The 466,786-nt window shown below is 42.6% G+C and overlaps 6 protein-coding genes, 1 non-coding gene and 3 pseudogenes across 24 annotated transcripts; 2 read left to right on the top strand and 8 right to left on the bottom strand.

The window, feature by feature from the left end:
- Positions 1-728: 728 nt before the first annotated feature.
- GJA10 (gap junction protein alpha 10) lies at positions 729-2,380 on the bottom strand. The gene has a single exon (XM_003822883.5). It carries the CDS (start codon positions 2,378-2,380, stop codon positions 749-751), a length of 1,632 nt encoding a protein of 543 aa, XP_003822931.4. The 3' UTR covers positions 729-748.
- Positions 2,381-8,615: 6,235 nt separating this feature from the next.
- LOC100980456 (COP9 signalosome complex subunit 1-like) lies at positions 8,616-11,110 on the bottom strand (annotated as a pseudogene).
- Positions 11,111-18,967: 7,857 nt separating this feature from the next.
- Positions 18,968-20,359, bottom strand: LOC100972745 (large ribosomal subunit protein eL22-like; annotated as a pseudogene).
- Positions 20,360-22,432: 2,073 nt separating this feature from the next.
- Positions 22,433-69,511, bottom strand: CASP8AP2 (caspase 8 associated protein 2). Of its 6 annotated transcripts, XM_063604956.1 has the most exons (13): positions 69,117-69,228; positions 66,877-66,933; positions 65,714-65,888; positions 52,525-52,607; positions 45,985-46,053; positions 44,297-44,397; positions 43,671-43,745; positions 42,019-42,134; positions 34,855-37,100; positions 30,151-33,280; positions 27,821-27,920; positions 25,454-25,506; positions 22,433-23,059 (listed from the first exon to the last, which is right to left on the bottom strand). In XM_063604956.1, exons 4-13 carry the CDS (start codon positions 52,577-52,579, stop codon positions 23,056-23,058), a joined length of 5,949 nt encoding a protein of 1,982 aa, XP_063461026.1. In that variant the 5' UTR covers positions 52,580-52,607; positions 65,714-65,888; positions 66,877-66,933; positions 69,117-69,228; the 3' UTR covers positions 22,433-23,055. The 6 variants fall into 6 exon arrangements, with proteins under 6 accessions (XP_063461026.1, XP_003822929.2, XP_003822930.2 ...); XM_003822881.5 differs by lacking the exons at positions 65,714-65,888; positions 66,877-66,933; positions 69,117-69,228 and adding an exon at positions 69,250-69,359; XM_003822882.4 differs by lacking the exons at positions 65,714-65,888; positions 66,877-66,933 and having other exon boundaries at positions 69,076-69,304.
- A 25-nt stretch (positions 69,512-69,536) lies between these two features.
- On the top strand, positions 69,537-258,835 carry MDN1 (midasin AAA ATPase 1). Its single transcript, XM_003822877.6, has 104 exons — positions 69,537-69,612; positions 71,154-71,247; positions 79,291-79,654; positions 95,526-95,752; positions 104,556-104,780; positions 105,150-105,257; positions 105,406-105,598; positions 108,955-109,197; positions 109,445-109,576; positions 112,462-112,565; positions 115,457-115,571; positions 118,978-119,171; positions 120,281-120,362; positions 123,878-123,973; positions 125,849-125,961; positions 127,856-128,004; positions 128,958-129,018; positions 138,038-138,249; positions 138,814-138,917; positions 141,453-141,597; positions 142,065-142,161; positions 144,023-144,136; positions 146,486-146,633; positions 147,094-147,204; positions 149,132-149,283; positions 150,188-150,366; positions 150,969-151,177; positions 151,351-151,497; positions 153,238-153,379; positions 155,057-155,191; positions 155,272-155,410; positions 157,001-157,139; positions 157,435-157,565; positions 160,338-160,482; positions 162,233-162,362; positions 168,112-168,330; positions 169,956-170,153; positions 171,738-171,946; positions 172,923-173,045; positions 175,459-175,656; positions 177,236-177,343; positions 177,712-177,900; positions 181,627-181,716; positions 181,822-182,085; positions 182,225-182,486; positions 184,043-184,202; positions 185,083-185,199; positions 186,102-186,310; positions 187,555-187,703; positions 188,066-188,277; positions 188,596-188,816; positions 190,047-190,160; positions 192,220-192,352; positions 193,371-193,486; positions 194,653-194,786; positions 198,795-198,952; positions 199,178-199,298; positions 200,000-200,210; positions 200,562-200,793; positions 201,127-201,253; positions 201,819-201,989; positions 204,291-204,505; positions 204,873-205,260; positions 206,686-206,795; positions 207,721-208,426; positions 210,032-210,193; positions 210,725-210,998; positions 212,053-212,288; positions 212,688-212,783; positions 213,423-213,517; positions 213,838-213,959; positions 214,888-215,034; positions 215,876-215,985; positions 216,957-217,030; positions 217,531-217,729; positions 220,125-220,287; positions 222,129-222,275; positions 223,176-223,302; positions 224,660-224,765; positions 225,288-225,403; positions 226,278-226,763; positions 227,405-227,631; positions 228,169-228,324; positions 228,508-228,671; positions 229,791-229,952; positions 232,717-232,854; positions 236,250-236,391; positions 237,916-238,091; positions 238,644-238,796; positions 239,305-239,452; positions 241,965-242,272; positions 242,512-242,673; positions 244,077-244,178; positions 244,913-245,117; positions 246,546-246,716; positions 247,725-247,888; positions 248,760-248,849; positions 250,748-250,863; positions 251,397-251,571; positions 253,287-253,360; positions 253,470-253,584; positions 255,022-255,085; positions 256,463-256,605; positions 257,420-258,835. Exons 3-104 carry the CDS (start codon positions 79,553-79,555, stop codon positions 257,606-257,608), a joined length of 16,791 nt encoding a protein of 5,596 aa, XP_003822925.4. The 5' UTR covers positions 69,537-69,612; positions 71,154-71,247; positions 79,291-79,552; the 3' UTR covers positions 257,609-258,835.
- Positions 75,771-75,872, bottom strand: LOC112440278 (small nucleolar RNA U13). The gene has a single exon (XR_003028453.2). It is a non-coding gene; the product is annotated as a small nucleolar RNA U13 (small nucleolar RNA).
- Positions 81,712-86,307, bottom strand: LOC117980643 (protein PIMREG-like; annotated as a pseudogene).
- Positions 101,259-104,523, bottom strand: LOC103786829 (mitochondrial import inner membrane translocase subunit TIM14-like). Its single transcript, XM_063604961.1, is given in 1 exon segment — positions 101,259-104,523. A coding segment is annotated over 1 exon segment (390 nt). The 5' UTR covers positions 101,778-104,523; the 3' UTR covers positions 101,259-101,387.
- Positions 258,836-262,220: 3,385 nt separating the features above from the next.
- On the top strand, positions 262,221-269,364 carry LYRM2 (LYR motif containing 2). Its single transcript, XM_003822879.6, has 3 exons — positions 262,221-262,899; positions 263,690-263,830; positions 264,221-269,364. Exons 1-3 carry the CDS (start codon positions 262,855-262,857, stop codon positions 264,299-264,301), a joined length of 267 nt encoding a protein of 88 aa, XP_003822927.1. The 5' UTR covers positions 262,221-262,854; the 3' UTR covers positions 264,302-269,364.
- On the bottom strand, positions 267,747-339,075 carry ANKRD6 (ankyrin repeat domain 6). 13 transcript variants are annotated; one of them, XM_003822878.7, is made up of 16 exons: positions 338,494-339,075; positions 334,307-334,569; positions 305,417-305,515; positions 298,326-298,424; positions 295,352-295,450; positions 289,211-289,309; positions 287,691-287,789; positions 284,923-285,021; positions 283,551-283,628; positions 279,561-279,665; positions 278,032-278,166; positions 277,519-277,704; positions 276,885-277,037; positions 273,880-273,993; positions 272,354-272,480; positions 267,747-271,159 (listed from the first exon to the last, which is right to left on the bottom strand). In XM_003822878.7, the coding sequence occupies exons 2-16, from the start codon at positions 334,424-334,426 to the stop codon at positions 270,588-270,590; spliced, it is 2,184 nt and encodes a 727-aa protein (XP_003822926.1). In that variant the 5' UTR covers positions 334,427-334,569; positions 338,494-339,075; the 3' UTR covers positions 267,747-270,587. The 13 variants fall into 13 exon arrangements, with proteins under 13 accessions (XP_003822926.1, XP_034818410.1, XP_008974737.1 ...); XM_034962519.3 differs by lacking the exon at positions 279,561-279,665 and having other exon boundaries at positions 338,494-339,056; XM_008976489.4 differs by lacking the exon at positions 295,352-295,450 and having other exon boundaries at positions 338,494-339,056.
- Positions 339,076-466,786: the final 127,711 nt, after the last annotated feature.

Raw genomic sequence — 466,786 nt, 5'->3', positions numbered from 1 at the left:
TTTATAATGGGTAAGAAATGTTTAATCCCACAGTGATTTTTCAGAGAACAAAATTAAAATCAATACAATATTGATTCTTGTCTTTGTAAAATATATCACCAAATATTTGTATATGACTTTGAAATGTCAAAAGTATTAAAAGAATGAAGTACACACTCCTTTTTTAGTGAGATGAGGGCAACTCAAGTTACAAATGATCCCTCCTCTGGACTGTTTTCCACACTGTGACAGAAGGACTTTCTAAACTGCAACTCTGATCCAGTCCCTCCTCTGCTCCACATCCTCCGTCAGTTCTCTATGGCTTCCCTACAGGGCCTCCATGCCCACTTCTCCAGCCTTCCCTCCCTCTGCGCCCTCCTACCACCCTGTGCTCCAGCCACACACAGCTCCTCAGACAGCACTGCTGTGTCTCACTCTTAGGCTTTATCTGCACTGCTCCCTCTACCAGGACAGCTTCTTTCATGTGCCCCAGTCCTTCCGGTTTTGGAAAAACTTGCCACATCTTTCAAGATTCAGTTCAAGGTAACTTCAACTATGAACTTTTCCTGACCCATCCATATGACCACTCCCTCCTTTGCTCACTCATTCCCACTAACGTGACGCCTTACACTTGATATATTTACATTTTACCTGCCTAAATTTTACTCCTACATCCTGAGTCCTTTGATGTCAGAGACTGTATTTTACCCATTTACATGCCCAGCACTTATAAGAGCAATTGATATAATAAGTTTTTTCTAAGTCTATTTTATGAATTGAATTTAACTGAATGTATCGAATGAATAATTTTATCTCTCCATAAATAATCTCCCCCTCCATCTGCCTCTCTGTCAACACAAACATACATACACACCCCAGGAAGGAAGAAAGGAAAAAGAAAGCATCCAGAATGGAACAGCTCTTGTGATAGTTCCATGATCGGTAGGGCTGTCTGTCTTACCATTGATGTTCTGTGCCCAGTGACTGAAGGCAGAGGTGAGGGTCTGTTTTCCCAGTGAGGAAAATCCAAGCAGGAGCTATTCCGAGAACCAGAGCTTCCTGAGTCACTGTGCAGATGTCGCTTTTCAGACAACAATCTGGACAGAAAGCTGGCCTTGCGACTGCCTGGGCGAGATCTGTCTATCCAGACCCCACTCTCTCTCATGCTGCCTTCACTGTCTCTGCAGTGACTATGAAGATCTGTGAGAGGCTCACCTGAGGGTTCTGGGTCCTGGGACTGCTCCCAGGTTCCTATTGCAAAGGATGGACAGTTTCTAGGAGCCGTAGTTGTACCTAGCCAGGACTGAGACATTGTATTCTGCAGGCCAAACGAGGAATGGTCTGATTGCTGTCCCAGGTGCTGATTTCCAGCACTGCCAGCCCAGGGACACGGGCTGTGAACATGGAGCTGTCCGCTATGCTGATCCTTCTCAGACCAGTCCTTTTTTCCATTGGAAGGGTCTACTTCAAGTTGCCTTGGCTGTGGGATTTGCCACATGGTTTTAGACTTTGGCACATTAACTCGAATGACTTGCTGTTGATTGTTAGCTTGAAGTGGAGAGATTCTTTCAGGCAACGAAGAGCAAATCATACACTGCTGGGCCACCGAATATTTCTTCAAATGGAATGGAGGGCCTGTTTCATCCTCAATGCCCTCATTGCTGGATTTCTTATAAAGTGTCCTCATAATTTTTCTGATGCCTAGATGAAATATTTCCAGTATATTGAGTAACAAGGAAATGGCTGCAATGCTGTGCATAAAAAGCATGAAAATTGTCTTCTCAGTGGGCCTGGATACAAAGCAATCCACTGCATTGGGGCAAGGAGGTTGAGTGCATTTGTAAAGGGGGTGCATTTGAAACCCATAGAGAATATATTGGCCTATCATGAATCCTACTTCCAGCACAGATCTGGTCAAGATGTGTAAGACATAAGTACGCAGCAGACATCCTTTCAGAGGGACTTTATGGATCCTCTTCTGCTCCTCTAACCTCCTCAGTTCCCTATCTATTCTTTGCTGCTCCTCCAAGTCAAGATCTGGATTCTCCATCTGGGCTCTAAGGTGTGACTTTTTCCTCTGCCTGTCTTTCTCAAAGGCCCTGAGCCTATAAAGTGCATGGCCCATATAGACCAAAGAAGGAGAAGACACAAAGATGATCTGTAAAACCCAGAACCTGATCAAAGAGATAGGGAATGCATCATCATAACAGATATTGTTGCAACCTGGCTGCCGGGTGTTGCAGGCAAATGCTGACTGTTCATCATCCCAGACATCCTCAGCAGCCACACGAAGTACCAGCATTCGGAAGATGAAGAGGATGGTCAGCCAGATTTTCCCCACTATGGTTGAGTGGGAGTGAACTTCCTCTAGGATGCCACCCAATAAGTTCCAGTCCCCCATGGTTAAAGACTAATGTCTGAAATATACAGAAAACACTGAGGTTAACAGCACCCATGGTGGTAATATATAGACACAAGCTCAAAAATACAGCAGGTTCTTTTGTATGTCAGCAAAACTATGAAGGATCTTCCAGCCCTAATATTTATAGCCCATGCTTAAAATAGGACATTTCCAAATATATTAATTTTTGAAAAAACACTAAATACCCCTCACAATTTCAGCAGTTTACTTCTTCCTATTCTCTTTTACTCTCCCCCACAAAGCTGCCTGTTATTCTAGTATACAAATAGGTCTCCATATTTGTACAATTCATTCTAATTGCACAATTGTATTCATTTTTCTATCCACATGAGATACTCTACTTACCATACATCTGACATGATCGTAAAGGAGTCTCAATTCCTCAGGAAGTGTTCCCTACCCATCCCAAGTTGTAGTTATTTTTCCCTTTCCTGAATCCTCACAACCCTATTATTAATATTAATCACCTGGGACTGTGCCTAAATGAGTTTTGTGATGGTTGTGTTCCCCTTCCTGGAAAGGTACACCCCTTGCAGATAGAGACTCTTTCTAAAGCATGTTGGTCATCGCACACACAAGGCATCAATATATAATAGTCAATGGAATTGTCTTTTCACTTTAAAATTCTGTTTCTTGACCCTATCACCAAAATAACCATCAATAGGCAAAATAAAGTAGATCCTCATGATATATTATCCAGGACTTTCACTGCAAGACAAAGTATAGGTAAAGAAAATACAAATCAGTCAAACCCTCAGGAACTGGCTCATATCAGGGTAGCAGTAAAGATTAGGCAGACACAGAAACAATACCAGCAATAACACATAATTACATCCATTAAGCCACATCTGGAACATCATGTTTTCATGGAATTTTTGCTAACTTAGAAGAAAAGTGAATATAAACTGCTTCTCTAGCAAGCTTAGGATCTGGGAAACAATCCAGGTATAGCTGACATGAACAGGTTACTTGGTTTATCCTGAAAAACTAATGTTTTTCAAGGTTCAATAAGGTTAAAATACTTAGTAGGTTAAAGCTTTCTAAGATATGGAAGACTTCCAGATAAGAAAGATACAGAGGAAAAATAGGAAAGCATTATTAAGTTAAAATAGATAATGAGGCTGGACGTGGTGGCTCATGCCTGTAATCCTAGCACTTTGGGAGGCTGAGGTGGGTGGATCACCTGAGGTCAGGAGGTCGAGATCAGCCTGGCCAACGTGGTGAAATCCCGTCTCTACTAAAAATAGAAAAATTAGCCGGTGTGGTGGCACGTGCCTGTAATCCCAGCTACTCAGGAGGCTGAGGCAGGAGAATCACCTGAACCCAGTGGGCAGAGATTGCAGTGAGCCGAGATCACGCCACTTCACTCCAGCCTGGGCAAAAGAGTGAAACTCTGTTTCAAAAAAAAAAAAGATAATGAAACAATTCTCTCCTTCCATAATTCATTCATTCAGTAATATTTGCTAACATCTTGCTATTGGCTGGGCGCAGTGGCTCACGCCTGTAATCCCAACACTTTGGGAGGCTGAGGCGGGCAGATCACGAGGTCAGGAGATTGAATACAGCCTGGCCAACATAGTGAAACCCCGTCTATACTAAAAATACCAAAATTAGCCAGGTGTGGTGCTGTGCGCCTATAATCCCAGCTACTCAGGAGGCTGAAGCAGGAGAATCGCTTGAACCTGGGAGGCGGAGGTTGCACTGAGCCAAGGTCACGCCACTGTACTCCAGCCTGGGCAATAGAGCAAGACTCTGCCTCAAAAAAATAAATAAAATAAAATAAAATAAATCAAACCTTGCTATCACTTAGGCATTGTGCTAGATGCCAGGAATTCAATAACAAAATATATTTGGTCCCAGACCTCACAGTACTTGATCACTAAGGACTCCCACTAACCTATAAAATGAATCAATACTGATAATACAAAAATGAATATCAACCAAAAAAAAAAAGAGAGAAAAACCTGGAATTCTTAGATTTTTTTCCAACTTATCTCCAAACACAACAATTGATTCCAGATGGAACATAATATTAATTGTAAAAAAGTAAGCCATAAAAGTATTAAAATAAATTATAAAAGAACATGTTTTGTAATCTTGAAGTAGAAGGCTTTTTAAGCACATTAGTGCCAGAAATTATAATTAGAAAAAAATCCAGATTCTAGCTGGGCATGGTGGCTCACTCCTGTAATCCCAGAACTTTGGAAGGTGGAGGCAGGAGGACTGCTTGAGCCCAGGAGTTGCAGACCAGGCTGGGAAATATAGTGAGGCCCCTGTCTCTACAAAAAATAAATGTAAAGAGTTAGCCAGGCACGATGGTGAGTGCCTATAGTCCTAGCTACTAGGGAGGCTGATGTGGGAGGATCACTTGAACCCAGGAGTTTGAGGCTGCGGGGAGCCATAATGACACTACTGCACTCCAGCCTGGGTGACAGAGTGAGACCCTTCCTCAAAAAAAAAAAAAAAAAAAAGAAAAAGAAAATACAGATTCTACCAGCAAAACTGAATGGCAAAGGTGGAGCTGTCCAGAAGGCATCTGGGTCTAGAGAACAACAACAACAAAAATGGTACAAACAGGAGATAAACATTTATGAATTATCATTGAATAAGTAGAGAAGATCACTCAGAGACAAAAAGAAAAAGTGAGACAATGACAGAACCCTGAGACTAATATAGAGGAAGAAAGAGTGAAGGGGTGGGTTGCCCCTCCACACCTGTGGGTGTTTCTCGTTAGGTGGAACGAGAGACTTGGAAAAGAAAGAGACACAGAGACAAAGTATAGAGAAAGAAAAAGGGGCCCAGGGGACCGGCGTTCAGCATACAGAGGATCCACGCCAGCACCGGCCTCTGAGTTCCCTTAGTATTTATTGATCATTATCAGGCATGGCAGGATAATAGGTTAATAGTGGAGAGAAGGTCAGAAGGTAAACACGTGAACAAATGTCTCTGCATCATAAACAAGGTAAAGAAAAAAGTGCTGTGCTTTTGATGTGCATATACATAAACATCTTAATGCCTTAAAGAGCAGTATTGCTGCCAGCATGTCCCACCTCCAGCCCTAAGGCGGTTTTCCCCTATCTCAGTAGATACAATCGGCTTTACACCAAGACATTCCATTGCCCAGGGACGAGCAGGAGACAGAAGCCTTCCTCTTATCTCAACTGCAAAGAGGCATTCCTTCCTCTTTTACTAATCCTCCTCAGCACAGACCCTTTACAGGTGTCGGGCTGGGGGACGGTCAGGTCTTTCCCTTCCCACGAGGCCATATTTCAGACTATCACATGGGGAGAAACCTTGGACAATACCTGGCTTTCCTCGGCAGAGGTCCTTGAGGACTTCCGAAGTGTTTTGTGTCTCTGGGTACTTGAGATTAGGGAGTGGTGATGACTGTTAACAAGCATGCTGCCTTCAAGCATTTGTTTAACAAAGCACACCCTGCACAGCCCTTAATCCATTTAACCCTGAGTTGACACAGCACATGTTTTAGGGAGCACAGGGTTGGGGGTAGGGTTACAGATTAACAGCATCTCAAGGCAGAAGAATTTTTCTTAGTACAGAACAAAATGGAGTCTCTTATGTCTATTTCTTTCTACACAGACACAGTAACAATCTGATCTCTTTCTTTTCCCCACAAAAGAATCTACAAATAAATATGAGAAATGGCCAAGGAGAAAGAGGAGGAAAATCATGAGGGTGCTGTCTCTGAAACCAAAGCCCAAAGCCAGAGTTTCAAGAAGGGGAATAGTTGACAATGCCAAATACACACACACACACACACACACACACACACCACTATATAAATTAATTTAATTTAATGGTGATATACCATGCTCAGGGATTGAAAATTGCAATATAGGTAAAGATGTCAATTCTTCCCAAATTAATCCAAAGATTCAGTGTGGAATTGTAAATCACTCAGTAAAACAAAATTCTATAAATGTACATGTATATGTATGCATGTGTATATGAGATATGTATGTATGTGATTTAATTGAGCATGGAGAAAAAAATGCAGAAGGATACACATCAGGAATTTAATATAGGTTACCCGAGGTCTGTTGAAGGTGATGAGAGTGGACGGGAAGTTAAGTTGGAAAAAAGAGAGGCAAAAAAGAGAAAGGAAAGGAAAAAAGACTTCTAAGAAAGCATAAGTGATTTTTATCAAAAGTGTATGTTTATGTACATTTTTACCTGTATGTACGTATATAAATAATTTTTTAATGAAATTGAAAAAGTGGTAGATACCTCTCAGAATTTGGAAGAGGTATTAATGAGACTTTTATAATTTACTCTATATACTTGTGAATTGTTTGAGATTCAAAAATTAAGAATGCAGTCATTTATATTACTTGCAAATAAAAATTAGATATTAAAATGAGGACTCAGACCTCATTAACCAAAAGCAATAATTTACTAAGTTCTATCCTGTCTTAAAGTTTTGGTCTTTTCCCATAATTATTCTCTTAAAACTTTCTGGTCATTATTCTTTATTTTAAAAAGGGATTTCCTCTGCAGGTAGAGACCTGGAAAAAAAATAAAGGATTCCTTTAGCACTTAAAAAAAACCTATAGCTTCTATTTTATATAAAAACCCTGAGGTGGGAAAGCTAACTTATGTCAATCTTATTCCTATTTGGCAGTACTAAACTATATAATACTTCTTTTTGCCACTATCTCTTTAAAATGTGGAAATTATTATTTTTAAATAGCAAGGAAAGGAAAACCGAGCTTAGCCTATACGAAAAACAAAAATACAATCTTACATACTAGAATACAAGACATTTTGTCCTTTAGACAACTAGTCCATTTTCTAAAAATAACTACTTTTTACCATTAAATGAATGTGGGTCTTAGAAATATTACTGAATTTTCTTTTATTATCAAATACAAATTTAGCATATCCTATGTAAAATGCTGATGGCCCTTTTCTGCATATTATTTCAGATCTTGTTTTCTATACCCACAAGGATTTTCTATATATTTCTCATAAACAAGAGAGTCCACATATTTACTACTTACCTTATGAGTGAACAAAAAAATCACGATTGGGTTCGCAGAACCTCAAAGTTGCACCGTGTGTGGCTCATTAGTGGAAAAATTGCTGCTGGTTGCAGATATAAAGGCTCTGATCAGGTGGCTGTGGGGCCCTAATCCAGAATGAGCACAGTTATTTTGATCAATGGAGTCTAACCTAGTCCTCTCCCAAGGTTCAAAATGTCCTCTGGTGCTTTGCAATTTTCTTACAGTATTTTTTTCTAATTGATACCAAGCTGGGACCTCTCCTGGTATATCATATTTGGAAATGAAAAGTGAAACAAATGAGAATTTTCCTTTTGCGTTGGTGAATGCATACAGTGATTTAAGTTTGGGTGCATTTCTTTCAGTCTGTTGATTGTTCTAGGAATCGATGCTCACAGATCAATGAGTCATGTCCGATTTCATAAACAACTGCCTGGGGTGAGTGTGGCCTCATAAATGTGAACAAATAATAATGGAGTGGCAATCAAACCTAAAGTGTTACTGCAAATCATGCCATGCTGAAAGAAGAAACATCTCAAAAAGAGAATAAACATTTTTAGGGTCGGGTGTGATGGTTCATGCCTATAATATCAGCACTTTGGGAGGCCAAGGCAGAAGGATTGCTTGAGGCTAGGAGTTGGAGACCAGCCTGAGTAACATAGTGAGACCCCGGTCCTTATAAAAAAAAAAAAAAAATTAACAAAGGATTGTGGTGCATGCCTGTAGTCTTAGCTACTCGGGAGGCTGAGGAGGGAAGACAACTTTAACCCGGGAGTTCAAGGTTGCAGTGCTATGATTGCACCATCGCGTTCCAGCCTTGGTGACAGAGCAAGACTCTGTCTCAAAAAAAAAAAAAAAGAAAAAGAAAGAAAGAAAAGAAAAAAGACCAGTACGTGGTGGCTCATTCCTGTAATCCCAGCACTTTGGGAGGCCTCAAGCAGATTGCTTGAGCCCAGGAGCTCGAGACTAGCCTGAGCAACACTGCAAAACCCCATCTCTGCAAAACAACACAAAAATTCGCTGGGCATGGTGTTTTGCACCTGTAGTTCCAGCTACTCGGGAGGCTGAGGTGGGAGGATCACTTGAGCCCAGGAGGTGGAGGCTGCAGTGAGCCCAGATCGCGACACTGCACTCCAACCTGGGCAACAGAGCAAGACTCCGCCTCGAAAAAAAAGAAAAAAATAAACCTCCCTCTCCTCTTCTCTCCCTCCTCCTCTTCTTATTCTGCCTCTTCCTCTTCCTCCTCTTCTCCCTTCCCCTCCCCTCCCCTTCCCCTCTCCCTCCTTGGAATATGAGGGTTCCAGGAGGTGGTGCCCCCTAGGCGCTGCATAGTCTGCTTCCTAGGTACAGACACCCACGCGGTCAAGCCCTACAGGCCCCGCCTTCCAGGATGGCTAGCAGCCGCCTGCCTCCCAGGCCCCAGCACAGGGCACATGGGGTGCGAGGGCACACGGGGTGCTAGGGCACACAGCCAGGCCCTCCACTGGGCCGCGGGTGGCACAGAGCTGCCTCGAAGTGAACAGGTCCGTTGGGGCGGGAGGGTGTGCAGACGTCCTGGAGGCTGAGGGCCACCCCTCAGAAGCTGGTGTCCACTGGGACTGGCTGTTGGCCGGAGTCGCTCCCCGGGCTCCCTTCTCTGGAAGGGATTTCACGTGGATCTGGTTGCGCAGCACAGCTACCCTCAGCATCCGGCCTTTGGCGCGGTGCTGAAACTCCCTGCCGATCCGCAGAGACTTCTCGAAGGTGGTGCTTGCGCTGATCCACATCCCGGGCGTCCAGGATCTTGCTGTGCGAGTCCACGCGGGCGCGGTCAGCCCCTCCCGGACTTGCTGCGTCAGCTCACCCTCCCGGGCTGCCACAGCGGGGCTAAGGGCACGGCCACCCTGTGCGAGTTGAGGGCGCAGTTGCGAATCTGGGCGTACAGGGTCCTGACGGTGGGGCGGTGAGGGAGTGGGGGTGGGGGAGGTACACATGTCCAAGAGCAGGTCGTCCTACATCTCCTCCTTTGTGTTTGTGTGTGTGTGTGTGTGTGTGTGTGTGTGTGTGTGTGTGTGTGTGTGTGTGTGGAGACAGAGTCTCTCTTTTTCTCCCAGGCTAGAGTGCAGTGGCGCGATCTCGGCTCACTGCAAACTCTGTCTCTCACGCTCAGGCAATTCTCTTCCCTGAGCCTCCCGAGTAGCTGGGATTACAGGCAGGCACCACCACGCCCAGCTAATTTTTGTATTTTTTAGTAGAGACGGGATTTCGCCATGTTGACCCAACTGGTCTCAAACTCCTGGCCTCAAGGCTAAAGGTGCAGCATCTTCAGACACGAGGCATCGTCCAGCATCTTCAGACACGAGGCACGCTTGGACTCGTGGAATTAGAAGACGATGTCTCCAACCTGCGGCTCCAGCTCCAAGAACAACTTGAAGGAGCTGCTGGAGATGAGGCGGCGCTGCAGCTTCTGCCGGTCGAAGGTGGCCAAGGCGCATAGGCCCCCACAGACGGCCACGTTGCTGGGGGACAGCAGCTGGGGGACGTCACAGTGATCAAACGAAGCCAGCAGGAAGCATTTAGCAGCCTGCTTGTACTTCCTCGCAACCAGCTCGGCCAAGCCTCCAGCGCATTGAAGCTGGGTGAGGACCGCCTGCGCCTGGCTGGCTGCCCCTCTGTCCTCGCTGCTAGGCAATCTCCAGGGTGGACTCGGCCTTGCTGACGCGGCTCAGCACGTAAGGCCAATTTTGCAAGTAGACGCTGACCTTGAAGACGTTGAGGACATGTTGATGGCGTGCTTGGCGCTGCTGCAGTAGTCTCAGGCCGTGAGTGACACTTGAGGGCATTGCTGAATCATCATGGCCGCGCCTGGTGCGCTCCTTGGTGGAGTTGCGCTTGTAGTTCTTCAGGTCTGCGTCCGGCTTCTCCAGCTTAAGCAGGGCCTCTTTCTGAGTGGCCTCCACCCGGGCCGTGTCCAGGGACAGGGGCTCCACGCCACTCTCAGGGATGGTGTCGGGTGAGTTCCGCAGATTCCTGGTGGCCTCCGAGAGCTTCCGGTGGACCCCTTCGTACAGGTCCACGTTAAAGATTCTCTGCAGGAAGGAGAGCGCCATATTCAGGGCCTCCACCCGCAGCAAGGGGCAGTAGTCAGTCAGCAATAAACTGCAGCCGCTCGGTGCACATCAGGCCGCTGCAACTGGCAACGCACTGCTCCAGTTCCAGGGTGGCGTCCACCAAGTAGTTGATGTCGGGTGCATTCTGCAGGTCCTCCGGGGGGTCCTTGTCGACTTGCATGGGCTCCACAGCTGCCTCCTCAGAGCAGCGTACAGGACGACAGGCTGGCGCTCAAGATTAAGTTCCTGGCCATGCCAGGCAGGAGGAGGTAACACCTACAGCAAATTTTAGTGTGCGTGTGTGTGTGTGTGTGTGTGTGTGTGTGTGTATTTTTTTTTTTAAATGAGGTGGAGTCTTCCTCTGTCGCTCAGGCTGGGGTGCAGTGGCGCCATCTCGGCTCACTGCAACCTCTGCCTCCTGGGTTCAAGCGATTCTCCTGCCTCAGCCTCCTGAGTAGCTGGGATTACAAGCATGCGCCATCATGCCCGGCTAATTTTTGTATTTTTAGTAGAGACGGGGTTTCACCATGTTGGCCAGGCTGCTCTCCAACTCCTGGCCTCAAGTGATCTGCCCTCCAACTCCTGGCCTCAAGTGATCTGCCCTCCTCAGCCTCCCAAAATGCTGGGATTACAGGTATGAGCCACCGCGCCCAGCCCCTACTGCAAATTAAACACCTGAACCCGCAGCGGCATCTTGCACCAGCCCCGCCACAGCATGCCGTCCATTTCTGTGCCAATATTCTATTATTAGTAGTAGTAGTAGTAGTAGTAGTATTTTAAAGATAGGGTCTTGCTCTGTTGCCCAAGCTGGACTCCAACTCCTGGGCTCAAGTGATCCTCTTACCTCAACCTCCTGAGTAGCTGGGACTATAGGTGTGCGTCACCATTCTTGTTGTAGCAATATTCTATTAGGTCAAAACCTATGGCTCAAGAAAATATTTTTCTTTCTAAATAGAGAATCTGGAAGCCAGTAGTAGCCTTAGAAACCTAGGTCTGATTTTTGTAGAGAAAGAATGAGAATTCCAGAGAGGTCAAACGACTTGCCCAATGCTGATAGACCAGGTCTCCAAACTCTCAGTGTGCATCATCTTTCACTAGTCACATCTCAAGCATATAATCTTCTTGCCATCTTAAGAGGTGTTGACCGCAAGGGCATCACTAGAACCCAATGAGGGTTTCAGATCACAGCTCTGAGGCACATTTCTAAGCCTGCTCTTTTCCATATAAAATGTAGAAGTGCATAAAATTACTGATAGTTCATCGTTATCATCTGCCTATTCTATTTTTGGTCATTTAGTTTTTAAAAAAGGATGATAATGAAAGGTAGACAGGTGACATTAAACTTCCACTAGCCTGGCACATCAGCCCAAAGTACAAATTATCTGTCAGAATTAACTAGAGGTGAAAACATATGATGTATTAATAACTGTATTTGTATAGTATTAGGTAAAAAGTCACCTGAAAAGTAATGAATGTAATACATTGAATGCATTTTATCAGAGTCAGAATATTAAACATTGATAAGCAAAGGATGCATGTGTAATCTCTTAAACATTGATAAGTAAAGGATGCATGTGTAATCTCTTAAACATTGATAAGTAAAGGATGCATGTGTAATCTCTCAGAGAACAATAAAGTTAAGAGAGATAAAATTGAATTTAAAATAATCAACCTAAAAGAAATTAAAGAAGAGGAGAGGAAATAACACAGAGGAGATAGGACATAATAGAGGAAAGAGTTGGATGGAAGATTTAAATTTCCCCACAAAAAAACAATACTTCATCCTCAGGGCAATTGCAGAGATTAGTGCAATTGCAGAGATTAAAGTCTTGAAAGGGGCTGAGCACAGTGGCCCTTTTCAAGGGGCCAGCACTTTGGAAGGCTGAGTCGGGTGGATCACTCCAGGCCAGGAGTTCCAGACGAGCCTGGGCAACATAGTGAAACCCCATCTCTACTAAAAATACAAAACGTAGCCACGTATGGTGGCGCATGCCTGTAATCCCAGCTACTTGGGTGGGTGAGACACGAAAATTGCTTGAACCGGGGAAGGAGAGGTTGCAGTGAGCCAAGGTCATGCCATTGCTCTTCAGCCTGGGGCCTGGGCAACAGAGTGAGACCCTGTCTCAAAAAGAAAAAAGACACTAAATGTGCGGCATGGTACTACCTATCTCATCCTTTGTACAGAAAAAGAATAATAGATCTTAGAAAATTATCACCTTAATCATGCACTGACTCCAATTGCAGTTACTGCTCCAGATGTGGTATCTTTAATGGAAGAAATCGAATTAGTCTTGTCACACAGTATGCAGCCATTCACATGGCAAATGCTTTTTCTCTTTATCAATTTGCAAATATTAACAGAAGTCATTTGCCTTAAAAAGAGAACAAAGTGGGCCGGGCGCGGTGGCTCACGCCTGTAATCCCAGGACTTTGGGAGGCCAAGGTGGGTGGATCACGAGGTCAGGAGATCGAGACCATCCTAGCTAACATGGTGAAACCCCGTCTTTACTAATAATACAAAAAAATTAGCCGGGTGTGGTGGCGGGCGCCTGTAGTTCCAGCTACTCGGGAGGCTGAGGCAGGAGAATGGCGTGAACACGGGAGGCAGAGCTTGCAGTGAGCCGAGATCACGCCACTGCACTCCAGCCTGGGCGACTGATCAAGACTCCGTCTCAAAAAAAAAAAAAAAAAAATGCCGGGCGTCGTGGCTCACCCCTGTAATCCCAACACGTTGGGAGGCCGAGGTGGGCGGATCACGAGGTTAGGAGATCAAGATCATACTGGCAAACAGCGAAACCCCGTCTCTACTAAAAAATACAAAAAAACTAGCTGGGCGTGGTGGCAGGTGCCTGTAGTCCCAGCTACTTGGGAGGCTGAGACAGGAGAATGGCGTGAACCTGGGAGGCAGAGCTTGCAGTGAGCGGAGATCGCGCCACTGCACTCCAGCCTGGGCGACAGAGTAAGACTCCGTCTCAGAACAAAACAAAGTGAATGAGTCTGTATTAACATAAATTTCAAAAATATTCTTAGTGACTGGGCGCAGTAGCTCACACCTGTAATCCCAGCAATTTGGGAGGCTGAGGCAGGTGGATCACCTGAGGTCAGGAGTTGGAGACCAGCCTGACCAACATGGTGAACCCCCGTCTCTACTAAAAATTTAAAAAAAATTAGCCAGGGGTGGTGGCACATGTCTGTAATCCCAGCTACTTGGGAGGTTGAGGCAGGAGAATTGCTTGAACCTGGGAGGTGGAGGTTGCAGTGAGCCCAGATCGCACACACTCCAGCCTGGGCAACAAGAGCAAAACTCCATTTGAAAAAAAAAAATCTGAGTGAATAAAGGACATCACAGAACAATACATACTTTGGAATACTCTCATAAATTTAAAACTCTCAATTCTATATGTTGTTTATAGGAATATATATTTTTATGAAATATATATATGTACATATATATATATATTTTTTAATTCTAAGCTTCCATGAGCTGAGCAGGCCTGACATCTGAGAATGGCTACTTTCTTGATTTTTATAAGGCCCTGGAGTGTTAGAATGTATGCTGCCAATCTCCAACAATTTGCATTTATCTGGCAGGGTCAACAATACATCTTTCACCATCTTGCCTAAGGGCTTCATCAATTTTCCTGTTCTCTGCCATAATCTAGGCCACAGAGGTCTAGATGATCTTGATAACCCCCAGAATATCATACTGGGTCACTACATTGATAACATAATGCTGATTAGACCTGATGAGCAAGAGAAAAGTACTGTCAATATTTTAGTAAGAAGACAAATGCAGGCCACAGGGTAGAATACAAGCCCCACAAAAATTAAGGGACCTGCCACTTCAGCAAAGTTTCTAGAGATCCAGTCCTCCCTGAGTGAATGTAGTTTCTATCCCTTGCACTACAACTACCACTACCACCAACACCATACAAAAAAAAAGGTGCAATGCTTGATAAGCCTTTGTAAATTATGGAGGTCATTTGATATGCTACTCTGGTCCATTAAATGAATAACCCGTAAGGCTGTGAGATTTTCCTGGGAAACAGAGAAAGAAAAAACTCTGCAGTAAGTTCAGTCTTCAGTGCAAGAGTGTGCAAAATCCCAGCAAATTAGATGAATTCAAAGAAACTTTAGCTAATAAATATGTGATATGGTTTGGCTGTGTCCCCACCCAAATCTCACCTTGTATTGAAATAATCCCCAGGTGTCCAGGGTGGGGCCATGTGGAGATAATCGAATCATGGGATGGTTTCCCCCCCATAGTGCTCTCGTGGTAGTTAATAAGTCTCATGAGATCTAATGGTGTTGTAAATGGGAGTACCCCTGCACAAGCTCTCCGGCCTGCCACCATGATTGTGAGGCCTCCCCAGTCATGTGGAACTGTGAGTCCACTAAACCTCTTTTTCTTTATAAATTACCCAGTCTTGGGTATATCTTTATCAGCAGCATGAGAACTAATACAATATGTCACATGGAGGCTCTAGCAAGCCTTAATAAAAGAATCACAGTGCAGAGCTTCAGCATTCTGGAGCATAGCTATGCCCTGTTAGAGACTGAATGCCTGACCATGGTATATCAAGTGACCGGGTGACCTGAGATATCCAGAATGAACTGGGTATTATCTGACCCATGCCACCATAAGGTTGGGCACACACAGCAGCAATACATCAATAAGTGTAAATGTTATATAAAACATCAGGCTGAAGCAGGTCTGGAAGGTGTATTAGTTGCATAAGCAGATTCCTCTGATACCCAATACTGTACCTGCTTCTTTTCTCACTCAGTCAACACCTAGAGCCTCATATGAAGTTCCTTATGACCGGTTAACTGGGGGGGAGAAACAATATTTGGGCCTATTTTCCAGATGTTTCTGACTGATGTGCCAGCAAAGGCCAGAAATAGACTGCTGCAATGTTACAATGCCAACCAGGAGATAATGTTGAAGGGAAATTCTCCTGGGAGGTAGAACTTTGAGCAGCATATATGATTGTCTTCTTCAACTGGAGTGGGAAAAGGCCAGACATAGGATGTACATTCAAGGGAAGTGGTTAAAGGTTTGGCTGGATGGTTTAAGACTTGGAAAAAACAAAATGTGACAAGGTCTAAGAAAAAAGTATCGTGAAGGGACTTCTAGGATTAGAGACAAAATGTGAAGATATTTGTGTTTTATGTCAGTGTTCACCAAAGACACCTACTGTAGAAGAGAATCTCAATAGTGAAATGAACAAAACAATACATTCTGGGGATGTCAGTCTGTGTCTTTCCCTTGCAAATCCAGTGCTTGCTCAATGGACCCATAAACAAAATCACCATGGTGGTGAGAAAGAAGGCTATGGGCTCAGCGACATGGATTTCCACTCACCAGAGCTGACCTGGGTGCCTCCATTGTGGAAGGCTTAACATGTCAAGAACAAAGTCAAAGTTAAGTCCCAATATGGACTAGCCAACTACCTACTAGCAGGTTTCTTACATCAGACTGACCCTATCCATGGAGGGGAATGTAATTTGTTCTCACTGGGAGAGACGTATTCTCCAAGTATGGATTTACCTCCCTGATCTTAATGCTTTTGTCAGCACCACCAGGCACAGCCTAATGGAATACTTATTCGCCATTATGGCATTGTACACATTTTCTGTTCAAGAAACAGATTTCACAGGAGAAGAAGCTCAGCAATGGGCTTATGCTCACGTTTTTCACTGATCTTATCATGTAACTTTTCAAGAATTTAAAAAGAGGGAACACATTCCAATTCACTTTATGGAGTCAGCATAACTTGGATACCAAAACCTTACAAGACATTAAGAAAGAAAAAAATGGGCCAGGCACGGTGGCTCACACCTGTAATCCCAGCACTTTGGGAGGCCGAGGCGGGTGGATCATGAGGTCATGAGTTCAAGACTAGCCTGGCCAAGATGGTGAAGCCCTGTCTCTACTAAAAAAATACAAAAATTAGCCGGGTGCGGTAACAGGTGCCTGTAATCCCAGCTACTCAGGAGGCTGAGGCAGGAGAATCGCTTGAACCCAGGGGGCAGAGGTTGCAGCAGTGAGCGAGATCGCGTCGCTGCGCTCCAGCCTGGGCGACACAGTGAGACTCCATCTCAAAAAAAAAAAAAAAAGAAAGAAAGAAATGTAAGCCAATTTCACACACACACACACACACACACACACACACAAACAGAATATCCTAAACAAACAGTATAGTAAACTAAATCCAACAATATATTTAAAAAGGATATAATACATTACTTTAAAGTTGGGTTTATTATTGTGTTGACAAGGAGTTTTAAGAAAAAATGAAATAAAAGTAAAGTTTATTCTGAAACTGCAAGGTTTAATTTTTTAATGATTTAATTTACCACATTTAATAAAGGAGAAAATAAATAAAGGAGGTACTTTTTTTTTTTTTTTTTTTTGAGATGGAATCTCACTCTGTCACCCAGGCTAGAGTGCAGTGGCACAGTCTTGGCTCATTGCAACCTCTGCCTCCCAGGTTCAAGCGATTCTCCAGCCTCAGCCTCCCAAGGAGCTGGGATTACAGGTGTATGCCACCATGCCCAGCTAATTTTTGTATTTTTAGTAGAGACAGGGTTTCACCATGTTGGTCAGGCTGGTCTCGAACTCTTGACCTCAAGTGATGCACCCGCCTTGGCCTCCCAAAGTGCTGGGATTACAGGCGTGAGCCACCGCGCTCAGCCTAGAAAAAAATTTTGTAAGCTGATAAACAGTATACATTTTTTCCTTTTTTTTTCTAAGACGGTCTCACACTCTCTCCCAGGCTGGAGTACACTGGCAGAATCATGGCTCCCTGGAGCCTTGACTTCCCAAGTCCAAGCAATCCTCCCACTTCAACCTCCTGAGTAGCTGGGACCACAGGAGTGTGCCACCACACGCCGGTGCCACCACCACGTCTGGCTAATTTTTTTTTTTTTTTTTTTTAAGAGACAGATTCCCACTATGTTGCCCAGGCTGGTCTTGAACTCCTGGGTTCAAGTGATCATCCTGCCTAGGCCTCCCAAAGTGCTGGGATTACAGGCATGAGCCAGTGCACCCTGCCAAGCTTTGTGTTCTTGATGTAGAAGCTGGTAAAAAAGAAAAATTAAATAAATGAGTAAATAAAAGAAAGCAGGGGCCCAAATATGAACAGCTGTGTTCATAATACTCCACAGTAGCCTAAATGTGGAAACAACCCAAATGTCCACTGAATGGTTAAATAAAAAGTGGTAGGCTGGGCACAGTGGCTCACGCCTGTAATCCCAACACTTTGGGAGGCTAGGAGGGGGATTGCTTGAGCTTAGGAGTTCAAGACCAGCCTGAGCAACACTGCAAAACCTTCTCTCTACAAAATACACAAAAATTAGCTGGGTATGGTGGTGTGCGCCTGCAGTCCCAGCTTCTTGGGAGGCTGAGGTGAAAGGACCACTTGAACCCAAGAGGTCGAGGCTGCAGTGACCAGTGACTGCACAATTGCACTCTAGCCTGGGCAACAAAGTGAGACCTTGTCTCAAAAAAAAAAAAAAAAAAGTAAATAAATAAATAATAAAATAAAATAGGCCAGACATAGTGGCTCATGCCTATAATCTCAGCACTTTGGGAGGCCAAGGTGGGTGGATCATTTGAGGCCAGGAGTTTGAGACCAGCCTGGCCAACATGGTGAAACACTGTCTCTACTAAAAATACAGAAAAAAGTCTGAATGTGGTGGCTCATGCCTGTAATCCCAGCACTTTGGGAGTCCAAGGTGGGAGGATCACCTGAGGTCTGGAGTTTGAGACCAGCCTGGCTAACATGGAGAAACCCCGTCTCTGCTAAAAATACAAAAAAATTAGCCAGGTATGGTGGCGGGTGCCTGTAATCCCAGCTACTTGGGAGGCTGAGGCAGGAGAATTTGTTGAACCTGGGAGGTGGAGTTTGCAGTGAGCCGAGATCACGCCATTGCACTCCAGCCTGGGCAACAAGAGCGAAAGTCCATCTCAAGCAGTTCACCTGCCTCAGCCTCCCAAGTAGCTGGGACTACAGGCGCCTGCCACCACACCTGGCTAATTTTTTGTTTTTGTATTTTTAGTAGAGACGGGGTTTCACCATGTTAGCCAGGATGGTCTCGATCTCCTGACCTCGTGATCTGCCCGCCTCGGCCTCCCAAAGTGCTGGGATTACAGGCATGAGTCACTGCGCCCAGCCAATGGCATTATTTCTAACAGTTTTGAACTAGAACACAAATGTCTATGACAGTAGGATAGATAAATTGTGGTTCAATTGAAATACATACAGTAGTGAGAAAGAATTTACTATTGCTATACTCAACACAGGCATGAACCTCACATATTGCTTAATGAAATAAGCCAAATAGTATCTACAGTTATAATTCCATTTGAAAGTTCAAAGACAAGCAAAACTAATCTATGATAATATAAATCAGAGACAGTGTTCTGATAATGTTTGTCCCTAGGGAGAAGGAAGGACTATTACTAGGAATGGGGGGCACTCTGGAGGGCTGGTAATGTTCTAATTCTTGATCTGGGTGCTGTTACACAAGTGTTTACTTTGTGAAAACTATTTCTTTCATGCACTTTTCTACGTGAATGCCATACCTCAATTTTAAGTTTGGCATTTTTATGTCTATACCTTCTTCCTAACAAGGCAAGAACTGTAACATTTGTATACTTCCTTGATCTCCTCTACTCGCCATTATGTTGATACTGTCTAAAATTATAATTCTGGTTTATTGCTTTCTAAAAAAATCTTTCTCCCCCTATACACATCTTACCAAGGTATCTGAACACTGTTATCCCCACAGATTTTGTAGTAACTTCTGGACTTTTTGAGTATTTTTTCCAAAATTTTTCAATGCGAATCATTGGCAAATCTTTTTTTTTTTTTTTCTTGAGATGGAGTCTTGCTCTGTCACCAGGCTGGAGTGCAGTGGCCCTATCTCGGCTCACCGCAACCTCTGCCTCCAGGGTTCACGTGATTCTCTTGCCTCAGCCTCCTGAGTAGCTGGGATTACAGGCGTGCACCACCACACCCAGCTAATTTTTGTATTTTTAGTAGAGATGGGGTTTCACCATGTCGGCCAGGATGGTCTTGATCTCTTGACCTAGTGATCCGCCCACCTCAGCCTCCCAAAGAACTGGGATTACAGGCGTGAGCCACCCCACACGGCCCAGCAAATCTTTTTTTCATTTTTTTAAAAAATTTTTCAGTAGCTTTAGAGGTACAAGTGGTTTTCAGTTACATGGATGAACTGCACAGTGCTGAAGTCTAGTATTCTAGTGCACCAGTCACCCAAGTCACAAACATTGTATTCAATATGTAGTTTTTCATCCCTTCCCTGTTCCACCTTCTGAGTCTCCAATCTCCATTATAACACTCTGTATGCATTTGCATACCCATTTATAAGCGAGAACATGTGGTATCTGGTTTTTTTTTTCTCTGGTTCCCAAGTTTTATTCACAAACTCATACAAAATATTCCAGATAAATGAATTTTAATCCTCATCTTCCTCCTATTTGTCCTGGCTAATTTGGAAGTAACGTAATTCATAACTTTCTTTGCTGTTAGCAACTACGTGCAACCAATCACACAGATTATTCTTCTTCAAAATTTTTTTGTGAGATATTTCAAATACCTTTAGGAAAAAGTCACCTCAGAAGTCATGGTGATCTTGCTCTTGGTCCTCCACCTAGATTCCCAGCTTTTCCATTCACTTTGATCCCCTCTTGCAAAAACTGCTCAAAATTAGCAGCATCCATGATTCCATCTTCTACAGTGGGTGCAATTAAGAGTAAACTTCAGAAACCTGCTTTTTTGTTTTCTGCCCTGCTTTGCCACAAGCTTTTTCATGAGTGCCATGGTGGCAGTGGAAGCAGAAAGGGGTATCTGGGTTTTTTTGTGTTTGCTTTTTGATACGGAGTCTCGCTTTGTTGCCCAGGCTGGAGTGCAACGGCACAGTCTCGGCTCACTGCAACCTCCGCCTCCCAGGTTCAAGTAATTCTCCCTGCCTCAGCCACCTGAGTAGCTGGGATGACAGGCGCCCGCCACCACACCCGGCTAATTTTTGTATTTTCAGTAGAGACAGCGTTTTGCCATGTTGGCCAGGCTGGTCTCAAACTCCTGACCTCAGGTGATCTGCCTGCCTCACCCTCCCAAATTGCTGGGATTACAGGCATGAGCCACCACACCTGAATGTTATCTGGTTTTCAATTCCTGAGTTACTTCACTTAGAACAGCCTCCAGTTCAATACAAGTTGCTGCAAAAGACATTATTCTTTTTGTGCAGCTGAGTAGCACTCCATGATATATGTATACCACATTCTCTTTATCCACTCATCAATTGATGGACACTTAGGTTCATTCTATGTCTTTGCAACTGTGAATTGTGCTGCAATAAACGTGTGTGTCTTTCTGATAAAGTGACTTCTTTTCCTTTGGATAGAGATCTTTGGTAATCTTAATGTTTTTATTAAGTCCTCACATTTGAATGACAAATTTAGATAGACTAAAACTTTAAGTCCGGTACTTTAAATATGACATTATTTTCCTGCATCCAGTATTGCACTTGAGAAGACTGAAGTCAATCTTATTCTTGTTCCTTTATACATTTACTCTAAAAGCTTTTAGATTTTTCTCGTTACCTTGATACTCTTCAATTTCAGTATGTCTCTCATTTGGCACCCTATGGCCCTTTCAATCTCTATTTTTTTCCTCCTTCTAGGCCTCTTACCTGAATGTTGGCACACCTACTTCTGGCTTCCATCTTGCTTAAATCCGCTTTCATATTTCCTGTATTCTTTTTCTTGCTTCCTTCTGGGGGTTTCTCAGCCTGATTTTCCAACTAGTTTATTCTGCACCTGTATCTATCCTTTTTTTTTTTGAGTCTCGCTCTGTTACCCAGGCTGGAGCACAGTGGTGTGATCTTGGCTCACTGCAACCTCCACCTCCCGGGTTCAATTCTCTGCCTCAGCCTCCCGAGTAGCTAGGAATACAGGCACCCACCACCATGCCCAGCTAATTTTGGTATTTTTAGTACAGACAGGGTTACACCATCTTGCAGGCTGGTCTTTAACTCCTGACCTCATGATCCACCTGCCTCGGCCTCCCAAAGTGCTGGGATTACAGGCATGAGCCACCACACCTGGCCTCTATCCTTTTACTCCATTTATTATGTTATTTACTTTAAATGTTTCATTATTTCTTGTATCACGTTGCTAACATCTTTTAATGTTTATTAGTTTCATTTTAGATTCTGAAAGTCTTATGTAATCCAGTTTTCTTTTGAACCAGTAGTATCTTTCGGTTATCATATTGTTTGTGAACTCACTTACCTGGTGGTATGAGATCTTCTGAGTGAGAGTATGCACTGGAGAAGGACTGATGGCCAACCCTCTAGTTGGTATTAAGGGTTCAAAGAGAGGGAAGGGGACAAGCCCCATGTTGGAGAGCCCTAGCACTACAAAACCACTGCTATTTATTTCAATGTGTAATCCTTTAGGACAGGGCGTCTTCCTTTGGACACCCTGAGAAAAATGGCAATGAGAAGAGGCACTTCCTAGAGTCTAGGGCCTAGATTATTAACTGAGAAGTTCTGTGAGTCTGAAAGCTGAAGGGTGAAGAAGTAATGCCCAAGCTAATCAATCCTTACACCTGTTTTCTCCAAAGCTTCACCCAAAAAGCTCTTGTGCTACTCTAATTTTATCTGTGAGGACACCTGCAGCAGAGATATGGTTCACCGTTCTAGTACTTGCTGTGAGAAGGCAGGCAACAGCAATCAGTTTTCTCAATCTACTCAGAACCATTCAGCCAGCCACACCCCCACCAGGAACCACTTCAAAATTGCACCCTATGTCCCCTAGGACTTTTACCTCTTTTGATTTTTTAAATTATTACCTAAACACAATAAAAGTAAAAGAAACATTCGAATCAAAATACAACAAAACTTTACATGGTTTTATTATACATTACTGTTATTGAAAGCAAACTTTATACAAAAAGTTTTATACAGATAAAAAAAATCCTTGGCTAGGCAAAGCCATTTATGTGTGTGCATATACAGAAACACACATACATACATATACACACGGTATTTTACATCATAATTATACATATTTATAAATACATTATTTAAATTATTTTACAATATACCAAAACAAGGAGGCAATTATAAAAGCAAATAAAAAATGGATGAACACTTGAACTAGTCACTAAGTTTAAAATGCTACAAAACTATTTTTTTAATCTAGAAAGTCATTTCTTTAAAATATCAAAACTAAGATTTCAATACATCACTGTTGCTTTCATTTTGGTAAGTTCTAACATGTTTAAAAATAAATATTTTGACCAAAAACAGATAAGCAAATCAGAATGATGACTAGAACAAGCTGAACATGCTGATGTGAAATTAGAGAGTCACTGAGTAATAACAAATATAGATTATCATCTGGTAACCAAAAAGGTGATAAACCTCCCTCTAGTGCTCATTTAAAACATGAGGAATTTGAAGCTTCTGTGTAGTATGAAATATCAATTAAGAGTCCCAGGAATTCAGCAACTTATCTGTAATGTAAGAAAATGCTAAAGTTATTATTCTATTTTTCTGATAGGACTATCTCATAATGTGTTATCTTAAATGAGCGCCATTTAGACAATATTGGTGTTTAATAAACTAGCTTTCTCATCTTCCAATTGGTCTCAAAATTTAAAAAAAAACCTAGCTTTTGCAATCAGTTTGGTAGCTATCATTATACTTTGATATTGACAAAAATTTAATAGGACTACAGTACTTGTGGGGAAAAAAAATCAGTTAAGAGGCAAGCTACGAATGAAATAACCCACAATATGTGCTATCCTGCAAGCAAAGAAATCTCAAATATCAAATTCATTAAATGGTTTTAGACTTTTGGCCAGATGCAGTAGCTTACGCCTGTAATCTGAGCACTTTGGGAGGCCAAGGCAGATGGATCGCTTGAATCCAGGAGTTCGAGACCAGCCTGGGCAACACAGCGAAACCCCATCTCTGTTTAAAAGAATTTACATTCTCTTCACAAGAGAACGGAAATCATACTTTAATATAACATTAAGGTAAAAAAAAGAAACGATTTAATTTCTTAAAGGCAGCAAAAATCTTAAAAAGCACAGTTAATCTAATAAATAATCAAGCCACTTTTGCCCAGAGCTTTAAAAAAAAAAAAGTTCTTTAGAATAAGCTTCTTCTCCAAATTCCCCATTATTCAAGCTTACATTCTGTTGTGTGTTTTGTTCAAGTGATTCTCCTGCCTCAGGCTCCCAAGTAGCTGGGATTACAGGCACGTTCCACCATGCCCAGCTAATTTTTGTAATTTTGGTAGAAATGAAGTATCATCATGTTGGCTGGGCTGGTCTCGAACTCCTGAACTCAGGTGACCTGCCCACCTTAGCCTCCCAAAGTGCTCGGATTACAGGCATGAGCCACTGCACCCGGCAACATTCTGAATTATATAAGTAGAAATTTAACGTCATAATCACTTGAACCCGAGAGGCAGAGGTTGCAGTGAGCTGCGATCATGCGGCTGCACTCCAGCCCGGGCGACAGAGTGAGACTCCGTCTCAGAACAAACAAAAGAAATTTAACATCATAGTAAACTACTACACATATTTTGAAGATTTCACTAGCACTGCGCTCTATGTCCAAATCAAGTTTTGTTTTTTGTTTTTTTTCCTTTTCTTTCTGAGAGGCAGAGTCTCACTCTTTCAGGCTGGAGTGTAGTGGCGTAATCTTGGCTCACCGCAACCTCCACCTCCCAGGTTCAAGCGATTCTCATGCCTCAGTCTCCCAAGTAGCTGGGATTACAGACACGTGCCACCATGCCTAGCTAATTTTTGTATTTTTTGTAGAGATGGGGTTTCACCATATTGGCCAGGCTGGTATAGAACTCCTGGCCTCAAATGATCTGCCCACCTCGGCCTCCCAAAGTGCTGGGATTACAGGTGTGCCACTGTGCCTGGCTCTGTATGTCCAAATATAGTTGCTATTCAGATTTAATTCAAACTTCATTTAAAACTGCATGTTTTGCATTCAAATAATTAGGACAGCAAATCAATTAAAAATATTGTGATACATTAAATATCTTTAAAATTTTGCTTACATAAAAATCCAAAATATTTAAGCAATTGGCAGAGATCCTACAGAAAAAACCTGCTGGTAATTTATTGACTTACTTAGGTTTTAGAGACTGGATCTCACTATATTGCCCAGGCTGGAGTGTATTGGTTATTCACAGGTGCAATCCTAGTACCCTAGCCTCAGATTTCTGGGCTCAAGCAATCCTCTTGCCTCAGCCTCTCGAGTAGCTGGGACTATAGGTGGGTACCACCACACCCAGCCTTCTGCTGATAATTTAAATATTATTGCCCTAATAAACCTGTATGTACAAGAAAGACTTGTACGACAAGTACAAAAGCAAAAACTGAGGAAACATGTCTGTGAACATTATTAACAATTTAATATGGTAAATCATGTCATCAATTGGGATGACAAACTTTATAAATGTTTTGTATTTTAATTAGCACTAATTAAAAATGTGAGAAACATTAAATTACCATCACTACACAGACTTCACTGCTTATGAACCACATACTGCTTTTCAAGAATGTTTGATTTATCTATAAAAACTTTATTATTAATCAAATGGATTTCCCCCCACCTTAGACTCATCAGCAATCAGAAGGTTGAGGAGAGATGCCATGCTGATCTGAACTGCAGCAGGCTTCACTCTGAGCACGTCCCTGTGGATGAGGTCACCTTAGATGCCTGCTCGAGCAATCATCCTCCAACCTGTGACTGAAGCAGGAACTCAACTGGATGTCTCTCACCCACTATTCACATCTTCAATGACTAACAGGCCATTAACTGCACAACTACAGTGTCAAACATTTATTTTACTAGTCTCCTGTAGTGTAACCATTAACTACCTGCATTTTGACTTTTCAAAGAGCTTCATTAGCTGCTGGAATCTTTCTGAGACCTGAAAATTTAAAAATGAATGTTAATTACAAATACCTCAGTAATCTTTTTTCATCTTTGAAGAATACTTTCATAAGACAGCTAAAGACAGACAAAATCATCTTCAATAATAAAGAGATGAACTAATGTTTAGAAAAATATCTTCATGGCCAGGTGTGGTGGCTCATGCCTGTAATCCCAGCACTTTGGGAGGCCGAGGCAGGTGGATTACCTGAGGTCGGGAGTTCAAGACCAGCCTGACCAACACGGAGAAACCCCGTCTCTACTAAAAATACAAAATTAGCCAGGCGTGGTGGCGCATGCCTATAATCCCAGCTACTCAGGAGGCTGAGGCAGGAGAATCACTTGAACCCGGGAGGCGGAGGTTGCAGTGAGCCGAGATCGCACCATTGCACTCCAGCCTGGGCAACAAGAGTGAAACTCCGTCTTAAAAAAAAAAAAAGAAAAATATCTTCATACTAAAGGTGATTACTAGTTAACTTTTCAATATTGAACTTTTTTTTTTTTTTTTGAGATGGAGTTTCACTCTTGTTGCCCAGGCTGGAGTGCAATGGCGTGATCTCGGCTCACTGCAACCTCCGCCTCCCGGGTTCAAGCGATTCTCCTGCCTCAGCTTCCTGAGTAGCTGGGATTATAGGCATAAGCCACCAAACCTGGCTAATTTTTTTTGTATTTTTAGTAGAGACGTGGTTTCTCCATGTTGGTCAGGCTGGTCTCGAACTCCCGACCTCAGGTGATCCGCCTGCCTCAGCCTCCCAAAGTGCTGGGATTACAGGCGTGAGCCACCGCACCAGGCTTTCTTTCTTTTTTTTTTTTTTTTTTTTTTAAGAGACAGAGTCTTGCTGTCAACCCGGGCTGGAGTGTGCAGTGTCAAGAGCATAGCTTACTATAACCTGGGCCCAAGCAATCCTCCCAGTCGGCCTTCCAAAGTGCTGGGATTACAAACATTAATATTTCTTAAACAAGCAAACATCAGTTTACAAAACAATCAGGATTGTCTCAGTCATACTTCTTCCACAGTTAACAAGTTTTTAACAGTCCTACACTGAGCCATACTTTTAAAGAGGCTGGCTAATAAATATCTACATATTCTAACACTCAAAAAGTAAATCTAAGCCAGCTCAGGAGTTCAAATCTAGCCTGGGCACCATAATGAGTCTTTTTTTTTTTTTTTGAGACAGAGTCTCGCTCTGTTGCCCAGGCTGGAGTGCAGTGGCACGATCTCGGCTCACTGCAAGCTCTGCCTCCCGGGTTCACGCCATTCTCCTGCCTCAGCCTCCCGAGTAGCTGGGACTACAGGCACCCGCCACTGTGCCCGGCTAATTTTTTGTATTTTTAGTAGAGATGGGGTTTCACCATGTTAGCCAGGATGGTCTCGATCTCCTGACCTCGTGATCTGCCCTCCTCGGCCTCCCAAAGTGCTGGGATTACAGGCGTGAGCCATCGCGCCTGGCCTGACTCCATCTCTTAAAACATTTTTTTCACGCCTGTAATCCCAGCACTTTGGGAGGCCGAGATGAGCAGATCACATGAGACCCAGAGTTCAAGACCAGCCTGGCCAACACAGCAAAACTCCGCCTCTCTAGTAATCTACTAAACATACAAAAAATTAGCTGGGTGTGGTGGCACACACCTGTAATCCCAGATACTCGGGTGGCTTAAGCACAAGAATCACTTGAACCCAGGAGGTGGCGGCTGCAGTGAGCCAAGATCACGCCATTGCACTCCAGTAAGGTCAACAAAGCAAGACTCTGTTTCCAAAAAAAAAAGACTGAATGAAACTAACTTTAATTCAAAAAGAAAAAAAATTCAATCTAAACATTTATTTATTTACTTTTGTCTGAAACAGGGTCTCACTCTGTCTCAAGCTGGTGTGCAGTGGCATGATCACAGCTCACTGTAGCCTCAACCTCCTGGGCTCAAGTGATCAATTTGCCTCAGCCTCCCGAGTAGCTGGGACTACAGGTGCATGTCACCATGTCCTGCTATTTTTTTTGTTTTTTGTAGAGACATGGTCTCACTATATTGGCCAGGGTGGCCTTGAACTCCTGGGCTCAAGCGATGCTCCCTCCTCAGCCTTCCGAGCTGAGACCACAGGTGCACACGACAGCACCCACTAATTTTTTAAAATTTTTCTGTAGAGGCAGAAGTCTTACCATGTTGCCCGGATGGTCTCGAACTCCTGGCTTCAAGGGATCCTCCCACCTTGGCTGTGCTGGGATTATAGCTGTGAGCTACCACACCTAGCCTAAATCTTAAGTATTTAGAGTAGCAACATCTGTGAACCAACAGAGATGTAAAAATTGGGTAGTTACCTGATTTGGATTTTTATCCAACTTGGCGGCTAAATATGCAAATGTTTTAAATGATGGCCCTCTTTTCTGACACTCCAATAAAATTTCCCGGTCATCATTTCTGAGGAGGAAAAAATTGTATTTAGTTTTAGTACACTGTATTAGAAAGGTTATAAAAATCCCACTGCCTTGAAGTCCACCAACCAGGGAAATTTAAACCCATAGGAAAAAGGAAAAGTGTATATACCAAAATATGGACAATGGGTGTCTCTGAGAAATAAGATTTAGATGATTTTGTTCTGAGTTCATATGTATTCTATAACAAATCTACTGATTTTCTTAATGACAAAATTAAAGTATTTCTTTTTAATTCTACCTTTAATGTATACACTAAAAAACTTAGGGCCCAAAGATGGTCACAGACATAATAAGCAGAAGAACCAGAACTAAAATAGAATCCTATCTTCTAATTCCCAGACCTCTGCTTTTTCTACATACTCTGACCAAATGGGTATTAATACAATTGCTGAGATTTTATACTGCCATCTGCAAAGTTACCTGCAATGGGGATTTGAGGACTGTAGAATTAACAAAACTGATCACCAGTTTTCACAAAACTCAGCTTCTCTCATTAAGCATTCTAGTCAAGTATATCTACCTCTAGTCCAATGATTCATAACTGTGGTTACTTTTCCATCTGAATGGGGTCTTGATTTTCTTAAACAGTTCATATAAAACTCAAAAGTGTACAGGCACAGCATCTCATGCCTGTAATCCAGCACTTCCTACCTACAATCCAGCCTGACCAACATGGAGAAACCCTGTCTCTACTAAAAATACAAAATTAGCTGGGTGTGCCCTTGTAATTCCAGCTACTCGGGAGGCTGAGGCAGGAGAATCACTTGAACCTGGGAGGCAGAGGTTGCAGTGAGCCAAGATGGTACCATTGCACTCGAGTCTGGGCAACAAGAGTGAAACTCTGTCTCAAACAAACAAACAAACAAAAACCCTCAAAAGTACAACCGGTTTACAAAACTGTAAACTTCTAATCTGGAGGAAAAATCAAACTATTAGGTTGCTGCAAAAGTAATTGTGGTTTTGCAGCACCAACCTATACCAACACTCCCATTTTTTGCTGTGTTTCATCACTTGTCATTCCTTCTAAGATGTGCTTACAGCAGTTCCTTCCAAATGAAGTAAGTTTTTAATTTAAACAGTGAAGTTAAAACACACTTTTTCCCTTCACTTTTTAACTTTTTTTCACTTCACTTTTTTTTAAATGAAAAATTTCACTTTTCTTTTTTTAACTTCACAATAGAGCTTTTCGAAGTGAAAAGCTATATCCATGGTATTACTGCACACCTCTGGTTAAGAGCCACTGTTCTAGATTGTACAACAGTACAGCAGGTCTGTACTCTAGAATGCATCTTCAACTACCTTTGGCCACTTTTGAAGTCATCATTTTCCTTACTTTAGGATGATAAAGCTATGAAGACATGACAGATTAGATATCTTTAGGTTTTCTTTTCTTTTTTTCCAGAGGGAGTCTCGCACTGTCACCCAGGCTGGAGGGCAGTGGTGTGATCTCAGCTCACTGCAAGCTCCGCCTCCCAGGTTCACGGCCATTCTCCTGCCTCAGCCTTCTGAGTAGCTGGGACTACAGGCGCCTGCCACCATGCCTGGCTAGGTAACTTTAGGTTTTTTTTCTTTTTTTTTTTGAGACAGAGTTTTGCTCTGTCACCCAGGCTGGAGTACAACCTTCGCCTCCCAGGCTCAAGTGATCCTCCTGCCTCAGCCTCCCAAGTAGCTGGGACCACAGGCCTGCACCACCACGCCTGGCTAATTTTTGTATTTTTTTTCTTTTTTTTTTTTAGACAGTCTCGCTCTGTTGCCCAGGTTAGAATGCAGTGGCGCCATCTCGGCTCACTGCAAGCTCTGCCCCCCGGGTTCATGCCATCCTCCTGCCTCAGCCTCCCAACTAGCTGGAACTGCAGGTGCATGCCACCACGTTTGGCTAAGTTTTTGTATTTTTGGTAGAGATTGGGTTTCACCATGTTAGCCAGGATGGTCTCAATCTCCTGACTTCATGATCCGCCCGCTTCAGCCTCCCAAAGTGCTGGGATTACAGGCGTGAGCCACTGCGCCCGGCCCTAATTTTTGTATTTTTTTGTAGAGACAGAATTTCGCCATGTTGCTCAAGCTGGTCCCAAACTCCTGGGCTCAAGTGATCCACCTGCCTCAGCGTCCCAAAGTATTGGGATTACAGGCATGAGCCACTGCGCCCAGCCAGACAGATTAGATTTCTGAGTGCAAAATTTCCTGGTGATTTAAATGTCTTACAAGATTCTTACCTTGTCCATAAAATGATAATTTCTCCCTTCTTTTTAATAACATTTTTTGCAGAAAGACTTGTAGAAGTGGCAAGTGCTGCTGATGAATCCTTAATCCCTGGGGTTGCCTTTAATGATGAGGGATCTTTAGTCACAGGAGGGGCCTTCTTCTTACTGGCTTTCTTTTGGTGAGCTTCAGTATTCTCACAAGAATCTTGGGTAGGTTTCTTGGTCTTTTCCTTATTGGTTAAGTCTGTTTCCTTTCTTTGTTTTTTATGAGGATGATTTAGATCAGAAATGTTTCTTCTCTTTTTGTGAGAATTATGCAAAGTCCCAGGCAACTCCGAGTTATCACAATTTGATCCTGGCTCTGATTTTAACTCATCTTTTTTTACTTCACATGAACTGGGAGATTCTGTGGTCAAGTCGATATAGGTTTCCTCAACAATGCATTTTAAAGGACTGTTTGCCACTTGTGCCTTTTCTTCCTTACAATTATCTTCATCTACCTGTATCACCCCACATCCCAAGTCTTCCACAGCTAATGCAGGATGATTACCTTCACTTTTAGCCTCACTTGAAGCATCTTGTGTCAAATCAATAAAAGCACCCACAGTATCAGCCTGCAAAGAATTGTCTAATATTTGAGCACTCTGATTTAAATTGCCTCCAGAACATCCCAACTGATCAATATGTAAAACTGTTACTTCTATGAATTCCCCCAAGTTTTTGGTTTCAGTGACTGGATCTTTCGTTAGATCTACATATGTGTTTGGAAGATGTTCCCCAACAGAGTGTGAGATTTCTTCCATTGAAGGCAATTCTTCAATGCTTTCAGGCACTTTTGTTTCCCATACTTGATGCAATTTGAAACATTCATCAGCCACTTCATCACTATGACCCATCTTATCTGAAGCATCTTTAAGAAATTCATATATATCAGGAACCTGTGTTTGTATCATAGAGCTCTGTTCTTCATGAGTTGACTTGCTGCTATCAACATTTTTGTTGGAGTTTTCCAATTCCTCCACAGATTTAAAAACTGTGTTCTGACATGAAATATATTCTTTCTCTGGTCCTTCATCAGCTTCCTTTCCATGTCTGGGCAAAGATGTCAATAATTCATCAGGCATCATACTCTGTTTAAGGCCAGAAGAGGTAGATGGTGTTGCACGTCGTATTTTCACAATGAAATGATCATTGGACTTTTCCATTATGACGGCATGCATAGGTAGATTAGAGTGGTACTGAAAGCCTGGAGCAACAGATCGGCTTGTCCAGGAAGAAGAACAACTTGATTTACTGCTTGAATTATCAGACTCCAGAGCTAAATGAATATCTTGCTCAGATGCATCCTCTTCCTCAAGTAAGGCATCTTCACTAAAATGAGCACTGATGACTTCTTCAGGAGTTGAACTGGATGACACATCAGGCTTTAAAAAACTGAGATGACCATCTGACTTCAGAGGCGATGGTACTGTTAAAGAAACTGCTAGATCTTCAAGAAGTATGGAAGAAACGGAGGGCTTGCTCTTTTCTACACTACACACATTATCTTTACTTAAAGGTAGGTTAGTAGACACTTCAAACATACAACTTTCATCCAACACATCAGGATGAACCGGCAATGAAAGCCCTGAAGACAGAGATGGACCTTTTTCAGATGATAATAATGACCAATTATCATCACTAATCATTTTAGGACATGGAGAAGCCACCCCTGAAACTAGCTCTTCTGTTGTACAAGCTGGTATAGACTCGCACTTAAGAGTCTCTAGCAGCTGCTTCTCTGGAGTCTTTAACTCCCACTCACTTTTTTCAGTACAGTTAACACTGCTGTCTAAAAGATCAGAACCTTGCAACAAACTTTTAAATATTTCACCCATTTGTGCATCACTCACTAAATTAAAAGTAAGGCTCGATGCTTGCTGTTCGGTAAGAATCTCAAAACTTCGTTCTGGCTTCAAAGTTGCATGCTGGGATGTCTGTGCATCCTCTATGCTGCTTCCTTCGTTTTTTTCTGACTTTGGGGTGCTTGGACAGTGTACTTCCAAGGAGCGCTCTTCGGATTGAGAGTTCTTTATATTATCAAAGCAGATGTTAAAATTTTTTTTAATGTCATGCTTTACAGTGTTAATACTGGAGTTATTTTGGTCTTGATAATTTTCCTCAGATTTTTTACATCCCACTAAAGACTTATAATGAACAGGGTCTTCTGATTTTGATAATTTTTCTTTCAGCAATTCTCTGTTGGAGTTGTCCACACTCCTTTTCTGACTATTTGAATACTGTGCATTCTGTTTACTTGTTTTTTCAAGTTTGCCTTCATCACTATCTCTTCCAAAGCTTTTGGAATCACATACTAAGATTTTCTTAAGCTTTGCAAACAAATAATCAAGTTGGTCATCTACAAACTTCCACAATTTTTTTTTCATATCTGGTAGCTGCTGTTCAAATAAACGATCAACTATGCCATTCTTTTTAACTTGCTTAAGTTTAGACTCTATAATATCACAGAGATTCTTCTGTAAGGTAGTCACTGACTTAGAGATTTTGTGTAAGTTGAGATGTTTAATTAAAGATGTAAAACTCAAAATTGCTGACTCAATAATTCTGTGAAATTGTATTAATGAAAATTTTGCCTTGAATTTCATATAATTTTTTCTTACATGTTTTCTTATCATTCGTAACATGTGCATGATCTCTTGTTCAGAAGAGGGTACAGCAATAATTGGAACTATTTTTTCCAAGCTGGAAGTGCTCATCACTTTATCTTTCTTCTCTGTTTTTGAAGATCTGCTAGATTTATCAGGTCTTTTATTCCATTTGTTATTGGTCTGATGGATTCTTACATGTGTTTTCCTACTGTCTTTATCTAAACACACAGTACTTTTCCCACGTCGTGGGATAGTCTTTGACTTCCGCACATCAGCTGACACTCTAGGTTTGGAATTTTTTTCAAAACTTTCTTGTGGTTTAGATGTTTCACTATCACTTCTAATTTCTCCTTCTTCTAATTCATCTAATGGTGAATTCTTACATGTGTCCGCTTCTGTACATTTGTCAGATTTGTAAATTGGCTTTTGATTTTCCTTATTGAGATCAGACTGACTCTTAGAGGTAGAATGAGCTGAATTTGGTAAAAACACATCTGTAGAAGAGAAAAATATATTAAACACATTTATAGAAGATAAAAGTATATTAAAGTTTAGTCATTTGACATGTCCATATTAAATATTACATATAACAAAAAATTAAATACTGAGGCAATTCACTGTTTGTTTTTTTTGTTTTTTGAGACGGAGTCTCGCTCTGTCGCCCAGACTGGAGTGCAGTGGTGCAATCTCGGCTCACTGCAAGCTCCGCCTCGTGGGTTCACGCCATTCTCCTGTCTCAGCCTCGCGAGTATCTGAGACTACAGGTGCCCGCCACCACGTCTAATTTTTTTGTATTTTTAGTAGAGACGGGGTTTCACCGTGTTAGCCAGGATGGTCTCGATCTCCTGACCTCGTGATCTGCCCGCCTTGGCCTCCCAAAGTGCTGGGATTACAGGCGTGAGCCACCGCGCCCAGCCGGCAATTCACTGTTTTATTAGTTCTTTTTGAAGCAGAATGTTAATGCCTAATACTTGTATTATTGATTTTTTTTTTGAGAACGAAGTCTTGCTATGACACTCAGGATGGAATGCAGTGGCGCAATCTTGGCTCACTGCAACCTCTACCTCCCGGGTTCAAGCCAATTCTCCTGCCTCAGCCTCCTGAGTAGCTGGGACTACAGGCGACTGCTCCCACACCCAGCTAATTTTTGTATTTTTTAGTAGAGATAGGGTTTCACCACATTGTCCAGGCTGGTCTCGAACTCCTGACTTCATGATCTACCTGCCTCAGCCTCCCTAAGTGCTAGGATTACAGGTGTGAGCCACCATGCCCCGCCTGTATCATTGGTTTTTATTGATCTTAAAAAGTGCTTGGGGCCAGGTGTGGTGGCTCACGCCTGTAATCCCAGCACTTTGGGAGGCTGAGGAGGGCTGATCACGAGGTCAAGAGATCCAGACCAACCTGACCAACATGGTGAAACCCCATCTCTACTAACACAAAAATGAGCATAGTGGCAGGTGCCTGTAATCCAAGCTACTTGGGAGGCTGAGGCAGGAGAATCGCTTGGGCCTGGGAGGCGGAGGTTGCAGTGAGCCGAGATCACACCACTGCACTCCAGCCTGGCGACAGAGTGACTCTCTCTCTCAAAAAAAAAAAAAAAGAAACAAAAAAACAACTATGGCTGGGTGCAGTGGCTCACGCCTATAGTCCCAACACTTTGGGAGGCCGAGACGGGCGGATCACGAGGTCAGGAGTTCAAGACCAGCCTGCCCAATATGGTGAAACCCTGACTCTACTAAAAAAAATACAAAAATTAGCTGGGAGTGGTGGCACGCGCCTGTAGTCCCAGCTACTTCGGAGGCTGAGGCAGGAGAATTGCTTGAACTCAGGAGGCAGAGGTTGCAGTGAGCCAAGATTGTGCACACTGCACTCCAGCCTGGGGGACAGAGTGAGACTTCATCTAAAAAAAACCAAAAAACAAAAAAACCCTCCATGTGCACTTCTAGATAACAGGGGCTGAGTAATATGCTACTTTTTATGTTATCAAAAAAGAAAAAGCACCAATTTATCTTATGTATTTTACACTCTCATAAAATGCAAAGTTACAGAAGATAATACAAACTATTACCTTTATGACTGTTATTATACACTGGAACTTGAGGTGGGCTTTCATTTCTAAGAACTTTTGCTATAGGTCTCACTGGACTATTCAGAGGACTGATGGCTTCTGGAATAGGTCTCAGGTGATTAAGGTCAATGCTCAAAACCGAGTTATCATCATCATGATATACTGAGTTTGTTTCACCAGTTGCCATTCTGTGGTCCATTAACTCAGTCTGCTGAAGTGAAGAATCTAGAGTCTCTTTAGGTAAGCAAGGCTCCAGATGACACGACTTACTCTCAACCAGTGGTGTAACTATAACAGAAGGCTCAAATTTTGGGTTATTATCTTCTGAAAGCATTATTGGCAAAATATCAGCTTCCTCAATTGAAGGCTGCAAAATGCTTTCAGTGGTTTCACTCACTGTTGTTGAAAGTGCCACCTTCATCTCCATACCTTCAGAAATACCACAATAATCTGAATTATCATTTCTTTTGGTATCCAATTCCAAGTCAAAGTTTTGAGATACATCTGTTTGTAATACATCCATTACCACAGGAGCTGCTGCCCTTCCATTATTAATGGTTTGTTTCATTCCTGTTGATGGAAACAAGGATTCTGTCTGTTGTATTTCCATAGGAGATGGGAAGGAAGTCTCTGTACCACAAATGGGCTCTTCACAATGCATAGTATTGTCAACAGATCTAACTAACAAACTATTTTCGTCTTCCTTGTTGGTTTCTGAGATACCGATCCTGGGTTCAGTCACTGCTAGAAGAGCAACCTTTGGTTCCAATAACGTTGACTTGGTTTCCCCCATGGTATGTTCACTGACAGATGCTTCCCCCAAGATATGTTCACTGATGGAGGGAACATATGCCACTGTTTTAACTTGCATTGAAGACTCTGAATCACATACACCACTGGACTTGGGAATATCAGTTATTTTATGCTGATTATCCTGGGAAACAGGTTGCTTTTTAGCAGGAGAAAGAGTTAAGTTCAATTTTTTCATAAAACTCAATTTTAGGTCCTTGTTTTTTGTTTCATTTGGAACACTCTCAGCTTTCATTGCAAGCTCTTTATTATCTGCTCCTTCAGAAACACCATTATCAAGGACTTCTCCCTTATCAGTCTTTGGCTCATTCTGTTTCTTTAAATCAGTAGTGGTTGTCTTAGTTTCCTTATTAGTCTTCTGCAAATGTTCTGTAGGTACTCTTTTTTCATTTCTAATATGCCTATTTTCTTCTTTGCTTTCTCGTTCTCTTTTTCTCTTATCTTCAGTTCTATGTCTTTCTGCTTTTAAAGGTGTATTTTCCCACTGATGCATAGCATCAACTTCCTTAGAGTCAATGTTTTTGTGAGTTCTACTGTTTGAAAGAGAAGATGGACATCTTCCATCTTGAAAACTATGACTGTTTACACTCTTGTCTCTTTTACAATCTTCCCATCCTCTTCTCTCTTCTAGATGGTATTTACTTGAATTATGAGAAAATGTTATTTCATTCTTGGAATGAGGAAGTGATGCTCGTTCAGATCTTCTCCAGTGATCTTGGTCCTTTACTACTGATTTAGGTTTTTGATCAACTTTTCTTTCTTCTTTGTCTTGTGATTTAACTTCTTTCCTATTTATATTTTGTGATCTTTCACTTTGTCTTTCTAGTTTTTTGTCACTTTGAGAGTCTACTCGACTGTGTGACCTTTCTCCAGGGGTCTCTTTCTCCCAAGAAGAGTTAATGCGTTCACCTTTATAGTCAGAATCTGAGTTACTTTTAAACTTTGAACTTTTGCTTTCAGTCTTTGGTTCACCTTTACCATATTTCTCAGGATGTCCTTGTAGCCTTTGACTAGCCTCCAATATCCTTGGTTCACCATCACCACAGCCAGTACTTAAGTCTTTTCGTACTCTTTCAGTTCCTCTGTTAAACTGGCTATGTCTAATATCTTTTCTTCCTCTTCTACTATCCTCACTTGAGCTACCCTCGCCAACCTGATAATGAGAACGTGACCAAACACCATTAGTGCAGTGTTTCTCAACAGATGTAGGTAAATGTGAAGTACTCCTTTTATCAGAATGTGGTTTTCCTTCCTTTTCCAGATTTGGCAGTGAAGTGCTATGATGTACATCTTTAGAAACATCACTTTTAGCTCTGTGATCAGTCTTTGAACAATCATCCAAATGTGGAGATCTAGATTTAAGATCTTTTGTTTTAACTGTATCAAATGTCCTTGCAGTTTTATGATTATTTCGAAAATGTGGAAACTCAGACAATCTATTATGAAATAAAAAAAAAAGTTAAATTATATTTAGCAATATTCCAAACTTCATTCACATGAGTAATTCATGATTAAGAAATTACCAGCTTTGGCCAGGCATGGTAGCTCATGCCTATAATCCCAGCACTTTGAGAGGCCGAGGCAGGCGGATCACTTGAGGTCAGGAGTTTGAGACCAGCCTGGCCAACATGGTGAAACCCCGTCTCTACCAAAAATACAAAAAAATTAGCCAAGCGTGGTGGCAGGCACCTGTAATCCCAGCTACTTGGGAGCTGAGGCAGGAGAATTGCTTGAACCCGGGAGGTGGAGGTTGCAGTGAGCCGAGACTGCGCCACTGTATTCCAGCCTGGGTGACAGGGCAAGACTCTGTCTCAGCCTCAACCTCCTGGTTGAGAAAGAAATTACCAGCTTTGGCCAGATGTGGTGGCTCATGCCTCTAATACCAGCACTTGAGGAGGACAAGGCGGGAGGATCATTTATTTGAGCCCAGGAGTTCATGATCAGCCTGGGCAACATGGTGACATCCTGTCTCTAAAAAAATTTTTTGTTTTAATTAGCCAGGCATAGTGGTACATGCCTGTGGTCCTAGCTACTCGGAAGGCTGAGGTGGGAGGATCACTTAAGACCAGAAGGTTGAGGCTGCAATGAGCCATGATTGCGCTATTGCACTCCAGCCTGGGTGACAGAACGAAGTGAGACCCTGTCCCTAAAAAAAAGAAGAAAAAGAAATTACCAGCTTCCAACTAAATTAGCCTGTTTTTAAAACATGAAATTCTCTTTCATGTGCCTTGCTCAAATAAGTTTTGAGGACCTGAGGATCTATCCCAATACTTGCCAATGGCTCTTAGACTTACTTCACTACAGTGCATAACTCCCCAGCTAACCACAAGTTCACTTCTTTTAGAACAAGTGACATTATTTTCTTGCCTTATTCATTCTAGCTCAGCTGAAACACAAGGAAAAGTAAAATCTTGCTAAACAACAGACATGAACAAAGTAAAACTCTACATAATTCTCTATCCTAGTTTTCTGTTTCACATACAATCCCACAGCAAGCCAAAGCACCAAAGGCCATCTTAAGATGTTATATACTACGCAAAGTAAAAAGGAATAAAGAGTTGTAATTCTTTCCTAGGAGAATGGTATATATTTACTGTTTAAAACAAACAAAAATCTAAGTCTTAAGGTTTTATATTAGTGTTTAAAAAAACTGGTAGGTTTCCTAGCAATAAAATGTAGATAGCTCAATTTAGCTTCTTTTTTTTTTTTTTTTTTTTTTTTTTTGAGACAGGGTCTCCCTCTTTCACCCAGGCTGAGTGCAGCGGAATGATCATGGCTCACTGCAGCCTTGATGTCCTAGGCTCAAGCAATCCTCTCACTTCAACCTTCCAAGTAGCTGGGACTACAGGTACAAGCCACCATGCCCAGCTAATTTTTAATTTTTTGTAGAGATGGGATCTCACTATGCTGCACAGGCTGGTCTCAAACTCCTGGACTCAAGCAATTCTCCTGCCTTTGCCTCCCAAAGTACTGGGGTTACAGGCGTGAGCCACTGTGCCTGGCCTATTTTGGCTTCTGGTAATAACTTCATCTTCCAGAAGTTCCATAATTTCTCTGAAATTTCATATATCTTTTTCTAATCAGTAGCAAATGTGTAGAAAAACCCAAAACTTAAAAAACTCAGAAATATAGGCAGATTGTTATAAGAGAGGATTAGAAAAACACACAACCTAAAACAATATGTAAGCCTCATATGAACCCTGTTAGGGATTGTGTCCCCTCTCCTGACCAAATTCATAATTTGAAGTTCTAACCCATTGTTCTTCAGAATATGACCTTATTTAAAGGGTCTTTACAGAAATAATCAAGTTAAAGTGATATCCTCAAGGTGGGCATGCAATATTACTGGTGTTCTTATAAAAAGGGGGAAATTTGGACACAGAGATACATTTAGAAAGAGGATATAAAGAGACATAGGAAGTAGACAACCATCTAAGAGTACAGAGGCCTGAATCAGATCCTTCCTTCAGAGCTCTCAAAAGAAACTAACTTTGCTGACACTTTCATTTTGGACTTCTAGCCTCCAGGACTGTGAGACAAATTTTGGTTGTTTAGGCCACCCATTTCTGGTAGTTTTATTACACTAAGCCTAGGAAACTAATATAGATACTGACTCAACCGACCAACTGTTGGTAGATACCTTTGAGATCATTGGGGAAATGTAAACACGAAAAGCACTAACCATAAAAGGAACACCCTTGAAGCTGGGTGCAGTGGCTCATACCTGTAATCCCAGTACTTTGGAGGGCCAGGCGGGCAGATCACTTGAGATCAGGAGTTTGAGACCAGCCTGGCCGAAATGGTGAAACCCCGTCTACTAAAACTACAAAAAAATCTTTTTTTTTTTTTTTAATTTTTTTTTACAGGTGGTACATGCCTGTAATCCCAGCTACTCGGGAGACTGAGGTGGGGGGATCGCTTGAACCCAGCAGGCAAAGGTTGCAATGAGCTGAGATCACACCACTGCACTCCAGCCTGGGCAACAGAGCAAGACTCTGCCAAAAAAAAAAAGTCTGGGCACAGTGGCTCACGCCTGAAATCCCAGCACTTTGGGAGGCCAAGGTGGGTGGATCACCTGAGGTCAGGAGTTCAAGACCAGCCTGACCAACATGGTGAAACCCCGTGTCTACTAAAAATACAAAAATATTAGCTGGGTGTAGGCTGAGTGCGGTGGCTCATGCCTGTGATCCCAGCACATTGGGAGGCCGAGGCAGGTGGGTCACCTGAGGTCAGCAGTTCGAGACCAGCCTGACCAACATGGTGAAACCCCGTCTCTACTAAAAATACAAAAATTAGCCAGCGTGGTGGCAGGTGCCTGTAATCCCAGCTACTCGGGAGGCTGAGGCAGGAGAACGCTTGAACCTAGGAGGCGGAGGTTGGAGTGAGCCAAGATCACGCCACTGCACTCCAGCCTGGGCAACAGAGTGAGACTCCATCTCAAAAAATAAAAAAAATTTTTTTTAACTAGCCGGGTGTGGTGGCGAGCGCCTGTAATCCCAGCTACTCAGGAGGCAGAATCGCTTGAACCTGGGAGGCGAAGGTTGCGGTGAGGCGAGATTGCACCATTGCACTCCAGCCTGGGCGACAGAGTGAGGCTCTGTCAAAAAAAAAAAAAAAAAAAGGCCGGGCACAGTGGCTCACGCCCGTAATCCCAGCACTTTGGGAGGCTTGAGGCAGGCGGATCATGAGGTTGAGAGATCAAGACCACCCTGGCCAACATGGTGAAACCCCATCTCTACTAAAAATACAAAAATTAGCTGGGCATGGTGGCGCGTGCCTGTAGTCCCAGCTACTCAGGAGGCTGAGGCAGGAGAATTGCTTAAACCCAGGAGGGGGAGGTTGCAGTGAGCCAAGATCGCGCCACTGCACTCCAGCCTGGCGACAGAGTGAAACTCCATCTTAAAAAAAATAAAAAGTGAGTTAGCAGAAAGAAAGAAAATGAAAACAAGTTTACAAGTTTAGACAACTTTTTCAGAGGTTAGGCTATGAAAATATGAACTTCTCTGGAGCAAAATATTGCCTCCAACCAATAAAAGAGAGAAATTAATGGAGAAAATCCCCTTGAGAAAGAAAAGAATATACAATTGAGAGATAGTATAAGGGCTGTTTATTAATAGGGTATATGAGCACAGATGCCCTCTTGATATTTTAGTAATTTAGTGGGGACCTAGAAGAACCCATGACATATATACCATCATCTCATCAAGGCAAACAGTATTAGAGCAAGAACTCAGTGTTTTAGGAAACTAAATATATTCAGATAAATATGTGGCAATGTTCTATTTTTATTTGCTTCCTTTTTTTTTTTTTTTGAGATGGAGTCTTGCTGCCACCAAGGATGGAATGCAGTGGTATGATCTCAGCTCACTGCAACCTCTGCGTCATCCCAGGTTCAAGCAATTCTCCTGCCTCAGCCTCCCAAGTAGGTGGAATTACAGGCACCCACCACAGGCACTCACCACCATGCCTGGCTAATATTTTTTTTTTTTTTTGAGATGGAGTTTCACTCTTGTTGCCCAGGCTGGAGTGCAATGGCACAATCTCGGCAACCTCTGCCTCCTGGGTTCAAGAGATTTTCCTGCCTCAGCCTCCCGAGTGGCTGTGATGCTGGGTATGCGCCACCATGTCCAGCTAATTTTGTATTTTTTTTTTTTTTTTTTTTAGTAGAGATGGGGTTTCACCATGTTGGTCAGGCTGGTCTCGAACTCCTGACCTCAGGTGATCTGCCCGCCTCGGCCTCCCAAAGTGCTAGGATTACAGGCATGAGCCACCATGCCCAGCCAAATTTTTGTATTTTTAGTAGAGACAGGGTTTCACCCTGTTGGCCAGGCTGGTTTCGAACTCTTGAGTTCAAGTGATCTGTCCCCTTCAGCCTCCCAAAGTGCTGGGATTACAGATACGAGCCACTGCGCCTGGCCACAATGTTCTATTAATAATCACATATGGGCCAAGCATGGTGGCTCACCCTTATAATCCCAACACTTCAGGAGGCAGAGGCAGGAGGATCACTTGAGGCCTTGAGTTCAAGACCAGTGTGGGCTACATAGTGAGACCCTGTCTCCACCAAAAATAAAAAATAAAAAAATTAGGCAGACATGGTGTTGTGCACCTGTTATCTCAGCTACTTGGAAGGCTGAGGAAGGAGGATCTCTTGAGCCCAGGAGGTGGAGGCTGCATTGAGTTATAATTACACCACTGCATTCCAGCCTGGGTGACAAAATGAGACCCTGTCTCTAAAAAAAAATAAAAAATAAAAAATAAAAATACATTATTTTCATCTTTCCTCTAAAAGTTAAAAATATTCCACATATCAATACCCACGTAATTTATAACAGCTACACCGCTCAGTAATACCTTTGGTGAAGATTACTTATTTCTTCATCCTTGCGGTTTATTTCCACTCTGGCAGTTTTGATAAGTGCTGAAATATTCTTCTTAAGAGACTGGTTTTCGTTTATTAAGCTGAAATTCTAAAACACCACAAACTATATTAATAAAGTACATACCTATAGGGTTACTAATACTACTACATACATTAGCTGATAATTATTGAATGTTAACTACATGCAGGCATCACACATTTATAAGCCCTATGAGGAGTACTATTTATCCCCCTTATACAGGTGGGGAAGCTGAGACTATGAGAAGATAACTGGCACCAGAAATAGTCCCACTTAAAGTGAAACTACTTAAAACAGAGATTGAAATGAAAAACCAATGAACAGCAGAAAAAGTAAGTTCTGCCTGGGTCATGATCTTGAAAATTGAAAATAAAAATGATAAGAATTAGGTTATAATTTAACAGCTTTGGTTAAACTTGCAAAGATGTATTAGTCCAGTCTGGGCATGGTGGCTCACGCCTGTAATCCCAGCACTTTGGGAGGCCGAGGCAGGTGGATCACCTAAGGTCAGGAGCTCAAGACCAGCCTGGCCAACAGGCCGAAACCCTGTCTCTACTAAAAATACAAAAATTAGCCAGGTGTCATGGTGGGTGCCTGTAATCCCAGCTACTTGGGAGGCTGAGGCAGGAGAACCGCTTGAGCCTGGGAGGCGGAGGTTGCAGTGAGCTGGAGGTTGCAGTAAGCCGAGATCGTGCCACTGCACTCCAGCCTGGCGAAGCGCAAGGCTCCATCAGAAAAAAAAAAAAAGATGTATTAGTCCCCAGATAAAGAAAGAATTGAGAGTTCACTGGTTCTTTCAGGGGAAAGAGAAGGAAGAGATACAATTTTACCAAAAAGTAAAAACTAGAACAGGACATGACATTCCTGATTTTTGCAGCACAGTCACAAAATAGGTCATTTTGGCAAAAGCTGTGAAGGCATCATCAGTGTCCCCCAAGAGCCATTTTAAACCCGTATCTTTGCTCCTCAAAACCATTCTTTTAAACCAGTTGTCATCATCTCCACAATTTTCTATTAATTAACTATTAATTGGCCTAAGTCTAACAGACCCTTTATAATCAATGTCATTTAATAAATCAAGCCGTTTTCCTTTATCAGTTTCATCAACTCGGAAAATAATGCATATTTGCCACATTTGCTATTTCATTCAATTTCATCAACTCAGGAAATAATGCATACTTGCCACATTTGCTATTTCATTTAATACTAAAAGAAAGCTTCCTTATAAACTGTCAACACTTTAACATTTTAATTTCTATTTATAACAACTTTTTTTTTGTTGTTTTACTTTTTTTAAGTGACAGGGTCTTGCTCTGTCACCCAGGCTGGAGTGCAGTGGCACAATCACAGCTCACTGTAACTTCAAACTCCTGAGTTCAAGAGTCCTCCCTCCTCAGCCTCCTAAGTAGCTAGGACTACAGGGGGCCATACACAGCTAATTGTTTTATTTTTTTGTAGAGATGAGGTTTTGCTACCTTGCTAAGGCTGGGCTCAAACTCCTGGCCTCAAGCAATCCTCTCACCTCTGCCTCTCAAAGTGCTGAAATTACTGGTGTGAGTCACTGTGCCTGGTAATTTGTTTTTTATGTTTTCATTTATACCCTACCTGTGTCTGTATTTCTTTAAACTTTTTCATCAGCTCTTTCATTTGTAGTTGACATTTTCCATATTCTACTTGCAACTATAAAATATAAAAGGATTAATTGAAGTATCATTCAAAATTATTTTCTTAGCTTAACTGGCATTTCAAAATATTTTAAAATTTGCAAATCAATTCACTAAGAAGGCAGATGAGGTCTCCTTCTACCAGAAAGATAACCAGTTTTAAAGTTAAGCCTACAAATAATCTATCTTGTTTAGTTTCACATTCAACATCCAAACCTTAAAATTCAAATATAGTAGAAAGAAATAGAAGTCTGAGGACATTTTATGCAACATATAATTTAACTTTGTACATATCATGAAAGAAAAAATGTTGTAACACTGTTTGCCTGTTGAGGTTTATATTCAGATGCTTAAATTGGGTCAAGCAAAATTATAACTAAATTTAGACAAGTATTCAGAAAACATTCCTTTAAAAAACAGGTCTGAAGACAAAAACTGACTTAAATATTTGTTAGTCTAAGGGCTAAGTTCCTAAACAAAATATCTGTTCAAAACTAAGCAGCTGACTGCTCTTCAGAAGCTACAAAACAGTAAATAACTGTCCTTAATAATTGTGGCAACCCATACATCATTATATGTTGCCTCCTTTGCAGTTCCTTCTTCAGTCAGGATCTCTTCATATAAGTCCAAACAATTTCTTGATGGTACACAGGATTTAGAAGTGCTGTCTAAAAACAAACAAACAAAAAAAACCTTCCATAAAAATACTTGTTACACTTTTTTCTTTTGTTTTTTTGAGTCTCGCTCTGTCACCCATGCTAGAGTGCAGTGGCAGTGGTGCAAATCTTGGCTCACTGTAGCCTCACCCTCCCAGGTTCAAGCCATTCTCATGCCTCAGCCTCCCGAGTAGCTGGGATTACAGGTGCACGCCACCACGCCCCACTAATTTTTGTATTTTTAGTAGAGATGGTGAGATGGTGTTTCACCATGTTGGCCAGGCTGGTCTCGAACTCCTGACCTCAAGAAATCCACCCACCTTGGCCTCACAAAGTGAAAATATTTGTCACACCTTTTTTTTTAGGAGTCTCCCTCTGTCACCCAGGCTGGAGCGCAGTGGCGCTATCTTGGCTCACTGCAACCTCCGCCTCCTGGGTTCAAGCGATTCTTCTGCCTCAGCCTCCCTGAGTAGCTGGGACTATAGGCACGTGCCACCATGCCCAGCTAATTTTTTTTGTATTTGTAGTAGAGACGAGGTTTCACTATGTTGGCCAGGCTGGTCTCCAACTCCTGACCTCAGGGGATCCGCCCGCCTCGGCCTTGCAAAGTGCTGGGATTACAGGCGTGAGCTACCGCGCCCAGCCTTGTTACACTTTTTGATATTTCGTCTACTTCAAAGATTATACATTTCTCCATCTCCCATACTTCATCCTACGTTTCACTTATCCTACATTCCAAATTTATACTGATTTTACAGATGGACTACCAATTTACCTAAAATGGTTGTGTCAACCAAATTAGGTATGAAGATCATAACTGTTCAAAACTCTGAGAAATCTGATTATGGAAAAGGTTTCTAATTTGAATAGGTCATTAGATTCTCAGCATATCACTCTTACTGATACGTTTAAAAATATTTATAGTAACTTACACTTTTCAAATGTTCTAATATCATATAACCTTCAAGAGTATGAGTGCGGCCAGGTGTGGTGACTTACGCCTGTAATCCCAGCACTTTGGGAGGCTGAGGTGGGCGGATCACGAGGTCAGGAGATCAAGACCATCCAGGCTAACATGGTGAAACCTTGTCTCTACTAAAAATACAAAAAATTAGCCGGGTGTGGTGGCACGTGCCTGTAGTCCCAGCTACTTGGGAGGCTGAGGCAGGAGAACCACTTGAATCCAGGAGGCGGAGGTTGCAGCAAGCCGAGATCAAGCCACTGCATTCCAGCCTGGGCGACAGAGTGAGACTCCATCTCAAAAAAAAAAAAAAAAAAAAAAAAAAAGAGTATGAGTGAGTAGTAACAGACACCAGCACTAGTTGCACTTCAATAGTAGAAAATGTTTTTGCACAAGGCTCAATTAAATCTGAGACTGAGATGAATAAAAAACCTGTGTGCTAATTTGTTTTTCTGATCAAGCTTTGGTTAAGATTGGGTTCTGGAAGTTACTGTGGGGGAAAAGAAAGAAAAGAATTACCTCAGTGTAATTATAAAGAATGAGCAAATTCTTTAGGAGCTATAATATACCAGGATTTAGTAACCACAAAACAATGAACTGACCAAGAAAATGAAACTATTTTTATGGAATTCACATACCAGAAACAGCACTGTCCAACCCAGCGTATATGTCCAGTGAGCCTTCATCATTGTTCTTAAGAGGAGAAGCTGCAAGAAAGGCAAAGATTAGTTAAAAATGACTTTAGGCACTGAGATTTTTCCATTCCTACACTAAAGGACCAGGAAAAGAAAGAGATTTAACAGTTTTGCTTTAAATAAGAGATAAGCCAGGCATGGTGGCTCACGCCTGTAAACTCAGCACTTAGGGAGGCTGAGGCAGGTGGATCGCTTAAGCTCAGGATTTCAAGACTAGCCTGGGCAACGGGGCGAAACCTCATCTCTACTAAAAATACAAAAAAAGGCCGGGCGTGGTCGCTCCCGCCTGTAATCCCAGCACTTTGGGAGGCCGAGGTAGGCAGATCACTTTTGAACCCAGGAGTTGGAGACCAGCCTGGACAACACGGAGAAACTCTGTCTCTACTAAAAATACAAAAATTAGCCAGGAGTGGTGGTGCATGCCTGTAATCCCAGCTACTAGGGAGATTGAGGCACGACAATTGCTTGAACCCGGGAGGTGGAAGTTGCAGTGAGCCAAGATCGTGCCCCTGCGCTCTAGCCTGGATTTCAGAGTGAGACCATGTCTCAAATTAAAGAGAGAGAGGGAGAGAGAGACACAGACAGACATTGTCTCTACACATAGTTATAAACAGGAAGATTTTGGCACACCGATTTATTTATTGACTACCTCAGATACAGACTTTAAAAATTCAGTTTCAAAAATATACTAGTGAGGCCAGGTGCAGTGGCTCACACCTGTAATCCCCCCACTTTAGGAGGCTGAGGAGAGAGGATTGCTTAAGCTCAGGAGATCAAGACCAGCCTGGACAACATAGCATATCAAAAATAAAAATTAGCCAGGTGTGGTGGCACATGGGAGGCTACGGTGGACTGCTTGAGCCCAGAAGGTCAAGGCTGCAGCGAGCCAAGATTATGCCACTGCACTCCAGCCTGGGTGACAGTGCGAGATCCTGTCTCATATATATATATTCTACTGAAAGAGTTCCAATTCCAGTTATAGCAGAGTAGTTTCTATGAAACCAATCCTCCTGCAGGTAACTACTGTTGACACTAAATAAAATATTTGAAGCTATCTAAAGAGCTAGAGAACAACCTAAAGCAGGCAAAAACTAAAAGGGTAATGACAACTGAAAGAAAATAGCACCTCCCAAGTTCCCTGTCCCCTTTTATTACTGCTTTTTGTATAAAGACAGGCTCTAGTTGTAGCTACACTGGGCAGTGACAACTCAAGATAGAAACCTCCAGTCCTAGTAGCTTGAAGAACCGGAGAAAAGAATTTGTCATGATAACAGTGACTAGTACATGAAAGGGGAATTACAGAAATCCACAAAGAGCATTACTTAAATTCTGCCCAAATCTCTGGGTGACCCTCAAAAAAGGGTAGAACTCCAAAAAGCCAGCTAAATCTAAAATAGAGATTTCAGTTGCTATTACAGAAGAGACCGAATTGTAAGTTCAGCTAAGTTAAATATCTGCTAAAATTAAAAACAACTCTTCAGAGGAATGTTAACAGCATCCAGTGTCTAACATTTCATTTACAATGTTGACTATTCAATCCAAAGTTACTACATGGTGGCCAGGTGCAGTGAGTCACACCTGTAATCCCAGCACTTTGGGAGGCCAAGGCCAGAGGACTGCTTGAGCCCATGAGTTCGAGACCAGCCTGGGTAACATGGTGAGACTCTGTCTCTACAAAAAAAAATTAAAAGAAAATTAGCTGAGCATGGTGGCAGATGCCTGTAGTCCCAGCTACTCAGGAGACTGAGGCAGGAGGATGACTTGAACCCAGGAGGTCGAGGCTGAAGTGAGCCATGTTCATGCCACTACACTCCAGCCTGGCTGACAGAGGAAGAACTTGTCTCCAAAAAAACCACACAGACAAACACAAACTTACTACATAGAAAATCTCAGAAACAATGAAAAAGAACCAAATGAAAAACCTACAACTGAAGATTACAATATCTAATATAAAAAATTACTGGATGTGCTTGACAGGAGAACCACTGAACTTGAAGACAGATCAACAGAAATTACCCAATCTGTAGATGAGAGAGCACTTTCTTAAAAAAGAACAGAGTCTTAGTGACCTACATGATAATATCAAAAGTCCTCACATAGTATATATGTGGAGTCCAGAAGCAAATAGAGAATGGGGGGAAACTGCTACTAGAGGGATACCAAAGAATGCTAGGACTGGAGATGGTAAATAAATGAGTAATCGTAAAAGACTAATTTTTCTTCTTAATTTAAGATCCATAGAACTGCTACAGTAAACACTATAGCGTTTTTTTTTTTGTTTTTTTTGGTTTTTGTGAGACAGAGTCTCGCTCTGTCACCCAGGATGGAGTGCAGTGGTGCGATCTCAGCTCACTGCAACCTCTGCCTTCCGCCTCCCAGGTCCAAGCAATTCTCCTGCCTCAGCCTCCCGAGCAGCTGAGACTACAGGCACACACCGCCACACCTGGCTAATTTTTTGTATTTTGGTAGAGACGGGGGTTCCACCGTGTTGCACAGGTTGGTCTCGAACTCCTGTGCTCAGGCAATCCACCCGCCTCGGTCTCCCAAAGTGCTGGGATTACAGGCGTGAGACACCATGCCCGGCCCAGTAAACACTATAGCATTTTATTGTGGGGTTCTAACATGAAAGGCAAAGAAGCAGATAGATGCAACCATACATGCAAGATATTGTAAAAAGGTACAATACTAGTAAACAGACTACAAAATGTTAAAGATGTATACACTTCCTCAAACAAATACTAAAAATAATACAAACAGGTATAGTGAAAAAGCTCATACATAAATGAAATGCATTTCAAAAATACACTCAAACATTACTAGCAGTTAGCACTAGTGCTAAAGGGAGAAAAAAAATTTAAAAATTTAAAATAAGTAAATAAATATATACTCAAATAATATTTGAAAGACAATCAGAAAAAAATAACTGATGAGACAAATTGAAGTCAAATATTAAAATGACCTAAATCCAACTACAATAATAAAGAACATCATTCACTGGAATAAAAATAGCAAATCAAATACAAAAGTATTTTATCAGTGTTAAATCTAATGAAACTGAAATTACACTGTGGTTATATAAAAGAACCAACTTTTCCTTATGAAATACATACTGAAATACTTAGGGGTAAGGGACCATAATGTATACAACTTACTCTCAAATGGTCAGGAAAAAAAATGGGTGTGCATCTAGACGTGTGTGTGTGTGTGTGTGTGTTTACAAAGAGAGCGTCTAGGCTGGACGCAGTGGCTCACGCCTCTAATCTCAACACTTTGAGAGGCCAAGACAGGTGGATCACCTGAGGTCAGGAGTTTGAGAACAGCCTGGCCAACATGGTGAAGCGCCGTCTCTACTAAAAATACAAAACTTAGCCGGGCATAGTGGCGCACACCTGTAATCCCAGCTACTCTGGAGGCTGAGGTAGGAGAATCACTTGAACTCGGGAGGCAGAGGTTGCAGTAAGCTGAGTTAGCACCGCTGCACTCCAGCCTGGGTGACAGAGCGAGACTCCGTCTCAAAAAAAAAAGGCAAGACACAAAGCAGAAAGTACACCATAGCTGTGACTATTTTAAAAATGTACATGCTTTTCCTACTGCTTCACTTGATTAGCCTAAAAAATATATATATGGGCTGGGCGTGGTGGTTTATGCCTGTAATCCCAGCACTTTGGGAGGCTGAGGCGGGCAGACCACGAGGTCAGGAGATCGAGACCATCCTGGCTAACACAGTAAAACCCCGTCTCTACTAAAAATACAAAAAATTAGCCGGGCGTGGTGGCAGGTGCCTGTAGTCCCAGTTACTCGGGAGGCTGAGGCAGGAGAATGGCGTGAACCCGGAAGGCACAGCCTGCAGTGAGCCGAGACTGCGCCACTGCACTCCAGCCTGGGTGGCAGAGCGAGACTCCAACTCAAAACAAAAACAACAACAACAAAAAAACAAACCTGGCCGGGAGCGGTGGTTCACGCCTATAATCCCAGCACTTTGGGAGACCAAGGCGGGCGGATCACCTGAGATCAGGAGTTCGAGACCAGCCTGGCCAATATGGCGAAACCCCGTCTCCACTAAAAATACGAAAAAATTAGCCGGGCATGGTGGCGCGCTCCTGTAATCCCAGCTACTCAGGAGGCTGACAGTAGAATTCCTTGAACCTGGGAGGCAGAGGTTGCAGTGAGCCTAGATCATGCCATTGCACTCCAGCCTGGGCGAAAGAGCAAGACTCCGTCTCAAAAAAAAAAAAATATATATATATATGTGTGTGTGTGTGTGTGTGTGTGTGTGTGTGTGTATAGACAGCAACTTGACAGTGATACATAGAAATAAAAACAGCTGCATCCAGAAAATCAGATTAAATTGTAGTTTTGTCCTTCAAATTTTAATCGTTGCAGACGTGATGAAATTTAATCATTTGTGAATCTAGGTGACAAATAATGCTGTTCATTATATTATAGTTCAAATTTTTCAGTTTGGTGGCTTAAATTTTTTTTTTTCTTTGAGACGGAATTTTGCTCTTCTCCCAGGCTGGACTGCAATGGCAGGATCTTGGCTCACTGCAACCTCCACCTCCCAGTTCAAGCGATTCTCCTGCCTCAGGCTCTTGAGTAGCTGGGATTACAGGCGTGCACCACCATGCCCCGCTAATTTTTGTATTTTTAATAGAGATGGAGTTTCACCATGTTGGTCAGGCTAGTCTTGAACTCCTGACCTCAGGTGATCCACCTGTCTCAGTGTCCCAAAGTGCTAGAATTACAGGCGTGAGCCATCGCACCTGGCCTGGCTTAAAATTTTTCAAAGGAAAAAACATCAAAGAGAATTACATAACAGAATAACAACTTGAAACTACATCAGCAAAAATAAACACCAAATAACACCACCCAGAATGGTTATAATGGCCATAGTTGGTGTGAACTCTTCCATATCTATGAATTGTTTAAAACATTATTTTAAGCAAAAATGGAATTCTACTAAACATGTTTTATAACTGCCCTTCTTACTCTCCATGGCATAGGAATCATTATTCTGGTCAATAAACATATGCCCATATCTCAACAAATTCAATGAGGTCACAGCATGATTATCATTAAAAGAAAGAGATAATAATGTTATGTCAGTGTTTGGAAGTTTACCTTCTGCATATTATTTAAAATATTTCTATTTTGGGCTGGGCACGGTGGCTCACACCTGTAGTTCCAGCACTTTGGGAGGCCAAGGTGGGTGGATCACCTGAGGTCAGGAGTTCGAGACGAGCCTGGCCAACATGGTGAGACCTTGTCTCTACTAAAAATACAAAAATTAGCCAGACATGGTGGCAGGCACCTGTAATCTCAGCTACTCAGGAGGCTGAGGCAGGAGAATTGCTGGAACTCAGGAGACGGAGGTTGCAGTGAGCCGAGATTGCGACACTGCACTCCAGCCCAGGCTGACAACAGCAAGACTCTATCTCAAACAAAAAAAAAAGAAAGAAATTCTATTTTATGAGCTTATTTTAATACCAGGTATTGACAGTTATCTCTTTTTCAAACTAATCATCCATTGTGACTATCAATTTTTTTTTTTTTTTTTTGAGACAGTCTTGCTCTGTCATCTAGGCTAGAGTGCAGTGGCACAATCTCAGCTCACTGCAACCTCCACCTCCTGGGTTGAAGTGATTCTCCTGCCTCAGCCTCTTGAGTAGCTGAAATTACAGGTACATGCCACCATGCCCGGCTAATTTTTGCATTTTTAGTAGAGACGGGGTTCACCATGTTGGTCGGGCTGGTGTCGAACTCCTGACCTCGTGATTCGCCCGCCTTGGCTTCCCAAAGTATTGGGATTACAGGAATGAGACACTGCACCTGGCCCAATTTTTTTCTGAACAACAAACATCATTGCATTTACTAGAAATATTAACTTCAAGAGTAACAAAAACCTATCTTATATATTTTTAGGTATAACAATAAAAATCATTATCATCCATATTAGTAAAATCACTAATTTGACTACATTCCGAGGCTTGAAAGCATACAGTAAGTTCACACTTATTAAGCATTCCCATGTTCCAGGCATTTTACTGTATTAATTCATTTATGTATAGAGGGAAAAGGCTGATAATGACTGTGTTTCCAATGAGAATAGGTAAATGATTTTGTAATTTAAAAAGTAAAGTTAGGCAAGGCATAGTGGCTCACACCTGTAATCCCAACACTTTGGGAGGCAAAAAGGGAGGGTCGCTTGAGTCCAGGAATTAGAGACCAGCCTAGACCACACAGTGAAACCTTCTCTCTACAAAAAATAAAATGATTAGATGGCCGTGGTGGCATGTGCCTGTAGTCCTAGCTACTCAGGAGGCTGAGGCGAGAGGATCCCTTGAGCTCCCAAGTCTGAAGTCATAGTGAGCTATTAATGGCGCCACTGCACTCCACCCTGGGCAACTGGGGGAGACCCTGTCTCATAAAAAAAAAAAAAAAAAAAAAAAGGAAATTAGAAAGACAATTAAATGTAGCTCTTACCAGAAAAGACATCAAATAAACTTGTTCCATCACCATTGTCATCATCTGCTGCCATGATCCTATTTCCTTTTGAAAGTCACCACCTACGGTATTAAATATTTTAAAATTTCCACTGTTAAAATAAACCTCACAATTCAGAGAATAAACCTAGCTTCAAAACAAAAGCAATTTTCGAATTTGGACACATTGAAAAAGTTCACTCTATCATTCTTTGTTTTTGGAGACAAAGTCTCACTCTGTTGCCCAGGCTGGAGTGCAGTGGCTTGATCTCCGCTCACTGCAACCTCCGCCTCCTGGGTTCAAGTGATTCTTGTGCCTCAGCCTCCCGAGTAGCTGGGATTACAGGGGTGTACCGTAGCTGCGATTACAGGAGTGCACCACCACGCCTGGCTAATTTTTGTAATTTTAGTGGAAACAGGGTTTTGCCTGTCTGCCACGTTGGCCAGGCTGGTCTTGAACTCCTGGCCTTAAGCAATCCACCCACCTCAGCCTCTCAAAGTGCTGGGATTACAGACGTGAGCCCCCATGCCTGGCCTTTCTCTCTAACATTATTAAAAGCAGATTTCTGTTATCAAAAAAAGTGCCTAATATTTTCCAGGAAAAAGTCAAAACTATAAAACAAAAATTTTAAACTTGTTAATATGGCCAGGCATGGTGGCTCATGCCTACAATCTCAGCACTTTGGGAGGTCAAGTCAGGTGGATCGCTTGAGCCCAGGAATTTGAGACCAGCCTGGGCAACATGGTGAAACCCCATCTCTACAAAAAATACAAAAATTAGCCGACTGTAGTAGCCTGTGCCTGTAGTTCCCGCTACTTGGTGGCTGAAGCAGGAGGATCGCTTGAGCCTGGCAGGGAGAGGTTGCAGTGAGCCACGATAGTGCCACTGCACTGAAGCCTGGGTGACAGAGTGAGACCCTGTCTCAAAAACAAAACAAATAAACAAAAAATTGTCATTAAGCTATGTACAAAGTAAATGATAATTTTATAAAACAGACCAAAATACAAATTAACTTTTTTTTTTTTAGATGGAGTTTCGCTCTTGATGCCCAGGCTAGAGTGCAATGGTGCAACCTCGGCTCACCACAACCTCCACCTCCTGGGTTCAAGCGATTATCCTGCCTCAGCCTCCCAAGTAGCTGGGATAACAGGCGCGCACCACAACGCCCAACTAATTTTGTATTTTTAGTAGAGATCGGGTTTCTCCATGTTGGTCAGGCTGGTCTCGAACTCCCAACCTCAGGTGATCCGCTGGCCTCAGCCTCCCAAAGTGCTGGGATTATAAGCATGAGCCACTGCGCCTGGCCAAATTAACTTTTGTACTAAAATAAGAACCATCACTACTATCACAACACACACACACACACACACACACACACACACTAATACTAACAAGAAATACTGATACCAGGCCGGGTGCAGTGGCTCACACCTGTAATCCCAGCACTTCGGGAGGCCGAGGCGGGCAGATCACGAGGTCAGGAGATCGAGACCATCCTGGCTAACATGGTGAAACCCCGTCTCTACTAAAAATACAAAAAATTAGCCGGGCATGGTGGCGGGCGCCTGTAGTCCCAGCTACTCTGGAGGCTGAGGTAGGAGAATGGCGTGAACCTGGGAGGAGGAGCTTGCCATGAGCCGAGATCGCGCCACTGCACTCCAGCTTGGGCGACAGAGCAAGACTCCATCTCAAAAAAAAAAAAAAAAAAAAGCAAAGCTTTTGGAACTAAAAGATGTTTGACTTCACTAATAATTAAGGAAACACAAATTAAAACAATGAGATATGCCATGTTGTGTAGGAAAGTGTTGGCATAGCCAGGCATGGCTACTTATCCTTAGAAAGGCTGCTTACTAAGGCCCTTGGCTGGAGTCTAAGAACTCAAATTTCAGGAGGGTTCCCACAATTTCCAGACTGATAAAAAGTGGCTCAATGTGCCTAAACTGTTCATACAAACAATTTGGTTTATCATAAACACCTGTTTCCTTCTGGGAGTCTTAAAATTTTAGTACATGCCAGGCAGAGGTGGCCTATGTGACCAGCCCCCAGTAAAGAGCCTGGGCACTGAGTCTCCAACATGCTTCCCAGGTAGACAACATTTCACACCTGCTATCACTAGTTGCTGGGGGAATAAACAGATAAGTGCATGACTCCACTGGGAGCAAAACCATGGGAACTTTAACCTGGTTTCCTCTAGACTTTACCCCATGGACCTTTTTTCCCTTTGGTGATTGTGCTTTGCACCCTTTCATTGTAATAAATCATAGCTGTAAGTACAACTACATAGTGAATTCTATAAGTCTGGCAAATCATCAAACTTAGGGGTGATTTTGGGGACTCCTGACACGTTTTCACCAACAACATAGTAAGACAAGCAAATAACAAAAAGTTTGATAGTACACTAGGTTGACAAAGGTATGGGAAAAGATGTACTCTCATAGCTCTCTTAAGTGTACACTGGTAAAAGCTCCATGAAAGCAATTTGGCAACAGCTTTGATTTGATTAAAAATTTGATGAAATATTTAAGTACAATACTCTGACCCAAAAATTTCACATCTAATAATCTGTTACCAGTGTTGTTTATGGTAAGACTAGAAACAACATAAGAATCCAAAACAGTAAAAAAACAAAAACAGGCTGGGCCGCAGTGGCTCATGCCTGTAATCCCAGCACTTTGGGAGGCCGAGGTGGGCGGATTACTTGAGGTCAGGAGTTCGAGATCAGCCTGGCCAACATGGTGAAACCTCATCTCTACTAACACTACAAAAATTAGCTGGGTGTGGTGGCAGATGCCTGTAATCCCAGCTACTTGGGAGGCTGAGGCAGGAGAACCTCTTGAACCCAGGAGGCGGAGGCTACAGTGAGCCGAGATCACACCACTGCACTCCAGCCTGGGCAAAAAGAGTGAAACTCTGTCTCACACACACACACACACACACACACACACACACACACACACACACACAGTCTCTCTTCACTAACTTATCTGGCATCCTCTAATCTGCCAGTAAAACCCAATGAATGATGCTTATGGCCACTGAACTGTGGCCACTTGGGGCTATGAAATTATTAGCAAGCCTGCACCTGCATACTTCTGCTCCCACCAATTGAGATATATGCTTATGTAGTGGAGGGTGTATGTCTGCTGCCTGAATCCTGAAGGACAGGAGGTGAGCCAAGGCCATGGTGCCAGCCTGAAGAGCAAGTACCCCTGAGAACCCAAACATCCCGGGGAGTATCTGAGAACCTACCAAGAAAAACAGTCTCATGGCTTAAATACAGTAGGCAATGAGCCAGAAAGTTAGCTTAAAAATAGTTTGCAGACAAAGGGCAGCATGGATCTCTACAGCTGTCCTGCTGCCATCCAGGAGTGCCTTGTAATAAATAAACTTATTAGTCCTAGTAAATGTATCTATTCACCAAGCTGGACTTGTGAGTCATTCTTTGGTCTCCTGGCTCCCTCTTAGTTCGGGGGAAGGTTTTCTATATACGATTCTGGGTTTTTCTCAAAGCTTACCAATGTGCATTTATTGTCAAATCAATTATGCTCATTTTCCTATTTTTCTAAATCACAGTATGATGAAAGATCACAATACCAAAGGGAGTTATTTTCTAGTGAAAACTAGGCAGAATGCTATGGAAAGACAGGTAACAAAACACACACACACACACACCTCTGCATGTCAAATCAAGTGAAGACAAAATGATCCAAAGTACTAGGGGAGAAAATCTAGTCTATACTCAGATCAATTAAAAAGTATGTTTTTTTTTTTTTTTAAGACAGAGTCTCCCTCTGTCACCCAGGCTGGAGTGCAGTGGCATGATCATAGCTCACTGCAACCTCCCTGGGCTCAAGCAAGGACAAAACAAAAACTGAAAACCATGGGCAATGTCTTACGGGTGTAGTTTACGCAAGAAAGACGTCAACACTCTCATCATTGGATTCATATTCAAAGAAAAGATCATGGTTCTACCACAAGAGATAAATAAAATCAAGGTGTATTTTTTTTCTCCATTCCTCACATTCCTCAATCTAACATTTGTTTCAATTAGTTCATTTGATTAACTGTTATAAAATAGCCTGCACAATTACAAAAAGCACAAATAACACGATCACGTTTGGTAAATAACACAACTGACTCTTTGCAAAGCAAAATTCAACTGGTGAAATCAGATACTCAGAGGTTTCCTAATGAGAAATCTACTATTAGTAGCTGTAAGTGGTCACATGGAGAGGGGAGCATTAGTCATGAGGTGTCCTCTCAGAATAATGGAGAATCTAATGATTTGGTTAAAGAGATCAAATAGATCAAAGCTTTCCCTGCACTATTATTTCATACAGTTTTAGTTTATACTACTGGCAGGTATTACTTTAAAAAAAAAAAAAAGGTGTGGTAACTCACACCTGTAATCTCAGCACTTTGGGAGGCTGAGGTGGAAGGGACTGCTTGATCCTAGGAGTTTGAGACCAGCCTGGGCAACATGGCAAAACCACATCGAGACAAAAAAAAAATACAAACAAACGGGCTGGGCATGGTGGCTCATGCCTGTAATCCCAGCACTTTGGGAGGCCGAGGTGGGCAGATCATGAGGTCAAGAGTTTGAGACCAGCCTGGCCAACATGGTGAAACCCTGTCTCTACTAAGAATACAAAAATTAGCCAGGAGTGGTGGGGCGTGCCTGTAATCCCAACTACTCGGGAGGCTGAGGCAGGAAAATCACTTGAACCCGGGAGGTGGAGGTTGCAGCGAGCTGAGATTGCGCCACTGCAAGCCAGCCTGGGCGACTGAGCAAGACTCTGTCTTGAAAACAAACAAAAAACCTCACACCTGTAATCCCAGCACTCTGGGAGGTCAAGGTGGTAGGTTCACTTGAGCCCAGGAGTTCGAGACCAGCCTGGGCAACATAGGGAGACCCCATCTCTATTTAAACAAAATAAATTTTTAAAAAAAGTAGCCAGGCATGGTGGTTCACACCTATAGTACTATCTACTCTAGCAGCTGAGATGGGAGGGTCAATTGAGCCTGTGAGGTAGAGGCTACAGTGAGCTGTGATCATGCCACTGTACTCCAGCCAGGGCGACAGAGTGACAGACCATGTCTCAAAAATAATAATTAGAAAAAGAAAAAGACTTGACCTAGTAAGTTAAACCTGGAAATAAATATAAATCTAAGAGACCTGGTAATCCTGGGTCTCTCTTTTTTTTTTAACAACTAGTCAAGGGGGGAAATAGTAGAACAAGAAGTTTGATCTGTAACTGATTGTGAACAGCCAACTGAGAAAACACTACTTTCGGACCAGCTAAACATGGATCTTTTGCCCCCATTTGTCTTAAATTTTTCTCCAAATTTTTTGTCAGATCATTATCTCCACATCTTAATTTAAGGTCCCCACCACCAAAGGTATTTTTTAAAAGATTATTTATAAATTTAAGAAGTGGCTGCTCATTTCTTAATTGTGTCACATGATGCATTAATAGTCCTTCAAGATTTCTGAAAACATACACAGTAATATAGAGAAGTCATCAAAAGAAGTTATATGTGTGTGGTTTCTCACTGTGTACACATGAAAAAGTTAAAGGTTCTTAGCTTCCTAGGCTGTAGGAAAAGGAAAAAAGTAGTTAAAGGGACTGTGACAGTTATGCCTCTCAATTCCAAATCCATCCTTCTGTGATAATGGAGCTAGGCCTTGTAGATATTTCTCCTTTGCTAACTGGCACAAGGTTAAACCTTATCAGCAGAATGGTGGAGGAACACTGGAAGAGGAAGGGGGATTCTTTCCCTAGTTTCAGTGCATCTGGCTAGCAAAGCTCCTACAGAGCCTGCCGTCTCCAGCATTCAGTTCCAGCAGGGCGGTTTTCCACAGGCTCACTTCCTGTACATTAGGTTCCTATTATGATTGGCTCCTGCAGAATACGGCTTCCTCCTGCTAGGTTCATGGAGAGGGCAGCTTCTCCAACTCATAGATCCTTTAGCACCCAGGAGCTTCCTCATACACCTCCTCTGGCAGATTTAGAACAGAGTAAGACACTTAGCAACGTCTCCACCATCCAGTTAACCCCCTAGCAATGCTCTTTCCATGAGGTCTGGATCCCATTCTTAGAGTGAAGGAACACAGCTCTTCTTTGGATGATCTATCAAAACCCTAGAGGTCACAGCTGCTCCCTATATCTTATATTCCTATATTTTTCAGTTATTCTTTAACTATTACTTGACAATTACTAGTTACTTCAATCCTGTCAATAATTCTTTTTTTTTTTTTTTTTTTTTTTTTTTGAGACGGAGTCTCGCTCTGTCGCCCAGACTGGCGTGCAGTGGCGCAATCTCGGCTCACTGCAAGCTCCGCCTCCTGGGTTCACGCCATTCTCCTGCCTCAGCATCCCGAGTAGGTGGGACTAAAGGCGCCCACCACCACGCCCGGCTAATTTTTTATATTTTTAGTAGAGATGGGGTTTCACGGCGTTAGCCAGGATGGTCTCGATCTCCCGACCTCGTGATCCGCCCGCCTCGGCCTCCCAAAGTGCTGGGATTACAGACGTGAGCCACTGTGCCTGGCCTTTTTTTTTTTTTTTTTAATTTTTTTTTGGGACGGACTCTCACTCAGCCGCCCAGGCTGGAGTAAGTGGCGCGATCTCGGCTCACTGCAAACACCGTCTCCCCGGTTCAAGCGATTCTCCCGTCTCAGCCTCCACAGAGTAGCTGGGACTACAGGCACCCGCCATCATGCCCGGCTAATTTTTATATTTTAGTAGAGACGGGGTTTCACCATGTTGGCTAGGCTGATCTTAAACTTCTGACCTCAGGTGATCCGCCCGCCCTGGCCTCCCAAAGTGCTAGGATTACAGGCCTGAGCCACGGAACCCGACCAATAATTCTTTATACTAAACTTTCCCTTTCAAATTACTATGTGGTTTTTGTCTACTGACTGGACCCTGACTGATACAGATAAGTAAGTCACAATAGGCCGGGCGCAGTGGCTCATGCCTGTAATCCCAGCACTTTGGGATGGATGGTGGTGGGTGGATTGCTTGAGGTCAGAAGTTCGAGACCAGCCTGACCAACACAATGAAACCTCCTCTCTACTAAAAATACAAAAATTAGCTGGGCGTGGTGGTGGGTGCCAATAAAGCCAGCTATTCTAGAGGCTGAGGCAGGAGACTCACTTGAACCCAGGAGGCAGAGGTTGCAGTTAGCCGAGATGGCACCACTGCACTCCAGCTTGGGCAACAGAGCGATTCTGTCTCAAAAAAAAAAAAAAAATTGTTACAATAGAGATTTTAACATACTTTTCTCTGATGATCGAGCAGTTAAAGAAATTTAAGGATATAGCTCTGAATACAAAATTGACAGGTTTGATCTGATAATTTTATAACCCTGCATACCACAATTAAAAGAACTTACACTACTTTTAAGCACATTTATAAAAATTGTCTATGTATCAAGCCGCAGTGCAAGTTTCCACAAATATCAAAGAAATGTTTCCATCTAGCCCAATAAAATTCAAAGTTAACAATGCACTTTCAAATTTCCCTGTTCAATTGGAAATTAATAAACATAGGTCAAAGAACAAATACTAATGGAAACTGGGAAAAAGTACAGAACTGAATAACAATGAATACAACACAGAAAATTCATGGGATAAAACCAAAATAGTACTTTTAAAGGCAAAGTTACAGTACTAAATGTATACGAAGAAAGGACAAAATATTAATGAGGCCATCAATCACCTCAAGAAGTTAGAAAAAGAACAAAGTAAACCCAGATAAATAAAAATATAACCAGCAAAAACTAACAAAAATAAACAAGCACTAGAAAGATCAATAAAAATAAATGTTGGCTCTGTCAAAAGAGAAATAAGCATATCTATGGCAAAACTAATCAAGAAAAAGAAATAAGGAACAAACATCACAAATTTTAAAACAGTTAGGCCGGGCACAGTGGCTCGTGCTTGTAATCCCAGCACTTTGGGAGGTTGAGGCGGGAGGATCATTTGAGCCCAGTTCAAGACCAGCCTGGGCAACATAATGAGACTCTGTCTCTAAAAATAATAATAATAATAATGAAAAGTTAATCTGTTCCAGACAACAGAAAAAAACTATTTGCGAATAAGCAAATAATTTTTTGAGGCGAATACAACCTCAATTTCAAAACTGGTTGGGCCGGGTGCAGTGGTTCATGCCTGTAATCCCAGCACTTTGGGAGGCCGAGGTGGGTGGATCATGAGGTCAGGAGATCGAGGCCATCCTGGCTAACACGGTGAAACCCCTTCTCTATTAAAAATACAAAAAAATTAGCCGGGTGTGGTGGCGGGCACCTGTAGTCCCAGCTACTCGGGAGGCTGAGGCAGGAGAATGGTGTGAAGCTGGGAGGCCGAGGTTGCAGTGAGTCGAGATCACGCCACTGCACTCCAGCCTGGGCGACACAGTGAGACTACGTCTCAAAAAACAACAAAAAACAAACAAACAAAAAAACTGGTCAAGAATAGGGCAAAACAAAAAAACTACAAGACCAGACAACTACAAGCCAATCTTTCTTATGAACATAAACAGAAATAGCCTTAAAAAAAAAAAATCGGCCTGTCATCCCAGCACTTTGGGAGGCCAAGGTGGGTAGATTGCTTGACGTCAGGAATTCGAGACCAGCCTGGTTAACATGGTGAAACCCCGTCTCTATTAAAAACACAAAAATTAGGTGGGCATGGTAGCATGCACCTGTTATCCCAGCTACTCAGGAGGCTGAGGCAGGAGAGTAGCTTGAACCTGGGAGATGGAGGTTGCAGCGAGCCAAGATTGCACCACTCTCCAGCCTGGGCAACAGAGCGAGACTCCGTCACAAAAAAAAAAAAAGAAGAAAAAAAAATCAACCAACTGAATCCAGCAAGATATTAAACGAAAAAGCACTACAGACAAGTGAGATTTATCCCAAAAATGTGAGGATGTCTAACATTAAAAAACCAATTAGTGGGCCGGGCACGGTGGCTTACGCCTGTAATCCCAGCACTTTGGGAGGCTGAGGCAGGCGGATCACGAGGTCAGGAGATCGAGACCATCCATCCTGGCTAACACGGTGAAACCCCATCTCTACTAAAAATACAAAAACAAAATTAGCCGGGTATGGTGGTGGGCGCCTGTAGTTCCCGCTACTTGGGAGGCTGAGGCGGGAGAATGGCATGAACCTGGGAGGCGGAGGTTGCAGTGAGCTGAGATTGTGCCACTGCACTCCAGCCTGGGCGACAGAGCCAGACTCTGTCTCAAACAAACAAAAACAAACAAACAAAAAAACAATTAGTGGCCAAGTATGGTAGCTCATGCCTAAATCCCAGCACTTTGGGAAGCCTAGGCAGGCGGGCAGATTTGAAGTCAGGAGTTCAAGACCAGTCTGGCTAACACGGTAAAACCCTGTCTCTACTAAAAATAAAAAAAATTAGCCAGGTATGCTGACGCACACCAGTAATCTCAGCTATTTAGGAGGCTCAGGCACAAGAATTGCTTGAGCGTGGGGAAGGCGGAGGTTGAAGTGAGCCGAGATTGTCACACTGCACTCCAGCTTGGGCAACAGAGCAAGACTGTCTCAAAAAAAAAAAAAAAATTAGTGGCTGGGTGCCAGGGCTCAGTGGTTCACACCTGTAATCCCAGCACTTTGTGGGCCCAGCACTTTGTGGGGAGGCCGAGGTGGGTGGATCACTTCAGGCCAGGAGTTCGAGACCAGCCCAGGCAACATGGCGAAATCCCATCTCTACAAAAAATACAAAAATTACCAGGCGTGGTGACACACTCCTATAGTCCCAACCATACTTGGGAGGCTGAGGTGGGAGGATTGCTTAAGCACAACCAGGAAGCAGAGATTGCTGTGAGCCAAGATCAAGTCACTGCACTCCAGCCTGAGTGACGGAATGAGACCTTGTCTCAAAACAGACAAACAAACAAATGCTAACATTAATAAACACATTCCTGTAGGTACAAACTCACCAAGTCCAAAACAAGAGATCATCTTTCCATCCATATCTGCTCACCTCCTCATTTCTCTAATTTCTTGGAGTAGCACTAACATTCCCTAACAGACTACTGATCTACTGATGCTACCTCTGAAATATTTCTCCCATTTATTCCCATTCTTGTCATTTCGATTTGTTTCAGGACCCCACTATAGCTACCTAATTATTTCCCCACTCCAAATACATGCTACGCACAACTACTGGGTTAGTTCTACCGCAATCCTGCTCAAAAACTTTCCGTTACTTCCCAATTTCTAATAAATAAAGTACAAATTCCTTATCCCGACTGGGCGCAGTGGCTCATGCCTATAATCCCAGCACTTTGGGAGGCCGAGGCAGGTGGATTACGAGGTCAAGAGATCGAGACCATCGTGGCCAACATGGTGAAACCCTACCTCTATTAAAAATACAAAAAAATTAGCTGGGCATGGTGGTGCATGTCTGTAGTCCCAACTGCTGGAGGCTGAGGCAGGAGAATTGCTTGAACCCAGGAGGCGGAGGTTGCAGTGAGCCGAGGTTGTGCCACACAGCTAGACTCCATTTAAAAAAAAAAACAAAACAACTTCCTTATCCTGATATAGACTGACACCTACCATTCTAGCTCCATTATTCACTATCTCAAGGTTTCCAAATTCCCAAGGTTCAATTAAATTAGGCTCACATTGGCAAACACTTCTTGACACGATCTCCCCACATCTGTTCCCCACCACATCTATCTATAAGTTCACAATCAAGTATGGGTGTGAACACCTACAGAATAGAACATGGGAAGGCAAGATCAGAATGTGAGAATAAAGTTTAGGAAGTCACAGGCCCCGAGGTTGCAGTGAGCCAAGATCGTGCCACTGCACTCCAGCCTAGGTGACAGTGAGACTCTCTCTCAAAAAAAAAAATAAAGGTCAGGGGATGTATTATGTGATTAAGATACTTGGATTCCATCCAGAAGGGAATGGGGGAACCAGTGAAGGTTTTTAAAGGAGGGCAATATAATGATCAAATCTGCATCTTAGATGTTTAACTCTGGCAAGAGTCTGGAAAATATGAGTGGAAAGGGAGATAGAAAAGGCTACCAAAACAAAGAAGAAGACAACGAGGTGTCACTGTAAGTTCTTAGTAGTGGAAATAAAAATAAGAAACAGATCTTGGCTGGGCACGGTGGTTCATGCCTGCAATCCCAACATTCTGAGAGGCTGAGGCAGGAGGACTGCTTATGCCCAGGAGTTCAAGACCAGCCTGGGCAACACAGTGAGACTCCATATCTACAAAAAAAAGAAAAGTTAGCTGGGTGTGGTGGCACATGCTTCCGGAGGCTGCAGTGAGCTGTGATTGCACTGCTGCACTCCAGCCTGGGTCAAAGAGCGAGACTGTCTCAAAACAAAACCAAACCAAAAAACCCACAAAACACTAAAAACAGATCTGAGAGGTAGTCAACAAGATTTAATGGAAAGTGTATTCATATGGACAGTCTTCCCCCATTTCAAATTGTTCTTCAAACCTCAGCATGAGTTGTCTTTTAAAAATGCAAACATGATCGTGTTCCCAACTCTGCTTAAACACTTCAGTGCTTAGGCTGGATGTGGTGGCTCACGCCTGTAATCCTAGCACTTTGGGAGGCTGAGGCAGGCGATCACCTGAGGTGGGTGATCACCTGAGGTCAGGCGATCACCTGAGGTCAGGAGTTCGAGACCAGCCTACGTCATCTCTACTAAAAATACGAAAATTAGCCAGCCGTGGTGGCGCATGCCTATAATTCCAGCTACCTGGAAGGCTGAGGCAGGAGAATTTCTGGAAGCTGGGAGGCGGAGGCTGCAGTTAGCCGAGATCACGCCACTGCACTCCAGTCTGGGGGACAGGAGACTTCGTCTCAAAAGAAAAAAAACAAAAAACAAAAAAAACCCCACCAAAAAGCCCTTCAGTGCTTCCTGCTGATTTCAGGATAAAAAACAAATTTTGAGGCCAGGCGCAGTGGCTCACACCTGTAATCCCAGCACTCTGGAAAGCCGAGGTGGGCAGATCAACTTTGTTCAGGAGTTCGAGACCAGCCTGGCCAACATGGTGAAACGCCATCTCTACTAAAAATACAAAAATTGGCCAGACATGGTGGCACACACCTGTAATCCCAGCTACTTGGGAGGGTGAGGCAGGAGAATCACTTGAACCTGAAAGGAGGAGGTTGCAGTGAGCCGAGATCATGCCACTGAACTCCAGCCTGGGCAACAAAGAGAGACTCCATCTCAAAAAAAAAGGAAATATGCACTTTTTTTTTTTGAGACAGAGTCTCACTCTGTCACCCAGGCTGGAGTGCAGTGGCACAATCTCTGCTCACTGCAACCTCTGCCCTCCGAGTTCAAGTGATTCTCCTGCCTCAGCCTCCTCAGTAGCTGGGATTACAGGCGCCTGCTGCCGCGCCCAGCTAATTTTTTGTATTTTTAGTAGAGACAGGGTTTCACCATCTTGGCCAGGCTGGTCTTGAACTCCTGACCTTATGATCCACCCGCCTCGGCCTCCCAAAGTGCTGGGATCACAGGCGTGCGCTACCGCATCCAGCCCTATATATATACTTTTAATGTGTAACTCTTGTATGCTGAGTGGTACTTTTTTTTTTTTGCTTTTGAGGGAATTAATAAGATATAATTAATTGTGTCTTAACTTTTGAAAGAAATTTTTAGATGGAGGCAACTGGGATGTTTGTGATAATAGATAAGAAAGACACCACTGACCTGTAGTTAAATTGGTTTGAATTGCAGATATTCATTATTGAATTTATTCCTGTTTTCTCATACTTTGGAAAAGACACCTGAACAATAAATGAATCCTGGATAGTGTACTGTCCTTCAAACAATGAAGTGATATTAATACTTGCCTGCAGGAGATGCATACTACAGGAGAGAACCCTTAGACTATGTCAGGCCACACTATGAACCTCCCCCCACCTGCCTTTTTTCTCCTTTATGTTTCTGTTACCGTACTAACATTGTGGATTAATGACACTGAAATTCTGCATAATGTGAACAGGATAAACTATTTATAAATCGAAAAAAAAAAAAAAAAACAACACAGGGCTTCTGCAGGGAATATTCTTTCCTCAATATTCTACTTTCACTTAGCTCTTCTTTGATATTTTGCTTAAGCCATTTTGAGTCTCCCCTGTCCACCCTCTCTTCCCACTAAGTCAGGCCCTCTGTTATATACTCTTACCCCATTGTGTCCTTTCCCTACATGACCTCTTCTTGAAGTTCATGATTCCATTTTTGTGGGATTCCTGGAGAAATGTCCATCTCACCCAATGGACCACCCAATGGTTTTCCATAAAGATTAGGACCATCTCTGTTCTGTTCCCCAGCTCTCACTGTATCCCCAGCTCTCAGCAGGCCTAGCAGAATGGCAAGTAATAAAAGAATATCTGTTGAATTAAAGAAATACCCAATTTGTTAAAGACGATTCTCATGTTTCTAGCTTTGGAGGACAGTCATGCTTTAACTGCAATGGACAACCAGTGAAGTCATGTTGAGTTATCTGTAGGACATCCAGATAAAGATGTCTAACAGCAGCTGGGGGTGGTGGCTCATGTCTGTAATCCCAGCACTTTGGGAGGCCAAAGCAGGCGGATCACGAGGTCAGGAGTTCAAGACCAGCCTGACCAACATGGTGAAACCCCGTCTCTACTAAAAATACAAAAAAATTAGCTGGGCGTGGTGGTGCGCACCTGTAATCCCACACTCGGGAGGCTGAGGCAGGAGAATCGCTTGAACCTGGGAAGCGGAGGGTGCAGTGAGCCGAGATCGCGCCATTGCACTCCAGCCTGGGCGACAGGGCAAGACTCCATCTCAAAAAGAAAAGAAAAAAAAAAAGGCCGGGCGTGGTGGCTCATGCCTGTAATCCCAGCACTTTGGGAGGCCGAGGCTGGTGGATCACCTGAGTTCAGGAGTTTGAGACAAGCCTGGCCAACATGGTGAAACCCCATCTCTACTAAAAATACAAAAATTGGCTGGGCGTGGTGGCGTGTGCCTATAATCCCAGCTACTCCGGAGGCTGAGACCAGAAGAATCGCTTGAACCTGGGAGGCAGAGGTTGCAGTGAGCTGAGATCGCGCCACTGCACTCCAGCCTGGGAAACAGAGCAAGACTCCGTCTAGGGGAGAAAAAAACAAAAAACAAAAAGATGTCCAACAGCTGGAAATGTCATACAGAAAAGGCATGGTAGGTATTATGATTTGGGACTCATTAGCACCTTAGTAATAGGTGAGATTACACTCTTGAAATCACATAGGCCAGTGATTCTCCTGGAAGGAGGGGAAGGAGAGGAGGAAGAAAAATGTATCAGAATCTCTTGGAAAATGGGTCTTTTTCACTTTTCCTCACCTTCTCCCATTTGAGGATCTCGATATATGAGAGTTGCTACCGACAGAAGTGATGCACCTGTGAAAGTGTAGAGGCAAAATTTTCAAAGTTGAGAACTATCATGCTGAAAAAGAGTTTGTATTGGGAGGCTGAGGCAGGCAGATCACCTGAGGTCAGGAGTTCAAAACCAGCCTGGCCAACATGGTGAAACCTCATCTATACTAAAAATACAAAAATTAGCCTGACATGGTGGCACACACTTGTAATCCCAGCTACTGGGGAGGCTGAGGCAGGAGAATCGCTTGAACCTGGGAGGTGGAGGCTGCAGTGATCTGAGATCGTGCCACTGCAACTCCAGCCTGGGCGACAGAGTAAGACTCTGTCTAAAAAAAAAATGTTTGGCCGGGCGTGGTGGCTCAAGCCTGTAATCTCAGTACTTTGGGAGGCTGAGGCGGGCGGATCACAAGGTCAGGAGATCGAGACCATCCTAGCTAACAGGGTGAAACCCCGTCTCTACTAAAAATACAAAAAATTAGCCGGGCGTGGTGGCAGGCGCCTGTAGTCCCAGCTACTCGGGAGGCTGCAGCAGGATGACATGAACCCGGGAGGTGGAGCTTGCAGTGAGCCGAGATCGTGCCACTGCACTCCAGCCTGGGTGACAGAGTGAGACTCCGTCTCAAAAAAAAAAAAAAAAAAGTCTGTAAGCAGATTTACTCATGCATAATCTTTTCTGGGACAATTCCAATGGATTCAGATGTGAAAGCAAAGTAGACAGGAGAAGGATCACATAGCCTTTCGTTATAGGCAGTCTGAAGGAAGTTTTCTTTTTAAAATTGAGAGAATGTGGCTGGGCGGGGTGGCTCACACTTGTAATCCCAGTACTTTGGGAGGTTGAGGGCAGTCTGATCACTTGAGCCTAGGAGTTCGAGACCAGCCTGGGAAACATGGCAAAACCCAGTCTCTACAAAATACAAAAATTAGCCAGGCATGCTGGTGCACACCTGTAGTTCCAGCTACTTGGAAGGCTGAGGTGGGAGGATTGCTTGAGCACAGGAGGTCAAACCTGTAGTAAGCCGAGATCTTGCCATTGCACTCCAGCCTGGGCTATAGTCTCAAAAAAAAAGGAAAAAAGAAAAAGAAAAATCACTACGAAACTGAGAATGTGTCCTTAATGTAGGTGCTAAAAGACAAAAAATAAAATTTAGAGAAAAACACAAGCATTTGTAGAGAAAAACAGGAAAAAGCCAGAGAAGACAGTGTATTTTTACACTCATGGGAAAGGCTAATACAGCAAGACCCCAGAAGAAGAAGTAAGGGGCAAATACTAACAAAAGCTATCATATACGGCACATTTACTATGTTCCAGGCACTAACCTAAATGGTCTAAATACACTATTCACTTAGTTTAAATCCTCCCCAGAGTTCTATGAGGTCCATATTATTCTTTTCCCCATTTTACAGATGAGGAAAACACAGACGATCAAGAAATTTGCACAAGGCAACCACCTGGTAAGTGGCAGAGCTGAAATTAGACCCCAGGTCTGTCTGTAAAGCAAGATGGCCAAAATCAAGAATATTCAATACAATATACATGTTTTTGGAAAGAAGGCCATCTCTTGTAAAACGGAACGCCAGGAAAAGATAATTGGAGGGCATAGCGGGGATAGGAAGGGAGATGGGAGAATCCCTGCCATGAAAGCCTCTGTCCCCCTCCAGTCAAAGAGGCGCTGAGGGAGATGGGGGGGAAGGGCCTTGAGGAGAGGCGAAAGGTTTGCTGCTGGAGGTGTGGAGAATGGAAAAAGACCAAGGAAGAAGACAACTTGATGCCTGAAGCACAAATGCTCAGCTCCTACGAATTCTACATTCACATCTGAGTTAGGGCCTACTATGTGCTAGGAATGAATCTAGGCGCTGTAGAAATGAAAAACTTATTTAGGCATGTTGGTTTGATGCCTAAATAAACATTTCGGAAACAATCAACATCAATGATCACCTGACACTCCAGGAAACCCATTTCTCCAAAGAACTCCATCCGAAAGATTTTAAGAGTATATTCCAAGGAGAGACTGGATGGTGGGGGGGAGGGGCAGGACGAGCGGCCGAGGGACAATTCCTGGGCGCACCCACCCATAGTCCCCGCCCAGACCCTCTCGAGGGACCACAGAGGGACGCAGGGTGCAAGCCCTGAAGCTGCACCGGGGGCGGAGGGAACGTGGCTACCTGCGGAGCCAGACGTCAGGCGCGGCCCTTCCCCGACCTACTTGGCCGCTCCAGATGGACTCCCTCCGACTCTCTGGTTTCCCAGGGGCAGCCGACCTCCACTCGGGGGACTACCGCGCCATGCAGCCTCTTCCTTAGCAGTCCCTCACGGACCAGGCCCCTACGACAACTTACCCGCCCTGCCCGGCCCAAGACAACCCGGTTCCTTTCTGCCCACCGAGGTCTCCCTGGCATCTCCACCAATACCAGAGCGCTATCAGGGTATGGAGGCGGGACTGAGTGCCTACGGCCAATCATATCAGACGCAAAGCACGTCGCAGCGCCCACAACTAGTTCCCGCCTTTGGAAGGGAAAAAAAAAAAACACGGTTGGCGCCAAACTCCAGTAATCTTCCTAGGGCTTTAAGAGAAAGGGGCGGGGTGTAAGGTGGCGGGGAAGGCGATGGGGCGGGGCTTCAATAGGAAGGGGCTGACCTGAGTGGAGGTAGGGGCGTGGCCTGAGAGAAGCTTTTTAGTGAAAGACAGGAAGCCTTGAGAGGTCTGTCATTTATTTAATACTTTATCTTAAAATTCTGCTGTCAGCTGCGTGCGAGACAAAGTGCTGGGCTCGATTACGATGAATAAATTTGTTCCCTGCCCTCAGACGCGTTCCTGGATGATAGGCAGACAAACAACTTAGCTTCGGATGTTGGGAGCCTTAAGGAGGGGATACTAGTCTAGCGGGGCAGGAGAGAGAAGAGCTTTTTAGAGGGTGGAATACCTGACTTGCCTTATAGAACCTGTAGGAATGGGGGGTGCCGGTAGGTCTAGCCTCAGGAGCTCAGCCTGAGCATTGATAGGTGCGAAAATAAGGCCACCTTCCTCGGCTACTTATAGTCTGCCTATATTCATCCCTACCCATTTCCTCGTTTGTCCACTTAGCTTTTTTTTTTTCTTTTTGCTTTCAGACAGGGTATCGCTTTGTCGCTCAGGCTGGAGCGCAGTGGCGCGATCTCGGCTCCCTGCAACCTCCACCTCCAAGCCTCGAGAGATCCTCCCACCTCTGCCTCCAGAGTAGCTGGGACCATAGACGCGAGCGACCACCACCCCTGGCTGTTTTGTTTCGTTTTGTTTCTGAGATGGAGTTTCACTCTTGTTGCCCAGGCTGGAGTGCAATGGCGCGATCTCGACCCACTACAACCTCCGCCTCCGGGGTTCAAGTGATTCTCCTGCCTCAGTCTCCCGACTAGCTGGGATTGCAGGCATGTGTTACCACGCCAACCTAATTTTTGTATTTTTAGTAGAGACAGGGTTTCGCCATGTTGACCAGGCTGGTCTTGAACTCCTGTCCTCAGGTGATCTGCCCAGCTTGGCCTCCCAAAGTGCTGGGATTAAAGGCGTGAGCCACCCACGCCCGGCCACCCCTGGGTAATTTTTTTAAATTGTTGTAGAGATGGGGTCTTGCTATGTTGCCCAGGCTGGTGACGAACTTCTGGGCTCAAACAATCCTCCCACCTCAGTCTCCCAAAGTGCTGGGATTACAGGTGTGAGTCACTGCACCTGACCCCATTTAGTCTTAACTGCCATATCAACCAATTTATTTTTATTTTTATTCTTTTTTTTTTTTGAGACGGAGTTTCACTCTTGTCACCCAGGCTGGAGTGCAGTGGTGTGATCTCAGCTCACTGCAATCTCCACCTCCGGGGTTCATGCGATTTTCCTGCCTCAGCCTCCCAAATAGCTGGGATTACAGGGGCCTGCCTGGCTAGTTTTTTGTATTTTTAGTAGAGATGGGGTTTCGCCATGTCGGGCAGGCTGGTCTCAAACTCCTGACCTCAGGTGATCTGCCCGCCTCAGTGCTGGGATTACAGGCGTGAGCCACCGCGCCTGGCTTTATTTTTATTCTTATTTTTTTAGAGACAAGGTCTCAGTCTGTTGTCCTAGCTGGAGTGCAATGGTGTGATCATAGCTTACTGCATCCTCAAACTCCTAGGCTCAAGCAATGCTCCTACCTCAGCCTCCCAGGTAGCTGGGACCACAGGCACACAACACCACACTCGCCTTTCTTTCTTTCATTTTTTTTTTTTTTTTTTAATATAGACAGGGTCTTGCCATGTTGTTGCCCAGGCTCGTCTCCAACTCTTGACCTCAAGCAATCCTCCGACCTCTGCCTTCCAAAGTGCTGGTATTACAGGTATGAGCCACTCCACCTAAGTTATGTATTTTTATTTGCACATATGCATGGCTTTTTAAAAATTAATTAATTAATTAACTTTTTTTTTTTTTTTGAGTTGGAGTTTTGTTCTTGTTGCCCAGGCTGGAGTGCAATGGGGCGGTCTCGGCTCACTGCAACCTCCACCTCCCAGGTTCAAGTGATTCTCCTGCCTCAGCCTCCCAAGTAGCTGGGATTACAGGCACCTGCCACCAGGCCTGGCTATGTTTTTTGTATTTTTAGTAGAGATGGGGTTTCACCATGTTGGCCAGGCTGGTCTCAAACTCCTGACCTCAGGTATTCCGCCCGCCTCTGCCTCCCAAAGTGCTGGGATTACAGGCGTGAGCCACTGTGTCTGGCCGGCTTTAATTTTTTTAATAAGAGCTTTACTGGGATATAATTTACATACTATATAATTCACCCAAATAAATTGGGTGTGGGAGGGTATTAGATACACAGTCTGCCTCTGTCACCCAGGCTGGAGTGCAGTAGCACAATCGTAGTTCACTGTAACCTTGAACCCCTGGGCTCAAGAAATCCTCATGCCTGGGCCTCCCAAGGTACTGGAATTACAGATGTGAGCCACTGTGCCTGGCCCCAATTAAACTGTTGAGTTTTCAGTACCATAAGACAGGGTGAGAAAAATAAAAACTAAATTAATTAATTACTTTTTGAGTTTGTATTTTTATAACCTTTCACTTTTGAACCATGTAACTGTTTCACATATTCAAAGACTGAGTTAAATCAGAAAGAAAAAAATCCTAAAATGGAAAATTATTTGAAAAAGTTAAACTGTAAAAAGAGAGAAATGTAACCATAGAGAAAATAATTCCTTGAAGTGACATTTAAACATAGTGCTCTAATTATTGTGAGACAAAGTAAAAAGGGTAAGAAGCCATTTTGCTCATTTCTGCTTGCCATCTAATTTCACAAAGCCCCTCACTCTGTGAGGAAGTGCAGCTCTCTGAAAAGATGCTTTGAAGGCAAACCAGGATAGTGCACACAGCCCCCAACATCTCTTGCCTGAGTCACTATATTCCTTAAAGGAGGAATATGGACGTGCGCAGTGGCTCACGCCTGTAATCCCAGCACTTTGGGAGGCCGAGGAGGGCGGATCACGAGGTCAGGAGATCGAGACCATCCTGGCTAACACGGTGAAACCCCGTCTCTACTAAAAAATACAAAAAATTAGCTGGGCATGGTGGCGGGTGCCTGTAGTTCCAGCTACTAGGGAGGCTGAGGCAAGAGAATGGCGTGAACCCAGGAAGGGGAGCTTGCAGTGAGCCGAGATCGCACCACTGCACTCCAGCCTGGGGAACAAATCGAGACTCTGTCTCAAAAAAAAAAAAGAAAGGAAAGGAGGAATATAGTGCCTTTTCCTACACATGAGATAACGTCTGATAGGGTTAGTGATTATGCCTCTGAAATCTATAACTAGATGTACTCCTGCACCAAAACTTTAATGTGATTTTGCACATACTGAACCTCCACCACAGGTATATAAACAGTGGGCTGAAATACTGTGCTGCAGCAGTCTGACAGAACTCTGAAGGACAGCTCCTGGGCTGTAGACCTCAGTCTATAGTCCTCGGTACGACTGTAGACTGAATAAAAGTAACATTTTTTTTGAGTTGGAGTCTGGCTCTGTCCCCAGGCTGGAGTGCATGATCTCAGCTCACTGCAATGTCTGCCTCCCAGGTTCAAGCAATTCTTATGCCTCAGCCTCTTCAGTAGCTAGGATTACAGGCGTGCACCACTATGCCCAGCTAATTTTTGTATTTTTAGTGGAGACTAAAATACAACATGGTGAAACTCTGTTTCTACTAAAAATACAAAATTTGCTGGGTGTGGTGACGCATGCCTGTAATCCCAGGTACTCGGGAGGCTGAGGCTTAAAACATAAACTTTCTCAGTGGATTTATTGACACAGATAACAGTCTATTAAGTGAAAAAAGTTGTCTTGGAGTAGCTCTCTTCCTGGTACAGACAGCTTTACTAACAGAAATTTCCTTTGTGAGTATAAATTTCCTTTGCAAAAGGGTAAGTTTATACTTTATTTTAGGCAATTGGGGAGGTAAAGACGTTTCACTGAGTTGGCTGGTTCTGATTTTTCTTTACTTCAAAATAATATGTCAAAATGGTCTGTTTCGGGGTTGCACGTTCTGAACCTCTTTAACTTAATCAACAAGCAAAAATTTCTTACAGTTCTAGAGGCTGGGAGATCCAAGATCAAGGAGCCAGCAGATTTATTGTCTGGTGAGGGCTCCCTTCCTGGCTTGTAGATGGCCACCTTCTTAGTGTATCCTCCCTTGGCAGAGAGAGAAGGGACTCTAGTCTTTCCCTCCCATTATAAGGGCAATAATCCTATTATGAGGACTCTATCCTCAAAACCTCATCTAAATCTAATTACCTCCAAAAGGTCTCACTTCCAAATACCATCACACTGGGGTATTAAGACTTCAACATACGAATTTTGGAGGTTCACAAACATTTAAATCATTTTGCCATTTCTTATAATTCACAGTTTCCCCTCCCATACTTTTTTCTTAAATTTATGTCTTGAAAAACCTGAGTTTTTGATCTGTAGAATCTTTCACAGTCTGAGTTTTTCTGATTATAAATTCATGGTGCAGCTTAACATATTCTATCCTCTTCATTTTAAAAAATCGACAGCTGGGGCCAGGCACAGTGGCTCATGCCTGTAATCCCAGCACTTTGGGAGGCTGAGGCTGGCGGATCACTTGAGGCAAGGAGTTTGAGACCAGCCTGGTCCAACATGGTGAAACCCTGTCTCTACTAAAAATACAAAAAATAGCCAGGTGTGGTGGTGGAAGCCTGTAATCCCAGCTACTTGGGAGGCCGAAGCAGGAGAATCGCTTGAACCCAGGAGTTGGAGGTCACAGTGAGCTGAGATTGCGCCACTGTACTTCCAGGCTAGGTGACAGAGCAAGGCTCCATCACCCCCCCCCCAAAAAAAATTGACAGCTGGATCAGAGGTTTGATCCTTTTGGTAAGACTATAGGTAGCATTATGTTCTTTCAGCAAAAGCCATCTAAAGTCTGGGTTTTTTTGCCCCTTTTGCTATGTTAGCAGCCATTGATACTTAATGCCAAGATTAATGAATTAACTGGGAGTTGCAAAATAGTGGTATTCTAATTTTGTCAATTCTTTTTTTTTTTTTTTTTTTTTTTTTTTTGAGACAGTCTCGCTTTGTTCCCCAGGCTGGAGTGCAGTGGCACGATCTGTGCTCAGTGCAAGCTCCGCCTCCCGGATTCATGCTATTCTCCTGCCTCAGCCTCCTGAGTAGCAGGGACTACAGGCGCCCACCACCACGCCCAGCTAATTTTTTGTATTTTTAGTAGAGACGGGGTTTCACTGTGTTAGCCAGGATGGTCTAGATCTCCTGACCTCGTGATCTGCCCTCCTTGGCCTCCCAAAGTGCTGGGATTACAGGCGTGAGCCACCACACTGGCAATTCTTTTTCAAATTAGGTGGACTATTCTCAGGAAGAGACACTTGTCATCATCTTCTATTTAGTTCCCAGTGGTACAATTCACATATGAGAGGCAGGATACATTTTAAAATTTCTCCCTTTATCAGCTTTCAAGATTGACTTCTTACTCTCCAAAGGCAACAAATTTTTAAAATTATTAGTATATATTAATGGGTTAAACTAATAGGTTTTGATTCATTATAACTGCTATCTTTATTAAAGCTCAGATTGTATCATCTTTGGTCAATGGTAGCATCTACAAGTTGATACCCAAGTTCTCTTTACATGACACTCATAATTTTTTTCAAAAATATTAATTTTCAGAGGTCACCAATGGCTGTTGGGTGGGCACCACCAGCAGAGAAAGTAGCGTAAGACTTAAGACAACTTAACACATTTAAGACCAGGCATAGTGGCTCATGCCTATAATCCCAGCACTTTGGGAGGCCAAGGCTGGAGGATTGTTTGAGCCCAGGAGCGGGAGACCAGCCTGGGCAACATACTGAGACCTTGTCTATTAAAAAAAAAAAGAAGAAGAAGAGCTGGGTGTGGTGGTGCATGCCTGTAATCCGTGCACTTTGGGAGTCCGAGGTGGGTGGATTACTTGAAGTCAGGAGTTTGAGACCAGCCTGGCCAACATGGTGAAACCCTGTCTCTACTAAAAAATACAAAAAATTAGCCAGGTGTGGTGGTGCACGCCTGTAATCCCAGCTACTCCAGAGACTACAGAGGATGAGGCAGGAGAATTGCTTGAACCCAGGAGGGAGAGGTTGCAGTAAGCCAAGATCATACCACTTCACTCCAGCCTGGGTGACAGAGTGAGACTCTATCTCAAAAAAAAGAAAAAAAAAAAAAAAATTTGGGTGTGGTAGCAGGTTCCTGTAGTCCTAGCTGCTCAGGAAGATTGCTTGGGCCCAGGGGTTCAAGGTTACATTGAGCTATGATTGCACCAGTACACTCTAGCCTGGGTGAGAGAATAAGACCCTGTTTCTAAAATATATACATATTTTTATATCAGACAGGTAATATGCTGAGGTCATAACATGGTTTGAGGGAGGCACATATTACACGTGTGCAAAAACCCAATCATCATGCTTATGAACTATAAAAGGATCAAAGATACTATGTTTTTAGTGCAAAATTTCAAACATACACAAAAGTAAAAGAAGAGTACAATAGGCTAGGCGCGGTGGCTTACCTCTGTAATCCCAGCACTTTGGGAGGTCGAGGCGGGTGGATTACCTGAGGTCAGGAGTTCGAGACAAGCCTGGCCAACGTGGTGAAACCCTGTCTCTACTTAAAATACAAAAGAAAAAATTAGCCGGGTGTGTGGTGGAGCGTGCCTGTACTCCCAGCTACTCGGGAGGTTGAGGCAGGAGAATCGCTTGAACCCAGGAGGTGGAGGTTGCAGTGAGCTGAGATTGTGTCACTGCACTCTAGTCTGGGTGACAAAGCGAGACTCCGTCTCAAAAAAAAAGAAAGAAGAGAAAAGAAGAATACAATAAACTCCTATTACCCAATATCTGGTTTCAATAATTACTAATACACTGTCAACCTTATTTCATCTATACTACATATGCTCTATTCCTTCCTTATCATCATTTTTTTAAATTATTATTTTGAGACAGAATCTCGTTCTGTCACCCAGGCTGGAGTGCGATGGTGGGATCTCGACTCACTGCAACCTCCACCTCCCAGGTTCACGCGATTCTTCTGCCTCAGCCTCCCGAGTAGCTAGGATTACAGGCGCTTGCCACTGCACCTGGCTAATTTATATATATACATTTTTTTGTTGTTGTTTTTGAGACGGAGTCTCACTCTGTTGCCCAGGTGGGAGTGCAGTGGCACGATCTCGGCTCACCACAACCTCTGCCTCCTGGGTTCAAGTGATTCTCCTGCCTCAGCCTCCCAAATAGCTGGGACTACAGGCACGTGCCACCACGCCCGGCTAATTTTTGTATTTTTAGTAGAGATGGGGTTTCACCATGTTGGCTAGGCTGGTCTCGAACTCCTGACCTCAGGTGATCTGCCCGCCTTGGCCTGCCAAAGTGCTGGGATTACAGGTGTGAGCCACCGTGCCCGGCCAATTTTTGTATTTTTAGTAGAGATGGGGTTTCACCATCTTGGCCAGGCTGGTCTTGAACTCCTGACCTTGTGATCCACCCGACTCAGCCTCCCAAAGTGCTGAGATTACAGGCGTGAGCCACTGTGCCCTGCCCAGTCTTAGATTTTTATTACCCCCAAATTTTGCCTCCTGGCTGTTTACATTGTCTTCTCTTCCAATCCCAAACTCAGGCAACCACTAACCTGTTCTATTAATTTAATCACCCTAGAGCTGTTCATCTTCCTGCTGCTGCCCAGATGAAAGTTCCGGGATTTCCCTTAACTTTAAACACTTAAAAGTAAAATAATCCCGTGGATTAGGATTACGATCGACGGGGTTATTTTACTTTTTCTTTCTGTGCTAAATCTCTTATTTCCTGGATCCCGTGTCGTCTTCTTTCTTGGTTTTATCCTCCTTTTTCAGGGGGCATCTCTTTCAACAGATTCCTGAGAATAGTTGCCAGGGTGCATTATCACTACATAACTACATTTTTTTTTTTTTGTCTTTTTCTTCTTTTTGAGACAGAGTTTCGCTCTTGTCGCCCAGGCTGGAGTGCACTGGCACGATGTCCGCTCACTGCAACCTCCGCCTCCCGGGTTCAAGCTATTCTCCTGCCTCAGCCTCCTGAGTAGGTGGGATTACAGGCGCCCACCACTATGCCCAGCTAATTTTTGTATTTTTAGTAGAGACAAGGTTTCACCATGTTGGCCAGACTGGTCTCAAACTCCCGACCTCGGGTGATCTGCCCGCCTTGGCCTCCCAAAGTGCTGGGATTACAGGCGTGAGCCACCACGCCTGGCCCCACTTCAAAAAAAAAAAAAAAGACGGAGTTTCGCTCTTGTTGCCTAGGCTGGAGTGCAATCCCACGATCTCGGCTCACCACAACCTCCGTCTCCTGAGTTCAAGCGATTCTGCTGCTTCAGCCTCCTGAGTAGCTGGGATTACAGGCATGCACCACCACACCTGGCTAATTTTTGTATTTTTAGTAGAGACAGGGTTTTACCATGTTGGTCAGGCTGGTCTCAAACTGCTGACCTCAGATGATCTGCCCGCCTCGGCCTCCCAACGTGCTGGGATTACAGGCGTGAACCAAGGCACCCAGCCCTAATTTTTGTATTTTTAGTAGAGACAGGGTTTCACCATGTTGGCCAGACTGGTCTCCAACTCCTTATCTCGTGATCTGCCTGCCTTGCCTTGAGCCACTGCGCCCAGCCCACAAGTGCACTTTTAATGTTATGGACTCTACTATTTTTTATGACTTCCAGAATATTCTATAACTTACACCCCATAGTTTAATATTCCCAATTGAACATTTTCTTCCAATATCTGTATTAAGAAAACTGCAAGGGGTGTCTTTGTCACACTTATGTGAGGATTTCCGCAGGCTAGAGTCCTACAAGGGGAATTGCTGGGGCAGAATGTTAACTAGTTAGGTATGAGCAGAACAGGAGAGCGCTCCCCACCCCACACACACCAGGACTATTGGGTGACAATCAAACGATGGTCAGGCGGTTCTTAACTGTTTCTCTAACGTTCACCGGGGCCAGCGAAAGGCATTCTCCTAATAGAAAACACCTGAAACTGATCAGTAGTTTCCCAGTAAGATCTCAAGAGTGGGGAGAAGCAATGCAAGTTCCCCAAAGTATGCCAACATATAAAACTTCAAGTCAACAGGTCAAGCTGCGCACTTGGTTTCTCAAGTCGCCTGCTTGGCAGTCTTCCAAGTTGTACTTTCCTCCTTTTCTTTCCGTCCCGTTCTAAAGCTTTTTGATAAACTTTTACTTCTATTCTGAAACTTGTCTAGGTCTATCCTGCCTTATGCCCTTCGTGGAATTCTTTCTTCTGAGGAGGCAAGAACTAAGGTTACTGCTGACCCCTACCTATACACGGGGTAACTGCCACCGCTAACAAGAAGGGGAGAATCAGCTTTTCTTTTTTTGAGACAGTAAAAGTCTGCTGTGTCGCGCGGCTGGAGTGCAGCTGCACGATCTCGGCTTACTGTAACCTCCGTCTCCCGGGTTCAAGCGATTCTCCTGCCTCAGCCTCCCGAGTAGCTGGGACTACAGGCGCGCGCCACCACGCCCGGCTAATTTTTGTATTTTTAGTAGAGAAGGGGGTTTCACCATGTTGCCCAGGCTGGTCTCGAACTGCTAACCTCAAGTGATCTGCCCTCCTCGGCCTCCCAAAATGCTGGGATAAAGACATGCGCCACCGCGCCCGGCCGAGAATCAGCTTTTCTCTCACATCTGATCTTTCCGTGTGTTAAGGCAGAAGCAAGGCACGGTGGGCTGAGACTCACACGCCCCCTCTTTCCTCCCCGGCCTAACGCACTCTTCTCTCTGTCCCACCACGTGCTGTGTTCGCGAGTCCCCATCACTCCTGCATCCAAACCGACTAGATTTTTGTTTCTATTTCCCTCCCGGAAAAGGCGGGACAGCGAAGACTGGCGTTTCCGTCGCTGAGGGGCTGAGGCCGGGAGGGCGCAGCGTAGCCGTCCCGAGCTGATGACGTCAAACGCCGTGTGCTCACCCACGTGTGGTGCCCCTCTCCCGGTGTCGGCGCTGGAGCTGAGGACTCCTTTCCTGCGGGCGTAGTTGCTGGCTGCTCGGGCACTGGGACCTCGGCGGCTTGGGGACGCTGGCCGCGAAGTAGGGAGCGCAGGTGGCCGCTCGGGGTGAGGGCCCTGGGTCATGGAGCACTTCTTGCTGGAGGTGGCAGCCGCGCCGCTGCGGTTAATCGCAGCCAAGAACGAGAAGAGCCGCAGTGAGCTGGGCAGGTTCTTGGCCAAGCAGGTAAGACGTGAAGGGAGAGGGAAAGCGCCGGAACGACTGGGTAGCCCCACTAGTAAGCTTCCTGCGCTCCCCCGCCGATACTCGCCGCTTTAAGTGGGGAGTGGTGCAGCCTCAGGTCAAGCTGGCCCCCTCCTCTGGGCTGGCGCAGGTCGTGGAGGTTTCCGAGCGTGTTTGAGGCGATTGGAAGGAGTCTTGTTTTTATCTGGGGGAGCCTTCCAGTACCCTTCCCATCGCCTCTCACCCCTATGCAAGCGCTTTGGCTGCTTGTGGCAGAGGTGGCCTTCCCAAAGGAATGTGGTTTGTTTTTCTGAAATTGAGGTTGCGTTTCTGCCGTTTTGACAAGTGTACGTATCACCTAAGTGTGCGTAGTGCAGCCACTCCTGTTAGTTTGGGGAACCATCGACAAATACTGATTGCATTCCTGCTGTGCGTAAGGAACGGTGTGGCGCTGTGAGAAAGTGGATAGATAAATTCGTTACGATCTCTGCCATGAGGGAAATTTGCATCTGTTTTTGGAGACAGTTCGTAAACACTTAAAACAGCTGAAGTACAGAGCAAGACAGCTCATACTCACTGTAACTAACTATACAAATTATAAGGTTAATTAGAGTTTTCTGGGAAATAGGTCTTCGGGCTTTTAAGAACCTTCTCATTGACTTCTACCTGAGTTGAAGACACTTTTTTTTTTTTTTTTTGAGACGGAGTCTCGCTGTGTCGCCAGGCTGGAGTGCAGTGGCACGATCTCGGCTTACTGCACCCTCCGCCTCCCGGGTTCAGGCGATTCTCCTGCCTCAGCCTCCCAGTAGCTGGGATTACAGGCGAGCGCCACCATGCCTAGCTAATTTTTGTATTTTTAGTAGAGACGGGGTTTCACCATGTTGGCCAGGATGGTCTCGATCTCTTGACCTCGTGATCCACCCGCCTCAGCCTCCCAAAGTGCTGGGATTACAGGCGTGAGCCACGGGACAGGTGAGTGTGGTCCCAGGTACTTGGGTCCCAGGTGTGGCTAATTAAAAAAAAATTTTTTTTTGGTAGTTGTAAGGTCCCCCTTTGTTGCCCCGACTGGTCTGGAACCCCTGGGCTCAAGTGATCATCCCGCCTTGGCCTCCCAAAGTGCAGGGATTGTAGGAGTGAGCCACCGTGTCCGGCCTAAATTTTTTTTTTTTTTTTTTTTGAGACGGAGGCACGCTCTGTCGTCCAGACTGGTGTGCAATGGCCCACCCTCTCAGCTCACTGCAACCTCCGCCTCCCGAGTTCAAGCGATTCTTCTGTCTCAACCTCCCGAGTAACTGGGATTACAGGCGTGCGCCACCATGCCTGGCTAATATTTTGTATTTTTAGTAGAGACAGGGTTTCACTGTGTGGGTCAGGCTGGTCTCAAACCCCTGACCTCAGGTGATCCACCCGCCTTGGCCTCCTAAAGTGCTGGGATTACAGGCATGAGCCACAGCGCCCTGCCCTGAAGTATTTTTTTTGATGTATCTCAAGCCCAATTGTTCTGGGGAGTGGGGCCAATTTTGCTCCCAGGGACAAATCTGGAGACCTTTATGGTTATCACAACTGTTCGTTATGGGGGTGCTACTAGCATCTAGTGCATCAAGGCCAGGGACGCTGCTAAGCATTCTGTTATGTATGGGACAACCCCCTACAACAGAGTTATCCGTCGTAAATGGCAGTGGTGCAAAATTAAGAAAGAAACCCTGCCCCAGACTGGTTGTTTACTTTCTGCTCAGGGCTTGCTATTTCAGCAACACTAAACTGCCTGCAATGACCACAGGTTGTTACCCTCTACTATTGTTGATTGGAGTCACCTCCCGTTGTTAATGTCTGTTGTTATTGTCTGGGCCATTCCTTGCTGTTACTTGCCTCATTGACTTTGCATTTCCTTTCCTTAGAAGGCTACATCTCTCTTCTGTGCCCCGCTCAGTTAACTTGTTTGTTCTGGAAGACTGCTTTTGAAATGGTCTTCCCCAGGAAGACTTTTCTGACTTTACCCTTTCCTCTTCCTCTTAATCTTTGTTTCAACTAACTGATTCTCAGTAGTTGATTGAGAGTATGTCCAGAGAAGGGGATTGTGTAGCTGTAGTGTCCAAAACAGTGTCTGATATGCAGTAGGCAGTAAATGTTTATTGACTGTATTAACAGATTAAGGTACTCCCAAATTGTGATACTTTTGTCAATGAAAAGTGTCAAACTCTAAAATATTTTAAGAGATTTATTCTGAGCTAAATGTGAGTGACCATGGCTCATGACACAGCCCCAGGAGATCCTGAGAAAATGTGCCCAAGGTGGTCGGGCTACAGCTTGGTTTTATACATTTTAGGGAGACCTAAGCCGTCAATCAGTACATGTAAGATGTACATTGGTTTGATCTGGAAAGCTGGGACAACTCGAAGGGCGAGGGGGGGCGGTCTTCCAAGTCACAGGTGGATTCAAAGATTTGCTGACTGGCAATTGGGTGAGAGTTCATTTAAATCCCTGGAATCAGTAGAATGGAGTATCTAGGTTAAGGATAGGGGTGTAGAGGCTGGGCACAGTGGCACACGCCTGTAATCCCAGCACTTTGGGAGGCTGAGGCGGGTGGATCACAAGCTCAGGAGATCGACATCATTCTGGCTAACATGGTGAAACCCTGTCTTTACTAAAAATATGAAAAATTAGCTGGGCATGGTGGCGGGCACCTGTAGTCCCAGCTACTCAGGTGGCTGAGGCAGGAGAATGGCGTGAACCCGGGAGGCAGAACTTGCAGTGAGCTGAGATCGCGCCACTGCACTCCAGCGTGGGCGACAGAGCGAGACTGTGTCTCAAAAAAAAAAAAAAAAAAAAGATAGAGGTGTGGAGACCAAGGTTCATATTATGCAAATGAAGCCTCCAGGTAACAGGTTTCAGAGAGAACAGATTGCAAATGTTTCTTTTTTTAAAATTTTTATTATTTTTTAAAGAGATAGGATCTTGCTTTGTTGTCCAGGCTGGTCTAGAACTCCTAGGCTCAAGTGATCCACCTACCTCAGCCTCCCAAAGTGCTGGGATTATAAGCCTAGCCTGTAAATGATTTTTTTTTTTCCCAAATGCAGTCTCCTCACCCCCGCCCCTAGACAGAGATGGAGTCTTGCTCTGTCACCCAGGCTGGACTGCAGCGGCGTGATCTCAACTCACTGCAACCTCTGCCCCCTGGGTTCAAGCAGTTCTCCTGCCTCAGCCTCTCGAGTAGCCGGGATTACAGGCACCTGCCACTGTGCCTGGCTAATTTTTGTATTTTTAGTAGAGACGGGGTTTCACCATGTTAGCCACGCTGGTCTCAAACTCCTGACCTCAGGTGATCCACCCGCGTCGGCCTCCCAAAGTGCTGGGATTACAGGTGTGAGCCGCTGCGCCCAGCCACAAAACAGTCTTTATTATGAGAAAGCAGTGTTATCTAGTCTTTATTATAAGAAAGCAATGCTATCTGGTTTCTTTCTAATAAAATAAAAGCAGTTTTCTTAAATAATTTACAAAGGGCAGGAATTGCTCTTGAACAGGGCTACCCCTCCTGGCACACCCACAATGCTCTGCCTTGAGCATATAAATAGGTACCTGTGAGCCCAGGGTTTAAGCCTGGAACTATCTCCTATGCCTTCCTCCAGGTCCCTGGTAGGGAAAGCAGGGATGAGAGTGTGCCCCCAAGGGCCTTGGCACTGGAAACACAGTGGGCGAGTGACTCTGTGGATGACTCCCCAAAAACCAAGCACCTGGTTTGAGTTCAGAGCTCTCAAACATCTGATGCCAGCTCTTCACATTGTAGATGAAGCAAATACCATGCATTACTAAACCCAAGAGTCCCCTTGGGGAGTAGAAGGAACAATTCTCCCCACCTCTGCAAGATCTCCCCAAGACACTCTCAGGCTGTGGCAGGCAGTCACTGATGGGTCCAGATGTGGCTGGAGCAGGGGGGCTCTGGGCTCCTTGCTAGTCAGGTCTTTGTTAGCAGTGGCCCAGGGGTACTGATGACTCCTGGGAGCTTCCGCCAGGAAGCTCATGGGGAAGCACAGACATTCTGGGGTACGAAGCCTTGGTGGTCAGACAGGGCTTGTTTCCTGCAGGGCACTTCCTCAGTCATGAATGAGAATGTCATTTCACCACTCCCTTCCGCCATAATGGCTTCATCCAGCTCTTGGGACAGCTTCTGGAGATGCCGAATTCCTGCTCCCCATAGGTGCTAGGTCACTATCAGACGCGCTGGGAGAGCAGAGGAGCTCTGTCAAGGAGTAGGGGCTCTGGAAGGCAGTCTCCCGCCTCCACTGCCGTAGAGGGTAGGCACGTGAGCCTGTCCAGGTAGAGAGGTGGTGATGCACAGGGGTCTGTGGCTGAGTGGTCAGGGGCAGCTCCACACAGCTGAATCCTCTTCTGGCTCAGGCTGTGAGTTGGGGAGACACTGCTCTCCCTTTTGTAGCCCTTTCTTCCTCCTCCTGGCCTTCACCTGGGTCTCCACCAGACACTTGGTGCTACTTTGGCAGGACTCCTGGATTCTCTGTGACATGGCACCCAGAGTGCTCTTAGCTGAGCGAGCTGCAGCCTGGAGTCTCTTACTGCCCTGACCCTGGTTTCTAGGGGTTTCTAGGAGGTACCTGTCCGGAGGTTGAGGTTGACGGCTCTTAGGGGCAGCCTTCTTTGGAACTGTCTGCACAGAGAACCCAGGGCCCTGGCGGAGATCTCCCAATGGCTAACCATAGGCTGCCGCTCCTTGCTGTCCAGCGGCTGCTCCTGGTGCTGGAGAGATCTCCAGTGCATGGAGGCCCTCACATCCTGCCACTGAGAAACCATCTGTCTGGCCAAGAGTCTACTCTGCCCACTAGACCTCAACACCCCCAACATGTGCCTGAAGCCGAGCACTGTAAATATTAAATGTTTCTTATAAGACTTAAAGAGACAACTTTGCAGGGCCATTTCAAAATTTGTCAAAGCTGTATATTTTGGGCCAGATGTGGTGGCTCATGCCTGTCATCACAGCACTGTTGGAGGCTGAGGGAGGAGGATTGTTTGAACCCAGGAGTTTGAGACCAGCTTGGGCAACATAGCAGAGAGACTCTGTCTCTACCAAAAAAAAAAAAAAAAGGAGGGGGATTAAAGAACACCTGAAATACTTCTTTCAGGGTTTGCTGTCTGTCATATTTGTATCTTATTGCTACTAGTAATCTGTTTTGTCAGTCCTAAGGTCTCTGTTTTAATGTTAATGCTGGTTAGCTGTGCCAGAATTCTGAAGGGAAGAGAGTATAATGAGGCGTGTCTGACCACCCATTCCCAGCATGGCCTGAACTAGTGTTTCAGGTTTACTTTAGAATGCATTTGACTGAATGGAGAAGGATTCACCTTCATTCAGTTGGTTGGGGGGGCTTAGAATTTTATTTTTGGTTTATGCTTTCTTTTTTATTTTTTAAGACAGGATCTGGAGAGCAGTAGCCTTGACATCCTAGGTTCAACTGATCATCTTACTTTAGGACCCTCCCCATCCCCTCCGGTAGCTGGAACTATAGGCATGCCACCGCGTCTGGCTAATTTTTTTTTTTTTTTTTTTTTTTAAATCTTAGGTAGAAACAAGGTCTTGCTGTGTTGCCTAGGCTGGTCTCAAACTCCTGGGCTCAAGCAGTCCTCCCACCTTGGCCACCCAAAATGCTGGAATTACAGGCATACTTACTTATTTTTGGCAGAACATAGCTTTAACTTTCAGTGTTTTAAGCAAATGATGAGAGTGATGATGCTTTAATGCTTCCCCTGCCCGAAACAGGGTCTCCCTTTATGGCCTGGGCTAGCGTACAGTGATCATAGCTCACTTCAGCCTCGACTTCCTGGGCTCAAATGGTCCTCCCACCTCATCCTTCTGAGTAGCTGGGACAACAGGTGCACAATACCACGCCTGGCTAATTTCTTTCTTTTTTTTTTTTTTTTTTTTTTTTTGAGACAGAGTCTTGCTCTGTCACCCAGGCTGGAGTGCAATGGCATGATCTTGGCTCACTTCAACTTCCGCCTCCTGGGTTCAAGCAATTCTCCTGTTTCAGCCTCCCAAGTAGCTGGGATTACAGGCACCTGGCACCGTGCCCAGCTAATTTTTTGTATTTTTAGTAGAGATGGGGTTTTGCCATATTGGCCAGGCTGCTTTTGAACTCCTGAACTCAGGTGATCCTCCTGCCTCGGTCTCCCGAAGTGCTGGGATTACAGGCATGAGCCACCGCGCCCAGCCTTGCCTGGCTAATTTCTAAAAAAAATTTTGTGGCCGGGCACGATGGCTCAGGCCTGTACCAGCACTTTGGGAGGCCGAGGTGGGCAGATCACCTGTGGTTGGGAGTTCGAGACCAGCCTGACCAACATGGAGAAACCCCTTCTCTACTAAAGATACGAAATTAGCCGGGCGTGATGGCGCATGCCTATAATCCCAGCTACCGGGGAGGCTGAGGCAGGAGAATCTCTTGAACCTGGGAGGCAGAGGTTGTGGTGAGCCGAGATCGCGCCATTGCACTCCAGCCTGGGCAACAACAATGAAACTCCGTCTCAAAAAAAAAAAAAAAATTTTTTTGTAGAGATGAGGAGTCTCACTTTGTTGCCCAGGCTGGTCTTGAACTCTTGGGCTCAAGCTATCCTCCCACCTTGGCCTACCAAAGTGTTGGGATTGCAGGTATGAGTCACCACACCCAGCCTAATTGCTTAGGTTTTATAGAGTAGTTTAGGAATTGTTTCTCTTTAGCTGAAAATACACATTTCAGCCGATACATGTAATTATAAATAATAACACTGAGGTTATCCTTTTAATTAACTCTGCTTTGAGAAGGGCTAACTGATCAGTTAGCAGTTGCCTTATCCTTTTAATTAACTCTGCTTTGAGAAGGGCTAACTGATCAGTTAGCAGTTGAATATGACAGTGTAGTAATTTCATTACTCAAAACAGTAAAAACTCAATATGTTAAGCATGCAGACATACAAATATGAAGACTTTTTTTCCTTTTCTATTTTTGTTGGCTAATTATTGGGAAATTGATGAATTTTGTTATAGCAAAGGAACGGAATTGGTTGGTATTTTTGGTGGGAAGAGAAGAGCTGAGCCACCTTAAAAATATTTTTTCCTGGCCGGGTGCGGTGGCTGAGCTCAGACAATCTACCTGCCTTGGCCTCCCAAAGTGCTGGGATTATAGGTGTGAGTAACCACACCCGGCCAATAAAAATGTTTTTTCTTGGCTGGGCGCGGTGGCTCATGCCTGTAATCCCAGCACTTTAGGGGGCCAAAGTGGGCGAATCACGAGGTCAGGAGTTTGAGACCAGCCTGGCCAACATAGTGAAACCCCGTCTCTACTAAAAATACAAAAATTAGCCGGGTGTGGTGGCGCATGCCTGTAATCCCAGCTACTCGGGAGGCTGAGACAGGAGAATTGCTTGAACCCGGAAGGCGGAGGTTGCATGAACCGAGATCAGGGCACTGCACTCCAGCCAGGGCAATAGAGCGAGACTCCATCTCAGAAAAAAAAAAGTTTTTTCTTGTATTTGTTAAGTAATCAGTATTCTTCAGCTTTCCTCATACTTGCTTGTATCCCAGCCACCTAAATAAAACCCATTTAAGCTTCACAGAATGTTAAGAGAAGTGAGAAAATACAAAGGTGTAGCCAGGAGGAATGCAGTCCTTTCCCTTTTCCAGTGGGTCCCAGTCTCCCAAGGAGAAAGGCAGGATTTCCTAAGAATGTTACGGGAGTAATCACAGGTTTAAGAAGTAAATCCTGGCTGGTTGCGGTGGCTCACACCTATAATCCCAGCACTTTGGGAGGCTGAGGTGGGCAGATCACGAGGTCAAGATATTGAGACCATCCTGGCCAATATGGTGAAAGCCCGTCTCTACTAAAAATACAAAAATTAGCTGGGCGTGGTGGCACACTCCTGTAGTCCCAGCTACTTGGGAGGCTGTGGCAGGAGAACTGGTTGAACTGAACCCGAGAGGGAGGCGGAGGTCACAGTGAGCCGACATCGTACCACTGCACTCCAGCCTGGCGACAGAGTGAGACCCTATCTTAAAAAAGAAAATAAAAAGAAGTAAATCCTTTAACATTCATTGTCCTGTTTTTATTTCCTACAATAGCAAGCCAGCTGACATGGTCAAAGATGCTTTGATTAGCAAGACCCCTGGGCTTACAGAAGGAGAAAACTGATTATGTAGTTTTCCTATAACCCCCACCCACCCGCTAGATACTTACAGATATCCTAGCCTAGCTGATCCCTTTTCTTGCAGGCCTGGCATTTACCCTTTCATGGGTTTTAGTGAAACATTTATACTTTTTTAAAACTTCATTAACTAGTAGTATTCATGCAGAATACTAGGAGAATTCAGGAAAGCACCACCCATATTGTGGGTTAAATTGTCTGTCAAAAATATACTTATAAGTCCTAGTCTATAATACTTGAATGTGACCCTATTTGGAAATGAGGTCTTTGCAGATGTAATAAAGTCAGGATGAGATAATTAGATAGGGCCTTAATCAATATGACTGTTTCTCTTTCGCCCAGGCTTGAGTGCAGTGGTGCAATCTCAGCTCATTGCAACCTCCGCCTCTTTGGTTCAAGCAATTCTCCTGCCTCAGCAGCTGGGATTACAGGTGTGTGCCACCATGCCCAGCTAATTTTTGTATTTTTAGTAGAGATGTGGTTTCACTATATTGGCCAGGCTGGTCTCTAACTCCCGACCTCAAGTGATCTGTCCACCTCAGCCTCCGAGAGTGCTGGAATTACAGCCTTGAGCCACCACACCCAGCCCAATATGACTGTTCTTATGAGGAGAGAAAGACATAAAGGGAAGATGGCCATGTGGCGATAACAGAAATACATATTGGAGTGATAAATCTGCGAGACAAGGAACAGCAGGGATTGATGATGACAACCAGAAGCTAGGAAGAGGCAAGGAAGGATTCTCCCCTATAGGTTTCAAAGGAATATGGCCTTGCCAACACCCTGATCTTGGACTTCCAGACTTTAGAATTGTGAGACAATACATTTCTGTTTTTTTAATTTGTTTTTTGTTTTGTTTTGTGTTTTTGAGACAGAGTCTCACTCTGTTGCCCAGGCTAGAGTACAGTGGCACGATCTCAGTTCACTGCACCCTCTGCTTCCCGGGTTCAGGCGATTCTTCTGCCTCAGCCTTCCTGGTAGCTGGGACTACAGGCACCTGCCACCATACCCGGCTAATTTTTGTATTTTTAGTAGAGACGGGGTTTCACCGTATTGCTCAGGCTGGTCTCGAACTCCTGACCTCAGGTGATCCACCCACCTCAGCCTCCCAAAATGCTGGGATTACAGGCGTGAGCCACTATACCCGGCCTTGTTTTTTTTTAAGTCAGTTTGTGGTATTTTGTTATGACAGCTCCAGGAAATTAATACATGTAAGAAAAACATTCAGTCAGGGACTGCCCATATTAATATTTTGATATATAATCTTCCAAACTTAAATTTTTTTTTTTTTTTTTTTTTTTAATGAAACGGAGTCTCACTCTGTTGCCTAGGCTGGGGTATAGTGGTACAATCATGGCTCACTGCAGCCTCTACCTTCCAGGCTCAGGTGATTTCCCCCAACTCTAGCCTCATGAGTAGTAGGGACTACAGGCATACACCACCAAGCCTGGCTAATTTTTTATTTTATTTTATTTTATTTATTTATTTTGAGAGGGAGTCTTGCTCTGGCACCCAGGCTTGAGTGCAGTGGCAGAATCTTGGCTTACTGCAACCTCTCTGCTTCCTGGGTTCAAGCGATTCTCCTGCCTCAGCCTCCCGAGTAGCTGGGACTACAGGTATATGCCACAATGCCCGGCTAATTTTTGTGCCTTTAGTAGAGATGGGGTTTCGCTATGTTGGTCAGGCTGATCTTGAATTCCTGACCTCAAGTAATCCACCCGCCTTGGCCTCCCAAAGTTCTGGGATTACAAGAGTGAGCCACTGCACCCAGCCAAGCCTGGCTAACTTTTGTATTATTTGTAGAGATGGGGTTCTGCCATGTTGCCCAGGCTGGTCTCAAACTCCTGGGCTCAAGTGATCTGCCTGCCTTGGCCTCCCAAAGTGCTGAGATTACAGGTGTGAACCACTATGTTCAGTCTTGTATATATAGTCTTTTCTCTATAAATCTGGGAAGATAAAATAAAAAGTTTTAAATATATATGAAGCTATGCAAACAGTGCTGTAAAAGAGTCAAATATACATACTTCTTTTTTTTTTTTTTTTTTGAGACAGTGTCTCACCTGTCACCCAGGCTGGAGTGCAGGGGCACGATCTCAGCTCACTGCACCCTCAACCTTCCGGGCTCAAGTGCTTCTGCCGCCTCAGCCTCCCTGGTAGCTGGGATTACAGGCTCCCACCACCATGTCCGGCTAATTTTTGTATTTTTAGTAGAGATCGGGTTTCAGCATGTTTCTCAGGCTGGTCTCAAACTCCTGAGCTTAGGTGATCCTCCCGCCTTGGCCTCCCAAAGTGCTGGGATTACAGGCATGAGCCACTGTGCCCAGCCAAATACATATACTTTTGTTCATGATAGAATAACTGGTACTGGATTAGCTCTGTTGCCAAAACAACTAGAAAAAGAGGAAAAAATCCATATGAAAAACGTTCAAACATTGGATGAAAGGTAGGTAGCATAGGATTGGAATTCCTAAAAATGGGAAACAAGGTGAGCCCTAGAATGATTCCAGCTGTCTATCTGGAATCACTTATAGGACTGACTCAGAGGAAGAACGAAGTTCAGCAGTGGTGGTCCTACTGAGCTGAGAAGACAGAGCTCAGAGTTGGGGCGGCAGTTGGAATATGCTGGGAAGGGTGTTGGAATGGAGGGAACAGCTCTAGGGATATGGGGTCTGGTGAGTACTGGCTGAATGTAAAGCTGTGTTTTCTTAGGGAAATTTCGTGAGCTATGCAAAGAATAACTACTGGAGTTTTTCTGTGTAGGAGATGTTCAACTCCTACTAGTTGGAGTGGAAAGACCAAGTTGAATACTGGCATAATTAGTGTGGAACCCAGAAGGGCCACACTCTAGGGCTAAATCAGCCCTCAAAGGCCTTTCTAGACCAATACTAACAAAACTTAAAAACAAGTCTTGAAAGGATCAAGCTGACCTACAAGCTGATTAATTGCCTGCTAGAACAAAGGAAGAGAGCAAAATCTAGACACATCTACAATGTTCAGCATCCGATTAAAAAAGTACTAGATATAGGAAAAGGAAAATGGTGGCTCATTGCCAGGAGAAAAGTCAGTCACTGTAACAGACCCCAAAATAGTAAAGATATTTAAATTAATAAACAAGGACTTTGAAAAGTGATTATATAATGATATGAATGTTCGGGAAAAAAAAAAAAAAGAAAAAAGTGATTATAGGCTGGGCCAAGAGGAACCACTTGAGGCCAGGAGTTTGTGATCAGTCTGAGCCTGGGCAACAAAGTGAGACCCTGTCACTCTCAAAAACATAAAAAAATAGTGATTATATGTGCAGGGACTTGAAGTTTCGGAAACATAAACATAATGAGAGAAATTTAAGCTATGAAAAAAAACAAGTGAAACCAAAAAATACAATCTTAGCAATGAATATTTTACTGGATAGGCCTCATCGAAGATTAGACAGTTCACAAGAAAAGAACATTGAATTACAAGATATGGCAATAGAAATTATCTAGGCTTAAACAGACAGGGTGGGAAAAAGCCAGAATAAAAATGCTTCAGTGATCTGTGAGGCATTATCAACTAGTCTACTGTATGTGTAATTGGAATTACAGGAGGAGGGAGAGAAGAGAAACAGTAGAAATATAAAAAGATAATCTCAAAATTTCTAAAGTTGGTGAAAAATAATTCACAGATCCCCAAAACTCATAATCTTAAATCTGATAAACACAAAACCACACCAAGCCACATCATGATCAAGTTGCTAGAAACAAGTAATAAATAACATCTTAAAAATTGCCAGAAAAAAAGACACTTTACTTGTAGAGGAGCAAAGATAAAAATGACTGCTGACTTCTTAACAGAAACAACACAATGAAACATCTTTCAAAATGCTGAGAAAAACCATAAACCCCCTTGCGTGGTGGCGCATGCCTGTAATCCCAGCACTTTGGGGGCTTAGGTAGGTGGATCTCTTGAGCCCGGGAGTTCGAGACCAGCCTGGGCAATGTGCTGAAACCCTGACTGTAGTAAAAATACAGAAATTAGCCAGGCACGGTAGTGCGTGCCTGTAGTCCCAGCTACTTGGCAGGATGAGGCAGGAGGATCCCTTGAGTCTGGGAAGTCAAGGCTGCAGTGAGCTGATATCAAAGAACTCCAGCCTGGGTGACAGAGGGAAACCCTGTCTCCAAAAATAAAAATAAAAAACAAAACAATGTTTGCTTAAGACAGAATTTTGTATGTAAAAAGTCTTAAGAAATCTTCAAAATAAAGAATTTCATAAGATCACAGGATACCAGGTCAATGTATAAAAATGAGTTATATTTTTATATTTAAAATTATTGGGGAATGAAATTTATATTTTATGTATTTTATTTTTAAGAGAGTCTCATTCTGTTACCCAGGCTGGAGTGCAGTGGGCACTATCATGGCTTACTGCAGCCTCGAACTCCTAGGCTGTGAGGTGATCCTCTCCTCACTCTCCAGAGTAGCTGGGACTGTAGATGCACACCGTCACCAGCTAATTAAAAAAAAAATTTTTTTTAATTAAGCTTTTTTTAAAAATTTTTTTATTGAGGTGGAGTCTCACTCTATCTGTTGCCCGGGCTGGAGTGCAGTGGTGCATTCTCAGTTCACTGCAACCTCTGCCTCCTGGGTTCAAGCCGTTTTCCTGCCCCAGCCTCCCAAGTAGCTGGGATTACAGACACACACCACCACACCCAGCTAATTTTTTGTATTTCTAGTAGAGACAAAGTTTCACCATGTTGGTCAGGCTGGTCTCAAACTCCTGACCTCAAGTGATCCACCACCCTCTGCCTCCCAAAGTGCTGGGTTTATAGGCGTGAGCCACCACTCCTGGCCACACCAGCTAATTTTTAATTTATTTTTATTTTTTTGAAGAGATGGCATCTTACCACATTGCCCAGGTTGGTCTCGAACTCCTGGCCTCAAGTGATCATCTCACCTTGGCCTCCCAAAGTACCACCATGTCTGACCAGTTTTCTTTGGATATGTTTCTTTCCTCTGCAATGTAACTTACTTTATTATTTAAAAAATGGGGCCGGGCACAGTGGCGCACACCTGTAATCCCAGCACTTTGAGAGGCCAAGGCAGGAGGATTGCTTGAGCTCAGGAGTTTGAGATCAGCCTGGGCAACATAGTGAGACCCCCATGTCTACAAAAATAAAATAATCAGCTGGGCGTGGTGGCACACACCTGTAATCCCAGCTACTTAGGGGACTCAGTTGGGAGGATTGCTTGAGCTTGGGAGGGTGCGCCTGCAGTGAGCTGTGATTTTACCACTGTACTTAAGTCTGGGCGACAGACCAAGACCTTGTCTCAAAAGAAAAAAAAAAGGTATCTTTAGAGGGCTTGTTTATGCGGACATGCAGCAGTTGAAAATGTGAGATTTTGCTCCTATGTATCATGACCAAATCTGTTAAATTTCTTTGCCTCCATTTTTATGGAATCCTTCAGTTAACCTCCTATAAAGGACAGAACTAAGACTGATAGAAATTGTTTCAAGGTAACATTTTTCCCTAATCAGTGCTTTGATGAGAATCAAATGTTTTCATGAGAGAATGCTCTGTAATTGGAAGACTTTGTAAGAGCTCAGGTGTAAGGTGACTTTCTGGGTGATAATTTTGGCAAAACTCGTTAAATTTTGTGTATGACATTTAGGCTGTGTTCAAGGTACACTTATATAGGTGACTAGGGTGAGCCTCCTCCTCATCCTTTTTTTGTTGTGGGGGGAGACAGGGCTTTAACTGTTTGTCACCCAGGCTGGAGTGCAGTGGCATGATCTCAGCTCACTGCAACCTCGACCTCCCAGGCTGAAGCTATCCTCCCACTTCAGCCACCTGAGGAGCTGAGACTACAGGCGCATGCCACCAAGCCTGGCTAATTTTTCTATTTTTTGTAGCGATGGGGTTTCACCATGTTGTCCAGGCTGGTCTTGAACTCGTCGGCTTAAGGGATCTGTCTGCTTTGGCCTTCCAAAGTGGTGGGATTACAAGCATGAGCCACCACACCTGGCCTGGGGTGAAACTTCTTAGGATAAACTGATAGCATGGGACTTGCAAGATCAAAGGGCATGTCCCCATTTTAAACCTGATGTTACATTGCTGGGCAGAAACGGTTGTGCAGACCTGTATACACACTAGCAATATAATGCCTTTTATACAGTTTTCAGTTTTCCTTTGTATGCTTACCTACATTCTGAACCCGGGCACTAGAATTTTTTTTTTTTTTTTTTTTTTTTGAGACGGAGTCTCGCTGTCGCCCAGGCTGGAGTGCAGTGGCACGATCTCGGCTCACTACAGGCTCCGCCTCCCGGGGTTCACACCATTCTCCTGCCTCAGCCTCCCAAGTAGCTGGGACTACAGGCGCCCGCCACCTCGCCCAGCTACTTTTTTTTGTATTTTTAGTGGAGACAGGGTTTCACCATGTTACAAGCCAGGATGGTCTTGATCTGACCTCATGATCCGCCCGCCTCGGCCTCCCAAAGTGCTGGGATTACAAGCGTGAGCCACTGCGCCCGGCCTAGAATTTTGTATTTTATTTCATCTTCCATATCAGAGTGTTGCTGTCTACTTTGGATCTGTTTTTTGTTTATTTATTAGAGGCTGATGCCTTGATGAGCTTGATAGGGATATCCTCATTCACTCCCAGGAATTAATTTTTTACCTCTGTCCTTTCCCGAAGAGTTGGAAGTTTTGTCTACTAACTGCAGAATTCATTTTTTTCTTCAAGAGTTAAAGGAGCTGGGGGAATTTTGGGGTTTTGAATTCCCTGGAGATTGTTGAAACCCCAGCACATAGATTATTTTTCAGATAAGTCGTGTAGCTTTTAAATGGAATCCAGGTATTAGTCCCTGTACCTCAAACTCCAGTGTACTGAAACTTATTTGTAACAGCCTTTATATTAAATTAACTCTGATCCTCCATTGCAAAAAATTTCCACGATATTTTATAATAGAATCTCACTTATGAAGTCTGGAAATTGGACGTTTTAGTTCCAACCCAGGACTCGTCTCTGCTTTTCTACAGCAGTGCAAACGAATATTATTTACATAAATATTTTGGGCCAGGCATGGTGGCTCACGCCTGTAATCCCAGCACTTTGTGAGGCTGAGGCTGTTGGATCACCTCTGGTCAGGAGTTTGAGACCAGCCTAGCCAACATGGTGAAACCCTGTCTCTACTAAAACAAAACAAATCAAAACAAAAATTAGCCTGGTGTGGTGGTGGGTGCCTGTAATCCCAGCTACTCATGGGAGGCTGAGGCATGAGAATCGCTTGAACCTGGGAGGTTGCAGTGAGCCAAAATCGTGCCACTGCACTCCAGCCTGGGAGATGGAGCAGGACTCTGTCTCCAAAAAAGAAAAAAAAAAAAAGAAAAGAAAAGGCCGGGCGCGGTGGCTCACGCCTGTAATCTCAGCACTTTGGGAGGCTGAGGCAGGCGGATCACGAGGTCAGGAGATCGAGACCATCCTGGCTAACATGGTGAAACCCCGTCTCTACTAAAAATACAAAAAATTAGCCGGGTATGGTGGTGGGCGCCTGTAGTCCCAGCTACTTGGGCGGCTCGGGCAGGAGAATGGCATGAACCCGGGAGGTGGAGCTTGCAGTGAGCTGAGATTGCACCACTGCACTTGATCCTGGGCGACAGAGCGAGACTGTGTCTCAAAAAAAAAAAAAAAAGTGAAAGATGTTTTGTTTTGCCTTTCTCAGGTGTGGACACCTCAAGATCGCCAGTGTGTCCTGAGTACCTTAGCACAGTTGCTTTTGGATAAGGACTGTACTGTGCTGGTTGGTCGCCAGCTTCGCCCTCTCCTTTTGGATTTGCTGGAAAGGAATGCCGAAGCCATTAAAGCTGGAGGCCAAATCAACCATGATCTGCATGAACGGCTCTGTGTGTCGATGAGCAAACTCATTGGTAACCATCCTGATGTCCTCCCGTGAGTAGCAATTTTATTATTTGCATTTCTCCTTGAGGTGATAGAACCTGCTGTCTCCTGGGATGTAAGGGAGTCTGAGCTGAGAAGGTAAAACGGAAATACAGAAAGGAGAGAGATAAATAGTATTGTTTTATAAAAAGAGTCACAGCAGAATCCATTTATCCAGCTCAGTTCAGTGAGCATTTACTAGGTTTCTCTTAAATCTTGGCCATCAGAACAGACCTGGAAAGATGGCCAGGATATGTCCCCAGTGCTCTCAAGGATTGTATCATGTGGCAAGACATGCATATACAGCGGAGTAAATGAGGTTTAACTGAGGCTCTTACAGCATCCACCTCTAATGGGAAGGATTCCTTGCTTGTTAGAGCAGCTGAAGGAGTGGATTAGAAGAGCTATAGTATCCCTTCCAAATTCTATAAATCTATCTGAATTAGTATACTAAGAGCTGTGTTAGAGCTGGATTTTAATGTGACTTTTAAAGAGATAGTAAAATATAGTTTGTGAGGAATAATCAAAAGAGACAGCAAAACTGAGTGTCAGGGGTTTTTAAATTGAAAAGATTTTTAAAACTTTCACTGTAAAAATGATTAATATTCTGTGTACCAATAGGACATTTCTTTCTTCTCTTCTTTTTTTTTTGTGAGATGGAGTCCCACTCTATCACCAGGCTAGAGTGCAGTGGCATGACCTCTGCTCACTGCAACCTCTGCCTCCCTCCTGGGTTCAACTGATTCTCCTGCCTCAGCCTCCTGAGTAGCTGGGACTACAGGCGCGCACACCACCATGCCCAGCTAATTTTTGTATTTGTAGTAGAGACGGGGTTTCACCATGTTGGCCAGGATGGTCTCAATCTCTTGACCTCGTGATCTGCCCGCCTCGACCTCCCAAAGTGTTGGGATTACAGGCGTGAGCCACTGTGCCCGGCCAACAGAACATTTCTTATATCCAGTGTTTTATTTATTAGTCTTCATCAATGCAATAAATACACTTTGGCTTTCTTGGAAGTATGATATCTAGTCTGGTCCTTTAATGAGGAAATAGGAAATGAAGACTTGGGGGAAAACACTGTTGGTATGAGCTTTTCTAAAAGGGGATGAGAAAAAAATGGACCTGGTTTAATGGAACTAGAAAATATATAGCCAAGTAAAGATCGGGACTCTGAGAACGTTCCTGGCTTTCTCTATTCTGATATGTCTGTTAGGTATCAAAGTTCTGTCTCATAAAAAATTATCCAGTTTTTTCCTTGCTTTCTCTTCACCTTGATTAAACTTGTGCTCCCAAATCCCCTCAGCTATAGCTTTGGAGACAGTTTCAGAAAGTTAGAATTACACGTTATGTGTTGATTATTTTCTTTTTTTTTTTCTTTTTGAAGCAGTCTCACTCTGTTGCCCAGGCTGGAGTGCAGTGGCACGATCTCACCTTACTGCAACCTCTTTCTCTTGGGTTCAAGTGATTCTCGTGCGTTAGCCTCCTGAGTAGCTGGGACTACAGATGCACATCACTACACCTGGCTAATTCTTTTTTTTTTTTTTTTCTGAGACAGGGTCTGACTTTGTCGCCCAGTCTGGAGTGCAGTGGCACAATCTCGGCTCATTGCAGCCTCTGCCTCCTGGTTCAAGTGATTCTCCCGCCATCACACTCCACTAATTTTTGTGTTGTGTTTTGTTTTGTTTTTTTTTTGAGACGGAGTCTCACTCTGTCACCTAGGCTGGAGTGCAGTGGCGTGGTCTTGGCTCACTGTAACCTCTGCCTCCCGGGTTAAGTGATTCTCCCACCTCAGCCCCCCAAGTAGCTGGGACTACAGGTGTGTGCCACCACACCTGGCTAATTTTTGTATTTTTAGTTGAGATGGGGTTTCACTATGTTGGCCAGGCTGATCTTGAACTCCTGACCTCGTGATCCGCCTACCTCGACCTCCCAAATTGCTGGGATTATAGGTGTAAGCCACTGCACCTGGCCTAACTTTTGTATTTTTTTGGGTTTTCACCATGTTGTCCAGGCCAGTCTTGAACTCCTGGCCTCAAGTGATCTGCCTGCCTTGGCCTCCCAAAGTGCTGGGATTACAGGCGTGAGCCTGGCCTGGTTTTTGTACTTTTAGTGTAGATGGGGTTTCACCATGTTGGCCAGGCTGGTCTTGAATTCCTGACCTCGGGTGATCTGCCCGCCTTGGCCTCCCAAAGTCCTGGGATTACAGACATGAGCCACCACACCCAGAGATTATTTCCTTTAATGTTATATCAGAGTGTAACCTTATTTCTAAGTTTTACCTATGCTGACTTGACCAGCGCCTGCTGTGAATCATGTCTGCAATACACAGAAGTATCCTGGACTAGTAAAGAAGAAAAAAACAGTTCCTTTTTCTCTTCATTTGCAGAACACTTCACTTCTAATACCAGATGTGTGACTTTTTACCTATATCTATCAATTCTCTGACGTCAGTTTGGTACCCTACAATTCAGTTCAACTCTGAGACTGTCTATCTGGGTTTAGTACAGACCCCACAGGTTAAAGATTCAGTCCCACAGAGTATCTCATCATTCCTCCCCTGCACACCCCCTCTCTAGACACCAATCTCAAGTCTAGGTTATCATATATGCCTCTGACCAAAAGGCTGTCAATCAGAGACTTCCTTGACTCACTTCTTCAGGTTTGATTATTTGCTAAAATAGCTCACAGAACTCAGGAAAACAGTTTCTTTACTAGATTACAAGTGTATTAGAAAAGGATACAACTCAGAAAGAGCCAGTTAGAAGAGATGCACAGGACAAGGTATGGGGGAGGGGGACAGTAAGCATCTATGCTCCCCGCCAGCTGCAGTACCCTCTCAGCACCTCCATTTGTTTACCACCCTGAAAGCTCTCAGAACCCCATTTATTTTTGTTGTCGTTGTTTGTTTTTTTTGAGATGGAGTTTCGCTGTTGTTGCTCAGGCTGGAGTGCAGTGGTGCAATCTTGGCTCACGGCAACCTCCGCCTCCCAGGTTCACGTGATTCTCCTGCCTCAGCCTCCTGAATAGCTGGGATTACAGGCATGTGCCACCATGCCTGGCTAATTTTGTATTTTTAGTAGAGACGGGGTTTCTCCATGTTGGTCAGGCTGGTCTCGAACTCCCAATCTCAGGTGATCTGCCTGCCTAGGCCTCCCAAAGTCCTGGGATTACAGGTGTGAGCCACCGTGCCCGGCCTGTTTTTCCTTTTTTTTTCTTTTTAATTGGATATTTCATTAGGAAGACATGATTTATTATATCTTTGACCATTGGAGATCATCTTAACCTTCATCCCCTCTCTCCTCTCTGGCAGTTGGGCTGAAAGTTTTAACTTTATTATCACTTGGTTGGTTCTCCTGGCAACCAACCAGTGCCCCCCACTCCTTAGGGACTTTCCCATTGTCACCTCATTAACATAAACTCAGGTGTGATTGAAAGGGGGTTGAATAACAAAAGAATAGCTCTTACTGCATCGGAAATTACAATTCCTGGAGCTCTGTCCTGGAACCAGATTGAAAACTAAACATATATCACAAATAAGCTCAAGTTTTTAACAAAATTTAAGTTTCATTCTTAAAAATGTGTATACACTTTTTCCCGTTGTGGTAGGAAAATGCATAAAATTGATCACCTTTACTATTTCTTTTCTTTTTTTCTTTGGAGATGGAATTTCGTTCTTGTTATCCAGGCTGGAATGCAATGGTGTGGTCTTGGCTCACTGCAACTTCCGCCTCCCAGGTTCAAGTGATTCTCCTGCCTCAGCCTCCGAAGTAGCTGGGATCACAGGCATGTGCCACCACACCTGGCTAATTTTGTATTTTTAGTAGAGGTGGGGATTTCACCATGTTGGCCAGGCTGGTCTCGAACTCCTGACCTTAGGTGATCCACCCGCCTCGGCCTCCCAGTGTTGGGATTGCAGGCGTGAGCCACTGCGCCCGGCCCAACTTTACTATTTCTAAGTGTGCAGTTTATTTGGATTGCATTTTAGCTTAATTTCTTGGTTACAGTTTTGCATCTGCTGCTAGTTTGTGCTGGGCGCGTGCCCCACATCAGTGCTGTCTGTCTTTTGATTGGTAAGAGCGATAGTGGGTGGGCCCAGTCACAGCCTTTATGAAGAATAGCAAATGGATTGTTGTGGTGGAGCATGCACTTTCTTTTCAAAGACATAGTCCATGTGTAAGGTACCGTATTTGGCCAGTCATGCGGCCATACAGCAGAATGAGGGACCAAAATAGTTGCTGTTACACATTTTAGTTAAAAACTGTATCTAGAAATGCCTTAAAGGTAACATCTTGTATTTGTTTTTAGACTTTTCTTCCTCTCCAAGAACTACTTTATTCTCACTGTATCCCTGTGAGGAGAATAATGTCCTAATAGTATAATACCTATTTTCCTTTTTCTTCTTTTAGTCCCAGAAGTGATATATTCAAATAACATTCAACAATACAGAATGGTAGGAAGCTAAAGGTCCTCTCCACCCTGAAATCATACCCTCCAAAGATAGCTGGTATTAATATTTTGGTATGTTTTCTCCCAAATGTCTTTTCTCACTCTTGCACACATCAGAGTATACACACAAGTACATTAATATGCACGCATTTTAAATATGGCTTTATTGGGATAGTTTATATAAAAGTGTACAATTCAGTGGTTTTTAGTATTTTCATCAATATATGCAGTCATCACTACAGTCAATTGTATTTATTTTTTGTTTATTTTTAGCCTGCGCTAAATTATTTTCAAAAATTTTAACTTTTAGGCATTTTCTTATAAAAACTTGCTACTCATACATAAACTAATATGAACTTAAAATTCATCATAGATTTGTTTCACTTTTTTTTTTTTTTTTTTTTTTTTTGAGACGGAGTCTTGCTCTGTCGCCCAGGCTGGAGTGCAGTGGCGCGATCTCGGCTCAATGCAAGCTCCGCCTCCCGGGTTCACGCCATTCTCCTGCCTCAGCCTCCCGAGTAGCTGGGACTACAGGCGCCCGCTACCACGCCCGGCTAATTTTTTGTATTTTTAGTAGAGACGGGGTTTCACCGTGTTAGCCAGGATGGTCTCGATCTCCTGACCTCGTGATCCGCCCGCCTCGGCCTCCCAAAGTGCTGGGATTACAGGCGTGAGCCACCGCGCCCGGCCTTCACTTTTTTTTTTTTTGAGACGGAGTTTCACTCTTGTTGCCCGGGCCCGAATGCAGTGGTGCAATCTTGGCTCACTGCAACCTCTGCCTCCCAGGTTCAAGTGATTCTCCTGCCTCAGCCTCCCGAGTAGCTAGGAGGCTAGTAGCTAATTTTGTCTTTTTAGTAGAGACGGGGTTTCTCCATGTTGGTAGGCTGGTCTCGAACTCCCAACCTCAGGTGATCCACCTGTCTCGGCCTCTTAAAGTGCTGGGATTACAGGCGTGAGCCACTGCGCCTGGCCTACTTCACTTTTTAACTTGACTTTCTTTTTTTTTTTTTTTTGAGACAGAGTCTCACTCTGTCACCCAGGCTGGAGTGCAGTGGCACGATCTCGGCTCACTGCAAGCTCCGCCTCCCGGGTTCACACCATTCTCCTGCCTCAGCCTCCTGAGTAGCTGGGACTACAGGTGCCTGCCACCACGCCTGGCTAATTTTTTTTGTATTTTTAGTAGAGATGGGGTTTCACCGTGTTAGCCAGGATGGTCTCGATCTCCTGACCTCGTGATCCACTTGCCTCGGCCTCCCAAAGTTCTAGGATTACAGGCGTGAGCCACCGCGCCTGGCCGACTTTCTAATAAATCTTTAGCTTCTCTTCTTTTGGCTGCTGTGTAAGGAGATCCTTTTTTACTTGGATTGTTTAAGAGCATCATTCATTAATGAGCATCTCATACTTTCCCTTTATTGGCAGTAGGCCTTAGACCTGGTATTGATGCTGCCTTCTGTTTTGTCATTTTTAATTCAAACCCACCTCTGTAATAGCCATCACTGAAGGCAGATTTTGGTAGACTTTGAAAAACTTGTTTTACTTGAGGCTTCATATGCTTCATGGCTTGCAAAACATAATGGCCTACGAATCCCATGGCAGCAAATCAGTCCAACTGGTACTACTGTACTGGCCACAGCTCCAGCTGGGCTCCCCTGCCTCTACCAGGAACGTGAATCATCCCAGCCCAGGGGTTGCAGCCAACAACCACATACCTTTATCAGAGAGCAACACAGCCGCCGACCACAAGAACAGAACCCGCTACAGTCCATTTTTGAGCATTTGTACACAATTTTTTAAGATAGAATTTTTTTTTTTTTTTTTTTGAGATGGAGTCTTGCTCTGTCACCAGGCTGGAGTGCAGTGACGTGATCTTGGCTCACTGCAACCTCTGCCTCCTTCCCAGGTTCAAGCGATTCTCCTGCCTCAGCCTTCTGGGTAGCTGGGACTACAGGCGTGTGCCACCACGCCCAGCTAATTTTTGTATTTTTAGTAGAGACGGGGTTTCACCAGGTTGGCCAGGATGGTCTCGATCTCTTGACCTTGTGATCCACCTCCCTTGGCCTCCCAGAATGCTGGGATTACAGGCGTGAGCCACCTCACCTGACCAGAAATTTTTGTGTTGTTGTTGAGATGGAGTTTCACTCTTGTTGCCCATGCTGGAGTGCAATGGTGCTGTCTTGGCTCACTGCAACCTTCGCCTCCGAGGTTCAAGCGATTCTTCTGCCTCAGCCTCCTGAGTAGCTGGGATTACAGGCTTGCGTAACCACGCCTGGCTAATTTTGTATTTTTAGTAGAGATGGGGTTTCTCCATGTTGGTCAGGCTGGTCTCGAACTCCCGACCTCAGGTGATCCACCCGCCTCAGCCTCCCAAAGTGCTGGGATTACAGGTGTGAGCCACTGCGCCCAGCCCGGAAATTTTTGTAAAATTAAAAACAAACATCTAATGCATGCTAATTATTTTTTAATACTTAATTTAGAGCCATTTTAGGCTCACAGCAAAATTGAGAGGAAGGTACAGAGATTTCCCATATACACACTGTACCCACACATCCATAGCCTCACCATTATCAGCATCTCCCATCAGAGTAGTGCATTTGTTACCATTGATGAGCCTACTCAAATTCCACCTGATTACATTAAGGTTCATTAGGATTAGTGTTAATTCTTCTTTTAATGTTTGGTAGAATTCCCTAGTGTAATCATCTAGCTTTTCTCTAGTGCAGTCTGGGCTTTTCTTTGGTAGGAGGTTTTTGATTACTGACTAAATCTCCTTACTAGTTACTTATTGGTCTGTACATATTTTCCATTTCTTTATAATGTTCAGAGTGTTTTTTTTTTTTTTTTGAGACAGAGTTTTGCTCTTGTCGCCCAGGCTGGAGTGCAATGGCGCGATCTTGGCTCACTATAACCTCCGTGTCTCGGGCTCAAGTGATTCTCCTGCCTCAGCCTCCTGAGTAGCTGGGATTACAGGCATGCACCACCACACCTGGCTAATTTTGTGTTTTTAGTAGAGACGGAGTTTCACCATGTTGGCCAGGCTGATCTTGAACTCCTTACCTAAAGTGATCTGCCCACCTCAGCCTCCCAAAGTGCTGGGATTTCAGGTGTGAGCCACTGTGCCTGGCCATGTTCAAAGTTTTAATAATATTTTTTATTTCCATGGCATTGGTTGTATAATATGATGTCCCCCCCCACCTTTTTTGTTTGTTTGTTTGTTTTGAGACGGAATCTCACTGTGTCGCCCAGGCCTGAGAGCAGTGGTGCGATCTCGGCTCACTGCAACCTCCGCTTCCCGGGTTCAAGCGATTCTCCCGCCTCGACGTCCCGAATAGCTGGGATTACAGGCATGCGCCACCACCATGCCTGGCTAATTTTGTATTTTTAGTAGAGATGGGGTTTCACCATATTGGTCTAGCTGTCTAGAACTCCTGACCTCAGGTGATCTGCCCGCCTCAGCCTCCGAAAGTGCTGGGATTACGGGTGTGAGCCACCACACCCAGCCCTGTCTTTTATTTCTGATTTTAGTTTATTTGAATCTTTTTTTTCTTAATCTAGCGAAGGGTTTGCAGTTCATTTACTTATTTTGAGACAAGGTCTTGCTCTGTCATCCAGGCTGGAATGCAGTGGCACGTTCATAGTTCATTGTAACCTTGAACCTGGCAAATGATCTTCCAGCTTCAGGCTCCTGAATAGGGTTCAGGCTCCACCATACCCCGCTAATTTTTTTTTTTTCTGTAGGAACAAGGTCTCACTATGTTGCCCAGGCTTGTCCTCTTCATTCATTAAGGTGTAACTTAAGCATCTCTTCTTGATTCTCCCCAGATTCAGTTGACTTGTGTGTGTATGTCTCTTAGCGTTTCTAAAAGTGGCTGTCTTCCTTACTAGACAGCAAACTCCTCAAGAAGAGTATCTATTTGGTGTTGAATCCCAGTTATTAAACTACAGTATCTGGCTCATAGAACTGAATAAATGTTTGTTGGAAATGGGTGCCTTTTCCGTTGTAAACACTTACATTAAGTACCCCCCGATTTTGTAGGTAATTACTTTAGATTTTTGTATCCTCTTAGTCAGAATTATCTCATGCCATTGTCCTGGTTCCTGAAATTGAACAGGATACAATTTTATGACTAAGTAGATTCAGCATTCATTCCCCTATGTTCTCAGACCCTTGGGAGTTCTGTTTTGTGGTTTGGTCAGAGTAGAGAATTGTGTTCTATGATATTCCCACCAATCAATGAAAATATAGATACTCCTTTTTGAAAATAGCTTAAGTTGAAAATGCATTTAATACTCTGATAAACCTATTACAAAGCAGAAAAATTAAGTCCAACCATTGTTAAGTTGGGGATGTCTGTATTCTTTGTGTTTGAAGGTTTGCCCTGAGATATTTCAAGGACACATCCCCAGTCTTTCAAAGACTTTTCCTAGAGAGTTCAGATGCTAATCCAGTACGCTATGGACGTAGGAGGATGAAGCTCCGGGACCTAATGGAAGCAGCCTTCAAGTTTCTGCAGCAGGAGCAGTCTGTGTTCCGGGAGCTCTGGGACTGGAGTGTGTGTGTCCCTCTCCTCAGAAGCCATGACACCTTGGTTCGCTGGTGCGTAGCTGTTAGACTGTTTTGCACTTCTAGTGTGGGGATGGTACAGGGCATGTGTGGAGTTGTGTGTGTCAGGAGGGAAAGGAAACCATTTAAAATTTGTTATTTTTGTTCTTGTGGCTTTTGGGGTTTTACTTCCTTTCTTTAATCATGTGTCATTGCAGAGGAAAATGAGATGATATGAATGGAGTTTCACCTTTTTCATGTTCCATCAAGTAAATCCATTGTGCCTGATTTGTATTTTCTGTTCTTAAATGTGTTGTAATAATTGAGATTTCCTTTTCTAGTGTTCAGTTGGCTAGTGGATTTTATTTATTCTTTATTATCAACTGCAGATAAACTGAATTTACATACTTTCTTTTTCCCTAGGTATACAGCCAATTGTCTTGCTTTGGTTACCTGTATGAATGAAGAGCACAAGTTATCATTTCTTAAGAAGATGTTTAATAGTGATGAATTGATCCATTTCAGGTTGAGGTAAGCAGGAGCCTTCGTGGAGGTCTTGCTATAGCATTTCTTTTTTTTTTTCTTTCTTTTCTGGGGGTGACAGGCCAGAGGTGACTGCAGGTCTTGCGATAGCATTTCTGAGTGGTAAGGTAATTGACGAGACTCTCCTTTCTCTCAGGTTATTAGAAGAGGCCCAGTTGCAGGACTTGGAGAAGGCCTTGGTTTTGGCCAATCCAGAAGTCTCCCTTTGGCATAAGCAGAAGGAGCTGCAGTACTTACAGGGACATCTTGTTTCGTCTGACCTCTCCCCTAGGGTGACAGCTGTTTGTGGTGTGGTGCTGCCTGGGCAGCTGCCAGCCCCTGGAGAGCTGGTATGTTGGTATCAGTAGGGGGTGTGTCCCCTTCCCCCTACTAAACACTGAGTGTGCTCTGTCTTTGGCTGGGTTCTATGTACCAGGTGTGAGCTAAATTTAGTTTGTTAAATTGCTGCTTCATTTTTGGAAGTTAAAAAGAAATTCATCTTGGGCTTTTCCCCTGATATTCCCACTGTTCTTGTTTTTATTTTTGTTAATTTTTTAAATTGTAGAGACGGGGTCTCACTATGTTGTCTGTGCTGATCTGGAACTCCTGGACTCAAGGGATCATGCCACCTCAGTCTCCCAAAGTGTTGGGATTACAGGCGTGAGCCACTGCACCCAGCCTGTCCCTGTTTAATATGAAATTAGAAACTAATGGTTCCTGTGTGATGCCTTTAACTTGCACGGAGCTGTTCCGTATATCTTCTTGTTTGCTTGCTGCAAAAACTGTCTGAAGTTCTGTAGCACATGTTACGATCCTATGTTGATGTAATTCAAAGGCAGAATTACTTGCTGGAGACCCTTGGACTGCTCTGTGGCAAAGACAGGCCTAGGTCTAGAGATGACTCCCAGCAGCCTCTTCTTTCAGAACTATCTCATTGTAGAGAGTCCAGTATCTAGTGAACTTCCTCTCTCCCAAATGCAACAAGCTTCTTTCCACGAACGGCTTGAGACCATACTTGAACAGGCTTGCAGATCATAAGTCTGGCACTATTGGGAGCCAGTCTCTTTTTCCATAGCAGTCTTCAGTCAGTTGTCACTTTGTCTGATGGTCAGGCTGTAGTGCAAGTGCAGTGGCAGAACCTCGGCTCACTGCAACCTCCCCCCTCCCAAGTTCAAGTGATTCTTCTGCCTCAGCCTCCTGAGTAGCTGGGATTACAGGTGCCTGCCACCATGCCTGGCTAATTTTTTGTATTTTTAGTAGAGACGGAATTTCACTATGTTGGCCAGCCTGGTCTCGAATGCCTGACCTCGTGACCGCCTGCCTCAGCATGAGCTACTACACCCAGGCCACCCACTTTTCTTCTTGGAATAAGTTCTGGGTCATTTCTTGAACCCATCAGTTGGGTTCTGGTCAGTAGCAGTAAAAAAAAAAAAAAAAAAATTAAAATGTAATATACATATAGGAAAATGCACATTGTCATAAGTGTAGTCAGTGATTATTCATAAACTTCATATAAATAACACCAAACACCCAGTACTTCCAAAGCTCTTTGTGTTTTTTTCTAGTTGTGAAGACCCGTCCCCTTCCCTCCTCCCTCTTTACCCCCCACGTATCCTGTAACCAGTATCCCAACCTAGATTATGTTTAGGGCATTAGGATTTTAACATAGGGAAGGATTCTGGTTAGAATGGACCTGCTGTTGTTTAGCAGTGGGGACCCTGGGGCTGAAGCGCAGGGTAGAGTTGCGGTGCAGCCTGCCTGCTAAATTTATGAGAGGACAACCCTGAGGAAAGTTCAAGAGCTTCCAGCTCTGAATTTCTCATTTAATCCTCACGTATTTTTAGGGAACCAGCCATATTTGAGAACTTACTACCCCTTAAAAGTTATAAATCATTCCCCTTTTCCCCCATGTATATTGGATGCATTGTTATTATTAAACACATTTAAGGCCAGGTGCAGTGGCTCACGCTTGTAATCCCAGCACTTTGGGAGGCCGAGGCGGGCAGATCACGAGGTCAGGAGATCGAGACCATCCTGGCTAACATGGTGAAACCCCGTCTCTACTAAAAATACAAAAAAATTAGCCAGGCTTGGTGGCGGGCACCTGTAGTCCCAGCTACTCGGGAGGCTGAGGCAGGAGAATGGCTTGAACCCAGGAGGCGGAGCTTTCAGTGAGCCGAGATCGTGCCACTGCACTCCAGAGTGAGACTCTGTCTCAAAAAAAAAAAAAAAATTAAAAGTTTTGATACAACATTTACCATGTTAACATTTTTTACTTTACACGTTAGTTCACATTTTTTGTAGAGACAGAGTCTCACTATGTTGCCCAGCCTAGTCTTGAACTCCTAACCTCAAGCCATCCTCCCTCCTCAGCCTCCCAAAGTGCTGGGATTACAGGTGTAAGCTACCACATCTGACTGAGAATGTTTTCGTCTTACAAAGCAGAAATTCTTTCTCATTAAACTTACTAGGTGTGTTTTAATATTCTTTTTTACTTTTTGTTACAGAAAATGTCGCATATATTCCAAAGTAGAAAGAATGGTATAGTGAATACCCATGGACCTGATAGACCTGGGTATTCAATAATTATCAATTACATTTCATTTATATTTCTGCATGACTACCTCACATTATATTACTTAGAAGCAAATACCAGGCATCATAGTATTTTATATGAAAATATTTCAGTATATATCTCTAAAGGAGGCAAACTTTAAAAATCCCTGCTATTGTTATTATACCTAAAAAAAAATTGCAACATAAGATATCCTCTCAGTGTCCATATTTCCCTGATTGTCTTCTAAATGTATTGTGTATATTTGTGATCTTAGATGGGAAATCCTAGAATATGGGGAAAGGAATAAAAGAAAAATCCAACAGTAATAGATGAGGTTTGCTCTTCCCCACCTTTGTGCATCAGCTTTTTTGGCTACTTAAACTTTGGAAGATTTTCTTACATTTGCCAACAAATTCTGATTCCCTACTTCCCATGGAATACCCCCACCATCCCTCACCCCCAATAAAAATGGAAAGAAAAAAAATCAGATCCTTGCGTTATTTTTATTTTTATTTATTTATTTATTTTGAGGCGGAGTTTCACTCTTGTTGCCCAGCTGGAGTGCAGTGGCACGATCTTGGCCGACTGCAACCTCCGCCTTCTGGGTTCAAGTGATTCTTCAGCCTTAGCTTCCCGAGTAGCTGGGATTACAGACATATGCCACCATGTCCAGCTAATGTTTTTGTAATTTCAGTAGAGATGGTGTTTCACCACGTTGGCCAGGCTGGTCTCGAACTCCTGACTTCAGGTGATCCACCTGCCTTGGCTTCACAAAGTGCTGGTATTACAGGCTTGAGCCACCACACCTGGCCCTTTGCTTTATTTTTAAAAATTTATTTATTTTTTTAGAGTTGGGGTCTCTGTGTCACCCAGGCTGGAGTGCAGTGGTGTGATCATGGCTTACTATCCTTGAACTCCTGGGATGAAATGATACTGCCACCTCAGCACTTGCAGTAGCTGAGACTATGGGCATGGGCCACAATGCCCATGAGATCTTTAGATGACATACCTGTTGTTATTATAGTTTTGGTACTACTAATTTACTTACAGAGGTTTGTGTAAGGTTAGTAGAAGGCTTACTGTGGAAATTAACTTCGGTTCCTTGGGGTAAGAACTCTTCTTGACATGGCTTTTGTCTTGCCTCTTTAGGGTGGTAATAGGAGTTCTTCACGTGAACAGGAGCTGGCCCTTAGGTCTTATGTGCTGGTTGAGTCTGTCTGCAAAAATCTTCAGACCCTGGCTATGGCGGTTGCTTCTCAGAATGCTGTGTTGTTGGAAGGACCAATAGGATGTGGCAAAACTTCCTTAGTGGAATATTTAGCTGCAGTGACAGGTAGAACAAAGCCTCCTCAGCTTCTCAAAGTCCAGCTTGGAGATCAGACTGACAGTAAGGTAATAAGGAAATGTTAAGTTTTGGTGGCTTGTCATGCTTGTAAATATTTGCATTAAAATATTGCTTTTGCTAAGGGAATATAAGAATAGTTATTGGTCTTGCTTATAACTGTTGGGGCCAACCTATGTAAACCTCAAGTGCCTACTTACTTACACCTACCTATAGAAGATTAACAGTTAATCAAAGGATGTAGCATTGCCACTACAGGTATGGTTTTTCAGTAATTACTTTATCTTCTTTCTGCAGATGCTTTTGGGGATGTATCGCTGCACAGATGTTCCTGGAGAGTTTGTGTGGCAGCCTGGCACCCTGACACAGGCAGCCACAATGGGCCACTGGATCCTTCTGGAGGATATTGACTATGCCCCCTTAGACGTGGTATGTCATCTCAGGAAATTCATTGTCCCTTAATATATTTTCCTGTCTTGGAAAAGCATTTTGTTAATAGTGATTCTGGTGATGATTTAAACAAAAATGTATTTGATTAGACGTACTATGTTGCAGGTACTTCATGGTTACTTACCTGATCTGATTTGCGGTCCTGAATTACTTGACTGGTTTCTTGTTTGATAGAGATTTTCTATAAAATTTTGGTTGTGCTGTTTCCTGTAGTAGTTGAATATGTGACCAGTTTCATAGTAGTATTTTCCTCCCTTAATTGAATATGAGATCAACATTTTCCAAGAACAGGTCTGGTTTGGAACATCTCAGCCATGTTACATGTACATTGAGAACTTTGAGATCCTGCTTCTTAGTGGTGGCAGCTACAGAGGAGTGGGCTGAGGACAGGTGAAGGAGGAGATGATGTAATAAGAATGTGCTTGCCTTTGTTTAGTTAAGAAAAATATGCTGGATTTGTATTTTGGTTTGTAAAAAGACCACTTCTATATGTAAGAAATTAACCATTGAGACAATCCATGTTGCCTTTGTATTCTGAAAAGTGACAAAAAATGTATTGCAGGATGAAATATTCTTCCTTTGGACAGAATTTTCCCGAGATTGGTTTTAATTTTCTTTTTCTTTTTTTTTTGTGAGACAGAGTCTTGCTCTGTTGACCCGGCTGGAGTGCAGTAGCACGATCTCGGCTCACTGCAGCCTCCGTCTCCCGGGCTCCAGCAATTCTCCTGCCTCAGCCTCCTGAATAGCTGGGATTACAGGCATGTGCCACCATGGCCAGCTAATTTTTGTATTTTTAGTAGAGACGGGGTTTCACCATGTTGGCCAGGCTGGTCACGAACTCCTGACCTCGTGATCCGCCTGCCTCAGCCTCCCAAAGTGCTGGGATTACAGGTGTGAGCCACCGCGCCTGGCCGGTTTTAATTTTCTAAGGTGAACCTGCTCAAATTAACTGTATATGGACTTTTCTGTCTTGGATATGAGAGAATGAGAGAGAGAGAGTGTGTGTGTGTCTGTGTGCATGCCTGAGTGTGTGTGTGTGTGTGTGTGTGTTTAGGGAGAGATGAAGGGAAAGGAATAGCTGAAAATAAGTGTGTATGTTATATCAATGTTTTTAGAGTGTGATGAGGTAAAGATGTTCTGGGGATATTGGCCCAGACAGGGCCTCACAGTTTGATCACTGTGTTCTGGTGTCTTAATGTTCACTTCTACAGGGCTGGAAACTCAGTTTTCTTAATAAGCCCAGAGCCAAGGCTGACTCCTACCAAGGAGACTTAAAAATAAAACTAAGATGTAAACCACATCTTAGTTTTAAAAATATTTGTTGAGTTTTTTTCCTTTTTATTGCCCTTCTTCTTGGGCAGTTTTTTTCAGATATCAGGTTATTTGGGAAGTCATTAGATTTACTTATTTTTATTTTAAAATTTTTTAATTGAATTTTATTTTTTTTTGAGACAGAATCTTGCTCTTGTCGCCCAGCCTGGAGTGCAGTGGTGCAATCTTGGCTCACTGCAACCTCTGCCTCTTGGGTTCAAGCAATCCTCCCATCTCAGCCTCCCCAGTAGCTGGAATTACAATAGGCGCCACCGTGCCCAGCAAATTTTTGTATTTCTTTTAGTAAGACGAGGAGTTTGAGACCAGCCTGGTCAATATGGTGAAACCTTGTCTCTACTAAAAATAAAAATAAAAAAACTCGCCGGGCGTGGTGGCAAATGCTTGTTATCCCAGCTACTCGGGAGGCTGAAGTGGGAGGATTGCTTGAACCCGAGAGGCAGAGGTTGCAGTAAGCTGAGATTACACCACTGCACTTCAGCCCGGGCCACAGAGTGAGACTCCATCTCAAGACAAAAAAACCCCACCACTTTGCTGTGGGCAAAAGAAAACAAAGGGAACACCTTTTCCTCCACAAGCTACCACTCTAAACCCTAGACACCTCTTCCTCTTCTCTCATTCGGTTGGTCTCCATATCATTTATTGCCTTTTCCTTACCTCTTTATTCTGTTCTTATCCCATTGTCTTAGCACTGGCTTATTTTGTCTACCTATCTCTCTTGCCTTTGTTACCTGAATAGTGTCCTTTTTGGCCGTTTTTCCTCTAGGCTAGCTCCTTTCCAAATTGCTACACAGTTGATTTTCTAAAATAAAAAATGGAATTATTTCTTTTCTTCTCAGCCTAAAAGCCTCTCGATAACTCTTATGAAAAAGTTCAAAGCCCTTAGCTCAGCACAGGAGGCCTTTTATTACTTATCTCTAAGCCTTACATCTTTCTGCTGCTTCTTACTGCACATTCTACCCTACACATAACAGAATTCTTGTGCCATGGCTTTTAGGTTTATCAGTTTTTTAAAAATGCACTTGCATACTTCTGCCTGAAGTGTATGTACCATTTCTGTTTCACCAAACCTGGTTAATTTCTGCTCATTCTTCTTTAAGGTTTAGCAAATGTCACTACCTCTGGGAAGACTTCACTACCCTGCTTCTAAATCATTCTATTCTGATTCAGAACCCCCTGTATCTTTATATATGACTTTGTATACTCCTGGGGTACACTGATTATGCTGTGTGGGAATTTGCATGCCTGCCCTCTCCCATCAGCCTCTAGGCTCTAAAGCCTTGGTCCTGTCTGTATTCTTGTGTCTTGCTTGGTTGTGATCCACAGGAGGCACTCGTGAATGTCGAGTGTGTAAATTGTGCTGGAGTGTAGGTGATTCAGACGTTCCCACCTGCATATTGACCCCAGTTTGGACTATGAGAGCTGACGTTTCCTTTAAGGGTGTGTCTGTCATTTTGAGAGAGGGTTGTTTTGTTTTGATTATTTCTGTCTTAATAGCTTTACTTTATCAGTGCGGTTATTGTTATCTGATTTAGGTTTCTGTGCTGATCCCTCTCTTGGAGAATGGAGAGCTCTTGATTCCTGGCCGAGGTGACTGTCTGAAAGTGGCACCTGGATTTCAGTTTTTTGCAACCAGGAGGTATGTACTAGTAACCTTTCTGTTTTCACTCTGGAGCCACTTACTCGTAAGTCTGCATGCTGAGCCAGAGGTCCTGTAATAGAGTTCTCTGGGTCTACTTCAAGCAAGGTTAGTTGGAAGTGATAACAGGTCTAACCTTCTCATTCCTGATTATTTTTAATGAAGATAATTTATAAAATAAGAGGGTCCCCCCCCCCACTTAAAAATAAGTAACCAGTTTAAAACACTTCACCTTATTTCATGTTTTAAAAAATAATCAGAGGTGAGGTTATTGTTAGATAGCCCAGGGTTTGAGTCCTGACACTGGTACTTAGTACCTATGTATACCTTGTCTGGTTATGATGGGGTTAATAATACCTTCTTCAAATGGTGGCTGTAAAGAATAAGTGAAATGACTTGTACTAAAGACCTGTCACAATAAATGCCCAGTTAATGGCTAGCCATGATGGTGATAATGAGAAGTAGATTTCAGGCAATTGAAAAATTAATTGGATATAAGCATGAACAAAGGCACAAAAACTGAGCGTGCTTAGCATATATTCCTGCCTACATTTTAAAATTACCTGAAGGCAGTGGTTTATTTCTTACTGCTAGTCTATACCTGCACAGCTTCTTCAATGTCTTTAAATGCCCATGAGTGAAACTAACATCATTCTATAGTTAATGATTATATTAGTGTTTACCTCAGTTAACATTGACTTCTGCATGGAGTGTGGAGCTAACCTGATAGTATTCAAGGAATACCTCCCTAGACCCAATTACTCTTTTTTTTTTTCTTGAAATGGGGTCTCACTGTGTTGCCCAAGCTGGTCTTGAACTTCTGTACTCAAGCAGTCTTCCCAGCACAGCCTCCCAAGTAGCTGAGACTACAGGCACATGCCACTGTGCCCAGCTGACCCTGTTACTTTTTTTTTTTTTTTTTTTGAGATGGAGTCTCATTCTGTCACCCAGGCTGGAGTGCAGTGGTGTGATCTTGGCTCACTGCAACCTCCACCTCCTGGGTTCAAGCGATTCTCCTACCTCAGCCTCCCAGGTAGCTGGGATTACAGGTACCTGCCACCACATGGGCTAATTTTTGTATTTTTAGTAGAGACGGGGTTTCACCATGTTGGCCAGGCTGGTCTTGATCTCCTGACCTCATGATCCGCTGCCTTGGCCTCCCGATGTGCTGGGATTACAGGCGTGAGCCACTGTGCCCGGCCCAATCCTGTTACTTTTGTTTTAAACATTTATTTATTTTTTAGAGACAGTGTTTTGCTTTGTACCCAGGCTGGAATGCAGTGGCTTGATCGTAGCTTACTCTAACCACAAACTCCTGGGCTCAAGTGATCCTCCTGCCTCAGCCTCTTGAGTAGCTAGGACTACAGGCGTGCACCACCATGCCTGGCTAAAAACAAATTTTTATTGTTATTTTAGAGATGGGATCTTGCTGCATTGCCCAGGCTGGTCTTGAACTCCTGGACTCGACCAGTCCTCCCACTGTGGCCTCCTAAGTGTTGGAATGACAGGCATGAGCCACTGTACCTGGCACTGTTAGTTTTGATAGACCTTGATTTTTTATTTTTTATTTTTTATTTATTTATTTTTTTTTTGAGACGGAGTCTCGCTCTGTCGCCCAGGCTGGAGTGCAGTGGCGCGATCTCGGCTCACTGCAAGCTCCGCCTCCCGGGTTCACGCCATTCTCCTGCCTCAGCCTCCCGAGTAGCTGGGACTACAGGCGCCCGCTAGATTTTTTATTTTATTTAATTAATTTTTTTGAGACCGAGTCTCACTCTGTCACCCAGGCTGGAGTGCAGTGGCATGATTTGGCTCACTGCAACCTCTGCCTCCCGGGTTCAAGCGATTCTCGTGCCTCAGTCTCCCAGGTATCTGGGACTACAGGCACGCGCCACGACGCCTGTCTAATTTTTGTGTTTCTAATAGAGATGGGGTTTCGCCATGTTGCCTAGGCTGGTCTCGAACTTCTGGCCTCAAGCAATCCACCTGCCCCAGCTTCCCAAAGTGCTGGGAGGTGTGAGCCACCACGCCTGTCTTATTTTATGTTTTTTTAGAGATGAGGCCTCAATTTGTTGCCCAGGCTGGTCTCGAACTCCTGGGCTCAAGCGATCTTCCTGCTTTGGCCTCCCAACGACCGACATGAGCCACTGAGCCTGGCTGACCTTGATTTTATTTATAGAGATAGTGAAGTTCTTCCCTGGTAGATTCAAACACTTCCCAGAAAGACCTGGGACATCGTGGAAAGATGTTAGACAAACTTGTGATCTGATAAACTTGAATTCAATTTTCAGTTCTGCCATTTTCAGTCACAGTTGAGTGTATAAGGGCCATTCTTTCCTTCTCTTCCATTTATGTCAGAAGAAAAGAATGGCATCTTCCTCTCGGGACAGTTGTGAGGACTAAGTGGCCTATGCATAAGCATGTACCTTCCCCAGAGTGTATGTTTAATGTATATTCCTTCTCTACTTTTTTCTCTTCTGGAAATTTTTAATGGTTTTTAAGTACTGTAGCTTGTGGTAACAAGCAGTGAACTTAATGTTAATGCTATGAGCCTTGGATTATGCTTTCTCTTTCCTGAAGTTATTTATGCCTTAAGGAAGAGGAACCTGTCATTGAAATAAAAACATTTACCTTGTAGAATTATTTGCAGTGATTTGAAAATATTTGGTTAAAGCACTATCACTACTACTTAGGAGAAGAGCCAAACATGGGTTAACTGTCAGCCTTTCATTTGTCATCTGCCCTGTAAGCCCAACAGTGTAGTATCTGGAAACAGAAGGGATTATGAATATTTTTCCTATGTGAGACAGTGTACAGCAAGTAATATCCAGAGGCACAATTCAGGATTAAAATTTGGAATTTTGTGTGACTGTGTTTTTTATTTTGAAACGTAGACTCTTGAGCTGTGGAGGAAATTGGTATCGACCGCTAAACAGTCATGCTACTTTGCTAGACAAATATTGGACCAAAATTCACCTGGATAACCTGGATAAGAGAGAACTGAATGAGGTACGTGGGTCTTAGAAAGTATCAATGCTGGCCAGGTGCAGTGGCTCCCGCGTGAAATAGGAAATAGTATAATAAACCACCAGAAGCCTCATCAACCTAAATTTTGCAGTCTGTGTGCTAGTATTTTACTGTATTTGCGTCATCTGTTATTTTTTCTGTGCTAATATATTTGAAAGCAAACTCCCAGCATACATCTCTTAAAATTTAATGGCATTTTCATATATAACCACAATAACATTATTATACACAATAAAATGAACAGTAATTCCTCAGTATCATTGAATTCTTAGATTATATTAAAATTTTCCCAGTTGTCTACAGAGGATCATTTTACTAAGTTGATTTGAAGTAATGTCTTTCACACTTAATGGACATTTTGATCTAGGCATTAATGAGAATTGAGGTAAATCACTTTATAGGTTTTCTACATTGATTCAGTTTCTAGTATTGTGGTTATCCTAGATCAGTAAGAAGTATATTACACTTGACTCCGTTCATGCCCCACTTCCCTTTTATGTCTCACTTGGAAGATTTCCCTTCCCCAGTGCTTTATCTAGGAGAGTGGCAGACAAAGCCTTGTCAGTGGTCATTCAGACATGGAAGAGATGCTTTTCCCTTTATTGATGTAGGTATATAGGTAAATATGTGACACCAAACAAACTTCAATTTTTTATTTTTATTTTATTTTATTTGAAACAGTTTCACTCTTGTTGCCCAGGCTGGAGTGCAGTGGCGTGATCTTGGCTCACTGCAATCTCTGCCTCCTGGTTCAAGCAATTCTCATGCCTTAGCCTCCCAAGTACCTGGGATTACAGGTGCCCGCCACCACTTTTGGCTATTTTTTTTGTATTTTTAGTAGAGATGGGGTTTCACCATGTTGACCAGGCTGGTCTCAAAACACCTGACCTCAGGTGACCTGCCTGCCTTGGCCTCCTAAAGTGTTGGCATTATAGGTGTGAGCCACTGTGCCTGGCCACAAACTTCAAATATTTTTTCCTACATTTTCTTTTCTTTTTTTTTTTTTTTGAGATGGAGTCTTTTTATGTCGCCCAGAACAGTACTCTGTGGCACGATCTTGGCTTGCTGCAACCTCTGCCTCCCATATTCAAGCGATTCTCCTGCCTCAGCCTCCCGAGTAGCTGGTGCATGCCACTATTGGGGTAACCCGCCCCCAATATTACAACATAGATTCTTTCTATTTTCCATAAGTGTTGGCTGGCTGAGAAATAAAGAGAAAGAGTACAAAGAGAGGAATTTTACAGCTGGGCCGTCTGGGGTGGCATCACATATTGGTAGGACCGTGATGCCCACCTGAGCTTCAAACCAGCAAGTTTTTTAAGGGTTTCAAAAGGGGAGGGGGTGTAAGAACAGGGAGTGGGTACAAAGATCACATGCTTCAAAGGGCAAAAAGCAGAACTACTAATAAGGGTTTATCAAAGATCACAAGGCAAAAGGCATAAAGCAGAACTACTGATAAGGGTCCTACAAAGATCACAAGGCAAAGGGCAAAAGCAGAACTACTGATAAGGGTCTATGTTCAGCGGTGCACGTATTGTCTTGATAAACATCTTAAACAACAGACTGGTCTGACCACATATTTACCAGGGCGGAGTTTTTTCCCCACCCTAGTAAGCCTGAGGGTACTGCAGGAGACCAGGGTGTATCTCGGTCCTTATCTTAACCGCATAAGACAGGCATTCCCAGAGCGGCCATTTGTAGACCTCCCCCCGGGAATGCATTCCTTTCCTGGGGTATTAATATTAATATTCCTTGCTAGGAAAAGAATTTGGCAATATCTTCCCTACTTGCACATCTGTTTATAGGCTCTCTCTGCAAGAAGAAAAATATGGCTTTTTGCCTGACCCTGCAGGCAGTCAGACCTTATGGTTGTCTGTCCTTGTTCCCTAAAAATTGCTGTTATTCTTTTCTTTTTCAAGGTGCCCTGATTTCATATTGTTCAAACACACATGTTTTATGATCAATTTGTACAGTTAACACAGTTGTCACAGTGGTCCTGAGGTGACATACATCCTCAGCTTATGAAGATAACAGGATTAAGAGATTAAAGACAGGCATAAGAAATTATAAAAGTATTATTTGGGAACTGATACATGTCCATGAAATCTTCGCAATTTATTTTCCTCTGCCGTGGCTCCAGCTGGTCCCTGCATTTGGGGTCCCTGACTTCCCGCAACATGCCACCATGCCCAGCTAATTTTTTTATTTTTAGTAGAGACAGGGTTTCACCATGTTGGCCAGGTTGGTCTCCATCTCTTGACCTTGTGATCCACTCACCTCAGCCTGCCAAAGTGCTGGGATTACAGGCTTGAGCCACCATGCCCAGCTTAACTGATTTTATATCTTCTTCTTCTTCTTCTTCTTCTTCTTCTTATTTTTTGAGGAAAGGTCTTACTCTGTCACCCAGGCTAGAGTGCAGTGGTGCACTGCAGTGGTGCTCAGCTCACTGCAGCCTCAACCTCTCAGGCTTAGGTGATCTTCCCAGCTCAGCCTGCCAGGTAGCTGGGACTGACTACAGGTGTGTGCCACCCTGCCCAGCAAATTTTTTGTAGAGACGGGTTTTCACCGTGTTGCCCATGCTTGTCTCAAACTCTTGGACTCAGGCAATCTGCCCACATCAGCTTCCCAAAGTGCTGGGATTGCAGGTGTGATCCACTGTACCCTGCTCCTTTTACATGCTTTTCATTGAGAAATTACATAATGGCCTTACCAGAGCTGTGTTTGAAATTCAATAGTAATTTAAGAATTCTTTAATGAATAAATTCTTTAGAGTTGGTTGCTTATATTTTGGTTACTTGGAGAACCTTTTAACATGACTTCTACCCCTGAAACTGTATTGTAGATGGTGAGATTGCTGGTAACTGAGATCTGGGTAGGAAGAAAATCATCATGATTGAGTGAAATAGGTGGGTGGGAACAGGAGTGAGTAAGGGGGAAGTTCTTATTTTTGGTAAAGTTGACAAATTTCTTTTCATTTTTATTTTTATGTTTTATTTATTTACGTTTTTTGAGACAGGGTCTTGTTCTGTCACCTAGGCATGATCACTGCTCACTGCAGCCTTAACCTCCCAGTCTCAGATGATCCTCCCTGCTCAGCCTGCTGAGTACCTGGGACTACAGGCCCACGCCACCGTGCCCATGTTTGTATTTTTTGTAGAGATGATGTTTCACCATGTTGCCCAAGTTGATCTCAAACTCCTGAATTCAAGCAATTCCTCTGCCTTGGTTTCTCAGAGTGTTGGGATTACAGGTGTGAGCTACCGTCCCCCAGTGAACAAATTTCATAGAGAAATCCAATTTTTGGCTGACCAGTTTCAGCAGTAGTTTGTGTGCTTTCAAAAATTACCATGCTGGCTGTTAAATTTTCTTTTTTTTCCCCCTCTGTCAGGTTCTTCAGAGCAGATATCCTAGCCTATTGGCAGTGGTTGATCACCTGCTTGACATTTATATCCAACTTACTGGAGAGAAACATCACTCTTGGAGTGATAGTTCTGTTGGATGTGAACAGGCACCTGAAGAAGTTTCAGAAGCCAGAAGAGAAAACAAAAGACCAACCCTTGAGGGAAGAGAATTATCTCTAAGGTACTGGACTAAACAGTTTTTTCTTTTCTTTCTTTTTTTTTTTTTTTTTTGTGAGACAGATTCCCACTCTGTTACCCAGGCTGGAGTGCAGTGGTGCAGTTTTGGCTCACTCCAACCTCCGCCTCCTAGGTTCAAAGTTCTTACCAGCTAGAAGTAAATAGTCAGGTTTTGAAATTATAGGTTGCTTCATGGTGTCAGATCCCTTTTTCAGATTTATAATTAATGACTGGGAAGGCTCGATTAGGGTAATGTTTTTAACTTTAAAAAATAACTTTTAAAGACAAACTTGGGAGTGGCTCCTAACATAATTCTTTCACTGAATGCCCTTTTCTGACACTTGGAGTCTTAAATATTTAAGTCTTCTTGGATTTCGCTATCTATGACTTCTGTGCCGCTCTGTGTTCTCAGTGGTTGACTTCCCCTTTGAGAAGTGAGAGTTAGAAATGGGCATCTCCTCAGGCTAGGCGCGGTGGCTCACGCCTGTAATCCCAGCACTTTGGGAGGCCGAGGTGGGTGGATCATGAGATCAGGAGTTCGAGATCATCCTGGCCAACATGGTGAAACCCCATCTCTACTAAAAAAAAAAAAAATACAAAAATTAGCCAGGCACGGTGGCAGGTGCCTGTAATCCCAGCTACTTGGGAGGCTGAGGCAGAGAATTGCCTGAACCCGGGTGGAGGTTGCAGTGAGCCGAGATCACGCACTGCACTCCAGCCTGGGCAACAGAGTGAGACTCTGTCTCAAAAAAAAAAAAAAAAAAAAAGGAAATGGCATCTCCTCATTCTGATCTGATTGGTTGCTCCCCTCCTTTCCTGGTACCTTGTCTGGCATGGATGGCAGAGTAATGAGTTGGTAGGTCACTTCCTGGAATGGGTGAAGATTGGGAACTCTTTTTGTTTTGTTTTTAAATTTTACACACAAATACAAAGAGGGGAAGGATTGAGAACCCTTACTGGTTTCCCAAATACCTTTTATCTAAGCATTGTCAGAAGAAAGAAGAAAGTTATCAGGTATGGCCAGACTTAAATGGGTCAATAAATTCTGATGCCTTTGATGTCTTTGGCCTGTGGTCTTTTCTTTGTTTTTTCTTTTCTTTCTTTTTTTTAAAGGGATCTGCTGAATTGGTGTAATAGGATTGCCCATAGCTTTGACAGTTCATCTTTATCAGCATCATTAAATATTTTTCAAGAGGTAAGATATAGTTTTCCAGTCTTTTTTGTCTTGGTTCTGTAAGGCTGTTGACTTCTGTTGTTATTTTCTGTCTTTTGATTGCCATCAGACTTTTTTCTTTTTTCCAAGTATGGTTTGTTATTCTTTTTTTGTTTTTTTTTTTTTTTGAGACGAAGTCTCTCGCTCTTGTCCCCAAGGCTGGAGTGCAGTGGTGTGATCTCAGCTCACTGCAGCCTCCACCTTCTGGGTTCAAGCGATTCTCTTGCCTCAGCCTCCCGAGTAGCTGGGGTTACAGGCACCTGCCACCACCCCTGGCTAATTTTTGTATTTTTAGTAGAGACGAGGTTTCACCATGTTGGCCAGGCTGGTCTCGATCTCCTGACCTCAAGTGATCCACCCACGTCAGCCTCCCAGAGTGCTGGGATTACAGGCGTGAGCCACTGCACCCGGCCTGGTTTGTTATTCTTAGCTAGTTAAAACTCAACTAACGTGGCATTAAAGCTAATTGAATGTAATACATGTTTTGTGGTTTTTGAAACAAATTATTATTAATTTCAGAAGAAGTATAGTTTGATATAGAGTAAAACAGGTAGTGAAATTAAAGGTAAAATGAAAGAAACTCTCGGGTAATAATAAAGCAATATTTGTTCCTACATATAATTTCTTAGTCTGATAAATTTGTAACTATCCGATCCCTCTACTTTTCTCAGTAGGGCTGGTTGATGTTGGTTGACTGAACCTCTTTGTAAGACACCATAAATCCAGGATGGGTTTCTAATGAGGGTGGTGGACTCTTCTGACTAATTCATCTGGGGTCCATTGTTATTATCTATGATGGGAGCATGTATGTGCACAGGACTTAACCATTCTAGTGGATATTATTACAGAAGACCAAATCATAGCGGTAAAGGTGGAATAAGAACAAAAGGAGTTGGATGTTCTTTTAGAAGTAACTCTTTTAAACTATACTATGGTAACCAGAGGAATTGTTCTCTTCTACTCTAAAATATATTTCTACTGAATTTGAGACCAGCCATTTCAAATGAGTAGGGTATATTCTTTTGAGAACTGGCAAATTGTTTTTGCCCAGCTCTTTTCCCCCCTTATTCCATGCAGACCAAATACCTTTATGAAATATCAGGTATTAGGTATTATAATTTATATTAGGTATTATAAATAATCTGGAGATTTAAATAAAGAGGGTGTGCATAGATTATATGCAGATTCTACACCTGTAAAATTTTTTTTTCTTTGGCTTATTTTTGTACATACTGACACAGGCCCTATGCCTTTTTATTTATTTATTTATTTATTTATTTATTTATTTATTTATTTATTTATTTTTGAGACAGAGTCTCGCTCTATTACCCAGGCTGGAGTGCAGTGGCGTGATCTCGGCTCACTGCAAGCTCCACCTCCCAGGTTCCCACCATTCTCCTGCCTCAGCCTCCCGAGTAACTGGGACTACAGGCGCCCACCACCACACCCAGCTAATTTTTTTTGCATTTTTAGTAGAGATGGGGTTTCACCCTGTTAGCCAGGATGATCTCAATCTCCTGACCTCGTGATCCACCCGCCTCAGCCTCCCAAAGTGCTGGTATTACAGGTGTGAGCCACTGCGCCCAGTCACCCTATGCCATTTTATATAAGGGACTTGAGCATCTTCAGATTTTGGTTTCCGTGAGAGGTCCTGGAATCAATCCCCCAGGAATACGTAGGGATAACTGTATTATAATAGTAAATCCTGTATTTTTAATATTAATGTTTGTAACTTTAGATTTCTGGGTATAAGTTTTCCTGCTTATTACTGAATTTTAGGGGTGCCATTATTTGGGTCTTTTTGCGTCTTGTAATCTGACTTTACTTAGAATTATGGCTTTAAAATATATTTTAATTTTAAAAGGACTAGATTCTTCTTGTTAAAAAACAATAGAAAAGATGATGGAAGAAACTTAACTACTAACTCTACCACTGAGACGAAAGCAATTTGCAGTATTGGGGGCCTGTTTTCCCTTTTTTTTTTTTTTAATTAGTTGAGACAATACTGTATATTAAGTGTTGTATTCTGAGTATTTCAACTGTCAGGACAAAAATATAAAATACTTTTAAAAAGGATGAAAATATAGATCAGATTGTAACGGCCCAACAGGTTCACCTTGCCCACTGCCTAGACAGAGACAATTTATCATGACGGAATTTGCAATAAAGTAATTCACACAGAGCCTGCTGTATGGGAGACCAGTTTTATTATTACTCAAAGCAGTCTTCAAGAGAGCTTAATGAATACTAGGCTAGCCATATGGGAAATGGAATTGTTACTCAAATCAATCTCCCTGTTAACTCAGAAGCTAGGGTTTTTATGGATAATTTGGTGGGCAGGGTACTAGGGAATGGGTGCCTGCTGATTGGTTGGGGATGAACTCATAGGGATGTGGAAAATGGTCTTGTATACTGAGTCTACTTCTGGGTGGGGTAACTGAGTCAGGTGGGGTTAGTTAGTTGCCGGAATGCAAAAATCTGAAAATCACCTCAAAAGGCCAATTTTAGTTTCTACGATAGTGGTGTTATCTATAGGAGCAGCTGGGGAAGTCACAAGTCTTGTGACCTCTGGCCACATGACTCCTGAGCACTAAGGGATTATAGAAACTACACCTACATTTTAGCAGAATTCAGGCCCTTCCCATAATCCTAATCTTGTGGTCTTTCATTAGGTTTCGGTCCCTGAGCAAAGAGGGGGTTAGTTTTAGGAAGGGACTATTATCATCCTTGCTTCCAAGTTAAACTATAAACTAAATTCCTACTATGGTTAGCTTGGCCTATGCCTAGGAATGAGTGAAGATGGCCAGCCTATGAGGCTTAGAAGTAAGATGGAGTCAGCCATGTTAGATTGCTCTGTCATAATCTTTGCAAAGGTGGTTTCAGTCCCACACTCATGGTGTCCTTTACATTGTTTTATCTCTCATATTTTCTGTAAATAGAAAATACAAAAAATGCTTGATGAATTCAAGTTTAACATTTTTGGGGTACAGTCCATTTTTGGTGGTATTTTATATTTCATCACATCAGAAGACATAACTGGTTGGCTCACTGGTAGTTGCTAAGATTGAGTACTAGGTTAAGATAATGACCATGAGGTATTGCACACCTAGTGTTTCCCTTGCAGTTAGAAAGCAGTCTTTTGATATTACCTCAGCACTATATGAGTCAGTTCTCCTTGAACCATGTACCCAATGGTCAACACTAATTGCTCTTCTTTGCCCGAAGCTAGGATTTGCAAAGTGGGGTGTTTTGTTGTTTGTTTTTTTTATTTGGCAAGTATTTCAATAGTCAGTTATTTATATTTATTGGTGTCCTGTCTTTCCATTATGGTCAGGTCCTCAGTCCTGGGTTGGTACCTTATTTGCACTCCCTTCATTTTTAGAGAAATATTCCTGCTGGATTTTGTGTTTCTCCCTCTTGTGGCCAGGAAAATGATGTTCTGTGATTAATATGTTATTTTAAAAATCAGTCAGCATTTACCTTGGTTATTTTAATAGGCTCTAGACTGTTTCACAGCAATGCTTTCTGAGCATACAAGCAAACTGAAAATGGCAGAAGTTATTGGAAGCAAATTGAACATTTCTAGAAAAAAGGTATGTGTGCTGTTTTTTTACTTCCCTGTTGAAAGGAGGCTAGGATTTTTTGCTTGCTTGCTTGCTGGTCTCTAGTCCTTAGTTGGAACAGCTTTTGCAGTGGTACCTCTTTTGTAAAAGTTGGTGCTTTTATTGCAGCCTCTCGTGGGCATACAACTCCCAAATGGCGCGAGTGCAATGGCGCCATCTTGGCTCACCGCAACCTCCGCCTCCTAGGTTCAAGTGATTCTCCCGCCTCAGCCTCCTGAGTAGCTGGGATTACAGGCATGTGCCACCACACCCAGCTAATTTCGTATTTTTAGTAGAGATGGGGTTTCTCCATGTTGGTCAGTCTGGTCTCAAACTCGTGACCTCAGGTGATCCACCAGCCTCTGCCTCCCAAAGTGCTGGGATAACAAGCATGAGCCACTGTGCACAGCCATGTTCCACATTCTTAAAAGGAGCTTCCTCATGTCCTGTGTTGTCTTCAGTGTTTTAGTGAGCATTTATTTTATTTTGTAGGTATTAGACTCAGGAATGTAACTATGTTTTAGTAATACCTTTGTCTATAACTTAATGCAGAGTTTTTCCACCTTTTTTATTATTTTCCCTTATTAGAAAAATTGGCAAGAGACTGAGTGTGGTGGCTCACAGCTGTAATCCCAGGACTTTGGGAGGCAGAGGTGGGTGGATCACCTGAGGTCGGGAGTTTAAGACCAGCCTGGCCAACACTGTGAAACCCTGTCTTTACTAAAAAAATACAATAAATTAGCTGGGTGTGGTGGCACATGCCTGTAATCCCAGCTACTCGGGAGGCTGAAGCAGGAGAATCACTTGAACCCAGGAGGCAGAGGTTGCAGTGAGCCAAGGTTGTGCCACTGCACTCCAACGTGGGCGACAGATCCAGACTCTTCCTCTGATAAAAACCAACCAAACAAACAAACAAACAAAGTTGCAAAGAGTAGTAGCAGTGAATACCTGTATACTCACTACTTTGTTTCATTGCTGACATTGTTAATATTTTGCCATTCTTGTTTTATGTCAAAATACATATTTTGGGAGGAGGGATCCTTTCAGCAGTGGCACTGGTGTCTGGAAAAATGTCTGGGCTCATCTTGAAGTAGATATCTGACATTCTCATGTGAATAATGACTCTAAAAGATCTTATGGCAGGAATTACAGTAGTAGAGATTTTTATAAGGCTTCTGAAATAGTTGGGATGGTTTTGGCCGGAGGTCATAGAATGTCCTACTGAAAGGGACTTAAATGATACATATGTTAATCATGAGAAAGAAGAATGAAACCACCATGAATATTCATTCCACCAATATTCATCTTCTCTTGTTGTGGAAGGGCTCACTTTTCCCAGAGCAGTTTGCTTCTTTCACTTCTGCCCCAAACCTGAACAAAATCTGTGTTCTTTGGAGAAGAGAAGAATGGCTGTTGGGTAGACATCCAGGAGCATCTGCCACAGCTCTTTTTGCTTTGGCTGTAGTCAGATGTACCATGATTTCCTAACATTATGTCAGAAATTTAAAGCAGAGGAGAGCATAGCTAGAGAAGATTTCTCTGATTTTTTTTTTCTTACCTTTTAGGTGAGGACTTACTGTTCACTTTCTCTATTGGATATATCAGTGTGTTCACTCCATATATAGGTAGGGCTTATTTGAAAAGTACCATTTTAGGGAAACATGATAAATGTTGTGAAAAACATAGTATTAGAAGTTTGGAAAATGAAAAAAGAAATTTCTTTATGAAAAGCCAACTCAACTATCTGGGAAGTCGAGAATGATTCTTTGTAGAGTGCTAATTTGAGGGCCAAAATAAGCCTCTGGATGAGGAAATATTCCAAAAGCATGTGGATTTTTACTCAGGTAAAATCTTAACCTCCTACAGGCTGAATTCTTTTGTCAACTTTATAAACCAGAAATTGTGATCAATGAGCTAGATTTGCAAGTGGGTCGAGTGCGGCTTCTACGGAAACAAAGTGAGGCTGTTCACATACAGAGGTAAGTAGGGCTCTAAACTAAGCTGCCAACTGTGGGGTTTCCAGAAACTTGACAGAAGGTCTAGCTCAGCCTCTTGTCTTTGTGCAAAACACATGTCTGAACTGTGATATCTGTAGTATGCTATATGGGAAGGAGCAGTGTTTTCCCAAAGTATGTTCTGTGAAATTAGATATTAATAGGTGAAAGAGGTGATGAAAGTCATTAGAGATTTGGCACTACCAAAGATGAATTATTGATTTTATTCACTGCAGTGTATTTAGTGAAGTATGCCTCAGTTGGAAGTCAGGCTTATGTCTAACATTAGTCTGTAAATTCCTGGAAGGCTGGGGTTATATAAGATTCTGAGATCGAGGTAACATTAAATACTTATTACATGTCTGACTTTGTACTAAGTGCTTTACATATTTTCTCATGTAGTGGTTGTAATAATCCTGTGAATTAATATATTAGTATCCTAGGGCTGCCATAACAAATTACCATAAACTTGGTGGTTTTAAACAATGACATTATTCTTTCACAGTCCTGGAGGCTGGAAGTGTAAAATCAAGGTTTCGACAGGGCCATGCTCCTCCCTCTGAAGGCTCTAGGGGAGAATGCTTTCTTGCCTCTTCCTGATTTCTTTCTTTCTTTTCTTTTCTTTTTTTTTTTCTTTTTAAGACAGAGTCTCACTCCGTTGCCTAGGCTGGAGTACAGTGGTGCGATCTTGGTCCACAGAAACCTCCGGCTGCCTGGTTCAAGCAATTCTCCTGCCTCAGCCTCCCGAATAGCTGGGATTACAGGCATGCGCCACCACGCCCAGCTAATTTTTGTATTTTTAGTAGAGACGGGGTTTCACCATCTTGGCCAGGTTGGTCTTGAACTCCTGACCTCAGGTGATCCACCTGCCTTGACCTCCCAAAGTGCTGGGATTACAGGCCTAAGCCACGGTGCCTGGCCTCTTCCTGGTTTCTTTGGCTCCCAGCAGTCCTTGGTGTTCCTTGGCTTGTAGTTGTATCACTCTAAGTTCTGTCTCTGTTGTCATGTGGCCCTTCTTCCTTGTGTGTGTATTTCTTTTCTTCTCTTCTTTTTTTTTTTTTTTTGAGATGGAGTCTTGCTCTGTCCCCCAGGCTGGAGTGCAGTGGTGCGATCTCAGCTCACTGCAACCTCCGCCTCCAGGGTTCAAGTGATTCTCCTGCCTCAGCCTCCCAAGCTGGAACTGCAGGCGTCCACCACCACGCCCGGGTAATTTTTGTATTTTTAGTAGAGATGGGGTTTCACCATATTGGCCAGGCTGGTCTTGAGCTCCTGACCTTGTGATCTGCCAGCTTCGGCCTCCCAAAATGCTGGGGTTACAGGCTTGTGCCACCATGCTCTGCCTTGTGTGTGTATTTCTATGTCACCAAATCTTCCTCTTATAAGGACACCAGTCATTGGATTTAAGACCCACCCTAATGCAATATGACCTTATCTTAATTTGATTAAATTTCTTCAAAGACCCTATTTTGAAATAAGGTCACATTCATAGGATCTGGGTAGACATGAGTTTGGGGAAAGATTATTAACCTATTACAACTAGGTACTCTTGTTACCCACATCTTACAGGTGAGGAAACTGAGGCTAAGACACATTAAGTAATTTGTCCAGGATGAGCTAACTAGTACAGATAGTCTTGTCTTATTGATCTTTTTAATCTCCAGAGCCTAGCATCGTATCAGATGTGTGAGTATTCAGTGTTTGCAGAGCAACTAAATTCTGTAATTTTTGTATGTTGTAAGATTATCTGGTATAGCTTGAAGACAGTTACTGTGAGCTGTTTTCTCATCCTTGTTGTTGAATCTGGAATATATGGTTTCCCAGAGCAAAACTAGGAGAAGCTTGCAGCGTGGTTTTTAAACTCTTTTTTTCTCCTTCCCAGGGAGAAGTTCACTTTCGCTGCTACACGGCCGTCCTCTGTTCTCATCGAGCAGCTTGCAGTGTGTGTCAGCAAAGGGGAGCCTGTGTTGCTGGTGGGAGAGACCGGGACTGGCAAAACCTCTACCGTCCAATACTTGGCTCACATTACAGGTAATCCCTAGAGGAAATAAATCTGCCCCCAGACATTTCACACTGACTACTTTTTTTCCTTTTTTAAAAATACTAAATCCAAAGACCACAGAGTTTAAAGAGTGCCAGCACCCCACATGTAATCTCTGCCTGGAAATAACTACTGTTAATAGATTATTATTAAATTATTTCATTTCCAATCTATGCTTATGCAAATACATATACGTATAGATTTTGTTTTATTTCAAAACAGATATGGGATTATGTTCTACATATTGCATTATACCTCATTTCTTCTTTTTATTTTTATTCTTTTTGAGACAGGGTCGCACTGTTGCTGAGGCTGGAATGCAGTGGCAAGCCCACAGCTCACAGCTCACTGCAGCCTTGACCTCCCAGGCTCAAGTGATCTTCCTACCTCAGATCTGAGGTAGGAAGATAGCTGAGACTACAGGTGTGTGCCACCACGCCTGGCTAATGTTTAAAGTTTTTTGTAAAGACGAGGTCTAGCTATGTTGCCTAGGTTGGTCTCCAACTTCTGGGCTCTCATGATTCAGAGCAAAGGCACATTTGAAAATTTACCTTATTGCTGGGCGCAGTGGCTCATGCCTGTAATCCTAGCACTTTGGGAGCCTGAGGTAGGAGGATTGCTTGAGCCCGGGAGTTCAAGACCAGCCTGGCAACATCATGAGACCCTGTCTCTACAAAAAAATACAAAAATTAGCCAAGTCTGGTTGTATATGCCTGTAGTCCCAGGTGCTCGAGAGGCTGAGACAGAAGGATCACTTGAGCCCAGGAAGTTGAGGCTGCAGTGAGCCATGATTGGGCCACTGCACTCCACCCTGGTTGACAGAACAAGACTCTGTCTCAAAAAATAAAGCCCTATGCCATATTCCCACAGCCTTAAGGAGCACACTGGATATTATCAGTCTTTAAATTTTTGGAGTAACACTTTTGCACTTTCTTTATAAAAGGCCACCGTTTGAGGGTTGTCAATATGAATCAACAAAGTGATACTGCAGACTTGCTTGGAGGGTAAGTGTGGCTTAAAATTTTTTTCTTATTTTTGTGTTTATTGCTTGAGGTAAGAAATACTGTTTTCTTAGTGTTACAACCACAGGTTCTAGGGTGCTCGATGCAATAGAAAAAGAGTTTTCTCAGATAAGGCTTTATTGGAGCTTTTGGCAGGGTACCAGGGACACAAAAGAGAGAATTCTGTGGCTGGCCCCACTAAGACAGGAAAGTAATTTTAAGGGGCTAAAGTGGGAAGGAAGTGATATTTAAGCATGTAGAGGCGGGGAACTTCTGGCACTTGAACAGTTTGATAACGTGCTTCTTCATGTGTCCCATGTCTCAGCATGGGTATGATTTTTAGTATAGCAATGAAGCTAAGGCAAAGGATCAGTCATTCTTCTGGTCTTGTATTTGTGCAGGAAAAAGGGTAAACTCCCTTGAGTAAGATTTAAGGTGTGAGTTGCTTATTTTAGTTTCCTCAGGGTCCCACCATCAGTGTGTATGGTGCTTTGAGTAAGATTTATGGTGGGACATTGCTCATCTTAGTCTCTCTAAGGCACCTTGAGCAAGATTGCACCTTACCCCCCAACCACAGCAAGGTATTTATTTGAATTTATTGAGGAGCTCATGGGTGTGTAGATGTTTCTCTTCATTTTAATGAACACTTGAGGCCCTTGTTCTCAAAGGTCATATGATGGAAGAAGGAGAAAAAGCAGGCAAGTATATAATCAATTAATGTTTGTGTATACAGTACAGTTGATCTAAAGTGTAAGTTCTGGGCCAGGCGTGGCGGCTCACACCTGTAATCCCAGCACTTTGGGAGGCCTAGATGGGTGAATCACTTGAGGTCAGGAGTTCGAGACCAGCCTGGCCAACATGATGAAATCCCATCTCTACCAATAAATACGAAAATTAGTTGGGCATGGTGTTGTGCTGTAGTCCCAGCTACTAGGGAGGCTGAGGTGGGAGAATTGCTTGAATCTGGGAGGCAGAGGTTGGAGTTAGCCGAGATTGTGCCACTGCACTCCAGGCTTTCTACCTTGGTTTTATTTTACTTATGTTTAGTTGGTTGTTTGAGGAACTTGGCAATCTGTTCTTATTAATATATATGATTTTTCATTTAAGCAGACATGTCTATACTGCTGTATATATTTACCTTTATTCTTTTTTTTTTTTTTTTTTTTTTTGAGACAGAGTCTTGCTCTATCACCAGGCTGGAGTGCAGTGGCGCGATCTCTGCTCACTGCAACCTCCGGCTCCCACGTTCAGGTGATTCTTCTGCCTCAGTCTCCTGAGTAGCTGTGACTACAGGCACACACCACCACGCCCAGCTAATTTTTGTATTTTTAGTAGAGACAGGGTTTTACCATGTTTGCCAGGATGGTCTCCATCTCTTGACCTTGTGATCCACCTACCTCGGCCTCCCAAATTGCTGGGATTACAGGTGTGAGCCACTGCACCTGGCCTCTTAATTCTTTTTTTGTTTTTTTGGGAGGCAGGATCTCGTTCTGTCACCAAGGCTGGAGTGCAGTGGTGTGATCATGGCTTAGCACAGCCTTGAACTCCTGGGTTTAAGCAATCCTTCTGCCTCAGCCTACCCAGTAGCTGGAACTACAGGCATAAGCCACCATGCCTGGTCTATTTCTCTCTATTCTGTATCTATATGTCTTTAGTAATTTCATACCATTAAGTAGTCCTAACATAAATGGCATTGATCTTGTACTAACTGAACATGGACTGGGTCCTTCTCTTCTACTGTGAATTTGTAGTGTTATGTTAGCCATTGCAAGTTGTTTTAAATATAGTGAGTAAACAGGAGTACATTTGTGATGCAAATTGATGACACGAAAAGGTTGGACTCAAAGTATGATTAACTAGAATTTGGTTTTGGTGCCAACTTGGTGAATAGAATATATCTGTTTTTCCTTGTTAGTAGGTCAGCATCACTTATTAAAAGAAAACGCTACTTACATTTCCATTTGAAAAGATCACTTGAGCCTGAGAGGTTGAGGCTGCCGTGAGCTGTGCTTATGCCACTGTACTTTAGCTGGGATGACAAAGCAAGACCCTGGACAGGATCTCGCTCTGTTGCCTACGCTGGTTTTGAACTCCTGGCCTCAAGTAGTCCTGCTTCAGCCTCCCGAAGTGTTGAGATTACAGACATGAGCCACCGAGCCTTTTCTCAGTTTTTGTGGGGTTGGAAATGTGCCTTGTTTTCTGTACTCTTATATTACTACAAAGAGATTTAAATAAAATCTTTTAACATATATTCTGTTATAGGTGAATAGGTGACTCCCTTGTTTAAGAATCATTGTAGAAGATGAGAATACCAAAAAGTTTTTAAAAAGGCAAGGGAATGGAGAACAAAATTCAGCTGTGGGCAAGGAGATGGGATAGGGAAAAGATAAATATTCCTATCCTCAGGCCGTGTTGCTGGTTTCATCTGTTTTATAAGTTATGTTAAATATATTTTGCATGTGTCCAGTATGTTAAATAATAACCTGGTTTGCAAATTCGGATCTTTTTTTTTTCCTTTAAGATAGGGTCTCACTTGGTCATCCAGACTGGAGTGCAGCGGCATAAACATGACTTATTGCAGCCTTGACTTTCTGGGCTCAAGTGATCCTTCCATCTCAGCCTCCTGAGCAGCTGGGACTGCAAGCACAAGCCACTGCATGCAGCTGATTTATTTTTAGTAGAGATGAGGTCTCATATGTTGCCCAGACTGGTCTGGAACTTCTGAACTCAAGGAATCTTCCTGCCTGGGCCTCCCAAAGTGCTGGGATTATAGGCACTGTAGCTGGTCTTGGATTTTATTTATTTATTTAATTTTAACTCTTTTTTTGTGGGGGGACAGGGTCTCACTCTGTTGCCCAGCCTGGAGTACCATGGTGCCCTCATAGTTTGCTGCAGCCTGTACCTCCTAGGCTCATGTGATCCTCTTGCCTCAGCCTCCCGAGTAACTGGGACTACAGACATGCACCACCACGCTTAGCTAATTATTTTCTATTTTTGTAGAGATGAGGTCACACTCTGTTGCCCAGTGTATTCATTTGTTCTCACACTGCTCATAAAGACATACCTGAGACTGGATAATTTACAAAGAAAAGAGGTTTAATTGACTCACAGTTCCGCATGGCTGGGGAGACCTCACAATCATAGCGCAAGACAAGGAGGAGCAAAGTCGTGTCTTACATGGATGGTGGCAGTCGAGAGCTTGTGTAGGGAACTCCCCTTTATAAAACCATCTAATCTCATGAGACTTATTCACTATCATGAGAATAGCATGGGAAAGACCCACCCCCATGATTCAATTACCTCCCACCTGTCCCTTGCACAACACGTGGGAATTGGAGCTACAATTCAAGATGAGATTTGGTTGGGGACACAGCCAAACCATATCACCCAGGATGAATCTTGAGCTCCTGAGATCAAGTAGTCCTCCCCAGTCAACCTCCCAAAGTGCTGGGATTACAGGCATGAGCCACTGTACTTGGCCGTTTTAGATTAATTTAAAAAACATTTAAAAATTATTTTTGTTTTTTTTTGAGACAGGGTCTCTGTCACCCAGGCTGGAGTGCAGTGGCACCATCAGGGCTTATTGCAGCCTTGACCTCCCCGGCTCAAGCTATCCTCCCACCTAGGCCCTCCTGAGTAGTTGGGACTACAGGCATGTGCCACCATACCCAGCTAATCTTTTTTGAACTTTATAGAGATGAGGTCTCACTATATTGCCCAGGCTGGTCCCCTGAGCTAAAATGATCCTCCCACCTTGACCTCCCAAAGTGCTGGGATTACAGGTGTGAGCCACCATCCCCAGCCTAGGTTTTTGAGAGAGTTTTGCTCTTGTCCAGGCTGGAGTGCAATGGCATGATCTTGGCTCACTACAACGCCTGCCTCCTTGGTTCAAGCGATTCTCCTGCCTCAGCCTCCCGAGTAGCTGGGATTACAGGCATGTACCACCATGTCGGATAATTTTGTATTTTTAATTGAGATAGGGTTTCACCATGCTGGTCAGGCTGGTCTCGAACTCCTGACCTCAGGTGATCCACCTGCCTCAGCCTCCCAAAGTCCTGGAATTACAGGTGTGAGCCACTGTGCCCTGCCCTAGATTGATTTTTGAAGCAATTATTATTATGGGTAAAGATACTTTATAAAAATAAGGGCCTTAGAAACCATCAAATTATTTACATTATAGCAAATTGTCTTTTGCTCTTTGTTAGTGTCCATTATCCATTACCTCCTTGGTTTTATTCTTTTGTGCTTCTTGCTTTTTGATTAGTGTTGGCATGATATGTCTTTTTCCTTCATTTAATTTTAAACTCGTTTTTGTCATTTTAACATGGGCTTCTGGTAAGCAGCATGTAGACCCTCACATTACCTGTAGGTAGAGACATAAATTTGAAGAGTTGCGGGTGGGGACAGCCGAAGATAATCCTTGAAAAAGAGTAGAGGGCATGGAAGACTTAGATGTGGCAGATAAAATCATTCCAGAAAGAGAAAGTCTAGCACTAAAGGGCAAAATACAGAGTGCATGTTCATAGCACTTACTATAGGGAATGGGCTTCAGAGGGGCAGCCTCTGAGGGAGAACAGTGATATACTGAGAAGGACCTGTTACCCTGGAGAGCTTGGCAATGAAAGAAGAAAAAAAATAGAGGAAAATTAAAGATATTGTAGAAATAGTAATAAAGCAGCCAATCCTCATCTTCCTTGCCACCCACCCATAGAACAGTCTTTAAAAGAAACTGCCCAGAAGAGCATATGGCAGGAGCATGCAATTTGAACTCAGAACCCTGTCCATGACATGAAGAGAAAGGGTTTATCATTCTAATTACTCAGCATGTACATTTTATATTCTTTTTACACTTTTTGTTGTTTCACATGTTATAATTTTGTGTAGCCATTCTCACATGAATGCTTACATGTGGTTCCAGTGTATGTAACAGATATAAGCAAAGTTATTTTCCATGAAGGCAGGTGTTATGGACCTGCTGCTTCTTGGCATTTAAGTGGCTCCCAAGGTGACTTTCTGCAGAAGACGGTTTGAAAATCTTGCTCTTTAGTTGTTTGGTTGTTTGTAGTTTATATCCTCAGTTCTCTGAGGTGTCAGGTTGGTTCCTATTGAATATTTGTGTTGCAGTTGCAGTTGATTTTGTTTTGTTTATTCTTTTTTGAAATGTATGTTTTTTCATCTTTTCATGTATTGAAATATGTATTGACTTAAGGGCTTTAGGTAATACTGTGCTCAGCTTTAAATGAATGAGCTTTCTTTTTTTTTTTTTTTTTTGAGATGGAGTCTAACTCTGTCGCCCAGGCTGGAGTGCAGCAGCGTGATCTCAGCTCACTGCAACCTCTGCCTCCCGGGCCCAAGCGATTCTTCTCCCTCAGCCTCCTGAGTACCTGGGATTACAGGGGCCCGCCACCAGGCCCGGCTAATTTTTATATTTTTAGTAGAGATGGGGTTTTGCCATTTTGGCTAGGTTGGTCTCAAACTCCTGACCTAAAGGCATTCGCCTGCCTCAGCGTCCCAAAGTGCTGGGATTACATGCATGAGCCACAGCGCCTGGCCTGAATGAGGTTTTCTTTAAGGAACTCAGTCTACTTTGGAATATTAAGCTGCCTTTTTCATAAATTCAATAGATCAATAATAACAGAGACATTAATAATTGTATTAATTATCTATTAACTCTCTATGGCAGTCATTATGTGCCAGGCACTGTTTTGAGTCCTTTTTCTGTGTTAACTTAGCTGGTCTTCTTAAAACCATGTGAGACAACAGACTGTTATCCTCTATATTTTAAACATGAGAGAACTGAGGCAAAGAGAGATAAGTCACTTATTCAAGAAAATGGCAGATCCAGGATTTGAACCTAAGCAGTCTTGAGTGTCTGTGTTCTTAACCATTACTCTGCTTCTTCAGTTAACTTTGGATCCCATTTATACTGTTATTTTCAAGACTAGCAATTTTGGCCAGGAGCAGTGGCTCATGCATGTAATCTCAGCACTTTGGGAAGCAAAGGTGGGAGTATTGCTTGAGGCCAGGACTTCGAGACCAGCTTGGGCAACATAGTGAGACTTTATCTTTAGAATAAAAAGTTAAATAAATAAAAAGACTAGCAATCTTATTTAAATGACACATATATTTTGTTCAATTTCTCACCATTTTCACTGTTGTCGTTCTAGTTTATCTACTGTCTAGTCCACTGCGTTGGTCTCTTATCTTTGCTTCTACTCCTAATCTTTTTATAGTCTTTTTTGTTTAGGAGTTACAATGATCCTTTAAAGTATAATCAGATAAAGTATAATTTTTTGTGTGTGTGTGTATGGCGGAGTCTCACTCTGTCTCCCAGGCTGGAGTGCAGTGGCACGATCTCGGCTCACTGCAACCTCCATTCCCGGGTTCACGCCATTCTCCTGCCTCAGCCTCCCGAGTAGCTGGGACTATAGGCGCCCGCCACTATGCCTGGCTAATTTTTTTTGTATTTTTAGTAGAGATGGGGTTTCACCATGTTAGCCAGGATCGTCTCGCTCTCCTGACCTCGTGATCCTCCCACCTCTGCCTCCCAAAGTGTTGGGCCACCACGTGAGCCACCGCGCCCAGCCCAATAAAGTATAATTTTTTATGGAGACAAGGTCTTGCTTTGTAACCCAGTCTGGTCTCACTCTCTTCCTCAGGTTCCTCCACTGAACTTCTCAGTCCATTTAGGATAAAATACAAAGGTTTAGAATAAAATGTTTGGTTTGTATAGCCCTTCATAATCTGATAGTGGTACTTCTCTGATATCATCTCCCACCTTCCCCTGTGTTGCTGAGCTCCAACCACTTTCTTCTGCTTTGCACCTAAATGCTTGCTATTTCTTCTGTGTGGCCTCCTTGCACCCACAGATAATGCTTAGCTCACATCCTTGCTTGACTTAGGTATCCTTCAAATGTCCCCTCCTCAACAAAGCCTTTCCTGACTGTGATATTCACATTACCAAAACTCACATCACCCATTCAGCTTTTACCTTACATTATGTTCATAGCACTTAAGCTACTACTTGACCTCCTGAGCTTGAACAAGCCTCCCACCTCAGCTTCCCAAGTAACTGGGACTACAGGGGCACACTGGCATGCCTGGCTAATTTTTATATTTTTTGTAGAGACAGGGTTTCACCATGTTGCCCAGGCTGGTCTCGAACTCTGGAGCTCAAGCAATCCACCTGTTTAGCCTCCCAAAGTGCTGGGATTAACAGGCGTGAGCCACCGCACCTGGCCTATTGTCACTTTCATTTGATTGTAAGCTACACAGGAGTAAGATCTTGTGGGTCTTGTTGATTCAGTGGCTAACACGTATAGCAGGTGCTCAAAAAAATTGTTATAAAGGGATGAGTTCTTGCTCTGTTGCCCAGACTGTAGTACAGTGATGTTATCATAGCTCACTGTAGCCTAGAACTCCTGTGCTCAAGTGATCCTTCTTTCTTAGCCTCCCAAGTAGCTGAGACTACAAATGTGCACCACCACACCTAGCTAATTTTTTAATTTTTTATGGAGACAAGATCTTGGCTTTGTTACCCAATCTGGTCTCAACCTCCTGGCTTCAGGGGATCCTCCCGCCTTGACCTCCCGAAGTGGTGGGATTACAGGCATGAGCCACTGTGCCTGGCCTCAGTACATTTTTTGTTTAATAAATGGACTAAAGAAATGCCTATACTAATGTATTAGTGCTATGAGTAAGTGAAAGTGAGTTTGACGTTCCTCTTCAACTTTTTTTCTTTGGAACTGGACTCTCAGATTCAGATGCTTAGTATCAGGCCATTGGGTTTTACTCATCTCATTGTTTCTCCCTCACTAGGCCAGTGAGTCAGCAGTAATCCATCAGTTCCCTTATGTTTGTTGTGAAACATATTTTGGTACCTTTTAAGTTCTCAACTTAAATTATTTTTCATGAAAATAAGATTTATCTCATTCTTCCTGAATTGTAATGGTATGCCACACAAAATTGGGTACTTATTTTCTAGGAATAACTAGTGCCTCTTAGACATCGTATGTTTAAGCTAGAGCAATGTTTTTCAACCTTTTAAAAAATTATCTCTTACCTCCCCCAAATATTCAAATTTAAGTTAATTTCCTAGCTCCTTAGCCAGAGGAATTTAATGCTAAGGAATAACAAAGAATCTAAATACTAAGAAGTACAAGTTGAGCTTTGGAGTACCACAAACCATTGCAATAGCTAAGATTTTTTTTTTTTTTTTTTGCGTACCCTACCCTAATTTTTATCCCATTGAAAGCAATATCATTGTTGCTCTCTCCTACTCTTCGTTTTCCTAACTGATAATGTGTGGGCTGTGTTTAATTTACATAAGTAAATCAATTTCAGATATTTATTTTTCCTTGGATTTTGGTCAACCTTAATGAAATATGGATGGTTTTTTATTATGCCCTATACATATTTATTTAGACATGTTGGTAAAATAAATGATGTGAATTTTACTATTCAAGTAGGACTTTCAATTTTTTTTTACTTTTATTTTTTTGAGACAGGGTCTGGCTCTGTTGCCCACGCTAGAGTGGCAGTGGCGTGTTCTTGGCTTACTGCAACCTCTACTTCCTGGGCTCAAGCCTCCCACCTCAGCCTCCCAAGTAGCTGGGACTGCAGGTGTGTGCTACTGCACCTGACTAATTTTTGTATTTTTTTGTAGAGACAGGGTTTTGCCATGTTGCCCAGGGTGGGCTTGAACTCCTGGGCTCAAGTGATCTGGCCACCTCAGTGTCCCAAAGTGCTGGGGTTATAGATGTGAGCAGCCACGCTAGGCTAGTTTTTTTCATAACACTGTTTATCTAATAATAGTTTTTACCTTCATTATGGGCCCTTCAAATGCTTGCGATGGGGGAAAACATTACAATTTAAAACTGTAACGTAGATTTTAAATATTTCAGTAGTATTTCTGACGTTAATTAAATGAAATCTGAGACCTACTCCTGTTTTCTGAGCCATGCTTTCTAACTTCTGTTAACTTCAGAAGTTTGTGAATCACATTTACCTGTGTCTGTTTCAGTTATAAACCGGTGGACCATAAGCTTATTTGGCTACCCTTACGGGAGGCATTTGAGGAACTCTTTGCTCAGACATTTTCCAAGAAACAAAACTTTACGTTCTTGGGGCACATTCAGACCTGTTACAGACAGAAACGGTGGCATGATCTCCTGAGACTAATGCAGCATGTACACAAGTCTGCTGTTAACAAGGATGGAAAAGACAGTGAAACTGGTAAGGATGTGACCCAGGCTGCCATGGGGGAGGGCATGGGGCTGGGCTTTAGTTAACATATTAGTTTTGGGGAAGAGTAAAGCAATACAAATTGGAGCTTTCTAGGACTTTGGCAGAAGTGACTAATTATGAAGTATTGTGCCCCATTATTCACGCACAAAAACAGTTGACTGGTAATGCTGATGTGCAAGTACTATTTAGTGGTCAGTAAGGCACATTTCCTCAGAAAAAGCTTATTTCTAAGGAGCTAGATTCCATAGCCAAGAGGCTTTTGCTGGCTTAGTTTACTTCTGTGTGGTTCCTTATCTGTAAAGCAGGAATAAAAATAACTAGTCCAGAGGGTTGTTGTGAGGGATAAATGAGGCAGTTAATACATATATATTCATACATGTGGGCTAATTAGTGTCATGTCTGGCATTTTGTTAGCATTATACAAGTTTTTAGACTTAGTGTTTTGTGTAAGATGCTTAATTTTTGTGTGTTTTGTTAATTGTATTTGTTTGTTTAAAAGTTGTATATATTACAATTCAAAATGTGTGCTAAATTCTTGTCTTTCTTTTTTAGGGTTACTCATAAAAGAGAAATGGGAAGCATTTGGTCTTAGACTCAACCATGCCCAGCAACAGATGAAAATGACTGAAAATACCTTATTGTTCGCATTTGTAGAGGTATTTCTGTTTTTGTTATTTAGCTTATGGGAACGTTGATTTTATGCAAAACAATGTTTCAGGCAGGTTACTATTTTGTATTGTCTTAATGAAATAATGATTTTGGGGGAAGATTTTGAAAAGTGTCCTTCATGGTAATTATGGCAATTATAAGATCTTAATGAGCACCATCATTATTTAAATAAAAATTTTAAAAGTACAAACTGATAAATTATAATTGTATATATTCATGGGGTACAAAAGGGTGTTATGATTTATGAATATGGTATGGAATAACTAAAGCTAGTTAATATTCATCATCTCAAATACCGTTTTTTGTAGTGAGAACATTTGAAATGTACTGCCTTAGTAATTTTGAAATGTACAAGACATTATTATTTCTGGCATGGTCGCCATGCTATGCAGTATATATCTCAAAGGGAAGAAAGCTTATTTTTTTCTGTCTAATTAAGGCTTTGTACTTTCTTTTCTTTTTTTTTGAGACAGAGTCTCACTCTGTCCCCCAGGCTGGAGTGCAGTGGCACAGTCTCGGCTCACTGCAAGCTCTGCCTCCTGGGTTCACGCCATTCTCCTGCCTCAGCCTCCTGAGTAGCTGGGACTACAGGTGCATGCCACCATGCCCGGCTAATTTTTTGTTTTTGTATTTTTAGTAGAGACTGAGTTTCACCGTGTTAGCCAGGATGATCTTGATCTCCTGACCTCGTGATCTGCCAGCCTTGGCCTCCCAAAGTGCTGAGATTACAGGCGTGAGCCACCGCGCCTGGCCAAGGCTTTGTGCTTTCATTACTCTGTACTCCCTAATTCTCCAGCCTCTGCTAACTACCATTCTGCTGGCTGCTTCTTTGAGTTCCATTGTTTTAGATTTCACATATAAGTGAGAACATGCGATACTTGTCTTTCTGTGCCTGGCTTGTTTCACTTAGCATAATATTCTCTGGTTCTATTTATGTCATAGCAAATGACAAAATTTATTTCTTTTTTCAAGCCGAATAAGATTCCATAGGATTCCATTGTTTGTATATATGTATATATACAACATTTTCTTTATTCATCTGTTGATGGAGACATAGGTTGATTCTATATCTTGACTATTGTGCATAGTGGTGCAATGAACAGGGGATTGCAGACATCCCTTCGACATACTGTTTTCAGATTTTTTTGGGGGAATACCTGGAAGTGAGATTGCTGGATCTATTACTATTTTTAAAGATGCAATTGATGACAGCTAGTGAACTCTGGATTCTTTCTCTCACCATGTGTGTCTCCGGGGAAAGAGTGTGTGGATGTGAGAGAGGGATTTGGACCCGTTCACTTCATTGCCCCAATTTTAATCCCAGGGCATGGACATCTCTACTGTTTGCTGTCCTGTGACCCTGTAGGAAGGATCAACTTGGTTAAATATTTGTGGCTTGGTCATTTAAAAAAAGTTTGTTTCTGTGACAGTCCTTAGATGAAGCCCTAGAGGAAGCAGGAGTCTTACTTGGTGATGTTTTAGTAACAGAGAAGGTCTACTCAACCATACATTATGGGTGTGGAAAATTTGGTCATCAGAATTATTATTTTTTTTTTTTTGAGACAGAGTCTGACTCTGTCACCCAGGCTGGAGTGCGGTGGCGCAGTCTTGGCTCACTGCAACCTCTGCGTCCTGGGTTGAAGCAATTCTCCTGCCTCAGCCTCTGGAGTAGCTGGGATTACAGGTATGTGCCACCACACCCAGCTAATTTTTGTATTTTTAGTAGAGACGGGGTTTTGCCACGTTGGCCAGGCTGGTGTTGAACTCCTGACCTCAGGTGAGCTACCCACCTTGGCCTTCCAGAGTGCTGCGATTACAGGCATGAGCCATTGCCCCGGGCCCCAGAACTATTCTTTTTTTGTTTTTGAGACGGAGTTTTGCTTTTGTCACCCAGGCTGGAGTGCAATGGCAGGATCTCGGCTCACTGCAACCTCCGCCTCCCAGGTTCAAGCGATTCTCCTGCCTCAGCCTCCTGAGTAGCTGGGATTAAGGGTGCGTGCCACCACGCCCGGCTATTTTTTGTATTTTTAGTAGAGATGGGGTTTCACTATGTTGGTCAGGCTGGTGTCGAACTCCTGACCTCCAGTGATCCGCCCACCTCAGCCTCCCAAAGTGCTGGGGTTACAGACATGAGCCACCACACCCAGCCCAGAATTATTCTTAATAGGATTATTTCTAAAACCAATTAAATCTAGGAAATAGAATTTGAAGAGATAACACCAGTGTACTAAAGCCAAGGGATGTTGCATTTTAATCTTCAGTAGGTGTGAAAGGCAGTGTATGACAATCACTAAACACTCTGGGATTTAGACATTTGTCTAATCTTGGTATAGCCTGACCCTATATTTATTTTGAGTTTTAATAGTCACTTGGGCCTATCTGCTATCAGCCAGTTAAAGTATAGGCCCATCAAGTAGGAAAGATTTTCCCCGCCTCTGTTTCTAACCCTGCTTGCATAACTGTTCTTGGCAAGTGTGCCTTTATTTGACACATTGTTAACATTTTATTTTATCTTTTTCTAGGGTACATTAGCTCAGGCTGTAAAGAAAGGAGAGTGGATCTTGTTGGATGAGATTAACTTGGCTGCTCCAGAAATACTAGAATGTCTGAGTGGTTTGCTTGAAGGATCTTCTGGATCCCTGGTGTTGCTGGATCGAGGAGACACAGGTAGCACTTGAATCCCTTGGGATTTGACTTGGTGTCAAGCCCTATGGCCACTTTAGAGTGAGATTTTTTGTTGTTGTTGTTAGAAGGATGACATGGGCCTCCCAATGGAATTTGTTCATTCTTTAGATATTAATTTTCTGCAAAGTGCATTAAAGTGTTGTTGGGTGGTATGGGGAATGCAAAGAAGAATAATATAATTTGACAAGGTGTTTGAGTTGTGGATAATAGACACACTTATAAAATAACAGGTGAATGGTTGATAAAAGATAAATAACAGTGAATAAACATACCACAAAAGACTGCAGTATAAGATTAGATTGAATACATAGGTCTGGAAAGTTATTTCAGTGGGGTTTCAGAAAAGACAAGGATGGTGTGAGCAGCCAGCATCAGGCTGGCTGGGCCTGGGGTTCTGTGGAATTAGATAATCATACCTTTGTTGAGAATTTGTAATTTTCTCTTAACAGAGCCACTGGTTCGGCATCCTGACTTCCGTTTATTTGCCTGTATGAATCCAGCAACTGATGTAGGCAAAAGAAATCTCCCACCAGGAATAAGAAACAGGTGAGGGTTTGGTTCTTGGAGACTTTCCTTTTTTGCAACAGGTTCTTGCTCTGTTGCCCAGGTTGGAGTGCAGTGGCGTGATCTTGGCTCACTGCAAGTCCCCGGTTCAAGCAGTCCTCCCACCTCCCACCTCCCACCTCAGAATCCTGAATAGCCGGGATTATGGGTGCATGCCACCACACCCAGCTATTTTTTTATTTTTTTTCTGAGACAGAGTCTTGCTCTGTTGCCCAGGCTGGAGTGCAGTGGTGTGATTTTGGCTCACCACAACCTCCACCTCCTGGGTTCAAGCGATTCTCCTGCCTCAGCCTCCTGAGTAGCTGGGACTACAGGTGCATGCTACCATGACTGGCTGATTTCTCTATTTTTTTTTAGTAGACACTGGGTTTCACTATGTTGACCAGGCTGGTCTTGAACTCCTGACCTTGTGATCTGCCTGCCTCAGCCTCCCAAAGTGCTGGGATTACAGATGTGAGCCAGTGCGCCCGGCCTCAAGTTTTTGTATTTTTAGCAGACATGGGATTTCGCCATGTTGCCTAGGCTGGTCTCTAACTGGGCTCAAGAGATCTGCCTGCCTCGACCTCCCACAGTGCTGGGATTACCAAGACTTCGTTTTTAGATTCTCTTTATTTATAGATTGGTAATATTAATGTAACCAGACTTTAGAGCAATGCTTGAAATTGCGGCTGATAGAGGAATCTTTATTACCTTATTTGTCATATTCCTCTGCTCTCTGTAGGTGGTAGGCATATGGGAATCTTCAGAACACTGGAGAATTTTTCCCTTTGTGTTAGTATGACAGTGGATATTGTTGAAAATAAAAATCTTTCCTTCCTCAGGTAATCTTTTGGCTATTAGAAAAATTTCATAACACGATATAACAGGAAAACATATACCAGTATACGCATATTTTAGGAACACAGTCCTCTTTGGATGAGGCTAATGATTTGAAAAGGCCTTTAAAGTTTCTTTTATTTTTCGCCACTAAGCACTGACATGAACAAGGTACTTAGTTGTTGGTGTTTTATGTATGTAACATTTGGGAAAAAATAAATGACCAGATTTATTGTTGGTAACCGTTTACTTCATTTTGAATTTTAAAATAGTAACTTTATTAGATCCTCTCTCTTCATTATAAAGCAATAAAAGCTTGTTAGGGAAGCTTTAGAAACTACATTAAAGTAGTTGTTTTCTCTTCAACCATTTTGTCTTTGATGGTGAGGGGGCTTGTTTTTTATTGCACTTATTTTTTTAAATAGGCGATTATGATAAAAAACACTTGAAAATGAGGATAATTAATTCTTATTTTTGTATCTTTTTTTTTTTTTTTTGAGATGGAGTCTCCCTCTGTCGCCCAGGCTGGAGTGCAGTGGCGCAATCTCGGCTCACTGCAGGCTCTGCCTCCTGGGTTCACACCATTCTCCTGCCTCAGCCTCCCTATTAGCTGGGACTACAGGCACCCGCCAACACACCTGGCTAATTTTTGTATTTTTAGTAGAGACGGGGTTTCACCATGTTAGCCAGGATGGTCTCCATCTCCTGACCTCGTGATCCACCGGCCTCGGCCTCCCAAAGTGCTGGGATTACAGGCGTGAGCCACCGCACCCGGCTTTTGTATCTTTTTCTTCTTGTAAGGACTATACGTAGAAGACTTATTGCATAGAAGAAACAATAATGGTATATTTTTGGTAATGGTTACATTATCCTTTAATTATGCTAAGTTTCTATATCAGGTTGAAAGACATTTTATACTACAAGCAGTTAAAATGAGCTGACATAGCTTCTTCTGTTTCATGTTTTTCTATTGTCAACATAGTTATATTAACTTCCTAAAAAGTGTTTATTATGTATTGTTTTACAGGTTCACAGAACTTTATGTAGAAGAATTAGAAAGCAAAGAAGACTTACAGGTTCTTATTATAGATTATCTGAAAGGATTGAGTGTGAACAAGAATACAGTGCAAGGAATCATAAAGTAGGTTCCCTTTGGTATGTCTTTATAAGCTCTTTCTCTGAACATGAAAATGTGCTACTCGTGCACACACACAAATATGTATTCTTTTTTACTTCTAACTTGAGAAAACTGATGACAGGATTATTTTTAGATTCTCTTGTAAAGTTGGAACCTGATATGAACTCCTTCAGGTTTTTCTAAGGAAATTACATAGAAAGCTATGAATCATTACCTATGAGAAGATATAAACTATCAGATAATGCTCTCCTGATTACCTCTATATTCATAGCTGAGGGTTTGAATTCTTGGAGATGTACATGGCTTGCGTTTTGAATCTGTCTTGAAGAAGGTTGGTTTTCCATTTGCAATATTTATCCTAGCTATGTGGGATGTAAGGAGAAAAGGGTTAATATAATTGATTGTGTCAGGTTTGGAATTAATGGAAGCTTAGCCTAATAAATAATAGAGTAGTTACGTGGCTTGTGCTTTAATTTGAGACTGTTATTCCTGTTTTTTGTATGTCATATGGACAACGTGCAATCTTTTGTGTCAGACAACCTCAATTCTAGTATTGGTTCTATGAGAAACTAATTGTGTCATTCTGGGCCAGTAACTTAATTGTGTGTTCTCCAGAAAGAAATACAACATGTAAAAGGATTGAAATAGGGTGATATTAATGTTTTACTGTGTATTTGTGTATTTTTTCTCTTCCTTAATACAAATACTTATTGAGTGCCCTGGTGCTATGGTTATAGCTATGAGTAAGGCAGACAAAAATCCTGGTTCTTCTCATTGAGCTTTAACTCTAGAGGAGTCAGGTACTGTAATTTTAGGTTGTGATAAGTGAAAACATATAAAGCTGAGTAGGGTGTAAGAAAATGAAGACTTGGAGTTCTATTTTTTTTTTTTTTTGGATACAGGAGCTTTGCTTTGTTGTGCAGGCTGGTCTTAAACCCCTGGCCTCAAGTGATCCGCCAGCCTTAGCCTCCCAAAGTGCTGGAATTACAGGGATGAGCTACAGCACCTGGTCCTGAAGTCCTGTATTAAATAGATTAGTCAACAAGGCATGTGTTTAGAATGCTTCAGAATGGTTTACCACAACACACCCTAAATTGGAATACTTTTTGGTAGCCAAGAATATTTGGACAAAAGTGTAAATACGTATAGTTAAGATTCCAGATGCTAAAGGTAAACTTTTATAAGTGCCTTATTTTAACTAAAGAGGTAGATAAAGGATAAAATTAGGCACTTATAAAATACTGATAGTACAAGTAGTATATATTCCATATATTAAAAACCCAGTTCCAAAACATAGGTTCTTTCTACACAAAAATATTTTGAAATATTTTGAAAATATTTTGAAAATATTTGTGTATTTTTGCTATCTACAAAAATATTTTGTTAGGTAGCAAAGAGGCAAGATAAAGCTCATTTGGGCAGGAACTTGAATTTCATCTGTGATGCATGCATACTTGGTTTCATTTGATCTTGTGGTGCTAATTGATCATGAATTTCACAAAGTGCAAGACCTTCATGTTTCAGTCTGAAACTTTTCCCATCCTGTCATCATCTGGACTTCTTTTTTTTTTTTTTTTTTTTTTTTTTTTGAGACGGAGTCTTGCTCTGTCTCCCAGGTTGGAGTGCAGTGGCGCGATCTCGGCTCACTGCAAGCTCCGCCTCCCGGGTTCACGCCATTCTCCTGCCTCAGCCTCCCAAGTAGCCCGCCAACACGCCCGGCTAATTTTTTGTATTTTTAGTAGAAACGGGGTTTCACCGTGTTAGCCAAGATGGTCTCGATCTCCTGACCTCGTGATCCGCCCGTCTCGGCCTCCCAAAGTGCTGGGATTACAGGCGTGAGCCACCGCGCCCGGCCCATCATCTGGACTTCTAAAGTGTGGTAGTGACAATAGTAATGGCCATCGTATCCTCCTGCTTTTTAACGTTTTGTCAGTACTAATTATAGCCATATTCGTAGCCTTTCAAAACACCATGCGTTGTTTGCCATGTCTTTGTTCGTCCCCATTTTAGATTGCATAGGAACTTTCTTTGTCCCTTAAGCTTGAACAGACTCTGGAACACAGAAGCTTCTCACCTCTCTTTATCAGTACCTTTTTGCTAGAGGAATTGCACATTGCACTTCCCAGTTTCCCCAAGGAAATAGATAGGTGTTCATTTTTTATTTTGAAAGATATCTCTGAGTATGTGAAAAGTAGGTTTAAAAGAGACTAAGATATTTTGATGCATGCCCTAGGAAGTTGTGTGCATGATCATTTCTGATCTAAAAAATGTCCTTTAGGTTTTCTGTAGAGAATTGATAATACTGGATACTTATTAGTAAATAAAATTGCCTGACATTTATTCTATTTGTAGCTTCTACACAGCTTTGCGGAAAGAGTCTGGGACCAAACTGGTGGATGGCACTGGCCATAGACCTCACTACAGCCTTCGGACTCTGTGCCGGGCCCTGCAATTTGCAGCCTCCAATCCATGTGGCAACATTCAGCGCTCACTCTATGAGGTCTTTCTGAAGTCTCTTTGACTGGATATGAGCTTAATGGATGGGTTCATGGGAAGGAAGGAATAGGGATGCATATGCCAGGTTGCCTGTGCTTTCCAGTTAGTCAGATCAGCCCATAATACCTCTTACCAGATCTACCTTGCCCTTTTAAATTAAATATTTTACTTTTTATTTTAAAATTTTTATTTTTAATTATACATAGAGACAGGGTGTCACTGTGTTCCCACTCTGGTCTCGAACTCCTGGGCTCAAGCTGTCCTCCTGCCTTGGCCTCCCAAAGTGCTGAGATTACAGGCATGAACCACCGTGCCTGGCCTACCCTTCCCTTTATCTACCACCTTACTATATTTAAAAGTTGGGAAGCAGCATCACCCAAGAGGTTAAATTTTGTTCTGGAAATAAGTTTGGTTGTATTGCAGAAGGTTATTTAGCATTATGCATATTTGTCTTTTCTTTCTAGGGTTTTTGTTTGGGTTTCTTAACACAGCTTGACAGGGCATCACACCCAATAGTTCAGAAGCTCATCTGTCAACACATTGTCCCTGGCAATGTCAAGAGTCTGTTGAAGCAGGTATGTTCTTTTGTTATTTTTGACTTGTTACACTTGAAAGGCTGAATTACCAAATTTTCAGCTGTTTGGTTTTTTTTTTTCACATAACTTTTTAATTATAAAGGTAATCTGTTGCAAAAAGTTTAAACATTACAGAAACATATGTTTAGATGGTGAAAGTTTCCAATAAGCGTGCTCTTTGGAGATTTAAATACTGTGGATAATCTTTCCAGATAAATTGTATAATGTATATATTTTATTTTCTTACATATCCAAATTTTGGTATGTATATGTTGATTTATTGAGGTAAATTGTAAAATTGTAAAAAATTGTAATATGCGTTTAATGTAAGTGGGACTGTCTTATAAGAATATTGTTTTTTTGTTTTGTTTTGTTTTGTTTTTTTTGGAGATAGAGTCTTGCTCTGTTGCCTAGGCTGGAATGCAGTGGTGTAATCTCAGCTCACGGCATTCTCCCCTTCCGTGGCTGAAGTGATTCTCCTGTCTCAGCCTCCCGAGTAGCTGGGATTACAAGCGCATGCCACCATGCCCAGCTAATATTTGTAATTTTAGTAGGGACTGGGTTCCATCATGTTGGCCAGGCTGGTCTCGAACTCCTGACCTCATGATCCGTCCACCTCGGCCTTCCAAAGTGCTGGGATTACAGGCGTGAGTCACCGTGCCCGGCCCATAAGAATATTCTGTAGCTTTCCTTTTTAACCTATCTGAATCTTGGATATATTTTTGTTTTTGTACCAGAGTTCATTGTGACATGCCTTCTAAGGGCCACATAGCATTTCACTGGATGGGTACACCATAGTTTCACTATTTGCATAGTTTAACTACACAGTTAGGTATAATCTATACCTTCTGATTGATGGTTGGGTCTTTTTTGAGGAGGCAGTAGTGGGGGCACTGTTATAAACAATAGCCGTTTTGGATTTGACAGGAAATTACAGAATAGCATGGGACTGAAAGAGGCTGAGAGAAACTTGCTCACAATCAACATGTAAATTGGCTTGTTTACTTGTTGATTGCTTATTCATTAGGAAGAGAGAGCCCTTGGGACTTGGAGTTTCTTTGGACTCAGCCTTTTAAAAAATCGTACAAGTAACACATGCGTAAATACTTTCGGTAAATTGTAAAAACATTGAGTAAAGACTCAGGTTTGCTTTTACCATTATTGTAATCAAATACCAGTCTCTTCCAGTTGGTCTTTTTGTGTGTGTATGCCTCAGGGTGTGATAGAAACTTAAAAAGATCCTTCCTCCCCTCCCCCTATTGCTTCTCAACTTAACTGAGGAGGCCTTAAAAGCAGGGCCTAGACGTGTAGCTTGAAATCTGGGGACCAAATGCTCTAGAAGAGTACTTTTCCATAGTTATAGATTTGACCACCATTTAACCATTTTTTTACTTATAAAAATGGGAATTTGTATAATTGAAACTAATAACTTAAACCGTATCTCAGCAAAGTGATGCCATCATCCACAATATTATCCTTAATGGGCTAGTTGCTCTGAAAAGTCAGTTTTATTTTTAATGTCTTCTAGGCAATCCAGAGTATAATAGTGCAAAACCTCCTTCCTTACTACAACACTGGCCCTTTTTCGGGGAACATGGTTTATATGAAATTCATGTTTTTGATAAAAATACTTGGAGTGGGCATTTTGATATGTGAGAGAAGAGAACTGGTACATAAACCTTCTGGGAATTTGTTTTGATTCAGTTTTTTTCCAAACCCACCTACTCCACTTCAGTTTTAAAACCAATATATAACACCATTTTGTTCTCATTCCTCATAATTTTATGTTCATATTTCATCCAGTTTTAATGTTGAAAGTATGCAGAACAAGACAGCTTGTTCAACAAGTGGCTGTTTTCCTACTTTATGCCCTTCTCTGAAAGAATGTACAACTGTGGGTTATTCCTTGAACTTCTGTGTCTTTCAGCCTATTCCAGAGCCAAAAGGAGGTCGGCTTATCCAGGTTGAAGGCTACTGGATTGCGGTGGGAGACAAGGAGCCTACAATAGATGAGACGTACATTCTGACATCTTCTGTGAAGCTGAACCTGAGAGATATAGTCCGAGTTGTCTCTGCAGGGTGTGTGGGCTTTTTTCTCGCTGCCCCGAACTTGATACAGGCATAGGCATTGATGACATTTTGGTCTAACTTCCTTAACTTTCAAAGAGCTTTATTCTTATTCATTGGCCAACTGAACAATTACGTACAAAAGTCAGTACTATAACTTTTTCCTGGTAGAAAACTTTGTTTCTAGTTGTGCAACTTTGGAGGGAGCACTATGTATGCAGATGATTTTATCTATCTTTAAAGTTATCTTTTGTTATTTTGCTGATAAATACCACAGATTATTCAGTAAATGGCTAAAAGTTCTACTTACAGTTTCTTACAAATGTTGCCAGCATAGTTGGAATTGCTTTCCTTAGTATTTTTTGAGGAATAATTTTTGCAAAGATATTTCTCAGTGTATAGGAATAAAAATGTTCTTCTGCTTCTTGCATTTTCCAGAAATGTAAAAAGGGGAAAAAAAAGGAAAAAAAAATGCTCTTTTAATGATGCTGTTAAATGATGTCGTCATTCTTTTAAAAAAAAAAAAAAAAAACCAAAATAGTACTTGGCCAGGTGCAGTGGCTCATGCCTGTAATCCCAGCACTGTGGGAGGCCAAGGCGGTTGGATCACTTGAGCCCAGGGTTTTGAGAACAGCCTGGGCAACACGGCAAGACTCTGTCTCTGCAAAAAATACAAAATTTAGCTGGGCTTGGTGGTGCATGTCTGTAGTCCCAGCTACTCAAGAGGCTGAGGTGGGAGGATCACTTGAGCCTGGGAGGTCGAGGCTGCAGTGAGCTATGATTGCACCACCATACTTCAGCCTGGGCAACAGAGTGAAACCCTTTGTCAAACAAAACAAACCAATACTCAGTTCTGGTTTCTCAGCTTTGTAATTTTTTGTTGTTTTAAGTTGCTTAATTGGCTAATCTTTTACAGAACCTATCCAGTGCTGATTCAGGGAGAGACATCAGTTGGTAAAACAAGCCTGATCCAGTGGCTGGCTGCAGCTACTGGCAACCACTGTGTGCGTATTAATAATCACGAACACACGGATATTCAGGAGTACATTGGTTGTTACACATCTGACTCCTCAGGGAAGCTTGTCTTTAAAGAAGGTAGGGTTAAGATTCCATTCCATGGACATAGGTGTTTATTCTTTCACACACATTTCCTTAAGTAATATTCTTCATCCTTTCCAATTGAGGCACATGGACCTTTGCTGTAACAGCCGGCTTTTCTTGATGCCTGAGCTAAGATAGTTAAGGGGTGATGCATAAGGTGCTGGCTTTCTTTAGGTTCTACTAATCTTGCTGGCTGTATACAGGACTAGGGCCAGTTTTCAAGAGGGGAATTGAACTGCTGCTTTATTTTCTAGGAATTCAGAGAATGGGGTTAGTGTTAGCCAAAAGGAAGTTGGGAATAGTCAACAGAATGTGGTGATTTAAATGAAATTAGACTGCAGGGGAAAGATTACACAAGAAATATGAGGTATTTTCAGCCTTGGCTTCTTTTCTGTGGGGAAAAAAGGGACTATTTTAATTGAAAATTGTTCCTCCTTGATCTGCAGTGTCATAATTTGTTTTGAGGCAAGACTAGCTACAGAAAGTAATTTGCTTTGAAATTTGATGATAACCTAGGATTTGTTGATTTGTACATAATGCATTTTAAAACTTTGTACTGATTTATACACTAGTTCTTGCTGTTTGTTTCTTCCTAGGTGTTCTTATTGATGCTATGAGAAAAGGCTATTGGATTATTTTAGATGAATTAAATTTGGCCCCTACTGATGTGTTAGAGGCGCTGAATAGGCTGTTGGATGATAACCGTGAATTGCTCGTAACAGAAACACAGGAAGTTGTTAAAGCACACCCTCGGTTTATGCTTTTTGCCACCCAAAATCCCCCAGGACTTTATGGAGGCAGAAAGGTATGTAGCATTTGTCTCCTTCCTTCAATTTGTTAACACATCAGATAGTAGATTTTTCGTAGTAAGAATGAAATGTTTTTACCTCTCCTTTAATATTTTATGGTGAATGTCAGAGCCTCCATATTGGAAATTAAAAGGCACCTTTTACTGCATTCTTCCTGTGCTTTGTCTAGGTCCTTTCTAGAGCCTTCAGGAATCGGTTTGTGGAATTGCACTTTGATGAGTTACCTAGCTCCGAGTTGGAAACAATCTTGCACAAGCGGTGTAGTTTGCCACCCTCCTATTGCAGCAAGTTGGTTAAAGTCATGCTGGATCTTCAGGTACTTAGTTTCAAATGGAATGTATTGATTATACTTGGTGATCAAAATTTCATGGCTTCTTTTTTTAGAAAAAAGAATCTGTCTGTTGATGTATTTTTCCAAGTAGAGATTTTTTTTTATTTTTTATTGTTTTTAATTTTTTTATTATTTATTTTTTGCAAGACACTGTCTCACTTTACTCTCCTGGCTGGAGTGTAGTGGCACAATCATAGCTCATTGCAGCCTTGACCTCCTGGGCTCAGGTGATCCTCCCATCTCTGACTACTCACTCCTTAGTAGCTGGGACCACAGATGTGCACCGTCATGCCCGGCTACATTTTTTTTTTGTAGAGACAAGGTTTCGCCATGTTGCCCCGGCTGGTCTCGAACTCCTGGGCTCAAGGGATCCACCCACCTTGATCTCCCAAAGTTTTGGGATTATAGGTGTGAACCACAGTTCTTGGCCTTCAAGTAGAGGTCTTTTAAATGCTTCCCAATAATATATATTTTTAGTTTTTTTTTTAATCAACAATTTTACATCATTAAAATTTTTCTGATATTTACATATGAGGATTTTGTATTTGTGTATAGTATTGAAGCATTTTGTTTAGAATGTAATTTGGCTTAGGGAAAACTGGTTTTTGGTTTTTAAATGGATATAGTCCTTGAATGGACATAATTAAAGAGATCCATTCTTTGTTGCTCCCCCTAGTCAACTGCAAAGCTACAGCTGATCTTTAAAAATTCCATTTATCTTATGGGGTTAAAAGTTTTCTTTATCAGAAAGTATACATTGTCAAACTTCTTTTTAGAAAGCTAATAATAATGAAGACTCCTACCATTATGGTTCCACATTGTTTCACTAATCTTCCTGCATCTTTGCCACCATTTGCATTACTTTTTGTTTGTTTTTTGAGACGGAGCCTCACTCTGTCGCCAGGCTGGAGTGCAGTGGCGCTATCTCAGCTCACTGCAACCTCCGCCTCCCAGGTTCAAGCAATTCCCCTGCCTCAGCCTCCTGAGTAGCTGCGACTATAGGCGTGCACCACCAGGCTTGGCTAATTTTTTGTCTTTTTAGTAGAGACGGGGTTTCACCATATTGACCAGGATGGTCTCGATCTCCTGACCTCGTGATCTGCCCGCCTTGGCCTCCCAAAGTGCTGGGATTACAGGTGTGAGCCACTGCGCCCATTTGCATTACTATTAATCATCTTTTTTCTATGTGGCATAAGAAATGTGGAATTCCATTTTATATTCTTAATTTAAACATGAATTTGAACATTTTTCCTCAGAATATTACAAGTTATTTACATTAAAAAATTAATCTTTTTTTTTTTTTTTGAGACGGAGTCTCGCTTTGTCGCCCAGGCTGGAGTGCAGTGGCGCAGTCTCGGCTCACTGCAAGCTCCCCCTCCCGGGTTCATGCTGTTCTCCTCCCTCAGTCTCCGGAGTAGCTGGAACTACAGGCACCCGCCACCACGCCCGGCTAATTTTTTGTATTTTTAGTAGAGACGGGGTTTCACCATGTTAGCCAGGATGGTCTCGATTTCCTGACCTTGTGATCCGCCCGCCTTAGCCTTCCAAAGTGCTGGGATTACAGGCTTGAGCCACCACGCCCAGCCAAAAAATTAATCTTATTCAGTGGAATGAAATCATTTAAATGGGAGCATAAATTTGTTATGAATTTTATATGCATTGTACTAAAAACTTACCATGTATTGCAGCTGATGCCCCTTTTCATTTGTTTTGATACTTCAACAGTCCTATCGCAGAAGTTCTTCAGTGTTTGCTGGAAAGCAGGGCTTCATCACCCTTCGTGATCTGTTCCGATGGGCTGAAAGATACAGATTGGCTGAGCAGACCGAGAAGGAGTATGACTGGCTACAGCATTTAGCCAATGATGGTGTGTTTTCAATCAAATGCTCTCAATATATAGTTATGTTAAATGTCAAACTTTTTATTAAAACAAATCTTGCCTCAAATTGTGATTGATACATTCATTTGACTAGGTATTCCAGAGAGCCTGTTTCCCTCCAGTTCTAACAGCTTTTGTAAGTGATCTTATTCCTGCAAGCCTCCATGCTAATAAGGACTGGTTGCTAAGGTTTTCTTACTCTTTGCTTCAGGTAGCCACATGTGGGAGTCAGGATATGGACATAGCCTCTTTGGGAGTTAGGCAAATGGTTGATGGTAGCTTTGTGGGCCATTTTTCTGCAGTGTCACCACAGGTAGTCTGGCTAGTGCTTTACAGACATACAGAAAGCTGATTTGTCAGAAAACATCAGCATTCTGAGAGAAAAAAATTATATAACCTGAGACTCAGGTTTTGTTGTTTTCCTTTAATGCATGGGAAAAATTTGTTACTGTTTGTGATAGGATACACAGTGTTTTGGAATCTTCTGATTTGAAAAGTGCTGATGATAGGATACAAAGTGTTTTGGAATCTTCTGATTTGAAAAGTGCTGATGATTGATTAATGGGCTAGTTAATAAGTAAGAGTATGTAAAACTAGTACAAGAGATTTTTTCTCTACTTGTAAAGAATATTTACATAGAGGAATAGTTTTTAAAAAACTTTTTTTCTTTCTTTCTTTCTTTTTTTTTTTTTTTTTTTTGAGATAGAGTCTCCCTCTGTAGCCCAGGCTGGAGTGCAGTGGCACGATCTCAGCTCACTGTAACCTCTGCCTCCGGGGTCTGGGTTCTGGTTCAAGCAGTTCTCCTGCCTCAGCCTCCCAAGTAGCTGGGATTACAGGCAAGCACCACCATGCCTGGCTAATTTTTGTATTTTTTGTAGAGATGGTGTTTCCCATGTTGGCCAGGCTGGTCTTAAACTCCTGACCTTGTGACCTGCCCACCTCAGCCTCCCAAAGTGCTGGGATTACAAGCGTGAGCACCATGCCCAGCAAACTTTTTTAGTGAGGTGTAACAAACAGCAAAGCATTTTCCCATGTAAAGTATCACCTAGACCAAGATTTAGAATATTTCCAATAACTCAGTAGGTCTCTTAACAGTCGAGGTAATCACTACCCTGACTACTGTCACTACTAATTGACTTCTGTCTGATTATCACTACTAATCTGATTGAACAGCATTTTGCCTGTCCTTGAGTTTCACCTAGCTGACACCATGCAGTATGTACTTTTTGGGTTCTGGGTTTTTCACTAAACCTGATGTGAGATTCAGTCATGCCATTATGTGTATCAGGACTTCATTCTTTTTTTTCTTTTTCTTTTTATGTGGTAATCCACTGTATGAAGACACCATAGTTTGTTTATTCATTCTCTTGGTTATGGACATCTGGATCATTTTAATTTTTTAGTTATGAACAAAGCTTCTCTGAACATTCCTGCATATGTCTTTCGACACACACATGTTCATTGGTGTTTGGGGATACTAGAAGTCATATTGCTGAGGCATAGGGCAGGTATATGGTTAATTGTAATAGGCTGTCCTAGTTCTTCAGATTTCTACCTCACCAGCCGCGTATGAGAGTTTCTATTGTTTCATATTCTCCATATCCCTTGGTGTTCCTGGTAGACACTTGATGATTCCTCTCCTCCTTTTCCTCCTCCTCCTCCCAGGTTATATGCTTCTGGCAGGTCGAGTCAGGAAGCAGGAGGAAGTTGATGTGATTCAAGAAGTCCTTGAGAAACATTTCAAGAAAAAATTGTGTCCTCAATCTCTTTTCTCCAAAGAAAATGTTCTAAAATTGCTGGGTGAGTAGGCCAAAATCCCTAGAGGAATATGATTTGAGTTGTACTCATTAGAATCTAAATATTTATTTTTCCTTGGATAGGTAAATTGTCTACTCAGATATCCACATTGGAGTGTAACTTTGGCCACATCGTGTGGACTGAGGGCATGCGGAGACTCGCGATGCTAGTGGGAAGGGCATTGGAATTTGGTGAACCTGTGCTGCTGGTTGGAGACACTGGGTAAAGATCTGTGACAGTGACTCATGAGGGTTCATTTCAATTCCATAGGATTACTTGAGTTATCACTGAAGAACTCATGAAAGTATTAATCCCCCCTTCTTTCCTCCTTCCTCTTTTTTCTTTTTTCTTTTTTTTTTAAGAAGGGACTAAGAGTGGGTCGGGGGCTGGGGGAGGGATAGCATTAGGAGAAATACCTAATGTAAATCACGAGTTGAGGGGTGCAGCAAACCAACATGGCACATGTATACCTATGTAATAAGCCTGCACATTCTGCACATGTACCCTAAAAAAAAAAAAAAAGAAACTAAGATCTGTTACTGTTTAGTTTCCTCTACCTTCAGACTAGGTTCTTTGTTAATGGGAAATAATGGCTTTATTATTATTATTTTTGGAGATGGGGTCTCACTCTGTTGTCCAGGCTGGAGTGCAGTGGTGCGATACGGCTCACTGCAGCCTTGACTTTCTGGACTCAAGTGATCCTCCTGGCTCAGCCTCCCAAGTAGCTGGGACTGCAGGCATGCACCACCACACTTGGCTAATTTTTAAATTTTTTTGTAAAGTCAGAGTCTCAGCTGGTTGTGGTGGTTCATGCCTGTAATCCCAGAACTTTGGGAGGCTGAGGCAGGCGGATCACTTGAGCTCAGGAGTTCGAGAGCAGCCTGGGCAACATGGCAAAACCCCGTCTGTACTACTAAAAATACAAAAATTAGCTGGTTGTGTTGGCATCTGCCTGTAGTCCTAGCTACTCAGGAGGTTGAGGCAGAAGAATCGCTTGAGCCTAGGAGGCAGAGATTGCACTGAGCTGATATCGTGCCATTGCACTCCAGCCTGGGCAACAGGAGTGAAGCCCTGACTAAAAAAAAGATGGAGTCTCACTATGTTGTCCAGACTGGTCTTGAACTCCTGGGCCCAAGTGATCCTCCTGCCTTGGCCTCCCAAAGTGTTGGGATTACAGGCATGAGCCACACTGTACCTGGCAAGAATGATTTTTTGCTTCATTGCATTGAGGGCAGTTTTTGTCTAGTTCTTTTAAACAGTGAGATTCATTCTATATGTGTGTAGAGAAGAGATAAACTAGTGTCTCTTGAAAGTCTGTCAAGTCTATAAGGATTAGATTTCTTTTCCCTCTCTTGGTGGTGGTTTTTTTTTTTTTTTCTTTTTTCTCTTTTTTTCTTTTTTTCTTTTTTTTTTTTTTTTCTTTTTAGAAGGCATTCCGCTCTTGTTACCCAGGCTGGACTGCAATGGCGTGATCTCGGCTCACCACAACCTCCGCCTCCCGGGTTCAAGTGATTGTCCTGCCTCAGCCTCCCAAAGTGCTAGGGTTACAGGCGTGAGGCACTGCGCCCAGCCGGTGATTGTTGATAGAACTAGGTTGGAGTTTGTGCAGTACATACCTTCTGGATAAGAATATGGGAGAGTGCAGTCGTGTAGAGGGGTGCCATGAGCCTGGGGTTGAGGTTCCACATTGGCCAGCACTGTTTACTGCTGCAGTGAGACTCCCACAGTGGTTCTTCTCTTTTGCTGAGGGGGGTGTTTATGGATGTGTATTTGAAACACATGCCTTGTTAATCAGTTGCACATCTCTAACAGGTGTGGGAAAACTACTATCTGTCAGGTATTTGCAGCCTTGGCAAATCAGAAATTATACTCTGTCAGCTGCCACTTACACATGGAGACATCAGACTTCCTGGGTGGCCTGCGGCCGGTGAGACAAAAGCCAAACGACAAGGTTTGTCCAGCAGCAAGTGTTCCTGTTATTTTAAAAAACTGCAGTTAGCTGTGCATGAGTCAGTGGTGGGGTTTCTGGAGCTGGGTTCTGGTTTGGTTAAATGTGCATATCTGCAGATTTTCTCTGGTCTACAAGGGCCTTCACAAGCATTCTGGTGTGCAAGTTCTATCTCCTGTTCTCAGATTCTTACTTTCCTCAGAATGCCTACTTCACCCCTGGAAACACCAGCCAGCTGCATGTATATTGTCTGTGGAGCCACCTGCCCTTTAATTTTCCCCACTTTTTCAAATTATAGGAAGAAATTGACACATCAAGACTCTTTGAGTGGCATGATGGGCCTCTGGTTCAGGCCATGAAGGAGGACGGCTTTTTCCTCTTGGATGAGATCTCATTGGCCGATGACTCTGTCTTGGAAAGACTCAACAGGTACGTGCCTGAGAGGTTTGCCTTGTGTTTGATATTTTTGTTGGTGTGATTTTTTTTTTTCTCCCTGAGACAGTGTTCTCACTCTGTCACCCCAGGCTGCAGTGCCGTGTCATGATCATAGTTCACTGTAGCCTCAAACTTCTGGGCTCAGGTGATTGATGTGATTTTTGTAGATATTTAATCTTGTGCACAGTAATACTTTTCATAGGTGCACCTTAGTAAATGCTTGAAATTATTGATGTATTACCATGTCTTTTGGCTTTAGCATTCAATGTTTCCTAAATTTCTAGGTTTTTTTTGCTATCAATAATCAGAACGATGGGATCGTGGAATGGCAGGGCTAAAACATGAGCCAAAGTCAAAACTATTTTTTAAAGTGAATTATATCCCTACTCTCTTAATATTTTGAAAGAACTATAGTCAGAATCCTAGACCCATGGCTATAAGCCATCATCAGACCTCAGACCAATATGAATCTTGATGTAGTAACACCCATTTTTTCTTTTGAGGTATAGTTTACATATCATAAAATGTATAATTCAGTGAGTTTTAGTAAGTTTATAATCCCATGATGGGTTCTTCTTGCAAGCTATATGCATAGAACCGAGTCACTGAGTTAGTGGTATTACAGTAGAGAAAGAATTTAGTAGTTGCAGAGCTAGCCAAGTGGAAGGACAGGAGTTTATTACTCAAATCAGCTTCCCTAAAAATTTGGAAGATAAGGGTTTGTTTGTTTATTTTTTTAGACAGAGTCTTGCTCTTTCTCCCAGGCTGGAGTGCAGTGGTGTGATTTTAGCTCACTGCAACCTCAGCCTTCCAAGTTTGATTGTTGTGCCTCAGCTTCTTGAGTAGCTGGGCTACACATGTGTGCCATCAGGCCCAGCTAATTTTTGCATTTTTAGTAGAGATGGGGTTTTGCCATGTTGGCTAGGCTGGTCTTGAACTCCTGACCTCAGGTGATCCGCCCACCTTGGCCTCCCAAAGTGCTAGGATTATAGATGTGAGCCACTGCACCCGGCCTGGAGGCTAGGGTTTTTTTGTTTGTTTTTTGAGACAGAGTCTACTTCTGTCACCCAGGCTGGAGTGCAGCAATGCGATCTTGGCCCACTGCAACCTCTGCCTCCTGGGTTCAAGCCATTCTTTTCATTCAGCCTCCTGTGTAGCTGGGACTACAGGCATGTGTCACCACTCCCAGCTAATTTTTGTATTTTTAGTAAAGATGGGGTTTCACCATGTTGGCCAGGCTGGTCTCGAACTCCTGGCCTCAAGTGATCCTCCTGCCTCTGCCTCCCAAAGTGCTGGTATTACAGGCGTGAGCCACTGTGCCCGGCCGAGGCTAGGGTCAGAGGCCTAGAGAATGGGGAATGCTGTTGGGACAGGGTTGAAATCACAGGAAGTTGAGCTATCTTTTTGCCCTAAATAAGTTCATGGGATCATAAGACCTGTTGAGCCACTTCTTGGTATGGGTTTCCATTCCAGGTGGTGCTAGCCGTTTTATCAGAATCAGGGTCTGAAAAGTACCTTAAACACTAATCTTAGGTTTTATAATAGAGATGTTATCTTATAGGAGCAATTGGGAAGGTTATGAATCTTGTGACCTCTGGCTGTGTCCTGAGCCGTAATTTTAACCTTTTGGTTAGTTTTATGAAGGAGGGGGTTAGTTTTGGGGGGCTATTACTTTTCTTTTAAAGTTGAACTGTAAACTAAATTTCTCCCATAGTTTACTTGGCCTATACCCAGGAATGAACAAGGGCAGCTTGGAGGCTAGAAGAAAGATGGAGTCAGTTAGGACAGGTTTTTGTGTTTTTTTTTTACTGTCATAACTTTTTGTTAGATTTTTTTCTCACTCATAATTTTTGCAAAGGTGGTTTCAAGCTTTGCAACCATCACAATTTAGTTTTTGTGTATGTTTTGTTTTGAGACAGCATCCTGCTGTATTGCCCAGGCTGGAGTTTAGTGGTACAGTCTCAGCTCACTGCAGCTTCTGCCTCTCGGGTTCAAGTGATTCTTATGCCTCAGCCTCCCGAGTAGCTGGGATTACAGGTGTGAGCCAGCACAGTCTGCTAATTTTTGTATTTTTAGTAGAGATGGGGTTTCACCATCTTGGCCAGGTTGGTCTCCAACTCCTGGCCTCAAGTGATCTCCCCACCTTGGCCTTCCAAAGTGCTGGGATTACAGGCGAGAGTCACTGCGCCCGGCCTACAATCCAGTTTTACAACATTTCCATCATTCAATAGAATCCTTTGTGTGCATTACACTAAATTTCTGATTAATCTCTTTTTTGTCTCTGCAGATTTCTTTTCTGGGTATTTCAGATAAAAGTTCTCTTCTCTTACTTTGCATTGATGTTTTGAGGTTCATTCCTATTTCAGCACGTATTATTAGTTTGTTCCTTTTTGTCCCGAATAGTATTGGATATACCACATTTTGTTTATCCATTCACCAGTCAATGATATTTGAGTTCTTTCTAGTAGTTGGCTATTATGATAATGCATGCAATTTATTTGTTTTCTTGTAAGTTATTCATTTTTAAGACCAATGCCTTAATAGTTTATAAGTTGAAAAGTTTTTTTTTTCTTGATCAGAAATAGCCATTATTACACAGAAATTGGGATAGTGAGTCATTTTAAAATTTGTGATAGGAAACCATTAACTAAAGTAAAAATTCAGTAGAAAGAAGATAACTTTTTTTTTTCTTTTAAAGAGCATTGAAGATTGTAAAACAGAAAGATTGTATAAGCCCTTTTCACTGTTCTTCAATTTTTCTTTTAGTGTCCTTGAAGTAGAAAAGTCTCTGGTATTAGCTGAAAAAGGCAGTCCAGAGGACAAGGATAGTGAAGTAGAGCTGTTGACTGCTGGGAAAAAATTTCGTATTCTAGCAACCATGAACCCTGGGGGTGACTTTGGAAAAAAGGAGGTAAAACTTTACTGATGCACATTTTCTTTCTAGGTTTTGACCTCAGCTTACTGGTACTCGTAAATATAGTATGTAATAATGGATTTGGAATTTTATGTTAGGTAAAAAGTGGGTAAAAAGTGTAAAAACTCAAAAATATTTTAAAATAATTATTGGGTTAGAAAAAAATTCTGACACAAATATCTCCTTATTTGATATCTCACTTTGTGTATGTGCCTGAAATGTCATTGTTACAGTCACTTTGCCTAGCCCTTTACATATGTTACCCTGAGAAAGCTCACAGGAGCTCTGCAAGAAAGTTATTATTGTAGTTTTATGGATGAGAAAAGTTGGATCTGAAATTTAAGTTTAACCTCTGTTTTTACAGTCCACTTTCTTAAACACACCTCTGCTTTCATGGGTGGTTTTAAAGTGACAAAAAAGTCACAACCAGGAACCCTCTTCTGGTTTGTAGATGGAGCTTATTTGTTCTCGTAAGGGTTATGTGTGTCACTTTCTGACTGCTGATAAAGTAAGGGGCAGAGGGCAGTTCCTATGTTCAGAGGGTTGTGTTCAGATATATTTGGGAACCAACAACCTTGTTGGTTTCCAGCTCAAGAAACCTTTCAGTGGAGAAGTCAGCACTATGTGTTGGATCCCAGTCTGTTAAAGTTAGGAAGAGAGTGATGTAACAGGTCAGGGATGATGAGAAGAAACAGAGGGGTTGATCTTAAATAAGACAATTAAGAGTGTTGGTAATTTGGTGGGTAGCTGAAATGATATATTGGGCCTAGGTTTCCTCAGTATCATAAGATGAAAATTGTCTCTATGCTTCAAGATATGCTCTGAAGAGAGGGAATAAAATACATTGCATTCAAAATATAAAAACTGGCTTCTGGGCAAGTAGAAATGCCACAGAGAGGTCTGATTTCAAGTTTGTGTATATTAGCTTGGCTGTCAGATTATCTTATCTTGTTTTCCTCAAGTCAATAAGTTACTTTTTAGTTTCACATGCCTAACAAGCAGAGCAAGGTAGGATGCTGGACACCAGAGGTACTGGTTGTCTATGATACTGATGAGGTACACACACGTATTCTTTATTCCTGGGCCTCTGTGGTAGACCAGATAGATGATCATCAAGTAAAAGGAAAGTAATTACAAAGTAATCAGACAAACCAATAATGATGCTTATGTGGCATTGCAAACATTTGTGAATAGTGTCAACTGACCTGGCGGTGGGAAAAGGAATCTACAGGGGCAAAGGCCTTAAGACTGGAGTGGCTAAACAATTTCTTGTTATTCAAGAGGTAGAATATATACTTTTTAAAATCACACTCTCTTTGAGCTATGTAAAAGAAGTTTCTTCCTCCTACATCAGACTGCCCTTCTCTGTGGGAAGACAGGTGTTTATTTTCTCTGAAGTATTATTTAGGTACCTGATGCAAAGTAAAGGTAAAGTAAAAGGAAGAATCTTTGCCTGAGGGGAAGAGTTCAGATTTGACTGGGACTGGCTGGAATCCTGCTTCCACCACTTAGTCTGTAAGGCCTCTGGACCACGTCTATTAAGAAAGTGATGATGATACTGGAAGATGTCATGGAATATAAGGAGTCAAGACAAAGTACATCTTCAATTAATTATATCTGATAGTAGAAATAATTTTTAGAAGTGTGTAGTATTTGCTGGACTTAACAGCTAACAACATTCAAGACTTGTTTTCCAGCTTTCCTTACAGTTTTAAAAATTCACATTGGAGTTTTGTGTTTCTTATAGCTGTCTCCTGCCTTAAGAAACCGGTTTACAGAAATATGGTGCCCTCAAAGCACAAGCCGTGAAGATTTAATTCAGATCATCAATCATAATCTTCGTCCAGGATTGTGTCTGGGCAGAATAGATCCTAAAGGTGAGAGTTTGCAGGTGGTGATGGTAGTATTGGGTCATAGAAGGGTTTGTGTTGGGAGTTGAGGGATCTCTTACAGGACATCAGCCCTGTGTGTATATGGTGTGTTATAAGAAGAAAGGAGATAGGTAAATGAAACAAAGTAGACAAGGAGAATATGGTACTATTCTGTTACCTTCTGTTAAAGTGTCCCATCTTCATATTTTCATCATTACCACTTGACACAATGGCTGTAGAATTTCAGCTGCATTTCTTTAGTTGTCATCAATGAACATGTTATTCTTTCACTTTATTTAAAAATTTTTTTGGCTAGGTGTGGTGGTTCACACCTGTAATCCCAGCACTTTGGGAGGCCAAGGTGGGCGGATCACTTGAAGTCAGGAGTTCGAGAGCAGCCTGGCCAACATGGCGAAAACCCATCTCTACTAAAAATACAAAAATTAGCTGGGTGTGGTGGTGGGCACCTGTAATCCCAGCTACTTGGGAGGCTGAGGCAGGAGAATCGCTTGAACCTGGGAAGTGGAGGTTGCAGTGATCCAAGATCGCGCCATTGCACTCCAGCCTGGGCAGCAGAGCCAGACTCCATCTCAAAAAAAAAAAAAAAAAATTAGGTTGGGATTGCACCATTGTACTCCAGCCTGGGCGACAGACTCCATCTCAAAATTAATTAATTAATTAATTAATTTTTATTATGAAAAATCTCAGGCATAAGGAAAATAGATTAGTATCCATAATCTAGAATTAACAATTTAAAATATCCAATAAAAGGCAACACTCCTAACTATATGGTTCTTTTTGTTTTTGAAGCCTGTATTGGTTTGATGTATGCATATTTATCTTAGACATTCAATGGAATAAATTTAGAACCCAGATCTGGTTCCAAGACTAAATACATAGTTTTTTGGATCATTTTTTATATTCTTAAAGAATATAAAAAAAGATATCTGCTTCTTTGAAATTGGAATTCATGGCTATGTTCCACTTTTTAAAGGTGCCCTACCACACATTTTCTAAAATGAGTACAGTAGCTGTGGAGAGCATCTAATCTGCATGGAACCCATTCTCACCTGTGGTGTTTTAGGGACGACTGATTCTTTAGTCATCTGAGCAAAGACTTCTTTTTAAGAATGGCCCACAGTGAACTGCCACATTTATAGGTACGCACACTGCTGCTTGAATGGCCAGAATTCCCCATGCCTTGTTGAACTTCCTTTTTTCTCTACAGTCTCTACCAATATCACAGTCACCCAGTGGCATAAGAATTGACTAAGCCTGTAGTTAGTTGTCAGACTCATTTGGAGGGCTTGTTGAAGTGCAGCTTACAGGGCCCCACACCCAGTGTTTCTTATTCAGCAGGGGCAGAGAATTTGTCTGTCTAACAAGGCCTCAGGTGATGCCACTAATATTGGTCTAAGGCCCAGGCTCAGAGCCTCAGAACTCAGAACCCATGACTCTTGTGTGCTGTTTGCAGCAGCACATTTACTGTGAGAATTCCAGTAAAAGAAGGAGTATAATACAGACTTTTCTGGGGGGTTGTGGGGAGACAAGGTCTCTGTCACCCAGGCTGGAGTGCAGTGGTGGAATCACGGCTCACAGCGGCCTTGACCTCCTGGGCCCAGGTGATTCTCCTGTCTCAGTCTCCCAAATACTTGGCACTGTAGGCATGCACTACCACGCCAGGCTAATTTTTGTGTTTTTTTTGAGAGATGGGGTTTCACCATGTTGCTCAGGCTAGTCTGGAACTCCTGGGCTCGAGTGACCCGCCTGCTTTGCCCTCCCTAAGTGCTGGGAACTAGGCAGGAGCCAGAAGACCAAAGCAGGCCTGAAGACAGAAATCGTTAACCAAGCATGGTTTGTCTTTTGGGTCTGTGTCGGGGCTGGATTCCTTCAGGAAGTTACCTTTTCATCTCCTATGGGCTGTGCTTATTCCTTCGTTATTTGGATTGTGATAAGAATGACAGAGGGTTCAGTTGCTGTCACGACCATGCTTGCTGCATCACCAGTGTGCTCCATGCAAGCATGGGAGCCCTGAGGACTTACCTCTGAGCCCACACCTTCTCCTTAAGGAGCTTGTTTACTCCAGGCTTTCTAGGCTACACAGCAGCAGACTTCCCAGGGAGGCATTAGAGACCTTGAAGGGGAGCATGGTGAATAAGGGAAGTGGCTTAATAATTCACAGCAGTTATATTTTCTAGAAATAGATCAGGAAGGCACAACATAAAAACTTCTTTAAAAAATTGTGAAATATAAAACAGGAAACTAGACAAAGCTTTTTGTTTTTAGATTTTCTTTAAAGATAGTTAAGATTTGATGAATTTATTTATTTATTTTTTTGAGACACAGTCTTGCTGTGGTGCAATCTTGGCTCACTGCAACCTCTGCTTCCTGGGTTCAAGCAATTCTCCTGCCTCAGCCTCCCGAGTAGCTGGGACTACAGGCATATGCCACAACGCCCAGCTAATTTTTGTATTTTTAGTAGAGACGGGGTTTCACCATGTTGGCAAGGATGGTCTCGATCTCTTGACCTTGTGATCCGCCCGCCTTGGCCTCCCAAAGTGCTGGGATTATAGGTGTGAGCCACCATGCCTGGCCGAATTTAATATTTTAACTAATAGTGTCCTTCTAAATTGAATTCTGATCCTAATTGTAGTACTTATATTTATTGTATTATCTTAATGAGTATATAAATACCACTGTGGGTTCTACTTAATTTCTCTAGTATTTTTAGTTCACAAATCTCTGTAGTAGTATTATCCATATATTCACAGTATGACCAAAACAAAAGATTCTAAAAGCCAGTCATGGTAGTACGTGCCTATAATCTTAGCTACTCAGGAAGCCAAGGTGGGAGAATCCCTTGAGCCTAGGAGTTTGAGATTACAATGAACTATGATTATACCATTGCACTCCAGCCTGGGCAACAGAGTGAGACCCCATCTCTTTAAAAAAAAAAAAAAAGGTTCTGTGATATTGATGTGTTTAAAAAAAAAATTGACCTGTGAAAGGCACATGAACTGCTTTTTACAATCTCAAACTTTTGTAAACAATACTTCTGTATTACATTGGTTAATGTACCAAGTATTGGTACATTAGTCAATACTTTAATGAACCATTCTGTTTCATTAAAACAAACTATCGGCCGGGTGCTTTCTTTCACACCTGTAATCCCAGCACTTTGGGAGGCCAAGGAGGGCAGATCACGAGGTCAAGAGATTGAGACTATCCTGGCCATCATGGGAAATCCCGTCTCTACTAAAAATACAAAAATTAGCTGGGCGTTGTGGCAGGCGCCTATAGTCCCAGCTACTCGGGAGGCTGAGGCAGGAGAATCGCTTGAACCTGAGAGGTGGAGGTTGCCGTGAGCCAAGATCACACCACTTCACTCCAGCCTGGGCAACAGCATGAGACTCTGTCTCAAAAAAAAAAACAACCCAAAAACAACTATCATTTACAATGATTTCCTTGTGTTATATTCTAAAAGTGGAGATAAGAAACTGTATAGTTCTCCTTAGATAAGGTCAGATTGCTCTCCAGAAAGATGGTATCATTTACAACACTGCCAGCAATGTAGTGAATGTGCCTGCTTATCACAGTCCCTCCATCAGGGAGTTCTCTCTCTCTCTCTCTCGGTTTTTTTTTTTTTTTTCCTTCTTCCTTTGAGACAATGTCTGGCTCTGTCATCCAGGCTGGAGTACAGTGGCACAATATTGACTCACTGCAACTTCTGCCTCCCAGGCTCAAACCATTCTCCCACCTCACCCTCCCAAGTAGCCAAGTAGCTGGAACTACAGGCGTGCCCACCATGGCCAGCTAATTTTTGTGTATTTTGTAGATACAGGGTTTTGCCATATTGGCCAGGCTGGTCTGAACTGGGATTATAGATAGGAGCCATGGTGCCTGGCCTCATTTTAAAAAATATAGTGAAATCCATTATTTTATCCTTATTAGTTTAGCGGAGGTTTAAAATTTCCTTGTCTTTTGTTATTAGTGACATGGAACATTGTTTGTGTTTTATTTTTATTTTTATTTTTTTGAGACAGAGTCTCACTCTGTCACCCAGGCTGGAGTGTAGTGGTGCCATCTTGGCTCACTGCAACCTCTGCCTCCCAGGTCCAAGCAATTCTCGTGCCTCAGCCACCCAAGTAGCTGAGATTACAGGCACGTGCCACCATGTCCAGCTAATTTTTGTATTTTTAGTAGAGACGGGGTTTCACCATGTTGGCCAGGGTGGTCTTGAACTCCTGGCCTCTAGTGATCTGCCCGCCTCAGCCTCTCAAAGTGCTGGTATTACAGGCATGAGCCACTGTGCCTGGCCTTTATTTTTAATGAATTAATCATTTTGCATTTGGTATTCATTATGTCTTTTGGGGTGATACTTTTTATTACATTTTTCACAGGTTTTAATATTCTGTTACCTTTATATATTTGTTTTAAAAATACATATGTGAACCTATTTATCTCTGATTTTGTTTCTTAAATGGTCAAAATTTAATTTCTATTAATGTATTTTTTCATTTTCATTTTTTAAATTTACCTGGAATTTATTCTTCTCTGAAGTGTAGCTCTAAGTACTAGTATTTACTATCTAGTTGTTGAAATAGCATTTAATTTGTTTCCTCATTGTTACTGGAATTTCCCCTTTGCTTTGTCATTTTAAGCTCTTTTTAAAGAGTTTTTTTTTTTTTTTGTAATCAGTATTCTTCCAACCAATTACATTTCTTCTAAATCACAATCTATATAGCTTTGGAGGCTGTATATATATATAGCTTTTGGAGGCTGCTTTATATTATAGCAGTGCTTCCTTCTAATCTTTTCTTTCTTTTTAAAATATTCTTTGGTATTCATACTTTAGAGATAAATGTCTACTGTTGTTGACTTAAGACGTTTTATAAAGTACTCAGCTCAATTTAATTGGGATTACTATATATATAGTACATATATTACTATATATATACTATATAGTATATATATTACTATATATATACTATATAGTATATATATTAATATATATACTATATAGTATATATATTACTATATATATACTATATAGTATATATATTACTATATATATACTATATAGTATATATATTACTATATATATACTATATAGTATATATATTACTATATAGTATATTCTGATTATCTATATATACTACTTAAGTATTTTCTTTATTTAGAGACAAATATTATCTGATAGGAAATTGTGATAATTAGGATATTCAACTTGATTCATGAAACAAAATTTGTGAACCCCCTAATTTGCTGAATTCTGATTGCTGAATAGATGTAAAAAAAAAGAAAAAAACTTGAATGCATGCCATTGAAAAGATGACATTCTTTATTGCATTAAATGGAAAAAATAAATTTATTTAAAATACAAGTAAAATTATAAGATATAATAAAATTTGCATATTTTCTGAAATAATTATAATAGAAGTTCAAAACTGTGTCCGAACTCGAATCAAATGAATATTTCTTTGAGCGGTTTTCAGGTCAGTATCTAAAACTATAACTCCCAAGGTTTTGTTTTGTTCTTTGGATAGGGATGGACTGCTATTGATGAATCCTTTCAGAATTTGGTCAAAGCTGCAGGCTGCTTTTGTTAGAAACAGCATTTATGTACATTCATTCACAGAACTTTGCTTAGAAGGAGCAGAGACCCCTTTTAGGCCATTTGTGTGCCCCTGGTTATGAACTTTCGTTCTGGGGTCTCCCGTTAACAGCAAATGCTTTTTTTGTTTCTTGTGTTTAGGGTCTGACATACCTGAAGTGATGCTGGATTTCATTGACTGGCTGACCCACCAAGAGTTTGGCAGAAAGTGTGTGGTCAGTATCAGAGACATCCTGTCCTGGGTTAACTTCATGAACAAAATGGGGGAGGAAGCTGCTTTGAAAAGGCCAGAGATCATCTCCACTGTGACATCTTTTGTCCATGCTGCATGCCTGGTGTACATAGATGGAATAGGTTCAGGTATGTTGTCTGGTAGCTGGTGGGGACAAGGGGCTCGTATAGAGGGGCATAGGAAAAGGAGCAAGCCCAGGCCTCTGACCCAGCTATTTTACTGAATCACTTCTCAGAACATTTCTAAAACTCAGAATGGCTTTCCTTTTGTTTGTACTCTTTGAAAGGTGATTGGCACACAGGATACACTGCAACTTCTCAAAGCTGGTAGACCAGGTACTTAACAAACATGAAGTGGTGATTATGAGTAGAGTAAAGACTGCTGAAATGTCTTTGCTTCTGAAGCACTGGCTTTTTTTTTTTTTTTAAATTAAGTTCTGGGATACATGTGTTAGGAATAATGCTTAAAATTGTAAAGAAATTGAACACTTAAACAAAGGGTTTTTAGCAAAGCAATTTTATTTTTGTGCAGAGGGGTGTTTTTTTGGCCAGTTGCCATGAGAGTACACTTGAACAAAGGGCACGAGAGCCTTTATTTTTGATGCAAGTTTTGTTTTTGTATTTTTCTTTTATTGGCCGGGGTTGGGTTGTATAATTTAAACTCATTTTGGTTGGCTAGACATTTGAATTTTTTTAGATAAGGTGGGCATGTAAAAGAAAGTGGAGAGGAAGGGGGAGGGGTGTTTGTAATGAGTTAGAAAGTTAGTTTTTTTTTTTTAAATAAGGAAAGGAATGTGAGCTGGTATTGATAACGCCTGGTATTGTGGCATGCCTGGGCATTTAACAAAGGAAAAAAGGAGAAAAAGGAAAAGGTGGGGGGGGGGTACTATGAATTAAAGAATAAAAGATTGATCAGATTATTTGAAGAGAAACCGAATATGCGGGTTTGTTACATAAGTATACATGTGCCATGGTGGTTTGCCGCACCCATCAACCCGTCATCTAGGTTTTAAGCTCCTCATGCATTAGGTATTTGTCCTAATGCTCTCCCTCCCCTTGCCCCCCATCCCCTGACAGGCCCCAGTATGTGATGTTCCCCTCCCTGTGTCCATGTGTTCTCATTGTTCAACTCCCACTTATGAGTGAGAACATGTGGTGTTTGGTTTTCTGTTCCTGTGTTAGTTTGCTGAGGATGATGGTTTCCAGCCTCATCCATGACCCTGCAAAGAACATGCACTTATTTTTTATGGCTGCATAGTATTCCATGCTGTATATGTGCCACATTTTCTTTATCCAGTCTATCATTGATGGACATTCGGGTTGGTTCCAGGTCTTTGCTAGTGTGAATAGAAGCACTGGCCAATGTTTAACATGAGTAGTAATTTTTTGATAATGGGCCTGAATATTTTAAGTTTATTTTAATGTTATAAAAATCACTGGTTTTTCAGCCATGAAGATTTGAAATATAAATAAAAATGGTTACTAGTGCCATATTAGGTACTGTATGTAGGCTGATTTATCATTGAGTGACTAGAGTGCTTTACTGAATGATCTGCTGCTTAATCGATAATCCATAGATTGTGGGGGATGCGTGTTGGACTTCTTTCTTAGGACTGCTTACACTAGAAATCACATTTAGGCTGCAGTTTTGCTGAGGCCTCTTTTTTCCGGGAACCTGTGCTAGAGCTCCTGCTTAATGGTGGTGAAGCTTGGTGTTGTACTGTTGCTTCATGGACTGATCCTCTGTCTTTTAGGGGTAACTTCCTCTGGGTTTGGTACAGCCCTTTTGGCACGAAAAGAATGTCTGAAATTTCTAATCAAGAGGCTTGCCAAGATAGTACGACTTACAGAATATCAGAAAAATGAGTTGAAGATTTATGACAGAATGAAGGCCAAAGAATTCACTGGAATAGATAACCTTTGGGGAATTCATCCATTTTTTATACCAAGGGGTAAGAATGATTTTTAAAAAATGAATTTTCCTTTTCTATAGATCATAGATACTTGGCTTTTATTGTGACTTAGTTTTAATGTGTAATACTCATGATTATATTTGCACTAACTGAGTTAGATTCTGACTTGAGAATAACCATAATTGTGTGAATGGTTGAAAATACCTGACTGGCATGTGAAAATAGAGGGAAATAGAGACTTCAATCTATAAATAGATTGTCTTATACAGTGCTTATTTTTTTATTAGTTGGTTCCCACATTAGGAACTTTCCTATAGTAAAGCTCTAAACTCTACTAATGTTCACAATAAACTTTTAAGTGGCTTGCCAAGACCTGTTTAGCCTATAATGTATCTTAACTATACAACCTCACCATCTTTTACAGAAACAGGTTTTGTGAACCCTTGAAGGCTGGTAATGTGTCATTCCTGATCCGGTCCCTGGCATCTGACATTTAGGCCTCACAGTCATAGGCACTCAGAAAATTTCTGATGGATGAGTGAATGATTAAATGGGAAATGCAGTAGTCTAGGAGATAGTGGGTTTGTGTTCTAATTCTTTCTCTCTTTCTATCTAACTAGATTGTCTCTACCAAGTATTTAAATGAGGCAGTTAGATTAGCTACTTCTAAGGTGCTTCTACTTTTTCAGGATGTTGTTTCTGTAGCAGAGTCATCTGTTTCTTGTCCCTCCGCCCTCTCTATGTTAATGATTGATGAATGCCTGAAGTATATGGAGTTGCAGTGGCAATTACTGGGGTTTCAGTGGTGAACATAACCAGTCCAGGTTCCATTGCCCTTGCCCCTGTCCTCAGAGCTCCATCTCTCCTTAGCAATATTCTCTCTTCATCCCTGATGGGCTGTATAATCTAACCATCAAATCCCTTCTCTGAGCCACCATCATAGGACTCAGTGCTCCTGTGTAGGAGATATATGCTAGTGGCCTAGAACTGGGGTGGTCCTTGCTTCTGCTACCAAGGGTGAGGTAATAAATGTTTTCCTAGCCTCACTCCCTTCAAACTGGTGTACAAAAAAAAAAAAGAAAAAACGAAAACAAAACAGAAACTTCTTCCAAGAGACAGTGGCACAAATGTTAAATATTACAAGACTGTTATTAGTCCTGCATATCAGTTAACTTACAGGTTAAGGACACAGTGTGAATTGTTTTGGTGGCCAAAAACATTGGGTGAAGTTGATTATGTGGAACCGTGTGGCCCATATGCCTAGCTTACACTTGGTTTTTAGGAAAGTAACTATGAAGGTAAATTGTACAAGTACATACAGTGATTCAGGGTGTAGGTTGTGAAAGGACAGGTGTGTGTTTGCATGTACATGTATATGTATAGGAGATGGAGAGATCTGTGTAGTAGGCACTGTTGAAGAAAACATGCTATTGGATATTCCTTTAAAGCATTTTATGGATCTAAAAGTGGGGAAATATTGAAATAGGGATTGAACATTTTCACTGCAAATGGTATTTCACTAACTGATAACCCATGTGGTAGATTTTTAAAATCTTGAGTTGATGCATACATGTGATTTGGTGATGTCCCGCTTATACATGACTTTACTTTTCTCCACTTAAGGACCTGTCCTACACAGGAATAATATTGCAGACTATGCACTCAGTGCAGGGACCACTGCTATGAATGCACAGAGGCTCTTAAGAGCTACCAAACTGAAGAAGCCCATTCTCCTGGAGGGTTCCCCTGGTGTTGGCAAGACAAGTTTGGTGGGAGCATTAGCAAAGGCTTCAGGAAATACCCTTGTTAGAATCAACTTATCAGAGCAAACGGTAAGCTCGGTCATCCTACAGCTGATGGAGATAGCTATAGATAGTAATGTCTGTGTCAATTTATAGTTGCCTAATCAGAAATGATTACATTATCAGTATCCTCAAATTTTTCTTTTCTTTTCTTTTTTTTGTTTTTTTGAGACAGAGTCTCGTTCTGTTGCCCAGGCTGGAGTGCAGTGGGGTGCAATTCTCCTGCCTCAGTCTCCCTAATCGCTGGGATTACAGGTGCCCGCCACCACACCTAGCTAATTTTTGTATTATTAGTAGAGACAGGGTTTCACCATGTTGGCCAGGCTGGTCTCAAACTCCTTATGTCAAGTGATCCACCTGCCTTGGCCTCCCAAAGTGTTGGGATTACAGGCGTAAGCCATGGCGCCTGGCCTGTATCCTCAGATATTTCATATAATAATAAAGCCCACAGCAACATGACCTTCCAAACTAAATCTTCTTTGGATTTGTTAATTGCTGACACCTATAATATTAATTCTCTCTGGATGCTTTACTCTAATTCTCTTTCGAGAGAGAATTGTCCACTTTGGTATTTATTGTAATATAACCCCAGTTAATTTTTTGCTTAAATTTTTTTTTAAAAAGTAGTAGAAATAAAATGACTTTTAACAATCTAAGGAAAATATGGTACAGATGACAAATTGAATGAGAATCCTTTGGAATAGGATTTTGTTTTCTTTTTTTTTTTAAGCCTGTCAATTAAATTCCAAGTACAGCCAATGTTGAGAACTGTTAATCTAGAGCACCAGCTCAAATTGATTGATATGTGGAAGATGTTGGGAAAGTTCTTGGGGGCATGTTTGGGCTCCTGGTAAAGAGAGCTGGGATTGGTTAGTTCTATCTTGGGTGTAGGAAGGAAGAGTAGTGGTGCCAGCCCCAAGTATTTATCATTTCAGATTTAGGGTGTTAGAATCCAGTTGATTTTTAAAGTAATAATGGCTTTTTTCCATTTCTTCCCTTTTCAAAGGACATCACAGACCTGTTTGGAGCAGATCTACCTGTTGAAGGTGGCAAGGGAGGAGAGTTTGCCTGGCGTGATGGCCCCTTACTGGCAGCTTTGAAGGCAGGCCATTGGGTGGTGTTGGATGAGGTGAGGGGCCTGTTTGTCATGCCCAAGACGGTGATCATGTGTGTGAGGAGCAGTCATCCTTTCACAGCTCCATTTCACAATCCATTTCTCAGTGGAAGATCCCGCTGATGACTTTTCTCTAATGAAAAGATCCTCTGTAGTTTTCTTTAAGAATGAGGAAGGTCACTTGGCAGAATACACTAAAAGAGGCCCTTGTACATAAAACCTACAAACTCTCCCACTGTTTAAAGTTATCCTTCAGAGGAAAACTGCATCGTCACTAGTTTAGTCTCTGACAGGCTTGCCGTTTTTGCATTTATTTTAGAGGCATTTTATAAATAGCGTCAACCGCTTCATGTTTTATGAGTGCACCGGAGAGACTAAGGAAAGACATACAAAATGACCTACCGAAATGAGGAAACGATCCGTTATGTGTGCATATGGGGTAAATTATTCATCAGAAGAAAGAGCAGAGTATGAGACATGATAAATACTGAATCTCTGACAACTAGAGATATGGAGCTGGGTCAGTTTGGGGTGTACAATATTCAGGAAAAGGCTAGAAATATTTGTGGAGCTGAAATGATTAGAGTGATGTACGTGTCACAGGTGAGACTTTGGACACAGGCTGCAACAGGTCCCCCAGGTTCAGACTCCTGGGTCTGATCATCAGAGAGGGTGCTGTGGGACTCCTGTCTGCTGAGCTGCTTTCTGCCTTTTATTCTTGGGATAACAAGGAGAGGGAATTTTTTTCCATTTTTCAGATTTTTTTTTTGAACAAGATGTCTGATAGAATATATATTAGCCAGGAAAAGAGAAAGCCTAGTTTTAAAGCTGAAGGCTAGTGACCATACTTAGTATTTAGTGGAATTGCATATTTAGTGGAATTGCATTCAGGGACGACAAGACATTCTAGATTTATAAACACATTTAAGAGCGGCCTTCTGTTTGGGAATATACAGAAGTGTTTGTGCTTTGTGGTGCTTGTGTAAACATGACACTTGAAATTCTAATGTAGTGTGCTCTGATTTTTGCCTGTTTGCATTTTATTAACTTGTATTTTCCCAATCTCCTTTTTCTATGTTACCAACAAACCACACATGCTTCACATCCCTGAGCTCTGAACTACTCATCTGAAGACCTACATTCAGCTCTTTTCATCCTGGCACAAGAGCCCCTTGTAATTGTTCTTATTTACAAAATTGGTGGAAATCAGCTGTATTAACTCACTTTATATCCTGACTTTGAAACCCGTTGGAGATTTTGTTCAGTGTTTGAGATGGGAAAGTATTTAAAGAGTTAGCAAACCTTATCTATTCTCTACAATTAGTGTTACATGTCTTTTTCTTTTTCTTTTCTTTTTTTTTTCTATTTTTCTTTTTTTTTTTAGGCAGAGTCTCAGTCTGCCGCCCAGGCTGGAGTGCAGTGGTGGGTTCTTGGCTCATTGTAACCTCCTCCTCCCAGATTCAACTGAATCGTGAATCTCCTGCCTCAGCCACCTGAGTAGCTGGGATTACAGGCATGCACCACAATGTCTAAGTTTTGTATTTTTAGTAGAGACAAGGTTTCGCTATGTTGGCCCGCCTGGTCTTGAACTCCTGGCCTCAAGTGATCCACCTGCCTCGGCCTTCCAAAGTGTTGGGATTACAGGCGTGAGCCACCACTCCTGGCTAATTTGTGTTACACATCTTAAAAACTCAGATTGTGAAAATGAAATAACTGTGTATTGGCAAGTTTTTCTGCAAGTTATTACTTACAGAGCAGGTTAATATAGGTTATATATAATGGATACAGTTTAACTTTTGAGAAGATTCTTAACTTTAAAATTTAATTTGAGCATTTATTCAGTTTAAAGATTATTAATATATGTGTGTATATAGACGTGTGTGTGTGTGTGTGTATAAAATGCCAGACAAAATCTCTAACATACATGGGAAATAAAGAATAATAGAATTGGACCAGGTACAGTGGCTCATGCCTGTAATTCTAACATTGGGAAGCTAAGGTTGGAGAATTACTTGAGCCCAGGAGTTTGAGACCATCGTGGACAACATAACAAGACCTTGGCTCTACCAAAAAAAAAAAAAAAGAATTAGCTGGATGTGGTGGTGCACACCTGTGGTCACAGCTACGCAGCAGGCTGAGATGGGAGGATCCCTTGAGCCCTGGAGGTAGAGGTTGCAGTGAGCTGTGATTGTGCCACTGCACTGCAGCCTGAGTGAGAGAGTGAAACCCTGTCTCAAAAACAAAAGAATAATAGAATGAAGACAAACCAACCATAACTCAGCCAAAAATACAGAAGGTTATCAATATTGTTTGAAATTCCCTTTCTGAAGATAACTCTAGCTTTATTTGCTGCATATTATTCCCCTGCTTTTTGTTGCAGTTGTATAATATATTTGAGACAAATGTATGTACTTTCTTCTTTAAATAGCTTAACCTGGCTTCTCAGTCTGTATTGGAAGGACTCAATGCTTGTTTTGACCACCGAGGAGAAATCTATGTGCCTGAGTTAGGAATGAGCTTTCAAGTGCAGCATGAAAAGACGAAGATTTTTGGGTGTCAGAATCCCTTTAGACAAGGAGGTGGGAGGAAAGGCTTGCCCAGGTCTTTCCTTAACAGATTCACTCAGGTAAGATTTGCTGTTGCCATAGAGACCAAAGATAGACTCGGAGGGGATAAGACTACTATTATGAAGCCTTTAAGGATGTTCACTATGAGAATTAGAGAGGATCAGCTTAACGATCCTCTTTCTTGTCCTTATATGATCAATATTAATGTGACTGATTCCCATCATTGCTTCTGTCCTTCATCTTTTGCCCCGGAAGACTAGATGTGTTATCAGCTGGAAGAAAGTAAGGTCCCCAGCCTTTTCAGGATTCTGTGACTGCACTCTGGGATGAAGTCCAATCTTGGACCTTTTCAATTGTCCCTCTGATCTGTTGAAATATATAAGAAACATTTTTATTGAAAATAATGCATTTTAACTAAAGAAAAGAAAGAACAGAAAACTACTATGAAGAATAAAAATCCACTATTCCCCAGTCAGTCATTATTAACATTTTGGTATCTTATGCCTTTATTCTTACTTGCAGAGGGATACCTGTGTATGTGTATGCTTACTTGTTTTAACATCAGTTTTTCAGAGTTTGGCCAATCCAGAGGTTTGGAAATGTCTCTAGATTTCTTTAGTGTCACTGTCTCTTATGATTAAGAATTGGCTGAGTATCTTTTAAGAATGTTTTATTGGCTGGGCATGGTGGATCATGCCTGTAATCCCAGCACTTTGGGAGGCCAAGGCAGGTGAATCACCTGAGGTCAGGAGTTCGAGACCAGTCTGGCCAATATGGCGAAACCCCGTCTCTATTAAAAATACAAAAATTAGCTGGGTGTGGTGGCAGGTGCCTGTAATCCCAGCTACTGAGGAGGCTGAGGCAGCAGAATCTCTTGAACCCGGGAGGCGGAGGTTGCAGTGAGCTGAGATCGCGCCATTGTACTCCAGCCTTGGCAACAGAATGAGACTCCATCTTAAAAAAGGAAGAATGTTTTATTGAGAAAACTTTCAAACATATGGAAAAATTGGATGACTTTTATAGTGAATACTCGTATCTACCACCCAGATTTAAAAGCATTTTACATTATACATAGGAAATTTTTAATTACATGCATCTTTTTTTTTTTTTTTTTTGAGATGGAATCTTGCTCTGTCGCCCAGGCTGGAGTGCAGTGGCGTGATCTTGGCTCACTGCAATCTCCTCCTCCTGGGAGCAAGCAATTCTCCTGCCTCAGCCTCCTGAGTAGCTGAGACTACAGGCGCATGCCACTATGCCCAGCTAATTTTTGTATTTTTAGTGAAGACAGGGTTTCGTCATGCTGGTCAGGATGGTCTTGATCTCTTGACCTCATGATCCACCTGCCTTGGCCTCCCAAAGTGCTGGGATTACAGGTGTGAGCCACCGCACTGGGCCTCTTTTTTCTTTAAATCACTAGAATAGACCTTAAAAACAAAACCTCTACTCAGCTGTATTTAGAAGATTCTATGATTCTTTATTCTCAGAACACAAAAAAAGAAATTTCTATAACTGAAAATTATATTTCTCATGTATTGTTACTTGGTATTAAAGATTTTGCATAATAAGACATGGTAGTCATTTCTAGTGTTTGGTAAAGAGAAACAAAGGCATTTCTTCATGTTATTTTTGGATTTCTAGGTCTTCGTTGATCCCCTTACAGTAATTGACATGGAGTTCATTGCCAGTACTTTGTTTCCAGCCATTGAGAAAAATATTGTTAAGAAAATGGTTGCTTTCAATAACCAAGTAAGTACCTACACGTATTGGTTTCTTTTTTTTTCTGGCTGTATTTGAACCAGCATTTTTTCAACATAGAGTTCTACCAAATTATCAGGATCTCTAACTAAAAAAAATTACTTTGAATTCTACAGATTTCTAGTGGAAGGGACACTATGTAGTGGAGGCTTCCAGTAATTCATTTCTGTATTGTGACTACCAGTGTTAATGCTTAGAGGATAAGCCAGGCATTTGGAAGTCTTGAGAAAGAGGCTCTGAATCAAGCCTGTTAATTTTTGTTTCAGATTATATATGCTTTTGTAGTACATTCCTAGTACTTAATGCAGTGCCTAGTAGTAAGCAGGGCATGTTTCCCAATCAGGATGTTTTCTTTCTAGATTGATCATGAAGTGACTGTTGAGAAGAAATGGGGGCAAAAAGGAGGACCCTGGGAATTCAACCTCCGGGACCTTTTCCGCTGGTGTCAGTTGATGCTGGTTGACCAGTCCCCTGGGTGTTATGATCCTGGTCAGCATGTGTTTTTGGTCTATGGTGAAAGAATGAGAACCGAAGAGGACAAAAAAAAGGTGAGTTTCACACTTGGTATTTGTATTTCTTTCCATCTGAAAGTTGATTTCCTGTGGGTGAGAAAGGACATACACTAATTGCAAGCCTTTTTTTTTTTTTTTTTTTTGAGACTGGGTTTCACTCTTGTTGCCCAGGCTGGAGTGCAATGGCATAATCTTGGCTTGCTGCAACTTCACCTCCCAGGTTCAAGTGATTCTCCTGCCTTAGCCTCCCAAGTAGCTGGGATTACAGGCATGAGCCACCAGTTCCGGCTAATTTTTTGTATTTAGTAGAAACGGGGTTTCACCATATTGGTCAGGCAGATCTCTACTCCTGAATTCAGATGATCCACCTGTCTCAGCCTCCCAAAGTGCTGGGATTACAGGCGTGAGCCACCACGCCCGGCTAGCAAGCCTGTTAAAGCTGCTTCAAAATTTAAAAGTTAAAAGAACAGACTAAACGTTCTCCTACCTTGGGGTCTCACAATATAGAGTAGCTTGCTTTAGAGGACATAATTTGCTTATCTATCCAAATCCCCATGATCACATACCTTAAAGCAGTATTGCCCTCCAGTAGTAAAGAACTAAGTCTTCACCATCTTTACAGGCACCAAGGTGAGAAGCAGGAGGAGGCAGACAGGTGATACTCCGTAGAAGAGGAAGTTTTTCTGTTTTGTTTTGTTTTTAAATAAATGTCAAATTACAAAGCATTTTGTCTAGAAAGTATAATCGTATAAAGAGAGAATATTCTGTGTTTAAGTGAAAATAAAAATACCTGTTTGTAAAACTAGAATTCCCACTGTAAGGAATTGTAATAACGTGTGCATTTTAGTTTGTGGTATTTAAAATCCTGTCTCGCTGAATGCTCACAATAGCTATAGGCAGGAGGTGCTGTCATGGCATCTTACAGGTGAAGATCCAAGGCTTAAAGTTATGGAGTGTCACAGGTAGCAGAGCCAGCTTTCCAGTTTAGGCCCTCTCCAGTTTGTCTGCTGTTTCCTTCTAGTAAACTTCACTGTTTGAAAATAAATGAATAGATACATAGATGCATGCACTAGAAGCAGTAACCTCCTTGTTGAAATGTGAAGATGTGGCTGGCCCATAGCACATGTGACTTTCACAGCCCTTTCATTCTGCTACCCATTCTGTTTGTTCTTATTTTTTTTCTTTTTTTGGATTGCAAAAATTTATTAAAATTGGAGACATTGTTTTAATCTTCTTGTGCCATGAGACTCCATCAGGCGGTCTACAAAGACCATTGGGAGGCTGAGGATCACTTGAGCCCAGAAGTTTGAGGCTGTAGTAAGCTTCAAAGGCCGCTGCACTCCAGCTTGGGTGAGGCAAGACCCTTTCAAGCAGTAAGCTGCATGCTTGCTTGTTGTGGTCATTAAAAACCCTAGTTTAGGATAACAGGTCTGCCTGCATTTCTTCAAGCATGAATTCTGAGTTCTTTGCTTCTTTAAAACTTGCTCCACACAGGGTAGTCAAGCCAACTCTCCATACCTTTAAAAGGTATGACAGGAACTGTCTTCATGTCCTTACCCAAGCAAGCCATCCACGGATAAAAACGTTACCAGGAGCAGAACCATTAAGCTGGTCCAGACAAGTTGGACTCCACCATTTCAACTTCAGCTTTCTGTCTAATGCCTGTGTGCCAATGGCTTGAGTTAGGCTTGCTCTTTAGGACCTGGGAAGAAACAATTCAGTAGCTATTCTCATCCCTCCTTTGGGACAGAACTGTCCATAAGGTGCTATCCAGAGCCACACTGCATCTGCACCCAGCACCATACCTCACAGGAGTCGACTCCTACCTCGAAAAGCTGTTCTTATTTTTTTTGAGGCAGGGTCTGACTTTGTTGCCTAGGCTGGAATGCAGTGGCACAATGCCGGCTTAATGTAGCCTTGACCTCCTGGGCTCAAGGGATCCTCCCACCCCAGCCCACTGATAAGCTGGGACTATAGGCACATGCCACCAAGGCATGGCTAATTTGTTTTTACTTTTAATAGAGATGTGGTCTTGCCGTGTTGTCCAGGCTGGTCTTGTACTCCTGGGCTCAAGCAATCTTCCTGCCTCAGTCTCCCAAAGTGCTGTGATTACAAGTGGAGTGAGCCACTGTGCCCGGCCACCCAGAGCTTCTTTAGTGTGGTATTCAGAATTTAATTACACACTAACTCATTTATCATACGTAGGTGACTTTCAATCATTTGATTAGGAGAAAGTCTTAGTAGTTTTTAACAGCTTTATTGATACATAATTCACATAATCAGCTAGTATTTTAATTTCTTCATCCACTTATAGTATATTAATTATGACCAAAACACATGCCAATTGTTGAATGATTGATTAGTCAGGTGCTGGGTCATTGTGGTATATGGAAGTTTTCCATCACTCTTCCAATTCAAGGTTATTGTAATGGACCTTATAGGTGTTTTCTAGCGGGGGAGACAAGGTCAAGAAAAATAATGTTATAGAAGGATAAAGTCTGTAAAAGCTAGAAGAGTCCAGTTGAATGGAATTTTGATTTTATAAAGCTAAACCGAAGAGCTAGATTGGGAATTTTTTTTTTTTTTTTTTGAGATGGAGTCTTGCTCTGTCGCCCAGGCTGGAGTACAGTGGTGTGATCTTGGCTCAACTGCAACCTGGGTTCAAGTGATTCTCCTGGCTCAGCCTCCCGAGTAGCAATATTTGTAATTTTAACCCTCTGGTAGAACATCAGGGGTTGGAGATTATATACTTTAGTGTGGAACATGAGGTCATGTATCACCTGGACTCATAGGTAGGTGACAGGAACACTTTCCTATGCTGCTTTTAGTCTCACAGTCCAATGTTTGACACTGATTATGATTTTATCTATATTATTTTTATTTTTTAACTTCATTGTAGTATTCAATTATATAAGTATTGCTGCTTTTTAGAAATACTATTTTGTATACTTTATTTATTTTTTTTCTGGCTTTAATTTTCCCTACTTCTGTGGGCTAAATTAATGTTTTTTATATACCTCTATCCACCCCCCACCATTACTCTTAGATTTTTTAGAGATCCAAAATAAAAGAGAGTCAACAGAACATTTTCTAATAGCATTACTGCTAATGAAAGGATAAAAATGTAAATAATTGGTTAGAGGAATAAATTTGGTTTTCATATCTACATAAATGTTTGGAGGGATAACATGTTTTTTGGAGGCTGACTGGCTTAGATTTAAAATCGGTCACCAACCATGGGCAAATTCTATAACTCTTGTGAGTGCTGTTGTCTATATAAAATGGACATGGTAACTATTTTGCATGGGTATAAAGATCAGAAATAATCTACCAAAGTACTTAATACAGTGTTTGGTACATAGGAGGTGGTTAATGAATGGTCATTTTTCTTTATAATCTTCGTATTACTGTTCTATCCTCTTTTTAGGTAGTATCTTCAATGATGAAAGCAAACAACTCTTTTTTGTCTCTAGATTTCAATACTACAGTGTCCATGGCTTCAATTTAATTTATGGTGCATTGTTACTGGAATCTCAGTTTGGAATATGACTGCTATGTTCTCAATCTCAAATTTACTTTCATTCCAAAGAATTAAATAAATGCAGTCAATCCTTTTTATAAGAGAAAATTCAAAAGGATAAGGGAATTGTGGCCAGTGTTTTTAGAATAGTGACTCTTATCACTGTGCTTGTTTTCTAGAAAGTTTGCCTAAGAATTAGGTGGAGTGATTTGTGTTTTTATTGCATTATCTTCTTCCTTTAGGTCATTGCTGTATTCAAGGATGTGTTTGGTTCAAATTCCAACCCATACATGGGAACCAGACTATTTCGTATCACTCCCTATGATGTTCAGGTAAGGAGACTAGGATAATCCTCTATCCTTTGGCATTTTTTAATGGTTTCTTCTGCTCCCACTACCAGGCACGCTTATGGAAATCTCACTGGCATGTCTTTTCAGTTGGGCTACTCAGTCCTTTCCCGTGGGAGCTGTGTTCCTCACCCGTCCCGCCATCCCCTGTTGCTCCTGCACCAGTCATTCCAACCCCTGGAGTCAATCATGAAGTGTGTGCAGATGAGCTGGATGGTCATCCTGGTCGGGCCAGCCTCTGTGGGCAAGACCAGCCTGGTCCAGCTTCTGGCACACCTTACTGGCCACACATTAAAGATCATGGCTATGAACAGTGCAATGGATACTACTGAGCTGCTGGGTGGATTTGAGCAGGTAACCAGTCTGCCTTCATATTTTCTGGCAAAGCATAATAAACCCCGTGGTCTGACTGAGAGTCTTCTGAGTTGGTGATGAGTACAGATAACAGTATTCTCTGACCCTATGATGAGTTCATGTCCTCTGGAAATTACAGGTTGATCTTATACGACCTTGGAGGCGGCTGCTAGAGAAGGTGGAGGGAACTGTAAGGGCACTGTTAAGGGATAGCCTCCTTATCAGTGCTGATGATGCAGAAGTAGTGCTGCGAGCCTGGAGTCATTTTCTTCTGACATATAAGCCTAAGTGTCTTGGAGAAGGTGGTAAAGCTATCACGATGGAGATTGTCAACAAACTAGAAGCAGTGTTATTGCTTATGCAGCGACTCAACAATAAAATCAACTCATACTGCAAGGCAGGTATGTATATTTGGATCTCTGTATCAGGAACTTACCATTGCTTATATTGTGTCCATTTACACGTAATAGATTTACAAATGTTTTGTATTAACTTAGTAATTATTAACAATCAGAACTTGTGGGAAAGTTTGACCTAGAAAGTAAAATGAAGCTGAGGTAAAGTATTCAGAATAGTTGATCCTGAAAAATCAAATAGGAAAAAAATTGGTTACGTTGCTTTATGGTTTATTTTGTGTGTAATCACCTATAATGATAAAACAGCATGTAAAACTTTTATTATTATTGGCTATTTTTTTACTCAATAATTTCTCAGGAAATTGAGCATTTTTAAACTGAAGAATAGGAGTCTGAATTCATAGGATGTGTTTATTCATTTGTGTGGAGATGGAGGAAATATATCATCCTGTATGCCATCCAATTAACATGGAAACTTCTCTCATTTTGTGGTGCCACTTTCAGAGTGGTGGTGAGCATGCTGTTAGGGAGGATTCAACCTAAAGGCCCACAGGCTGGGTCTGTCACTATGCTTGTCATTCTTTATTTCCAAAGCCTGCTTGTAACTGATTGCAAAGTGTTGATTCCTTATGGCCGAAGAAATCAGACATCCCACTTCTTGGCCAGCAAACATTTTATCTGTGGCGGTGGGCCACTCATTTACTTTCTTCATTGTTGATTTGATCTGTCATTTCTCACTTTAAGCCTGCCATTTGAACTTGAAATCCTTTACTCATTCACTCTAATTATAAAAGATATCCGATGCAGTCATGTGTCATATATTTTTAAATGGGTATTGTAAAACTCACCATTGAGTTATGAATTTCTATTATAAACACTATACTGAATATATGTACTTTTAATCACCGTGACAACACTGCATTATAGGAAGGATTATCTACATCTAATAGATGAGGATGTGAATATTCAAAGAGACAAAATTACTTGCCTACAGTTTTACAGTTAGCAAGTGGTTGGGCTATGGTATGTTAAGTCTAAACCTCGTTACTCCCTCATCTTTAGAAGTAGAAATCCAATGTGTATTACCTTGTGATATGAAAAATGGTCATAGAACAGTTTCCAACCAAAAAGATCAACTGAAAAATTTCGAGGGAAGGGCTATATAAACTATAAAGCATTTGGCAAGTAATTACCAGTTATTACTATATTACTATAATCATATGATATGCTCATTATAAAGGAAGCCCAGTTTGCACTGTGTGAAGTTATAGCACTTTCATTTAGTATAAATGCACTGATAGGTGGGAAACATCCTCCTTCTGCCGTTTGAGAAACCTTAATACAGAAAAATCATGTGCCACCTCTATCACCCTAGAGTCAACCCTGAGTAGCTATTCATACAGAGAGCCATTAAAACGTATTTTCTGTCTTAAACTTAACTTTCCTATCTGTGTTTAAACAGAAGCAAAACATTCTTCTATTTATTCTTTTATGAAATCTTAAAAACCTTGGCTAGAACTATCAAGCTTCCTTTTCATAAACTTAATTCTCTGTTTGAAGTTAAGTGCTGTGGATGGTGATTCTTCCCTGTGACATTTCAGAGTTTGCCAAACTTGTTGAAGAGTTCCGAAGCTTTGGTGTGAAGCTTACGCAGTTGGCCAGTGGCCATAGCCATGGCACATTTGAATGGGTTGACAGCATGTTGGTTCAGGCCCTGAAGTCTGGAGACTGGCTTCTGATGGACAATGTTAACTTCTGCAAGTAAGAACCTTATGCCTAATCAGTGGTCCAACTTGAAATTTGGGATATGCTTGTCAAAGTAGAAACCCAGATAGAAGTGCTGGTATTTTGAAGCTACTATTTTTCTTAATTAAGCAAGCATCCTCAGCCATATTCTGTAGACTTCTCCCTGTGGTGAACAGTGGTAATTTGTCATCAGACAGTTATAAGATTTCAGCTCTGTATGATAATTTTCAGCCAAAGCAAAGGCTAACAAAATTGGATTATTTTTCCTGGCAATGTCCTTTGAGTTAGGCCTTTTAATTTAATATCAGAAGTCTTCCTTTTGTTAGGGTTTCTTCAGTGCAGTTTTTTCTAATGCAGGGTCTGACACAGGGCAGGCATTTATTAAATGGCCATCAGTGATGCAGCAATTCAACCATGTATCATTCTTGATCTTGCAGTAAGGTAAAGGACAAGTGTGAAACTATTGTACATATACAGTTAACATAGAAGCTACTACAAGTTAGATGATGACTATTTCTTCACGGAGCATTTATCTGAATGTTACAAATTGAAATCCAGCCGCCTTAAATGGATTTGATAATGTTGAGGGATGGGGGGCAGGAAAGGAAAAAGTGAAAAGGTTATAGTGCAAGGAACTTATCATTTTCTTTAATTTCATTTATTCAAAAATATCTTGTGTATTTACTGTGTATAAGGCCCTGGGCTATGTGCCTAGGGAAGCGAGAAGGAAAATCAATGGGGAATCTACTTTTGAAAGAGATCACTGTTGTATCTGGGTGAATGATTGTGCCGAAAGGAAATGTGAGTCAAAAGCATTTGGAGCCCCGTGCATGGAAGGAAAGAAGAGTCAATGCAGCATGTCAGCCTATCCACCATCTGAATTCTGTCTCTGCAGCCCATCAGTGTTGGATCGTTTGAATGCTTTGCTTGAACCCGGAGGTGTCCTCACTATTAGTGAGAGAGGAATGATAGATGGATCCACTCCCACGATAACACCAAATCCCAATTTCAGGTATTTATATCTCTTACATTTCTGCCTCAGAATCTGACAGCCTCAGTAGCAGAGGTAGACGTTCAGTAGGACTTCCTTATATATTTTATTTATAAACTGAATCATGGAGAAGTTCACCCATTTATTAATTCACTTAACAAATACCTACTGAGGCTTTACTATTTGCCAGGCATTGCTGGGCTCTGGAAACACAGCATAAACAAGAGGGGCAAGGTCCTTGCCTTGCATTGGTGACGAAGGTGGGAAGCAGAGATACCAGTCAACGATCCTTTTGCAGTAATTTAGGCAACACATCACAGTGGCTTAGATGAGGGTGGTCAGATGGGTTGGTTTGCTGATGGACATGTGGGTTGAGAAAAAGAAGAATCAAGGATGACACCTATGTTTTTGGCTTGAGTAACTGGGTAAATGGGGTTGCCATTCATTGAGAAAGGGAAGACTGGTAAAGGAGCAGGTTTAATGTGGGGAGGGTCTACCGGGAATCAGCTGTTTACTTTCAGACATACATCAGAGGTGTAAGAGAACTAGATGGAGATGTTGATGGGCATTCAATATATGAATCCAGTTGTTTCAGGAGACTACACTTGCTTCCTGTTCTGCTGTCTGTAGGTGAGTTAGAATAATGAATTAGTACAGCCTACTCTGGGGAATATCTGAAGGTTAAATTTTTAAAGTTCTCAGCACTAAAGGTACACTGGATATATCATACACAGTTCCTTAGGAAAGTAGGTTTAGAGAAAATCTTTTGCTATATTGATGCATGCTAGAAGTAAAAGATCCTTGGTGTGAATTCTGTGACAATGAGCCACATAGGATTTGCCCTCACTGACTGATGCTGAGCTACACCTTTGGTTGCACTGGGATTTAAAATCATTTTTTTCTTTGAATTGCTATTTTTCTAGACTTTTCCTCTCGATGGATCCTGTTCATGGAGATATATCCCGAGCTATGAGGAATCGTGGACTTGAAATCTACATTTCAGGGGAAGGGGATGCAAGCACCCCAGACAACCTGGATTTGAAAGTTCTGCTGCACAGCCTTGGATTGGTGGGGAACAGTGTATGTGACATCCTCTTGGCTTTACACACAGAGACCCGGAGCACTGTTGTAGGTGAGGTGCTTGACTTTTGGGCCTTTGCAGAGTTTTAGTCTTCAAGAAATTTATGTCATTCCATTGGACTGCTCATCAAAGATTTCGTACATTTAGTGTATATAGAAATTATCGGGAAAGCTTGTTAAAAATGTGGATTTCCAGACACCCCAACAGATTGGGTTCAGCAGGGCAGGGCAAGGCACAGGAATCAGTATCTGAAAGACGCTTCTTATGTCATTCTGATGCAAGTAAGCAGAGGCTAACCCTTGAGTAATTCCACTTTACGCACTGAGGTTTATGAAGTTTGCCCATCATTTCTCCAGGGTCATCAACAGCCTCTTGAAGTTGGAATAAAGAGGAAACTTTGAGTTGTTTAAAGCAGACAGGTGTTACTTTTTCTAAACTTTCAATTACACAAAAAGGAACAAGATAATAAATGAAGTATTGCTTGTTGGATAACTACTCTGTGTTAGGTACCATGCAGATTGTTTATTTAATCTTTTTTTTTTTTTCTTTTTTTTTTGAGACGGAGTCTCACTCTGTCGCCCAGGCTGGACTGCAGTGGCGTGATCTTGGCTCACTGCAAGCTCCGCCTCCCAGGTTCATGCCATTCTTCTGCCTCAGCCTCTCTGAGTAGCTGGGACTACAGGCACCCGCCACCACGCCCGGCTAATTTTTTTTTGTATTTTTACCACGGGGTTTCACTGTGGTCTCAATCTCCTGACCTCGTGATCTGCCCACCTAGGCCTCCCAAAGTGCTGGGATTACAAGCGTGAGCCACCATGCCCAGCTGTTTATTTAATCTTTACATTAGTTCTGCAAGGCATATGTTTTCATTTTTCAGATAAGACTCAGAGAGTTTGAGTAATTTATCAGTTAATAATAACAGCTGGAATTTGCAAATAGGCCTGTTGGATTTCAAATCCCATGGTCTTTTATGAGGTTACACTCAACTTGCCACCTTCAGTGTGTGTCAGCATTAGATTAAGGATATATGTGACCAGACTTTATCACATCTATAAATGAGTCCCCCATAATAAACTACAGACAGCCATAGAGAAACAGGGGAGATAGGAATACAAAGGTTCCTACAGGTCCTTTGTGCCCTTGGAGGACTCTAGAGTCTACCTGGAATGTTTTGTAAAGTAAGTATTTGGGTGGGGCTGACAGGAAGGAGGTTTGATGGGAGGGCAGAATTTATCCATTTTCATTGGAGATTTTAAAGACTCTATTGTTTATAGATGGCAATTTTTTTTTAATAGGTTCTCCAACATCTTCTGTATCAACTCTAATCCAGACAGCCATACTAATTGTCCAGTACCTGCAGCGAGGGCTGAGTTTAGACAGAGCCTTTTCTGAAGCATGCTGGGAAGTATATGTCTGTTGCCAGCATTCACCAGCAAACCGGAAGGTACTATGAAGTATTGCAGAATGTTTCTAAGTTGTAATACCCTACATTCTTGAGTACGAGGAAATTATTTTTAAAGGTGGCAACCCAGTGACCTAAGAGAGTTGACCACTGCAGTTTGCTCTAATAGAGATCTGGTATCCAGGTACTTTTCTGGAAAATAGCTTGAATGTAAATATTCCTTTTTTTTTTTTTTTTAAACTTACATGTCATCAGGAAAAGTAGAATTTGACTTGTGTTTTTCATTGAAGAGTGTATTAAAAGTTGTTGTGAGGTGGTTGCATGGACTATTATTACTTTGCTGGTTTTTGGGGAATATCACTTTTATGTTGGTACCACTGTATTGTGGTTTTGTCTCCTACCAGCTTGTACAGGCTTTACTGGAGAAACATGTTTCTTCTTTGCGAGCACATGAAACCTGGGGAGACTCCATTCTTGGCATGGGACTGTGGCCAGATTCTGTGCCCTCAGCTCTCTTTGCTACTGAAGATTCACACCTGTCTACAGTCCGAAGAGATGGACAGATCTTAGCATATTGTCTCAACAGGATGAGCATGAAAACCAGCAGCTGGACAAGGTCAGTGGAGCCTTCAGCTTGTGTCTCTGGTTTCTTGGCTGGTTTTTATTTTTGCTGGAAATGGTCAGGACACAATATATTTAACTGGAGCATTCTGTGGCCATTTATTATGTAGCTGTCATAGTTTTATTGTTCATTGTGATATTGCTCCCTATTGATTATTTATTAGGTATGTTTTAACTTTCTTCCTCTGTGGGAGACTCTCCTTTTCTCTCTTACCTTTGATCCAATATTTGTGAAAGAGGTTTTCTCAGTTATTTGGAATGTGAAATAAAAGGTTATTCTAGTACTGAGTTTGTTCATTCAAATGAATTTCAGGAGTCAGCCTTTTACCTTGCAAGACTTAGAGAAAATTATGCAGTCCCCCAGCCCTGAGAACCTGAAATTCAATGCAGTCGAAGTGAATACTTACTGGATCGATGAACCAGATGTTTTGGTCATGGCTGTTAAATTGCTCATAGAAAGAGCAACCAATCAGGATTGGATGCTCAGAGTTAAATGGCTTTATCATTTAGCCAAGAATATACCGCAGGGGCTTGGTGAGTAGAACAGCTTAATTTGTCCACTGATGTGATTTATATACACTTATGCTATTTAAGTGCCTCAGCAGCTGTGTTAATCTGTGACTACACTGTTAAAATTACAGTTGGGAGGTCTCCTAGGAAGAAATTTGTGGTCTAGCATTACTGTTAAGGAGCAAGTCTGCCTGTAGATGTGTCACAAGATTTTTGTTTCCATGTTATCCTTAGCATTTCAGGATATAGTCACCTTCCTAACAAATTCAAAAGGAAAGCATACTGTATTATTTTACTTTTTAGTTTTGAACATCTGCTTTTTGTGCTGTACTACTGCTACAGAACCATTCTATATGGGAAAGGTATTAGTTTTGATAAATGCATTTCCTCTAAAAGTATATAAGATTCTAATCTTATTTTAGTTCCAGTGCTCCATGTTGTCACACTTGGAGTTGTCCCTTGGTATCTGTGGGGGATTGATACAAGGACTCTCCCTCCCCCACCCAGGGACATCAACATACGTGGACGCTAAGGCCCCTTATATAAAATGGGATAGTATTTTCATATACCCTACACACATCCTCCTGTATGCATTAAATCATCTCTGGATTACTTATAATACCTAATACAATGTAAATGCTATGTAAATAGTTGTTGTAGTATGTTGTTTTAAAATTTATATTATTTTTGTTGTATTTTTATTTTTTGTTTTTTTAAATTTTTGAATATTTTTGATCTGTAGTTGGTTGAATTCCACAGATGTGGAACCCTCAGATATGGAGGGCCACCTGTACTTTCTTTGTAGTTCTTTCGTTTTAAGAGAGGACAAAGCAACAATAACAACATTGCTTGAATTGTAAAGTACAGAACATGGAATTTGTTGGTGGAGATTAAGTAATTGAGTTTACATGAGCCTTTCTACTTCATGAGAATTTGTCAATAAGCCCATGGATGTTTATAATATTTTGTAACACATGTGGTCATCTGTCTAAATATATGTAGAGAATTTTTATAAATATTTTTATCTGTATTGTCCTATATGATAGCCACTAGCCAGCCAGAGAGGGCTACTAAAATGTAAATGTAGATTAGATTTAAAAAAATAAAAAATCCAGTCCTTTAGTTGCACTGGCCACATTTCAGGTCCTCATATGTGACTAGTGGTTATTCTATGCAACATTTTCATCACTGCAGAACGTTCAATTGGATAGCACTGCTTTAGAGTCTTAACACTGGTTTCTGCTTCCTCCACAGAGTCCATACAAATTCATTTGGAAGCCAGTGCTGCATCTCTCAGGAATTTTTACTCACATTCCCTCTCAGGTGCAGTCAGTAATGTTTTCAAAATATTACAACCAAATACAACAGGTATGCACTTTTGATTTCTAGCTCTCAGCACTGTTTTGGAAACTTATCTTTTGACTTTATGGGGAAAAGATCTGACCTGTTAGAGGTCTCAACATAACAGTATTTTTTAGAAGACTCATGATATGCAGAAGCAAATTCTCCCTCTTTTTTTTTTTTGAAACTACTTTTTTTTTTTTTTTTTTAAAGGGACAGGGTCTTACTAAGTTGCCCAGGGTCGTCTTGATATCCTGGCCTCAAACAATCCTCTTGCTTTGGTCTCCCAAAGTGTTGGGACTAGAGGCTTGAGCCACCATGCTTGGCCTGAAACTATCCATTTATCCTCCAGCTTCCGAAGGAGGCTGATGATATGCCATGGAGTAAAAAGAATCTAGGAGTTGGAACACTAGGCCCTGGTACCAACTCTGCCACAAACTGGCTTGGTAGATTTTTGGCTCATCATTCACTGTCTCTGCCTGTGTTTAGAAACTAGGGGAATTAAGCTCTTATTTCTCTGAGGTCCCTTCCACCCTTAGCTTTGTGTTGTCTACCAGTATCGTTAGTAGGAAGAGTTTCAAACCACGAGATATTTGACTTAAAGGAAAGTTACACAGGGTCATTTAATTTAGGAAAATATAAACCTTTAATGATAGATGCGGTGACTTGTACCTGTGGTCCACCTACCTGGGAGGTTGAGATAGGAGGATTGTGTAAGTCCAGGAGTTTGAGGCTGCAGTGAGCTGTGATAGTGCCACTGACTGCATTCTAGGCTGGGCAACAGAGCCAGACCCTGTCTCTGAGAAAGCCTTGATGACGAAGTCATAAAACCATAGTGATAACAGAAATAGACATCTAAGATATCTGATCAAAGGAAGTATTCAAGATTAATTTTTTTTAAATAAGGAGTGAGAGAATAAACATTTCCTAGAACAGAGTAATATTAACTTGATTGGCACAAGCATTAATGAGGAAAATGGGCATTTTCACAACACCAGATTTAAAAATTTCCACCTCCATCTTCATTTGATGTTGATCAAAATATACCACTGGCCATTTGGTTTAGAAGAAAATATGCATGATGCTTTTGTGCTAAATAATTCCTTTATGTGCACTAAAGATCATGGAGTGAATGGAAAGAAATCAAACAATAGAGAAAAATACTTTGCTAGTCAAGTTGTGGCTGAACTAAGGCATGGCTTTCCACTATGAGAGGATTGTAACTTTTACAAACACAGTTCTACAGTAGCAGCTTTCATTTTCAGCAGGCATCGCTTGTCCTCTGTTGGAACACATTAGCTCCAACTGTCCTTTTCAGTTTTGTAGCCCTTTTATCTTACTGAGTGTTGGAATATGGGTTCCCTCCTTAATGTACCTGCTGTTCACAGTATGTCCTGGGTAGTCTGGGTAGTCTACTATATGGTGGATGCTTTTAAAACTTAAAGTGCTCCACTGAACCGTCCTGCCAGCCACCTTCAAATTAATGTTACCCTTTTTTGTGTCTTGCCTCCCTTCCTTGGGTTTTCACAACTTCTGGAGAACGTCAGTCTCCTCCTGCTGCTTCACAGAAGTTGTGTCAGGTGTGAGCCAGAGGATTGTGGGGCAGCAGCAGCCACACTCTGATTATAGAGAATTTGTTTTTAAGTTTAAAAAACTGCATTGTTTTCTTAATGAAAACAGATAGTGAGGTGTATTCATTCATTTTCTGCCATGTACGTAATTTTTTTTTTTTTTAAGCTAATGGTGACCACTGTGTAATTTAGCCCATGGATTAGTGTGATCTCAGGAAGTGAATTCATTGGTTGGAATGTTGTATTCTAGTAGGGATTACCTTTATATCCTGCATTGGGATGAACTTTCAGGACATACAGATACTTTGCATTTGGTAAAGATAGAGTGTAAAAGCTATTAAACCCTGCTATTCTAGTATTATGGGATGAAACTCATGGTATTTACTGGTTCAACCTCTTCCCCATCATGATTCAATGTGCTCAGAGTAAAACAATGAAAATATTCAACTGAAACTTCCCAGGCAAGGAGTTTCTCCAATATTTCTGATTTTTGTTTTGTTCTGTTTTTAAACTAGATGAATTTGTGATCCCTCTGGATCCCCGATGGAATGTCCAGGCTCTGGACATGATTAGAAATTTGATGGACTTTGACCCACAAACGGACCAGCCTGACCAGCTCTTTGCCCTTTTAGAATCAGCTGCAAACAAGTAAGTGAAACCTGCTGCTCTGGGCACTGTTTGCCTCACTGGCTTCTCAGATTATACCTTTCCTAAGAATCTGTCAAATAGCTTATGTGTGTTGAATTTTGTGAACCTGAGAAGTTGTGGGGTGTTGGACATGATTGCCTTTATCATACGATAATCATATTTTCTACTGTTTTCTGTTTTTGTTTTGCTTTTGAGACAGGGTCTAGCTCTGTCACTGAGGCTGGAGTGCAGTGGCATAATCTTGGATCACTGCAACCTCTGCCTCCTGGCCTTAAGCCATCCTCCCACCTCAGCCTCCCAAGTACCTGGGACTACAGGTACATACCACCACACCTGGCTAATTTTTGTACTTTTTTGTAGAGACAGGGTTTTGCCATGTTGCCCAGACTGGTCTTAAACTTCTAAGCTCAAGTGATCCACCTGCCTCATTCTCCCAAAGTGCCGGGGTTATAGGTGTGAGCCACTGTGCCCAGCCTGGTTTTTGTTTGATTCCCAGCAGCTCCTCCCATTTTCACCTACTTGTTTTTACTTGTCTCTTCCTCAGCAATCTCTCTGTCCACATCATTTCCTGTCCTCAAATGTTGGAGACATAATAGCACCTCCATACTTATGTACACACTCACATATGAATTTACATAATTTTCAAAGTGAATCCACAAGTATAGTGTGTACCTCAGAGGTTGCCTTGCAAGCTACCAGCCCCCTACTCCTCTGCTCCACCAACTCCTCCATTTCTACCATGGCCACTTTGAAGAGTTCACAGTGCAGTTTGTCAGATCGTGACAGACCAAGGCCTGGGAGTCTGCCTAGACCCAGCTTTCTCCATCCATCGATCTTTCCTTTCACCTTAGTAGTTGTCACTTTCATCTCCATCTCTTTAGTCCAAGATTTGCAGAGGCAGGAGAGGAATGGCAGGATGAAGGACCCTGATGTTCCAAGTGTTCCAGCAAATAGAGGATATGATTGAAAATGTTATTAACCGATAGCTATTTGTTACGTTTTTTGAATCTCATTCCAGGACAATCATATATCTTGACCGGGAAAAACGGGTTTTTACTGAAGCAAATTTGGTTTCTGTTGGTAGCAAAAAGCTAAGAGAGAGTGTTTTGAGAATGTCCTTTGAATTCCATCAAGGTAAGAACATTTACCTTTTGTGTTCTCTAATTAAGCATCTGATTGCATAATGTTGCTAAAGTTGAGAGGCATAATCAGCAGCTGCTGTTGTTTACTGGTTTCTTTTAATCTGCTGGCCTGATTTTAAACATGTCCCCTTACTCAATAGTAATGACTAACATTTACTGAGCACTTACTTTGTGCCAGGTGCTTAGCTAAATGCTTTTTATGTGTCCTTGATCTCATTTACTTTTTGTAGCCACCTGTGATATAGGTCCCCATGTTGTTAGTGAGGAAAGGGAGACACGGAGATGCTCAAGGTCACGTCTCTAGCAAGTAACAGAGCCACTTGAAAACTAGGTCTGTCGGCTGAAAAAGTACATATTCATAAGCATTTATTATAGGAGGGAGCATTTCTCCCATGTTTATTTTTTGTTAATTGAAAAGATAGTTGTGCTTGTTGGAAAAAATTCAAACTATTAAAGTATAAAAATTGAAAAAGTTCATCTTTACATCAGCTACTGTTAGTAATAGTTTCATTTATGTTTTCTCATATCTATTGGTATTAACTATCTATCTAAACATATGTACTTAGTTTTCATTTTATACTTAAATACTTGTATAAAATATACATTTTTTTCTTTATAATCTGCATTTTTCCGTGAGACATTATTTACATCTGTAGGTATACATGCCTCATTTGCAGAGTTTAATAATACAGATTGAACATCCCTAATATGAAAATTTGAAATCTGAAATGCTCCAAAATCAGGAACTTTTTGAGCACTGACATGATTGCCACAAATGGAAAATTTTATACCTGACCTCATATGATGAGCCATAGTCAAAATGCAGTCCAAACTTTGTTTCATGCACAAAATTATTAAAAACATTGTAAAATAGAAAATTTGGACTATGTGTTTCCCCAAGATACCTCATTATGTATATGCAAAGATTTCCAAAATAAAAAAAAAATTGAAAATCTGAAAGACTTCTGATTCTTAGCATTGCAGATAAGAGACACTCAACCTGTAGTAGGCAAAGAATTTGCTTTTGCTTTTGCTCTCAAAATTGACCTTTGTACTGGGGATAACATTTAAATTCTAGATTACAGTTTATTTTGAAAATGTCCAGAGATTATTTTAAATCTGATGAAATGTTCTCATTTTATTTATGTCGACTCTCAGATCCAGAAAGCTATCACACTCTGCCCCATGAAATTGTGGTCAATCTTGCTGCTTTTTTTGAACTTTGTGATGCACTAGTCCTGCTCTGGGTACAGTCCTCCCAGGGAATGGTGTCTGATGCCAGTGTCAATGAGGTAAGGAACTGCACCTTGTTTTATTTTTAAACAACAAAATTTATCTTTCTTGGCATAAAGATTCTTAGGGCTAAGACTAACTTTAGTGTTGTTATATGCCCAATATTATTTAAGAAACTTATTCTTAACAGTTTTAAATATACCTATACACATATTTAAAATCTTTATTGGGGTATAATTTACATATTATAAACTGCATATATTTAAAGTGTATAAGTCTTGACATGTATACACCTGTGAAACCATTATCACAGTCAAGATAATGAACATATCCATCACCCCCAAAGGTTTCCTCATTCCCTTTTTGTATTTTCTTCTTTCCTGCTCCCACCCACAACGAGGTAGCCATTGATCTGCTCTCTTACTGTGGATCAGTTGTATTTTCTATACGTGGAATTATGCAGTATATATACTTTTTTGTTTATATTCTTTCACTCAGCATTGTGATTTGGAGATGCATCCATGTGGTTTCATGTATCAGTAGTTCATTCCTCTTTATTGCTGAGTAGTATTCCATTGTGTGGATCTACTACAGTTTTTTTATTCGTTCACCTGTTGTTAGATTGTAACAGTTATATTTTAATCCACTTAAGTCCTCTTAGACATTATTGTCACATGTGGATTAAATGGAATTTTTAATCCAGATTATTCTAGTAAGTCTAGTAAAGTAGAGCAGCCAGTCTTAAACTTTTTGATCTCTGCCTCGATACTCTTAAAGGTTCTCAAAAACTCCAACGATGTTATATCTGTCAGTTTTTACATATTAAGAACTGAATCTGAAAAACATAAAAAAACCCATAAATTTGCTTAAAAATACAGTAGCAAAGAATTTCACGTTAATATGAATAACTTATTTTCAATAAAAAATAGCAATTTCTAAAGTAAAATTTGAGAAATGTGGAACTGTTGTACATTCCTGCAAGTCTCTGTATGTCTGGCTTGTGAAAAGATGGATTCTTGTAGTATGTTGTTTGGGATAAAGTTTATGAAGAAAAACTGGCCTCCTATAGTTAGGAGGTTGGAAAGGAGAGGAATATTTTAGTAACCATTTCATATAATTTCAAATATTCTTATTTGATGGCACACCAAAAATGACAAGTAGTTTTGTAAGGGTTATTTGCAATGGAAAATCTGAGCAAATAATCAGTGAACTTCTTGTGTTAAAATTCATTGGCCACGGCCAGGTGCGGTGGCTCACGCCTCTAACCCCAGGACTTTGGGAGGCTGAGGTGGGCGGATCACGAGGTCAGGAGATCGAGGCCATCCTGGCTAACACGGTGAAACCCCATCTCTACTAAAAATACAAAAAATTAGCCAGGCATGGTGGCGGGCGCCTGTAGTCCCAGCTACTCAAGAGGCAGGAGAATCGCTTGAACCTAGGAGGCAGAGGTTGCAGTGAGTCGAGATCGTGCCATTGCACTCCAGCCTGGGGGACAGAGCAACACTCCGTCTAAAAAAAGAAAATTCATTGGCCTAGTTTGCACCTTGGATAGACTTTGACCCTGCATTAGTTTATAGCTCGTGCACTGGTAACTTGGAAAATACTGTTCACTGAGTTGGCACATTTCATTCTTCAATATAAATAAGTAAAAAGTCACACTTGTGAAAAATCACAAATCTCTTCAGAAAAATCGTTACCAGGAAGTCATCAAACTCTGTTTTCCAGAATTTTTTTTGAGACAGAGTCTCGCTCTGTCGCCCATGCTGGAATGCAATGGCGTGATCTCAGCTCATTGCCAACCTCCGCCTCCTAGGTTGAAGCAATTCTCCCGCCTCAGCCTCCTGAGTAGCCAGGACTACAGGCACGTGCCACCACACCCAGGTAATTTTTGTATTTTTAGTGGAGACGGGGTTTCACCATGTTGGTCAGGCTGGTCTTGAACTCCTGACCTCAGGTGATCCACCTGCGTCAGCCTCCGTAAATGCTGGGATTACAGGCATGAGCCACTGTTCCTGGCCAGTTTTCCAGAATTCTAAGTTTTGCTTAAAAGCTGAAATTTTATCATGGCAACATATATCCTCAATTTTTTTTTTTTTTTTTTTTTGAGACGGAGTTTCTCTCTTGTTGCCCAGACTGGAGTGCAGTGGTGCCATCTTGGCTCACTGCAACCTCTGCCTGCTGGTTTCAAGTGATTCTCCTGCTTCAGCCTCCCAAGTAGCTGGGATTACAGGCGCGTGCCACCATGCTCAGCAAATTTTTTGTATTTTTAGTGGAGATAGGGTTTCACCATGTTGGCCAGGCTGGTCTGGAACTCCTTACCTCAGATGATCTGCCTGCCTCAGCCTCCCATAATGCTGGATTACAGGTATGAACCACCGCACCTGGCCTCTCAATTGTTTTTCTTGAAGTGACAGGTTCACATCATTGATTTTCAATACAGTGTCTGTCAGATAGTCATAATTTGCCTGCCAGTCCTTCTTTTTTTGTACTATTAGTGTAAATGTCATCATAGTGAAAATGGCAAATAACATGATATTATGAAAATAGCTTTGACTTCATGGAACCACTATAGGAAATCACTAATCTAGAAACAATGTTACTGTGAAAATGCATTATTCAAAGAGCCATGTTGGAGACTCATATTACCTGATTTGCATTGCAACCCTGTATTAAACAAAACCGTATGGTATTGTCTTAAGAATAGACATTTAAACCAATAAAACAGAGGATTCACAGATAGACCCCCCCCCCCCCCCGCTTCCCCATACATGGTCAGTTATTTTTGTTTTGTTTTTTGTTAAATATGCAAAGGTAATTTAATGGCAAAAAATGGTCTATTCAGTAAATGGTGATGGAAGAATTAGATGTTTATATAAAGTAAAATGAGCCTAGCCAAGCACAGTGGCTCATGCCTAATAATCCTAAGTACTTTGGGAGGCCGAGGTGGGTGGATCACCTGAGGTCAGGAGTTTCAGACCAGGCTGGCTAACATGGTGAAACCCCATCTCTACTAAAAATACAAAACAATTAGCTGGGTGTGGTGGCAGGCGCCTGTAATCCCAGCTACTCAGGAGGCTGAGGCAGGAGATCACTTGAACCTGGGAAGCGGAGGTTGCAATGAGCTGAGATTGCGCCATTGCACTCTAGCCTTGGCGATGGAGCAAGACGCTGTCTCAAAAAAAAAAAAAAAGGGCCTTTACCCCTACCTCACATTATATGTAGTTACCTCAACATGGATGAAACCTTTAAAAATAGAACTGACACTATGAGCTGGCTAAAAGAAAACATAGGAGAAGATCTTTACAATCTAAATATAGGCAAAGATTTTTTAGGATTCTTTCTAAATGAAAAAAAATTGATAAATTGATTTCATCAAAATTTAAAACTTCTATTCTTCATAGATACCTTTATGAACATACTGTGAGAGAATGAATATACTGGGAAAAACTGCTAACAAAACACATAAATTCCATAAACTAGCTATAATACAACCTAATTTTTAAAATGAGCAAGACATCTGAATAGAATATCTTCTTGGAAGTTCTATGAATGCCCAGTAAGAACTTTAAAAATTGCAATGTCATCAGTTATCAAAGAAATGTAACTTGAAACCACAATGCGGTACCATCCACCAGAATAGAATTAAAATTAAAACTAAAGTTAAAATCATTAACAGCAAGTATTGGCAAAGAAATGAAATAACTGAAACTCTTCTACACTTCTGGTCGGAGTACAAAATGGTACAGCTGCTTTGGAATACAGTTAGTAGTTTCTCATAAAATCTATACTTTGACCCAGCAATTCCATTTTCTCTAATAACTTTATGCTTCAAATACTAAGAGAAAAGATCTTCGCCTCCTCTGTCTGCCTTACTGTTCCTACATATATTCCAGTCCAGTCTTAGACTTTTGGTGTATGTAAATTGAGCATTGATTAGCAATTATAGCCTATGTTGTGTGTCTTTTCCCGGGAGATGTTGGTGAGCAGTCTTGGTTCACTTTGTTTTTATTTTTCTTCTTGTTTTAGTCTTTCTTCATGCCATCTTATCTAAGAGACTTTGTTTTTAGATCTTAGGTTCTCTGCGGTGGCGGGACCGGTTCTGGACTGTGGCTGACACAGTAAAAGTAGATGCCCCAGGTCTGGCCCTTCTTGCCCTCCATTGGCACTGGGTTTTAAAACATCTGGTCCACCAGATCCCCCGACTTCTGATGAATTATGAAGACAAGTAAGATTCATATTTAGAGTAATAATGTCAATGATTACAGATAGATGTTAAGGGTAAGATTTGGAACCGAAACTGTTTCTTCTTGCTTTATTTTGGTTTATTCCCTTGGCATATTGGTGAATGTACAATTAAAAGAAAGAAAGAAAGAAAATATTAATGGCTTCTCTTACTGTCTAGCATTTCCCCCTTTCCTTATTTCCCCTGTGCCCTTGTTCTCCTTTAAAGATATTACAAAGAAGTTCAGACTGTCTCAGAACATATTCAGAATTGTCTGGGGAGCCAGACTGGTGGCTTCGCTGGTATAAAGAAGTTGCAGAAGTTCCTGGGACGACCGTTTCCTTTTAAGGTACACCTGGAAGCATTTAGTAAATAAAAGAAATGTGACTACTACTTCTGAAGTCCTTTTGGAACTTGGGAACTGACATTGTATAAAATTAATCCTTGTCTTGAAAGCATAACTCTTGCAGTTTTCCCTTGGCATCTGGGGGTGATTGGTTCCAGGATTCTCCTTGGATACAAACCTCCAGGAAAGCCCAAGACTTTTATATAAAATGGCGTTGTGTGTGTATATAACCTATGTACCCTTTATATCATCTCTAAATTACTTACAGTACCTCATACAATATAAACGCTGTGTAAATAGTGATTATACTGTATTGCTTAGGTAATAATGACAAGATAAAAAAGTCCTTACGCATTCAGCACAGACGCAACCATCCATTTTTCCCCCTGAATATTTTCGACCCACGGTTGGTTGAATTGATGCGGAACCCGCACATAACAAGAGGGCAGGCTCTATCCCATGAATCCTGTTTAGTAATTTGCTACATATTATCATCTTACTTATTCCTGAGACCGTTAAGGCTGGGTAGAGAGTTAACTTTATTACCACTGTAAAATCTCTTGACAGCAACAGGAATAAACAAGTCCTTTGTTTTCTGGAAACATTAAGAATATATCATAAATTTATTCTGAGACCTGTATAGGCTACTAAAGAAAACCACATTTGTGCTCTATCGTATGCTCTTGTGGGTGTTGTTGTTTCAGGACAAGCTGGTGGTGGAGTGTTTTTCACAACTGAAGGTCCTTAACAAAGTCCTTGCCATCAGGGAGCAGATGTCTGCCCTTGGGGAGAGTGGATGGCAGGAAGACATTAACCGTCTCCAAGTGGTTGCTTCTCAGTGGACATTAAAGAAAAGTCTCCTGCAAGCCTGGGGACTGATCCTCAGAGCAAATATTTTGGAAGATGTCAGCCTAGGTAAAATATTCTAGCACTTGGCTAGCTGACAGATGCTCTGAAAATATCCTCTTGCTGGTAGTTAATAAGTTTTCCCTTAGATTTTTCTTTTCTGGGTGATGTGAGGGGTACAGTATATATACCTTTATATAAGTGTCAGGCATAGGGCTAAATTTCACATATATTTTTAATTCCATCAGAATCATGTGGGTATTAATATCATTTCACAGATGAGAATCTCAAAGCTTAGGTTAAGGAGCTTAACTCTGGTTAGCTCAAGTTAAGCTTGCAGTCACATAGCAGGTTGTTGAGAATCTAGAGGCTATACTCTTAACCATTGTGCTCTCATACAACATTTGTCTTTTTGTCCAGATGAATTGAAGAATTTTGTGCATGCTCAGTGTTTAGAACTGAAAGCCAAAGGACTCTCACTTGGTTTTCTGGAGAAAAAGCATGATGAAGCTTCCTCCCTGTCCCATCCAGACTTGACCTCCGTAATCCACCTCACCAGGAGTGTTCAGTTGTGGCCTGCAATGGAGTACCTGGCTATGCTTTGGCGGTACAAAGTGACAGCTGATTTTATGGCACAAGCTTGTCTCAGAAGGTAAACCATGCTTTCAGTTGTTTTCCTTGCGGGAACTTTTTTTATTGATTATTCTGTGTATCCTATACCCATAAACAAACCACAGACTTGATAGGGATGGTTACCGAAGCAGAGGGAAGTGATTTGCCACTTTGGAAAGCCAAAATTTATTGAAGGTTTTTTTTACTAGTTTTGACTCTACTTTAAAAGTCACCAAGAATTTTATCAGTAGAGTTGTTCATTTTTAGATAAATGCACTGTAAGTTTTATGTTACACTTTCCCTAATGTAGCAGCTTTCCAGTAGTTCATTGATAGTCCATACCCCACCCTCTCCCTCTTTATTTTTGGAACAGATGCAGCAAAAATCAACAACCCCAGATAAATGAGGAGATAAGTCACCTCATCTCATTTTGTCTTTATCACACACCTGTTACACCTCAAGAGCTTCGAGATCTGTGGTCCTTGCTGCATCATCAGAAGGTAAAAATCACAATAAGACATAAGCCTCCTTTACATTATGAGTTGGTTAGATTTTCTTTGACAGACTGGTTGGGAAACATTTTATTTATTCTCAAAATTCCATATTGGAAACCTCAGGTTTTTTTGAATTGCCTCTTAAAGGGAAGAATTTTAAATATTCTTTTGTAGTAATTATGAGGGTATATTACAACTCTTATCACAGGAGTATTCATTTGGTTTCCAATTAAATGAGATGAAAATATTTGCTGCTTAAAATTTCCCAATTGCTCAAAAATATATTGTGAAAGTGTTTTTTATACTTTTTTGTACTTTTCCTCTCTAATAAATTGAATATGAATACTGGTACACTCCTGTTAATAGAATTTCATTAGTACAGCTTTAAATAAAACTGTAAACATGTCACATTCCTTGACCAAGTTGACTGGGGTGGCAGAGAAACGGAAAAATTTGGATTAATACCTTTAAACTTATGATAGTTTTTGATGGGCCTTAGAAGAAAGAAGACCTAATAATTTATGGAGTCTTTCTCAGATATTCTCTTACCTAATTATTCCTTTATTTCTAGGTGTCTCCTGAAGAAATTACATCTTTGTGGTCCGAGTTATTTAATTCCATGTTTATGTCTTTCTGGAGCAGTACTGTGACCACAAATCCAGAGTACTGGCTAATGTGGAACCCTTTGCCTGGTATGCAGCAGAGGGAGGCACCCAAGTCCGTTTTGGACTCCACATTGAAGGTTTGTTGGTCTAAAATTATAAAAAATGTTTGATAGTGGCAAAAGAGTTTCTGAATGGATCTATCAATAAACATTTATTCCTAGCATAGAGTGGTGACTAAACAGGTGATTGCAACACTTTACTTTCTGCAGAATGTTAAATAAGTGTACTGTCAGTAAAAGTATACCATGTTAAATAATTTGTGAAATTTTGAGATAAGTCAAAAAAGGTTTTATTGAAAAAGTCTATTTTTTCTAATTAAAACATGTTTCCCACTATAAAACATTTAAACAGTGCAGATATATGTATATATAATACAGAATTCATTAGAAATATCCACTCTGTTCTATATCCTTCTGTTTACATATATTTTTATATTAAATACATATGTAAACAAAAATAAGTACACATATATGTAACAGAAATGTGTATGTCATTCCAGCTTATTTTTAAAAGTTATTCCATTGTATCAATGTGCTTGAATTTATTTTAATCACTTTCTTACCGATAAAGTGTTGAAGTTTCTTGCATTTTCTCCCTCTTCCTATAATAAGCATGCCACATTGACTATCCTAGTATACATCTTTGTCCACTTGTTGGAGCATTTCTATGCATAAGTTGTTAGAATTAGAATTGAATCCTTGGTCAGAGTGTCTACACATTAAAAACAAAATTACGGTTATTGCCAGACTGGAAATGTGGTTTTTGCTTTTCACTTTTTTAAAGATGTGAAGAGCCAGTGAAGAGGGAAGTCCTGAAGTCTTAGATGACCACAGTGAGGTTTAGTTTCCTTTAACATGGAGATGAGGACCTGTTCATCTGCTTGCTACACTAGGTGTTATAAACATTTCCAATTGTTTCTGTCACATAGTTAAAAAGAACTCATTTGCACTTCTTTGATAAGTGTGAAGATTGAACATATTTTCACGTTTACTGATCCCCTTTAGTTCTTCTCTGAATTTTCGAGTCATAGTCGTGCTTTTTTTTTTTAAAAAAAAAATTGTGTTGGTCAGGCGCTGTAGCTCACGCCTGTAATCCTAGCACTTTGAGAGGCTGAGGCGGGTGGATCATTTGAGGTCAGGAGTTCAAGACCAGCCTGGCCAACATGGTGAAACCCTGTCTCTACCAAAAATACAAAAATTAGCTGGGCAGTAGTGGTGTGCGCCTGAATCCCAGCTACTTGGGAGGCTGAGCCAGGAGAATCGCTTGGGCCTGGGAGGCAGAGGTTGCAGTGAGCCAAGATCGCACCATTGCACTCCAGTCTGGGTGACACAGTGAGACCCTGTCTCAAAAAAAAAAAAAAAAAAAAATAGGGTTGTTCAGCGTCAGTTTATTATTGAAGATCTTTTTATGTATTATGGATATTAAGCCTTTGCCCAATATGAGTTGGAAGTATATTTCTAGTTTTCTGTCATCTCTCAAGTTTGTTTTCTTATATGTCACAAGTTTTATAATTTTTTTCCCTCCAAATATGCCAGTCCCTTCTACTTATTGACTTCAGTGTCATGCTTTTAAAAAATTTCTTCCTCCATCCACCTCGAGTTCAAAACTATTTTCCGTTATTTTCTCCTATATCTTTATTTTATGTTCAAATCTATTTCATCAGTATATGTTGTTTTATGATATAGGGATGCAAATTTTTTCTTTTATGCAAACAGATCCAAAAGCGATGTAATAACATCATTTTGACTAATTCCTCCTTTCCACTCTCATGTGAAATGCCTTATTGCCCCAAATGTTTTTGGATTTACCTGAACTCTATTCCATTTTTTTGCACTATCAAAATGGATTTATTGTAAAACACCCCTCAAAGACTTTAGTGATAAACTTTGGATCCTTGAGGGTTGTATGGCATTATACAGAGTTGACTATCACACACATTTGGCTGTCACCCTTTGACAACCCTTTGCTGTGGACAGCTATTACTGTGTCCCATCTAACAGTCTAAGGAGCACAGACATGGCAAATTTTGTCCCTGGCTCTTACATCTGTCTCTCACTCCTTTCCTTGCACCCTGAGTTGGCTCTCATCCTCCTGCAGTGTGTTTCTTTCCCTTCTGCAAGAATGTGCTCTCTGATTCCCAGGTTTGCGGGCTTTCCTCATGCATTACTAAAGCATCCATTGCTCATTTCCTAGAGCATGGAGTCCACTTTCATTTAAGGTATACTAACCTGTTCTGTCCTTCTAGGCCAATCTCTGAGTGATGCTTACCTGTTCCAAGCAACCTGAACTGTCTGTTTCTTTCCTCTCAGGTTCCCTAATGCTGCTTCTGGAAATTGTCTTAATTTCTAAAAGTTATTGACTCTTCTCTTGTCCTTTAGGGCCCCGGCAATCTCAATAGACCCATATTCTCTAAGTGCTGCTTTGAAGTCTTAACCAGCAGCTGGAGAGCAAGTCCCTGGGATGTGAGTGGCCTCCCCATTCTTTCCTCCTCTCACGTGACCCTAGGAGAGTGGGTTGAGAGAACTCAGCAGCTCCAGGACATCAGTTCGATGCTTTGGACTAACATGGCTATTTCTTCAGTAGCAGAATTCAGGTATTCCCTCGCCCTGGAAGCAGACTGTAAAGTTCCTGTCTTTTCTCCACAGCATAGAGCAGAGACCCAGTGAGAACTTCCTTCTGTAGTGGCTAGTTCTGGTGTTTGAAGTGAGGGTATTTTCTGCCTGAATCAGCATGTTTTCAGGCTACCGTGAGCTGGCTGGTTCCCCTGTCAGTTTTAAGCATATTGTGATCAAGAGGGTGAACTTAGTAAACCAAGTAAGACCATGTGAGAACAGAAATTCACCTCTACATATTGATGCTGCATTCTGTGGTTATCATTTCTTGAGAGAATTATAGTGTATGAAAAGGAATGCTTTTTGATACAGTACAAACCTTTCAGTGCTTTCTTTTTGTCCCCACAGACGCACGGATTCCCAACTCCAGGGGCAGGTGCTGTTCCGGCACCTGGCAGGCCTAGCAGAGCTGCTCCCAGAGTCCCGGCGGCAGGAGTACATGCAGAACTGTGAGCAGCTGCTGCTTGGGAGCAGCCAGGCCTTCCAGCATGTGGGCCAGACACTTGGGGACATGGCTGGTCAGGAGGTGCTGCCCAAGGAACTGCTCTGCCAGTTGCTCACCTCCCTGCACCACTTTGTTGGTGAAGGGGAGAGTAAGAGGAGCCTGCCTGAGCCAGCCCAGCGTGGGAGCCTCTGGGTGAGCCTCGGCTTGCTCCAGATTCAGACATGGCTTCCCCAGGCACGCTTTGACCCTGCGGTGAAGAGGGAGTACAAGCTCAATTACGCCAAGGAAGAGGTATGGGAGGCAAGAGTTTGGAGCATGGGCTCCTTCCCTGACGTGCTGGGTTTGCTTATTGTATTACTCCTTTTATTCCCTTTTGGGTGCTCAGATCATCACAAGCATGATATTGCATAAGTTGCCTTATGACTTCCCAGGAGTCTGTTTTAGAGACTGTATTTTCCCCTTTGAGAGTTGTCCCGACTATACTCATGCTCTGGGAGGAGCCCTTCCTAAGGTTCTGAGGTCTCTGCCAATAGGTGCAATGGGCAGAGGGCAGGTAGAAAACCTGAGCCATTGTCAGAAATAGTGGTATCTCTCACTATCTCTGGACTCTCTCTACCTGAGCTTAGTTTTGGATATTTGGGTGTTTGTTTGTTTGTTTGTTTTTGAGATGGAGCCTCGCTTTGTCATCCAGGCAGGAGTGTAGTGGCACGATCTCGGCTCACTGCAACCTCTGCTTCCTGGGTTCAAGCAATTCTCTGCCTCAGCCTCCCGAGTAGCTGGGATTACAGGAACCCGCCACCACGCCTGGCTAATTTTTGTATTTTTAGTAGAGACAGGGTTTCACCATCTTGGCCAGGCTGGTCTTGAATTCTGACCTCAAGTGATCCACCCGCCTTGGCCTCCCAAAGTGCTGGGATTATAGGCGTGAACTACCATGGCCAGCCTGGATTTGGATATTTCTTTAGATAGAATATAGTATCCCTATGTCCTAGGAATTTTTAACTTATTGGTGCTTGCTATCTAAAACTCAAGAATCAAGTAGAGGCTGGGTGTGGTGGCCTCACCCTGTAATCTCAGCACTTTGAGGGGCTGAAGTGGGAGGAGCAGTTGAGCCCAGGAGTTTGAGACTAACCTGGGCCACCACATAGTAAGATTCCTGTCTCTACAAAAAAAGGAAAAAAAAAAAAGCTGGGTGTGGTGGCATGTGCTTGTAATACCAGCTACTCACGAGGCTGAAGCAGGAGGATCACTTGAGCCTGGGGGGTCAAGCCTGTGGTGAGCCATGACTGCACCACTGCACTCCAGCCAGGCTACAGACCCGAGACCTTGTCTTAAAAAAGAGTCAAGTTGATTTGGGTAATGTGGTATCCCTTGCTATTTGAAGTTTTGAACCAAGTTCAGGAACTAAATACATTAAGATGATGGTATGTTAGTACATATTTTGAAGAAGGAAAATTATATTAGTTGGAGTGAAGGCTAAGCTCCTATAGCAGAGAGACTAAAAAATTCAGTGGTGTAAATTAAATAAGATCGTTTCTTTCCCCTCACAGCTCTGATGTGAGTGGTGTAGATTAATGGAGCAGAGCCACCTCTCCTTGGGTCATTCAGGAACCCAGATTCCTTCCATCTTGTTCCTCTATGTGTCCCCAGGACATTGTCCTCATGTGCATGGTCATAGCTGGGACACAGTGGACTAACTTCTCTCTTTTCCATTAGTTACACCAACTGCAGTGTGAATGGAAGACCCGGAACCTGTCATCCCAGCTGCAGACTGGAAGAGACCTGGAAGATGAAGTCGTTGTCAGCTACTCTCATCCTCACGTCAGGTAACACAGCAGAGTGATTATTTGTTTTGGGGATTATTGACTCTCCTTTTGATGTAATGTAGTTATGGTGTGAGTAGAAGTGATAATATACACCTCTAAACTACATTAGCAATTAGATGCCAAAGCATTGTTTATAGTCAGGAAAAATAATATGCCTTGTGAAAGGAGGAGAGGGGGGCTATTCAAGGTGTGTGTTCACATGGGGCCAAGATGTTTGAAGCCAAAACTTAGTCTCAGCGTAGAAGAAGTGGGGTGTGATAGTATGCACTATATTTCTCTGCTATTCTTGGCTGTAGGTGTGTTACTAGGAAATATGGTATGGGTTGGGGATCCCTTATCCAAAATGCCTGGGACCAGAAGTGTTTTGGATTTGGGGTTCGTTTTTTTCCTTCAGATTTTGGAATATTTATACCAGTTGAGCATCCCAGATCTGAAAATCTGGAATCCAGAATACTTTAATGAGCATTTTCTTTAAGTGTCATATTGTCTGGCAGTCAAAAAGTTGGGAGCATTTTGGATATTTGGATTTGGGATGCTCAGCCTGTATAGTGTAGTAGGTTCTGAGTTCCAGTCCTACTCCTGACCTTTGGTTTTAGACATTGGGTAGATCACTTAATGGCTTACATCTCAGTGTCCATATCAGCATAAGAAGGGTAATTGTAGTTACCTACTCCAGTGAGTCATGATGAGGCTTCAGTAAGATATGCATCTGAGCACCAGCAACATACATGACACAGTAACTGCTGTGTAAATGTTATCCATTTTCATTAACTAATTGTCAGTATTATCACGACTGAGATGATATTGGAAATATTATTTCGCAGCAGCTGATGTTTCTTCCTTCTGTTTTCCTAGCTGAGGATCCAATCTAGATTTGCTGCTCTTCTTCTGACATAATTGGCATATTGTGTTAATTTCCCGTTAGGCTGCTTCGCCAAAGGATGGATCGGCTGGATAATTTAACCTGTCACCTGTTGAAGAAACAGGCCTTTAGACCCCAGCTGCCTGCCTACGAGTCCCTGGTTCAGGAGATCCACCACTACGTCACCAGCATCGCCAAGGCCCCTGCTGTTCAGGATCTGCTCACACGGCTTCTGCAGGCCCTCCACATGGATGGGCCACGGTCTGCCCAAGTAGCCCAGAGCCTTCTAAAGGAGGAGGCCTCTTGGCAGCAGTCACACCACCAGTTCCGGAAGCGGCTGTCAGAGGAGTACACCTTCTATCCAGATGCCGTGAGCCCACTGCAGGCATCCATATTGCAGTTACAACATGGCATGAGGCTGGTGGCCTCTGAGCTCCACACCTCACTCCACAGCAGTATGGTTGGTGCAGACAGGCTGGGGACCCTGGCCACAGCCTTGCTGGCTTTCCCATCGGTGGGCCCCACCTTCCCCACTTACTATGCTCATGCAGACACTTTGTGCTCAGTGAAGTCTGAGGAGGTTCTACGAGGCCTTGGGAAGCTAATCCTCAAGCACTCAGGAGGAAAGGAGCTGGAAGGCAAGGGCCAGAAAGCCTGTCCCACTCGGGAGCAGCTGCTGATGAATGCTCTCCTTTACCTGCGCTCCCATGTGTTATGCAAGGGAGAGTTGGACCAGAGGGCCCTGCAGCTCTTCAGACATGTGTGTCAGGTGAGCCATCTCTGGGAGGCCTGCCCTGCCCTTCCTCCTGCAGAGAGCCAGGTTCACAGCAGGGCGGCCTGCAGGACATTAGCATGCCTAGTAGATACACAGTGTCGTTGGGGCGTGGGCATTTTGTTTTCTGTTCCTTCTTTTTCCCTATTTAACTATCATGTTTGGGGACCTTTGCCTCTCAATTTTTAAGAGATTAAAAAAAAAAATGAGAGCGGCCTTTATTATACACTACATGTGTTTTCTCCCAGTTTGTCAGTTGTCTTTTGACTTTGTGGTAATTTTGCCAGGTACTTATGTCAACTTGCATTAAGATGTTCCCTTATTAATAAAAGTAATTTGCTCTCATTGTATGCAATTAAGAGAATACTAAAATTTCTAATGATCCTACCACTTAAAGCTGTATAAACGCTGCTAACATACCAGGTATCCCATTCCAGGCTTGCTTGTATGTGTATATATATTAATACTTATCTGTAGCTGTATGTCTGTGACACTCTAAATTATTAAAAATTTGTCCCAGTGGCTTATAAATTTTTTTTTTTTAGTAGCAGCAGCTTTTAAAAAATACAAATCTTAGCGTAGTTAACAGAAAAAAAGAGTTGCTCCGGTTAAGGTAGATTCTAATCCCCACCAGGGCCCCTGAGACATGTCCTTAAATTGCTACAAAATGTACAACAAACCACTAGTAAAGTTTATTCTATTTGATAACTCTGTTTGCTTTTAAAAACTTCATGTATAGTGATTATTTTCCTGTTATTCTGTATTCTTCACCTGCTTCATATTTAGTGACTGCCAAGTATTCTATTGTATGTTTATGACACAAGTAATTACTATCATTGAACATTTACATTTGTATATACTTTTTACTGTTTTGCCAAAAAAACAAAAAAAAAAAACAAAAACCAACCCAATGCCACAGTAAATAGTCTCACAGCTATATATTTGGATACAAATTTTAGAGATCAGGATTGCTGGGACAAAGATTAAACACACTTCTTAGGCTTTACATGCAAATTACCTTCCTAGATGGTGGGTGCTTATTTCCTCAACCTCAGCAGTACTGGATGGTTCTTTAAGTTAGAATTTTTGCCAGTTTAAAGATCTAAAATCTTAGAAGTGGTAGGGAATTTCAGAAGTGTCTGGTAAGACACATTCCAGTTTTGCCTGATTGGTGCCCTTTGACCACCCAGTCCCTAGTCTAAGTGTTTCTTTTCTGAACCCCTTGGCCAGCTCCTTGGGGTGCCACCCAAGTGTTGCCTGAACCACAACCCTCTCATGGCCAACCCTGAGTCTGTCCTTGTTACAAAGCACCTTTACCTCTTGACAGGAAGTTCCCATTAGCTGTACTGTGGCAAGTTTTACACCTTCAAAATTACAATGACACAGCAGGGGGGATTTAGGAAACTGGTTGCTGAGGCTACACACTTGGAAAACAAAACCCATTTGCTCTTTATTCCATGGAATTTAGTTTCTTGGATGTTGGCTTTTATTTGTTTTTGAGTCATGATACTTTCATTTTCATGAGAAATTAATAGCAAATCTTGCCTTTGTGAATGCCTCAGCAAAGAAAGCTCAGCTTCTTTCTGTCTGTGTGACTTTCAGGAAATCATCAGTGAGTGGGATGAGCAGGAACGCATAGCCCAAGAGAAGGCTGAGCAGGAAAGTGGCCTGTATAGATACAGGAGCAGGAACTCTAGGACAGCCCTGAGTGAAGAGGAGGAGGAAGAACGGGAGTTCAGAAAACAGTTCCCCCTGCATGAAAAGGTAGAGCAGTGATGGCAGGGTGTGTTTTGGAATGAATTCCCTTGATGCCATATACATTCCCTCTGATGGCTTTCTCTCTTCCTCTTTATCTCTCTCTCTGTATGTATGTATTTTAGAGACTGGGTCTTGCTCTATCACCCAGGCTGGAGTGCAGTGGCGCAATCATAGCTCACTGCAGCCTCAAACTCCTGGGCTCAAACAATCCTCCCAAGTAGCTGTGACTGCATGTGCATGCTACCACACCCTGCCGTTTTTATATTTTTTTTACAGAGACAGGGTCTCACTATGTCACCTAGGCTGTCTCAAACTCCTGACCTCAAGTGATCCTCCCTCCTCGGCCTCCCAAAGCACAGGGATTACAGGTGTGAGCCACTGTGCCCAGCCTGTAGTCTTTTAAAATATATTTTAATACATATATTAGTCCTATTTCATTTTTTCAATCATTCTTATGCTTTTTTCTTTCTTCCTTTTAGTCTGATTAGAAGTAGATTCTGATTTTTAAAAGTTCAATTGCTCTAATGCTATTTATAGGACTTTGCAGATATTTTGGTACAGCCAACATTGGAGGAGAACAAAGGAACTTCAGATGGGCAAGAAGAGGAAGCAGGCACAAACCCAGCTCTCCTCTCCCAGAATTCAATGCAGGCAGTAATGCTGATACACCAGCAATTGTGTCTCAACTTTGCTCGATCCCTCTGGTATCAACAGACTCTGCCGCCACATGAAGCAAAGCATTACCTCAGCCTGTTTCTGTCTTGCTATCAGACTGGGGCATCGCTTGTGACACACTTCTACCCCCTGATGGGTATGGTAGTTTACTTTTGTTATGCCCCTGGGAAATGAAAGCAAATGCAAATAGATGCTGTTGCTATTCTGTAACAATCACACTCATGAATTTCCTGTTTTCGCATAATTCCTTATTGGAGTTTCCTTGGCTTAAAGAACTGAAGCTGATTCAAGAAAATTGATATAGGATTCTGTAATAAGATGGATTTTCATCAGTGTACAAATGGGCCAAGAAAAAGATGGATTTTTATTGTTTGGATCCTTTGGGGTGAGGGATTAAGAAAACAAGGACAAGGACTTAATTTAAATGTGTATGTGTTTTTTTTCCTTAGCATTATTTCTGCTGTCAGATAGCCTTAGTGCTTTTCAAATGAAATAACACATACCTGGGAGCAACCAATCTTGTAGAATATGGTTTAATAGTTGGTTCATTGCAGTTTCCTACATGATTTCTTGGCATTATTTCATAGAAGTAGGAAGGAGGCTTTAAGTTTCCTTTCTGTTTACCTAGAATAGGTATAAAAACTAGGAATTTGGATGCACTGAGTTAACCCCTACACCATTTGTTTATACCTAGGCAGTTTCTGACTTCCTCTGCACATTCCAGAAACTTGAGAGCTGTAGGTAGCTACTATAGTATTAGGATTACAGTTCTCTAGGCCAATGTTGCTTTGGGGGAGAATAGCATTCATTAGTCCCAATTAGTTCATTGTTGCTGATGTTGCTGATGCTCTGTTTCTCAGGCTGGAGTGCAGTGGCACAATCTCAGCTCACTGCAATCTCTGCCTCCCAGGTTCAAGCAATTCTTGTGCCTCAGGCCCGCAAGAAGCTGGGATTACAGGCACATGCATGTCTGGCTAATGTTTGTATTTTTAGTAGAAATGAGGTTTCACCATGTTGGCCAGGATGGTTTCAAACTCCTGGCCTCAAGCAATCTGCCTGCCTCGGCTCCCCAAAGTGCTGGGATTACAGACATGAGCCACTGCACCTGGCCCTGTTGCTGACATCTTTTTGACATGTTGATAGATCAACTTACTGAATTCACTGACTTTACCGTGATGTTAACTTCACAGGAGTTGAACTGAATGACCGACTCTTGGGCAGCCAACTTTTGGCCTGTACCCTCTCCCATAACACTCTTTTTGGGGAGGCACCCTCAGACCTGATGGTGAAACCTGATGGGCCCTATGACTTCTACCAGCATCCCAATGTTCCAGAAGCACGGCAGTGTCAACCTGTGCTTCAAGGTTTCTCAGAGGCTGTCAGTCACTTGCTACAGGACTGGCCAGAACACCCAGCGCTTGAACAGGTAGGGCAGCTGTTGAGGAAGGAGTGCTCACAGTACTGAGTCTGCAATGAGGATGCAGCCTCACCATTATCCCTGGGGGCACCCACTTGCACATGTATACATATAAACAAAGGCTTAAAGAACTGCAGTTCAATGAGATGTTACTTACTAACTGCAGGATGAACACACCAGTTTTGTATTTCTCTTGTGTAAATGATTGGGGATTCTGTTAATTTTATTTGTTGGTCAGGAGTTGCTGACCACATAATAAAATGCTGCCATGTTGCTCTGTTTTTTTTTTCAGAGGTGTTTTAAAAGTAGAGAACTGGGGGGAATCTTCTGGTCAGGACTCTCTTCAGTACCCTGTGACTTAGGATCACTGGTATTCCTACTGAGATACCCAAATCTTTATTTCTGCAGCTCCTGGTTGTAATGGACAGAATTCGTAGTTTCCCACTTTCCAGTCCCATCTCAAAGTTCCTGAATGGCTTAGAGATCCTTCTGGCAAAGGCACAGGTGAGCTAATCCCTCTCTTCCTCATTTTAGTTGGTGGTCACTTGGCAAAAGATACGTCTTGTGGCACCTTTGTTGTTAGACAGAAAATTATAGTTTGGGCTGGAAAAAGATAAACATCCTTGGTTTTTCTGGCATGGGGTGAGATCATTGCAAGTGAGGCTGTTGCCCCTGTGGTGAGGGCTAGCTGCCTTGCCTTTTATCCAGTGGGATGCAGTATCTACCGGTAATGAGGGTGCACTCCTCCCAGCCTTCCAGGTGGGCCTTCATTCCAACTGAGTGCCCACATACACGGTTCCCCTCAATGCCCTCATGGCCTCTAAGTTAGCTGTTGCCTCCCCATTGGACAGAAAAGGGCCGCATGTCTTTGTTCTAGGTCAGATAGCAAAGAGCACGAATTCAGGCTCCAGTCTATAAACACTGTGCTTTTTTGCCAGCCTCTAAACTTGGCTCTGGTGGAGTTCTGTCATGTGAACAGAAAGAACTTGAAGCTGATACACTGTAAATTCATTCCTACAATTGGTGCAAGTTGTTTAAGGGCCCAGTAGTCTTCACTCAAGCAAAGTTCAAGATGTTCTTGAGGGAAGAGGTGATTATGGCATTGAATAATATCTGTAGTAAATTTTATCTTTGTTTCTTTAGGATTGGGAGGAAAATGCAAGTCGAGCTTTGTCTTTGCGGAAACATCTTGATTTGATCAGTCAGATGATCATTCGGTGGCGTAAACTGGAGCTGAAGTAAGTGACTCTCCTTCCCTCTCCTAAACTTAGGTTGTAAGGGCTTTTGTCTTTTGGTAGTTTAAATTTCTTTAGGATTTATATAGTATTACAGCTACAGAATGTGCTTTTCAGTTATTAATCACAGAGTTAAAAGTAGGGCATTAAAATGACCTGAATACAGTCCAGACAACAGCATATATTCTTGAGGGAGGAAACTGGGTGGCTCCTCCATCTCCATTTGGGAGGAGAGAAATGTGAGCATGTAGCTTCTGCATCTTTGGTTTCAGATATTTCAAATAGGTTTTCCTAAATGCCTCCTTGGCTTCTTCTCGTTTCAGCTGCTGGTCCATGAGTTTGGATAATACTATGAAGCGCCACACCGAGAAATCCACCAAGCACTGGTTCTCCATCTATCAGATGCTTGAGAAGCACATGCAGGAACAAACAGAAGAACAGGAAGGTAATGCCTAGCAGTACCTTTCCTGCCCATTTAGAGCTTCCCGGCTAAATGGAGTGCTGCAAAGTGTAGGATTTTCCTGCTCCCGCTTCTCCCGCTACATGGCTTTCATGGGAATGCCTCCCATTTGACTTCATGATATTTCTGAGAGGTCAGCCAAGAAAACTGTAAATCGTGCTTATCTAACTGAGAGAATAATAACAAAAGTGTGAGAGGTTTAAATGTCTTCTCCAAAAGTCTAGAGAACCAGTCGTATGATAAGGTTTCCGTCTTCTCTATGTCCATGATAGAAGTCAAACTGAAAGCTGACTCTTTGGTAGGTAGTAGCCAACATGCTTGAATGAACAGTCTTTTATTTTATACTTGTGACAAGCACCTTATAATTCATTTTCATAATTTGCTGTGAGTGCATTTAACACATGCTCTATGTGCAGCTGCTACTTCTATTTATTTATTTATATTTGTTTTTTATTTTTTTTTGAGACAGAGTCCTGCTCTGTTGCCCAGGCTGGAGTACAGTGGTACGATCTCAGCTCCCTGCAATCTCCGCCTCCCAGGCTCAAGTGACTCTCCTACTTCAGCCTTCTCAGTAGCTGGGATTACCGGTGCCCAACACCATGCCTGTCTAATTTTTGTATTTTTAGTAGACACGAGGTTTCACCATGTTGGCAAGGCTGATTTTGAACTCCTGACCTCAAATGATCTGCCCGCCTTGGCCTCCCAGAGTGCTGGGATTACAGGCGTGAGCCACCACACCGGCCTGTTACTTTTAAATCAGCTTAGAATTTAGCCATGGTCCTTGCTTGAGAGCTTCACATTGTGATGTCTACCTCTTGGCCATCCGTAGTATCCCAAATAGATTGCGTGCATGTTAGGAATAGGGAGTCATGGTCGAAGGAACATATATATTTTTCTCTTTGAATTTTTTAAGATGACAAACAGATGACCTTGATGTTGCTGGTCAGCACATTACAAGCATTTATTGAAGGATCCTCGCTGGGAGAGTTCCATGTGCGACTTCAGATGTTACTGGTTTTCCATTGTCACGTCTTGCTGATGCCACAGGTTGAAGGAAAGGGTGAGGATTTTTTTTTCCTTTCCTTTGACATTGCACGACTAAAATGAGTTAGGCTTTGAATTTTCTGCATGAGACAGGTGCCTTGTTGCACGCTAGGTTTTAAACAAGACACATTTAGTTATGTTTAATGCGATTCACATTAGATATAGAGAAGAACATTCAAAGTGAGGTGCAGATGGTTATAAGTTTAGCACTGACTAGTGAGCTCTGGCAGAGGTAAATTGCCAGATGAAGATCTCAGGACCTACCATGTTGAGGCAGCACATCTCTCTGTCTAGACATTGTAAGTGTCCTGCTAAGCTGCTCCTTGATCCAGGCCATTATTAGTTTCTTTCATCCAGTGAGAGCACTGCCAGCCATCAAGGAACTGCACCTAAAACTGCCCGCTGTCAAGTACTATCCCTGATCACAGCAACTGGGATAAAAGTCTCACTACAAGATGAGTATAGATTGTACATGAATGAGCATTTGAGGTGAACTGCTTAATATGCCATCTTTTAAAAAAAGCTCAGTTTCTGCTGATTTTACAATAAGTTTCACAGAAGGAATTTGACATTGTGATTTTAGAAGAACCTAGGAGTACATCATCTTCAAGAACAAAAGTGCAAAAAAACATCTGTTACAAGCAGAAGTGAAAAATAGGGGAGTGTTGACAGCCTGCATCTCTGGGAAATGCTAAACTCAGACAGGATCCCTAAATAATGCACCTGTGAAACTCACTGTAATCTCATGGCATAGAGAGTAATGAGGAAGGGTCATCACTGAAATATGAAGGCCACAGCTGGCACCAGTAGCACATGCAGCAAGTGTGGTGTTTTTGTTTCCTTTTCATTTCTTCCAGATTCACTTTGCAGTGTTCTATGGAATTTGTACCATTATTACAAGCAATTCTTTGACCGGGTCCAGGCCAAAATTGTGGAACTTCGTTCCCCCCTAGAAAAAGAACTTAAAGTAAGATGAACAGCTGTCATGATCACTCTTGGGAGGACAAAATCAGCAAATTCTCTTTCGTTAACCCTGTTATCCATTTAACACTGAGGCAGGGACCTAGGGAAATAGAGGTGAGCATTGCCACTGCTAGGGAGGATGGCAATATGTACATCGGTGGCATTGGCTTCTTTTGTCACCTGCAGAGTGTGTGAGCGATTGGTGGAGTGGCCAGTCAGAGCCTCCTCAGAGGACTGCCACAGAAATCTGTTTGTGTTCCCCTGGTCTTGCCCAGGCCTGTCTCCCACCTCAGAGCTATGCCATGTTGTGTTGGTCCACACACTACTGAATTACCATAGGGGAAGGAGGGACCTCTCTTTTTGATATTCTCAGTGGTTGTGGAACCAACCATGGTACAAGGGACATGACTAACTTGGTGGTTCCTAAGCTGGAGTATATGTCAGGTGACTTAATGACTGTAGCAGCACTCTTTTTTTTTTTTTTTTTTTTAAATCACTTTGAGACCAAACATTTGTTGTTTTTGTTTTTGTTTTTTGAGACCCAGTCTCAACTCTGTTGTCTAGGCTGGAGTGCAGTGGCACGATCTCAGCTCACTGCAGCCTTTGCCTCCCGGGTTCAAGCAATTCTCCTGCCTCAGCCTCCCGAGTAGCTGGGACTACAGGTGCAAGCCACCAAGCCCGGCTATTTTTTCTATTTTTAGTAGAGACGGGGTTTCACCATGTTGGCCAGGATGGTCTCAATCTCCTTACCTTGTGATTCCGCCCACCTTGGCCTCCCAAAGTGCTGGGATTACAGGTGTGAGCCACCACGCCTAGCCCATGGTTTCTTTTTTAGACTTGTTTTACTTGTTCACTGACACACAGTCCTGTGTTTGGGATAGAGTGGGCTCTGGTCTTTGCTGAACAGACATCTAGAAAGAAACAGAATGACACTAGCTTTATAAAGCCATTTCGTGAACATCATTTATCTTACAGGAATTTGTTAAGATTTCCAAGTGGAATGATGTCAGCTTCTGGTCCATTAAGCAATCTGTAGAAAAGACACACAGGTAATCCATCTTTTAAAACTGGGGACAACCGAAATAGAATAGAATTTTGTGTGGTAGGGAGCAAAACGACATAGTTACCATAACCTAACTTAATATTAAGTGTGTTAAACTTCTCAAAAAATAACACCTTGATTGTTTTGATGTTGCTTTCAACACCACCCCCTTCTTCTCCAAGCAAAGTCTACCTGCAGTAAGGATTAGTGTGCCTTGAGACAAAGCAGGCTATGTCTCAAGTCTTCTGCCACCCACTAGCTGTATACTTTGAGCAAAGCAATCCCATTCTTTCTGGCTTTAGTTTCTCTTCTAGAAAAGGAGGATAACAGTACCTGCCATACTTTTTCTCTTAAAAATAAAACAACTATTAATATTTAAGGAGAGCATTGTATATAAAAGGTACAGGGTATTAAATTATGTATGGATGCGTGATAATGTATTTTTTATATGTCTTCACTTGCTAATCCAGTTTTTTTCTTCTTATCTCTGTCATTACCTGGGGACAGGACCCTCTTTAAATTCATGAAGAAATTTGAAGCAGTCCTGAGTGAACCCTGCCGGTCATCCCTGGTGGAGAGTGACAAGGAAGAACAGCCTGACTTTTTGCCCAGGCCAACAGATGGAGCTGCAAGTGAACGGTCTTCCATTCAGAATCTGAACAGGGCACTGAGGGAGACCCTGTTAGCCCAACCAGCAGCTGGGCAGGTACTTGGTTGTGGGACAGTGCTGGCTTATTCCCAAGCCAGTCAAGTGGGATCTGTGTTTTATGTGCAAGGCATGCCTCAGTACTAGACAAGAAAATGCCTTTGAAATCTTGTTCTTTGGACATATATAGCATGTATTTGCCTGACTTCCCTGCAGAATAAGGCAAAAAATCTTGGGGTTTTTTTTTTTTTGCTTTTTTTGAGACAGAGTCTCATGCTATTGCCCAGGCATGATTATGGCTCACTGCAGTCTCAACCTCCTGGACTCAAATGATCCTTCCACGTCAGCCTCCTGAGTGCTGGGACCACAGGCATATGCCACCATGCCTGGCTATTTTTTTTTTTTTTTTTTTTTTTTTTTTTGTAGAGATGAGGTCTCACTTTGTTGCCCAGGCTGGTCTTGAACTTTTAGTTTTTTTTTGTTTTTTTTTTGTTTTTTTTTTTTTTTAAGACAGAGTCTCGCTCAGGCTGGAGTGCAGTGGCACGATCTCGGCTCACTGCAAGCTCCGCCTCCTGGGTTCATGCCATTCTCCTGCCTCAGCCTCCCGAGTAGCTGGGACTGCAGGTGCCCACCACCATGCCTGGCTAATTTTTTGTATTTTTAGTAGAGACAGGGTTTCACTGTGTTAGCCAGGATGGTCTCGATCTGCTGACCTCATGATCTGCCCACCTCAGCCTCCCAAAGTGCTCGGATTACAGGCGGGAGCCACCGCTCCTGGCCGAACTTTTAGTCTTAAGTGATCCTCCCTGCCTCGGCCTCCCAAAGAGCTGGGATTATGGGCATGAGTCATCGCACTTGGCCTTGCTGCTTAAAATTTAATGTCAGCCTGTGAGAAATAATTGTGCTTTTACCTGTGAACATTTCATCTGCTATGAGCAAAGATTTGAAGCATCAGTTTAAGAATATGCCGTTGAAGCTGCCTGTGGGCTACCACATGAGGAAGCTACTGCACAGGGTATGAATATGTGCCATGATGTGCTGGTTTATAGCAGATGCTGATTACTGTGGTGTAGATACTCCTATTATGGCCAATTTCAAGCACCAACAGTTAAGATTTGGCTTGCAAAATTCCTGAAAATTTAACAGTGATACATCTTGAGTTAGCAGGTCTGTTACAGAACGGATGTTCCTGCTTCATGTCCTTGGGTGTGGGGAGCTCCAGGATTGGAAGACACCCCTCAGAAGAGTAATTTCTGGGCAGGCGTAGTGGCTCACGGCTGTAATCCCAGCACCTTGGGAGGCTGAGGCAGGAGGATCACTTGAGCCCAGGAGTTTGAGACCAGCCTATGCAACGTATGAGACCCTGTCTCTCCAAAAAAAATTACTTTTTAAAGAGTAATTAGCTTTGTCTTCTTATTGTATTTCCTACCTGGGGCTCACAGAGTTAGTAATGAAAGTCCTTAAGCTATTTTTGTTATTTTAGTGGTTCAAAACTCATAATAGAAACTGAACATACAGCCATAAGATGGCTGCAGAGATATGATATGGCTACCAAATTTATTTTCTTTTGACTGTATTTGTCAGCTCACTGCTTCTGTCATTCTGATCAACAATTTTGATTTGCTAATAATGACAACATAGGAGTTTCAGGTTATTCCTCAAGGAAAAAAAAAATGAAAATATGCCCTTGACGGACGAAAGCTCTTCCCTTCATATAACATCTGAATTCCTGTGTCTGAGGTGCGGTGGCTCATGCCTGTAATCCCAGCACTTTGGGAGGCCAAGGCAGGCGGATCATTTGAGACCAGGAGTTCGAAACCAGCCTGGCCAACGTGGTAAAACCCCGTCTCTATTAAAAATACAAAAAATAGCCGGGCATGGTGATGCATGCCTGCAATCCCAGCTATTCAGGAGGCTGAGGCACAAGAATCACTTGAATCTGGGAGGCGGAGGTTGCAGTGAGCCAAGATCGGGTCACTGCACTTCAGCCTGGGTGACAAAGCCAGACCCTGTCTCAAAAAAAAAAGGAAAGAAATCTGAATTCCTGAAATTTAAACTGTTAATTAGGGGTAACTGGTCACAGGAGTAGGACCAGTTTCGCCTGGCTGCTGTGTCTGAGAAACACAATGTGGCTTAGCACCTTAAGGGCAGCAGTGATATTATTCATTCTACTCTGTTCATAATTCAGAACTGGAGTCTCCTTGTGGCTATCATAGCAAGCATTGCTGGATGTAGGGGCATGGGGGTCCTTCAGTTATAATGATCTCATATGGAGCAGTAATATGGTTTTCTAAATATCCACAGTATGTCTCTTTTAATTTTAGTGATGCTACATTTGTTCTCTATTTGCTGAACTAGGGATGTGTTTGTGTGAACAACAGTTAAATTTCATTCCGTTGCAGGGACATTGCCTGTCATTCTTGGCAGTGAGGCTAACCTGTCTTTTGTCTCACAGGCCACAATTCCAGAGTTGTGTCAGGGCGCTGCTCCTTCCGGCTTGGAAGGGGAGCTTCTGCGTCGCTTGCCAAAGCTCAGGAAACGCATGAGGAAGATGTGCCTGACGTTCATGAAGGAGAGCCCCCTGCCTCGCCTTGTGGAGGGCCTTGATCAGTTCACAGGTGGGTGCCAGCATCCAAGTCAAGGGTGGATCTTTCTGTTTTCCCCAGTGGCGCAGGAGGGCTGAGAATGTGGCAACTGTGTCCTTTTTTGATACCTTGTGTAGTGTTGAACAGTTGATTGAATAAGCAAGTGGGCTTAAAAACCCACAGAGCTCAGAAACAGGAGCCTACTGAGAACACACAGTCATAATTTTCACATTGTCATCCTCTCATGTAACTTGGCACTCTGCCATCTTTTATGAGAGCCTTGTCTATACTAGTTCCTGTTGGTTGGTGTTACCAGTAAAGGGGCACAGAGGTGGATTTCCCAGTGTCTAAGCTGTCCCCACTGTCAAAAAGTTGTCTCACTTGAGGAGGATTCATCCCCATCCTCTTGCTTTCTTCACTTCAGAGACGCACAGCAGTTTCATTTCTCAGGCTGTCTTTGCTCAGGGAAGGTGAGAGCGAAGATCTCATAGTGTAACACAGCAATAGCTGGGAAGGGAACCCAGAATTTAATAGAATGTTTGGGCCCCTGGCAGCCTCTGACTACCTCCTTCACCCCATCTACCCCTCAACCGCAGTGAGTGTGCTGTCAGTGAGGCTGGCCTTCCTTTAATGAGGTTGCATCTAATCACAGGGAGCTCTTCCTTTTTAAAACTTGTCAGCCGTTGCTCAAGGTGACTCAGGCCTAGGGGTGGGGGTGAGTGGAATACAGATCCATTTGCATCTCCTGGAGAGGGGATGCGCTGCAGGATGTAAAGCCTCCCTCATCCTCTAACTCTCCCACACTGTCTGATGTCTTTGGTGTCCTTGTGCTCACCGGTGACTGCCTATATTTGGCTGGTAGTGCTGCCTTAATATAGTACCACAGACTGGGTGGCTTCAGTGTGAGGCTAAAAGTCCAAGATCAAGGTGTCAGCAAGGTTGATTACTTCTGAAGCCTCTCTCCTTGGCTTGCAGATGCACCTTCTCACTGTGTCCTCCCGTGGTCACTCTTCATCTGTGTGTTCTGTGTCCTGATCTCTTCTTTTAAGGACTTCAGTCAGATTAGATTAGAGCCCATTCTTATTTCACCTTCATTACCTCTCTAAAGGCCCTGTCTCCAGATACAGTCACATTCTGAAGTTCTGGGGGTTGGGACTTTAACATATGAATTGAGGGGGAAGACACAACCCAGCCTATAACACTGCCTGCAACAGGGAGGCGGCACCCTTGTGTTATTGGTACCCACGTGTATTCAGGAAGGCAGCTTGGTGCTGTATAGAAAGAACTTGGGCTTTGGAGTAAGGTAGGCCAGTGTTCAAGTCCTGGCTCATCTACTCGTTCACCACATGGCCTTCAGATAGTGACTAGACCTCACTGAGCCTTTCTTGAAGTCTGTAAAATGGAGCTACAAATAGGTGCTTCTGAAGTTGTGCACATGAAAAGAGAATTTACCATGTACTAGCTACAAGTGGAAACTCAATACATATTATATTAATCTGAAATTTCCTTCAAGTGATTATAAATTTCTAGTATAATGCACTGCACATAGTTGGTGCTCAGTAAGTGCATTTGCTTGATAGATTATAAAACCCCTAAATACAAAAGAATGACTGCTGCTGTTCGGGTTGTTATTGTCAAGAGATTTGAAATCCTGTGTGTTATTTTTCTATTTCCATGCACCTTGACCAGTTTGGTTAAAACACTTAATGAGATTTTACCAAACGCTAGGGACTATGTTAAGTACCCAGGGTATAAAGATGAATGATACTTGGCCTTTGTTCTCCAGAAGGTCCCTGATGTTGGGTAACAAACACATTACCAGACCCCTGGGATTTTCTTATTGTCTCCCCTCCCCGCCTTGTTTTCCCTTACAGGTGAAGTGATTTCCTCTGTGAGTGAGCTGCAAAGCTTAAAGGTGGAACCCTCTGCAGAGAAGGAGAAGCAGCGGTCAGAAGCCAAGCACATTCTCATGCAAAAACAGCGAGCTTTGTCAGACCTCTTTAAACACCTTGCAAAAATTGGTAAGGTTCTCACTTGAAACCCAGTGAAATGTAGTCACCAACTTTTAGGGAGAGAAATGACATGACTGATTTTGGGGGGAAATTCCATAGACAGTTGAGATGGTGGACAACAGAAGGTACAGGCAAGGTTTCCAGATGTCTAAGAGTTCCACTCACATGCAGGAAAATCCTATGACCAGCCATCCATGATTCCCAAATATTTCCCGCTTTGTATGAGGTTTCTCGGAATCTATATTTTTATTTATTTATTTATTTAATTTTATTTTTTTGAGACTGAGTCTCGCTCTGTTGCCCAGGCTGGAGTGCAGTGGTGTGATCTCAGCTCACTGCAACCTCCGCCTCTTGTTGCCCAGGCTGGAGTGCAATGGCGTGATTTTGGCTCACTGCAACCTCTGCCTCCTGGGTTCAAGCGATTCTCCTGCCTCAGCCTCCCAAGTAGCTGGGACTACAGGCGCGTGCCACCACGCCCGGCTGATTTTTGTATTTTTACTAGAGACAGGGTTTCACCGTGTTAGCCAGGATGGTCTCAATCTCCTGACCTCGTGATCCACCCGCCTCAGCCTCCCAAAGTGCTGGGATTACAGGCGTGAGCCACCGTGCCTGGCAGAATCTGTATTTTTAAAATTTCTGTCACCACGTGCTGTACCATATGCTTGCAGCATAGCATAGAGAGCAGTGCTTCTCAAACTTGAACGTGCATGTGAATCACCTGGGGAATCTTGTGGAAGTGCAGCTACAGATCCTGTTTCAGTTGGTGTGGGTGCAGCCTGAGAGTCTGCATTTCTAACAAGCTCTCAGGTAATGCTGTTTAGAAGACTTTGCTTTGAGTAGCAGGGGAGAGGGGGCACATCCATTCTCTACTAAGCATCTTTGCTTAAAGAAATGCTGTTTATTTCCTAGGTTTGTCGTATCGCAAAGGTCTTGCTTGGGCCCGTTCAAAAAACCCTCAAGAGATGCTTCATCTTCACCCATTAGATCTCCAGAGCGCATTGTCCATCGTCAGCAGCACTCAGGAGGCTGATTCTAGGTTTGTCTGTTTTTGTTTTGTTTTTTCCCTACTTATAAATGGAGCAAGTAATTTAAAACTCCTTGTCCTCATTTGCAAATTGCAAAAATGGGGATAGCAATACCACTGTGGCTACCACTTACAAAAGTGCCTGGCTCAGGATCTGACTCCTGATGGACATTCAAATGAGAGTGTGAGGCTGGGTGCAGTGGTTCATGACTGTAATCCCAGCACTTTGGGAGTCTCAGGTGGGCAGATCACTTGAGGTCAGGAGTTCAAGACCAGCCTGACCAACATGGCAAAACCCTGTGTCTACTAAAAATACAGAATATTAGCCAGGCATGGTGGCACATGCCTATAATCCCAGCTGCTCAGGAGGCCGAGGCAGGAGTATTGCTTGAACCTGGGAGGTGGAGGTTGCAGTGAGCTGAGATTACACCACTGCACTCCAGCCTGGGCAGCAAAGTAAGACTCTGTCAAAAAAAAAAAGAAAAAAAACATTTATTTTCTTTCTCTTTCTTCCTTGCATTCACCTCTCCATTCTTCTTCTTCCCTTTTTTTTTTTTTTTGTCTTTTGATTTTCCTGAGGTCTACTTGCTTCATTTGATCATACATGTGGAAACCTATTAGAAAATGGTATACTTTTAGTTGCTCTATATACATACACTCCTCATAAGTTCTAATATGTTATTGAATTTGCAAGTCCATACACTATTGAGACAGGCAGAGCTACCTCTGTTTACAACACAGCAGAGGATGTGGTGAATGATGCTTTGCATGAACTGGGTATAGTACACATGTGTGTTTTATTTGCTCCCAGGGCTTTAAATTTGAATTCAACAGAACATTGTAGAAAGGGGAAATTTTACATAAGCATTCTTTTTCAGGAAAATTTGCGAAGTGGGCTTGCATTCCCATTCAGTCAGCAGCGCTGTAGCTGAATAGTAGTTTCCTCCTTTTGATAGGACACATGCTCTCCAGCTTACTTGAGCCCTCAACAACCCCTGTGTCTTCCCCACGTTGAGGTCAGCTGTCACTGCCATGCATCATTTTATGCTTGGCTGTCCTTAGTCCTCTTATGTTATTTGCCTGGCCCCTGTAGGCATCAGAGTTTATGACCCCCTAGCCTCCACTGCCAAGATAGGAAGATTTCATTGAAGAAACCATATTGTCAGCATAATTTATTTCCCCTGATACTTCCAGTGCTGAGTTAAGTAAAGGACTAATGAGTGCCTCACTGAATGATTCCTCATAGAAATAAACCTATTCAGACAGCTGACTCTTGGTTATGGCCAAATATACCAATATCTGAGTTTTCAGGATCTGGGGTGGGAGAGCGTGGTTTTAATTAAGTAAACGATGTTGATATCTTTTCCAGGCTGCTTACAGAAATCTCGTCTTCATGGGATGGATGCCAGAAGTATTTTTATCGCTCTCTTGCACGGCATGCCAGGCTTAACGCAGCACTAGCAACTCCTGCCAAGGTAGAATGATAGAACATGAGTCTTGCAGGGGCTCAGGGAAAGCCCTTGTTCTGTTCATCCCAGGGCCGCATTCTCAGACCTTGTTAAGTGATAACAGCCTGTTAGTGGAACTGAGCTTTTTGCAGTACATCCTTAAACTTAAAATATAAATCAATGTAATTTTGTGCAAAATCAGAACACCTTAAATAAATTCAGTTACACTTGCCAGCAGGACAGATTTTCTTAATGTTCAAGAAAAATTAAAAACTTCAAATTGAGAATGCCATCTTTAGATCTTTCTTCCCTTTGTGAATTGAGAAAATACCACTAATAAATGCATTTTGGAGTTAAATCCAGTTCCTGTCTATGGAATATCAATGATCTGTGCAAGCATAATTGGAGAAACACTGCTCAAAAAAATGAATATGTCACCTCTAGAGTGTGGCATGTCTGACGCTTATAGTAGAAACAGCTTTCTAGAGGCACATCTGTGGGTGATGTTTGTCAGCAGCCCCTTCAGCATGTTTTTCCTTCTTCTGCCAGGAAATGGGCATGGGCAATGTGGAGAGGTGCAGAGGGTTCTCAGCACATTTGATGAAGATGCTCGTCCGACAGCGGCGCTCCCTGACCACGCTCAGTGAGCAGTGGATCATCCTCAGGTATCAGCCGATGAGTTGGGCTTGTGGCATGAATTGGGAAGAATTAGATCCAAGTCAGCTCAGAGTTGCTGCATGTGGGGAGAGGAATAAGACATGCTCTCAATTGTGAAATGAATTTAAGGCCCAAAGAGGCAGGTAGGGTTTCTCCCAGCTCTGCCCCTTGCTTTCAGTGATATGCCTCTAGTGTCCCTCTCCCTCCGTGCTCTGAACCTCCTGAGAATATGGAGCTGCAGAGATTTCAGGGCTGTGTCAGGCAGTGAAAATTGTCATGGGTGAACTATACCTGTGTCTGGAATGAGGATATACATTGCCAAAAGTCCATGTGGGCCAATAGTTAGGCTTGTGTTCATGGTATTAGGGTGAGATGGTCTTGGGCACCGATGAGATTTGAGTCTGCTTCTGTTACTTAGGGTTTGGGGATCCCCCAAATGGCAATCTGAGCCATATATGGAGGCTCCTCAATGGAAACAAATAATTAAGAGATGAGGACAGTTAGGAAGGTTGTCGTCATCTGTTGAATGGATTCGTGGCTGAAGGACAGTATTTCCAGACTATTCACTTTAGCTTCAGGTATTTTCTGCTCCATTCATTAGGGTTTATGTAGCAAAGTACAGCACATTTACTAGATAATGCTAGTTGAAGTCACTGTAGTGGTGTGGTTGTGTTGTGATACTTCTCCTGAAAGACTGAGGGATGGGTTTAAGTACTTTGGGAGGCATTTTAACAGACTTTTTACCTATCTGGGGGATTCTTCCTTCTTGACTGTATGAAAAAGCCCATGCTTGTTCAGAAACACAAATTTCTTTTAAAACAATGTGGTAAAGTGGTTTAAGGTGCCATTCATTGTGTTTTTCCCATGGGTTTCTCTGTACAGGAACCTCCTCAGCTGTGTGCAAGAGATTCACAGCAGGCTGATGGGGCCCCAGGCCTACCCCGTGGCTTTCCCCCCTCAGGATGGCGTGCAGCAGTGGACAGAGCGCCTGCAGCACCTGGCCATGCAGTGCCAGATCCTGCTTGAGCAGCTCTCCTGGCTCCTCCAGTGCTGCCCCAGTGTAGGGCCAGCTCCAGGCCATGGCAATGTCCAGGTACTGGGGCAGCCTCCTGCCCCCTGCCTGGAAGGACCAGAACTTAGCAAGGGACAACTTTGTGGAGTAGTGCTGGACCTAATTCCTTCCAATCTGAGCTACCCATCTCCAATACCTGGAAGTCAGCTGCCCTCTGGTTGCCAGATGCGGAAACAGGATCACCTTTGGCAACAGTCAACTACGAGATTAACAGAGATGCTAAAAACCATTAAAACAGTGAAAGCTGACGTCGACAAAATTAGACAGCAGTCTTGTGAGACTCTCTTTCATTCTTGGTAAGTGTGTCTATGTCTTTACACTTCTCTGTGTGCTTAGGTTCTTATTGTGCTTATCTAAATTGGGGGTGGGAAGGGAAGGGTGTGAACAGAAAGCAGCAGCTTTTAGACAGCCCTGGAGCCTAGGGAACTCGTCGGTTTGGGGGATGGGGTGGGGTGGGGATAGGGGGTGTCATCTGCAGGTTCTGAGACTTCAGCGGAAACAGCGTTAGCAAAAGGATGCCAGACAAAGCCCTAAATAATCCACAGGGAGAGCAAATCACATCCTGCCATTTGTGGTGGTCCAAAATAAAAGCCTGTCACACCAAATACTAATGATAATGGAATATCATTAATGGAATAAGTTTACCATTTATTGGAATAAATTAATGGAATTAATTTATCATTAATGGAATAAATTTAGTAATTTATTCCATTACTAAACCTAGGTGTTTAGTAGTAGAATCAAATTATGAAAATAATTGTGCTTCAGTCCTCTGTTACTCAGTGGACCTGCACAGCACTTTGTGGCATGTGTTTAGCCGTAAACCTTCAGCTATGATGAGTTCTACCTTGCATATCTTGTAGTGGTTGCAGGGAGGGGTGTGTGTTTGTGGGAACTGTAATGCATTCCTTTCAACATTGTGGCATTTCTGTTGCAGGAAAGATTTTGAAGTTTGCTCTTCTGCGCTGAGTTGCTTGTCCCAGGTGTCAGTTCATTTGCAGGGCCTAGAGTCCTTGTTCATTATTCCAGGGATGGAGGTTGAGCAAAGAGACTCACAAATGGCACTAGTTGAAAGTCTGGAATATGTAAGAGGAGAAATTAGTAAAGCCATGGCTGACTTTACTACCTGGAAGACCCATCTGCTTACTTCAGGTAGCCAAGGAGGTAAGGAATATTGTTCAGTCAGGGAATGAAAGTCCAGTGTAGAAATGATGTCTTATAGATGTAAGTCTCATTGTCCTAAAGACACATTATATTTTGGTCTACATGTACCTGTCCAGGGTTCTGAGGCAGGGAGGTGCGGTTGAAATCCACAGCTCTTAACTTTTTTGCCCCATTTGTTTGGATGCCTGTTACATACTTTGTAACACACATAGGAAGGCAGCATCAGCTCACTGTCTGTTAGTTTTCCCTTAGATTGAAAAAGCTTGGCACTGATATTTGGACTAAGTTAGTGTTTATTCATACTGTCTTAACTGTTATTTTTATATTTTTTACATTATTTTAGTAAAAATGTTTTAATACAAGGTAATAAACTTGTAGGTTTATCGAAGCAAGGAATTTGTCTCTTCTTTGTATCTGGCACAGCTTGACACAGTGGCTCATCAATAAATGAGTATTTTTAATGATTTCCAGAGGCACTAAAGCAAATGATTGGTGTCTTTTGTTTGTATGTTTGTTTTGCACCATGTTACCTGCTAGGAAATCAAATGTTGGACGAAGGATTTGTGGAAGATTTTTCAGAGCAAATGGAAATTGCCATCCGAGCCATCCTCTGTGCCATCCAGAACTTAGAAGAAAGAAAGAATGAAAAAGCAGAGGAGAACACTGACCAAGCAAGCCCACAAGAAGAGTATGGTATGTCTGAAATCAGGCAGAAATTAGTTTCATGCCTGATTTAATTTTTGTGTTTGATGATTTATTTCTGTGGCTAAATAGTTAAGGATGGATGTTAGAAACAGATAACTGCATGGATAGAGATAAAAGGATTTGTTTTCTGTTATTCATCATGTTGTTATTTTCTCTGAATGAATGAGGCAGTAGGCTTTGAGAGACTGCAATCAGGACATCTAACAAAACTCTTAGAGGATGACTTCTGGGCCGATGTGAGCACTTTGCACGTGCAGAAAATAATTTCTGCCATCTCCGAGCTGTTGGAGAGGCTGAAATCGTACGGTGAGGATGGCACAGCAGCAAAGCACCTGGTAACTAACTGTTCTTTACAAACTTCTTCCTCTTCAGAATGCACTGAGCAAAGGCAGAGTGGGCTTTACCTCCCTCCACGTAGATAAGTGCCAGAGCAGGCCTCAGTGCCAAAATCACTAAGAACTTGGTCTCTTTATTTATACGTGCAAAGTCATTGACAAGCTTTGAAGAGCTTAGGGCTTGCTAGCTAATTGTTAGATGCATAGGTGCAGAAATGCTAACCATTCAGAATATCCATTATATTAGGATTCTTTCATATCTTATTCACATACTCCCAAGTATCTGATGTTACTGATAGACGATGTTATCAACTGAGGCTAAGCAGCCATCCTGTGTAACCACCATTCCCACTACAATAAGCAAACAGAGTAAGCAGTTGTAGGCTTTACAGTAAGTCCAGAGAAGCAACTTAGTTTGCAGGACATTGTATGTTATTCTGTAGCATTGCCTCCGGTGCTAACTTTGAATCAGCAGAATTTATTTATAAACATTTTATTTTTCTTATTTATTTTATTTTGGGACACGGTCTCATTCTGTTGTCGAGGCTGGAGAGTGTGGTGGCATGACCATGGCTCACTGTAGCCTTGACCTCCTGGGCTCAGGTGATCCTCACACCTCAGCCTCCCAGATAGCTGGCAGTATAGGCATGCACCACCATGCCCAGCTAATTTTTAAAGTTTTGTAGAGATGGGTTCTGGCTATATGTTTTTTTTGTTTGGTATTTTTTGTAGAAATGGGGTTTTGCCATGTTGCCCAGGCAACATGAACTTGAACTCCTGGGCTCAAGCAGTCTACCCACTTTGGCCTCCCAAAGTGCTGGGATTAAAGGCGTGAGCCACTGTGCCTGGCCAACATTCTATTTTTAAAAAACCAACATTGTTAGCCAAAGGAGACATCGGTTTGAGATTGTACTTTTGTGACGATATATGTAAATGAAGAAATCTCAGCTGTGTGTATTGGGGTGGGTGGAGGTTACAAACACATACATGTAACTTGCCATTAGTACTATTTAGTACATTCACAATGTTGTGCAATTACCACCACTATCTAGTTCCAGAATGGAAACCTGGTACCTGCCAAGCAGTGTGAGCAGGCCTTTTGTTTTGTTTTGGTCTCAGTTCTTCAGCCAATCCTGTTCCTTGCTGGTGCGCCTGGTGCCGGTCCTCTCCAGCTACTCAGACCTCGTCCTCTTCTTCCTGACCATGTCTTTAGCAACTCACCGTAGTACTGCAAAGCTGCTCTCTGTGCTTGCCCAGGTCTTTACAGAGCTTGCCCAGAAGGTAAGGACTGTTCACATGGTGCACTGTGAGCAGCAGGGACCCAAGTAAATTTCATGTCATTAGTCTTTGGTGTGATAGGCTTTTATTTTGGACCACCACAAATAGCAGGATGTGATTTGCTCTCCCTGTAGATTATTTAGGGCTTTGTCTGGCATCCTTTTGCTAACGCTGTTTCCACTAAAGTCTCAGAACCTGCAGATGATACCTCCTATCCCCAACCCACCCTTTCCCCTAAACTGACGAGTTCCCTAAACTCCAGCGCTGTCTAAAAGCTGCTGCTGTCTGTTAACACCCTTCCCTTCCCATCCCCAATTTAAATCTTCTTCAGATAACTCTTGAACTAGAGTTGTAGGATAAACCCTTAAGGTTATTAAGTTTTCTTTTAACCATGTTGGTGTAATTATGATTAAATGATAATGGGCCTGTTATTATTAGAGTGTTTTTCGCCTGTTGTGGTGGCTCACGCCTGTAATCCCAGCACTTTGGGAGGCTGAGGCGGGTGGATCACCTGAGGTCAGGAGTTCGAGACCAGCCTGACCAATATTATGATGAAACCCCATCTCTACTAAAAATACAAAAATTAGCTGGGTGTGGTGGCATGTGCCTGTAATCCCAGCTACTCAAGAGGCTGAGACAGGAGAATTGCTTGAACCCGGGGAGGCGGAGGTTGCAGTGAGCCAAAATCATGCCATTGCACTCCAGCCTGGGCAACAAGAGCAAAACTGCATCTCAAAAAAAAAAAAATACATATATATATATATATATATATGTTTTTTTGGAGACAGAGTCTCCAAAATTGTAATTGTAATTGTAATCTCCACGTGATTACAGGCACGTGCCACCACGCCTGGCTAATTTTTGTATTTTTAGTAGAGACAGGGTTTCACCACATTGGCCAGGACGGTCTCAATCTCCTGACCTCGTGATCTGTCCACCTCGGCCTCCCAAAGTGCTGGGATTACATGTGTGAGCCACTGCGCCCAGCCAGTTTTTTTCTTTAGCAGGGAAGTCATTTGTTCATTCAGCCATGTACCCGGTATTGTGAAAAGCACTGAGGTTGTAGAGATTGTAGACCCTCCCCTTGAAACTCAGGGGCAGTAGACAGTGAAATCTAACAGCAACATGGTGTGGGTAGGTCTAGTCATAGAGATATCCAGCTCTCGGTCTCTCTTAACCTCACCAAGCCTCAATTTCCTCATTTGTAAAATGAGATCTGCCTATACTCATATGCATTTTTGTGAGAACCACCTGCATTTGAGTATATAAGTTTTGTTTTTGTTCTTCCTTAGCATTCTAAGATTTTCTCCAAGCTTAATACAGATGAGATGTACTTGAGGAAGATATGAATTTACAAACTGAAGATGGGGTCTAGATTTCTTATAAACAATTAAGAGTTCTTAGTTCCGAGTCTCTGAAATACTGGAAAGAGGTAAAAAGTGGAAGCCAAGCCTAATGCCTTGTATCAAGAGGATAAATATGTTTATCTGTAGTAATGATAAGTAACAGTAATAATAATAATAATAAAAAGTAATAATAAGTAAAAGAATGAGTCTCAGGTTTCTCTGCCTCTGGTGGGCACCAAGCCAGCCTTAACATTCCATTGCTTCTTGGAGAAAACACTGTATACTAAAGACAGTGGCAGGAAAATGTGTGGTTCGGGTGCCTTGAGATTTGGCTCAGCTGGATTTGTCCATTTGCACCATAGCTTTTGTCTGACAGTCTGTAGAATGACTTTGGCCTTTCAAACCTTTGTCTGTTTGCGGGTAGGAATGGTTCTGATATGTGCAGAATGTTGGGAGCCCTGTGGCTATGCCAGACATAGCAACTGCAATGATATACTCTGGTAAGGGCATCTGAAACTCCCTCCTATGTGGTTGTATTCTTCGTCTATTTCTGAATGTCTCTCATTTAAATAATGTAGTTCAATGGGAAAATTAAGCAAGTAAGCCAAACTGTATTTTCCTATCAACATTCTGAGAATATATGTCCTAAAAGTGGGTTTGGCTTGTTAAAAATTTTTCTAAGTGTCCAAATTGTATTCATATCTTTTCTGAGTAGTTCCAAGGGAACTTGAGAGTAGGTTAGACAGTGCTAAGATAATAGATCTAGGCTGTAATTAAAGCTCTTGATCCGCAGGAAGCTGTTTCTGTGTAACCAAGTCATAATTAGTGTTTACTGGTTTGGGATCTTAATTCCTTGCTAATTAGCAGCTTATTTTTTTGTGCATTCCCATCCTCAGATATATCTTCATAGTATATATTTTCTCTTACAAAATTAAACTTTCTGATTGAGAGTCACTACTACTTTTTCTTTTTACTTCTGCTCAGCAGGCTAGTATTCTTCTCAGGTTATTTTCCTGTATAAAATAGTTTTTTTCAACATTTCACAGTTATTACTATGTCTGACTGTGTTCTCTCCAGAGCCTGTTCTGCCCTTACTCAAGGACTTTTTCCAAAATACTGTCCTTCTAGTATACTTCATTTAGGTTTTTGTCTTGGCAAAGTGACAAATGACCACATGCCAGAGGCTTCTACAAAGTCAAGTCATATGTTAAATCTGATGTCAAGCTGTGAAACTGCATAACTATTAGCACCAAAGAGGAGAAGAATGTCAGAAGTCTCCTGTACTTCCAGCGGATTTAAGATAATGAGCTAGAAAAAGAATTCAGTATGTGTTTAAATTGTTTTCCTGTGGCAAGAATGAAAATCTCCTTTTAAAATTGCTTTTGTGCCTAATTGTTCACTTCCTTTTTCTTTTTTCTAAGGGATTTTGCTTGCCCAAAGAATTTATGGAAGATTCAGCTGGAGAGGGAGCAACTGAGTTCCATGACTATGAGGGAGGTGGAATTGGAGAAGGCGAGGGCATGAAGGATGTGAGTGACCAGATCGAAAATGAAGAACAGGTACGTTTTCACATAGGTATACAGTTGACAGAAGATCACTCTCTTTCTTTTCAACATGTAAGTTACACATAAAAACGGTTTTTACTAGGTTAATAATTTTTAATCTGTGATCTACAGAGCCCTAGATACATTGGTGCTTCGGCAGTGGGTGTAAATAAAAAGCCTAAAATCCACAGGAAGGAACCTGGCAACTCCATCATTGGTTTTGGCTATAATTATGGAGGAAATGATTTTTACTTTTTTTTTTTTAAATGGGCAGATATTTACTGATGATTTTCTAGAGTATTTTTGATAGTATTTTTAAGCATAAAAGGCCTGGCTATCTTAAGTGATAATTGCATTAAACAATAATGCCAAAATTTGCTGTTAATAGGTTTTACTGTTGTATATCTTTAAGGCATAGAGTGTTTTAAAAAATCTGTATCCTTTTTTGGTTGGAATCAAGCAACCTTCTGAACTATTCAGATGCTGTGAACTAAGATTGTTACATTGCATGGATTTTTTAAATGCCTGTCTCATTTGTGAGTGATTTATGTGTGTTGGGTGTATCACTTATATTCTAAGTTAAATCAGATCAGAAACTTGTATTTAAGGTAATTTTATAGTTATTAAAAATAAAGGAGAAAACCAATTCAAATTCCCTCCCTTCCTTGGCAGAGAAAACTGGAAAGCAATTAAAAGCCAAAAGAATAATGCTAGTATTTATGTTATGGAGCTCTAATTTTTTTTTTTTTTGGACCTATATTGTCCTTAGATAATTGCTTTGTTATTTTGGCCTTCCTGTATTTCTCAAATCTAAATCAGTGTATACTACTTTTCTAGTAGAAAAAAAAAGTCAAAAGAAAAAGCAAATCTAATAGAAAAGTTCACACAAAAAACATTACATGGAATAAAAAGCTTGCAGAACAATTTGGTAGTGTCTGCTGAATTTTAAATTATGTGTATTCATTGACACCCAAATTCCATGTTTTCTTATAGAAATGCTAGTGTCAAAGATAAATAGGTATATGAGTGTGTATATATGTCTACACATGGATATTTACTACAGCATTATTTATATGGTGAAAATTGTGAAACAATCCAAATATTCATCAGAAGAGAATTAAATTATGGCACCATCCATGCAGAACAATGGTAAAAGTATTAATGAAGTAGAATGAGATGGTTTTGTATGTATCAACATGGAAATAACCTAAGATCTTATTTTTAAGAGATGAGGTCTTGCTCTCTTGCCCAGGCTAGAGTACAGTTCTATAATCATAGCTCACTGCAGCCATGACTTGGACTCAAGGAGTCCTCCTGCATTAGCCTCTTGAGTAGTTGGGATTACAGGTGTGAGCCACCACACCTGGCTGAGATGTTTTTAAGAAGAGATGTGTTTTACAGGCTGGGTGTGATGGCTCACGCCTGGATTCCTAGCACTTTGGGAGACCAAAGCAGGAGGATTGCTTGAGGCCAGAAGTTTGAGACCAGCCGGGGCAACATAGGGAGACACTGTCTCTATAAAATTAAAACAAAACAAAACAAAACAAAAAACAAAACCCAGCCTGGCCAACATGGTAAAACTCCGTCTCTACTAAAAATACAAAAATTAGCTGGGTGTGGTGGCATGCATCTGTAATCCCAGCTACTCAGAAGCTGACGCAGGAGAATCACCTGAACCTGGGAGGCAGAGGTTGCAGTGGGCCAAGATCGTGCCATTGCACTCCAGCCTGGACAAGAGAGCAAGACCTTGTTTCAGAAAAATAAAAATGAAAAAAGCAGATTGCATAACAGTCTGTAAAGCATGATCTCTTTTTTGTTTAAAAAGATGTTGGGAGGCAGGTATTGGTAACTATCACCTGTATCACTTAAGTATATGTTGGTGTATTCATAGAAAAAAGTCAAAGGTTCACCAGAATGTTGTTGGTAGTCATTCTTTGAGAGGCTTCGAGGATGGAGGTGTTATGGGGAAACTTGTTTTTTTGTTTGTTTTTTTGTATTTTGGAGACAGAGTCTTGCTCTCTCCCCAAGGCTGGAGTGCAGTGGCATAGTCTTGGCTCAACTGCAACCTCCAGCTCCCGGGTTCAAGAGATTTTCATGCCTCAGTCTCCCAGGTAGCTGGGATTACAGGCGCACGCCACAATGCCAGGGTAATTTTTGTATTTTTAGTAGAGACAGGGTTTTGCCATGTTGGCCAAGCTGTTCTTGAACTCCTGACCTCAAGTGATCTGCCCGCCTCAGCCTCCCAAAGTGCTGGGATTATAGGCGTGAACAACCATGCCTGGCTATTACTTTTGTATTTTAAAAAGGACTTCTTTTTTTTTTTTTTTTTTTGAAACGGAGTCTTGCTCTGTCACCCAGGCTAGAGCGCAGTAGTATGAGCTCAGCTTGCCACAACCTCCACCTCCCGGATTCAAGCAGTTATCCCGCCTCAGCATCCCGAGTAGCTGGGATTACAGGCCCCCACCACCACGCCTGGCTAATTTTTGTATATGTAGTAGAGACGGTGTTTCACCATCTTGGCCAGGCTGGTCTCAAACTCCTGACCGCGTGATCCACCCGCCTCAGCCTCCCAAAGTGTTGGGATTACAGGCATGAGCTACCGTGCCTGGCCTTAAAAAGGACTTTCAAAAATCAACCATAATGAAAGAGGTAACAATCACAAAACTTTTTGCCCCAAATAGCACATCAATTATATAGAAACATATAAATTAGGCTGGGCTCAGTCGCTCACACCTGTAATCCCGCCACTTTGGGAGGCCGAGGCAGGAGAATTGCTTGTGCCCAGGAGTTGAGACCAGCCTGGGCAACATTGCAAGGCCACGTCTCTAGCAAAAAATAAAAAATTAGCCAGGTGTGGTTGTATGTGCTTGTGGTGCCAGCTACTGGGGAGGCTGAGGCAGAGGATTGCTTGATCCCAGGAGGTTGAGGCTGCAGTAAGCCATGATTGTGCCACTGTACTCCAGGCTGGGCAACATAGTGAGACACTGTCTAAAAACATAAAAAATAATTTTTTATAAAAGAAATATAGAAACTAAGGAAGAATGACCAAGATTCTCTTGGGCCACTGTCTTTCAGCGATAATAGTGACAAAAATATATTAAAGAATTGGATAATAAAAGATTGATGAATTTTTTATCCTACAAAGAATATATATTCTTGCAAATGTCTCTGGGACTATTTTTACAATTCCCAATAAGAAAACCTGAACAAAATTCTATACTCTGATTAAAACAAGTGGAAACTAACTCCAGAAATTTTACAAATTCCATGTGGCTGTCTCTGTTGTTTCTCTTTTTTTTTTTCCTCTCCCAGATATATTTTTACACCATTAACCTTGGCATTTATATCTCACAGCTGAAGCAAACATTGGTAAAGTTTCATTTATTTATGTTTAATACTTCTTTATGTAGGTGGAAGATACATTTCAGAAGGGTCAAGAAAAAGACAAAGAGGATCCTGATTCAAAATCTGATATTAAGGGCGAGGATAATGCCATTGAGATGTCGGAAGATTTTGATGGGAAAATGCATGATGGGGAGCTTGAAGAACAAGGTTTCAGATTATCTGTCACTTCATTCTTGTTTCTGAAAGCATAAATATTTTATCCAGGAAATTACATGTTCCTAATAAGGAACCTAATATAATCTTTTGAAACAAGTTGGTTACTGTGCTTAAGTGCAAATGAAAACCTCAGCAGCTGCATGTGCTATCACCACCTCCACTGAGGCAGAAGTCCCTGGTGTCTCATAGATTCTTCTCACATTGATGTTTTAGCTGCCTCGTGTGCTAGATGCAGTGGCTCAGTAGTGCCCTTCAGGGAAGCCTGAAAGGAGATGATCCCTAATGGAAAAGGGCTTTCAACAAAAGGCAAATTGTTCTGTAGTGTTTAAAATACCTTTTATTCCTAATTAGAAAAATAGTAGGTGTTTGTTGTAGATGATTTGGAACAAACATGTAGAAAAGAAATAGATCCCCCCTCAGGCCTACCAGCCATAGCACTTAATAAATAGTGGTATATTTCTTTCCATTTATTGCATATATACACACACAGAAACCATATACCGTTCTGTAGTCTGCTTTTTTCTTTCTTTCTTTTTTTTTTTTAAGACGGAGTCTCGCTCTGTCCCCCAGACTAGAGTACAGTGGTGCAATCTCGGCTCACTGCAAGCTCCACCTCTCGGGTTCACGCCATTCTCCTGCCTCAGCATCCTGAGTAGCTGGGACTACAGGCGCCTGCCACCACATCCAGCTGATTCTTTTTTTTTGTATTTTTAGTAGAGACAGGGTTTCACCATGTTAGCCAGGATGGTCTCAATCTCCTGACATCATGATCCGCCCACCTCAGCCTCCCAAAGTGCTGGGATTACAGGCGTGAGCCACCGCGCTGGGCCTGCTTTTTTCATTTAACATCTTATGAACATTCTCCCTGTCATTAAAAATTATTTGAGAATTTGATTTTTTAAAGTACATCATCATCTGTCATATGTTTGTACCATAATTCAGCCCTTGCCCCAAATTTCTGTCCAATTGGAGATAACTGTATCTTACTCTAAAATGAATATCTTGCAGAAATGAAAGTTGACCTTAGTGGCAGTTGGCCTAAGGCACATAGGATATGACCTTTTGCAAAGTATACCCTGTGCAAAGACAAATGAAGACAGTTCTGATTGAGACCTGATTTTAGGTGTTGGAAAAAATCATAGCAGTATATTGAAGATGGGGAGGACCCATGGAAACCACCTAGTCCAACCCCATCATTTCAGACATAAAACTCAGGTTGCTGAGTCCCATAATGGCCATTCCCCCAGCACCAAAACCAGACATCCTCATAGGTATTTCCTTACTCTTTTTACCATATGTTCACACATTATAGACTTCCTTGTACCTCTACTTTGCAAAACACAGTAAGACTATGTCAGTAGATCTAAAGGCATCTGCCTGTAGGGTGTGTTCTGTAGAAAAAGGCAATAAATCTCAGGTGGGGCCCTTGCTAGGGAAGCGGGTCCACACCTCTCTTAAATACACAGGACTGGGTCAGTTTGGAGATCTGCCTAAGCTCAGTGCCTTCCCTTTCAGAAGAGGATGATGAGAAATCAGATAGTGAGGGCGGAGACCTGGATAAACACATGGGCGATCTCAATGGTGAGGAAGCTGACAAACTAGATGAGAGGCTTTGGGGTGATGACGATGAGGAGGAAGATGAGGAGGAAGAAGACAATAAAACTGAAGAAACAGGACCAGGAATGGATGAGGTAATTCAAAGATTTCCCCCCTCCCAAACAAGCTGAGAGGAGGTAATCTGCCCACAACCTACCATTCTCTGTCATTTACTTCTCTTCTTTTTCTGTATTTGTTTTGTTCTCTTTTTTCTATTCCTCTTTTTCTTTTTTCTATCCTATCTTATTGATTACATTCAGAGCTAAGAGTAGCTTGACCTGAGTCATCCCATGTGTTATGAAGGAGGATGAACAAGACCCTGTGCAGATGTTCTAAGCTGATTCTCCTATAGGCCACTGAATTTTTCCAGCTCCCAGCTTGGGAGAACTCCAGGGCTGAGTGTAACACTGCAACAGCCCAGGGTGATGCAATGAATTATCAAACTCACCCCACCATTCACACACTTAATAATATTGCTGCTGTCATGGAGACCTGCACTGTTTTCTCTAGGTCATGGATGGCACTTTATCAGCCATCCATGGGATAGGTCCAATAGGCAGAAATTATGCATGTCTAAAAGTCAACCCATGCAGAAGCAGTTTCTTGGATTGAGTGTGATGATTGTTTTTTCTTCCTCTGACATTTAGGAAGATTCTGAACTTGTTGCTAAAGATGACAACTTGGATAGTGGCAATTCAAACAAAGATAAAAGCCAGCAAGATAAGAAGGAAGAAAAGGAAGAAGCAGAAGCTGATGATGGTGGACAAGGTGAAGACAAAATTAATGAACAAATAGATGAGGTAATGAAGATTTGAAACTGATGCGCTCTCTTGACTCAAGGCCAGAGCTCTTGAACTGTATAGTTCTCAAGGTGTCTCAAGATACTTTTTCCCCTGTTCATTGACTGCTCTCCCATTACCTCATAAAAGAATATGCAACAGAGGCTCTTAACAGGACATAAAATATATAACTGTTGGTTCCTGACAGGGTAGTCCACATGTTGTCTGGGCTAATGCTATAGATCAGAAGCTAAAACCTGTGATCCCTTCTTTATTTCTTCTTGTAAGTTTCTTCGAGATTAAGTAACATAGCACCACTTGTCCTTGGATAACCTGCACAGAAAGTGAAATCTGAGATTCCAACATGAAAGGTCTAAAAATAAAATACTAATGTGTGCAGATAATTTTAGGGAATAGATATTGTATTCTCTCACAGTGTAAATACTTAGAGCTGATTTTATGGGAATTCTACTTTTTAAAAAAATATTTGTATTTTTATTTTATCCCTGTTGTCTCCATTGTCCCAAAGAGGGAATATGATGAAAATGAGGTGGACCCTTACCATGGCAATCAGGAAAAGGTGCCAGAACCCGAGGCTTTGGACCTTCCAGATGACTTGAACCTCGACAGTGAAGACAAGAATGGTGGTGAGGACACCGACAATGAAGAAGGAGAAGGTGCGTCTTTCAGAAACAAAGAGACCGGTTAGAACTCACATGAGTGAACAGTAATTGATTTCTCTTTTGAAAGCTAGCTCAGTGTCATGGCCAGGTGATAAATCACGTTTGGTAGGCTCAATCCCAGTCTGAGAAAATGGTTTGCCTTTCCTTTGTAGTATTTCTCATGTGATTATCCCTACAGCTCATCAACCAGCAGGTATTTCTCAAACTACTGTCATGTCCTATTCTCGCTTTTGGCACTGCTATGCCCTGGTGGTGCTTCACACACAGCACTGTCTCTTCACAGCCATTACTGTGTATCCCATCTCATGGGATGGTGTAAACGCTGTGCAGTCTGGGTATACCAAGCTGTCGTGGAGTCCAGTTATAGCTTTTTTAGGGAAATGATGGTTTCAGTTATTGATTGTCACGTGTAGTGAGGAATGAGACTAAATAATCCCAAGAGAAATCACATGGCATATGACAGTATTTCGTGCCTTTGTTGTCCATTTTTCAACCCTAGTGAGTCCTTTAGGGAGTGTTATCTGGTATTAGTTGAAAGCATTGTGTTGGAGGTGCCCCTGTAACAGAGGGCCCCATTCCTGCTGCTGCTTAATCAGACAGAAAGATGTGAGCTGGCCTCGCTGATAAATGAGTCAGTTACATAGTTATAAAATCTATTTTTAAAAATGTATATGTATATTTTTATAATGCTGTATTAGAACAAAAATAGCAAGTTACAAAGGAATAAATAAGAGGTGCCATTTATGTAAAAATTAATTTTGGAATCTAGTTGCAAACAAAGTCAATTACCAAGAAAGCATAAAATTAAGAAAATTAAAATCCACTGAGAATGTAATACGCTGTCTGCTTTTAAATAGCCAGACTCGTTTTGTAACTAAGGAACAATTATTTAAAATTGTTTGCTAATTAAATAATAGATAATGGAAAAAAAAAACCAATAGGCTGGTCGCAGAGGCTTATGTCTGTAATCCCAACACTTTGGGAAGCCAAGGTGGGAGAATCACTTGAGCTCAGAGTTTGAGACCAGCCTGAACAACATAGTGAGACCCTGTCTCTACCAAAGAAAAAAAAATTAGTTGGGCATTATGGCACACACCTGTAGTCCCAGCTCCTCAGGAGCTGAGGCGAGAGACTTGCTTGAGCTCAGGAGGTTGAGGCTGCAGTAGGCCATGATCTCGCCACTGCACTCCAGCTTGGGTGACAGAACGAGACTCTGTCTCTAAAAAATTAAAAAATTAGCCAGGTGCGGTGGTTCATGTCTATAATCCCAGCACTTTGGGAGGCTGAGGCGGGCGGATCACCTGAGGTCGGGAGTTCAAGACTAGCCTGACCAACACGGAGAAACCCCGTCTCTACTAAAAATACAAAATTAGCTGGGTGTGGTGGCATATGCCTGTAATCCTGGCTACTTGGGAGGCTGAAGCAGGAGAATCGCTTGAACCCGGGAGGCAGAGGTTGCAGTGAGCCAAGATGGCACCGCTGCATGCCAGCCTGGGCAACAAGAGCGAGACTCCATCTCAAAAAAATAAAAAAATAAATAATAAGAGTTATTTTAAGAATTTGCTAATAACTGATTTTTGAAGTGTCCAAAGTATAGAAAATCTCTTTTGATAAAATTTTTTCAAAATAAGAGTGTTTCTATTTCAGTGTGAGTTGTATTTTCTGTATATGATCATGACATCCACCAGTTATTCACAATGATAATTGAGCATTAAGCTGCCATTTCCATTGGCCTAAAATTTTCCTATTGTGTTTTTTTGTTTGTTTGTTTGTTTATGGGGGTTTTTTTGGGTGGATTAGCTATTATTTTTTCATGAAATGTGCCATTAAAACAACTGTATGTATGAGTATGGTTTAAAACAAGGGTGGGAAAACATTTTCTATAAAGTGTCAGATATTAAATATTTTTGGCTTTGCAGACCATAAGCTCTCGATTGCAAACACTCAGTTCTGCTGTTGTAGAGTGAAAGCAGCCATAGGCAGTACAAAACGGATGGGGTAAACACAGAATATATGTTGCTGTGTTCCAGTAAAAACTTTACTTGTTTTTGGAGACAGGGTCTTGCCCTCTCACCCAGACCGGAGTACTGGGGCATGATCATAGTTCACTGTAGCCTTGACCTCCTGGGCTCAAGTGATCCTCCTGCCTCGGCCTGCTGAGTAGCTGAGACCATAGGTGTATGCCGCCTTGCATGGCTAATTTTTTATTTTTTGTAAAAGATGGGGTCTCACTATGATGCATGCCCAGGCTGGTCTTGAACTCAAGTGATCCTTCTGTCTCAGCCTCCCAAAGTGTTGGGATGATAGGCATGTGCCATAGTGCCCAGCCAGTAGAACTTTCTTCATAGAAACATGTAGAGGCCAGATTTGGCCTGTGGGTCACAATTTGCCACTCGCTGGTTTAGAGAATTGTAATAAGACAAAACTTGCATAACTAGCTCCCAGCTTAAGAAATCATGTACGTTTCAAAAATTCTGCACTCCTCCTTTTTGTTGTATCTATACAGAAGAGAATCCTTTGGAGATAAAAGAAAAACCAGAAGAAGCAGGTCATGAAGCTGAGGAAAGAGGAGAGACCGAGACTGACCAGAACGAAAGTCAGAGTCCACAGGAGCCTGAGGAAGGCCCCAGTGAAGATGACGAGGCAGAAGGGGAAGAGGAAATGGACACAGGAGCTGATGACCAAGATGGAGATGCTGCTCAGCATCCTGAAGAACACTCTGAGGAGCAGCAGCAGTCTGTGGAGGAAAAAGACAAGGAAGCCGATGAAGAAGGTGGAGAGAATGGCCCTGCTGACCAAGGTTTCCAGCCCCAGGTATCATGAGATGTCTGGCTTTTTATGTTAAAAATAATGAGGAAGAGGAGAAGTCACCTTATTCCCATTAGAATCCCTTTTAGGATACTCCTCCATCAACATGTGGCACTTCCGAGGAGTTCTAGGTTTCTGTTTTAAGACCTTCAGTGAGGAGTGGGGAAGCCTGCTTGTTGCAAGGTCTCCCACCTTATGCTGTTCCCCCAGAGCATTTAATGCTGTGTTTGATTTCTCTGCCGAAGGAGGAAGAAGAACGGGAGGACTCTGATACAGAGGAGCAGGTGCCAGAGGCTTTGGAGAGGAAGGAGCATGCCTCCTGTGGGCAGACTGGTGTGGAGAACATGCAGAACACACAGGCCATGGAGCTGGCTGGGGCCGCACCTGAGAAGGAGCAGGGGAAAGAGGTGATCAGTGGTTTCACTGCAGCCGCCAGCTGCCTCTTAGTAGGGTCTCTTCTCCCTGTCTGACATCACATTCTGTGTAGCATTAGTTGGTTTATGTTTGGTTATTTTGTTGTTTGTTTTGTTGTTGACATCTAACAGACCACATCTCATTCTTTAAGCAACGTGTGACTGAACAGTTATTTTTTAAAGACAGGGATACATTCTGAAAAATGCCTCATTCAGCAATTTCGTCATTGTGCGAACGCCATAGAGTGTACTTACACAAACCTCAATGGTAGAGCCAATTGCCCTTAGGCTGCAAACCTGTACAGTATGTTACTGTACTGAATACTGCAGGCAGTTGTAACACAATGTAAGTATTTGTGAATCTAAACATGGAAAAGATATAGTAAAAACATGTTATTATCTTACAGGACCACCAGTGCACATGCAGTCTTTCCTTGACTGAAACGTTGTTGTGTGGTACATGACTGATACTTATTTTTATATGCCTCCCAGGACAAACCCCGGAATATCGGCTGTATTTAAGTGGTGTGCATAATAAGAAAAAGTTGTTAGACTGGTAGCTCTAGATGGGAGAATCAGGTTCATGTTGTTTTTCAGAAAGCTCTCCAGGAAGGAAACATGGAATTTAGACTTCAGGCAATGTATACCTTTAACGGTGTTTTGCTTTTCCTTGCTCATCATCAGGTTTCTAAACGTCTAATTTAAAAAGCAGATAACTTTTTCATTCTTTGATCTGGTGGTGATGTGTTCTGATATGGCCACAATTCAGGTTGCTGGGTGCTAGGGAAAGAACATGGGATGTCAACGCAGGACCTGCTGGTTACAGTGGTGATTCTGGACAACTTTAGTCTCTTTGAGTCCTAGTTCTTACTGACAATAACAACCATTTATATTGCTTATACTGTATGACTACCACCACCACAAATATTCATTGAGCACCCATTAGGTGCTAAGCATTTTCAGTACTTCAGAAAGTCCTATGTCCCCATGAGATAGATGATATTGTACTATTTTCTTCATTGTATATTTGAGAAAAATAAGCCTCAGTAAAGTTAAATGACAACCTCAAGTGTACATAGCTGGTTGATGATGAAGCCTGGTTTCTAGTTGAGGTCTGTCCTGTCTTTGGAGTGAGACATAATATTCCTGCAAAGAACTAAGCAGCCTTACAAAGGCCCCTGAGAGGTTAACATAAGGTCTGTACCTAGACACTCCTGTTTCTGCCTGTAGGCCAGGCCTTAGTTACGGTGAGTTCCAGGGCAGGCAGGTAGGCAGGAGTGATTATATGACTGAGAATAAAGGACAGCAGTGAGAGAAGTTGTATTCAATGCAGCACAGTAACCAGGGACTTGTAATAGCTTCTTTCACCTCATTCTTTTGTGGCTTGGATTTCCTAGGAACACGGAAGTGGAGCTGCAGATGCAAACCAGGCAGAAGGCCATGAATCGAATTTCATTGCCCAGTTGGCCTCCCAGAAGCACACCAGGAAAAACACACAGGTTTCTATCACTCCTCAGCTAAACTTAGGTGAAGGCATCATGTAGAAAAAGATGTTCCAAACGTAGTGCTTTAAAAAAAAAAAAAAAAGCTATACTCCTGGTTTTTTTGTTGTTGTTGCATCAGATATGATAGCAGCCTTGGTGAGCAGACCACGACCATGGGGGTTTACCCAGTGGGATCCCGTCACGGCTTCTTCCCTGCCTGTGTCTCTCCCCGACCCCTGATTCCGGCCATGAAGTCTTAAGAGCCAAGTGCTGTGTGCGGCTGCCCAGCACAAACCGTCTCACTCTTTTCATTGTCCATAGGCTTTTGCTTTTTTAAGAGTAAGTTTTTTTTTAAGTAGGGTATAATTTATGCACGTGATGCAAAATTAGTGCAAAAAACCAATCCCCTAAAAGCCTACATCCCATTTCTGTCCCCAAGGGACCCTCCTCAGAGCAAATTGGTGTTACCAATTCCTTCTTCTTTCAGAGATATTTTCTGCATATATGACATATATGGATGTGTGAAAGTGTGTTTCTTTGCCTTCATTTTAGATATAAAAGTATATCATAGAGATTGTTCTATATAAGTATATAGAGTCCCAGTTCTTTTTAATAGCTGTATTGAATTCCATTCTTGTATGGCTACACCTGATTTACTTATCCTGTCCCCTATAGATGGATATTATGTTTACTTTGAGTCCTTTTGTCATGACAGGCAAGGCTCTGATGAATTTCCTTGTATTTCTCAGAGTTTTAAGAGGAAACCTGGGCAGGCTGACAATGAACGTTCCATGGGTGATCACAATGAGCGTGTGCACAAGAGGCTGAGGACTGTGGATACGGACAGCCATGCCGAGCAGGGGCCAGCTCAGCAGCCCCAGGCCCAGGTGGAGGATGCAGATGCATTCGAGCACATTAAACAAGGCAGTGACGCATACGATGCACAGACCTATGGTACGGTCCTGGGAAAGCTGCTGCCTTTGCCCACTGAGCTCTCTATGAGAGCTTGTGCTATGTGACCTATAATAATGATACGTATTTGTGGGGTACAGTGTGAGGTTTTGATACATGTATACAACGTTTAATGATCAAGTCAAGTCAGCTGTGCCTGGCAGCTGATTGTATACACTTATATCAGGGGAGAGAGGAAATGGCTTTGTAAACATAAGAAATGTGCAGAAATACAGTTTGGTTTTGGTACAAAGGTATCTGTAACCAAGTGAAGATGGTTAAGATTTCTTGGTTTAGTATAAACCCTTTAAATATCCTTAAATATAATAGTTAAAAATAAGTTGGTCACATCCAAACCCCGATATCAGGGTTTCTTAGTACTGGACATTTCTTTCTTCTTAGTCACCTCTGGATAGGTCCCTGCACTGACAGGTGCTATGAATTTGAAATATGTGTTTTCTCCATAAGTGCAAAAGGGAGGAAAAATGTCTCAGCATGAGGTCATTGGTCAGTCTCCCCTTCTGGTTCTCTTGGTGACTTCAGTTTCATTCCTAATATGTAAACTTATATTGAGAATAATCTACCACTTAGGATGGTACGAAAATGACTGCTCTACATTGGATTACATTTTTCTCTCCTTGATCCCACTTAAAAAAAAAATAGAGCAGTAGCTACCATGTATTGAGCTTTTGCTTTGTGCCAAAAAACTTTTCTGAGCCTTTGCTGCGTGATCATAAACTTCCTCAACTAATCCTATGAGCTAGAGTCTCTCTGTTGTATAGGTAAGTACACTGAGGCCAGGTGGTTTAAGAACTCACTCACGCAAGATCACAATGCTGGGATTCCTATTCGTCTTTCTGTGCCTTATTTTCTACTACTTTTTATTATTTTTAATTGACCTATAATAATGATATGTATTTGTGGGGTACAGTGTGAGGTTTTGATACATGTATACAATGTTTAATGATCAAGTCAAGATAATTAGCTTATCTACCACCTCAAACATTTATCATTTCTTTGTGTTGGGAACATTCAAATCTGCTCTTCTAGTCATTTGAAAATATATCATAAATTATTGTTAGAGTCACCCTATAGCCCAGTTAAACACCCTATTTTGTCAAATGCTCAGGAGCATTTGACGGTGTACTTTGAGTTCATACTGCAGGGCGGAAGGCAGCCAGTGTCACATGTATAGTTACATTATATCCTCATAATTTCTGTAGGGGGTAGGGAACAGGCAGTTCATTATGTCAATAGGTCAATAGGAAATCTTGGGCACAGACAAGTCTCCAAGCCACATAGCTGGTCAGTGGCACAACTTGCATCACTAGCATTTTGGAAGCTAGAATGACAGAAACCATACCCACTTATTATTATTTTGTTCTGCAGAGACCTAGGATTTTTATGTGTGGGTGCGTGCTTTATTGACAGATGTGGCCAGCAAAGAACAGCAACAGTCTGCAAAAGACTCTGGCAAAGATCAGGAAGAGGAGGAGATAGAGGACACCCTTATGGACACAGAGGAGCAGGAGGAGTTCAAAGCAGCAGACGTGGAGCAGCTGAAGCCAGAGGAAATCAAGTCGGGCACCACAGCACCCTTGGGTGAGTCCTGCTAGTGAACAAACCCTTCCCAGGCTCTCTGACTTGAAGTAGTCAGTTCTCTCTCACTATAATCTAGTCTGGTGTTCAGTTCCATGTCCTAATCCATGGCTTAGATGAATAAATTGCCTATAATAATTTCACATATTTTGTTTGGGACCAGAAAACAAAAATATGGACAGCGGTGGGTGTTGCAGGACACTATCCTTTAAGGAGTCCCCTGAAACTTGAATTTCTGGCAAAATCTCATCAGTTTTTAAAAAATATGTAGAAGAAACCAGAATAGTACACTTACTACAGCTATGATGAAAAGGTATAGTATTAGAGAAATGATATTTTCAATTATATAAAAGTATATGCTATTAGCGTAAAATGCAGTAAAATATTAAAAGAAATAGAATGAGGAGTTTCCCTTTCATAGCTAACCAAGTTCTATTAATTACTTGGCAAAAAAAAAACTTCATCAGCAATGGAATAAATGCAAATTCAAAAGAACTTGCCAAATTCAGAGGCTTTTTCTTCTGCTTAGTTCCTGTCCTCTCAGGAGCGTTAGAACTGTTAGAACGGTTGACTATCCTATGTGACAAGCCAGGCTTTGCCTCTCACCTCACAAGTTGAAGCAAATTATTGATCTTTTCTTTGCCTCAGTTTCCTCTTCTGTAAAATGGAATTGTGGCTTTTAGTTTTTATTTCTGTCAAAGTTTTACATGCATATAGTTTCAAGAATCATACAGTTTTACAAGGCTTCTTAGGACAACCCAAAATTTCCCCTATTTCCCTTTCCAAGAACATCTGCCTTCAACATCAGGTGAGGAGGAGGGGAGTTTAGAGAGTAAGGGTTGGCAATGAGTGTCTCAGAGAGAAAGAACCTCTGAAATCAACATGTGGAAATGTGTTGGAGAGTGAATGAATGAAGTTTGATTAATTGTCAGGATTAACAGGCAATAGCAAAGGCTTGGTCAGTCATCAGGCTAATATTATAAGTAAAATTATGTCCTTAAATGAAAATAGGCTTTGATGAGATGGAAGTGGAGATCCAAACTGTTAAAACAGAGGAAGACCAAGACCCCAGAACAGACAAAGCCCATAAGGAGACAGAAAATGAGAAACCAGAAAGAAGCCGAGAGTCTACCATTCATACAGCTCATCAATTCCTCATGGACACGATCTTCCAGGTAGTAAAACTCAAAAATTACTGCATTAATATAGTGTTAATAAATTAACAAAATAAAATTTTAAACTGGTTTTAAATCTTTGTCTTTAGAACTTTATGGAACATCTGGTTGTTGAGGGGTTTCATGTTCTTATTCAAAATTTTTAGGAATACTATTGGTATGATAGGTGTTCTTCAAGCACGTGATACTGTTCCAGCAATTAATCACAGGGTCACAGTGCCCTGACCTGTCTGTGATGGTGGGTCTGGTCCTTGGCCTCTGGGACTCACATCCCACTTTTCTAACCATCCTTGTGTAAGGAATCTTCAGGACATCACAATTAGGTTTGTGATGGTTAAGTAAAAAATCTTTGGCTTAGTGCCTGTATTTATGAAGAGCTATTTAATTAAGTTCTTGAGCTAAGAGTTTGACTTATTTGATTAATCTAATAATTAATCTAACCATCCTTGTGTAAGGAATCTTCAGGACATCACAATTAGGTTTGTGATGGTTAAGTAAAAAATCTTTGGCTTAGTGCCTGTATTTATGAAGAGCTATTTAATTAAGTTCTTGAGCTAAGAGTTTGACTTATTTGATTAATCAGATAACATTTTCATTATTGATGACTTAAGGGTGTTTGGGTTTTGTTTTGCTACAGTGGCTTTATAAATGTTAAAAGTTTTCTTTATCCATATTGTCTCTCTAAGAGGGAAGCAGAATGCTTGTCTGGCATCTTCTCATTGTGCCACTGTATTTGCTGAATTAAGTTTTGAATCTCAGGAGCATTTGACTATGTACTTTGAGTTCATACTGTAGGGTGGAAGACACCCAGTGATACTAAGTTGGTGATTCCAACCTGGGCCACCTCTTATCTATGGCTTTTTCTTTTTAGCCCTTTTTAAAAGATGTCAATGAGCTAAGACAGGAGCTGGAGAGACAGCTGGAAATGTGGCAGCCACGTGAATCTGGAAACCCAGAGGAAGTAAGTCACTGCTCACTGTTTTTTTCGTAAAATATCTCGACTTTTTTTTTGTTTGTTCAACATATAGCAAACTTAATAGGTTCTTAGCAATTACCTTAATAAAAAGGACCAGGCATATGGAGAATATAATTACAATCCTAAAGCCTACAGATCTGTCCATCAGTTTCTGGCTGCTTTGCTGTTAGATCTATAGCTTAATTAAAACAGAAATTGGTGTGCTTAATTCCTTTAATTTCTGTTGCTGGCTCTGTAATGGATGTAATAGTTGTGACAGTGGTTGAAAAACTGGGCAAGAGTCTATGCCGTGCCATCCTGAGAAGAGGCCAGCTAGATCATTGCTGGCTGACTTAACGTGGTAGTGTGGATTAACCAGCAGTTTTATATTTAATGACTTTGCATCTGAAATTTACTGTATTATATACACATTTCACTTTTATATCTATTGTCATAATCACTCCCACCACATATATGTATTCAGTGCTCTGCCATAGTTGGCAGAAAAACCATGGGGCTTTGTGTTGAGTGTGTTGCTGGAGGGATTTGCCCTTAGCATTTTTACTTTTTTTCATTTTTTTGAGATGGAGTCTTGCTCTCTTGCCCCGGCTGGAGTGCAGTGGCGCAATCTCGGCTCACTGCAAGCTCCACCTCACGGGTTCAAGTGATTCTCGTGCCTCAGCCTCCCAAGTAGCTGGGATTACAGGCACTTGCCACCACGCCTGACTAATTTTTTTGTATTTTAGTAGAGACGGGGTTTCACCATGTTAGCCAGGCTGGTCTCAAACTTCAGGTGATCCACCCGCCTTGGCCTCCCAAAGTGCTGATTACGGGCGTGAACCACCATGTCCTGCCCACTCTTACTTTTGAAACATGACTCTGAGAATCCACCAATAAGTAGCTGGATCTGCTGGTGCCAAAATTACCCATTCACATCTCCCTCCCCATATGAAGGGTACACGTTTTACTCTTTGGAGGTAACATGAGTAAGGCATTGATTTGGTCATGAATTCCAATAATTAACTGCCTTGTTTCATTCTTTCTCACTTAGAAGTGTGGGTTATGAGTTTGGTTGAAGGAGAGACTTTTTTCTTTTCTTTTTTTTTTTTTTTTTGAGACAGAGTTTCGCTCTTGTTGCCCAGGCTGGAGTGGAATGGCATGATCTTGGCTCACCACAACCTCCACCTCCTGGGTTCAAGTGATTCTCCTGCCTCAGCCTCCTGAGTAGCTGGGATTACAGGCATGCAACATCACGCCCAGCTAATTTTGTATTTTTAAGAGAGATGGGGTTTCTCCCTGTCGGTCAGGGTGGTCTCGAACTCCCGGCCTCAGGTGATCCACCCGTCTCAGCCTCCCAAAGTGCTGGGATTATAGGTGTGAGCTACTGCGCCCGGCCAACTTTTTTCTTTCTTTTTTTTTTTTTTTGAGACGGAATCTCGCTCTGTCACCCAGGCTGGAGTGCTGTGGCGCGATCTTGACCCACTGCAACCTCCGCCTCCTGGGTTCAAGCGATTCTCCTGCCTCAGCCTCCTGAGTAGCTGGGATTACAGGTGCCTGCCCCCATGCCCAGCTAATTTTCTGTATTTTTTTTTTTTTCCCGTAGAGACAGGGTTTTACCATGTCGGCCAGGCTGGTCTCGAACTCCTGGTCTCAAGTGATCCACCCGCCTCGGCCTCCCAAAGTGCTGGGATTACCAGGCATTAGCCACCACCCCCAGCTGGAAGGAGAGACATTTTTAATCAAGTAAATTACATGGTAGCTTGCTGGGAGAAGATTTAAAGTGCTTCTGTTGAGAAAGTTCATGCAGGTCATTTTCTACCACTTTGCTTAAAGCCTGCATCTTGCTAGAAGACTTGGTTGGCTCTGACATTCTGAGGGTAACTTACATTTTGTTGTTGTCACAGGAGAAGGTTGCAGCTGAGATGTGGCAGAGTTACCTGATCTTAACAGCGCCTCTTTCACAACGGTTATGTGAAGAGCTTCGTCTCATATTAGAGCCTACCCAGGCAGCCAAGCTGAAGTAAGTCTTCCCCTCTGGAAGGCCTCACAGTGCCCTGAGAAGACGGCAGCTTCATTGATTCTGTTGAACGCGGCACCTAACCATTTATAGTGCCAGCTTCTAGGTTTCCGCTTGTGCCGTACAGGCACCAGTATGCTGTTCCTTACCCTGTTTTCCTATTATTGTCTCTGCACAAAAGTTTCTGGGTGTCTGTATTGATCACCTTGTTACATGTTGAGCTATTCACTTGCTATAGGTGTTACTCACCTAGATCTTTTCAAAGATGTCCAAAATCATTCCTATTTAGTGCATTTTTTCCTAATTTTTAAAAATGTGTCTGGAAGGACCTAATTATTATTGCCACATACACGTCCAGTTTTTCTGGCCAGAGGTCAAGAAGGTCCTTAGTCGTCAATTGACAGAAACACTTCATTGTGCCAGGTTCCTAGTTACTTGCTATTGGTTTTAAGGTATTATTGTGATTTTTGTCCTTAATAAAAATTCTCAGGAATTAAAAGTTGTTAACTAATTTTTGCCCCCGTTTGAATAAATAGAGGAGACTATCGAACTGGGAAACGACTAAACATACGGAAAGTCATTCCATACATTGCTAGTCAATTTCGGAAAGACAAGATTTGGCTTCGAAGGACCAAGCCCAGTAAACGCCAGTATCAGATTTGTTTGGCTATCGATGACTCTTCTAGTATGGTAGACAATCATACCAAGCAGGTAAGGAAGAGAAATGCAGTGGCAGTTTGATAGGAAATTAACATCAAGCTATGTTCCATGGGCCACCAAAATGCTTTAAATATGATATGGCTAATGCTTTAAATATGATATGGCTAAAACATTTTGAAATACCTGTTAGGCCTGTTTTGAGAATGTGATAACCATCTTTGATAAGACCTAAGATTTAAAGAGTTCAAAAGGGCAATTTTAGGATGTCTCAGATGTGTTAGTTTCTTACTGTTGTAGGTCTTTTACATTGTTTTGTTTCTTGACCCTGCTGTTTGTTCTTAACTGTCTAGTTGCAGAATAAGTAAATCTGATAGTGCTTGTTTTGCAGAAAATGCAACAGTGTACTGTTAAAAAAAATCAAAGTTTTCAGATATTACTGCATAGTCTTAGATAGTTTAGGTAGGTATCTAGGATACATTTCTTTTATATCTGAAATTATCCAGAGTTATTGTTCTATCAGTGCTAATATTAAGTTTAGGAGCCTGAATAGAATTACTTATACCACCATTACAGATGCCAAAGAGTGTTTGTTTTGGGCAGTGATGCTGTTATACAGCATGGGCTAATAAGCAACCTAAAATTTGTATGTTCTGCTGGAAAAAGTTAGTGTAGCCTCTGAACCTGGGTTCATATCCCAGCTCCATTTATTAACACATGACTTTGGGCAACTTATTTCTTAGTTATCAGTTTCACCTTCTGAAAAGTGAGGAATATATATATTTACAAGCACACATAGAATAGTAATAACCTCATACTTGCAGAATTGTTATGAAGATTAAATGAAATAATAGATGTAGAACACTCAGTTTGCTGCTGCTTTTGTCATATTGCAAATGGTAATGAAATTTTCTGATATAGTTCTACAGTTTGATCTGACTACATATATATGAATGGATTTTAAATTGGTTTTTAAAATTTTTTACCTACAAGAGGTTACTCTTCATGTAGGTCCAAAAAAGAAGAAAGAAAAATTCATGGACCATATTCCTCAAGGTCACTTTCTTTTTTTTTTTTTTTTTTTTTTTAAAAAGACAGGGTCTTGCTCTGTTGCTTAGGCTGGAGAGCAGTGGCATGATCATAGCTCACTGTGGCCTCAACCTTCTGGGCTTAAGCAGTACAGTCCTCCCACTTCAGCCTCCTGAGTAGCTGGGACCACAGGTGTGTGTCAACATGCCCGGCTAAATTGTGTGGTTTTTTTTTTTTTTTTTTTTTTTTTTTTTGAAGACAGGGTTACAGGGTTTCACTCTGTTGCCCAGGTGGCTCACTGTAGCCTCAACTTTCCTGGGCTCAGGTGATCCTCCTACCTCAGCCTCCCAAGTAGCTGGGACCACAGATGTGGGGGGTCTTGCTGTGTTGCCTGGGCTACTCTTGAATTCCTGGACTCAAGTGATCCTCCCTCCTTGGCCTCCCAAAGTGCTGGGATTACAGGTGTGAGCTACCACGCCTGGCCCTCAAGGTCACTTTTTATTCGATGTCTACAGCAGACCATTCCTATCAGTGTAATGGATTCTAGGTTTCAACATTTGTGGTACCAGGCCACCAAAGCCTTCGGGTTTGTTGTGACTATAGTAGCCTTACTGATGTTATTCCTCTACTTGCCGAACAAAAAAATGTTTTCTTTGGGAATCTTGATGCAAAAAATAGTTGAGAGGCTCTGGTTTAGAGGATATTCTGATTCCTAAAATCATTAACTTTCTAATTCACAGCTTGCATTTGAATCTTTGGCTGTGATTGGAAATGCTCTAACCCTCCTGGAAGTGGGTCAGATTGCAGTGTGTAGGTAAGGTTGCTTTGTAATTCCTTTATGAAAACTTTTCACAACCTGTTTGGTTATTTTGATCACACAGCCAAAAAATAACTCCTGTTGTATTTGGTTTTCCTCCCCCAAGTTTTGGAGAATCTGTAAAGCTGTTACACCCATTTCATGAGCAGTTCAGTGATTACTCTGGGTCCCAGATTCTACGTCTCTGCAAATTCCAACAAAAGAAAACCAAGATTGCTCAGGTAAGAGGATGAAATAAAATGTCTTCTGCACAGTTATTTTTAAACTGGTGTAGGCTGGAGGGAGAACATTTTTATTTTTGAGACAGGACCTTGTTCTGTCACCCAGGCTAGAGTACAATGGCGCCATCATAGCTCACTATAGCTTCGAACTCCCGGGCTCAAGCAGTCCTCCTGCCTCAGCCTCCCTAGTAGCTAGGACTACAGGCGCATGCTACCATGTCTGGCTAATTTTTATTTTTTGTAGGGACAGGGTCTCACTTTCTTGCCCAGGCTGGTCTAAAATTCCTGGGTTCAAGTGATCCTCCCTTCTTGGCCTCCCAGAGTGTTGGGATTACCACCATGCTGGGCTGAGAACCACCCTCCACCACATACAGTATTAGGACAGGGATAGTCCCAAACCTCAGCCTGTGTACCACTGGAATAGAAGCTTCCTTAGCATCCATTATAAAACAAGGTGTGACTTCTTTTTCTCAGTTCCTCAAGGATCACTTGACTTTGCATCATTGGTTTTCTAGCTCCCTACTTTTTTTTCTGAGTAGTTTGGAACATTCTGCAAAAACAAACCCATCTCCCATACCCCTATCAGCTGGGCCAAGACCTATTTTTCTCCCTCATTAAGCTTAGAGAAGAAATGATATGAAGTAAAGCCAGTGACTTACTTAAGAGAACAAAAGTTCAAAACAGAGCATGGGATCATATTTCTCCTGGGTCCTGCTCTGATTCAATTTGCTTTTTCTAGGCTGCCCTGGACATTTTGTATTTTCTTGCCTTCTCTTTTGCTCAGTTGTTTTCTGTTCTTGAAAGAAGACAGCTGTTTGGTTTATTTGAGGGAGTTATTGATTTCTTATGCCCCAGGGAAGCACTTCTTTTCCTTTGGGGTATCTTCCAGAACTCTAGTGGGTTATATGTTAGAGAAACGTCTCCCCTGTGCTTGAGAATGCCTGTATCATCTAGGCATGGTGGCTCACACTTGTAATCCCAGCACTTTGGGAGGTTGAGGTGCGAGGACCGCTTGAGGCCAGGGGTTCAAAACCAGCCTTGTCAACATAGTGAGACCTCATTTCTACAAAAGACAAAAATAATTATCCAGGTGTGGTGGCACATACCTGTAGTGCTAGTTACTTGGCGGCAGGCTGAGGCAGAGCCCAGGAATCGAGGCTGCAGTGAGATGAGATCGTGCCACTACACTCCAGCCTGGGTGACACAGTGAGACCCTCTCTCAAAAAATAATAATTAAAAAAAAAAAACAGAATGTCTGTATCCAAGGATCCTCCTTTTTTAACTACATACGGCCAGAAGGGACAGTTAGTTGATGGTCTATAAACCTGAGGTGGTTATTTGATAATCACTTCAATGTCAGAAATACTATCAGTCTCTTTGACAATGAGAAGAGCATTCACATAGTTTTCTAATTGTCTATTCCGGGTTCCGGTTTAGTTTCTAGAGTCTGTTGCCAACATGTTTGCAGCCGCTCAGCAGCTCTCGCAGAACATCAGTTCAGGTGAGCTGCATGCCTTTCTCTTCGTTAACAAAATGCTTTCTTGTACTCTATATTCCCAAGCTGCTTGCTTCAGCTCAGTGTCCCCGTCACTGTGTTTTAACAGGTATGCTCCACAGGAAAAGACATAAATTGATGGAGCTGATTTTTACTTATTTATTCATTCATTCAGAGATTTTTGTGGAACTTGTACTCAGGCTTATAATCAATGGGGGATCTAGACACTAACTAGTATATACTTACTTGAGTTCAGATTTGTAAGAGAAAGGAGCAAGGTGTGTGTGGAATTAAATATAAAGGCTACAGTTAACCCTTGAATACCACAGGTTTGTCTGTACAGATCAGGTCTACTTACACATGGAGTTTTTCCAACCAAAAGTGGATTGAAAATTCAGCATTTGAGGGATGCAAAACCCGAGTGTATGGAGGGCCAACTTTTCATGTATGCGGGTTCTCCAGGGCCATCTCTGGACTTGAATATGTGTGTATTCTGGTATACTGGGGGTGAGGGGGTGTGTGTCCTGAAACCAGCCCCCTTCGAGTACTGTATTCTCTAATATTTTAATAACAGAGGAAAGTAGAGAAGGACATAATATAAAAACCAGCTAATCCAACCACATTTACTTTGGGGACTTGAAACATGCCAATTATTTAGTTCTTTCCAAAAATCTCTCACTGTTCTCAGTGTATCATGCAGAAGCTTCAGATTTTGATGGAAGCAAGTTATTCACACCTGTCAACATTTGCTAAAACAGCCCACCCTCAACTCATGTACTATATAATCTTTAGCTGGAAACACTATGTAGCAAAAATTTTAAAACATTTTATTCAGTGTTGAGTGTTTCCTTTCTATTTGTTTTTGTTTAAACAAGTCAAATTTCAAGGGCAAAAAAATATAGAAATTAGGTACAAGGAATTAACAGAAATCTAAAGATGATTATAGTAACGACTGAAATTTGGAAGACACAGTTCCAGATTTCTGATTTGGCCACTTTCTTCTAATGCCCTTCTCAGTACTATCATTTTTAAAGTTTATAGCCATAAACTAGTGTTTTAATTCTCATGTACAGTATGTTGCTCTACAATTTGAAGTTGAGCAGAACTTAACATTTCCTGAAGCATTATTGAGAAATTCTTCTATACTGACAGAAGCTTACTTAGTATCCCTTATTATGCCTTGTCTCTGACTCAAGCATTCTAAGGGATAGATCTCATCAGATGTCCCTTAGGTTTGTGCCCAGAATTCATCAGCTTTAGAGGTCTGTTTAGCTTTAATAGTACAGAGAAAGCCTACACTAATTTGTCCTACTTTGGGTAGTTGTGAGTTATTAAAAATGGCTGTTCATTTTATTCCCTTGCTTCCTCTTATATGGTCTACAGAAACTGCACAACTCCTCCTGGTAGTCTCTGATGGGCGAGGCCTTTTCCTTGAGGGCAAAGAAAGAGTCCTGGCAGCAGTTCAGGCTGCCCGGAATGCAAATATCTTTGTCATCTTTGTTGTATTGGACAATCCCAGTTCACGGGTGAGTGACTACTAAAAGCCACCTTTTCTGGAGATAAAGTGGGGATTCCCTTCAACCTGTTCAATCTGAAATATGGCCTGGATCACTCAGTCATACTGAGAACTCCCAGCATTCACAGTATTCTGTCAAGTACCATTGTAGGCACTTGTAAGTATTTTCTCTATTAATCTTTGCAATAAGCCAGTGAGGTAGGGATCATTATTCCCACTTTACACTGAAGGAACTGAAACACATAGAGGTTATAGGTAATGAGTGGGAGAGCCAAGATTCAGAATGACCATCCTCTGTGGGTCATCATTTCCCTCTGTGCAAAGTCAGTGCAGGTATTGCAGACTTGATACTGACCACTTTGAAATGGAGATTAGGTGTTGCCACACTTAACTTATGTCTCGGTAGCTCCTCACAGCAAGAAGCATCAATCATCTTAGTGAAATATGCCTACAGGGCAGTTCTGTTCCAGGGAAGCATTGTCTCTGTGGGTCACATTAAGGCCTTGATAGGAAGGTAAAGATTTAGTGTGAATGATTCCAAGTGGATGATGGGGAGACACCACTGTAGGGAAAGCAGATTTTCCTGTCTATCCCTTTTCCTTTTTTTCAGTGTCCATCCTCCTGGAAGGGGCACTCAGAAAGACATCTACCTCCTCCTTAGTAGAGTTCTGAAAATTCTCTTTTACTTAGTAATAAAAGGTAGGTTCATATGCAGGAATAAGACGCAGGTGATGTAAAAGTTAGCAAAAGAGATCACAGAAGAGCTAGCTAAGGATGCTGGTTTAATCGCTGCCTCCCCATTTCAAAATGTCTTTTGTTGACAGGATTCTATCTTGGACATTAAAGTACCTATATTTAAAGGACCTGGAGAGATGCCTGAAATCCGATCCTACATGGAAGAGTTCCCATTCCCATACTATATCATTCTTCGAGATGTAAACGCACTTCCTGAGACACTCAGCGATGCCCTCAGACAGTGGTTTGAGTTGGTGACAGCCTCTGACCACCCATAGAACAGAAAGAGTCCAAAGTGAGACTTAACTGTGGTCAGAAGGTCACATTGCTTACCCAGGTGCTCCCTTTTGGACAACTACAAAAAATCTTATTGTAATATTTTTATTTTACAACGTGATCTTACAGCCTACAGAATGCTCTCTGGCTCCCGGCTTTGCCTGGGCTGAGGTTTTTATACCAAACCTGGAAGCAGCAGCAGGTGCCTGAACTTGTAACTAGAGAAGAGTTATCCTTCTTCCCTCCCTTGGAAGCCCTGGCCTGGGAGGAGGTCATACCCCACCGTTGGAGCCCAGCTGCCTGTTTTCTTTTGCAGGGGATCTGGGCACCTGTGCCTTGAGGAGATGCTGCCAGGAGCATGGGACTCTGACAGTCCTTTGTATAAAGGACTAAAGGGAGCTGCCCTTTTGACCCTGTTCTAAGCTCTGCCTTGCCAAGCCCACAGTGTGTACCCAAAAGCTGTCAAGTGGCCAAGACAGCTCCAGTTTCTGGAGAGTATGAGGGTGTGTTTTCTTATTGTGAAAGGAACTACCTTCTCTTAGAGGGTAGGAAGAATGTGGTGTGTGTGTGTTCTCATAAAGCAACTGGACATTATAGGCGCCCAGGTCATCTATAAAAACGATCCTTGGGCTGTGTAAAAATGAAGTGGCTTTTCAGTATCCTCTTTCACACTTGCTGCTTCGGGAGACTATGCAATGATGGGAAGGTGATTGCCCCTTTATTTCATTCAGTGCCATGGTCCCTGTTGTTGTAGTAATTTATTTGTTTAGTTCATTTTTTTTTTTCTTAACAGTTAAAGGGAAGAGTGATTCCTCACACTGCTTTCAAGCTGGACTGAGCCAGTCTCATTCTGGGAAAGAAACGCTGTGTCCAGAACTCAGCAGCTCCATCTATTTTTTCCAGTCAAAAGAAACTGATTTTTAGGCAGTTTTTACTTGGCCAGAAAGCAGTGCTGAATACTTGAAACTGTGTGCTCTGTTCTACTTAATGTTCTGTCAGAATGTTCTTTTGTAGGCAGTATGTCATGATGTAATCATCTATCTCCTTGTCTGTTTCCAAGTTACACTGTGAAGTCTGCCACCCTTTTGAGGTGGTCATCAAAGACACAGATTCCTTGTTTAACCAAGTGTCCCAAAGCATGTACCTGAAGTTATATCATTTTTTTATTCTAAAAAGCTATGCAGCTTATATTCTGAAAACTATTAAAACATATACCACTGTTGATGTAATTTGTGACTATTCTTAATGGAAGATGACAGGATTGTAAAAGGTATGCTAGGGGACTGATCTTCTCTGCTGGATCAGTCAGCTGTTACTAGTTGATGCTGTGCTAACATGATCCCCTCCTACTTAATGTTGCTCTTACTACAAAGGTTATCATTTGCATTTATGTCCCTGGTAGGCTGAGCTATAATATGCTGGCTTTGCAGCAGAATGAAAAGGATGAGTTGGTGTAGCCTTATAAGGAGGCTTATAAAAATTATCCTCCATAAATGATGATGTTGCATCCCACTCACATTTCATTGGCTAAAGCCCTCTATGGGGCAGGGAGTTTAATCTTCCAGTAGGGTTGAGTCTGGGAGGGAAAGACACCAATATTATGACAATGCTGCAGTCTATTACATCTGCCTTTGGAAGCTCCATCTTAGACCTCAAACTGGTGTGCCCAGAGTGATTCCCTTGGCCCTGGGTTAGCTCATGAGATCACGGACAGTAGGAATTCCAGGAAGCAGGAACCCAAGAGTGCCATTTTCAACTTGTGCTGCCAACAGGGGCTTGCAGGAGTAGTGATCAATTAATCTGCTATGTTGATAGCTGACATTTGTGCTATCCTGCCCACCCCGTCCCCAACCCCCCAGGCCTTGGCCAAATAGGTAAGTTCTGATATTTAAGGAATGGACAGCAGAACACAAAAGTCCTCCATGCTGTCTTAAAAATCTCACTTTGGGGCTGGGTGCAGTGGCTCACGCCTATAATCCCAGCACTTTGGGAGGCCGAGGTGGGTGGATCACTTAAGGTTAGGAGTTTGAGACCAGGCTGGCCCATATGGTGAAACCCCATCTCTACTAAAAATACAGAAAATTAGCTGGGTGTGGTGACGCGCACCTGTAATCCCAAGCTACTTGGGAGGCTGAGGCAGGAGAACTGCTTGAACCAGGCGGTGGAGGTTGCAGTGAACTGAGATTGTGCCACTGCACTCCAGCCTGGGCAACAGAGCAAGACTCTATATCTCAACAGCAACAACAATAAAATCTCACTTTGGATAACTTCTTCACCACTCCCATGGCCTCCACCATCACTGAAGCAAAAGGACTGTAAAATTCTCCATCCAGGGGTCCAGGAAATCTACTCTTTGGTATTCTTAATTATATTCAGACATCTGCTGGATGTCACTGTGTTCTAATTCCCCTATTCCAAACCCATTCCTTCAACATTCCCCATCTGGGATGACCACTCCAACAGCCACCCTGTTTACAAACTTGGGACTTAACCTATACATCTGCTTTACTTCCTTCTCCATCTCTATCCATACCCCAATCAAATTAATCATCTTGTCCAGTCAGGCTTCTGGATATCCTATCCCATCCCTCCCCCTCCCCCTACTCCACTGTGACTGGGACTCTTAATCTCTAGCAGGGACTACTTCAATGGTATCCTGGCCAGTAACTTCTCTTTGCTTGCTTCACTTCATCCTATTCACAACATCCAAGATCTTTCTAAAAGTTCTGTAGCTGAAAATCCCTTCAAAGCTCTCCCTTGTGAAGAGGGTAATAATATTCAAGCTTCTTCACGTGACCTGTGAGGCTCTTGCTTGACTCTCCTGTCCCTCCTCTCCCAGCATTCCTGCCAGTGTTTCCATGTGTTGTCTGGAATCCTCTTAGTGATTCTGCGTTTCTGACAAATACCTAGCTCAGACAAGCCCTCCAGGAAGAATAATTTCCCACAGTATGAACTGCAGCATTCTTTGTTAGCACTATATTGAACTTAGAGGTTTTCCTGCCCAAAGCATGAGTCTTTGAGCAAGGAGCATATGTGACTCATGACAGCATTACCAGTGTCTAGCAAGAGTGAGCCTTTTTTTTTTTTTTTTTTTTTTTTAAATAGAGCTTTGCTCTTGTTGCCCAGGCTGGAGTGCAATGGCGGAATCTCGGCTCACTGCAACCTCCGTCTCCCGGGTTCAAGCGATTCTCCTGCCTCAGCCTCCCAAGTAGCTGGGACCACAGGCGTGCGCCACCAGGCCTGGCTAATTTTTTGTATTTTAGTAGAGACGAGGTTTCACCACGTTGGCCAGGCTGGTCTCGAACTCCTGACCTCAGGTGATCCACCTCGGTATCCCAAAGTGTTGGGATTATAGGCATGAGCCACCGCACCTGGCCTGAGTGTTTCTTGATGGGAAGAAGAAATAATGTAAAAATGTCTTTCTCACATATTAATGTATAGATTCAACACTATTTCAAAATTCCAACCAAGATCACAAGATGATTTGGAGGGAAATGATACAAAACATTTCTAAAGATTATAGAGAGCAGTACTAATGGATTTTTTACAAGAAACTAGAGTCCTGCCAGATAATAAAAACATATAAAACAAAAAGTAAAAACCCTAAATGAAACAATTCTGGACAGATTACTCAGACCCTAAAATAATTTATCATACAGTCAAAAAGGCATCCATCATAAAGCCCCGAAAAAGGAATGAGTTATGTAATCAATGGTATTGATACAGCTTAACATCTAGAAAAGAACTTAGATCCACGTGATGCTGTAAACCAAAGTAAATTCTAGATGGAGTAAATATTTTAAAAATTAAAGTTTTTAAAAAACGAATTACAACGGCCTGAATGAGAAATGAAAAGCCTCAAAAGGCACAAAAATACATGATTGTATAAAGTTTCTGTATGTATAAAGAAATGACAAAAAAATATAGAGCCCATATAAATGTCCTCATCATAAACGGACCCAAGTCATGAACAATTCACAAAAACAGTATAACTAAAAATGGCGAGGGGTATTTAACTTCACTCCTTTTAAAAAGTTAGCAATTAACTATTACAGCTAATGTATTAGACAAAATTTGACATATTATTGATAATATGATCATGCAGTTAGCATCATTCATACAATGCCTGGTAAAGTTCAAAAGAGCTAATGATTAGAGTTCTTACATGTGCCAGGACCTGTTCTCAGTACATTAGAGATACACAACTGAGGTAGATGCTATATTTCACTTTACAGGGGAGGTAATAGGCCAGGAGAGGGGAAATAGCCAGAACACAGCTAGGAATAGGGAGCCCCAGGATGCTAACAGGCGAGGCAAGCAAGTCCCCAGTAAACTAGTAATTGAACATTTTTCGTTCTATTTTAATTCGATACAACATCACTTGGAAAATTAATATGGCAAAGATTCGCTAACTCCACTTCTAGTGATTTAACCTAAAGGCATGTGTATTGTGGGAAAGATAAAACAGCTATAAGGAAATAAAAGCAAAAGCCTGAGGCTTAGGGATGTTAGGCTCCTCGTTATCAGTGATGAAAAGTGCTTAAGGCTGCAGTGGGTGAGCCATTCAAAGCTTTGTTTCAAATGATCATGAAGGCCACCGCTCCCGGAAAACCTTTGCGCTACAAAAGAACAGGACAAAAACGAGAAAGAGAAAAAACCAACACAAACTGTAAAAGAAATTAACACTTTCAATTTTAGTATTTTCAACTATACACATTTTTAAAGGCTCGAAAGAACATTCAAATACGTTTTCACCTCTTTCCCCCAAAAAAACCTTAACTTTTTTTTCGAGACAGGGTCTCGCTCTGTCGCCCAGGACGGAGTGCAGTGGTGCGATCTCGGATCACTGCAACCTTCACTTCTCGGGTTCAAGCGATTCTCCTGCCTCAGCATCCCGAGGAGCTGGGATTACAGGCACCTTACAGGCCTCCCAGAGTGCTTGGGACTGCAGGTGAGAGCCACCGCGCCCGGCCTCCTTCACTTTCATTTGAACTCTCTTTACCAGGAACTGTGTTAAGTGCCCTACCTTTCTTCTTTATCAAAACGACCCTATGGTGCACTGTTATCCTATTTTACCGACGAGAAAACTTCGGCCAGCGCAGCAGCTAGGGCTCAGTCCCGAAGCCTCGCGCTCTCAGTCAGAGAGCAACCCGCGGGCCGTCTCCTAGGAAACCGGGCTCGCCACACCCCTTGGTCGGACCCCACTTCCGCTCCTGCGCGCTGAGGCTCCGGCGGACCTCTGGTGGACATGGCTGCTTCCCGCTTACCCCCAGCGACACTAACGTTAAAGCAGGTACCGGCGGTTCTCTGCCTTCCAAAGCAGCTTACCTGGGTCTGAGCTGGATTCTCCATCTGTCCCTATCCCCAACGGGGCGGGTTCCGGGGTCCTGATGCGGCGTGCGCGCCTTCTGAGATTGGCCCGATGCCTGCGGGGCGGTGCTTCGCTCCGCGGGGCCTGACGGGAGGCACTGGCTGCTTCCTTGGTTTGGTGCGATCGCGTGAGACAGCGTCAGGCGCTTGATTTCCCTGAGTCCCGGTGCCTCAGCTGCCCAATGCCCACGGTAAAAGTCTATTGCACTGAGCTGTGGCAAACAGCAAATGAGATTACCAAAGATTTGAACAACTGTTAATTTAGAAAAAGTGCTGTCGTTGTAATAACAACTTCTAGGAGACCGGCAGCCCTTTTCAGCCCGGTAGGCAGCTCCTGATTTTTTAATGGTTCTTAGGTTTGACAGAGCAGTAAGCAAAAAGATCAGATGAACCTCGTGATGCTTTCTTTAAAACATCTTTTTGAGACAGGGCCTCACTCTCGCCCAGGCTGAGTGCAGTAGCGCAATGAAGGCTTACCTCAGCTTAGACCTCCTGGGCTCAAGTGATCCTCCCATCTTGGCCTCCCAAAGTGCTGGGATTACAGGCCTGAGCCACTGCATCTGGCCAAAAAAAGAAAAAAAAAAAGTTTTTCTTTGCCTTTTTCAAAATTGACCAACGAGAAGTACTCTGGTTACAGCTTGGTTTGCTGAAGTAGAACTTTCCAGGCTGGCGATTGTGCAGTAGTAATTGCTATTTACTCCTCCCTTTTACAGTTCGTAAGAAGGCAACAAGTTCTTCTCCTCTACAGAAGGATTTTGCAAACAATTCGGCAAGTTCCAAATGATTCTGATCGCAAATACCTGAAAGATTGGGCAAGAGAAGAATTCAAAAGAAACAAAAGTGCCACCGAAGAGGTGAGAACAAAATCATGGTGAGGACAGATCCTAACCCTTTTTATTGATCAGTGAATTTTTTTTTTTAAGTTTAGCAGACATCTTGGAATATAGTGCCACTGAGCTGGTATATCTTGATCATTGCTTGTAATGTTACCGATTTTAAATTATTATTTTAAAATTTAATATTTTAAAATAAGTGTAGATAAAAGAGTATCTACACTCTTCAGCATCATCACTTGACTTTTATGTTGTACATTTTATATGTATGTATGTGGAACTCTTTTGGCTTTTCTAAAAGGCAGCAGTTCCAATACGTAGTATTGGTTCTTGATTTTAACAGATAAAATGGTATAGCTATACCTTGTTTAACCAGGTAAAACTATAACCAGATTTCACTTTATTCTACAGGATACAATCCGGATGATGATTACTCAAGGCAATATGCAGCTCAAGGAGTTAGAAAAAACACTTGCTTTAGCAAAATCTTAACTATAGCATTATTCTGAAGGATTTTCAAAGTCTCCATGTGTTTTGTTGCATTTAGGATTAACAATGGACAACACAAAGCCCAGTCTTACTATTTATATGTACAGTATTTGGTGATAGAGAGCAAAGGAAAAACACATCAGAACAGTTGCCTTAACACTGAAAAACATACCCTGCATTTTGAAAATGTTTATGGATGTCTCAGCAGTTTTTAAAAGAAGAAAAAAACCACTAACAAATGGCCAGTAGATGCTGGACACAATCATTAGGGAAGTGTAAATCAAAACTACTATGAGGTCGGGTGTAGTGGCTCATGCTTGTAATCCCAGTACTTTAGGAGGCTGAGGTAGGTGGATCACTTGAGGTCAGGAGTTCAAGACCAGCCTGGCCAACATGGTGAAACCTCATCTCTACTAAAAATACAAAAATTAGCTTGGTGTGGTGGTGCATGCCTGTAGTCCCAGCTACTTGGGAGGCTGAGGCAGGAGAATCACTTGAACCCAGGAAGTGGAGGTTGCAGTGAGCTGAGGTTGTGCCACTGCACTTCAGCCTGGGTGACAGAGTGAGACAGTATCTAAAAAAAAAAAAAAAAAAAAAAAAAACCCTGAGATTCACATTCACTAGAATGGCTGTAATTAAAAAGAGAAATAATAATAAGTCTTGGTGAAGATGTACAGAAATTACAGAACCCTCATACATTGCTGGTGGGAATGTAAAATGGTGTAGCCACTTCAGAAAACAGACGGTCAGTTCCTCAAAAGATGAAACAGCTGCTGTATGAGTTAGCACTTCTACCCCATGCCCATAGCCATTATTTGGCACTAAAAAGAAACGAAGGACTTATATATACTAAACATGGATAAACCTTGAAAACGTTAAGTGAAGGAAGCCAGTCACAAAAGATCACATGATGATTCCATTCATACAAAATGTCCAGAATAGGCAGAAAGATTAGTGGTTGCCTAGGCTGGCTGTAGATGGAATGGAGTAACTGCTAATGGGTGTAGGGTTCCTTTTCAGGGTGATGAAAATATCCTACAGTTAGCTTGTGGTGTAGGCTGCACAACTCTTGAATATATTCAAATCCACTGAACTGTACATTTTAAATGTAAGGTATGAATTGTATCTCAATAAAGCTGTTATTAAAAAACTCTTGAGGTGTAGGACTGAAAGTATACTGACACCAGGAGATACCCTGGAACTTTCTCGAAAAATCCTGCATTATCCCTGAGGGTTGTTCAGGTACGTTCTTCAGATGTGTCATAGTTTGATAGAGAACTCATCAAAAAGATCACCACTGGGAATCTAGATCTTTGTTGAAAAGGGAAGAGAAAGAGAAGCTTAATGAGCACATTGAAGCACTTACCAGAAAGAAGAGGGAAGACTTCTGGATGAAACCTCTGTGAGTACCTTAACATTCACGTGGAAGTAGTAAAAATAAGATTCTGGGTGCAGTTCTCCTCCAATGACAGGAAAAAAAAACAAAGAGAATTTGAAGAATACGTCAGAGACAAATACATTACAACCAAAGTTGACTTCAAGGCACTTTTGAAGGAGATCAAATTTATAACAAAATAATTTAGTGAAAGTGAAAGCTTGTGGAAGATGTTGGAATCATCCATCCTGAAAATTGAAGTCTTGTTTATCAACAGAACAGCTAAGAAGCTAATCTAAGAATGACCAGCACCTGAAAGATGTAGACAACATTTTGCAGAATGATAAATGGTATCCAGTACTGGACTGTGTCTGAGAGGCATCAACTGAATGTGGATGTTGATGACCTGGACTGTCAGGGTCCACCTCTACCTCCCAGAGTCAGAGCCCACAAGACAAAATAATTCTGAATACTGTTCCATGGGGGTAATCTACTAATTCAAAATGCCTGCCTGTGCCAATTTTCAGGTTTTTATGTAGATAAGTATTAGTTAACCTGTTGCAAAATGATCTGACAAACAGAAGCATTTGTGACGTTTCTGAACAGAGAACACTTTGGAAATATTTTTTGTGTGACATGATTGATAGATACATGCTATCTCTAGTAAATCTAAAATCTTGAAACTCAAAATCATCCTTTTATGGGTGTAGAAGTCAGTGATTTAATGATGCTCTTCCTAACAGTGGTGTGCATGGAAAGGTTTTCATTAAAGAGCGTATGTGGTTTGCATTTGCAAGATTCAACTAGCACAGACTCCAAGAAAACCTAAGTTTTTTTGTTTTTTAAAGCAGGTAAGGCCGGGCACTGTGGCTTACACAAGTAATCCACACACTTTGGGAGGCCGAGGTGGGTGGATCACTTGAGGTCAGGATTTCGAGACTAGCTAGGCCACTAGCTAGCCTAACCTGGTGGCACGTGCCTGTAATTCCAGCTACTCAGGAGGGCTGCCTCATCTTGAACCCGGGAGGCAGAGGCTGCAGTGAGCCGAGATCACACCACTGCACTACAGCCTGGGCGACAGAGTGAGACTCGTCTCAAAAAAAATTAAATAAATAAAAAAGTGCCATCAAGTTAGAAGTTTTAAATTCATGGTACAAGCATTGCCATAGATGTGCCTGCAAGAAACACACAGATGACTTTTTTTTGAGACAGGGTCTCTGTTGCACAAGCTGGAGTGTGGTGGCGCGAACATGACTTACTGCAACCTTGAGCTCCTGGGCTCAAGAGATCCACCTGCTTCAGACTTTCATTTAGCTGGGACCACAGGCATGTGCCACCATGACCGGCTAATTTTTTTTTACTTTTCAGAGAGAGGAGGGGGAATCTCACTTTGTTGCCAGGCTAGTCTCAAACTCCTGGGCTCAAGCAATCCACCTGCCTCAGTGGCCAGAGTGCTAGGATTACAGGTGTGAGTTTTTTTTTTTTTTTTAAAGAGACAGTCTTACCTCATTCTGTCACCCAGAATGGAATGACTTTCTAAAATTGCAGAAAGCAGAACATATTCCTTGCTGTTTATAATATTATAGTTGTATCAAAGGGAAAGAGTATTTCTCCTTAAATAAAATTACAAATAAGAAATGTATGTTTTACTCTTACTCATAAAAGGTATTGTAGAATACAAAAGGTTTTTCAAACTGGTTTTGTCTTTGATTGGCTTTTATAATCCACACTTCAAAGAAGAAATGCATTTAACTTTTAATAACTTAGTCAAAAAGTATAATGTTGCCTTGCCTTGCATAACCTTTAACTATTGCAAATGATGTTTTGTCCTTCCCCTTTGTCCAGTATTTTCCAAATGGTCAACAGTTTAAACATTTAAGCTCGCACTGAGAAACCTTGCCACATTTCAGCAGTTTTGTTTTGCTTTTGGTGGAGAGCACCTGATCTCGACTTTACAGCCAATGTATTTACTCTAAATTACACTTTTATAGATGCAAGGTAAAGTGTAGCTGGGTGAAGGCACTCAGGAGCCATAAAATGTGGTCAACCACAATAAATTAAAATGTAAGCAAACAAAGTATTCACACTTGCATTTTTTTAATAAGGAATTTAAGATCCATAGTATCTTTAATGCTTGGAAGAGACACAAATTCAAGGTGATAAAAATGTTAATTAGAAGACACATAACATGCCTCAAGTATATCAACACTTGACTCCACAAACAAGGCATAACCATGAAAAAAACACTCCCTTTATTTTGGGCTCCCAAAATCAAAAGTTAGAACTAATTTATTTAATCACAGATATTTAGTATACTCAATAATGCACTAACAATTTCTTTAAAAAAACACTAATACTGTACAATATTTGTGTTTTAGTTTTTCCCACAGCTGTTGAAAATTTCAGCCTTGATTTGAAACATGACCTGCATGACAGGCTATAAGTTGTCAATAGTTCTTTTTCTTTGGAAAAGTACAGTTGTGGCATTTACTCATTTTAGCAGATAGCTAAAAGGGAAAAATAAGGAAAAATATACACTGGACCTGCAGTTAAGTTTTTGACAATGCCAAGGATCAAAAACAGATGAAACAACATTTGCTGAAGATGAAAAGGTATTGCATTGGTCTTAATAGATGTTGCCATCTCTGGGTAAGGATGCTGACTGAGCCTGTTCTGTGTCTTCATCACCTCTATTTGTTTTTTCTTCTACGACAGACCTCCGAGAGACAAGATCCATGTAGTAAGCCACACTAGGTCCTTTTGACCCTTCTCATTCTTCTGTAGTCTCTTCCCTGTGACTTTTGACAAAAATACTCAGTTCACAATATTAGCTGCCTGCTTCTGATGGGTAGGAGGTAATCAAAATACTCCCACCAAAGCACTCTATGGTCTAGACTTGATACTTAAAATTTAGTTTTCAGCATTCCTCAACAAGGATACCTTGAGGTAATAGGAGATATTTTGGTAAGTGAAAATAATTCCTGCTTGGAACACAGCCTACTGAACTCAGGATTTAATTTCTTGAGTATTAGGCAGTTCTCAATAAATTGATATATACTGAGGAATGATTCTAAAGAGGTTAGTGATATCCTGTTTGAGAATAGATTTAGAAAACTGAAGGTACTCTCCAGCTCTACAATTCTGTATTAGGAACAACAGGGAAATGAGAAAGTGCCTCTATATTGCAATCTAATGAGTCTCTGGGGGAAGACTGTCTACCTGCGTAGTAGTTGAGAACAAGACAAGCTCCCAAACACATGAAAATCAACTTGAAATAACATCAGATTCAGCCTGGGCAATATCACGAGACCTTATATCTACAAAAAATTAGCCAGGACTGGTGGCACACGCCTGTAGTCCCAGCTACTTGCGAGGTTGAGGCAGGAGGATCACGAGCCTGAGAGGCCAAGGCTGCAGTGAGGTGTGATCATGCCACTGCACTCCAGTCTGGATGACAGAGCAAGACCCTGTCTCAACAAAATAAAAAACATCAAATTCATTCCATATTCAGGTAACAGTGACATATATCTACTGAATTATTTATTTTTCTTTTAGGAATGTCTGTATCTATGGATTGTCACTATAAAAAAAAGAAAAAACCCTAAAACTGAGCTTGACAAAGGGAATAAAAGCATACTTTGTTTTTCTTGGTGTCCCCATGTTAATAAATCATTTCTTCTCTTTGGCTCAATAAGCAGCATTTTATTACAATTACGTTCAATAGTCACTAGGTTCCTGTGTCTATAGAAATAGAACTGAAGTTTCTGTGCATACATGGGATATTGAGGAGATGAATATAAATCCCATATTCCAAAGGACAAGAAGCTTGTCCAAAGTTTCAACATATCCATGCTACTTTTACAACTTTGTTCTGTGTTTATATTTCATTATGGAACAAAGTAAAGTCTTCTGGCCTCCACGAAGTTGGGGAACAGTGGGGCCTAAGTTGAGTTATCGAATATTTTGCCTTCACCGCAAAGCAGTAGAAAGCTTTTGAGGTTCTTTAATGACAGAATTCAAAATGAAATACTTTCAAAAAATAGCCTTATTCATTATAAAATGTAGAGCAAAAATCTCAAATTCAGAAAGGTATTCTGATATAATTGGGTTTGATTAGGAATAGGTTATAAATTTTCAGGTAATTGTTACATGAATTTTTTTCCATTAATCTGCTTTAAAATCACTATATAACTGATTTTTTGACTGAAAATACAGAAAATAACAAACAATTTGAATCTTTCTCATTTGATCTCATTGTTTCCAGAGCTGTTAGCCAATTATTCATTATTTAAATAAACTGACTTTTCAATAAATTTTATCATAAGATATATCGGATCTTGTGACATCATGAAAATATTTCTCCTCAAAAATCTGATAACTTTTCATGTGATTAAAACGTCAACAGTTGGAGAATTACGAATTTGAGAAAGAGGGTTTATTTAGCACACCTCAGAGTTACAGCTCTTACAGAAAGACACTTGTCTAGGCACAGCAGGTGTGTTCAAATTTATATGAATGACTACTTGAGTTCAGACGGGATTACGTTTTTCTTGCTTTTGACTTATATTATTTCACACATCTTGAATTTTAGAGTCTAGGCTTACACATCGTCCAGTTTCTTGGCATGGCTTGCTTAATCTGAGCTTTCAAACTTCAGATTAACCTGGACTGAGGCTAAGAGTTTATAATGAAACCCAAAACTAAGCAAGCTTCCCCTGGTTTCAGTTTAATTGTTGAAGTCTTCATAACTTCCTGGGCATAGGAAACATGTATCTGGCACATTGCAGAATTAGTGATTTTTTTAAAAAGGCAAATCTGCAATATATACAATAGTTGACTCCTTGGGCATAGCTATTATGCAGTTGCAAAACTGGAAATCTTCAAGAATCCTTTCATGTTTCCTCTTTATTGGTGCTAATTTTCCTTCTGCACCCTAGTCCTTAGTTTGGCAAGTTCCTCTTCTAAACTTTTAATGTGTTCCTTCAATGTAGCCTTATCTTGCTGGGCTTTCTGATTGGCTTGGCTTCGTGCTTCTTCAATCTTCCTTTCATACCACTTTTCCATCTGGGTAGAAACAGCCTCAAAAAAATACTGGGTAAGCTCCAGAGCTTGGGAGGTGTCCCGAATGTGAGGGCCAGTCTGCTCACTGCCTGCGGCTGGTGGCGGCTGCCCACAGGTGCTGCTGGCTGCGGGTTGCTGGGCACGATGCCTTGTTGGCCCACTCTTCCCAGACTTCTTAGTTTGAGTGCCTCTGTTGACACAGGGCCCAGCCTGCTGATCAGATCTGGCTGCCTCATTCATGGGTAGCAAGGCTGTCTGGACCTTGACGTTTCTCAGTCGGGAGCCTGTACAGTCAGAAGACGACAGCTCCTGCTGGAGTCTCTGGGTAGCAGTGGAGTTGAGGGCCTTTTCTTTGGGCCTAACCACTGGAGGGGAGCTGTCGGAAGCTGCTGCTGGACCTGCAGTCACCACTAATTGATCCACACCTGGTTTCAGAAGGAAAACAAACGTGAGAGCAAATCCACATTCACACAGTCATATGGCTGCGGGTCAGTATTTTAGAGTCTTAAGGATCCTGTATATCACCAGCCTTCTCCATCAGCACCCACCATGTGTAACGTCTCCTCTGAGCCTTTTCTCACCTTTCTGTTCCTCCCTTCCACTTTGTCTCCTCTGATGATCACTTTGGCTTGTCAGAGCTTTCATGGATTCTGTGTTAGCGCCACACTGGTATCATTTAAGCAAAAAAAGTTGCTGGCTTTTCCTTCAGCCTGCCTCAATCTACCTGAGAAGGCTCTGGTCCTGTTTCCTGATGCCTAAGGATGATGCCGCTCACCAAGTATCTCAAAGCAGATTTGGACATTTATCTATGAGAATATGTATTCCCATTCTCTAATGTCTGGGCCTATTCCCTACCAGTGTACTAACTGCTTGACCCAAGCTCCAATTTGGAAAGGAGGCCCCATTTTCCACACCCAGAGCTCCACGACAAGCCCTAAGAGTAGTCCTAGCATGAAACATTTTCCCGGGATGTTTCCCCATGTTGACACAAAGATGAAACCACAGTTCCAGAGATGGCCTGTGGTAACACAAAGCACTTATATCAAAATCCCCCACTGAGGCCTAGTTACCCAGGCTCTGAATGTCCTCAAAATTGCCATTATTGAGTATAATCACTGTGGCTAATGTAAAGATGGTTTGCTTGCAGCATTTCCTATCTAGCACTGGGGGCAAGTTCTATGTAAGAACTGCTGTTTAATGAGGATTTGCATAGTTGGACAAAAGTAAAAGGCAGATCAAAGAGAAGGAAGAGGTAAAAGGCACAAAAGGCAAGGGAGGAAGAGCCCTGCTGAGGAGACCGATGGATCTTCATCACCTCTCATCTTTGGGGTCCACTCTGATACTATCAACACTGTACTCAAAGCAATGTTATCACCAGTCAACAATTCTTTAATTCCTTTATTCAAATAAGTTTGAGCACATAAATGAGTGCTTTATTATTATATAGCAACTGAGTATATGGTTACGAGCAAAATATAGTCCTTGCCCCTACAGAGTGCACTTTACCATCCAGTGTTTCCCACAGCCCTAGCATACGTACTGCCTTTCAGTGCAGGAGAGTACAAGAGCTGCTGGGTCGTGTTCCTTTTGGACAAAAGGGCTCTCTGTGTGTGGGTTACCTGTAGAGGACTCGCAAGTAGATGGTGTGGATTTAGCTCTGCAGGCCCTAGAATCTCCAGAAAGCTTCTGCTCCAGATTCTGAATCTTTAACATGCACCAGGTTTTTAATTCATCCACCAAGGATATCTTAAAAAAAAAAAAAAACCCCACAAATAAGTACATAAAAGAATCAAGTGAATTTGATACATGGTTTATGAATTAAAGCATCGAGGATGGACTTTTCAATTGTAACAGTTGAGGATACCATCTAACAAACCCAAAAGTTATGGCTTGCCCACTGCTATGGTTTGGATATTTGACCCCTCCAAATCTCATGTTGAAATTTGATCCCCAATGTTAGAGGTGGGGCCTCATGGGAGGTGTTTGTGTCAAGGGGGTGAATGCCTCATGACTGGCTTGGTACTATTCTCACGGTTAGTAAGTTCTTGCTCTATTAGTTTTTTTTTTTTTTTTTTGAGATGGAAGTCTCGCTCTGTCGCCCAGGCTGGAGTGCAGTGGCACGATCTCGGCTCACTGCAAGCTCTGCCTCCTGGGTTCACGCCATTCTCCTGCCTCAGCCTCCCGAGTAGCTGGGACTACAGGTGTCCACCACCACACCTGGCTAAGTTTTTTGTATCCTTAGTAGAGGTGGGGTTTCACCATGTTAGCAAGGATGGTCTCGATCTCCTGACCTCGTGATCCGCCCACCTAGGCCTCCCAAAGTGCTGGGATTACAGGCGTGAGCCACTGCGCCCATCCGCTCTATTAGTTTTTGAAGGAGTTGGTTGCTTAAAACAGCCTGGCACCTCCCTCCTGTCTCTCTTGCCTCTTGTCTCGCTAGGTGATCTGTGCATACCAGCTCCCCTTTACCTTCTACCATGAGTGGAATTTCCTGAGGCCCTCACCAGATGCAGATGTTGGCAGCATGCTTCTTGTACAGCCTGCAGAACCATAAGCCAAAGAACTCTCTTCTTTACAAATTACCCAGCCTCAGGTATTCCTTTATAGCAACACAGACAGATTAAGCCACCCTCCTATAGGCCACAGCAGGCACCCAAGCAGAGAGCTATCTACAATCTTCATTAAGTGACTAGAGCCACCTTAAACTCAACCCCCAAAACCACCCAAATCTTCCAAACCAAGTACTTCTGGTTGCTCAGAAAGCCTGAGTTCTCACACACTCACTGTACTCATTCCATGTCTCTTATCTTGGTGAGACAGTAAACTCCCTGAGGGTAGAAACTATGTCTTGTTCTAAAACTATAATGGCCTAACAATGCACAATACATGGAATGAGTTCAGGACAGAAATGGCATCTTCCCCAGCATGTTCGGTCTTCATCTGTTGCCAGCATATTCAGCCACGGACATAAACAGAACTACAGGTTCTTTTCTATTAACCTCATTTCAGTATCATAAAAATGATACACTATATAATGCAAAAGCTCGGAGTCTCAGCCTCCGAGTTTTCAGTGGCAGGCCTGCCTGAGCTCAGTGGGCCTGTGTGGTAAATCATAAGTTAAGGACTAGCAGATGCTGGTTCCTACCTGTCGTTTCTCCCCCTCATGCTTCTCTGTGTCTGAGTGCTGTTGCAGGCGGTTCAGGCACTCCGTCCTCTCTGCAGAAAGTCGCTCAACCATCAGCTTGTCCAAAACACGCATCTAGGAGTCAAGTGGAGCAGAGTGTAAGACTGAGATGATCTCAGGGTGAGCCCTGGCTTCTCAGCTCCTGCAGAGGGGCTTGGGGAACCAAGTAGGAGCCCCTGCATGCAAACTTCAACCCCTTATCTGATTCCATTTGCATGTAGGACTCATGGAACTTTTTCAGAATTCTTGAGCGTGTTTCTATGAGGCCAACGTTTCTTTTTTAAAAAAATCTCATTTGTTAAAGTTTAAGAGGTATAAGGACTATGGATATACAGGCCAGGCGTGGTGGGCCATACTCCCACCACCTGAGGTCAGGAGTTTGAAACCAGCCTGGCCAACATGGCGAAACCCCATCTCTACTAAAAATACAAAAATTAGCTGGGTGTGGTGGCACATGCCTGTAGTCCCAGCTACTTGGGAGGCTGAGGCAGGAGAATCATTTGAACCTGAAAGGCAGAGGTTGCAGTGAGCCAAAAAAAAAAAAAAGAGAGAGAGACTCTGAATATCCAGTAAATACACAACCTGAGCCCATGCAGGCCTTGTAGGCCTTAAAACATTATTTCCCAGACTACTGTAAGAAAAAACGACATCTCAAAGTATGGAGATTTTTCTCTTCCCCAACCCCACTTTAAAAAATGTTAGTGGTTGCCTACAAGGCAGTAAAATGAGCTTTTATCCGGCTCTTGCAGTGAGCAAATATTTTTGGTGCTTCATTGGAAGTAGCTAAAGTATGTAAGAAGAGTGTAGAAAAGGAACTTAAAGGATTGCTTCAGAGAACAAGCAGTTGTCGCTTTTTAATCACATGCCCTTCTGGAGTACCCTTCATCTTGGCATTTCCTGTGGGACCCCCACACCTAGGAGGGCCAAACTTTCACTGCTTTGACAAGGACCAAAGAATGAAAGGAACTATTGTTAGGAAGAGCCAATCTGCGAAGGCTCACTGGTGAGCTCCCCTCCTGTCAGGGACACACGTGGCATTCCACACCCAGATGTTCAAAACATTAAGAAAAAAGAAACATCAGTTCTGGAGACGTGGTGAACACCTTCTGTTTTTCTCTTCAGTCCATGTTTTCCTGTGACCTGTGCTCCTCCTGTTTTCTAGGATTGGCCTACTCTCCCCACTCCCTTAACCTCTTCCTCCAGGTGGCTGTTTTCAAGAGCAGCCATAGGTATACATTGCTTTGTTCACACGTCACACTAACTGGCTCAGGTATAAGCATCTGACTCAAGGGTGCCACGGTCCTTTCTTGGTGATTTGGAAGGAGGACTAAGATTCTACACCCCAATCTGTCACTCCCTTGAACTGAAGTGAGGCCCTTGAGGTATCCCAACATTCATCTCTCATTCCTCTTTCAGCTTAGGCTAGGCGAAGTGGGGTTTTTATATACAAAACAGTCTTCACTAATCTATTATTGACCTAAGAAAATATTTTTAAAATGGCCTTTCTATAAAATACAAATAGCAAATAAGCCTTAAAAATGTTTAATCTTACCAGTAAACAAGGAAATAAAACTTAAACAGTAAAATGTCCTTAGTCAATTTGGCAAAAACTTTTTTAAAAAAAGGGCAGGGCAGGTGGATCACACCTAAAATCCCAGCACCTTGGGAGGCCAAGGCAGGCGAGGCGCTTGAGCCCAGGAGTTTGACACCAGCCTAGCCAACGTGGTGAAACCCCGTCTCTACCAAAAAAATACAAAACTTAGGTGGGCATGGTGGCGTCTGCCTTAGTCCCAGCTACTCAGCAGACTGAGGTGGGAGAATCGCTTGAACCCAGGAGGCAGAGGCTGTAGTGAGCTGAGATTGCCACACTGCACTCTAGGTGACAGAGTCAGACCCCATCTAAAAAAAAAAAAAAAAAAAAGTTGTAACAAATACTATTTTACGAAAACCGAGAAAATCTGAATATGGGCTGGATAACATTTTCTCAGGTGTGAAAGCAATATTGTTATGAAGTTGAAAGTGTTATTCTTATTCTAAACATTCTGAAATATTTAGAGATGCCCTGTCAGGACAGTCTGCAACTAAATCTGAAATAGTTCAAGAGTTAAAAAAACATGTGTGTCAGAGAGACAAGGTAAATGCAGCAACATATTAACTGGCTGACTACAGGGATTATGTACAAGCATTCACTCCATTATTCTGTGAACTTTTCTGTATGTTTGAAAACTTTTAAAATAAAAAGTTGGGAAAAGAAAAAATACATAATTATTCTAATTTTGTACGCAATGGGAAAGGAGTGTAGCAAAAATTGACATATAAAAAGATTGACATATAAAAAAACTCAAAAGAGATAAACTCCAATTTTTTTTTTTTTCCTAGACAGAGTCTTGCTCTGTCACCCAGGCTGGAGTGCACTGGCATGATCTCTGCTCACTACAACCTCCACCTCCCAGGTTCAAGCAATTCTTATGCCTCAGCCTCCCGAGTAGCTGGGATTATAGGTGTGCGCCACCACACCAGGCTAATTTTTGTATTTTTAGTGAGGCGGGGTTTCACCATGTTGGCCAGGCTGGTCTCGAACTCCTGACCTCAAGTGATCTGCCTGCCTTGGCTTCCCAAAGTGCTGGGATTACAGGTGTGAGCCACCATTCCCAGCCTAAACCCAAATATTAACAGTGCTTTTCAGCACAGTGGGCTTATAGGTGATTTATTTTCCTAATTTTCATATTTCTAAAAATGCTCTGTAATGGGGATATCTTATTTTTATAATAAGCAATTTAAACATGTTCTTTAAAAAGCTGAAATAAATGTACTTTAACAAAATCACATAAGCAGAAGCAGGCCTCTTCCCTGACAGCCCATTGGACACTCCCAGGGTGGAAGGGTGTGCTAAAGTCAAAGTTGGTTCCTGAGTTCATGTTCTGCCAGAACACCTTGCAATTAGGAAGCTGGGCCTTATGACATACTTGGTGCTGGGTCTTATTCTCCATCTGCCCCAGCTTTGTATTCATTTTGTCCTGAACCGATCCCAGCTCTGCTTTTATCTCCTCCACAGTAGCCTCCAACTGATTCTCCAGCTTGTTGATTAGAGGTTCACATCGACAACCATTTATTGGTGCCTAAGAGAAAAACAAAAAAGGAATCAATCCCTTGTTCATTCCTTCATCAGGTATGTTTTGAGCACCCACCACGTGCCAGGCAGTATACCAGGGGATAGAGATGATGGAAGAGATAGGCTCATCCTTGTCATAACTTTGGAACATCTTATAGGCCAAGTTTTGGGTGTAGCAGACACTAAAATTCAGAGGGTAAGATATGGTCCCTCTCCTCAAGGTGCTTTTATATACCCTGGGGCCTCAAGATACCTAGTCACCTGAGGATGGTGCAGCAAGCTCTGCAGCTACACACCCTGTCTGCCTTGGCCTTAGCAGCAGGAGTGGATCTGCACCGTACAGGTGGGGAGGCCATCTGGCTTACCTTCAAAGCTTGTGCTCAACTAAGTCAATGCCTAAAGTGCCTATCAGCCACCAGGAATGCCGTTAAACAAAAACCCTTGCTGAAGGCCTATGTTCCCTTCTCCTGACATTGCTTAGCAGGTACCTGCATCACTTTCCCATCCTTGCCCCGGTACAATGTGTAGAGCTGATACGCCCTGAACTCATGGGGTGGGGGTGGGGATGAACACCGATGCCTGTTCCTCTTTTTAGGGTGATTATGAGCATGCAGGTTCTTCTGGTGTCCAGGCTGTTGGTCGGCTGGTGGGGTGGGGTCAGAAAATGCTGACACCTGTAAGAGAGGAAGAGACAACACCCCTGAACGCTTTGACCTCTGCAAGACTGACACCAGTCGGTGGCGTCCATGTCACCCCATTTGGGCAAAGAGCCCCACTTTGTTTCACCTCATGGTGTCCTACTCCAAGCCACACATGTCAAAAGAAATATATCAGCACATTCACCTTATGTCTGATGTTAGCCAGATTTAATTTCTGTGCTCTGGCTCCAAACCAGCCAGCCAAGTGAGTGGCTTTTTAGCTGATGGGCATGACGCTCTGCCAGGACCCTCGCCACCCTGCCTCCCAGCCACCCCTCTGGGCTGCTTTCTGTGTCTCCTGACCTTGGGCCTTGACTTTCTCCTCCTGTCATCCTTTGCTCTGGGTTCTGGGGAGGCTGACAGGAACTCTTCTCTGGCTTCTTCTTTTCTGGCCACAGCCTGTTCACTGCTGGGGGTGTCTCCTGCTGAGACACTGCCCTACAGAAGGAAACAGCCCAGAGACCCATTGCGTTTGCTTCCTTGGCCTTTTTCACTAATATGGTCAAATTTTCTTTGCAAGATTCCATATAGTAAGGGACCCACAAGAACCTTTGCAAATAACATAAATTTTAGACATAGGAAACACTGCTTGGTGGTCTTAACTAACATAGAATGTTTTCCTGGTTGGTTGAACATTTGGCTTTTATTGTATTTATTAGGACCTAAGCTAAATATATTCCTGGGTCCAATTCGATGTTGTAGAACACCAGGAACCTACCCGACACAAAACACCTCAGCATTAGAGATTTTTGGTCGTTTAGATTTCAACAAAACATAACTCACTCATTCTTTGACCTCGGATGCAGCCCACCTCCCGCCCCCCCCCGCCCCCCAACGCCCCCCACTCCCCCACCCCAACCCACAACATTCATGGCAAAGAGTAAGAATCCTTTGAAATGAAAAAATATCATATTTCTGGTCCTTGTGAGAACGTTCACAACTGAATATGTACAATTCACATCTAGGAAGTTAATCAGAGTTGCAATGCCTTAACCCTGGAAATTGATGAGAGGATTCTGAAATAGCAGATAGAAGAGCAAGTACTTGGTGATAACATTTTCTGTGCCAAAAGCTGTCTCTATATCCCAGACTTCTCCCTCCTGAGTGAACTCAAAGGCATGGTTTATTCCAGGGCTACACGGCACAAGAGCACCTAGCTGAGGTGGAGGTGTGGGGCAAGAGGAGCTGAAATCAGCTCGGGCTCTGCTCACCATGCGTGCCCTGTGCACAGTGGGTCTGCCCAGGGGGCATCTTTTTCTAATTCATATAAGGGAGCCATAGAGGCTAGCATAGCCTTGCTCCCCTCCCTCAATGGAAGTGGCCTGTGCCAGTGGCTCTCAAATTTTAGTTCCCATGAGAATCCCCTGGAGGGCTTGTTCCAACACAGATTGCTGGGCCCCACCCGAGTTTCTGATCCTGTGGGTTTGAGGTGAGGCCCAAGAATTATCATTTCTAGTAAGGTCCCAGGTGACACACTGGACACCACATTTTGAGAGCCACTGCCCTACACAATCTGGGCATGGTGTTAGAGAGGCAGTGCTACCCGCAGGACATGGGCAAAGGCCACAGATACCTGGGCTGGTAAGTGTGCCCCCCACGTGTACTGGACGGGTAATGGGCAGCGCACACGGAGGCACATGGCCTGAAACCTTGGGGAATGGAGGATGTGAAACCAAAGAGAAAAAGACTGGCAACAGTTTGAAGAGCTCCAGCAAGGAGGAGAGGCAGAGAGGGCCGGGCAGCCACCAGGTGAACCTGGCCGAAGCAGGGAGATAGTTTCCCACCCTCTGAGCATGGGTGGATGTGGGGACGGCGGGAGGACTGCCCCCCACCTTGCTTTGGGCCACCTCATCTCTTGGCACAGACTGGGCTCTCCTCTCTTCCTTGAGCCTCTCTCTCTTTTTCCTCAGGCTTCGCCCACGACTGAAGCGCAAGACCTGAAGGAGGCAAACGGCATTGTTACAACCACTGGTGTGCGCAGCATCTGTGTGAGAGAATTCTCCTTGGACCTGGGGCTCTGACCTAATGGAATTTACAGCTTAGAGGGTGAGAGCAGGTGTTCACATCAAGCAAGCACCTCTGGACCACCTACCATCCTCCTAGGTCTTGTCCTGGGCACCACGGGGACTTGGAGACAGGATATTATCCCTGACCTCAAGAAGCTTAAAGTCTATGATGATAATAACTACAGACACTGATGCTGGGCCGGGACTGCCAACTACACGCACAGAGACTGTGCTCCAGGGAGTGCCATTCACATAAACTAGGATATGAATGGCGTCTCCTGGAGTTGTGCAACGCAGCAGCCCCGTGTGAGGCACAGTCTCACTCTCCATCTTGGTACACTGGACCTGAGCTAGCCCAGCAGATGTTCCCTTGGCCAAACTGTGTCCAAGTCACATCAATTTGATTCAAAATATTATTAAAGTGTATCTATGAGCCATAGTACCAACCACAGGACAGTTATCTCTTCCCCAAAAGGAAGCATTTACTCTGCCTCTTACAGTGCAGAGTGACAGAATGGACACAGAAAAACATAGGTGGGTCAGAACAGATCTCAGTTTGAACCCAGTAGCTACTGGCTATAGGGTCTTTGGGCAAGTGATTTGACCTCTCTGCGCTCTGTCTTCTCAAATGTAAAAACGGGTCAGGCACAGTGGCTCATGCCTATAATCCCAACACTCCGGGAGGCCAAAGTGGGAGGACTGCTTGAGGGCAGGAATTTAAGAGCAGCCTGGCAGACAAAGCAAGACCGTGTCTTTGTTTTTTTTTTATTATTATTTTTTGAGACAGAGTCTCACTCTGTGCCCCAGGCTGAAGTGCAGTGGCATGATCTCGGCTCACTGCAAGCTCCGCCTCCCGGGTTCACGCCATTCTCATGCCTCAGCTTCCCGAGTAACTGGGACTACAGGCGCCCGCCACCATGCCTGGCTAATTTTGTTTTTGTATTTTTAGTAGAGACGGGGTTTCACCGTGCTAGCCAGGATGGTTTTGATCTCCTGACCTCATGATCTGCCCATCTTGGGCTCCCAAAGTGCTGGGATTACAGGCATGAGCCACCGCACCCGGCCTCGTCTTTATTTTTAAAAAAGAAAAAGAAAGAAAAACGGGGAGTCGTTGGGATTCACCAAGAAAAAATAGGTGGCTGGCACGCAGTGGACTGTCAGTCACTGTCAGGTGCTTCCCTACCTGCCTTCAGGTGGCTTAATTGGCAGAGGGTGTTTAACAGAATTCAGATCTTTGAGTTGATGGAAACCTTCAATCTCTGGTCCATAATAGTTAAAAATGTAAAAGAGTCCTTAGACCAAGAAGTCTGAGAACCACTTCCCCGAGTCATTTCTAAAGCTAAATTCAGATTCACCAGGAAATCAAGTATGGTGAAAGAAAGTGAGTATACCCATTGCTCACCTGATGTATGGACTCTTAATACAGCACCAGAATCAGCCTAAAATGTACTTTCAGAGCGTTCGTGAACCACACCAATCAAAATGACAAGTGGCACTCAGAGGTCACCCAAACCCAAAATAAGAATCAGCAAAATTCCCTCCATTCACCATATCATTAGTCAGTGAAAATAACTTTGCATGGCTTCCAGCCTTTCTCAGCAAACCAGACCATCTACGAAATGGGATGTCATTAATCTTTTCCAGTCCACAGAAGTGAGGGAATATTGACCTTGAGGCTTCCAAAAGTAGTATCCTATGGCTGGGCATGGTGGCTCACGTCTGTAATCCCAGCACTTTGGGAGGCCAAGGTGGGTGGATCATCTGAGGTCAGGAGTTCGAGACCAGCCTGGCCAACATGGTGAAACCTCGTCTCTACTAAAAATACAAAAATCAGCTGGGTGTGGTGGCAGGCACCTGTAATCCCAGCTACTCAGGAGGCTGAGGCAGGAGAATCGCTTGAACCCCAGAGATGGAGGTTGCAGTGAGCTGAGATTGCACCACTGTACTCCAACCTGAGTGACATAGCGAGACTCTGTCTCAAATAAATAAATAAACAGTATCCTCTTAGTACTGCTGTGGCCCATTTAAAATCCATGTCCAACTACGGGCCTAAGGCAAGGGGATTTCTCTTTTCAGGCAAAGCAAATACTAATGCTATTTCTGTAACCACAGATCAAGAGAACAGTATGCGTAACATCTTATGCCTAAAGTTCCTTGTTTGTGTTGAGAAAAAGCCTCAGCATATACAATTATGCATAAAATAAACTTTCATAGCATGCCATCCAACTTCTTTGTTATTCGATGTAAGCATGGAGAAACCTGCTTAAGTCTTTTTTTGTTTTAAGTGGAAACAAAAAAGAACTGCACAGGGAAATGGTCCACAGTAAGGCTCTTTGCCCTTTAAGTGAAGATCCTTGGGCTCTGGAAGACAAATGACAGGTGGATTAAAGATCCGTCAATCTTTCTATGCCTGGGGAACCCTCCAACGCTGTAAGACTTGATCTTTGTATGGCTGAGGGTGGGGCTGGCTGTCCATTAAATTACCACATACTGAAATTGCCAGAGAAATGTGATGGGTTCTGACGTTTATACAGCACTTCATACTTTTAGATCCATGAGAGACTAGCATTTTTCTATCAGGATTCATGGATGTGATTCCACTTACGATAAAAGCTGCTAGAGGTGGAAACCCCACAGCTTTTCCTACTGACTTCCTTTTGTCGGGAGCTCTGTGGCCTTCCAGAGACCACTGAGAAGGACCAGCTCCATGCACAAGAAGGTGATCAATTTTGCAAAAGACACAAATCTTAACCATTTCCAGAAACTACTAGTTATATTAGGCACGTTTTAAAAACTTAAACGAAATAAAGGCCATCCCAAACCCTGGGCTGTTGTCGGGTTATTTTGCAGCAGGGTTGTGTTCAAAATCTTCCTTTGACTCCCTGAGACTTTATCTTCTTCTTGCAGAATAAGATGGAAAGCCAATCAGTGTTTGCTGTAATGTAATACAGAATAGTGCCAATCTGGAAATAACCTAAATGTCCAACATTAAGGAAATGGCTTAATAAACTATTAATAGCAACAAAAATAATATTATGCCTCCATTATAATGAATAATTATGAAGACTGCAGAACATTGTTTTATAATAGGATAAAAGGAAGAAATACAAAAGGGTATATACATTGTAAGCACAATTATGTAAAAATTATGTGTCTGTTTCATCTATTTTGTGGATGAAACAAAAACAGTTGTTTCAGGGGGCTAGAATTATAAATAGCTTATAAATTATTATGACATTTCTTTATTGTTACTTAGATAATGTCAACCTCAACTAAAGTATCAGCCACCATTTTAAAAAAAATTAAATGATGGTCAAAATACCATTAGTCAGTAAAAGAGGAAAGAAAACTAGACTGTATTTAACTATCTCCGGCAGGCGACTATCTGCCCAGAATCGTCCCCTCCCTCCTGCCTTTCTCTGGGGAATGCCGCTTCTCTTCTTAAAGTCCCTGTCCCACTTCTTCAGGGATGGGCATTTGGCCTAAACTCTGCAATCATGGCCCTCTCCTGCGATGTCTTAAACTGGAACTTCTTCCTTGGCTGAGTAGCTGGGAAATTATGACCCAGGCAGCTGGCCGTGACAAAGATCCAGCCACAGGGAGAAGATGAGGCAGCCCAGGCATGAACACGAAGAGCTGGACTTGATGCCTTTGACTCCCGTCATCCTGGGCCCCCATGCATGCCTATACCTCCACTGCCTGGTTACATTCCATATTTAAGTTAGTTTGAAGAGGCTTCAGTAGATTGCAACCAGGAGTCCCAACAACTTTGTAGCCCCGCATAATCAGTACCATGGAAAGGGCAGTAAATCCTACCTGGGGAGCTTTAGTAAGGAGAAGAGCAACTTCCGGGTTATTGTGGTAGCGGGCAGTCTCCAGCGGAGTCTGGCCTGCCTGAGGAGAGGCAGAGTAGGACAGGTGAGAAAGGGCCACGGGTCCCACGTGCACATAGCCCAGCTGGCACAGCTCTGGCCAGGAGCAGGCAGTTCCACACCCAGTCACACCCAGCACCTACGTGGCAAAACATGGCCACCTATGTGATATGGCCCTGGTCATCAGCCTCAGACCCTCCAGTGAGGGAGGTGGGTCACACTGGAGGACACGCTAAGTAAAATATATGACACCAGAGGGCAAGGGCAGACCAAGGGGGCGAGAAGTGCTTTAGGAGGCCAAGGCCTGGGCACCACCCACCAAGGAGTGCTTCCCTGCAAAGAGGGGAGGCAACGTAGCACTCAGACAGCATCCAGGGGGAATGTTTCAGTTGGGGAAACACCACAGAGGATCTGAGGCCCAGCCCAGTGATTAATCTCCCCTGAAAAACAGTGGGAAGACGCCAGAGGAGCAGATCAGGGCTGGCCAGAGAGATTCAGGAAGTTGAATATGAAAAGCAACTACGAGTTATAGCCATAATGTAGGTTCTCAGGAGATGAAGCCAAAACCCAGGAGTTGATAGCAAAAGGAAGATATTCAAGGCATCATGGAACTGCACCCCCAGTACTGGTTGTAGAGCTAACAGAAGGCAGGAGGAGAAAGAGGGGAGCTAGATACAGGAGCCAAGGAAGCTGAAGAGCCTTGTGCCAGCTTCAGCAGTCCCAGACCACACCCCTCAAAAAAACCTCCACACAGCAGCTGTTGTACCCTCCAGGCCCTGCTGAACCCTTCCGAGGGGCAGAGACCGCAGGACAGCCTCGAAGAAGAAAGCGCACCTGAGCTGGTGCCTGCTCTAGGATCTGCAGGACACACAGTGAGAGGGGGAGAGGGAAAGGGAAACAGTGAGGTCAGGCAAAGTGGAAGAGAAAGGAGTTGCTTTAGAATTTTGAAGCTGACTAAACTGAGGGCCATGTGGCCATTTTTCTGAGCATCACATGCATTTACAGCTTGGAACGCACTTTGGGTAACATCCACTCGTCAGTTTAACTGGACATCCCTGAGTTCTTTTTCATGCCAGGTTGTGTTCACTGCAGTCAGGCAGCTAAAAGCAGGCCCCAAGGCTTGTCAACTCCTGGGGCTGCTCAGAGCAGGGGTACCCTTCAAGTCCACCCCAACGGCCCTGGGGGCTGTGGTTCCAGCAGAGATCCCCCGTCTTCCACAGTGCGCTGGGCCTGGGGGTCTGCAGGGGTTTAGTACACATCCCATTCTGGAAAGGGGTGGGAACCACTTTAGAAAGCAATGTTGCAACTCAACTTACATTGTTAACAATGGTCGTATCTGCTCCGGCTTCCAGTAAGATTTTGGCCACCTTCTTGTGATTTAGGGCAGCAGCAACGTGAAGTGCTGTGTCTCCAGCCTGGAATTGATTAGAAGGTCTGCTAAACCTCATCTGCTCATGGCCTACAGCCCCCAGCTTTTCATTACCTGGCCTAGGTGTGGCTCTTCAAAGTCAAACTGAGATTTGCCTGAGACTGAAATGGGGCCCTTTGTTAAAGCGTTATGAGGCTCTACTTAAAGAGGTCTTGGAACTAAGTGACCTCGGCACCAATATCACCTTTCTTTCTGAGTGAGGATACCTGAAATCACGCAGCAGGATTAAACGCAGGGGCAAAGTAATGCTGGCCTGGGTTGTTGAGAATGGTGGGACCTGAAGCCTCACGAGGACAGGAGGACAGGCAGGAGGCCTGGGGCAGGCAGGCTAGTCATTCCACTTTTTGGCTCTGTTCTTTTACCCAGGGAGGTCAGAGGTCAGAAAACTGCTTGGTGTCTGAGTGCTGGATTGAGCAGGAGAAGCCGTGAAGATGGCTACTTCTGCAAGCACCGGAGAGGTGACAGGCCAGCCTGCAGCTACAGCGGGTAGATCTGAAGGGGCCACTGGGACTCAATCCATCTGCAGGCTCAGGATATGCTTTGTGCGGGTGGAAACACCAAGAACCAGTGTTCACTCAAGACCAACTGTTTTCTACATCTTACAGATAGCCTATAAATAAATGTTCATATTATCTTTATACAAGAAATATGCTTTCACAAAATCAACTATGAAAGGAGGATAAAGACAACTGCAGCTTAGTGGGCCAATTCCAAATGCAAATGCTGTCATTTTCCAAACACAATGATATAAATAAACCAGACAAATATAGGAGAAGTGAAACAATTCATTCTTTCTCCTATCAGGTGATCAGGCAAAGCGCCTGATACTTTTTTCCTGGGTAGCATGAACATTCAGCCATCTTTGTGAGGGGTGGGAAAATTTTTATTTCATTTCTGAGTCACTTAGCTATGTGTATTGAAGGGAAGCTCTGCACAGTGCTTTCCCCTTGGCTGAATATTGGAATAAGCTTCAGAGCTTTAAAAAATGATGATGCCTGGGTCCCACTCTCAGAGATGCTGAATTCATTGGTCTGCCATGTGGGCTGGGCAGGGGGACTTTTTAAAGCTCTCAAGTGCCGTGACACGCTGCCAAGGTTGAAAGACACTGGTTGGTGGGGGCTATGCAGGGGTCACCTGATGATCTAGCACCCCACTGGGGAGGCCGTGCTACTTGATTAGGTCAGTGGCTGTATACTCAGACAGAGAGCTTTTTAAAAACACCATTGCCTGGACCTCACCCCCAGAGGTTCTGACTCTTTCAACTGGGGTGGGATCCAGGAACAGTATTCTTAATTCCCCTGTTGATTCTCATATGCAGCCAGGGTCAGAAACCACCATTCCATGGTATTTTTAATCTACACCACAATCTAATTTTTTGTTGTTGTTGTTAAGATTTATGCACTCCAGCAAAGAAAAGCGAAACAATGTACCACATAGGTGTCAATAAATACCAAGACAATCTAATTTTCAAATCCAATGACTGCTGAAAATTGTGCACATTTCTAAGGAAGACGGTAATATTCACAGCTTTATTTCAAAACCCCATTGCATGGCACTCTCTACAGATTATATGCCCAATTTTATGGGAATGAAAGACTATCAGCTCAAGTGTAAGTAAGTGGCAGTGCAAGGAACAGAACTTAGGGAGTTATAAGACTTCTAATTCCTATGCTTGCTTGGTGGGGTTTTTTGTTTTTTTTGTTTTTTTTCCTTTAAAGAGACGGGGTCTCATTCTGTTGCCCAGACTGGTGTGCAGTGGCAAGATCATGGCTCACCACAGCTTCAAACTCCTAGGCTCAAACAATCCACCTGCCTCAGCCTCCTGAGTAGCTGGAACTACAGGCACATGCCACTCTGCCCAATTTTTAAATTTAATTAACTTATTATTTATTTATTTTGAGATGTAGTCTTGCTCTGTTGCCCAGGTTGTAGTACAGTAGCATGATCTCGGCTCACTGCAACCTCTGCCTCCTGGGTTCAGGCAATTCTCCTGCCCCAGCTTCCTGAGTAGCTGAGATTGCAGGTGCATGCCACCATGCCTGGCTAATTTTTGTATTTTTGGTAGAGACAGGGTTTCACCATGTTGGCCAGGCCGGTCTTGAACTCCTGAACTCGAAGTGATCCGCCCACCTTAGTCTCCCAAAGTGCTGGAATTACAGGCATGAGCTACCACGGCCGGCCAAATTTTTAAAAAAATTTTTTGTAGAGACAGGGTCTCGCTATGTTGCCCGGGCTGGTCTTGAACTCCTAGCCTCAAGTGATCCTCCTGCCTTGGCTTCCCAAAGTACTGGGATGTGAGCCACTGCACCCGGCCTCCCTTGCTTCTTTACTAAATCACATTTTTCCTCCTGGGTTTTCTTTTTAAAATCACATTTAAAAAACAAAGCCTGCCCCAGGATCTCCAGAAAATGTTGAATATGCAAATGTGGTGATACGCACAGGAATTATAAGGGCACACTTTCTCTAGGAGGCCAGATAAGCCAGGGCCACTAGAACTCAGTGTGACACCCATGCAAAGCCCACTGCTGGCTGAGTCCCAGGTAGGTGACATGGCAGCACTTCCCAGCAGCCTCTGCTCCCGTTTGCACTAACACACCTGTCCGGTAGCCTTGTGGGAAGGGTGCTGGCAGCCATGAAGAGGATACATGCACTGACCTGGTTCTTTTCATGGACAGAACAGAAAGCAGTGAGGAGGAGCCTAATGATGGACAAGTGATTATAGCGCGCAGCAACGTGCAAACAGGTGTCTCCTGCCTGCGGACAAAAATCAAACTCTAAGCACAATCTGAGCAGTTACAAAACAAATAGAGAAAAGTAGAAAGAAAATGTTATTTAAAAGCTAGCAGACTATCATATACTCTTTAGGGAATCATAAGCAGCTCTTTTAACATAGATGCTCCACCCCAAGGCTCGCCATTCTTTGCTGCTGTTGGCAGCCCTGCTCCCTTTCTGCCTGTGCAGAACAACCACGTGGTCACAGAATCACTGCTTCCACGTTTATGAAACTAGACGTCTGCTCCCCATGAGACCTTTCCAAGAGCTAAGGCAGGCTCTGCTTACCTGTGCTTGAGGAGGATCCAGGGACCCTAGCCTCCCTACAACCCAAAAGGTCAGTAGTATACTGACTTAAGACCAACAGCATTGCTTTGGAAATGAGCCCTTCCCAGCATAGATCCCTTATGGATGAAAGGACAGGGCAGCAGGGGGGTTGTCAAATCTTAAGATTACACATACCCCCTGAAGTTCAAGGAGTATCCCACTTCAGTTGGACCCCAATATCCTATATGGAGCTATGTAGTAGGGGAGCTCATAAGGAAGCAATCACTGGGAGCAAAAAAAGGGTATGAAGAAAAACTCAGGGGCAGGATGCTCAGTAAGCACAACAGGCAGAACCCTGTTCCCAGAAAGACAATAAAGAACTGGAGACAAAAAGCTGCCTGCAGTGTTTTCTTGCCATTTCCATTCTAGCTCTGTCTGGAGAACACTGGCCACTCGGCATACTTTTCTCCCCTGCATTAAGATGGAACCAAGCTCAAAGCTGAGGTTCAGAGCATTAGATGAGTCTACCCCAAACAGCGAGACCCTCACCTGAGGACACTTTAGAAAGAAGCCTCAGATTTATTTATTTATTTAGCCAACGTGGCTAAGGCAGGGGATTTATAAAGGAAATACAGCTTCTTTGTGAAGAAGCGATACCCATGTGACCTTTCCGGTCAGCTCATCCCGAGGACGCCTCAGTCATCAGTAGGACCTGCTCACTATAGATGCTGGGCATGGGGCATCAGAGGACCTCCCCTGTAAATGGCACCAGCTCATATTTGCTGATAATAGTACAACACTCAAGACTCTATGTGGGTAGAGACTTTCTTAAAACATTAACTGGTTTCCTAGTCTGTAATTGGCCAGACACGTACTGTAAGAAATGATAAACCAAAGATGAAGCATGAAGGGAAAATGATGGGAGAAAAGCAGTATTTCCAAGTCTTTTGATTCTTCTTCTCACATGCCTGAATGATCCCTTAGAAAATTGCCAAAAAAAGAACACTTTAGAGATAGTCCCCAAATACTTTTTACATTTTAATTTCTAGATGTTAAGGTTCAAGTATGCTCATGAAGTTATTTTCTGAAGTGACACAAGAAAGAGAGAACGTGAGAATCTGGTTTTGTTCACCCACATTATTTTTGAGGTCAGCGCGGGACCCGGCCAGCAGGAGGACGCGTGTGCTCTGGGAGTGGCTGTTCTGGCAGGCCAGGTGCAGAGCTGTGTTCCCCGCCTTGGAGAGAGGCAGAGAGAGGGAGGACATATTAGCAACATGCTTCCGCACAGACTTGCATGCCTTGCAGAGGGGCAGTACTTACTCGGGGGAAAAGGCAACGCTCACATTCTCTGCCTCTTGCCCGATGGTTTCAGTGGGGATGCTTCAGAGGTAAGAACATTTAATTTGGAGTCTGAACAGGCAGAAGAGTCCTATTTGTCATAAAACCTTGGTTCCAAGTCCTGGCTCTGCAACTTATTAACTAAAAGCCAGCCTTTTCAAATGCTCAAATTCCTTACCTGGGAAATGGAGCATGACCCCCACATCCTAAAACTATGGGGATTGACTCAGAGTGTCTAGGAAGGTGTTTTCTTAACACACAATGCTGGACACATGCACAGTACTCAATTCCTATCAGATGACTTCCTGCCCCACATGGGCAATAGCTGTGGTTACAATCCCTGCCAATGGTGGGCTAAAAAAAGTAAAACTAGCCACTTCCTGGAAGGGCAGGCTAATGCAACTGAGATTTAACTTGTTAGCCTTTTTCAAGTCACCCATTCTTGTATTTTTCTTGAAACATCAAAATTTTAACTATGGACACCAGGCCCTGCCTTTCAGGCAGTACAGTTGCATCTATCACTTAGGACACAGATTGAGACCCTCTTGCTTTTTGGGTCCTTCTTGTTTTTGAGAACCTCAAGAAACCACATCACAATGACAACCAAGGGTCAGAATAAGGTCCATAGCAATACTGCAGGAAAAAATTGCAGGACATGAACAGAACTTTTGAGTCTATGGGAGTAGGGCATGTGAGGCCGCTGATAACCCCTAGAAAAGTAACAAGAAAACAAGGCCGTGTGATAGGTGACATTGTGTCATCCAAGAGCCTGCAAGCACTCAGGAGGTTAAACACAGAAGCTCCGCGTTGGTTCTGCCGAGCTCAAGTGCTGGGTCAGGCTTGCAGGTGCGTGGGCTCAGAGCATTACACTGCCTGTTCATTGCTTCTCCCTCACCTAGTTCACACCCTTCTGGATCTCACAGTCCTGGCTGCCGATACTCCAGTATATCAGATTCCTGATCTTTTAAAAAGAGAAATGAGTTAAAAAAAAAAAAATAGAGGAATACTGGATGCGGCCAGTTTACTTATCCCCCTTCTCTTCACCTTAGCTCCAACCAGCCCTGGTGGACCTTTTGTCTCACTTTTACCTCCAGGCACAGGGAGGATTACAGGCCTGAGGTTCTAGCAGGCTCGCTGGTTCTCAACCCTTGGGTGCACATTAGAATCACCTGGGGAAGCTTTCAAACCAGCCCTGTGCACAGCCACAACCGTTCTAGGGACTCTGATTTACGTGGCCTTGGGGATGGGTATCCAGCATCCCTATTTTAGTACTGAAAGTCCCACATTCCGGGAAACCCTTTAGCCCAGGGCAAACTGGGACAGTCCATCACCCCAGGCCTGGTCTTCAGGTTTTTTTTTTTTTAAGTTTTGTTTTTTTTCCTTTTTCGTTTGTTTATAGTTCCCCAGGAGGGTCTAACGTGCAGCCAGGTGGAGAACCACTGCTAGTTTAGTTCTCAGCAACAAGGGGTCTGCCCAGGTTTTAAAAACCCTACTCTCAAGTTGTCTGCAAGTTATGGGCTTCATGGCAACCACCAAATACGTGTTGAATACATGAGTGAAATGAAAGAAATCTGATGCCTCTAGAAATAGATCATACCAAAGCTTATATTGCCAATAAGGAAATACCAATGATGTGGAAAAGCATTTGCATCAAGAAAATTAAAAACCATAGGTTTGGATAAACAAATTGTGGTAGATCCACACAATGGAATACTCCTCAGCAATAAAGAGGCGTGAACCATTCCTCCATGTAACGACATGGAGGAATCTCAAAAACATTATGCTAAGTTTAAGAAGCCACACACAGAAGGCCGCATACTGTATGATTCCATTTACATGACCTTTATGAACAAGCAAAAGAGATCCGTGGTTGCCCGGGGCTGGGAGAGGGTGACTGGGGGCCTGCCACCAGAGGGCGCAAAGGAACTTTAAGGGGCAATGGAAACATTCTATATCTTATGGTGGGGGTTACACAACCGTATACATTTGTCAAAACTCACAGAACAGCGTGACTTCATACCTATATCTCAAAACCTGACATTAGAAAATGTGACCTAGGGTAGATATATATGTAGCAGGCGTTTTTCCCCACCCTGAGTAGTGGGTACTGATTTCCCAGACAGGAGCTGCTATATCTGCTGAATAAGAAGGATCTTTCTACGGGCTATGGCTGGTACAAGATGTCCCTCCCTTTGAGACGCACGAGTTTCCTGACCTGTCCTTCTGAAGCCATTTTATTTACACAGAAAGAATTTGTGGGCTGGGTGCAGTGGTTCACGCCTGTAATCCATCACCTTGGGAGGCCGACGTGGGTGGATCACAAGATCAAGAGATCAAGACCATCCCGGCCAACATGGTGAAACCTCGTCTCTACTAAAAATACAAAAATTAGCTGGGCATGGTGGTGTGTGCCTGTAGTCTCAGCTACTCAGGAGGCTGAGGCAGCGTAATAGCTTGAACCCGGGAGGCAGAGGTTTCAGCAAGCTGAGATCGCACTCCAGCCTGGCAACAGAGTGAGACTCTGTCTCAAAACAAACAAACAAACAAAAAAACGTGGTGATTACAGGCCGGGTTCGGTGGCTCACTCCTGTAATCCCAGCACTTTGGGAGGCCAAGGTGAGTGGATCACCTGAGGTCAGGATTTCAAAACCAGTCTGGCCAACATGGTGAAACGCTGTCTCTACTAAAAATACAAAAATTAGCTGAGCGTGATGGCAGGTGCCTGTAATCCCAGTTACTCGGGAGGGTGAGGCAGGAGAATCGCTTGAACCCGGGAGGCGGAGGTTGCAGTGAGCCGAGATTGAGCCATTGCACTCCAGCCTGGGCAACAAGAGTGAAACTCTGTCTCAAAAAGAAAAAAAAAGTGATTACACACCATCAACTCCTGTTCCAGACCATATGCATTTTGAAGAAATGGGCAGCCACCCGCCTCCTGAGCAGTGAGCCAGGCACTACCGGCGATATTACCGTACGTAGCTTGCTGCTCTCAGACCTCAAGCTTTTGATCCATGAGGGAACCATGAAAAATATGAACTAGGAAACGACAGCACAAAGCTGCATGCGGTGCCAAGGGAGAGTTGCAGAAGCAGCCCAGTGGGTCTTTGGGGAGGGAGAGGGCCTGGGGCCAGGTTGGAGGTCTATAGGCAGGAATGAGAAGCAGGCCAGTGAGCCCCACTCTGAGGGCACAGGAGGTGCTCTAGGGGAAAGGAGCCAGGAGGAACTCCAGAGGTGGGCCGGCAGAGGCTTATAGACAGTGTCAGGCAGGAGCTTTATGGGAAGGTCGCTGAGCAGAGGAAGAGCAGGATGAAAGGAGGGACTAGATTTGAGCCTGCCAATCTGCTTGAGGCATCTGAAATAATCCAGGGCATGCTTAAGAATGAGCATGGAAAGAGGAACAGGTGTGAGACTTGAAGATGTCCTAAGATGTAATGAGGGACTGGAGAGGGGAGATGGATGAAAATGACGAAGGCATGGCTTGCTTAACTATGCTCTCTAATGAACCAATGGAAAAGTAGTGAGAGCCAGGAGATTTCACCGGAGGGCAAAGCCACTGAGGTGGGTTCTCTTGCTCCCACAGAGATTACGTTTACAAAGGAGTTTCAGGCTGTCATTTCTATTTCCTGCAGCATGCAAGGTCTGGAGAAGTCACTTCATTGATGGGGTATATTTCTATAGCTTGATTTGCCTGGCATTGCTGTTGAAGATCTTGTATGCAGATGTCTGTGTGTCATAAGCTAGAGATACTATGGTTTCAGATTTGACTTGGCCATGAAATTGTACATATATATAGTGTGTGTGTGTGTGTGTGTGTGTGTATTAGGGAGGGTACTTACTGCTGCCCATTGTCCCTAGGCTACTGCCAGCTAGAACCCCATTCTAGCCCACCTGATTCATTATCCTACCACTATTAGCTGAAGCTACCACTCTGTGATGTGGCAGTGCACTGTGGGAAATTCTCAGGCCCCTGCTACAGACCCAATCTGGCCATCCAGGGAAAGAAAAGAGGGTAAGCCCTTTTATGACCCTTCTTACCTCAACTGCAAATATCTCCAGAGTACTGATAACGCTTTTTTATTTTTGAGATAAAATATATCTCTTGGCATGGGCACAGTGGCTCACGCCTGTAATCCCAACACTTTGGGAGGCTGAGGTGGGCAGATCACGGGGTCAGGAGTTCAAGACCAGCCTGGCCAACATGGTGAAACCCCATCTCTACTAAAAATAGAAAAATTAGCCAGGCGTGGGGGCACATGCCCAGCTACTTAGGAGGCTGAGGCAGGAGAATCGCTTGAACTCAGGAGGCAGAGGTTGCAATAAGCCGACAGTGTGCCATTGCACTCCAGCCTGGGTGACAGAGCGAGATTCTGTATCCAAAAAAAAAAAAAAAAGTCTCTTCACCCAATTGTAAAAGAAATAATGGGTTCATTTTGGAAAATTTGGGAAAGGTACAAAAATAAAAATCAATCTTAGCCTCAATTCCCAGAGATAACCACTGTTAATATTCTGATGATATTCTTCTGTGCTTAAATTTTTAAATACACAAATTTATATTAAGCACTGGGACATGTACTATATATGATCTTATATCTCTCTGTGATGTTCTTTAACAGTGGAAAGCATTATTTTCAAAACTAGGATTTTAATATTAATTATATTCCACTGTATGAATGAACCATAATTCTAAGTCTCCCTCCCCACAGTTAAAAAATATAACTACTGCTGTCATGAACATCTTTGTTGGTAAAATTTTACTGGTTTTATTGCTTATTTTTTTCTTTTCCATATTTCATTTCAATAGCAGGTTTTATTACCTTTTTAGGATAGAGTCCAAGAAAGGTAGGTACCAAGTAAAAAGGACCTTTTTTTTTTTTTTGAGACCGGGTCTCACTCTGTCACCCAAGCTGGAGTACAGTGGCACGAACTAAGCTCACTGCAACTTCCACCTACCAGGTTCAAGCGATTCTTGTGTCTCAGCCTTCCGAGTAGCTGGGATGACGGCATGCACCACCACATCCAGCTAATTTTTTGTATTTTTAGTAGAAACAGGGTTTCACCATGTTGGCCAGGCTGGTCTTGAATGCCTGGTCTCAAGTGATCCGCCTGCCTCAGCCTCCTAAAAGTTTGGGATTACAGGCATAAGCCACTGCACCTGGCCAAAAAAAGGACCACCCCCCGCCCCCACCTGCCCCCACGACAGTCTCTCACTCTGTGCCCAGGCTGGAGTGCAGTGGTGCAATCTTGGCTCACTGTAACCTCTGCTTCCTATGTTCAAGCGATTCTCCTGCCTCAGCCTCCCAAGTAGCTGGGACTACAGGCATGAGCCACCATTCCCAGATAATTTTTGTATTTTTATTAGAGATGGGGTTTCACCATGTTGGCCAGGCTGGTCTCAAACCCTTGACCTCAGGTGATCCACCCACCTCGGCCACCCAAAGTGCTGTGATTACAGGTGTGAGCCACCATGCCAGGCCAAAAAAGGACCATTTTAAGGCTCCTGATTTGTTTTGCCAAATTGTCTCCCAAAGGTGGCTATTCATATCACACTTTCCCAGCAGCATCTAGGGGAGCCCACTTTACTAATTTTCGGTATTAGCATTTTAAAGTTCTTTTGCTGATTTTTTTAATGCCAACTCCATTGTCATATTTTTTGAATACAAAAAAACTATGGGACAGTAATCGCATGTAGATTCCCAGCAGCAGTCAGGGGCTTCTCACATAAGCAGGGTTTTGGCGCTGTTGATGCGCTTGCTCCTGACCTGGAATATCAATCAGCTTCTAGCCTTTTCTGCAAATGAAACTTCTGGGCCGAATGGACCTTCAGGTTCCTCATGCCACTCTGGGCTCTCACTCTTCTCACTGGAAGAAGGCTCCCACAGCGGGAGAAACCCACAGCCATCCTCACCTGTGAATGAGGCATTCTAGCACCTGCCAGGCCTCACCTTGTTCTTGGCAAGCACGTTGGCTCCTGCTTTAACGAGCAGCTTGGCTGACTGGCTGAAACCATGCCAGGATGCTTCATGCAAGGCTGTATTCCCATCCTAAGGAAGACATACAGGTGGGAAAGCCACATTACCCAAGACCTAATTCTTCTCATTATGATCAATACATCACAGTGGATTTTTACGGAACACCAGAGGGCCTTTCTCAATTGGACTTTCTCATCTGAGCCACAGACTACAGAAGATGATTTGAGTGGTAAGTTTCTCCATTATCCCAGAAATGATACATAATAAGAACCATTCTAGATGCACAGAAGAGAAATGAATCCATGATGAACCATGGATGATTGTTCATAAGGCATTAGAGGTTAAGTCCCTCTAGGAACCCCAGTTGAGAGAGGCTCTAGGCCCCATCCACAGCTCTCGTTTAACAGAAAGCATCATCAGGATAGCATGCCATCTATTTCTTCCCACCTCCACCACCCTTAGAGTCTGCTCTGCTCCTGGCATCAGAGAGAACCCTGCAAAGATCAGGCAAAGGAAGAGGCCATCTTCATAAGATTCAGGGGCCTGATCGATTCCCCAACTTTTTTTCACTGAAACTTAATCTCACCCACCTTAATTCAAAAGCCTCAGGGCCCCAAACAAATAATGAACAGGGACTGAGGAAACAGTGATTTGGAAATAAAACAAGTATCCTCAGTGTGTGGCCTTTATTTTTTGAGACAGTCTTGCTCTGTCACCTAGAGTGGAGTGCAGTGGTGTGATCTCGGCTCACTGCCACCTCTGCCTCCAGAGTTCAAGCGATTCTCCTGCCTTAGCCTCCCAAGTAGCTGGAATTACAGACATGCACCACTATGCCTTGCTAATTTTTGTATTTTTAGTAGAGACAGGGTTTCACTATGTTGGCTAGGCTGGTCTTGAACTCCTGACCTCAGGTGATCCACTTGGCTTCCCACAGTGCTGGGATTACAGGCGTGAGCCACCGTGCCCGGCCTAATGTGTTGCTTTTAAATAGAAGTCATTTAATGAACATAGCTCATATTTGCTTAGCTTACTATTTTAAACAAAGAAATATCATTAAGTGCAATGAATTGAGTGGGGTGGGGGCGGGAAGGCAGGAGTTCCAGGGAGGGAAGAGCCCGGAGAAGGAAGGGTGCGGGGCAATCAGCAGAGGTCAGCGCAGGTGCATTCTCCAATTACATCCAGGCTCTGGCTTCAGCTTTAACTCAACCACATCCATGCCCCTAGAAACAGCTAAAAATAAAGGCCTAACACAGCTGACCTCCACAAGGGGAAGTCTAGGGTCTCAAAGGCCAGGGGATGGGGTGGTTGCTGGGAACTGTATTGGCGGTGTGTGGCCCGGGCAGTGGGACTGACTGCAGAAGGAGGAAGCCAAAGGAAAGGGGGGATGCAAGGGGCAGGGGGCACAGGGTATGGGGCTTCTGGGTGCTGGCAATGAGCTGCTTCTTGAGCTGGGTGCTCACACAGGTGTGTTCTGCTAGTGAAATTCAACAAGCTGCACACGTATTTGTCCACTTTTCTGTATGTATATTATACTTTAATGAAAAGTTATTTTTAAAAAGTAAAGCAGAGTTCTTCCCAGCATAGCCTCTTTAAAGAAAAAAAAAAAAAAAAAGTAAGCAGAGGCTGAATTGCAGTTAATTGTGAAGTTTTGTGTTTTAAGATTGTTTGAAAATGTAAAAACATTAGGTTAATATGTAAGAAGTCATTAGGATTCCTTAAATAATCAATTTTTCTTTTCTTTTCTTTTTTTTTTGAGACAGAGTTTCGCTCTTGTTGCCCAAGCTGGAATGCAATGGCGCGATCTCGGCTCACTGCAACCTCCACCTCCCGAGTTCAAGCGATTCTCCTGCCTCAGCCTCCCAAGTAGCTGAGTTTACAGGCATGCGCCACCATGCCCTGCTAATTTTTTGTATTTTTAGTAGAAACGGGGTTTCACCATGTTAGCCAGGCTGGTCTCGAACTCCTGACCTCAGGTGATCTGCCCGCCTTGGCCTCCCAAAGTGTTGGGATTATAGACATGAACCACTGCGCCTGGCCAATTTTGCTATCTATCAATCTTATTTATTTATTTGTTAAGAGACAAGGTCTCACTCTGTCGTCCAGGCTGGAATGCAGTGATGCAGTCATGGCTCACTGCAGCTTCAACCTCCTGGGCTTAGCAATCCTCCCATCTCAGCTTCCTGAGTAGCTGGGACTACAGGTGTGTACACTACCACGCCTTGCTAATATATATTTTCTTAATTTTCAAATTTTTTGTGGAGACAGTGGTTTGTTATGTTGACTAGGCTGGTCTTGAAGTCCTGGCCTCGAGCAATCCTCCCACCTTAGCCTCCCAAAGTGCTAGGATTACAGGCGTGAGCCACTGTGTTTGGCCCAGTTGAGCTTACTTTTTTTCCCCTGCAATATAGTTTAAAGAAATTAACTTGCTCACTTATCTAAGAAAGTAAAGAGAAAGTCTGGGGGCACATCCCTTACCCCCCCACCCAGGCCTACATAGGTCCTTATTTCTAGATTTTTTTCTTTACCATTTAAGATTTATGTGGTTGTCACTGGTGCCATAGAACAAGGAAAAAGATTTTTAAAAAATACAATTGGCACCTGGGCACAATGGCTCATGCCAGCATTTTGGGAGGATGAGGTGGGAGGAGCACTTGAGCCCAGGAGTTCCAGGTGCAGTGAGCTATGATCATGCCATTGCACTCCAGCCTGGGCAACAGAGTGAGACCCTCTCTCAAAAAAAAAAAAAAAAAAAAAAAAAATTACAATTGCCTGGGATACCAGATAGTGTTTCAAAGGAATTTTAGGCTGATTATGTTAAATCATAAGTGGTAAGACAGGAATTATAATACCTCAAGGACTCAAAAGTTTCCAGAGCGGGCTCCTCCAGCTCCCCTGAGCCACTGGCTTCCCTTGCCTTGGGGAGTAAGGAAGCTCAGTGTCCACTCACCTTGTCTTGTCTGTCCAGGGCACACCCTTCGTGGATGAGCGCCGCGATGATCTCCGTGTTCCCCACCACTGTGGCCCGGTGCAAGGCGGTCTGGTCCCCCTGCAAAATGACACAAAGGCAGGAACAGCAGTCAGCTCCCCTGCACCCCCTGCTTGCACTACTCACTTGACACTTGGACACAAGGACCCCTCCCGTCCCCACACAGAGCAGAGCGGTTATTCGCAGAAGGGCTTGGTTACCACAGGCAAGGCGGGCTTTGTGGTCTTGTTAGTAGACAACGCACGCTGGCAGAGAAATTTTGTTCATAAACTAAGAGGGGGACCTTAAGCTGACAGCAAGAATGGCCCTCGGCCACAGAGCCAACCTCAAAATGAGGGTCAGGCTCTCTCCTGCCATTCAGGGGCTATGACTATCACAGGTGTGAAGAGTGGGTGTGAGGGCAGGTGTGTGCTATGCAATTAAAGCAGCAATGCCTGGAATCTCTACTGCCTGCCGAGTTTCCAGCTTGCAGGGGGACCACTGTCCAGCTCTGCCAGTTAGCAGCACTCATGATTTGATGACAGGCGGGTCATTTGTTCATTGACCTGTACTAGTCAACGGCAATGCAGGGGTTTGCCCTGTTTCATCTGAGGACTCCAGGGACTGCAGCTATCACTGCATATTTCTAAGAAGCCTCTTCAGAGAGTTCATGACAACATCCTCACTGATTTATGCTGCATTCTGAGCCCTCTTCTCTGTGATCGGATTCCTGGGATTGCCGGCCGTTGTTCTCCTTTAGGCGCCAAAGGGAACTTGACTCTTCCTAATTGCAGTTGAGTGAAGGATGAAACACTCCCAGAGGTAAGCAGGTCAAGACTGTAACAGGAGAGTTCTGAAGTCTCTAAGAGCACCCTTTATCTCTGACAGGTCCTCAGGAAGCTAAGTTGAGGTAAATCAAGCTGAGCCTGTGGTCCAGCCTTGAAAGGGAGGATGGGTGGGCAGTGTGGAAATGTTCTGGTGGAAAGCAATGAGCACGAGACAAGGGGTCAGGAGGCCTGGGCTGTGCGTGGCTTGCTAGAAGCCTGTCACCCTGCTGGACCTCAGGTGTGTCACCCTGGATGATCCCAGGGTCCCTCCATTCCCTTCTTGGATTCTATGATGTGGCTGGTCAGAGTTTTGTGAAGTTTCCCGGCAGAGCACCAGAGGGGCAAAGAAAACATTCTGGGGCGTCCCTGGTGCTTGGCCCAAAAGAGGACAGAGGCCATCATAAGATAAAACAGATTTTTTAAAAGAAGGATGCACTGCTACCTATAAACAACCTTAACGAAATACTGATTCTACTTACTAAACTCCCTAGATCTGTAACAAACAATGCACATTAAAAACATGTAATCTGAAACAAAGTTCTAAAGATAGATGGTGGTGATGGTTGCACAACAATGTGAGTGTACTTAATGCCACTGAACTGTATACGTAAATATGTTCAGACAGTAAATTTAATGCTATGTATATTTTATTACAATAAAAAATCCTAGTTAAAACTCAAAATTGCTTTCTTAAAATTAAAAAGTCTCCCTTTAAAAATCCATGAAAGGATTTTTCTCTTTTAACTTTTTATACTTTTTAATATTTTCCAGCTTTTTATATTTAACACGGATAACTTTAAGCATCAGGAAAAACCGCTACTTATTAGAAGTCTGAGCAGAAACAATACCCCAGTAACAGGACTGTCCCTGTCACAGACTCTCTTCCCACTGTTCATTTGTGGAAGGTAAGGAATTTCTGCAGTGAGGGGGGGTCAGGACACTGAGGACAGGTCACTGTCCTCAGCACTGCCACCGCCGACCTCCCCCTTCAGCATCCTAAACTATTATTCCTGTTGGCTGGTTTTCTTCTCATCCACCTTCCCAGACCCCTTATTCAAAGAGAACCCTTGCAGTGGTTAAAAAAAGAATGTGGCCGCTGGGTCAGTGGCTGCAGGAGGTAGGCTGTGCCATTTGCGCTGTCTACCTCAGACCTCTTAGAAAGCAGTTCTAGACAAGGAAACTAGTAATTATATGAGACACTGCCCAAGTCTCAACTTTTTGTTTTTGTTTAGAGACAGAGTCTCGCCCTGTCACCCAGGCTGGAGTGCAGTGGCGCCATCTTGGTTCACTGCAACCTCTGCCTCCCAGGTTCAAGCGATTCTTCTGCCTCAGCCTCCAGAGTAGCTGGGATTACAGACACTTGCCACCATGCCTGGCTAATTTTTTTTATATATTTTTAGTAGAGACAAGGTGTCACCATGTTGGCCAGGCTGGACTTGAACTCCTGGCCTCAAGTGATCTGCCCACCTCCGCCTCCCAAAGTGTTGGGATTACAGGCGCGAGCCACCGTGCCTGGCCCCACGTCTCAACTTTTTAAAATTTCCATAAGATTTCCAAGACTTCCCATTTCTCTATCAGAATGGTGATGGAATTTCCCAAAATAGGCCTCCAGTGCAATTGATGATTACTGACCTGCTAAGAAAGACGGTGCCCTTCTTAGCAAGAACCATGCGACTGCAGCTCACGCTTTCAGGGTAGTGCTGACTTGGTTAGATTTCCACTTCTTACAGGCTTTTTAATATAACCACAAACTACTTACACTCTAGTGCTCTTTGGACCAATAAAAACAACCTTTTTCCAGGACAAAACTTATCACTCTGTATTGTTCATAAAGTATGAGCAACAAGCCCTGAGCATATGTGTCGTGTTAGCCACTCTTGCTGTACAAATTATTTCACGAAGGGCCTTCACTGGATGATACGGCATAGACTAACCTAAGCCTTGGTTTAGGTCAAATATTTTTTATCATGTTTCACAAGCTGCCCTCTAAATTATGAGTTGAGGCATCTTTGGAGCCAGAATGGCACCAAGTTATTTATTACTTGCTTTCATCATCAATCTACTGTATTTGCTTCCTTTGAGAAAATTTTCCTTTGTGAAACTCTAGCTCAATGCAAGCAGCTCAATCTAACTTTCAGTTCAGACCTTAGGAGGAAATTTCCAGACTAGCAAGACTCAAGGAAATCTAATGACTTGTGTGAGGTTGCGGCGAGAACACATATTGTCCTAAGCTGCTGGCAAAGGTCCTGCACACCCCTTCCTCTAGGGGACCTTTTGGCTGTCCTGCCTGTTTCCAGGCCACAGCTCCCCCTCCAGCCGTCCTCTCAGACAGAGACCTCATCGAGAGCCCGGGTCAGATAAACACTGCTGTCAGGCCAGGCTCGGACTCTCCCTACCAAAAGTGGCTGTCCTTGGCTGTACTGCTAGCTGTGCTGACACTAGCTGGAATGGTTCTGGAGGACTGAGCAATACGCCTTCTCAGGCTTTGAAAAACCCGCCCTTCTCAAGTAACCAAGATGAGAATTAAAGGCTCTGACGTGAGGGACACGAAACATGTAAACAATAGCTGCCTCAGGTTATCATCTCGGATCTATTCTTCCCTAGAATACAACACAAACAATTTAGTACCTTGAGGCCCTCAGTTGAAACAGGGTCAGTTATCTACAAATGGACTCTTTCCTCCTATAAGATTAAAATTTACCATTGAAACATTTCCTCCTTGAAATGACACGAAGAACAAGATGTGGCCTCAATACATACAAGTGGCTACTTTGACATAATTCTTACCTGCATATGATACCTAAGTCAATCATGAAATTCTTAAATGCTGGGAAAAGGTAGAGCACTCTCAACAGTGTTTACTGAATTATCTATTTGGTGAACATTTTGAGACAGGGTCTCACTCTGTCACCTATGCTAGAGTGCAGTGGCATGATCTCAGCTCACTGCAACCTCCACCTCCCAGGCTCAATCAATCTTCCCACTTCAGCCTCCTGAGTAGCTGGGACCACAGGCATTTGCCACCATGTCCAGCTAATTTTTTTATTTTTTGTAGAGATGGAGTTTTGCCATGTTGCCCAGGCTGGTCTCCAACTCCTGGGTTCAAGCAATCCTTCCTCCATAGCCACGCAAAGCACTGGGATTACAGGTGTGAGCCACCAGGCCCGGACTGAATATTTATTGACTCCCTACTATGTGCCAAGTCTAATTCTCTCATTTTATTGATGTCTAATTCTCTCATTTTATTGATAAGCCTAGGACAGCATGCTTGGACCAGAAATCAAATTGTCGAGGCTCTTTGCACTCACCCCAAGCTGCTTCCAACCTGTGAAGTCATTAACCTTAGGACGAGCCTCAGAAAAGGTCAGATGCATCTGTGGGGTTGGGACTGCCTCTTTCATAAAGTAAAGCATAGCCACTAGAGCTGCCCCAAAAGCATTTGTTGAATGATTAACTATAAGAAGCAGAAGGAAAGACGCTGTAGCTGGAAACCTGAAGGGCCTGCAACCTTGCAGTTTGGCACTTTGATTTGGAACATGTTGACCCATTTGCGAAGTACGTGAACTGCCAGCTCTCAGTTTTCCTGAGACAGTGTTTCTCACTTTGGGATTTTAAGAGCTTTGGTGCCTATAAGGTCTAAATCTTTCTTTTGAAATACTGTTATTTTTCTTTCCTACATGGTGAAAAAGAGTGAGTGTAGTGTTGGCAGATTTCAGTCATGCAAGGGTGCAGTGTGCCCCTCTTCAAGAGGAACCACCCCCATGTGGCACAGGCAGACATACTGCAAGGAAGCTCAAGACAGGTTAGGTGTGTAAAGCAAGTTGCTGACCTCTTTTTCTCTCTCTGATCTTCTAGGGTCCTTCCTAACCTTCCCTCTGTGGTTTTTCTTATTTTTGTCTTCTTTCATGGCTTTCACTGTGGCCACAGCATCCTGGACTATTTCTGAGGCGGGAGCTATGTGATTGCTCATTGACCAATCAGAGATGGCATTAGCGCTCCAATGAGAGTTGACACGATTGGCAGGAAGCAAGAAAGAATTTGCTCCTGGAGTTGCATAATCTAAAGAACTGGTTTCCACAGGTTGAAATTCATAATAATCCCACTCCAGGCCACTGGAGGTCATTCTTCAACTAATTCTCAGTTCTTACCATGCCATAAAGATCAGTATCTGTAGAATATGAAGTTAGGAGTAAATTCTTCATATCATTAACATTCTCTGTTTCTACCCACCATCCAAGACAGGTAACTTCTGAGATTTTTTCAAATAACTGATCTCCTAGATTCTTTAAAGGACACACATCAAGAGTTTTCTTCCTTGATTTCTTGCATGTATTTCAAGGCTGGTCATCAACAGCATGGTAAATACACAGAGAACAGGCATGGATCATATTGCTGGCAAATGCATTTCTTCAGAACTAGTGAAGGTCAATTCTACCTTCTCCACTCCCAATTATTTCTTGTTGTTGTATTTTTATTTTAATTTATCTGGGAGAAGCAATATATGCATTGTCTCTCTAGGACAAGGAAAAGATGCAAGAAAATACCTTCAATAAATAAAAGGGACTCTCTCTGTCTAAAAGTAGAGCTGGCTTTTCTTCTGCTGACACGTCTCACTTTGGCTACCTAAGAAAATTCTTGCCTGTTTCACTTCCTACCTTGCCTGGTATAAACAGCAGCAGTTCTAGGAAATTAGCAAGGCTTTTGCTGCATGAGAACACAGTGATACTTAGAGCCCAGGATGTGAGGCAGGGGTGTCAAGTTGGAATGGGTTAGCATGCCTGGCATTTTGGCCTTGCCACTGTGGCAAGCAAAGCCTTTAATTATGCGAAGAGAAGACCAAATGCATCCCAACATGTTTGCACCAGTAATAACTCAATGCCCCACCTTTTCTGTGGCCAAAATCTTTTCTCTCTCCTCGTATTTTTGTTCCTGTCATCTAAGGATATGATATAGTTGAGAATGTTATGATGACCATAGTGCAGGAAAATAAAAAGGTATTATGACCTAAGGTAGAAATCAATGGCTTAAAGCTAAATCAACATTTTTTGAAAATAACATCTTTGATGACCCAGCAAGTTCCAGATATAACCAGAGATTTATGAAAGACACTGGATGGCCTTCTGCCCATGCATAAAACAGTCATAGTTATTTCTTTGCAAGTACTGTCCTTCTTACTGTGTGTTTGCCAAGTTTTATGACATTATACACAGACCCAAAGAAAACTAGAAGCACTTTAGTAAACCACACTGTAGCACATCTGAAGATGTGAAATTTGAATCACACTCTATAACTACAGTTATTAAAGGTGAATTTGGAAGAGGTTATAAGTGCAAACACTCCAACATTCTGTGTTCCCCATAAAAGTTCTTATTTCTTAGAGTTCTACTACATGAATTAGTGTTGCAACCATTTCTAAAAATAGTTTTCAACTGTATTATCAAAAGACCTTTTCCTAATAGCTGTTGGAGGACAATTTATATGGTCCTTTCTTAGAGAACCACCTTCTCCAAAGACCCAATAGGGCAGCCCACTGTACTAGGTGACTCCACCCCAGCCACTGCTGACTCACTCAGGATTGGCCACTTGATGCCAGAGGAGCCAATCAGAGTCCATCTCTAGATAACCTGAATGAACAGACTCAGAGCTGAGTTGGTTGATGGCCATGTCTCAATAATAGCATGGTGGCAGAGTAAACTCTTTCTGGAGGCCTCCTTTTTCTTAGATTCCGTGAGATCTGTGTCTTCCCCCAACTCCCCAACTTGAATAGATCATTTTCCATGTCATATTCACTGACCAAGAGAAATTAAGATGAGAAAAAAATTAAGTTTTTAATCCCCATTTTTTATCCAACGGTAAATTTGGTCATTGACACACATTTCCGGCAAGTCTTGCCCATACTCACTAATGTGCATGTGTGTGTCTCTTTATGCTGAGACAGGACACAGGCAAAAATCCCCTTTGAGGCATTTTGTACAACAGAGAGGAAGTGATCACTTGAATAATAGACAGGAAGTGAACCATGATGGAGAACCACCCCACACTCCCAAACTCTAACTTGCTACTGAGAATGGGCCTCAGAGCAGGTCTTCCAGAGGAAGTTCTTGCCGCCACAGAGACCAAGATGCAGCTAAAATGTGCTGGGAGAGCATCTACTACCCTCCCATCTCACAGCTTACACTTTGTGGATTTCTAGCCAGAAAACCTCCCCTGCCAACTCAGCCTGATAGAATGATGGCTTCTACTCACATCATCCTGGACATCAAGGTCGCAGCCAGCCTTCAGCAAGATCTGGACCACAGGAAGATGGCCCTTATTGGCAGCAAGATGCAGGGGAGTCCGGCCATGCTGTGAATGCAAAACGAACAATGATTTCGGAACAAGTCCTCAATGCTACTCCCTTGGGAGACAGAGGGCCTAGAGCAAGGTTTGCATAGGGGCTTTCGGATGATCACTCCCTCCTGCCCCTTTGGATTGGCAGGAGATTCTTATGGGTTAACCAAAATTCAAGTTTGTCTCAGTTAACCTTGGCTATTGTCATTGCAATCAATGAACACGATATGTTCAAAATGTGAAGATTTCCTTTAGTGCATTATTTCTACTCTCCACTCATCAGACTATCAAGTAGCAAAACGAGGGGTTTTGTGCCTTCTCTTAATTTCTCACTGGTGCTAATACTGAGGAATAATGAAGTGGCCATGATGAATCTGGGCAAGAGGTGGGAGAACAGCAAGATGTCATGGTCATCAGCCCCAGAGGAGTCCAGTTAGTAACAGGTGAAAATTAAAACTGTTGATTGAACTGATTAGGAAAGGTTCTACCTTTTTTTTTTTTCTTTGAGACAGGGTCTGACTCTCTCACCCAGACTGCAGTGCAGCGACGCCATCTCGGCTCCCCACAACCTCTGCCTCCTGGTTCACTTATTATTTACTCATCATCCTCTTGATGGGCACCCAGGCTAATGCCAGGCTAACCCAGGCTCAAGCGATTCTCCTGCCTCAGCCTCCCGAGTAGCTGGAATTACAGGTGCACACCACTACCACCTAGCTAATTTCCGTATTTCAAGTAGACAGGGTTTCACCATGTTGGCCAGGCTGGTCTTGAACTCCTGACCTCAAATGATCCACCCGCCTTGGCCTCCCGAAGTGCTAGGATTACAGGCATGAGCCACCATGACTGGCCGGTTCTTCCTCTTTTTTAAAAAAAATTCTACGCTGGTTGTAGTAGCTCACACTTGTAATCTCAGCATTTTGGGAGGCTGAAGTGGGAGGATCACTTGATGCCAGGAGTTTGCGATCAGCCTGGGCAACACAGCGAGACCCTATCTCTATAAAAACATTTTCTTTTTTAAAAATTAGCTGGGCATAGTGGCATGTGCCTGTAGTCCCAGCTACCTAGGAGGCTAAGGTGTGAGGATCACTTGAGCCCAGGAGGTCGAGGCTGCAGTGAACTGTGATTATACCACTGCACTTCGGCCTGGGCAACAGAGCAAGACCCTGCCTTAAAAAACAAACAAACAAAAACACTAAACTGAAATTATGAAGTATTTCAACCACTAAAAAATATAAGTAATATTCTAAACTTCACATAACCACCAACCATTTCAAGAAAAAAAATAAATCATTCACATTCCTCGTGAACAACTCCCAGGTCTCATTTCTCTTCCATTCCCAGAGGTAACCACTCTCTCAAATTTGGTATGCATCACTCCTTTGCTTTTCATTATATTTTTTACTACATGTTTATAGTCAAAGACAATATATATAAACATTGTGTTGCTTGTTTCAAACCTTAGTTTTTTTTTTTTCTTTGAGACAGGGTCTCACTCTGCTGCCCAGGCTGGAGTGCAATGGCATGATCATGGCTCACTGCAGCTTCAACCTTTTGGCTCAAGCGATCCTCCCACCTCAGTGTCCTGAGTAGCTGGGACCACAGGCATGTGTCACCATGCCCAGCCAATTTTTTCTATTTTTTTGTAGAGATGGGGTTTCACCATGTTGCTTAGGCTAGTCTTGAACTCCTGGGCTCAAGCGGTCCACCTGCCTCGGCCTCCCAAAGTGCTGAGATTGCAGGCGTTAGCCACTGTGCCTGGCCTAATAGTTTTCAACTATACAATATAATTTGGCATTTTTTGTCTAACCTTATATTTTTGAGTTTTTTTTTTCATGTTGTTCATGTAGTTCTGGTTCACTTATTATTTACTCATCCTCCTCCTGATGGGCACCCAGGCTAATGCCAGGAGGTTGCAGAACACAGTGTGTTCCTCTCCTTGTGCACCTCAGTAGCCTTCTTAGCCCTGTTGCTGGGTCATAGAGAAGACCATTTGCTTCAAATGCTCTAAGCATGTTGGCTCCCAAGGTGCCACATCAAGGGTGACATCCAGAAGAAATAACACTTTTTGATGTGAATCAACTTCTATCTAGAGAACTGCACTGCCAAACTCCAAATTCTCAAGCAAACATGTTTCCTTTGCTTTCCCCTACAAGTTTCACTGTGAAGAAACATTCAAACATCAATGAACCATGGCCCCACCCATGCTGAAGCATACCCCTAAGGTCTTCCCAAAGGCCTTCATTGATACTCTAGCAGGATACACATTAATGATTTCAAGAAATCACCAGTTTGCCATGGGTAATGAGCCATGGAGGAAAACAGAGATAACAGACAATAAAGGATCTTAATTTCTCCCCATGAAATGTGACCAAAGCACTAGAATGATTCTGGAAAGAGGTCAGAGCTTACTTTAATCACTCCCCAAAAAAGTGGGCTATAAAAAGCCTTCAGAAAAAGGCAGCATCTGAGATGAAGAGTGACCTTTCTCTGACAGTGACTGTGCTCAGCCACGTGCTCCCTAACCTCGATTCTTCCAATGAAATCATAGCTGATCAGATAGAGTGGCATGACCAGGTTCCACTGGCTGGGCCTGGTCCCCAGCTTCATCTGTCACCACATATCCTTGTCAAGGACTTCTTGACATTGAGTATGTGCCCTTCACAAAGTTTCCTAAGACATTCTGAAACACAGGGGAGTTCATCACATGAGGACAGAGAAGTGTGTGCTATGAGGGAGGTGACAGCATGGTGGGACACAAGTGCTTCTGGGCAGCTGGAAAATACAGACCAGCAAGGAGAGAAGCTGCCTGGGGAGGCTGGAAAGAGGCCAACAGACCCAGGAGTACTTTTTTAAAAATTGAGATGGAGTCTCACTTTGTCACGCAGGCTGGAATGCAGTGGCGTGATCTTGGCTCACTGCAACCTCTGCCTTCTAGGTTCAAGCAATCCTCTGGCCTCAGCCTCCCAAGTGGCTGGGACTACAGGTGCGTGCCACCATGCCCAGCTAATTTTTGTATTTTTAGTAGAGACGGGTTTCACTATGTTGGCCAGGCTGGTCTCAAGTGATCCTCCCACCTCAGCCTCCCAAAGTGCTGGGATTACAGGTGTGAGCCATGTGCCTGGCAACGTTTTTTTGTGTGTGTGTCTCAAGAGATCCTCCTGCTGTGCTTGGGGTCCCAGATGCGTGAGTACCTCCTGATACTCTGACCATGGAATTCCCAGCTCCCAGAACCATGAGGAGCAAATGTCTGTTGTTTAAACTACTTACTCTATGTTACCTTGTTAGAGAGGCCAAATGGACTAGGACAGGTTCAAAGAAGATCACTTCTGGGAGGGCACTTTAGAAACTAAATTACCAACAAGATGGGCCTGGATTGGAGGCACCTTTCTAATCCAAAGTCAGTGAAGATGGAGAAATGAAAGGCCAGAGGCATCAGAGCTTAGTTTGAATCCCAGCTCTGACTAATAACACCTGTGTCATTTGGTGCTTAATCCCCCAAACTAAGCATTTTCTCATCTGTAAAATAGGAATAACCTCCACTGCCCACTCCACAGGCTTGAAATAAGGACATGAGGTAACGTCCATCATCTAGCATGGGTCTCCCTTCCCTCCAGCTGTCCTTAGCCCCCACCCCAGAGGACACCCCAACCATTCCCTCTGCTCTTCGACACCCTACACCTTTGCCTTCGCAAAGACCAGTGAGATATTTCCAACGTCAAACGGATTTGGGTGAAGAGTTGGATCTCTTCCGACCAGAAGGGCTATGGCTGGAGGGTCCAGGTACCCACCAGCCAGTCCTGGCCCTCTTGTCCACTTCCATTTTTGAAACGTAAACTGTGGTTCCCAGTCTCTGTGTCTCTTCTTGGAAGGGCATTCTTCACCAAGAACACCATTCTCCAAACTATGACTTCCCTGTTTCTCCAAACTATGACTTCCCTGTTTCTCCAGCAATGCTCCTGGCCTCGCACAGCACTCAGGCTCCCTGTCAGCAAGGAGGTGTGACATCCTGAGAGCTTCAGGAGCTGAGCTACAATGGCACAGGAGCTTTTCTGAGGAGGGGCTGTGTTCCCTGGACATTCTTGGCTCCTTTTCTGGCCTCTGGTTAAAGTACAGCAATAGTAAAGGCAGTAATCGGTTTCCTATAGAAGCTGAAGCTGTCTCCTCCGTCCTGGGGCTTTCCTAGCACAAGACCCACCCTCTTAAACACACACCACCTACCAAAGGAGAAAAGCAAGAAAGCAGCAGACATGTACTTGGTTTTCCAGAACATTCTGTAGTAAATAGCAACAAAAATAGAGCCCTTTGGAGAAGAGGCTGCCCCTATCCAGCACACAGGAATGCCCCCAGGCATGTCTGACTAATGGGAAAAGCTGGAACCCCTCTTAAGGGTGAAGGAGCAAATAAAAATTGATCCTTAGAGGCACCTTTGAATGACTTAGACTTAAGGATGCAACTGCTCTCATTTCCATTTCCATGCCCCTAGGACTGGCCACAGGAAGAAATGGGAACAACAGAAAAGACCATGTATTAACGAATAAGAAGTTTGGGCCAGGCAAGGTGGTTCACGCCTGTAATCCCAGCACTTTGAGAGGCCAAGGTGGGTGGATCACTTGAGCCCAGGAGTTCTATAGCCTGGGCAACATGGCAAAATGTCATCTCTACCAAAAATTACAAAAATTAGCTGAGTGTCGTTTTGTGCGCCTGTAGTCCCAGCTACTCAGGAGGCTGAGGAGGCTGGATGGATGGAGCCCAGAAAATCAAGGCTGCAGTGAGCTGTGATCACACCATTGCACTTCAGTCTGGGCAACAGAATAAGACCTTCTCTCTAAAAAAAGAAAGAAAAGAAACAAAGGACGAAGTTTTAAAGCATCAATTTGCCCTGAGTCCTACCCCAGTTATCATCAAAGATCAGTTCAGCATAACTCAACCTAGGCCCTGGTGAGCCCAGCGAGACCAATAATCGGGCAGAGCAAGAGACAGCAGCGGCCAGAATTTATTGAACACTTGGGTCCATTTATTGCGTAGAAGGCACTATCTTAAGAATTTTACACATTAGCTAATTCTATCCTCCCAATTATCCTATGAGGTGGACACTATTATCGAACCCATTTTATAGATAAGGAAATTGAGGCTTGGGAGACTCTGTCACTTGTTCTAAGTTATACAGCAGGTAACGGGAGTCTGGATTCACCCCTTAAGCCATCTGAGCTCAGCTGCATGCTTTCCCTACCACGCTGTGTGCTGCCCTGGTTGTGTTGGGGGTGAGGGTAGGAGCGAAGTTCTTCTCTGGCAGAGCAGGGGCTTCATGTCTCACCCTTAGGAAGCTCAGCTCCCAAGTTCTTGGGTGTTTTACCTTAGCCCAGCCACTAACCTCTGGGGTTTGTTTAAAAATAACCTGATTTTTTTAGAATCTCAAGGACAAGGAGAGATGTTTTCTATTTTCTCTGCATCTGGCTCTCCTGGGGAGGTTGGTCTGTTGTCATTTCTCTGTATTGGTGTGTAAGCCTCTCCCTCCAGTCTCTCTCATCAACTCGCTGTGGTGAGGCCCAGGCAGTTTTTATACAACCTCCCCAGGTGACTCTAATGTGTGACCTTGTTGAGAACCACAGGATGGGATGAGGAGGGGCCAGGATAAACCCTCCCTGGACAGCTACAGGCCCTTAGGCTAAACCTGCCCTTCAGGCCTGCTCCAGCAAGAGCCATATCTCTTTTACATTCTTGTTGATGCTCTCATCAGCCTATCAATATAAAACACCTAAAATACTGCCTTGCCACAACGTACAGCTTCCCAGATCTTCAGAGTATATAAGCAATGTAATGACATTACTAAAAATATGGAAAAGAATATCCTCTATAATTCCACAACCCAATACAACTATTATCATTTTTATCCAATCATTTTCAGTGCATCTCCATGTGTGGCTAGAGGTTATCACCATTGCCTTTAACCCTTTAAAGGTGCTGCTTCCTCAAGGGGCCCTGGTATCAGGCTGGGCCATCTGAGGCCGGCAGGGGTGAGGAGAAGATGCAGTATCCACCCTGACTTCCTGCATCTCCCTCTGATCCAATCAGGAAGAGGCACAGACTCAGGGCCTTGCTTCCAGGGAACCGTATCAAAGGGTCTTGAGATGTTGCAAAGCAACAACCACAAAAATGTGTCCCCACTGTCCACACCACTGGGGCACTGACTGGGATGATGATTTGTTCAGGCTGAGCCCTGTGGATCTAACTCCAGCATAACTGCTGCATGGGAACATCAGAGTGACTCCCATTCCAGCAGGCAATAAATTACATGAACAAGTGATCACAATGATGCCTAGAATGAAACAGTCTCTGCTATTCACTCTGAAGAGGCCAATTCCCTGTTGGGAGTGGGAATCTTCCAGGAGGAGGATTCCCGTTAAGATAATGATCTCCCGCCAGTGAGGATGACAAGGGAGCCCAGCCAAAGGTAATTGGCTTAAAAGAAACCCTGAAAGGAAGTGGAGGTGTTTTTGTTCCCAGCAGGTGTCAGACTGGCGCTCAGCCTCCTTCCTGGATTCTCCAGGTAGACCAAGGCATTATGTTAGAAAACCCTTCCTAGGAGGGGCCAGGACCCTCGGAAGGAGGCGAACCAGAGCAATTTGAGAATTACAACCCACAGAAACAAGCCAGTCAACTGCCCCTGTCACTGACTGCATGGGGCCTGGGAGCCCAGGGCCATGACCCTGGTCCCTCATCACTCCAGCCAGGACGCAGGTTGGGTCCCAGCTCCTCGCTCCTGCTTCAGTATCTTGGACCCTACTTACTAAAGGGCAGGCCTTTCAGACCAACAGTACCTGTCCCAGGAATGACAGGTCTAACAGAGCAGACCTGGACAAGACCCGTCCCAACAGAATGCACCTGAAAAGTGAGAAGGAAAGGTGTGGTGCTTAGCCATTCCTGGAACACCATTTTTTTTTTTTTTTTGAGACAGTCTCGCTCTGTCTCACCCAGGCTGGAGTGCAGTGGCGCAATCTCAGCTCACTGCAGGCTCTGCCTCCTGGGTTCAAGCGATTCTCCTGCCTCAGCTGGGACTACAGGCGTGCACCACCACACCCAGCTAATTTTATATTTTTAGTAGAGACAGGGTTTCACCATGTTGGCCATGCTGGTCTCAAACTCCTGACCTCAGGTGATCCACCTGCCTTGGCCTCCCAAAATGCTGGAATTACAGGCGTGAGCCACCGTGCCTGGTCTCAATGATATTCTTATGACCGGAGTCAAAAGGAGACCTGGGGCAGAAGCCAAAGGAATAAAAGCGCAGAAACTCTGAAGGAAGGGAGTAGGGAAAGGTTGTATAAAGGAATTGAGACTCATTGGCTCAAACAATAAAACAATTTAACCATCTTTACTGGGGACTGTAACAAGGAGGGCAGCTGCATGCTGTGACCCACACAAGGAGAAATGGTGTAATGGGAAGAATTTAGGTTAAATTAGTGTAATCATTTCATAAAGCTTCTTTTCTTCAAGAGACCATGAGAAATACATTGGATCAGGGTCATGCAGTCTTTTTTGAGTCAAGCCTTTTTTGAGTCAGTCTGCCTATATTATCTGTCGCATTAAGAGAGAGGTAGTAGGAGGCAAGAAAGTTGTAACATTACTAAAATAAGAGTGGCACATATTTTACAAACATGATATTCAGAATGGGAAGAGTCTTTGAGAATTTCATTTGGCTGAAGAGATGAAATGAATTCTCAATACCTCCAATCCTATTTCTGGCAGAACTGCAATAGCTGGAATTCTGGCCACCTGGCTCCTCGTTTAGATTTTAAAAAGTGGAAGACCCCACCAACTTTTCTAAGTGCCCCAAGGGTCCTCTTATCATAGATGGCGTTCCCTGAGAGCTTCAACAGCCTGGAATGGTGTAAATTTGGGTCAGAAAAGTTCAAAGTCCTTCTCAGGCTTATGATTCAATGAAGACAAAGTTATGAAGACATTCAAGAAAAAAATGGAACACATTCGAGAAAAAAATTGAAAAAGTACCATCGATCAAAGAAAATAAAACTTTACATTTAAAAACAATTTATAGTTTAAGAAGCTTTCAGAGTTTTCTTTCCTTGTTGCAAATATATTTTATCTACTAGTCTACTTACATGAGTGACACATCATATCTTAATCAGACAATAGTTGACAAGAAACGGCAAGGGAATAAATTCCTTGGCTGACACAAATCAGGATCCAAAACAATCTCAGATTGGAATACGCTAATTTTAAAAAGATAAAATGTAATGGGGGCAGAGGGTAATTCCTGCACTGGGGGCCAACAGTCCCATCACACAAGGATGGAAGTATTAGGATGGCCCTGTAAAATAATAATAATCATAAATGATATGGAGAGGTGATTTGAAATGTATATTGTTAGGAATCAGTTATTCCTAACAATTGGGTTTAATTGACAAGAGAATTCCTTTTTTGTTTGTTTTTTGAGATGAAGTCTCGCTCTGTCGCCAGACTGGAGGGCAGTGGCACCATCCTGGCTCACCGCAACCTCCACCTCCCGGGTTCAAGCGATTCTCCTGCCTCAGCCTCCCAAGTAGCTAGGACTACAGGCATGCGCCACCACTCCCGGCTAATTTTTGTATTTTTAGTAGAGACAGGGTTTCACCATGTTGGCCAGGATGGTCTTGATCTCTTGACCTCATGATCTGCCTGCCTCGGCCTCCTGAAGTGTTGGGATTACAGGCGTGAGGCACTGCACCCAGCCTTTTTTTTTTTTTTTTTTTTTTGAGACGGAGTTTCACTCTGTCACCCAGGCTAGAGTGCAGTGGCATGATCTCAACTCACTGCAACCTATGCCGCCCAGGTTCAAGAAATTCTCCTGCCTCAGCCTCCCAAGTAGCTGAGATTACAGGTGCCCACCACCATGTCCGGCTAATTTTTTTGTATTTTTAGTAGAGGTGGGGTTTCACCATGTTGGCCAGGTTGGTTTTGAACTCCTGACCTCAAGTGATCCACCCACCTCAGACTCCCAAAGTGCTAGGATTTTAGCCATGAGCCACTGTGCCCGGCCAAGAATTCCTTTTGAGGTAACTCAGTAATTGCTAGGGTTGGGCTTCCTTCTATAAAGATCCACCAACAAGAAGGACCAAAATATTTCAGGCAACTTAACTGGGTATTACGAATTCCATCAGCTTCTACAGTACACTTGTCCCTGAGTGGTAAGACATCAGTTAATGGCCCACACACTCCTCACAGGTGGTGGCCCAGACTACATTTTCTTTTTTTTTCCCCCAAGACAGTCTTGCTCTGTGGCCCAGGCTAGAGTGCAGTAGCATGATCTCAGCTCACTGCAACCTCCACCTCCCGGGTTCAAATGATTCTCCTGCCTCAGCCTCCCGAGTAGCTGGGATTACAGGCATGTGACACCACGCCCTGCTAACTTTTGTATTCTTAGTAGAGACAGGGTTTCACCATGTTGTCCAGGCTGGTCTCGAACTCTTGACCTTGTGATCTGCCCGCCTCGGCCTCCCAAAGTGCTGGGATTACAGGTGTGAGCCACTACGCCTGGCCAGACTACATTTTCAATGGGTTGACGCTGACAGAGCACAGCACGGTAGGCCAATACATGATGAACTATGGTTGGATATAAGGACTGTTCTTGCTTCTCTTCTGGTTTCTAACAAAAACCAGAAAACAAGAATCACTGCCTTTTCAGGAACTGTTAATATAATCATGTGTTTTTCTCTTTTAATTTGTTGGTATAACAAATTATGGAACAATCCTTGCATTCCTGGAACCCACCTGATCACACTGTATTATTCTTCTCATAAATGCTGCATTCTATTAGGTAATGTTATAAAGAATTTTAAAAATCAACATTCATAATTGAGATTAGTGTTTCTTGGTCTTATTGATCTGTTTTTGACATTAAGGTTGTGCTGACTCCATGAAAAAGTACAGCTTTCTATTTTGTTCTGTGCTTTACAATAATTTAAACATTGGATTTTTTCTTGTTGATAAAATATAAAACAGGACCATGAAACCATCTGGCCCTAGTGCTTTCTTTTTTTGTGAGACAGAGTCTCGCTCTGTCACCCAGGCTGGAGTGCAGTGGCACAATCTCGGCTCACTGCAACCTCCGCCTCCAGGGTTCAAACAATTCCGCCTCAGCCTCCTGAGTAGCTGGGACTACAGGCACACATCATCAAGCTCGGTTAATTTTTGTATTTTTTTAGAGACAGGGTTTCACCATATTGGCCAGGCTGGTCTCAAACTCCTGGCCTCAAGTGATCCACCCGCCTTGGCCTCCCAAAGTGCTGGGATTACAGGCGTGAGCCATCACATCCGGCCGGCCCTAGTACTTTCTAAAAGTTGCATCTCTAATCGTGTTTCCAATATTTCCTATGCTAATTAGACTAAGTTTTCTGCTTATTCTTGGGCCCATTTTTTGTGATTTATAAATTTGTGGTCAAATATGCATATACATAAAATCTACCATTTTAACAATTTTTAAGTGTATAATTCAGTGGCATTAAGTATATTCATAATGTTGCACAAGCACCACCACCATCCATGTCTAGGACTTCTTTGGGGATTAAATTCCTTGCATTCTTCTTGCCTTACTGTGGTGGCTAGAACTTCCAGCACTATAGTGAATGAGCAGACACCCTGTCTTGTTCCTTATCACAGCAGAAAAACATTCAGTCTCTCACCATCAAATATGATGTTAGCTCTTGGTTTTTTTTAGATGCTTTTTATCATGTTGAGAAAGTTTTCCTCAATTTCTGGTTTTCTGAGAGTTCTTTTCCCAAATGCATGTTTGGTTTTGTCAAATTCTTTTTCTGTACCTATTAATATGATCAGATGATTTTTCTTGTTTAGCTTGTTATGGACTAAATGTTTGTGTCTCCCTGAAATTGATATGTTGAAGCACTAACTTTCAACGTGATGGTATTTGGAGATGGGGCCCTTTGGAAGGTAATTAGGTTTGGATGAGGAAATGAGGGTAGGGCCCTGATAAGATTAGTGCCCCTGTAAGAGGAAGAGAGACTAGAGACCCCTCTCTCTGCCACACAGAGAGAAGCCAGCCATCTACAAACTAGAAAAAGAGCACTCACCAGGAACTGAATCTGTAGGCACCTTGATCTTAAGACATCCCATCCTACAAAACTGTGAAAAATAAATGTCTGTTGTTTAAGCCACCGAATACGTGGTATTTTGTTATAGCAGCCTGAGCTAAGGCACTTGTTGATATGGTAGATTACACTGATGTTGACCCAGCCTTGCATACTTGGAATAAATTTCACTTCATCATAGTTTATAATTCTTACACATTGCTCAATAAATTCACTGAAAAGATGAGCTAAAAGCAGACTAGGCAGAGCTGCTACCTATTCACCCACATACCCTAAATTATTGGCTTAGAACAAGGAAACATGTAAGAGCCCACTCTCACTAGAAACAAACTGACTGGCCTGCTGAGAAAGAATTTTCAGTGCCCCGACAAGTTCCTGGCTTAATTTATTTTCTGAAACCTAAGTCACTATAACGTAAAAGAAAGAAAAGAAAAAGAAGACAACTACTAAGAGGGCCTCAGGGAATTCGCCAATAAGACCACCTGCACTGGCATCTGAGCAGAGGCCCAAGTGGGCAGCTCAGTGGCTTTGAGAGCTCCTTTCCTCTTTGGCTTCTTCATTTTACAGCACTACCACGGTGGGGATGTGGAGAATCACCCATGCAAGCCTCACAACATGCTGATTACTGGCCTGGAAACCAGTAATCCTCCAACGCATTTTGTTCAAGAAAGGTACAGGTATTTAGGGAGGATTTTTAAACGCTGACACCCAGCTGTGCCACAATATTATAATGTCTCGTCTAGAGTGGTTAGGACCTACTAAATATATGTTTTCAGGGAGTTTTACTAGCACATAATCTGGGTTATAAAGCACTCAACTGTGTAGTTAGACTTACTTTTAAGTGCAATCTGCTAAGGCAACAGGATGCAATATGGACAAATCACGGTGGTGGCAGATGGTGGATGGCTTGCTGATTGAACACTCAGGGGTTGGTGGGGCCTCTGGGCCCAAACTCCCACCAAGCCTACCTAGAGTTGAGGAGAGAAGCAGGGGGCAAACAGGGCCTGCCTTCACTGCCACTGAGAACCACTGTAAATAAGGTGGGCCTTTACAGAGGGCAGGAGGAAAAGACATTGCAATTCTGCATAGGCAGTGAGGGGCAGGAGAGAGCAGCCAAGAGATTCAGGATGAACTCTTACCTAGACTCTTTAACAGTGGCCTAATAGCCTCTCCTAAGATGCTTGAGTTAGCTTTGGGGGCCCATCCCCAAAGTTCTGAAGCTTGTTCTCCTCAATTACAGCGTGTCTGACCTGCCATACCAATTCTTCCATTATACCTCTCAATCTGAGGGGCTGCCTCTTTTTCCTCCAAAGAGCATCTCCTAGGGACACCTACCTACCTTTGCTAGAAACATGAGTCACTGTGGTACACGCCTAATTACCATCCTTATCATAGTAAGTTAACACTTAAGACTTCATATTATTGATCCAATAATTTTCCATGCATTATCTCATAGACAAGCCACACAACAATTCACAGCATATGTTTGCTTTCCCATATTTGAGACATTTATTTCCTGCTAATAAACTTGTTTCTAGCTTGAATCATGGCATTTAGAATATCAATATTTCATGGTATTCTACAAAGAGCAGTACAACTTCCAGATGTCTAACCACTGGCTTGGCCCAATGCTCAATGGACAGTGTTGTCCTGCCCTGCATGGAAGGCTCTGAAACCTCAGGGGGAAATACCAACAGCAGTGAGTAGTTCTCTGCCTTGCTGCTCTGAAAAATCCCCAAGCCCAGGCCATATCCCAGACCAACTAAACCACAGCCTCTAGGTATGGGCCTGGGCATCAGTATTTAAGGCTCTAAAGGTGGTTACATGTGCAGTCAATACTGAGAACCACTGACTTTTGTGTCTCCAAGGACAGTTGACTCAGGTGGAGAGATGGTCTTCATGATAATAGCAACTCCCATCCGTTGAGCTCTTTCTACATCCTTAATTACACTGTTCTAAGCACTTTGCATGGATTACCTCATATAATCCTCACCACATATCCTTGAGGTAAGTGCTGTTATGCTGATTTTACAGACAGGAAATGAAGGCTCAAGGAGGCTAATAATTTGGGCAGGGTCGAAAAGATGGTAAATGTGATTCATTGCCTCTAGGTAAGGAAAGATTGTGAGAGACTTTAAAATGGATCACAAATTCATAGAGACAGAAAGTGGAATGGTGGCTGGCAGGGGCTGGGTGGGAGGGAGAAAAGGGGAGTTAGTGTTTAATGGGTACAAAGTTACAGTTTGGGAAGATGAAAAAAGATCTGGAAATGGATGGTGGTGATGATCACACAACTGTGTTGACTGCAGTTAATGCCACTGGATTGAACAGTTGAAAATAATTAAGATGGGGCTGGGCGCGGTGGCTCATGCCTGTAATCTCACCACTTTGGGAGGCTGAAGTGGGAAGACTGCTTGAGCCCAGGAGTTCAAGACCAGCATGGGCAGCATGGCAAGACCCCATCTCTGCAAAAAGTAAAAAAAGTTAGCCTGGCATGGTGGTGCATACCTGTGGACCCAGCTCTTTGGCAGGCTGAGGTGGGAGGATCTCTTGAGGCCAGGAGTTCAAGACCAGCTTGGGCAATTAATATAGCAAGACTCCACCCCCACCATCTCTACAAAAAAATTTTTTTAATTGTCTGGGCCTGGCCTGACAATTCTCCTTCAAAATAGTTGTATCATCTTACTGGTTTCCTCTTTAATTAATGAGTTAAATAACATGTTAACACGTGCTCATTTTATAACTTTCTCAGAATTAGCACCATATGTTAATCTTCCCCAGAGATTTTTGATGATAAACTACAAAAGCCTAAGTTTTCCCAGTTGAGATTTTCTTCCCACAGAGTGATGCTTCTAGCTATTGTAGAACACAAGCAGATTTTGTTTGACTTGCCATGTAACCGTATACCCTCAATGCCCTGTTTGTTTCAGTGAAAAGACACCTGCTCCACACAGTGTGTGGATGTGCTAACCCGGAGGAGAACCAAGCACTGCAGCAGCCCTGCATGGGCTCCTGCCCTTACTCTGGATGTGACAACACACTGGAATACTTGGGGTCAGAACAAAAGACCCAGGCATCTTGGGAGGGAATTCCATTTTCCATTTGGGAATGGAGGATGGGGAAGGGGAGGAGAGGTGTGGAGATCCCCCTCTTCTATTCCCCTCCCATCAGTCACTCCACTTTTCCCTTTGATTCCCAGGCAGCTGGGATTCCCAGAGAAAATTCTGCAAAACCCATGCTGAAGTGAAAAGGAACCGAGGCCAGAGGCCAAATGCACCTTAGCAGAGAGCTCCTGGAGAGAAGGCTAGAAAGGTAAGATGAGCTCAGATGGTGAAGGGCCAGGAGAGGCAGCAGAGGGAGCCCAGTGTACCACTGGCACTGTGTGTTTAAAGGTCAGTCCCATCGGGCTCCTCACACACTGCTGGTGGAGTATAGATTGGCACAACCTCTCTGCAGAGCAATTTAGCTCTAGCTGTCAAAATTGCAAGGGCATGCATGCTCTGACTCAGAAGTACCACTTAGAGAAATCTATCCCACAAACATAATTGTACTGTGCAATAAGACCTCCAAACAGAGTCACTGCAGCATGCTTTGTAAGGGCAGGAGATTAACATAATCTAAATATCCATCAATAGGGGATTGGTTAAGCCAATTAAAATGAAGGAGAGTATAGTATCCCACAATTTGTATAAAATGGGGAAACACACAGAGATACATCTACTTGAGTGTATGTACGTAAATATCTCAGGAACAATGTAAGAAGCAGGTAAGACAGGTGCCTTCAGGGAGGGAAACACTGAGTGGTGGGGGCAGCATGGGAGGAGGACTAGGCAAACTTTGTGCCTTCTGTAGTAGAACCATTACCTACTCCAATTAAAATAAGTGTATGGGGTCCTTTGGAAGGAGCATGCTATATACAACACATTCTCCCAAGTGAAAAGTTTCACCTGACCAACCACCTTGTAAGTGTCAATTTCCCCCACGTCCTGGGGAGTGACAGCTTAAAGCAAATGACTAGGAACCAGCAGGTCGGCAAATATGAGTTCAGGCCACACCATTCTGGTAAGTCCTAACATTAAACACAAACCCAGGAAATCAAAAACAAAGCAAATGACCACCACAAAAGATCCTTCGTTTCCACTGCTCCCCTGCCTTGGAACACCAGCATCGCAAATCCCTCGTGGAAGTGAGGTTTTGTCGAAACTGGAAACGGGTTTCAGAGCAGGAAGCCCAGCGAGTGGCAGCAGGAGAGCCTCTCGGTGCAGAGCCTGTTCTCGCTGTGTTTCTTGAGGCCATGAATGTATACCACTTACTGACTTCCAGCGTTCTCTTGAAAGTGGCTGCCGGAAAATACTTACCAGCCAGGCATCCTCTTCATTTCTGAAAACATCATCAGGTGCTCATGCTGGGGAAAGTTACTACTTTACTACAATTGAACTCTTTGCATTTCTCTTTTTAAAAGTTTAAAGTTTATATTGGAGTACAGTAGTTACCAGCATGGGGAGACAACACGATGCAAAAGCCCCACGGGAACCACAAGCAACCTACAAAGGACTTATTCAGCCTCTTGAAGCTTCTGTTTCCTCATCTGTAACAATTAGGAGAGTTATCTTTTAAAAAAAAATCAAGTTTCTCGAGGTATAATTTCCATTCAACAAAATCAACTTTTTTAAAGTATTCACTTTCATGTGGTTGGAGAAATGTACACAGCCAATCCCACAAACAAAATATGGAAGATTTTCATCACCCCCACCCAAAATTCCCTCCTGCTCCTTTACAGTCAATAATTTCCCACCATCTCCAGCCCCTAGCAATCACTGATCTATTTTCTGTCCCTATAATTTTGACTCTTCTAGTAAGTCTGGAAGATACCAGTATATCTGGAAATCAGGTAGCAGAAGTCCTTCAACTTTGTTCTTCAACGTCACTTTGGCTATTCTAGGTCTCTTGCATTCCATATAAATTTTAGAATCAGCTTCTCAACTTCTACTCCAAAAAGCTGATAGTTTTATTAAATGTTGGACACTGAGACACTTTGTCATCTCATTTAGCCTTTTTTTTTTTTTTTTTGAGACAGGGTCTTGCTCTGTGGCCCAGGCTGGAGTGCAGTGGCACTATCTTGGATTACTGCAGCTTCCGCCTCCTGGGTTCAAGCGATTCTCCTGCCTCAGGCTCCCAAGTAGCTGGGATTACAGGCGTGCACCACCACACCCGACTAATTTTTGTATTTTCAGTAGAGATGGAATTTCACTAGTCTTGAATTCCTGGCCTCAAGAGATCCACCAGCCTTGGCCTCCCAAAGTGCTGGGATTACAGGCATGAGCCACTGCACCCGGCCTTCATTTAGTCTTGATGGCAATCTCATGGGGCTGAGATTATCCTCATTTTTCAGGTAGGACACTGAATGGCCTTGTGTCCTCCACTCAGGACTCCCCTGCCTGATACTTGGACCACAGCTCTTAGCATTGTTGCATTGTCAGAATCCCCTCAATGCCTACTATATTTGACACTGACTATGTGCTGAGCACTGTTCTAAGTAGTTTGCATATACTGATTCAGTTAGTGCTTAAAGAACCTAATGAGGTAGCTACTATTATTTAATCCTCATTTTAGAGGTGATGATGTGATGCACAAAGTAATTTCCTCAAGACCATAGAGCTAGTAAATATCATTGGCATTTGAAACAGAGCACCTGGCTCCTGCGTCCACGCTTGTACCTTCTACACTACACCGCCTTCATCAGGAATTTCTGAACTTGCTATAAAACTCTGGAAATGGTGTGCAGGAGGCAAGGACAGGGGAGGAGAAAATTCCCTTTGGCCCACCCTGCAGACAGCCTCTTTCTCTGTCTGCACTGAGGGGTGGCGAGCATAGTGGTGGAAGGGCAAGGACTATGGAGGTGCTGGAAACAAGGGTCAGGAGTGCCTACATGTGGGCCTCAGGGCCACATAAAGCTGGCTCCTTCTCAGAGCTAGCACCTACTGCTTCTTTGGTCATGGGCAAGTTACTTTCTGTCTAGCACCTCCCTTTCCTTATTGGTATCTCAGCGATAAGAGCACTAGCTTGGCAGAGCTGTGGTAAGGATTTCAACCAGATAGTATATGGCAAGCACCTGGCCCACTGCTGGTGCAGGCACTCAACACATATTTTTAAACTTGACTTTATCTTTGACAAAGTACAAAATTAATATATGCTTATTTTAATAACTGAAACAATACAATGAAAAAAATCAGGCTGGATGTGGTGGCTTATGCCTGTGATCCCAGCACTTTGGGAGGCCAAGGCGGGCAGATCACTTGAGGCTAGGAGTTTGAAATCAGCCTAGGTAACATGACAAGACCCCATCTCTACTAAAAATACAAAAATTAGCCAGGTGTGGTGGCACGTGTCTGTAGTCCCAGCTACTCAAGAGGCTGAGGCAGGAGAATCGCTTCAACCTGGGAGGTGGAGGTTACAGTGAGCCGAGACTGCGCCACTGCACTACAGCCTGAGCAAAATAGTGAGACTCTGTTTCCAAAAAAAAAAAGGGGCGGGAGGGGGAAAAAGCTAATCGTCTTCCTTGCTAGGCAGCCAGTGTTAACAGTCTCATGTGTCCCATGTCGTTCTCCTGGCTCACACAAATGAAAGCATACATTTGTGGAGAGAAGTAGACTTGCCTATTTAAACTGAAGTAGATCACACCGTATGGTCTCCATGCTACCTGCCCTGTGGCACCTCCTGAGTTTTCTGCCTGCCCACTCTGCAGAGAACTCTGGGGGGCTCACCCTCCATGAACAAGCTCTTTGAGGCCCTGGGGTTTGTGCTTAATTATCTAAATTCCAATTTCGTTACTCAGGGAGAGTGGTAGGTATCAAATGGAGATGAATTTTATGAATGATACTGAATTTTCTTCTTAACCAAACTTGCATAAAACAACCTTTGTCTACTTCCTTTTGGAGAAGATAAAAACTTCAGTAAAACATTCCAAGGACCAGCTTTTTTGTTGTTTTGTTTTTTGAGACAGGATCTCCCTCTGATGCCCAGGCTGGAGTGCAGTGGCACAATCATGGCTCACTGCAGCCTCAACCTCCTAAGCTCAAGCAATCCTCCCACCTCAGCCTCCTATGTAGCTAGGACTATAGGTGTGCATCACCATGCCCAGCTAATTTTTTATTTTCTGTAGAGACAGGGTCTCACTATGTTGCCCAGGCTAACCAGCTTCTTAACAGTTCTAGGAAATGATACTCTGCCTGGGGACTCCTAGAGGCTCTGAACTCTAATGTTATGGCCAATGCTTGGCACTAAGGAGCAATGCAGAGGATTTATCCAGATGACAAAACACCTGTTGGTACTGAGGTAACAAAATTAGCTGTATCAGAAGGTATTTGACTAAAGCACAAGGGAACTGGAGAGAATATGTTCATTTATAAAACCAGAGCTTTCTTGCAAAGAAAAAATATATCCCATTTTTTTGTTTTAGTATCAAACATCTCAAGCAGTGCCTGCAAGGGCAACTAGAAAGACACAGAGTTGAGAGAAGTTAGGAGGCATAATGAGCCTCACTTGGTCACTGACAGGAAGCGTAAGTGGAGGGATGTCAAAGACCCAAAAGAAGAAACGATGGCTTTGGGCTTCTGCTTGAGGTGTGCACAAATGGGGCTCCCTCGTACTGATATAAAGGGACCTTGGGAAGAGGACCAGGCCTCAGGAGGGGCTGCAGCTTCCAGTGTGGGCACTTCGATTTGAACCTGTGGATTCTGCACATAAAGATGCCCAGGAAGGCTGGGCATGGTGGCTCATGACTGTAGTCCCTGTTACCTGGGAGGAGAATCACTTGAGTCCAAAGTTTAGGACCAGCCTAGGCAATATAGCGAGACTCTTGTCTCAAAAAAAATAAAAAATAAAAAATGCCCAAGAAGGCAGCTGGCCTTGGGGATCAGGAGACAGGGCGAAGCTGGAGATGGAGACATGGTGACCAGCCTTGAGCTGGAAAAGCCAAGTGGGTGTCCAGAGGGAGAGCAAATGAGCGCAGAGGGCCTGAGGAAAGCCAATTTTAGAGGCAGGAAAAGCAAAAGGAGATGGAGAAGGCACCTTGGGGAGGGAAACCAGGAGGCAGAGCCGACAGACCCAACGGGAGCTTCAGGGATAGGAGTGCAGGCAACAGTGTCAAATTCTAGCCTGTCTCACCAAGAATGCAAGCTCCAGCAAGGACCAAGATGTTTTTTCCTGTCTTGTTCACCAGTGCACAGCTGAAGCTCAAAATATATTGTCTAGATAAGGGAAGGAAAAGGTGACTTTGGTGAAAGGAGTAGCAGAAAAGTGAAGGGTCACGAGCCTGAGTTATTGTCTTTAATAATCTGCTCCAGAGATATCTCAGACTTCTCAGCATACCCAGTGCTTTTATCAGATTACCTGTTCCAGCTGAAAATGTGTTTGTCAACATGATGAAGTACAACTGGTCGAAATATGAAAGTTGTGCAAATGGCCAGGTGTGGTGGCTCACGCCTGTAATCCCAGCACTTTGGGAGGCCGAGGAGGGTGGATCATGAGGTCAGGAGATTGAGACCATCCTGGCTAATATGGTGAAACCCCATCTCTACTAAAGATACAAAAATTAGCCGGGCGTGGTGGCAGGCGCCTGTAGTCCCAGCTACTCAGGAGGCTGAGGCAGGAGAATGGAGTGAACCCGGAAGGCAGAGCTTGCAGTGAGCCGAGATCGCGCCACTGCACTCCAGCCTGGGTGACAGAGCGAGACTCCGTCTCAAAAAAAAAAAAAAAAGAAAGAAAGTTGTGCAAATGGAAAATCATAGTTCTTAGTGAGCCTTTCTCTTAAAACATGAGTTTTAAATTCTTACATGTAGTTCCCACATCAATTTCCAGCTCCCAACCCCATTTGCTCTGAAGACATGTTCTGTGCATGACAACCCCATCCTTACTTAGTGGACAACATACTGGAACCACCCACTATGAGTTGAAGTAAAATTCCCAGGACAGAAGAGATGCCCTTATCTGTGGCAGAGAAAATGTCCACAGGAGCCAGGACATTCCAGTTCTCATCTGGGCTCTGGCATGCCCTATTTGAACAAGTCACTTTCCTTCTGTGACCTCATTTCCTCTCAAGGGAAACCATATATATCTTACAAGCCTCTGGGGACAAGCAACATATACGTGAAAATAATTCGGAAATGTTTTACACAAGTACAATCCCATTATTGGGAAATCGCTTATTTTTTTTTAAGTAAAGTACCTGGGCATATTGAGCTCCCAGTCAATAAAACATTTGCAGATTATATCCACAATGTGTCAGGTGCCAAGGAATATGCTCTAACAAGCAGCAGCCCACAGAAAGTTCACAATCTAAACTTATAAACCACATAGTGGAAACATGATGGTTACCAGTGTTGGGGCTCAAAAAACAACCCAAAAGGAAGGCCTCACAAGCAAAAGTTTTTCTCTGACCTCTTCCTGCCCTCCTATCTCTGGCCCCTCAATTCCTCCCCAGAGGCTAACCATAGAAACTAGAATCTCTCTTTCCCCAAGGCAGGTCATAGAAACCAGAATCTGCTACCCCCAAAGCCAGCCATAAAACTTAAAAATATTACTCTAACCTTCCCCTCCTCCCCTTTCTGTGTAAAAGCAAGCCATAAAGAAATTATCTGACCTAGTTGAATGTAGGTCTTAACACTCCATTCCAGAGAGGGTCCTGCCTCATACCTAGAAGGCAGAAATGCTCAGCTCAGAAAGGCCAAGAAGAATGTAGACAGACAGGCTTTGCTGGGTTTCCCATGCAATCAGCATTAGATCGTGCCCTTTCTGTCCAATCATATTTCTACATGGCTATCCACACTCTTTTGAACCTAAGCATAAAAATGGACAATTTCCCCTGCATTTTTGGGTCCTCATTCTGAAGGCTCCTGTATGTACATGTTAAATAAATTTTTATGCCTCTTCTACAATTTATCTGCCATTTGTCAGCTGATTTTTCAGTGAGCCTTCAAGGGCCAAGGGGAACTTTCCTCCTTGCCTCCTGTGGGAGCAAGGACTCTCGAACCACATGGCCAGGGTTTGAGTCCCAGTTTTGACACTTTCTAAGGGAAACTTAGGGCAGGTTACCTGATCATTCCTTGCCTCAGTTTCCTCATCTGTAAAATGGGGATAATAGCCATGGTGAGGTTTAAAATACTTAATTGTTGTAGAGCTCTTACAAGAGTACCTAATACCTTGCAATTGCTATCAAAGTGTAAGAAATTCACAGTCGATAACATTATTCCCCTCATTCGGCACAGATGGGATGTGAGTACCTTGCTAGGCACTGGATGAGTTAAAAAATAATCAATATTTTATGTCCACTTAGATTTTATAACTATGGCAACATGTGCTATCACATTTAGTGCTTATGGAAACTCTGTAAGGTTTGTGAGGAAATAGAGACTCCTGTCATGATTGGCCTAATCCATGGTTCTGAGGCGGGGATGATTTTGTTCCTCAGGGGATGTCTGTCAGTGTCCAGAGACATTTTTGGTTGTCAAAATCCAAGGAAAGGAAGTACTACCAGCACATCTATGGCAAGAAGCCACAGATGCTGCTAAATACCCTACAATGCACAGGACAGCCCCAATAGCACAGGATGATCTGGCCCAAAATGTCAGTGATGTTGCTAAGGCTGAACAACCCTGGCCTACATTAATAAGCCATTAATAAGCAGCAGAACAGGTGCCTACACCAAGGTCTTTGGATTCCAAATTCAGTGCCTTTCTCCTCTGTCAAACACAGATAAATGTAAGAGAGACACTATGACCCAGGTCACAGTGATGATGTGGTGGGGAGTTCTGAGCACCCACAGAGCAGTATGAAGGACACAGAATGCATAGAGAACAAGGTTACATCAATTGGGAGGAGAGCAAATTCCATCCAGGGTACCATTCACTGGGTGGACTTCATGTTGGTGGTGGCTCCTGAGCTGAGTCCTGAATGGGCAGGTCCTTCAAGGGGCAGAGTGGATGCAAAAGGCCTTTCAGAAGGCAGTTGCAAGGAACACTATAAGCTGAGTTTCCCAACAGCAACACTATAAGTTCAAAGATGAGGCACTGCGTTTGAAGTTCTTAGGCAAAATAATTCTCTGCCTAGGTTTCTATACCAAATTGTCCCGTAAGCAAGAGGGTAGAATAAGGAGTTTCAGACACGCAGACTCTCAAAAAATTTATGTCCGTATTCCCTTTCTTAGGAAGAAATCAAAGAATGTGCAGTATCAAAGTTAGAGTGACATGGGTTCCAGCAAACAGGGATCTAATACAGGGGAGAGGTGAAAGGACTTCTCAGGATGACTGTGCAGAACTAGAGAGCAACCCAGATCAATCAGAAAGAAGGATAAATGACTCCAGAGGGGATATCCCCAGGAAAAGACTCGGGCTGATAAATATGTAATAGGTTTACTCATGGAGAATTGCACTAACAACGGTTTTACAGAGTTATCAGATAGTAGATGAAACATTTACCAATAAATTTAAATCAAATTAAACAAGTGAAAAAATTAGGGTAACTATCAGCTCCAGGAAAAATAATAAGATATATATTTTTAAAAAAAGTAATCATTCTCAGCTAACCAGTGAGCAGCATTTACATAGTCACAATAATTATAAGTCTGATTTTAAAATTGTGGTATTTGGGAGGCTGAGGCAGTAGGATCGCCCAGGAAGTTGCTCATTATTATCAGCTAGGCATGGTGGCACACATGCCTGTAGTCCCAGCTACTCAGGAGGCTGAGGCAGGAGGATTGCTTGAGCCCAGGAGGTTAAGGCTGCAGTGAGCCGTGTTCGCACCACTGCACTCCAGCCTGGGAGACAAAGTAAGACTCTGTGTCAAAACAAACAAACAAACAAACTGTGAAGAGCTCACACTTTCTGACTTCAAAACACATTAAAAGCTACAGTAATCAAAACAGTTGGTATTAGAATAAAAATATATAAAACCTGTGAAATATAATAGAAAGCATAGAAATAAACCTTCATGTATATGGTCAAATGATCTTCAGCAAAGATACCAAGACCGCTCAATGGGAAAAGGATAGTCTCCTCAACAAGTGGTCCTGGGAAAGCCAGATACCCACATGCAAAAAAGTAAAGATGGACCCTTACCTTACACTATATAAAAAATTAACTCGAAATGGAATAAAAACCTAAACATAAGATCCAAATCTATAAAGCTTCTACAAGGGGAAAAGCTTCATGACATTGGATCTGGCAATGATTTCTTGGATATGACAATGAAAGCACAGGTAATAAAAGCAAAAATAGACAAATGGGACATCAAGCTTGAAAATGTTTGTGCATCAAAGAACACAATCAGCAGAGTAAAAAGACAAGCTACAAACAACGAGATACCACTGTAAAGCTACTAGAATGGTCAAAATCCGTAACATTGAAACACCAAATGCTGGTGAGAATGTGGAGCAACAGCAAATCTCATTCATTGCTGATGGGAATCCAGCAGTTTGGCAGTTTCTTACAAAACAAAACATTCTTACCATGTGATCCAGCAACTGCACTCCTTGGTATCTAGTGAAAAAAGCTGAAAGTGTATGTCCACACAAAAAACTGCACATGAATGTTTATAGCAGCTTTACTCATAATTACCAAAATTGGGAAGCAACCAAGATGTCCTTCAGTAGGTGAATGCTTCCAAAACTGTAGTATATCCATACAATGGAAGATTTTTCAGTCCTAAAAGGAAATGAACTATCAAGCCATGAAAAGACATGGACCTTAAACGCATATAACTAAGTGAAAGAAGCCAATATAAAAAGGCTACATATTGTATGATTCCAACAACATGACATTCTGAAAAAGGTAAAACTATGGAGACAGTAAGAAGATCCAGTGGTTGCCAGGGATTGGGGTGGGAGGAGGGAAGGGGATAAATAGGTGAAGCACAGAGGATCTTTAGAGCAGCAAAAATAATCTATATGATACTATACTGGTGGATGTATGTCATTATACATTTTTCCAAATCCATAGAATGTACAAGAATAAGCCGTAATGTAAACTATGGACTTTGGGTGATAATGATGCGTCAGTATAGGCTCATCAGTTGTAACAAATGTATCACTCTGGTGGTGGATGTTGATAATGGGATAGGTTAAACATGTTTAGGGGCGGGAGCAATACGGGAAATCTCTGGACCTTCCTCTCAATTTTGCTGTGAATCTAAAATGGCTCTAAAAAAGTACTCCTAAAGGCAACCACAGAATGAGAAAAAATGTTGCAAATCAAATATATGATAAAGGATTAATATCTAGAATATATAAAGAACTCCTACAACGCAACACCAAAAAAAATCAAATAACCAGATTAAACAATAGGCAAAGGACTTGAATAGCCATTTCTCCAAAGATGATATACAAATGGCAAACAAGCATATAAAAAGACATTTAATATCACTAATAATCAGAGACATGCAAATCAAAACCACAGCAAGATATCACCTCACACCCATTAGGAAGGTCAGTAAAAATAGTAGCACTTTGGGAGGCCAAGGCCAGCAGATCACGAGGTCAGGAGATCAAGACCACCCCTGGCTAACACGGTGAAACCTTATCTCTACTAAAAATAAAAAAAAAATTAGCCAGGCATCGTGGCGGGTGCCTGTAGTCCCAGCTACTCAGGAGGCTGAGGCAGGAGAATGGCGTGAACCCAGGAGGTGGAGCTTGCAGTGAGCCAAGATCGCACCACTGCACCCCAGCCTGGGCGACAGAGCGAGACTCCGTCTCAAAAAAACAAACAAACAAAAACAGAAGGTAAGTATTGTCAAGGATGTGGAAAAGTGGGAACCCTTGTGCACTGTTGGTAGCACTGTAAAATGGTGCAACAGCCATGGAAAACAGTATGGAAGTTACCCAAAACTTTAAAAATAGAACTACCATATTTCACTTCTGAGTATATAACCAAAAGATACGAAAGCAAGGACTCAAACACCCATGTATACCCATGTTCATACAGCAATATTCACAACAGGCAAAAGGCGGTAGCAACCCAAGTGTCCATCAGTGGATGAAGGGATAAACTAGATATGGCATATACATAAAATGGATTATTATTCAACCTTAACAAAGAATGAAATTCTGGTACATGCTACATGAGTGAATCTTGAAAACATGCTAAGTGCAATAAGCTAGTCACAAAAGGACAATATGGTATGATTCCACTTATTTGAGGTGCGGCTAACAGTCAAATTCAGAGACAGGAAGTAGAATGGTGGGTGCCAGGGTCTGGGAGGAGGAAATGAGAAGTTAGTGTTTAATGGGTATAGAGCTTCAGCTGGGGAAGACGAAAAATTTCTGAAGATGGATGGTGGTGATGGTTGCACAATAATGTGAATGTATTTAATGCCACTGAACTATACATTTAAAAATGGTTGAAGTAGTACATTTACTATGTATATTTTACCACAATAAATAAATTTTAAAAATATAAAAGAAAGGCCAGGCATGGTGGCTCATGCCTGTAATTCCAATACTTTGGGAGGCTGAGGAGGGAAGATCACTTGAGACCAGGAGTTCAAGACCAGCTTGGGCAACGTAGGGAGACCCTGTCTTAACAATTAACAGTGTGCATGCCTGTAGTCCCAGCTACACAGGGAGCTGAGGTGGGAGGATTGCTTGAACCTAGGAGGTGGAGGCTACAGTGAGCTATGTTCATGCCACTGCATTCCAGCCTGGGTGACAGAGGGGAGCATATCTTAAATAAATTATACACACACACATATACACACATATACACACATACACACACACGAGTATAACGTAAATATTAAACTTGACTTCATTAAAAAAACTAAACTGTTGAATCAGGTGGTAGAACATACATATTCATTGGAAATATGGAGACAAATACCAGAAAAGAAACATCTAGAAGGCTGAAAGTTGTTTCTTTGGAGTGTAAATGGGACTGGGCTAAGGGATCACTGTTTTTATTAAAAACCTTTAGCAGTATTTGAACTAATAGTTTTAAAATTCCAATGGGAATCTTTGCTAAAGATAACTATGAAAAAGCAAATGATGTATAAAAAAAGACAGGCAAGCACTGGTGAGATTGTAGAGAAGCTGAAACCCTCATACATTGCTGGTAGAATGTAAAATGGTACAGGTATTCTGGAAAATAGCTTGGCAGTTTCTTAATGTGTTAAACAGATTTGCCATACAACCCAGCAATTCCACTCCTAGGAATATACTCTAGAGAACTGAAAACATATTTCCAACACAAAAACTTGTATATAAATTTTCACAAAAGCATTATTCATAATAGCCCCAAACTGGAATCAACCACAAATGTCCATCAACTGATAAAGAGATAAACAGAATATATGTATAAAAATGGATTATTACTCAGTCATGAAAAGGAATGAAGTATTGATACATGCTACAACAGAGATGAACCTTGAAAACTTTATGCTAAGTGAGAGAAGTCAGACACAAAAGACCACATACCATATGATTCTATTTACATAAAATGCCTAGAAAAGGTAAGTTTATAGAGACAAAAAGTAGATTCATGGTTGCCAGGAGCTGGGGGTGGGAATGGGAAGTGACAGCTAATGGGTACGAAGATTTTTACTGGGAGCCAGGCGCGGTGGCTCATGCCTGTAATCCCAGCACTTTGGGAGGCCAAGGTGGGTGGGTCACCTGAGGTCAGGAGTTTGAGACCAGCCTGGCCCAACACAGTGAAACCCTATCTCTACTCAAAATACAAAAATTAGGCAGGCATGGTGGTATGTGCCTGTAGTCCCAGCTACATGGGAGGCTGAGGCACAAGAATCACTTGAACCTGGGAGGTGGAGGTTGCAGTGAGCTCTCCTGCCTGGGCAACAGACGGACACACTGTCTAAAAAAAAAAAAAAAAAATTATATATATATAAAATTTTCTATTGTGACAATAGAAATGTTCTAATATTTGAATGTGCTTATATTAGTCTTCTCAGGTTGCCAGAACAAGAGATTTGTTCCTCAGTTCTGGAGGCCGGGATGCGTGAGTTCAGGGTACCCGCGTGGTCAGGTTCCAGTGGGGGCCCTTTTCCTAGCTTGCTGATGACCACCTTCTCACTGTGTCCTCACATAGCAGGGAGAAAGAGAGACAGCAGACCCTGGTGCCTCTTCTTACATAGAAACTAATTTCATCACAAGGGTTCCACTCTCATGACCCCATTTAAAAACCTAATTACTTCCTAAAGGCCCTATATCTCTAAATACCATTAGGGATTAGGGTTGAAAAAAACGAATTTGGGGGAGAAACAATTCAGTGCATAGCAGTGGTGGTATAAATACACTAGAAATTATTGAATTGTACAATTAAAATAGGTGAATTTAATGAACGTAAATTATATCTTAATAAAGCTGTTTATAAAATAGCAAATAATTAAGTCTGTGTATAGAAAAAACTTGCAGACTATGCCCTAAGTACATTAAATAAGTTATTGTTATTATAACAATTCTGAAAAGCTGACATTATTATCCCTCTTTTACAGATAAGAAACTGAGGCTCAAAGAAGTTAAGCAACTTGCACAATTAGCAAACAAAGCAGAGTTAAAATCTGTGAGCAGGTGCCCTAACTACAGAGTCTGCACTCTCTCCCATTTGTGATTGCCTGGGCCCTGGAAAGTGCTATGGGTAGATCACACAAGCTCTGAGTTAAGGCCCCCTTCACCTTCAGTTCCAAACAATCCAATCACCATTTATGGGCAAACCCCTGTTCACCTCCATGGGGACCTACAAGTAGCTCAAGACCTCTCTGGAGGCCGGCATGGAATGTGAAAACTGCACATAAGTAAACATGAAAATAGGAGCTGACCGATCTGCCACAGGAAGTCAGAAGTTAACAGGTGACCTTCTATGAAAATTAAACTTTGCCCCTCTTCACAGCTCTTTCTGGGGAGGACTGGAGGGTGGGCTTCGGAGCCAGACTCTGTGGGTACAAGTTGCGTTTCCACCACTCAGCGGCTGAGGGACCCTGGACAAGTTTCCTCATCTCCAAAACAGGAATGAGAAGAGACTCTCTTCTAGAGGGCTGTAAAGTGCTTACAGCAATACTAGGGCTCAATAAGTGCTTGCTATCAGCGTTCCTTTGCCAGCGTATTTAAACTCTCCCTCTAGCTGCGCAGAGCCTGCCTTTTCTTGGCTTTGCTACAAAACTGCCTTTGGCCAGTATGATCTCTTATCTTTCATAGTCTTCTCTGTTGGCGCAGGGTAAGCAATGCCCTCCAAAGCTTACCACCCATCTTCACTGACCCACATGAAATCAAAGCCTATAGAGGTTGTAGCAGTCATCTGGTCCAGGCCATCATCATACAGACAGGGACAATGAGACTCTGCACAGTGTAGGGGCTGTTCACAAGCTGGTCCACCTCCCCGGGAGGCCCATCTAACGTGATTATCGCACACTCTGTCCAGTAAGCTTTTGTGTCCCAACTTCTCCCAAGAGATCTCCTCTCCATTTAGCTAAAGAAATAGGTGAGAAAAGCCACCGTGATTTTAAAGACTGTCAAATGCTAATTACAAGTCGCTCCACTTGAAAGATGGCAACAAAAGCATTCTTAATAATCCTCCTTCTCCCCAAACCTCCATCATTGGAAGAAAAGCCAGTTCTTTGAAAGCTGTGAACCAAACACAGCAGTTTTTCGGACAATGGTTAAGAGGTAGGCCAGTTCCCAGGGAATGGCTACAGCGTATTTTTCTCTTGTTACCTTGGTAACCGCTACCTTGGCGCCCTTGTTGATGAGCTGAACCACATTCTCTGTTTGGCCTTTGTACGCAGCTACGAGAAGGCGCTCTGAAAGTGCAGCGACCGCATCTTGCTGGCTCATGAATTAGGAAAGAAAGGTTTTCAGGGAAGCGGTAGACAAGTTCCTTCAGCTCAACACGAAGTCACTGGCCCGGCCTGGCACCCAGAGGTAAAGATGTTCACAATCATCAGAAGATGTCTTTATGAATATGCCATCTTCGGGACCTAGGGGTTACAAAACAAAGGTGCCATCAGGGCCACTTGACACACAAGGACAGGTCACACCTCTTCTCTGTGATTTTAAGGCATTCTGCTGCTTGCATGTTGCAGGGGAGGGGAGCTGTGGGAGGCAGGACACACGGGAAGACACTCCACAGCAAAGCCCCTGAACAGAACTTCCAAGTGGAAGGCAGCAGAATGTGCCAACTTCCCTCCCTTCTTCCCCCATCAGGGACATCCTCCGGAGGAGTATGGCCAGAACTGCAAGGTTTGCTCTGTTTTTCTCCCAGGGAGCGGAGGCCTGGTATAATCCCCTAAGCACCACCTGGTTTACACACCGCCTTTGGCAGGGAACTGTACCGTGTGTGATCATCAAAGGCCCCCTGGTTGGATTTTGTGCGTCCACCATGGCTAACGTGCCGCTTCCCCAGTGGGTCAGTGGCCTGTGGAACACACCCCACAGAGACCCTGCTGAGTGGGTTCTCTCTTTGGGGTTTTCTCCTAGCATTTACTGCAGTTCTCTCCCTTCAACCTTTTTTCACCGTAAATAGTGTAGTTCACGAGTTCTGGAACAGATGGAGAGCTGGGCACAGGCCTGGGCCAATTCCTTGTTCCAAGTGGCTGAAACAATCCACCTTGGGGACAACACAGATGCTAAACACTAACAGTGGCTCTGCCAATGCAGGGGGCTGGTCATGTTGCTTCCTTGCTAACAGGAGGAAAAGAAGTGGCACCAAAACCACCTATGGAACACTAAAGCCCTGTCGCAGAGCAGTGATCTGGAGGGTAGTAACTAGTAGCAAACTGAATTCTTCCTACCACATAGCAAAATGAATAGAATTTTAAAGACTGGGACTCCCCCCAGTAAACCTGGGCTGCCATTAGACCCAACCAAAGCCACTGGTAATTATTTCAAGGGTGAATGGTAGAAGAAGAAATACTTAAATGTCTAATCCAGTCCTGCTAGAACAGCAAGGAAGTGAGGGCTTCTTTGCATTTTAAAAGATACTTATTAAAAATACTAGTATATACAAATGGAAAGAAAATGCTACAACAGAGATACCGTCCTTCAACCCAAACCCTACCACACATCCTAACTTTGAAGGTCTGGAAGATGCAGCCATCCTTTACATTTGTTCCCAGGCACACCCAAATGTCCTTTCAGTCTCTAAAGATTAAGGAATTGGCCATGATACGGCTGGAAAGCCCTGGACCATATCCTGTTTGAACTCGTTCACCGTGGCATTCAGGCAGGTTGTTTGGCCAACCACTCTGTGAGGCTAGGGTTAAATGCCCACGTATAAAACAGACATGAGAACATTTATCTCCCAGGACTGTGGTGGGTATTAAAGAGGGTATTTTATTATGTGAAAGTATGGCCCAGATGTGAATACTGTAACTTCGGAAAGAATTCTTACCCCCCACTCTTGTGAATTATCAAACTTTCTCATCATTCTCCATCTGTTGCTCAAAATGCAGGTAAAGAATAGCAGAAAAAGAGAGAGGAACTCTCACAAACCCATCCTGCTCCTGCTCACTGGGTCATTAGAAACAAAACAGATCTGGTGAAGGGTCTGCTCTAAAGCAGCTTGGTGAGTCACGGTCTGAGATCCCTGGGATATGCCAGAAATAGAACAAGCCAAAAAAAAAAAGAAGGAATAAAGTTGAGACTCAAAACACTGAAAGTAATGGAACTGGAAATGCCTTTGAAAATTCTCATGGTCACGCTGAATGGCCACAGTCTGGGCTTTATCTTTCCCAGACCGTTACACTATTTGAAGTGGTTTGTTTTTAAAAACATAGGTGCGCTGCCTCTTTTCATTCAGGTAATCTGTGCTTTGTTCAAACCAATTATACTGAGCTTCTGCTCTGTTTGCCCAAATATTGCAAAATCACTCCAGGCCTAAATGGCAGGAAAATACAGAGTATTAGCCATGACTTATGAAATGATCTCCCTTCCACAACCACACCCTCCCCCTCATCTACCCATTTGTTAACTCTAGACACTAGAACCAACGGCCCCCTTCCATTCTACAACCTTTCTTGCAATGGGTATTTGAATGTCTCAAGTACAACAGCCCAGTTCATACAAATATTTTCATGGCTAAAATTCTACTCATTCTGCTCCACGGCTTAGCCCCTGAGGGTAGAGGTTTTTTTTGCTGCAACCTCAGTACAGCCCATCAGCTGAGGTCATAAGCTCCACACCAGCAGAGCTGTGCAGCCTCCTCAGCAATGGATGCAGGGGTCCAGCTGGCCCATAGTAAATTGATAGCCACTCCCCTCCCACCCTCCAGTCCCATGCAATGAATTCAGCCTCCTGGATACTGAGACTGAAGTACACTTATGCCATAGCTGCAGGCTACTGAGATAGCCTTGTTTAGATAATTACCACTGGTAAACAGCCCTTTGCAAGCACAGCCCACATTAATTTTCCTTTTTGTTTGGTTAAAGATAGAAAAATACTACAGTGGTGAGAAAACATTGGCCAAGCAGAAACACCCTTCTATTTTTTTGCTTTTCAGTTACAGCTACTTAAGAATGTTCCTCTCTCACTCCATCCCCTCCACCATGACCAAAGAGCAGCCTCCAGAACAGGTCCCTCACACAGGACTTTGGATACTCTCCCTACCAGAGTCATACAGAAAACTGCCTGCAAGATCAGGAACAGAACCCCAGCTTTCCAATTCCTAGTCTGTTGCCAACACCATCCCTATGTGCTTGGACATCTCAAACTCATTTTCAATTTAAGCCCAGTAATCACCTCCTTACTAGGATCTCCAGCCTTCACCTGCAGGTGCATTTACACACAGTTTGTGGGTGGGAAGGTATCAAATGAGGGTCTTCTTTTCTGCTTCCTTTCTGCTTCTTCCTGCACCTTCAGCCTTGGGTGTGGGTGCAGGCCCAGCAGAGATACCAGGTGCAGGCCAAGCAGAGACACCACCTCTCTCCCTCCCTCATGGTCACTGTTCCTAAGTCCCAAATCCTTACCTCCCATCTAGAACAATGATACCCATTCCTTAGAGTGAGAAGACACTCTGCTTCTTCTCATCTGATGCCCTGACCTGACAAATTGGACCAGATAGAGATGTGTGTGTTGCAGGGGTGGGGGGCAGTTTAAGAAGGGATGGGGGAACCCCTGACAGTAAATTGGGAGGGGAAGGGAATAGAGGGGTGAAACCAGTCTGGAATCAAAGAGTTAAACTTCACTGCCAACCTGTTGGCTACCTTGGCTGTAGCAGTTCATCCCCTCCTTATATCTGAGCCTCCTCTTCCAAGTAGATCAGCTATCATTCAAGATACTTCCCATTGCTGGCAGTGAGAAATGTATTCTGCCCCAAGCCTATCAATTACACCCCTCTTTGTCACAATGTTCATTTTTCACAGCATTCTGGAGGAAAACCTTAAACGCAAACACGCTGCCCATTCTTTAAGCAAAAAGGAAATAAATACATGAGCATAAGTATGCAATGCACATTCTGAATCTAGATAGGGATTTAGCTTGCTAAGATTTCCCTCCATCCTCCCAGCCCACTGCCCCATTTTTGTTGCTCTGTAATTTGCTAATTCTTTTGTCTCTCATCACAAATACCAGAGGGTCACACAGCTGCTTGTCTGTGATGCAATCAGTTTTCTTTTTACAGAAAAAGGTCTATAAGGTTTGCTTTTGCTGTTTTCTTGGGGCTTTACAACAAATTCTCCTATACTTTGGAGAATTTGCCAATATCCTAAAGCCACTACGTTCTGTCTCCCGACAAGCAAAATATTCCAGAAGAGACCTGCAAATAAAAGTCCCGGCCAGGCATTATGTACAACCCACCCAGAGATGGCCCACAGGCACCCAGGAACTGGTGGCTATGGAGCGCCATCAGCTATAAACTAGCTTTGCTCCTACTGCTCCAAACCTTGTGTTGAAGAGATGGTACTCACATCCGAGGGGCTGTCCTCTCTGTTCTACATCGTGTTCAGTTTCTGGATAACTGTGGTCAATTCTTTCCTGGAGAGATCATTAGCTTCCTAGGGCTGTCACTCCCAGCAAATCTGCAGTGATTTACGTTACAATGCTCGCTGCCTTTTCCCGTTAGCCTCCTCTGCTGATGCTGGCCAAATCACATCTAAAAGCTTATTAAGACATCCATTCAGCTTGCAATGTTTTGTGGCTTGCTAGTCTGCTCGTCACAGCTTCTGAAAGTCTTGTGTCTGCAGATTTTCACAGACTGCTCCCTCCTGCCAGCAGAGGACCTGTAACACTGCCCCGATTGAAGTCAGGGAACAATTCACAGATCGGAGGAACATTTCTGAATGACGCTCAGATGACAGAGAAACGAAGTTTGCATAATTTCAGCAGTAATGCAAGAAAAGATGAGTGTGCGTGTTGTAAGGGAGGGAGGGATGCAGAAAGGGTTGAAATCTGTAATAAACTGCCTCCAAGAAAACAGGAAAATGCTTGCTTTGTGGGAGCAGCGGAGCCCAGACACTCCACCCTCCTCGGCAGAGAGTTCCAGCACAGTGACTGCGGCAGCACAGGAGACAAGGGTCTGGCTGAGCAGCTGTTCCCGACGTTTGTCTCACAAATACTCCTCTGAACAGTCTCTGCCGGGGAGGGGGAAGGGAGTAAACAGGGAACTGAGCCCCTTCAGAAGCTGTTCCGAGTGCTGTCGACTGCCCTAAACTTGCAAGCGTGTGCTCCAGCCCACTTGTTGAAGCAACAGAAATCTAATTCCCACCTGGAGAGGTCATAGAAAGGAGAGGGCTTTCATTTTGACTTGAGCCAATATCCCCACATTTTCCTCTCTGTCTCTAAGGACAGAATTTTTGGTCCCAGAGATGGGGAAATTACTCTGTCAGCACAAACCCTCTTACCACCTGCCGTCCTAAAGCATTGCCCTATTTCCCCAAGGGTAATGGGGCAATGGAATGGACTGCAATCCTGCTTTGGTCATCATTTGCCTTACACCAAGGGCAGGAGAATAGCTGGAGACTCTGGCGGGTGCATTGCAAAGAGGCTGAATCCCACTGGGGAAACAAATTGCCAGCAGAATAACACAAGCTTAAAAAAAAAAATACACAACCGTCATACTAGTTATCCAAAAGCAATCACTACTGGGTTACTGTGATCACCACTGGGGGACAAGTAAGGCTGCAACAGAGAGGAATGTGACTCAATCCGTACTTTAAAGAAACTCATCATCTGGCCACTGAAAAGCCATGATCAGGGCCCAAAAGTCCAGTTGCCAGAAGATAAGTGTAAACTGAGTGGGAAGGAAGAATAAAGCAAGGAGTGGTTCATTTTCTTACAGCTTCCAGAACACTTCCTCCTTCTGAGAAGATCTACTCCCACAGGTAGGGCCCTTAACACAGTACTACCCATGAGGACACTCAGCACTGACTGCTCACGGAACCTGGTGCCCACCAGGACTATTTGCGAAAGAAGGGAAATGACAGGGTGGACACGCTCTGCTTTAGCAAGCCCATGACTCATTATAAATACACCCCACTGTCACAAAGAAACAAGTATGTTTATTTCTTGAGCCATTTAAAGCACAAAAACTCTCTGCTTCTAACTCTGTCACTGAATCTTTTGAAATAACCACCTCTGCAGGAGGCATAGAGGCTGTTACAGTGAAAGCTGAGTGACATCTGAATATTATTCAGGAAACCTGTGACATACCCTTCCAAGAAAAGCTGTTTACAGATGTAAAAATCACATAGGAGGAATAAGCACATATCACCGAATAAAGATGTGACTGACAGAAGGCTTGGGAGGTAGAGACCGTCCCTTTTTATGTAGGACAATAACTTATTGACTGACCAGCACTGCTAGACCACCAGAGCCTCCAAGTCAGGGCTGGGCACTCCCATCACTTGGCAAATGACCATGCGCATACTCAAAGTTCAGACCAAGTGTTATCTCTGCTAAGCCTTCTGCTGTCCCTGCCTTGCCCTAGACAAGACGACCATTCCCTCATCTGTGCACCTACCGTTTTTCTTTTTTCTTTTTTTTTGGAGACAAAGTCTCGCTCTTGTCCCCCCAGGCTAGAGTGCAATAGCGCAATCTCGGCTCACTGCAACCTCGGCCTCCCAGGTTCAAGTGATTCTCCTGCCTCAGCTTCCCGAGTAGCTGGGATTACAGACGACTACCATGATGCCTGGCTAATTTTTGTATTTTAGCAGAGACGGGGTTTCACCATGTTGGCCAGGCTGGTCTCAAACTCCTGACCTGAGGTGATCCAAATGCCTCAGCCTCCCAAAGTGCTGGGATTATAGGCGTGAGCCACCGTGCCCAGCCAGCACCTACAGTTTTCTATAAGCTTCTGCTATGAACTGAATTGCGTCCCCCAATTCATATGTTGAAGCCCACACCCCCAGTGTGACTGTATTTGGAAATAGGAGATAATTAAGGTGAATTTGGTCATAAAGATGGAGCCCTGATCTGATAGAATTAGTGCACTCATGCTTGCACACGTACTCTGAGTGTGCGCACACAGAAGAACAGCCATGTGAGGACAAAACAGCCCATCTGCAAGCCAAGAAGACAGCCATCACCCGAAACTGAACCCTGCTGGACTTTGATCTGGGACTTCTAGCCAGAAGAACTGGAAAGTAGAACTGGAAGAAAATAAATTTCTGTTGTTTAAGCCACCCAGTGTGTGGTATTTTGTTATGGCAGCTCAAGCAGACTAAGACACAGCATAATTGCTGTTATAGGCTCAAGGTTGGTCTCCCTGGTTATATGAACTCCTTGTGGCAGGAACCCCATTTTGGTCATCTCGTATCCCCAGAGCCTATCATGGTGCCGGGAACACAGATGGCCTTTAATGTCCATTTAATGAATGACAGAAAAACCAATAATCAATTTATTTTTAGTCATCAATTGGTCTTCAGGAGCCTGTGATCCCGTAAGAAATATATGAGATACTCACCTAGTCAACTAATCTTTTTCCTTTCCAAATAGATGAGGCAGGCTCTGGCTCCAGACCCTCCAAAAGATAGCAGAGAAGGGACGTGGTCTTTCTCCTCTCTCCCTTCCCCCTCAAAATAGAGGACTACAGTTTCTGGGGCCAAAAAAATTATCACTCTAGAGGCATCCCTTATTCAGTGAGATAGGCCTGTCAGCACCAGAGCATTGGACAGCACCACGGCCACTCTGGGAATTTCTTCTCACCACCCTCAACCCCTGTTAGGTAAAGACCCAAATGCTAAAGACAAATCAAAATAATTAACACAGCATCACAATAAAACCAATTCTATGTACTCAAATCTCAACTTCTACCCATTCCTTAAATCTGCTCTGATCTGGCTTTTCTGTCCCCAGTTTTTCCACTGAAACCATTTTTGTTATTTATTTTGTGGAGTACCAAGCATATATTGAAGAGATGGGCATAAGGAACTGTGGAAACTGGGAGAGGGATCATTCTTGCTTGCTGTGCTGGGGTGAAAGGAGGTCAGGAAAGTTTTCACAGAGAAGGTAGTGTGTTAGAGGAGGTAAGATCTGGTTAGGTTAGAAGGGGAGAAGACACAGGCAGAGGAAACAGCAAGAGCAAAAAGGCAGAGTGGTCTGAAAGTATGTGTCATGAGTAGCAAAGAAAGGCAAAGAGACAACTGCAGCTGGAGCTTGTAACACGGCAAAGACCAGTGATGGTGTTAGAAAATGAGGCGGCAGTCAGGCAGTGAAAAATTTTCACATCATGCCAAATTACTTGAACTGCATCTTACACTTGTGATGGAGAGCCCTAGGAGTTGGCAAGAAGAGTGGCTAGTCATATTTTTGTTCTACTTGTAACACAAGCATACAGAATTAATTATAATTATGGTTTTATGCTACACTCTCAAGATTGTATATGCACGGCTTTCTCTTTCTTCCTGCCCTGTTTCCTCCTTCATTTATTTCTTCTATTCCATCCTTTCCTCTCCTTTTTATCTTCACTGATAGACTTTTAGAGCGATTTTAAGTTTACAGAAAAATTGGGCAGAAAGTTCAGAGTTCTCATATAGCCCTTTGCCCACCCCCACCCCTACAGCTTTCCCTTTTAATAACATCTTGTATTAGTGTGATACATTTGTTAAAATTGATGAGTCAATATTGACACAGTATTATTAACTAGAGTCTGTGGTTTGCATTAGGGTTCACTCTGTGTTGTACAGTTCCATGGGTTTTGACAAATGAATAATACCATGCATCTGCCATTGAAGTACCACAAAGAGTAGTTTCACTGCCCTAAAACTCCCCTGTGCTCTGCCTATTCATCCCTCTCTTGCCCCAAAGCTCCCAGCAACCACTGATCTTTTTACTCTCTCCAGAGTTTTGCTTTTTCTATAATTCTGTGTGGCTGGAATCATACAGTGTGTAGCCTTTTCAGACCGGCTTATTTCCCCTAGTAATATGCATTTAAGGTTCCTCCTTGCCTTTTCATGGCTCATTTCTTTCTGGTGCTGAATAATATTCCATTGTATACCACAATATTCCATTGTACCACAATTTGCTTTTCTATTCATCTACTGAAGGACATTTTGGTTGCTTCCAAGTTTCAGCAATTACAAATAAAAATGCTATAAACATTCATGTGCAGGTTTGTGTGGACATAAGTTCCATCTCATCTGCATAAATAACAAGGAGTACAATTGCTGGGTAATATGGCAGCACAGCATTTAGCTTTGTAAGAAATGTCTATACTGTCTTCTAACACAGCAGTCCTCAAACTTTTTGGCACCAAAGACCGGTTTAATGGAAGACAGTTTTTCCACAAACTCAGCAGTGGGGAACGATGGTTTCAGGATGATCCAAGCACATTACATTTATGGTACACTTTATTTCTATTATTACATTGTAATATATGATGAAATAATTATACAACTCACCATAATGTAGAATTGGTGGAAACCCTGAGCTTGTTTTCCTGCAACTAGATAGTTCCATATGGGGGTGACAGGGGACAGTGACAGATCATCAGGCATTAGATTTTCATAAGGAGAACATGACCCAGATCCCTTACATGTGCAGTTCACAGTAGGGTTCACACTCCTATAAGAATCTAACGCTGCCACTGATCTGACAGGAGGGGGAGCTCAGGCAGTAATGCAAGTGATGGGGAGCAGCTGTAAATACAGATGAATTTTCACCTGCTTGCCTGCTGCTCACCTCCTGCTGTGTGGCAAGGTTCCTAACAGGCCACGGACAAGTACTGGTCCATGGTCTGGGGGTTAGGGACCCCTGTTCTAACATGTCTGTACCATGTTGCACTCCCACCAGCTGGTTTTACATTGACGTAATTGCCAAATGCAATAGTAACTTTTTGACTCTTCCTTTACATGATTTCTCTGTTGCACTGGGCTCTGCTACCACCCCTCCCTCAAAATTCCTCCTCCTTGGTTCCTGTGAGCCATTCTCTCCTTATTCTCCTAACCATCCCTTGGACGATTCCTTTCTTCCACTGAATGCTTTTTTCACTGACACCTTAAATGTTGCAGGTCCTTGAGGTTTTTGGGCATCTTCTCTGCTCATTTTCTTCTCTAGATCTCAGTGCTCCCCCTCCCTTCTGCTCACATGCTCCTCTGCTGCCTAGATACAGATTCCTCTGAGTCTACTTCTTTACCCTCAATCACGTTCTCTGAAGCTCTATATTTAAACACCCAACCACCTACCAGACATCTTCCTTGGATGTCCCCCATCAATGTATTCACAACCAAATCACCATCCTTCCTCCCAAACCTGTTCCTTTTCCTGTGTCCTCACCTTGATGAGGGGCTCCATCTTTCATCTAGCTATCTATTTCCCTAATCTGGAACATTCCTCCCATTTCTCTTCTTCCCCTTCCCCCTATCCCACATTCACTAAACCACCAAATCATCCTGATTTGAGACAGTAAGGCCTAGAGACTAAAAATATAAGCTTTGAAGTCAGACTGCCTAGGCTCAAATCCCAGCTCTGCCACTTACTTTGGGCAAATTTCTTAATGACTCTGAGTCTGTTTCTGCACGTGTAAAATAGAAAGGATAACAGTTCCTACCTCATTAGGTTGTTGCAAAGATTGAATGAGATAATGCACATTTTATTCAATGCCCGCCACATAGAAAGTGCTCAGTTAACATAAGCATGGTTCTATGGTTACTGTTTAGATGTTCCTTGATCTGTTCCATCTTCTTTAGCTGTACTGCTACTGCCTTAAGTTGTCATCATTTCTTACCTGGGTTATTGCAACGGTCTCTAACTGAATGTTGGAAATGTTTCTTGAAATTCTGTGATTATCTAAACTTAGAAATTGGGACAAGAGGTAAAGCAGGTTTCAGCTTATATATGGAAATCTGCTTCTGCAGATGGGTTTTCACTTAGGGAAAAACAGAAGCCAAAGCCAGACTAATATTCAGGATTCAGATAGTGAGTGTGCTTTGTCTCAAAACAGGTCCTCAATAAAAGATAACTTTATACAAGTCAGCACAAGCTGGCCAGCTAGTTCTTGGGATTTCTTAAACTTGACTCCCAGGAAAGACAGAACCATTGAGCCCATGGTGGTTAAATTCTCCGTGCTCTGTCTGGATCTTAGAGGGCAATGAGCCAATGAGAGGCAAGTTCCTGCTTTATGTTGTGTCAGTGTTAGAAGAAAGGGATAATGAGAACCTAGCCCTTCCCCTTCAGTTTGTTTCAAGATGGCAAAGGTTGAGAACAGACAGCTGAGCTGCAATGCAGTAGGAGCCACTGCCACTGTGCCCACTTGCCAGGGGGCAGACTGCTGGCGGTGTTTGCTAGGTCTATGGTGCCTTTATCTATGGACTGCTCTTCCTCTGTGCCTCTTGTCAGAGTGTTTTATGTAAACAGACCATACAGGGGGCTAGTGGGACTGCTAATTATGGGCTGAATTTGCATGTAAAAGCCATTCTGCCACGTTACTCTCCCTGCCTCAGTCCTGCCCTCTCCCTCCCCCGCCTTGATTTATGTGATCCCTGATGTTACAGTGCTCTTTTCACAACACAAATGTGATTGTGTTTCTCCTCTCCTTGGAACCTCAGTGACACATATTTCCCCCAGAACAAAGTCCAGAGATATACAAATCCATGCATAGTCTCGTCCCAGTCTGTTTCCAACCACCTTTTCTTCTGATACCTCTCCTCCGCTGCATCCTGCACCCTAGCTTGGCCAAAAGGTACTTAGAGCACCTTGAAAGCCCCACCATGTCATTTTTGCTTAGAATTCTCTTTAGATCTTGTCCAAACTCCTTCTTAGCCTTCAAAGACACCTGACTCAAAGACGTCCTCCTCTTAAAGATTCTCCTAATACTCTTCCAACCTCCAGGGTCCCAAGGGTGAAATCACCCTGCCCTGAGCTCAAATCCCAGGTCTGCTACTGATTTTGAGCAAGTTTCTTAATGACTATAAGCCCACTCCCTTATGTATAAAATAGGAATAACTACAGTTTTTACCCACTGGGTTGCTGCAAAAATTGAATGAGGCCAGCACAAAATAATGTATTTTTAAAATCTCACTGTAATACTTATCAAACTGGACTGCAATTGTGATGTCAGTACTGTTGGCCTCTCTTCTTATATTCTAAGTAAAAAGGCTTCTCCATGTGCCTCTCCTTCTAAGGAGACTGTCCTAACCAGAGAAGTTCCCGGGCTTTAGGATGTAGACTTAGAGGACAAGCGGGAGAGATGAGATAGAATAAGGCTGACTTGTCAAGGGAGGCTAAGCCCATCTATATAACAAAGCGCTGAGGCGGGGGAGGGGGGGGAGGGGGGAGGGAGGAGAGGATGAGGAGAGAAGGGGAAGGGAGGAGAGGATGAGAAGAGAAGAGGGGGGAGGAGAGGATGGAGAGAAAGGGGGGAGGGAGGAGAGGATAGAGAGAGGGGGAGAGGGAGAAATGAATGTGCCATGCAGAATGGGGGAATGTGAGAGAATTAGGAGAGAAAACCAGGATATGAACATTGTACTATGGGGTTATATTTTGGATTTCCTTTACTTTTGAGAACAAGAAGTTATTAAAATGCTTTTACAAGTTAATTTTGGTCTTCGGATTGTGCTTCTTTGAATATCTTCTTACAAACACTGGACCATGAGAGACTGAAATTCTCTCAGGTTAGTCTTGTGTACAATGTCTTTCCTCTCAGACTCTGAGCTTCTCCAGCACAGGGGCTGTGTCTCATTCCACTATGTAAGTTCAATGCAACCACACAGCCTGTCACACGAACAACACGTGGCATGGAAACAATACAGGCTTATTGGATAAATAAACACATCTATATTCACCTAACTGCATTACAGACTCTTAGAGAGCAGATACCTTCTCTTATTTTTTCATGTTTCCAGATAAACTAATAGAATTCTATAGTGAACTGAATGGTGGGTCCCCAAAAGATATGTCCATGTCTTAGTCCCCAGAATCTATATTAATTTATATGACAAAAAAAAAAGACGTGATTAAGTTAATCCATTGATGTCCTGGATTATCTGGGTGGGTAGTCACATGTGTCCTTTATAAGAGAGGCAGAGTTTTGAGACAGAAGAAAAAGAGGCCATGTGACCACAGAGGCAGAGAATGGAGTGATATGGCCACAAGCCAAGGAACCCTGGAGCTACCAGAGAATGGAGGATACAAGGGAACAGTCTCCTCCAGAGGCAATGCGACCTCACCAGTGGCTTGATTTCAGACTCTGCCCTCCAGAACTGTGACAGCATAAATGTCTGTTGTTTCCAGCCATGTCGTTTGCAGTGGTTTGTTACAGCAGTCAAAGGAAATAGGAATGCCTTCTACATAATGGATGCTCAATAACTCGTCACCAATTACTTGTCTCAGCCACTGAAAATCACAGGCTGTGCTCCCTTTTTGAAGTCACTCACACCCCCCCATCTTTAGGGCCAAGAACCAGAGCTCCAATATGTCACTTCAACACCTGTAAATACTTTGTAACCTAAGGGTCCCTTGCTGCTGTTTGAAGGATGGTCAGCTTCCAGGGGCAAGAGTAGTCCTACTGGCTACATATCCTTCATACAATTTCATACACTTTATATGTACTTCTACATATTAATTATCCATCACTCATTCCTTTGTGAGGGAGAAAGTAAGGTGGGGAAGCACTTGATATGGGCATGACGTCAGCAGGAGAAGTGGGTCCTGCTGGTGAGGGCGAGAGGCACGCTGGCTGGGGTCTCTCCAGCTGCCAGCTGAGTCAGACTGAGTCCTCAGTAATCTCCCACAGGAAACACCACTGAACTGAAATGAGCGTGACAGCCTGTCACTTTCCAATTCTGCACCATAAGCTTGAAAAAACCAGGAAGCTGCTCTGCTAGCGGGGAATTAAATGTCTGACTATAATCCTGCAAACATAGTCCTGAATATGGCAAAGGGAAGCCTTTGCTTCCCATAAACATGAATATCTACTCAGAAGTAAACACCAACTGTGATTTGCTACTCTAATTTGGTTTCCAACAGTATTTCTTCTACGATATCCCACAGAGGACAGAGGCCTTCTCCCAGGGCTGGAGGACACCTGCAAGTCAGTGAGCCCGCCATCCTCAGGCACACGCTCAATCTCTCCCAGTGACACATACTTGCTTCTGCTATCAGTCGGCTGTGTGACCCTCCTCCAGAAATGGTGTTTCTGACTCTTCTGGGCCTGGTTTTCATTCCAGGAGTCCCATTTTATTCAATCATTCTGCCACTGAGGCATTTCTTGAAATGATATCCATCTGATGCTAGATTATTCCAGATACTATGACACACACTGCTCTTCCCTCTCATCCCTCACTCTCCCTAACCCACATGACCTTCTCTCACAGCTCTCTGCAGCTATCAACATGCATGTCCAGGTTAGGTGTGATTTTCTGCTGATAATGTCTACCACCTGTGAGAGGTGACATCATGGTCTGGAAACACCGGTACTACATGGACTGTCCACACCACTATCCACAAAAGACTCCGCTAGGTCCCCTTCTCAATTCTCTTCCAAGGTTGGCTGAGGCAGGAGTGGGGAGAAGCAAGGGAAGGAGAGAATCTATTTAAGTAGTCCACCCATAGAATGTGCTTCACGGCCCTAGGCAGGTTATATGACTAACTTCCTTGGGCCTTAATATCCTCATCTATAAAAATGGGGATAATAATGATAGCTGCTGACTTCATAGGGTAGCTAGGAGAATACACTAGGGAGCTACTCCCAAGGGAGTAGATGATAAGCACGGCACTTGGCACAGAAAAAGCACTCACTAAATATTAGGGTGTATGTATGCCTATGTAAAGTCAACAAGAGGCTAAATTCTCCAATTAGATTTCCAAGCCCTTCCCAACATCTACTCCTTCCTCTGTCTCTTAAACCTTCACCTCTTCTTTATAGTTCCCAAGCGCTGCCCAAATCCTCATTTGGTCTCTTGGCCTTACTCAGCACGCAGCATGACACAGTATTTGGCTTCAGCACTGAGCTTTGCTGGGATCAAGTGTCCCTGCAGATAAGGGGGACTAGGAGGACTTCAGGTACAGCTGGCCATCAGGGAGGCCCTGAGGGTCCTCTCCTATACTCATGTCATCATACATGATGATTAGCCATGTGCATGCGCAGTCCATGGCAGGAAGAAGCACTCTAACCTGGTGGACTCTGATCCCTAAGGAAGGTAATGCTCCAGTTAGGTGGAGGACATGCTTCGCAAGAATACCCTGTCTGAAGTCAGCTTATCTTCAGTCAGCATCTCCCTAACCCTGGTTATATCTGATTATTTCCGAGCTACGGCTTTCTTCCAAATTGGATATTGTCCATATTTTAAGTTTCAGCCACAGATAAGCCATGAGCAAGTTTGGTCCACTACATTCCTTAACCAATAATTATGTCACATGACAAACATACAAAATTGTCAACAGTATCATTATGAATTATTTAAAATCAAAATTCTGCCACATCTTTGTAAAAAGAGGTTCCTAATGTGAAGGCCGCAGGAAGAGAAATGAAACTCACCTTGAATTGTGTTTTTAATGCCCAGAATCAGCCCCAGGGATATTTATTCCTGAGAGTTTTAAACAGTCTTAAAATAAACATCTCTCTCAGGATAGTCTCATTATTATCATAGGCAAATTATTTCTACAACAAAAATTAGCTGAGATTCAGCAGTCTTCAGGAGGCAGGATCCAAAATAACCTGAGAAATTACAAAGCTTAAGACCCTTCTGTGAATAGTCCCAGGTTAACCCTGTGCCCTTTCCCTACTGATCTCATAGCAAAAGGCTTGGTCTTCTCTTCATAGAGAAAATCTGCATTTGCTGTGGTAGATGATGGAGCTTTCTCTCTTGGGCTTGCCTCTTCCCTAATCTCAGGGGCCTGGAACCCAGTCTTTGGGGAGTCCTTTGTAGGGAAAATCCACAGACCTTCTCCTGGGTGGACATTCCAGTCCTGACAACCCTTTTCCTGGGGGATCTCCCAAAGCCCTGGGCAAGGACAGTCTTGCACATTCCCCAACCTCAGCCAGATCGCCTCTTGGATAATTTATATCTAGTTCAATGTCAAAACAAACAGCATGGTGGGAAGAGGGTGACAGAAAAAAAGGCAGGAAGAGCTGGGGGTAGGAGAGGAGACGCAAAGGAAGAAGGATAACATGAAAAGACAGTGAGCATACCAGCGTGAGGAAAAGATGCAGCTACTGACGATAGGTGGGGGCTCAAGCTCAGTCCCTCCCATTCCTGAGGCATTCTCAAATCCCACCCCCTTCCTAACAAGAAGACTGCCTCCCAGCCCAGGCTCTGCTCTTCAGATATTTGCTGAATTAACAAAGGGATTCTCTCTGATTGAATTTATTACATTTCCATAGTCTGTATCATGTTTAAGATTTATTTTAGAACTAGAGATAGGGAAAACATGAAACCAATTATTTATATGTATGTGTGTATACATATACTTTCATTCTTTTTATTTTTGTTGTTTTTTATTTTTTGTCTCTGTCACCCAGGCTGGAGTGCAGTGGTGCAGTCTCTGCTCACTGCAGCCTCTGCCTCCTGAGTTCAAGCGATTCTCCTGCCTCAGCCTCCCAAGTAGCTGGGACTACAGGCGCCCGCCACCATGCCCTGCTAATTTTTGAATTTTTAGTAGAGACAGGGTTTCACCATGTTGGCTGGGCTGGTCTCGAACTCCTGACCTTAAGTGATCACCCCTCCTCGGCCTCCCAAAGTGCTGGGATTACAGGTGTGAGACACCGCACCTGGCCTACTCATTCTTTAAAAAATTCTAATATATAGAAAAGTGTACACTTACAGCATGTAGAACTTTCTAACAGGATGTACCTGTGTAACCAGCACTTCAGTCAAGAAAAGACTAACAAGTATCCAGCAGCCCCTCACACCCCTTCCAATCACTACCCTCAAGAGTAGTCACTGTCCTAGTTTTAATATTGCAGGTCAGTTTTGCCCATATTTGAACTTTATATGGACGGAACCACACAGGATATATTCTTTCCCATCTGGCTTCTTTCACTCAAGATTTTATTTGTGAAATTTATCCAATATTGTTATGATTCTTTCATTCTCACTGCTATATAGAGTTCTATTATGTGACTATATTATAGCTCATTTATCCATTCTTCTGTTGAAGAGATTTTAGGTGATCTTACATTCTGTGTATTAAAAAAAAATAGTGGTGCTGCTATCAATATTCTTATATGCATGTCTCTTGGTGAATATACAGACACATATATATATACCATATATACCTAACAGCAGAATTACTAGGTCATAGGTATGCATACATATGTTTAACTGTAGCTGGTTTCTTTCTTTCTTTCTTTTTTTTTTTTTTTTAAAGACTGAATCTCATTGCTCAGGCTGGAGTGCAGTGACACAATCAGAACTTATTACAGCCTCAAACTCCTGGGCCCAGGTGATCCTCCTGCCTCAGCCTCCTGAGTAGCTAGGTCTACAGTGGCCTGCCACCAAGTCTGGCTAATTTTTTTTTTCTTTTTTTCTTTTTTTTTTTTTTTAAAGAGACACAGGTCTCACTATGTTACTCAGGCTGGTCTTGAACTCCTGGCCTCAGTAATCCTCCCACCTTGATGTAGCTGATGTTTCTATGCATATTTCTCACATTCAAATGTACCCATCAGTCTGTTTGAAGCATATAAGGCATTGGGTGTCCCAGAGGCAGGAGTGCAGGGCACTGGGCTTCTGTCTGTTCCTCACCACTCTAAAAAGCAGTCTATGACTTCAAAAAGTCACATAAAAAAAAGAAAGTCATGTAAGAATAAACTCCCAAGTTGTTTTTGTTTTGATTTCTTATCAAAGCAGGCTTAAAAAATACCTGAATGCATGGGAGGTTGTCTCAGTCCATTTTGTGCTGCTATAACAGAATACCTGAGACTGGGTAACTTATAATGAACAGAGATCTATTTCTCACAGTTCTGGAGGCTGGGACATCAAAGATTGAGAAGCTATCATCTTGCAAGGGCCTTCTTGTTGTATCATCACATAACTATGGACAGAAGGGCAAGGGAGGGTGTGGGGTGGTGGGGGGTTGGGGGTGGGGAGGCAAACTTGCTCTTTTATAATGAACCCACTCCTGCAATAACAGCATTAATCAATTTACAAGTGCAGAGCTCTCATGGCCTAATCACCTCTTACTGGTCCCACATCTCACCTCTTAATATTATTACAATGGCAATTAAACTTTTTCCTTTTTTCTTTTTTTGGAGACAGAGTCTCACTCTGTTACCCAGGCTGGCATGCAGTGGCGCGCTCATGGCTCACTGCAGCCTCAACCTCCCAGGCTCAAGCAATACTCTACCTCAGCTTCCCAAATAGCTGGGACTACAGGTGTACACCACCACCATGCCCAGTTAATTTTTGTATTTTTTGTTGAGACAGGGTTTCACCATGTTGCCCAGGTTGGTCTCAAACTCCTAGGATCAAGCAGTTCACCTGCCTCTGCCTCTTGAAGTGCTGGGATTACAGGTGTGAGCCACCGTGCCCAGCCAGCCTCAATTAAATTTCAACACGAGTTTTGGAAGGGACAAACATTCAAACCATAGCAGAGATAACAGAAATGGAAACCTAACTATTACTATGCAAGTCATGTGTTTTCCAGCCTACACACTAAGACGCTGCGTAACCCTCATTTGCTAACACTGGTCGCCACTGTATAATTTTATCAAAATAATAACAAAGCTCCAAAGGAGAAGCCTCTTTTTTCACAGCAGTGGGAACTCTCCTCTCTATAATATGCTGGGCTTCTACAGCACTGCCTTAAAAATTGCCTTATCTATTTTATTTTCATACTTTGAGAAGACTCAGGAATTCAAGTAAAAGTCCAGTTAATTCATAAAGTTACCATATGACTCAGTAATTCCACTCCTAGCTCTGTGTCTAAGTGAACAGAACACATATGACCACACAAAACTTGTATACAAATGTTCTCTTCAGCATTATTCAAACAGCCAAAAAGTAGAAACAACTCAAATGTCCATCAATGGTGAACTGATAAACAAAATGTAGTATAGCCACACCATGAATATTATTCAGCCATAAAAAGGAATGAACTACTGATACATGCTATAACATAGATGCATCTTGAAAAATTAAACTATGTAAAAGAAGCCAGATACAAAACACCACATAGTGCATGCTTCTATTTATATGAAATGTCCAAAATAGGCAAATCCATAGAGATGGAAAGTAGATTAGTGGTTGCCAGGAGAAAGAATAGGGAATGACTATTAATGGGTATGGGATGTCTTTTTAGGGTGATGTAAATGTTCTGGATTTAGTGGCGATGACTGACATCTTTGTGAATATACATGAAAACCACTGAATTGTACACTTTTAAAAGGGTAAATTTATGGTATGTAAAATATATCTCAATTTTTAAAATTCTATTTAGGTGTTGGGGCATTGAAATCAGACACGGATTTCATTCCAACTGACTGCATGCTGTATGCCACAGGCAAGTCATTTAAGCCCTGTAAGCCTCAACTTCCTTCTTTGTAAAATGAGGGTGATAAAAAAATATTGATATGGTTACTGTGAGAACCAAAGAAGGTAATAAAGTGTTTGCCACAGTGACGAACATAGGAAATGCCCATTAGCAATTGAAGTGACAGAAATGGTAGCAGCTGGCTCTCAGCCAACTTACCTTTTGACATTCCTGGGATATACTCAATGATTTCTATCAGATCCAATAAAGGATACAATTTTATATAAAATATTATGTAAGGAGTTAAACTGGTTTGCTGTTCAGTCAAAAAGAGGAAAATCCTGCCATCAAGGAATATCCACAAGCAGAGAAACAGCAACTAATACTGAGGGGATGGCAAGAGTTGTTTCCCAAGCCCCGCTGGTGCGCTGCCAAGCAGCTGCTGTCAGGGAGCCACTACATGAGTTAGCTGAGCAAGGCAGGCTGCCCCCAGAGGCAGGTGACACCCCCAGAGGCCTGGGAACAAGACACCATACCTGATGGCTTTCCACCCCGCCCCTTTGTCCTCAGTCATGGGCAAGAGCATCAACATCAGGTCTGCAGGCCATGACAAAGGCACATCCCACACACCAGTGAAACCACTCAGCTGGGCTGGCTCTTATTGGAGGTAGCAGCAGAAAGGGCTGCCAACAGTGGTTTCCCACCTCTAAGACCAACCCTTGCCAGATTAACCACTGCCCCCTACATCTGCCTCAACTCATTGCTAGAATACATATGTAACCCCCCCCCAAATAACAAGTTGTAACTAGTTACCGTTCTTAGCAATGGCCCACAACAGTGCCCCATAAAGAAGTTTCTTAAGGCCAGGCACAATGGTATGCACCTGTAATCCCAGCACTTTGGGAGGCCGAGGTGGGAGGATCATTTGAACCCAGGAGGTGTGGCTGCAATGAGCCGTGATCACGTCACTGCATTCCAGCCTGGACAACAGAGTGAGACCTTGTCTCAAAAAAATTAAAATAAAAAATGAGGTTTCTTAAAAGTGATATTTCACAGTAGCTCAATAGGTATCCTGTAAGTGCCAAGGACTAGAGAGGGGCTGACTGCAGGCGCTCATCTTGGAAAACGCCAATCACAGTGAGAAGGTCCTATGAAACAGGGACATCTCCCCATTTTTTCCTTCTTTTCTTTTTCTCTTAAATGTGGTTTACTGCAGTTAAAAATATATAATAGGCAAGGCTTATACCTATAATCCCAGCACTTTGGGAGGTCAAGGTGGGCAGATCACTTGAGGTCAGGAGTTTGAGACCAGCCTGGCCGACAGGATGAAACCCTGTCTCTACTAAAAATACAAAATTAACCAGGCATGGTGGCGCACGGCTGTGGCCCCAGCTACTCGAGAGGCTGAGGCACAAGAATCGCTTGAACCTCGGAGGTGGAGACTGCAGTGAGCCGAGATCACGCCACTGCATTCCAGCCTGGGTGACAGAGTGAGACTCCATCTCAAAATCAATCGATCAATCAATCATCACACTGCTTTCAGCCCTTCTGTCCCTCCGCCCACCCCACAACTTTTGGAACATCATTAGCTTGTTACACTGTCCCTTTTTCAAAAATTACATATATATGAAAGATTCTGACTGGTATATATATTTCTTAAGTTTTTATGGCTTGGCTGGAGAAGCAAAATAGCTGTTATAAACCAGATGGTTAACATTTTAGAGTCAGATAAATTTAGGTTCAAATTCAAGCCCCACTCCCCTCCTGGTGTTTTTACTGTGAAGAAGCTGCTTAACTTCTCAGAGTGTCAGCTGTTTCTTTTGTAAACTGAGCATACTATCTCTTTGATAGATGGTTATAAAAATTAAAGTAAGGCCGGGCGCAGTGGCTCACGCCGTAATCCCAGCACTTTGGGAGGCTGAGGCGGGCAGATCATGAGGTCAGGAGATCAAGACCATCCTGGATAACACGGTGAAACCCCGTCTCTACGAAAAAAAATACAAAAAAATTACCAGGCGTGGTGATGGGCGCCTGTGGTCCCAGCTGCTCAGGAGGCTGAGGCAGGAGAATGATGTGAACCCGAGAGGAAGAGCTTGCAGTGAGCCAAGATTGCACCACTGCACTCCAGTCTGGGCAACAGTGTGAGACTCTGTCTCAATAAATTAAAATAATATACACAGAACATTTAATCCAGATGCCATCTTTTAATAATGGTCAGTAAATGGTAGCCATGATTATTATTGCTATTATCATTGTTATAATAACAACCACATTTGATTCAAGTTCAATGTTGTTTTCTTCAAGATTTAGTTCATCTTTTGGGGTTTGAAAAACTTCAGGGGCAACACTTGGCCTCCTGAGATTCCTGTGACTGTACCCGTCACACAGGAATTCTGGGTTTAAATGAAGTACTTATCTGACCTCAGAAATAAAGTCTCATAGAGAAGGCTTGTACAAACACCTCCTGTGCACTACTTCATAATCCTCTCAGCTGCACTATCTCAGCTACTGCTGCTATGACCAGTAGAGCTACATAGCACCTCACCTGGGATGGAGTTTCTCTGACACCAAAGAGTGGGACTACTGCTACAGGAAACCACTGTCACAACCCAGAGATGTGGAGAGTTTACCCAGATGGAACCACCCTGATACTTGTGATAAGGACATTTGGTGGACAAGTCCCAGAATCTTGAACTCCCAAATTCCCCTGAACTTTCTGGGCCAGTAGAAACAGCCCTTTCTTTTCTTTTCTTTTCTTTTTTTTTTTTTTTTGAGATGGAGTCTGGCTCTGTCGCCCAGGCTGGAGGGCAGTGGCGTGATCTCGACTCACTGCAAGCTCCGCCTCCCAGGTTCATGCCATTCTCCTGCCTCAGCCTCCCAAGTAGCTGGGACTACAGGCGCCCGCCACCACGCCTGGCTAATTTTTTATATTTTTAGTAGAGACGGGGTTTCGCCGTGTTAGCCAGGATGGTCTGGATCTCCTGACCTCGTGATCTGCCCGCCTCCGCCTCCCGAAGTGCTGGGATTACAGGCGTGAGCCACCGTGCCTGGCCCGAAACAGCCCTTTCTTACTAGAGGAGAGCAACCTCTTCTTGCCTAGAAATCCTGTAAAGACCTCATCTGAGGCAGCTACTTCTTAAGATGATGCTTCCCGTCCTCAAATCCTTTTCACTCCAGTTGATAAGGATCATGCAGAGAATAGCTTCATGCTGAAGGACTTTCAGGACCCACTGGTTTTTTTGTTTGTTTTTTGGGTTTTTTTTTGACATCGAGTCTCACTCTGTCACCCAGGCTGGAGTGCAGTGGCACAATCTTGGCTCACTGCAACCTCCGCCTCCTGGGTTCAAGCAATTCTCCTGCATCAGCCTCCTGAGTAGCTGGAACTACAGGCGCCTGCCACTACGCCCAGCTAATTTTTTGTATTATTAGTAGCGATGAGGTTTCACCGTGCTAGCCAGGATGGTCTCGATCTCCTGACCTTGTGATCTTCCCGCCTTGGCCTCCAAAGTGCTGGGATTACAGGCGTGAGCCACCGCGCCTGGACAGGACTCACTGCACTGATGGGAGCTTGGGGAACAGGCGGAAAGGGGAGGGTGATGAGGTGAATGTCAGGCTAGATTGGTGAGGCTTTATCTGCATGGGAGCACTCTGCTGTGACTTGTAGTTTAGTATTCCGGCAGACACCTAAAGCTGGTCCGCGGACATTGGGATGGCTCCTTGCGGCCTGAGCACAACAATGGCCTCATGTAAGTTAAATGGAGATGCTGGAACTGCCTTGGCAGAATACTGAGGAGGTCAAAAGGCTCAAGAGTGGGCATGTAGTGTGGATCTCTTATGAAAGATCAGAAGAGCCAACCATCAGACCATGATCTCAGGAGGGCCGAGAGGTCACTTCCTTCACTAAAGGGATAAGTGCATCTGTGAGGTGCACAGTGTCATTGAGAAGCTCAGTGGTTTTGTCCTCTGTTGGCTGGAGTTGACAGTAAGAGACACTGCCATGGTATTGAGCTTTTTAATTAATGGGGGATGGTAGGATTCCAAAATAGCAGAGGCCAGGTGGTAACAATTAACCAGAGGCTAGGATGGATGTAAATGTCATAATGGACAGCAAGGCCAGAGTGGCAACCGGAGTTCTTTGACCACAAAGGATCTGTGGCTGATTGGCATGGGCGAGATAGACAGAAACTGACACGTGTGTTACCTGACTTGTATAAAAGAGAGGGAGCTGAAAAGCAGAGGCTGACATCAGATGCTGCAATTCAGTCTCAGAGTCTACTGTCTGAGGAGAGGACAGGTCTTGTTGAGGAAGGAGCCTGCAATACCCACACGCACAGTTCATATGATAAAGATTTCACTGATCCCTCTACAAAAGAACCTTCTACCACCTACTAGGATCACAGGCCACAGGCGGGTGCTGGGGAAAGGGGAATGCCAGATCTTTCAGACTGTTAGATACGGGTCTGAGCTGACCCTGACACCACAGGATCTAAAATGGTGGTTCTCTCGTTAGAGTGGGGGCTTATGGAGTCCAGGGGACAAGTGGAGCTGTGGCCATGTTGGTTTCACAGTGAGTCTAGTAGGTCCACAGAAGCACCTTGTCTCCAAGTATATAATTGAGGTAAATATACTTAGAAACTAGCAGACCCTCAAAATGGTTCCCTGGATGAGGAAGAGTCAGAACACCCTCCACAGAAAAATAATATCTATAGGTCTTCCTTTTCTTAAGTCTATAAAGCAAAATATGGTATGTTGTCCCTGGAATAATAGCTGGCAGCCATCACTCATAAAAAGTAGTATATTTTCCTTTACAAGATGGCATCAAGGAATCTCTGCAGATTTGCTTTCACCACGTCTGACATTCCTTGCATTTCCACATTTGGCAACCTAAATCCTATCTGCTATCAGGCAGGCTGAATGTTAAGTACCGTAAAAAACCCCAAGAACAAACAGACATTTGGCAATTTTTAACTGAATAAAGGTTATTCATTTGGATAAATAAAATCCCCACCCTTCCCACAAAGTTACATTCTGTTTAATGACCAGAAACAGAAGTTTGTTAGATAAACAGGAAGAACAAAAATGCTACCAGTTTCTGAAATTGAAATTAGAAGGCTGTAATTAAGAATACCTTTCATTAAATTTTTGCCCTCATATAAGTAGATTGTGGAGTGAAGTGATTTAGCACTGAATTACTTATACTGGTGATCTTAAATAATTTCAGGTGTCAGAGCTGATCCAAACAGTGAGACAAAAGTCTTGAGGTTAAAAGACAATGTCCTACTCTACTTTAACCCTGACTTGTCTTCACAGTGTTTTGCAAAGAGTAGATACTCATTAACCAGTTGGTGAGAGCTGTTTCTATATGACAAGAGACCTCTAGAAAAGTGGAATCAGGTACGAGGACTTTTAGTAATGTCAAAGGGCTTGGTGTCGTATACTATCTATGCCTCCTGTGTCTCGGGAAGCGGGGGGGGGTGGTCAAAGAGTTGACGAGATGAAGTTTCCCTTTCTAAAAGTATCCCGTAGATGTAAATAAGCATAGAGATAAATGAAAGAGGAATAACAGGATTAGAATATCACCACTGTGCACTGTCTAATACACTAATGGCTCTTGACAATAATCATCAACAGGTAACATCACAGAAAGAGACAAGCAGCAACTAGACAGTGTGTCCTCCTGCTAAAAGTACGTAACGTCGGTTGTGAAGTAGTCCTGTCCCTCTCACTCAGAAAAAGGGCCCGACTCTGACGAAGCTTTCAGGAAATCTAACTACCAAGGTACAGGAAATACAGAAACAGAAGAGCACGTTAAATGACACCACAGGCATGTTTGTTTCTAACTTGGTTTTTTAGTTCTAACCTGTCACTATTTTAAAAATTGTATTGATAAATACAATAAAAATACATTAGAAAAGAGGAAAAATACTTATAAAATGTAAGCCCCAATTTTTTATTCATAGATTCAAAAGACATAAAAGTACATTCTAATTAGAAAAAAAAGAACAAGAAAAAAATTAGGAAAGCTATACACATTATTTATCGAAGGTGCAAATACAGACAATTATTAGAAAATTCCTATTATACTCACAACTTTCTGTTATTCTGCAGTCATAACTAGGTAAAGTTATGAGACTCCATAAGAAAACTACATATAAGATATATATAAAACTATATATATATCTCTATGAAAAGTATATATAGGAACTGACAAACAAGTACAGTAATGTTGCAGGATACAAAAATCAACAGTATTTCTATATGCCAACAGTGAACCATGTAAAAAAGAAATCTAAAAAGTAATTCTATTTATAATAGCCACACATACTGGGGGGCCGAGGCAGGCGGATCACAAGGTCAGGAGTTCAGGACCAGCCTGGCCAACACAGTGAAATCCCGTCTCTACTAAAAATACAAAAAATTAGCCAGGTGTGGTGGTGGGTGCCTGTAATCCCAGCTACTCAGGAGGCTGAGGCAGGAGAATCGCTTGAACTCGGAATGTGGAGGTTGCAGTGAGCGGAGATAGCGCCACTGCACTCCAGCCTGGGTGACAGTGCGAGACTCCATCTCAAAAAAAAAAAAAAAATAGCCACACATAAAATTAAATACCTAGAAATAAACTTAACCAAAGAAGTGAAAGATCTCTATAATGAAAACTATAAAACACTGATAAAAGAAATTGAAGAGGACACCAAAAAATGGAAAAATATTCCGTGTTCACAGATTGGAAGAAATCAATGTTGTTAAAATGTCCATACTACCCAAAGCAATCTATAGACTCAATGTAATCCTTATCAAAATACCAATGACGTTCTTCACAGAAATAGAAAAAAAAATCCTAAAATTTATACGGAACCACAAAAGACCCAGAGTAACCAATGCTACCTTAAGCAAAAAGAAGAAAACTGGAGGAATCACATTACCTGACTTCAAATTATACTACACAGCTATAGTAACCAAAACAGCAAGGTACTGACATACAAACAGACACACAGGCCAATGAAACAGAATAGGGAACCCAGAAACAAATCCATACACCTACAGTGAACTCATTTTTGACAAAGGTGCCAAAAACATATACTGGGGGAAAGATCGTCTTTTCAATAAATGTTGCTGGGAAAACTGGATATCCATATGCAGAAGAATGAAACTAGACCCTATCTCTTGCCATATTCAAAAATCATATCAAAATGGATTAAAGACTTAAATCTAATACCGCAACCATGAAACAACTACAAGGAAACACTGGGGAAAATCTCTGGGACATTGGTCTGGGCAAAAATTTCTTGAGCAATACCCCGCAAGCACAAGCAACTAACACAAAGAAATGGACAAATGGGTCATATCAAGTTAAAAAGCTTCTGCACAGCAAAGGAAACAATCAACAAAGTGAAGAGACAACCTGCAGAATGTAAGAAAATATTTGCAAACTATCCACCTGACAAGGGATTAATAACAAGAATATATAAGGAGCTCAAACAACTCTATAGGAAAAAAATCTAACAATCCAAACAAAAGATGGGCAAAATATGTGAGTAGATATTTCTCAAAAGAAGACATACAAATGACAGATATATGAAAAGATGCTCAACATCACTGATCAGAGAAATGCAAACCAAAACTACGAGATATCATCTCACCCCAGTTAAAATGGCTTAATATCCAAAAGACAAGCAATAACAAATGTTGGCGAGGATGTGGAGAGAAGTGAACCCTTGTACACTATTGGTGGGAATGTAAGTTAGTACAACCACTATGGAGAACAGTTTGAAGGGCCCTCAAAAAACTAAAAATTGAGCTACGATATGATCCAGCAATCCCACTGCTGGGTACATTCCCAAAAGAAAGGAAACCAGTGTATCAAAAAAAAAATCTGAACTCCTATGCTTGTTGCAGCACTGTTTATAATAGCTAAGATTTGGAAGCAACCTAAGTGTCCATCAACAGATGAATGGATAACAAAAATGTGGTTATTCAGCCATAAAAAATAATGAGATCCAGTCATTAGCAACAACATGAATGGAACTGGAGATCATCATGTTAAGTAAAATAAGCCAGGCACAGAAAGACAAACATCGCAAAAACATCTGGGTTTTTTTTGTAGAATCCAAAAATCAAATCAATTGAACTTATGGACATAGACAGTAGAAGGATGGTTACCAGAGGTTGGGGAGTTATTGGGGGCTGGGTGGAGGGAGGTGAGGATGGCTAATGGGTGTAAAAAAAAAAAAAAAAAAAAAAGAATAAGACCTACTATTTGATAGCACAGCAGAGTGACTATAGTCAATAACTACATTTAAAATAACAAAGAATGCAACTCGATGGATAAATGTTTGAGGGGATGGACACCTCATTCTTCATGATGTGTGTATTTCACATTGCATGCCTATATCAAAACATCTCATGTACCTCATAAATATATATACAGACTATATACCCACAAAAATGAAAAGGAAATTTAAAGTTATAAAGGAGGTAGCAATTCTTCATAATAAATGCTTATATACATACTGCATAAACACCACGTATATCATTATTTTTCATATTAAAAATTTTAAATGTTTTCTTCTAGCCTATTAATCCTAAACTGGGTTAAGGACAACACTACTTGGGGATATTTATATTAACTGTTTCAATGTTTAATAACAATCACCGTAGAAAAAAACAGTCTCACAGAGGTATGCTTATGTAAACGAAACAACAGATTTTAAAGTAATTTTTAAATCCATAATTAACTCCAAGATATAATAATTCCAAGATATTTACTTTTTAACTTTTATTCAAAATGAGACAACTGACATTCCATTTTCATAATTCACCTTAAATTTATAATAGCCAATTCTAGTAATTCATCCTGTAACATTAAATTTAAATTATCTTTCAATGAAAGAAATAGATTCCTAAATCCATGTATTTCCCATGTGTGGATCTTCTTTTAATGAACAATTAAAATCAAACATTGATAAAATTCAAAAGCTTGTACCTAGGTATAATCACATGTAGACATTGTTCGCTAGTTATCAAATTATGGAATATGTCATAAGAATCTGTTGAAACTCTGTTCTTTCAAGTTTTTTTTTTGGCCTTTTGATCTTGTCATTGAAAAACATGTAGCTCTTCTTCTTTGCATGAAAGTATTAAGATCGTTAAAATATCAAAGAGATCAAATTCACATTTTTTTTTAAAGAAAAAGTTGGAACCAAACTGGTTTCTTATCCTGAGGAACTCCAGGATTTCCTATATTTGATGGAATTTCCCCCTAGATAATCACCATACTTCAACATGTAGTAACTATTGTTTATGATCACCTTCCACTTAACACATGATAGAGTCTTGACCTTAACAGATTAGCTTTTATCTAAATAAATAAATTTCACTGCATTACTAAGCCTGTTTAATTCTGTTGAAATTTTTTCATAGTAAGATATTCTTGAAGGAAACAGTATGTTGACTTACATTATGGTGCATGCTTCTTCCGCTCTGTACTCTAGAATGCTTTCCTGTATTGTAGCAGCACCTTAGAATATCCCCATACATACAATTTAAACCCAAACCACGTTTGCCGATGATGATGCTCATGTGCTTGGATGTTGCAGCAATGTCAAATTGCTGTAAGTTTCTAAACATTTACTGTCAATTTCTATACTTTTCACAAACCAGCATTAGATCACACTTTGAGAAGCTCTGCTGTAAAAGACAAAAGACCTGATTGCTTCAACAAAAACAGAAAATTGCAAGGGGAAAAATGAGATGGAGAAGAAACGTAGAGATTAAGATTTAAGAGATTTATCACCCAATGACTATGACCTTTGGATCCCAATTAAAAAAACTTAAAATGTTATGTGACAATTAAAAAAATGTAAGTAAGTACTAAATATTTTAGGATACTTTTTGAATGTGTGGTAAAGATATTGTGGTTATGTTTTTTTAGAAGAGTGCATTTAGAGATACAAACTAAAATGCTGTAGTTGAGGATGAAATGACATGCTGTCTGGGATTTGCCACAAAGTAACTTGGGAGGGATTGGCATGTAAAGTCCATTATATAATACTATTCTTGCCACCTTTTTTCTTTTTCTTTTTTTTTTTTTTTTTTTGAGACATTGTCTCACTCTGTCAGCACAATCACAGCTCACGTTTGTAACCTCTACCTTCTGGGCTCAAGCCATCCTCCTGCCTCAGCCTCATGAGTAGCTGGGACTGCAGGAGCATGCCATTATGCCCAACTAATTTTTCTTCTTTTTGTAGAGACAGTCTTGCTTTGTTACCCAGGCTGGTCAAGCAATCCTCCTACCTCGGCATCCCCAAGTGCTGGGATTACAGGCATGAGCCATCTTGCTACTTTTATATGTGTTTAAAATTTTTATTATAAAATATATAACATATTATAATTATATAATAATTCAGATTTTTGTGGTCTAGGCAGCCGCTCAGAGCATATTAAGTTCCTTTGCAAACCAACATCTAACCACAAGCACTTGTCCATTTTGTTTTGGCATTACTGGACTCATTTAGCATCTGAATTGAACATGGATTTGGGTTGAAGAAGAATCACTGGCAATTAGCATCTGAAACATACCAGTATCAATGCTCTAAAAACCTTGTGGGGTGTGTGGGTGGGGTTCCTGCAGAAATAATGTAAAGTAATACCTTCACAAGTATGTCACTGTACACTCTGCAATGGGGCTTTCCTTGCTAGGTCAGCCTCATGCTCATTTTAATTATTATTTTAATTATAATTGCAAAAGTAATATACCATAAATTGTATTGTAAAATCAAATTCAAATACAATAGATAAAGCAAAATTCCCCTAGTCCTCATCTTATCTTGATTCTCTCCTTATAGGAAACCATGTTCCCAGTTCGGTGTCATCCTTTCTACACTATTTCTGTACACACACACACAGTAGCACAAATCACAAACTCTCTCATCTGTGCATGTATATTTTCGTACAAGTATCATAACTACTACTTGCAATTGCTTTAAAAAAAAAACTGCTATGACTGGGCATGGTGGCTTACACCTGCAATCCCAGGACCCCTCGGGAGGTTTACAAAAAACCAAAGGTTTTTTCCTATTGCTTATTTCTGTTACAAATAATGTTGTAATGAACAGATGTCTCTTTGTACCCCTCATAATCACTTCCAGATGAGTACATGAAGGTAAAAGAAGGCAACTGTCTTGCCCAGGCTTGCAATATGTCCTAGAGCAGAACAGAAAGGACCCACCAGCCTGCTGGCTTGCTTTGCAAAGTTCTCCCTAGATAATATGAAAAGCATTCAGTTTGCTCTTCCAACATCTCAATGTGCTTATGACAACGCACGCGCACACACACACACACATTCAAGTTACCCTGACAGGGAAGCCTTTGGAGACAATGCCTACTGAATCAGCTACATTCCTTAACAAACTCCCAAACATGTCTTCGACATACACAGGGCCACAGAGGACAGTCACGCTGCATTTCACTGAGAGCATGTTCCACCACTCTGAGCCTGAAAGCAATGCAGAGTTGAGTTCATGGCAGCACATACTTTCTTCTCAATAGTGCCTCAGTTGGTGAGGATGTAGCTTTCATGCCGCTTTACTGAGAAAGGGCAGCTGGGAAAACAAAGACGCAGAGGCAGCCCTCCTGGAAACCAGACGAAACCCAGAAAAGACATGTGTGGACCCAGCAAGAGTGCTAATGTTTATTGAGCTTTTTGCTATGGGCCACACATTGTGGTAAGGTTTTTTTTCTCTCTCTCTTTCTGAAACAGTCTCGCTACTTCCCTCAGGCTGGAGTGCATTGGTGCGATCTCGGCTTACTGCAACCTCCGTTTTCCAGGTTCAAGGGATTATCATGCCTCAGCCTCCCAAGTAACTGGGATTACAGGCATGTGCCACCATGCCCGGCTAATTTCGGTATTTTAGTAGAGATGGTGTTTCCACCATGTTGGTGAGGCTGGTCTCAAACTCCTGGCCTCAAGCAATCCACCTGCCTTGGCCTCCCAAAGTGCTGTGATTACAGACATGAGCCACCACACCTGGCCTGTGATACTCTCTTCATTTAATCCTCTGACAACCCAAGGGATTGGCCCTATTATACCCACATTTCAGATGAGGAAAGTGAACAAGAGACCATGTACTTGGGATTGCACAACTGGTAAGTGTTGGGGTCTGGATGTGAGCTGAGGTGGTCTAATTCTACAGCAACTGCTTGGAACTGTCGTGTGACACTGCCTCCCTAGCTTCAAGAAGGAATCAACTTTCCACATTAGGTCAAGGACAGGTCAAGTGCTGTTGTATTCTTTCAGGAGAAACACATTTTGACTTACGTTTGTCCTGCATAAGGTCAATGGAGCAAAGCCCTGAAGTCCTGGTCACTATTGCCAGGAGTTCTCTGTAGAGCTGCCCACTCAATGGAGAAGTTGTCTTGTGTATGGCCAGGTACAGGGCAAGAATTCAGCCAAACAACCATATGTGCATCACATTCCATATTTATTGGTGAATCCAAAGCACAGTATTTTTGCATTGATCTGTGAGTGTGTGTGCTTGTATTTTAAACTACGGTTTTAGTCTGTTGTTTCAGCTGTCAAAATGCAATGGCTGAGGAAACATGCAGACTATGGTAGTAGAGTTTCAAACCAAATATATATTTTTCCCCCCAGGATGGCTAATTCTTGGAAATTTTATCCCATTTTATACTGCAGGCCTTTGAGGTTTACCACTTGCAAACATTTAATGAAGGTCAAAGTTTGATATCATCTAGGGGCACACTTCTCCCCCTCTCCTAAGTCAGGATGCACTTACATTAAGTTAATCAAAAGGAAGTTTTAAATATACATTCCATTTTTAATGAACTTGATTAAAGTGGCAAATGAGAACTTTAATCTTGTTTAAGACTTTGAATGCCTTTTTTTCCCCCCCAAAGAAGCTGTGTGCTCTACTTAAGCTGAGCTGAGAGTCCAAAGAGAGTCCTGCTAATGGTTTGCCAGGTTTCTGCAGAGGTTTCCATTTCCATCTGCCAAGTGTGCAGCACTGCCTTGCAAATTCAGGTGGGAGGGTGGGGATGAGGAGCCTTTCTCAGACATTAGCTCCCTAGGTCCAAAACATTTCTGGCAGGTTAAGATGGAATAGCTGCCTCTCTCCCTGAACTCCACAGGCCATCATATTACTGAGTTCTATATTTTCTGCACAACAATCAACACCACTTGAACTTACCTGGTTGACTAATTTACTTCTGTGCATCTTGTCTCCCCTCACCCTCATCCCCATGAGAGCTCCAAGAGGGCAGGAACCCTGTGAATGCTCACCACTGAACCCCTGCACCTGGAAAGTCCCTGGGCACAGCAGCACTTATAAATATTTGTTGCATGAATGGATGGATGAATGGATGAGTAGATAGGAGAGGTCTAATCAAGAAAGTAAAAACAGAATCTGAAGACAGTTCTAAATGATCACCCTATCCACAAAAATAAATCACTTTATGAACTCACTGGCCAGGAGAAAGCCAAAAATCTTAATTCCTTCCCACACTTAGGAGGGGAGGCACAAGCTTTTTTTTCTTTTCCCATGCCACTTTTATGTTCAGAAAATAACTTTTTCATAAGATGGGGTTTTCTTTATTCTTTTCTTCTTTTTTGGCAGAGGCAACAACCGCAGGGTAATTATAGGCTTTACACCTAATAGGATCATAAATTAATTGAAAAGCTTTGTACTTCCCACAACTCATCTCTCCTTTGACTATCAGCAAGAATCTGTTAGGGTGGCAACATGATATCAACTGAGTAGTTAGAGACAAATGCAGCAAGTCATCCATAAAATTGTCTAATTGGCTTTGAAAATTAAACTCTTTTACAGCAGAGCTAAATTTAGCTGCATTATTAATATTGTGACTTGGCAGAGAAAAAAATAACTTATCCCATCATCTGGGGAATTAGTTTGTAATTTAACACAACGCAATAGGCAGTTAGAAAACAATATCCCAATATTCTGTGTGTGTAGACGTATTCTCAAGTCACCTTGGGAAGACAGCCTCAAAACATACAGGTATATACTGGATTTCAGAAAATCACATCTTTTTATTGGACCAGGTACCGCCAGACACCCCCTTCCCCAGGTCACTGAAAGATGCCAACTCCAAGAAAGCAGCTTCCCCAATCGGCTCCCACTCAGTCACTGTAAGTGGAAGACAGGCAGAGAGGGTTGCTCTCAGGGGAGTATACTGGTCATGGAGAAGCATTCATTCATATTCATACACATACACACACACACACACACACACACTCATTCTCTCTCTCTCTCTCTCTCTCTCATTCGTGGTGGCTGGAGGCAAAGGAGCACCTGTAAAGATCAGGAGTACCTTCAGTAAGCAGAGAGCAGCATTCTGCTTCTCAACTGGGTATCTGCTTAGCCAGCAACCTTGCTCTCTTGCTCCCATTTACTGGGGCAGAGGGAAAAAGTACTGAAGATGGTCCAGAGAAGACTACAGAGTGAAGAGGGTACCAGGTCAGATACCAGACTCTTGAGAGATGGAAATGGCTCCTATAGTGTGACTATCAGGAGGCAGAGAACATTGTGGGGCATCCAAGGGCTACTTATCTCATTAGGTTGCTGCGAGTTGTCAAATAGGATAATACCCGACTCCATGGTTACACTCATTATTATTTTAAAGCCCAGCTTCTATACGACTACATGACCTTGGACAAGTCCCTAACCTCTCTGGGCCTCAGTCTATTAAACTGAAGATCACAGTTAGTATTTACGTATGTCAAGAGCCTAGTATCTTCACTAGCCTGGGCAACATGGCAAAATACCATCTCTATAAAAAATACAAAAAATCGGCAATGAGCAGTGGCTCACGCCTGTCATCCCACCACTTTGGGAGGCCGAGGGAGGTGGATCACGAGGTCAGGAGTTCAAGAACAGCCTGACCAACATGGTGAAACCCCGTCTCTACTAAAAATTAAAAAAAAATTAGCCAAATATGGCGGCACGTGCCTGTAAGCCCAGCTACTCAGGAGGCTGAGGCAGGAGAATCGCTTGAACCTGGGAGGCGGAGGTTGCAGTGAGCCAAGATCACGCCACTGGCTCCAGCCTGGGCAACAGAGCGAGACTCCACCTCAAAAAAAAAAAAAAAATACAAAAAATCAGCTGGACATGGTGGCACATGGCTGTGATCCCAGCTACTCAGGAGGCTGAGGTGGGAGGATGGCTTGAGCCTGGGAGGCGAAGGTTGAAGTGAGCCAAGATCGTGCCATTACACTCCAACTTCGGTGACAGAGTGAGATCTCATCTCAAAAAAAAAAAAAAGAAAAAAAAAATCAATCTAGTATCTTGTAAGCTTTCAATACATTCTTTCATTCACTGAATGATCTTTGAGCAGCCGGGAAGTGTCAGGCATGTAATGGCAAAACAGATAAGCTCCCTGCCCTCATGGAGCTTAAATTCTAGTGGGGAAGGCAGACAATGAACAAGGAACTCTAATTGTGATATGCGTTATCAAGGAAAGTGTAGTGTGCTCTGGTGACATATATCAGAGGGAATAAACCTAGCCAGGGAAATTTGGGAAGTGCCCTTTAAGAAAGGGGAATTTCAGCTGATAGATGAATTAGAATGAGCCAGATGAAAAAGCACTCCAGATGGAATAAACAGCATGTACAAAGCCCAGAGTTCAGAATTAATGTAACATATTAGAAAAGTTAGGAGAGGTCCAGTATAAACAGACGACAGAAAGCAAAAGAGGGAGGTGATGGTTAATAATGTCAATTTGTTTGGGCCACAGGGTGCCCTGATATTTGGTTAAACATGATTCTGGGTATTTCTGTGAGAGTGTTTTTGGATGACATTAATATTTAAATTGATAGACCGAATAAAGCAGATTGGTTCCATATGTGTGTGGGCCTCATCCATTCAGTTAAGGGCCTAAACAGAACAAAAAGACCAGCCTCTCCCAAGCAAGAGATAATTTACCAGCAGACTGACTTCAGACTTCATCCGCAACACTGGCTCTTCCTCATTGGTTCTACAACAGACAGTCTGTCTTGAACCGCAGCATCAGCTCTCTTAGGTCTCCAGCCTGCTGGCCTTAGAACTCAAACCACACCATTGACTCTTCTGGGTTTCCAGCATGCCAACCCACCCTACAGATTTTGGATTCACCAGTCTCCATATGGCATGAGCCAATTCTTTCTACTAAATCTTTTTCTCTATATACACACAACCTATTGGCCTTTTTTGTAGGAGAATCCTAATACAGGGAGTGAGGAGAGACAAGGTGGTAGTGTGGGCCACCCAAAGGTCTGGTGATACTGGCAGGTAAGTCATGGGATATAAGATCAAAGAAGGGATACAGGGCAATAGTGAACCCCAGGAGGGCATTTCGGAGGAAGGTCCAAGAGACCGGATCTGCAATTTTTTAAATGGTCTGCCACAGTGTGGCATGAAGACTGGAGGGATGGGGCAATGACGGAGCCAGGAGATATTGCTGTGAGATGTTGCTGCAAGCAGCATGTGCAGATGTCAAAGGCTTGCACTAGGGGGAGAATGCGGAGAAGCAGAAATGGAAGAATCCATAAAATATCAAGATGCTTTGATCCACATGGTTGGATATTAATGCCTTTTCTCTTAGAAATGGGAGATAAAACATTCTATAAACTTCCTTCAAGGAAAGTACTTGCTAGTAACAGGGATTCATTGGTTCTCTCCATTTGAGCATATTTATTTGCCCATATCTTCCATTCTATTGTTTCCGCTACCTCCTTTCCTCATCCTAACAGCGACATAACTGTGAAAACAGGAGCTAAGAGAAAGAACAGATCGGCACTTTGGCTCGATCCCCAGACAGGAGCGCACCTTCCGCGCACTGGCAGGCGGATGCATGCTCACAGGCCCCGAGCCACCTCTCCTTCCCATAGACACACAGCTCTCTGAGGTGTGCAGCCACAATGATTTATCATGTATCCTTTACTTACAACCCCTAAGGCACACTGGGGATAATAATGCCTGCCTCGGTATCTCATGATTACACTTTATGCGTATGTGTCATGAAAACAAACCCAACAGACTTTGTAACTCCTGACATTCCAATGTTGAATTTAATAAATAGATCTGTTCCTTGAGGTAGTATCCATGACTTTCAAGTGGTCGGCCATTGAGCAGCATGAAGACTAGAGGACTGAGACAATGGCAGAGCCGGGAGATACCAATGTAGCTGTTACTGGAACCTCTCCACCCAGCAAGAACAACTTTCAGAATCCAGTTCTCCATTTCTCCTGGAACATTTTCAAAGCAAGCCCTCCTGGCTTTTACCACCTTCTTTATTCCTCCAACCAGAGCCCTTCCTGCTGGCCCTGACTGGCCCCAAGATAAAGCACTGTGAGTGGCCAGCCTGGTGCTGTCTGGGCACTGCACAAAATGAACACCATTGATGGTCTGTCTCCCTCTCCCTGAAAGCAAACTGTGCTACTCAACTCCCAGTTGCCACTGAAATAGTGTTTTTACTCACTTAAGGTCACCACAGAATGAGGCCAAACAAAAAAAGCTTCCAAAACAGTGATCTACTCCCCCTTCCCTAATCAATAAGATTTGGGCATGTCTCATTTTATGGCGCTTCACTCTGTTGTGCTTCACATTTTTTTTTTTAAACAAATTGAAGGTTTGTAGCAACCTTACCTTGAGCAAGTCATATCAGCGCCATTTTTTCCAACGACATGTGCTCACTTCATGTCCATATGTCATACATTTTGCTAATTCTTGCAATATTTCAAACTTTTTTTTTCTGAGACAGGGTCTCACTCTGTTGCCCAGGCTGGAGTGTAGTGGCACAGTCACAGCTCATTGCAGCCTCAACCTCCTGGGCTCAAGCAATCCTCCCAAGTAAGCCTCTCAAGTTGCTGGGACAACAAACGTACACAACCATGCCCAACTAATTTTTGTATCTTTTTGTATAGGCAGGGTTTCACCACATTGCCCAGGCTGGTCTCGACCTCCTGGGCTCAAGTGATCCACCCACCTCGGCCTCCCCAAGTGCTAGGATTACAGACGTGAACCACCATGCCCAGCCCTCAAACTGTTTTGTTATTATATTTGTTATGGCGCTCTGTGATCAGTGATCTTTTATGTTACTATTGTAATTGCTTTGGGTACCCTGAACCACACCACATAAAATGGCAAACTTAATTGGTAAATGTTATGTGTGCTCTGACTCCTCCACCAACCCATGGTTCCCCTTCTCTCTCCCTCTCCTTGGGCCTCCCTATTTGCTGAGACACAACAAAATCAAAACTAGGCCAAATGATAACCATACAATGGCCTCTAAGTGAAAGGACAAGTTTCATGTCTCTCACTTTAAATCAAAAGCTAGAAATGATTATACTTAATGAAGGCATGTCAAAGCTAAGAAAGGCCAAAAGCTAGGCCACTAACACCAGTTAGCGAAGTTGTGAATGCAAAGGAAAAGTTCTTAAAGGAAACGAAAAGTGCTGCTCCAGTGAACACAGGCATAATAAAGTGAAACAGCCTTATTGCTGATATGGAGAAAGTTTGGTCTGGATAGAAGATCAACCAGACACAACATTCCCTTGAACCAAACCTAATCCAGAGCACAGCCCTAACTCTCTTCAGTTTTACAAAGGCTGAGAGGTGAGGAAGCTGCAGAAGAAAAGTCTAAAGCTAGCAGAAGTTGGTTCATGAGGTTTAAGGAAAGGAATCATCTTTCATAACTAAAAGTGTGAGGTGAAGCAGCAAGTGCTGATGTAGAAGTTACAGTAAGTTATCTAAGAAGAGAAAATCTAGCTAAGATAATTGGTGACAGTGGCTACACTAAACAACAGATTTTTCAATGTACATGAATCAGCCTTCTACTGGAAGAAGATTCCATCTAAGACTTTCATAGCTAGAGGGAAGTCAACACCTGGCTTCAAAGCTTCAAAGGACAGGGTGACTCTCTTGTTAGGGGCTAATGCAGCTGGTGACTTTAAATGAAGTGAATGCTGATGTGCCAATCCCAGGGCCCTTTCAAATTATGCTAATTCTACTCTGCCTGTACTCTATAAATGGAACAACAAAGGCCAGATGACAGCACATCTGTTTACATCATGGCTTACTGAATAAGTCCATGCTTATTGAGACCTACTGCTCAGATAACAAGATTCCCTTCCAAATATTACTGCTCACGGATGATACACCTGGTCACCCAAGAGCTCTGATGGAGATGTACAAAAAGATTACTGTTGTTTTCATGCCTACTAAACAAAACATCCATCCTTCAGCCCATGGATCAAGGATTTAATTTCTATTTTCAAGTCTTAATACATTTTGTAAGGCCAAAGCTACCACAGTAAGTGACTGCTCTGATGGATCTGGGGAAAGTAAATGGAAAACCTTCTGGAAAGGCTTCACATTCTAGATGCCATTAGGAACATTCGTGATTCACAGGAAGAGGTCAAAATAACATTAACAAGAGTTTGGAAGAAGTTGATTCTAACCCTCATGGATTACTTTGAGAAGTTCAAGACTTCAGTGGAAGAAATAACTTACTTTTTGGTGGAAACAGCAAGAGAACTAGAATTAGAAGTGGAGCCTGAAGATGTGACTGAATTGCTATAATCTCATGATAAAACTTGAATGAATGAGGAGTTCCTTCTTACGGATGAGCAAAGAAAGTGGTTTCTTGAGATGAAATCTACTCCTGGTGAAGATGCTGTGAACACTGTTGAAATGACAACAAAAAATTTAGAATAGTACATAAATGTATTTGACAAGGCAGCAATAGGATTTGAGAAGATTGACTCCAATTTTGAAAGAAGTTCTCCTGTGAGTAAAGTGCTATCAAACAGCATCACATGCTACAGAGAAATCTTTTGTGAAAGAAGAGTCAATCAATCTGGCAAACTCACTATCGTCTGACTTTAAGAAACTGTGGCTGGGTGCGATGGGGCTCGTGCCTGTAATCCCAGCACTTTGGGGGGCCAAGGCAGGAGGATTGCTTGAGCCCAGAAGTTTAAGATCAGCTTGGGCAACATAGTGAGACCTTGTTGCTACCAAACATTTTAAAAATTAGCCAGGCATTGTGGTGTGTGCCTACAGTCCCAGATACTTTGGAGGCTGAGGTGGGAGAAGCACTGGAGCCTGGGAGTTTGAGGTTACAGTGAGCTGTGATTGCACTATTATACTCCCGCCTGAGTGACAGAGCAAGACTCTGTCAAAAAACAAAACAAAACAAAAAAACAAAATTGCCATAGCAACCCAACCTTTAGCAACCACCACCCTGATTAGTCAGCAGTCATCAACACTGAGGTAAGATCCTCCACCAGCAGAAACCTCCACCAGCAAAAAGATTGCAATTCACTGAAGGCTTAAATGATCATTAGAATTTTTAGCAAAAGTTTGTTTTTCTTTTCTTTTCTTTCTTTTTTTTTTTTTTTTTGAGACGGAGTCTCCCGGTCTTGCTCAGTTACCTAGGCTGGAGGACAGTGGAGCCATCTCAGCTTATTGCAACCTATGCCTCCCGGGTTCAAGCGATTCTCCTGCCTCAGCCTCCCAAGTAGCTGGGATTACAGGCACCCAGCAACATGCCCAGCTATTTTTTGTATTTTTAGTAGAGACAGAGTTTCACCATGTTGGCCAGGCTGGTCTCGAATTCCTGTCATCAGGTGATCCACCCTCCTCACCTCCCAAAGTGCTGGGATTATAGGCGTGAGTCACTGCACCTGACTAAAAGTATTTTTAAATTATGGTATATACACTGTCCTTTTAGACATAATCCTTTTGCATACTTACTGGACTACAGTATAATATAAACATAACTTTTATATACACTGGGAAACCAAAAATGCCTGTGACTACTTCTATTGCAATATTTGCTTAATGCCATGGTCTGAAACTGAACCTGCTCTATTTCCAACATATACCTATGCCTGTGATTGTTAATTTCATGTGTGAACTCAACTGGGGTAAGGGATGCCCAGATATCTGGTTAAACATTATGTATGGGTATGTGTGCAAGGATGTTTCTGGAAGATATTAGCATTTGAATTGTTGGACTTAATAAAGCAGATTGCCCTCCCCAATGTAGGTGAGCATCATCCAATCTGCTGAGGGCCTGAACAAAACAAAAAGGCCAAGGTGGGAGAGTCACTTGAAGGCTGAAGTCTCTGCCTGACAGTTGAGCTGGGAATTTTCTCCTGCCCTTGGCTCTTCTGGTTTTCAGGCCTTCAGTCTTGGATTGGAGCCTACGCCATAGGCTCCCTGCCCCTCAGGCCTTCAGATCTATACCACTGCTTTTCCTGGGTCTCCAGCATACAGATGGCAGATCATGGGACTTCTCAGTTTCCATAACTGTGTGAGCCACTACCTTAAAATAAATTTCTATCTGTATGTCCTATTGATTCTGTTTCTCGGAGAACCCTGACTAATACCATAGTTTAGGAGTCCTCACCCCATACCCATCAGGAAATGGTAAACAGGGCATACGTTTCTTGCAGATCTGAACCACTGTGAAATGGGCAGAATTCCACTAGGTACTCTCTCCAGCTCAGGCCAGGGCTGCAATTTGAGAAGACACATTTTAGAGCCTGCCAACAGGACTACTGTGGGCTGACAGCTGCTGTTACTCTTTCTTGAGAGTTCATAGATGAAAAGGTGTAGGAGCAAGGCTGAAGGAGGGAATGGAAGGCTCAAACTGCCACCTCTTTGGTTCATGAATGTTCAACTTTTGTGGCTCCCTGGATGTCAGCACCAGAGATTATGGGGAAACTGGATGGGGTAGACCATTAGACCACTCTGGAGCATTAAAAGCCCCTGGCAACCAGAGTGTGTGTACACACATAATTGGTACCTCACAAACAAGCCAGCAGCTCATGGCAGTGTGATCTGAGAGACTAAAATTCATGTCCCTTTATTGACTAAGACGAACACTAAGGTTAAGGAAACAAAAGTTACCCATGGGCAGAGGGTAGAGGGTTCAGGGCTTGGCGGGCACAGCCCCGAATTCCTAAATTCCTACAGCTACAAGAAAAACCACACTCTTGCCAAACTCCCTAAAAATAGGAGCTGTCAGACAAATTGTCTTCCTAAATCTGATTTACAACCCAGACTACTACAACTCCAATTGGACAGAGAATTGGACTTACATACATTCTTTCCTGATAAGCAACTGCAGACCTCAAGCCAGTTTTGACCAGCTTACAAAGACTGTGTTTTGTGGCCTATAGTTCACCTTTAGACAGAGAGCCAAATTCCACTTTGCTTTAATGTTAAAATCCCACCCCAAAGTGAACATGAGATATATGTTACGTGTTTACTCATTGTTCATGTGCAGGACTCCCCTCATAACTATGTATAGCTTTTCCCCTAAACCTGCTGAATATGTATGACTCTATTCTATGATACAGGCCCAGTAAGGCATAAAACCCAACCTGCCCCTTCCCTATGCAAAAAGAGAACACCTTTGGTCCATGCCAGAGGCTATCTCTTCCTGGTTTGCCTACTGATGTATTGCCAATAATCCTTTCTACTCATTAGCCATCCTGGTGGTCCTTTGGACAACAGCAGCAAGAGGATGCCACAGGATATATTTAAAATGCAAACAACAGCGTGGAAATGCTGGATTCCCAGTGAGAAACAGGCAGGAGAAAGTGCAACTTGCTGCCATCTGAGAGCTCTCAAGGCCAGGGGTGCAGGTCTTTAGGGAGGGAGCCTGGGCACAGGCACTCTTTTTTTTTTTTTTTTTTGAGATAGGATCTTGCTATGTCGCCCAGGCTGGAGTGCAACAGCACAATCTCAACTCACTGCAACCTCCTCCTCCCAGGTTCAAGTGATTCTCCTGCCTCAGCCTCCCTAGTAGCTCGGACTAGAGGTGTGTGCCACCAGGCCCAGCTAATTTTTGTGTTTTTAGTAGAGACAGGGTTTCATCATATTGGGCAGGCTGGTCTTGAACTACTGACCTCAAGTGATCCATCAGCCTCAGCTCCCAAAATGCTGGGATTACAGGCGTGAACCACCACACCCAGCCTAATTTTCTTAAAGCAGAGCAGATTCAACATCACTAATTATCAAGGAAATGCAAATTAAAACCATAATCAGATACCACCTTACTCCTGCAAGAATGGCCATAATTTAAAAATAAAAAAAAAAAATAGATGTTGGCATGGATGTGAATAGGGAACACTTTTACACCACTGGTGGAAAGTAAACTAGTACAACCACTATGGAAAACAGTGTGGAGATTCCTTCAAGAAATAAAAGTTGAACTACTATTTGATCCAGCAATCCCACTACTGGGTATCTACCCAAAGAAAAAGAAGTCATTATATGAAAAAGACACTTGCATATGCATGTTTATAGCCCCACAACTCGCAACTGCAAAAATATGAAACCAGCCTAAATGCCCATCAATCAACATGTGGCTAAAAAAAAAGTGGTATATACATCACATTATTTCATTCCTTTTTATGGCTGAATACTACTTGGACATAAAATACTGAATACAACTCCAGCCCAGTTGCTGCGAATGTCGTTATTTTGTTCCCTTTTATGGCTGAGTAAGAAACGAAATAATGGCATTCTCAGCAATCTGGATGGTGTAGGAGACCATTATTCTAAGCAAAGTAACTCAGGATTGGAAAAGCAAATATCGTATGTTCTCACTTGTAAGTGGGAGCTAAGGACACGAAGACATAAGAATAATATAGTGGACTTTGGGGACTCAGGGGAAGGTGGGAGGGGGGTGAGGGATAAAGGACTACACACTGGGTACAGTGTATACTGCTTGGGAGACGGGTGCATCAAAATTTCAGGGATCACCAAAGAACTTATCCATGTAACCAAACACCACCTGTTCCCAAAAAGCTACTGAAAAAAAATAAAAAGAAAATTATCAAGAGGAAAAACAAACAAAACAGCAGAAAGAGCTCCTGTGGGTGCAAAAGCTGAGCTGATGGCCCTTTCCTTTCCTGCCAAAGGTTATCATCCTACTCCTGCTAGTCTGGCTCTCCTGGCCTAGGGTGAAAACCATATAAGAACTGACATCATTCACCTTTTAGCCAATTGCATATGAGTTCAATTTATTATAGGAACATGTTTGGTAGCCAAACGGACTGCATCATTATCAGATGGAGGTAGAGAATTTGCTGTTAGGATCATTCTTTGATACTAGTTTACAAATGCTGACAAAAAAGATTTATTCATGCTATAAACTCCTTGAGGGTAGTGACTTCAACATATACATTTCTGCAGGCTTAGCACCTAACACAGTAGTGTCCTAAGGGACTGTGAATAAATGAATGTTCCACCTACTAAAGAAATGAGCACAGAGAAGTATGAGGCTGGCAGCCTGGGTATGCCACAGATTCTACCATAGCAAACGTTTCTCAGCATCACTATGGGTACTTGGGGCATAGAACCAAGGAAATACTGGACTTATGGTAAAAACTGAATTCTGGATCCAGAAGGGCACTAAATAAAGCTCTTCTCTAGGCAGGAGAAGAACGAGTTATCAATAGGATAAACACATAAAGAACTGCCCTCTTCTAGCCACAGGTCAGTACCTCTGAGCTATTCTTAGAAAAAGTTCACTGCTCCCAATAAAAGAACCAGAAGGTCCTCCAACTATAAACTAGACCAATAACAGAAAAAGCCTTCTTCAATATCTTATCTTTAGTTCTTTTGCATGACAGTCTTTGAAGGCAAATTCTCTCCTTTCATTCACTAAGAGCTGGCCCTCCATCCCTGGCCTTTCCCATGAAGGTAGCCACTTACCAATGCAGAGAAGCAAACAGCCTTCAGAACAAAAAAGGGAAGATGCTAATCTTGTCTAACGCAAACCTGAGAGTTGATAGTGCCACAGCTCCTTAAACACCCTTTTCTGAGGCCTACAACCCAATACACTTTGGCACACATTAACACCTTTGCAGACTTGTTAAGTGAGAATAAAACAGACTGAAGAGGCTGCTCCAGCTCTCAGGAGAGAATCTGCTGTCTCCATCTCACCTAGGCTGACCCAGGGCACAGAATATCATCTCTGCATCAACACCTAGGAATGCCTGTGACCTGGAGCAATCCCCAGTCCCCGCACCTGACATGCTGGAGGCTGGGTCTCAGGAGGATTAAGGTAGGGCTTCGGGACACTAGATTTAATCCCTTCTCTCTTTATGCTCTGGCTGTTGGTGTCAGATGCCTGAGACCAGGAAGAGTGCAAATCTAAATGGGTAGGGCACAAGGCTATGAGACTCTTCCTCTTCATCTACTCTGGAAGAAAAGAAACAAATTCTATGGGAAATTTCTCTAAAATCAAGAGATGTTACTCCCTAAATTTTCTGGGGCTGCCCTAGAAAAACTTCCCAAGCCACAGGTGTAACCTGCTGACCCAGGAAGCTAAAACCTCTCCCATGGATTTAGCAAAGCTTAACTAAATCACTGTCAAAGTGAACTAGACAAACGAAACAGGGCTGGCACATAATTCCCAATTTAGAAGAGTAGTTGTTTCTTTTTTGGCCTGTCAAGAAGGGTCATCACACTGTTTCAAGATGACACCCCCAATCAAATTTCATTTCTTAATCTCCCCTTTAGCAGGTTTTGAGGAAGCACTTCTATTTCAGCTCATTCTACAGAAAGGTATTTGGCAGTTCTTTCTATGACACTCTTTTAACTCTGACCATTCAGAGATGCAGTCGAGCTCCTTAAGCATCTCACAAGCCCCAGCAACAGCCTCAAAAAGCCCCTAACAGTTGCCTGCCCTACAGCAGGGGTTGTGGACTAGAATTTCAATAAAGCATCTGCCAGGGACCCTTCTTCCATGGCTTGGATGCCAACATATCATGTAGACATTCTTGCAGGCCAGAAGTTAACTAGATTCAGAATTAGCTAGAGAATTCTCCCCTGATAAGTCTCATCCATGATGGGACCATAATGCGCACACTGAAAACAGGCCTCAGGTTTATGTATATACACTGGCAAGGAGTTCTTCCTTGGGAGATCCACAAGTTGATGCCAAGGCATTTCAACTGTCAACATAGGCCAAATAATTTATATTGGAAGCTTAAAAGGGTGTTATTCAAAGTATAGGTTATAAAATAATGTATATACAATTATAATTGTCAATATTCAAGTTTTGTTTTTAAAATAAATATAAATGCGCAGAAGAGAGACTAATAGGATTATGTCATAAATAAATAATGCTATTCCCTGGGAGATGGAATTGGAGACTTATATTTGAACTCATATTTTCTCAAGGTCTTCTATAATAAAAAATATTATTTATATAATAAGGAAAAAAATATTTTTACAAAGGAAAATAGATCTGATTCATACAATTCTCTCCAGCCTACTGCTACCAGTCTAGTCCAGACCCCTATTCTCTGCCCTAATCTAAAACGTCACCTCTCACCTCTCCCCTGGATTAGTAAGTACCACAACTGGACTTGTTGCATCTTCTGTGGCTTCTTCTCATTGAGGCCACAGTTCTCTTTTAAAAACATAAATCTGATTATGTCGCTCCCTTTCTTAAAAACTTTCCAGCATATTGGTTGCCCTTAGGATAAAATTCACAATTCTTAACATGGTTGGGGGCCAGCTGGCCCCTTCACTCCAGCCTCACATTGGGGGGCTTGCCACATTCCTGAGTCCTGACATGTCAGCTTGCTGGCTCCTCCATCTCTTTAATTCTCACTCATCTCTGAACCCTGAGTCTAGATGACACCTCCCCAGAGAGGCCTTCCCTGACCTGCTAGTCCAGGTAAATCCACTCAGTACCTTGTAGGATTCTTTTCATTACTCTGATGAGACTTGTAATCACTGGTTAAGGGGCATCTCCTGGGCTGGACTGTGGGCACTGTGAGGGCAAGGACCACAGAAGCCACAGGTTGACACATGGTAGATACTCAAATCAGTATTGAGTTTTAATACTTATTTTAAAATGAAGCTGTGACTAACAGGGCAACATTAAATACAATCTCTATTTCTCAACATGTTATTTCCTGCAATTCTTTAAAAATTCCATTTTAAAATAAGAGAATGTGGAAGGACAGACTATTTTTCTTTTTTAGACATGGTCTTGCTCTGTCACCCAGGCTGGAATGCAGTAGCACAGTCATGGATCACTGCAGCCTTGGCCTCCCAAGCTCAAATGATCCTCCCACCTCAGCCTCCCAGATAGCTAGGACTATAGGAGCATATGCTGGGATTACAAGTGTGAGCCACCATGCCCAGCCCAAGACAAATGTTTACTGTGCCATTTTTTCCTGTACCTACATTCCTACTGTTCTGTGCTAGGACAAAACAAACAGCAACTACTATCATAATTAAAGCTAATATTATTGGCTGTCTTTTTAAAACACGCACCGTTGCTCACATGAAACAAGAAGGGCTGGGTTTGTGTACTTCTTCCACTCTGCAGCCTAGGATCCAAAGTCTGAGGGATACTTCTTAGCTCATCTGGCCATCTGAACACCACATCCCACCTGGCTCAGCCAAAGCCATTAATAATCCAGGAAACAGTGATGTGAACTACTGAAAGAAGACCATTTTGATAAGACCATAGGCCCCTATCTTTCTCATCCTCTGTGGTTTAGCTGTGGTAATTGCTAACATATATTTTGAGTCTCTGATGTTTGTTGTGATGCTGACCCATTTGCAGCACACTCCTGTTCAGACATCCATGGAGGTAACTGCCTGATGATATAGGAGGCTATGTAACTGACTAGACAGCTGTAGGTTGCAGGGCTTTTGCCAAAATGAAAAAGAGGCTGCTGAGTGCAGTGGTTCACGCCTGTAATATCAACACTTTGGGAGGCCAAGGTGGGAGGATGACTTGAGCCCAGGAGTTCAAGATCAGTCTGGGCAACATGGTGAGATCCCATCTCTATTAAAAAATTAAAACATTAGCCAGGCATGGTGGTGCATGCCTGTAGTCCCAAGTATGTGGGAGGCTGAAGTAGGAGGATCGAGCCTGGAGGGTGAGGCTGCAAGTGAGCCGTGATTGTGCCACTGCACTCAAGCCTGAGCGACAGAGCGAGATCCTATCTCAAAAAAGAAAAGAAAATGAAAAGAGGTACCAAATTTCCATTGAGTCTCATAACTTGAGTTCATTTGCCAACCTCTTTCCAAAATTCTTAGAAGAAAATTACCTACACACTATGCTATGATCCGAAGAATAATTTGTTTAGTTGGAGATGCATTCTACTATTTTCTTCAACAGATAGCATTTCTAAAGAGATGATTATGAACTATCTTTAAACTCTGCTCCGGTTCATGTAAAGAAACAGTGTAGACCACAGTTTTAATTCAAAAGACATTTATCAAGAATTTAAAATATGCCAAGAGGTATACTAGCTGCTATTACTATCTGTAGGCCCAAGCCTTTCAAATTCATATCCATATTTCAAATCTCTCCTCCAAACTCCTGATTCAAATAGCCAACTGCCTACTTATTTCCACACGGATGTCTTGAAAGCAGCACCTCAACTCTAAGACTCAGATCTAAGACCAAACTCATCTGTCTCCAACCTAGTCTTCTCCAGTGTTCGTTATTGCAACTGTGCAAGTCAAAAAACTTGGAATCGATCTTGAAATCTCCTTTCTCCCATTCCTTCTATAGAATGCTTCAATCCATCACTGCATTGTGTTGGTTTTGCTTCCTAAATCTCTCTCCCATCCATCTATACTACCAGGCCAAAATCCCAACTGGTATTGTGTCTTAGCTGGGCTTCTGCAGTAGATTCCCAACTAACCATCCTGCAGTACGACCAGGATGATATTCTCAATCTGTAAATTACAGCCAGTATCTCCCTTGCTTAAAAATATTTAATAGCTTCTGTTAATAGACTGAATTGTGTCTCCCTCCAAAATTCCTATGTTGAAGCCCAAACCCCCAGTACCTAGAATGTGACTATCCTTGGAGAGAGGGTCTTTAAAGAGGTAACTAAGGTTAAATGAGGTCATAAAGGTGAGGCTCTAATCCAGCAGGACTGGTATCCTTAGAAGAGACATCAGAGATGTAAGTGCACAGAGATAAAGCCACATGAGAACACAGGAAGAAAGTAGCCATCTGCAAGCTGAGGGGAAAGGCCTCAGAAGAAACCAAACCCGCAGACACACTGATCTTGGAATTTTAGCCTCTGGGAGTGTGAGACAACACATTTCTGTTTGTCGTTTAAGCCATCCAGTCTGTGGCATTTTGTAATGGCAGCCCTAGCAAACTAATATAGATCTCCATAGCTCTAGCATAAAGATCAGTGCCCCTGGCTTGACTGAAAAGATTCTGCATGGAGCCACCCTCCTAGAGTCACCTCTCTCAACACATCTCTTAACTTTCTGAGCATTGGTCCCATTTGGCCTTTGTTCAATTCCTCATCAGTGTTATGCTTTTTTTTTTTTTTGCATCATATGACTCTGTGTGAGCTGATTTGTCTGCCTGAAATGCTTAATCCCTCCCCACTGCTCCTGCCAGTCAAAGCCTACTCATCAGTTCATCATTTCTTCCTCAGGGAAGCTTTCCTAATCTCCCAGCTTAGGTCAAGCTCTGTTGTTCCATGTTCCCATGGACTCGTGTTCATTCCTTTCATTCAGATCACTTACCTGTGTTTGTCATAAGATACTTATTTTTATGATTATTTGGTTGTCTGTTTCCCACTAGACACCATGAAAACAGGAACCATGTCAGTTTTTGCTGTTTAGAGTATCTTCAGTACCTGGCATAGCACCTGCTACAAGGTAAGGGAGTAATAACTATTGAATGAATCCATGAATACATAAAGACATTGACTTTGCTCTCAAGGGCTTGCAGAGAAGTGTATAACCAAAAAAGTCAAGCAACTGCCACAGGGGCTATGACTGGTAAGATCCCATGACCTGCTGATGTGACAGTGGCTACTCCCATCCCATTACATATCATAGTCCCCCCACTTAGGAAAACAAAAGCTGGGTTTCTGTGCATCTACTCTGTTTAGCAATTAACTGTCATAAGGACAAGATAGTTTTCTCTTTTAAAAAGTATCCCCACTGACGGGTTACAGGTGGTCAGAATAAACATAACTATCAAGTTTTTCCTGTAAATTATAATAATGATTATGTTGATTAAACAATCTATACGGACTATAGATCCAAATTTTTTCATATATAATGGTTCCATTACATTTTTTCCCCACTCCTATGTTTTTAACAAGTATCTCAACAACTTCTTTTGACAAACACAAGACTATACTACAACAAGGAAAACTAATAATGGGCACAACTTTCAACCTACCAGAATAACATCAAATGAGTTTCTTGAGTCTATTATTACAATAAAAGAGGCCAAAGTTTATTCTATTATGTGCCTTTTCACAATGTATTAAAAATTACACACTATCCCTCTATAAAGAAAGAACTGCATTCCACCAATTTATTCTGAAATAGCAATTAAAATCTAGAAACAATGCAATAAAATTATTAAACTACTATTAACTTTTAAATGTTACAGATAAATTAATTTATGTCAGACCAACTATATAGGTTTCCTGTGGCTGCTGTAACAAATTACACAAACATGGTGGCTTAAAACAGCAATCTGGCCAGGCGTGGTGGCTTATGCCTGTAACACAAGCACTTTGAGAGGCCAAGGCAGGAGGGTAACTCGAGCCCAGGAATTCGAGACCAGCATGGGCAACATAGTGAGACCCCATCTGTACTAAAAATCAGAAAAATCAGCTCGTTTTGGTGGTATGCACCTATAGTCTCAGCTACTCAGGAGGCTAAGTGGGGAAGATCGCTTGAGCCAGGGATATCAAAGCTGCAGTAAGCTATGATTGTGCCACTGCACTCCAGTCTGGGCAACACAGTAAAGCTCTGTCTCCAAAAAACAAACAAAAAACAAATTTATTCTCACTGTTATTGGGGTCCTCCAGAGAAACAGAACAAATAGGAGATATACAGATAGATATGGATATTGAAAATCTAGAACGAGGCCAGGCACAGTGGCTCACACCTGTAATCCCAGCATTTTGGGAGGCCAAGATGGGTTGATCACTTGAGGCCAGGAGTTTGAGACCAGCCTGGCCAACATGGCAAAACCCCGTCTCTACTAAAAATACAAATATTAGCTGGGAGTGGTGGCACGTGCCTGTAAACCCAGATACTTGCAGGAGGCTGAAGCAGGAGAATCGCTTGAACCCAGGAGGTGGAGGTTGCAGTGAGCTGAGATCACACCACTGCACTCCAGCCTGGGAGTGCAGAGGCTGTGTCTTAAAAAAAATCTAGAATGGAATTGGCTCCCACAATTTTGGAAGCTAAGTCACACAATCTGACCCCTGTAAGCTGGAAACCCAGGAAAACCAGTGGTGTAAATTTGAGTCTCAGTCTAAAAGCCTAAGAACCAGGATCCCTGATGGTTGTAAGTCTTAGTTGAAGGGCAGAAGATTGATGTCTCAGCTCATGGACTCAGGCAGGGAGAAGTCAACCTTCTTCTGCCTTTTTGTTCCATCAGGACTGGCCCTGAGGGGTTGAATGATCCCCATCCACACTGGGGAGGGCCATCTGCTCTACTCAGTCTATCCAGTCACAGGCTCATCTCTTCCAGAAACACCCTCACAGACACACCTAGGAATAATGTTTAACCAGGTATCTGGGTATCCCATGGCCCAGTCAAACTGACACATAAATTAACCATCACACTCACAGTTTTGGAGGCCAAAAGTCTGAAGTCCAGTTGTTGGCAGTGCTGTACTCCATTCAGAGGCTCTAGGGGAAAATTGTTCCTTGTCCCTTTTAGCTTCTGGTGGCTGCAGATGATCCTTGGTTCAGGCCACAACACTCTAATCTCTGCCTTGGTTTTCACTTCACCTTCTCTTCGTGCGTCTCTGTCTAATTTCCCTCTGTCTTTCTTATAAGGATATATGTGATTGCACTTAGGGTCCACCCAGATAATCCAGGAGAGGCACCTTCTCTCAAGAGCCTATCCAGATAATCCAGAAGCACCTTCTCCCAAGATCCTACCCAGATAATCCAGGAGAAGCACCTTCTCCCAAGATGCTACCCAGATAATCCTGGAAAAGCACCTTCTCTCAAGATCCTGCCCATGTAATCCAGGAAAGGCACCTTCTCTCAAGATCCTTAATAACATTTTGGGGGCCCACATAAGGTAATATATCACTCATTTATCATTTAAGGTAATATGCACAGGTTCTGAAGGTTAGGAAATGAATATGTCTTTGGCAGGGCAGACATTTTACCTGCCGACCATACCAATCCTACCACCAGTAACAACCAGAAAAGCTCAACAAAACATTGAACAAACAAAAAATTCTGTGTGAAGACCAAAGACCCAAGTCCTTGCAAGAACCTAAGTATTCAAGATCATGAAGGAAAGGGTGGTGCAAAGACGTGAGCCAAATGTTTGAGGACGTGTTTTCCTTTGTGGCATTTGCTGATTTGCAAGCAGCTGTGAAGTTTAGGGAACACAAAGGTAGAAAAACTGAGTAAATAAACACTCCAGACTTCAGTTGGACACCCTGAAAAGGGCTAATCATCCTAGAAATAAGGACATATTGGAAAGACACTAGCTTCATAAAGACTGATGCCCAGCTCAGAATCAATTCAAATGAAAGAAAAACCACAGTGACAGGAGATTTATAATTCATGTATCCAATTAAGGTCTGATGTCCAGAAGACATAAAGAATGCCTTCAAAATCAATAAGAAAAAGATAATCTAATAGGAAAATGCTCCAGAGTTTGAAAAGGTAATTTCACCAAACAGGTTATCCAGACAGCCAATAAGCATATGGAAAGGTGCTCAACTTCAAAAGTCATCAAGGAAATAGGAAGTAAAACTACTACGCCCGGACAAGAAGGCCTAAAATTTTAAAAGACTGGAAACACCATGGTTGACACAGATCTGGAGCAATGCTAACTTTTTTAACACCTGTGCCTGAGGATGTAAACTGGTATAACTGCTTTAGAAAACTGTTTGGTACTGCCAAACATCTATATATCCCATGCCCAAACAATTCCAATTCTAGGTATATAATCAACAGAAATACAAACATGTACACCAAAGGACATATGGAGAATGTTCACTGCAGCATTACTCATAATAATAAACTATAAATTATTGGTAATCCATCTAATCATAGAAATGAAGTGAACTATTTCCACAAAATATATTATGATAGTCTTTTGAGGATATCTTATGCCCAACATTTTAATTCCATTTATGGCAGGGGTGTCCAATCTTTTGGCTTCACTGGGCCACATTGGAAAAAGTAGAACTGTCTTCGGCCACATATAAAATACACTAACACTAACAATAGCTGATGAGCTTAAAACAAAACAAAACAAAAACTCCAAAAATTTTTGTTTTTGAGATGGAGTCTTGCTCTGTAACCCAAACTGGAGTGCAGTGGCACAATCTCAGCTCACTGCAACCTCCGCCCCCCAGGTTCAAACGATTCTCCTGCCTCAGCCTCCCAAGTAGCTGGGATTACAGATACATGCCACAATGCCCGGCTAATTTTTTGTATTTTTAGTACAGACGGGTTTCACCATGTTGGCCACGGTAGTTTTTAACTCCCGACTTCATGTGATCTGCCCACCTCGGCTTCCCAAAGTGCAGGGATTACAGGCATGATCTACCACGCCCGGCCCTTCATAATGTTTTAAGAAAGCTTATGACTTTGTGTTGGGCCACGTGAAAAGCCATCCTGGGCCATATGGCAGCCCACCGGCCATGGGTGAGACAAGCTTGATGTAGGGTTTAGCTACTTAAGTCATTGGAATGTGACAGTCTGATAATTCTTGTTTTCATAAATTGGAACATTAAATTTTCCCACATTATACTTTAAAAAATTTATCTATAGAAATAGTGAACACATTCTGAATCGCTTTGCCATGCCATAAATAGGGAGAGATTGCCTTGTTCTTCACTTTGCTTTCTCTTTGTGTGTCTCTGTGAGGCTCATTGCCACCTAAGACTAACATTAATGCCTTTCTGTTCCAGAATGTAGTTAACCAAAATATTTAGGTTATGTTCTTAAGTAGTTTATTATTTGGTAATTTAACAGCAAAGTTGAAAATGAAATTTAAAATACAGATAATTTTTTAAAACTGTAAAACAACCAAAATGTACATAAATAGCAGAAGGGATAAACTGTGATATATATTCATACTACATAAGAATGTAAATCAATAAACTATTACTATTTATAACCATGTGGATAAATCTTGCAAATATCCTGCTAAGCAAAAGAGGTCAGATACAAAAAGGATATGCCATATGATTCTCCTTATATAGAATTCAGAACAGGCAAAAGTCATCGACTGCATTATAAGTCAAGAGAGTGATTTGGAGGGGAAAGCAGGTAAGGATTGGGAGGGGGGATACTGGAAATTTGGCAGTATTCAATTTCCTGATTTGGGTGGTAGTTATGTGATGGCATTCCCTTTGTGAAAATTCATCAATCTGTATTTTTACGGTTTGTGCACTTTTCATTTGGTATATATTTTAATTGAAAGTTAAAAGAAAAAACAGCCATGACAGCCATGCACAGTGGTTCATGCCTGTAATCCCAGGTACTCAGGAAACTGAGGAGTTTGAGACCAGCCTGGGCAACATAGTGAGTCTCTGTCTCTAAAAATACTTTTTCAAATTTAGCCAGGCACGGTTGCACATGCCTATAGTCCCAGCTACTCAGGAAGCAGAGGCAGGAGGATCCCTTGAGCCCAGGAATTCAAGGCTGCAGTGAGCAATGATCCCACCACTGCACTCCAGCCTGGGCAACAGAGCAAGACATTATCTCTTAAAAAAAAAAAAAGAGAGAAAAAGAAAGAAAGAAAGGAAAAAGAAATAGAAAAGAAAAAAACAGCTATGAACTATGAGCTTCCAGATCTGAATTTTCTGAGTGGAAACCATTCACTCTTCTAAGACAGACAACAAAGATTATTACTTTTTCTAGATTAGCTATGAAATCTGTCCCAATCAGTATCTGATTAAAATTGATATTTATGTGCAACATGCTGCACAGCCATTTGCTAAGCTTATTGGCATTTCTGACACTTCCAGGGAATCCAATTCCATGCTTCACTAATACTGGTAAAGCACTGAAAATATCTCCTCCAGCCAAAGTCCAGGTTTACCCCAACAGACAAACACAGATGCTGCTCCTTGTGCCCACCCTGGCCACAGCCCCACACTCCAGGCTGCACAGCTGGCTGCCAATGACAGTATGGGATCCCAAAAACCCGTGACTGCACTCCGCCCCCTAACTTAGAAAGAGACACTCATTGTTCTGAGACCAAAACCAAGAGGTGGCTTAGATTTGCCCCATGGTAGTTCATGTGGGAGTGGAGAGAATAGAGTGCAATGACATATCTGTATGACACTTAACACTGCAAACTTTCCTTTGTTCATCAGGAGACCCAACCTCTCTACTGGATGTTTTACAAATATAGCATTGACTGGCGTTTAAGACTATTGCTGTAAGTTTATGTTGGGAGTAACAACGATCAAAGCAGAAGACAATTTTTACTTTTCTATACCATCTATGCATGGAAGTCTATCTACATGGCCCATACAGGCTTATCATATGACCTTGTAACTGCTTTCACGTTGACTTCTCCAGGACTCAAAGAACAGTCAAGGTAACCCCACAATCAGGAGCATACCTAAGACCAAACTGTCAGGCTTAGGCCTGTAATCCCAGCACTTTGAGAGGCCGGGGTGGGAGGATCACCTAAGCCCAGGAGTTCGAGACCAGCCTGGGCAACAGAGTGAGACCTCGTCTCTACAAAAAAAAAAATTTTTTTAATGTTTTTAAAAATTAAAAAAACAGTCAGGTTCTTTGGTCTCTGCTGTGGCCACATTTCTCTATTCATTTCCTTTGACTTCCCTTTCAGAAGATGACAAGCACAGGGAATTCAGTTATTTGCCACAAAATCATTTTGCAAATCATAAGGCAATCCTAAAACAAACAAAAAAATGTAGTTCTTTTGTTCCCTAGGGAATAGTGACATCAGGACCAAATTAGATTGTATCAAAAGCCATAGCAAATATTTTCCTGGGCCAGGCACTGCACTAAGCACTTTCTATGCATTATTCTATGTAACCCTTACAAATTTATTCATATTACTATTCATATGCCCATTCTACAGATTAGAAACAAAGGCTCAAAAAGGTTTAGTAACTCACCCAGAGACTCACAGCTAATAAATGGCAGATCTGGCCCTCAAGCTTCAGAGTGCCTGACCCCACAGACTATGCCTTTAACCACTAACTACTCTGCCTCCTTGTAGTCTTAAATAATGCAAGATGAGTACTTAAGGCAAACAGGGTACCCAGGCTTGGGTCTGCAGGTAGGGGTAGAAAATCCAGACCAGCAAGCCAGGAATGGCTGCAGCACTACTTAGAGCAGGAGCAGGAATCTCCCAATGCCTCAGTGTGTGCCTCTGAGAAATGGCTACAAGCCATAGCCCTGGCCAGGTAGCCAGGGAAGGGAAGCCAGGAACCCGAGAGGAGAAGGAATCCAGTGAGGTCCTGAGAAAAGTGTGTATTTGGGAATAGTCTACGGAGGAAGAGGAATCGGGCTGTCGTGGGCCCACTCGTACCCTTTCAAGACCTCAGCCTTGCAATGGGGTGTTTTATAGATGACTTACCCCATGTCATGGGCAGCTGCTTTCACTGGGCCTATGATCACATCCTTATAATAAGTCCTGACACAGAAGTCTCTGGATGAAGAGGAGATGTTGTCAGCAGGTGATTCTACCGCTCCCTTTATTCCCTGTCCAGGGCAATGCTAAGCAACACCAGCCATCACCATCCGGCTCTCCACTCCGACCTTCAGTAACCACTCACTTACCCAACAGATATACCCTGAGCACCTACTATGTACAGGTACTGTGAGGGGTACAGAGTTACAGCATAGAGCAAAGCCAAGATCCTTCATGGAACTTACATTTTATATGATTCTATTTATATAAAACGTCCAGAAAAGGCAAATACAGAGACAGAAATTCTATCAGTTGTAGACTAGGGCCAGGGAGATTGGGCGGAAATGGGAGTCACTGCTAATAAGTACAGGTTTCTTCTGGAGGTGATGAAAGTCTTCTAAAATTAATTGTGATGATTGTTGCACAACTCTATGAATATACCAAAACCCACAGAATTATACACTTTAAGTAAATTTTATGGTATGTGAACTAGATATCAATAAAGCTGTTGAATTAGCAAAAATAGTAAGGACCAAAAAACAGAACTTTCCATCTCAAGCTCTGCTCTATGCTATTGCCACAGTACCAGGTGCTTTCTGTATATAAAGAAGAACATGAATGCTTCCCAATGAGGCTAAAAAAAAAAAAAAAAAAAAACTATTTGGAAAGACTTTTAAGTGGCCAACCTATTTGCTAATGTGCCCCTTAAAATGTTAGGCACATCAGAGATTATTATGTGACTCAAGATAGGCTAAATTATGCTGTAGTAACAAACAAGCCTCAAATCTCAGTGGCTAAATAACATAAGTTGATTTTGCATTTATGCTACACCCACTTAGGGCTGGCTGAGGCTGTTTCCTCTCCAACTTGCCCAGACTGACAGAGCAACCACCATCTGGAGCTTTGCCAGTCTCCACAGCAGAGGGCAAGAGAGATCTGGAGGGTCACACACTGCTGACAGAGTGACTTAGCCCAAAAGTGATATAGCACGCTTCTCTCAACATGGCTAGAAGTAGTCACATGGCTCCAAAAACACAAGGAGGCCAGGAAACGCAAGCCCATCACATGCCTGGAAAACACAAAGCTTTGAAAAGCCAGTAAACAGCGCTAATGTTTGCACTGGCGATTAAGGTATAGTGTGGTTAAGAACATGGATTGTGAAGTCAGCATACTTGGCTTAAATCCCAATGCTGTCACTCACTATCTAGACATCACCGCATTACTTGGGAGAAGTTAACTTGACCTCTTTGGGCCTCAGTTTCCTCACCCATAAAGTGGGGAAAGTAATGGTATTCACCTCATAGGTCTGTCAGAAGATTAAATGAGGATTTCTATCTGTCAGGAAGGGAGAACAGTACCTGGCAAGTGCTAATGCCGTAAGTACCATATAACCTTTACTATTTTGAGAAAAAAATAAAGGCAATGTTTTATCTTTGTAATATAATGAATTGGCACTGTGTGAACTGTCATTCTACAGAATCCAATACATACAAAGTAGGCATAAAATAAACTGCAGCCCTCAGTAACAGAAAACCAGGACTTCCACGTCTTACTTAGCCCACCCTTAAACTAGTTGTCCAGTCCCTTGGCTTCATGTTTCTTTCTTATCTTTAAGTGAAGGGGCTGTATGAGATGATTTCCAAGGCTCTCCAGCACTAAAAGCTTGGAATTCCTTATTCATGGGTCACTGACTTGGCCCAGTGTGGTCTTTTCATTGTTTGCTCTCTGTTCTTTGCCAATAAAGGATGGTCCTCCCCTTCAAATCAAGGGAGCACCAAGACATTCCCTACCTGGTTCAGAAAGGCGAACCCCACCTGGATGCGCCCCTCTGGGCAAGCCGACCCTAGCCCACTTGCTGCCAGCAAGACATCAGGAAGCAGCCAGGAGAGAGGCAGGTCACTGGTGCACTTCAAAGGAAGCGCCCGCCTCCCAGGGAGAGTGGGAGGGTGCACAGTCGCCCAGAGGGAGGGCAGCTGGCCTCCACCCAGAGCCCTGGTGAGTCGCCTCCTCCCATCCCTGTGCAAGAGCTTCATGGTCCTCAACAAACAGCTCCACACACCTTTTGGAAGCACCCTCCTCACCTGCATCTTCCCTCCTTGGCCCAGGTGGGTACTGCACCTCTGTGTTGGAGGAGGCTTTGTGGTTTATGGAGAGCCAAACATTTCCACAGATCTGTTGTCTAGTTGGGCCCTATTCTGGGGTCAGGAACAGGAATACAAATTTAAAAATTAGGAAGATGTGCCGTAAGATTTTCTTAAAAATCTCCCAGTAGAGCAAAGCTTTAAGAAGTGGGGACCATTCACAACATTTCAACCTCAGTTTAACACTTAAATATGTGAATAAAATATAGGTAACCAGGAAAATAAATCTCAGTGCTGCTGTTTTTCTAATGTTGCATGACCATGTCCAACAATTTCAATCTCAGTAGCTGAGGCACCCTCCCTTTAGGAGCCATTAAAGCCACCTCCCCCAATGTAATCTATCTTTTCTGCTGGAAATCCTTTTTGCCCCCCACACGTATCTCTGAGCCATGCTCTCATTCTGCTTTACACTTCATATGACTTTCTCTTTCTGCACCTGTGCCCTGGCTGGGATGCTATGGCAAGTTCCACCTCCTGGGAATTCCCTGATTTCCCCAACTCTCATCACTTCTAGGTCACTTACTGTCAACACCCATTTGTACCTGCCCTGAGCTATCCTTTAAGGTTCAAGCCAACAGCCATGTGGGCGAGACCTCCTGGAGGCAGATTGTCCAGGCTCAATCAAAGCACAGAAGACTGCAGCCCTAGCCAATGTCTTAGACTGCAACCTCACAAGGGACCTTGAGCCAGAACCACCCAGCCACTCCTGGATTCCTGACGCACAAAAACGGTACGGAATACTAAATGTTTATTGTTTTAAATAAAGTACTAAGTTTGGGGTAATTTGTTATACAGCAATAAATAATGAATACAGGTGGTATCTAGGTGATAAAGCAAGCTTAATAAAATATAGAATTTATGCAGGTGGTAGGTATACAGGTGTTCACTGTAAAAGTCAGCTTTGCTGTATGTATGAACATTTTCATAATCAAACTTGGGGGGAAAAGTGTAGGCTGCATAATATAAAACTGGCAGCTGGATCATTCTAGGACACAGCTACAGGAAAGTTTCCTGAACAATAAAATAAAATGATTTGAAAGAATTACCAAGGAATATAGTCCGTTTTGGAAGCAGCTATCTTTGGAGCATTTACTATATATATTTTATAGTATACATGTGTATATATAAAGTAGGATTAGATGTGTATGTGCTACTTTATTTTATCCCAACTCCCAATTTTGAAATAGACACTGATCTGCCAATTTCAGTTTTTATCAGCAAGGGCACTTCTCAGGAATCCCATGAATGACAAGGAATTACCATAATATCAAAGGTAACCTATTTCTTCCAATGAGGCCACCAAACATCCATTTGTCCTACCCCGTGCTCTGTTTGTTCTGTCTGATTTAGTTCCCAAACTAATTAGGCTAGCTTAATTCCCTGCTGCTTTATCAGCTAATGGTTAAAGACACTTGATTAACTTTTACAGAACATTGCTCAACATAGAGCTGCAACAAATGGGTAATTCTGCACTCCAGAGAAATCAGACTGGTAAGACCAGTGCTGATGCTGGTTTGTGCTTTCCTTGCTATTTACCTATACTTAACATCCACTCCTGCATATTTTTATAGTGAAGAGTATGCTAAAATTGCTGTTCATATCAAATACTGAGAATATATTTTTACATAAATAAGGCAACTAGCCCAGTCTTTTTATGTAATGATATGAACCATAAAAAAAATTATGTGTTTAACAGAAATACAGACCCATTATTTTCTTCAAATATAAACAAACCAAAATCTGCCTGTCAGTGATTGGAGCCTACTTTGTTTATTTTACAGATATCAGAGGTGGTCATCACAATGTTAATTGATAATAAAAGTTACCCTGTTACAAAGCACACAGTATTGTACTAGAGATAAGCTTGGAAAATATTGACAGTTGGATTCAGTGTTTAGCATAGAGTCTTATTTATATTGCATATGGAATCCTCAACACTGGCCAATGCCAACACATGGAAGAAGAGGCCCCTGCAGTATTCACCACAGACAAGCATAAGGTGAGGCAGATTAGGGATTGGCTTGTTTAATCTCACCTCAACTGCCTCCTAGTTGGAGAGGACAGAAGGTTAAACACTACATTTTTCAGGCTCCACACCTTCCAGCTAGAGATCGGGATGCGAACCAACTAAAATCACCTGTGCAAAATTAGGGAGGAAGTGAAGCAGAGGCCTTCTCTGGGCAGCTTTTGGCTGGCAAGCAAACTGTGGAATGGGAAGTGGGTTTTTGTTTTGTTTTGTCCAGCTTCATTGAGGTATAACTGACAAATTTAAATTGTATAAATTTAGGCTGGGGGTGGTGGTTCACGCCTGTAATCTCAGCACTTTTGGAGGCCAAGGAGGGCGGATCGCTTGACGTCAGGAGTTCAAGAGCAGCCCGGCCAACATGGTGAAACCCTGTCTCTACTAAAAATACAAAAATTAGCCTGGCACGGTAACACGCGCCTATAATCCCAGCTACTCGAGAGGCTGAAGCAGGAGAATAGCTTGAACCCGGGAGGTGGAGGTTGCAGTGAGCTGAGATTGCACCACTGCACCCCAGCCAGGGTGACAGAAACTCCATCTCAAAAAATAAAAATAAATAAATTGTATAAATTTAAGGTAAACATGTTTTGATATATGCATACATTCCTAAATGATTACCACAATCGGGCTAATTAACACATCCATCACCTCAGTTACTTTTGTATGTGGTGAGAATACTTAAGATCTACTCTCCTTGCAATTTTCAAGCATAATACACTAACTATAGTCACCATGCTGCACATTGGATCTCCAGAACTTATTCATCTTATAACTGAAAGTTTATACCCCTTGACTAACATGTTCCCATTGCTTCCACCGCCCTCCCCCAGCCCCCGCAACTACCTTCCTACTCTATTTCTATGAGTTTGACTTTTTAAGATTCCACATATAAGTGGAATCACGCAGTAGTGTCATGTGTTTGGCTTATTTCATTTAGTATAACATCTTGCAGGTTCACGCATGTTTTCGCAAATGGCAGGCTCTCCTTTATTAAGGATGAATATACTACTGGGGTTCGTTTCCTTTATTCAGTGGACACAGGTTATTTCCACATCTTGGCTATTTTAAGTAATGCTGCAACAAACGTGGGGTGCTGATGTCTCTTTATGACAGTGATTTCATTTCCTTTGGATATATACCCAGAGGTGGGATTGCTGGATCACAATGCAGTTCTATTTTGAATTTTCTGAGGAACCTCCATATGGCTTTCCATAATGGCTGCACAAAATGGGTGGGTTTTCTGTAACCACACTCTAGGGCCACTCTCTTGAGTGCCAGGAGGCACTGTAGTGGCAGACCCTTCTCCGTTCAGGCTTCCTGAGCTTTGGAACCCAGTAAAGAGTGGATTCTTGAACCTACAGCTCCAGTTAATGTCCTGTAATTGGCAGCCCTGCCAGAGGACCAGATCTTCACTCTTCTGGGAGTTGCTCTGAGGGCCCAGCGCTGCCAGTGATTCTGTGAGCACTCAATTCTGTCTCCTTCTGCTTAAAATGCCTAGAGGAGTTGCTGCTTCCTATGCTGATCCCTTACTTACTCACAACAGAAATCCTGTATCTTTTAAGAACACTAAAAAATGAAAATACAATGATCCCTCCACTGTTTATTTTCCAACTACTCAATCTCTAAGCACTTCAGGATGGGTAGCAAGTGCTGAAATTGCACAGATGGTGCATACGGGAGGACAGCCCCTGGAGAAGGCAGAAATACAGATGCCGGGTAAGGAAATGGAGAACCAGCATAGCCCCAGGATGGTCAGGGTTAGACCAACTCTGCCTGCAGAGAAGAAAGGGCGAGGGGAGGACACACAGGGAAACTAAAACCATAAAAGCTAATCTGAAATTGACATAATGGGCCAATCAGCCACACAACTTACCTGTGGACACATGTGACTCATGGAAACCAAGCTCGCTACTTACAGTTAAAGCTCACACGGTATAAGGTGGGGCCAAAAAAAGAAGCTGTGATGTCAGGAGTTCTGTGACGTGCACGCGATTTAATTGAGCATTTCCAGGCTGTGGTTGCACAGTGATTTAGATTTTTCATTAAAGGGAAAGGCAGGAAGCCCTCTATTTGCTTTAAAGCCAGCACGTCTGAGTTCTATTCCCCACACTACTGCTGCAGACTGGATGGGCAAATTCCCAATTTGTTTCCTTTACTTCAAGACCGTCCTTCAGCCAGGCAGAGTAGCTCACACTTATAATCCTAGTACTTTGGGAGGCCAAGAAAGGAGGATTGCTTGAGTCTAGGAGTTTGAGACCAGCCTGGTCAATATAGCAAGGCCACATCGCTATAATTTTTTTTTTTTAATTTAACCAGGCGGGTAGCACATATCTTTATCCCAGCTACTCAAGAAGTTGAGGCAGAGGATCTCTTGAGCCCAGGAGTTCAAGGGTGCAATAAGCTATGATCGTGCCACTGCACTCCAGCCTGGGCAACCGAGCGAGACCCTGTCTAAAAGAGAGAGAGAGCGAGAGAGCAAGAGAGCAAGAGAGCGAGAGAGAGAGAGAGAGAGAGAGAGAGAGAGAGCGAGAGAGCGAGCGAGAGAGAGAAAAAGAGAGAGAGAGAGAGACAGAGAGAGAGAGAGAGACTGTCCTACAACAAGAGTCTCAATAATAAGAGCAGCAGCTACCCTCTATGGAGAACCTACAAGCTCACGTTCCCTACGCATCCCATTTAACCTCACAGCATCCCATCAGCTGGTTATTATTAAATGGATACGATCATTCTCCCTCGTTTACCACTCCCATCTTGATGCAGGCCTCCATCACCTCTCACGTGGATGCTGAACAGCCCCGTGCCTGGTCTTTCTGTTTCCGTTCTTCCTTCCCCCCCACCCCCCGCTCCCCACACTATCTCAATACAACTGCCAAGGTGATCCTTTAAACCTCAGGTCAGACCTTGTCACTTTTCTACTCAAACACCCTCTCCCTCACTACCACTGTGGCTTCTCATTTTACCCAGAATAAGCGCCCAAGTCTGGACAATGGTCTCCAAAGTCCTCCAGCGTCTGCTCCCCACTTACCTCTCTGATTACATCACCTCCTGCTCCCTTGGCTCATTCTGCTCTGGCCACACCAGCCTCCTTGCTCCTCTTCCAACACACCAGGCACACCCCTGCCTCAAGGCCTTGCACTATGGTCCCTCTACAAGGAATGCTCTTATTACCACCTAGTGAAACAGGCTTCTCCCTTAGGTCCTACAAGTGTTTGTACAAATGTTACCTAATCAGTGATGCCTTCTCGACTACCCTATTTAAAACTGCAGTCTTAGCACTTATTGCCATCTATATAATGTATTAATTTATTTTGTTTACCATTTGTCACCCTCTCTGGCTCCTTGAGAATAGAACTTGTTTTGTTCAAGCCTATATCAGCCACATATAGCAGGCACTTAATATTTATTGAATTTGATGACAAGATGAAGAATGTAGGGGATTAGGTAACTTGCCCACGTCTACACACATAGTAAGCAGTATAAGGGGCCAAACTCAAGTTCCCTCTGACTCAGAAGCCCATACTCTGTCCAGAGCAACCTAAACTCTCCTTCTACAGCCCAGGGGCTTTATGAGATGCAGGAGGCATAAAATAAACACCCAAACCAATGGCCTTCTGTCCTCTAATGGCTTTCTGTCCTCTCTGCCCAAGAGAGGTAACATTAAGCACTGGCCTAATCACGACTTCCTAAGAGAATGTGCACAACCTTAGAAGCAGTGGGATCCCATTTCTGAGGACTCTCGTCTTTCTCTTTCAATCCTTCCTTGATCACCCCAGCAGCCAAAAAGCATCAGACCCACCCACTAGCCTAATGCAAAAAGCTCATCACAGCCTGAGAGTTCAGTAGTTTTTTCCAATTACTAACCTCAGTGAGATATTATAGCTTCTGCAGATTACCTCTGGTTCTGGCTGAAAGAACTGTGTGAGTCCAAGCCAAGAACCCTGCTGCCTGCAGGATGAAAGAGACATTGGAAGGGGCAGCACTATGAGGAGGGTGCAGAGGGTGTGGTGGAGGGGTTACAGCCCAGAGTTATATAGAAATAGGAGCAGCTGCAGCAAAGGATGGGGGAAATCCTGTTAGAACCAGCCAACCCCCACCTCCACACCCCACTCCCCTTGGTGGAATAAAATTTATCTTGTCATACCCTAAGTGAAGATCTCTGTATTTTTAAATTTAAATCAGTTAACATAAATAACACTTAGAATAGTACCTGCCACTGTAAGTACTACATTTCCGTAGCTATTATCATAATGGGATTTAATTGCTATATTTTCTTGACAATAGCCAAAAACTCAAAAAGGGTCCCGTCAGGTAAGGAAAGCAAGGATCAAATCTGCATATGCTTTAAAAGCCAACTTTTTAAAAAGTATTCATTGGCCCAGACTCTTCTAAAAATAAATAAGACTAGGCTGTAAGCTTTTAGTAGATAGGGATTTGGACCTATTTCCCTTTATCTTTTTTTTTTTAAATAATAATGCTTTGCCATGTTTTTTAAATAAAGGTTCGCCATGGTTTCACCACCTTGCCCAGGCTGGTCTCGAACTCCTGGGCTCAAGCGATCCACCTGCTTCAGCCTCCCAAAGTGCTAGGATTACAGGCGTGAGACACCATGCCCAGTCTATTTCTGTTTATATCACCTTTAGAATGTTCAAATGATTATTCTGCATGAGATAATTATGGTTAAGTTATTTTTATTATAGTTACGTTAAGTATGGCAATGTTACATTATTTGAAATAACTATATACCTGAAACTGAAAAAATATTTTTCAAGTAAACAGGCAGTGTAAACCCCAGATATGCCTACTATCCTAATAATTACCATGGTTGCTGTGAAGAAACATGGTGGACCTTGGGGGAAAAAAGTTACAAACATCTAACAACCAATGAAGAAATTGAATAAAAAGAGATTTAAGGCAAGTGTGATTTAATGTTAACAATAAGAATATGGGAGGCTAGGTGAAAGTGTTAATCATCTGCAGCAGCTGCCCACCAGCACTTTCAGCTGGAAACCAATGAAGGTGAAACTATCCACAAACCAGACCCATTAAAAGAACACGTAAATCCTGTGGGGAGGTGATGAGATGGGACATACTATTATTCCTACCACTCAGTTCAAGTCACTGCCTTTTTTTTTTTTAAGATAACTCCTTGTATCAGAGACTTAGCACCACGACACCTTCTAAATGAGAAATAAATGAAATAAGAATCATAGTTACTGCATCACACAAGCACAAAACACCCATTCACTTTGGTGTAACAAACAGTATTTTCAAGCATCTCCACATGGATGTTATCCATAAAGCCCCTCCCCAGGTGTCTGAAATAAGTAGTTTTCTTTAATGCAAAAATACTGTATGATACACAATCAACAGGCAACTTGCTAAATTTTGCTTCCTTCCAGAGAGATGTGCTGTGGATTAGTTACAGAGAGTAAAAGCCATGCTGTGAATAAGCCTGGCATTCTCGTGGCTGGGAGCTCTGCTGAGCTCTTCAAAGGAATGTGTTTCTAAAGAATGTTTAAGTAAGCTTAAGGAGTTCCAAGCAACCCAATACTGACATATCTGGCATGCTGTATTTGCCAAGAAGGCATCCCTCTCAAATGCAAATGCAGATCAGAGCTCCACTGACTCCAAGCTCAACTTGAGGAAGGGAGACACAGAAGACTTTTTGCTGAAAGTATTTGTGTTTTTTCATAAGCATGTGTTCCTTAAAGAACAAAACCCTGGAAATACGTAGAAACAAGCCTTAGGCTTCCATAAGGGAAAACAATTAATCGTTAAGTCTTGATTTTGCAGGTACAAATTATGTTCCATATAAAGACAAGTAAACCTCAATGACGAAAAGCATCCCAAGTATCACATGTTCTGAAATTATGATGCAGTCAAAAGCTACTCCTAAGAAATGGCCTCAGGTGCAAGCCCCATCTTGATGAGCATTCCTACCAAAGTGTCTTTCAGATACAGTAAGAGCTGTGCTTTTTTCTGTGCTAGAAAAAAAAAAAAAAAAAAAAAGACTAATTGGGGACAGTCCTCTTCTGACTTTGTTAAGTGCATCACATTATCTTTATTATTTACTCAGCTCACAACCCATTGCCTTGGCCTGAAATAGATTAAGTTGGACCTAATAAATCAAAATACAACAAGAATCAACAGAAACTTAAAACTACGGCCCACAGTCCTGGATGCTAGCTCATCTATTATTAATGCCTAAAGCCACTAAAAGCATCATAGCTCTAATGAGAATAGCAATTAACTTTGTTGTAGCTATTTACAGTTTCCAAAGTGCTTTCCCATCCCACAGCCCGTTTAATCTCCTGGGAGATTAGGGACCTGGGAGGAGGGCGTTAGGCTCTTCCCCCATTACACGATTTCTGAGAACTCTCAGAAATTCAATGGCTTACTGAAGAAGACACATCTGGTGATACAGCCAGGACTTTTTCAATTCCAGTTACTATTCGTTTTTTAATGTATTGCTTTATTACTTAAAAAATATATCATATGACATTATTAATAGTAGGACTGCCTGGTGAAAATTTTGCAGGCTGATGCGTTTTTCTAACCATGGTATGTTCATTCCATTTCCAGAGGCTGCCTGTACTGTGATATTTTTCATGCCAGGAACTTCAGGGTAGTATTTCTATCTTCAATATCACAGCGCAGGCAGCCTCTGGCTTCTCTGCTTGGAATTCCACCTCCAAGTAAAGGGGAAGAAGAAAAGGAGAGTGAGTGATCTGTGGCTCTCTCCTGGGAGGCAGGGCTGGGAGCTCTAGAACTTAGCCCCTGTGTTGCTGGAGTGACCAGAAGCTGTCTCAGTGACAGAAGCCTTGCTTCCTTCCTCTAGAAGCATCAAGGTCATCAACTGGAGCAAGATAAAAGAGCCACCAGAGGTGGGAAAGGTGACCATTCACATCACCCCAAGCCCAGGCCTCATAAAACTGGGGTGTGATGGAATCTGGAGAGACAGTGAACAAATTATAAGCCCAGATGCCTCGGAGACTTTTCAGAGTACAATTTTATAGAGGCTTTAGGGATTTCAGTGGGCATTTCATGCTTTTTGTCTCCATTACTGTTTGGTTTGCAGTGCATTTGTCTTCTGTTTGGAATGCTGTTTTGATGCTGAAGTCTTGAGGAATCAAAGTGGGCATCATAACAGAGTTGAAAGGGAAGACAGGCTAAACTGAGGAGCAGCAGGGAAAGGGGACCGTGAGGGTGTTTAGGTTATCCAAGCCAGTACAGCAGTGTCTCAAGAGCCCTGGGTGGCTTGCTCTGTGTAGGACTAAATCACGGAAGCAGACTAACATTTCTTACCATGCATTATGAACTGGTATTGTGAACAGGAACATTTGTGGTATGGCACTGTCTCACACAATACAAGCTATTGGCACCCCTGGCCTGCAGGTGCTAAATAACAGTAGCACCCTCCCCCCAGCACTGCGACCCCAACCCACTGGTTGAGAAACGTTAAACTAGATAATGTCTAGGACTTCCTATCCCTAAAATTCCTCAAGTCCATGACTAGATGACTAGACCAGAATGGCATCAGGCGTGACAGTGCTCTGAGGTGGCAAAAAGGTGACAAACACATAAGTATCAATGAAGCATGTAATCAGCTGCAAATAACAAAAAAGCAGGCTCACCAGGCCTCACAAAATAGAGGCTTCTTTTTCGCCCATATGAATAAGTCCTGGAGAAGGCAGTCTACAGTTGGTGACAGTTTACCATTACCCTCAGAAACTTAGGCTCCTTTTATTTCTAAATTTTGCCAGCCTTAATGTGATGGCTTTTATCCTTATGTCACCTCATGTTTTCAAAAAGGCTGCTCTACATCCGGGTGTTACATCCAGGTCCAGACAGGAAGAAGGCAAAGTCTTTTTCTACCTTAGATATGTCTTTTTATTCAGGAAGGGAGACCTTTCCCTACAGACTTGTGCTTGGCCAAACTATATCACATAACCACTCCTGGCTGGAAGGTGGTTAGGAAAATTGAACATTCAGATTTCCAGTCTCAACAGTAGAGGAAGGCAAGTGAGAGAGTGGTTGGGAATGGGCCCTGAGAAAGCCAACCTCAAGCATCTGCCTCAGGAATCTTCATCCAATTGTGCTCACATTCTGCAAAGAAGCTGGCACATATCTCATACTCAATAATTATGAAAACATTAATGAATGGTCCACAAAGCTATTCAGGAGCTTATTTCTCCTTGCTTATTCTAATTCAAAGAATCCATCTAATCTATAGCAAACTGGCCTCCGAAATCAACAGAAACAATGACCGGATTGTATTCTCACCTTGGTCACAATTTCAGATTAGCAAATTTGAAATTATCTGTGTTTACTTTTCTGCATAGCAGGTTTCAAGAGAACACTTCACATCATTCTCTGTAACACATCTCTCTCTACCCTTAAAACAAAACAAAACTTGGCGTTTAGAATAAAAGCAAAATGTAAACAAGGTAAAAATATATATATATATAAAGGGAAATCTATTATCTGCACAGACTGATGTTTGAATTAAGTACTATAATTATATATTACAGACCTAGCAGATATATAAGATTTATACATCATTATATCCCAGATTGTCATATGTAGTGCCTTAAACATAGCAAGAATTTTATATTTTAATTTAATGTTTAGTTCTCTTACCTTCCCCCTTACCTAGGTAGCCACATGTTCTCAAAAGTATTTCGCTCCTTAGCTATAGAAAAGAATGAGATAAGTACAAATGCATATATTAAAATATTTATAAATAAAGTAATAACACTGGCTTCAAAATAACCCAAAGAAGTAGGAAAAGTGGGTGGAAGAGGGAGTAAGACTGACCATGGCTTCATAATTACTGAATCTGGGAGTGAGGTACTTGTGGGTGACTTACACTAGTCTAATTGTGAAATTTGCCACAATTCAAAGTTTTGTTTTTATTTGTTTTAAATCCCTCTGGAACTGATATTAACATATACTTCATGGATGAACCTCAAAAACATTATGCGCAATGAAAGTAGCCAGAAACAAAAAACCATATACTATCTGATTCTATTTATACGTAATGTCTAGAAAAGGCAAATTTATGGAGGCAGAAAGGGGACCAATGGTTGCCTGGAGCTAGGGGTGGTAGTGGGGACTGATCACTAAATGGCATGAGGAAACTTTTTGGAGTAATGAAAACGTTCTCAAACTGGATTCTGATGATGGTTGCACACTGTGTGAAATTACTTTAAAAATCACCAAACTGCATAGTTATAATGGATAAGTTTTATGATATATAAATTATACCTTAATAAAACTATTTTAAAATTCGAAAGCTCTGAAGATACACAGACACAGAGAGAGAGAGAGAAAAAAACATATCCACTGTTATTTGCTAATACTACACTTAGGAAGACAAGACTTGCAGGTAAAGTGTTTAAAAGACACAATTTAGAAAACAGGACAGTTTCCTAGGATTTCAAAGATCCTCTATTATTGTGGAAAAGCAGCATCTAGTCATATATACCATTTCTTGTAGTCTTCCTACAAAGCGGAAAATTATAAATAGAAAAAGAAAAAAGGAAACAGAGGTCTGTTTTTGGTCCAGCTGAAGCAGTCAGCCCCTACTTTACGCAGCAGAACTCACCAGGAGGTAGGAACTTACCAGGACAAGGAGGATAACAGTCACAAAGCAGGAGACAGGTATGCTGAGTGAATGAATGGATGAATAAAGAAATAGTAGTTTAAAGCTTCAAATTCAATTTTAAATATCCTAAATGATCAGCCTGTACCAAAGTAATTTTTGTAGATTCAGAAAACCATGAATGGAAACCTGGTTTTTGTTGCAAAGTAATTTTTTGTTTGTTTTTTAAACTTTTGGGAGAATCTAATCTGTTCATAATCACCTCAGATCAAACCTACCTGATAAGGAGGGAAACAATTAATTTGAAAGTTCAGAGAGAAAGCATCCCTGACAAGTTGGAATTTATACAAAACAGAAAAGAAGAAGCTATAAACTCACCCAGAGCAGGGGACATTCTGTTTGGGGTAGAAGCTTTGGCTGCTGCAAAGTAAGAAGTGGAATAATTTTTCATCAATATTCTCAGATGCTCTATTAAACAATAAAGGTGAGTGTTTATGCTTAGATGTTATGACAAACTTCTTATTTGCAGACCTAAGTTTTCCAAATTCTGAAACATAATAAAAGTTTGTTCTTTGTCACTTGAAAACAGACAGTAGGATTTAAGTTTTATCTTTCTCCCGGATCACCTGAGATCAGGAGTTTGAGACCAGCCTGGCCAACATGGCAAAACCCCATCTCTACTAAAAATACAAAAAATTAGCTGGGTGTGGTGGCAGGTGCCTGTAATCCCAGCTATTCGGGAGGCTGAGGCAGGAGAATTGCTTAAACCCGGGAGGAGGAGGTTGCAGTGACCCGAGATCGCACCACTGCACTCCAGCCTGGACAAGAGAGAGAGACTCCATCTCAAAATAAATTAATTAATTAATTAATTAATTTTATCTTTCCCCAGGGCACATCCCTGAAAGGGCAAAGGGAGAAAAGACAGACTTCCTGGGCCTGGTCCCGACGGTACTACCCGGCATATCTCTGCCCACATCTCTGTGTTTACACGTTGACTTCAGTGAGTTTCCTGCAAGCTTGTTATCAACAGGATCCCAGCTGGTAATTTACTCTGCCCTCTGCCATTTAATCATTCCAACAGAACCTCACTTACGGCGTACCCTAGATGACCTCACACCCCTTCACAGGCAGAATTCTGTTCTGTTATTCATTCAAACATTGTCTTCCCAAAGGAAATTCCTAAGTACTTTAATTATGGTGGGGAGGGGGGCAGTATGGAAAAAAGCTTGCTAATCCCCATTGTCAGTGTTCCTGAGACCTGGAGAAGCACAACTCCGGAGTCTTCATTTTGTAGATGGGAGACAGGCTTAGTAAGATGTCCTAAAGCCTGAAGGTGGCCGCCAGTTAGCTCCAGGATTCTTTCTCTTTCTTGGGGGCCCATGGAATTGCATATGAACATGTACACTGGGGTCAACAGCATGGACTCCAAATCCTGATGCCACAATTACTACACAAGAGAATGTGGGCAAGTCAGAAACTTTCTGAGCCTCAGTTTCCTCACCTAAAAAAACAGAGATAATACCTATAACTTGCAGGTGGTTGTAAAGGTAAAATGAAATAAAGAAAAAGTGTCCTAGACAGCATGCAGCAAAGGGCTGGTGTTTGATAAATGCAATTTACTGAATGCAATAAATTATAATGAGCTGAATGTAACATAATTAAATTACAGTATTGAATTCTTACAAAGCCCTATGAGAGAGTTTGTTTGATAAGTAAAAAGCACTACTTTCTCATCCCGTAGTAGAAAAATGAGCCAACGGAAGAGTACTGAAAATACTATGAAAGTAGGGCTTCCCTACACCTGAAGCATCAGCAGGAGCCACCTGCAGAGTTGTAGAGTTGATTCCATTTATATAGTACCTGTCAGAGTCCCAGGCACAATACAAGCCGACATCTACGTGCAAAGAGGTGAGCCCATCAAAAGAGCTGTACTGGGCTCAGCCCTGGTCCTATCTAGAGATTAGGTCAACTTGGGGTCTGAGGGCAGACAGATTCCTTCCCTGCTGTGGAAGAGATCCCCCCTACCCTCCTCCCAGAGGTCCAGTCCTGAAGTTGGACAAGTGCTCCCCGAGTCATGGGGTTCATGCCAAATCATGGCCTTAGAAAAGCCAGTTGGTTTTTCTGTTTTGTTTTGTTTTGAGATGGAGTCTCGCTCTGTTGCCCAGGCTGGCGTGCAGTGGCACAATCTTGGCTCGCTGCAAGCTCCGCCTCCCGGGTTCATGCCTTCTCCTGCCTCAGCCTCCCGAGTAACTGGGACTACAGGCGCCTGCCACCACGCCCGGCTAATTTTTTGTATTTTTAGTAGAGATGGGGTTTCACCGTGTTAGCCAGGATGGCCTCGATCTCCTGACCTTGTGATCCGCCCACCTCGGCCTCCCAAAGTGCTGGGATTACAGGCGTGAGCCACCGCGCCCGGCCTTGGCTTCTTATCTGTCGCCAAAGGTTCCAAGACCAGGCCCCAAACCAGCAATCAATTTATTCTTCCCACATAGTGACTGATCTAAAATTCTCTCTGATGTGGTAATGAGTTTCCTAACATCAGTCCTTGTGGGTGTTTTATTTTTCCTATAGGTTGAATCCAAACAATAATCTTCAGGCAGAAGTAGGCGCCACTTTATAACTGGGGGGCTGGAAAGCAGGGTGCCCTCTAAACTGCTGTCCTCATGAAGGCACACTGCAAGGATGGTGTGGATAGGCAAAAAAGACTGGCTGCAGGAGTTCAAGCCACTTCTTTAGTTAGGCAGCAGCTGCATGCAATGCTGAGGTTTCCCCACCAGGACAAGCTTGATTGCTGATAACTTCACAGTGAAAACCAGGTTCCTATTAATGGTCTTTGTGAGTATGCAAAACACTGCTTAAAGGATTGTGACAGAGACTTCTCCTTGACCAAACTTGAGTTGGACTCTTCTGGGCCCTCTTCTTGACTTGGCTTCAGTATTAGTCCCCATCCTTGCCAGGCCTGCACAGCCCAGTGTTAGCAAGAATCCTGCTAAGTCAGTTTAGAAAGAATCCTCTCACCCCTGATATTTGATCCCATTACTATCTAATCAAATTCTTCATCCCCCAGTTGACATCTGATCAAGAGTTATCTGCCTTCAGCAGGAATCCTGTTAGTTTAACATGAATCACCCAACCCTTGATGTCTCCTCTTAGTAATCTTCCATCTACAGACCCCCATGGCCTTTTCCTTGGCTACCAACGCCGCTCATTTTTTTTTTCTTGGTAGAGAGGGGATCTTGCTATGTTGCTCAGGCTGGTCTCAAACTCCTGGTCTCAAGTGATCCTCCTGCTACCACACCTGGTCCTCCTACTCACTTGTGTTGTATTCAGAGTTGAACCCAATCTCTCTACCCTAGTGCAACTGTCTTGACACCTAGCAGGATAATCCTGAATAAAGTCTCCTTTACCATTTTAACAAGTGTCAGAATAACTTTTTCTTTAACAATTGTAGTGGGTTGAACAGTGGCCCCCAAAAAGTTATGTCAACTTCCTAATGCCTGAAACCTGTCAGTATTACCTTATATGACAAAAGAGTGGATATTACCTTATATAACCCCCCGAAATGTGGTTAAATTAAGGATTCTGTGAGGAAGGGCTTATCCTGGATTATCACAGTGGGCCCTAAATGCAGTCACATGTATCCTTATAAGAGACAGACAGGCTGGGCGTGGCGGCTCACACCTGTAATTCCAGCACTTTTTTGGGAGGCAGAGGTGGAAAGACTGCTTGGGCCCAGGAGTTCGAGACCAGCCTGGGCAACACAGTGAGGCCCTGTCTTTACAAAAAAAAAATTTAAAAATTAGCTGGGCATGATAGTGCATGCCTGTAGTCCCAGCTACTCAGGAAGCTGAAGTGGGAGGATTGCTTGAGCCCAGGAGGTCAAGGCTGCAGTGAGCTGAGATCATGCCACCGTATTCCAGACTAGGTGACAGAGCAAGACCCTGTCTCAAAGAATAAAAAAATTAAAAAAGGAGAGGGAGAGAGAGAGTGAGAGTTGACACACAGAGACACACAGAAGACAAAAGGAAGTAAAGATGAAGGCAGAGATTGGAGCGATATTTCCCAAGCCAGGAAATACATACAATCCCCAGAAACTGCAAGAGGCAAGGAACAGAATATCCCCTAGAAACTCTGGAGGGAACAGGGCCCTGCAACACATTGATTTTTGGACTTCTGGCCTCCAGAACTCTGGGAGAATACATTTCTGTTGCTTTACACCCACCAAGTTTGTGGTAATTTGTTACAAAAGGAAGCTGATGTGAGGACTGAAGTGTGAGTCTACGTCTGCAGCCAGCTGAAGGGTTATGGAGCCATATATTCACACCTATCATTTGACATTTTTACAACAAGCTTGAATTATTTCTATTATAAAAACTAATAATGAAAAGCCATAAGCCATGAGTATATGTGGAATTTGGGGCATGGGGAAGGGCAAAAATATAAGAATGTGTCATGCAGCTTAGGAAGACAGCTGAAAAGACACAAGACTTTCACCGGCTATTTCTCAACTGGTAGATATAAAATTTAATTAGGTCCCAAAATGTACTCATTCTTAAATTCTAGCTCACTAAAGAAAAAAAAGGTACCAAATGGTCCAGTTCTTCTAGAATGGGGAGGGCCTGTTGTGAATCTCTGAAAGAGGCGTGGACTGGTTTCATGTTACGAACTTCTTCACCTGGCTTAAAGATGTTTACTACACCTCACAGGAATGAGTATATATTAATTGATCATTTCAAGGAAATAAAATGCCACGAAAATATATCTATTTAGGAAAAAGCAGTGAGAAGTGCAGGTTCAAGAACAAAATGCAGAAAGTGGCTAAGGCAACCCTCTAGTGGGGTGTGCGTGGTTGTCTTCAGCAGGCAAAATCAAGGAGCATTTACATATCCGGGAGCATTACTCTCCCTGCAAACACACACAAGTACAGCCACCTGGGTAACAAACAAACCTCACCCTGTGTTTTTTGCTGGGTCACCCGGTGTTAAGAGCCATTACCTAAGAGGCAGCACAATGAACTACCAAATGATCCTCTACAAACAAGGAATTACTCAAACCACCACAAAGGCACCAGGACAGCTACATGCTTTCCAGCAGTATCTCCTGTCATGCCTTTCACAAAATCCGCGCTCAGGCCAGGCTGCTCCCTTCTCTCTTTCCAAACAGGGCTCTCTCTCCCAGCCCCGGCGCTCTCTCCAGAAATGCCCTTATAGGGAGGAAAAGCATCTTTCCTTACCCATGCTAGGTTCATGGCTGAGGCCCCATAACAAAAGAAAGATTAACCAGAGAAAAGCATGCACATTTATTCAATGTAAGTTTTAGGTGACATGGGAGTCTTCATAAGGAAATAAAGACCCAAAGCAATAGGGAAACATGTATTTTTTTATGCTGGGAATGATGAAGAAGTGGAGAGCGATGAAGTATGATTGGACAAAGGCGATAGGATCTAATGGTAATAGACTGGAGGAAACACAGCACGACCTGTTTGTGCAGATTCTTCTCTGTGACCCTTCATCTTCAGGGAGAATTACATTCTTTTCCTCCAGGTATAAGGAGAGGACTTTTTTTTTTAAATTTTATTATTTTTTTACATTATACTTTAAGTTCTAGGGTACATGTGCACAACGTGCAGGTTTGTTACATATGTATACATGTGCCATGTTGGTGTGCTGCACCCATTAACTCATCATTTACATTAGGTATATCTCCTAATGCTATCTCTCCCGCCTCCCCCCACCCCATGACAGGCCCCGGTGTGTGATATTCCCCTTCCTGTGTCCAAGTGTTCTCATCGTTCAATTCCCACCTATGAGTGAGAACATGCGGTGTTTGGCTTTTTGTTCTTGCAACAGTTTGCTGAGAATGATGGTTTCCAGCTTCAACCATGTCCCTACAAAGGAGAGGACTTCTTACATGAGCATCTCAAGACCTGCTTCAGGGAAAGTTCAGACAATTCTTCCTAGATTGTATGGATGGCTTCAGGGGAAAAGGGCAGGGGTTGCGGGGGAAGTAAGAGCAACCCTCCTATATCTGCAGTTTTCTCAAGTTTCTTCAGCTTGAAATATTTTGGGGTCACGTGTCCTGAATCCCAACACCATCCCTTCTGTAATTTCGGCCTATGAAAATCCAGACCATGTTCATTTTCTAGGATTGTCATAACAGATTACCACAAATGTGGTGGCTTGGTACAACAGAAATGTGTTCCCTCACAGTTTTGGAGGCCAGGAGTCCAAAACGAAGTTGTCGGCGGAGCTGTGTTCCCTCTGGAAGCTCTTGGGGAGAACCCTTCCAGCTTCTGATGACTGCAACAACATTCCTTGACTTGTGGCCTCATTATTTCAGTCTCACTCGTCACATGGCCTTGTCCTGTTCTATGTCAAATCTCCCTCTGCCTCTTAAAAGAACACTTGTTGTTAGATTTAGGGCTCACCCAAACGATCCAGGATGACTGCCTCATCTTAATCACATCTGCAAAACCTTTTTTTAAAATAAGGGAATATTCACAGGCTCCAGGGCTTAGGACATGGACTTATCTTTTGGGGGGCCACCATTTGACCCACTACACAGGCCAAGCGGAGATGGCACTTCTCCCCAGAAGCCTTCCCTGCTCTTGTTTTCTAAACCAGAGGTGAGTTTTCTCTCAAAGACACACCCTGCAGCTTCTCACAGCTGTGTTTGGTCCAGCTGAATCAGCCAGCCTGCTGCTTTTCCAGAGCAGGACCTCCGGAGCAGGTGCTCATTAGGTAAGGAGGATGTAACCAGGCATCCTCACCACTGCAGTCACCACTGTGTCACAACAGCCTTTTGCACCTGTCTCCCCGCTATCATCTGAGCATCTCCAGGGCAGGGCCCATGTCACTCATCTTTGTATCCCCAGCACCTCACCACAGTACCAATAAACAATAAGGGCTTCAATGACATCTGATATTTGTCGAATAAAAGAATGAATCTATCTGTATCACTCACACAAAACACACTGTTTTGTACATTGCTACTCATTATGAGGTATCACATATTTGTACTACACAACACCTGGTGGGGAAGATAAATATTTACTGGATTCTCCCAACAATCCCTGTCAGTTACACCCATAAAACTGATTTGAAGACCCAGTAATGGGTTGAAAACCACAGCCGAAAAATCACTGACTGAGGTGATTGCTAAGGTCTTTTCCAGCACTAAATCCTATGATGACCAACAACTAGAAAAGCAAATGCGCATGCAATTGAACTGGATTAATCTGGACCAATCTGAATGACCAGAAAACTAAGGAAAAAATGCCCATGTAAATGCAAGGTGCTTAGATGCCATTGGGAAAAATAAAAGGTGACTCTTGGGTAGCATACAATTAGTCATGTTGTCTGCATGGGAATAAATTTGTTAAACAAAACACAGTGGACAACCCAGGACACAGAATCCCTGAGTAGCAAGTGGCCTAAGAGTTCTGGTCACTCTTGTTGAGTGTTGGTTCCTTCATCACTAAGCCTTGATGAAGTCCACCCCAAGTCACAAGGTCTTCATAAAATTTTCATTAATATATTTAAAGGGCTCCACAGTTCATGGAGCTTTCCAATTACCGTTAGACACAGGCTTCACCAGGCCAAGCCTGCCCTGCGTCCTCCTCCACTCCATTTCCTCCTGCTCACCATTCTCTAGTCCACAGGTCCTCGCTCCTGTATCCCCAGCTCCAACGAAATGGGCATGCCTTGCTCTCAGCACTGTCCAAATCCCCATTATATATTACCTGATACAATCCTAAGGTAGTCTCTTTTCCAATGATGTTTTTATGTTGATCTGGAATTCTAGAAGACCAAAAACTTAGAAGATGCAAAAGACCAAACTTCTAATCATGAAATTTTAGGCATAGGAGACTGAGTGGAGACATTTAAGGAAAATATTTTCTGGACTTCTTCAAAATATACCAACTGGGGAGCCAGATCTCTACCTACTTGACAGTGAGCCAGCCCTGGCTACAGATATATCAATCTGTGGGCAGCTGGCATCCTTAATAATGAACAACTTCCTTCTGTTCTGTCAAGAGCAGAGACAAAGACATGATTCAGGGGCACTCAAACTAAATTATTGTCCTCGTTTAAACTTTCCCACTCAGGCAGAGCTGTCAGCTGCAGCAGCCAGTTTAGGGAAGGACCAAAGTTCTCAAAAGCAAAGCTGTTCAAGTCCCCAGGCAGCCAACACAAAGAGCTCTGCCTTGATTTCCTGCCCAGCCCTGTGGCACTGAGACCCCTCCAGGAGCAATGCCCTGGACATGTACAGCCTGCCTTGGACCCAGTACCAAGAGGAAGGCAATGTGCGACACATGAGACACGTTATCAGTCAACCCACAGTCCTAAGAAACCACCTCTGGAATTGGATTTTCAAACGGGAGGTCATGGCCCATTTGTGGGTCATGAAAATAAGTTAATAGGTCACAAGCAGCATTTTAAAGAATGAACTAGAATAGAATAGAATAGAATAGAATAGAATAGAATAGAATAGATTGATATATTTTGGGTGGGAAACATTTGTTTCATTTGTGTGTATGTTTATATATGTATGTGTACATACTGGGTCACTAGTTCTCAGAGTGGGTCACAGTTAAAAGTTTAAAACCCACTGTTCTTGATCAAAATGAGTCAAGTATTCAATCAAAAGAAACAATATAAATGTAACCTATATTTCTTTTTGGAATGCCAATAATTATCCAAAGTACTTTGGACAGTGTCTAAAAACCAAATCAGCCTTTACTAAGCATAGTTCTGGGGGCCTAAAATGTATTTTCAGAAATCTGAGAATCCTGAATGAGAATTTTTACATTCTATGTTCTTAATGAGAATCTAACAAACTGAACATATTTGAGATCAGCTGGATGCCTCCCTCATAATTGCACTGTCATGTGGTTTGTTCTTATTTGTTTATTAGAGACAGGGTCTCACTCTGTCCCTCAGTCTGGAGTGCAGTGGTACAATCACAGCTCACTGCAGCCTCAAACTCTGGGGCTCAAGCAATCCTCCTGCCTCAGCCTCCTAGGTAGCTGGGACTGCAGGCATGTGCCACTACACCCGGCTTCATTATGTCATGTGTATTAAATGCTCATGTTTGCATTTGTGTTTATAATCAAATGCAGGTGGGTGGACTGCTGAGAACAAAATGAAAGCAGGCTTCCTCTGGCAATACTGCACTGGATACAGGTGAAGGCCAGGCTGGCTAGGTCACAACATGCTGTAGAGAGGGCTCTCAGTCATCCAAAAAGAGACGACAGGTGGGAGAATTGAGTCACCACCAGGCACTTGGTAGCACAGGCAAGCTGAACAAGCATCCTGGGCCAGGACTTAGTATCAAGTAACAAAGGGTACACTGTGGATCTTACCTCGGTACATACCAACTTGCAGCAATTTCTTTGTGGAAAAGTAAAAGTAAATACAATGAAATAAGTGATTTTTACACATCACAGAATAAAAAGACCGACTTGCTATTTCACAATTTATGTAGCTAATTTCATGTACTTTTCCCATCATGTTACCAAAGATCATTTTTTTTCTTCCAGTATGTCTAGACATTAAACTAGGTTGCAGGGAAGAGAGTCTGAGGACTACACATTCACATCCTCTCACACATAAACATTCCTTGATCAATGAGAGAAGGTGAAGCACAGGTGAAAAACCAAGCGTAGGTGAGCCACCTTATTCTTTTCATTTGATGGTGAAATGCTTTATGTGATTTGTTTTGTGGCTAATTCATTTTCATAATAATGTTTGCTCCAGAACAATATGAAATGAATTTATATTCCAAATTATTGGAATGGGGAGGTCCCACAGCACACAGAATGTTAGAAGGAAGACAAGCTGAATTTTTTAATGCTGAGAAAAGTTGGTAGGAGTGAATACTGAGACAAGCTTCCTGGAAAGAAATCTAGCAATATGTATCCAAAGCTTTAAACTGTTGTTTGTTCTTTGGCTCAGAAATTCCACATTTTAAAAATGATCCTAAAGTAATACTCTGGATGTCAGAAAGAATTTAATTGCAAGAATCTAATGCCAGGGGATTTGTTAGTGGGATGTATGGTCATATAATCATGGTGATGCTGGTGCTGATAAGACGATATTTAATAGATACTAAGTGCTTATTTTATGTAAGGCTCTATTCTGAGCACCCAACATCTATTATCTCATTTAATTCTCAGAACACACCAATGTGGTTGGTATTAACATTCTCCCCATTATACAGATGAGTAAATGATGCACAAAGCCATTCAATAATTTGCCCAGTTAATAAGTGTCAGGGCTAAGGTATGAACCCACAGGGTCCAACTCTAGGACCTGTACTCTGCGGCACCATCCTGTCAGTGAATTACCAGTAGCTGCTATGGACTGAATGCTTGCGTCCACCCCCCCACCCCAAATTCATATGTTTAAACCCTAATCCCCAGTGTGATGTAATTTGGAGATGGGACTTTGGGGGAGGTAATTAGGTTATGAGGGTGAAGCCTTCACGATGGGATTAGTGCCCTTACGAGAAGAGATAACAAGAGAGCTTGCTTCCTTTCTCTCTGCTCTACAAATGTGAGGACACGGCAAGGAAACCAGGAAGAGGGCCATTGACAGAACTGAACCAGGGTGGCTCGCACCTCTAGCACTTTGGGAGGGCAAGGAAAGAGATCGCTTCAGCCCGGGAGTTTGAGACCAGCCTAGGCAAGATGGTGAGACTCCATCTCTACAAAAAAATTAAAAATATATTTAAAAAATTTTTTAAAGAACTAATCCATGCTGACACCCTGATCTCAAATGTCCCAGCTCTCAGAACTGTCAGAAATAAATTTCTGATTGCTTAAGCCACCCGTCTATGGTATTTTGTTATAGCAGCCTGAACTAAGACAGAAGTCATGTAAAATTGTGTAATACAATCATGTTACAAACATGGATACATTCTGAGAAATGTACTGTTAGGTGATTTTGTCATGTGAGAACATCATAGAGTGTACTTACACAAACCTAGATGGTATATATATTTTTATTTATATAATTTTTTCATATATGTATATAATCAAATGTCCCAGCACCATTACTGAATATCAATCATTTCTGCTACTTGATCTGCAATGCCAATCTCAAGTGCCACACATCAGGTTTCTATACAAGCTCCATCATAATCTTTTGGGGCCACCTTCCTATAGATGGTCTGTCACTGGCTACAAAGTTGTTATGTGGCGCATGACTATATGTCTCAGAAACAATACATGAGATATTACAAAGTGAACAAAGTAAGTTGTAAAACATCATACATTATGACCCCATTTTTCAAAAATGTTTTAAAGACTGGCAAGATATGTATCAAAATGTAGTTATTACTGATATTTTTCTTAGTTGAATTTTCTTTAAATAAATTATTTTTATAGGGAAAATAACACATTAATTAAAACGCATGCTTCAGGTAATAGAACACTGTAGTTATTAAGAGTTGTATATATGCACAAACATCACAGCAAATTTCTGGTGAGGATTAGTAATAACTCACCTTTGCTTTCTACAAAAAGACAATCCAGAGAGAAGCTTTCCTGTGTGACTTTCATTTAACAGCACTTCACTATCAAATAAGGAGTAATTTAATCATGCCAACCTACCAAAAAATTTAGACACCCCAGGAATCTTTTTTCCAGACCAAATCCCCTTCTGCCTCGTCAGAGTTGTCTAGATGGTTCCTGACAACAGGCAGCCGGATTTGGGTTTGCAGGGCAGCACTGGAGGCTCCAGAGACCCCCTTTCCCAACAGATGGGACAGCACCAAGCAGCAGAGAAGTGTGAAGAGGCAGCTGCCCTTTGTTTACAGCAGAAAAGCCCAGGGCCCTGGGGCAAGCATGTGGCCACAAACCCACTGCTTCCCTTTGAGGAAAGAATATAAGGATAATCCAAAGCCAACCAAAAAACCCAGGCCCAGCTCTGCACCTGCTTTTGAGCCATATCAGTATTTTCTGTGCTTACAGTAGAGATTTCTCCCAGCAACAAAGCTCTGAATCTGAGTTGCCACAGCCGCGTGTCCTGACCCAGCATTACTGGGTATGACTTCACCCCAGAAAACATAGCGTTCAATGCTAAATGTGAGAGACAGACACTGAGCGTATTGGCATCACATTATTTTAGATGCTTGCCAATACTCCACTTATGAACTTGACACTAACAAAGCAGGAAAAACCTAAGTAATCATCTAGTCCAGTGTTACTCGTAGGGGTGTCATTGATATTTGGAGTGGGCCAATTCTTCATTGGGCTGGGTGAGACAGTCTGGGGCATTTCAAGATGCCTAACATCCAGGGTCCCCAAACCATTAGTGCCCCCATACAGTGTGGCAACCTGACATGTTCCCACTCAACATTTCCAAGGGCCCCTGAGTTGAGAACCATTGATACAGTCTATCACTGAGGTCCAGAAGACATTCACCTAAGGCCACCTAGGTAGCTAGAGATAGAGCCCACGTCTCAAAACACTTTGTTTAGTATTCTTTCCACTGTACCAAACTCCACTAATTAAGTTCATTAGAGCAAAAGACACTTAAAAATTAAGAATAGATTTCACGCTCAATAACAGAATTTATGGCTTCTGGATAAAAGACTGACTGCTTGAACTTTTTTTTCCAATCTCATTATGGGTATTCTGGAATGTAAACATAATTCTATTACTGTAATTACTTTTAAAAGAGCAAAAACGTATCTGGATATTCAAGGCTTAAGGATGCACACTGTGTACTGAACTCATATTGCAAAAGCCATCTGTACCAAAGACAGAGAGATCTGAAAACATTTGTATTTTATTAAGAAAATGTTTTCTTTAAAAGCACCATCTCTGTAAGCAGTTAAGGAAGTGAGTCCTATGTGGGAAAACTTCACCAAACAAAACCTTTTACTTCAAGATTTTTTAAGATCAAGATTTTCCTCTTACTCAATCCAGTACTCCTCATTCTGAATATGAAATCTCAATTTATATTTTAAATGATCGCTGGCCAGTTAGTAAAGGACTTATAAAAAAATAAGCCCACAGCATGACAAAGACATATATCCTCTACCCTATGGTAAGAGCATCACGTATTTCACAATTCACATATTGAATATAGGACACTGAAGTTTCAGAGGAAAAAAGAAAAAACACTTCAAAATATTCATTCTTGGCCGGGCGCGGTGGCTCACGTCTATAACTCCAGCACCTTGGGAGGCTGAGGCAGGCGGATCACCTGAGGTCAGGAGTTTGAGACCAGCCTGGCCAACATGGTAAAACCCCATCTCTACTAAAAATACAAAAATTAGCAGGGCATGGTGGTGGGCACACCTGTAATCCCAGATACTCAGGACACTGAGGCACGAGAAGCGCTTGACAGAGGTTGCAGTGAGCCAAGATTGCACCACTGCACTCCAGCCTGGGCAACAGCACGAGACTCTGTCTCAAAATAGGTTAGAGAGAGAGACAGAGAGAGAGAGGAGGACTACAGAAAACACAATGCCAAAAATAAAATTATCCTTCAGAAATATCAGGTAAAATTCAAAAAGTACTTTGAACCTCGTAGCTAATCTTGTTCTTGTAAATGCACATACACGTGCACAAATATATCTCTCTGTTTCTCTCCTTACATAATTCAAATTAATAATCACCTAGTAGTATTCATTTTCATTTCAAAAACCTTTAAAGGACCTATGTATATATCCAGAAAAGAGCGCATTCCAAAGAGAACACTCCCACTCCATGCAGCTGGGAGAACCTTGCTGTCGACAACCACAGTGCAAAATGGAACAGTTTTACAAGAGTGAATACTTACGGGGACTTCCCTCTGCAGCTGGGACGGCCCAGGCCTCACAAAGGCAAAGCCATGGCCCTCACAGAGCCAGGGCTTTGTGTGGGAAGGCCAGAGGGTCCACTGGGGAACAGCCTCAGGCCTCTCTGACATTTACATGTCAATGGCCAAACCAAAACTCCTCCAATCCTCCACCCCAGGAGATTCTCCACCCCAGCAGCTGTGGCACCCTCTGACAGCCAGGCCCTAGGTTTTGTTCTTCTGCCTTCTCTAAGGAGCCTTGAATCCGTGGGCTGCCAGCACGCATTTGGCAAACTCGTTATGAGAGATTTGTCACCCTCTTCAGAGCCCTGGGCCTAGGTAAATACATCAGCAATTTACCAGGCGGGCTTTTCAAGTCATCCAAGGACACCGTGCTGGGAGAGAGGAATGCTTTAGATAAGACCCACTGGACAGAATCAGAATTCCAAAAGATGTCTGGGTCTGGAAAGAATGAGCCCAAAGGAAAAAAGACAACATTTCAGAGAAGCATGTTACATCTTGCACTTAGGCTAAAAAAGCAACTGGTCTGGAGTTTTGGTTTGTTTATAAATCAATATGAGACAATGGTGTGATGTGGGTGCCAAAAACAAGTTAACAAACTCAATTTTAGGATTCATTATCAGAAATACATTATTATGAACAAGGTGGTGGGGACTCGGGAGAATAGACAGTCTGTGTACTATTCTACCTAGTGGAGTAGGTAACCAGGAGGGTAACTTCCAGGAATCCTGTCCAATGAGGAAGAAATCATTTGAGGGTGGGAGTAGGGGCATGACCATCCTCAATACATGAAGGATACAAAGAGTAGATTTATTCTGGGGGTTCCAAACAGCAGAACAAAGGAGTGATGATTAGATGGAGACAGTATCTACACAAGGCAGGGAGAATTTCCAACAATGAAAAATTCTGGCCCCTGTGCATTTGTGGGCAAGGGGCCTTTCCTGCAGGACTAGGGAGAGGGTAGCCTACGTAGTGGGTGCTGGGAGAAGCCAGTTAGGTTTCAATGACTTTCTTAGTGGCTGATACAAAGGGACCCCCTTAAGAAAGGAATTTCAGGTGCCGGGCGCGGTGGCTCACGCCTGTAATCCCAGCACTTTGGGAGGCCGAGGCGGGCGGATCACGAGGTCAGGAGATCGAGACCATCCTGGCTAACACGGTGAAACCCCGTCTCTACTAAAAATACAAAAAAATTAGCCGGGCGTGGTAGCGGGCGCCTGTAGTCCCAGCTACTCCGGAGGCTGAGGCAGGAGAATGGCGTGAACCCGGGAGGCGGAGCTTGCAGTGAGCCGAGATCGCGCCACTGCACTCCAGCCTGGGCGACAGAGCGAGACTCCGTCTCAAAAAAAAAAAAAAAAAAAAAAAAAGAAAGGAATTTCAGGATTTTTAGACCTGGAAACAAAATGACTATGAAATAAAAATATTGATTTAAAAAGCAACATAATCTGTGTAATGTAGAAATAATGATTTATACTGGGATGAAGCCACTCTTATAATGCTCAAAAATAGTCCAAGCATTAGTCATTTCTGAAATTATAAAACGCAGATCTACGGCCATTTATTGTGGTTTGAAAATAGCAAGGTTGGCTCACTGGATCCCATTCCCTTAAATTCCTTTTCCTTTTCCCCCCATTTCTCAAAAAGCTGCTGATATAATTTGGGCCACTCACAGCACTTACATTTACAAAGTGTTTTATAGTGAATTGAATGTTATAAATATTTCAAAGGGCAGAATCTCACTGCTGGTCTGGGACTTAGAAGCAAAGGCGGGGAGGGAGTTCCTAGGAAGTGCCTTCTGAGTGTGTGAGCAGGGGCTTGGATGGACACCAGCTATTTCCACCTTATGAGGGGCAATGGTAAAAATCTTTCCTCCTGGAAAGCTCATCTTTCTGTCTATGTTATGAGAGAATCAAAAGAGGTGCTTTGACCCACACTGCCCTCTGGCACTGTTCTGGGTACAAAGCAGACTTGGATGTGACTTTGTTAAGCTTCATCACATGGTAGAAGGCAGTGAATGCTCAAATCACCAGCACCACCAGTACCACCAGTACCAGTGCTATCAGTGGTACAGTATCAGCACTGCCAGTAGTACCACCACCAGCAGCAGTACCACCACCAGCAGCAGCAGCAGTACCACCAGCACTGCCAGCCATACCACCAGTACCACTACCGCAAGCAGCACAACCAGCAGTATTCCTGCCACTACCACGATCACTATTGCTAATAACATTATTATAATAACAGCTATCAACATTCCTCTTTTTCTAAAGTCAACAGAGGAAATGCACATGACATGTGTTACACATAAAATTTTGATCATTACTGACAAATTGCCCTCTAAATAGATTATACGGTTGAGTATCCTTTAATTTGAAATGCTTAGAATCAGAAGTGTTTCCGATTTTGAATTTTGGGGGGTTGGGGAATATTTGTATTATACTTTGAACATATCAAATCCCAAAATCCAAAATCTACAATTCTCCAATAAGCATTTCCTTTGAGCGTCATGTTGGCACTCAAAAATTTCTGGATTTTGGAGCATTTCAGATTTTCAGGTTTGAGATGTTCAACTTGAACCAATTTATATTCCTACCAACATTGTATGAGAGTACCCATTTTGCTATGTGGCCACCAACATGGATATAACTACTGTTTTTACGTTTTTGTTTTATCTTTAAGAGCTAAAGGGGGGGATGCTCATTTTTGTTTACTTTGTATTTCATTTTTTGTTAACGAAGTTGAGCATCACTGTATTTTTTAAATGCAAGGAAAAAATTTAGAGAAATATGTCCTAAACTGCAGACCATGGTGGGTTATCTTTGTGGGGTAGGATTATGGGATACTTACACTTTCTACATTGTGTGCTCCTATAATATTTAAAATACATATAACTTTGCTGCTTCTTCTATTTTTTTTTTTTTTTTTTTTTTTTTTTTGAGACAGGGTCTTACTCTGTCACCCAGGCTGAAGTGCTGTGGCACAATCATGGCTCACTGTAGCCTCAACCTCCTGGGCTCAAGTGATCGTCCCACCTCAGCCTCTCAAGTAGCTGAGACTACAGGCATGCACCACCACGCCCAGCAAAAAAAAAACAAAAAAAAATGTAGAGATGTGGTCTCACAATGTTGCCCAGACTGGTCTCAAACTCCTGGCCTCAAGTGATCCTCCCGCCTTGGCCTCCCAAAGTGCCAAGGCATGAGCCACTATTTCTAGCCAACTTTGCATTTTTTTTTCTGATTTTTAAAAGTAAAATTTTTAAAAAGTAATTAGTGAGGAGGATATCTTTTTTAAAAATATACAAAACTATATATACAAAATATACAAAAAATATACAAAATATATAAAAAATATACAAAATATATAAATAGCCCTTGATGTTTATTACTTTGTTAAGTGAATAAAATGTACTCATACTCACTTTTGAGATGAAGGGAACAATACAATCCTTGCTGGCAAACCCTCCCCTCACTGGGACAGAGCACCCTGTCATTCCTGACTTGGCTCCTTCATGCGCCCCTATTCCCATGTGTCACCATGACTGCAGTTCTCTGTTACTCTATTACAGTAGATATGCTGCCAACATAAATGGGATTTTGAGTCTGGTGGAGAATGCAGGAGTCATTTTGAAAGACACACAAAATAGAACAGAAATAGCTCACTTGGAAGGCTGATCTTCTGGGATAGTTACCTTTCAGACAGACAACAATCTAGGAGAGTATGAACAGAGGCCAATGCAATATACACACCAGCTGGTGAGAAACCAGCACAGAAATTGTGTGGGCAAGTTTGTGACAGTATTGTGCCCTTTATAAAGCAAGTTTCTTTTAGGTGGAGGAGGAACTTAAAGAAAAGGGGTTCTTCATCACACGTGATACAAACCAAACTTTACTTTCTAGGAAAGTTTCAGTCTTTAAAAGCAGGAAGTATTAAACTGTTTTAACACACCCCAAACAATATAAAGACTATAATAAATCAAATTAATTTGTTAATAAATTTCACTTGATTATTACTGAGAATGTCAGTATTTTTGAAAAGTAAGTAAACCTTTTTCATACTGTAATTCTATTTCTACGATTCAATCACTAAAGAAACAATTCTAGGGGAGGGGGGAGGGATAGCATTAGGAGATATACCTAATGCTAAATGATGAGTTAATGGGTGCAGCACACCAGCATGGCACATGTATACATATGTAACTAACCTGCACATTGTGCACATGTACCCTAAAACTTAAAGTATAATAATAATAAATAAATAAATAAATAAATAAATAAAAATAAAAAATAAAAAAAGAAATAATTCTAATTATGGAAAAAGGCTTTATGCAAAAAATGTATGCTACAGCACTATTTATAATAACAAAACACTGGAAACAGAACATTAGGGGGACTGCTATCCAATAAAAGAAGATGATTCAATGAGCCAGGAAAGCTCCATCTGGTAGAATATTATGCTGCCTTCAAATGATGTTTCTAGTTTCATATTCTTGTCTCAGTAGTGGTACGTTGCTGAGAATCTATCCTAAAGAAATAAACCAAAAACACAGGGAAGTTCTCATTTGTAAAAATGAATAACCGGAAACATCCTAGTGTCCAATAACAGAAAAATAGTTAAGTAAGCTCCCAGTGGTTCTTCAAAATTCAGCTCAAGTGATACATCCCCGGGAAATCTTCCCTGACCCTTGCCTAACCTAGCCTCCCATGATGCCCTGTTTATCGCCCAAAATTGCACAACCCCAGGGTTCTTTATGCACATGCCAATCTAGGTACCTTCGAGACAGAGAACTTGACTTCTTTGACTTAGTATTCCTAAACCTAGTGCAATGCCTAGCACAAAGTAAATATTCATCCAAATGTCTGCATTATGTAAACTGGGTGGCTTAAACAACAGAGACTTACTGTCTCACAGTTCTGGATGCTAGAAATCTGAAATAAAGGTGTCAGCAAGGTAGGCTACTTCCGAGGGCTGTGAGGGAAACATCTTTTCAGGCCCCTCTTCTTAGCTTGTAAATGGCCATCTTCTCTATGTCTCTTCACCTCATATTCCTTCTATGTATGTCTCATTTCTTTTAAAAAAAATTTTTTTTTAATTAAGTATTTTTCCTCTTTTTTTTTTTTTTTTTTTTGAGACAGAGTCTCACTCTGTCGCCCAGGCTGGAGTGCAGTGGTGCAATCTCAGCTCATCCCAATCTCCGCCTCCCAGGTTCAAGCAATTCTCCTGTCTCAGCACCACCCCGCCCCCTCCCCGCCTCCTCACCCCGGCTGGGATTACAGGTGCACACCACCACGCCTGGCTAATTTTTTGTATTTTTAGTAGAGATGGGGTTTCATCATGTTGGCCAGACTGGTCTCGAACTCCTGACCTCAGGTGATCCGCCCGCCTCAGCCTCCCAAAGTGCTGGGATTACAGGCGTGAGCCACCGTGCCCGGCCAATTAAATTTTTTTTTTAGAGACAGGGTCTCACTATGTTGCCCAGACTGGAGTGCAGTGGCTATTCATAGGTGCTATCCCACTACTGATCAGCAAGGGAGTTTTGACCTGCTCCATTTCTGACCTGGGTCACTTCATCCCTCCTTAGGCAACCTGGTGGTCCCCCACTCCTGAGAGGTTATCATATTGATGCTGGTTTGGACACCCAATTGGCATAGCACACTACTGCCCAGAACCCCTGGGTTCAAGCCATCCTCACACCTCAGCCTCCTGAGTAGTTGGGACTACAGGCATGAACCACCGTGCCTAGCGAATTTCCTCCTTTTATAAAGACACCAATCATATTGGATCAAGGTCCACTCTACTGACCTCATTTTAGCTTGATTCGCTCTGTAGAGATCCCATCTCTAAATAAGGTCACAATCTGAGGTGCTGGGGATTAGGACTTCAACATATGAATTTGAGGACAGAGATAATTCAATGCACAATAATCAGAAAATGTGCATATTTATGAGTTCATAATTATACAGAAATGCCTACTTTATCACATTTAATAGGGGGAAAGGGTGGGTATCAATGTATGTATATGGTAAGACTTCTATTTTTTCTTTTTTTTAATTAAAAAAAATTTTTTCAACTGGCCACTTGGTTGAAAAAGAATTCTTTTTTTTTTTTTTTTTGAGACGGAGTCTCGCTCTGTCGCCCAGGCTGGAGTGCAGTGGCACAATCTCGGCTCACTGCAAGCTCCCCCGCCCGGGTTCATGCCATTCTCCTGCCTCAGCCTCCCGAGTAGCTGGGACTACAGGCACCCGCCACCACACCTGGCTAATTTTTTGTATTTTTAGTACAGATGAGGTTTCGCCATGTTAGCCAGGATGGTCTCGAACTCCTGACCTCATGATCCGCCCGCCTCGGCCTCCCAAACTGCTGGGATTACAGGCATGAGCCACCGCGCCCGGCCAAAAAAGAATTCTTAATTTGGATTTTTTCAGATTTTTAAAAAGGTCCATGACCACCCCCTAATTAAGAAACAATGATGGTGTATGATCTCAAATTTTTTTTTAAGAGAAAAATATGTGAAGGTAATAAACCAAATTATTCATGATGTTTGCCTCTAGGTGATGGAATTATAGATGACTGGGATTATTTCTCAATTTTCAGTAACAATTTCAAATTACTTTCACCAGAAAAAAAAAAACCTTTCACCGGCTGGGCACGGTGGCTCACGCCTGTAATCCCAGCACTTTGGGAGGCCGAGGTGGGTGGATCACGAGGTCAGGAGATCGAGACCATCCTGGCTAATACGGTGAAACCCCGTCTCTACTAAAAATGCAAAAAATTAGCCGGGCGTGGTAGGGGGTGCCTGTAGTCCCAGCTACTTGGGAGGCTGAGGCAGGAGAATGGCGTGAACCCGTGAGGCGGAGCTTGCAGGGGGCCAAGATTGTGCCACTGCACTCCAGCCTGGGCGACAGAATGAGACTCCGTCTCAAAAAACAAAACAAAACAAAAACCTTTCATATTTTTTAAAAAAGGAAAAATGATATTTGAAAAGAGTTTAAAACATGTAAAAATGAATGTTGTTCACAAATAGCATGGTTGCAGACTATAAAACAAGAAAATAAAATATTAAGAAAAGACAGGAAGGAAATACATCCTAATGCTCACAGAATTTATTAACAGGAGTTACAGGACGATTTGTATGTGTCATCCTATTTTTTTGTGTCTTCCAAATTTTTCTATAAGCACTGTATTACTTTTATAACCACATCAAACCAATCAACCTTATCACTTAAGAACATGCAGTTTATCTAGTTTTATATTAAATATTCAATATTAAGAACTGAATTAACAAAGTATGGTATAATAACAAAATACAACATGCAGCTTTTAAATAGCCATGATGAAAGATATGGAGAAACAGGAAACAGCTTATAAGACAGTTTTGTGGAAAAAGTCAAAGATAAAAATACACACATATTGGCTGGGTGCCAGCAGTTTGGGAGGTCAAAGTGGGCGGATCACCTGAGGTCAAGAGTTCGAGACCAGCCTGGTCAACATGGCGAAATCCTGTCTCTACTAAAAAAAAATACAAAAATTAGCTGGCCATGGTGGTGCACACCTATAATCCCAGCTACTCGGGAGGCTGAGACAGGAGAATTGCTTGAACCCAGGAGGCGGAGGTTGCAGTGAGCCAGGATCGAGCCACTTCACTCTAGTCTGGACAACAAAGCAAGAATCCGTCTTAAAAAACAAAATAAAACAAAACAAAGAAACAAAAACACAAAAACATACACATATTAATTATAACTGGTAAAATATATTCACATGTAGATGATAATCTGCAAAAGATGAAAATGTATCAAGAGTGGCATTATGCATTATTTTAAAAGATTCTTTAATATTATAACACTTTTCATGTAAAAGTACCTATGAAAATGTTCTTTGCTAAAGATACCTGTAAATTGTTTCACACTGTCTAAAACAGCTTATAGCCATACCAAGAATCCACTACTGTAATAGAAAATGGCAGGCAAACTTGAGGTTTGTCAGGCTTCCCACAAACACTCCCATAATACTTCATTCAACTCATGGTTGGTTTCACTTTCACTGTGGGTGGATGTGCACATGGGTACAACCTTTCTGGAGGACAATCTGGCAGTATTTGTTAAATGTTCACTCTCTTTGAGCATTTCCACATCTGGGAATCTGTCCTATGAAAACAATGCCACACATGTACAAATCCAAAGGTGGTGAGAACAATCACCTCATCTATCTAGGACAGTGGGAGGCTGGGGGCTGTGAGAGGGACAGTTTCATTCAGAAAAGCTATGGAGAGAGATCTAGAATAACTACTAAATTTAAAAACCTATGCAGTTATGATTTGTTGCCCAGTTTTTCTATTTTCTTTGATGTCTTTATTTTTGGCAATCAACCAGAAATAAGGGTGTGCTACAACTCTGCATGTTCCAATCATATTCATGCCAGTACAGATAATGCTAACATACAGAATCAATTGAAATAAGCAGGTTTTAGATTGTTTTCTGTTTACCTCCTAACTTCATAAACAGAATTTAGAATATGGCAACTATTTAATTTGAAAACAGGGATGTGATGAGTCAATTTGAAAACAGTCATGGAATAAGAGTCATACGTGCATGACTCTGATATTTTTGCTTAAGTAAGAAAGGTCCAGATTTTAGGTTTGGGCTCCTTGGGTTTGTTTCTTAAATAAGTTGTATTTTCATGCATCTATTCATGTTTTACATAGAGCGTTTTGGGTGCTGCTTTCTGACAACTTAAAGTGAGACAAATTTCTCATTATATATTGAGCCTCTTTATGGTTGACCCAAAGTCCAAAAATTCTGATCAGGTCAAGAATATAGGTTAAGCTAAACTTGGAATATAAGTTAAACTTGGAATACAAGAATATAAGTTAAGTTTTACTCTGGCTGTAAAGGAGCCAAAGTAAAAACACAAATAATTTCAAATCAAAGTGAAATTAACACTAGGTTTCGCACTGTCTAGAACAGCTTATAGCCGTACCAAGAATCCACTACTACACTAGAAAATGAGAGGCAAACTTTAGGTTTGTCAGGCTTCCCACAAACACTCCCATAATACTTCATTCAACTCATGGTTGGTTTCACTTTCACTGTGGGTGGATGTGCACACTGGACTACATCCAGTGCAACACTGTAGTGGGCAGTTTTCAGATTTAAAAAGATGAGAAAGGCTGGGCGCGGTGGCTCACACCTGTAATCCCAGCACTTTGGGAGGCTGAGGCAGGTGGATCACAAGGTCAGGAGATCGAAACCATCCTGGCTAACACAGTGAAACCCCGTCTCTACTAAAACTACAAAAAATTAGCCAGGCGTGGTGGCAGGCGCCTGTAGTCCCAGCTACTCAGGAAGCTGAGGCAGGTGAATGGCGTGAACCCAGGAGGTGGAGCTTGCAGTGAGCCGAGATCCCGCCACTGCACTCCAGCCTGGGTGACAGAGTGAGTCTAAAAGTTATTCATGTTAGATATCCTCAGATTGAAATGCCTTTATGACCTCTGTTAATAATTTGTTTAGGGATCACTGTACATTCTGAACATTTTTTCTCTACCTCAAGCTAATGACAGCTACAGAGATGTGGGAAAAAAGATAAAAGAAGTTGGGTGAGCTGTGTAGCATCACACACAGCTCTCTTGTCCATCAACACCCTTCACTGTGAGATTTTCTGGAAGAATCTATAGGCAGTGTGTTCACACTCTAGGCACAGGCTATCCTGGGAGGGTGTCACTGAACAAGACCCAGTAAGTTTTCAGGTGTTTTGTTTTGTTTTGTTTTGTTTTGTTTTGTTTTGTTTTGTTGAGACAGGGTTTCAAAAGGCCAGATAGTCGTCTATTTGGAGAAGTTTGACACATAAACACTGCCACCTGTTTCTCTTTCATCTATGCCATTACAAATTGAAAATTTTTGTTTTGTTTTGTTTTGAGACAGGGTCTCACTCTGTTGTCCAGGCTTGAGTGCAGTGGCACGATCTTGGCTCACTTCTCACCTCTGCTTCCTGGGTTCAAGCGAGTCTCCTGCCCCAGCCTCCCAAGTAGCTGGGATTACAGGCATGTGCCACCACATCCTGCTAATTTTTTTTTTTTAAGTAGAGATGAGGTTTCACCATGTTGACCAGGCTGGACTCAAACTCCTGACCTCAAGTGATCCACCCACCTCGGCCACCCAAAGTGCTAGAATTACAGGCGTGAGCCACCACACCCAGCTACAAGTTGACAGTTTTTAAGCCTAAACTCTCACCATTAACTGGACTAACAGTGCCTGAAAACAATGTTTAGAAAAATCATCCAAATTGGTAACATAAGACATTACTTTACAAAAGTATAATGTTGTTATACTTGATTAGTAAACACTATATTTTTGGTATGCAGAAATTTTCTGGTGAGACTTAGATAATCTTTAAAGGATGAGAATAAAGATGAGATTTAAAAGGAAAAGTAAACAAGAAGTAACACCTTTAGAGTAAAAATTACTTTTTCTTTCTTTTTTTTTTTTTTTTTTTTAGACAGAGTCTCACTCTATCGCCCAGGCTGGAGTGCAATGGTGTGATCTTGGCTCACTCCACCACCAGGTTAAAGCGATTCTCCTGCCTCAGCCTCCCGAGTAGCTGGGATTATGGGCATACGCCGCCATGCCTGGCTAATTTTTGTATTTTTAGTAGAGACAGGGTTTCACCATGTTGACCAGGCTGATCTCAAACTCCTGAGCTCAGGTGATCTATCCACCTCAGCCTCCCAAAGTGCTGGGATTACAGGTGTGAGCCACTGCTCCTGGCCAAATTTTTTTTAATGAAACAATATGCTGTTAAATAAATTCTCTAGACCTACAGCAATGGTTATATAAGATTAAAAGGTATAGGCAAGGGAGGAAAAACTTATATAGCATGCCTGAATTTGAAATTTGGGATGCGAGATTAGGGGAAAAAAAATCTAATAATCTCCGATTTAAAGAAACTCTATTAAATAAAAAGTATAAGTAGTCCACCATGAAAACACAGAGCAAGGACAGTGACCATGCGGACAGTGACCATGGGGGTGGATGGGAGGCTGGGGAGCAGGCAGTGACCACCGTTCCTCTGGGGCTCTTCCTAGCCACGTATGAGCCAAGGTAACCAGGGCACCAGCAGAACCGTCTCTGAATGGGATGAGCTCCAGTTCACAGGGCCAAGGCAGATACTCCAACGTGGGCCAGTGAGACTGAGTGGTCTTTCAATTTTTAAGCCTAATTCCCTAAAGGTAAGGTAAGGTGCTTATTCAGTTCAGATTAGAGCTCTGCCAACAAGAACTTCTATAAGCGTTCCATAACTCAGGCTAGTGGTTAATGGTACAGAACACAGTGGTTTCAGTGGGTGGCAAAGACCCAGGAGTCAAGAAATAGAAATCATAAGTGTAGTCAGATCTTTCAAGGAGGTTAAAGTAAAACGAAATTAGACAAGGGAGCAAAATTCAAGTTACAGACTTTACAAAGTAGAAAACCAACAAAATGATTTCCAATGTATATATTATATATCCCAAAGATCCAAGAAAGTCAAATAAACTATTTGAAACAATGCGGGAGCTTAACGGGTTGCTGTTATGGATTGAATTGGGTGCCCCCCAAAAGGATAAGCTGAAGTTCTAACTCCTATTATCTCAGAATGTGAACTTATTTGCAAATAGGGTCTTTGAAGATGATCAAATTAAGATGAGGTCATTACTGTGAGTCCTAATCCAATGTGACTTGTGTCTTATAGAATGGGGAAATTAGGACACAGAGACATGTACATAGGGAGACCACCCTAAGAAGATGAAAGCAGGGATTGGAGTGCTGCATCTGCAAGCTAGGGAACGCCAAAGATTGCCAGCAACCACCAGAAGCTAGGAGGAAGGTGGGGTGGATTCTCCCTCAGAAGGAGTGGTCTACCCTTATGACTTCACTTTCTCTCCTCCTTCTCACTCTCTCTTTTTTTTTTTTTTTTTTGAGATGGAGTTTCGCTCTTGTTGCCCAGGCTAGAGTGCAATGGCGTGACCTCGTCTCACTGCAAACTCTGCCTCCTGGGTTCAAGCAATTCTCCTGCCTCGGCCTCCCTCCTTCTCTATCTTGAAGCCACTCCAGTCAGGCTTTCCTTCGGCCACCCCACTACAATTGCTCTTATCAAGGTCCTTGGTGTTTTCCACATTGCTAAGCTCAAATGTCAGTTCTCACTCCTGGACTAACTTGATCCAGGATTTGAAATGTGAATCCTTTCTCCTTAACTTTGCTCAGCTTTCAGTAAAACACACACACACCCACACATACACACTAACACACAGATAAACACATACCTATTTCCTTCCTAACTTTCCGGCCACTCTTTCCCACATTCTTTTGCTGGCTTTTCCTCCTCTCCCCAGCTGTAACATTAGGTAATCCACGGGCTCAGTCCTTGGGCCTCCTGTCTATATATACTTACTCTCTAGGTTAACTTCCTGCCTAGATCTCCTCTTTTTTTTTTTTTTTTTTTTTTGTTTTGTTTTTGTTTTTGAGACAGTCTCACTCCATCACCCAGGCTGGAGTGCAGTGGTGCAATCTAGGCAACCTCCACCTCCCAAGTTCAAGCGATTCTCCTGCCTCAGCCTCCCGAGTAGCTGGGATTACAGGCGCCTGCCACCACACCCAGCTAATTTTTTGTATTTTTAGTACAGAAAGGGTTTTGCCATGTTGGCCAGGGTGGTCTCGAACTCCTGATCTCAAGTGATCCACCTGAAATTATTTAGGCTCAGGTCCCCAGAAGACTTCAGTCTAATTGAAGGAAAACACATGAGTGTGCGCACGTGCACACACACACAGGCGTTAACTTACACAATGATTTTCAAACTCAGTCTTCAAAGAAACGCATTATATATAAATGTAAACATATATATAAAGCCATAAAACTAGTAAAGATTAGGGTGACTGGACAACATCCATGTTGGTGAGGGTAGTGAAAAATCCACTCACAACTTTACTTAGGTACAACATTACCTTTTTGATGGGCAGTTGGGCATTAACAGCACCTAGAATAAATATACTTTGACCCAGCGATTTCACTTCTAAGAATTTATCCTAAAAAGATAACAGGGAGGAAAGAGAGTCTAAATATAGCTATAAAAGATGTTCACTATAGTGCTGGTTATAAGAGGAAAAACAAAACAAAACAAAAAAACAGAAAAAACAGAAATGCTCATTTAAAGGGGGAGTACATCATCATTATTATTATTATTATTATTGAGGCAGGGTCTCACTTTGTCACCTAGGCTGCAGTGGCACGATCTCAGCTCACTGCAGCCTTGACTTCTGGGGTGCAAACAATCCTCTTGCCTCAGCCTCCTGAGTATCTGGGACTATAGGCACTCATCACCATGCCTGGCTAACTTTTTTAATTTTTTGTAGAGACAAGAGTCTCGCTATGTTGCCCAGGCTGATCTTGAATTTCTGGGCTCAAGCGATCCTCCTACCTCGGTCTAGTAAAGTGGTGGGATTATAGGCAAGAGCCACTGTGCTTGGCCTATTAATCATTTTTGACTCACTGGAATAATGGAATACTTTACAGCCATTTTCAGTAACGTTTTCCTGAGGATTAACAAGAACTAGCTTGTAAAGATGTACCCAGTATAATGTTGAAATTTTTTTAAGCAGGTCATAGAACAGCATTTAGGTGTGATTTCATTGATACAAAATTGTGTGTCATGAATATTGAGTGTGTGTATGTGTGTGCAGTGAGAGAGGATGTTTAGTGAAAAGTAATTTATCTCTGGGTGATGGCATTTTAAAAGATTTTTACCTTCACCAAGTCCTGTATTATTTGCATTTTTTTCTTGAATGAGCTTGTTTATCAGGAAAATCAATAAAGCTACTCATTAAAACAACCATTTATGGAGAAAAGGAGAGAGAGATGGCTGTAGAAGGAGAAGAATCTGGGGTAAAGAGAGAGTTTGGGGTAGCTGTTGTTTTACAATAGGAGAGATGAGAATATTGACAAGGAAAAGAACCAGAAGAGAATGTCACATGGAGCACAGACTGTAGGCCACGCAGTTTGAGTATGCTGAGGGGACCTAGAAATGGATGAGTTGGTTCCTACCCTCAGGCAAGAGTAATAAGGGTCCACAAATGTAAAAATAATTCCAGACGAGTGACACGGGAACTACAGAAGGCAGAGGAGCACTGCAAGCTGGAAGGGTCTGGAAAGGAATGCCAGAGGACAGGTGTCGTCTCAGCTTTCCAGGTGGGTCAGATTTCTCTGCACAGATATGGGTGGTAAGAAAAGTGCCGCCTGCTGAAAAGAAAGCAGACTATACAGATCACCAGGGGTGACAACTGACGAGGTTAGAAAATTAAGCTGGGGCTTATGGTAAAGAGGCTGGAAGTAGGTAAGAACTTTGTACTCAGGAGGAATTTTGGGAGGGGTGTGCAGTGACCCACTCCTAACAGTGCTCTGGACATATTAAAACCCAGCAGCTGCTTGTTGGACTTACAGATTGAAAGGATTTGACATGGAGGCAGGAAAAGCCCAATGAAAAAGCTAATGTGGCAGAGATCTGAGCTAAGGTTGTGAATGAAAACAGTGGCAACAAATAAGAGTGATATGAAAGGCATCACGGTAGGGGTCTATATATAACATGAAACATTTGACAGCTACAACTGCAGTAAACATACTCTAGACAAGATTGAGTTGATTATATGAGGTTATGCTGTTAATATTTTCCATTAAGCATTTTGCTCAACTACCACATTTTTATAAACAGGTGCATCCTCCTCTCTTCCCTCTGCAATTTACTTTTGAGCTGGGTATAGGAAAGTGCAAAGGTAATTAACAGTTCTCAGGAAAACCCAAAAGCCAGGAGACAGCTTTAGTGCCTCATTAGAAAGAACTGAGTTTATAAGACAAGTCCCAGGCAACAATCATTATTCTTAAGGTGAAAAATAAACAGACCCATAAATGAGAGGTGAGGAGGTAAGGGGCGGGAGGAAAGGAAGGGAGAAGCTAAGGAAGGGAAAATCAAGAGAAAAAGGTTTGCAATACAATTTTTACAAAATGATATGCCTTAGGAAAGCATCTATATTTGTCAAAATACTACTAAAAATTCTAAATACAGATTACGGGCCAGGGAAATACAAAAGGTTAGCTAGAAAAGGGCTATCCACAGGTGTCCAACCCTTTGAATGAGGGGAGTTTTTTGCTTATCTGTGGTGACAGATACCATGAAAATTATGCACGGACTTTTTTTTTTTTTTTTTTTTTTTTTTAGCTCATCAACTATCATTAGTGTTAGCATATTTTATGTGTGGCCCAAGACAATTCTTCTTCCCATGTGGCCCAGGGAAGCCAAAAGGTTGAACACCCACGCTTCAGACACTTAAAAATAGAAAAATTAAGACAAAAAATGTAATTCTCAACAAACCTTCAAGTTCAACCATCAAAAACAGCTTAACCATGCCTAAATAAGATCGAAATATTTATAAGCAATACTGGTAGAAACTTGATTTGTGCTCTGCTGATTGATACAAATTTTACACATTCTTCTGTAGTCTATTTTTACCTTCAAACAAAAATTATAGGTAATATGGGATATTTCATTAAATGTCAAGTGAAAAAATCCAGACAGACAAGATAAATAGCCTCATTATCATTTATTAGGTAAAATGTGAATTTTTAGACTTTCTGACTGGAACTTCAGAAACTTCCTTAGGTTAAGAGACTAAACTATTAAAAAGCCATCTGTAAGACTCAAAGCCATACATGCTTGGTGTGGGTCGCCTAATTTCTTTTTGGAAGACTTTCTGCTATCAGCAGTGTCTCCTTGGACCTCTATGGGCAACTTTAGGCAGTAAAATGAGAGGCACACTGCCTCAGGAACTTCTTCAGTATAACAAGAATTTTTATGGCTGTTTTAAATTCCAAAAGTGTTTAAAGTCCTAGTACAGTTTCAAAATATACTCTAAGAGAATTCACTTCAGCTCCAGGTTTCACGAAATATATGCTTCATGTTCAGACCCTACAATGCTGCACAGATGAATGCCTCCCGCAACATAAGAAGCTGCAGGAACTGTATGTGTAGAAGGCTGAGCAACAATCATCTATCTGCCCCACAGAGGGGGAGCTCTTGGGATAACTCTCCAAAGAGAACCAGTGAAATATAAATCTTTTGCAACTGCTGCAGTCTTTCTAAGAATCCCACCTTTCCAGTCATAGAAAGCACTGTGATACTAAGCATTATGAACACTGCTCTAAAACCACAAAATCTGTGGGCCTTCCATCTTGACTTTTGATCTACATGGGGAGCTACTGAAAAGTACAGTGCATAAACCCTGTGGCTGACTGTTAAGAGTTAAAATACTAAGATAGTGTCTAGTAAATAGTTAAGGAATCAACCAAGATAATCATAAGCATCACACAAAATGGGATTCATAACACCCAATCAGGATGAATGAAGAAGTGTATTCCACCAACAAAGCAAACTCCAAAAGTTAAATCAACTTACCAACAAGTACTTGGTGTACTCAGAGAAAAAAATGTCCCAGCATATCTATAAATAATATACCCCATATACTATAATATAAATATCCACTGATTTGTTGTTTTTCTCTAAGAGACCTCATGAATGAAGCTTAATTGACCAACCTTAATTTAACAAAGTTGTTGAAACTAAGTCTTTTTTTTTTTTAAATTAGGAGACAGGGTCTCGCTATGTTGCCCAGGCTAGACTTGAACTCCTGAGCCCAAGTACTACTCCTGCCTCAGCTTCCTGAACAGCTAGACTACGGCACATGCCACTGCACCCAGCTTGCTTGAAAAAAATCTTGTGAAGTCAACTGACAGCTTTTCTATATAAAAATCTCTAGCCAGGCACAGTGGCTCACACCTGAAATCCCAGCGCTTTGGGAGGCCAATATGGGAGAATAACTTGAGCTCAGGAGTTTAAGACCAGCCTGGAAAACAAGATAAGACCCCATTTCTATAAAAAGTTTAAAAATTAGCCGGGTTTGGTGGCACGGGCCTGTTATCTCAGCTTCTTGGGATGCTGAGGTGAGAGGATTGCTTGAGCCTGGGAGGTTGAGGCTGCAGTGAGTCATGATCACACGACAGCACTCTAGCCTAGGTGACAGAGTGAGACCTTGTCTCAAAAAACAAACCAAACAAACACACAAACAAACAACAAAAAAAAACTCTTACAAATTCACAATTTACAGGAAGGTGAAGACTTTGAAAGAAAAATGTGCACAAAAAATTCACAGGCATTTCACATACATACAGAATAAAAATACAAAGGCTAAAAACGTACAAAATATTCAGCCTTCTTTATAATCAAAGAAGAATAAAATGATAAGATAAAATGTTTTTATCTATCAAGTTGAAAGTTTAAAAACCAAGAATAATCAATACTGACAAAAAGGCAAGACAACAAATTCTCATGTATTGCTGGCAAAATTTCTAGGAGGAAATTTGGCAATATGTGTCAAAAGTCTGAAAACTATAAGTAAATATCTTTTGACTCAGTAATTCCATTTCTCTTCAAGGAAAGTAACCTCAAGTGTGAAATTAATGTACAAAAAATGTTTGTTCAAGCATTACATATAAAAATAAAAAACTAGAACCACCTAAAGGTTCAACACTATGGAAACAGCTTAATAAATACATAACTATATCTACTCAGTGTAGCTCTATGTTTTAAATATAATGATTTTGAAAATTGAGTAGAATGGGAAAACCCTCATGATATATTATTAAGGGACAAAGTTATAAAACAGCATGAAGAGTATGATGTCCACTGTGTATACAAAAAAATATATAAGAAATAGTGGTTACCTATGGGTAGAAAGACTGGAGAGGATTATCTTCTTTTCTGCTCATTTCCTATATTATCTGCTTTTCTACAATGAATATGTATTAATTTTGCTGGCAAAGTACTTTATCCATAATAACCTAATGAGGCAAGTACTATTAATATCCTCATTAAAAATTTTTTTTAATTAATTTATTTATTTTTGAGATAGGGTCTCACTCTGTCACCCAAGCTAGAGCACACTGGTACGATCACATCTCACTGCAGCATTGATCTCCCGGGCTCAAGTGATCCTCCTACCTCAGCCTCCCAAGCAAATGGGACCACAGGTATGTGCTACCACACCTGGCTAATTTTAAAAAATTTTTTGTATAGATGGGGTCTCACCATGTTGCCCAGGCTGGTCTTGGATTCTTGGCCTCAAGCAATCCTCCCACCTTGACCTCCTAAAGTACTAGGATTATGGGTGTGAGCCACCACACCTAGCCTATTCCCATTTTAAACAGAGGAAACTGGGGCACCAGGGTTAAGTAGCTTGCCCAAGGTCATGCAGTCATGGAGCCCAGATTCATCCAAAGTTGACCTGCCTCCAGAGCCTGATTTCTTAATCCCTTTGCAAATATTCACATTAAAAAAAATAATTAGGCCTGGTGCAGTGGCTCACACTTGTAATCCCTGCACTTTGGGAGGCTGAGGTGGGCGGATCACTTGAGGTCAGGAGTTCAAGATCAGCCTGGCCAGCATGGTGAAACCCCATCTCTACTAAAAATACAAAAAATTAGCCAGGCTTGGTGGCAGGCACCTGTAATCCCAGTTACTCAGGAGGCTGAGGCAGGAGAATTACTTGAACCCAGGAGGCAGAGGTTGCTGTGAGCCGAGATTGCTCCACTGCACTCCAGCCTGGGCCACAGAGCACGACTCCATCTCAAAAAAAAAAAAAAAAAATTAAAGCAATGTGTCAGAAAATTTATAATTACATGCACTACAAATTCTTAAAGAAAGAGTATCTAAGTGGGCCAGAATTTTCGGAGCAAATAGGGAGGGGGAATTTCAGGGCAAACTGGGAAGCTGATAGTTCCCTCCTTTCAGGTTGTATCTTTGTTTGTACTCAGATTATCTGAAAAGTCACCTATTCCCTTCTCTACCACCATTCTTCCTCCCTTCAACACAGACACAAACAAATAGCATTATTGAAATCTTATGCCGCATGTGGCAGCACTCCCCTGCCTCTGTCCTGGCCCACCCAATTCCCTGAGAATTCTTTTCCTGCTTCAAAGGTCAAGGTAGGTCCCATCAATAACCCCTCAGAATTCTATGCAGACGTAAAAATGTAACTCACATTCTAGGATAAAATAATGTCTTTTCCATTTTACTTCCAAATAGAAATGCATACAATTTTCCCCTAAGGAAGTTACAAGGTAGTTTAGATGAAAGCAAAGTAAGTTCTTGGAAATGCATTATTAAAATACAGAAGACTCTTGACAAACTCTGGTGGGTCACATGTGAATAGGCAAGAACACAGAATCTTTTTCTGTGTATCATGTGATGTTCCTGCTCTAGCCTCCAAACAAAGGCCTGACAGATATAAGCGCTTGCAGTTAACACTGTGAACCACCTAGGGCACCTTGGGATTTCTGTATGGAGGCAAGGATGACTAAGTTGGAAGGGACTAAAGAAACGTTTTCTGTATCCTAGAGGGAAAAATATTAAGAATCAGTATAAAACAAGCTCTAACCATCTGTTAATTCTTTTTTTTTCCTTTTCTCTTTTTTCTCTGTTATTCTAAAATTGGACATTTGATCAAGTTAAAAAGAAGTGAAGTTCCTGCCAGTGGAGGCAGGAATTTAGACTACTAGATAAAATATCACCACTAGTGTTACAATTAACTTATTACAAAACAAGGACAGTTTTTTAACTTCAAGGACTAATAACAGTACTCCCCAGCTAGAGTTCATAAAGAATTATTTTGTTGCTCTCTCTCCCTCTCCCGTCTCCCTCTCCCTCTCCCGTCTCCCTCTCCCTCTCCCGTCTCCCTCTCCCGTCTCCCTCTCCCTCTCCCTCTCCCGTCTCCCTCTCCCGTCTCCCTCTCCCTCTCCCGTCTCCCTCTCCCTCTCCCGTCTCCCTCTCCCGTCTCCCTCTCCCGTCTCCCTCTCCCTCTCCCGTCTCCCTCTCCCTCTCCCGTCTCCCTCTCCCGTCTCCCTCTCCCGTCTCCCTCTCCCTCTCCCGTCTCCCTCTCCCTCTCCCGTCTCCCTCTCCCTCTCCCGTCTCCCTCTCCCTCTCCCGTCTCCCTCTCCTTTCCACGGTCTCCCTCTCATGCCGGGCCAAAGGTGGACTGTACTGCTGCCATCTCGGCTCGCTGCAGCCTCCCTGCCTGATTCTCGTGCCTCAGCCTGCCGAGTGCCTGCGATTGCAGGCGCGCGCCGCCACGCCTGACTGGTTTTTGTGTTTTTTTGGTGGGGACGGGGTTTCGCTGTGTTGGCCGGACTGGTCTCCAGCTCCTAGCCGCGAGTGATCCGCCAGCCTCGGCCTCCCGAGGTGCCGGGATTGCAGACGGAGTCTCATTCACTCAGTGCTCAATGGTGCCCAGGCTGGAGTGCAGCCTCCCAGCTGCCTGCCTCCCAGCTGCCTGCCTTGGCCCCCCAAAGTGCGGAGATTGCAGCCTCTGCCCGGCCGCGACCCCGTCTGGGAAGTGAGGAGCGTCTCTGCCTGGCTGCCCATCGTCTGGGATGTGAGGAGCCCCTCTGCCTGGCTGCCCAGTCTGGAAAGTGAGGAGCGTCTCTGCCCGGCCGCCATCCCACCTGGGAAGTGAGGAGCGCCTCGTCCCAGCCGCCATCCCATCTAGGAAGTGAGGAGCGTCTCTGCCTGGCAGCCCATCGTCTGAGATGTGGGGAGCGCCTCTGCCCTGCCGCCCCGTCTGGGACGTGAGGAGCGCCTCGGCCCGGCCGCAACCCCGTCTGGGAGGTGAGGAGCGTCTCTGCCCGGCCGCCCCGTCTGAGAAGTGAGGAGACCCTCCACCTGGCAACCGCCCCGTCTGAGAAGTGAGGAGCCCCTCTGCCTGGCTGCCACCCCGTCTGGGAAGTGAGGAGCGTCTCCGCCCGGCAGCCACCCCGTCCGGGAGGGAGGTGGGGGTCAGCCCCCCGCCCGGCCAGCCGCCCCGTCCGGGAGGGAGGTGGGGGGGTCAGCCCCCCGCCTGGCCAGCCGCTCCGTCCGGGAGGGAGATGGGGGGGGTCAGCCCCCCCACCCGGCCAGCCGCCCCATCTGGGAGGGAGGTGGGGGGCTCAGCCCCCCGCCTGGCCAGCCGCCCCGTCCGGGAGGTGAGGGGCGCCTCTGCCCGGCCGCCCCTACTGGGAAGTGAGGAGCCCCTCTGCCCGGCCAGCCGCCCCGTCCGGGAGGGAGGTGGGGAGCTCAGCCCCCCGCCCGGCCAGCCGCCCCGTCCGGGAAGGAGGTGGGGGGGTCAGCCCCCCGCCCGGCCAGCTGCCCCGTCTGGGAGGGAGATGGGGGGGTCAGCCCCCCGCCTGGCCAGCCACCCGGTCCAGGAGCTGAGGGGCGCCTCTGCCCGGCCGCCCCTACTGGGAAGTGAGGAGCCCCTCTGCCCAGCCAGGAGCCCCTCTGCCCAGCCAGCCGCCCCGTCCAGGAGGGAGGTTGGGGGGTCAGCCCCCCACCCGGCCAGCCGTCCCGTCCGGGAATGAGGTGGGGGGGTCAGCCCCCCGCCCGGCCAGCCGCTCCGTCCAGGAGGGAGGTGGGGGGGGTCAGCCCCCCCGCCCGGCCAGCCACCCCGTCCGGGAGGGAGGTGGGGGGCTCAGCACCCCGCCCGGCCAGCCGCCCCGTCCGGGAGGTGAGGGGCGCCTCTGCCCGGCCACCCCTACTGGGAAGTGAGGAGCCCCTCTGCCCGGCCAGCTGCCCCGTCCGGGAGGGAGGTGGGGGGCTCAGCCCCACGCCCGGCCAGCCGCCTCGTCCGGGAGGGAGGTGGGGGGCTCAGCCCCACGCCCGGCCAGCCGCCTCGTCCGGGAGGGAGGTGGGGGTTCAGCCCCACGCCCGGCCAGCCGCCCCGTCCGGGAGGGAGATGGGGGGGTCAGCCCCCCGCCTGGCCAGCCACCCGGTCCGGGAGCTGAGGGGCGCCTCTGCCCGGCCGCCCCTACTGGGAAGTGAGGAGCCCCTCTGCCCGGCCACCACCCCGTCTGGGAGGTGTACCCAACAGCTCATTGAGAATGGGCCATGATGACGATGGCGGTTTTCTGGAGTAGAAAGGGGGGCAAGGTGGGGAAAAGATTGAGAAATCGGATGGTTGCCGTGTCTGTGTAGAAAGAAGTAGACATGGGAGACTTTTCATTTTGTTCTGTACTAAGAAAAATTCTTCTGCCTTGGGATCCTGTTGATCTATGACCTTACCCCCAACCCTGTGCTCTCTGAAACATGTGCTGTGTCCACTCAGGGTTAAATGGATTAAGGGCGGTGCAAGATGTGCTTTGTTAAACAGATGCTTGAAGGCAGCATGCTCGTTAAGAGTCATCACCACTCCCTAATCTCAAGTACCCAGGGACACAAACACTCTGCCTAGGAAAACCAGAGACCTTTGTTCACTTGTTTGTCTGCTGACCTTCCCTCCACTAGTGTTCTATGACCCTGCCAAATCCCCCTCTGTGAGAAACACCCAAGAATGATCAATAAAAATAAAATAAAATTTAAAAAAAAAAAAAAAAAAGAATTATTTTGTTTTGTTATTCCAGATCTTATTAAAGGCAAGACTCTATTATTGAAGGGCTGTGGCTTTACACCTGATAAATTAGAGATTGATTCATATGTCCAGTACGCAGATATACATTATCATATTTTTGTTTTGCAAGAGTGAATCTAACAAAAGATACTCTTACCAAGGAAGGAGACTAGTGAGGATGAGCTCCTTCAATGAGAAAGATTTATTGAAGCAGACCCCAAAATGAGGGTCAATTGCTTTTTTTTATAAAATAAGATTTTTGACTGGGCGTGGTGGCTTATGCTTGTATTCCCAGCACTTTGGGAGGCCAAGGCGGGCAGATCACCTGAGGTCAGGAGTTCAAGAACAGCCTGCCAGACATGGTGAAGCCCCATCTCTACTAAAAATACAAAGAAATTAGCTGGGCATGGTGGCGGGCACCTGTAATCCCAGCTACTCGGGAGGCTGAGGCAGGAGAATTGCTTGAACCCAGGAGGCGGAGGTTGCAGTGGGCCAAGATCGCACCATAGCACTCCAGCCTGGGTGACAGACAGTTTTCATATATCCTTCGAAAAAGTTATAAGGTCTCCAACTTGATGAAATACTGTGTTAAAATATAATTATTTGAAAAGTATTGTATGAACCTTAAAAAATGTTCATATCTTGCACCCAGTACTTTAATTTTTGATAATTCATCTTTAGGAATTAATTGGATAGAGTACAAAACATTCATGTACAATACTTTCTGTGTTTTTTAAATGACATTCCAGAGGCTTCCTTAATGTCTAATAATAGGAAACCAGTAAAATTATGGTATATCCATACGATAAAATATTTTGCAGTTATTAAAAATTGTTTTAAAAAAATTAATAACAGAAAATGCTCAGAAAAAATACTAAATGAAAAAATAAGTGATAAAACTGCTCTTATATATTTTACTTCAAAAAGCATATATATTAGAAATTATAGCCAGGTATGATGGCTCATGGCTGTAATCCCAACACTCTGGGAGGCCAAGGTGGGAGGATCACTTGAGGCCAGGACTTTGAAACAAGTCAGGGCAACATAGTAGGATTTTTTGTTTTCACAAAATTTTTAAAAAAATTAGCTGGGCATGGTGGCACATGACTATAGTCCTACTTGGGAAGCTGAGGCAGGAGGATCACTTGAGCCCAGGAGTTTGAGCGAGCTCTGATAGCACCACTGCATTTCAGGCTGGGTAACAGACTAATACCTTGTCTCTTAGAAAAAAAAAAAAACTAAAAACTCATCTTGGTGGTCAATACATAGGGGTACTCGTGTACTTTTCTACAATGTAAAAACATCTCTAAAAATAAATAAGACAGCTCCAGTAACTTAAGAGATTTGTTAAAACAGAAAGTCTGTTATGGGAATTGCCCAAAGATAATCTTTTTATTGTCTTATGCAATAGACTTTGTTCTGTCTCTAAAACAAAATGCAATATATTAAATATGAAAGACAGAACAGAGGCATATGAAACCCACTCAGATCAGGACTTAAAATGGTACTGGTATTTCAGAAGCAATCTAGTTAGTGTAATCAGTCACTGTGATTCCTATATATGTCCTATATGTGTTAGGACTGTATTCTTCAGTATTTACCAGTTGGAGGTGCTTCACTCCAGTCCCCTCTCCTGCAGCTCAGAGATGTCTTTGTTTCTAAGGCACGCAGATAGAAGCCATCAGACAGCTTGTATTACATGTCTGGAAAAAACTGTTTATTATTCACCCATCTCTGCTACAAATAAATTTCAATAACCTTGACTCTGTAAAAACAGTTTAACAGCAAAAGAAGATAAACACTGTAAACTTCCTTCATTTTTATTTATGTATTTATTATTATTATTATTATTGTTATTATTTTGAGATGGAGTCTCACTCTGTTGCCCAGGCTGGAGTGCAGTGGCGTGATCTCGTCCCACTGCAACCTCCACCTCCCGGGTTCAAGCGATTCTCCTGCCTCAGCCCCCTGAGTAGCTGGAATTATAGGCATGCACCACTATGTCTGGCTAATTTTTGTATTTTTAGTAGAGACAGGGTTTCACCATATTGGCCAGATTGGTCTCGAACCCCTGAACTCAGGTGATCCGCCCACCTTGGCCTCCCAAAGTGCTAGGATTACAAGCGTGAGCCACTGTGCCCGGCCCATTTCACTTTTAAAACTAGCACTGGTTATCTCTAATGAGCTTGTGGAGTACAGTAGAACATAAATATAATAGTTATATTTTTATGATATGAATTGTACAAAACTCAGTGTGACAACTACTCAATTTATTAGACAAGCTTCCAGGGATGTAAAGATTCAATAACATCATTTCTCATACTCTATTCACAAAAGTCTGGGTTGAATGTTGATTCATTTCTGCAGCCGTATGAAGTTCAAACAAACTACAATACATTAGAGAGCTTATCTAATACACTAGAGAGCTTATACTGCTACCATATTTTAATAATATTCCTAATTTTCTTTTATGAATGATACCAAAGCCTCTTTATTTAGCAAATGATACTGAGTTGTTATGAGTGAATGTGAACTGCTAAAAAAAAACTGAATTCTAAATTATTAGCATCAGCTCTGCAACGGACATATGTTGGCTTAACATAAAGCCATGAATCTCTTACTTCTCACTGTTGTATCACTTAGGTAACTACATAACTTCCTACAAACAGCGCATAATACTGCAGCACATAAGAAATCTCATCTCTCACTAATTCTATTCTCTCCCATCAACTAATGTACTCTTATATCATATGTGCCTTTACGTGAAAGGCATATATGATACCTGAAACTGCTTATCCCAATTTCAAAAAGTTCAGTTTCTTCCAAGGTATATGTAAATCTCAAGGAACTATTAACAAAACTCTCCTTTGAATTCCAAAACACCAAGCCAGGTGCGGTGGCTCACTCCTGTAATCCCAGCACTTCAGGAGGCAGAGACGGACGGTTCACTTGAGGTCAGGAGTTCGAGACTAGCCTGGCCAATATGGCAAAACCCTGTCTCTACCAAAAAAACAATAAATAAATACAAACATTAGCCGGGCATGATGGCACATGCCTGTAATCCCAGTTACTCAGGAGGCTGAGGCAGGAGAATCGCTTGAACCCGGGAGGCAGAGGTTGCAGTGAGCTGTGAACAGGTTACTGCACTCCAGCCTCGATGACAGAGGGAGACTCGGTCTCAAAAAAAAAAAAAAAAAAAAAAGAATTCCAAAACACCGATGTAGTATTAGTACATTCCAGTAAGTGTAGATATGGTGACTCTGAGATAATTATTTCATTTCTTTCTCTCCCTCTCCACTCTCTCATTCTGAAATGATCCTAAGTAGCAAATTTAATTTAAAAACTTGAGAGAAAAATAATCTCATTAAAAAAAAGAAAATTGGCTGGGTGCTCACGCCTGTAATCCCAGCACTTTGGGAGGCCAAGACAGGCGGATTGCCTGGGGTCAGGAGTTCGAGACCAGCCTGGCTAACATGGTGAAACCCCGTCTCTACTAAAAATACAAAAATTAGCCAGGTGTGGTGGCAGGCGTCTGTAATCCCAGCTACTCAGAGGCTGAGGCAGGAGAATCACTTGAACCTGGGAGGCAGAGGTTGCAGTGAGCTGAGATAGCGCCATTGCACTCCAGCCTGGGCGACAAGCGAGACTTTGTCTCAAAAAAAACAAAAAACAAAAAAAACTTGCTAATCTATAAGGTATTTTTGAAACTTCTGTTTTAATAGTTACTTATCTAAGTTGCTTTGGCATATAAATATTGTCTATATTCTCTCTCTTAAAAAGAAAAAAAGTCAGGATCTAGGAGAATTGGAAAATTATATTTTAAAACTTTAAGTAAAAAAAGAAAAAATTTGTTAATTGATATTATAATAACTACATTATTATCCAAATTCATCAATGCCAGGTAAGTTTCCTGTCTCTGTGATCACGATCTTTCAGGTCTCATTTTTCTCATATCTAGTGTGCTATAGGAAAAGGCTGTCCGGATACTCAGTTTGGAAACATGAGGAAGAGCCCCAATAGGGCAATTTTTAAAAGACTGCCACAAAGGGAAAGTGAATGATTTGAATAAAAAGTAATACTTTATTTCTTAGAATGTATGCTCTCCAGGATATATTCCAAGGATAATATTTAATCAATTTTATACAGTAGCAGCATGGTTCTAGAAACATTAGAAATACTACTGTCAGCTTTCTTTGTCCATAATAATTAAGCAGAGTAAATGTTTATGGAAAGAAGATAGAGCCTGATACGTTTCCTTATAACTGTCATAATGTTTAAATAAAAACCACCCTAAGCTGGGCACAGCAGCTTGTACCTGTATTTCCAGCTCCTCAGGAGGCTGAGGCAGGAGGATTGCTTCAGGTCAGGAGTCCAAGACCAACTTGTGCAACATAGCGAGACTCTATCTCTAAAAATATTTTTTAAAATTAGCTGAGCATGGTGGCACACACCTGTATAGTTCTAGCTACTCAGGAATCTGAAGTAGGAGGATCACTTGAGCCCAGGAGTTCAAGGCTGCAGTGAGCTTAAAACAACCCTTACCCTTACAAGGCTGGTGAAATCCTTAGATGGCATTGGAAATAGAGGCTAGAGGACTGAACCAAGAATGGACATTCAAGAGTTCAGTCCTCTGGCACAGAAGCTTTAAATTAACCTGAGGCTCCTCTAAGTTATGCTGGTTTTATGGACACTGAGGGGATGAATTTAAAGATATGTTCAGCCAGGCGTGGTGGCTCATGCCTGTAATCCCAACACTTTGGGAGGCCGAGGCGGGCAGATCACCTGAGGTCGGGAGTTCGAGACCAGCCTGACCAACATGGAGAAACTCCGTCTCTACTAAAAATACAAAATTAGCTGAGCGTGGTGGCACATGCCTGTAATCCCAGCTACTCGGGAGGCTGAGGCAGGAGAATCGTTTGAACCCAGGAGACGGAGGTTGCAGTGAGCCGAGATCGCATCATTGCACTCCAGCCCTGGGCAACAAGAGTGAAACTCTGTCTCAATTTAAAAAAAAAAGACATATTCATTTTAAGAAGACAAAAAAACGGTGAACTCTGAACCAACAGGACACAAAGCGCCTATATCACAGGTGTGCACACGCCTCCACACTGCCCAAGGTTGTCTGTCACCCCTTTTGCATGTCAAATGTGGGGGTGGCAGGGCATGGCAGGAGTAGCTGCCCATGGCGCTGAACCCCAAGACACAGCATAGGCCAAGAACTAGCCAAGACCACGACACAGCTCCTCAGTGGAATTTCACACTGTGATGGTTAATATTGAGTGTCAACCTTATTGGATCGAAGGATGCAAAGTATTGTTCCTGGGTGTGTCTGTGAGCGTGTTGCCAGAGGAGATTAACATGTGAGTCAGTGACTGGAAGAGGCAGATCCACCCTCAATCTGGGTAGGCACCATCTAATTAGCTGCCAGCTCAGCTAGAATAAAGCTGGCAGGAGAAGATGGAAGGGCAGACTTGCTGAGTCTTCCAGCCTTCATCTTTCTCCCGTGCTGGATGCTTCCTGCCCTCAAACATCAGACTCCAGGTTCTTCAGCTTTTGGACTCTTGGACTTACATCAGTGATTTGCCAGGGGCTCTTGGGCATTTGGCCACAGACTGAAGGCTGCACTGTCAACTTCCCTACTTTTGAGGTTTTGGGATTTGGACTGATTCACCACTGGCTTCCTTGCTCCTCAACTTGCAGACAGGCTACTGTGGGACTTTAACCTTGTGAACCAATTATCCTTAATAAACTCCCTCTCATACCTACATATATCCTATTAGTTCTGTCCCTCTAAAGAAACCTAATGCACACATATATTCTACTTTTCCACAGTTATAGCCCAAAATCATTACCAATTTTCCTCATAATTTCCACTTATTATTTTCACCATTAAAAATGATTCGTGTCTTAGTAGTTCTGGCTGCTATAACAGAATACCACAGACTCAGTGGCTTAAACAACAAACATTTATCTCTCACAGTTCTGGAGGCTAGAAAGTCTAAAATGAAGAAACCAAAAGATTTGGAATCTGGTGAGGGCCCATTTCCTGGTTCATAGAACACCATCTGCTCATTGTATCCTCACATGGTGGAAAGAGGCCTAGAAAGCTCTCTGAGGTCTCTTTTATAAGGACGTAATCCCATTCATGAAGGCTCCAAACTCACAACTTTATTACATCCCAAAGGCCCTGCCTCCTAGTACCATCACATTGAGGGTTAGGGTTTCAATATATGAATTCGCGGGGGAGACACAAACATTCAGTCTATAACAATGAGAAATTCTCTTTTCATTTACAGCAGACCAAAAAACTGAGAAAAAAATATAACTCAATCAACTTATTAGGGTTCACTCAGCAAGCTGCAAAGTTATTACTTTAGCCTGAGAGTCACAATATTTCCCAGTAACATAAGCCAAAATCTACTGCCATATTTTAGAGTTCATGATCCGCCATTTGGTTTAAGACCAGTATCTTAAATAAATGATAAAGTTGAAGATAAATCTATTAATAGATAAATATATGTATTTGGATTAGTATAATGGTTTTTGTTAGTCAGATAGAGAGATTAAGCATAAAAATTTATCCTGAAAACTCTTAAAAATATTACCTCATTAAGTGAGAAGTAGAAAGATAGCATTTAGTAATGTTTAATTTTGATGACATGCACGTAAGGTAAGTGAGCATTTGAAGATGGAGACCTGCAAACAGGTTTCCCAAAAATAAGACACTTTTTACCACTCCAATTTATGGTAGTCTGTCTCCAAGACAGTTTCCAATAATCCTGAGGTCCTATAATTAACACCCTTGTGAAGGCTTCCTCCACAGTGGATCAAGGCTGGGTATGTGTGACCAATAGAACATGGTGAAAGTGGCAATACATGACTTCTGAGGCTATATGAAAAGCACTGCAGCTTGTCTTAGCATCTTGAATCACTTGCTCTGGTGGAAGCCAGCTGCCATGCCTTGAGGAAATTCAAGCAGCCAGTGGAAAGGAGATACAGCCTCCAGCAGCCACCACCAACATCCCAACCATGTGAATGCACCATCTTAGAAGGGAACCATCCCACCCCAGTCAAGCTTTCAGATGACTGCAGCCCCACCTGGCATGTGACTGCAATTGCCTTTATGGACTAAGGTCTGAACCTCTCAGCCAGGTCACTTTCTAATTAATTCCTGACTGACTGATTTATTGTATTGAGATACAATAAATCATTGTTGCTGTTTTAAGCTACCAAGTTTTAGGGTAATTTGTTAGACAGCCTTAGTAACTGGAGCATAATTTTACCCTACTTAATCCAGGCTAATCTTCAATGCTGTCCTTCATGGATGATCCTAACACTTTAATATAAAATTTCTGTGGCCATAATTTATGTTTTATGACACTAGTGGTAAACAGCCCAGCTATTTTGATAGACAAGTAATAAAGAAAAGAAAGGTATGGACAGTGTTATGGGCAGAACAAGTTCATATATTAAAGCTCTCCCAATACCTCAGAATGTGACTATTTGGAGACAGAGCCCTGAAAGAGGTAATTAAGTTAAAATGAGGCCATTAGGGTAGGCCCTAACCCAGTCTGACTGGAGACACTAAGGATGCACATGCACAGAGGCAAGACCAAGTGAGAACACAGAGAGAAGGTGGCCATCTGAAGCCAAAGAGGCCTTGGGCGAAATCAATTCCACCAGCACCTTGGGTTTGGACTTCCAGTCTCCAAAACCGTGAGAAAATAAACTGCTATTGTTTATGTCACCCAGTCTATAGTACTTTGTTATGGCAGCCCTGGCAAACTAAGATAGAGAGTGACAGAGTTGGATATTTGTCACCTCCCAAATCTCATGCTGAAATGTAATCCACAATGTTAAAAGTGGGGCCTGCTGGGAGGTGACTGGGTCATAGGGGTGGGGCAGATCCCTCATCAATGGTGTATTAGTCCATTCTTGCACTGCTATAAAGAAATACTTAACTTTGGGAGGCCGAAGCGGGTGGATCACTTGAGGTCAGGAGTTCCTGACCAGCCTGGCCAACATGACAAAATCCTGTCTCTACTAAAAATACAAAAAATTAGTCAGGCATGATGGCATGTGCCTGTAATCCCAGTTACTCAGGAGGCTGAAGCAGGAGAATCGCTTGAACCTGGGAGGTGGAGGTTGCAGTGAGCCAAGATTGCACCACTGCAGAGCCTGGGCAACAGAGCAAGATTCCATCTCAGAAAAAAAAAAAGAGAGAGAGAGAGAAAAGAAATACCTGAGACTGCATAATTTATAAAGAAAAGAGGTTTAACTGGTTCACGGTTCTGCAGGCTGTACAGGAAGCATGGCAATATCAGCTTCTGGGGAGGCCTCAGGAAACTTACAATTATAGCAGAAGGTGAAGGGGAAGCAGGCACATCTTACATGGCCAGAGCAGGAGGAAGAGAGAGGGGGCAGGTGTTACATGCTTTTAAAACAACAAGATCTTGTGATAACTCACTCACTATCATGAAAACAGCACCAAGAGGACGGTGCTAAACCATTCATGAGAACTCTGCCCCCATGATCCAATCACCTCCCACCCAGCCCCACCTCCAACATTGGGGATTACAATTCCACAAGAGATATGGTGGGGACACAGATTGAAACCAAATCAAATGGCTTAGTGTTGTCCTCATAATAGTGAGTGAGTTCTCACAAGATCTGGTTCTTTAAAAGTATATGGCACCTCCTCCACTCTGGCTCCCATTCTCACCATGTGAAGTGCCTGCTCCCCCTTCACCTTCCACCATGAGTATAAGCTCCTTGAGGCCTCCCTGGAAGCCAAGCAGATGCCAGCACCATGCTTCCTGTACAGCCTGCTGAACTGTGAGCCAACTAAACCTCTTTTCTTTATAAAATACCCAGTCTCATCTATTTCTGTATAGCAATGCAAGAATGGCCTAATACAGAGGGAAAACACATAGATTAAAAAACACACACACACACACACACTGGGTGTGGTGGCTCACACCTGTAATCCCAGCACTTTGGGAGACCAAGGTGGGCAGATCACTTGAGATCAAGAGTTCGAGACCAGCCTGGCCAACATGACAAAACCCTGTCTCTACTAAAAATACAAAAAAAATTAGATGAGCATCATGGCACACACCTGTAATTCCAGCTACTCGCGAGGCTGAGGCAAGAGAATTGCTTGAACCCAGGAAGCAGAGGTTCCAGTGACCTGAGATCGCACCACTGCTCATCAGCCTGGGTGACAGAGTAAGACTCCCTCTCAAACAAACAAACCTCAGAAGACAACAAAAACATCTAAAGGGACAACACTAAACTACGTTATCTAAAAATGTACATTTGGTTCGTAGAACTATAAAAAAAATACAGGGAAATGATTGCTATAAAAGAATCATGCAGGTAGTCTTCACTTTACATGATTCCAATTTGTACAATTTCAATTCCAGTTTAGTTAAACTACAGCAGTGCCCCAATGACGTACCTCAAATTTTACTTACCACACTGAATTAACTTTGAGAAACAACATGAAGTACAGACTTCACAAATAGCTCTTCTGGCCACAGCTCACTATGTAATTAACAGATGTGCATCACGATCAGTGACCAATTACATCACTCCTTTCCAAGTCTCTGATTGGTCACTCCTCATCTGTTATTCAGTTCTTGCACAGAGAGCAAACCAAGTATCTGTGTTGCTTCCTGATCTCCCAGGGATAAACCCACATAACTTTTACAAAATGAATAAATTGAAGGAAGAAACTGGCCAACAAAGATGAAAGTGTAGCAAAGAAATGAAAAGTGATTAACACTGGAAGTAAAATATGAAAAGAATGTAAACAGTTACATATAGAAGAAATAGCTGACCATGGGAATGTCAGCATCACCACCATGTGAAGACTCTAGATGTGCACCCATAAGACCTTCATAAAGAAAAGTTACTGACATACATGAGAAAAGTGGTTGAGATGAAAAAAATGAAGAAATGACACCAGCAAAAACTTCGCATTAAAGGAACTCTTGCCAGGCGTGGTGGCTCACGCCTGTAATCCCAGCACTTTGGGAGGGCGAGGCGGGTGGATCACCTGAGGTCAGGAGTTCAAGACCATCCTGGCCAAAATGGTGAAACTCCGTCTCTACTAAAAATACGAAAAGTTAGCCGGGCGTGGTGGCAGGCGCCTGTAGTCCCAGCTACTCCGGAGGCTAAGGCAGGAGAATGGGGTGAACCCATGAGGCTGAGCTTGCAGTGAGCCGAGATCATGCCACTGCACTCAAACCTGGGTGACAGAGCGAGACTCCATCTCAAAAAATTAAAAAATAAAATAAAATAAAATAAAATAAAAATACTAAATAAATAAATAAAAATACAAAAATTAGCTGGGTGGCGTGCACCTGTAGTCTCAGCTACTCGGGAGGCCGAGGCAGGAGAATAGCTTGAACCTGGGAGGCAGAGGTTGCAGTGAGCCAAGACTGCGCTACAGCACTCCTAACTAGGCGACAGAGTGAGACTCCATCTCAAAAAAAAGGAACTGTTGGAGGCACTTCCCAACATTGAAAGCACAAAGTATAAAATCTTGGAAGCTGATCCAAACTTCAAAAGGAGTATAAAAATTCAAGGCAAAGAAAAGATGTTTGTTGTGTATTATAAGTTATATGATGAGAAAAAAGAAGGCAAGCACTATTCAAACTACTCTTGATAAGTTTTTACAAAGAAATAAAACCTTTTATTCTAATGTTGCTAATGTTTTAAATTACAGGGTACAACACTTTACTATGTTTTCACTTCCCTATACAATTATAACAGAGAGTAAAAGGGCTTTTAATGTTTTGACAAAAATTTTAAAAGGTTCCAGAACAGTCAGTCACAATTTTTCCCACTGATTATTAGGATAGCTTATCAGTGTTTCAGCATGAGCTATCATTTTTACAGTACCATAATGTGCAAAGCAAGAACCGCCTGTAGTTACTTTTGGAAGAAGGGAATGACAATTGGGATGGAAAACAAGGAGGAGCTTCTGGGGTGACTGGCAAAGTTCTATTTCTGACCAGAGTGATGGTTTTATGAGGGTATTTGCCTTATGAAAATTTGTGAGGCTAAAATAATGTTACTGGCTCAAATCCATGGGAGCCGCAGACTAGTTCACGAGGACCAGTCTGAACCATCAGTCCAGCGGTCACCTTTCTAAGAAAAGAGAAAAGAAAAGCCACAGAAAGTTACTTGGCAGAGGGCACAAAGGCTGCTGTCTGACATGAAATCAGAACCCAGGCCTTCCTGGCCGCCAGGTTTACACTCCTCTCTTTAAAGCCTGCCAGTCTTTCATGAAACAGACTTCTCGTAAAGGGCATCTTTATTGTCCATTTCCAAGTGAGGTAATTCAGCCAGGTTTGGGTGCGGGGTCTGGGGATTTAAGACACATTACTTACTGCTAATCAGAAAGAAAAAAAAAATTGTCAGGCCAAAAGAGAGTCACTGGCTTCAAAAAAATTTTTTTAAATTATTTCTCAAGTGGAGGGTTCAGGCTTTGCAGACAATAGTAAAACAGTTTGCCTCCCTGATCCTAGTGCAACAATATATTCAGCCTTAATGAATGTCATTTACTCTGTGGGGCTCAGACAGCTCTGCTGTAGATTTATGACATCTGAGTAGGTTACAATCAATACTTTGGTTTCCCTTCTAGATTTAGTATTATAACATTTCCCCCCTCACTTAAATATCGAATAGCTTCTGATGTTGTTGTTCCATACAAAATCCATCAGGAGTTACATAGCTTCTACTTGCTTAAATTTGGGGAAAATGTTTTCTCTTGTACCCATCTTTCATTAACACTGTAAGAAGAACAGCTTTACGTAACTGGGATATTAACTCCATCCGATTTACTTAGCTAGTAAATTCATAGCATATACTAAAAGTCTTCTGTTTTGTTTTCAGACAGGGCCTCACTCTGTGGACCAGGTTGGAGTGCAGTGATGCAATCATAGCTCACTGCAGACTCAACTCCTGGGCTCAGGTAATCCTCCTGCCTCAGCTTCCCAAGTAGCTGGGAATACCACACCTGGCTAATTTTGTTAGTGGTGCTGAGATGGGGTCTTGCTGTTTCCCAGGCTGGTTTTGAACTCCTGGCCTCATGTATTCCTCCTGCCTTGGCTTCCCAAAGTGCTGGGATTAGAGGTGTGAGCCACTATGCCCAGCCTAAAAGTCTCTTAAGATTTATTATCTTACTCTTAAAGTAAATGTCCCTGACATTAAAGGAATTTCAAAGGGTAGCAGAGGGGGTTGTAATAAGAAACGACAGAAGTCCTGGAGCAAAATCAGATACAATATTTTATGTTCTATTTTTAGATGCACAAAAACATGGTCACTTTTAACACAACCAGTCAATTACAAGTACAGTGTTAGGGTTTTTGATTCTTTAAGTACCAAGGGAAGAATATAAATTAGTCAGTTTAGGACGTACAATGACAGAAATGCACTGAGCATAAAGGCAAAACTGGGTTTTGGTATATCAAAATAACAATCAGTTTTTAAAGCTGCAAGCTCTGTTTTCTTCAAAATAGGCTTTTCTCCAGGATCTAGTAATAAAATGGAAGGAAATTATGGTATCTAGAGAGAAATTAGACCTGTCACACATTTTGGAGGGGAGAAAGAAATGATACAGAGCTACCATTTTAATAATAGAAGATGGCTGTTTATTTTGCAAACTTTAGAGAATACAGTCCACAAAGGTATTTCTACCTTCCTGACAAGGATGAGCTCCTGAAAAGAGGATGTACTTTGAATTTTATTTCATTTTATTTTTGAGATAGGGTCTCACTCTGTCACCCAGGCTGCAGTGCAGTGGCGTGATCTCAGCTCACTGCAACCTCCACCTCCCAGGCTCAAGCAGTCCTCCCATTTCAGCCTTCCGAGCAGCTGAGACCACAGGCACACGCCACCATGCCCTACTAACTTTTTGTATTTTTTGTAGAGATGGGGTTTCACCATGTTGCCCAGGTTGCTCTTGAATTCCTGGGCTCAAGCAATCCACCTACCTTGGCCTCCCAAAGTGCTAGGATTACAGGCGTTAGCCATGGCACCCAGCTGAATTTTAGTAATTTGAATTATAGAGGCATACCTTGGAGATACTGTGGTTTGGTTACAGACCACCATAACAAAGCAAGTACCATAATAAAATGAGTCACACAATTTTTTTGGTTTCCTAGTACATATAAAAATTATGTTTACACTATATCGTAGTCTATTTACTACACCATAGTATTATGTCTAAAAGAAACAATGTACATACCTTATTTAAAAATACCTTATTGGCCAGGTGCAGTGGCTCACGCCTGTAACCCCCAGCACTCTGGGAGGCCAAAGCAGGAGCCCAGGAGATCGAGACTAGCCTAGTCAAGTTGGTGAGACCCCCATCTCTACAAAAAAAAAAAAAAGTCTGCAGTGGTGCAGACTTGTAGTCCTAGGTACTTGGGAGGCTGAAGCAAGAGGATTGCTTTAGCCCAGGAATTCAAGGTGGCACTGAGCTATGATCACACTGCTGCCTCCAGCCTGGGCAACAAAGTGAGACTCCCTCTGAAAAATATATAAATAAAGATAAAAATACTTTGTTGCTAAAAATGCTGATGATCATCTGAACCTTCAGTAGGTCATAATGTTTTTGCTAGTGGAGGGCCTTGTCTCAAGCCTGGTGGCTGATGACTGATCAGGGTGATCATTGTTGAATGTTGGGGTGGCTGTTGCAATTTCATAAAGACAACAATGAAGTTTCTGAATCAACTGATTCTTCCTCTTTTTTTTTTTTTTTTTTTTTTTTTTGAGATGGAGTCTCACTCTGTCGCCAGGCTCACCACAACCTGCACCTCCTGGTTTCAAGTGATTCTCCTGCCTCAGCCTCCCGAGTAGCTGGGATTATAGGCGCCTGCCACCACACCCGGCTAATTTTTGTATTTTTAGTAGAGACGAGGTTTCACTATGTTGGCCAGGCTGGTCTGGATCTACTGACCTCAGGTGATCCACCCACCTCGGCCTCCCAAAGTGCTGAGATTACAGGCATGAGCCACCGTGCCCAGCCTGATTCTTTCTTTAATGAGATTTCTCTGTCGCATGTAACAGCTGTTTGACAGCATTTCATCCACAGAACTCCTTTCAAAATCAGAGTCAATCCTCTCCAGCCCAGTCGTTGCTTTATCAACTAATTTTATGTAATATTCTAAATTCTCTGTCATCATTTCAACAATATTCACAGCATCTTCACCCGGGATAGATTCTTTCAACCAAAAAATATCTCCAAATATGTTAAATTTTTTCGGGAGTTAGAAAAGAGAATTATAAACTGAGATGTACAATGGCAAGCCACATATGCAACTGAAGAGGGGAGGGTAAAGGGAAGCTTTTATTGGCAGAATGAGAGGTTCACATAAGGTGCTTGAAAACAGAGCTCATTGGTTTCAGGGACTCAGAGATGGCACAGGTTCATTGGTGAAAATGCCGTTACTGGGCAGGCATCCTTTTGAGAGCATCTTGTCTGAATTGCTGCAATTCTAAAGAAATAATTATTTGCAGGGTTATTTTGGAAAGTCTTTGAGACAGTCTTTATCTCAGCCATGCAAACATGAGCCTTCCCCTTCATGCTCTCCTGGCTCTAGTTTGTTTGGGTCTGACAAAAAGTGATTTCATCTGGTATCTGCAATTTTCACAAGTCTACCTCAAGAAACCACTTTCTTTGCTCATCCATAAAAAGCAACTCCTCAGCCTTTCAAGTTTTATCATGAGATTGCAGCAATTCAGTTGCATCTTCAGGCTCCACTTCTAACTGTAGTTCTCTTACTATTTCCACCACATCTGCATTTCCTTCCTCCACCAAGTCTTGAATCCCTCAAAGTGACCTGAGGGTTGGAATCAGCCTCTTCAGAACCCTGTTAATGTTGACATTTTGACCTCCTCTCATGAATCATGAATGTTCTTAATGGCATCTACAAAGGTGAATCCTTTCCAAAAGATTTTCTGTTTACTTTGCCCAGATCCATCAGAGGAATCACTTTCTTTGGCAACTATAGCCTTACAAAATGTATTTCTTAAATAAGACTTGAAAATAGAAATTAACTCCTTGATCCATGGGCTGAAGAATGGATGTTGTGTTTAGTAGGCATGAAAATATTAATCTCCTTGTACAATGCCATCAGAGCTCTTGGGTGACTAGGTACATTGTCAATGAGCAGTAATTTTGAAAGAAATCTTGTTTTCTAAGCAGTAGGTGTTAACAGTGGGCTTAACATATTCAGTAAACCACCTGTAAATAGATGTACTGTCATCTGGGCTTTGCTGTTCCATTTATACGGCACAGACAGAGTAGATGTAGTATAATTCTCTTTTTTTTTTTTCTTTTTTGACAAGGTCTTGCTGTCACCCAGGCTGTAGTGCAGTGGCACAATCATGGCTCACTGCAGCCTCAACCTTTCAGTCTCAGGTGATCTTCCTACCTCAGCCTCCTGAGTAGCTGGAACTACAGGCACATGCCACAACACCTGGCTAATTTTTTATTTTTTGTAGAGATGGGGTTTCACCATGTTGCCCAGGCTGGTCTCAAACTCCTGGGTTCAAGCAATCTTCCTGACTTGGTCTCCTAAAATGCTGGGATTACAGGTGTGAGCCACCTCACCTGGCCAACGTAGCATAATTCTTAAAATGTCCTAGGATTTTCCAAATGGTAAATGAGAACTGGCTTCAACTAAAGTCATCAGTTGCATTAGCTCCTAACCAGAGTCGGCCTATTCTTTGGATTTAAAGCCAAGCATTGTCTTGTCTTTTCTAGCTATGAAAGTCCTAAATGGGGCTGGGTGCAGTGGCTCACGCCTGTAATCCCAGCACTCTGGGAGGCCGAGGCAGGCGGATCACTTGAGGTTGGGAGTTCAAGACTAGCCTGACCAACATGGAGAAACCCCATCTCTACTGAAAAAAACAAAAACAAAAACAAAATTAGCTGGGCGTGGTGGCACATGTCTGTAATCCCAGCTACTTGGGAGGCTGAGGCAGGAAAATCGCTTGAACCGGGAGGCAGAGGTTGCAGTGACCCGACATCACACCATTGCTCTCCAGCCTCGGCAACAAGAGTAAAACTCCACCTCAAAAGAAAAAGAAAGAAAAAGAAAGTCCTAAATGGACTCTCCTTCCAGTAGAAGGCTGTTTCATCCACATTGAAAATCTATTCTTCAGTGTAGCATCAACAATCTTAGCTAGAGCTTATGGATAACTTGCTGTAGCTTCAACATCAGCACTGGCTGCTTTACCTTGCACTTTTATGTTACAGAGATGGTTTCTTAAACCTCATGAACCACTCTCTGCTAGCTTCAGACTTTTTTTCTGCAGCTTCCCACCTCTCTCAGCCTTTACACAATTGACAGGAGTCAGAGCCTTGTTCTGGGTTAGGCCTTGGCTTTAGGGAATGTTGTGGCTGGTTTAATTTATCTAGACCACTCAAACTTTCTCCATATCAGCAATAACAATAAGGCTGTTTCACTTTCTTGTCACTCCTGTGTACAGTGGAGTGGCCCCCATCCCTTTTTTTTGAGACAGGGTCTCACTCTGTCACCTAAGCTGAAATACAGTGGCACAATCATAGCTCACTGCAGCCTCAACCTCCCAGGCTTAAGTGATCCTCCCACTTCAGCCTTCCCGAATAGCTAGAACTACAGGTGCATATCACCATGCCCTGCTAATTTTTTAATTTTTTGTAGAGACAGGATTTCACTACGTTGGTGTATTAGTCAATTATCATGCTGCTACAAAGAAATACCCAAGACTGGGTAGTTTATAAAGGAAAGAGGTTTAATTGACTCACAGTTCCGCAGGGCTGGGGAACCCTCAGGAAACTCACAATCATGGCAGAAGAGGAAGCAAACACCTCCTTCTTCACATGGCAGCAGCAAGAAGTGCCAATCAAAAGGGGAAAAAGCCCCTTATAAAACTATCCAATCTCGTGAGAACTCACTATCACAAGAAGAGCACGAGGGTAACTGCCCCCATGATTAAATTACCTTCCACCAGGTCCCTCCCACGACACATGGGGATTATGGGAGCTACAGTTCAAGATGAGATTTGGGTGGGGACACGGCCAAACTATATCAGTTGGTGAGGCTGGTCTTGAACTCCTGGTCTAAAGCCATCCTCCTGCCTCAGCCTCCTAACGTGCTGGGATTACAGGAGTGAGCCACTGTGACCAGCCCTAGAGTAGCACTTTTAATTTTCTTTCAAGAATTTTTCCTTTGCATTCACAACTTGGCTAGCCCTTTGGCACAAGAGTCCTAGCTTTCATTCTATCTTGGTTTTTGACATGCCTGCCTCACTAATATTAATTCTAACTCTTGACTTAAAGTGAAAGTTGTGAGACTCTTCCTTTCACTTGAATGCTTAGAGGCCATTGTGGGATTATTAATTCACCTAATTTTATTTTATTTATTTATTTAGAGACAAAGTTTCGCCCTTGTTGCCCAGGCTGGAGTGCAATGGCACGATCTTGACTCACTGCAACCTCCACCTCCCAGGTTCAAGGGATTCTCCTGCCTCGGCCTCCCAAGTAGCTTGGATTACAGACGTGCACCAGCACGCCCGGTTAATTTTGTATTTTTAGTAGAGACAGAGTTTCACCATGTTAGTCAGGCTGGTCTCAAACTCCTGACCTCAGGTGATTCGCCTGCCTCGGCCTCCCAAAGTGCTGGGATTACAGGCATGAGCCACTGTGCCCAGCCAATTCACCTAATTTTAATATTGCTGTGTCTTAGGGAATAGGAGGCCCAAAGAGAGGGAGAGAGATGGGTAACAGCTGGTCAGTGGAACAGCCAGAACACATACAACACTTATTAATTAAGTTATCCTTCTTATTTGGGCACAATTCATGGTGTCCCAAAATGATTACAATAATAACATCAAAGATCTCTGATCAGCCGGGCGCAGTGGCTTACGGCTGTACCTAGCACTTTGGGAGGCCAAGGCAGGAGGATCACCTGAGGTCAGGAGTTTGAGACCAGCCTGGCCAACATGGAAAAATCCCATCTCTACTAAAAATACAAAAATTGAGCCAGGCGCAGTGGCTTACGCCTGTAATCCCAGCACTTTGGGAGGCCAAGGTGGGCAGATCACAAGGTCAGGAGATCGAGACCATCCTGACCAACGTGGTGAAACCCTGTCTCTACTAAAATACAGAAATTAGCCAGGCATGGTGGTGCGCACCTGTAGTCCCAGCTACTCAGGAGGCTGAGGGAGGGGAACCACTTGAACCCAGGAGGTGGAGGTTGCAGTGAGCAGAGATTGCTTGACTGCACTCCAGCCTGGCAACAGAGGGAGACTCCATGTCAAATAAATAAATAAATAAAATACAAAAATTAGCCGGGCATGGTGGCATGTGCCTGTAATCCCAGCTACTAGTGGGGCTGAGGCAGGAGGATCACTTGAACCTGGGAGGTGGAGGTTCCAGTGAGCTAAGATCATGCCACTGCACTCCAGCCTGGGCAACAGAGAAAGACTCTATCTCAAAAAAAAAAAAAGAAAGATCTCTGATCACAGATCACCGAAACAATTTTTCATAATAATAATGAAAAAGTGTGAAATATTGTGAGAATTACCAAAGTGTGACATAGAGACACAGAGAGAGCACATGTTGTTGGAAAAATGGTATTGATAGACGCTCAACACAGAATTGCCACAAGCCTTCAATTCGTGAAAAACACGTATCTGCAAAGTGCAATAAAATGAGCTATGCCTATATATCAAATATCTAGGGACTAGGGGAGCTCATTATGTAAAGGAATCCTTTGATAGTCTTACATAGATTTTTTTTTTTTGACATGGAGTTTCGCTCTTGTCACTCATGTTGGAGTGCAATGGTGTGATCTTGGCTCACTGTAACCTCCGCCTCCCAGGTTCAAGCAACTCTCCTGCCTCAGCCTCCCAAGTAGCTGGGACTACAGGTGTGCACCACCATGCCTGCCTAATTTTTTTATTTTTAGTAGAGATGGGTTTTCACTGTGTTGTCCAGGCTGGTCTCAAACTCCTGATCTCAGGTGATCCGCCCACCTCAACCTCCCAAAGTGCTGGGATTACAGGCGTGAGCCACCACGCCCAGCCCTTAAATAGAATTTCTAAAGTCCCTATTAATAAACAGTTTTTGAAATCAATTTCCCTAGATATAGCCCAACAGGAAAATATCTAATTAGTTATAAGTCTGTCATTGGATGATAAAATGTTTACTTATGTTTCAAAGTACAATATATCCTGGCTTACACCCAATGCAACTTTTAGATTTTATTTCAGCAAGGTAACAAAGATGAAAAATGTTTTAAGGCATCACAACCTCAGTTTTAAAACAGTGCTTCTAAACAGTAGCAACCTAACTTCAATCATATTGAGTACTGGAGATGTGAGGTTCTTTCATTGTTCCTTCAAGTTTTAACTTTTTCTGTTTTGTATAAAAATCCAACAGGTGCCAGGGGATTTTGCTGTTATTCATTACTGATCTGCCGCTCTCTCCTAAGTTTTTGAACAGCAAATGGAGGAAAACAAAGGCTTTAGTAAGCAAGCCGTTCAATAGATATTCTGTAACTCAGGATAGTACCTTCTGGAGATTCAGAAAATTATAAACAAACAAGTATCTGTTCTTAAAGTGCCTGGACTTAGGTCCTTCCTCTCATCAAAGCTCTTTCTTTTATTAACTTTTACCTTGATTTTTAAAAAAGATGGCTAATCCAGGGCCACAGTGCTCATTTTAACTTTAATTTGTTTTCTCTTAGCATCAACAGGCAAACTGAGCTCCGATATAAACCATTCACATTCACTAAAGCCCCAGTGCCAACTTTTTCTATCATTTCTATTTGGAAGCAAAGCTGCAGAGGTCTCTGTAGATAAGCTCACACAGTGAGTGATTTGATTTATACGACAAGCTTACTGCTCTGCTCAGAAGCTAATGATTAATGCCATTGGGCATTCCCCTCTTGGTTCCAAGCTCTCCTATCAGGTAGGCAAGGCTTCAATGCTGGTTGAGACAAGAACTTTATCTAGAGCTACGAAACAATTTTTAGGAACCAAAAGACAAATTGCCATAAGGGCTCAAATTATTTAAAGGGTGCCAGCCTCAGCAACATGGCAAAATCTCATCTCTACAAAAAATACAAAAATTAGCCAGGTGTAGTGGCATGCGCCTGTAGTCCCAGCTACTCAGGTGGCTGAGATGGGAGGCTGAAGTGGGAGGATCGCTTGAACCTGAGAGGTTGAGGCTGCAGAGCCATGATCACACCTCTGCATTCCAGCCTGGGTCATAGAGTGAGACCCTGTCTCAAAAAATAAAATAAAGTGTGGACCACAGGTCACCTCATCAGAATCTGGGGTGATTGTTAAATGTGTGCCTCCCCAGACCTAATGAATTATAATCTATGGAGTAAGGCTGAGAATTCCCAAATTTTAATATATCCCCCAGATTATTCTTACATTTAAGCCAAAAATAAAATTCTAAGCTCCCCCAACCAACTGAATGGATCCTCTTCACCCCCACCCGGGTCAAAGAATTCCAAAGAAACCTGAAAAATAGGCAGGGGTGGGGGAAGCAGATGTGCTTCATTATACCCTCCCCTTTTGGAGTTCAGGCACAACTGACCAGCAGTAACATTAAAACAGAGATCTTAAAACTGACAAAACAGATTCTTTGTAGCAATAAGGTACCAATTTCCAACCTGACTCTAGTATCACATGACAGATAAAGAAGAAAATCAAAGTATTTTATCCCAAAATATGTTTCTTTGCCATATTTTGAAATGGCCCTACAAAGCCATCTTTTGTGGGGGGAAAATTGCTTCTGCAAAGAGTCTCTATTAACATAACTAGATCTTACCCCCTCTAGTCCCTCCATATGCTAAAGAGATCAACTGAGAGTCCAGCATCTTTCAAAGGTTTAAACAGAAAACATCTGCCATCTGTGGTCTCTAATGGTGGCCACCTATGAGACTTCACCTACATAATAAGAACCTTGGTCTCCACAACCCCTTATCATAACCCAGAGACTTCTGTCTACTGATTCCAGATCTTTAGATAATAACTTTTGCAACCAATTGCCAATGAGAAAATCTTTGAACCAAACCAACACACACCTCACAGATAATGATTGCTGTCTTTTTTTTTTTTTTTTTTTTTTAGACAGGGTTTTGCTCTGTTGCCCAGGGTCTGACACTCTGTTGGAGTGCAGTGGTGCCAGTCTTGGCTCACTGGAGTCTCGACCTCCCAGGCTCAAGCGATCCTCTTTACCTCAGACTCCTGAATAGCTGGGACTACAAACATGCACCACCATGCCTGGCTAATTTTTTTTTTTTTTTTAATAGATGGGCTTTCACTATGTTGCACAAGCTGGTCTTGAACTCCCAGGCTCAAGCAATCTGACCACCTTAGCCTCCCAAAGTGCTGGGACTATAGGCGTGAGCCACCTCACCCAGCCTGATTGGTGTCTATGCCTCCCTCAAATGTATAAAACCAAGCTGATGGGCCAGGCGCAGTGGCTCAGGCCTGTAATCTCAGCACTTTGGGGAGCCAAGGCAGGTGGATTGCTTGAGCCCAGGAGTTGGAGACCAGCCTAGGCAACATGGCGAAACCCCGTCTCTACTAAAAATACAAAAATTAACTGGGTGTGGGAGCGCATGCATGTAATCCCAGCTACTTAGGAGACTGAGGCACGAGAAGTGCTTGAACCTGGGAGGCGGAGGCTGCATGAGCTGAGATCATGCCACTGCTCCAGCCTGGGCGACAGAGTGAGACCCTGTCTCAAAAAAATAAAAAAATAAAAATAAAACCAAGCTGTAACCCAACCACCTAGACACATGTTCCGAGGACCTCTTGAAAACCATGGCTGGCTGGGCACAGTGGCTCACGCCTGTAATCCCAACACTTTGAGAAGCCGAGGCAGGCAGATCACCTGAGGCCAGGAGTTCAAGACCAGCCTGACCAACATGGTGAAACCCCATCTCTACTAAAAATACAAAGTTAGCTGGGTGTGGTGGCGCATGCCTATAATCCCAGCTACTTGGTAGGCTGAGGCAGGAGAACTGCTAAAACCCAGGAGGAGGAGGTTGCAGTGAGCCAAGATCATGCCATTGCACTCCAGCCTGGGCAATAAGAGCAAAACTCTGTCTCTCAAAAAAAAAAAAAAAAAAAGAAAGGAAAGAAAAGAAAACCAAGGCTATGGTCACTCACAGTTGACTCAGAATAAACCTCTTTAAATACTTTACAGGAGTTTGGCTTTTTTTGTTGACATATGCGTAAGTTTGAGAAGTATTGGTCTAAGGAAGCTAACTGGAAGATAGACAGCTAACTGGAAGATAAATTCGGCCAGGTGCAGTGGCTCATGCCTGTAATCCCAGCACTTTGGGAAGCCGAGGCAGGCAGATCACTTGAGGTCAGGAGCTCCAGATGAGCCTGGCCAACATGGCCAAACCCTGTCTCTACTAAAAATATAAAAAAATTAGCCAGGCATGGTGGCGGGTGCCTGTAATCCCAGCTACTCAGGAGGCTGAGGCAGGAGAATCACCTGAACCCGGGAGGCAGAGGTTGCAGTGAACTGAGATCACACCACTGCACTCCAGCGTGGGCGACAGAGCGAGACTCTGTCTCAAAAACAAAGAAGATACATTCGGTAACTTGTTCAAGGTCATTTATCCCCACTATAGTGAAGTAACAGTGGGCCACAGAGATTAAGTAGGTTCTAACTAGGAACAGAGTTATTATCAAACTGAGTTATACTAATTTTGTATCTAGTGAAGCCATCATCAACATGTTTTTCTGTAAAAAAACAGATAGTAAAATATATCAGGTTTTGTGGGCCAGGTAATCTCTGTGGAAACTACTCAACTCTGCCATAGCAGTTGAAAGCAGCTATAGACACCATGCAAAGGAATGAAACAGGCATCAAGCTGGATTTGGGCCATGGCTATAATTTGCCAACCTTTAGTCTAGTATATCATTTTTTTTTTTTTTCGAGATGGGATCTTGCTATGTTGCCTAGGCTGGAGTGCAGTGGCTATTCATAGGCATGATCATATTGCACTGCAACCTCAAACTCCTGGGCTCAAGCGATCAATCCTCCCACCTTAGCCTCTCCCAAGTAGCTGGGACTACAGGTGCTCACTGCCACACCCAGCTAGTGCATCTTTAATTCCAATGAAAAGTATCAGGATATGCTACCCCAAAATATGCCACTTTGGCATAAGGATTATTTTGAGCTGAAGGCAACTGAGAAGTGGATACAAGAAAAGCTCCTTGCCTTCCCCTATTTGCTAAAAGGCAGGACATAAATTAACAAAGGTGTCCCTTCTCCTCTCCACCAGGAAGGATAAAGATTAGTCACAGAAGACAGCTTTAGGTCCTTATCAGCCTAGAGAAGGCACCAGAGGCATCTACATAACAAACTGCACTAACTAGCCTTTATCTGCCATTAGTTCCCCATGTATTTGCCTTCCTACAATTCGCCATCGCTAAAGACTCAAGGTCTTTTTCCTTTGTCTTGTCACTCTCTAAAAGTCTACTGTTCTTTGTTGAAGATGCTATATAAGCCAGAGTTCTAAGAAATCTTTTTGAGAATTACTCTTTCCCTGAGTTTTCTCCCATGTATATACGAAATATGCATGTTAATAAACTTCCATTTGTTTTTCTCTTGTTAATCTATGTTTTGTTACAGGGCTCCCAGCTGAGAACTCACAAGAGTAGAGGAAAAATTATTTTTTCCTTCACTACACCAATATGAGCACCATAAAACAGGAAACTTTATTTCAAAATTAGGATTTAAGGCCAGGCATGGTGGCTTAGGCCTGTAATCCCAGCACTTTGGGAGGCCAAGGCGGGCAAATCACTTGAGGTCGGGAGTTCAAGAGCAGCCTGGCTAACACGGTAAAACCCCGTCTCTACTAAAAATACAAAAATTAACCGAGTATGGTGGTGCACCTGTAATCCCAGCTACTCGGGAAGCTGAGGCACAAGAATTGCTTGAACCCAGGAGGCGGAGTTTGCAGTAAGCCAAGATGGCACTACTGCACTCCAGCCTGGGTGACAGAACGAGACCCTGTCTCGGAAAAAGAAAAAAAAGAAAATTAGGATTTAAAAGATGGTAAATTTTAATTATTTGGGCCTTTTCCTTAGGTAGAACAGCCCAATGTCAACTAGTAACAGATAAATGACACTGAAGCATTACTAGAATTAGTGCACATTACTGAAGTTTCTCCATGACTCTAACTGGGTCTTGGGATCTTTCACATGATCTTGTAATCCTTTAATGTCTACCATTTGATGCTGTGCACCCTCTTGGGCACAAATTTACTTCAAACAAATAAGAAAAACAGATACAAATTTTACAATTTTACTTTCCCTTAAGAGCAAATAAGTAAAACTGACACATATACTTTGTGATTATGTAACACATTCCATGGCAAAAACTTTTTTTTTTGAAGGGGAAATAAGTTTCATACCTAGCCTATTGCCAGCAGCCTAAAGTAGTTTTAAACTCTTATGATAACATTAACGAAGCCATTAAGACATGCATATTCTTGTTCTTTGCTAATCTTTCTCTGCTCCGTCTTTCTCAAATATACAATTCTCTACATGGTTGGATGATTCTGAGTAAATTAAATATGCTTCATTCCCTAATAAATGTCTGAGCCTAGATGGCTTAATGGCATTTTTATCTGCTCACATGGCAATTATGATACATTTGTTTCCTGTATAGAAGTCTCCTCCACACCCTCCACTATGAAGACATAACATTTTATTTATACAGTGTATATATATATATACAAACACATACATATATACATATACACATATATGTTTAGAAAGTAAGAAATGGGCCAGGTGCAGTGGCTCACACCTGTAATCCCAGCACTTTAGGAGGCCGAGGCCGGCGGATCACCTGAGGTCAGGAGTTCGAAATCAGACTGGCCAATGTGGCAAAACACCGACTCTACTAAAAATACAAAAATTAGCCAGGCACAGTGGTGGGTGCCTGTAATCCTAGCTACTCAGGAGGCTGAGGCAGGAGAATCACTTGAACCTGGGTGGTGCAGGTTGTGGTGAGCCAAGATCGCACCATTGCACTCCAGCCTAGGCAACAGAGCGAGATTTTGTCTAAAAAAAAAAAGTTAGAAATAAATTACATAAAGGCAGTTACACTTAATTGACCAGTTAAAACACTAGCACCTTACTGTACAAAAAATGGCTACTCATCCACCAAAGAGTTCTATTCCTTTCCCAAAGTAAATTATTTTTGCTAAGAAACAGTTGCCCAGCCAGGGACTGTATTTCCTAGCTTCCTTGAATCTAGTTGGGGCCATGTGACTGGTTCTGCCAATAGAATGTAAGCAGAAGTGATGTGTTTCCCTTGCTGGTGAAGGCAGTCAACACGGTTTCCTTTTGCCATACTCTTTCCCCCTTGCAGTGACTCTGGAGACCACATGAAGATGGTGGCATCACAAGAAGGAAGGAACCTTGATCCCTGAGTCACCTGAAGGACAGCTACCCAGGAGAGCTGCCCAACAGGAATAACTGATTAGGACTTGTGTGAGCTAGATTAAACCACTGAGGTTTGGAAATGTTTGTTACAGCAGTTAGCCTACCTTACAGCATACAGAATATACCTGTATCGGTGAAAGACTCAAATCATGATTTATTGAAGTATTTCTAAGATAAATGCAACTATTGAGGAATCATATGTATAAGAAGAGCTTGCAGGTTACCATTTTTGCCACTTACCTACCCCATTCATCTGAGTTTAAAACCAGTGTGAGCCTGGGCAACAAGGTGAAACCCTGTCTCTACCAAAAATACAAAAATAGTAGGGCGTGGTGTTATGTGCCTGTAGTCCCAGCTACTTAGGAGGCTGAGGTGAGAGGATGGCTTTGAGCCCAGGAGGCAGAGGTTGCAGTGAGTTGAAATTGCACCACTGCACTCTAGCCTGGGTGACAGCGAGACCTTGCCTCAAAAATAAAATAAAATAAAATGAAACCAGTCTGAATGAGTAGAGACCTACTTATTAAGTAAATTCTGATATTTAACATCTTTTCTAACACTGTGTAAATTCTATAGCTCACCTGTATCACTGGATATGAAACAAGGTAGGATGTATTGTATGCTATATTTAGAATACATTTGGAGCATAAAGTGTAAACCAGAAGACACTCTTAAAATTAAATTTGCCTCCCCCAAAGCAGAATGTACTGGACTTCAGTCATTCAGTACCATCTTCATGAGTTTTTCCATAGCTGTGTACCTAATATATTATTATTTACTTCATATTTTTCTGGACCTAAGGAGGGCACAGAGAGATGTGGCAGTTGTGAGACTTCAGTTCCACATCTGCCCTATTCAGAAGTCCAAGATGTTCATTCTGGGACTTCCTTTGGCTCTTGAGGAATTGGTCCTGGAGTTTTCAGGATCCAGATGAATAGCTGGGGGCTCTGAGGAAAAAGAACTGGTCGGGCTTATCTGAGGTCTGAGCAGAAAGAAAGCCTCTTGTAACTGGTGGGGGAAAGATATGTCAGAGAACTGAAATGGGATAAGACATCCAAATAAAGGGGCCTTTTATGGGGTGGGGGTAGGTAGGAATCTGTAAATATTTCCTTATAGTGCTTACTAACCTTTTTTGACTTAGGAAACCATTTGAGAATCTGAT

The sequence above is a fragment of the Pan paniscus genome, chromosome 5, assembly GCF_029289425.2.
Source record: "Pan paniscus chromosome 5, NHGRI_mPanPan1-v2.0_pri, whole genome shotgun sequence".
NCBI lineage: Eukaryota > Metazoa > Chordata > Mammalia > Primates > Hominidae > Pan > Pan paniscus.
Note: the sequence above shows the minus strand (reverse complement) of the source record. Positions and strands in the feature narration are given on the sequence as shown.

Excerpts from the sequence above, each read along its gene's own strand:
- GJA10 (XM_003822883.5), bottom strand. The coding sequence starts at position 2,380 with ATGGGGGACTGGAACTTATTGGGTGGCATCCTAGAGGAAGTTCACTCC.
- CASP8AP2 (XM_063604955.1), bottom strand. The coding sequence starts at position 69,372 with ATGATTGGCCGTAGGCACTCAGTCCCGCCTCCATACCCTGATAGCGCT. Across the intron at positions 44,398-45,984 it reads GTTGGACAGTGCTGTTTCTG|ACAGCACTTCTAAATCCTGT; the intron begins GTATGTGAATTC and ends GTTTGTTTTTAG. Across the intron at positions 27,921-30,150 it reads ATTATCATTTTATGGACAAG|AAATGATGACCGGGAAATTT; the intron begins GTAAGAATCTTG and ends TTTCCTCCTCAG.
- MDN1 (XM_003822877.6), top strand. The coding sequence starts at position 79,553 with ATGGAGCACTTCTTGCTGGAGGTGGCAGCCGCGCCGCTGCGGTTAATC. Across the intron at positions 146,634-147,093 it reads TTCAGCGCTCACTCTATGAG|GGTTTTTGTTTGGGTTTCTT; the intron begins GTCTTTCTGAAG and ends TTTTCTTTCTAG. Across the intron at positions 226,764-227,404 it reads GAGACTCTCTTTCATTCTTG|GAAAGATTTTGAAGTTTGCT; the intron begins GTAAGTGTGTCT and ends TTTCTGTTGCAG.
- LYRM2 (XM_003822879.6), top strand. The coding sequence starts at position 262,855 with ATGGCTGCTTCCCGCTTACCCCCAGCGACACTAACGTTAAAGCAG. Across the intron at positions 262,900-263,689 it reads CGACACTAACGTTAAAGCAG|TTCGTAAGAAGGCAACAAGT; the intron begins GTACCGGCGGTT and ends TCCCTTTTACAG. Across the intron at positions 263,831-264,220 it reads ACAAAAGTGCCACCGAAGAG|GATACAATCCGGATGATGAT; the intron begins GTGAGAACAAAA and ends TTTATTCTACAG.
- ANKRD6 (XM_014345418.5), bottom strand. The coding sequence starts at position 303,293 with ATGACCTCCAGTGGCCTGGAGTGGGATTATTATGAATTTCAACCTGTG. Across the intron at positions 298,425-302,999 it reads GATCAGAGAGAGAAAAAGAG|GGGGACCAGACCGCCTTGCA; the intron begins GTCAGCAACTTG and ends GTCATTTTGCAG. Across the intron at positions 283,629-284,922 it reads ATACGACCATTGTTAACAAT|GCAGGCCAGACTCCGCTGGA; the intron begins GTAAGTTGAGTT and ends GCCTCTCCTCAG.